This window comes from Mya arenaria, chromosome 5 (genome assembly GCF_026914265.1).
Source record: "Mya arenaria isolate MELC-2E11 chromosome 5, ASM2691426v1".
Classification (NCBI taxonomy): domain Eukaryota; kingdom Metazoa; phylum Mollusca; class Bivalvia; order Myida; family Myidae; genus Mya; species Mya arenaria.
Window position 1 is genome coordinate 24503958 of NC_069126.1, and position 576716 is coordinate 25080673.

Below are 576716 nucleotides of genomic sequence, written 5' to 3' on the forward strand. Positions count from 1 at the left end.
CACAAATAAATCCATCATTCTTAGAGTGGGAACCTTAAAAAACACAAGAATAAAGCTTGCAATAATAAACAATTTATTTGGACTTCAGAATGCTCAACCGCTTTAGGTATTACATTCTAAAATGACAAACAAAAAACAATAGACGAAAACATTAATAAAAAGGTCGAAAAATTTCATAAATTTCTAAAACAATGGGAACATAGAAAACTACCATTAATGGGTAAAATTACAGTAGTGAAAACATACGCATTGCCCAAAATCATCTACCCATTCACTGTCCTCGCAAATCCAACCAGGTGTATTATTGAAAACATTAAACTATCTATCTTCAAATTCATCTGGGACAAGAAGCCAGACAAAATTAAAAGAGATATTATGTACAAAAACTACGAAAACGATGGACTAAAACTTACAAATGTCGAACTCTTTCTTAACTCCATTAAAGCTGTCTGGGTTAAAATATATTTAGACGACAAAAACAAAAGTCAATGGAAAATATTTCTTAAAAAGAATCTAATCACCTATGGAAATGAATTGGTTTTTAACTGTGAATTAGGCAATACCACAATAAACACAATTTCAAAAGAAGGTTCATTCATAAATGATGTCATCAAATCCTGGAGTAAAATTAAGCAAATATTTGACACAAACTCAATAAAAATAGCTAATACAGTGATATGGAATAACCAAACAATTTGCAATAATGGAAAAACTCTGTTTTTCAAACAATGGTATGAAAAAGGTATTATGTATCTTGAACATATTTTCGACTATAGAACAAACATTTTTTACGAATTTAATAAAATACAATACCTATACAACATAAGGAATACAGATTTTTATAAATTATCAAACCCTCGTTCGATCAATTCCATTACATATAAAAACACAACTGATTTCGGATGGGATTATTTACGCTAATACTCAACAATTCAAAGAAAAAGTTGAAACATCAGTACAAACAAATAAACTTCTGTATTCAATTTTGTTGCATAATATTCTCCAACCGATTTCAGAAGCAAAATAGAAAGAAACTTTGGAAATAAGTGAACATCTGGAATGGAAAGCTATTTATAGTAATATTTACAAATCAACAATAGATACAACATTGCGTAGTTTCAACTATAAATTCCTTTTGAGAATATTACCGACCAACACATTTCTGTTTAAAGTCAAATTGGTCGATTGCAGTCTATGTACTTTCTGCAACTCAAATGTTGAATCAATTGAACATTTATATTGGGAGTGTCAAAAAACTCAACAGTTATGGAATAAACTAAAGAACTTTATGACATTGACATTAATAAATATAACAATTTACAAACAGGAAGCCCTTTTGGGAATAGTAAAAAAAGCAAATACAGTAATATCTGTAATTTTTTAATTATCTTAATGAAATTTTATATCAATTCATCAAAATGTAATGACAGACAATTATCCTTCGATGCATTTTTGCATTATCTGAAATTAAGAATAAAATAGAAGAGCAAATAACATTAAATAATGATATTAAAGTATGAACACAGAAAAAATGGGAAGTACTCGATATTCTAAATAACTAATATATATATATATATATATATATATATATATATATAGAAAAAAGAGACACATTTAGCTTAAACAATGCATATCTTATTATTGTTTTTTACTCATGAATATGAATAAAATAATCTTTTGAACAAAACAGGGACATCACACTGAGTGTGTGTGTGTATGTGCGTGTTTGTGCGCGCGTGTGTGCACGTGTGTGTGTGTGCGTGTGCGTGCGTGCGTGTGTGTGTGTGTGATAGAAATTATTCTTCAATACATCAGAGATGTTTTAACATATATATACGTTTTTGATATATTATGTTAATATGATTTATGTTGAAAATAAAAGAGAAAAAAAATGTTGACATGTCAGCGCTTGGGTTCACGATATCTGCATTTAAGGCAGTAGCTATGTTGACATGTCAATTCTTGACTCCACGATACCCGTGTCGAAGGCAGTAACTCTGTGAGACTTCTTGTGTCTGCGATCTGCATACCAAATGCAGAAGCTTTGTTTACATCACCACTCTTGTGTCCACGAGTTCTGAATCACAGGCAGAAGTTATCTTGGCATGTCAATCCGTATGTACACCACTTCAGTATCACAGGCAGGAGCTACGTTTACATGACATTTTATGTCCACGCTCACCGTATCGGAAGCAGATGTTATGTTTACAAGTCAGTTCTTGTGTCCACGACTTCCGTATCACAAACAGAGCTGTGTAGACTTGTCAGTCCCTGACGACTTCCGTATTAAACACAATAGCTACTTTGACAAGGCTTTCCTTGTGTCACCCACTTCCGTATTAAATACATAAGCTACCTTGACATGTCAGTTCTTGTGTCCACGACCTCCGTATCCAAAGAAGTAGCTACTTTGACATGGCATTCCTTGTGTCCACCACATCCGTAATAAAGACAGTAGTTACTTTGATATGTCAGTCCGTGTGTCCACCACATCCGTATAAAAGACAAAGCTACTTTGACATGTCAGTCCGTGTGTCCACTACCGCCGTATCAAAGACAATAGCTACTTTAACATGTCGGTCCGTGTGTCCAACACCTCCGTATCAAAGACAGTAGATACCTTGACATGTTAGTCCGTGTGTCCACCACCTCCGTATCAAAGACAGTAGCTACTTTGACATGTCAGTTCGTGTGTCCACCATATCCGTATCAAAGACAATAGCTACTTTGACATAGCCTTCCTTGTGGCCACCGCTTCCGTATTAAATACAGTAGCTACTTTGACATGGCAGTCCATGTGTCCAAGACCTTCGTATCAAAAACAATAGCTACTTTGAAATACAGTAGCTACTTTGACATGGCAGTCCTTGTGTCCACCCTTTCCGTATCAAAGACAACAACTGCTTTGAAATGGCATTGCCTGTGTCCACGATCTCCGTATCAAAGACAGCAACTGCTTTGACATGACAGTCCTTGTGTCCACGACCTCCGTATCAAAGACAGCAACTGCGTTGGCATGGCAGCGTGTGTGTCCACAACCTCCTTAGCTAAGGAAGTAGCTAGTTTGGCATGGCCTTCTTTGTGTCCACCGTCTCCGTATTAAATACAGTAGCTACTTTGACATGGTTGTCCTTGCGTCCGCCGCTTCCATTGGTTGTGCTGCGAGAACACATGTTTTCCTCCGCCTTAACTTGATGTTTTGCGGGTAACTGATCACTATGGTGGCATATAACTGCCGTAAGGTAACCTGATAGCATTCGCGAATAGTTTCGTGTTAACCACTTAATTTTCGCGATAAATATCTATATCTAGTTAATACTCGTGTTACTTTTTGGTAAGATAAATATAATAAGACTAAAAACGGCTTCTATATTTAAACGATCAGAATGTGTTTAGATCCCCGCGAGTATTCCAGAATACATATACACGCGGAATTGAGTATCCAGTCTTTATTTTGCTTCATTACGTGTTCATTTTGAAACTGAGCAGATTGGTAATATACATTAAGCTGTTGACTGTAGCAGATCTAACAGCGCTGGGGTTGATACGCCGGTAGGCGCATTAATTCGTCAGATGTTAAAAATGTTATGTCGATCTCACTACAGTAGATTCCGATGTATTTAGTTCAGTTATAGCAGCGAGTGATGATTGAACATAGCAAACACATGTCATCAGAATGGCAGATTCGGGGCAAAAGTGAAGGGAATAAGGTAAAATAAGATCAAAAGGCAAATCCACCACGAATGGTAGAAAAACGGCATCTAATGACAAAGACACGGTGGTGAAACCTGTCAAAAAATCACTGCCTCCTAAATCGGCACAGAGTTAAGCCCCAGAAAGTGAATGATATTGACGAAGATCAATTCAGGAGGTTCAAGCCACCTCAACGCAACGGTGATTTACTGAGTATTTATCAGGGCTACGAGGAAGATATCTCCGACGTGGAAATTCCAGAGGAGTCTGGCCTTCGCTCGAAATTTGAAGGTGACCGTTTTCCGGTGTATCGAAACGTTTTAAGACTACGGAAACGTGTGGTAAAAGTATTGATGATTATTTGACATCCCACATTACAGATCTATTCCAAAAAGGCATTGAAGAAAGTTAATATAAACATTTGACAAAAGACGAGGTAACGCCTCGACCGTCCAATTGTGACGGACTGCAGACAATTCGTATTAACAGAAAAATCCGGAAATATTCCAGGGGTTCCTAGACGACTGATTCTAAATTGCAGAAAAGTGCCTCTTCAGTGATAAAGGCTTCTCAAGGCGGTACATTACAATCCTTGATAAACACCCCTAGTTTTTTGGTAGTAATTTCATATAAATATTCATATTATGTTGACCAAAACGGTTAATAAAATGTTAGCCACGGGAAAATAGATGAATGTCAATGATTTACTGGTCTCGGTATGTCATTCAATCTACCCAAACATACAGTATGCTCCGTCGGGATTTGCTGAAGCCTGATTTAAAGAGTTTAGCTTCCTCTGTTACCACAACACCCATACAAATGATTGGATTTTGGCGATTATGTTTTCAAAACTGACAAGGTAATAGCGAATATCAGTAAGATGGGGCATAAGGTGCACCAAAATTACATGTCTTATTGACTAACTCCTGCATGGTACGCTAGAAGAGGGCCTCCGGCCTTACCCAAGGGGTATAGGGGCTTCATGGGACCGTCAACCTTACAAAGTGATAAGGGGAAAACTTCCAGCGCCAAGGGGAGTAAGACTAGTCAAAAGTTTGATCATGCCCCTCAACAGTATTTTATTAATCAGGAAACTGCAAAATAGCCCAAAAAGTTTGGTTTGGGTGTCTAGAAAACAATGCCTGGATATTAATAGCTCACTCCAGCAAGCAAGGCTAAATGGGTTTCCTATATGGGCTGAATCTGGGCAAAAAGCCCATATGGGGCCCATATAGGACCCATATGGTTGAGAATGCCCAGATGGGACCCAGATAGGACCCAGCATATAGCTGCTCATCAATATTAATTGGATACACAAAGGGGAACGAAGATCATTGTTATATGAAAATCATTATGTAAACATCGATACTATGTGAAAAAAGTTCATAATTTCATGCATCGGCTTCAGATCTTTTGCCATGATATGCCCCAGATAGGTCCAATATGGGTCCCATATACTCGGCATTATCATCATAGTAGGGCAGTTTTAGATGGTAAGGCACGATGATGTGGCGATGATGCATAAATACATAAGGAACATATTTTCTCCGTTATTTCGTTTTTTTTTATAACTTCTTAAATATAAACCTTTTGCAATTGTGTTTTTAGTAGCAATTAATCACAAATAAAAAGAAATATGAGGAAAATTTGCCACGCGCGGATAATGAACGTGATTGAGTGAAAAAACAATGGTCTCTAAAGAAAAGGTAAAGGTTTTTATTTAACTTTTAAAGCAAGTTGTATTTGTATTTATAGTATTTTGATTTTAAACAAGTGAATTACTGATGATTTCTCAGTGTCTTTTTAAAAATGTTCCATTTTAATTTTGAATATAGTTATATAATCGTGATCGTACAAGCCATGATTTTTTTTCAATTTAGCCAAACTTACTCAACAAAATTAGTCTCAATTGCATGTATACATTTTGTTCCTTAAAGAAAAATGAAATCAGCAACTAGGTAAACTACAAATGCATACATGCATATCACTCATTATTTATTTTTCCTTTTTTATTTTCTTGCATGTTTTTTTCTCCATGTGTTTCATTTTTTTCCTGTAATTAAACTCAACATTTTTCATTTATGATATCCTCGCTAGTTAATAACCTGTGTTGAGTTATTTTTTGTCTTTTCTTCCTGTTAATAACAGGAGTTTGCAGGCTTTGTGGAACGAAGACATTGTTAATTTCATTTGCAATTTATTTGACAGGGGCTGATTTGGGTGATACCTCGGTGGAATTGAGGATAATTTGATTGCCTTTTTCGTCAGTAACCAGCTGTTCGATTACGTTGGTATCCGAGAGAAGCGTAATGAGTTTGCGAGGGTCACTTATATCAATAAACTCATTAATGCCATCCTCCTGCGTCTGCTCGGTTGAACTGAACATAAAGGACTCGCTTGTGTCGTTGGTAATTCAACAAGATGCGAGCAGGTTGTCAACAGCAGTGCATGTTTCATCCTTGACATGGGGTTGCAAGGTATTGGTCGGAGGTAGACTGTGAAGGCGCTGAGGCAACTTCAGTGCCACACAAGGACTGATCACATGAGCCAACAGCCATCAGTAAGTCGGGATATTATGTCGCTGAGGGACTTGCCACAAGAGCCGCCTTATCTGTTGGTTCACTTGGACCAAATGCTTTGTCTGGTAAAACATCTGCGTCAAAAGGATATATGCCGCATGCTTTAAATCCACTTTTAATGTTTGCAGTGGTGACACCATTGTCCCAGGCCAGACAAAACAAAGATGGAAAGGTCCATTTAGTGATTTGGTGTAAGGGATTTTCCTGACCGGTCCAAATACAGTCTTGTCAAGCGGTTGAGGAATGTGGGTAGTGTGTGGTGGGAGTGACAAAATATGAATATTTTCTTCCATCGCCCGCATTAGGATGCCCAACGTCTCATGGGAAGAATGGCCGTCGAGGATGAGCAACTGCGGACGTTCTGGACCACAAAATTGCAGGAACACCTCATCGAACCATCTTTCACCAATGTCATCGTCCATCCATCCATTTTTTGAAGAATCTTCGTATTCCTAAGGGGGCAGCTGGTGTATTGAATCCGTGCAAAGATCGCGCTGCCTTCCCCTTGACAATAAATATAGGTGGCATTCTCCTACCAGATGAATTCACACATGCCATAATTGTTATGTTTGTTGATTTCGTACTGGTCTAGCTGAGGCACTGGCTTCCCTTCTCCGCAACAACTTTGACTGGATCATGCTCTAAGTTTTTGGACATTTCATCGCAGTTCCAGATACCCTGCGGTTTATGGGCTATGTTAACGCCATGCGATCAAGTTAGACCTAGGCTGAACATTTGCACAACATTGCGAAATATATTTTTCGTAGAGAAAACATTCAAATGATCAATCAGGGCTCTGACAATTGAATGAGGGCGGGGTGGCTCAGAGGTAGAATGTGCGCCAAGATGGCCCGGGTTCAAGTCCCGTTCAGGGTTGTTTCTCACATACTCAGTACTGGTTTAACCCAGGAAACGGAGTCGTGAGTGACGCTTGAAGCTGACCGCTTTCTTTATAATCGGGCTACAATTAATTGGTATAAACTTTATAAAATGTTTCAATGTCTCACCCAGATCCTTGAAATATCTACCAATAACCTCTCTGTTCATTATTCTTGCCCTCGTCGAGGTAAGCTTCTCTGGTTTCCGAAGGGCAACGTCTGGGTGTCTTCGCTTGACCCCTTCCCACCAGTCTTTTCCCACTTTTAAATTGGTATAGCCAGACCCAATTATCTTTTGCAGATAGTGTTGGTTCTACCTAGGACCTGCATTCTTGTGAGGCCTATTCCTCGTCTGGCTGCCATTTTCACTGCATCGACAATCTTGTTTTCAATGTCCCTAGGAATGTGCGGGGGTCTGCCATTTGGCACATGGAGCTCGTGCTTCCCACTTATACGGTCCCCAATCGTTGACCTGGGAACATGGAAAGTCGCCGAAGCTTTTCTAACGGTCAAGATGCCTTTGCTAACAGCATCGACCGCTTGCTTAAGGGCCTGCCTACTGTAGTTTTGGGTTTTACCCCTCTTAGTGTAAACATACTTTGATGGCATCCTGAAAGCGAGATGATAAAAGCGATGGTGGTGATAATGACAATGATGACAATGATGATAGTTATATATTTTTGCAGATATGAGATGTACCATGATGAAATCTCATTTTCATCAGCTGAACGAAATGTTCAAAACTATTAAACGGACACCCTATGAGCAATTGGATGGATGGACTCCGACACACCTCTTAACATTTTGACACTGTGCGATGAAGACAAATTGAATGTATGGCATGTGCCATACTTAAATGGCAGCAGAAATGGCCACAGTATGCTACGTAAACTATTAATCATCAGGTTTAGATTTTCATCGTCACACGACTTGTGTATTGTAGTATAGCAACGTTTTAAACAAAATGTGATTGCATTGCATGTTAAACACTTGAATAAATAACTAAAAAAATCATATTCAACGTTTTATTGCGTCATGCTTTATGTGCGTTTTATACAATGAAATGTCTCAGATTGATTCTTCCCTAATTGTTTCCACCAAACAATGCAGTTGATTATCATGTATTTTGGACGCGAAACTGTTGGCAAACTAAACCATGCTCATGTCTACACAATTTAAACTCACATCTATGTAAACATGGTAGAGCACTTCCAACATATAATTGCTAGATTGTATTCTTTCTTTCAGTGCGTTATACAAGTCGAATAATAAATGATGGTCATATACATGTTCTGTTTTGAACAGTTCTAACAGTTTCTTCTCCATATCCACTCAAAGCCCGTCAAAACGGTGTGAAATCCCGATCTCTCGCCGTTGAATATTCACTAACGTAGACATATTCATAACCTGACTCCTAAAAGATAATTTATTTAAACGACAAAACGACCATATTTTCTACTTTCGAATAATGGTTATTATATATGTAGGGCCCTAGCGGCTCGATCTATAACGGTTATCATATATGTAGGGCCCTGGCGATTTGATCTATAATGGTTATTGTATATGTAGGGTCCTGGCGGCTCGATCTATAACGGTTATTGTATATGTAGGGCCTTGGCGACTCTATCTATAACGGTTATTATATATGTAGGGCCCTGGCGACTCTATCTATAACGGTTATTCTATATGTAGGGCCCTGGCGGCTCGATCTATAATGGTTATTCTATATGTAGGGCCCTGGCGGCTCGATCTATAACGGTTATTCTATATGTAGGGCCCACGCGGTTCGATCTATAACGGTTATTCTATATGTAGGTCCCTGGCGGCTCGATCTATAACGGTTATTCTATATGGAGGGCCCTGGCGGCTCGATCTATAACGGTTATTCTATATGGAGGGCCCTGGCGGCTCGATCTATAACGGTTATTCTATATGGAGGGCCCTGGCGGCTCGATCTATAACGGTTATTCTATATGGAGGGCCCTGGCGGCTCGATCTATAACGGTTATTCTATATGTAGGTCCCTGGCGACTCGATCTATAACGGTTATTCTATATGTAGGTCCCTGGCGGCTCGATCTATAACGGTTATTCTATATGTACCTCCCCGGCGGCTCGATCTATAACGGTTATTCTATATGGAGGGCCCTGGCGGCTCGATCTATAACGGTTATTCTATATGTAGGTCCCCGGCGGCTCGATCTATAGCGGTTATTCTATATGTAGGTCCCAGGCGGCTCGATCTATAACGGTTATTCTATATGTAGGGCCCTGGCGGCTCGATCTATAACGGTTAGTATATATGTAGGGCCCTGGCGGCTCGATCTATAACGGTTATTGTATATGTAGGGCCCTGGCGGCTCGATCTAAATATTGCAATTAACTATTTTTGATATTATTTATAACACGGACCTATAAACAATAACGGCCATAGATAAATTCGCAGCTTTATTAACCTCGGCATATTACACACAGTTTCAGTTTATTAGAAAACAGACATATCGGCAAAGAAGTGAATTTAATAAAGTTTACTGACTGTAGGTAGGCCCCCTATTGATAAAGCTTTCACTGATTTATTGATCGTCCATACTTTTACGAACAAAAAAATAGCAAGGATTCTTTTCTAAATAAAATGCATTTATGTTTATGATGCATAAACTAAAGAGAAATGTTTACAAAAGTCTTGAGGATTCAAACGAGTAATAATTTGTAAAATGTAGCGTGAGCATACCCTGCAATCGTTAATATAGAATGCCGATTCGAATTTCCCGCTTGTAATGGGTTTTGTCGTGACGTATTAAAGAGGAAGTTCGGGTGACACACTTTGCGCATGCGAATAACGGTTTTAACATTTCTTTTAGTTTTGTCCAAACTTCCCCGATTGTCCGTAGTTACCCGAATCCGCGCCTAACGGCATTCGTGATTGCAGATGGCAACACAAAACTAAAAAAAAAACTACAAATTAATGGTTCATGCAGCTGTGGGGAACCTAATTACATATAAACCACCAAAGAGACTTCAACATATTCTTTCCTCTTGAATGGATTCCGACAATCTGACATTAATCTTTTATCCAATTTAAAAGTGCTCAAAGGAGGCTGTACGAGGGTGTGAGCGAGGGTGAACAGTCTGCCACTGCTGCTAATGGTGATGATGAGGATGATGGCCCTGTTACAGTCAAGACCAAAACCGCCCCCAACATTACAGCTACCCGTTCATTATTCGATGCTCGGCAGAGCAGAATCCATTAAGGTAAATAGAAAAATTTAATGGAATGTAAAATGATTTTCATAATTGAACCTTGCATCTTTTTATTATTATAAACATTAACAAACAGCCAACCACATCCATGGTTTAATGGATCACTGTTTATTACCTGAAGTGTCTTGTTTCAATTTTTATTTTTGACAGAATGTTAATTATTTGTTCCAGATTGGGACACCTGTATCTTTGTGCTGTTGGAAAACCAGCAGGAACAATTGCGACAGCATACGCGGCTCCTGCATCTCATCCTAGCGAGAAGTTCAGCACAAGATGCAGTTCCAAGTGAGTTGCCAGAGGGGATATCTTTCCCTCTCAAAACTGTGGAGGATTTGACAGCCTTCAAAGAGCGAATGTCACAAGCAAATGCTGCAACATCCGTTGTAAGTTTCTTAAACATAGTTGACTGATTTTTGGACTAGGGCACTTGTGGCCTAGTTCATAGCCATAACCGCGATGTCTGCATTTTCAAGCCGCATCTGAGGGTTCACTGACGTAATGTATGCATACGCTGTATTTTGATTGGATTGCCGTTAGCGAATTTGAATAATCAAAGTAGTACCAGAACTGATTACAATCACAACATCCAATAAAAATAGTTCTCCTAACAATTCAAGCTAACTGTATGTTCTTTTAATGAAGCACAATAAATGCATACGTAGCGAGTGAGTTGATCGGGTTAACCACATGAATGTTCTTGCATACGGTCAGATTATATGCAATAAGAATATGAACATATTGGAAAAGTACGCATCGAAGTTTTTCCGTTCAATGCTCTGTATTGATATACTGGTACCCTATTTCTCTTTTATCCGAAAAGAAATTAGTATCAGCTAACCGTGGTGCCCGTCGCGCATTTGAAATGTCTTGTGAATTCATACGTATTAAAAGCGAATAAAGCGTGCGGTCTAAGTAGAAAACAACCAGGAAAGTTGGTTTAAAAAAAGTAGTGTTATCCTTTGTATACAATGTTGGTATTCCGAAGTCGGTCCCTGATCTTTTTTCGACATAATTTGCATGTTTCCGTGATATTTTATTTTCGATACAAAGTTTTTTCAAACTAATCATCGCATGGCACTTAGCAATTTTTTTAAATACAACATGATTTTTGGTATTTATTGTTCAAATACTATTAATGTTAACTAAAAACCATATGCCACGTACCTGTATAACTTTATATTTTTGAGGAAAAGTAAATCAGGGTACCAGTCTACTTATTAACCTCAAAATTTACTCTGATCAGAGCGGCCGAATGATTCAGACATGTATGTTATCACTACTTCCGGATGTTGATGATGTGAATTTCATAGTGTTTTATTGAGGAAATTTATCAATAAAGCCGCCATTGAATGATTATCACCATCAAACGGATTTATTTTCATCTTACCGTGGGTAGCATTTTTAATTTGACACGTTAATTTTCAAGCAATACAAGTTCGTTTGGAAAAAATCATGTGATTTCAATTTTGCAAAATAGAGATAAAAAAATATCAAAAGAAGTTTCATTCTAAATGAAGCCAAATGTATGGATATGTGCACAGCATCTGTGAATAAGATGATTGTTTACCTATGTGCATAGAAAAATCTTGGAGCCACTCTCTGTGTAAGTACATGACATTGTGATAAACCATCGCCATTGATAAAACAATCTTGCATGCTCATTTTTGATTTCCTCTCTTATATAATGCACCAGTCAATTGTTACCACGGCCCCCTTGGGGATATACCAGGGAAAAGGGCTGTGTTTTTACCTTTCAGGTGCCCTCGTAGCTAAAGAACTTCAGCGAACACATTATATATCACCTTTTTGGACGTGTTGTAAACATCAAAAAAATAAATATCAACATTACAGTTATGGAAGCCAGAACTAGTGTCCTCGCAATGCTGGGTGATTGCGGTGGTTTTGTCTTCCCTCAAAATATATCAGGAAATTGCTCTTACCTTAGATCCCCGGGGTGTGGGGTTATTCACGGGATTTTACCACCAGTTCGTGCTCGCAGGGCAGGGATTTTACCGGGGATTGGCTGGATGGAAATCCGGGGGGGGGGGTTCAATTGTCTGGTGCATACTTTACAAGTTCTTTTTCTGAAGACGCTTTGTGCTGACTTTTTGTTTTCTAGCCAAGAATGAAAATCAAAAATCAGTCAGAGATACAGTATGGTGATGCATTGTTGTTGATAGATCAATATGAATTTGTGAAATATTTGAGGGAAAGGTATTTGGTTAAATAATTTATAAGTGTAACTTTTGAGTTTTATTTAACAATGCAGTGCCGAAAATTGTGGAGATATAATTGAATTTGTATTAATTAATCAGATGACTTGTGGCGTTTAGGGAACAAAATCAAAATATTCAATAAAGATCCCTTATGTTGTGGAATAGTAAAGTAATGAAGATTTAATCTCACAACAGTCTTTCTCAAATGCTGTCAAGGCTTTTTTATGCTTAGGAATATCTAACCTCGCGATGTCAGACCAGAAATCATCTTGGCATGAGCTTGGATCACTATGTATCATTATCCACCAGTCAATTGTAACCACGGCTCTCACATCCGGGGGTATACCGGGGATAGCCGGCAAAATGGGCCATGTTTTTACCTTTCAGGTGGCCCCGCAGTGCCAGGTCTTCCCGGAAAATACAGTGTGGATGGGGCTTAACCTAATGTCCCTTGGGTGCGGGGCATTTGGTGGGGACTTTACCATCAGATTATCTCAGCAGGTCGGGGATTTTAGCTGGGTTTGGCTGGACCAAAAGTAAAAGTCCCCGCTATACCGGGACCGGGGGACGGGGGGGGGGGGCATGGTTACAATTGACTGATACATTAGCTTGTGTATTCAGATAACGTTAAGAATAAATATTTATTTATATTACTTATACTTAGTAATCTAATTCAAAGATTTGAAAAAGGTATCCTTCATCAATAAATGCAAATATACATAAATGACTGTGCAAATCTTTTTGTATCATCCAAATATGAGTACCTTGCAGGGTGAATGTCATTTGTAAAAATTATACTAAGTAAGCTTTCAAGATTACCTTTCCAATCGCATACACAATGCAGTTTGAAACCTGAATAATTAAAACAAATCTTGGTTGTAGACCATTACTATTAAATATTTGATAAGTCACAGACATTATAAGGTACAGTTTAAAGGGGCTGTACTAAGTTAATGATGAAAAAGCAAAAATTTAAAGAAAATGTAGAAAATTGACATAAACTTATCGATGTGTACAATTAATGCATTGAAACTTACTACTGTTGATCCCCATAGTTTACAAATGATTTATTAATAGCAGTTATTTCGTGTTTTTCCATTAAAAAAGATTACTAGGTATTGTCGTTCCAAGACAAAAATTAAAAAAGTTGTCAAAATGAGAGTGCAGCTTTAAACTCATAATAAAATGTCAATGCTCTTCATTTGACATAATTTTAAACAGATGAAAAAATGTTATTTTTAAAAAGCACAATACATCTTTTATGTGATCTTACATTATAATGAATTTATTCAGATCAGTGACTTTTCTTGCACTTAAATGTGAACAAGAAAGCTTGGGATTGAACACTAAATGAAACAGGAATGAAATTAAATGAATCACAAAATATCATCAAATTTATACACACAAATGTTCTTTGATATACCAAAAAATGAAACTTTTTAGACATACAAAAATTTAACATTTACTAAATACGGTTATAAAAAATGATGAATACATTTGTAGGATTTGATATCCTACTAGATGTAACTCGGCTTCGTTCATTTTTTCTAAACTTTCTCTCAATGATGGGGAATAAATTTTATTCACTGCAGTTGTGTTTTCTAAGTTTATGAAAATAAGAACAATTCAAACAATTCATTAACTACTGTCGATCAGTGCAGATTGTGGGAGGTCATGATTGATTTCAATGAACCAATAAGCCCTGCCAAAATTGGATACTGATTGGTCAGTCAGGTGCTTTTGGTAGGCATGATTAGCATGAATGTTAATTTTAACCATCATTTATGAATGTTTACACAATCATTGAATATTGAAATAACAAGCGAAATGTTAGTTTGAATGATGAAAGCCATGAAATATGTAAAGTATTCAAAAAGAGACCATTTTTTTCAGCTTGTGTAAAAAATGAGAAATTTGTTAAGTAAAATTATTTATTGTTTATCAGGAAAATGTTGAAATCTCATGTTTAGGCCTATAGTGATCATACTTGATTGCTATGTTATTAGCACTTATTGCAATGTGTTTTATTCATTGCAATATTTATGTAAAACATCAAATATTATGTTGACTTAAGTTTGTAGATAAGAACTAATGGTATAGGTGATGTGAGAATGATCTCATAAAACCCCTTTTGGTATTGTGAGTTTTTTGCTCAAGTCTTGTTCAGTTTAGCTTTTGAAGATTTTCAAAGTAACTGCAAAACAAGTCCAGTTGTCTAGAAAGACTATGTCAAACCCTGACCAGATATAATTTCTTGTCTTTTCAAATTACCAACTTGGCAATGGTTTTATCATGACATAGGATATTGGTTTGAACATGTTAGTGTTTTTGTATGTAGAATGAAATATCATAAGTGGCACTAAATTGAACATAATTTATAGTTCTCATTGATATTACACAAAGCCCCAAGTACATGTTGATCTAAGATTTAAGGCTTGGATGGAGTCAAGGCAAGAAAATGTTAATACATTGTACTTTCCAACACAAGAACTGTTTGTTTATTCAAGTAAATAAAGCAATCCCAACACCAAGGAACTGCAGTATTGCATAACCAGCTTAATTGACATTACGAGTTGGAGTTCAAATTGTTGCAATTAAAGGCACATCTAGTTTTCAGAATTATTCAAACTCTGATTTAGCAACCTTAATTTAGTTATATGAACTTCTTTTGCGAAATGAAAGCATTTTTAGATTTACAAGGACGGGTGAAAAGTATTTGCCAAATGTACTGCAACACCTGATACCTGTTGCCTAGGAATCCAACAAATTCTTGGCACTCCAAATCTTACAGTACTATTCAATTTGGAGTGCATGAAAAGAAAGCTTCTTGCTTCTATATTCAACATCTTCTTTCTGTATGACATATTGGACCAGGGAATCATGAACCTACAACCTTTTGCATCTATTGAGATAGGGAGCTATCAGGACAGTGACAGAGGACAATATAAGAATGGCCAACTGCTGCATTTATTGAGTTATCTAATGCATACAAATTAAGACGGAGAAAATAATTCTAAATTTTTCCAAACTACTTCCTTAAGCATCTTGTACATGTATATAGTTGTCTTTTACAATGATGTTTCAAAGTTACAATGGCCCTGTGGGTTAAAGATGCTCTGTCCACGGGGTAACAGGTTTTGTACATAATAGGGTTATAAGTACTGCGTTTTGATCCAGGAGGTTGTATTCGACTCAAGTAGAATTTTGCAGATTCGGACTCCACAAGGCACAAGCCGAGTAAAATCAAAATCTACAAAAAACTACCAGAATAAAATATGATATTCCGCCATATCCGGATCAAAACGCAGTTACCACATTTTAGCCTAAACTGTTATAATTATGGGAACTACTTTTATGCGCAGTCACCCATAGTCGCTTAGGTGTTAATCCGATCTGGTCATTGTTCAGTTTAATTTCGTCCCGTCCAGACGTCCAGTATTTGACTTTAAAAAAAGGCGGCATCAGAAAATGGCGCTCGACCGAAGACAAAGGCTTCGCGAAAAGTTCAAGAGGCCATTGAGTCTCTAGTGGAGGAGAACAAGGACATACAAGAGGAGCTTGTGAATTTGACTCCGAAGAAGGAGACCTTTTACGACTCTCTGGATGGTTTACGTCGTGAACGCTCGGTTCTACAACAGCAGATTGAAGAGCGGCGTATCGACGTCACAAGAGTGGTATATGGCCGTATTGCACAGGAGCGGAATATGGGTTAAAGTATTTTGTGATATGTATTGCATGTGGATTGATGATGGGTATAAAATAAAGAATAAAATTATGTTTGGTATTCCATTCTCACTAGCAGTGTGATGAACTGCTGATACCATGTTATAAAATTTGATGGTCAAAGTATTTAAAAGACATTTCAATATTTCATACTTTAAAAACGATATTCATCTCATCTTAGTCTACTCAACTTGCTTTGCTATGTACAAAAGTCTGCAGCAGTTATATGAATAGCATTAGACAGAAGGCAGTGCCTAATATTTATCAACAGCACTAAGTTATCATGGTAACATGTTATATGAATTGAATACCAAGCACAAATTAAGAGGGAGAAAATAATTATTCACTTTTTAAATAAAAACTACTTCATAATAGCATTGTGTATGCAGTATGACATAGGTGTACAATGTAGATGTCTTTTACAAAGATTGTTTAAAGTATGGCCCTGTGATTTAAAGTTCCCCTGAAAAAGAGGCGACAGGTTTTCTATATAGTATATGATTACTTCATTGAAAACCTTCTCTGAAACTGCAAATAACAGTCCTTTGATATAAAAGGAATTGATCAAATTAAAGAAGTATGTGTGCCAACCACGTAAATTAATTTGTACAAGTCTGTTTTCACGACTTTGAGAAATTCAAAAGATTTATGACTTTATCTGATTTAGCGCTTTAGCCCCCCACCCCCACCCCCTCACTCTACACACACTTAACTAGATTTTTCAAATTTCCTTTGCAGCTTGCAAGCAGTTTTAGTCTAAAGTTTAAGCTAGCCTATTAAACAGTGACCCCTTGTGATGTGAGCCGATTTTTTCAATGCTTAGAACATGGTTGTCAACATTTCCCTGAATGAGGCCCTAGTCTATCAGTGCTTTCAGCACTTTGATTTTTATTAGGTGTCTTTAAATCTAAAAATGCAAAATTTGTGCTTTAAAATTACATTTTGAAGTGACATTATTCATTCAGATTTGTTTTTGAAACGTTATCTGATCAATATATTAAAGGGCAGGCACACAAACTGAGCCAGTACTAGGGGGCGCTGACAGTGCTTCAAATTTTAATATTTAATTGTACCACATTAAGTGTGATACTATGGTTCTGCTTGAAAGTTTTTACTGTTTAGCACTTATATGTGGATTTACAGGCATTTTCATGCACAACTTTTTGTTCAAGGTAAAATACTTGGCAGAATATGGTGGGAGTGACACAGTTGATACGGTTTCTAAGATAATGAAGACGGTGTTGACAACAAATCTGGCCCGCCAATACAACCTAACGGGAACCAAACAAAAAGAGAAACTGGGCGGACTCCACTTGATAAACATCTTTTTCAGTAAGTGGTTTTGTTGTTGTACATGTATATATTAAGGTGTGCTTTAATGAAACTACGTATGCTGTGCATATACATCAATGAATATTTTTTTTAAAATAATAGAGTATTAGTATTAAAAAATGATACCTATGTAAATTTATCTCCCTAACTAAAATTACCATATATAGTTGACGATAAAATGCTGATTATTTATTACTAAACATTTGATAATTACTTTGATGAAATAACTGTCTTGGATATTCATCTATCCACTAACACTATTTACAGGATGTCTAAAATTAAACCCAGCAACACGCTCTTGTAACCGCAAGGAAATGGAGGGGGCCATCCAGAAGTGGCTTTCCGAGTCTCGAGGTCGTGAGGTTGGCCGCAAAGACCGAGCAAGGGTCACCCCGATGCTTCCTGAGTAGAATGTTGACTTATTTACTTAACAAAAATACGACTGAATTAAATGAACAAAAATTGTCCGAATATTTATCACGGATTTTCCAATTGATTATATACAATATGTATCAGGGCTTCTAAATACCGGCATTTGCCGGTCTGGACCGATTTTGACCAAGCCAGACCGATTTCAGTTTCAAAAAGTGTAAAAAAAAATCCGTCCGTAATTTTCTCATTTTTTTTTATAATTTCGGTCAAAAATTATTATGTATGCATCGATTATTTTATCATACACATCAATGTCGTGTGACATGTTATGTAGTTTGTATGCAAAATGTATCACAATAATGTAATAATGAGATATCTCCAACTTTTGCCCTAAATTTTCATATCATTAAGGGTTGCAAGAAGAGCATTTCTGATCTATATTTATAGGCAAATCCATGATGCTTTTACATTTTTGTTTAAACATAAGACAAACTGTCCATGACAAATAAGAGACCCATCAACAAGATATATATATATATATATATATGTTTAGTTCACATTTGGATGATTGTTCAAAAGAAGACTCTTAATATTCAATCTTTCCCTTTTATAAACAGCATAATGCTGATGTTTCAGGTAGGTTATCTAAGGAAATATATTTTATTAACATTTTTAATCTAATTCTAAACAATAAGTGAAGATGTCAGATTTCATTTACCAACACGTGTACACATGTGAACACAACAATGTTCGCAAGTACTGTGTCAATAATGTCATATTTTACTTCGATTATTGTTTCCCTGATGAACATTAATGTAAGCAAAACCTGTTGGCATTGAATAATTATCACTATATCTCGGAATGATGTCAGTTTTTGTTTTACTGTAATATTTTCTTATCCTGGGTACACCATTTCAAACTTTGATACACTCACTATAAGCTTATTTTAAGATGAAGAAAGGAATTTGGCTGGATGAAATAAGCTACTTAAGGGAGTTACGCTTAAGAACTTTCCAGAAATTGGGGCCAGATGACTATAATTATATCAACACCATTTATTTCCCTGGCCATAACAGTGATCCCTGATTTGTACATGTTTTTTAACCTATGGAGTGAGTGTATATATATTAATTAATCCTTCTCGATAGACAACAACAATTAGCGCCAAAATTCGGAAACTGTTATTTCATTTCTGGTTTGAAAGGCTGCTTTATGTCTAAGCAAGATTGTCATACTTGAATGTGTAGATGCACTCCATGCTCTGTTTATTACAATTGTGCGTCTTTCGATTCGTGTATTTTTTTAAACACATTCGGTAAAGCATTCGGAGCTCCTCGGCCATTTTTATCAAAAACAACCTCAGATGTATGCAGGTACATCAGTTGAAGTAGTTTGTAAATTTATTAAATGTAGAGTTTTAGAGTTGTATTTATTGATCTAAGTTTAAATTGGTTGCCAGTGATGTGTATTATTGCAAACATAATTAAGATTCCCAAGAATCAAGTCATAAAGTTTAACTGCTAATTAAAATTACTACGCGATCTACTTGCAGCGGACTAATACGTACCGCTTTTTGAGTATGTAAACCGTCCAAATACATCAGAGGTTGTTTTTGATAAAAATGGCCGAGGAGCTCCGAATGTCGTTAAATCCTTTAAAATGTGTGGTCTTTTACATGTAATTTTTGACACGCTTTTTCAATTTGACAGCTTTAAGTGACAGATAGAATTATCAATAAAACAAAGTTTACACTTATTATTAAGTTATTAATCAAATTCCCATATAAATGTACTAAATCTTTTTAGCTCGGTATTGTCAAACCAAACTGAAAAAAGTGTCAAAATTTCGCGAATAATCGACTGGAAATGGTCGAATATCCGACTGGCGAATATACGAATAAAAAGTGAATTAAAACAGTGTTTTTCGCAAAGATACATATGTGTACATGCATAAAGAAATATTGGCGATTATTTTTTCCATATGAGACCTTTAAAACCATATATATATAGACATAATCTGAATTCCCAACTACTGACAAGTTAGCAGTTGAATATTCGCGAATAATCGACTGGAAATGAACGAATATCCGACTGGCAAAAATACGAATAAAAGTAAATTAAAACAGTGTTTTTGTCGCAAAGATACATATGTGTACATGCATAAAGAAACATTTGGCGATTAATTTTCCCATATGTGACCTTTAAAACCATACATAAAGACATAAACTGAATCCCCAACTACTGACTGGTTTGCAGTTGAACATTCGCGAATAATTGACTGGAAATGGTCGAATATACGACTGGCGAATATACGAATAAAAGTAAATAAAAACAGTGTATGTCGCAAATAAACATATGTGTTCATGCATAAAGAAACATTTGGCGATTAATTTTCCCATATGTGACCTTTAAAACCATACATAAAGACATAAACTGAATCCCCAACAACTGACTGGTTTGTAGTTGAACATTCGCGAATAATCGACTGGAAATGGTCGAATATCCGACTGGCGAATATACGAATAAAAGTAAATTAAAACAGTGTTTGTCGAATCCCCAAATGGCAACTAGCAGGTAGTTGAATATTCGAATCTCCAACTGGCAACTGGTAAGTAGTTGATTATTCGAATCCCCAACTACCAACTACCAACTACCTTCCAACTTTACCGTCATTTTACATTTCTAATGTTTTCATGTTAATAAACTTAATAAGATTATTGCTATCTTTGTTGTGTAATGAAATATTATGTTGATATTATGTCATTTGTACTTCTCAACATAGCTGTTGGTCTAGATAACCAATGAAGGGATAGTAATGCAATAGGTGAACACTCAATATTTTAGGTAATTGGAATCAATATATAAAAACATGTAATAACAAAAGTTTACCCCAAATTTATTGCTTAGGTAGGGCCCATATACAGCCAACATATACCATGTGGACCCATATGGGTCCCATATAAAGCCCTGTTCAAAAACCCATGTGGGTCCTAGATCGAGCCTTGTTCCAAAACCCATGTGGGTCCCATATGGGTCCCACATTCAACCCATATGGGCTTGCCTATATGGGACCCACATGGAGCCCTGTTGCAAAACCCATGTGGGGCCCAGATGGGTAGCCCGCATGGGACCCATATGTTTTGCTGGCTGTGACATTCCAGGAAAGTCTATAATGACCAAGGCTCCTTTTCGACAATTAAATGACGGTCCGCTGTAGGCGGATGGCGTTCATAGAATAACATTCCATTATAGACGGAAGTGCGTTCATAGTATGAATGTTTACTTGTTTGGTAATATATGCAAGTTAGCAATGTCCGGGCTCCGTGTGGATAGAAAATTTAGTGTATATAAAGACGAGTGGACCCCTTTAGAATGCTTTTCTCTGAAGGGCTCTGTTGGCCTTGTTTAACATCGCACGTTACAACATGATAGAATGGTAACAACACATGAAGATAGCCAGGTTTTCTATGTGGATTCTGGCACAAGCCGTCTTTTGACCTTTTTGCATCCAGATTGAATCAAGGTTGCTCAGTATTGACCATGGAAACGTGATCCTTTAGCTACATATATTAAAGCCTTTACACAAATTTGGCATGATTTGAGTTTAATGTATATTTTTGTATATTTTTAGTACGCAATATGTTGTCATGTAATTTTTAAATCCCTCAGTACATGAAAAGACACAACCCCAACACGCCAAACTAAACTCTATGTTCATATATGCAGCATTCCAAATTGTTAAACTCTGTGACCTCCTTGAACTTGAGGGTAGGGTTGTGGGTGTTTCAGGCACATCATGACTTCATGTGACAATACATTTTAAAATCCCTCCGTGCATTATAAGGCTAAAGCCCATATTTGACCAACTATACTGTATATGCATATATACATCATCCCATAATGATTAATACATCAGTCCTGATAAACCTGTAAATGATAGTGAGTTTTGAGGTTGGGATCTTCTTGCACTTGACACATCATCTGTATGTTCTGAATCTAAACACATTCGCCGTTTGATTTTAAAATTCCTCCCTACTTACAGCCTAGACATGGAAGTGCAAGTTTAATATTACGGTGGCACATAGGTGACATCAGCAACACTTATTTTATATTTTTTTTTACAACTTAGTTGTGGCCACAAGTTACTTAATCATGGCCTCAAGTTACTTAGAAGTTGCCTCAAGTTACTTAGTTGTGGCCATAAGTTACTTAGTTGTAGCCATAAGTTACTTAGTTGTGGCCTCAAAGTACTTAGTTGTAGCCTCAAGTTACTAAGTAGTGTCCTCAAAGTACTTAGTTGTAGCATCAAGTAACATAGTTGTAGACTAATGTTACTTAGTTGTGGCCTAAAGTTACTTAGTTGTGGCCATAAATTACTTAGTTGTAGACTAATGTTACTTAGTTGTGGCCTAAAGTTACTTAGTTGTGGCCATAAATTACTTAGTTGTAGCCATAAGTTACTTAGTTGTAGCCTCAATTTATTTAGTTGTTGCCATAAGTTACTTAGTTGTGGCCTAAAGTTACTTTGTTGTGGCCATAAGTTACTTTGTTGTGGCCTCAAGTTACTTAGTTGTGGCCATAAGTTACTTAGTTGTAGCCTCAATTTACTTAGTTGTAGCCTCAAGTTACTTAGTTGTAGCCTCAAGTTACTTAGTTGTGGCCATAAGTTACTTAGTTGTGGCCATAAATTACTTAGTTGTAGACTAATGTTACTTAGTTGTGGCCTAAAGTTACTTAGTTGTGGCCATAAATTACTTAGTTGTAGCCATAAGTTACTTAGTTGTAGCCTCAATTTATTTAGTTGTTGCCATAAGTTACTTAGTTGTGGCCTAAAGTTACTTTGTTGTGGCCATAAGTTACTTAGTTGTAGCCTCAAGTTACTTAGTTGTAGCCTCAAGTTACTTAGTTGTGGCCTAAAGTTACTTAGTTGTGGCCATAAATTACTTAGTTGTAGACTAATGTTACTTAGTTGTGGCCTAAAGTTACTTAGTTGTGGCCATAAATTACTTAGTTGTAGCCATAAGTTACTTAGTTGTAGCCTCAATTTATTTAGTTGTTGCCATAAGTTACTTAGTTGTGGCCTAAAGTTACTTTGTTGTAGCCATAAGTTACTTAGTTGTAGCCTCAAGTTACTTAGTTGTAGCCTCAAGTTACTTAGTTGTGGCCTAAAGTTACTTAGTTGTGGCCATAAATTACTTAGTTGTAGACTAATGTTACTTAGTTGTGGCCTAAAGTTACTTAGTTGTGGCCATAAATTACTTAGTTGTAGCCATAAGTTACTTAGTTGTAGCCTCAATTTATTTAGTTGTTGCCATAAGTTACTTAGTTGTGGCCTAAAGTTACTTTGTTGTGGCCATAAGTTACTTTGTTGTGGCCTCAAGTTACTTAGTTGTGGCCATAAGTTACTTAGTTGTAGCCTCAAGTTACTTAGTTGTAGCCTCAAGTTACTTAGTTGTAGCCTCAAGTTACTTAGTTGTGGCCATAAGTTACTTAGTTGTGGCCATAAGTTACTTAGTTGTGGCCACAAGGTTGACTTAGTTGTGGCCTCAAGTTTTTTGGCCTTGCTATCCATGAGTGTATCTGGCAACATGTGTTACTGAGTTGTGGCCTCAAGTTACTTAGTTGTGGCCATAATTTACTGAGTTGTGGCCTCAAGTTACTTAGTTGTGGCCATAAGTTACTTAGTTGTAGCCATAAGTTACCTAGTTGTAGCCATAAGTTACTTAGTTGTAGCCATAAGTTACTTAGTTGTAGCCTCAAGTTACTTAGTTGTGGCCATAAGTTACTTAGTTGTGGCCATAAGTTACTTAGTTGTGGCCATAAGTTACTTAGTTGTGGCCATAAGTGACTTAGTTGTGGCCATAAGTTACTTAGTTGAAGCCTCAAGTTACTTAGTTGTGGCCATAAGTTACTTAGTTGTAGCCTCAAGTTACTTAGTTGTGGCCATAAGTTACTTAGTTGTGGCCTCAAGTTACTTAGTTGTAGCCATAAGTTTCTTAGTTGTAGACTAATGTTACTTAGTTGTGGCCATAAGTTACTTAGTTGTGGCCTAAAGTTACTTAGTTGTGGCCATAAGTTACTTAGTTGTGGCCATAAGTTACTTAGTTGTAGCCATAAGTTACTTAGTTGTGGCCATAAGTTACTTAGTTGTAGCCATAAGTTACTTAGTTGTGGCCATAAGTTACTTAGTTGTAGCCATAAGTTACTTAGTTGTAGCCATAAGTTACTTAGTTGTAGTCATAAGTAACTTAGTTGTAGCCTCAAGTTACTTAGTTGTAGCCATAAGTTACTTAGTTGTAGCCTCAAGTTACTTAGTTGTAGCCATAAGTACTTAGTTGTAGCCTCAAGTTACTTAGTTGTGGCCATAAGTTACTTAGTTGTAGCCTCAAGTTACTTATTTGTGGCCATAAGTTACTTAGTTGTAGCCTCAAGTTACTTAGTTGTAGCCATAAGTTACTTATTTGTCGCCATTAGTTACTTAGTTGTGGCCATAAGTTACTTAGTTGTGGCCATAAGTTACTTAGTTGTAGCCTCAAGTTACTTAGTTTTGGTCATAAGTTACTTAGTTGTAGCCATAAGTTACTTAGTTGTGGCCATAAGTTACTTAGTTTTGGTCATAAGTTACTTAGTTGTAGCCATAAGTTACTTAGTTGTGGCCATAAGTTACTTAGTTGTGGTCATAAGTTACTTAGTTGTAGCCATAAGTTACTTAGTTGTGACCATAAGTTACTTAGTTGTGGCCATAAGTTACTTAGTTGTAGCCATAAGGTACTTACTTGTGGCCATAAGTCACTTAGTTGTGGCCATAAGTTACTTAGTTGTGGCCACAAGGTTTACTTAGTTGTGGCCTCAAGTTTTTTGGCCTTGCTATCCATGAGTGTATCTGGCAACATGTGTACATAGTTTCATTTAAATATTTGGAATGGTTTAGGTGTTATCCCCCAGAATAAAGTTTCTGCAAAACAACACCGCCCGCTACACCAAGGTTTGACACCAAGGCTACGACATTGCCTCAACTTCTTTCTTTGACAAACAGACAAGCTCAAAAGGAAATGAATTCAGTAAGTTTCCTATTTTATTGCTTTTTATATTGTATCCAGTACATTGTCTTCACAAACTGGGACTATAACTCTAGTCCAGACACAAGGTATGTTTAGTCCCACATTATAGAAAACATCTAAATTAATAATTTACAAAATATAAACACAAGATAATCACAACAGTTTACAACACACAGAAAAGGCAGGATGACTTGACCGATAGGTAACATATTGCTTATTCACTATAACTGTTGGAGGGTATTCAAATCTTGCCTCACATAGAAGCATCTTCTTTGTTGCTAAAGTCTCAAGTCTCAGGCCACATTTAAGGCTGTGTTAAATATAAGTATTTGTTACATCTTAAGTGTATATAAGATAATGTAGAGAATGCCAAACACTCTTTTATATTATAAAGTCTTTTAAACTCACAACAATGGAAAATCAATACAATTCCAAAGTTACCCATGTCATATGTGAATTAGAATTTAAGAACATCAGTCTTACATGTAGTTGTGACTGTTTTGAAAACAGTCGTTGTCTTTTTAAAAAAAGGAAACATAGAAACATATCACATTCTTTTTCAAACTAAAGCTTGTTAAGTGCAATAAAACCTAATGTGTCAACTGATTGCTTACAATGTCAAGCATTTAGAAGAAATTCAAATGGTAACATACGGAATCACATGTTATTCAAATTTTACCTGTTACAGTTGTAACAGTAGGAACACGAGGAGTCTCCTATGCCTTTGAAATGGAGCAATAACTCTTTCAAACAGTAGTGGATTGTAACCAAAGTCGAACATGAACTGTATGTTATGGTGTTTAACATGTGTATAGAATATTATGTAAACTAATTAACACTTTCATGAGTAATTGTCAAGACTTCTTTAGACAATTCAAAAAATGGACATAACTTTCGAAAATAGTGGTGACTGTAACCAAAGATGGTTGACCTATATTTTATGTTGTTAAACAATGTACTGATTTTTTTGAAAATCAAACAGACAAAGTCATCAAGTTTCATTTTCATAACATAAAATATTTTCATAAAATAAAGTCTTTATCTACACAAGCAACAGGGGCTACTAGGTTAAGGAGCCATACTGTTGTGCTATTCATTTCCTTGACCCCAAAAACACTTTTACACATCGACAATTGGTTAATATTTAGAACTTTGTATTGAGTTATAGTTTGCATAAGCAATAAACCATCTGTACTTGAATTTATAGATAAAGAATCCTAATTCCTGTGTAATTAGTGCCATTAATGTGAATATCAGATTTCATGTCTATGAACAATGTCAAAAAGTGTCATGACTAGATAAAAACCTATTTGAGTTATTCAATGTACCCAAATTTAACTAATTTCTTTAAAGATCAAATGACATTACTCCAGTGTAATTAAGCTTTTTATTTGCCTTGAAAACCTGACACTGTACATACAAAAATATTGACATCAACTGTCATGATAATACCTACTTGAGTTTGCCCCATCTGATCAAGAAGGTATTATTATAAGGAGCGCTTTTTTGAATCTATATGAATGTGTATATCTGTATAGTAATGATATATATTTCAAAAGCAGTAGTTGTATTTATCAGTTCAAACATTGTGCTTCATTTTGCAAGCAAAAAATTCAAAAATTGCAACAATGACATATCTAACCAAAATTCTTGATACAATGGTATTCATGCTCGTCAGATGGCTCCAATGTCTGCACACACAAAGGAGTATACATGTAGTCTGGTTATCAATGGCCCTTATGTCTGGACAGACAAAGGAGTATACATTTAGTCTGACTATCAATGGTACCAATGTCTTGACAGACAAATGAGCATACATGTAGTCTGACTATCAATGACCCCAATGTCTGGACAGACAAAGGAGTATACATGTAGTCTGTCTATCAATGACCCCAATGTGTGGACAGACAAAGGAGTATACATGTAGTCTGACTATCAATGGCCCTAATGTGTGGACAGACATAGGAGTATACATGTAGTCTGACTATCAATGGCCCTAATGTCTGGACAGACAAAGGAGCATACATGTAGTCTGACTATCAATGACCCCAATGTCTGGACAGACAAAGGAGTATACATGTAGTCTGTCTATCAATGACCCCAATGTGTGGACAATGTGTGGACAGACAAAGGAGTATACATGTAGTCTGACTATCAATGGCCCCAATGTGTGGACACACAAAGGAGTATACATGTAGTCTGACAATCAATGGCCCCAATGTGTGGACAGACAAAGACGTATACATGTAGTCTGACTATCAATGGCCCCAATGTGTGGACACACAAAGGAGTATACATGTAGTCTGACTATCAATGACCCCAATGTCTGGACAGACAAAGGAGTATACATGTAGTCTGACTATCAATGAACCCAATGTGTGGACAATGTGTGGACAGACAAAGGAGTATACATGTAGTCTGACTACCAATGAACCCAATGTCTGGACAGACAAAGGAGTATACATGACGTCTGACTACCAATGGCCCAAATGTGTGGACAAACAAAAGAGCCTATTTGTAGTATTGTTTATAAGTGACCCCTATGTCTGCACAAATATTAAAGAGTTTATGTGTAGAATGTTTATCAGTGACCCCTTTGTCTGCACAAACAAAATTGCGAATGTGTTGTATGTTTATCAGTGACCCCTTTGTCTGCACAAACATTAAAGAGCTTATGTGTAGTATTTTTATCAGTGACCCCTTTGTCTGCACAAACATTAAAGAGCTTATGTGTAGTATGTTTATTAGTGACCACTTTGTCTGCACAAACATTAAAGAGCTTATGTGTAGTATGTTTATCAGTGACCCCTTTGTCTGCACAAATATTAAAGAGCTTATGTGTTGTATGTTTATCAGTGACCCCTTTGTCTGCACAAACAAAAGAGCTTATGTGTTGTATGTTTATCAGTGACCCCTTTGTCTGCACAAATATTAAAGAGCTTATGTGTAGTATGTTTATCAGTGACCCCTTTGTCTGCATAAATATTAAAGAGCTTATGTGTAGTATGTTTATCAGTGACCCCTTTGTCTGCACAAATATTAAAGAGCTTATGTGTAGTATGTTTATCAGTGACCACTGTGTCTGCACAAATATTAAAGAGCTTATGTGTAGTATGTTTATCAGTGACCCCTTTGTCTGCACAAACAAAGGTGCTTATGTGTAGTATGTTTATCAGTGACCACTTTGTCTGCACAAACAAAAGTGCTTATGTGTAGTATGTTTATCAGTGACCACTGTGTCTGCACAAATATTAAAGAGCTTATGTGTAGTATGTTTATCAGTGACCCCTTTGTCTGCACAAACAAAGGTGCTTATGTGTAGTATGTTTATCAGTGACCACTTTGTCTGCACAAACAAAAGAGCTTATGTGTTGTATGTTTATCAGTGACCCCTGTGTCTGCACAAATATTAAAGAGCTTATGTGTAGTATGTTTATCAGTGACCCCTTTGTCTGCACAAACAAAGGTGCTTATGTGTAGTATGTTTATCAGTGACCACTTTGTCTGCACAAACAAAAGTGCTTATGTGTAGTATGTTTATCAGTGACCCCTTTGTCTGCACAAATATTAAACAGCTTGTGTAGTATTTTTTATCAGTGACCCCTTCGTCTGCACAAACAAAAGTGCTTATGTGTTGTATGTTTATCAGTGACCCCTTTGTCTGCACAAACAAAAGTGTTTATGTATAGTGTGTTTATCAGTGACCCCTTTGTCTGCACAAACAAAAGTGCTTATGTGTAGTATGTTTATCAGTGACCCCTATGACTGCACAAACAAAGGAGTAAACGTGTAGTCTGACAATCAAACTTGCAAAAAAATTGTCATCAATTTTCATGGTTATTCAAAAATACCTGCTATACACAACCTTTATACAAAAGCTGTTTAAAATGGAATATCTCATCTGATTTAATTAAAGATGCACTCTTATTCCCAAATAAGTTTTACCCAATTAATCTAGTGAATAAATGTCAAAAACATGAAAGATACTGAATTTAATTTGAAAGAAAGGTGCAGACAACATGGTATTTCTACAATATGAGACTTAAGTAATTCACACTAAATCTTTTAGCACTTACCAATCATTTCATATTTTTGCATTTTCAGACACTAAATATATGGTTACAATCTTGTTATCAGTAATATTTTCAATAAATGTATTATCTAATGAGTAGTTCAAGGTTTATCACTCAAAATTATGTGTATGTATGTATTTTGACGTAACTGAGGGTAATCATATGACCTTTTTATGTTGTCTTAAACATAGAACCCACACCACTTTATCTAATTTTTATGATTATAAAACCTGCCTATGGTATTGTCATTGTCAAGCTATTGTTTTTTTAAACATAAGGAGTATTACTCAGGTGTCAAACAGTATCAAACTTTGCCTTGACATTATGACCACAGATCCTAAATTCATGATGATAATTAATAACATTCAAGTTATAATTTGCCAAAAGATTTAACTTGGTTGCACCAACCATTATTTTAAGTGAAAGGGGCACAACTCTGATGTAAGCATCTATGTCTTCTAGTTAACTAAGATATTTTATCCATATCAAGATTGACCTAGACATTATGCCCACACACAAACAAAGTGACCTAGACATTATATCCATACACAATCAAAGTGGTCTGAACATTATGCCTACACACAAATAAGGTGACCTAGATATTATGCCTACACACAAACAAAGTGACCTAGATATTATGCCTACACACAAACAAAGTGACCTAGATATTATGCCTACACACAAACAAAGTGACCTAGATATTATGCCTACACACAAACAAAGTGACCTAGACATTATGCCTACACACAAACAAAGTGACCTAGACATTATGCCTACACACAAACAAAGTGACCTAGATATTATGCCCACACACAAACAAAATGGCCTGGACATTATGCCTACACACAAACAAAGTGACCCGTGCATTATGCCCACACACAAATAAAGTGACTTGTGCATTATGCCCATACACAAACAAAGTGACCCCGTGCATTATGCCCACACACAATTTAAGTGACCTATACATTATGCCCACACACAATTTAATTGACTTTAACATTATGCCCACACACAATTACGTGACCTATACATTATGCTCACACACAATTTACGTGACCTATACATTATGCCCACACACAATTACGTGACCTATACATTATGCCCACACACAATTTAAGTGACCTATACATTATGCCCACACACAATTTAAGTGACCTTTACATTATGCACATGAACAATTAAAGTGACCTGGACATTATTGCCACACACAATTTCAGTAACCTAGACATTATACCCTCACACAATAAAGGTTGACGTAGACATTATGCCGACACACACACAAAGTGACTTGGACATTTTTCCCTTTCACAATCAAAGTGACTTCAACATTATTCCCATACAAAAACAAAGTGACCTAGACATTATGCTCACACAAAATGAAAGTGACCAAGACATTATGCCCACACACAATAAAAGTTGACATAAACATTATGCCGACACACAAACAAAGTGACTTGGACATTATTCCCATACACAAACAAAGTGACTTAGACATTATACCCACACACAAACAAAGTGACCTAGACATTATGGCAACACGCAATGAAAGTAAAAAAGACATTATGCTTACACACAATGTTGGCCTAGACATTATGCCAACACACAGAGTTGGCTTAGACATTATGCCTCCACACAATGTTGGTCTAGACATTATGCCAACACACAGATTTGGCCTAGACATTATGCCTCCACACAATTTAAGTGACCTATACATTATGCCCACACACAATTTAAGTGACCTATACATTATGCTCACACACAATTTAAGTGACCTATACATTATGCCCACACACAATTTAAGTGACCTATACATTATGCCCACAATGTTGGTCTAGACATTATGCCAACACACAGAGTTGGCCTAGACATTATGCCTCCACACAATGTTGGCCTATACATTCTGCCTCCACACAATGTTGGCCTAGACATTATGCCTCCACACAATGAATGTTGGCCTAGACATTATGCCAACACACATAGTTGGCCTAGACATTATGCCAACACACAATGTTGGCCTAGACATTATGCCAACACACAGTGTTGGCCTAGACATTATGCCACCACACAATGTTGGCCTTGACATTATGCCACCACACAATGTTGGCCTAGACATTATGCCTCCACATAATGTTGGCCTAGACATTATGCCTCCACACAGAGTTGGCATAGACATTATGCCAACACACAGAGTTGGCCTAGACATTATGCCAACACACAATGTTGGCCTAGACATTATGCCAACACACAGTGTTGGCCTAGACATTATGCCACCACACAATGTTCGCCTAGACATTATGCCTCCACACAATGTTGGTCTAGACATTATGCCAACACACAGTTTTGGCCTAGACATTATGCCACCACACAATGTTGGCCTAGACATTATGCCTCCACACAATGTTGGTCTAGACATTATGCCAACACACAGAGTTGGCCTAGACATTATGCCTCCACACAATGTTGGCCTAGACATTATGCATCCACACAATGTTGGTCTAGACATTATGCCAACACACAGAGTTGGCCTAGACATTATGCCTCCACACAATGTTGGCCTATACATTCTGCCTCCACACAATGTTGGCCTAGACATGATGCCTCCACACAATGAATGTTGGCCTAGACATAATGCCAACACACATAGTTGGCCTAGACATTATGCTTACACACAATGTTGGCCTAGACATTATGCCAACACAAAGAATTGGCCTAGACATTATGCCAACACACAATGAATGTTGGCCTAGACATTATGCCGACATACAATGTTGGCCTAGACATTATGCCTCCACACAATGTTGGCCTAGACATTATGCCTCCACACAATAAATGTTGGCCTAGACATTATGCCAACACACAGAGTTGGCCTAGACATTATTACCACACACAGGTAAAATTGACCAAGTCATTTTGCCTAAAAACAATGTCACTGCATGGATAATAGCTACTTCAATTTTTATCAGCACAAAATATAGCTGATGCTAACAAAAAAATACTTTATTGACTTTTCAGGTACCAGGAAAATAATAAATATGTTTTGCTGCTGTTAAATGTGATTAACATTATCTACTCCTGATATGTGATGCTTACAGATAACTAGAACAACAATAAGAAACGAAAGGTTTATATACAAAAGGTATATCAATAATTTATAATGGACAACAGGTAAAACAATTGAAGTCAAAACATTTCTCTCTTTAAAGGGTCATTTTCAAAGAAGATTCCAGTCTACATCTAATGGAAACTGTGTATATATAAAAAAAAAATTCTGAGGATGCTTTGAAAGTAAAGATATCAATGAAAGTTGAAGCTCATCAATTACAATGTAGTACATGAGCTTGTATGGGATACACCCTCAGTGATTTCATACCATGCAAAAGCAAATTTGGACAGGCTATGCAACCACTCCGGGTGTGTATCCCATAAACCCTCACTTACTAACAGGCCACTCAAGATGTGTATCCAATACAACCTCACTTACAAGCTTGCATGCGTGTCTGCGTGCGTGCTTGTGTGTGTGCGTGTGTGAATTCAAGTCTTTGTGACCTCAAGTGTGTGAGTGTGTGTAACCTCAAGTGTGTGCGTGACCTTAAATGTGTGTGTGACCTCAAGTGTGTGAGTGTGTGTATCCTCAAGTGTGTTTGTGACCTTAAGTGTGTGTGTGACCTCAAGTGTGTGCCCTCAAGTGTGTGAGTGACCTTAAGTGTGTGTGACCTCAAGTGTGTGTGACCTCAAGAGTGTGTGACCTCAAGTGTGTGTAACCTCAAAGTGTGTAAGTGACCTCCAGTGTGTGTGACCTCCAATGTGTGAGTGTGTGTGTGTGACCTCAAGTATGAGTATGTGTGACCTCAAGTGTGTGAGTGTGTGTGCGTGTGTGTGACCTTAAGTATATGTGTTTGACCTTAAGTGTGTGAGTGACCTCCAGTGTGTGAATGTGAGTGACCTTAAGTCTCAGTGAACTCCAGTGTGTGAGCATTATGGCAACACGCAATGAAAGTAAAAAAGACATTATGCATACACACAATGTTGGCCTAGACATTATGCCAACACACAGAGTTGGCCTAGACATTATGCCTCCACACAATGTTGGTCTAGACATTATGCCAACACACAGATTTGGCCTAGACAATATGCCTCCACACAATGTTGGCCTAGACATTATGCCTCCACACAATGTTGGTCTAGACATTATGCCAACACACAGAGTTGGCCTAGACATTATGCCTCCACACAATGTTGGCCTATACATTCTGCCTCCACACAATGTTGGCCTAGACATTATGCCTCCACACAATGAATGTTGGCCTAGACATTATGCCAACACACAGAGTTGGCCTTGACATTATGCCAACACACAATGTTGGCCTAGACATTATGCCAACACACAATGTTGGCCTAGACATTATGCCAACACACAGTGTTGGCCTAGACATTATGCCACCACACAATGTTGGCCTAGACATTATGCCTCCACACAAAGTTGGCCTAGACATTATGCCTCCACACAGAGTTGGCCTAGACATTATGCCAACACACAGAGTTGGCCTAGACATTATGCCACCACACAATGTTGGCCTAGACATTATGCCTCCACACAATGTTGGTCTAGACATTATGCCAACACACAGTGTTGGCCTAGACATTATGCCACCACACAATGTTGGCCTAGACATTATGCCTCCACACAATGTTGGTCTAGACATTATGCCAACACACAGAGTTGGCCTAGACATTATGCCTCCACACAATGTTGGCCTAGACATTATGCCAACACAAAGAATTGGCCTAGACATTATGCCAACACACAATGAATGTTGGCCTAGACATTATACTGACATACAATGTTGGCCTAGACATTATGCCTCCACACAACGTTGGCCTAGACATTATGCCTCCACACAATAAATGTTGGCCTAGACATTATGCCAACACACAGAGTTGGCCTAGACATTATTACCACACACAGGTAAAGTTGACCAAGTCATTTTGCCTAAAAACAATGTCACTGCATGGATAATAGCTACTTCAATTTTTATCAGCACAAAATATAGCTGATGCTAACAAAAAAATACTTTATTGACTTTTCAGGTACCAGGAAAATAATAAATATGTTTTGCTGCTGTTAAATGTGATTGACATTATCTACTCCTGATATGTGATGCTTACAAATAACTAGAACAACAATAAGAAACGAAAGGTTTATATACAAAAGGTATATCAATAATTTATAATGGACAACAGGTAAAACAATTGAAGTCACAACATTTATCTCTTTAAAGGGTCATTTTCAAAGAAGATTCCCGTCTACATCTAATGGAAACTGTGTATATATAAAAAATGTTTTCTGAGGATGCTTTGAAAGTAAAGATATCAATGAAAGTTGAAGCTCATCAATTACAATGTAGTACATGAGCTTGTATGGGATACACCCTCAGTGATTTCATACCATGCAAAAGCAAATTTGGACAGGCTATGCAACCACTCCGGGTGTGTATCCCATAAGCCCTCACTTACTTACAGGCCACTCAGGATGTGTATCCAATACAACCTCACTTACAAGCTTGCATACGTGTCTGCGTGCGTGCTTGTGTGTGTGCGTGTGTGAATTCAAGTCTTTGTGACCTCAAGTGTGTGAGTGTGTGTAACCTCAAGTGTGTGAGTGACCTTAAGTGTGTGTGACCTCAAGTGTGTGTGACCTCAAGAGTGTGTGACCTCAAGTGTGTGAGTGTGTGTAACCTCAAAGTGTGTAAGTGACCTCCAGTGTGTGTGACCTCCAATGTGTGAGTGTGTGTGTGTGACCTCAAGTATGAGTATGTGTGACCTCAAGTGTGTGAGTGTGTGTGCGTGTGTGTGACCTTAAGTGTGTGTGTTTGACCTTAAGTGTGTGAGTGACCTACAGTGTGTGAATGTGAGTGACCTTAAGTCTCAGTGAACTCCAGTGTGTGAGTGTGTGTCCTCAAGCGTGTGAGTGTGTGTGACCTCAAGAGACTGTGTGTGACCTCAAGAATGTGTGACCTCAATTGTGTGAATGTGCACGACCTCAAGTGTGTGTGTGTTTGACCTCAAAGAAGATGTCCTGGCACTCTTTAAAAAACAAAAATTAGCAACTCTTATATTGCTTCGTAAATGTTTTCCAATCTGAAGTATTGCCTGTTTGCATTGAAATGTATTGGGATATTAATTGGTAGTGTATAACCTAAAGGGACAAAATTGCTTTGTTTAAAAAGTGTGATTTTGGCAAGAAATGTATTGTACTTGCATTTCTGGCAAATTATAGCTATTAAAAGCTTTTATCTTGTCCAGTTGAACACAATTCAGCCAATTCCTTGTTTTCACATGCCCATTTGTCTAAAAAAATTTTTTAATTAAGTTGTCTGCATTGATTCAAGCATGCAAAATGTCCAAATTTGGTGAAAAATGTCTATCAGAACTTGAAATGTGTGCAAAGATATGCAGAACTGCACCAATTTATGATTAAAATGAATGACATTTTTACCCAAGCATTAAAATTATAGACGCACAGGTGCTTTGATGACATACAGTGAAACTGGAAAACCTGACACAGACTATCAGATTGGGTGTATTTATGTATGTAGGACTATAATTTGAACACACTTCATAGAAGACCACTTTATGATGCTACATACAAAATATCACAGGTCTTGGCCAAGTGGTTTCAGACCTTTATAAGAAACATGTATCTCCCGGGCATGGATATTTTTGGCATACTTTAAACAAACTTGGTAGAGAACTACTAAACAATGTAACACACCAAATATATTAGCTCTAGTCCTCAAAGTTTTTGTCAAGAAGATTTTTAAAGAATTCCCTAAATAAGTATGTTAGAAACTTGCAACCCTAGGGCTGGGCCAGTTTTGACCCTGGATCATAATTTGGACAAACTTGAAAGAGGGCAACTAGACAATGTAACACACCCAATGTCTAAGCTCTAGTCACTACTGTTGTCAAGAATATTTGTGATTTGTTTCCTTTTGGTTGCCGTGTTGCCCGAGTTTGGCATGGAATTAATTTCTTTGAACACTTTTGAAAGGGAACCACTGAAGAAACATCCCTGTGAAGTTTCATCACAATTGTCCAAGTGGTTTAGGAGGAGATGATGTTTATAAGCAATTGTTGACACCAGATATAGACCAATCGCTTTGTGCTCAGGTGAGCTAAGAACTCGGGAACAAATTTACTTATAGTAATGTTATAACTAAATGCCAAGTACACAATGTGATCCAGGATGCCCTCTCCAAATTTAAGTTTGAGATTGCTACTTCAGATTGGGAAATTATTTAGTGTATAACCATAACTTTGTAATGGATGTTAGAGTTAGAGACAAAGTAAATTTAAACACTGTTTAAAGGGCCGATATGTTAAAGTCTGTGATTGAAGCAATATTGCTGGGTATATTCAAAACATTATAGCTTTAAACAGTTTAAGATCGAATAACAAATGCTTACGATAGAGGGTTCAAATGTATGGGACTAAACACATTTCAGTTTGAACAGCTACAATCCATATGCATCCCATTTTTGCTTAAAATACCAATGCCATTAATATCTTAACTATGTAAAATGTTATCAAAATAGGCTGTTTCTGCTCAAATGATATTTAAGCAGATATGGAAAATGCAATTATATGCCTATATATAAAACCTATTATAAAGGTTTTCTTTTCAGACAATTAAATAGTTCTACACATGTTCAGTCATGGCCTCAAAAAGTATTTCCTTCCAGCGTTGGTTGAAGAATTTCCTCATGTTGTGACCACATTGGCCAACCTCAGAGTCATCCTCATTGAACAGCTGACAGTTGTCGAACACCAGCCTTGCATCATTCACAAACTCACTACGCTCAGTGTACCTACAATATAAAAACATACCGACATGTTAATACATGGACCTACAATAGGAAAACATACCAACATGTTAATACATGGACCTACAATAGGAAAACATACCAACATGTTAATACATGGACCTACAATAGGAAAACATACCAACATGTTAATACATGGACCTACAATAGGAAAACATACCAACATGTTAATACATGGACCTACAATAGGAAAACATACCAACATGTTAATACATGGACCTACAATAGGAAAACATACCAACATGTTAATACATGGACCTAAAACAGGAATACATACCAACATGTTAATACATGTTTTAGTCAGCTACCAAATAAATTATGACCTTGGGATCAGGGTTGGCCCAATTTTTGAGGTTCTATACACCAAGATTCATTTGAATCCCTTCAAAATTCCTGTTATGGAAAAAATATCAGGTTACAGGGAGATAAATAAATATGCAGAGTAGGATTATTATTCTTGGGATCTACACTTCCTGTCATTGCCATCTATTCATATATTACCACATTGCATTTGAATTCCTTAAGTACATTCCAAGATAAGACCTTGACAAGCACCCAGTATGGAAAAAGAGCAGGTTAAAGGGATATAACTACAGTACATATATGGTTGGATTATAAAGATTCTTATGTTTTATTTCAATCCCTTTAGTACTTTCAGACAAGCACCCATTATTGAAAAACATAAGGTTGGGGGGGGGGGGGGGAGGTATTTAAGGAAAGATACTTAAAAAGATATTCAGGGCAGTGTTATTGTTCTTATACACTGCATTGTCCTTTCATTGCCTTCTCTCTATAGTTCAAGTTTCATTTCAAACTCTTTAGTACTTTCCAAGATATGGCTTGGACAAACTCCCATATACAAAAACAGATAAGGGGAGATCAAAAGATGCAGGACAGGACTATGGTTCTTGGGTCTGCTCTTTCTCTTTATATTGCAATCTATCTACATTTCAAGTATTCATTTAGTTTCATTGTGGAACATATGGCCAGAAAGGAACCTATTTTCAAAAAATATCAGGTGAAGGACAGAAAACTTAAAAAATATTGCATGATAGGATTATGGTTCTTGTGCACTGCACTTCCTCTCATTGCCAGCTATCTATATACATTTAAAAACTGTCAACCCAAAGTTGTTGGAACCCAGATAAAATTGAATTAACAATATTTCGGATTAACAATTACAAGAAAATAATAGAAAATGACAGTGTTTGTGAATTATATGTGACGTAAAACATTTAGTTATGAAGATGGCAAAGTTGGCTACACGTTACCAACATGTTACAGCATTCATTATACATGCACTGAAAATAAACTTAGTTAACTTAAAATTGTTTTGGTTATTTTTAATGAAAAATTTGATGTCTCGCTGTTCTTTTTTTTTCCATGTATCTCCTCTTTTTTTTTTATTTGCGGCCCTGGACCCTCAATGTCAGCCCTCTAATTTGCTTTGAAACAAAGATTGATAGATAGGTTTGAAAAACCGAAAAGGGGCCGTTATTTTAACTTATAAATGGCAATAATTTCGAAATAGCAATTTGGAATTATTTATGAAAAATTTAATTGAAATAAAATTTTAAAGATTTTCAGATAAACAGTGTTTAAATGTACCCCATTTAATTTCAATCTCATCAGTAGTTTTGAAGTTATTCTGTAATAAAGGTTGTGACGGACAGACAGAGAGTAAGACTGACTGAGGGACAAAGCCGCCACTGTATGCTCTTCCATAGAAGCATAATTACGACTGTTAAAAAACAAAACAATGTTTGTTTTGTTATTATATTCATATTACTGTCTTATTAACCCTAAGAAGTTTTAGAATGAAACTGTTAGGTTCCAACACTAACTTCATTTGTATTCAAATGAAATGCCTGATTAAATGCCATGTAATTATGGATCTCAGGTTCAAATCCGATGACACAGCAATTTTTGAAGCAATCTTGTTCAAAAGCTATTGTTAAAACAATTTATATTATCCAATATACCTCACATAGTCATTTCCAGTGTTATTCCAACTTACATAAGATCCCTGAGTTTTATTTTCATTGTTCCGAAGTCCATGGGAGACTTGATGTATTTTCTATACGAGGGAAAATGTTTACAGTTAACTGGTTGAAGGAAAGGCCAGCCATCCTCGTGCTTCATCATTTCTGTCAACATTGTCCTGAAAATATGCACACAGCTTAAATTATAATGTATGGAACTTTTTTCCCATGATTTAAAAGTGACATAAAACAGGAAGTTTTCTTTTATTATTTAATAGCATCATTTTTGAATCATGTTGTTTGATTTTTTTCTCAATATTTTATACATGCAGCACAATAATTTTTAGAATAGCTTACTATGGTGGGTCACAAGAACATGTTTTTAAAGTAAACAAATGCGTCTTGTGTCTTTGTGACTGTATAGGGGAATTAAACAATTACCATCATTGTACATTGAAGGTGTAGTTGCACACTGCAGTAACCAGCTTACCTGCAGACCCGCATGTCGTTGGACTGCTCCTGCAGTTTGAATCTCTCTTGGTCACTTAAATGGTCCTTGCTGACTGACTTTGCCTCAGTATCAGTCAGGAGTTGATCACAAGACTGATCAGGCTCATCTGACAACTTTCTTGGAATGTCAAAATCTGTTGTGCTGTTACTGTTTTCAGATGACTTGCGTTTCCTTGGCACCCCAAAGTCACATCTCCTTTTACGACCTGTAACATAATATTTATAAACATGCTGCAAATCTTCATTTTAAACAGAAAATATTTTGTATTAACCAGAAGGTGTGAATTTTGAATATGATATAGTATGAACTGATATGGTATGTACTGACCTATAAAATGTGAGTTTTGGGATGAGAGACGTTATTATACAGTATGTGTGCCCTTGAATGGTAGAGGGTATGTTATACAGTCTGTGTGTACCTGGTATGGGTGTGGGTATGTTATACAGTATGTGTGTACCTGGTATGGGTGTGGGTATGTTATACAGTATGTGTGTACCTGGTATGGGTGTGGGTATGTCATACAGTATGTGTGTACCTGGTATGGGTGTGGGTATGTCATACAGTATGTGTGTACCTGGTATGGGTGTGGGTATGTTATACAGTATGTGTGTACCTGGTATGGGTGTGGGTATGTTATACAGTATTTGTGTACCTGGTATGGGTGTGGGTATGTTATACAATATGTGTGTACCTGGTATGGGTGTGGGTATGTTATACAGTATGTGTGTACCTGGTATTGGTGTGGGTATGTTATACAGTATGTGTGTACCTGGTATGGGTGTGGGTATGTTATACAGTATGTGTGTACCTGGTATGGGTGTGGGTATGTTATACAGTATGTGTGTACCTGGTATTGGTGTGGGTATGTTATACAGTATGTGTGTACCTGGTATGGGTGTGGGTATGTTATACAGTATGTGTGTACCTGGTTTGGGTGTGGGTATGTTACACAGTATGTGTGTACCTGGTATGGGTGTGGGTATGTTATACAGTATGTGTGTACCTGGTATGGGTGTGGGTATGTCATACAGTATGTGTGTACCTGGTATGGGAGTGGGTATGCCATACAGTATGTGTGTATCTGGTATGGGTGTGGGTATGTTACACAGTATGTGTGTACCTGGTATTGGTGTGGGTATGTTATACAGTATGTGTGTACCTGGTTTGGGTGTGGGTATGCCATACAGTATGTGTGTACCTGGTATGGGTGTGGGTATGTCATACAGTATGTGTGTACCTGGTATGGGAGTGGGTATGCCATACAGTATGTGTGTATCTGGTATTGGTGTGGGTATGTTACACAGTATGTGTGTACCTGGTATTGGTGTGGGTATGTTATACAGTATGTGTGTACCTGGTTTGGGTGTGGGTATGTTATAAATTATGTGTGTACCTTGTATGGGTGTAGGTATGTAATACAGTATGTGTGTTCCTCGTTTGGGTGTGGGTATGCCATACAGTATGTGTGTACCTGGTTTGGGTGTGGGTATGTTACACAGTATGTGTGTACCTGGTATGGGAGTGGGTATGTCATACAGTATGTGTGTACCTGGTATTGGTGTGGGTATGTCATACAGTATGTGTGTACCTGGTATGGGAGTGGGTATGCCATACAGTATGTGTGTACCTGGTATTGGTGTGGGTATGTTACACAGTATGTGTGTACCTGGTATTGGTGTGGGTATGCCATACAGTATGTGTGTACCTGGTTTGGGTGTGGGTATGTTATAAATCATGTGTGTACCTTGTATGGGTGTAGGTATGTAATACAGTATGTGTGTTCCTCGTTTGGGTGTGGGTATGCCATACAGTATGTGTGTACCTGGTTTGGGTGTGGGTATGTTACACAGTATGTGTGTACCTGGTATGGGTGTGGGTATGCCATACAGTATGTGTGTACCTGGTATTGGTGTGGGTATGTCATACAGTATGTGTGTACCTGGTTTGGGTGTGGGTATGTTACACAGTATGTGTGTACCTGGTATGGGTGTGGGTATGTTACACAGTATGTGTGTACCTGGTATTGGTGTGGGTATGTCATACAGTATGTGTGTACCTGGTATGGGTGTGGGTATGTCATACAATATGTGTGTACCTGGTATGGGTGTGGGTATGTTACACAGTATGTGTGTACCTGGTATTGGTGTGGGTATGTCATACAGTATGTGTGTACCTGGTTTGGGTGTGGGTATGTTATAAATTATGTGTGTACCTTGTATGGGTGTAGGTATGTAATACAGTATGTGTGTTCCTCGTTTGGGTGTGGGTATGCCATACAGTATGTGTGTACCTGGTATGGGTGTGGGTATGCTATGCAGTATAAATGTTCCTGGTCTGGGTGTGGATAAACCATTCAGTATGTGTGTACCTGGTATGGGTGTGGGTATGCTATGCAGTATAAATGTTCCTGGTTTGGGTGTGGATATACCATTCACTATGTGTGTACCTGGTTTGGGTGTGGGTATGCTATGCAGTATCAGCGTACCTGGTTTGGGTGTGGGTATGCTATGCAGTATGGGTGTACCTGGTTTGGGTGTGGGTATACCATTCAGTATGTGTGTACCTGGTATGGGTGTGGGTATGCCATACAGCATGTGTTTACCTGGTATGGGTGTGGGTATGCTATGCAGTATGTGTACCTGGTTTGGGTGTGGGTATGCTATGCAGTATGTGTGTTCCTGGTTTGGGTGTGGGTATGCCATACAGTATGTGTGTACCTGGTTTGGGTGTGGGCATGTCATAGAGTATGTGTGTACCTGGTTTGGTTTCGGGTATATCATAGAGTATGTGTGTACCTGGTTTCGGTGTGGATATATCATTCAGTATGGTTGTACCTGGTTTGGGTGTGGGTATATCATCCAGTGTGGGTGTACCTGGTTTGGGTGTGGGTATGTCATCCAGTATAGGTGTACCTGGTTTGGGTGTGGGTATGTCATCCAGTATGGGTGTTCCTGGTTTGGGTGTGGGTATGCTATGCAGTATGGGTGTACCTGGTTTGGGTGTGGGTATATCATCCAGTAAAGGTGTTCCTGGTTTGGGAGTGGTTATGCCATACAGTATATGTAAACCTGGTTTGGGTGTGGGCATGTCATCCAGCATGTGTGTACCTGGTTTGGGTGTGGGTATATCATCCAGTATGGGTGTTCCTGGTTTGGGTGTGGGTATATCATCCAGTATGGGTGTACCTTGTTTGGGTGTGGGTATACCATCCAAGATTGGTTTTTCTGGTTTGGGTGTGGGTATACCATTCAGTATGGGTGTTCCTGGTTTGGGTCTGGGTATATTATCCAGTATGGGTGTTCGTTGTTTGGGTGTGGGTATGCCATACAGTATGGGTGTACCTGGTTTGGGTGTGGGTATACCATCCAGTATGGGTGTACCTGGTTTGGGTGTGGGTATGTCATACAGTATGTGTGTACCTGGTTTGGGTGTGGGTATACTATTCAGTATGTGTGTACCTGGTAAGGGTTGAGGGTATGCTATGATGTATGGGTGTTCCTGGTTTGGGTGTGGGTATGCCATACAGTACGTGTGTACCTGGTTTGGGTGTGGGTATGCTATACAGTATGTGTACCTGGTTTGGGTGTGGGTATGCTATGCAGTATGGGGGTTCCTGGTTTGGGTGTGGGTATGCCATACAGTATGTGTGTACCTGGTTTGGGTGTGGGTATGCCATACAGTATGTGTGTACCTGGTTTGGGTGTGGGCATGCCATACAGTATGTGTGTACCTGGTTTGGGTGTGGGTATGCCATACAGTACGTGTGTACCTGGTTTGGGTGTGGGTATGCTATACAGTATGTGTACCTGGTTTGGGTGTGGGTATGCTATGCAGTATAGGTGTTCCTGGTTTGGGTGTGGGTATGCCATACAGTATGTGTGTACCTGGTTTGGGTGTGGGTATGCCATACAGTATGTGTGTACCTGGTTTGGGTGTGGGCATGTCATAGAGTATGTGTGTACCTGGTTTGGTTGTGGGTATATCATAGAGTATGTGTGTACCTGATTTGGGTGTGGGTATATCATCCAGTATGGGTGTACCTGGTTTGGGTGTGGGTATATCATCCAGTATGGGTGTACCTAGTTTGGGTGTGGTAATGTCATCCAGTATGGGTGTACCTAGTTTGGGTGTGGGTATGTCATCCAGTATGGATGTACCTGGTTTGGGTGTGGGAATATCATCCAGTATAGGTGTACCTGGTTTGGGTGTGGGTATATCATCCAGTATGGGTGTACCTGGTTTGGGTGTGGGTATGTTATCCAGTATGGGTGTTCCTGGTTTGGGTGTGGGTATGCTATGCAGTATGGGTGTACCTGGTTTGGGTGTGGGTATATCAACCAGTATAGGTGTTCCTGGTTTGGGTGTGGGTATGCAATGCAGTATGTGTATACCTGGTTTGGTTGTGGGTATATCATAGAGTATGTGTGTACCTGGTTTGGGTGTGGGTATGTCATACAGTATGTGTGTACCTGGTTTGGGTGTGGGTATGCCATACAGTATGTGTGTACCTGGTTTGGGTGTGGGCATGTCATAGAGTATGTGTGTACCTGGTTTGGTTGTGGGTATATCATAGAGTATGTGTGTACCTGGTTTGGGTGTGGGTATATCATCAAGTATGTGTGTACCTGGTTTGGGTGTGGGTATGTCATACAGTATGTGTGTACCTGGTTTGGGTGTGGGTATATCATCCAGTATGGGTGTACCTGGTTTGGGTGTGGGTATGCCATACAGTATGGGTGTACCTGGTTTGGGTGTGGGTATGCCATACAGTATGGGTGTACCTGGTTTGGTTGTGGGTATATCATAGAGTATGGGTGTACCTGGTTTGGGTGTGGGTATGCCATACAGTATGGGTGTACCTGGTTTGGGTGAGGGTATGTCATACAGTATGTGTATACCTGGTTTGGTTGTGGGTATATCATACAGTATGGGTGTACCTGGTTTGGGTGTGGGTATATCATTCAGTATGGGTGTACCTGGTTTGGGTGTGGGTATATCATCCAGTATGGGTGTACCTGGTTTGGGTGTGGGTATATTATTCAGTATGGGTTTTTCTGGTTTGGGTGTGGGTATACCATTCAGTATGGGTGTTCCTGGTTTGGGTGTGGGTATATCATCCAGTATGGGTGTACCTGGTTTGGGTGTGGGTATGCCATACAGTATGGGTGTACCTGGTTTGGGTGTGGGTATATCATTCAGTATGGGTTTTTCTGGTTTGGGTGTGGGTATATCATCCAGCATGGGTGTACCTGGTTTAGGTGTGGGTATACCATCCAGAATGGGTGTTCCTGGTTTGGGTGTGGGTATACCATTCAGTATGGGTGTTCCTGGTTTGGGTGTGGGTATATCATCCAGTATGGGTGTACCTGGTTTGGGTGTGGGTATACCATCCAGTATGGGTGTACCTGGTTTGGGTGTGGGTATGTCATACAGTATGTGTGTACCTGGTTTGGGTGTGGGTATGTCATACAGTATGTGTTTACCTGGTTAGGGTTGAGGGTATGCTGTGCTGTATGGGTGTTCCTGGTTTGGGTGTGGGTATACCATTCAGTATGTGTGTACCTGGTTTGGGTGTGGGTATGCTATGCAGTATAGGTGTTCCTGGTTTGGGTGTGGGTATACCATGCAATATGGGTGTACCTGGTTTGGGTGTGGGTATGCTATGCAGTATGGGTGTACCTGGTTTGGGTGTGGGTATACCATCCAGTATGGGTGTTCCTGGTTTGGGTGTGGGTATGCTATGCAGTATGGGTGTTCCTGGTTTGGGTGTGGGTATACCATGCAATATGGGTGTTACTGGTTTGGGTGTGGGTATACCATGCAGTATGGGTGTTCCTGGTTTTGGTGTGGGTATGCTTTGCAGTATGGGTGTACCTGGTTTGGGTGTGGGTATGCTTTGCAGTATGGCTGTTACTGGTTTGGGTGTGGGTATACCATTCAGTACGAGTGTTTCTGGTTTGGGTGTGGGTATGCTATGCAGTATGTGTGTACCTGGTTTGGGTGTGGGTATACTATGCAGGTTGGGTGTTTCTGGCTTGGTTTTAGGTATGCTATGCAGAATAGGTGTTCCTGGTTTGGGTGTGGGTATACCATTCAGTATGGGTGTAACTGGTTTGGGTGTTGGTATGCTATGCAGTATGGGTGTACCTGGTTTGGGTGTGGGTATACCATTCAGTATGGGTGTACCTGGTTTGGGTGTGGGTATGCTATGCAGTATGGGTGTACCTGGTTAGGGTGTGGGTATACCATTCAGTATGTGTGTACCTGGTTAGGGTTGGGGTATGCTATGCTGTATGGATGTTCCTGGTTTGGGTGTGGGTATACCATTCAGTATGTGTGCACCTGGTTTGGGTGTGGGTATGCTATGCTGTATAGGTGTTCCTGGTTTGGGTGTGGGTATACCATGCAATATGGGTGTTCCTGGTTTGGGTGTGGGTAAGCTTTGCAGTATGGGTGTACGTGGTTTGGATGTGGGTATACTATCCAGTATGGGTGTACCTGGTATGAGTGTGGGTATATCATCCAGTATGGGTGTACCTAGTTTGGGTGTGGGTATGTCATCCAGTATGGGTGTACCTGGTTTAGGTGTGGGTATGTTATACAATATGTGTGTACCTGGTATGGGTGTGGGTATGTTATACAGTATGTGTGTACCTGGTATTGGTGTGGGTATGTCATACAGTATGTGTGTACCTGGTATGGGTGTGGGTATGTTATACAGTATGTGTGTACCTGGTATGGGTGTGGGTATGTTATACAGTCTGTGTGTACCTGGTATGGGTGTGGGTATGTTATACAGTATGTGTGTACCTGGTATGGGAGTGGGTATGCCATACAGTATGTGTGTATCTGGTATGGGTGTGGGTATGTTACACAGTATGTGTGTACCTGGTATTGGTGTGGGTATGTTATACAGTATGTGTGTACCTGGTTTGGGTGTGGGTATGTTATAAATTATGTGTGTACCTTGTATGGGTGTAGGTATGTAATACAGTATGTGTGTTCCTCGTTTGGGTGTGGGTATGCCATACAGTATGTGTGTACCTGGTTTGGGTGTGGGTATGTTACACAGTATGTGTGTACCTGGTATTGGTGTGGGTATGTCATACAGTATGTGTGTACCTGGTTTGGGTGTGGGTATGTTATAAATTATGTGTGTACCTTGTATGGGTGTAGGTATGTAATACAGTATGTGTGTTCCTCGTTTGGGTGTGGTTATGCCATACAGTATGTGTGTACCTGGTATGGGTGTGGGTATGTTACACAGTATGTGTGTACCTGGTATTGGTGTGGGTATGTCATACAGTATGTGTGTACCTGGTTTGGGTGTGGGTATGTTATAAATTATGTGTGTACCTTGTATGGGTGTAGGTATGTAATACAGTATGTGTGTTCCTCGTTTGGGTGTGGGTATGCCATACAGTATGTGTGTACCTGGTATGGGTGTGGGTATGCTATGCAGTATAAATGTTCCTGGTCTGGGTGTGGATAAACCATTCAGTATGTGTGTACCTGGTATGGGTGTGGGTATGCTATGCAGTATAAATGTTCCTGGTTTGGGTGTGGATATACCATTCACTATGTGTGTACCTGGTTTGGGTGTGGGTATGCTATGCAGTATCAGCGTACCTGGTTTGGGTGTGGGTATGCTATGCAGTGTGTGTGTACCTGGGTTGGGTGTGGATATACCATTCAGTATGTGTGTACCTGGTATGGGTGTGGGTATGCCATACAGCATGTGTTTACCTGGTATGGGTGTGGGTATGCTATGCAGTATGTGTACCTGGTTTGGGTGTGGGTATGCTATGCAGTATGTGTGTTCCTGGTTTGGGTGTGGGTATGCCATACAGTATGTGTGTATCTGGTTTGGGTGTGGGCATGTCATAGAGTATGTGTGTACCTGGTTTGGTTGTGGGTATATCATAGAGTATGTGTGTACCTGGTTTGGGTGTGGATATATCATTCAGTTTGGTTGTACCTGGTTTGGGTGTGGGTATATCATCCAGTGTGGGGTGTACCTGGTTTGGGTGTGGGTATATCATCCAGTATAGGTGTACCTGGTTTGGGTGTGGGTATGTCATCCAGTATGGGTGTTCCTGGTTTGGGTGTGGGTATGCTATGCAGTATGGGTGTACCTGGTTTGGGTGTGGGTATATCATCCAGTATAGGTGTTCCTGGTTTGGGAGTGGTTATGCCATACAGTATGTGTGTACCTGGTTTGGGTGTGGGCATGTCATCCAGCATGTGTGTACCTGGTTTGGCTGTGGGTATATCATCCAGTATGGGTGTACCTGGTTTGGGTGTGGGTATACCATTCAGTATGGGTGTACCTGGTTTGGGTGTGGGTATACCATCCAAGATTGGTTTTTCTGGTTTGGGTGTGGGTATACCATTCAGTATGGGTGTTCCTGGTTTGGGTGTGGGTATATTATCCAGTATGGGTGTTCCTTGTTTGGGTGTGGGTATGCCATACAGTATGGGTGTACCTGGTTTGGGTGTGGGTATACCATCCAGTATGGGTGTACCTGGTTTGGGTGTGGGTATGTCATACCGTATGTGTGTACCTGGTTTGGGTGTGGGTATACTATTCAGTATGTGTGTACCTGGTAAGGGTTGAGGGTATGCTATGATGTATGGGTGTTCCTGGTTTGGGTGTGGGTATGCCATACAGTACGTGTGTACCTGGTTTGGGTGTGGGTATGCTATACAGTATGTGTACCTGGTTTGGGTGTGGGTATGCTATGCAGTATGGGGGTTCCTGGTTTGGGTGTGGGTATGCCATACAGTATGTGTGTACCTGGTTTGGGTGTGGGTATGTCATACAGTATGGGTGTACCTGGTTTGGGTGTGGGCATGCCATACAGTATGTGTGTACCTGGTTTGGGTGTGGGTATGCCATACAGTACGTGTGTACCTGGTTTGGGTGTGGGTATGCTATACAGTATGTGTACCTGGTTTGGGTGTGGGTATGCTATGCAGTATAGGGGTTCCTGGTTTGGGTGTGGGTATGCCATACAGTATGTGTATACCTGGTTTGGGTGTGGGTATGCCATACAGTATGTGTGTACCTGGTTTGGGTGTGGGCATGTCATAGAGTATGTGTGTATACCTGGTTTGGTTGTGGGTATATCATAGAGTATGTGTGTACCTGATTTGGGTGTGGGTATATCATCCAGTATGGGTGTACCTGGTTTGGGTGTGGGTATGTCATCCAGTATGGGTGTACCTAGTTTGGGTGTGGTAATGTCATCCAGTATGGGTGTACCTGGTTTGGGTGTGGGTATGTCATCCAGTATGGGTGTACCTGGTTTGGGTGTGGGTATATCATCCAGTATGGGTGTACCTGGTTTGGGTGTGGGTATATCATCCAGTATGGGTGTACCTGGTTTGGGTGTGGGTATGTCATCCAGTATGGGTGTTCCTGGTTTGGGTGTGGGTATGCTATGCAGTATGGGTGTACCTGGTTTGGGTGTGGGTATATCAACCAGTATGGGTGTTCCTGGTTTGGGTGTGGGTATGCAATGCAGTATGTGTATACCTGGTTTGGTTGTGGGTATATCATAGAGTATGTGTGTACCTGGTTTGGGTGTGGGTATGTCATACAGTATGGGTGTTCCTGGTTTGGGTGTGGGAATGCCATACAGTATGTGTGTACCTGGTTTGGGTGTGGGCATGTCATAGAGTATGTGTGTACCTGGTTTGGTTGTGGGTATATCATAGAGTATGTGTGTACCTGGTTTGGGTGTTGGTATATCATCAAGTATGTGTGTACCTGGTTTGGGTGTGGGTATGTCATACGGTATGTGTGTACCTGGTTTGGTTGTGGGTATATCATAGAGTATGGGTGTACCTGGTTTGGGTGAGGGTATGCCATACAGTATGGGTGTACCTGGTTTGGGTGAGGGTATGCCATACAGTATGGGTGTACCTGGTTTGGTTGTGGGTATATCATAGAGTATGTGTATACCTGGTTTGGGTGTGGGTATGCCATACAGTATGGGTGTACCTGGTTTGGGTGAGGGTATGTCATACAGTATGTGTATACCTGGTTTGGTTGTGGGTATATCATAGAGTATGGGTGTACCTGGTTTGGCTGTGGGTATATGATCCAGTATGGGTGTACCTGGTTTAGGTGTTGGTATATCATCCAGTATGGGTGTACCTGGTTTGGGTGTGGGTATATTATTCAGTATGGGTTTTTCTGGTTTGGGTGTGGGTATACCATTCAGTATGGGTGTTCCTGGTTTGGGTGTGGGTATATCATCCAGTATGGGTGTTCCTTGTTTGGGTGTGGGTATGCCATACAGTATGGGTGTACCTGGTTTGGGTGTGGGTATATCATTCAGTATGGGTTTTTCTGGTTTGGGTGTGGGTATATCATCCAGCATGGGTGTACCTGGTTTAGGTGTGGGTATACCATCCAGAATGGGTGTTCCTGGTTTAGGTGTGGGTATACCATTCAGTATGTGTGTACCTGGTTTGGGTGTGGGTATATCATCCAGTATGGGTGTACCTGGTTTGGGTGTGGGTATATCATCCAGTATGGGTGTACCTGGTTTGGGTGTGGGTATGTCATACAGTATGTGTGAACCTGGTTTGGGTCTGAGTATGTCATACAGTATGTGTTTACCTGGTTAGGGTTGAGGGTATGCTATGCAGTATGGGTGTTCCTGGTTTGGGTGTGGGTATACCATTCAGTATGTGTGTACCTGGTTTGGGTGTGGGTATGCTATGCCGTATAGGTGTTCCTGGTTTGGGTGTGGGTATACCATGCAATATGGATGTTCCTGGTTTAGGTGCAGGTATGCTATGCAGTATGGGTGTACCTGGTTTGGGTGTGGGTATACCATCCAGTATGGGTGTTCCTGGTTTGGGTGTGGGTATGCTATGCCTTATGGGTGTTCCTGGTTTGGGTGTGGGTATACCATGCAATATGGGTGTTACTGGTTTGGGTGTGGGTATACCATGCAATATGGGTGTTCCTGGTTTTGGTGTGGGTATGCTTTGCAGTATGGGTGCTTCTGGTTGGGTGTGGGTATGCTTTGCAGTATGGCTGTTACTGGTTTGGGTGTGGGTATACCATTCAGTACGAGTGTTTCTGGTTTGGGTGTGGGTATGCTATGCAGTATGTGTGTACCTGGTTTGGGTGTGGGTATACTATGCAGGTTGGGTGTTTCTGGTTTGGGTGTGGGTATGCTATGCAGAATAGGTGTTCCTGGTTTGGGTGTGGGTATACCATTCAGTATGTATGTACCAGGTTTGGGTGTTGGTACGTTATGCAGTATGGGTGTACCTGGTTTGGGTGTGGGTATACCATTCAGTATGGGTGTACCTGGTTTGGGTGTTGGTATGCTATGCAGTATGGGTGTACCTGGTTAGGGTGTGGGTATACCATTCAGTATGTGTGTACCTGGTTAGGGTTGGGGTATGCTATGCTGTATGGGTGTACCTGGTTTGGGTGTGGGTATACCATTCAGTATGTGTGCACCTGGTTTGGGTGTGGGTATGCTATGCTGTATAGGTGTTCCTGGTTTGGGTGTGGGTATACCATGCAATATGGGTGTTCCTGGTTTGGGTGTGGGTAAGCTTTGCAGTATGGGTGTACGTGGTTTGGGTGTGGGTATACTATCCAGTATGGGTGTACCTGGTATGAGTGTGGGTATATCATCCAGTATGGGTGTACCTAGTTTGGGTGTGGGTATGTCATCCAGTATGGGTGTACCTGGTTTGGGTGTGGGTATGTCATCCAGTATGGGTGTACCTGGTTTGGGTGTGGGTATGTCATCCAGTATGGGTGTACCTGGTTTGGGTGTGGGTATGTCATCCAGTATGGGTGTACCTGGTTTGGGTGTGGGTATATCATCCAGTATGGGTGTACCTGGTTTGGGTGTGGGTATATCATCCAGTATGGGTGTACCTGGTTTGGGTGTGGGTATGTCATCCAGTATGGGTGTTCCTGGTTTGGGTGTGGGTATGCTTTGCAGTATGGGTGTTCCTGATTTGGGTGTGTGTATACCATTCAGTATGAGTGTTTCTGGTTTGGGTGTGGGTATGCTATGCAGTATGTGTGTACCTGGTTTGGGTGTGGGTATACCATTCAGTATGTGTGCACCTGGTTTGGGTGTGGGTATGCTATGCTGTATAGGTGTTCCTGGTTTGGGTGTGGGTATACCATGCAATATGGGTGTTCCTGGTTTGGGTGTGGGTAAGCTTTGCAGTATGGGTGTACATGGTTTGGGTGTGGGTATACTATCCAGTATAAATGTTCCTGGTTTGGGTGTGGATATACCATTCACTATGTGTGTACCTGGTTTGGGTGTGGGTATGCTATGCAGTATCAGCGTACCTGGTTTGGGTGTGGGTATGCTATGCAGTGTGTGTGTACCTGGGTTGGGTGTGGATATACCATTCAGTATGTGTGTACCTGGTATGGGTGTGGGTATGCCATACAGCATGTGTTTACCTGGTTTGGGTGTGGGTATGCTATGCAGTATGTGTACCTGGTTTGGGTGTGGGTATGCTATGCAGTATGTGTGTTCCTGGTTTGGGTGTGGGTATGCCATACAGTATGTGTGTATCTGGTTTGGGTGTGGGCATGTCATAGAGTATGTGTGTACCTGGTTTGGGTGTGGGTATATCATAGAGTATGTGTGTACCTGGTTTCGGTGTGGATATATCATTCAGTTTGGTTGTACCTGGTTTGGGTGTGGGTATATCATCCAGTGTGGGTGTACCTGGTTTGGGTGTGGGTATGTCATCCAGTATGGGTGTACCTGGTTTGGGTGTGGGTATGTCATCCAGTATGGGTGTTCCTGGTTTGGGTGTGGGTATGCTATGCAGTATGGGTGTACCTGGTTTGGGTGTGGGTATATCATCCAGTATGGGTGTTCCTGGTTTGGGAGTGGTTATGCCATACAGTATATGTAAACCTGGTTTGGGGTGTGGGCATGTCATCCAGCATGTGTGTACCTGGTTTGGCTGTGGGTATATCATCCAGTATGGGTGTACCTGGTTTGGGTGTGGGTATATCATCCAGTATGGGTGTACCTTGTTTGGGTGTGGGTATACCATCCAAGATTGGTTTTTCTGGTTTGGGTGTGGGTATACCATTCAGTATGGGTGTTCCTGGTTTGGGTGTGGGTATATTATCCAGTATGGGTGTTCGTTGTTTGGGTGTGGGTATGCCATACAGTATGGGTGTACCTGGTTTGGATGTGGGTATACCATCCAGTATGGGTGTACCTGGTTTGGGTGTGGGTATGTCATACCGTATGTGTGTACCTGATTTGGGTGTGGGTATACTATTCAGTATGTGTGTACCTGGTAAGGGTTGAGGGTATGCTATGATGTATGGGTGTTCCTGGTTTGGGTGTGGGTATGCCATACAGTACGTGTGTACCTGGTTTGGGTGTGGGTATGCTATACAGTATGTGTACCTGGTTTGGGTGTGGGTATGCTATGCAGTATGGGGGTTCCTGGTTTGGGTGTGGGTATGCCATACAGTATGTGTGTACCTGGTTTGGGTGTGGGCATGCCATACAGTATGTGTGTACCTGGTTTGGGTGTGGGCATGCCATACAGTATGTGTGTACCTGGTTTGGGTGTGGGTATGCCATACAGTACGTGTGTACCTGGTTTGGGTGTGGGTATGCTATACAGTATGTGTACCTGGTTTGGGTGTGGGTATGCTATGCAGTATAGGGGTTCCTGGTTTGGGTGTGGGTATGCCATACAGTATGTGTATACCTGGTTTGGGTGTGGGTATGCCATACAGTATGTGTGTACCTGGTTTGGGTGTGGGCATGTCATAGAGTATGTGTGTATACCTGGTTTGGTTGTGGGTATATCATAGAGTATGTGTGTACCTGATTTGGGTGTGGGTATATCATCCAGTATGGGTGTACCTGGTATGAGTGTGGGTATATCATCCAGTATGGGTGTACCTAGTTTGGGTGTGGTAATGTCATCCAGTATGGGTGTACCTAGTTTGGGTGTGGGTATGTCATCCAGTATGGGTGTACCTGGTTTGGGTGTGGGTATGTCATCCAGTATGGGTGTACCTGGTTTGGGTGTGGGTATATCATCCAGTATGGGTGTACCTGGTTTGGGTGTGGGTATGTCATCCAGTATGGGTGTTCCTGGTTTGGGTGTGGGTATGCTATGCAGTATGGGTGTACCTGGTTTGGGTGTGGGTATATCAACCAGTATAGGTGTTCCTGGTTTGGGTGTGGGTATGCAATGCAGTATGTGTATACCTGGTTTGGTTGTGGGTATATCATAGAGTATGTGTGTACCTGGTTTGGGTGTGGGTATGTCATACAGTATGGGGGTTCCTGGTTTGGGTGTGGGTATGCCATACAGTATGTGTGTACCTGGTTTGGGTGTGGGCATGTCATAGAGTATGTGTGTACCTGGTTTGGTTGTGGGTATATCATAGAGTATGTGTGTACCTGGTTTGGGTGTTGGTATATCATCAAGTATGTGTGTACCTGGTTTGGGTGTGGGTATGTCATACGGTATGTGTGTACCTGGTTTGGTTGTGGGTATATCATAGAGTATGGGTGTACCTGGTTTGGGTGAGGGTATGCCATACAGTATGGGTGTACCTGGTTTGGGTGTGGGTATGCCATACAGTATGGGTGTACCTGGTTTGGTTGTGGGTATATCATAGAGTATGTGTATACCTGGTTTGGGTGTGGGTATGCCATACAGTATGGGTGTACCTGGTTTGGGTGAGGGTATGTCATACAGTATGTGTATACCTGGTTTGGTTGTGGGTATATCATAGAGTATGGGTGTACCTGGTTTGGCTGTGGGTATATGATCCAGTATGGGTGTACCTGGTTTAGGTGTTGGTATATCATCCAGTATGGGTGTACCTGGTTTGGGTGTGGGTATATTATTCAGTATGGGTTTTTTCTGGTTTGGGTGTGGGTATACCATTCAGTATGGGTGTTCCTGGTTTGGGTGTGGGTATATCATCCAGTATGGGTGTTCCTTGTTTGGGTGTGGGTATGCCATACAGTATGGGTGTACCTGGTTTGGGTGTGGGTATATCATTCAGTATGGGTTTTTCTGGTTTGGGTGTGGGTATATCATCCAGCATGGGTGTACCTGGTTTAGGTGTGGGTATACCATCCAGAATGGGTGTTCCTGGTTTAGGTGTGGGTATACCATTCAGTATGGGTGTTCCTGGTTTGGGTGTGGGTATATCATCCAGTATGGGTGTACCTGGTTTGGGTGTGGGTATACCATCCAGTATGGGTGTACCTGGTTTGGGTGTGGGTATGTCATACAGTATGTGTGAACCTGGTTTGGGTCTGAGTATGTCATACAGTATGTGTTTACCTGGTTAGGGTTGAGGGTATGCTATGCTGTATGGGTGTTCCTGGTTTGGGTGTGGGTATACCATTCAGTATGTGTGTACCTGGTTTGGGTGTGGGTATGCTATGCCGTATAGGTGTTCCTGGTTTGGGTGTGGGTATACCATGCAATATGGATGTTCCTGGTTTAGGTGCAGGTATGCTATGCAGTATGGGTGTACCTGGTTTGGGTGTGGGTATACCATCCAGTATGGGTGTTCCTGGTTTGGGTGTGGGTATGCTATGCCTTATGGGTGTTCCTGGTTTGGGTGTGGGTATACCATGCAATATGGGTGTTACTGGTTTGGGTGTGGGTATACCATGCAGTATGGGTGTTCCTGGTTTGGGTGTGGGTATGCTATGCAGTATGGGTGTACCTGGTTTGGGTGTGGGTATGCTTTGCAGTATGGCTGTTACTGGTTTGGGTGTGGGTATACCATTCAGTACGAGTGTTTCTGGTTTGGGTGTGGGTATGCTATGCAGTATGTGTGTACCTGGTTTGGGTGTGGGTATACTATGCAGGTTGGGTGTTTCTGGCTTGGTTGTAGGTATGCTATGCAGAATAGGTGTTCCTGGTTTGGGTGTGGGTATACCATTCAGTATGTATGTACCAGGTTTGGGTGTTGGTACGTTATGCAGTATGGGTGTACCTGGTTTGGGTGTGGGTATACCATTCAGTATGGGTGTAACTGGTTTGGGTGCTGGTATGCTATGCAGTATGGGTGTACCTGGTTAGGGTGTGGGTATACCATTCAGTATGTGTGTACCTGGTTAGGGTTGGGGTATGCTATGCTGTATGGATGTTCCTGGTTTGGGTGTGGGTATACCATTCAGTATGTGTGCACCTGGTTTGGGTGTGGGTATGCTATGCTGTATAGGTGTTCCTGGTTTTGGTGTGGGTATACCATGCAATATGGGTGTTCCTGGTTTGGGTGTGGGTAAGCTTTGCAGTATGGGTGTACCTGGTTTGGATGTGGGTATACTATCCAGTATGGGTGTACCTGGTATGAGTGTGGGTATATCATCCAGTATGGGTGTACCTAGTTTGGGTGTGGGTATGTCATCCAGTATGGGTGTACCTGGTTTGGGTGTGGGTATGTCATCCAGTATGGGTGTACCTGGTTTGGGTGTGGGTATGTCATCCAGTATGGGTGTACCTGGTTTGGGTGTGGGTATGTCATCCAGTATGGGTGTACCTGGTTTGGGTGTGGGTATATCATCCAGTAGAGGTGTACCTGGTTTGGGTGTGGGTAAATCATCCAGTATGGGTGTACCTGGTTTGGGTGTGGGTATGTCATCCAGTATGGGTGTTCCTGGTTTGGGGTTGGGTATGCTTTGCAGTATGGGTGTTCCTGATTTGGGTGTGTGTATACCATTCAGTATGAGTGTTTCTGGTTTGGGTGTGGGTATGCTATGCAGTATGTGTGTACCTGGTTTGGGTGTGGGTATACCATTCAGTATGTGTGCACCTGGTTTGGGTGTGGGTATGCTATGCTGTATAGGTGTTCCTGGTTTGGGTGTGGGTATACCATGCAATATGGGTGTTCCTGGTTTGGGTGTGGGTAAGCTTTGCAGTATGGGTGTACATGGTTTGGGTGTGGGTATACTATCCAGTATGGGTGTTCCTGGTTTGGGTGTGGGTATGCTATGCCGTATGGGTGTTCCTGGTTTGGGTGTGGGTATACCATGCAATATGGGTGTTCCTGGCTTTGGTGTGGGTATGCTTTGCAGTATGGGTGTTTCTGGTTTGGGGTTGGGTATGCTTTGCAGTATGGGTGTTCCTGATTTGGGTGTGTGTATACCATTCAGTATGAGTGTTTCTGGTTTGGGTGTGGGTATGCTATGCAGTATGTGTGTACCTGGTTTGGGTGTGGGTATGCTATGCAGGTTGTATGTTACTTGTTTGGGTGTGGGTCTGCTATGCAGAATAGGTGTTCCTGGTTTGGGTGTGGGTATACCATTCAGTATGTATGTACCAGGTTTGGGTGTTGGTATGTTATGCAGTATGGGTGTACCTGGTTTGGGTGTGGGTATACCATTCAGTATGGGTGTACCTGGTTTGGGTGTTGGTATGCTATGCAGTATGGGTGTACCTGGTTAGGGTGTGGGTATACCATTCAGTATGTGTGTACCTGGTAAGGGTGGGGGTATGCTATGCTGTATGGGTGTTCCTGGTTTTGGTGTGGGTATACCATTCAGTATGTGTGTACATTGTTTGGGTGTGGGTATGCTATGCAGTATGGTTGTTCCTGGTTTGGGTGTGTGTATACCATGCAATATGGGTGTTCCTGGTTTTGGTGTGGGTATGCTTTGCAGTATGGGTGCTCCTGGTTTGGGTGTGGGTATGCTTTGCAGTATGGGTGTTCCTGGTTTTGGTGTGGGTATACCATTCAGTATGAGTGTTTCTGGTTTGGGTGTACGTATGCTATGCAGTATGTGTGTACCTGGTTAGGGTGTGGGTATGCCATGCAGTATGGGTGTTCCTGGTTTGGGTGTGGGTATGCTATGCAGAGTTGGTGTTCCTGGTTTTGGTGTGGGTATACCATTAAGTATGGGTGTTCCTGGTTTGGGTGTGGGTATGCTATGCAGTATGGGTGTTCCTAGTTTGGGTATGGGTATCCTTTGCAGTATGGGTGTACCTGGTTTGGGTGTGGGTATGCTATGCAGTATGGGTGTAGCTGGTTTGGGTGTGGGTATACCATCCAGTACAGGTGTATCTGGTTTGGATGTGGGTATGCTATGTAGTATGGGTGTACCTGGTTTGGGTGTGGGTATGCCATACAGTATGTGTGTACCTGGTTTGTGTGTGGGTATGCCATACAGTATGTGTGTACCTGGTATGGGTATGTTATACAGTATGGGTGTACCTGGTTTGGGTGTGGGTATACCATTCAGTATGTGTGTACCTGGTTTGTGTGTGGGTATGCCATACAGTATGTGTATACCTGGTACAGTAGTGGGTATGTTATCCAGTATATGTGTACCTGGTTTGGGTGTGGGTATGTAATACAGTATGTGTGTACCTGGTTTGGGTGTGGGTATGTAATACAGTATGTGTGTACCTGGTTTGGGTGTGGGTATGTTATACAGTATGTGTGTACCTGGTTTGGGTGTGGGTATACCATTTAGTATGTGTGTTCCTGGTTTGGTAGTTGGTATACCATTCAGTATGGGTGTACCTGGTTTGGGTGTGGGTATACCATTCAGTATGGGTGTACCTGGTTTGGGTGTGGGTATACCATTCAGTATGGGTGAACCTGGTTTGGGTGTGGGTATTACATACAGTATGGGTGTACCTTGTTTGGGTGTGGGTATACCATCCGGTATGGGTGTACCTGATTTGTGTGTGGGTATATCATCCAGTATGGGTGTTCCTGGTTTGGGTGTGGGTAAATCATCCAGTATGGGTGTACCTGGTTTGAGTGTGGGTATACTTTGCAGTATGGGTGTTCCTGGTTTGGGTGTGGGTATGCTATGCAGCATGGGTGTACCTGGTTTGGGTGTGGGTATACCATTCAGTATGTGTGTACCTGGTTTGGGTGTGGGTATGTTATGCAGTATGGGTGTTCCTGGTTTGGGTGTGGGTATACCATTTAGTATGTGTGTTCCTGGTTTGGTAGTGGGTATACCATTCAGTATGGGTGTACCTGGTTTGGGTATACCATTCAGTATGGGTGTACCTGGTTTGGGTGTGGGTATACCATTCAGTATGGGTGTACCTGGTTTGGGTGTGGGTATACCATTCAGTATGGGTGTACCTGGTTTGGGTGTGGGTATACCATTCAGTATGGGTGTACCTGGTTTGGGTGTGGGTATATCATCCAGTATTGGTGTACCTGGTTTGGGTGGGGGTATATCATCCAGTATGGGTGTACCTGGTTTGGGTGTGGATATATCATCCAGTATGGGTATACCTGGTTTGGGTGGGGGTATACCATTCAGTATGGGAGTACCTGGTTGGTAGTGGGTATATCATCCAGTATGGGAGTACCTGGTTTGAGTGTGGGTATATCATCCAGTATGGGTGTACCTGGTTTGGGTGTGGGTATACCATTCAGTATTGGTGTTCCTGGTTTGGGTGTGGGTATGCTATGCAGTATGGGTGTTCCTGGTTTGGGTATGTCATCCAGTATGGGTGTTCCTGGTTTGGGTGTGGGTATGCTATGCAGTATGGGTGTACCTACCAGAAGGTGTGAGTTCTGGGGTTGGTCCTGGAGTGGGCTGCTGGGAGGTTGTGGTTATACTGGCACATGAGTTCTTACGCACTCTCTTCTTACCGGCTCCCTAATAGAAAACATAAAATATTTCCTCAAGTTTACATTGAGCTTGAAATATAATTATCATCAGGCATTTGTTTTGTATAATGGCAACTAAACAATGTAAACATATTAAGTATTCTCTACTTTTAACGTGCAAAAGAACAAGGGCCCTGCAAGAATGTGCCCACAATTTATTGTTTTAGTTTATTTTCAGTCAAAAAGTGAATAACTCAACAATTTATAAAACAAGAGCTGTGGACCTTGCTTCTGAAACAACTGTAAGTACTGCCTCTTGCAACATGTGTATTTGATTCCATTTCATATCTTGAAAAGCTGAGATGACCCTTAGGCTATTAAGTTACCTCAGATTTTAAAAAAGAAAAGAAAAAGAGCAAAAATTGACAATTGATAAATTTAATATGATGACTTATTTGAATATTGTCACTTGATGACCATTCATTAACCGTTGATTATAAGTATACACAAAAGATGAAGTTAAAAGTATACCCAAAATATGACTTACATTAACAATTTCACTGCATGACTGATGATTAAGAGATTACACAAAATATGACAAAAGTGAACAATCTCATCTCAAAGATGACTACTTTATTATTGTCACTGTCTGGCTTTTGCTTAAGAGAATACACAAAAGATGACTACTTTATCATTGTCACTGTCTGGCTTTTGCTTAAGAGAATACCCAAAAGATGACTACTTTATCATTGTCACTGTCTGGCTTTTGCTTAAGAGAATACACAAAAGATGACTACTTTATCATTGTCACTGTCCGGCTTTTGATTAAGAGAATACCCAAAAGATGACTACTTTATCATTGTCACTGTCTGGCTTTTGATTAAGAGAATACACAAAAGATGACTACTTTATTATTGTCACTGTATGGCCTTTGATTAAGAGATACCCAAAAGATGACTACTTTATCATTGTCACTGTCCGGCTTTTGATTAAGAGAATACACAAAAGATGACTACTTTATTATTGTCACTGTCTGGCTTTTGATTAAGAGAATACACAAAAGATGACTACTTTATTATTGTCACTGTCTGGCTTTTGATTAAGAGAATACACAAAAGATGACTACTTTATTATTGTCACTGTCTGGCTTTTGATTAAGAGAATACACAAAAGATGACTACTTTATCATCGTCACTGTCTGGCTTTTGATTATAAGAGAATACACAAAAGATGACTACTTTATCATTGTCACTGTCCGGCTTTTGATTAAGAGAATACACAAAAGATGACTTACTTTTACATTGTCACTGCATGCTGCACAATGCCACTTTCTTGGAACTCTAAATCACAAAATAGAACATATATTGCTGGAATAATGAAATATGAGTTAAACCTATTAGACTCTAAATGAGACTCTTTCTCAAACACCTTGGTCAATATTGATGTGGCCTTGCTTCAACATGGTATCTCTTTAATCAATAAATATGTTGAGATATTGAAACTTGTATTTTTTTCCAGTGATTACTTTAGCGTTTGTATGCATGTAGCAAGTTTCCTAAGAGATTGGGAAAAAAATTTGACCTCTCTATCTAGTTTTCAGAAGTTTTTTTTTTTATAGAACTTGTAGATATCAAAAAGACAAACATTCTGACAAAGACAAATGAATTTCGGTCAAAAATGGGGCATGTAAAAGGGTTATTAAGAGTTTTTAAAAAGCAACCTTAGTGAGCACTTTCGGCAAACAGGGCAACACAAGTTTGATAAAGATAGTAAACTGCCAAGCAAGCGGATTCCAACACTAAAACGATAAGTAACTGTGGGTACCTTGGAAGGGGAGGATGCAGGCAATCTATGTGGACGTGACGGTTACAGTGAATACACTCGGCCATCTTCCCAAGCCTCCGCCCGCACACCAGGCAGCAACACTCACCAACAGCCTGCAAACACACAACACACTGTATATAACACACATCACAATAATCATACAAAACACATAAGATCTTACCAGTTGCCATTTCAAACAAACATTTATGAAACAAGTTTACTAAAAAGTTATTATCAGTTAGCTTTGACACTCCGTAACAAGTAACATAATGTATCAAATAGCATCTTGAGAAAAAATTGTCTTAAATTTGATACTTTATTCATTTTTCAGTAAAACATTTGACACTGTCTTATAAAGCAGGGTGAAATGCTGCCAATGTCAAGTTTTATTACATTATTACCTGATTTGTTATATTTAATTTGAATTAAATAACAGTTAATAGTAGTTTATCAGAGAAGTGTACCAAATTGAATGTGAACAATACGTCATATCAGAAATTAAACTGTATCCCAGCCCTGTGCGCGCCATTTTTGATGATCTTTAAGATAAACAGAATTATTTATTACTAGCCCTGTAACAAAAGTGATAAATACCCCACATGGCGCCAAGACATAGTAATGGTACATGACAGAATCTATAACTACATACATTGGTGGATTGTAACAAAATTTGAAATTGAACTGTATTTTACAATGTTAAACATCACGCAATACAAATATTATTCAATTCTGTTTGCTTTCATGACCTATTGTCAGGACACATATTTTTGACAAAATCAAATGTGAAAAGGGGTCATATCTTTATTAAAAACTAGTGGTTTGTAACCAAATTTGAAATTGACTGGTATTTCATGGTGTTAAAATGTGAACCAAAAATCAATTAAGATAGTGGCTCATGAGAATTTTTTTTCATTTTTCGGTCATTGGCCCCTTATGTACGAGCCACAGTCAAAATTAGTTCCTGGACTGATAAAATATTGCTCAATTTTGATGTCAAACTTTGACAATTTGGAACCCTTAAAATAATCAACAATAGTCAAATTATCCTCACTGTTATTTCAGAGATTAAGGTTAATTTACAAGGTCACAGATTCAAATATGAAGATAAAATGAAATTTGCTATCAGGTCGGCGGTTACACGCAGCTACAAAAAAAGGGTGGAAGGCAGACATTTTCATCGAGTGGTTAGATCAACACAGAACACATATTGAGTTTAAACACTTTGAATAACATGGACTTAATAATAAACCAGCACCTAAGATGACGTAATGTCTTGAATGAATGTTTAAAGTATATTATTTCCCTATAAAATGAATCATACCGTGTGAGTCATGTTAATTTGCTATGTAAAAATTAATTGTTTTATATGTGATTTAAATGTAAAATTGGTAATGTCCTGTAGAATATAGCTCTTGCTTTACTTCAGTCTAATTTTGTTTTTTCTACAAAAAAAACTGGTAGCAGTACAAAGGCAGTCTGTAAACCATTTGACTGCACTTTGTACAATCGACCAGAACCGTTTAAACCATTTTGATAACGGCCAACGCCAAGATCTTTCTGGTAAAATTTGAGAAAAATCAGCTCAGCGGTTTCTGAAAAATTTATCAACGAACGCCAGACACAGTGTGATTCAAATAGCTCACCTTGAGCATTTCTTAGGTGAGCTTAACATATGTAGTGGTTGTAGGAACACTAGAAACAAATATAACGAGTAAGGATCTATATTTAATTTAGCAAATTGATCAAATAGACCAATAGAAAACCATCAATTTTAAATCACTGAAATGAGTGAAGGGTTTCTTAGTAAAAAGAGGTTACCTTGGCCACACATTCAAAGCAGTACCAATCTCCCTCTGGTATACACTCCAGGCGGGGCTGGAAATAGAGCACACATTCAGTCTTCATACCAATACATCACTACAATACACCAGTAAATATAGCTTTTCATTGACCAATCACTCGGTTGAAGATGGTCGATTCAGTACTGATAGCGGGATGTTCTGTTTGATATATAGCAAACATTTGGTTTAAAATTTGAAAATGCTCTGTTCACATTGTACAAAAAATAATCTTAACACTTGATTCAGTATCCATTACCTCACAATATTTCATTTAATCAAACAAAATAAAAATTAAACTCTCTGAGTAGCTTTACAGCTAAGCATGTGAGAAGAGGCTCACCTTAAAACAGTATGTGTGGTAGCCCCGGTCACAGCCGTCACACAGCAATAATTCTGCCTCATTGTCATCCCTCCTACAGATCTGACACAGCTGCAATATCATGTACTCTTAATAGTTAAACAGATGTTTTTAATAGGTGGTCACTCAGTCTATAAACCTGAGTCCATCCACAAAATCAACATTTGAAGCATCAATAGCTGGAAAAGTTAATGATTAACATTTAAAAAAAGGTCAAATTGTCAGTTTAGATCATTGGAGGACAACATTGATATTTGTTTGCAAACCTTCACACAAGGTCTATATTACATTGCTGTAGCTTCAAAAATAAGATCGAAGGTCAAAGGTCACAGTAAAGATCAACCAAGAACAACATTGATATTTGTTTTCAAAACGATACAATTGGTCCAAATTGTAATGCTGAAGCTTCAAAAATAAGAAAGTAGGTCAGTATGTCACAGTATATGTCCAACATTGATATTTGCATATTAAAACGATACAATGGGTCAAAATTTCATTTTTGTAGCTTCAAAATAAGAAAGTTGGTCAAACGGTCACAGTCAAGGTCATCTAAGCACTACATTGATATTTTTTTCAAAACTGTACATATGGTCCAAATATTATTGGTGGAGCTTCGAAAATAAGTAGGTCAAAATGTTACAGTATAGGACATCTGAGGACATCATTTTGATTGCTACATAACAAATATCAAAGGTCTGGGCCATTTGGATTGAGAAAAGAGATTTTCAATGATTTCCCAATATAAGTCTTTAGGACACAGTCATGTGAATGCCAGGGCATAGAAAGTTTTGTCCACAGGGGCATAAGTTGAACAAATTTGGTGGAGGACTACTGTATGATGATACATACAAGATTTCATGGGATTGGTCTAGCGGTTTCAGACAATAAGTATTTCTAATAAAAGTCAATAGGAAACTAGTGACCCCCAGGGCGGGGCCATCTTTTACCCTAGTAGCACGATTTGAACTAGAGCTGTCACAGGAGTGACGAATACCCCCAAATGCCGCCTGGAAACAGGAATGGCAAACCATTCCTTTGAAAAGAGGCCATAAGTCCAAGGTTAAACCGTTTTTCTTTTATTCGTAACAGTGACCTTGACCTTGGCCCACCAGCCCCAATATCGAACTTGACCTGTATCTTCTGATGTTACACCTGTGTACCAAAATTTTTTTCAAATCTGTCAAGCCTTTCATGAGTTATCATCCGGAAACCGTTTTTTCTATTTTTAGTAACAGTGACCTTGACCTTGGCCCCACCAGCCCCAATAATGAACTTGACCTGTATCTTTTGATGTTACACCTGTGTACCAATTTTTTTTAAAATCTGTCTAGCCTTTCATGAGTTATCGTCCGGAAACCATGAAAACCGACCGACAGACCGACCAACAAGCTCACTAACTTGATCTGTATCTTCTGATGTTACACCTGTGTACCAAAAATTGTTCAAATCCGTCTAGCCTTTCATGAGTTATCGTCCGGAAACTGTTTTTCTTTTTTTTAGTAACAGTGACCTTGACCTTGGCCCCACCAGCCCCAATATCAAACTTGACCTGTATCTTCTGATGTTACACCTGTGTACCAAAATTTTTTCAAATCTGTCAAGCCTCTCATGAGTTATCATCCGGAAACCGTTTTTCTATTTTTAGTAACAGTGACCTTGACCTTGGCCCCACCAGTCCCAATATCAAACTTGACCTGTATCTTCTGATGTTACACCTGTGTACCAAAAATTTTTCAAATCTGTCTAGCCTTTCATGAGTTATCTTCCGGAAACCATGAAAACTGACAGACCGACCAACCAACCGACCGACAAGACAGACCGACCGACCGACTGACAAGCTCACTCCTATGTACCCCCACAAACGAAGTTTACAATAGTGACAGAGAATTACTACATAATGTAAATACAAAATATGAAGGGTTTGGACTTAGTTGTTTAAGACAAGAATTTTTCAAAAATTTCCCGATATCAGTATGCAAGAAACTTTTGACCACTTGGGTGGGGCCAGTTTTGATCCCTGGGCATAATTGAAAAACAAGAGCTGTCACAGTATGTGACAAATGCCCCCAAATGTGACATTGACCTATGAACAAGGTCAGTACATGAAAAGTTGATCTTGCCTTTACGTGTCAAATACATATGGCAAGTTATTTTAAATTGCCACTGAACATAAAAAAATACTACCCATACTTGACAACCTACACTCTTATGTCCTTATATTCAGCATTCCATTGTGAATAAACACTAAGGGTATCTTTCACCTTAGAGGAAGGGACATGGGTCTTGCACATGACACATCATCTTGGTATGTCAAACACATGTGGCAAGTTATTTTAAAATCTGTCCATACAAGAAAAAGTTACAGCCCGGACACGACAACCTATGCTCTGTGTCCTTATATGCAGCATTCCATTGTGAATAAACACCTAAGTGTGACCTTGGCCTTAGAGGTAGGGACACGAGTTGTGCACGTGACACATCGTCTTAGTATGTCAAACACATGTGACAAGTTATTTTAAAATATATCCATACAAGAGAAATTTACAGCCAGACACGACAACCTATACTCTGTGTCCTTATATGCAGCATTCCATTGTGAACAAACATTTAGTGTGACCTTGACCTTAGAGGTAGGGACATGGGTATTGCAGGCAACACATTGTCTTGGTATGTCAAACACATGTGGCAAGTTATTTTAAAATCTGTCCATACAAGGGAAAGTTACAGCCCAGACACGACAATCTATACTCTATATGCAGCATTCCATTGTGAATAAACACTAAGTGTGACCTTGACCTTAGAGGTAGGGACACGGGTCATGCATGCGACATGTCGTCTTGGTATGGCAAACACATGTGGCAAGTTATTTTAAAATCTGTCTATACAAGAGAAAGTTACAGCCCGGACACGAGTTATTGAGCTGGACACACGGACGGACAGACGGACGGACGGTGCGGTTTTAATATGCCCACCTTCGGGGGCATAAAAACCTGGTAGAGGACCACTAGACAATGTAACTTAGCTCTAGGCCTCATGACTTTTATCAAGATTTTCTTTTTCTGTTCTGCATGGCATTCATTCCTTTGAACATTTTGACAGAACACCATCTTAGTGAAGTTTCAAATTGACCAGGCTGTTAAGGAGGAGATATCAGTTGAAGCAATTGTTGATGGCCACTGGACGTATGGCCACCAGACGATGGGAAACGCTCATGTTGAGTACTACGTGCTCAAGTGAGCTAAAAACTATATACAGCAATATGATATTGGTATGAAGATATATCCAAAGGTGTGATTCCTGTGCACTTCTAATCAATAAGATCTATCAGTATATGAAGTTTGATGTCAATACCTAAAAAAAGTTAAAAAAAGAGTTATGCTCTGGACAAAAACGAAATATATAAAAAGAACAAAGCACAATCACTCAGAAAATATTGCAGTAAGAATCATGGTTTCAGAAAACTCCACTTCTCCTCAATATGCTATCATGACTCAGTGCATTGCAAGATCATAAAGTTAATTCAATACTTCAAAGACTTTTGCAGTTATGCTAAAGAGAAGAATTAAGTTAAGAATAAACAAAGGGCCATAACTCTAAAAATGCCAAAGACAGTTTTTTGGTTCTTGTGCACTTCAATTGAGTATATCTTTTATTTGAAGTTTGAAGTCAATACCTCAAAGACTTTTGGAGTTATGCTCAAAACAAAAAATAAGTATGAAAATAAAAAAGGGCAAATCGCAGCTAATGTCATGGTTCCTGTGCACTGCATTTTTCTTCCATATGATCTTACTGTACATAAAGTTAAAGGACCATACTTTTCATTTGAAGAGTTATGTAACAAGAGGGCCATGATGGCCCTAAATCGCTCACCTGAGTAAAAGAGTTTAACCTTTGTTATTAATATAGCTTGTTTCTCAAAGAATATTGAACAAGAGCTGTCAATGTATGTGACAAATGCCCCCCAATGTGACATTGATCTATGAACAAGTACATAAAAAGTTGATCTTGCCTTTATGTGTCAAATACATATTGCAAGTTATATTAAATTGCCTCTGAGCATAGAAAAAAAACAATCATACTAAATGACAGCCAACACTCTTTATGTCCTCATATTCAGCATTCCATTGTGAATAAACACTTAGTGTATCTTTCACCTTAGAGGTAGGGACATGGGTCTTGCACACGACACTTTGTCTTGGTATGTCGAAAACATATGGCAAGTCATTTTAAAATCTGTCCATATAAGAGTAAGTCACAGCGCGGACACGACAGCCTATATTTTCCTTCAGGTTGCCATGGCAACCAGAGTTCTGCATGGAATTAATGTTTTTGAACAATTTTGAAAAAGCACCAACCAAGGATCATTCCTATGAAGTTTCATCAAAATTGTCCAAGCGGTTTAGGAGAAGAAGATGATTGTAACCAATTGTTGACACTTTTCCTTTAGGTTGCCATGTCAACCAGAGTTCTACATGGAATTAATTTCTTTGAACAATTTTGAAAAAGACACCAACCAAGGATCATTCCTATGATGTTTCATCAAAATTGTCAAAGCGGTTTAGGAGAAGAAGATGATTATAACCAATTGTTGACATTTTCCTTTAGGTTGCCATGGCAACCGGGCCAAACAAAATTATGTGAACAAATTTAAGAGAGGTCCATGCAAGGACACTTCAAACCAAATTTGCTGAAGATCTATCAAGGGGTTCATGCGAAGAAAATGTTAAGCTTTTTTTACTAATTTTAGCTCTGGTGGCCCTTAAAAGGGGCCAAACAAAATTATTTGAAAAAACCTGACATAGGCCCATGCTAGGATGCTTCAGACTTGAAGATCCATCAATGAGTTAATAAACTTGAAGATCCATCAATGAGTTAATAAGATCAAGTTGTTTAAAGGTTTTTCTATTTTTTGCTCTGGTGACCCCTAAAAGGGGCCAAACAAAACCATTTGAACAAAGTTGAGAGAGGACCATGTAAGGATGCTACATATCAAGTATGGAGTCATTCTGACCTTTACTTTCAGAGGAAAAGATGTTTAAGTGACAAGACAATGTAAAAACAAATGACCCCTGAGCAAGGCCAATTTGACCCCGGGACAATAATTTGAATACCTTTTGTGTAGGTCCACTAGGTAACACTATATACCAAATATGAAAGCTCTAGGTCTTATATTTTGGAGAAGAGGATTTTTAAAGTTTTATTATATAAGACTATATAAAAATATTGAAAACCTAAGCCTATGAACACGGGGCGTGGCCAATTTTGACCCCAGGGCTAAAGTTTGAACAATCTTAATAGTGGTCCGATAAACAATGCTTCATACCAAATATCTAAGGCCTTCGCCTTTTGGTTTCAGAGAAGAAAATTTTATAAGTTTTCATCATATACATATATAAGGAAACCCATGACTGCTCGGGTTGGGCCATTTTTTGACCCCACTGCCAAAGATTGAACAATATTGGTACAAGTCAACTAGATGATATATCATGCCAAATATCTAAGCTCTTGTCACTACTTGATTTTACGTGAGTATCTATATATGTATATTTGTTATTAATTGTATGTGGCCCATATTGAAAATTGGTACGTGTACTAAATATGTTATCCAGTTTAAATTAAGATGTTACTTGTCTTTGTGAGTTCGGAGATTTTTTAAGTTTTCACTATAACACATATAGAGAAAACCCATCAGCCCCAGGGTGTGGCCAATTTTGACCCCAGGGCCATAATTTGAACAATCTTTGTAGAGGTCCACTAGACGATGAATCAGGCCAAATATCTAAGCTCTAAGCCACGTAAGTTCAGAGGAGATGATTTTTGAAGTTTTCACTATAAACATATAGAGAAAACCCATGACCCCCAAAGGGGGTGGGGCCAATTTTGACCCCAAGGCCATAATTTGAACAATCTTTGAAGAGGTCCACTAGACGATGAATCATGCCAAATATCTAAGCTCTAGTCCAAGTAAGTTCAGAGGAGAAGATTTTTGAAGTTTTAACTATAAACATATAGAGAATACCCTAACCCCCCGGGGCGGGGCCAATTTTGACCCCAAGGCCATAATTTGAACAATCTTTGTAGAGGTCCACTAGACGATGAATCAAGCCAAATATCTAAGCTCTAAGCAACGTAAGTTCAGAGGAGATTTTTGATTTTTTTTAATATAAACATATAGAAAAAACCCATGACCACCCAGGGGCGGGGCCAATTTTGACCACAGGGCCATAATTTGAACAATCTTTGTAGAGGTCTACCAGACGATGAATCATGCCAAATATCTAAGCTCTAGTCCAAGTAAGTTAAGAGGAGAAGATTTTTGAAGTTTTAACTATAAACATATCAAGTATACCCATGACCCCCCGGGGCGGGGCCAATTTTGACCCCAAGGCCATAATTTGAACAATCTTTGTAGAGGTCCACTTGACGATGAATCATGCCAAATATCTAAGCTCTAGTCCAAGTAAGTTCAAAGGAGAAGATTTTTGAAGTTTTCACTATAAACATATAGAGAATACCCTAACCCCCCGGGGCGGGGCCAATTTTGACCCCAAGGCCATAATTTGAACAATCTTTGTAGAGGTCCACTAGACGATGAATCATGCCAAATATCTAAGCTCTAGTCCAAGTAAGTTAAGAGGAGAAGATTTTTGAAGTTTTAACTATAAACATATCAAGTATACCCATGACCTCCCGGGGCGGGGCCAATTTTGACCCCAAGGCCATAATTTGAACATTCTTTGTAGAGGTCCACTAGACGATGAATCATGCCAAATATCTAAGCTCTAGTCCAAGTAAGTTAAAAGGAGAAGATTTTTTAAGTTTTCACTACAAACATATAGAGAAAACCCATGACCCCCCGGGGCGGGGCCAATTTTGACCCCAAGGCCATAATTTGAACAATCTTTGTAAAGGTCCACTAGACGATGAATCACGCCAAATATCTAAGCTCTAGTCCAAGTAAGTTCAGAGGAGAAGATTTTTGAAGTTTTAACTATAAACATATAGAGCATACCCATGACCCCCCGGGGCGGGGCCATTTTTTGACACCAGGGCCAAAGATTGAACAATATTGGTACAAGTCAACTAGATGATATATCATGCCAAATATCTAAGCTCTTGTCACTACTTGATTTTAAGTGTGTATCTATATATGTATATTTGTTATTAATTGTTGTATGTGGCCCATATTGAAAATTGTATGTGTACTAAATATGTTACCCAGTTTAAATTAAGACGTTACTTGTCTTTGTGAGTTCGGAGATTTTTAAGTTTTCACTATAACACATATAGAGAAAACCAAATCAGCCCCGGGGTGTGGCCAATTTTGACCCCAGGGCCATAATTTGAACAAACTTTGTAGAGGTCCACTAGACGATGAATCATGCCAAATATCTAAGCTCTAAGCCAAGTAAGTTCAAAGGAGAAGATTTTTGAAGTTTTTACTATAAACATATAGAGAAAACCCATGACCCCCCGAAGGGGGTGGGGCCAATTTTGACCCCAAGGCCATAATTTGAACAATCTTTGTAGAGGTCCACTAGACGATGAATCATGCCAAATATCTAAGCTCTAGTCCAAGTAAGTTCAGAGGAGAAGATTTTTGAAGTTTTAACTATAAACATATAGAGAATACCCTAACCCCCCGGGGCGGGGCCAATTTTGACCCAAAGGCCATAATTTGAACAATCTTTGTAGAGGTCCACTAGACGATGAATCAAGCCAAATATCTAAGCTCTAAGCAACGTAAGTTCAGAGGAGATTTTTGATTTTTTTTAATATAAACATATAGAGAAAACCCATGACCACCCAGGGGCGGGGCCAATTTTGACCACAGGGCCATAATTTGAACAATCTTTGTAGAGGTCCACCAGACGATGAATCATGCCAAATATCTAAGCTCTAGTCCAAGTAAGTTAAGAGGAGAAGATTTTTGAAGTTTTAACTATAAACATATCAAGTATACCCATGACCCCCCGGGGCAGGGCCAATTTTGACCCAAAGGCCATAATTTGAACAATCTTTGTAGAGGTCCACTTGACGATAAATCATGCCAAATATCTAAGCTCTAGTCCAAGTAAGTTCAAAGGAGAAGATTTTTGAAGTTTTCACTATAAACATATAGAGAATACCCTAACCCCCCGGGGCGGGGCCAATTTTGACCCCAAGGCCATAATTTGAACAATCTTTGTAGAGGTCCACTAGACGATGAATCATGCCAAATATCTAAGCTCTAGTCCAAGTAAGTTAAGAGGAGAAGATTTTTGAAGTTTTAACTATAAACATATCAAGTATACCCATGACCCCCCGGGGCGGGGCCAATTTTGACCCCAAGGCCATAATTTGAACATTCTTTGTAGAGGTCCACTAGACGATGAATCATGCCATATATCTAAGCTCTAGTCCAAGTAAGTTCAAAGGAGAAGATTTTTTAAGTTTTAACTACAAACATATAGAGAAAACCCATGACCCCCCGGGGCGGGGCCAATTTTGACCCCAAGGCCATAATTTGAACAATCTTTGTAAAGGTCCACTAGACGATGAATCATGCCAAATATCTAAGCTCTAGTCCAAGTAAGTTCAAAGGAGAAGATTTTTTAAGTTTTCACTACAAACATATAGAGAAAACCCATGACCACCAGGGGCGGGGCCAATTTTGACCCCAAGGCCATAATTTGAACAATCTTTGTAGAGGTCCACTAGACGATGAATCATGCCAAATATCTAAGCTCTAGTCCAAGTCAGTTCAGAGGAGAAGATTTTTGAAGTTTTAACTATAAACATATAGAGCATACCCATGACACCCCGGGGCGGGGCCAATTTTGACCCCAGGGCCATAATTTGAACAAACTTTGTAGAGGTCCACTAGACGATGAATCATGACAAATATCTAAGCTCTAGGCCAAGTAAGTTCAGAGTAGAAGATTTTTTAAGTTTTCACTATATACATATAGAGAAAACCCATGACCCCCCGGGGCGGGGCCAATTTTGACCCAAGGGCCATAATTTGAACAATCTTGGTAGAGGACCATTTGGTGATCCTACCTACCATATATCAACGGCCTAAGCCTTGTGGTTTGGGAGAAGAAGATTTTTAAAGTTTTTCCTTTCCATTGCCATGGCAATCAGAGTTCTGCATGGAATTCAATTCTTTGAACAACTTTCAAAGGGGACCACCCAAGGAACATTCCTGTGAAGTTTGGATGAAATTGGCTAAGGGGTTTATGAGGAGATGTTGTTTAAAGTAAAAGTTTACGGACGGACGGACGGACGCCGGACGGACGCCGGATAAATTGTGATCACAAAAGCTCACCTTGTCACTATGTGACAGGTGAGCTAAAAAGTAGACAAAGGGCAGTAACTCTAAAAATAGCAAAGTCATACTTATGGCTCCCATGTGCATTTCAACTTAATCTATATGTGTATGAAGTTCGAAGTAAATACCTCAAAGACTTTGTGGAGTTATGCACTGGACAAAAGTTTGATTTTGAACATGATAAAGGGGTGATAATTTAGTCGATGCTTAAGGCAGAATAAAAGCTTAGTGCACTGAACTTCCTTTCATTTAGCAATGACTGCACTTAGGATTATGGTTCTTCCACACTGCACTTGTGCATATTGTTACTTGTCTATGTTTCAAGTCTTATTGAAATCCCACCAATAGTTCTTAAATTATTCTCTTGAAAATGGTGTACCAGCCGATGGAAGGCAAGACAGACGCGTGCACAGAGGAATAGATGGACAGACAATGCCAAATGTATATTTTTCCCCAAAATCTTCGGCAAGGGATAATAAATCAAAGTACAGGGGGGGGGGGATAACTCTCAAAAAAGGGGGCTAAGAGTTATAAAAAAAAAAAAAGTTTAAAATGTTTGTGCTCTGCTGAGTTAATAAGAGAATAAGAAAAATAAGACGAATAAGGCCTTTTATATCAAAGAGCTATTAATCTTGAACCATATACAACTTCACAAGGCTTTCTTTGAGTATTCCAAGTCAGAGGCCTTTAAATATTTCAAAAATCATAATTATTATGCTTATTTGACCATTATTTGCACTAACATCATTGTGAAATTTTGCAACAGAATTTGTATCTGTTACTAAGATTCCAAGAAAGTAATTCAGCAGCTGTAGATTTGTTGGCAGTAACTAAGCAGTTACATCTAGTATTTATATCACATCAAAATTCAAATTAAATGCAATGCCTTAGCTGGAAAAAGAAAACTGAGGCTTATGCAATGATCAATTTGCACTTACAACTTTCATGATGGACTTTTCCCAGGCAATACAGTTGTTGAGCTGGACAACACAGAGCATAAGCTGTGCAGGTGATGTAGCCGTGGCGGCAGCGATCCTCCACAGCTGGAGACCAATGGGCAGGTTCTCAAAGTCCACCTCGGAGTCTGCATCATCGAACACTTCCGCAGGCTGGCTAACACATGACATGCTTGTCAGACTGAGCCGGTGTCTGCTGATAGATGCAGGTAGCAGATTAATTAAAATATAATTCAAACCATCAATCTCCAACACTTAAAGGATAAATGTTTGTTTTAGTGTAACATCATCAGGTATTTCACCGAGTGAGCACAAACAATTTACTTCCTAGGGTAATTACCATTTACTGAATCCCACTAAATTGTTTAAAGCTTGAGGTATTTAAAATAATTTTGTTGTTGGAAACGATGTCTGCTCCCGGACGGGATACAATCTATGTTAAACATCATCAAATGGGAATCAGCTGACATTATTCTCCTGTAAGTAAAGGTTCTCATTAATATTCATTAGATTCAAGCCAGTAGATGTTTAGAAATAACCTGGCCACAAATGGACCTTTATCACACTATATAACAAATGGCCATAACAATGTGAAAAATAATTGATACCGAACGAGCGGATAACATGCACATTTTATTTATTAAATTCAAGCTAGTAGTTGCTGAAAAATAGCCCAGACACAAGAAGTGGAATCAACTTGTCCTTCATCATACTATAATGAAACAAAAAGGGCCAGAACTCTGTAAAAAATTACCGATCCAAAAACATGATGATAATATGTGCATCTCCTTCTCTTGTTCATGCTTGAAGCCTACCATAAAGATTCATTTAATTCAAGCAGTTGGCTGATGTGAAAAGACAGACAGATTAGCAGATGGACAAACACATAGACAAGGCGGCAAATATATATAAATATTTTCCCTAGGTGTGAGTCCCATGTTGAGCATATGCAAAGAAATAAGCAAACCAAAATGCCTATATGAACATACACAGGAAGGCACTGACGCTGAAAAGCTTTGACTTAATTATGTCTAAGGTCAAAACAAGATAGGAGATTTTTTGGTTAATAAGGACCATTTTACCCATTCACAGGGCAGAACATGCATGTCATTAAATTTCATTTGTGGTCACTTGCACCCTGTCAGTACTTATGATCTCTTTATTAGGTTTTTCTATTTAAAGCTACTGACTTACTATTGTCTTTACCTATACCTTTACAGAAGGAGCCAACCTACTATGATAAGATGAGCACAAGCCTTCTAGTCAAATCATTCCCAGGCTTGTAAAAAAGTTCATATATATAGATATTCTGGTCTGTTGTACAAGGTTTAACGTTTGACCTGAACACTTATCCATGCAAACTTATACCAACCCCAAATTTCATGACAATTGAGTGAGTTGGTATTATTGAGCAGACTAGGTCTTCTATTTTATGAACAGTAAATTTTACAAGGCAGTCCAAAGGACGGCTATATCCCCCGCCGTTGTTTTTTAGTATATTTTGTTTTTCACACAACCTGACTGGTACCTTAAATCCGACCAAAATTGTACACAACCACTGGTCAAGAGTGGGAATATAGGAAATACAAGTTGTTTGATCGGTAACCTAAATATTCTTGGATATATGAACATATTATAAAAGAATATTTTTTAAAGTTATATATATTGTGTGTAGTGTAGATAAGATCAATGTCAAGGTTATTTTGGCTACAAAAGAGAAGGAAAATGAGTCCTTGATTTATAACATATATGAAAAAGCAAGCTTTAAGTATTTTCCATAAAGTATGGTAATCCATCAATGCCTAAGTAAGTTATAGCGCGGAGACAAGCATGTGTACTCTGATCTTTAAATGTCTCATGTGACCTTGACCTTTGAGGTATGGACCCAGGTCAAGGTCACTGCACATCGTCTCAATGAGGACAACATTTGAACCAAGTAATATGGTAATCCATCAATGCCTAAGTAAGTTATAGCGCGGACACGAGCATGTGTACTCTGACCTTTAAATATCTCATGTGACTTTGACCTTTGAAGTATGGACCTGGGTCAAGGTCACTGCACATCATCTCAATGAGGACAACATTTGTTACAAGTAATAGTATCAATGCATAACTAAGTTATAGCGCGGACACGAGCATGCATATATATGTGTACTCTGACCTTTAAATGTCTAATGTGACCTTGACCTTCAAGCTATGGACCCGGGTCAAGGTCACTGCACATCGTCTCAATGAGGACAACATTTGTACCAAGTAATATGGTAATCCATCAATGCATAAGTAAGTTATAGCCTGGACAGGAAATGTTAGAGCCAGACGGACAGACGGATGGACAGACGAAGTGCATTCCTATAATTCCCTCCCCACTTTGTGGCGGGGGATTAAAAATATACCATAGTGCTGATACTTACGCTTTAGAAAGGGGAGGTTTCAAGTATCTTCTCTCAATGTTCAGCTCAAGCTGAAGCAGGCGTTCCTTTGCAGCCTCGATCGGATAACAGTCATTTTCATCCTGTTTCACCTTTATCCGTGGAATGATACGAATATCTGACTCATCACTGTAAGTCTTTGGTGCCAACTTCCATCCCTGTCATTTAGAAAACTTGCATTGATAAATATGACCCATAAAGAATAAGTTATTTAATATCCAGTTTTTCAATCCTTAGTAACATAAAACTAGAATAATATAAATTATTTAGTAACATTTCATCTGCTATGAGTTCTGTATTAACATTATAGCTATTGATTTAAAAGACTGACCACATCACTATTAGATAAAAAGGATTCCCTAGTAACAGTACATTAGGTGAAACATGCGATCTAAGTATAAGCACATAGGCTTAGAAAATTACTTATATGTCTATCAATATCCATTTCCAGATTTGGATAGTAATAATACAACATGCTGTATTGAACAAGAGCTGTTGTAGGACAGCGTGCTCGATTATATGTCACTTTGTCTTAGAAAAGATGCAATAGTGATGTTATGTGTGCCTGTAAAAAGCATTGAAAAACAAAAGATGTCACAGAAGTGTGACAAATGCTCCCTAATGGCCTTGTTTGACAGATAGCCATTAGTATTTTGAACAGATAGCCTTCAGTATCTAACATATTTTTATGATGACCTATCCTACCTTCCCATGAAGTTTGTAAATATTTATAAGTCAATAAAGGCTCACAATTTGTTTTTAATATCATATAAAGATTATGAGTAAAAATCCAATCTTGAACTAAAACTTGAAGCGAAATCCAACATGGATGTGTTATTGTTTGTCTTTTGGTGTGGAATAAAAACCTTCCCCAAATGAGAAATTTGAAACTGAAATAAAAATAGATAGTCTTAGTTGGTCTTATCATAAACAAATTAAAACAATAATCAATATATGAAATATACAAAAATGCTGTAAGCATAATTCAACATTTTAAATCTTAATTAAAATGATATTAAAATAATATTTATCAAAATAGAGTGAAAATTTAATTGTATCAAACATTCATTTTAATCATACATGCCATATTATCTGGAGACCATTCAGGGGGATTTGATCAGAAAGGCTGAAAATTCAGGGGGATTTTGGTAGTATTCTGGGGGATTATTTAGCAGGTTTAAGTTGGCGAAATTTCGAAGTATTTTTAGACGCAAGTACGAAAAAATGTATTCACATATATTTTGCTATGAAAACCTCTAACTTTTTCATTATACAAAATTATTTTATGTCATGATTTATCATATTCATATGATACACTGTCATGTCATACTGAAATACTGTAGATTAAATTTAAATTTAACTCCCTCCAAAGTCTTTTAAAAAATTCTGCTTAATACTAACAGCTATGATGACGTTCAGACACTTAGAGATTTGGAATGAAAATTATTAATTTCTTCCTTTTCCTAAACAGTAATATTTCTTTGCCTTTGATCACTACTTCAAATGAACTGATCACTTGTTGTTAAGGTTTCCTTAATTGGCATTTATCAAACCTTTTTTAAACAGTCATTTCACCCTTGCAGAGTTCTTTCTTTACATTCAGTTTCACTCACAAACTGTGGTTGCACTTTGTTGTTATTGCCTGATGTAAACAAAATAAAAAATTCCAGGGGATTTTTATCTCCCGCCGGGACACTGGGGGATGGATCGAAATTCTGGGGGATTTTTCCCCCTGCCGGGGGATATGGCATGGATAATTTTAATACACAATAATTATCACAAGAGATGTCAAGGTGTGTGCGGAATGCTCCCACATGTGAAATAAATCTTTGAACAATGTCAGTACATAAAAAAGGGAATAAATAACAATTCTCAACTCCTACCCATCCCCAACCACTAAGGTTGCACACATGCCCCCACTCCTACCCATCCCCAACCACTAAGGTTGCACACATGCCCCCACTCCTACCCATCCACAACCACTGTGGTTGCAAACATGCCCCCACTCCTACCCATCCCCAACCACTAAGGTTGCACACATGCCCCCACTCCTAACCATCCCCAACCACTAAGGTTGCACACATGCCCTCACTCCAACCCATCCCCAACCACTAAGGTTGTACATGCCCCCACTCCTACCCATCCCCAACCACTAAGGTTGCACACATGCCCCCACTCCTACCCATCCCCAACAACTAAGGTTGTACATGCCCTCACTCCAACCCATCCCCAACCACTAAGGTTGCACACATGCCCCCACTCCTACCCATCCACAACCACTGTGGTTGCAAACATGCCCCCACTCCTACCCATCCCCAACCACTAAGGTTGCACACATGCCCCCACTCCTACCCATCCCCAACCACTAAGGTTGCACACATGCCCCCACTCCTACCCATCCCCAACCACTAAGGTTGTACATGCCCCCACTCCTACCCATCCCCAACCACTAAGGTTGCACACATGCCCCCACTCCTACCCATCCCCAACCACTAAGGTTGCACACATGCCCCCACTCCTACCCATTCCCAACAACTAAGGTTGCACACATGCCCCCCCTCCTAGCCATTCCCAACCACAAAGGTTGCACACATGCCCCCACTCCTACCCATTCCCAACCACTAAGGTTGCACAAATGCCCCCACTCCTACCCATTCCCAACCACTAAGGTTGCACACATGCCCCCACTCCTACCCATTCCCAACCACTAAGGTTGCACACATGCCCCCACTCCTACCCATCCCCAACCACTAAGGTTGCACACATGCCCCCACTCCTACCCATTCCCAACCACTTATGTTGCACACATGCCCCCACTCCTACCCATCCCCAACCACAAAGGTTGCACACATGCCCCCACTCCTACCCATTCCAAACCATTAAGGTTGCACACATGCGCCCACTCCTACCCATTCCCAACCACTAAGGTTGCACACATGCCCCCACTCCTACCCATCCCCAACCACTAAGGTTGCACAAATGCTCCCACTCCTACCCATCCCCAACCACTAAGGTTGCACACATGCCCCCACTCCTACCCATCCCCAACCACTTAGGTTGCACACATGCCCCCACTCCTAACCATTCCCAACCACTAAGGTTGCACACATGCCCCCACTCCTACCCATCCCCAACCACTAAGATTGCACACATGTTGCATGCCCCCACTCCTACCCATAGGGTTGCTACACATGCCCCCACTCCTACCCATACCCAAACACTAAGGTTGCATACATGTTGCATGTCCCCCAATCTACCCATCCCCAACCACATAGTTTGCACACATGCCCCCACTCCTACCTATCCCCAACCACGAAGGTTGAACACATGCCCCCACTCCTACCCATCCCCAATCACAAAGGTTGCACACATGCCCCCCACTCCTACCCATCCCCAATCACTAAGGTTGCACACATGCCCCCACTCCTACCCATCCCCAACCACTAAGGTTGCACACATGCCCTCACTCCTATCTATCCACAACCAATAAGGTTGTACATGCCCCCACTCCTTCCCATCCCCAACCACTAGGGTTGCACACATGCCCCCACTCGCACACATGCCCCCACTCCTACCCATCCCCAACAATTAAGGTTGCACACATGCCCCCACTCCTACCCATCACCAACCACTAAGGTTGCAAACATGCCCCCACTCCTACCTTTCCCCAACCACTAAGGTTGCACACATGCCCCCACTCCTACCCATTCCCAACCACTAAGGTTGCTCACATGCCCCCACTCCTACCCATTCCCAACCATTAATGTTGCACACATGCCCCCACTCCTACCCATTCCCAACCACTAAGGTTGCTCACATGCCCTCACTCCTATCCATCCCCAACCATTAAGGTTGCACACATGCCCCCACTCCTACCCATCCACAACCACTGTGGTTGCAAACATGCCCCCACTCCTACCCATCCCCAACCACTTAGGTTGCAAACATGCCCCCACTCCTACCCATTCCCAAACACTAAGGTTGCTCACATGCCCCCACTCCTACCCATCCACAACCACTGTGGTTGCAAACATGCCCCCACTCCTACCCATCCCCAACATTTAAGGTTGCACACATGCCCCCACTCCTACCCATCCCCAACATTTAAGGTTGCAAACATGCCCCCACTCCTACCCATCCCCAACCACTAAGGTTGCACACATGGCCCCACTCCTACCCATCCCCAACCACTAAGGTTGCTCACATGGCCCCACTCCTACCAATCCCAACAACTAAGGTTGCACACATGCCACCACTCCTACCCATCCCCAACCACTAAGGTTGCACACATTACCCCACTCCTACCCATCCCCAACCACTAAGGTTGCACACATTACCCCACTCCTACCCATCCCCAACCACTAAGGTTGCACACATGCCCCCACTCCTACCCATTCCAAACCACTAAGGTTGCACACATGGCCCCACTCCTACCCATCCCCAACTACTAAGGTTGCACACATTACCCCACTCCTACCCATCCCCAACCACTAAGGTTGCACACATTACCCCACTCCTACCCATCCTCAACCACTAAGGTTGCACACATGCCCCCACTCCTACCCATCCCCAACCACTAAGGTTGCACACATTACCCCACTCCTACCCATCCCCAACCACTAAGGTTGCACACATGCCCCCACTCCTACCCATCCCCAACCACTAAGGTTGCACACTTGGCCCCACTCCTACCCATCCCAACGGCTAAGGTTGTACATGCCCCCACTCCTACCCATCCCCAACCACTGTGGTTGCAAACATGCCCCCACTCTGACCCATCCCCAACATTTAAGGTTGCACACATGCCCTCACTCCTACCCATCCCCAACAACTAAGGATGCAAACATGCCCCACTCCTACCCATCCCCAACCACTAAGGTTGCACACATGGCCCCACTCCTACCCATCCCCAACCACTAAGGTTGCACACATGCCCCCACTCCTACCCATCCCCAACCACTAAGGTTGCACACATTACCCCACTCCTACCCATCCCCAACCACTAAGGTTGCACACATGTAGCATCCCCCACTCCTACTCATCCCCAACCACTAAGGTTGCACACATGTAGCATCCCCCACTCCTACCCATCCCCAACCACTAAGGTTGCACACATGTAGCATCCCCCACTCCTACCCATCCCCAACCACTAAGGTTGCACACATGTAGCATCCCCCACTCCTACCCATCCCCAACCACTAAGGTTGCACACATGGCCCCACTCCTACCAATCCCCAACCACTAAGGTTGCAAACATGCCCCCACTCCTACCTTTCCCCAACCACTAAGGTTGCACACATGTCCCCACTCCTACTCATCCCCAACCACTAAGGTTGCACACATGCCCCCTCTCCTACCCATCCCCAACCACTAAGGTTGTACATGCCACCACTCCTACCCATCCCCTACCACTAGGGTTGCTACACATGCCCCCACTCCTACCTATCCTCAACCACTAAGGTTCCACACATGCCCCCACTCCTACCCATCCCCAGCCACTAAGGTTCCACACATGCCCCCACTCCTACCCATCCCCAACCACTAAGGTTGCACACATGCCCCCACTCCTACCTATCCTCAACCACTAAGGTTCCACACATGCCCCCACTCCTACCCATCCCCAGCCACTAAGGTTCCACACATGCCCCCACTCCTACCTATCCTCAACCACTAAGGTTGCACACATGCCCCCACTCCTACCCATCCCCAGCCACTAAGTTTGCACACATGCCCCCAATCCTACCCATCCCCAACCACTAAGGTTACACACATGTTGCATGCCCCCACTCCTACCCATAGGATTGCTACACATGTCCCCACTCCTACCCATCCCAAGCCACTAGGTTTGCACATATGCCCCCACTCCTACCCATCCCCAACCACTAAGGTTACACACATGTTGCATGCCCCCACTTCTACCCATCTCCAACCACTAAGGTTACACACATGTTGCATGCCCCCACTCCTACCCATAGGGTTGCTACACATGTCTCCACTCCTACCCATAGGGTTGCTACACATGCCCCCACTCCTACCCATAGGGTTGCTACACATGCCCCCACTCCTACCCATAGGGTTGCTACACATGCCCCCACTCCTACCCATAGGGTTGCTACACATGTCCCCACTCCTACCAATAAGGTTGCTACACATGTGCCCACTCCTACCAATAGAGTTGCTACACATGTCCCCACTCCTACCCATAGGGTTGCTACACATGTCCCCACTCCTACCCATTGGGTTGCTACACATGCCCCCACTCCTACCCATAGGGTTACTACACATGCCCCCACTCCTACCCATAGGGTTGCTACACATGTCCCCACTCCTATCCATAGGGTTGCTACACATGTCCCCACTCCTACCCATACCCATCCACTAAGGTTGCATACATGTTGCATGCCCCCACTTCTACCCATCCCCAACCACTAAGTTTGCACACATGCTATGTTTTGCTGTGCTCCTGTTGGTGTACCTTTATCTGCAGACTGGCAGAAGCGATCCTGTCCTCTAGGGTTTCAACTTCTTCCAAAACAAGTCTGTCTGCTTCATCAGATTTAGATTTACAGTCTATGGTTGGTGCAGCTTTCTTTACTTTTTTCATCTTTTTTATAGGATTTTGTTTCTTTCCTTTTCCTTTTTTGTTCTTACCAGTTGCTTTGTATTTTTTTTTATCTAATTCATTAATTGATGTCTCTTCATTTTCTTTATTTTGCTTTTGCTCTTTTTCATCTACAGAATTGTCGACTATCTTTGAATTATTTCTAACCGCCAGATTAAAATCATTGTCAAGATTTTCATCACAACCATTTTTAGGATGACGTCTACATCCAATACTATTTTCACTGTTTTTGTCCGAGGTATCACTGTCATTGGCTGTACTTTTTTGCTCAAGATCATTCCCATTCTTTAGAGAGTCATGGTTTTCAGTGGTTTTAATGTTTGCTGTTTCATCTTCATCATCAGTAATTTCCTCCTCTGAAGATGATTCCATGCATAAAACATCTGAAATATAAACTTGTCAATGCATTTATAGGGATATTAAGTGTTCCCAGTCTTCATATAAGATTTGTGTATACCTTCTAACACAGGAGTGATTAACTACCATCACTCTTAGTTTGGATCAGAGTAAAACTATTTTTGAGGAAGCAGTTTATGCTTAAGCAGTAAAGATACTATATAGCAATCAATTCTTAAGCAAAATCCAAAATGACCTGTTATTATTGGTACTGGTCTTAGACAATGTTATATAGCAACATTCTAATATTTGACATATATATATACTTAAATTCTGCCTTCGCAAGTGATCTAAAATCTCTGTGACTGCACCAAATTTTTTATATTGAAATCAACTCTGTCCCTTCACCTGATTGTGTTGGGGGGTTTTCTCTCCAAAAATCAAGATGAGAACAAAAAAAATTCTGCCTTTGTATCTTGAGCACTTGAGCACTAAATGTCCAGTTATATTTCTATTATAATATTGATAATATTTCACACTGGACATTTAGTTCTCATGCAAGTGCTCAACATACAAAGTCAATTATTACATCATCCCTATGAAATAGTTAAAGCATATTTTAGCTTTACAGAACTATAAAGGTAGAATTAGTTTGGAGTAGCCCAAAGTCATTGTTCAGTGGGGCAAAAATAAATAGCATCTCAGTGTTAATGAAAAATGTCTCGATATGAATGTATGTATTTCTTTAGACCTTGCGGTCTAGGATAACCAGTGAAAGTGCAAGCACTTATTTCCAATGGGGTGCTTTGTTTTTGCTGAAGGGACAGTACGCGGAAGAGACAGTGGTGGGATACAAGGAAGTCTGGGTGCGATACCCTAGCCCTTTTAGAAGAGACCCCTTGGTTCTTTTACGAGCTCGGTGTAAAGCACCGATACACGGGACACAACTTTTCTGGGTTAAAGCAGTACTGAGTGCACCACTTTTCCAAGCACTACCCTTTAAATGTCGAGCGCCAGGCAAGGGAGCTACTTGTACCATCTCTTGGTATGACCTGGCCAGGGATCGAACCCATGACCTCCCGCTCCATAGGCGGACTCTCAACCACTAGGCCACGGAGACGGTTTATAGTAACTGTTCATGCATAAACTATTAAATTACCCAATAAATATATTAACCTCAGTTTTATGAAATACCTTTTTTGATAATTCAGGTTAGTAGCTATTTTAAGATTTTTTTGAGGTTCATTAACTAAATAAACAGGTTCATGAAAACTGAGTGTAAATATTCAGACGAATAAACAAAGTCATTTTTTAGTACCTGTTGTTTGAATTGTTAAGCAAAATCTATACAGGAGACTGTTTTACTGCTGCAGTAAATGCTCTTAACAATCAAGTTAGTTTCTTTAAAATAAACCGCATATGAATCCTTCAACCTTAAAGCTGCACTCTCACAGATATACCATTTTTTACAACTTTTTTATTTTTTGTCTTGGAAAGAGCAAATTTTTGCATAAATATCTGCAAACCAAAAATTTATGTTTTATGGCTTAAACCATTTCTAACAGTTTAAGAAAAATGCATAAAACATCAATTTTTGAACTTAAATATAAAAATCTGCGATTTGATTTTTCGTTAGTAATCTTATATAACTGGTTTGCATGGATTTTTGCAAAAAATGGCTCGTTCCAAGACAAAACATAAAAACGTTGTCAGAACGTGTCAATCTGTGAGAGTGCAGCTTTAAACATGTAAACAAACCCAAAGCAGTAATAAAGCCTCTCTTAAAAATGTTTGGTGACCTGTAATAAATCATCTCAAGGTTTTTAATAATATTGATATAGAAATTGCAGTATTGATATGATTAAAATCAAAAGAATGTAAAAGTAGTTTAAAGCAAATGTTTTGCCTAATTTTCCGCTAAGAAAAGAAGCGCAAAAAAACGGATTTTGAGTTACTTACGATCGTAAAGCTATATAAATCACAAAAGTAATAATAAATGAACATGTAAATAAGGCACATTGAAAACAAACGTACATTGAAACATGTTTGTTCATTTCCCCTATATCATAAAAACATCCTTGATCAGCATTGTGCATGGGTTCAGTATTAATTTGTTTTTTGTAGCATTTTTAAACAGGAAACCAAATTAAACAAACTTTGTATTAAATATAACATTTTGACAAAAAATTTGCTAAAAAAATGATTAAGCTGCATTATAATAGAAGGCGTTAAATTATAAGCTTAAGATGTTATATTGATACGTTAATTTCGCATGTCATTTGAAAAATGTGCTTTCGTAATGACGTCATGTGAACAATGTCCAATTCAGTATTCAAAATGCGCATTACATGGTGTCACTTCTTTACATGTATCTAACGCAATTTAAGTGACATCAAATGTCCAAAGGCCCAAAATCGCGCGATGTGGCTCATTTTTTCTCCCACCTCAGATAAGTAGATCCAATAATTTAAGCATGCTAGAAATTCTTATCTTGCCCACGGGCGAAGATAAAATGCTAGTATGGATCTCCTTTTTAATGGTCATAACATTGTAATTACCTCCCTTGTTGAAGGCTGTTGTCTGTAGCATCATGGAAACCATGTCTTGTGGCAATGTTAAGAATGCTAGTTAACTATTTCTCGCTTCAAATGTCACCATAAAACAGTTTTTACACACCATTCAAGAAATAATGCTTCATTCTCCTTAGAACTATTTAAAAAGACCGATTTGACTATTAACATTAACTGGATCATTGCGCGCATATCCATGACAACCACGTGCTATCGCATATCCATACGCAATTATTTTCACTAAGCACAAAAGAGTTCCAGCAAAAAATACATTTTTACTTAATTTTGTTTAACTGAGGTTTGAGAAAAAGCATCTACCATAGCCGCTCGTGTAAGATAGGTTCATCCCAACCCTCGCGCAGTGTGTTTTGCGGAAACTCGGTAAACCTTGTTTCCACAAAACACCCTACGCTCGGGTCGGAATGAACCTATCTTACACTCTCGGCCATGGAAGATACTTATAATCTTGTGCTTGATGTATTAGCTAATTATTTATACTTAATTACTTTAATTGTGTAATTTGTTACCTTGTTTATTTTGTACATTAAAGGATTAATTCAAAACTTTTAAGTCTAAATAAAAAAGCCAATCTGAACCCATAACTTTCATTATCAATGCTAAGAGAGAGGGCACGGGTAATAATATCAATATATAATTTGCTCAGATGGCTCTATCTTTTTTTTCCTGCTGAATGTCATTTTTACGGTCCCTATTAAGAATTTCACACTTTGTTTTGTTTGCTTTGCTCAATGTCATTTTTGCAGGCTAGGGTAATTTGTTTGCTAAAATGGTTTCATTTAGCATAAGGTGCTTGTCGATTAGATTTGCTTGATTGGTATCATAATTATAATGGTTTAACAGTTTAAGCAAACATGACATCACTTAAATTTCTGTATTTAATTGGCACGAGTACAAACGTCAAAATTATGTCATTACATGTATAAATCTCTTGAAACTTGAAACTAAAAATGTCAATGCATTTTGATCAGACGTCATTCATATAAGTAAACAATATTGCGCTGAATGTTTCTCCAAATGGAAGAATTCATACAAATGTCAAATGCTGAATAATCTAGAGAAGGACCTGGTACAATATAAGCTATGCTTATGTGTTGCTTGTTTATTGTTTCTGCATTAATGTGTTTATATTTTTATTGGGCAAATAAATAAATGATATTTTCATAGTATCGAATGCATCATTTTGCCAATTGTGAGATTTGTGTACGATTACTATGTCCAATAAATACTCTTCTCTTGCGGATGTAACATAACAAATAATGAAAGAGGTAAACAAGACTTTCTTTAACATATCAAAGAAAAAAAAACATTCAGTAAGCAATTCCCCTTCATGCTTGAAGTATTTTGGTCGGTCCTTGCAATATTGAGCCAACAAGTTGTTTATTCAGGCTTGATATAGCCGAGGCTCAAAGTATTTTGGTCCGTTCCTGCAATATTGAGTCAAGTTGGGGGGGGGGGGGGGGGGGGGAATTATGTTCAAGGGAAGGTAAGTCAAGAGCTAGGATACCAGTGTTTACAAAGGGAGCGAGACAAATCAGCCCTCGGAATACTATATAATCTGCCTCTCAGACATTTAAGTCCTGCAATTTTGGCCCCCATCAAAATAATGACTCAAGACTTTTCGACCCCTTACTGATTTTCAACTGAGACATTTCGGCCCCTTAAATTTTTTTAGTTTCTATTTTTAATTTATTTAACACAGTAGAAACATTCAAATTTTATTCCTAAAGTAGTTGTATAAAATTTGGAAATGAACATAAAAACATATATTACTATATTATACCTCACATAAATTTGTCCCTTCTCTCTATATATAAATTCGATCGGTTCGTATATCACTGTATTTTGATGAAAATCCAGTTTTATGACGTCAGCGGTCCATATTATATTTTGGCCTGTCCGGACCTCGCCACAAATGTTATATGGACCGCTGACGTCATACGAATGGTTAGTTCGGCTTGCTAACGCCTCGGTCCATATACACCTTTGAGGGCTGACTGGCCGGTCCTAATAATGTCATATGACCCTCAGTGGTGTGTAATATTTCTTAAGTATTCATCAAAATATTTATAAAATATCGAAAGAAAAATTGGAAAATTTTTCTTTGTACTTTAAAACAAAAACCAGTAATAATTATAAAGAAAATACATAGTAAAATTTACAACACAAATACTTTTCCCGTAAAATAAAAAAATAAAAGAGACATGTCTTTGAACATCTTTTTCACACCCACACCACCCACAGTTATACAAAGGATGCATTTATCAAAGAATGTTTTTCTTTGGAGTCTTCATTGATCTATTTCTATTTAACAGTTGTAACAAAATACATATTTATACTTATCATATGTTATTTAAAAAAAATAAGGACCAAGACGTCTCCGTAAACTGGGCTAAAATGTCTACATTATGGAGCCAATTTGTTAAGGGACTGACATGACTGTCTGGTAGTCCTTACAAGAACATGTCAGTCACTTGTACACTTCACTATGAAGATGTGTGTCTAGACAATCTACAAAATATATTTTTGCAACAGACCACACACCCAAAATGTCAATATCCATGGTGATAATATGTATCCATTATCTATACTTTGCTCCACAACCTTACAGCAAAGGTTTGACAAGCCAACACACTTATCTTGTATTAAAACCCTTGTGTTACCTCATTTGGGGAACAGTGGTTTATATCATAGCTCAGATAAATGAAAGCTGCCTGAAACTTTCACTTACATAATTAATATTTATATTAAATGTTGAATGTTACAACATTGAGGTGGGCAATCTTACTAACCATGTTTGCCGACGGTGCAACAGGCGAGAGCGTAATCCTCATACTTCTGTATTTGTTTGTGGAGGTCACGTTCCCGAGTGCCACGGGGATGGAGACAGCGCTGTAACTCCTGTACCTGCTCCCTGTCAACCACCTTCCACCACCCGCGCTGCAACTCTACATCATGAAAATAATTAACTCTCACATTTAAAATATACTTATCAATAGAATGAATACGCTACAAGTATAGAAAAAGAATTCACTAAAATAGCATCACTGCTTCAAACAGTGAAATACCAATTTTATATATTTCACTGCCCACTCTCACTTCCAAACCAAATGTCGGCATGCTCAAGGCTAAAACACATATTCAACGATGTCAATGACTTTACCTTTGCATACGATTTGGCATGTTTGTCGGAAAAACACTACAATTAACTGTCTTTCATATTCTTTTAAAGCACATAATAAAAGAATGAAAATTAATGTTTCCTTGTTACATGTCAATACATTTTACCTATATACGCCACTCAAACATAACTTTCAGTGCTCACTCAGTGAAGAATATTATGATCTTACACTGAAACAGACAATTATCTTCTTTGTATTCCGTAGTAAACAAGTTAAATTACAAAATTCTCTCTTAAGTAAAAATGCTACACAAGTTCATCCTCTAAAAGTCACAGGCGCTTCACATGCCATTTTTCCTTGCGTGTAGTATGGTGGTGTTGTCATTTGATGGTACTTGTAGTATAGGAGTGATGTCATTTGATGGTACTTACAGTATAGTGGTGATGTCATTTGATAGTAGTTATAGTATAGTGGTAATGTCATTTGACAGTACTTGTAGTATAGTGGTGGTGTCATTTGACAGTACTTAAAGTATAGTGGTGATGTCATTTGACAGTACTTATAGTATAGTGGTGATGTCATTTAACAGTACTTGTAGTATAGTGGTGGTGTCATTTGACAGTACTTATAGTATAGTGGTGATGTCATTTGACAGTACTTATAGTATAGTGGTGATGTCATTTGACAGTACTTGTAGTTAAGTGGTGTTGTCATTTGACAGTACATGTAGTATAGTGGTGGTGTCATTTGACAGTACTTATAGTGTAGTGGTGATGTCATTTGACAGTACTTGTAGTTTAGAGGTGATGTCATTTGACAGTACTTGTAGTATAGTGGTGATGTCATTTGACAGTACTTATAGTATAGTGGTGATGTCATTTGACAGTACTTGTAGTATAGTGGTAATGTCATTTGACAGTACTTGTACTTTAGAGGTGATGTCATTTGACAGTACTTGTAGTTTAGGGGTAATGTCATTTGACAGTACTTGTAGTATAGTGGTGATGTCATTTGACAGTACTTGTAGTATAGTGGTGATGTCATTTGACAGTACTTGTAGTTTAGAGGTGATGTCATTTGACAGTACTTGTAGTATAGGAGTGATGTCATTTGACAGTACTTGTAGTATAGTGGTAATGTCATTTGACAGTACTTGTAGTTTAGAGGTGATGTCATTTGACAGTACTTGTAGTTTAGAGGTGATGTTATATGACAGTTCTTGTAGTGTAGTGGTGATGTCATTTGATGGTACTTGTAGTATAGTGGTGATGTCATTTGATAGTACTTGTAGTATAGTGGTAATGTCATTTGACAGTACTTATAGTATAGTGGTGATGTCATTTAACAGTACTTGTAGTATAGTGGTAATGTCATTTGACAGTACTTATAGTATAGTGGTTATGTCATTTGACAGTACTTAGAGTATAGTGTTAATGTCATTTGACAGTACTTATAGTATAGTGGTTATGTCATTTGACAGTACTTAGAGTATAGTGTTAATGTCATTTGACAGTATTTATAGTATAGTGGTGTTGTCGTTTGAAAGTACTTGTAGTGTATTGGTAATGTCATTTGACAGTACTTATATGTCATTTGACAGTACTTGTAGTATAGTGGTGTTGTCATTTGACAGTACTTGTAGTATAGTGGTGTTGTCATTTCACAGTACTTGTAGTATAGTGGTGTTGTCATTTCACAGTACTTATAGTATAGTGGTAATGTCATTTGATGGTACTTATAGTATAGTGGTGTTGTCATTTAACAGTACTTATAGTATAGTGGTAATGCCATTTTACAGTACTTATAATATAGTGGTGTTGTCATGTCATTTGACAGTACTTGTAGTATAGTGGTAATGTCATTTGATGGTACTTTTAGTTAAGTGGTGTTGTCATTTGACAGTACTTATAGTATAGTGGTGATGTCATTTGACAGTTCTTGTAGTTAAGTGGTGTTGTCATTTGACAGTACTTGAAGTATAGTGGTGTTGTCATTTGACAGTACTTATTGTATAGTGGTGTTGTCCTTTGACAATATTTATAGTATAGTGGTGTTGTCATTTGACAGTATTTATAGTATAGTGGTAATGTCATTTGACAGTATTTATAGTATAGTGGTGTTGTCATTTGACAGTACTTGTAGTATAGTGGTAATGTCATTTGACAGTATTTATAGTATAGTGGTGTTGTCATTTGACAGTATTTATAGTATAGTGGTAATGTCATTTGACAGTATTTATAGTATAGTGGTAATGTCATTTGACAGTATTTATAGTATAGTGGTGTTGTCATTTGACAGTACTTGTAGTATAGTGGTAATGTCATTTGATGGTACTTGTAGTTAAGTGGTGTTGTCATTTGACAGTACTTGTAGTATAGTGGTGTTGTCATTTGACAGTACTTGTAGTTAAGTGGTGTTGTCATTTGACCGTACTTGTAGTATATTGGTAATGTCATTTGACAGTACTTGTAGTTCAGAGGTGATATCATTTGACAGTACTTATAGTATAGTGGTGTTGTCATTTGACAGTACTTGTAGTATAGTGGTAATGTCATTTGATGGTACTTATAGTATAGTGGTGTTGTCATTTAACAGTACTTATAGTATAGTGGTAATGCCATTTGACAGTACTTGTAGTATAGTGGAAATGTCATTTGACAGTACTTGTAGTTTAGAGGTGATGTCATTTGACAGTACTTGTAGTTTAGGGGTAATGTCATTTGACAGTACTTGTAGTATAGAGGTGATGTCATTTGACAGTACTTGCAGTATAGTGGTAATGTCATTTGACAGTACTTGTAGTTTAGAGGTGATGTTATTTGACAGTTCTTGTAGTGTAGTGGTGATGTCATTTGATGGTACTTGTAGTATAGTGGTGATGTCATTTGATAGTACTTGTAGTATAGTGGTAATGTCATTTGACAGTACTTATACTATAGTGTTAATGTCATTTGACAGTACTTATAGAATAGTGGTTATGTCATTTGACAGTACTTAGAGTATAGTGTTAATGTCATTTGACAGTACTTATAGTATAGTGGTTATGTCATTTGACAGTACTTAGAGTATAGTGTTAATGTCATTTGACAGTATTTATAGTATAGTGGTGTTGTCGTTTGACAGTACTTGTAGTGTATTGGTAATGTCATTTGACAGTACTTATATGTCATTTGACAGTACTTGTAGTATAGTGGTGTTGTCATTTGACAGTACTTGTAGTATAGTGGTGTTGTCATTTGACAGTACTTGTAGTATAGTGGTGTTGTCATTTCACAGTACTTATAGTATAGTGGTAATGTCATTTGATGGTACTTATAGTATAGTGGTGTTGTCATTTAACAGTACTTATAGTATAGTGGTAATGCCATTTTACAGTACTTATAATATAGTGGTGTTGTCATGTCATTTGACAGTACTTGTAGTATAGTGGTAATGTCATTTGATGGTACTTTAGTTAAGTGGTGTTGTCATTTGACAGTACTTATAGTATAGTGGTGATGTCATTTGACAGTTCTTGTAGTTAAGTGGTGTTGTCATTTGACAGTACTTGAAGTATAGTGGTGTTGTCATTTGACAGTACTTATTGTATAGTGGTGTTGTCCTTTGACAATATTTATAGTATAGTGGTGTTGTCATTTGACAGTATTTATAGTATAGTGGTAATGTCATTTGACAGTATTTATAGTATAGTGGTGTTGTCATTTGACAGTACTTGTAGTATAGTAGTAATGTCATTTGACAGTATTTATAGTAGAGTGGTGTTGTCATTTGACAGTATTTATAGTATAGTGGTAATGTCATTTGACAGTATTTATAGTATAGTGGTAATGTCATTTGACAGTATTTATAGTATAGTGGTGTTGTCATTTGACAGTACTTGTAGTATAGTGGTAATGTCATGTGATGGTACTTGTAGTTAAGTGGTGTTGTCATTTGACAGTACTTGTAGTTAAGTGGTGTTGTCATTTGACAGTACTTGTAGTTAAGTGGTGTTGTCATTTGACCGTACTTGTAGTATATTGGTAATGTCATTTGACAGTACTTGTAGTTCAGAGGTGATATCATTTGACAGTACTTATAGTATAGTGGTGTTGTCATTTGACAGTACTTGTAGTATAGTGGTAATGTCATTTGATGGTACTTATAGTATAGTGGTGTTGTCATTTAACAGTACTTATAGTATAGTGGTAATGCCATTTGACAGTACTTGTAGTATAGTGGTAATGTCATTTGACAGTACTTGTAGTTTAGAGGTGATGTCATTTGACAGTACTTGTAGTTTAGGGGTAACCCATTTGACAGTACTTGTAGTATAGAGGTGATGTCATTTGACAGTACTTGCAGTATAGTGGTAATGTCATTTGACAGTACTTGTAGTTTAGAGGTGATGTTATTTGACAGTTCTTGTAGTGTAGTGGTGATGTCATTTGATGGTACTTGTAGTATAGTGGTGATGTCATTTGATAGTACTTGTAGTATAGTGGTAATGTCATTTGACAGTACTTGTAGTTTAGAGGTGATGTCTTTTGACAGTACTTGTAGTTTAGAGGTGATGTCATTTGACAGTACTTGTAGTATAGAGGTGATGTCATTTGACAGTACTTAGAGTATAGTGGTAATGTCATTTGACAGTACTTGTAGTTTAGAGGTGATGTCATTTGACAGTACTTGTAGTATAGAGGTGATGTCATTTGATAGTACTTGTAGTATAGTGGTAATGTCATTTGACAGTACTTATTGTATAGTGATGGTGTCATTTGACAGTACTTATACTATAGTGTTAATGTCATTTGACAGTATTTATAGTATAGTGGTGTTGTCGTTTGACCGTACTTGTAGTGTATTGGTAATGTCATTTGACAGTTTGACCGTACTTGTAGTGTATTGGTAATGTCATTTGACAGTATTTATATGTCATTTGACAGTACTTGTAGTATAGTGGTGTTGTCATTTGACAGTACTTGTAGTATAGTGGTGTTGTCATTTGACAGTACTTGTAGTATAGTGGTGTTGTCATTTGACAGTATCTATAGTATAGTGGTAATGTCATTTGACAGTACTTGTAGTATAGTGGTAATGTCATTTGACAGTATTTATAGTATAGTGGTGTTGTCATTTGATAGTACTTGTAGTATAGTGGTAATGTCATTTGACAGTATTTATAGTATAGTGGTGTTGTCATTTGACAGTACTTGTAGTATAGTGGTAATGTCATTTGACAGTATTTATAGTATAGTGGTGTTGTCTTTTGACCGTACTTGTAGTGTATTGGTAATGTCATTTGACAGTATTTATAGTATAGTGGTGTTGTCATTTGACAGTACTTGTAGTAAAGTGGTAATGTCATTTGACAGTATTTATAGTATAGTGGTAATGCCATTTTACAGTACTTATAATATAGTGGTGTTGTCATGTCATTTGACAGTACTTGTAGTATAGTGGTAATGTCATTTGATGGTACTTTTAGTTAAGTGGTGTTGTCATTTGACAGTACTTATAGTATAGTGGTGATGTCATTTGACAGTACTTGTAGTTAAGTGGTGTTGTCATTTGACAGTACTTGTAGTATAGTGGTGTTGTCATTTGATAGTACTTATTGTATAGTGGTGTTGTCCTTTGACAATATTTATAGTATAGTGGTGTTGTCATTTGACAGTATTTATAGTGTAGTGGTAATGTCATTTGATGGTACTTGTAGTTAAGTGGTGTTGTCATTTGACAGTACTTGTAGTTAAGTGGTGTTGTCATTTGACAGTACTTGTAGTTAAGTGGTGTTGTCATTTGACCGTACTTGTAGTATATTGGTAATGTCATTTGACAGTACTTATATGTCATTTGACAGTACTTGTAGTATAGTGGTTATGTCATTTGACAGTACTTATCGTATAGTGGTGTTGTCATTTGACAGTACTTGTAGTATAGTGGTGATGTCATTTGATGATACTTATAGTATAGTGGTGATGTCATTTGATGGTACTTATAGTATAGTTGTAATGTCATTTGACAGTACTTCTAGTAGAGTGGTGATGTCATTTGATGGTACTTATAGTATAGTGGTGATGTCATTTGATGGTACTTATAGTATAGTGGTGATGTCATTTGATGGTACTTATAGTATAGTGGTGATGTCATTTGATGGTACTTATAGTATAGTGGTGATGTCATTTGAGAGTTCTTATAGTGTAGTGGTGATGCCATTTAATGGTACTTATAGTGTAGTGGTGATGTCATGTGACAGTACTTATAGTTTAGTGGTGATGTCAGTTGACAGAACTTATAGTGAAGTGATGATGTCATTTGACAGTACCTAAAGTTTAGTGGTGATGTCAGTTGATAGTACTTGTAGTTTAGTGGTGATGTCAGTTGATGGTACTTATAGAGAAGTGATGATGTTATTTGACAGTTCTTATAGTGAAGTAGTGGTGATGTCATTTGATGGTACTTATAAAATAGTGGTGTTGTCAGTTGATAGTACTTATAGTATAGTGGTGATGTCATTTGACAGTACTTGTAGATTAGTGGTGATATCATGTGACAGTACTTATAGTGAAGTAGTGGTGATGTCATTTGATGGTACTTATAGAATAGTGGTGTTGTCAGTTGATATTACTTATAGTATAGTGGTGATGTCATTTGACAGTACTTGTAGTTTAGTGGTGTTGTCAGTTGATAGTACTTACAGTGAAGTGGTGATGTCATTTGACAGTACTCTTAGTTTAGTGGTGATGTCAGTAGATAGTACATAAAGTCTAGTGGTGATGTCATTTGATGGTACTTATAGAATAGTGGTGTTGTCAGTTGATAGTACTTATAGTATAGTGGTGATGTCATTTGACAGTACTTGTAGTTTAGTGGTGTTGTCAGTTGATAGTACATACAGTGAAGTGGTGATGTCATTTGACAGTACTTTTAGTTAAGTGGTGATGTCAGTAGATAGTACATAAAGTGTAGTGGTGATGTCATTTGACAGTACTTGTAGTTTAGTGGTGTTGTCAGTTGATAGTACATACAGTGAAGTGGTGATGTCATTTGACAGTACTTTTAGTTTAGTGGTGATGTCAGTAGATAGTACATAAAGTGTAGTGGTGATGTCATTTGATGGTACTTGTAGTATAGTGGTAATGTCATTTGATGGTACTTAAAGTATAGTGGTGATGTCATTTGACAGTACTTGTAGTATAGAGGTCTTGTCAGTAGATAGTACATACAGTGTAGTGGTGATGTCATTTGACAGTACTTGTAGTATAGAGGTCTTGTCAGTAGATAGTACATACAGTGTAGTGGTGATGTCATTTGACAGTACTTGTAGTTTAGAGGTGATATCATTTGACAGTACTTATAGTTTAGTGGTGATGTCATTTGACAGTACTTGTAGTATAGTGGTAATGTCATTTGATGGTACTTAAAGTATAGTGGTGATGTCATTTGACAGTACTTGTAGTATAGAGGTCTTGTCAGTAGATAGTACATACAGTGTAGTGGTGATGTCATTTGACAGTACTTGTAGTATAGAGGTCTTGTCAGTAGATAGTACATACAGTGTAGTGGTGATGTCATTTGACAGTACTTGTAGTATAGAGGTCTTGTCAGTAGATAGTACATACAGTGTAGTGGTGATGTCATTTGACAGTACTTATAGTGTAGTGGTGATGTCATTTGATGGTACTTCTAGTATAGTGGTGTTAATATTCGATGGTACTTATAGTATAGTGGTGGTGTCATTTGATGGTACTTAAAGTATAGTGGTGATGTCATTTGACAGTACTTGTAGTATAGTGGTGATGTCATTTGATGGTACTTAAAGTATAGTGGTGATGTCATTTGACAGTACTTGTAGTATAGTGGTAATGTCATTTAACAGTACTTGTAGTATAGTGGTGGTGTCATTTGACAGTACTTATAGTATAGTGGTGATGTCATTTAACAGTACTTATAGTGTAGTGGTGATGTCATTTGATAGTACTTATAGTATAGTGGTGATGTCATTTGATGGTACTTAAAGTGTAGTGGTGATGTCATTTGACAGTACTTATAGTATAGTGGTGATGTCATTTGACAGTACTTAAAGTGTAGTGGTGATGTCATTTGATGGCACTTATAGTATAGTGGTGATGTTATTTGATGGCACTAATAGTATAGTGGTGTTGTCATTTGATGGTACTTATAGTATAGTGGTGATGTCATTTGACAGTACTTATAGTATAGTGGTGATGTCATTTGACAGTACTTGTAGTATAGTGGTGATGTCATTTGATGGTACTTATAGTATAGTGGTGTTGTCATTTGATGGTACTTATAGTATAGTGGTGATGTCATTTGACAGTACTTAGAGTGTAGTGGTGATGTCATTTGATGGTACTTATAGTGTAGTGGTGAGATCATTTGATGGTATTTACAGTGTAGTGGTGATGTCATTTGACAGTACTTATAGTGTAGTGGTAATGTCAATTGATGGTACTTGTAGTATACTGGTGATGATAGTTCTTATAATGTAGTGGTGTTGTCATTTGATGGTACTTATAGTTTAGTGGTGTTTTCATTTAATAGTACTTATTGTATATTTGTGTAGTCATTTGACACTACTAATATTATGTCATTTGATAGTACTTAGTATAGTTGTGTAGTCATTTGACACTACTGATAGTATCTCATTTGAAATTACTTATAAAATAGTTATGTTGTCATTTGACACTACTTATAGTACAGTGGTGCTGGCATTGTAAACATATGTAAATGTTCATCTTTGCGTAACTTTTAAAATTGTTGAACGTAGTTGTCACTAATATGTATTGAAATTTTTAATACCAATTTTTTTCTCAGCTGTGAAAAAAACAGGTTTTGGTCCCATTTCTTTCTGAATTATCCCTTGACTTAGTGCTCAAGTGAGCTAAAAACAAATCTGACCTGAACATGTTTACATACCTTCTGGAATTGGCTTGGCTTCACCCTGATATGATTTTAAGACATCTTCAGGGTTCTGACTGCTGCTGACAGGTTCAGGTTTTTTGAAAGACATTTTTTCCTTAGACTGCATCACACTAGAAGGTGTTACTGATGTTGTTGCTGTTACAGATGAAACTGAGGTAAACAGATGGTCCATTTGGTATGAAGAAAATGACGGTGTCATAGAGAATGGATGGAATGGCAGTTGAGACATAAATGGTGGGGAAATAAGCATTCCTGATGAGTGCTGACCTTGTGTGAGGGACATGTCATCGCATGGAACTCTTGGTAACAAAGTAAACCACGGTCTTGAGTCAATCACATGTGTTTCACTTGAAGTCTTTTCCAGAGATATCTGGGTTGAGAATGGATTCACTGGTAACACACTGCTTTGAGAAATTAATAAATTAGTATCAGATTGACTAGAAGGTTCACTTTTACCCAGAATAGATTCAATGCTCATAAAACTTGCTTTTCTTTCTGGAACAATCTCCTGGGAGTGGGCAGGTGGTGGATTCAGTGGTGAAAGCAGAGATGAGTTAATTTGATCGATGGACTTAGTCATTTGATCAGTGAATGAGGTATTCAAAAACAATGCTGAGGTCAAGTTCAATGAAGAGGTCACAGTTGTGTCTGAGGTCATAAATAAAGATGATGATAATGATGATGATAATGAACATAAAGGTAATGATGAAATATTAGACATGGAATCGGTTCCACTGGAATTACATATTGAAAATGTCTGTGGGACATTGAGAAACAGTTTAGAGTCTGTAGTCGTTTCTGACTGTTGCTCCTCTATTGCACTGGACCTGATACTGGGTATTTTAAGTTCAACATGTTTTGTAATTGGTAAGTTTTCTAAATCACGGTTTCCTGAGACAAAATTATTTTGAGGTGTTTCTTGTTCACACTTCATCTTGTTTTCAACTTCATGTAATGTGTCATTTTTAACTATATCTATATCAATAGGAATGTCTATTGCTGCAGCATTTATATTCCCTTCATGTTTTATCTCACATTCTATTTCATGTTCAACAAAACCACCATTGGATACAATTTTCTCATTCTGTTTGTTACAATCACTGAGTTCAACATTTTCCATGTCTGGTTTAAGCCTAACCAAACCATTCATAGGTCTCTCATCCTTTAACATGTTAAACTCGGAACAACTCTCAACTTCAACCTTCACATCTTTTCTCAACTTCAACTTATTATCAGCAACAACCTTGGAACCATCTTCAACTTGAATATCCTTGATATCACCTACTACTTTCTCCAACATACCTCCAAAGAATGATATGCCTTTTTTCTCAGTTTTTTCTCCAATGACCTCAATCTTAGTTCTGGATTCAGATCTCTCACTGCATGTCTTTGGGAGGACCACATCTTTAATTTTTCCAGATTCCATTCCCTCCAGATATATACCTCCAACATGGGGCAGAATCCAGTAGTTTCTCTTATATCTGTCCTGGCCCAAATCTATCCCTCGTACATGCTGGGATTTCTCAAATACCTGTAGATAATAGTAAAAAGTATAAGTCAAAATATAAAATTAATCTTACCACATCCTTTTATTGTGGATAAAATATTCTATTCCAGGTTGAACACACATTCAAAGAATATTCATTTATTTTTAAGCCAATTAATATAATATAAGGTCACAGTGCTTACTTTCAGCAATTGAGAGTATTTATTTACACATCAATGTGGAACTGACAATGGAGGGGTGGGCTCATACAGATGCAAATAATCTATACATGTACATTGGTTTCACATTGACCGCCAAATCAAATGGTTGCCATAAATTACATTCTTTGAAGTGCCAAAAACTAACTGTTCAAAACTGCTTCGAGGGGTGATACAAATTGTTTGGCTCTTTGTTGCTAAAAGGAATTAAGATTGTGATTTTAGGAGCTGAATGACATGTAGTGTTTGAAAATCGGACTCCATTTGCTATCGATAATCGAATCAATCTGATAAAGCATTTCGATTTACTATCGGACAATAATCGAAAGTTCATAATATCAGTACGGAATACATTCTTTATACATACAGTCGAAACTCGTTATGTCAACTTTGTCGGGACCTAAGGAAAAAAGTCGAGATAACGAACATTCGACACAAATGAATTACCAAAAATATCACCAATCCCAACACATTTGAGTTTGGTTTATGTCCGCCATCCGACTTCTTCAATTAAACAGTCTTGTTACCAGCATGAAAACAGCAAATGTATTTTTGAAAAATATAGTGAAACAAAATGAATTATTTGTGTCAAATTTATTTAATTTACGTTTATGGATTATACAAAATAGATATAAAACAGCAATTACATACACTTGTACATTGTAAGAAAACAGTTCAGCACATATGATGACAACTTAAAATAGTGCATTCGTTATAACTGTTTGTTTGGTACATGCAGTATAGAGAAATTTCTTCGTCACATAACTTTCAATGTTGTCAAATTTTCGGATGATGTCATCGGCGTCCTTGAGCAGTTCAATGAATAGCTTGAGCAATAAATGGCTCTTTAATCAAAACCATAAACAAACAACTTTAATTATTCACATTTACCAATAAACCTCCAATTATGACAGTTTGTTATGTTGACACGCACGGTAATTTAGCGACATGCCGCAAACCGTCATAAATATTTTCGCACCTACAACTCGATCTATAGTTCGACATAAGAAACAAGGATAATGTGTGAAATTCGACCACAGGGACTGAATTATGAGGTCGACATAGCGAAAAAGTCGAGATAGAAAACTGTGGACTGTAGCATCATGAGCATTTAAATGGTTAAACCTGGAATCAGTAAGTGTGATGCTATAGTCATGCTTTTTGGAACAGAAAGTAAATTTCCATAACCCCTTTCTGTCTTTTAATAACTAAACGAAAAAACATTACAACACAACACATACTTAATGATTGCACATTAATTGCAAAATGATGCACACTGTATCATGTAAGTTATCTTAGCATTTTATCCATGTAAAAGCATAATAAAAGTAATATTTGTGAACCAGCTTAACATTCAATAACCTGTTAAATTTAACATTTCATTAAAATATCTTAATTTCATAAAACTTTCACCGAAAATGTTAATCAGTTACTAAAAACGATACTAAAAAAGGTTTCAAAAACAGAATGCATCGAGCCGGGATCCCCGGTATTTGCAGATAAAGACCAGACCAACTACACCATAGAGACAGGTTATTGAAGCAGGTTTTATGAAATATATAATTAATTAAAAACAATTTGTAATTTGGGGAGATTTTGTAAGTTTTTAAGCAAAGTGTTTACATTCACCACATTTGTGTAAGAGAGTGACCTCCCTTGTTAAAATGAACTCAACGAGTTTTGGTATTAAAAATATTTTTTTCTACTTGTTAAATAATTTCCAAATGTCACCTACACTACCAACCACCAAATTTTGCCAAAAAACTACCTTGGCGGGAGAAATTGTGTCATGAAAGTATATTGCAGGGATATATTCTGCAGTAGAGAACGCGGTGGTAAGCATATCACTGCATATATCTGCTGCTACCATGTACAACTTCCAAAAACATGCTCACAGCATATTGCTGTGATGCGGCTTACCGCAATATGCAGGTATTTTAACAGGTGCCTTAGTTTATTGTATGTTTTGTAAATGTCAAAACTAATTAAACCAAAATGAATTGAGTTTTCATTTCATTGCGCAAAGTGTTTGTTTAAATGTGATTGCTTATGTATGTTTCTTTTAAAGCTTTTCGGAAAATCACGATTGAAAGTAACTTGGGTAAAAAGAAATGAATGTAGTGTGTGATATACTTATATCGCACAGAGTATAGTGAAAAATAGCTTATACAAGAGGCCCAAGAGGGCCTATTGCTCTACTGGCATGGCTCTTGTGGTCATTTTCAATCCAGATCATGTACATATTAGTAATAAGCAACATATATATAGTTCACTTTTTGTGTTTGGGTTAGCAAAAAAACACTGCATGTTCAACATCTGAGGACAGAAAGTGTTGTAAGCAGATTAGTTGCATGAACTATTTTAATATGTGCCAAGTAAAGGTAATCTGAGGGTAAAAAATATTTGCTTTCAAAACTGTACTCATGGCCAAAATTTCATTTCTGTAGCTTTAAAAATAAAAAAGTTGGTTAAAAGGTCAAAGTCAAGGACATCAGAGGACAACATTGATGCTTGTTTGCAAAACTGTGCACATGGTCAAAATTTCATTGCTGTAGCTTTAAAAATTAAAAAGTAAGTAAAAAAAAAGGTGGGGCCAGCTTTTGCCTAAGGGGCATAATTTCAAATGTTTTGCTAGACGTTCATCATATGATGCTCCACAACAAATATCAAAAGTATGGGCCTTGTGGTTTGAAACAAGAAGATTTTGAAAATATTTCTTAAATAAGTCTCTAGGAAACTTGTGACCCCCGGGGGCAGTGCCAGTTTTGACCCAAGGGGCATAACTTGAACAACCATGGTAGTGGACCACTAAATAAAGCCTTGTTCAAAATAGAAAGAATCTGCATAGCTGTTTCAGACAAAAAGGTTTTTAACATTTCCCAATTTAAGTATACCAAACCTGTGAACCCTGGGCATGGCCAGTTATGACCCTAGGGGCATAATTTGAACAAACATTTACATGCAATTATGACTTTACATGTAAACTTGGCTAAAAATAGACTTCGCTCATGTAGACTTGGCTAAAAATAGACTTAGCTAAAAATAGCATTTTTTATACTTTCAGGAACCATAATCTAGGCATGCATAGGCAAATCTGGCTGGTTTTCAAAAGGAACCGAGCTTTAATGGATATCTAAATACTGTACAATTTCATCTGAAAGACTGTATCGTGTTCACAAGAAATTGTTTACAGACGCACAGACGCATGGACGCACGAACGCACAGACGCACATACTACGTACACAATACCATCGCATAAGCTCTTCTGGCCTTTGGCCAGTAGAGCTAAAAAATAACATCTACATTAAGGAAAAATCGGGGCGATTAGCAAAATTTGCATGGTTGGTAGTGTATGTATGTAAAATACATATTGGAATGATGAACAATGACTCAATTAAGTATTATTTGATTCAAGTCATGATACTCATGACTAGAAATTTACCTTACTGATGACGTCGATGCTGAAGTAAACAGCTTCACTTAACAGGAACCTGTCTCATTGTTTGGTTTAAGTCATTTTTGACCAAATGCTGACAAAACAACAGTTTCGAGCAAATATCTTTTCTCAAATAGCGAATTAGGTAAGCCTAACCTCGGCTTATAACCTTTATTTCTGTTTTCTTTAACAGCATAATCTGGGATTATAAAAACAAATCCCTGACCTAGTCTAAAATAATAGACGTGTTCTACAGTATTCTTCAAATCCCTAATGGATTTGCCATAACAAAAATTGTAAAAAAAATATGTCCACGTACAATTATTTGGGCTGACCATAAAAGTACTCTGAACATACCCATGTACTATTCATTTCGATAAGCACAGGCCATTGCATATACTGTGATAATCAAAATGTAATTAAGTCATGAAATTTAGATGTATATGGAGTGTGATGTTTGATGATGACTGTGTAAAACATCATTTTTAAAACATCCGAAATCAATCCTAATAAATATCTAAATACAGTTGCAAATGATGTTAAAGTGATTCAGGTAGATTTATAAAAGTTGTTTTAAAATTACCTAAAAGCAGGGTTATTTTTTATTATGAATGATCGTCATACATAAAATATGTATATAGCATATGTAATTATGTTAGAAATTTGATTTAACCATAAATTGTGTTTACTAAAAACGGATGAATAAATAGTATCTACTTGAACATTTTTCCATTGTCCTTAGATTAGCAGTTCAGTTCCAGATTGCATTAAAATGGGTTTAAGGGCAATTATGTTGAACAATCTCTGTTATTTATATTGATTACAAGAACAAATATTTTAACGCTCTTCGCTCGCTTCGGGTTTTATAAAAGCTGACAAAATTGTAATTATTTTTTTTCGCTTGCTCGCTCCAATTTTTTTTGGCTAAAATCCGAGGAACAAAACATTAATTTGGTGTGGCCTTTTGCCTATTCTTAAAAAAGATATTGAGCAGATATCATATTTCCATTTTGACCTTGTTCCCAAATCAATCATACTGTTGTCTATATACAAGTTTTGTATATACCAAGTTTCAACACTGAGTTACATATAGGGTGAGAGTGGTCTTAATGGTATAGATGTCTGCCTCTCATCCAAGAGGTTGTGGGATCAATCCCCACCAGGGGAACGTTCTCATGGCCTCTCAAAAAGGACTCAGTACTTCTTTCTGCCTAGTATCTTTTTTAAAATAAATAATATAACCAACACTAAGTTACTCTTAATTCAAGTTTTGAGCAAACATCAAAAATCTATTTATTGAGGCAAAAACTTTGACCATGACCACACTGACCCAAAAAGAAATCCTTAATGTATGACTTCACATTATATACATGAGTGGATGACAGGCTGGTTTTCAACAGAAACAAAGCTCTCATGGATATCAAACTGCTGTATATGTTTGACTTAAACACAATAACAAGAGGGCCATGATAGCCTTAAATCAATCACCTGAGTGAAAGGTTTATAACTTTGTAACCACTCGACAATGTTTCACCCCGAAAAGCTTAGCTCTATGCTTTTTGTTTCAAGGTAAGAAGATAAGTTTTTTTTCCCTTTATATCTCTATGTAACACAGGTGACCCTCTGGGTGGGGCCAATTTTGCTGTAGCCTTCAAAATTAAGAAAAATAAGTCATAAGTTCACAGTCAAGGTCATCCAAGGACAAGATTAATATGTGTTTGTGAATCTGTACACATGGTACAAATGTCATTGCTGGAGCTTAGAAAATAAGAAAGTAAGGTCAAAAGGTCGCACTTAATGACAACATTGATATTTGTTTTCAAAACTGTACACATGGTCCAAATATATTGTTTTAGCTTAAGTAGGTCAAAGAGGGTGAGACCAGCTATACTAAAGGGGGCATTATTTAAACATACTTGGTAGCGGACCACTGTTTGATGTGACATACACAATATTAAGGGTCTGGGCTTAGTGGTTTTAGACAAGAAGATTTTCAAAGATTTCACAATATAAATCTAAAGGAAACTTGTGAACTCTTGGGCAGGGCCAGTTTTGACCCAAGGGGCATAATTTGAAAAAAAATAATTGGTAAAGGACCACTATATGAAACTACATACAAAATAACAAAGGACTGGGCCTAGCCTTTTAGACAACAAGATTTTACAAAGATTTCCCTAAATAATTCTAAAGGAAACTTGTGAAACCCGGGGCTGCGGCCAGTATTTAAACCCAAGGTACATAATCTGAACGGTCTTGGTAGAGGACCACTAGACAAAGTTACAAATCAAACGTTTCTTATTTCTAGGTTTTGTCAAGAATATTTTTTAAGATTTCTTATATAATTTTATAGAAAACTTAGGAATCCCAAGCCAGGGCCAGATTTGACCCCCCGGCTATAATTTGAACAAACTTGGTAGAGGACCATCAAATGACGCTTCATAACAAATATCAAAGGTTTCGGCATTATGAAAGATCTTCATATATGTCTAAGGAAACTCATGACCCCAAGTTTTGAGCCCCCAGGGCATCTTGATAGAATGCAATCATTACAGCCACCTTGACCCAACAAATAACAAAAGCAATTCCAAGCTACGTCTTCACATAAGTTACCTACACACCAAGCTCACCAAGCTTCATCACTTTCCATCACTATCCATAAAGGCAATGCAAACAAAAATTATTAAGCGGCAACCACCTGCTTTGCCATATTTTCTTCAATTACAGTCGAAACCAGTCATGTCAATATCTGTAATGTCCATTTTCTGGTTTTTCACAAACGAATTGAACTGTCCAGATTTTTTTCCTTCTTCGATTTTATACAAGTCCATTTAATATTTTTATATTGAATCTATATCAAAGAATGTGTCTCAATTGCAGTTCCTATGGTCGATTTTTAAACTCATCTTTCCTATCTCTAATGTTGAAATACAAGGCAGGTAAAATGAGTGAATTTTCATGACGGTTTGAAGCATGTCGCTAAATTGGCATGCATGCATGTTCTAAAATATGAGCTAGTTAGATAAATTATTGGTAAGTGGGAATATTTAAAGTTATATATTTATATTTTTAAGGCAAAAATATCTGTTCTCAACATTGTGTCAGGAAAGCATTATCTTATGCTTACATAAAAAATTATAGCCATTTATGTTGATAGTTTCATTAGACGATTGTATTTGTTGTTTCTTTTTTTAATTTCTTTAAGTGCTAATATTTATGCAAACTTTAAATGTAAAACATGTGTGAAATAGAAATCTTTGTAATCATTTTTTTTATTTTTTATGTATGCGTACATTTCTCAAAAGATTACTCAATGACAACATTGATGTTATAAGGACAGAAACTGTTTTCCAATACTGGTTCAATGGCGGATTAAGATATCATTTGGTCCAATTTGGATATTTTATATGTTTGTAAAATCTCAAATATTTCTCAAAGTCCCAAAGACTATAGAACTTTTATTGCTAATCCCCAGATTACTGCACTTGTCTTATGTGATTTTGTCACATTACAGGGAGTGTCATAAAAAAAGGTTTGCATGTGACCTCAGCAAGTTGAGTGAGGTAAGAATAAAGACTATATTTGTCTGCATTATTTAAATTTTATATTTACTTACATTTTTTTTATTTTATGTTTTGAAAAAACAAAACCCCAAAAATGTGTGTTTTCGGAAAAACACAAATTTCGTTATGATGGTACACAGATTATTTTACAAACAAGACAGAGAATGTTTTACAATAATGTGTGCTGTGTACCAACCTTCTCCCGGAGTTGGCCATGCTGCTTCTGCAACTTATCCATCTGCTTCTCCAGCTCCTCCAGGCTCCCCGGCTCATCCTCATCCTGAAAAACAAACCAAACCCCTAGCATGGCAGGAAGAGCGCAGTATTAGACCAAATCTTGATCATGGCAGGACAGTGTTCAGTACTTTACCAAACCCTGATCATGGCAGGACAGTGTTCAGTACTTTACCAAATCCTGATCATGGCAAGACAGTGTTCAGGACTTTACCAAATCCTGATCATGGCAAGGCAGTGTTCAGGACTTTACCAAATCCTGATCATGGCAAGACAGTGTTCAGGACTTTACCAAATCCTGATCATGGCAAGACAGTGTTCAGGACTTTACCAAATCCTGATCATGGCAAGACAGTGTTCAGGACTCTACCAAATCCTGATCATGGCAGGACAGTGTTCAGGACTCTACCAAACCCTGATCATGGCAGGACAGTGTTCAGGACTTTACCAAACCCTGATCATGGCAAGACAGTGTTCAGGACTTTACCAAACCCTGATCATGGCAGGACAGTGTTCAGGACTTTACCAAACCCTGATCATGGCAGGACAGTGTTCAGGACTTTACCAAACCCTGATCATGGCAAGACAGTTTTCAGGACTTTACCAAACCCTGATCATGGCAGGACAGTGTTCAGGACTTTACCAAACCCTGATCATGGCAGGACACAGTGTAGTTTTTACTATACCCTTAAAATAGCATGCCAGAGTGCAGGATATAAACAAATCCATTACACAGCAGGACAGAGTGCAGAATTTTATCAAACCCTTAACATAGCATGTCAGAGTGCAGGATATATAAAAACCCTTAACATGCATGACAGAGTGCTGTATATTAAACAAACACTTAACATTGCATGTCAGAGTGCAGGATATATAAAAACCCTTAACATGCATGACATAGTGCTGTTTATTAAACAAACACTTAACATTGCATGTCAGAGTGCAGGATATATAAAAAACCTTAACATGCATGGCAGAGTGCTGTATATTGCTGTATATTAACCAAACACCAAACAACAGGGCTGACAGCAGTAATTTACCATACCCATAACATGGCATGACTTTGTGCAGTATTTTACCAAACACTTAACATGGCATGACTTTGTGCAGTATTTTACCAAACCCTTAACATGGCATGACTGAGTTTAGTATTTTATCAAACCTTTAACATAGCATGACAGAGTGCAGGATAAACACAAACCCTTAACATACAAGATTGAGTGCTGTATATTAACCAAACACTTAACATGGCAGAACAGACTGTACTAATTTACTAAACTCTTTACATTGCATGACTAAGTTCAGTATTTTACCAAACCCTTAACATGGCATGATTTAGTGCAGTATTTTACCAAACCCTTCACATGGCATGACAGATTGCAGTATTTCCCAAACCCTTAACATGACATGCCTTAGTGCAGTATTTTACCAAACACTTAACATGGCATAACTTAGTGCAGTATTTTACCAAACTCTTAACATGGCATGACTTAGTGCAGTATTTTACCAAACACTAAACATGGCATGACTTATTGCAGTATTTTACCAAACTCTTAACATGGCATGCCTTAGTGCAGTATTTTACCAAACACTTAACATGACAGGACAGAGTGCAGTATTTTACCAAACACTTAACATGACATGATGTTGTGCAGTATTTTACCAAACTCTTAACATGGCATGCCTTAGTGCAGTATCTTACCAAACACTTAACATGACAGGACAGAGTGCAATATTTTACCAAACACTTAACATGGCATGACTTAGTGCAGTATTTTACCAAACTCTTAACATGGCATGCTTTAGTGCAGTATTTTACCAAACACTTAACATGACAGGACACAGTGCAGTATTTTACCAAACACCCATCATGGCATGACTTTGTGCAGTATTTTACCAAACACTTATCATGGCATGACTTTGTGCAGTATTTTAACAAACTCTTAACATGGCATGCCTTAGTGCAGTATTTTACCAAACTCTTAACATGGCATTCCTTAGTGCAGTATTTTACCAGACTCTTAACATGGCATGCCTTAGTGCAGTATCTTACCAAACACTTAACATGACAGGACAGAGTGCAATATTTTACCAAACACTTAACATGGCATGACTTAGTGCAGTATTTTACCAAACTCTTAACATGGCATGCTTTAGTGCAGTATTTTACCAAACACTTAACATGACAGGACACAGTGCAGTATTTTACCAAACACCCATCATGGCATGACTTTGTGCAGTATTTTACCAAACACTTATCATGGCATGACTTTGTGCAGTATTTTAACAAACTCTTAACATGGCATGCCTTAGTGCAGTATTTTACCAAACTCTTAACATGGCATTCCTTAGTGCAGTATTTTACCAGACTCTTAACATGGCATGCCTTAGTGCAGTATTTTACCAGACTCTTAACATGGCATGACTTAGTGCAGTATTATACCAAACACTTAACATGGCATGACTTAGTGCAGTATTTTACCAAACTCTTAACATGGCATTACCTAGTGCAGTATTTTACCAAACTCTTAGCATAGCATTACTTAGTGCAGTATTTTACCAAACCCTTAACATGGCATGCCTTAGTGTAGTATTTTACCAAACACTTAACATGGCATGATTTAGTGCAGTATTTTACCAAACTCTTAACATGGCATAACTTAGTGCAGTATTTTACCAAACACTTAACATGGTATGCCTTAGTGTACTATTTTACCAAACTCTTAATATGGCATGCCTTAGTGCAGTATTTTACCAGACTCTTAACATGGCATGCCTTAGTGCAGTATTTTACCAGACACTTAACATGACATGCCTTAGTGAAGTATTATACCAAACACTTAACATGGCATGACTTAATGCAATATTTTACCAAACTCTTAACATGGCATTACTTAGTGCAGTATTTTACCAAACCCTTAACATGGCATGCCTTAGTGCAGTATTTTACCAAACTCTTAACATGGCTTTACTTAGTGCAGTATTTTACCAAACCCTTAACATGGCATGCCTTAGTGTAGTATTTCACCAAACACTTAACATGGCATGACTTAGTGCAGTATTTTACCAAACTCTTAACATGACATTACTTAGTGCAGTATTTTACCAAACCCTTAACATGGCATGCCTTAGTGCAGTATTTTACCAAACTCTTAACATGACATGACTTTGTGCAGTATTTTACCAAACTTTTAACATGGCATGCCTTAGTGCAGTATTTTACCAAACACTTAACATGACAGGACAGAGTGCAGTATTTTACCAAACACTTAACATGGCATGCCTTAGTGCAGTATTTTACCAAACAGTTAACATAACAGGACAGAGTGCAGTATTTTACCAAACACTTATCATGGCATGACTTTGTGCAGTATTTTACCAAACACTTAACATGGCATGACTTTGTGCAGTATTTTACCAAACTCTTAACATGGCATGCCTTAGTGCAGTATTTTACCAAACTCTTAATATGGCATGCCTTAGTGCAGTATTTTACCAGACTCTTAACATGGCATGACTTTGTGCAGTATTTTACCAAACACTTAACATGGCATGACTTTGTGCAGTATTTTACCAAACTCTTAACATGGCATGCCTTAGTGCAGCATTTTACCAAACTCTTAATATGGCATGCCTTAGTGCAGTATTTTACCAGACTCTTAACATGGCATGCCTTAGTGCAGTATTTTACCAAACTTTTAACATGGCATGCCTTAGTGCAGTATTTTACCAAACTCTTAACATGGCATTACTAAGTGCAGTATTTTACCAAACCCTTAACATGGCATGCCTTAGTGTAGTATTTCACCAAACACTTAACATGGCATGACTTAGTGCAGTATTTTACCAAACTCTTAACATGACATTACTTAGTGCAGTATTTTACCAAACCCTTAACATGGCATGCCTTAGTGCAGTATTTTACCAAACTCTTAACATGACATGCCTTAGTGCAGTATTTCACCAAACACTTAACATGACAGGACAGAGTGCAGTATTTTACCAAACACTTAACATGGCATGCCTAAGTGCAGTATTTTACCAAACACTTAACATAACAGGACAGAGTGCAGTATTTTACCAAACACTTATCATGGCATGACTTTGTGCAGTATTTTACCAAACACTTAACATGGCAGGACTTTGTGCAGTATTTTACCAAACTCTTAACATGGCATGCCTTAGTGCAGTATTTTACCAAACTCTTAACATGGCATGCATTAGTGCAGTATTTTACCAGACTCTTAACATGACATTACTTAGTGCAGTATTTTACCAAACACTTAACATGGCATGACTTTGTGCAGTATTTTACCAAACTCTTAACATGGCATGACTTAGTGCAGTATTTTACCAAACTTTTAACATGGCATGACTTAGTGCAGTATTTTACCAAACACTTAACATGGCATGACTTTGTGCAGTATTTTACCAAACTCTTAACATGGCATGACTTAGTGCAGTATTTTACCAATCTTTTAACATGGCATGACTTAGTGCAGTATTTTACCAAACACTTAACATGGCATAACTTAGTAAAGTATTTTACCAAACACTTAACCTGACAGGACAGACTGCAGTATTTTACCAAACTCTTAACATGACAGGACAGAGTGCAGTATTTTACCAAACTCTTAACATGGCATGACTTTGTGCAGTATTTTACCAAACACTTAACATGGCAGGACTTTGTGCAGTATTTTACCAAACTCTTAACATGGCATGACTGAGTTTAGTATTTTACCAAACTCTTAACATGGCATGCCTTAGTGCAGTATTTTACCAGACTCTTAACATGGCATGCATTAGTGCAGTATTTTACCAGACTCTTAACATGACATTACTTAGTGCAGTATTTTACCAAACACTTAACATGGCATGACTTTGTGCAGTATTTTACCAAACAATTAACACGGCATGACTTTGTGCAGTATTTTACCAAACAATTAACACGGCATGACTTAGTGCAGTATTTTACCAAACCTTAAACATGACAGGACAGAGTACTGTATCTTAACCAAACCACAGGATATAATGCAGACCATAACAAACCCTTTACACAGCAGGACTGAATGCTTGATATTAACCCTTACCATGCTGCAATGTTTTTAGTGTAGTTCAGTTCTCACTGCTGAGTTGTTTTGAGTGAATGTTAAATATATCACCCATTGACTTTAAAAGAATACAATTTAAATAATACTTGTTCTACAGCATTCAAACTTTCAGACAGTGATATTGAAATGTTAAAGTTTAAATTAAGCTATCAGTAATTGAAATTGATTCCACGGTAACCATGGAGACACATTCTTGTCTAAAAATTATACTTTTATTTTGCATATGCTATTGTTTTTCATAAAAACACATTTGTGTTCATCAATAAAATCCATCAATTGAAGAATTTTTGGGTAAAATGAAGATTCACATTGATATTGAACGCAATTAAATGAAAACTTATGTTATTGTATATTTTGGACAACATTTGTTCTTTGGCGTGTGCTACAATATAATTGAAAAACAGCTGTTTATTGGAGAGATACAAGTAAGTAGTTAATTTTGTAACTTTATGAATTTATAAAGGGAGCATTAGTTAAAACTTATTTATTTTCACAACAATTGTGAAACAAGTTTTTGCAACTCTCATTGGCACAATGATACCAGAGAGTGTGGTCTTGTGTAGTAGGGGAAACTGGAAAACCCGGAAAAGAATCCCACTCGTCCAACTTGGTGACCACTAACAAAACTCACCCTCGCCTAGGCTGGGAATTGAACGCAGGTTCTCTAGGAGAGAGGCGAATAGGAAATTCCTATCGAGCCTATTGGTATAGTTCTATACATATCATAAAACTTTCCTATTATTTAACATGCAAGTGTTACTTTATTTACTGCTTAGAAAATACTTGCTCTGCCTTAACAAATCAAATAGTTATAGTTCTTGGATGGCTGTGCATAATTTCATTGTAGGACTGTATATTCTAATACATTTGATACTATTTCATCTTATGATAACATTAAAACAGAGAGAGATACATGAATACATGTTGTAAGCAAACTATCGTAATTTTTATACGTTAACTATTAAGTTATCAGGTGGTTTAATGTTACCGAAGGGCCAACAAAATAAAGAACACATTAACATGTCTGTATACTCATGTTTCAACACCATACTGTTTGTACATATTTATAAAATGCAATGTAAAGTTTTGTAAAACTAACTGCAACTTTGAAGAAATAAAATGTATCCACCTTTCTAACAATTATGGCAGAATGTTAAATCACATCTCTGCTAAAAGTAACTTGCCATTTATGCAATGATTTAACTTGTCATTTCTCAGAATTCTTGTGCATGACTATGCAAAAACATAATTTTGGTTCATATTGTAAATGTTGATGAAAAGCTCTCATGAGATGCAACATGTTTTGCCTTTTTTATTTAATAACAAACATTGATTTTAGTGACAAAGAGTGTGATTATTTCCTTTCTTTATTTTTTTTTTTAAATAAACATGTAATTCCATATTATGTTAGGTAGTTGTTTTTTTTCTGTGTTAAAATTCCTTAATTAGCTGTTATCATGTATAATAAATAAATTCATAAGAATGGTAATTGCCAATTAAATTTTTTACATTTGATTTTTTTATTGATAAAAGTAATGTTTCATTTTCTGTATAAATGACACTATTGTACATCAGACTCATAAGGAATACCTTTATAAGTGACAATAGAGGTGTTTTGGTTAAGGGGTGTTTATTTCATGCTTTGGTCCTTTTTCCCCCTTGTCAAACCTTACAGGTATTTTGCCACCTGGTGATTGGGAGGGGGGGGGGGGGGGGCACATTACAAAAATAAGCAGTGTTAATATGGTGTTTTGTTTGAGGTGTAGTTGTCCCACATCCTTATGTGTAACCTTGGAGCCTGTAATTAAGGTGTACCTTAATTGGTTTGTTAAAATTAAAATCTACTCTACTGTAACAGCAGCCAATTGTATTAAACCAGTTAATTCGTTTTAAGTTTAAAATGAGTCGAAATGTTTATTAATTGGTCAACATTCATCAAATAGGCACTGTTCACCAATTTAATTATAATTGTCATGTGTAAAGTAACTTAAAGAATACATGCGGATAATTGGCCCCCATATGACATGCGGATATGTAAAACAGCCTCCGATTAAAGTAAAAACTTGTGACATTTTTGAATGAACTATTGTTCTTTTTCGACTAGGGCTGAACGATAGCAGTCATATCATTCTTTGTATAAAATAATTAATTAAAATATGCAGGAGGTGTAAATAGCAATAAGCATTGACAAATGTAACAGCCGACACTTGTAAACTATAACTGTCACGTGATTGTTGTTTTTCCCCGCCAATTAAGTCATGAAAATATTGTTGTTTAAAGATAAAAAATAAAAGTGTCATCGGCTGCCATCGAATATGTAGACACAAATATCTGTAAATTATGTGTAAGAAAAACATTTGATAACATTCTATGGTTAAATATCATATAACAGTGCTCTAAGTGTGAGTGGTGAAATCGAAAGTAAATTTTCTAAGTTGACACCGGTGACCTAGTTTCACAATTTAATCTCAAGTTCGGACGGCGGTGTTTATGGATTTTAAATCACAGAATGGTTTGGAAATACTTGTCATTGAGTCAATGGCAAGCTTGTGTTTATTCTAAATTACATGTTTATTCATATGTGGGTTAATAGTGTAAAAACAATGAAAGAGTTGAACACATACAAGTGTCATTGACATTTACTGATGCCGGGATTTGTAACTGCATAACATTAAGATAAAACAACACAGAAAACATGTTTGAATACATCCATTTCAATTTGTAATGAACTTGACATTTCACTTTAAATAAGATTTGTTGTTGTAACCAAGGAATACTCTTTAAAATGAAAAATAAACAAGCATGAAGTATAGATGCCCTGTGAACGCATACTCAAAATGGCGGAGTTGTTAGAAAATGAAAATATCCGATACATAATTATGGATTTCTCTGTCAGTTTACTATTATTGGTACATAAAATTAAGTCACAGTCATGCTAGATTTATTATTTTGCTATGTGATTTTTATGTACTGATGTGGTAATTTGCTGCAAGATTTGAATTTGAAGTGGATTTGTTGAACATCCCATGGTAAATATCCCATAACATATCAGGACAGAGTGCATGATATTAACAGTCTCTTTATAAAGCAGCACAGAGTTCAATTTTTTACCAAACCCTTCACAAAGTAGGAAAGAGTGCAGGATTTACCTAAGACTTAACACTGCATGACAGTGAGCAGTATTTACCAAACCCATTACAAGGCAGGGCAGAGTGCTTGATATCAACAAACCATTGACATAGCATAATGGACAGAGTGTAGTATTTTACCTTAACATGGCAGAACAAACTGCAATAATCTACCAAACCCATAACATGGTAGGACAGAAAACAGTATTTTACCAAACCCTTAACAAAGCAGGATAAAGTACCTGATTTACCAAACCCTTAACAAAGCAGGATGGAATGCAATATTTTATCAAACCCTTAACATAGCAGAACAGAGTGCAGAATTAACTAAAAAGTTAACATAGCATGTCAGTGTGCAGTATTTTACTAAACCCTTAAATAACATAGCAGGACAGAGTGCAGAAGTAACTAAAGACTTAACAAAGCAGGATAGATTGAAGTATTTTACTAAACATCGAACATACAGGCGTGTAGGAGCTGGGGCCGCATATTCTGGCTTGTAACGGCAATGGGGCCGCGAATATTTGTTACCGATTTTCTTAAGACTCGTATTTTAAAAAAAGCTACGCGCATATAGATCAATACCAGTCTGACACGATATAGAATATACAGGTCACCATGTCATAATTAAACCTGTGACCATCTAGCATATTGGCGTGTGAATGGCGAGAAAACAAGCGGCAGATTATTAAAGACGGGTAAGTGGAGAGGCAATAAGACAATAATTATTTGTATCATTTTTGATATTTCAAAAACTGCAGTTGATTATAATAATTGCAATTAGTCGTTAAAATAGAATTGTCATTAAATGCCAGAAATATGTATTTGTTCAAACTCGTCACATTAAAGTTTGACTTTAAAATGGACGTTCCAAATCTGCCTAAATGTTTTAAAATTCCAAACAGATCTGTTGGCACTAAAAAAACTGAACACAGGGCATTCAAATCGCAATTGTTCTAAAGGCATTCGTGGCTTAACATACATTGTGAGCCTGCACAAATATGAATATTTAAAAGTAAATAAATACTGGCGTTTATAATAATTTAAGATTGCACAATAATTAACATGTCGCTGTTGCTCATAATGTTATTTTAACCGAAAAACGGTTAAGATAAAAACATGAAAATAAAACCTGAACTCACTGGAGATCGAGTCTTTCAATGCTTAAAATTGAAAAAAAAAACTCCCAAGCCTACCCCTTCCGCGGCCCCAATGCCAATTTCCTTCCTCCGCGCCTGACATAACAGAAGACAGTGCAGGATATTAACGAACTCTTAACATAGCAGAACAAAGAGCAGTATTTACCAAACACTTTACAAGGCAGGACAGAGTGCAGGATATTAACACACCTTTAACATAGCATGGCAGAGTGCAGGATATTAAAAAACCCTTGAAAAGGCAGGATATAGTGCCGTATATTAACCAAACACCAACATAGCAGGACAGATTGCAGGATACCAACAAACCATTAACATAGCAGGACTGAGTGCAGGATATCAACAAACCATTAACATAGCAGGACAGAGTGCAGGATATAAACAAACCATTAACATAGCAGGACAGAGTGCAGGATATCAACAAACCATTAACATAGCAGGACAGAGTGCAGGATATCAACAAACCATTAACATAGCAGGACAGAGTGCAGGATATCAACAAACCATTAACATAGCAGGACTGAGTGCAGGATATCAACAAACCATTAACATAGCAGGACAGAGTGCAGGATATAAACAAACCATTAACATAGCAGGACAGAGTGCAGGATATCAACAAACCATTAACATAGCAGGACAGAGTGCAGGATATCAACAAACATTAACATAGCAGGACAGAGTGCAGGATACCAACAAACCATTAACATAGCAGGACAGGGTGCAGGATACCAACAAACCATTAACATAGCAGGACAGAGTGCAGGATACCAACAAACCATTAACATAGCAGGACAGAGTGCAGGATATCATCAACAAACCATTAACATAGCAGGACAGAGTTGCAGGATATCAACAAACCATTGACATAGCAGGACAGAGTTGCAGGATATCAACAAACCATTTACATAGCATGACAGAGTGCAGGATATCAACAAACCATTAACATAGCAGGACAGAGTACCGGATATCAACAAACCATTAACATAGCAGGACAGAGTGCTGGACATACCAAACCCTCAACAGGGCAGGAAAGAGCACATTTGATTTTGATAGATCCTTAACATGGCATGACAGATTGCAGTTTTTTACAAAACCATAAATATGGCAGGATCAAGTTCAGATTTTACAAAACCCTTAACATGACATGACAGATTGCAGGATTTTACAAAACCCAAGCGGTTTCAGACAAGAAGATATTCCTATATTTTTCTATCAGAAACTTGTGAAATCTGGGGCGGAGCCAGTTTTGACCCCAGCCATGTAATTTGAAAAAAACTTGTTAGAAGGCAATCATATGATGCCACAAACCCTTTACTTCATGATTATGCATTTTTACACCTCTATCCATAGCTTCATAGATACTAATATGAAGGCACTTGTAATGTAGGGTCATTAATTTTCATACCTGTGGCTTGTCTATTTGCAGTATATGCATTTTTTTTATGAAGTATAAACATCAATAAATACAATGCTTTAAAAAACCCTATGATAATACTACTTTAAGAATTTTGGCAAATCGCGACTTAAGGTCATTGGTGTCAAAGATGCATACATTTACTATGAAGCTTTGAAAGCATAAAAAAACCTCATTTTTTTCCGTGGAAAATTTCCACAAGGTAGCAAGTTATAATAAACTACCAATAATACAACTTTACTTTATTGATCATGCATGTGACATCACAGGTCATGGTTCAGGCTCCTGTGAAAATGTCGGCCATGTTGGATAAAAAAAAAATAGCCTGGCTTGTATAAACAAAGGCCATAAATCATTATATGGGACATATGTGTCACTTCCTTCATGCTAATCCGGTCATAAAAATGTGCATCTGCTTCTAGAAGTTGAAAGTAAGTACAAATATGTTATAAACCAGGGATTGCTTTCTTGAAAAAGCACTTTTCTCCCCTATTGTGTGGTCATAGCTGAGAAAAAATAAATGGACATGAAATTTGTAATTTTGGACTGGAGACGAACTTACAGTGAAGTTTGGTTTATTCACCCGTATTAACCCTTTAGCACATAGACAAGTGGCCAGATTACACCTCCCAGTCAATAGCCAACTTACTGATAAGCAGTCCTTTTCTGTATAGGAACTTTTTGGGAGATTTGAAAATGAGCAAATGAATACAGCAGTATGACCTTAAAATCAATATTACTCCAAATAATTGTGGCCAAATCTTTCTTATGTGATTACATTTTTTATAGATAATTAAATTATCTAATAAATGGTGTCAATGATGAAATATTAATTTATTTTATTTCATCTGTGAATGCATTTCTTTGAAATGTCATAATTGCATTAAATCAAAGGGTAATAAAATGCTGGGATGATCTAAATTTTATTACCATACCCCTATCATGAAAAAGACCCATCTGGAATTAAAAAGCCAACTATTGATGTTCTTGTGTATAATACACAGAAATATGGCAGGAATATCCGGTGTCATCCAGCTGAGAGATCCAGTCCAGGGTGTCTGTTTAACTTTAGGACACCCTCATAAAATTGTTTACAAAAAAAATGCCGATAAATGTTTTTCTGGTATGAAAAAATCTAGATCTAGATCATCCAAAACGCTTGCACAAATGTGTTTACTTGACCTATTTTACAGCCGGAACCATGCTGGACATCTATCAGCTTCACAGAAATTTTACTCATCATTTTCTCAGCTACTAATTGTTTCTATTGTTTGTAAACAAAATATTACCTTTAAATAAATATAATCTCTATTGATTTTAATGGTAAACTGAGCTGACGCAATATATTTAATGATTTACGCATCAATGAATTTGGGGGATTTTCCATACAGTACTCAGCTCGTGGTCTTATTACATCACAATGGGATATCACACCTGCGATTGGGAGTATAAACACCTTCTCATTTTAGCAATGATATTTTCAAGGGAAAATCAATACACAAAAGGTTAAACTTTAATTTTATAAACATCCGGGATATTGTTTACAAAAAGAAAGATGCAAAATTGAAATAATTTGAAATGACCTTATAGAAATATGTGGGATATGCGTTTACATCCAGTAATGGATACGGTCGGCCAGATGCTTATACATCTGCTAATGAGCTATGTCAGCCTATCTCGTATACATGTGCTAAAGGGTTAAATAGTGAAGAGAAAAAAGTGTTGCTGATTAATCTTGGAAAATGTAAACAAAGTTTGCATTGTATGAAGTTCCTGGGCGCAAGCGTTATTCAATTATTGATCGGAAACCATTTTTCAGCTCAAGGTCATCGACCTTGACCTTTGAACTTCTGATCACAAAATCATTAGGGATCATCTACATGACCGACTAGCATACCAAGTATGAAGTTCCTGGGTGCAAGCTTTCTTTATTTATTGGATAGAAACAAAGTGTTATGTACAGGCTGACAGACCGACTGACTGACTAACAGACTGATCACAAAATCAATAGGTGTAACCGTTTCTTCAACTCAAGGATAAGAATGTAAGAAATATGTGACCCTTGGGTTTTGACCCAAGGGGGATGACTTGAACAATCTTGGTAGAGGACAGCTAGGACAGACTAGGGTCTGAGCAGTCAGCTGTTTTGAACTAGAAATTTTTCAAATATGTCCCTATATATCTTTATGTAAACAGGTGATCCCCAAGATATGGCCAGTTTTTACCTAATGGGTAAAATTTGAACAATTTTTGTAGAGGACTACAAGACAATGTTACAAATCAATCAAGATTTATAGTGTTTCCTTTCGGTTGCCATGGCAATGAGAGTTCTGCATGGAACTTATTTCTTTGAACAATTTTGAAAGGACACTACCCAAGAAACATCCCTGTGAGGTTTCATTAAAAGAGTTCAAGATGATTACAAGAAAATGTTGTTTACAGCAATTTTTGTTGGACTATGAGGGGCTCCATACATGCACACATGAGGTTCACAAATAAGATTCAAATGTTTTAAAAGCACTGGTATTTATGTAAGTTAAACTGCTTTACATAAGTGAATGATCTGTAGTTTTGGATGAATTTGTGCTTAATAAATAGGAAATATAAGCCTTTTTTTCTATTAACTTTTACACCCCTGGCAATGTGTGTTTTTTCAGACTGTTGCTGCCATGGAGAAGATCTCAAACTAGTATAAAGTTGTATTTACTCCTTAGCCTAACAGCTTTCTTATGCCCATATGTGTTCAAACCAACCACCATAAATTCATAATATAAATCTTTGCAAGTGAACAGGTGTACATACAGTTTCTTGTTCGTTAAAGGTTTCATCTTCATGAGTGCTGTCATCCTTGTCGTCATCATCATCGCTGTGTTTGCTCATGACTGTGACACTGTCCTCCCCCACCTCAAGCCTCCCAGCCAGCCCAATCTTGAACTTCTTGTTCCTCAACACACGCAGCCTAACAACAAACACACATACATACACTAGCGAACAAATTAATAGGACAGTTTAATTTTGGCAATATAACATGTCATGATTCAAAATGGCAATTTATCAAGTTTCTACAAATGCAGACTAGAAGTAAGATGTGTCGCCTGACGAATTATTAACTGTCGAAATTATAGCTGTTAGGTTGGCATTTTATCCATTTATAGACAATGATGTTGCCATTTAACTTTCAAGTGTAGGTGACATTTGAACTGAAGGTAAACCCGGACAAAAATTAACAACGAAAATTAACAAAGGGCAATAACTCTAAAAATATGGAAGCAAGACTTAGGGTTTTTGTGCACTGCCCTCAATGAGATCTATCTACCTAGAGTCAGGTTGATACCCCTTATAGTTTACGATATATGCCCCTGACAAAATTTAAGCTTGAAAAGTAACAAAGAGCAATAACTCTAACATATAGTTGTAAGAGTTACGGTTCTTGTGCACTGAACTTGCCCTCAATGAGATATATCTAGCTATGAAGTTTCAAGTTGATACCTCTTATATTCTTCAAGATATGCCCCAGACAAAACTTTAAGCATGAAAATTAACAAAGTGCAATTACTCTAAAACTAAGAAAACAAGAGTTACTGTTATTGTGCACTGCACTTGCCCTCAATGAGATCTATCTACATATGAAATTTCAAGTTTATACCACTAATAGTTTACGAGATATGCACCAGACAAATAAAAACGGGACTGGACCACCACAGCCCCTGCCGCCAACAAAAGTAACCCCTATATGTCTCCTAGTCAGGCGACACAAAAACTAGTTTTGACAAAGTACATCAATGTTACTTTTTATGGATAAATATCTATAAGCTATTACCCCAACCCCCATCTCTCAGCAACTTGTCTGATCTCTTAAGATGCAATATACAGTGGAAACTCATTGGCTCGAACTCCCAAGGAACGGGCGAAAATACCTTGATACTTTAAATCTAGATCAAGCCAATGAGGAATTTAAGCCAAGTGAGTTTGAGTCAACGAAGTTCGACTGTACATAATTTAGCCATATACTTCATGTGTTTCCCTGTACAGTAACATCACTCAGTCAATTCATTCAGTTTGTGTTATGTTACAATTAGATTTCAAATTGTTGCAAAGCCAAAACTCTCTTAAATCTTGTTGGTGTTTTATGAAGCTAGAATTGTGTCTTTAGTTTCGATTCCCTCCAAAATTTTGGCTGAGACACTCCGAAATTAATATTGCAGAACGTGGTTCAGTTTTAGCTGAGAAGTTCTGGGTTCTGTAATAACTCATGAAATATGCTGAGTGAAACTTGGTATTTGGACAGAGGATATCACTGACATTATTTGGTGTTTTGATTGAACAAAAATAACAAATGTGGTTGCTTTGGCAACCAAAAAGACAATACATTGAATGGATCTGTGCATAACCCAAAAGGTATTACATCTGAGTTCATGAAATTTGTATGTGGATATGCAGCAATAAGGAGATAATGCATTTAATTTGTCAGACAAAATTATGGTTGTCATGGCAACAAATATAGTGAAATAACCACGCAGTAACTGAAATTTTGCATCACTCTAAAAATATAAAAGCTATGCTCATTAAACTTGACATGTGAATAAAAGGCTTTTTCTACACCAGACTTAGATTATTCATAATAGAGATAGAACTTATGTTTACTTAGAATTAATTGTGTCATAATTGTTCAAGATAAGGTAAGACAAATAAAAACCAACAAAAACTATTTTTAAAACATGCATGCCCCACTAATGGCAGCCAATTAGTCATTTAGCATTAAATGTCTGTCAGGTAACTTAGAGTTATGACCATCATCCCTTTAAGTTTGAGGATAGTGACAACTACAGTTATTGACAAGTTCTAAATATTGTTATAGGAATTGAGTTACTGTCCAGTCAAAAATGTATGCATCCTCCAGGCAGCAGCATATTAGTTAATAAATGAAACATAAAAAGTTAAGAATATGGGCAATACAAGTTATAAAGATAGCTGCGCAAAGGTCAAAAGTGTAACCAATATGTTTGTAGAAATATGAAAATGGTTAATTTCTTGCAACTTTCAAGCAAAACATTTAAGTTATAAGCCATTGTATTTTTTCTGTGGTCAATCTGGTGACCTTTGATCTGTTGATCTAAAAAACAAAAGTCATCTACAATAGGGATGTTCAGGTCGCCATCAGACTGAGGACCATACGTCCAAGCACTCCCAATATATTGATGGGCCATGGTCTTTGTGTTCAAGGTCTCTGTGACCTTGACATCAAAATCATAAAGGTCCTCAGCAGGTTTTGACTAACTGCCCTACCAAGTTTGTGAACTGCAGGCCTAAGCATACATGGTTATTAATCAGGCATGCTTTTCATGCTCATGGTCACAGGGACTATGACCTTTAACCTACTGACCTCAAAATCATAAGGAATTATCTGCTGGTCATAATCAACCCCCCTATCAGGACGTTAGGCCCTATTTGTCTCTATTTAACGATCAGACAAGGCATGGTTTACTGACTGAACAATCGACAGACAGACTGATGGACAGACTGACATGTGCAAAGCAATAAAACCCTGCTTGTTCTTAGGAAGGGGGGTTGGAGGGGGAGGGGGGGATAATACTGCACAGAATGTTTTGATGTTCAAACATTCTTGACTTGACTTAATATTTAGAAGCATCTGGAAGAACAAGCATTCATACTTTAAAGGCTACATTTGTTTGAATAATAAATTAAACATTTTATTTCATGTCCAATGTTTTTTAAACAAACCAGAATTATGCTAACAGCTGTGACATCAGTGACCATGAACTTGAGTTGCTACATACCAAATTTTATCACTATATTTCTCTGTCACTCCCTGTTACTAATATTTTAAAGTGGAAAACATTTTTCTAGTTCAAATAACAGTGACCTTGACTCAATATACCCCAAAATGTGATCCAATGCTACATCTCCATGTGAGCTGGATACATGCCAAGTTTCATCCCTATACCTAACTAAAGCTTTTGAGAAGAAACCACTGTTTGAGATGTGGACAAAGGTCAGAACATCTAGTTTGCATCCATGCACAATCAACAATTTTGTCAAGACTGCTTCTCTGAAACTACAGAACAACTCTTAAAGTACAGATAACGTACATTTTCGCCAGAATTCTGCTTCTATTTAATGCCCCAGAAGAAAAGCATATATAGTTTGCACTTTCTTTCCATCAATCCATGTTTAGGGACAAAGGGTAAACCTTTTATATGTCCCCTGTGGAAAAACAGATAAGGGACTTTTTATAGATTACACAATATGAGTAAGCGTCATTGAGATACCTCCTGATTTTCCCCTCGATCAGCCACTTATCTCGCCTGAGGTCTGCCATGCCATCCAGGTGGTTCTCTATTTCTATGGTGATCATCTTACTGCAGTTTAGCTCATTAATGAGGAAGGCAACCACAGCTGCCCTTTGTCTTATAGAGCATGCCTCCAGGGGGTAGTTACGCAGACACTCACTCAACTGTAATCACCAATAATTCTTTCAAGCAATGCAATGGAAAACTATAGCTATCACAAGAGTGATGACTAGCCCTGCATGCCCCTTACCCACAGTATGTTATTAATGGTGATAATGTGAACCAAGTGTATCCACCAGCAATCTGTATGGTGACTCAAATTTTCCACTTTTAACTTTGTCGCAGTACCAAAAATGAATATTCTAAGCTCCTGTTAGGGCAGAACAAATTGACCGACGTTTTGTTTAACTGAATGACAAGTGCCTTATGTTAAGTATATTTGCAAATAGTAGTTAGTTCTGTTACACCCCAATCACACTAGACAAAGACCATGAACGTGCAGTACGTCCAGGATATTTCGACTAACGCAGCAAGGGTACGGTCAAATTCTTGTTCATACTATGTTCTTTCTGCTCATATTTTCACATGCGCACCACATGCAATGCGTTCTTAATACGCACGGCATGTCTAATGCACCCTTTGTAAGTTCTTACTACGACCAGGAAGATTGCACTACACACTTACCAAGTGCTTATCACCTCCTAATTAGGTTCTTATGACTTGAATTTATTTGTAAATTTGTGATCAAGATAACATTACCCGTTCTATTCATAACTATTTGCTCTATTTTAATATAAAACTGGTCACTATGAGAAAATTGGCTTCAATACCAATAGGGGTCAACCTCATGATCTTATACGAGCGGCTATGGTTGATGCTTTTTCTCCCACCTCGGTAAAACAAAATTAAGAAAAAATGTATTTTTTGCTGGAACTCTTTTTTGCTTAGTGAAAATAATTGTGTATGGATATGCGATAGCAAGTGGTTGTCATGGATATACGCGCAGTGATCCAGTTAATAGTCAAATCGGTCTTTTTAAATAGTTGCAAGGAGAATGAAGCATTATTTCTAGAATGGTGCCTGAAAACTGTTTTATGGTGACATTTGAAGCGAGAAATAATTAATTAGCGTTCTAAATATTACCATAAGACAAGATTTCCTTGATGCTACTGACGACAGTCTTCAACAAGGGAGGTAATTACAATGTGGTAAAAGGAGTTCCATACGGGCATTTTATCTTCACCCGTGGGCAAGATAAGAATATCTAGCATGGTTAAATTATTGGATCTACTTATCTGAGGTGGGAGAAAATGGGATCAAGTGTCTTGGAAATAATTAGCAAATCTATTTTCTGAATAAAAGGTCACAATCACCTTGATGATCTGTTTGCAAAATCCAAAGGGGTCATCTACGGGTCATGACCATTAGTTTGAGGACTTTTATGAAAACTTTACAAATTATTGAGGGAAAACTGTTTCCTTAAAAGTACAGGTCAAAACCCTGATATTTGACCTACTGACCCTTAAATCATAAGAGGTCATCCATCTACTGACCATGAACAACATGCACAAAAAGAAAAATCTGCAACAAGTCTTACACAAATTATTGATTGGAGACTGTTTTCTCTAGTAAAAGTCATCACAGCCTTGACAATTGGAACTACTGACCCAAAAATCAATAGTGGTCATCATCTGACCATGCATGACCAATGTGCAATAATAGTAGGAGGACAATGAGTCTTTTACAAGTTATTTATTAAAACCAAACATATAATGTGGCGAAAAAGTTGACAACTCAGTTTACTATGATGACATCAGAAAAAGTGATCCCATGCAAGACAAAAACCTATATAAGTAACAGTTTCTTTCATGTGATTCTGGTCTAGTGCAAAATATCAGACCATGGGTCACATGCAGAAGCTGGTATATGTAACAAAGCTTGTTCAGAGCATCATGTCTGAAGCTCAAATTTTGGATCTGAAGGGAATGCATGATAGCTACTTTGGAAAGGTTGTTACCTCAGTGTCCCCTCCATTCCTCACAACCATGAACACTCGCAGGACCTCCCCTAGTATCACGTCAGTAACCTCAATGTCTGTGATTTTCTGTCCTAGTTTCGTCACCGCCTGTTAAGTATAATTTCTACATTCAATGTATTTTATGTATTTCATGGTAAAATTGTGCTTTGAATTACCACTTAACCCTTTAGCACATAGACAAGTGGCCAGATTACACCTCCCAGTCAATCGCCAACTTACTGATAAGCAGTCCTTATCTGTATAGGTACTTTTTAGGAGATTAGAAAATGAGCAAATGAATACAGCAGCATAATCTCTTTTATGTGAATAATTTTTTTATAGATAACAAAATTATCTAATAAATGGTGTCAATGATGAAATATTAAATTATTTTATTTTATCTGTGAATGCATTTCCAAGATGGAATTGTAACATTTATTTGAAATGTCATAATTGCATTAAATCAAAGGGTAATAAAATGCTGGGATCAATCTAAATTTTATTACCCCTATCATAAAAAAGACCCATCTGGATTAAAAAGCCAACAATTGATGTTCTTGTGTATAATACACAGTAATAAGGCAGGAATATCCGGTGTCATCCAGCTTGGAGATCCAGTCCAGGGTGTCTATTTAACTTTATTACCCCCTCATAAAATTGTTTACAAAAAAAATGCCGATAAATGTTTTTCTGGTATGAATAAAAAAATCTAGATCATCCAAAACGCTTGCACAAATGTGCTTACCTGACCTATTTTACAGCCGGAACTATGCTGGATGATGATCTATCAGCTTCACAGAAAATTTACTCATCATTTTCTCAGCTACTAATTGTTTCTATTGTTTGTAAACAAAATATAACCTTTAAATAAATATTATCTCTATTGATTTTAATGGTAAACTGAACTGACCTAATATATTTAATGATTTACGCTTCAATGAATTTGGGGGATTTTCCATACAGTACTCAGCTCGTGGTCTTATTACATCACAAAGGGATATCACACCTGCAATTGGGAGTATAAATACCTTCTCATTTTAGCAGACGATATTTTCAAGGGAAAATCAATACACAAAAGGTTAACTTTAATTTTATAAACATCCGGGATATTGTTTACAAAAAGAAAGATGCAAAATTGAAATATTGAAATGACCTTATAGAAATATGCGGGATATGCCGCCAAGTGATGACGTCACGTCCGGCGTACATAAACAACTTTTAAAACAGCGTCTTCGGTAAAGTGTTTTTAATTAATTTTAACATTAAATATTGCTAAAAATCAACGAAAAAAGTTTCATTTGGCAAAGTCATGCATTACCTACGATTTAATATCAAAATTGCCGAGAAAACTCCTTAAACATGGATATTAATGTGAATTCAAATGTTACGGAAACCAGCAACGGACAAGTTGAAGAGAGGAATTACAGCTTAAACAAACAGAAATCGCTACAGAAAAAATATTATGCTTTTGATAGAGACACTGTTACCATGGAACAAACATTGGGAGGTATTAAATTCATATTTAATACAGGAACTTAATATGAAGTGTTAAAATCTGCGGCAGACATATTCTTCAGCTCGGACAAACAATGTGATCGCAGCTCAAAAACGATAGTGCATGACAAACACCAGCGAGTGGTAGAAACAAGATACAAGGTGCATAGTGGTAAGTTGTCTTACACTTTAAATATGTACCACACAACCTCGACGTGCTTAGTCAATGGAAAAATGACTGATTCATTTTTAGACAACGACTTCCCCCAGATTGTGTCCTTAATAGAAAAGGGGTTATCCGAAAAAGGAATATCAATAAAAGACTTAAACGTTTCTCTTAAAGGGCTTTTGAAAACCACAGAAAAAATCAATCATCCGAATGTTACTGTAATTGAATGTGATGACGAGGTGCAATTTACGCTGGTGAACATTGATGAAACCGTGAACAACTCGCATACTTCACAGGATTCAGAAAATGGTAAGAACATTCTAGATCAAAGTACATGTACAGACATCATGGTACTTTTGAAAAACATCGAGGAATCAGGCTAGAGAACGCGCTCGGCTGTCACATATCACAGACAGAAATGAGTTTTGCACAACTCTGTGACGAATTGTGTAGCATTAAAAGGCAAAACAAAACTGACAATGAGCATACAGACAGAAACCTCGATGATGTGATTTCAAGCAATATCTCACTCAAATCAACTTGTGAAAAAATACACGAATCACATCTTAAGAAATTACAGGCTATATCTGATGCTATTAAACAGTTAAATGAAAACACCAAAACTCGGCAGAAAACAGATTTATTGTTAGACAAAAACAAAACTTGTTCATCTAGAACATCAACTGAGGACAGTTAAAAAAGAGCCATATTGTCGGTTATTGAAAGTGCAAAAAAACACCTCCGATCACCAAGAATAACCATTAATTTCAAGCGATCAAGGATCAAAAAAATTAATAATTGGGACTCCATTACCAAAGGTATTTGTGAAAAGGGACTGAACAAAAATGTTGATGTTTGCACATTAAAAGGCGTCTAGATGGAAACTATATCTAAAAAGGTGAAGGAAATGGATGTGGACACATACAATTCAGTCATCGTTTATGTTGGCGGAAATGACGTCAGCCGCGGAAGACCATTACGCAGATTGGAGGAAGAAATGACATCACTCATAATGACGTTACGCTCCACACCATGTACTTTTTACATCTGCACAGTAGCTCCGAGATCGGATATTTACATTAAAAACATTCGTAAATTAAATGTGATAGTGCACAGCTTAGCTGAAAAATTCAATCACAATGTCATTGACGTATTCACGCCATTTACAGATGGAAATGGCTACTTGTGTCCAGCGGGATACATCTCAGTAAGAGGGACTCGAGTTTACTTGTTCGCACCATGGATGCAAAACTGTGTATTATCAAACCTGCAACCTATCGAAAGAACAACAGCTCTAACAGTCAACCATTGACACGGAGTGGTCAGGGATTATGGACCGAAAAGAACAGCCAGCTTCCTGTCTCGAACGACGGACATCCGTCCAAAAGCGTAAACAGAAACGGTCAAACATCTGGGCATTCTATAGCTCAAAATGATTTTTCTGATAGAAGATCATTTGGGACCGGGCAGACGTCCGGGAACTTACGTCAACATCCGTTTTCGCCAAACGGAAGCGGATATGGTAGACTTACTGTAACTTCCGGCAACAACATATACCGCACACCAAACACTCGGGCGGAAACAGCTACAGAACCGGACTGAGGTCTGGTAACTTCAGGCAACATCTCAACCTCCGCGACAAATTTGAAACTGGGCAGACGTCTGCGAACTACCGGCAGCATCCAATTTCAACCAATGAATATTCAAGCAAAAGTGGATTTGGAAGTGGGAAAACTTCCGGTAACTACCACCAGCATCCCGTACCACACACTATAAACATGCGCATGTGTGAGAATGTTAACAAATGGACTTCCGGTAAAAGCCAGCATGGAAGAGAAGAATTTGAGACCGGATATGATAAACAACGACGTTTTGGATCGCAGCAAGTAGAGCCGAAAGGAAATGAATACGGTGCCGGCCAAATGTCCGGTAACTACCAACACCACCCAGTATCTCAAAATTGGTGGACAGGCGAAACTGGTTACAGTGACGGTGAGATGTTAATAGACTACCAACAGCATCCAGGATCGTACCATTTGCGGTCGAGCGGAAGTGGATACAGTGCCGCGCAGATGTCCAGTTACCAGCACACTCCTGTACAAGACAACTGGCATTTGAGCGGAAATGGATTTAAAGCCGGACAGATGTCCGGCAGTGACTAACAAAGTTCTGTTTCAAACTGTCGGCAGTCAGGCGTATACAGAGATCCAGTTTGGCAGACTTCCGGTAATAAAAATGGACATACATGGCATAACATCCATGGACTAGATAAACAAAACTGTGACGGACAGAGAACACTTCAAAACTTTATTTATCATTAGGAGGGCTCCGACAGACACTTTCGGTATGCTACAAATAATAAGTTTTCTATTTTAAATAAAATGTGCATTAATTGCAGTTTACTGCAATGTAAATGTCGAGAAAATCATATGGATGCTTTTAACATTTCACAGTACACATTAGACTGCAGTAGCTCTAATGACATCTTAAATTGTACAAAAACAAGTTTTCTTTGTGCAGAAAATGTAAACGGTAAATCACCAAATTGTGATAAATCGTTTCATAAAACTAATACGTGTAAAAGCGATAAGAAAAATGCTTGTGTACCTATAACATTTGAAATAGGCCTCAAATTTACAGGATCTGGGCTCCATTTCGTCAACCTTAATATTCAGCATATACTCCCTAAATTAGATGAAATAAAATTTCATTTACAGAATAAAAATTCCCCTCATTTTTTAGGATTATGCGAAACGTTTTTAACAGAAAATATACAGAATGAATTGCTTCATATAACACATTACACTTTCGAGAGGAGAGACCGTTACCATAAAAAGGGCGGCGGACTTTTAGTCTATATACAAGAACATATAAAATATAAAAGACGACATTATATAGAGTCTGCTGATATTGAATCGATTTGAGTAGAAATAATTGGAAAACAATGTAAATCGTTTTTAGTAAATTTTGTTTATCGTCCCCCAAACTCGAGTCAAACGTGGATTGACATGTATGACTCACAAGTGGACATTGCCGATACTAGTAATGTAGAGTATTATATTCTTGGTGATTTTAACATTAATCACTTTAGTGATCAAAAATACGACAATACTAAATGGTCTGACTTTACAGTGAAATACGGATTGAAAAATATCGTTACAACACCGACTAGGGTAACGAAAAAATCATCAATGATAATTGACCATATTTATACAAATTGTATTAAAAATGTGCTTAACGTTCATGTAACACCATTGTCATTAAGTGATCACTTTCCAATATGTTTCACTAGACATAAGATAAACAATTTCAAATGTTTTGAACGAATTGATCACAAATCGATATCTTACCGATGTTTTAAGAATTTCAATGAACAATCATTTCAAAATGATCTTATCTCATCAGGAGTTGATATGATTGAAACAAAAGTCAATCCGAATGATGCTTTAAATGTATTTTATACTATTGTAAATAAAGTTTTATCTAAACATGCTCCTATTAAGCAAAAAGGAGTAAAACATGATTTTCAACCTAACTGGTTTACTGATGAAATAAAAACAATGATATTTGAAAGAGACGAGTACCATAGAAATGGTGAACACGACAAATATAAGATATTAAGAAATAAAATTGCAGCCTTAATTAAAAAAAGTAATAAGGCATTTTTTAATCAAGCAGTGAGGGATAAAAAGGATCCAAGCTTTTATGGAAGAATTTAAAGGATATTTCTCATTTGAAAAAAAATAGCAAGATAATTTTACCGGAGCAACTACAAATAGGTGATAGAGAAGTTTCTGGAGGACTCAATATTGTTAATGAACTTAACATTCACTTTACCAATATATCAAATATAATAGAAAAAAACGCCCTTTAAACCCGACTGTTTTAGCAAACTGAAATATGACATTAACGTTAAATAAGGGCACAATACGTTCGAATTGAATAAAAACCAAATAAAAACGAAGCTTCATAAAAAGCGCAGCTTTAGCGAAGCTATTTCTTCGTTAAAGCTGCGCTTTTTTTCAAAACCTGCGTTTTTGGACGGTGCCCCTCAGGGCCCGTCCTAAGTAGGCACATCAGCCGAGCAAACTACAAGCCAAAGAACGCCAGTGCGCTCAGTAAATAGTTCTCATCATTGTTTTGAATACACAGCTGATTTAAAGTGGCTGTTACATAGTTTTTTTCTAAAATGTCTGGGCGAATAGTGAGAGAAGTGGGTCATGTATAATTTATTGCCAATTGGTACTGAAATCAAATTTTTATATTGATAAATCATTTCGCCAATATTGACTACTACATGGAAATAGTTCCACTACATTACTACAAAAATGCATTCGGAACTCCTCGGCCATTTTACTGTATCGATAAAAATAAATCCGTAAATGTTTCGAACTGAATACTGAAGTACATTGTTGCTAAACATAATTAATTCAATACTTTGAACTATCGAGATATTTTAAAATATATATCATGCTGTAGACTCTTTAAGTAGAATCATCAAAATATGATGTGTTAATGGCATGACCCAAAATGACCCGGTTTATCCAAGATGGCGGATGAATCAAAACATGTCTGTGGGATTTCCGATGTCAAATTGGATTTAAGGCATCACACTCGAGTTTTACAATGGATTGCTAGTGCTAAAAAGGAGAATTAAAAATAATTAATTGAATAACATCATCACCTTGTGGTCAAATTGGCTGAATTTAACGCAATACAATTAATGACTGATATACATCTGGTGAAAGGTCACCCACGACTAAAAGTAAGTTGCAGTAAAACACGGAAATACAAACTTAGTGAAAATCAAAAAAACAATGACGTCGTTTTGCTTCGTGCCAATAATTGTTGCAAATATTGATGTGAAAAATAATGATAATATAAATAACTCGAAACAACTTGCATCTGCGTCACAGTTGTCATCTTTCTGCATAAAACATACATTACAGTACAGTAGGTTCTTCAGATTTTCTTTAAAATGCACCAGTCAATTGTAACCACGGCCAACCCAGGTCCGGGGATATACGGGGAATAGCCGGTGAATTGGGTCGTGTTTATGCTTGTCAGGTGGCCCCACATTGCCTAGTCCAACTACACATTGCCGGGTGAATGCGGTGGTTTTGTCTGTTTTAAATACAGCGGGTAATTGGCCTTGCCTAGAGTCCCCGGGGTGCAGGGACTTTGGTGGGGATTTTACCAACTGTTCGTCTCCGCATGGCATGGAATCTAGCCGGTGTTGGCTGTACTGAAAGTCCAAGTCCCCGCTATTCCCAAGATTTGGGGGTGGGGGGGGGGTGGGCGTGGTTACAATTGACTGACCAGTGCATAATTTGGTTCACTTTATGCCATGTTGATCTGATTCCTACCATAGTAAAATATTTTCTTCAACTGTAACAACACTTCTATATTAAACATTGCATTGCAAAATAGGAACACGAAAGTTTCACATAATTTATCTTGAGCCAATATCATTGTTTAATCACACAAGTGTGTATAATTACACAAGTGTTTCATTAAACACTTAAATTCCGATCAGCTTCTGTCAACATAGCATTGCCATTTTGGACCTATCTAGCTGATGCGCGTCATCTTGAAGCTCAATATACATCAAGTCGAAAATTATAGATGTGTTCACTATGTGACGTGCCATATCAAAAATGGTAAAAAATCATTCAATGTACAATTATTTGAACTAAATAAACTTAGTGCTTGAAATGTCATTCTTAGCTAGGAGAAAAAGTCGGATGTGGACATGAAGACTCGCCAAAACAAAACTTGTCCAAGTCTCTGAAGTTGCTGTTTATTTGGACTAGTCAAGAATTAAACTTTTCAACAAGATAAAGTTACTATAAATGATCCTGGCATTAGGACATGGAGCTAGCCTGTCTGTATTATCTGGATGGTGCTAAGCCCCTGGTGAGCCTTAAATGCCTTGATTTGAAATCTGCCACTTATTATTCTCTATCATTGTCTACACATTTTTTAGGTAAGTGTAAAATACAGTATCTTCTTGTATGTTAAAATTAACAATGGTAAAAGATAATGCATAACTTAATTGTGCATGCTGGGGATATCGATATTGTATACATGCATATAGCTTTACGGATATTTACAGTGTTTAAATAGCTCAAAAGGGTCTTACTCAATGAAAAAAAATAATCAAAATACTAGAATGTAGACAGGATTTTGACATTTTTTGGCAATTAATTAAATTCAAGGGTGTAGCCAGGCTGTACTAAATGTGAGAGGCTATGGGATGGGGAATCCCTGTAACCGTAGGAGGTTGGGGGGGGGGGGGGGGGGGCTGCTCCCCACAGAATTTTTTTTAAGTGATTTTTAAGGCTGTGTTAGCTATCTAGCACAGAGAAACAATGCTTTCTATAGCTGATCTACCCTTAAAGGTTTTATTCTGATGTCAAAACATAACCCTCGACTTTGATGCCATGTTTGACCATTTTTTTTCATTTTTCAAATTGATGTTACGCATGTGCGTAAGTGTGTAACGCTGGCTACGCCCCTGAAATTGTTCTGTTGCAATTTTGGGCAAATCATTCTCATTGGTATGCCTATAAAACATCAAACATGTATGTCTAAAAAAGATCAATAAAAACAAGCCATATTACTGAAATGTTCAAGGCCAACAGATCCCTTCAGAGAAAATCATGCATATATAACCCTTTTATCTACATATATTCTCCCTCCAAACAGAGACCTGGTATGTTAATTTGCATATTTAATCCAGGACATCCACATACTATGAATGCATTCCCCCTTTGGCAGAATGTTACATTACCCTTATTCGTTATTTCAATTTATCTCTGAAGACAGCATGAACTTTTATAGAAAAGGAGTGTCAGTAATTTAGTCTGACAGTCTGTGATTTTTTTTTCAATCAGAAGGAAATTTTGCAATTTTAACATGGCCATGTTTTGACATGCTTGCACAGTGTGTGAATTTTGATCAAAATTGTGCTTGATTAATTTTGTGCTAATGCGTATATCATGGACTTGACATATTTCTTAGTTACCACATGGCTTGTTCCAAAGGGTAAAGCATTTGGAAATGTCAATTCAAACCTGATAAATATGAAATTCTTTTCCTTAATTCAATTTTGATATTTTCAAAACACCCTCTTTTTTAAAAACTTGTTTTAATAGATGTTTATGGATAAGAAGACTCTTAATTTGAACATCAACTTGTTTAGACTAAGAAATAATGAGCCCTTAAAGCTGCACTCCCACAGATTGACTATTTTAACACCTTCTTTTATTTTTTGTTTTGGAAAGAGCAAATTATTGCGTAAATATATATGTGCAAACCAATAATAAGATATCTGATAAAATATCAGATCTTAGATTTTCATATTTATGTTCAAAAATTGATGCTTAATGGCTTAAACTGATACTAACGGTTAAAGAAAAAATGCATAAAACATCAATTTTTGAACATAAGTATAAGAATCTATGATCTGATTTTTTGTCAGCAGTCTTATATTACTGGTTTCCATGGATTTTCGCAAAAAAATGGCTCGTTCGGAAACAAAAAATAAAGAAGTTGTCAATACTTACAATCTGTGTGAGTGCAGCTTTAACAACAAAAATAGAACAAACCTACAATTAAGCAAATGAAATTTCAGATAGGTATAATTGAAGTGCTATTCTTAATCATTAACAATTTCATTCTTCAAGTTGGGTTTTTCCTCAGCCTACTGTCACTCACCTGATGCACAATCCCTGCATAAGATTTTACGTCGACAATGAATTAGACAATGAGGTTGTTTTCGAAGTCAATTAAATGACCTAAAGTAACTAGCTTAATGATTAAGAAGGGCTCATTATCATCAATCACTCCACCCATTCTGAATAATGTTTATTCATAAAGATTTTTTTCGTGTTTTTTATTTACTTGTATACTTTATATCCAGTTAAATACAGCCATCACACATTTTTTCTCTCCTAAATACACATGGGGATATCAATATAACATTGGTCTATTTCTATTGGTCAAAAAAATGTCACGACTCCCAATATTTATGAAACACCGCTGTTGGTCAAGGACAGGTCACGCGGTGACACCACATTTTTCCATTTTCCAAATTTAAATTACAACAAAATGGCGTCTTTATTCGGATTTGATGAATATTTCAATGAATAAATAAAACATTTAAACAGGAGAACAGGTTGTCAACGTTATACTTACATTACGGGGTTAATAGGTGACATAGTATTGGAAATATGGGGGGCAAGAATCCATATTTAGGTTCAAGCTTCACTCCACTGCAATATGGTTTCCTTTACATTGAATATCCCATATCGCGGGTTACCTACTGACCATGGAACTTATAGTATCCTTCCACATGTTTTTAAAAAAATTCATAGACAAGAATGTTTTTTTCAAATGACAATTTGTCATTTTGTATTCATTGTGATGAAAAAAATGTAAAATTAAATTTCCAACCAATTCTTAACCCTTTAGCACATAGACAAGTGGCCAGATTACACCTCCCAGTCAATAGCCATCTTACTGATAAGCAGTCCTTATCTGCATAGGTACTTTTCTGGATATTTGAAAATGAGAAAATGAATACAGCAGTATGACCTTAAAATCAATGTTACTCCAAATAATTGTGTCCAAATCTTTTTTATGTGAATTCATTTTTTATAGATAATTAAATTATCTAATAAATGGTGTCAATGATGAAATATTAAATTATTTTATTTCAGCTGTGAATGTATTTTCAAGATGGATTTGTAACATTTCTTTGAAATGTCATAATTGCATTAAATCAAAGGGTAATAAAATGCTGGGATCGATCTAATTTTTATTACCCCTATCATAAAAAAGACCCATCTGGATTAAAAAGCGGACAATTTATGTTCTTGTGTATTAGTACACAGAAATATGTCAGGAATATCCGGTGTCATCCAGCTGAGAGATCCAGTCCAAGGTGTCTGTTTAACTTTATTACCCCCTCATAAAATTGTTTACAAAAAAAGAAAGCCGATAAATGATTTTCCGGTATGAATAAAAAGATCTAGATCAAACAAAACGCTTGCACATGACCTATTTTACAGCCAAAACTATGATGGACATTATATAAGCTTCACAGAAAATTTACCCATCATTTTCTCATTTACTAATTGTTTCTTTTGTTTGTAAACAAAATATTACCTTTAAGTAAATATAATCTCAATTGATTTCAATGGTAAAATGAACTGACGTAATATATTTAATGATTTACGCATCAATGAATTTGGGGGAAATTCCATACAGTACTTAGCTCGTGGTCTAATTACGTCACAATGGGATATCACACCTGCGATTGGGAGTATAAACACCTTCTCAATTTAGCAGACGATATTTTCAAGGGAAAATCAATACACAAAAGGTTAAACTTTAATTTTATAAACATCCGGGATATTGTTTACAAAAAGAAAGATGCAAAATTGAAATATTGAAATGACCCTATTGAAATATGCGGGCCATGCGTTTACATCCAGTAATGTATACGGTCGGCCAAATGCGTATACATCTGGTAATGAGCTATGTCGGCCTATCTCGTATACATGCGCTAAAGGGTTAAGAGGAAAATGTGATATTTATCTTATCTCCTGATAAAAACTTTCAATCACGTTGGGTACTGAATGGGGTACTATATATTGGTTTAAATAGGAAATGACGTCATGAACACATAGTAATCTACGACTTCATCTTACCGGTGACCATTATGATGTCACAATTAAAAAGAGTTTAGTTTTTTGTTGTTATTCCTTTCTGCTGTACTTGATATCACCTTTATATGTATTCTTCTTACAAACAGTGTGAGAATGATCGCATGATTCTTTGGTTTGAAATTTTTCCTAATACAAATTTTTGCAATGCATGCTTGTAGTCCAGAGAATAGCATCGCTTTAATGGTACATGTATCCTGTTTTTAGCTTGACTATTCGAAGAATATGGAGAGCTATATACTACTCACCCAAGCGTCGGCGTCACACCTTGGTTAAGGTTTTGCATGTAAGCACCTTTAAGTCATTATCTCAGCAAATACATCATGTATTGCATTGAAACTTTAGATATGTATTTCCAACTATCCAACCTACTAAATTAATGAAGTTAGATAACACTTATTTGAATTTAATGCAAAAAATGGGCCTTTATTATTTGACTTTGAAATTCTGGTTAAGGTTTTGCATGTAAGCACACATAGGTTGATATCTCAGCAACTACTTGATGTATTGCATTAAGATTTTATACAATAGTACTCAACCATCCAACCTTCCTAATTGACCAAGTAAGATAACTCTAGTTTGCATTTAATGCAAATAATGACCCTTTATTATTCGACTTAAAAATTCTGGTTAAGGTTTTGCTTTATTATTTGACATATAAATTCAAATACATCATGTATTGCATTGAAACTTTATACACAGGCTCCCAACTATTCAACCTTCTTAAATAATCAGGAAAGATAACTCTATCTTTTATATTTTATCATTTTTGCCCCTTTATTATGCAACTTAGAAATACTGTTTAAGTTTCAAGTATTGGACTTAAAATTTTCCATGTAACCACATTCATGTTAATATCTCAACAAATACATAATGTATTGCATTGAAATCTAATCTAATTTTACAGTGATCCATGTTTCGCCAAAACTTTTTAATCCTTACACTGAACAGCGGCGTAATAGTCGAACGCGCAGTCTCTGTGACAGCTCTTGTTTACTAGAGAAGTAAAACAGGTAAGTTGTTTTTGTTGTCTTTACTTAAAGAATATTTTGATAAAAAGATACTAAAACTCGTCATCATATAATAGACTGTATTATACAACTCGTCAAGGAAAAGGGACCTTTTTGACCTAATTATTTTTTAGAGCTATAGCATTTTAGACAGTTTTGAAAACAATATTTAATGTTGTCTTTTGATGACCTAGATTGTGGCCTTTTGACACACATTAAAATTTGAAGCTTCAGCCATGAAATTAAGACCATTGATTCGAACTCAAAAATCAAAATTGTGCTTTGATAACGTTGTCCTTTCGACATACTTTCCTATTTTTAAGCTACTTCAATGAAAGTTTTTTAGTACAGTTTTCAAAACAAAAAGCAATGTTGTGCTTTGGCGACATAGAATATGATTTTTGACATACATTCTATTTTTGAAGCAACAGCAAAATTTTTTAGACCATGTGTATAACTTTTAAAACAAATATCAATTTTGTACTTGGATAACCTTGATAATTACCGTTTGACCATCTTCTCTATTCTAAGGTACTGCAACAAAAGTTCAGTAAGTTTTGCAAAACAATTATCAATGTTGTCCTCAGATCTTCTTTACTGTGACCTTTTGACCCTCTTTCATAAAATGTACTGCTTTAAGAATAATTATGAATGTTGTGTTTGGCTAACCATGATTGTGACATTTTCACTTACTTTTTTTATTTTTGTGGCCTCTGCAATAAAATGTTGCTATATTTGGAAAACAATTCATCATTGTTGTTCTCGGGTTACTTTAAAGGGACTGTACACCAGATTGGCACCAATTTTTTTTTCCTGTAACGCAACTCAGGACAATTATTTAATAGAATGTGTTAAGCTTTGAATCATAATTATAGAGAAAGGATCAAAATGTAAAAAAATAGCAGTCCAGTGTTGTATCCGCTGTGCTACAAAGGCTTACTCCAAACGGGTGGTATTTTTAAGCTATATACCTTCGTAGACATACCCAGTAATATTTTTAATGGAAAAATACAAAATCACTGCTTAGCTAAAATAAATTGTAAACTATGTGGTACTTCAGTTAGTAAGATTCAATGCACTGTACACATTAATACCAAGTTTATGTCAGTTTTCGACAATTGTTTTTCTTGCAGATTGATCATCTTGTGCACAGTTGCTTCAGCTAAGGCCTACGTTTTTAATTTTGAGTACAACATTGAACTTTGGACCATGTATACTGTTTTAAAAAACATCTGTTAATGTTATGCTTCAGTTATCTTGATTGTGTCCTTTTGGCGTATTTGTTATGCAACTGGAATGAAATTTTGACTATGAAGTAGTTCTGCAAACAAACATTAACGATGATATTGCCAGGTGACCTTTTCATCAACTTTTCAAAGCTACAGCATTAAGATGAATAATTATGTTTGGAAAATAAATATCAAGCTTAGATATTTGGTTTGAAGCATTGTCTAATTGTCCTCACATAAGAGTGTTCAAATTATGCTTCTATATTCAAGATTATGTTCCGATGATTTTCTGTGTTTATAAGAGAAAGGACTTAGTTCTATTCTTGCAGCAGACCGAACAATGTCACCTTCCATCAGCACTTTCAGTGCTTTGATTTTCAAAAGTTCGCAAAAGCTGTGCTTTTTCTTCGCTTTTTTCAAAAGCTTCGTAAAAGCTGCGTTTTTTTCATGAAAGGTTCGCTTTTAGTAAAAAAGCTTCGCTAAACCTTCGTCTTTTGAAAAAATAGCTTCGTCTTTTTGTTTAAGCCATATTTTCCTTATACAAAAGCTTCGTCTTTAACATAAAAGCTTCGTCTTTTGCATAAAAAGCTTCGTCTTTTTGAATATTAAGAAGGCCAATATTTATTGGAAAAAACGAAGCTTTTCAACCAAAGACGAAGCTTTAAAAGAAAAGACGAAGCTTTTTTTTTATCTTTTGCTTTGTGGGTGCACTTTTTTGCGTTTTAAGTCTATTATATAAATAATAAGTGCTTTTTCTTAGCTGAAGAATGTTTTCTTTTAAAAATTCTGCATTTCATCTCAATTATAATAATTCATGTTCAAGTTAAGAATCAGCAGTAATTTAATTGTTTTAGTTTATCCATGTGTAAATCTACAATAACATAAAAAAATATTCAGTCATTCATCAAATTCATACATTCTATTCCTGATTGAATGAAGTATTCAATCTCTTGATGAATGAATGAAATATGGAAAAAAAGGGTTGAATCCAAAAATATAATAATACATGGATGAATGAATGATTGATTGATTGATTGCACAAATGAATGAATGATGAATAATGTGAATGTTTGATTTTTGATTAATTTACTGATGTATTGATTGATTATCTGGTGGGTTGATTGATTGGTTGGTTGATTGATTAGTGATTGAATGAATGAATAATAAATGAATGAATGAATGAATGAATGAATGAATGAATGAATGAATGAATGAATGAATGAATGAATGAATGAATGAATGAATGAATGAATGAATGAATAAATGAATGAATGAGTGAATGAATGAAAATTTGAATAAATAATTGAATGAATGAATGAATGAATAAATTAATTAATAATAAATAAATTGATTAATTAATTTACTTAATTAGTTACTTTTAAATGACTGGATGAATAAATGAATTATTAATGATTCAAAATAAATTAAAAAAGGATGCAATAAATCATAATTTTATAATATTATGCAAAATAATACACTTACAAAATAAACAGTTATTAATTGCATTCAACTGAATATTCACAGAATTCATATTACTTTAATTTCTATACATGTTATCATCATAGATCTTCATGCTTTGTTCATAAGCCATTCCCATGATAAGCCATATTTGTACAACAACCAATTAGAATCTCAGAACAAATTTGAAATAGGGGCGGCCATTTTATTGGGATTTCAGCAGGAAGGGTTGGATGTTTTTAAAGGAATTAATGAATTTACACAAATAAAAACCATTGATGATTAAAGGGATAAATTAATGATATTAAATTTATGATATAACTATCATAAGATCAGATGAACATGGACTATGATTTGGAATGACAATCCAATCATTTGATGTTTTGTAAAAGATGACATGCAATTTTGGTGTGTTCTTATAATATTCTGATCTTATACTTATTTTAGTTGTTTATCAATTACTTAATAACCTCAGAGACTATTTTCTTAAACATGTTGGACTTACATTTCAAAATGATATCCAGCTCATAAAAATGAAATTTATAAGATATAGTTTTAAAACTCGTTGATTTCTTGTTTTTACTCTTGGCTTAACAGAATATCTATCAAAATTTGCAGAATGTTTTTTCATTAAATGTACATCTGATAAGAATCAGTGCTGTTTTACAAGGGGTAATAAAACTACCAAATATTGAAAATTGGATTGATCAATAATGTAAAGTATTAATTAACAATCTGGTAGTTCACACTGTGTAATAAACAGAGCTGTTAGGAACCTCTAAATTTAACAAAAGGGCAACATAAGGCAGAGTATGGAAAAAGTCATTTTACTATGTAGTTGACAGTTTTAAAAAATAGTTTACAATTTAGGTATCATACTGAAAGGTATGCCTCTACACCAACTAATGGCGTAAATAATTAGAAGACCTAAACAAAAATAAACAATATAAAGTATAAATATTTATTTCAAACATTTAGAATATGCTTTCATGTGGTTTAACCCTTGGCATGCTGGGTAAATTGTCGTCTGCTCAAAAATGTCGTCTGGTTTATTCTAAATTTCTTTCAATTTACTTAAAACTTTGGGGATATATTGACTGAGTGGCAAACAGCTTGGAACCTGACCAGGCGCCGAGTTACTCGGTGTCTGGTCTGGTTCCAAGCTGTTTGCAAAGCCTTTAAAATCGCCATCAGCAGCCTAAGGGTTAATAGAGACTAAAGTATCAGTGAAAAAGAAGTGATATTCAACAATTTCAATAATATTTTAATACAGCAATAAAAGGTCATAATGTTTTGTTTTTATTCTTTATTGGGGAAGTTTATACACAGGTATCAATGGGATATTTATTCATATCATGTGGGAACTAGTGATAAACTTGGCATTGATGTATATATGATATATATTTTATTAAAAGTTTTTTGTTACACCAGTCTGAGGCTTTTTATCCCCTATATTATTAGAGGGTTCGAGGAAAAAAAAGCAGCTTTTGAGAACAGCTGCGTTTTTTTGCCACAAAAAGCGCAGCTTTTGCGAAGCTTTCTGCAGTATTGGCCAAAAAAGCGTAGCTTTTGTGAAGAGCTGCTCTTTTTGCTTGAAAAGCGCAGCTTTTGCGAAGCTTTCTGCTGTATTGGTCCAAAAAGTGCAGCTATTTGCAAAAGCTGCGCTTTTTGCTTGAAATAGCGAAGCTTTTGCGAAGCTTTGTGCGGTATTGGTCTGAAAAAGCGCAGCTTTTGCGAATAGTTGTGCTTTTTCAGGCCAATACTGCACAAAGCTTCGCAAAAGCTTCGCTATTTCAAGCAAAAAGCGCAGCTTTTGCGAATAGCTGCGCTTTTTGGCCAATACCGCACAAAGCTTCTCAAAAGCTTCGCTATTTCAAGCAAAAAGCGCAGCTTTTGCGAATAGCTGTGCTTTTTGGCCAATACCGCACAAAGCTTCGCAAAACCTTCGCTATTTCAAACAAAAAAGGAAGAAGCTTTGCAAAAGCTGCGCTTTTTCAAACAAAAAACACAGCTATTGCGAAGAGCTGCGCTTTTATGTCCAAAAAGCTGCGCTTTTAACAAATCGAAAGCTTCGCTAAAGCTTCGTTTTTTTTGCCAATACCGCATCGTTTTGCGGCGCTTTTAGCATTGTTTTGCGGCGCTTTTAGCATTGTTTTGCGACGCTTTAGCGAAGCTTTTTTGGCACGGGATTATCACCACTTGAGGTAAAACAGATCATTGATAAACTTGATATAAGTAAATCAACTGGGATAGATGAGATTGGCCCAAGAGTAATTAAACATTGTGGTGACTTCATCACACCATGCAGTGCGTCTATTATAAATAACAGTATCATGAACGGAATATTTCCTGACTTCTTGAAAACTGCACGTGTATTAACATTAGGATGTAAAGATGATCCAAGTAATTATCGTCCAATTTCAATATTGCCAACAATATCAAGAATATTTGAAAGGCACATTGCAAACCAAGTTCAAGATAAAAATACTTCCATTCTACAAACATTATACACACTAAACAGTCTGGATTTAGGAACAAGAGGCCCAAAAGGGCCTATGCTCTACTGGCATGGCTTTTGTGGTCATATCAATCCAGAGCATGTATGTATGGGTAAAAGGCAACAGACATACAGTCGAAACTCGTTGGCTCGATATCTCATGGCTCGATATCCTCGTTGGCTTGAACCAAATTAAAAGGACCGATTTTTATTTACTCTTTGTTCATATAAATTTCGATCGGATGGCTCGATATCTTGAGGGTCGATATTTCTCCACGCTCGATGTCGTTTTCGTGTTCCCAAACAAGAATTTCACACTTTGATTTGTTTGCTTGGGTCGATGTCATTTTCGCGTGTTCAGTTAAGAATCTCACACCTTGATTTGTTTGATTGGCTTCATTAAGCACAAGGCGCTAATCGATTAAATTGCTTGACTGATATTATAATTATTATCGAATTTAAATGGTTAAACAGTTTGAATAAACATGCCATCACTTTAAGTTCTGTCTCTAATTGTTATCCATCCCTAAATTACTACGCATTTTGATATAACTTTTAAGCTATGTTTGTGTTACCCACTGTTTATTTTCGCATAAATGTATTTTTATTATAAATAAAAAAATAATATGATATTTTCTAATAATCGAATAAAATCATATTACGAAATTTAGGGTGCGTAACTATGCCCTATAAATACTCTTCCTTCTCTTGCGGAGATAGCGTAGCCAATAACAAACGAGGTAAATAAGACTTTATGTAACAAATGAAAAAAATAACATTCTGTAAGCAATCCCGCTTGGCTCGATATTCTCGAGGCTCGAAGTACTTTGGCCGGTCCCTAGAATATCGAGCCATCGAGTTTCGACTGTATAGTTTATGTTTTGTGTTTGGGTTACCTGAAAACGTAGCACGTTCAACATCTGAGCCCAGAAAGTATTGTAAGCAGATTAGTTGCATGAACTATTTTAATATGTGCCAAGTAAAAGTCATCTGACAAAACAAAAATGCTTTCAAAACTGTACTCATAGTAAAAATTTCTGTAGTTTTAAAAGTTAAAAAAAGTTGGTCAAAAAGTCAAAGTCAAGGGCATCCTAGGACTACATTGATCAATTTAAACAAACATTCACAATCAATTGTGCTGAGATGGATGTACGAACACACAAAAAGATTTTCAAACCTTTCCAGATTTATGTTTACCAAACCTGTGAACCCTGGGTGTGGCCAGTAATGACACCAGGTGCATAACTTAAACATTCACAACCAATTTTGTTAAGATGAATGCGCAAACTACAGAACTTCAAGCTAAAAAACGGCCTTTGGGCTTTCAACAAGAACAAGGCAGAGTAATTCACAAAATCAACTGCAGAAGCAAAAAGCAAATTGTCTCTCAAAATCCTAGACTTGCAAATTGTCTCCCTTAACTCTAGACTTGAATTTACATGTACATGTAAACTTGGCTAAAAATAGAATTCGCTCAAGCAGACCTGGCTAAAAATAGAAAGCATTTCTTTAAAACTTTCATGGCCCATAATCTAGGCATTCATGGGCGGATCTTGCTGGTTTTTGAAAGGATCCAAGCTCTAATGGATATCTAGATACTGAACAAGTTTCATCGAGATACAATCAAAACTGAAGACTGTATCGTGTTCACAAGCAATTGTTTACAGACGCACGACCGCACGGACGCACGACTGCACGGATGCACATACTACGTACACATTACCATCGCATAAGCTCTTCTGGCCTTTGGCCAGTAGAGCTAAAAACCATTTCTGTTGTACAGCGTTAACAAGTTTAATAGATGCATGGGTAAAAGATATTGACAGTGGCAAAATTGTTGGTGCTGTCTTTCTAGACCTACGAAAGGCATTTGATCTAGTGGATCATGAAATTCTACTACATAAATTAAACTTGTATCATTTTTCTGAAAATTCGATAAAGTTTTTTAAATCCTACTTATCTAATAGAAAATAATTAGTTAAAGTCGGAAACATACATCATCAGGAGTACCTCAGGGATCCATTCTTGGTCCACTGCTGTTTCTTATATATATCAAGGACATTGCGCTTTGTAAATTGAATATGAACATCGATTTAGTTGCAGATGACTCAACATTGCATGAAACTGGTAGTAATGTAAACATCATTGAAAGTAAACTACAACGACATCTTAATCTCGTTGTAGATTGGTGCCAAATAAATAACATGTCATTGCATCCAACTAAATCCAAGTGTATGGTTATCGGAACTATATATAAAACAAAACAAGTTAGTAAATTAAATCTTACAATCGATGGAACAGCATTAGAAAATGTGACTGTGCAAAAACTACTTGGAATCTATATTGATAATAATCTAAAATGGCGTCCGCAAATAGAAATTGTTTGCAAAAGAATCAACTGTAAAATCTCACTTTTGAAACGTCTATTGTTCTACCTCAATGATGAGATGAAACGTTTGTTTTACAATGCATATATCCTTCCAATTTTAGATTATTGTTGTCATATTTGGGGCAAAGGAAACTCAAGTTGCTTACATAAAGTTAAATCCTTGCAAAATAGGGCTGCAAAAATCATTCTTAAAATTCCTAAACGATCATCTTCAAACGGATTGTTACAAGAACTTCAGTGGCTAACGTTTACAGACAGGTGTAAATATCACTGTGCAACCCTTGTCTATAATACCCTTAATGGAAAGGCTCCGAGGTATATGTCTGAATTGCTAATCTTTGCAAATAATGAACACTATTCTCTAAGATCAACTTCAAAACAAGATTTAGTTTTGATACAAACACCGCGAACTAACTATTTCCTGGATTCCTTTTCGTACTACAGTATGAAGGTTTGGAATACTATTCCGGATGAAATACGAAATGCAAAAAAGTTAAACACATTTAAGCATAATTATAAAGTGCACCTCTTGAAATGTGCAAAGGGTTAGTTTCAAAAAGGTATATCATCTTTTCATTATCTTAAAGATTGAAATAACTGTTGTTATATAAATTGTTGAGTTTTATTGAGTGTCTGTCGGCGTGTACATGATGTATATTGAAATAATTGTTATGTTAATTTGTATAGAATAATTATATTCAAAACATCAAAAGTTCTTGTATAGGAATGTATAAGTGCGATGCAGATGTTTTATGATTTACCAAATGCATTTTGTTTTTGTTTGTTTGTATTTCTTCATAGAAGGCCACATTGTAAATATGATGTTGTTATGGTTGAACCTGTAATTATGTCATAATGTGTTTATACCTTCTCTAAATAAAGATATTATTATTATTATTATTATTATTATTATGCGTTTACATCCAGTAATGGATACGGTCGGCCAGATGCGTATACATCTGCTTATGAGCTATGTCGGCCTATCTATACATGTGCTAAAGGGTTAAATTGTTCAACAGGCTGACTTTCATGTGATGTGCACAGTAGAATAGAAGACTGATCATACCTCTTTAGGATTAGGCACCCCTGGATCATCAAGTGCGTATCTAAGGAGGTGTGTTACCAAGGACAGATACTCCTCCCCATCTTCCTCTGTCTTGCAGCAAACAGCATCTTGCAGGCTGCACAATGTTGGTAGACTCTCATCATCTAAATCACACATAAATTAGAACTATCGCTGAATGTTATTAATTACCCCCGAATGCCACCCTGATAAGAAATGGCAGTGAAATATTTAGAAATCCCACCTTTAATTGACAATGCTGTGGATACAGTTATGGTTCTTGTACACAGTACTACCATTCATGTACTTTGCCATCATATGAAATTTAATTAAGTTCCCTCCAGTAGTTTTCATGAAAAAGTAACAAAGGGAAATGACTCTGCAATTAGCTAAAATATAGTCACATTTCCTTTACATTGCACTTTTGCTCATTTTGCTTAACCAATGAATGAAGTTTTATTAAGTTCAATCAAGTACTTTTCAAGTTATGCTCCCGCAATAAAACATGATAATGGACAATTACTCTGTATTTCGCTAAAATAAAGTTATGGCTCTTGTACACTGCACTTCCTCTCATTTTTCTTTACCATTTTATAAATAAATTAAATCAAGCAGATTTCAAGTTATTCTCTGGACAAGAAAAAGCAAAAAAGGGCGATGACTCTGTAATAAGCTGAAATAGAGTTATTATCCTTGTACAAAGCACTTCTTCTTATTAGGCTTTATCATTATATAAGTTAAATTAAATTCCAACAATTATTTTTCTAAATATACATAAGTTATCTATAAGTTACCTTCGGACAAGGAACATTGCAATGGACCTAAGACCAACCAACTGACCGACCACAGGGTGATTTCAATATACCCTCTTAAAACTTTGTTTGTAAAAGGGGTACAAAAACAGGCATTTCCAGGTGTCATACATATACCAAAATCACATCTAGACCACACAACAACAAGAATTCTTAGAATAGGATGTGTCACCAGAGTGTCGGGAGTGCCCAGAATTCTTGTCAGAACATCACAATGACCTTGCACTTAAAAATATTAGTTTGAGGTGGATGACAACACAGACGACGAATAAAGTAATCCCTATGTGTCTACCATAAAAGATTTACCAAACATGCCTGAACTATACATAAAAACCAGAGGATTTCAGGTGTCACACCTTAAACAAATAAAACTTTACTTGCATTGGGATTACTTTGAGTCAAATTAAATGAAGTCAAACATAACAAAGTAGCATAAATTGACCAGTGAAAAATATTAAGATATTGGACTTGTTTAACTTAAATAAGATTAAATGCAGGTTGATACTAACCAAAGCCAAGAGGTTTTGCAAAATTGTGCATGAATTCCAAAGACATGAGACAGTCAGCAAATGCTTCACCATCAAGATGGTTTCCGGGAATTCGAGGTATATCTGGCAGAAGCTGAAAATAATAATCAGCATTAAAAACCTAAAAACATGTAGACACCAGTATTTATTATTTTAATATAAATACTAGAATAAAGTCATAAGATATATGTTTCATTTATTGGCTTTTGTTAGTAAAGACAAGCAGTCTAATAATGATCTACACAGACAAGAAAATAGATTGCAGATGAGGGCACCTTTGAGTCACGGAGCTCCATGTCTTCCCGAGGCTTCTTCAGCTCCTGGGCAAGGACAAATTCCATCTTACGCTGCTCCTGAATACAAAAAAAATATTTTCATACATTTAAACCAAAGCACCATACCAGACCAGTCAACTGCAGTAATGAGTCCAATGCAATAAAAAGCAGATAAGCTAAAAATGTTTCATAAACAATTTTACTACTGGTTGCAGATGGAGTTTTGATAGTGGTGCCTTTTACTCCATCTAAATCCATGATTGCCTTCAGATCCATATGGTTTTTGGGAACCTTAAAATACTGTCAGTAAAGATGTTACCGATTCATATTACATACTGCCAACCATGAACTGCTAGAAACTAAATTTCAAGGCTTTTTGTTGTGCTAATTTTACAGCCCATTTACAGGCGGAGCTGGGAAAGCCAATGCAGTGTGATGACTTCAAACATGATTTGAAACCAGTTTTCATCAGTGAAAACTTGCAATGTAAACATGCTTTGTTCAGCTGATTGACAGGCACAATTTGCTTAGTTAATATGCAATCAGTAGTACTTAGATTTACTTTGCATACAAAATGAAGGAATGTAAACAAGGTAAAAAAATGTGCAGCGAGTTGATGATTTACCTATAATTGATTTTCTTTTTAAAAGAAGTTCTTGAAGTTGATATTTTCACTCCATGATTTAAAACTAAAGTATTAATTTGATATTTTCACTGTTGTTATTTCACTCAGATAAAACTTCATATTTCACTGAAAAGCATGATAGAGATTTAAACATTAATCTTTGCAAATATTTACAGAAGTAAAACAATGATAAACACTATCAAGAATAGTTTTCAATGTTTGTGTGAGTTGTGCTATGAGGAAGTTTTTGGCTTTGAGGGATATAAAAAAATGAATTGATGATGTAGTTTAATTTGTCTGCCTTGTTGATGGGTAAATACATATGTATCAAATATCTACAAATTAAACTATTAAAAATGACTTGTAAGAGACATTGTTCAAATCCCACTCTGACCGCTAGGTTCACAGCACAGCAGTGTCGATTACTCTATGACTCTCATAAACACTTGGAATAGAGTCCATGCCAATATAGTCCAGTCAGATCTTTACCAAAATACTTCAGAAAAAGGGAAAAGCACCAAATTTTGATCACACTATCTTAAGAACAAACCGAAAAAAATAAGCCCAAGACCAACTCTGATAAAACCAAAATGGCCAACAAAATCCAAAATGGCCTCCATACATATAATGACATTTTCATTATTCATAAAAATAATATATCAACATAATTTCAGACCAATCGAGGTATTTTTAATACAGGAATCAATCCTTATAAAAAATGAAACATTATAGTAATTAACCCTTTAGCGCATGTATACGAGATAGGCCGACATAGCTCATTAGCAGATGTAAACGCATCTGGCCGACCCTATACACTACTGGATGTAAACGCATCTCCCGCATATTTCAATAGGGTCATTTCAATACTTCAATATTGCATCTTTCTTTTTGTAAACAATATCCCGGATGTTTATAAAGCTGAAGATTAACCTTTTGTGTATTGATTTTCCCTCGAAAATGTCGTCTGCTAAAACTTGAAGGTCATTATTTATACTGCCAATCACAGGTGTGAGATCCTACTGTGACGTAATAAAACCTCGAGGAATTGCAGTACTGTACAGTATGGAATTTCCCCCAAAACATTGATGCGTAAATCAATGAAATTATAATGTCAGTTTAATTTACCATTGAAATCAATAAAGATAATAATTATTTGTAGATAATATTTTGTGTTACAAACAATAGAAACAATAAGTAGCTGAGCATGGTTCCGGTCGTAAAATAGGTCAAGTAAACAACATTTGTGCAAGCGTTTGATGATTTAGATCTTTTTATTCATAACTTGGAAAACATTTATTGGCTTTCTTTTTGTAAAGAATTTTATGAGGGGGTAATAAATTTAAACAGACACTCTGGACTGGATCTCTCAGCTGGATGACACCGGATATTCCTGCCACATTTCTGTGTACTGTATTATACACAAGAACATCAATTGTCGGCTTTTTAATCCAGATGTGTCTTTTTTATGATAGGGGTAATAAAATTTAGATCGATCCCAGCATATTATTACCCTTTGATTTAATGCAATTATGACATTTCAAAGAAATGTTACAATTCCATCTTGGAAATGCATTCACAGATGAAATAAAGAATTTTATATTTCATCATTGACACCATTTATTAGATAAATTATTTACCTATAAAAAATGTATTCACATAAAAAAGATTTGGAAACAATTATTTGGAGTAATATTGATTTTAAGGTCATACTGCTGTATTCATTTGCTCATTTTCGAATATCCTGAAAAGTACCTATACAGATAAGGACTGCTTATCAGTAAGATGGCTATTGACTGGGAGGTGTAATCTGGCCACTTGTCTATGTGCTAAAGGGTTAATAGGGATTAAAATAATCAAGTTATCTCCCCTTGTTTTAAATTTGCCATTTGCCGACATTTTTGTTGTTGAAAGCATTTGAAGATAAAATGCATAATTCTCTGCTAATTTAAATGAATTTATGCCTGAAACTTACTGCGATGTTTCATTATGTGAAGATATAAGCTATGATATTGATGAACAAGAGTGACACTCACAAAATACGCCCATCAATAATTTCTTGGATTCTAAGACAACTTACTGTCACATTGGCCCTTTGAGAAGCAAGCTTTTCAAGAAGCAAATGATTTGGCACAATATGGCATTAACAGTAGAAAAAAATTATTTTAATTCGAGGGTTTCGAGTCAAAAGGTGCTAAAATGTCTATAATTTTCATAGGCACTTAGAACCTTTGGGGACCAAGCCCTTGATAATTACTGAGGGTTTCATGCAAAATTGTATTTACCAATATTTTCAGCAAGTTTGGTGAAGATCAGATGGTAACTGTTCAAATTAGACAGTGGACAAAGCAAAAATGGCAAATTTTGACCAATTCAAGGGCCATAATCCTGAAGAGCCTGGCTGGTTATAGAACTTTGCCAAGAATATATACCAACAAACATTTATAGTAGCAAGTTTGGTGAAATTCGGATAAAAACTGTTCAAGTTTGAGAGTAGACAAAGCTAAAATGGCCAATTTTGATAAATTCAGGGGGCCATAACTCTGGAGTGCCTTAAGCAATTAGGCTGGTTATCGAACTTGACCTAGATATTTCACCAACAAACACTTTCATGAAGTTTGGTGGAAATTGGATGAGAAATGTTCAAGTTAGAGAGCGGACAAAGCTAAAATGGACAATTTTGACAAATTCAGGGGGCCATAACTCTGGAGTGCCTAAAGCGATTTGGCTGGTTATTGAACTTGACCGAGATATTTCACCAACAAACACTTTCATGACGTTTGGTGGAAATTGGATGAGAAATGATCAAGTTAGAGAGCGGACAAAGCTAAAATGGCCAATTTTGACAAATTCAGGGGGCCATAACTCTGGAGTGCCTAAAGCGATTTGGCTGGTTATCAAACTTGACCTAGATATTTCACCAACAAACACTTTCATGAAGTTTGGTGGAAATTGGATGAGAAATGTTCAAGTTAGAGAGCGGACAACATTGTGGAGCCGCCCGCCTGCCATGGGTGTTCCCATAATACGGCCATCGTAAGATGGGCGTATAAAAAGCTAAAATAGAAATAAAACAAGCACCAATTTATAATAAAGAAATGCCACATGGTTTTGAGACAACATAGACTGGTCAATGTGTATATTTTATGTACTAAGAAGTTGATCAACGATTAACATTTTATAGTGATAACAATTTATGAAACATATTGTTATTTTGTTAAAACAACATTAAATGATATATTTTCTTAATTTGGATAGAACTAGTTGTATAATGTTTATATGACATTTTGACAAATGTTTTTTTATAATTGTTCAGCCTGAACCCTTAAATGAGCACTTTTGAGTAGTGATAAATCCTGTAGACTAGTTTTTGTTTACATATACTAAAACAAGAAACATTTGGCTGATGGTCCATATGTTTTCGAACATGGGACAAAGGCCAAATGAATTAATTGGTCAAAATGTATTTTGTGCCAACGCAAGAGTCTGAAGAGCTTGCTAGTCCAACTACTTTACAGTCAAACAATAGCATTGGCTATGTACCATTGGTGTAAGGTTTGAAGAGGTTTGATGATTTAAAATGCCTTTCAATGCCAGTTGATATAAGCTTGTTAGATGATGGTGAAGGCATACAAGAAACAATTCTAAAACATAAGGCTAAATGGCACAAACTGTGTAGAAACCAATTTAGTAAACTCAAATTATGGTGGATTTAAACAGTGAACACGACTATTGATCACCAACCCCATCAAAGGTAACCCAAACAAATTCTGGTAATGTAGCAAATTGGAGATCTCAAATGGAAAGAGTTTCTAAATCCTTTCTGTTTTTGTTTATCACACTCGGGTTTGAAATTACTGTCGTGCTGTTTGTAGAATCATTGCGTAAAGGTAGTTTGGCGTTGTACAAGGAAGCTCTCGTGTTACTTGTCCAGTGGTTATTTTCTCTTGACAGTCCAAATTATGCTCATTGGCTGCCCATGCACATTCGTGCCATGGTTGTCCTTGACCAGAAAACCCAGATGTTGCCATCCAATTTGCACAAAGTAAGTTCAAGAACCTTCTTTGGCTAGGTTGGTTAATGTGTTTTATTTGGGTAATAAACAGCTGGTATACACTATACACTGCCAGCAATAATGTGCCATGTCCTACATGTATATATCATAGTGATTGATCTCTTTATTTCAAGTGACATCAAACTTTTATTCCATGATACTAAACATGAAGCAAAGAGGCTTGTTGGTAGCAATAATTATCTTATTTTTTTGTTAATTCAGCAACTCCTAGGAGACAAGGAGATGGGTTATTTTAAATTATAGGTCAATTTCACTTCATATCATGTAATGCAATTTTTACTTCAGTGCCACTAAACTGGGCATATGTTTAAACTTTTTACTACTGAGCTTGTTTCTGTAGTTTTTTGCATAAATGTTCACTGGCTGTAGCTTATATGCCATGGCAGTTAGTCTGTTGCATAAATCCCTGCATAACCTTCACATGAACCCGGAGAATCCGGCTGGGATTCCTGAACATTAATCTCGCATCATCCTGGTTGGATCCCGACAAACCGGCGGCGGGATTCTCTGAATCCCGACTGGGATTCCAGTCGGGATCCCACCGGGATGATGCGGGATAAAAGTTCAGGATTCCGGAGAATCTAGCTGGGAATCCTGAACTTTTATCTCGCATCATCCTGGTGGGATCCCAGGTGGAATCCCACCCAGGATCCCAGCTGTTTTTTCACTTGGGGGCCGCCGACTTTAAATAAAGATTCTTTTATCTTGTATCTTGTAAAGTAGGTCAAAAGGTCACAATCAAGGTCATCCATGGACAACATCGATATGTGTTTTCATTACTGCAGACATGGTCTAAATTTCATGCTACAAAAAAAGAAAGTCGGTAAAAAGGTCATGGTCAAGGTCATCTAACAACAACATTTATATTTGTTTACAATACCATTACTTGTTTAAGGAACTGTACACATGATCCAAATTTCATTGCTGTAGCTCTGCAAACTGAGACTTTGTTGGGCTAAAAGTCAGGATTCTGTAAGCAAAACTGTTACAGCTTTACAAACTGAGACCTTGTGAGGTTCAGACTCAGACGTCCTTAAACAACACAGCTTTACAAACTGAGACCTTGTGAGGCTCAGACTCAGTCGTCCTTTAACAACACTGCTTTACAATCTGAGACCTTGTGAGGTTCAGACTCAGACGTCCTTAATCAACACAGCTTTACAAACTGAGACCTTGTGAGGCTCAGACTCGGTCGTCCTTAAACCACACTGCTTTACAAACTGAGACCTTGTGAGGCTCAGACTCAGTCGTCCTAAAACAACACTGCTTTACAATCTGAGACCTTGTGAGGTTCAGACTCAGACGTCCTTTAACAACACTGCTTTACAAACTGAGACCTTGTGAGGCTCAGACTCAGTCGTCCTTTAACAACACTGCTTTACAATCTGAGACCTTGTGAGGTTCAGACTCAGACGTCCTTAAACAACACAGCTTTACAAACTGAGACCTTGTGAGGCTCAGACTCGGTCGTCCTTAAACCACACTGCTTTACAAACTGAGACCTTGTGAGGCTCAGACTCAGACATCCTTAAACAACACTGCTTTTCAAAGTGATACTTTTTAAGGCTCAAACTAAGGAGTCCTAATAAACACAACAGCTTTACAAACTGAGACCTTGTGAGGCTCAGACTCAGTCGTCCTTAAACAACACTGCTTTTCAAAGTGATACTTTTTAAGGCTCAAACTAAGGAGTCCTAATAAACAACACAGCTTTACAAACTGAGACCTTGTGAGGCTCAGACTCAGTCGTCCTTTAACAACACTGCTTTACAAACTGAGACCTTGTGAGGCTCAGACTCAGACGTCCTTAAACAACACAGCTTTACAACTGGAGACCTTGTGAGGCTCAGACTCAGTCGTCCTTAAACAACACTGCTTTTCAAAGTGATACTTTTTAAGGCTCAAACTAAGGAGTCCTAATAAACACAACAGCTTTACAAACTCAGACGTTGTGAGGCTCAAACTAAGGAGACCTGAAACACAACAGCTTTACAAACTGAGACTTTGGGAGGCTCAAACTTAAAGTCCTGAAACACATCGGCTTTACAGACTCAGACTTTGTGAGGCTTAAACTAAGGAGTCCTTCAATACATCAGTTTTACAAACTCAGACTTTGGGAGGCTCAAACTAAGGAGTCCTTAAACAAAACAGCTTTACAAACTCAGACTTTGGGAGGCTCAAACTAAGGAGTCCTTCAACACATCAGCTTTACAAACTCAGACTTTGTGAGGCTCAAACTAAGGAGTCCTTCAACACATCAGCTTTAAAAACTCATACTTTGGGAGGCTCAAACTAAAGAGTCCTTAAACACAACATCTTTACAAACTCAGACTTTGGGAGGCTCAAACTAAGGAGTCCTTAAACAAAACAGCTTTACAAACTCAGACTTTGTGAGGCTCAAACTAAGGAGTCCTTCAACACATCAGCTTTACAAACTCAGACTTTGGGAGGCTCAAACTAAAGAGTCCTTCAACACAACAGCTTTACAAACTCAGACTTTGGGAGGCTCAAACTAAGGAGTCCTTAAACAAAACAGCTTTACAAACTGAGACTTTGGGAGGCTCAAACTCAAGAGTCCTGAAACACATCGGCTTTACAAACTCAGACTTTGTGAGGCTCAAACTAAGGAGTCCTTCAATACATCAGCTTTACAAACTCAGACTTTGGGAGGCTCAAATTAATGAGTCCTTAAACAAAACAGCTTTACAAACTCAGACTTTGGGAGGCTCAAACTCAAGAGTCCTGAAACACATCGGCTTTACAAACTCAGACTTTGTGAGGCTCAAACTAAGGAGTCCATCAATACATCAGCTTTACAAACTCAGACTTTGGGAGGCTCAAATTTATGAGTCCTTAAACACAACAGCTTTACAAACTCAGACTTTGGGAGGCTCAAACTAAGGAGTCTTTAAACAAAACAGCTTTACAAACTCAGACTTTGGGAGGCTCAAACTAAAGAGTCCTTAAACACAACAGCTTTACAAACTCAGACTTTGGGAGGCTCAAACTAAAGAGTCCTTAAACACAACAGCTTTACAAACTCAGACTTTAGGAGGCTCAAACTAAGGAGTCCTTAAACAAAACAGCTTTACAAACTGAGACTTTGGGAGGCTCAAACTCAAGAGTCCTGAAACACATCGGCATTACAAACTCAGACTTTGTGAGGCTCAAACTAAGGAGTCCTTCAATACATCAGCTTTACAAACTCAGACTTTGGGAGGCTCAAACTAAGGAGTCCTTAAACAAAACAGCTTTACAAACTCAGACTTTGTGAGGCTCAAACTAAGGAGTCCTTAAACACATCAGCTTTACAAACTCAGACTTTGTGAGGCTCAAACTAAAGAGTCTTTAAACACAACAACTTTACAAACTCAGACTTTGGGAGGCTCAAACTAAGGAGTCCTTAAACAAAACAGCTTTACAAACTGAGACTTTGTGAGGCTAAAACTAAGGAGTCCTTAAACACAACATCTTTACAAACTCAGACTTTGGGAGGCTCAAACTAAAGAGTCCTTAAACACAACATCTTTACAAACTCAGACTTTGGGAGGCTCAAACTTAGGAGTCCTTAAACAAAACAGCTTTACAAACTCAGACTTTGTGAGGCTCAAACTAAGGAGTCCTTCAACACATCAGCTTTACAAACTCAGACTTTGGGAGGCTCAAACTAAAGAGTCCTTCAACACAACAGCTTTACAAACTCAGACTTTGGGAGGCTCAAACTAAGGAGTCCTTAAACAAAACAGCTTTACAAACTGAGACTTTGGGAGGCTCAAACTCAAGAGTCCTGAAACACATCGGCTTTACAAACTCAGACTTTGTGAGGCTCAAACTAAGGAGTCCTTCAATACATCAGCTTTACAAACTCAGACTTTGGGAGGCTCAAATTAATGAGTCCTTAAACAAAACAGCTTTACAAACTCAGACTTTGGGAGGCTCAAACTAAGGAGTCCTTCAACACATCAGCTTTACAAACTCAGACTTTGTGAGGCTCAAACTAAGGAGTCCTTCAACACATCAGCTTTACAAACTCAGACTTTGGGAGGCTCAAACTAAAGAGTCCTTAAACACAACAGCTTTACAAACTCAGACTTTGGGAGGCTCAAACTAAGGAGTCTTTAAACAAAACAGCTTTACAAACTGAGACTTTGTGAGGCTCAAACTAAGGAGTCCTTAAACACATCAGCTTTACAAACTCAGACTTTGGGAGGCTCAAACTAAAGAGTCCTTAAACACAACAGCTTTACAAACTCAGACTTTAGGAGGCTCAAACTAAGGAGTCCTTAAACAAAACAGCTTTACAAACTGAGACTTTGGGAGGCTCAAACTCAAGAGTCCTGAAACACATCGGCATTACAAACTCAGACTTTGTGAGGCTCAAACTAAGGAGTCCTTCAATACATCAGCTTTACAAACTCAGACTTTGGGAGGCTCAAACTAAGGAGTCCTTAAACAAAACAGCTTTACAAACTCAGACTTTGTGAGGCTCAAACTAAGGAGTCCTTAAACACATCAGCTTTACAAACTGAGACTTTGTGAGGCTCAAACTAAGGAGTCCTTCAGCACATCAGCTTTACAAACTGAGACTTTGTGAGGCTCAAACTAAAGAGTCTTTAAACACAACAGCTTTACAAACTCAGACTTTGGGAGGCTCAAACTAAGGAGTCCTTAAACAAAACAGCTTTACAAACTGAGACTTTGTGAGGCTAAAACTAAGGAGTCCTTGAACAAATCAGCTCTACAAACTGAGACTTTGTGAAGCTCAAACTAAGGAGTCCTTCAACAAAACAGCTTTACAAACTGAGACTTTGTGAGGCTCAAACTAAAGAGTCCTTCAACACAACAGCTTTACAAAGTGAGACTTTGTGAAGCTCAAATTAATGAGTCCTTAAACAAAACGGCTTTACAAAATGAGACTTTGTGAGGCTCAAACTAAGGAGCCCTTCAACACATCAGCTTTACAGAATGAGACTTTGTGAAGTTGAATGTCAGGATTGCGTAAACACAACAATTTTTCAGCTGAGTCTTTGTGTGACTCAAATTTAGAAGGATTAAACACAACAGCTCTGCAAACTAAAAGTATGTTGAGCTTTAACTCAGGCAGTGGCGTAGCTGCCATTACACACAATACGCCCGTGCGTACAATTTGTCGCACAAGTCAGAAAATATTTGGGGCCAAAAACACAATAAAAACTGAAGGTTAAGGGGGGTGAAGCATTCCCGGGCCTAAAAAATCTAAAAAGTCTTATTATTTAGTAAGAGCCTCTTTTAACGTTTAGTTGAAGGAAAGTCTTTGTTATCCATGCAGTTAAACAATTTATACAAGCCTGGTGAGTAGTTTCCCTTATTGTTCAGTCATAAATGCGGGAAGTTTCAAAATATCAAACTCCAACCTTGAACCTCCTCATCTAGACATGTTCAAAGATAATCTTCAAACAGTTGACAATGCTGATAAACTAAACTCTTATAGCTGCAAAATTGGAACATTTCTATGCCTTTTCCTCCCCAAGATGGTACATTTTGTTTAGGTTATTTGTGAAGCATAATTAAAAGTGTAGTGCCCCGTAATATTTGATATAAGGACGATACATCACACATTTAAGATAGAGGAGTCTGTTTTAACTGTTAATATTCATATATTTTGATTTTAAATATCAGATACACAAATATTCTCTACTGATATTGACAAGACCCATTTCTCAAAATTTGTCAAATATACTGCGGGTAAAAAATATGCTTCATGAATGTTCACGACTCAGTAAACTAATGGCTCACTGCAGCTTGTGTTTATACTATGAATACGACAGAAATTGACCATGACTTTTTCTGGAGTATACCTTCTGTAACATAACATTACAATAGACATGTTCACCCAGAAGTAAGGATCGACGTATTGCATTACTCTTTTGGGTGTAATTTTATGGAGTAATCGTTCAGTGCATACTTTAAACGACTTTTTGCGAAGAAATAGAAGTTTGTTTCGTGTTGAAAATGTTAAATGATCTAAGGAAAACCTTTTAACAAACGTTCATATGCATTTTCATTATTTAAAAAAAATACCACTTTTGAATTTCCTACAAAGCCGTTTTAGACATAGCATTTTTGAATTGATTATGTAATAGTTAGATTACATGAAGTGAATCTGACGCAGGGAATGTGTATAGGATGATTGTCAGTAGGCGGATCTTTAAACTCACGCGGAAGTTAAAATTCTTAAGGATTAAGTCTACTACTTAATGACTGCCTATCTGCAATTTCATTGGCTGAAAATGTAGGATGTATTCTAATCGTTGATTAAATGCTGATGATCCTGTACTAGTAAATTTATTTTGCTATACAGTATCATTCTGACCTATGACAAAACCGAGAGCTCCAGGGGGGCTCTGCCCCCCTGAACCCCCATAAGGGCATTCCACCCAGTTTAACCACAATTGTGCATATACTTTGAAATGGCTTAGCTACGCCCCTGTCAGGATTTAATAAATGTAACACCTCTACAATCAGTCGACAAAAAATTAATACAGATATATCAAATGACACTGTTAACAGTTTATTAAGTGTTTTGTCATAATAAGAAATTTATAAATACCTAGATAAAGAAAGATTTATTTAGAAAATAACTTAACTTGAAAAGTATGCTTATAGAGATCCAGAAGATCAGAAAACTGACTACAGCCGATATCATGAAAAGAAAATTCTACTTAGTCAAAATCAATTCCATATACATTTTTATTGCACCAAAGTGTCTGACATTAATTGAAGTTTGAATTTTGAAGTAAATGATTTGCGAAGCAATGCAGGGTAAAATTATTTTTTTTCCAGACACAAAAAAGCGTAGTAAGTTTGCAACAAGAGCCTGTCTGCCCTTCTGTTACCATTAATGCAACAGTCCTTTTTGTATACGTGTTACCCAGGTGTAAACAAATTGAAACAAGCTTGCGGTGATGTCACTGCTAAAAATAATCCATTATTTTGATGAATTTTACATGTACGTTGGGTGAAATTGTGTATGCTTTAAACGTCACAAAGAGTCCAGATATTTTTTTTGGTTGTTAAATCGGAATAAGTAAGCTGCAGGTGAAATATCTACAACCATAGAAAATGAAGTTAGATGTTTACCGTAATTTTCAGAGGTTCAGAGTGATTCAGTGGCTGATAGTATGATTGGTAGAGAAGAAATTACACATATTTTTAGGAGGAAAGTGCTAGCAAATGGCAAGGCATGTAGTGTGGAATGTTATAATATTATCCTGAATCTGAATTTGACAGTAATTTGGTTCATAAGTTAGCTCTCACTGGTTGTGTGTGTGTGTGGGGGGGGGACCAGTACTCAAATTCAGTATCATATTCAAGTTCATTTATGTTAAGGCTCCCTGTTACATAATAAAAATGCACCAGAAGACTAGAAATTTTGGTTAAAAAGGCATAAAACCATCCCACAAGGGGCATTGCCCCCTTGATCCTATCTGGGGGAGGACACCCAGACCCCCCTCACCCCCTACCTACTTTTGGGATATTCCCAGCTACTTAAATTAATTTCTACACCCGAGTTTCAAACTAAGCCAAGAATTCATTAAGGCAAATTTTGAATCAGTTTCATGAAGATTCATGCGGATATATTGCCTCTGTTTGTTCAAACATTTTTTTGAAGATTTGACCTAATGACTCAGTTTTTTACCCCATGTGACCCACTACTAAGATTACATCAAAGTCTGACCAATCAATATCAATATTAGATTCCGTATATTTGAAAGATTCATTAAAATTTAGATCTAGTGACCTAGTGTTTGACCTCATATGACACACTTTCATAGTTATAGATTTCATTAAAGAAAACATTCTGATAAAATTTCATTAATATTGGATCAGAAATATTGCTTTTAAAATTCCCAATAGTTTTTTCTAAGATTTGACCTTATGACATAGTTTTTGACCAAATGTTTTTTAATTCTGTGGGATTTCATAAAAGGAAACATTTTAAGTTCGAAGATAATTTGAGCAATTTACACAATGATAATTATGGTTCCAGACAAAATAAATCTAACATTTGACTAGTGACCTTATTTTCTATCACATGTGACCCAGTTTTAAAAAAGTCCAATAGTTCATCAAGGGAAAACAATCTGATAAAGTTTAATGAATAGTGAATCAAATCTAATGCCTTTAGTGTGTTTCAAAGATTTTTCTAAAACTTGATCTTTACAAGTGGACAAAAGTTGGTCAATAGGAAAATATTAACAAAGTTTGGACATAATCCAACAATTCCCTATCAAGATATGGTTCCTGTGGTATGTTTACAGACAAAATTTAAGATTTGACCTATTGACCTACTTTTGACACCACATGACCTTGTTTCAAAATAACCAACAAGTCTATTAAGGAAAACATTCTGATAAAGCCTCATAAATATTGGACCAAAAAAAATGTTCTCTAATGTGTTCAAAAGATCTGACCTAGTGACCTAGTTTCTGACCCCATGTGTCCCACTTTATAAGCTGTTGGAATTTTGTGAAGGGGACATTCTGACCAAGTTTGAACTTTATCTGACCAATCCTTAGCATAATATGTAAAAAGAAATGTTAGATGGAAGAGCGGGACAACGGACAGACAGAATGACGGACAAAAAACACCGAAATAATATACCCCCAGAAATTTTGATTTGGCAGGGGATAAAAAGTAAAAAGATGATTGACAGAAGAACTTCAGCCATTGTTATGAGATTCAGTTTTAACAGTCGTTTTCTTTCCTATTTTTTATAACAGTGACTTTGATCGTGACCCTAGGGGCCCAAAATGCAATCCAATGGAAGTCCTCAATATACTCTACATACATGTTTACCCTTACTAAAGTGTTCAGTACCAACGGGTTATCTATTTTAAGTAACAGTGACCTTGACACTAGGGGCCCAAAACGCAATCACATGAAAGGTCTCTATAAACTCTTCCTATACACCAAGTTTGGTCACAATATGTCAACCCTATAATGTGCTCCTAAACTTTAACCTTAGTTCCTGTGTTGATCAGGGGCCACAGTTTGTATAAAGGATAATATGGAGTTATGCAACCTCATCGTGTGATGAGCTTGAACAACCGTGTAAAGTATAGTGAATTAAATGAAGTATATTTGAGTTATAAGTGAAAATGCCAAATTGCCATAAAACTTTATCCAGATGCTGACGCCGACGGAAACTCCGACACCAGGAAGAGTAGTAAAACCTCCTTATTACCAGGTGGTTAGTGCACTCGCTTCGCACCTAGGAGACACAGGTTCGATACCCGGCATGGGCGCATGTGAGTTTGGTTTGTGGTCACCAAGCCGGACAAGTGGGTTTTCTCCGGGTTCCCCCACAATACAAGACCTCCTCACGCGTAAAATCGTGCCAACGAGAGTGATAAATATAATGTTGCAATAACTTGTTTCACAATTGTTGTAAAACAAATATGTTTAAACTTATTACCAGGTGACTTTCCTATGATGGAACATTTGTACATGTACATTCGCATAGCATCCTTAGAAAATAAGTAAACAACTTGGAGAAATTGATGATATTTCATGTGATTTGTTCTACCACCTCTTTTCTCTCCCTGGTGAGTCTGCGCTCAGTCATCCTCTCCTCCCGCTGCTTTTCTCGCTCCTCCTGTTTTTTCCTCTGCTCCAAGGCCTTTAGCAGGATCATGTGCTGCCGTCGTCGATCCTGCTCCTGTTTCAAACAAACATTTGGCTGTTACGTACCCACAATACACATATTTCAGGACAATATATGAAGTATTCAAATCAAGAGAAGGACAGCACGTTTGACTAAAAACGGCTATGTTTAAGAAATAAAAACAATAATGATGTAATTAATACCTGCCTGTCAAAAGCAGTAAAAAAGGTCAATTTGAAAAATAAAGAAGAAACACCACAATGTGACAAAACCAGGTGAATGATTGACTTTGTGAAAACCTGGTTAAGATAAAAAAAAATGTGCCTGTCAAAAAAGCAAAAGCTATAAAAACAGTAAAAAAGGTCCATAATTTGTATTTAGGGTAGAGTTATATTACTTAATTGTGTGATAGTTACTTGGTTAAGTATGAAGACCATTGAATGAACAGTACGTATTTGAGATCTGAGTTAATTGGACAGAATGTGACCTAAAACTTAAATCTAAGTTCTTACGTCAATCAGGGGCCATAATTTGTATTTAGGATAGAATGGTGTTATGTTACCCAATCGTTAGATGGTAGTCAATAAATGAGTAAAGTATAAAGACAATTGAATGAAGGGTATAGAAGTTATTTGTAAAAATCCAAACTTGCCCTTTAATTTTTATCTGACACAATGTGCCCTAAATGTTTAACCTAAGTTCTTTAGTCAGTCAGGGGGGCATAATTTTATTTAGAATAATATGGAGTCATGTAACCTAATTGTGTGATGGTCCTGAACACCTGTGTGAAGTATTAAATGAACTGAAAGAAGGGTATTAGAGTTATAAGACTTAGTGAATATGCCAACTTGCCTTAAAACTTTTATCAGATGCAGATGCCAACAACGGGGCGAGTAGTATAGCATCATAATTTTTCAATAGTCAAGCTAAAAAGGAATAACGTATACCATATTGTGACTATGGACAGATTCCATTGTTTCAAGTTTTCCATAACAATCAGTTTTTCTTTATTTATTGCTCTGCAGCCAATCAGCATACAGAGCTGCATGTCCTTCATAAATTGTCTATATTATGATTTGTGACTACCATTATTGGGTCTTGGTTGTATAAAAAAAATTGTGTATTTATACCTACTTAAATTATAACAAATAAGCAAAAAATAATATATAGCCTCTTGAAATATATTTGTTTAGTTTGTAAAACACAAGGTTTGCGCTACAAGGTCACCTGTTGTCTTCTTACCTATTTGTTCCAAGAGCAATGCCATCTGATATATCTTGACCTGTGTCATTGAGCAAGGCCATCTGCTGCCTCCTCATCTGTTCCTTAAGCAAGTTCACCGGTTGTCTCCATATCTTTCTCAGTTTAACTATTCCCTGAGCAATTCCTCCTGTCTAATTCTCATTTTATTCTTGAACAAGACTATCTCCTGTTTCCTTGCCTGGTTAATTCTGATCTCAACTATCCCTTGAGCAAGGCCAACTCCTTTTCCCTGTCTAACTCTCATCTCAAGTGATCCTTAGGTAAACCACCCACTGTCTCTTTACTGGTCTTTGCCTAGAGAAAGCCTCTACTTTCTCTCTACCTTTTTCATTTCCATTTGTGAGCAAGGTCTGTTAATGCTATATCCTTACCTATCTCATCTTTTTCAATCCTTGAGCAAGGTTACCTGTTGGCTTCCTACCTGTTTCATTATCATCTGTTCCTGGAGCAAGGCTCCATACTGCCTCTTTGTATGCTTCTTAAGAAAGGCCACCTGTTGTGTCCTTACCAGTTCCATTCTTATCTGTTCCTGGAGCAATGCCAATGCTGTCTCCTTATCTGTCTCATGCTCATTGAGTGAAACACGTGTTGTCTGATCCCAATCTGTTCCTTAAGCAAGGCCACCTGTTGTCATTGTCTCTTGCCTCATGTTGTCTCATTACCTATTGCCATTCCCATTTGTTCCTAGAGCAAGGACATCTGTTGTCTCCTAACCTGTCTCATTGGCATGTGTTCTTTGAGCAATACAATATCCTGCAGCTTTGCCTATTTAATTCTCATATATTCCTTAAACAAGGCCATCTGGTGACTCGTCCTCTGTTTCTTGAACAAGCCCACCTCACGCCTCATTACCTGTGCTATTCTCATTTCAACTGTTCCTCAAGCCAGACCACCAACTGTCTTTTTACTGTTGTGTTCTTTGCCTAGAACATGACCAACTACTTTTTCTTTCCCTGTTTCATTTCCATTTGTTCAAGGAGGAAAGCCTGCAGTTGTCTCCTTACCTGTTCCATTCTCAACGTTTTCAATAATTCCAGAAGGCCACCTGTAGGCTTCTCTTCCCTGTATCATTTTCATCTGCTACTTGAACAAGGCAACCTTCTGTCTATGTGTCTGTTCCTTTACAAAAGCCACATGATTCCTCCTTACCTGTTTACTTGACATCTGTTCCTTGTGTAAGTCATCTTTGCATTTGTTTAGCAAGGCAAACTGTTGTCTTCTTACAGGTCTCATGTAATCTATTTATAAGCAATGTCATCTGCTTTCCCCATCTTCATATGGGCAGGGCCATCTGCTGTATCATCCTTAACTTTTCATTGAGCAGGCCAAATGTTGTTCTTGCCTGGTCTTGAAAAAGCCCATCTGTCCTTACCTATTGTTTTCAGATCTGTTCCTTGAGCATGGCCACTTGCTGCTTCCTTACCTGTCTTATACTTATCTATTCTATGAGGACGAGCAACCACCATCTCATTTGCTGTCTCATCTTTATCATTTCTTGACCAAGTTCTGTCCTTACCTGGCCCACCATTACCTCTTCTTTGAGCAAGACCATTTGTTGTCTTCTTACCTGTCTCATTCTCATCTGTTCTTTCAGCAAGGTCACCTGTTGTCTTTTCATCTCCCGCTCCTGCAACAGCAATGTTTTCCCAAGGTCAGTATGGTACAAGCTTAGGAAAAGTTCCTAACCAATAAACAATTCAGAAAGAATTAAAACAAGAGCACTGCAAGGTGAATGCAAACACTTGTGTGTCGTTTTTCGGTCCTAAAGGGAAACAAATCAACAATTATTAATGCAAGACTTCTGTACCTTGCTGCACATGAGTGTATAATTTTTGGCAATGTGTGAAGCAAATTTCAGTTATAACACAGGTCAATATTTTTTGTAAGCTGAAGAAGATGAAAAAGACAATGACTATAATGCTTTGACATTATAATTATGAACTGCATTAAGGTTATTTGTGACACAAGGTGTGAACAAGAAGTTTCCTGCACCTAACATTTAATGTAACCATCAGTTATCACAGTGGCATTTGTAATATTTAGATCATTTAGGACAGGTTTGTAAAATTTTAATGTTTTAAGAATTAAAATTCACACTATGACTTTTGATTTACTGATTAAAAAGGGTTTAGGGCAACTTACTGGTGGAGTTTCATTGCACTATGGCAATCTACCACTGAAGTTTATGGTCCTAAGTCAAACTTTTATTTTGTGAAAAAGAAAAGTTCTACTGACAAACCATCATCATTGTACATACAGATGCACTTATCTATAAACATTACCACAGCAAATCAATATTACATTCCAATAAAAATTCACCATCTTTCAAAAACTTATCAAAATAATTTAAAAAAGAAAGTTTATTTTTTGTAATGCTATTAAAAACATACTTGATTGCATTGAACCCCAGCCTTCAAGCATACATTTACATGAAAATAAGAAACAGTTTGTGCATATGAAGACTTGAATGTAGTGCCAAATATAATTAAGGACCATGGTGCATCTAGAAACAACAGAATCATTTTTGCCATATACATGCTGCACAGTGAAAATTGCAGCTAGATCAGAGAACTTATGGAGGTAATCATTCTCGTGTGAAAGAACAGTAAAAATATTGGAAACAGTAAGTTATTTCTATAAAAAGGTGAGCTATCAAATCATTGGGAACCAAGACTTCACTGCTTAAACAAAGATCAGGGGTAAGTAAGTCAAGCTCACAGTACAAACTTGATAACAAAGTTCTCGATTTATTGGTCCAATTACAAGAAAGACGACATCTTGCAAACACATTTCCAGAAACAAAACTATTAAATTATTTGCATATCTTAACAAGAGTGACACTCACAAAATACGCCCAAAGCTAAAATGGCCAATTTTGATAAATTCAGGGGGCCATAACTCTGGAGTGCCTAAAGCGATTAGGCTGGTTATCGAACTTGTCCTAGATATTTCACCAACAAACACTTTCATGAAGTTTGGTGGAAATTGGATGAGAAATGTTCAAGTTAGAGAGCGGACAAAGCTAAGATGGACAATTTTGACAAATTCAGGGGGCCATAACTCTGGAGTGCCTAAAGCGATTTGGCTGGTTATTGAACTTGACCGAGATATTTCACCAACAAACACTTTCATGATGTTTGGTGGAAATTGGATGAGAAATGATCAAGTTAGAGAGCGGACAAAGCTAAAATGGCCAATTTTGACAAATTCAGGGGGCCATAACTCTGGAGTGCCTAAAGCGATTTGGCTGGTTATCGAACTTGACCTAGATATTTCACCAACAAACACTTTCATGAAGTTTGGTGGAAATTGGATGAGAAATGTTCAAGTTAGAGAGCGGACAACATTGTGGAGCCGCCCGCCCGCCCACCCAATATTGACAAATTCAGGGGGCCATAACTCTGGAGTGCCTTGAGCGATTTGGCTGGTTATCAAACTTGACCTAGATATTTCACCAACAAACACTTTCATGAAGTTTGGTGGAAATTGGATGAGAAATGTTCAAGTTAGAGAGCGGACAACATTGTGGAGCCGCCCGCCCGCCCGCCATGGCTGTTCCCATAATACGGCCATCGTAAGATGGGCGTATAAAAAAGGGACAGTTGAGCCCCTGAAATAAAAACACTCAACAAAATATGACCCATAATACATTTGAAAAATCCAGCATTCCTAAACAGGAAATGACCTTTTAATTCATAAACAATCATTACTATTAAAACTATGTTTGATGGCGAAAACTTGGCAAAGTGTGGGGCTGTTTTGCCTATATAAAGAGTAGACAGTGTAACATAATTGTTACATTGTTACAAGCTTAATTAGTTCTCCAGTGTAATGAAGTATATACCATACACCCTCTGCTTCTAGGAGTGTAAGTTATTATCCCTAGTTTTGCTGAATAATTTTTTACCCAAGACACATTCAGAATGGGCTCCCTGAAGATGGACTAGAAAATGCTGGTGTTAGGGAGCTTGCCACACACTAGTTAATGTATGGTCACATTAGCTGAGTAAAAGTTTAGTATTTCTTGTGCCAAGTAGACAATTTAACATCCTCCAGCAGTAATTGGATAAACTATTGCGATACCCCTGTGAATGTGTGAAACCAACTGCCTTTATACAATGCTTTTTTTGCAGATCTGCTTGTCTCCAACAATGTTCCTACACAATGCAATGTTAAAACATTACAGTTGTATGGTATTGAAGAACATTTTTATTTACATATTATTACATAATGGTATTTGGTGAGATGGCATTTTCATTGTTGTTTTAACATATTTATTTAAAAAATAAAAAGTTACCTGAAATTATTATAAATGTTTACCATGAACTTTACCTTGGTCCTACTGACACCTAAAACAATCTACCGATCACAGGCGACTTAATTGCATTGCCAATACACACCCTGGGAATTAAAATGCATTGCGGATACACCCCCTAGGCATTTACATGTATCGTGAATACACCCTGTTGGATTTACATGTATTGTGAATTTTCTCCGCAGGATTTACATGTATCGTGAATACACTCCGTGGAATTTACATGTATCGTGAATACACTCTGTGGGATTTACATGTATCGTGAATACACTCTGTGGGATTTACATGTATCGTAAAGAAGACATTCCGTGGGATTTACATGTATCATAAAGAAGACACTCCGTGGGATTTACATGTATCGTGAATACACTCCTTGGGATTTACATGTATCGTGAATACACTCTGTGGGATTTACATTTATCGTGAATACACTCCATGGGATTTACATGTATCATGAATACACTCCGTGGGATTTACATGTATCGTGAAAACACTCTGTGGGATTTACATGTATCTTGAATACACTCTGTGGGATTTACATGTATTGTGAATACACTCCGTGGGATTTACATGTATCATGAATACACTCTGTGGGATTTACACGTATCATGAATACACTCTGTGGGATTTACATGTATTGTGAATACACTCTGTGGGATTTACATGTATCATGAATACACTCCATGGGATTTACATGTATCATGAATACACTCCGTGGGATTTACATGTATCATGAATACACTCTGTGGGATTTACATGTATTGTGAATACACCTCCTGGGAATTAACATGTGTTGTGAATATTTTGGGAACTAGCACAATTACAGGAGTGACAATGCCCCCAAATGATAGCATATTTGAAAGGGTGTGCAATTAAAATGCATGTTATTAAGAATATAAACAAGAATATATCATCGGCATTGATTCATTGGCATATACATGAACTTCAAAGAAGACATTCATGTTATTTAATTCAAGTAGAGATATCACATACTTGAAAGATATATTTCCTTCAGAAAAGAGAAATAAATTTGCATTACATGTATATTGGGAGTACTTTAATTCAGAAAAGTTATTTGCTATATGAGAAAAAGTAAAAGAAGTAATATCAATATTTATAGGTTATTGAATTTATATGAAAATATATGCCAAGTTCTGGAGCGTAGTAATATGGCGGAGCGCAATATTCTATGCACAAGAATGAAAGGAGATATTGTGATGTCAGGATATTGTGACATCTCTACCATGCATCCTGAAAATGATGTTACATTGCCCATCTATCTATAATGACTTTTAAGTTTGCGCATTTATCTAAACTGACATTTAATTGAAATATCTGAGGTGTTCTGCCGTCCAGTGAAAGTAGTCCAACAGTCACCCAATTATCAACAATTCAGAATTTATAAGTACGGTATACAAAGGCCCATAAATCTGACAATATTGAGGCATGAATAACATTACTTGTCACAAAAAGCTTGGAAAGTTTGAATATCTTAAATATTTTTATAAGTTATTACAAAACCATAAAAAATGTCATAATATTTAAGCACACAAAGGGACATAAACATGAAAATATTTAAGTATGAATTCCATAACTTGTCACAAATAGATTATTTTTACTATGAGCAACTATGGAAAAAATGTCAAAAGTTCAAAGAACAGAAATGGCCATAAACATACATGTGATAATTTTTTGGGTCGATTCCGGGACACTTGTCGTAATGTCAACGCACACTAGGGGGGTCCGGGGGTCCATTTTTTAAATGGGGAACGTCTGTGGTGCATTCTAGAGCATATCTGGGGCTATTTTAGTCGTTTTTAACGTCGGGAAAATGTACCTATTTTGACTGCCAAGATATATTTTTTACTTGACATGGGTTTTTTTTCTGCATTTTCTAGAAAACATAAAACCACCAGATATTTTCCCAGGCTTTAAATGAAGTGCTAACCAGGAGGATATGCAGTCTACTTTCGGTTTCATCAAAACAGGAAATAAACAACTATACGGGCACCGTTATCCCGCGCTTTTGAGAACATGCGTTACAAAATATTTATTTTTTCATCACATTTAAAACGTTTGCAATTTATGACACACAATACTTTCCAGACGATCAAGTTTGGAGATGCATATATATATATATCTTTGATAGAGACGTGTCAACAATCCGCTGTATAAAGCGATCACGTGACTTACCATGGTCACGTGATTAAAGCACTATATAACCACCTGTAAACCCCATATCGTCAGTTTTATTTCGGCGTAAAAATACACAACAATAGTTCGAAAAAAAATTCAAAACACTAAAATTCTTTATGGAGGCGTAATTTGTTCAAGTATAACGACGTATCGACTTTGAAATTTGAATGGAATATGGGATGTTTTCCGTGTTTTAATTTTGTTTTTTTACTCATTTTCTCACTTTCTTTGAACTTACCTTCATGCTCGTTTGTCGGTAAAATGTGTGAAAAATATTCATCAATTAAAAGCTGTCATTCATAAGACCAAACAAATCCATGTGAAAACAATAAATTTGTATACAAGAACCCTCCCCGACTCGTTAAGCACAACAATAGGCCAATAGATCAAGCATCCGGTGATTGACGATGACCTCGACAACACACGTACCAATTAACGGATTAGTGTCAACATGTCCTGTGTTTTACGACCAGTGTCCAGGACAGGCAAAATAGCTGACTTACATTGGTAAAATAAAGATAATCTATTCTGTGATTTTTTTTTTCGTTTATTTTTATGACTTTCCGGAACAAACATGCACCCTCCGTGACTCCGTGACAGAGTTACGATTTCCGGGACAATCCAGGACGTCCGGGACGTTATCACATGTATGGCCATAAATGTGACAATTTTTCAAGCATTAGTTACATATTTCGTGTCACAGAAGAGCATTTTGATACTGTGAGGAACAATGGAAAGTATGAATTTGATATCTTGAATGGCTGATAATTATTAACGAAAAAACATAAGGATGGACAGACAGACAAACATACAGGGTGATTATTATAGTGCACCTGCAAATTTTAGCAGTGCCATAAATAACATGCTTTGTTAGTACACCTCCTGGGATTCCATGCTTTGTAAATAGACTCCCTGGAAATTAACATGCATTGTGAATACCCTGAAAATTACCATGCATTGTGAATACACTCCCTGGGAATTAACATGTATTGTGAATACACTCCCTGGGAATTAACATACATTGTGAATACACTCCCTGGGAATTAACATACATTGTGAATACCCTGGGAATTAACATACATTGTGAATACCCTGGGAATTAACAATCATTGTGAATACCCTGGGAATTGACATGTATTATGAATACGCTCCCTGGGAATTAACATACATTGTGAATACCCTGGGAATTGACATGTATTGTGAGTAAACCCCCTGGTAATAAATGCTATGTGAGTACACCCCCTGGGAATTAACATGCATTGTGAAAACCTTGGAAATTAACATGCATTGTCAATAGACCCCCTGGGAATTCATGCTTTGTAAATTCACTCCAATGGAATTATCATGCATTGTGAATACCCTGGAAATTAACATGCATTGTGAATACACTTCCTTGGAATTAACATGCAATTGTGAAAACCCTGGGAATTTACATGTACAGCCAAACCTGCATTAAGTGACCAGCTTTGGGAAAAGGTAAAAGTAGCTGCTTACAACAGGTGGCCACTTAGTCCAGGTTGGACTTTTCTGACACTTTGGCTTTGTTCAAACAGAGTTCGATTATGTATCTTAACCACCACCTCACCCCACAATCAGTATCATCAGTACCATTAAAGAAGGTTGAATACAAATTTAGAAAAAACAACTTTATTTCAAAATTACAAATATAATGAAATAGATAAAAGCTAATACATAGCATAAACAAAAAAGACCAAAAATTGTCAATACAACTACGTGTACATTTTTAAGTTCAATTTATAAAGTAATCCATCATTTTCGTTTGCTTAATGTCTGTCTCTTATTTAAAGTGCATTCACATTGAGCCGACATTATCATGCCAAGCATGTCACTCTGTGAGTCAAAAACCATGAATATACAAGTTCATTGAGTCCTCGTTTCCTGTAATTTTCCTCTGTCTTTTAGTATTTGGATTTCAATTGTTAGCATTATATATAAGAAAGAAATTTATTTGAGTCCGTCCACAGTTCTTCTTGCACTACAGTCATTTTCTAATAATTTAATACACTCGACACTTTCTTTAAAAGTCAAACACTTATAACTTGTTTTATTGTCAGCCATAACCAAATTAAATAGAATACATGCAATGTAAATATCCGTTCGTAGAAGTATAAAGCCGTGCACTTTGAAAATTAATACGGAAATGAATACACATTGTAACTCATTTCACACCAGCAGTTAGACAGTTGGTCACTTAATGCACGTACTTTATATAGTAAAAACGTACAGGGGGAACTTGGAGTGGCCCGATAAGGCAGGTGGCCCTGTAAAGCAGGTGAACGTTCAACCAGGTTTGACTAACTGCTAGTACACCCCCTGGGAATTAACTTGCATTGTGAATACCCTGAAAATTAACACGTATCGTGTATACACCCCCTGGGAACAATTATAAATACTATACATGCTTAAAACTGAATGAACAAAAACTGAAACAGGAATGTGACAAATGCTCCTCCGAAGGCCTCTAAATTGTACAGATAACAATAAGTATTTGGGCCTACATAGACAGATAGTCTTTAGTATATAACATTTTTCCATGACACACTTCCCTTGCATTTTCAAAAATTGATGGTTAACAATTAAAAGAGAAAAGTATTAACACAAAGATGAAAATTCATTGCAGAATAAAAAGGATGTCAACTTGTGATTGTTGTACTTATAATTGAGCCTTTATTGAACATGTACAGTAATGTGAACAATTTACAATATATTAGAAAAATCTTTGCCAGGATTCACTCTTTAACAAAAACCTAGAATCGAAAAAATGATACAAAACATTTTTTGTTCAAGTAATTTCTTCAGTAATTGATGAAAAACAGATTTTCTATGTAACCTTAACCTTTGACCGCACTAGTTATTGATCAAACCCTGTTGTTCACATTCAATAACTTTCTAGAAACTATTTTTGGAGAACACCATAAACCTGGGTTAATTTATGAGTGTTGTGAGTGATACTAGAGTATATGTACCTCAATAAGCTGGTGGGCACGCAACTCCTGCTTGATTCGTACCTGATCCTCACGCTGCTGACGTTCATGCTCACGTTTCTTCCTCTTCTCCAACACTGCCATAATCAGACAATCAGTTACACATACATCATATGATCAGTGACATATACATCATATAATCAGTTAAACATACATCATATGATCAGTGACATATACATCATATAATCAGTTAAACATACATCATATGATCAGTGACATATACATCATATGATCAGTTAAACATACATCATATGATCAGTGACATATACATCATATAATCAGTTAAACATACATCATATGATCAGTGACATTTACATCATATGTTAGTTAAACATACATCATATGATCAGTGACATATACATCATATGATTAGTTAAACATACATCATATGATCAGTTAAACATACATCATATGATCAGTGACACATACATCATATGATCAGTTAAACATACATCATATGATCAGTGACACATACATCATATAATCAGTTACACATACATAATATGATCAGTGACACATACATCATATGATCAGTTACACATAAATCATATGATCAGAGACACATACATCATATGATCAAATAGGCATATGGTGTCGCACATATAGATAATCAACGTGATTCTGTACAAGATTTGTATCATCAATATGATGAAACTAGTCATATTATATATGAAGGCAGATATTTATTTTTTAAATGTTAATTTCTTATGTAAGAAACAGCAATCCTTGACCATCGTAGTTTATGTTTGGAGAATTGTGTAGATGTACATGTAGCTTTGGCAAGGTATTTCTATTATCAATAATAATCACATCAACTGTGAATGGAAAAATATGCTTCTTTTAAAAAAGATTATGAGCATGTTATCTTAAAATCCTGTATTGAAGGCTGTATAGTCAGGTAATTGTGTCACAAACAATACGATCAATGGACCATGACTCTGAAAAATCATTCAACCTTTAAACCTTTTACAGGCATCTTATAGCAACCTCAGTTATGTTAAGATTTGTTTGATGAACTCAAGGTGGTTATTATTCATCCAGGCCTATGCGTGAAAAAATATCAGTATTTAACAAATATACTAATTTACTTTGACCATTGAGCTGTATATGTGAGTTTGATCTTTCACTTAGAGACCTGTGTGACACACCATCTTTACATGGTGATCATATTAAAATCCTTCCAGATTTGACAAAAATACTCTCCCATAAGTCAAAATAAACCCAATACACTTTTGAGTCTTCACCCCTAAGTGTGACCATGGCCAATTTTGTAATTTTGTACAGACCTGAAATCTGCATGTGACACACAGTCTCTTCATGGACAAAACTTGTGCCAAGTCATCTGCCAATGCATTACTAGGCTACAGTCCAAACCTGACTTACACCCCTGGCCCCGATTTCTCGAAACTTCTTAAGCTTAACAGGCTTAAGTCGCTTATTTCCATTAGCCGAAATACATACTTAAAACTAGATTTTGATAAACAAAAATGGTTTATTGTAATTATCATACAGATTATTTCTATAAAATTTCGAAAAACTCTTAAAGAAGTAAATATAACGCATATTACAGAACAACAAAAATAATGAGCTTAGCTTAATTCTGTTATAAGAGCCTTAAGAAGTTTCGAGAAATTGTGTTCTGGGGCAGTATTCATAAAACTTCTTAATTAGTCATTTCCTAACTTAAGTCAATTTCTTAAAAATTTCTAATATTTATGCAAAAAGCTACAGAAACATGCTCAGTAGCAAAAAGTTTAAACATAAACCCGGTTTAGTGGCAATGGGCAAACGCCAAAGACATAGAACACAAAATCACAAACAAGAACAGTCAAATGAAAAGAAATGTACTGGGCAGTTGCCTAATTCCGGATCAATTTTGAAGTTTTCTTAAAATATTGTCATAACTACTGAACATAAGTGCATAAAATTTTAATAGAAAAATGTTGGGTCCTATATCAACCAAACTGGAAAAAGAATAAAAGAAAAAAACAATTAATTATAATATAATATTCAGTACGAAATAAGGGCATAAACGACGACAAAAAACCTGCATTCAGTGCCTAAATATTCGGATTTTTTCAAAGAACAAAGTAAACATTATCAAGTCAATATACAAATATTTAAATGCTGCTTAAATGAACATCATGTATTAAATGTTTAACCTGTATATCAATTTTATAATTCTCTGAAGTATTTGTATGTGTATTTTCGGCGTATCCGAACTACTAATTTGTCCGAATTTGCAAAATGTCGAAAGTACGAATCTGCTTCATTTTTGCTTCGTTTTCTTATCAAATGCTGCAAAACACAAAACAATGACATCGTCAATTTATTTACTTTATATGTAATTGGCATTGTATTTCGTGATTGAAGATAAGTCATAAACATCGTATAGTAGGTCTAGTGTTTAAAGATAACACTGTCGAACCTCAATATAAAAGCTCGCGCTGTGTGACGGCATCCCCCACGTGACTAAATATTGACATTTAGGAAAGCGAAAGTTTAGAGGTATTTATTTTGGGGTTATACTCGAATAGCTTCACCTTTGTGTTGTTTCTGTTGCTATGGAGGTCAGTTGCGTAGACTGTGATCATTATATATTGATCACGGTCGCCGAAACGCTTTTTAAACGATTTCCGAATATTTAGGCAAATCCGGAATTAGGCAACTGCCCAGTATAAGTGTTTTAACATTCAAGTATGTTTTTTTTCAATACGGTAATAATAATAGAAATAATGTATTTTGGAAATTCTTATTTTTTTTTATTTCATATGACTAAAGAGATAATAAAATTAGGAAAGTGACTGAAGTAAGGAAATGACTTAAGAAGTTTTATGAATACTGTCCCTGGATTTCATGCGTAAAACACCAACCATCATTGTGACAACAATATGGAGCTCAAAACTCAAAATGGGCTCAACAAAAAATGTCAATACATTTGGAAGTACTAAGCATTCTAGAAATCTATTAACAAATCAAATTTGACAACAGTATAAAATCAACTGTATAAAGTGTTTTGATTTTTTTAATAAAGTCTAAAAAAAAAAGTCTATAAAGTTTAAAAAAGAAAGAATGATAGTACATTTGAGCTGTTTGGCACGTTTAAGGAGATCCTTCTGCTGATCTCGCTGCATCCTTTTCTGGAACTGCATTTCTGCCACCTTACGGGCCATATCTGTACATATAACAAACACATGACTGTAACATCCTCCTCTTTGCTTCACATCATAATCTTATACTCAGAGAAGTGTACTCCATTATTTGTAAAACAATCAAAGGGCAAAATTTGTGTTCAACATCAAGTTTAGTTTAAACTACATTTATTTTACTACAATTTGGAAGAAAGTTTTATTTACTTAAGTCACTCTTGTTTAAACAGTGTTATGTGAGAATGTGATTTTGATCTTTGAGGGAAACTCACATACACCAAGGCCAGGAACTGAACCCTAGAAAGAGTGGATCCAATCGCAGGAAGGAACAACATATGGATAAATGGATGACAAACAACTGAGTAGATGCACACACATGGGGGCGACAGGCAGATGAGAAGAGAACATATCATTGAGTAGATGCAGACATGTGAACTCTACTGGCGGTATGTAAAATCAACTGCTTTGAGACCCCCCTACCGCTCTACCGCTCAACCAACGAAAACTACCGCTCTTGAAAAAAAATAATCTTAACAGCTTTTGGCCTTATAATTTCATTTGAAAACCCTAAAAATTCTATTAACCATGCTTAAATACCCCATAATCTGTCACTTTAAAGAAATGGTGCAATAAACAACCTGTCAAATAACTTGACACCTCGGCCGAGATCGTTGCTAAGTTATGGCACTCAAGACCATCAGCATCCCAGTATTCAGCATTCTGTGATACTTGGCATCCTACTAATCAATATTTTTTGTTAATCTTAAAGACATATAATTTTATGCTTTGACCAAATAATAAGCATCTCTACTAAATAGAAACCTCAGTTTTCTCTAGACAGACATAATATTCCTTCTGTTTCACAATCAAAAACACCGACATTTGACAAGACCCTGAACCCTGACATTTTATGCACATCTTCTGAAATCTAATTTTTTTTTGTTTACTTTGTATCCAACATTGTTTTTGACTGAAAATTAATGGAGGGATAACAGAGGGATGAGGGGATGACAAACAGATTGGTGTGTGACATAGGGATGATGGATGACAGAGTCATGAGGGGATGACAGACAGACTGGTGTGTGGCTGCAAACTCATGGAAGGATAACAGAGGGATGAGGGGATGACAAACAGACTGGTGTGTGACATACATGTAGGGATGAGGGACGACAGACAGGTGAGTGGATGCAAACTAATGGAGGGACAACGGAGGGATGAGGGGATGACAGACAGACTGGTGTGTGACATATGGATGAGGGACGACAGACAGGTGACTGGATGCAAATTCATGGAGGGACAACAGAGGGATGAGGGGATGACAAACAGACTGGTGTGTGACATAGGGATGAGGGACGACAGAGGGATGAGGGGATGACAGACAGACTGGTGTGTGACATAGGGATGAGGGACGACAGACAGGTGAGTGGATGGAAATTCATTGAGGGATAACGGAGGGATGAGGGGATGACAGACAGAATGGTGTGTGACATAGGGATGAGGGACAATAGAGGAATGAGGGGATGAAAAACAGACTGGTGTGTGACATAGGGATGCGGGACGACAGGCAGGTGAGTGGCTGCAAACTCATGGAAGGATAACAGAGGGATGAGGGGATGACAAACAGACTGGTGTGTGACATAGGGATCAGGGACGACAGACAGGTGAGTGGATGCAAACTCATGGAGGGACAACGGAGGGATGAGGGGATGACAGACAGACTGGTGTGTGACATATGGATGAGGGACGACAGACAGGTGACTGGATGCAAATTCATGGAGGGAAAACAGAGGGATGAGGGGATGACAAACAGACTGATGTGTGACATAGGGATGCGCGACAACAGACAGGTGAGAGGATGCAAATTCATGGAGGGATAACAGAGGGATGAGGGGATGACAAACAGACTGGTGTGTGACATAGGGATGAGGGACGACAGAGGGATGAGGGGATAACAGACAGACTGGTGTGTGACATAGGGATGAGGGACGACAGACAGGTGAGTGGATGGAAATTCATGGAGGGATAACGGAGGGATGAGGGGATGACAGACAGACTGGTGTGTGACATAGGGATGAGGGACAATAGAGGAATGAGGGGATGAAAAACAGACTGGTGTGTGACATAGGGATGCGGGACGACAGACAGGTGAGTGGATGCAAACTCATGGAGGGATAACAGAGGGATGAGGGGATGACAAACAGACTGGTGTGTGACATAGGGATGAGGGACGACAGAGGGATGAGGGGATGACAAACAGACTTTTGTGTGACATAGGGATGATGGATGACAGAGTCATGAGGGGATGACAGACAGACTGGTGTGTGACATAGGGATTAGGGACAACAGACAGGTGAGTGGATGCAAACTCATGGAGGGATAACAGAGGGATGAGGGGATGACAAACAGACTGGTGTGTGACATAGGGATGAGGGACGACAGAGGGATGAGGGGATGACAGACAGACTGGTGTGTGACATAGGGATGAGGGACGACAGACAGGTGAGTGGATGGAAATTCATGGAGGGATAACGGAGGGATGAGGGGATGACAGACAGACTGGTGTGTGACATAGGGATGAGGGACAATAGAGGAATGAGGGGATGAAAAACAGACTGGTGTGTGACATAGGGATGCGGGACGACAGACAGGTGAGTGGATGCAAACTCATGGAGGGATAACAGAGGGATGAGGGGATGACAAACAGACTGGTGTGTGACATAGGGATGAGGGACGACAGAGGGATGAGGGGATGACAAACATACTTTTGTGTGACATAGGGATGATGGATGACAGACAGGTGAGTGGATGCAAACTCATGATGAGGGAAGACAGACAAATGATAGTCTGCACAAACATGGAGGGATGACAGCTAGATGAATGGATGACAGATTGATGAGTGGACAACAGATTGATGAGTGGATGACAGACAGATGAGTGGATGAAAGATTGATGAGTGGATGACAGGAGGATGAGTGGATGAATGATGGATGAGTGGATGACAGACAGATGAGTGGATGACAGATTGATGAGTGGATGACAGACAGATGAGTGGGTGACAAGATAGATGAGTGGATGACATACAAATGAGTGGACAACAGATGGATGAGTGGATGACAGATAAATGAGTGGATGACAAAAGGATGAGTGGACAACAGATGGATGAGTGGACAACAGACAGATGTGTGGACAACAGACAGATGAGTGGATGGCAGATCGATGAGAGGATGATGGTAGGATGAGTGAATGATAGATGGATGAGTGGACAACATAATTTAAGTAAAGAACAAGAGCTGTCAGAGTATGTGACGAATGCCCCTGATGGTACCATTGACCTTTGAACAATGTCAGTTCATAAAAAAGGGAAGAAACTAGAGATTGCTTTTTTGAAAAAAGCGCTTGTTTCCCCTATTGTGTGGTCGTAGCTGAGAAAAAATAAATGATGGGAATGAAATTTGTAATTTTGGACTGGACACGAACCAACAGTGAAGTTTGGTTTATTCATCCGTATTAAATAGTGAAGAGAAAAAATTGTTGTTAATTGATCTTGGAAAATGTAAACAAAGTTTGCATTGTATGAAGTTCCTGGGTGCAAGCATTATTCATTTATTGATCGGAACCCATTTTTCAGCTCAAGGCCATTGTGACATTGACCTTTGACCTACTGATCACAAAATCAAGAGGGATCATCTACATGACCAACTTGCATTCCAAGTATTAAACACTTGGTTGCAAGTGTTCTTTAGTTACTGAGCCATAACTGTTCTTCACCTCAAGGTCACGGCAACCTTGACCTTTGACCTACTGATCTCAAAATCAAAAGGGGTCATCTACTAGTCATGACTGACTAGCATACCAAGTATGAAGTTCCTGGGTGCAAGCGTTCTTTATTTATTGAGCGGAAACAAAGTGTGACAAACAGACTGACTGACTGACTAACAGACTGATCAATTTGGGGTCATCTACTAGTCATGACCAACAAGCATACGACCTAGTCATGACCAACAAGCATACAAAGTATGAAGTTCCTGGGTGCAAGTGTTCTTTAGTTATTGAGTGGAAACCGTTTCTTCACCTCAAGGTCATGGTAACCTTGACCTTTGACCTACTGATCTCAAACTTAATAGGAGTCATCTTCTAGTCATGACCAACTAGCATACCAATTATTAAGTTCCTAGGCACAAGCGCTCTTTAGTTATTGAGTAGAAACGAAAAGATTAAGGTCACCGCCAACATATCGTTTTTTACCTGAAGGTAACCTTGACCTTTGACCTAGTGATCTCAAAATCAATAGGGGTCATCTTCTAGTCATGAACAACTAGCATACCAAGTATGAAGTTCCTGGACCTAAAGGATCTTTAGTTATTGAGCGGAAACCGTTTCTTCACTTAAAGGTCACGGCGACCTTGACCTTTGACCTAGTGACCCCAAAAGTGTGACGTAGTGACAGACTGACTGACGGACAGGGCAAAAACAATATGTCTCCCCATGAATGGGGGAGACATAAAAAGTAATGAAATGTCTATTATGTCAAACCAATATGGCTAGTGCATTTGCAAAACCACAGTCAGGGCATTATGTCTAACAAACATGGCTGGTGCACTTGCATGACCCCATTGCATTATGTCTAACCAACATGGCTGGTGCATTTGCAAGACCACATGACATTATGTCCAACCAATATAGATGTTGCATTTGCAAGACCACATTGCCAGGATTGAAACTCCTCTATGCTTGACAACAATACAGCGTGGGTCTTGCAAATGCAACATAGCCTTTATGTGACAAATACATACTGCAAGTTATTTTAAATTGCCTCTGAACATTAAAAAATACCACCCATATTTGACAACCTACACTCTCAATATGTCCTCATACGCAGCATTCCAAAGTAAACAAACAATTAGTGTGACCTTGACCTTAGCTAAAGGTGGGGACATGGGTCTTGCATGCAACATGTTGTCTTCATATGTCGAAAACATGTGGCAAGTTATTTAACAAGAGCTGTCATAAGACAGCGCGTTCGACTAGCCGCTTTGAATTAGAAATGAATACAATAATGATGTACGTGCCTGTCAAAAGCAATAAAAAAAATCAAATTAAAAAGTTAACAGTGACCATAACTCTCGGGCGCTCAAAAAAGGTCTCTTAACTCTTTATATATACCAAGTTTGCCCACAATATGTCGACCCTTACTTAAGTTATTCAATACCAACCATTTTTCTATTAATAGTAACTTTGACCTTGACCTTGATCCTAGTGGCCTCAAACGCAATCCCATGAAAGGTCTCCATAAACTCTTCCTAAATACCAAGTTTGGTCGCTATATGTCAAACCTAACTAAAATTATTTGATACATAAGGTTACTTTGACGCTGCCCTCCCACCATCCTACCCAAACAATGACACAAGTCATTCTAATAACTTGTTTTCCCTTTGTGAAAACCTGGTTAAGGATATAAAAATGTGCCTGTCAAAAGTAACAAGAGATGTTTGTCAAACATTATGCACCCCCCTGAGCGCCATGTTGTCAGGATTATATGGACAATTGAATGAAATATGCATGGACCGAAATGACAGCTGATTTGTAGCCGTTAAGGCAGTTTTAAGATTATGACCATTAAAGTGTGAGGATAGAGTGTGTTATGACCATGACCTTTGACTCTATGAACTCAAAATCCAGAGTCATCAGCTGGTCACCAGAAACCTAAATGTCAAGTTCGAGGGCCATGGGTGCCGGCATTGTCAAGTTATCACACAGACAAGTTTTTTTCATTCAAGGTCACTGTGACCTTGACCTTTGACCCAATGACCCCTTAAATTATAAGGGGTCATCTACAAGTCAGATGCAACTCCAAGTCAAGTTTGAAGGCCATGGGTTCAGGCATTGTTGAGTTATCACTCGGACAACCTTTTACCATTCAAGATCACTGTGACCTTGACCTTTGGCTCTATGAATCCTAAAATCAATGAGGGTGATCTACTGGTCAGGCTTAACATCCATGTCAAGTTTAATGATCATAGGTTCAGGCATTGTTGAGATAACAGTGGGAGAAGATTTGTTAACTTTTTTGCGTTAAAAGTTACTGTGACATTGACCTTGGCCTGATGACCCCCAAAGTCGATAGGGGTCATCTACTGGGCAGGCCCAACCTTCATGTCAAGTTTGATGACCATAGGTCCAGGAATTGTCGAGTTCGCTTTCAAGGTCACTGTGACCTTGACCTTTGACCCCTAAAATCAATAGGGACCATCTTCTGGCCAGGCCCAACCTCCAAGTCAAGTTTGAGGGCCATGGGTGTAGGCATTGTCGAGTTATCACTCGGATAACCTTTTACCATTCCAGGTCACTGTGACCTTGACCTTTAGCCCAATGACCCCTAAAATCAATAGGGACCATCTTCTGGCCAGGCACAACCTCCAAGTCAAGTTTGAGAGCCATGGGTGCAGGCATTGTCGAGTTATCACTCGGACAACCTTTTACCATTCCAGGTCACTGTGACCTTGACCTTTGGCCAGATGACCCCCAAAAACCATAGGGGTCATCTCCTGGTCAGGCCAATTCTCCAAGTCAAGTTTGAGGGCCATGGGTGCAGGCATTGTCGAGTTATCACTCGGACAACCTTTTACCATTCAAGGTGACTGTGACCTTGACCTTTGGCCAGATGACCCCCAAAAACAAAAGGGGTCATGTACTGGTCAGGCCCAATTCCAAGTCAAGTTTGAGGGCCATGGGTGCAGGCATTGTCAAGTCATCACACGGAAAACCTTAAACCATTAAAGGTGACTGTGACGTTGACCATTGGCCCGATGACCCCCAAAAACAATAGAGGTCTTCTACTGGTCAGGCCCAACCTCCAATTCAATTATGAGGGCCATGGGTGCAGGCATTGTCGAATAATCACTAGAACAACCTTTTACCATTCAAGGTCACTGTGACCTTGACCTTTGGCCTGATGACCCCCAAAAACAATAGGGGTCATCTACTGTCAGGCCCAACCTCCAATTCAATTATGAGGGCCATGGGTGCTGGCATTGTTGAGTTATCACTCGGACAACCTTTTACCATTCAAGGTCACTGTGAACTTGACCTTTGACCCGATGAGCCCCAAAAACAATAGGGGTCAGCTACTGGTCAGGCCCAACCTCCAAGTCAAGTTTGAGGGCCATGGGTGCAGGCATTGTCAAGTTATCACTCGGACGACCTTTTACCATTCAAGGTCACTGTGACCTTGACCTTTGGCCTGATGACCCCCCAAACCAAAAGGGGTCATCTACTGGTCAGGCCCAACCTCCATATCATGTTTGAGGACCATGGGTGCAGGCATTGTAGAGTTATCACTCGGACAAGCTTTAAAATTATTTTACCATTAAAGGTCACTGTGACCTTGACCTTTGACCCGACGACCCCCAAAATCAATAGGGGTCATCTACTGGTCAGGCCCAACCTTCATGTGAAGTTTAATGACCATACGTCCAGGAATTGTTGAGTTATCACTTGGACAAGCTTTGGTCTACCGACGGACCGACCGACCAACATACCGACATGCCTGTGCAAAGCAATATACCCCTCTTCTTCGAAGGGGGGCATAATAAAAAGAAAATTAAAAAAAAAAAGTCAATCAAGGGCCATAATTTGTATTTAGGGTTTAAATGGAGTTATGTAACCTTATTGTAATGATGGTCGTCATTAATAGTGTGAAGTATTAAGTCAATTTAATGAAGGGTATAAAAGTGTTTTTATTAAAATCCAAACTTTCCCTACAACTTCAACCTGCCCTAAAACTTTGACCTAAGTTCCTAAGTCAATCAGGGGCCATAACTTGTATTAAAGATAATATTTAGTTATGTAACCTCATTGTGTGATGGTCCTGAACAACTGTGTGAAGTATTAAGTCAATTGAATGTAGGGTATAGAAGTCATTGATACATATCCCAACCTGCCCTAAAACTTTAACCTAAGTTCCAAAGTCAATCAGGGGCCATAATTTGTATAAAGGATAATATGGAGTTATGTAACCGCATTGTGTGATGGTCCTGAACAACTGTGTGTAGTATAAAGTCAATTGCATGAAGGGTATAGAAGTTAATATTAAATATCCCAACCTGTCCTAAAACTTTAACCTAAGTTCCAAAGTCAATCAGGGGCCATAATTTGTACAAAGGATAATATGGAGTTATGTAACCTCATTGTGTGATGGCCCTGAACAACTGTGTGAAGTATTAAGCAAATTGAATTATGGGTATTGGACTTATAAGTGAAAATCCCAACTTGCCCTAAAACTATAACCTGACGCTGGGGCGAGACGTACAGCTCTCCTTATTCTTCGAATAGTCAAGCTAAAAATCTGTCCATAAAAGAGAATGTTACAACCAGGACACAACCATGTATACTCTATATCCTTATATGCAGCATTCCATAGTAAACAAACACTAAGTGTGACCTTGACCTTAGAGGAAGGGACACGGGTTTTGCATGCAACTTGTCGTCTTGGTATGCAAACACATATGGCAAGTTATTTTAAAATCTGTCCATACATGAAAAAGTTACAATCCGGACACAACCACCTATACTCTTTGTCTCATTGGCAGCATTCCATAGTATTCAAACCCTAAGTGTGACCTTGACCTTAGAGGTAGAGAAATGGGTTTTGCATGTGACATGTCACCTTGGTATGTGAAACACAGGTGGCAAGTTATTTCAAAATTTGTCCATATATGAAAAAGTTACAGCCCCGACAGGACCACCTTTACTCTATGTCTCATTTGCATCATTTCATATTATTCAAACACTAAGTTTGGCCTTGACCTAAGAGGCAGGGACATGGGTCTTGCATATGACACGTCGTCTTGGTATGTCAAACACATCTGGCAAGTTATTTTAAAATCAGTCCATACATGAAAAAGTTACAGCCAGGCCACGACCACCTATACTCTATGTCCTCATATGCAGCATTCCATAGTATTCAAACACTTAATGAAACTTTAAACTTAAAGGTAGGAACATAGGTCTTGTACACGACACATTGTCTTTTTATGCCAAACAAATGTGGCAAGTTATTTCAAAATCTGTCCATGCAAGACCGCCCGGACAGGAGAAATTAAGCCGGACTAAAGGACAGACGGAAGGACAGACGGAAGGAAGGACGGACAGACAGACAGACAGACGGACAGACAGTGTGAACCCTAACCTTTAGGGGCATAAAAATTGTGGAATAAACAAAACAAAATCAACTAGATGGACAAATCATGTCATCATGATGTCCAGAACTTATCTTAACAAAAATGGGCTTATGGTAAATATTACCTGATTAATTCAAAGCAATGAAATGAAGCATTTCAAAAACAATTTTTGGTAAGTGGAAGCTTTCACCTTGTTGTTCCATTTTCTGTTTCATCCTGCTTTCAATCATTTGTCTGGCCATGCTTTGATGGAGTCTGAGCTTTTCCTGCCTTTTCTGATTCTCAATTTTCTTCAGACGCCTGCTAACTGTCACTGACAGCCTGTCTTGTATTTCTGAGTCTGTCAGCTTTACAAACCCCTGTACAACAAAATGACATTTTGGATGGGATTTAAGTGCATCTTAATAGGCTGACATAATCACACACAAAAATAATGGTAAAACTAAACTCTTTTCAATGAAAGCATGATACGGCTCTCTTTCCATATTTGTGCCATCTATGGGTGTTTTTCATTAAATTGTAAGCCATATCCCTGCATACACTGAATATCATTATATTTTTATGAAAAAAATGTTGCTATATTTTTCAAACTGAGCTTAAGCCTAGACTCAATCAATCTAACACTGACAAAAAAGGCTTATTGTATATAATATATTCATAAGTATGGAAATTACATAATGAAAATCATTTAATTTTTTTTTATATAATTTAATATTTTTATGTTTAAACCAAAAAAATAATGTTTTAATAAAAATAATACACATGATTCAGTTTTTTAACCTGGCATTTATGGCAAAACAAAGTTATTGTTCTTCAAACATGTATAACCATAAATCAATATTTCAATATGCAATTGCATCTACTTAAATTTATTTAGCTTTAGAATTATTATGAACAAAAATGCTCTCATCTGGGGGTTTTAATTGAAAAAAGGCATAAAAAAGCAAGACTTGACAACTATCAAAGTCAGAGTTATGGGCATTGTTGCACATGTGTGTATTTTCTCTGCCAACTTGTGAACCAAGTTGTAGGATACAATTCGCACATGTATAACAAGGCCCAAGTTTCATTTGAATATCTGGGATTGATCTCGAGTTATATGTCAAAGCATTTGAATAACACATAAGAAACCAACGCCACTGACACTGACAATAATACCAAGGCTATCACAACTCCTCAACTTTTTTTCTTTGAAGGAAATGAACTAATCAAAGCACTTAAAGCATTGAAAGGCTGTCGGCCTCCTACATTTTGTTAGTGTTGGCATGTAATGCCAAATGAAACGGAAAGTGAACATTTCTCAGTTTGTCTCAGTAATTTCAGCTCAGAATCTTGAGCAAGTTGCATATGCATATTAATAAACCACTCTTATAAAACAGTTCATTTTGTCCACAAGTGGCATTATAGGTTGGGGCCAATATTTCGAAACATCAATACATACAGTGAGTAAATAGTGTGTGGGTGATTAGATCTAGAAGAATTTGAAGCACCAACCCTGTCATTGTGGGTGGAGACCCTAATCATAAACTGAATTAACATGTCCAATGCATTCTGTTTGATGCATTTGGTTTGGCGGGCATACATTGTAGTAAATTATATACAACTAATGTTTGAAGTGTACAGTTGATTTTAATGTTCTTTATTGAATAACTAATGAAATGCCTAAATGTTTTATACGAGACAGTGCATTGTTTATGAAACTGAATTTCAAGATAAGGTTTCATACGCAATTGAGAATTAATTTACTGCATACTTTTGTAGTTAATTGGGTATTTCACATATTTAATAAGTACTCCAAGTAACTGTCACTCCATGGTTTTAAAACTAATTGAGTATCAGCAAAACAAGAGCTGTCACAGAGACAGCACACTTGACTATTCCCCCGCTTTTCAGAGTAAGGATTGAAGTCTTGGCGACACATGAATCACTGTAAACTAAGATTAGATTTCAATGCAATACATGATGTATTTGCTGAGATATTATCATAAATGTGGTTACATGCAAAATTTAAATCAGAATTTCTAAGTCCAATAATAAAGGGCCATTATTTGCCAAAAACAGTTATCTAACTTGGATATTCAAGTAGGTTGGACGGTTGAGTACCATTGCATAAAGTCTCTGCAATACATGAAGTAGTTGCTGAGATATTAACCTATGTGCGCTATCATGCAAAACTTAAACCATAATTTCTAAGTCGCCTAATGAAGGGGCAAAAATTATATAATATGCAAGATAGAGTTATCTTTCCTGATTAATTAAGAAGGTTGAATGGTTGGAAGCCTGTGTATGAAGTTTCAATGCAATACATGATGTATTTGAATTTCAATGTCAAATAAAAAAGGGCCATAATTTGAATTAAATGCAAACTAGAGATCTCTTACTTGGTTATTTAAGTAGACTGGATGGTTGAGTACCATTATATAAAGTCTCAATGCAATACATCAAGTAGTTGCTGAGATATTAACCAGTATGTGTGCTTACATGGAAAACCTTAACCAGAATTTCTAAGTCAAATAATAAAGGCCCATAATTTGCATTATATTCAAAAAAGTGTTATCTAACTTCATTTAACAAGCATTTTCAGTGAAAAGATATCCCCCGCCAACGATGGCTTGTTTGTGCTTGATGGCTTGTTTGTGCTTGAAGGTTAAAAATCTCAGAAAGAATAAGATAAGCACATTGGTTTTACTGAGAAACGGCTGCAAACAATGATTTTTTAATAAATCAAGGGCAATAACTGTAAAGAAAATTGACCAATCCAAAAGAAAAATAGACAGGCATCATCACAGTATGTTGGTTCTTATTTATTCCAAGTGTCATGAAATTCTACCAGCTAGTTGCATAGAAAAGGCTGCAAACATGGATCTTTTAATAAATCAAGGGCAAATAACTCATATAGAAATTACACAATCCAAAATATAAATAAACAGGCATCATCGCAGTATGTTGGTTCATATCTATTTTAAGTTTCAAGAATTTCTACCTACTAGTTACTGAGAAATGGCTGTAAATGAGAGTTTTTCAAAAAATCAAGGGCAATAACTCCAAGTACAATTGACCAATCCAAAAAAAAAATGAACAGGCATCATCCCAGTATAGTAATTCATATTTATTTTAAGTTTCATGAAATTCTGCCAGCTAGTGACTGAGAAATGGCTGTGAATGTGCATTTTTCAAAAAATCAAGGGCAATAACTCCAAGGACAATTGACCAATCAATTTTTTTTTTGGACGGGCATCATTCCAGTATAGTGGTTCATATTTATTTTAAGTTTCATGAAATTATACCGGCTTGTTACTGAGAAAACGCAGGTGACGGACGGACGGACAGAAGGAAGGACGGACGGAAGGAAAGACGGACGGACGGACGGAAGGACGGACAGACAACGCCATTTCAATATCCCCCTCCCTATTTCATAGGCGGGGGATAATTAAAAGGTTTGATAGTTGGGAATACATATCTAAAGTTTCAATGACATACATGATATATTTGCTGAGATATTGACCTAAATGTGGTTACATGCAAAACCTTAACCAGATTTTTTAAGTCGAATAATACAGGGCATTTAATTACATTAAATGCAAACTAGAGTTATCTAACTTTGTTAATTAAGTAGGTTGAATGGTTAAGTATCATTGTCTAAAGTCTTAATGCAATAGATCAAGAAGTTGCTGGGAAATTAACCTATGTGCGCTTACATGCAAAACCTTAACCAGAATTTCTAAGTCAAATAATGAAGGCCCATTATTTGCATTAAATGCAAACAAGAGTTATCTAACTTGGTTGATTAAGTAGGTTGGATGGTTGAGTACCATTGTCTAAAGTCTTAATGCAATACATCAAGTAGTTGCTTAGAAATTAACTTATGTGTGCTTACATGCAAAACCTTAACCAGAATTTCTAAGTCAAATAATAAAAGCCCATTATTTGCATTAAATGCAAACTAGAGTTATCTAACTTCGTTAATCTAGTAGGTTAGATAGTTGGGAATACATATCTAAAGTTTCAATGCAATACATGATGTATATACTGAGATAATGACTTAAAGTTGCTTACATGCAAAACCTTAACCAAAGTGTGACGCCGACACCGACGCTGACGCTTGGGTGAGTAGTATAGCTCTCCATATTCTTCGAAAAGTCAAGCTAAAAAATTGTTTGGAAAACAGCAAAAAATTTCAATTTTCTTTAAGCGTAAGTAACACTTTACTCATCTTAAGCCATAAAAGATCAATTTCCAAAAGTAAATTTAGAAAAAAATATCTTAACTTTTGTCAGCAGCTGTTTTCCAGACATTTACGCAAAAATGCCTCATTCCAAAACAAAAAAAACAAAATTGTCAAATCGGTCAATCTGTGAGAGAGCATCTTTAAACAGAGACTATATGATATATTATGTCTCAGAGACAATGTTTTTGGTTTATCATATAATCAGTGTGTTTATGTTATTGAAATCTTTTTAACCTATGAAATGTTTTATAAACCTTTTGATGGATTTAAAATCAAAATTGACTTGTAAGTTGATTTTGATAGAGAATAATGTACTCTGGTGAAGCCCAACAAAAAACTTTGTTTTGGAAATAACTATTTCTTTAAAAGAAAAACAGTCACAGAAAGCTGACATATGCCCACATTTTGGCATATCCTGATGGATAATAAGATATATATGTTGAATGTTATATCATATGAGAACACAGATATCATACAATACTGCAGCCAATTGATGAATTGATTGATTGATTGATTGATCTCATCAAATCTTTGAAGTTTGAATGGAATTAATGACCAAAAAAAAGTTGCAACTAACAGAATGACAAAATAAGAGAAGCAGTCCTGGTGTGTGTGTTTTTCTTAGTTAAGATATTAATCATGTAGACAAGAATATTGAATCTGACTCCGGTTTCAGGGTTCCAGAATATGTAATTTACAATACGTTGGTCATTTTTTCTCAGTCAAGCAAGTGATTTGTAATTCAATACTGTTCAGAAGGCATCCCAGAAGATGTTATCTGCTAGTTTCATGAGCCCCCTGATATAACATTTTGGGAAACAAGAGGGCCCTGAAGGCCCTGAATCGCTCAGCTGATCCAATAAAGATCATCAACAATAACATTCTGATCAAGTTCCATAAACATATGGTCATAACGAAATGTGGCCTCTAGAGTGTTAAAATACTTTTCCTATTATTTGACTAAATGACCTAGATTTTGACCGCACATGACCCAGATTTAAACTTGACTTAGAGATTATTAATATAAACATTCTGACCAACTTTCATACAGAAACATTTAAAAATGTGACCTCTAGAGTGTTAACAATCTTTTCCTTACATTTCATCTGGTGACCTAGTTTTTTACCGCATATGATCCAGATTCGACCTTGGCCTAGAGCTAATCAATATAAACATTCTGACTAAGTTTCATGAACATACAGTCATAAATGTCACCTCTAGAGTGCTAACAAGCTTTTCCTATGATTTGACCTAATGACCTAGTTTTTGACCACAATTAACCTAGATTTAAATTTGACATAGAGATTACAAATATAAACATTCTGACCAACTGTCATTTAGATACAGTTAAAAATGTGACAACTAGAGTGTTAACAAGCTTTTTCTTAAATTTGACCTGGTGACCTAGTTTATGACTGCACATGACCCAGAATTAAAATTGGCCTAGAGGTAATCAATATAAACATTCTGACCAAGATTCCTGATGATACAGTCATAAATGTGACCTCTTGAGTGCTAACAAGCTTTTCCTATTATTTGACCTTATGACCTAGTTTTTGACCGCACATGACCCAGTTTTAAACTTGACTTAGAGATAATGAATGTAAACATTCTGACCAACTTTCATGAAGAAACCTTTATAAATGTGACCTCTAGAGTGATAACAAGCTTTTCCTATTATTTGACCGGGTGACCTAGTTTTTGACCGCACATGGCCCAAAACTTGACTTAAAGATTATTAATATAAACATTCTGACCAACTTTCATGAAGATACAGTCATAAATGAGACCTCTAGAGTGTTAACAAGATTTACCTTCAATCTGACCTGGTGACCTAGTTTTTGACCGCACATGACCCAGAATCGAACTTGACCTAGAGAGTATTAATATTAACATTCTGACCAAGTTTCCTGAAGATACAGTCATAAATGTGTTAATAAGCTTTTCGACCTAGTTTTTGACCGCACATGACCCAGAATTGAACTTGACCTAGAGAGTATTAATATTAACATTCTGACCAAGTTTCCTGAAGATACAGTCATAAATGTGATCTCTATAGTGTTAATAAGCTTTCCCTTTAATTTGACCTGGTGACCTAGTTTTTAACCCCAGATGACCCAATATCCAACTCATCCAAGATTTTATTGAGGGTAACATTCTGACCACGTTTCATTAAGATAGTGCCAAAATTGTCACCTCTAGAGTGTTAACAGTCAAATTGTTGACGACGGACGACTGACACAGGGCGATCACAGTAGCTCACCTTGAGCACTTTGTGCTCAGGTGAGCTTAAAACTGAAGATTTGGTACATATGCGTAGGACTGAAAAATCTGAAGGCCGAATGGCCAACAGTCTAAAATCCAGACAGACAAATAGGGTGATTACAATATTTTAAAGGGGCCCAAATTAAATGCATTTGATTATTTTCTTATCTAAACTACAGTGTTTTTTGGAAACAAAAACAGATGTCTCCTGATGTCTTTTTGTTTTCATTGTAATGTATTAAACATGTTGTATCATGCTTGACAAAGTCTTAAAAATCAATTTTTATTTGTTATGGTAAGCCGCTTACACAAAAGCTATGGCTTGAATCTTTGATTTTGAACTATGACCTTGGGTTTAGAAGATATGATGCAGACAAGAAATCTATGTCTCAAACAGTTGAACTTGAACTGTAACCTTGACCTTGAGCTTGCGCTACTGGAATGTGGGTTCTGCATGTCATCTTGATGTGATGAATATTTGACAGAGTTTCATGAAAATCCTTCAAGGGGTTTAGGTGATACAGAGCTGATATGAAAGAGTTACAGACAGTCAGCTGAACAGATGGAAAGACATCTGCGCTGATAACAATATGTCATCCCATGCATAGCATGACAAAGACATAATTCCCAACTAAAACTGTTTTGTTTTTATGTAATATGGCACTTTGCAGATTTCTTTAGGAATGATTTTTCATGTCATGTACATGGAAGCGGACTTCATAAGCAAACTATCTATCACATGTGTATGGAAAAACAGTCTTACAGTATTTAAACGATTATTACATTTATCATGACTAATTTGAATATAAAACATACAAAAAGTTCCCTTACATTTTCACCTCCACGAACTCTGGCCTCATAAAACTCGCCAACATTGACCTTGGTGTTGAAGGAGAAGTGCCCTCTACCAAGGTCTGTAATTCCATTCCTCTCAATGTACTGAAATAAAGCGATTGTTTACAATTATATAGTGTAGGGTTATAAAAATTGAAGGATGGTATTTTTGGCCAAAATGCCTTAAAATTACAGATGCACAAGTGATGGATGACATTCAGCAAAACTGGAAAACCTGACACAGACTATCAGATTGAGCTTGTTTTTGGTGTATTTATGAATCTCAGACTTATTGAAAGTGTTATTCATAAAATATGCAGGGACAGCTTCACTTGTAGGTAGATTATAACTAAATGCTAAATACCAGGATGTTGTCCAGGATGTACTCTCTATATTTAAGATTGAGAATGCTACTTCAGGTTGGTATTTTGTTGTCAGAGTGATGCACATATTATACAGTTTATTACTTTAAACTCCTACACCTGCACTCAGAGAAAAAAAATCATAAATATCTCAGAGATTAAATTGTTTTAGCTGGACCAGAACTTGGCAGCATCTTCCAGCATAATGCAACATGGATCCCTTGAAAATTAACAGTGCAAAACTTCGAAGTGAGTGAATTTCCTAAAAAGAAATGCAAATTAGAATTGTTGCCAAAGGACAAGGCAGATTATCTCAGAATCTTAAAATCTCTTTCATTTAAGATCTTATCTAACTCATACAAGACTTTCGACACTGAAATATATAAAATTCTAATTAAAATGTTTCAAAATAATTGTAAATTCTAAATTAAACATTTGATGCATGTGTTGAGTATTTATATACAGTCAAACCTGTATTAAGTGGCCACCTTGGGGAAAAGGTCAAAGTGGCTGCTTTAGACAGGTGGCCACCTAATCCAGGTTGGAAATTTCAACCACTAGCTTTATTTAAACAGGGATATATTATATGTCTATACAACCACATCACACAACCAGTATCATCAGTACCATTATCATTAAAGAAGTTAAAATAAAAATGTAGATAGAATTACTTTATTGCAAAATTATAAATATAACGCAGTAGATAAATGTTTATTCATGCATACACAAAAAGAAAACTCACCAAAAAATCAGTCCATACAACTACATTACTATTATTAGTTCACTCTTTAAATTAATCTGTCATTTTCATTTGCTGAACTCCAGTCCAGTCTAAAGTGTGTGAACAATTCCTGTGCCAACATTATCATGTCAAGTATGTCACTATGTGAACGTTGCAGAGCAAATGTTTTAAAGTGTTTGCCCAAAGTTAGATTCTGTGTTTGCACTAGGACTGTTTTCTACTAATTTAATACACTCACCACATTCTTTTAGAGTCTAACTCTTAGGTTTTGTCTTACTGAGAGTTATAATCAAAATTAAAAAGAACATCACCCACAGTGCAATGTAAATATTTGTTCATAAAAAAATAAATCTGTGCACTTTGAAAATTAATATTAAAATGACTACAAATAGTAACTTGTTTCAAACCTTCAAGTGACAATGCAAACTGTGAATTCATAATAACCAATATTCTTTGTGGGTATTTGATAATAAACTTCATAATTAATAATGATTATTCAAGTATCTTCATTAATTGTGCCAATTCTGATCAAAACATTCGTCAATGTGTTATAAACATGATTTCTCAATGAGTAAAAACGGATGGCAATCATACTTTTCTGTTATCTTCAGTATGCAATTAAAGCTGTGTATTAGAAATAAGATAGATATGGCTTCATGGGGTTAAAAATTAAACTCCTGTTTAACTCCTTACTAACCCAAAACATGTCCCCAAGAATAAATGTTTCACTCCCAAAAAAGATCATTCCTCAAAGCTAAATAAAACATTTATTTTTTAAGCGTTTTAGCTTTTGACCTCCCCCACCCACTTTTGCATCGCTGCCAGCCCTTAAAGCAGGTGGCCATTCAACCAGGTTTGACTTTATTACCGTAAATGACTGATTATAAGACGTTAGCGTACATAGGACGCAGCCTAAATAATCTGTGAAAAACTTGAGAAAAAAACTTGAAATCTCTATTATGGTTTATAGGATGCAAAAAAATAATTATTCAAAAAAATATTATCAAACGATGTCAATTTAAAAAACACGTCTTATGGTACAATTTTCATGAAGATGGTTTGTGTGAACTTTGGAAAACTTCAAATTTGCTTTGACGTTGGCGCAAGAAATCGAGTAACAAAGAGGAAAGACGGAACTTTAACTTAAAAGATGGGAAATCAACAGTGAACAATCATTTTGCCAACAACCATACCGTTTTGACACATTCAACAAAATTGAACAACAATTCCACAGGAGATATAACGTAAATGCCTGATAGTGTTCGGATCCCGGCGCAGAAATTACCGAAGACGGACTTACAAGCTTAATAAAAGGGAAGAGTTGATTATTTTTTTAACACATGTGGAGAGTCACCTTTTCTTCTGGACGTACTAGTGAGATATTTAATTCCGTTTTAATACAGGAGCTAACAGTCTAGTCGTTCAAGATGGTGGCTTTTCATGGAATTTTAGTCACCTGTATACTTCTTCAAATATATTTAAAGGCAGTGGAATACAACAATACCAACCAGCCTAAAACAAAACATAAATATTCTCCAGCCGAAAAAACACTAGTCAACTATTTTGACTCTACAAAAAAAAGTATTTTCACGTTTGAAATTCTTTCGTACCTTTCACCCCCAGTTGTTGAAGTGGTACCCAGCCATTTTGTATCCTCCATGAGAACTATTAAAAACTTTCAGAAGTATTATGCCAAGGTTAATCCAAGATATATATTTTTCGTGTTCCTTCTACTAAGTGGTGACGTGCACCCGCACCCTGGACCTATTGAACAGGACAAGTATGCTGATAATTCGGGATGTTCAAATATGAAGAAAGGGAGACAACCTAGATTTCCTTGTTCAGTTTGTGGAAAAGGTGTAACTGCCCGTAGTAAAGCCGTCAACTGTGATTTTTGTGAAATCCGGACACATATAAGATGCTCTGGTTATATTAGTGATTCTTTTTACTCAAACGTATGCAAATCTAATGGATCTTTCTATTTCAATTGTCGGATATGTACTTTTAAATTATTACCTTTTTATCTTTGTGATGATTTAAACGGGTACCACTCAAAATAACCACGGTCAAAATACCCACAACTCAAAAATGGCAAAGTCGTCAAAATACCCACAGCAGAATTTTCAGGGTATTCAAAATACCCACAGCAGAATTTACAGGGTATTCAAAATACCCACAGTAGAATTTACAGGGTATTCAAAATACCCACAGTAGAATTTACAGGGTATTCAAAATGTGCAACAGGCTGACAGTTTTATATTAAATACTTTCTTTTATCAAGCAATCCAGGACTGGAAAAGTCTTCCAATAAAGTTAAAAGAATTGAAAAATAAGAATACTTTTAAAAAAGAAGTGAAATCACATCTCATTGTAGGTATGAAATGTGCAGAAATGGAAGATTTCCTATTTTATTAATTGTTATTCATTTAATTTGCATATCAGGTCTAAGATTTTTGTCATATTATGCTAAAGTGTCATATGGTTTTAACAATCGGTTGCATTGTAACTGTAAAAGTTTGATCCCAAACATTTAATCATTCTTTAACTGGTCAAGAGTACATGCATGTTATTTTTGTATAAGAAAAACTAATTTGAAAAGCTTACAACTGAGATCTGGGCAAATAATTATATTTGTCATAAGGACCCCATCGGAAATAAGTTGAATAACTTTAATGGGTTATCCTGTGTAATATATTTGTAACATTGAATTAAATCTTTAATAACGCACGTATGTATCCAAAGCATTCTAATGATGTTGTGCTTTAGTATAGATAGCATCACTGATACTTTGTTAATCAGTCTGTGTTATAACTTTATGAGATATTTGGTTTGTTACTATGACATATATATATATGCACAAATAAATCTATCTAAAGAAAAAATGCTAAAATTGTCTGCCACCATTGGCCACCATTTTTGTTCACAGTGACAAAAAAAAGAAAATCTGTGAAAATGGCGATGGTTATTGTAAACCATGCAACATTATATACAAAGCAAAATATGATTCTTTGTTTATTTGTTTCATTTAACAATACATAACAAATTGCTTAAAATGAAATACATTCAAAATCAAGCATAATTATAGCACAATACATAAACAAATTGTCTTTCTGTCAGCCTTAGGTCACTTTCTTCAGATTTGTAAGTGTACTTTCTGATGGTGTATCCTAAATAGTAACCTCTCGGAAAAAAAAAAATGTTAAACAAAAACCTTAAATTGTATGTGTTTCTTCTCAACATGTCAACAGCTTCAGCAAAGTATAAAGGTTGTACGTGTTTCTTCTCAACATGTCAACACCTTCAGCAAAGTATAAAGGTTGTACGTGTTTCTTCTCAACATGTCAACACCTTCAGCAAAGTATAAAGGTTGTACGTGTTTCTTCTCAACATGTCAACACCTTCAGCAAAGTATAAAGGTTGTACGTGTTTCTTCTCAACATGTCAACACCTTCAGCAAAGTATAAAGGTTGTACGTGTTTCTTCTCAACATGTCAACACCTTCAACAAAGTATAAAGGTTGTACGTGTTTCTTCTCAACATGTCAACACCTTCAGCAAAGTATAAAGGTTGTACGTGTTTCTTCTCAACATGTCAACACCTTCAGCAAAGTATAAAGGTTGTACGTGTTTCTTCTCAACATGTCAACACCTTCAGCAAAGTATAAAGGTTGTACGTGTTTCTTCTCAACATGTCAACACCTTCAGCAAAGTATTAAGGTTGTATGTGTTTCTTCTCAACATGTCAACACCTTCAGCAAAGTATAAAGGTTGTACGTGTTTCTTCTCAACATGTCAACACCTTCAGCAAAGTATAAAGGCTGTACGTGTTTCTTCTCAACATGTCAACACCTTCAGCAAAGTATAATGGTTGTACGTGTTTCTTCTCAACATGTCAACACCTTCAGCAAAGTATAAAGGTTGTACGTGTTTCTTTTCAACATGTCGACACCTTCAGCAAAGTATAAAGGTTGTACGTGTTTCTTCTCAACATGTCAACACCTTCAGCAAAGTATAAAGGTTGTACGTGTTTCTTTTCAACATGTCGACACCTTCAGCAAAGTATAATGGTTGTATGTGTTTCTTCTCAACATGTCAACACCTTCAGCAAAGTATAATGGTTGTACGTGTTTCTTCTCAACATGTCAACACCTTCAGCAAAGTATAAAGGCTGTACGTGTTTCTTCTCAACATGTCAACACCTTCAGCAAAGTATAATGGTTGTACGTGTTTCTTCTCAACATGTCAACACCTTCAGCAAAGTATAAAGGTTGTACGTGTTTCTTTTCAACATGTCGACACCTTCAGCAAAGTATAAAGGTTGTACGTGTTTCTTCTCAACATGTCAACACCTTCAGCAAAGTATAAAGGTTGTACGTGTTTCTTTTCAACATGTCGACACCTTCAGCAAAGTATAATGGTTGTATGTGTTTCTTCTCAACATGTCAACACCTTCAGCAAAGTATAATGGTTGTACGTGTTTCTTCTCAACATGTCAACACCTTCAGCAAAGTATAAAGGTTGTACGTGTTTCTTCTCAACATGTCAACACCTTCAGCAAAGTATAATGGTTGTACGTGTTTCTTCTCAACATGTCAACACCTTCAGCAAAGTATAAAGGTTGTACGTGTTTCTTCTCAACATGTCAACACCTTCAGCAAAGTATAAAGGTTGTACGTGTTTCTTCTCATCATGTCAACACCTTCAGCAAAGTATAAAGGTTGAACATGTTTCTTCTCAACATGTCAACACCTTCAGCAAAGTTTAAAGGTTGAACATGTTTCTTCTCAACATGTCAACACCTTCAACAAAGTATAAAGAATGTTGCAAAGTGCGAAAAAACCCAGTGGAAATCAATGGAAAATGGAACGAACATTTTGAGCTCTGAGGTGTATTTGGAGGGATTAATAGGTTCGAGACCGCCGACTTTGAAGTTACCTGTGATTGATTTCGGCTCAGAAAGCTATCTATCACAGGGAAGCAACGTTTTCTTTGGCTGCTCTTCCTTTTATTCTGATATCAATTTTTAGCTTATCCCTCGACCTTTCATTTTTCAAATTAATGTTACGCACATGCGTAAGTGCGTAACGCTGGCTACACCCCTGACAATGCATGCCCCTTTCAATCGCTTCTAAAGATTTTCAGTGCTTTGATTATATATCATACGTTATGCAAGTTTTATGAACATACACGTTTTGACTGTTAAAGGAAAATGATTTTATTTTTACGAATAACTTTAGCAATAATTCCTATCCGATTGAAAATGCAGAGCTTATCAGATGGTCGTTTTCCCGCGGTGAGGGCAAACATGTGGTCAGTTAATGTATGTAGAAACTATTTTCAGAAAATCAGTCAGTTAAGGTAGTTGAAACTATTTCTAGATTATAGGAAATTGTCTGTTCTAAGAATGGGAATATGATTGTGCCTTTTCAATTATTATTGATAAATAAATGTTATTTATGTTTTATGTAAGTATCTGTGTAGAAATAATACTAGTGCTGTTATGAATGCTTCGCACTCTTTGGGTGTTTTACAGGTTAAATCAGAACTACTTTGCTTCATCAAAAGTATGCATAACTCACTGTCGTATCAGGGAATGTGTGTTAGAATAAATTGAATAAAGGCTAATGTCCAAAACTATGCCAAGAATAGACCGGAACGAAGCTTTTACGCAAAAAATGTGAACATCTTATTAGAACAGTATACGCCTTAAAATCATAGAATGAATAGTATTTTGTTTTTGTATAGCAGGCAAATCATAGTATTTGAAGCATTAGCAACGCGAAACCTGGGAAACAACTATTTTGACTTTCAGAAAAAATTTTTGTTTCTTATCTCATAAAAAGTATATTAAAAATACACCCTTACAAATAAGTGTCCTTCATGGTCACACAAGGTTATAATAACAAACCCTGCAGGCGATGGTACACTTGCGGTCGGTAATAATTTCTAAAACATCTTGGTTTGAACTCAGAGTGAATATCAGTATGTTACCTTCCTACCAGAGCATCTATTATTTTGACCCACACTAATCTGATAAATATAACGGGTTTGGGGGAGGGTGGGGGGAGGGGGGAGGGGAGGGGGGGTGTGTGGGTCTACCCAGTGGAAATCAATGGAAAATGGAACGAACATGTTGAGCTCTGAGGTGTATTTGGAGGGATTAATAGGTTCGAGACCGCTGACTTTGTAGTTACCTGTGATTGATTTCGGCTCAGAAAGCTATCTATCACAGGGAAGCAACGTTTTCTTTGGCTACTCTTCCTTTTATTCTGATATCAATTTTTAGCTTATCCCTCGACCTTTCATTTTTCAAATTAATGTTAAGCACATGCATAAGTGCGTAACGCTGGCTTCGCCCCTGACAATGCATGCCCCTTTCAATCACTTCTAAAGATTTTCAGTGCTTTGAATATATATCATACGTTATGCAAGTTTTATGAACATACACGTTTTGACTGTTAAAGGAAAATGATTTTATTTTTACGAATCAAAGCAATAATTCCTATCCAATTGAAAATGCAGAGCTTATCAGATGGTCGTTTTCCCGCGGTGAGGGCAAACATGTGGTCAGTTAATGTATGTAGAAACTATTTTTAGAAAATCAGTCAGTTAAGGAAGTTGAAACTATTTCTAGATTATAGGAAATTGTCTGTTCTAAGAATGGGAATATGATTGTGCCTTTTCAATTATTATTGATAAATAAATGTTATTTATGTTTTATGTAAGTATCTGTGTAGAAATAATACTAGTGCTGTTATGAATGCTTCGCACTCTTTGGGTGTTTTACAGGTTAAATCAGAACTACTTTGCTTCATCAAAAGTATGCATAACTCACTGTCGTATCAGGGAATGTGTGTTAGAATAAATTGAAAGGCTAATGTCCAAAACTATGCCAAGAATAGACCGGAACGAAGCTTTTATGCAAAAAAGGTGAACATCTTATTAGAACAGTATACGCCTTAAAATCATAGAATGAATAGTATTTTGTTTTTGTATAGCAGGCAAATCATAGTATTTGAAGCATTAGCAACGCGAAACCTGGGAAACAACTATTTTGACTTTCAGACAAAATTTTTGTTTCTTATCTCATAAAAAGTATATTAGAAATACACCCTTACAAATAAGTGTCCTTCATGGTCACACAAGGTTATAATAACAAACCCTGCAGGCGATGGTACACTTGCGGTCGGTAATAATTTCTAAAACATCTTGGTCTGAACTCAGAGTGAATATCAGTATGTTACCTTCCTACCAGAGCATCTATTATTTTGACCCACACTAATCTGATAAATATAACGGGTTGGGGGGAGGGTGGGGGGAGGGGGGGTGTGTGGGTCTACCCAGTGGAAATCAATGGAAAATGGAACGAACATTTTGAGCTCTGAGGTGTATTTGGAGGGATTAATAGGTTCGAGACCGCCGACTTTGTAGTTACCAGTGATTAATTTCGGCTCAGAAAGCTATCTATCACAAGGAAGCAACGTTTTCTTTGGCTACTCTTCCTTTTATTCTGATATCAATTTTTAGCTTATCCCTCGACCTTTCATTTTTCAAATTAATGTTACGCACATGCGTAAGTGCGTAACGCTGGCTTCGCCCCTGACAATGCATGCCCCTTTCAATCGCTTCTAAAGATTTTCAGTGCTTTGAATATATATCATAAGTTATGCAAGTTTTATGAACATACACGTTTTGACTGTTAAAGGAAAATGATTTTATTTTTACGAATAACTTTAGCAATAATTCCAATCCGATTGAAAATGCAGAGCTTATCAGATGGTCGTTTTCCCGCGGTGAGGGCAAACATGTGGTCAGTTAATGTATGTAGAAACTATTTTCAGAAAATCAGTCAGTTAAGGTAGTTGAAACTATTTCTAGATTATAGGAAATTGTCTGTTCTAAGAATGGGAATATGATTGTGCCTTTTCAATTATTATTGATAAATAAATGTTATTTATGTTTTATGTAAGTATCTGTGTAGAAATAATACTAGTGCTGTTATGAATGCTTCGCACTCTTTGGGTGTTTTACAGGTTAAATCAGAACTACTTTGCTTCATCAAAAGTATGCATAACTCACTGTCGTATCAGGGAATGTGTGTTAGAATAAATTGAAAGGCTAATGTCCAAAACTATGCCAAGAATAGACCGGAACGAAGCTTTTACGCAAAAAATGTGAACATCTTATTAGAACAGTATACGCCTTAAAATCATAGAATGAATAGTATTTTGTTTTTGTATAGCAGGCAAATCATAGTATTTGAAGCATTAGCAATGCGAAACCTGGGATACAACTATTTTGACTTTCAGACAATCGTTTTTGTTTCTTATCTCATAAAAAGTATATTAGAAATACACCCTTACAAATAAGCGTGCTTCATGGTCACACAAGGTTATAATAACAAACCCTGCAGGCGATGGTACACTTGCGGTCAGTAATAATTTCTAAAACATCTTGGTCTGAACTCAGAGCGAATATCAGTATGTTACCTTCCTACCAGAGCATCTATTATTTTGACCCACACTAATCTAATAAATATAAAGATCTATAAATAGTTATATTCTGCTAAAAATAAAACGCCGGAATACAGAAATACAGCGCAGAAATAGCCGAACAAGCAAGAACTCATACTCGGATAATCTATTTTTATGGTTTCGACGTCATTCTCTACTAAACATAGAGCACATTGAGACAAAAAAATGGGTTAAAACGACATGAATTGAAGTAGTTCTTTGAAGTTTGTGGTCTTAAGACTGCAGATAGTCTAAAAATAGTTTGACAGTGCACATCTTCGCTTCTTAACACATGTTTGATTATTATTTTATACAGAATAATACTAAATAATTTAAATTGCACAATTATGAAACTTTAAAATAGTTAATGTTTTTCGACTCACCATACATCCCGATCTTCAACTGCTGTTTTAACTGATCAAAATGATGTGAGCAACATCCCTTTGAAAATATTAAACAAACTAGTTTTTCCACATTTATTACTCTGAAGAGCCAAATTCAACCTGAAATCAACTTCATAAAAAAATGTCAGAAGCCTAATACTGTTTGTAAGGTCTAGGCATTTTTGGGGGAATAGAAAAAAGTGTCTTATAATCAGTCATTTACGGTAAGTTAAATTAAACTGTACAAATATAGATTGTGATTAATATTTTTCCTAGTGCTATCTTGGATGGTGGCAGCAATAGCCACCAGCAAGCAAAAAAAGTACAATCCCAGCTAGTAAAATATTAACAGTCTTAATAATTATTCATCATGCTTAAAACTTATGTAAGTCGGGAATTAGGACTTATAACTTTTTGCAACAATCCTATTTAAAAAGATTGAAATAAACAAGAGGCCCATGAGGGCCTATTCTCTGCTGGCATGGCTCTTGTGTTCATTTCCAATCCAGCGCATATATGTATGGGTAATAGGCAACAAACATACCGTATTATATCATGCAAAGGACGCACTTTTTTACCCTAATTCTCGTCTTAAAAATTGCCTGCATCCTTTCTATGCTATTAGAATTTCATCTGGGGTTTTTCCAAGTCCATTTCAGGTCAAAAATATCGGACCGGGGAAGAACGCGGTAATAGTAAGTATCTGTACTGCATCACCGAAGAGAACAACTGACACAGAAATATATTGAATGTTTACTTTAAAATGATTTATTGAGAAATAAATTGAAAACAAACACGAGTGTTTACTTTTTTACAAAAGGGACGCTACTCACAAAAATTTGATGTGAGTCAGCACTTTAACTGGATTGAGTTATAACGTCAACAGAAAATTGGGAAAGGAGGTAAATATCAATTAATCATTGTTCATGAATTTAATGTTTCGATATTGTACAAAACATTTTGTTGTATGTTACTGTTTTAAAAAATTAATAAAGGAATGTGCATAACACAAAGTAGCATTTTTGTCACTATCAAATCTTTTCAAATGTGCGAAGTTGTGAAAAACACCCGCTGTTTGTCATTAGAAAAACATCAATAGAACAAACTATTGCGATGGTAATACCGTATGGTTGTTTGTTCGCACTTTATCCGACATGCCTTCCGCTGGCAAGGCTTATTACCGACACACATTAATTATGCCGTCATGCTTTAATCCGCAGAGCGACAAGCCTTTTCAAAACAATTATCAGTTTTGACAATACCGTATTTTCCTGACTATAAAGCGATCCGCTTATAAGACGACCCCCTAACTTTGCCCATGAAATCTGGTGTTTTTGTCTTGACTCGTATATAAGACAGTGTAGATTTTTAAAGCAAATCCAGCACTTGAAATTCTCCAAGTCTGTGATAATGTTCAAGCTTAACAGTCAAATATCAACTAAATTTGTTCATTTGCTTGGGATTATTGATTTTTATTTTCCAATGGTATGGTATGTTTGAACCAGCCTAGACGCAATTTTGGGATTTAAGTGGGTTTATACAGTATTTGATTGACCTATTTAAATACAAACCATTGCAGTGCATCTTTGATCTTTACACAGCACAGCTGTGCAAATTGTACTGTTTGATCTGCAGCCAACAAACAGAACAAATTCCATTACATGTGTTAATGAGTTATATTTTCGCAAGTGTTTGTTTGGATTGCAGTTAACTTTGGGACTTAAATTTTGAGTAATAAATAACCATTGATGACTCCGGATAAATTAATGTAACGATTAATGAAATATGTATTGAAATCTGCTAGTTACATGCATGTGCATATGATATATGCAAAGCCTTATAGTAAGGAAAAAGTTAGTTTTATTTACGATATTTTACTCAATGATACCGAAATCGCAGAAAAAAACAATTTAAGTATAAAAAATATTTTGGTTTTAGCGGGGTAGATAGATAGATACTTTTTATTCCTCCATGAAATGAAGAGCAAAACATTGATATATATACAAATAATGACACATATTATGAATTACATTTAACACAATAATATTCAAACAATACGAGTAAACCAAACATGCATATTATGTACACAAGTAGACAAACAGAATAAAATATCAAGTACTCTCGAAAGATAACAAAATTAAGCACTGGTAAGAAATATTTAGATTTAGAGCAGCCCTCTATTCCTAGGTATAATTACACACATAAATGCAAAGCTAGTACGAAAAACGAAATAACTAGGAAAGCAAAGTGTGATTTTACAATATACCTAATTCTGGATCAACTTAATTCAACAAGTTATTGACACAAGCTACATATGATTTTAGCAAGGTACAAATCACTCATTGACATTGTACTATTCACTGTTCCTGCCTGAGATAGAATATGAACAGATTGTATCAATGGGCTCATCGTGCGCAAGTTATTGAAGTTCATAAAGTTGAGCATTAAATAATCCCACATTTTCAGTCTACAATTTTGCAACTTGAGACAAAAGCAAATTCTGTGAACAACCATATTATCTGTCAGCATATCACATTTGACGCAACGTCTCGTAAAGTTGTTCGAAACGAGTTGACACATTGTGCGAAGTATTGTGCAACACAGGGGAGATAATCTAGGACTATTTCTTGACACTTCCCATAAGGTTGCTCCAGTCTTCTCCCTTAGTACAGTGCAAACGAATGGGCTGAAACAGGACCGATTTAGTCTTCTATACTGACTTACGAGAATTGGATTTTTGACGTAAGTATCAATGATTGCTTTCCACGTATATTGTGACGGAAAGGTCCCGCTATGCATGTAGTTTAGCAATATATCTAGAAGTCCGTATTTCGATAACAGTCTGTAAAAATCTGGTATACAGCCACGAGATTGGTTATCATATCCAAGGTACGTACACAGTCGTATGTTGAACACCTGTTTAGCGATATATGTATTTCGGAGCCGACATAATTGCCCGAAAAATTGAAGTTTTCGCAAATCCACATATGTTTCAATGGGTGGAATAGCTAAAGCACAGAGTGACCAGTCTGTATTGCTGCTCTTATGGAGTGATTGCATATATTTAATGCAAAATCGGTGTGCTCTTTCTAGTTTCAGTAAGTCCGATGGCGATATGAATGACCATAATTCACACCCATATAAAGTCTTCGGTATGACAATAGATGTATATATTGTCTTTGACGTCAGCGGGTTAAGAGTTTCAGGATGTAAACCACTATTACAAATACTGATGAACGTTCCCTTCAGTTTGGTACATGCATCACGAATAATATCCGAAGTATTTAGATGCGCGTCACATTTAATTCCCAAATGAGTATAGTCCTTTGCTTCATTTAGAAGTTTATCACCAAGTTTGAATGTTCGTCTACTCTGTATGTTCTTACTTTCATTAAATACCAATATTGAACATTTGTTAGCATTATATGTATATCTCCACTGTTTTGAATACAACTCGCAAATGTTTAACATGGAATTAAGTCCACTGACAGAAAAAGAGATAAGCACCATGTCATCTGCCACTGTTGGTGATCCGAGTTTCATGTCAAACATACAAAAACCATGACCGCTATTTTGTAGAGTGTTAATTAGTTCGTTGATGTATAGGAGGTAGATCAACGGCGAGGCCTTGCCCCCCTGCCTGGTACCCTGCCGGACCGGAAACCATTCGGAAATATTGCCCAGGTAGCGAACACAGCTAGTCATATCTCGGTACATCGCTACATAACTTAATATGAAAGTGGGGTCCATCTTACACTCCTTTAATAGTTTGTAAAGGATTCCGGTGTGCCACACGGTATCGAATGCTTTCCTACAGTCCATAAACGCTGCGTACACACTAGACCCATGTTCACGTGCGAAATGTACGCTTTCACGAAGGACAAATGACGTCATGGAACCCAAGACCTTCCTGAAAACCACCTTGTTGTTTATTGATGTTTTCCATAATACACTCTTTACTTCGCACTAAGAGTATCTGTTCATACAACTTAAATAGAACCGGAGAAAGGGTAATTGCTCGATAATTGTCAGGATTATCCTTCGGTTTCTTCACACCTTTATGCAGTGTTATGATGACCCCTCTTTTCAGTGAATTGGGAATGTGCCCGTTTCTAAGCATCCACGTAAAAACGTTAGCAATAGCGTGGGATAACGGTTTCGTCGCATGAATAAGATGTTCGTATTGTATGCCATCCATCCCAGCAGCTTTACCACGCGGAAGAGCGGAAATGGCGTCATAAACCGTATCCGGAAGTACTGTAGCGTTACGATCTGGTTCCAGTGAAGCGATAGTATCCTGAACCTCAGCCGTCACCGACCGTTCCCAGTCGATGTAGTCGTCTGCTATGTCCGACGGCGTGTATAGATCCCGGAAATAGTCAGCCCAACCATCCGTTATCACTTTGGGATCTCGTACCACTGTCCCTTTAAAGTTTATACCGGAACACAGTTTACTTTTACCACAATGTCGCCTTTTATTCACAAGTTTCCAGAAACTGTTGGCATCTACTTCAGCCATTTTGTCAATATCATGATCGAGTTTCTGTAAATATTGCGTCACACAGTACCTATGCAGACGACGAAAGTCGGTCTTTGCCGTTTTATAGTCAGTATAACTTTTGTTGGTGCCACCTCGTGGGCATCCGTCAGCACATCAAACGATCTTCAGTGCACGCATATGTTTATGAGCATTTTTCAAATTAGTGTTCCAGTATGGTTTAAGGAATTTCATAAATCTTTTCTTTGGGATACAAGTATCAGCATAATATGACAGTTTAACAGCTAACATATTACATGCATTATCAATACCGTCAATATCAAGATCACAAGCTCCTATATGCAAAATATCTCTGTCTCTTTCAATGCAATTATTGTACATATCAATGTCACAATTGTTTGCTTTATGCCAGTTAGGACATACATTTGGTACATGGGCTTCGTTATCAGTGAAAACAATATTCGGAACATGCAATTGTAAAAAGACAGGCACATGCCTTGACACATTAAGACAACTATCATCAAAAACGAAACATTTTGATATACAGTCAATGAGCTCCCTTGGAATGCATATGAAGTCGATCAGTGTTTGATATTTCTCATCATATGACACAAAAGAATATGGTGAACCCGTACACATGTCTAAACAGTTAACAGGTACAGTATTACAATCATCGAGAAATCGACTTAACAATTTGTCACGGTTACTAATACTAAAATTTGGTATGTACTTGGCATTAAAATCACCCAGAAACACACAAACTCCACTATTTGAGTATTGGTACCATACATCATACAGTTTATCAATATGATCTCTATACAATGAAATAGAGTGTGATTACTACATGGTAGATATAACTGAAAAAAGAACATATACTCATTCGGTGATAACTGTAGCTGAATACCAACTAAACGGTCACTATCAATGTTAAGAGGTACAATTTTATCATTGTACTTTTTGTGCCATAATATAGCAACACCACCTTTTCCTACTTTTCTGGTGTTCGATATGTCATATAAATCACTATCGCAAACAGCATGGTAACAGTAATCTGAAGACAAATTATCAAACAAGTGTATGTTCTGTGGACTTAACCAGTGTTCAGCAATTCCACATATATCAACGCTATGTTTCACAAGGGTGTCAGTAAGGTATGTTGCACTCGAAAAAATACCAGTCACATTCCATGTAATGATGTTTAAATTCATTAAACACAGAACAAAGATTATGATTAATATGCGCATAAACATGGAATTAGTCAACAATATAGCTTTATGATGTATCAATCTGTCCGAGACACTCAAACCTATTCTCACAGTTTATGTCTCTGTCGTATGGTGAGTATCCATTTCCGGGTTGACCACCACGCGCCTCGAACCTTGGCGCAGTGAACCGACGTTGATGTCCTCTCCTCCCTCGAAAGGATGCAGCCCCGCCTGCACGAGGAGAGTAGCGGCGGCCCCCTACATCCCCACGCTCCCCCGTACGTCCGGAATGGTAACGCCTACCCTCGTAGTCGTTCCGATGACCGTCCCTGCTGCGACCACGGTTATTCTCCATATGGCCGCGGCGATCAGGAAGGGGCCGACTCCCACCTTTCTGGTATTGTTCCAGTAGCTCATTGCGCGTTAACCACGGCGCACACTTGACAAAGTCCGGCCAAAACCCATCACATAGAAGTAAGTCACTTGCGTCATTAGCCTCGACATTGACGCGAATAACAATCCTGCTCGGTGACCTACGTACTGGGAAAATCCGCACGTTCGTTACAGTTGGGCCCCGTGCATTCACATATGAGTATATGTTCTGAACAGTCGCCGATTTATGATAACCACCAACATAAAAACGCCTAGTAGATCGTCGTGACAAGTTAGTAAATTGTTCCTCACCGTTATGAGTTACAATCACTGGTATCTTTTTACGCGTTACTTCAGTGGAGGCGCGTAACGTGGGCCACTCATCATCATCTATGTCATTTCTGGATGCCCTTTCATTGACGGTCGGTGGCGCAGTGACGTCACTATTCTCCGTGGTGACGTCACTGTTTTCCGTGGTGACGTCATTAGTATCTGTGGTGACGTCATTCGTATCCGTAGTGACGTCACGTTCTACATCTGTTTCACATCTAGATGCTGGCGATCTAACTTCATGTTGTTCTGATGCGCACGCATTATTTGAATAAAACATGTGCCGGAGGCTAGAGACTGCGAACATCTGAGCCCCATCGATAAAACGTTCAAGGTGCCCAATACGAGAATCCAGAGATCCAAGCGCATTTTCAATTGGTTTAATAATGCACCCCACATCATTCATGTACACTGACATCTTTAAAGCACAATCTTTAATAGTTTTGCCACAGTTAAATAGGTCCACCTTTACATCATTTACAGTTTTTAACAAGTGTTTACTTTGTTCACCTCGTAATTTTTCGTTCGCAAAGATCGTCTGCTTTATGTTTAAAACGTCAGCCTGGAGGGCTGCAGTAGTGTCCTTGAGTAGTTGCACTTCTGCCGGGTGATGTTGACTTCTATCATCTTGTGTCTTACGAGCCGGGGTCTGTGATATCGTGCGTTTGGCAGTGCTTATCATGTCCTTGATCTGTGAGAAATCCTCACCTTCCAGCACGGACACCAGCGCATATATATCGTTAGCTAGCTTTACTGACCGTCTCTCGCCGTTCCGGGTTTCCATCCTGCGTTTAGGTTCGGCGGTGTGCGAGAACGGAAAGTCATCGTATGCTTTAACAGCTTCAAAGAACATCGACCTTATATTCTCAAGGTCCGGTTCACTAGAGGCGTATTCACGCAGAAGACGGGAGACAAACATTCCCGACGGCAGTTCACGGTACCAGACAAGCATACGGTTGTACTCTTGGTAAAACTTATCATCTTGGAGAACTCCGGACAGGTTACATATACTCTCTGCATCCGAATTAACTGCATCATCATCAATATTGTCCGTGTTAAAAACGCCATTGTCCGCACGCACAAAGGGCACCTTAAGCTCGGTATTGTCATCGTCGATAATTGGCTCATACTCGATGTCGGCCATTAAGGTACAGTTAGAACCCGTTAGGTTCCTAATCTTTGATCCACTGAACGTGTACAGCAACGTTAAATATCGCTCACCAATCAAATTGATGTGATATTGTGAACACAGATTTTGCACAAAGAAAAAGTTGTTTTCATCAAATAACTCTTTTCCTGATATTCCATTCGCAGAATTGTTACCACATATGTATAACACTCATTGAAAACATTCAATCCATATAAAGTTTTGTATATTCCGTGTTCTATAACCACATATATATCCAAAAAACTAAGAGCACAATTTTAAGCGACTTTCAAATATCACGCATGCGCATCCCCCAGGCCAGTTTGAAAACTGAAGCCTAAAGCACTAGTCCACAAGGACATATACAACAGTCCATGGATAATTTGACCTTTGAAGAATACCTTGATAACATCATGTGATAATGTCTATCAAACAATTATGCTACAATAAAACGCTGAAGCTCAAAAATAAGAAAGTAGGTCAAAAGGTCATAATAGAATTTTATGTTTTCTTACATTACATTTCTTCTCAATATAGTGCCTCTCAGATAAAAAGAATGCTAGATTAAACAATAGCGGTCACAGAGACAGCACGCTCGACTATTCTGCCGCTTTTCAGTGTAAGGATTGAAAAGTTTTGGCGAAACATGCCTGGAACACTGTAAAATTTTATTAGAATGATGCCTGCGAAGATTTGTGTAAAATTCAAAAACATTCAGCCTTTAATGAAATACAGACGTCATGGAAATAGTATCCAATAACATTCTAAGTCCAATAATAAAGGGCCATTATTTGCAAAATACAGTTATCTTACTTGGTTATTCAAGTAGGTTGAGTGGTTGAGTACCTTTGTATAAAGTCTTAATGCAATACATCAAGTAGTTGCTGAGATATTAACCTATATGTGCAAACATGCAAAACCTTATTATAACCAGAATTTCTAAGTCACATGATAAAGGGGCAGAAATTATATAATATGCAAGATCGAGTTATGTTACTTGATAATTAAAAAGGTTGAATGGTTTGGAGCCTGTGTATAAAGTTTCAATGCAATACATGATGCATTTGCTGAGATATTGACCTAAATGTGGTTACATGCAAAACCTTAACCAGAACTTCTAAGTTGAATTATAAAGGGCAATTATTTTGCATTAAATGCAAACTAGAGTTATCTTACTTGGTTAATTAAGTAGGTTGGATGGTAGAGTACCATTGCATAAAGTCTCAATGCAATAGGTCAAGTAGTTGCTGAGATATTAACCTATGTGTGCTTATATGCAAAACCTTAACCAGAATTTCTAAGTTGAATAATAAAGGGCAATCATTTTCATAAAATTCAAACTAGAGTTATCTACCTTGGTTAATTAAGTAGGTTGGATGGTTGAGTACCATTGTATAATGTCTTAATGCAATACATAAAGTAGTTGCTGAGATATTTACCTATGTATGCTTACATGCAAAACCTTAACCAGAATTTCTAAGTCAAATAATAAAGGTTCATTTTTTGCATTATATTCAAATAATTGTTATCTAACTTCATTAATTTAGTAGGTTAGATAGTTGGGAATACATTTCCAAAGTTTCAATGCAATAAATCATGTATTTACTGAGATACTGACTTAAAGGTGCTTACATTGAAAACCTTAACCAAGGTGTGACACCGACACTAGGGTGAGTAGTATCAGGCTGTCCAGCACTTTTTGGCAAGAAATAAGGGCAAATTTTAGAGATAAAAAAAAGAAATTTTAGGGCTAATTTAGGGCTAAAATTAGGAAATTAAGGGCTAAATATGGTGGTTGTAAACATTATAATGGATTTACCTCTGCAAATTTAACAAGATATAAGCTCACATACAATAAGTACAGGAATGACATACACCAGGGTTCCATTGTCTCATCTGTTAATTGGCTCTAACCTTTATAATTAAATCTTTGCCACAACATGCAAAAGGTCACAACCAATCAACAAGCCTGACATGGATCCACTGGTCATCAGCCATTCACTGTATTAAATATACTCTGAATAAGAACTGTAAACTACATTAAAGACACATTAAACATGAAATAGTGAGTGTATTAGTTTGTATTTTCAAAACTGTTAAGGCAATTAGAGGAGAACAAGAGGCCAATGAGGGCCTATGCTCTACTTGCATGGCCCTTATGGTCATATTCCAATCCAGAGCATGTATGTATTGGTAATAGGTAACAAACATATAGTTCAGGCTTTGTGTTTGGGTTAGCTGAAAACCTTGCATGTTCAACATCTGAGGACAGAAAGTGTTGTAAGCAGATTAGTTGCATGAACTATTTTAATATGTGCCAAGTCAAGGTCATCTGATGAAAAAAAATATATTTGCCTTCAAAACTGTACTCATGGTCAAAGTTAACATTCCCAATTTTAGTATACCAAACCTGTGAACCCCGGGGGATGGCCAGTAATGACCCCAGGGGCATAATTTGAACAAACATTCACAAGCAATTGTGTTAAGATGGATGCACGAACACACAAAAAGATTTTCAAACATTTCTTAATTTAAGTATTCCAAACCTGTGAACCCTAGGACTTGGCCAGTAATGACCCGAGGGGCATAATTTGAACAAACACTCACAACCAATTGTGTTTATATGGATGCGTGAATGAAAGACATTTTGGCCAATAGAGCTAAAAAAGGCCTTTGGCCTTTCAACAAGAACAAAATCAACGGCAGAACCAAAAAGCAAGTTGTCTGCTGGTTTTTGAAAGGAACCAAGCTCTGATGGATATCTAAATACTGTACAAGTTTCATCGAGATACAATCAGAACTTAACACTGTATCGTGTTCACAAGCAATTGTTTACAGACGCACGCACGACCGCACAAACGACGTACACATTACAAACGCATAAGCTCTTCTGGCCTTTGGCCAGTAGAGCTAAAAATGAAAAAAAGTAGAAATTGACATAAAAAATAAGGGCTTTTTAAGGAATTCCCTTTGATTTTTGATTTTATTAGGAATTTTAGCAAAACTGAAAAAAAGAGTTTTAAGGAATTTTAGGGCTGCTGGACAGCCTGTAGTATAGGTCTCCTTATTCTTCGAATAGTCAAGCTAATAAGATACTTTTAAAAATAGAACATGGGAACAATCCATGCACTGGAGTGTCAATGACAAGTTGAGGGCAATATGCCCTGGATTTCTGAGCAAAATGACATGTATGAGATACTGATGCCTATGAGTACACACATAACAAAAGTTGAAATTCGTTGGAATTCTGAACAAAAGCCCCTTACAATAAAGAGTGTGCATCAGCAGATTTGACCTCAATTCCTCCAATGAACAACTATTGTACAACTATACATAATCTTGCTTAACACCAAATTTTGTCATCATATGTCATTCCTAATGAAGTAATTGAGCAGAAACCTCTTCTTGACCCCTTTTTCACATCTCATTTGCAGCCAAAGTAAAAAAGTTAAATTATTTGATTTCACTTAACTATGCATTATTTCAACTGAAGTTTATTGGAAGTTGTAACAAGTTAATGTAGTTTCCAACACTTAAATAATAAATAGATCTCAGGGATAAACTTCTATGAACTACCAAAATGCATATAATAGTGAACGTTACCCTCATGACATCAGGGATGGTTTTCATCTTCCTGCCACAGGGTGCAAAGTACCACACCTCCCCAACAATGCCCCGGCGGCCATAGGAGTGGATGTTGGTTTGCCTCTTCCAGCCCTTCTCCAGGGGAACGCGGATCTCAAAATCATCCAACACCACATGACGACGCTTAATGGGCCTGCCATTCTCTGTGCAACACATTTATTTATCAAAACAGTGATTCAGTCAAACTTTACTTCAAATTACTTTGTTAAACATCTTGATTTAATTTTACATATTTTTTTGAGTAATTTAAAACCTGTTAGTTTTACATATATACTTACCATCATTATTCTTATTAATAGGCCTATGATAAAATATTCAAATATCAGTTTATGTATCGAGTATCCATAGAGACTATCCAGTGTGTTTGTAACACGTAGACATAATTGGAAACTAAGGTTTATGTACTAACCATCAATACAAAATTGGAAAACATGGTTTGTGTATTCCTTGTATATATAATTGGAAAGTAACTTTTGTTCGTGAAACTTGTATGTATAACTGAAATATAACATGTGTGTGTGTGTGTGTGTACTTTGTAGACATTATAGGAAAGTAACATGCGTGTGTGTTTACCTTCAACATTATCACAGACTTGGAGAAATTGAAGTGCTGAGTTTGCTTTGAAAATCAACCCTGTCTTATAAACAAGTCTATACAAAAAACACCAAGAATTCATGGGCAAAGATTGAGGGTCATCTTATAAGTGGATCCCCTTATAGGCAGGGAAATACAGTACATAATAGGAAGGTTTTTGTGTGTGTTTACTTTGTAGACATATTTGTAAGCTAACATGTGTGTGTGTGTGTGCGTGTGCGTGTGTGTGTGTGTGTGTGTGTGTAGACCTATTTGTAAGCTAACATTTGTGTGTATCTTGTAGACCTATTTGTAAGCTAACATTTGTGTGTGTACCTTGTAAACCTATTTGTAAGCTAACATTTGGGTGTGTACCTTGTAGACCTATTTTTAAGCTAACATTTGTGTGTGTGTACCTTGGAGGCATATTTGTAAGCTAACATTGGTGTGTGTAACTTGTAGACATATTTGTAAGCTTACATTTGTGTGTGTGTGTGTGCGTGCGTGCGTGCGTGCGCGTGCGAGTGTGCGTGTGTGTGTACTTTGTAGGCATATTTGTAAGCTAACATTTGTGTGTGTGTACCTTGTAGGCATATTTGTTAGCTAACATGTGTGTGTTCCTTGTAGACCTATTTGTAAGCTAACATTGGTGTGTGTACCTTGTAGACCTATTTGTAAGCTAACATGTGTGTGTGTACCTTGTAGACCTATATGTAAGCTAATATTGGTGTGTGTGTGTACCTTGTAGATATATTTGTAAGCTAACATTGGTGTGTGTGTGCCTTGAAGGCATATTTGTTAGCTAACATTTGTGTGTGTGTACCTTGAAGGCATATTTGTTAGCTAACATTTGTGTGTGTACCTTGTAGACCTATTTGTAAGCTAACATTTGTGTGTGTATCTTGTAGACCTATTTGTAAGCTAACATTGGTGTGTGTACCTTGGAGGCATATTTGTAAGCTTACATGAGTGTGTGTACCTTGAAGGCATATTTGTAAGCTTACATTTGTGTGTGTACTTTGTAGACATATTTGTACACTAACATGTGTGTGTGTACTTTGTAGACATATTTGTATGCTAACATGTGTGTGTGTACTTTGTAGACATATTTGTACGCTAACATGTGTGTGTGTACTTTGTAGACATATTTGTACACTAGCATGTGTGTGTGTACTTTGTAGACATATTTGTACGCCAACATGTGTGTGTGTACTTTGTAGACATATTTGTACGCTAACATGTGTGTGTGTACTTTGTAGACATATTTGTACGCTAACATGTGTGTGTGTACTTTGTAGACATATTTGTACACTAACATGTGTGTGTGTACTTTGTAGACATATTTGTACGCTAACATGTGTGTGTGTACTTTGTAGACATATTTGTATGCTAACATGTGTGTGTGTACTTTGTAGACATATTTGTACGCTAAAATGTGTGTGTGTGTGTGTGTGTGAGTGTGTACCTTGAAGGCATATTTGTAAGCTTACATTTGTGTGTGTACCTTGTAGATATATTTATAAGCTAACATTAGTGTGTGTACCTTGTTAACCTATCTATAAGCTAACATTGGTGTGTGTACCTTGTAGACCTATTTGTAAGCTAACATGTGTGTGTGTACCTTGGAGGCATATTTGTAAGCTAACATTGGTGTGTGTACCTTGTAGACATATTTGTAAGCTAACATGTGTGTGTGTACCTTGTAGACCTATATGTAAGCTAATATTGGTGTGTGTGTGTACCTTGTAGATATATTTGTAAGCTAACATTGGTGTGTGTACCTTGGAGGCATATTTGTAAGCTAACATTGGTGTGTGTACCTTGTAGACCTATCTGTAAGCTAACATTGGTTTGTGTGTGTACCTTGTAGATATATTTGTAAGCTAACATTGGTGTGTGTACCTTGTAGACCTATCTGTAAGCTAACATTGGTTTGTGTGTGTACCTTGTAGATATATTTGTAAGCTAACATTGGTGTGTGTACCTTGGAGGCATATTTGTAAGCTAACATTGGTGTGTGTACCTTGGAGGCATATTTGTAAGCTAACATGTGTGTGTGTACCTTGTAGACCTATCTGTAAACTAACATTGGTTTGTGTGTGTACCTTGTAGATATATTTGTAAGCTAACATTGGTGTGTGTGTGCCTTGAAGGCATATTTGTTAGCTAACATTTGTGTGTGTGTACCTTGAAGGCATATTTGTTAGCTAACATTTGTGTGTGTGTACCTTGTAGACCTATTTGTAAGCTAACATTTGTGTGTGTATCTTGTAGACCTATTTGTAAGCTTACATTGGTGTGTGTACCTTGTAGGCATATTTGTACGCTTACATGAGTGTGTGAACCTTGAAGGCATATTTGGTAAGCTTACATTTGTGTGTGTACTTTGTAGACATATTTGTACGCTAACATGTGTGTGTGTACCTTGGAGGCATATTTGTAAGCTAACATTGGTGTTTGAACCTTGTAGACCTATTTGTAAGCTAACATTTGTGTGTGTGTGTACCTTGTAGGCATATTTGTAAGCTAACATTTGTGTGTGTGTACCTTGTAGGCATATTTGTAAGCTAACATTTGTGTGTGTGTACCTTGTAGACATATTTGTAAGCTAACATTTATTATGTATTTACATAGTACAGGGCTTTTTCTACCCATTTTGGGAAAAAGACCCTAGACATTTTGGGAAATTTTGCGTCGTGAAAATGCGAAAATTGGGAAATTTTACAGTGAAAAGAAAAAGCTGTCTAGTCTCCTGTGAATAAGGAAATGATTTAATATTAGTTTATTTTCCCTTTAAAAGACCCACAATGGCTGAAATATCAATCCTTGGGGTGTAAATATCTATTGAAATAAATCATGACATATAATAGTTCATATGTCTGAATGTAATGAAAATCAATGATTTCTCAGTTCAATTACCAAAAAAACTTACAATCACATAATTTATTAGGATGTTGAAAATGAATCAGTACAGGTAAAAAGAATTTCTAAAAAAAAAAAAAAAAAAAAATTTTTTTTTTTTTTTTTTTTGGATTGGGATTTTTTTCTGAAGATTGGGAAAAATATCTTATATTTTGCTTTGGGAATGGGTCCGATAGTCGGACCCGTGGGTACTATAGAAAAAGCCCTGTAGTATATTCTTTAAAGAGGTCACAGTATACAGCGGTATACAGCGGTATACAGCGTAAATACCGCACTCACAGTATATCTTACTATTATTGTTTTGTCAATATAATATATTATATTTGCCTTTAACAAATAACAAACTAAATTAATTCATTGTTTTTTTATGAACCAAATGACAGAAACACGTGCTGTAGCGTGTGCTATTCAGGAAAAATTTACAGGTTTACAAGATGTGCGTGTTGAATGTCGGTACTAGATTTTTTTAAAGAAATATTTAATCGATTATATTGATTGTTTACTCAAATATACACACCTTCACGGTGTTTTCACAGTTTGAAAAATTCGTAATTGGTATTCAATGGCTTAGCTGATTTGGGGGTGCATCTTCTTGTATGACCTTAATTTCCAATTTAATCGATAATTGACATGGGTATATGCACTTATTGGCATGTTGTACCACTATTGCGAGTGTAATAAACCGTATGACGTAGAAGAAGGAAATCATGTGCCAAGCGCGTGAAGATAATGCAGACGATTTAGGACGATCACATTTTCAGAATTTTTTTCATAAATTAAAAACCACGAAAGTACTCACGAAAATGCAAAATTTCAGAAAACCACGAAATTTCATGCCAACGAATATAAAGGATTTCACAGTAGTATGATTATGTATTTAAAATATGGCGGTTGGGAGTTCAGTATAGCTGGTAACTAGGGTGGGTGGGTGTTCAGTGTAACTGGTAACTAGGGCGGGTGGGTGTTCAGTGTAACTGGTAACTATGGCGAGAGGGTCTTCAGTGTAACTAATAACTATGGCAGGTCGGTGTACAGTGTTACTGGTAGCTATGGCAGGTGAGTGAACAGTGTAACTGGTAGCTATGGCGGGTGAGTGTACAGTGTAACTGGTAGCTATGGCGGGTGAGTGTACAGTGTAACTGGTAGCTATGGCGGGTGAATGTACAGTGTAACTGGTAGCTATGGCAGGTGAGTTTACAGTGTAACTGGTACCTATGGCGGGTGAATGTACAGTGTAAGTGGTAGCTATGGCGGGTGAGTGTACAGTGTAACTGGCAGCTATGGCGGGTGAGTGAACAGTGTAACTGGTAGCTATGGCAGGTGAGTGTACAGTGTAACTGGTAGCTATGGCGGGTGAGTGTACAGTGTAACTGGTAGCTATGGCAGGTGAGTTTACAGTGTAACTGGTACCTATGGCGGGTGAATGTACAGTGTAAGTGGTAGCTATGGCGGGTGAGTGTACAGTGTAACTGGTAGCTATGGCGGGTGAGTGAACAGTGTAACTGGTAGCTATGGCAGGTGAGTGTACAGTGTAACTGGTAGCTATGGCGGGTGAGTGTACAGTGTAACTGGTAGCTATGGCAGGTGAGTTTACAGTGTAACTGGTACCTATGGCGGGTGAATGTACAGTGTAAGTGGTAGCTATGGCGGGTGAGTGTACAGTGTAACTGGTAGCTATGGCGGGTGAATGTACAGTGTAAGTGGTAGCTATGGCGGGTGAATGTACAGTGTAACTGGTAGCTATGGCGGGTGAGTGTACAGCGTAACTGGTACCTATGGCGGGTGAATGTACAGTGTAACTGGTAGCTATGGCGGGTGAGTGTACAGTGTAACTGGTAGCTATGGCAGGTGAGAGTACAGAGTAATTTGTAGTTATGACGGTTGAGTGTACAGTGTAACTGGTAGCTATGACGGTTGAGTGTACAGTGTAACTGGTAGCTATGGCAGGTGAGTTTACAGTGTAACTGGTACCTATGGCGGGTGAATGTACAGTGTAACTGGTAGCTATGGCAGGTGAGTTTACAGTGTAACTGTTAGCTATGGCTGCTGAGTTTACAGTGTAACTGGTACCTATGGCGGGTGAATGTACAGTGTAAGTGGTAGCTATGGCGGGTGAGTGTACAGTGTAAGTGGTAGCTATGGCAGGTGAGTTTACAGTGTAACTGGCAGCTATGGCAGGTGAGTGTACAGTGTAACTGGTAGCTATGGCGGGTGAGTGTACAGTGTAACTGGTAGATATGGCGGGTGAGTGTACAGCGTAACTGCTACCTATGGCGGGTGAATGTACAGTGTAACTGGTAGCTATGGCGGGTGAGTGTACAGTGTAACTGGCAGCTATGGTAGGTGAGAGTACAGAGTAATTTGTAGTTATGACGGTTGAGTGTACAGTGTAACTGGTAGCTATGGTAGGTGCGAGTACAGAGTAATTTGTAGTTATGACGGTTGAGTGTTCACTGTAACTGGTAGCTATGGCGGGTGAGTGTATAGTGTTACTGGTAGCTATGGCGGGTGAGTGTACAGTGTAACTGGTAACTGTGGTAGGCGGGATGTCTGGTAACTTTGGTTTGTGTGTGCCACGGTACTGGTTACTAGGATGGGTTTGTGTCTTTTGCAACTGGTAACTAGGATGAGTTTTTATTATCATGTAACTGGTAACTATGGTTTGTGTGTTGCATGTTACTGGTTACTAAGATGAGTGTTTATACTAGGGATGCAAATGAATATTTGAATATTCGAATATTCGATCAAACGTTTGGTATTCGAAAGTCAAAATCGGTATTCGAATATTCGTAAAAAAGTTCAATAAAGAGAATAAACACATTTTGCCTACAACACTGATGTTGTTTTATAAAGTTCTATTGTCTTGTTTTTACAATGATTGACCCCTAATGCCAGAGGTGTGAATGTGATGACTAGTCACGCGACATGTGTCATTTAGGGACATATCGCTGGGTACTATAAAAAGTCCCCTTACTTTCACCATAACTAGCTAGGGATCGGCTTTAACATCAATGTGTTGTCTTGGCTGCAAATACATACTGTGCAACATAGCGCAAATCAAGGTGATGATATGAATGCCATGTGCTACAGTAATGTTGTTGCATATATTTGCTTCAAACTGTTTCCATGTTTCAATACAATTTTCGTGCTTTGAAATGGATTTAAGGATATCTGTCCTCTATTGTTGTACAATAGATGAGTCCAATCCACTTATGTTTTCGTTTTACTATTTTACTAGAATCGAGTTGGTTTGGGGTTTCCATCATCCTACGGAAAGACCCTCCATTGTTTGACTAGGAATCCATATAATTTCATATTGTTTACAAAAGGCAGCCGAATCGAATTATTCGATTTCTTATTTGTCTGTTTATAATGTATTACTTTTTTCTTCCTGAAAATGGAGAATTTCAAAGGCTCATTTGGGGAAAAATCAGGGTCCACAGCGTGTACTGGCTATGACCAAGTAAGGATAAAATGCTCCGGCAATTACTTTAGCGAATAATAATAGCAGTTTACTACATTTTCTGAAATACGTATTTTGGTAATCGAATATTCGATTGAAAGAATTACCGAACATTCGAATATCAATTTTGCAATTCGTTTGCATCCCTAGTTTATACCATGTAGCCAGTAACTATAGTTTGTTTGTAACATGTTACTGGTGATATGGAATGGTTTGTGTTCCATTTTACTGGTTATTAGTTGTCATATCATGTAGCCAGTAACTATAGTTTGTATGTACCATGTTATTGGTGATATGGATTGGTGTGTGTTCCATGTTACTGGTAACAAGGATGGGTGTTTGTATCATGCAACTAGTAACTATAGTTTGTGTGTACAATGTTATTGGTGATATGGATCAGTCTGTGTTCCATGTTACTGGTAACAAGGATGGGTGTTTGTACCATGCAACTAGTAACTATAGTTTGTGTGTACAATGTTATTGGTGATATGGATCAGTCTGTGTTCCATGTTACTGGTAACAAGGATGGGTGTTTGTACCATGCAACTAGTAACTATAGTTTGTGTGTACAATGTTATTGGTGATATGGATTGGTGTGTGTTCCATGTTACTGGTTAGTAGGATGGGTGTTTTTACCATGCAACTGGTAACTATAGTTTGTTTGTACAATGTAACTGGTGATATATGGATCAGTCTGTGTTCCATGTTACTGGTTAGTAGGACAGGTGTTTGTTCCATGCAACTAGTAACTATAGTTTGTTTGTACAATGTTACTGGTGATATGGATCGGTCTGTGTTCCATGTTACTGGTAACTAGGATGGGTGTTTTTACCATGCAACTGGTAACTATAGTTTGTTTGTACCATGTTACTGACAATATGGATCGGTGTGTGTTTTGTGTAACTGGTATTTAGAAAAGATGTTAGTATCATGTTGCTGGTAACTATGGTTTGTGTGTGCTATGTTATTGGATGAGTGTTTGTATGTGTATCTGGAAACTAGGCTGAGTGTGTTTATCAGATATATAAATATACTTTCTACAAAGGTGGATACCATGTTTGGCAAGGCATTTCCTCTTTGTCCTCAGTGCACTTTCCTCTCCCGTATCCTCTCCAGAGTCCTCTGTGTAATCATCACCAGAACCGCTACCACTCACATCTACACACATGTACATTAGATAGTTAATAATTTGCAGTTTATTTTAGTGTACACTTAATGAGTAAATAAAAATATAACTATTAAGTTATGCTTGAAAACTTAACTAACATACAATCAGATTAATGATCAACTCTCAAACCCCTTTTTCCATGAAAGTAACAAAATCTTATTTGTTTACAGAACAATTACTGCATTGTCTCAGAGAAGTAATACTGAAACTTTTGATGTGGCTTCTTATCTTACCTTAATTGTCTGCTATGACCATATGCAACAGCAGATCTATTAGCAGTAGCTCAACAGAACCCTACCTCACACATTTGTTTTAGCAGACCTGGTTACATTTTAAAGGCTCAGACATCAAGCTCTATTGAAAAAGTTAAAAATGTGACAAAATAAAATTATGGCAATTTTGCCAAAAAGCAAAGTAGTGCTTTTGAAAATTGATTTGTTTTTGGTTTTAATATACAAAATCCTGTTCAAATGAGTTCCTGCCAATTGCTGATTGATTTTTTTACAAAATAAAGTAAACTAGAGCTGCCACAGGAGTGACAAATACCCCCCAACCCCGCCTGGGCAAAGGAATTGCCAACCATTTCTTTGAAAAAAGGCCGTAACTCGTAGCTTTTTTACACTATATTTCCACTCATGTTGTTAAACTAAAGTGAGTTGTTTAGGTAAAATTCATTTCATTTGCTAACAAGAAAATGAAACAAAGGGAAATAACTCTATAATAAGCTGAAATAAGAGTTATGTTTCTTGTAAAGGGCACTTCCTATCATTTTGATTAACCAATGTATATTGCTTAATTAAATTTCAACCTGTACTTTTCAAGTAATACTCTGGACAAGAAAAAGTAACAAAGGGCAATAACTATGTAAATAGCTGAAATAGAGTTATGGTTCATATACACTGCACTTCCTCTGGTTGTTCTTTACCATTGTATGAAGTTTAATCTAATTCCATCCAGGAGTTTTCAAGTCATGCTCTGGGGAAGGTATTAAAGGGCAAAAACTAAGCTAAAATTGATTTATTGTTCTTATATTCTTCACTTCCTCTCATTATATTCTATCATTGTGTTAAGTTTAATTAAATTCCATGCAGCAATTCCGAAGTAATGATCTGGACAAGGTAAAGTAACAAAGGGCAAGAGCTCTGTAATAAGCTGAAATAGAGTTATGGTTCTTGTACACTGCACTGCCTCTCATTTTTCCTATGTTTGTATTAAGTTTTATTGAAATTCATACTGTAGTTAAAATTTATGACTTGGACACAGAAAATTGCAATGAACTGACAGGCCTACCAACCACAGGTTGACTCCCAATTTACCCCCTTCAAACTTTGATTGTCGTGGTTATAACTAGCAGTGTTGTTGTTTTTTTCAATGAAATAGAGATATGGAGCACACACTAAATCTGTGGCTCGAAAAATTGACCTTGAACTGTGACCTTGACTTTGAGCAAGCACTTGAAATGTGCCTTCTGAACATAGTCTTGATTTACATTTCATGGAAATCCTTCAAGGGATTTATAATCATATGAAGTGAACATGAAAGTGGACAGACAGACTTCCACACTAAAGACAATATGTTTGCCCCTGCATAGCATGGGAGAGACATAATAATTCAATTCAATTCCAATAGATTTTGTGTTTTGTTGCCAACTTAATATCTGCGAGGCCCTTAAAGTAGACATGCTAAAACATTTTGTGGGAATTTGCATTCGCAACTTTTAAGATAGTATGATAAGTAATCATAATTTCATGTACAAGTTTTTCTGTGGTTGCCTTTCGTGTCATTACCAATTGATTTTTTTATGTTTGTTTGTTTCATTAAAAGTTCAGTTCCAATATTATAAACACTTATCTGTTTCTACCTATTTAAGTAAAAATTAAGCCCTTGACCAGACTATATAACAAGGGCTGTCGACTAAATGACACTTAGTCTTAGAAATAAATATGATAATAATGTAATTTGTGCATGTAAAAAGCAATAAAAACAATGTGGCCCTAAATCGCTCACCTCAAGTAAAAGTTTTAAACCTGTATTTTTTATGACAATGAATGCGTTTGATGGTTTATAGTAATTGCAATTTGGGATAAATATCAAACAAACATGTCGAATTTCTGAAAAGATCATACATTCTACTGATAAATCATAAAATCATACATGCTGTACAGTATTATTTGGAAAAAATATTTCACAATGATATTATTGACTCTTTTTTTGTCAAACTAACACAAGTATATACTAAGTTTTATCTGACAAATTTGTGTTCGCAAATCAATATTACAATCATAGTCTTGCATTTTTGCTTGTACTTCACTGAATACTTTTGGACTGCACCCTGGCAAGACTTCTTGCCTGAATCGTTACAGGACTCCTTGCCAAAATTTTGACTTTTTTGCCTGCACCCTGAGAGGAAGTCCTGATTGTACACTGACTGGACTTCCTGCTTGCACACTGGAGTTGTCAGAATGATTAAAAACTTCTTACATACATACTGAACAGACATATTGCCTATATAGTCACTGGCAGGACTTGATACAGTTGTCTGCACATTAACAGGACTTGATACAGTTGCCTGAACACTGACATAACTTGATACAGTTGCCTGAACACTGACAAGACTTGATACAGTTGCCTGAACACTGACATAACTTGATACAGTTGCCTGAACACTGACAAGACTTGATACAGTTGCCTCAACACTGACATAACTTGATACAGTTGCCTGAACACTGACATAACTTGATACAGTTGCCTGAACACTGACATAACTTGATACAGTTGCCTGAACACTGACAAGACTTGATACAGTTGCCTGAACACTGACATAACTTGAAACAGTTGCCTGAACACTGGCAGGACTTGATACAGTTGCCTGAACACTGACATAACTTGATACAGTTGCCTGAACACTGACAAGACTTGATACAGTTGCCTGAACACTGACATAACTTGATACAGTTGCCTGAACACTGACAAGACTTGATACAGTTGCCTGAACACTGACATAACTTGATACAGTTGCCTGAACACTGACATAACTTGATACAGTTGCCTGAACACTGACATAACTTGATACAGTTGCCTGAACACTGACAAGACTTGATACAGTTGCCTGAACACTGACATAACTTGAAACAGTTGCCTGAACACTGACAAGACTTGATACAGTTGCCTGATCACTGACAAGACTTGATACAGTTGCCTGAACACTGACATAACTTGATACAGTTGCCTGAACACTGACATAACTTGATACAGTTGCCTGAACACTGACATAACATGATACAGTTGCCTGAACACTGACATAACTTGATACAGTTGCCTGAACACTGACATAACTTGATACAGTTGCCTGAACACTGACATAACCTGATACAGTTGTCTGCACATTAACAGGACTTGATACAGTTGCCTGAACACTGACATAACATGATACAGTTGCCTGAACACTGACATAACTTGATACAGTTGCCTGAACACTGACAAGACTTGATACAGTTGCCTGATCACTGACAAGACTTGATACAGTTGCCTGAACACTGACATAACCTGATACAGTTGCCTGAACACTGACATAACTTGATACAGTTGCCTGAACACTGACATAACTTGATACAGTTGCCTGAACACTGACAAGACTTGATACAGTTGCCTGAACACTGACATAACTTGATACAGTTGCCTGAACACTGACAAGACTTGATTCAGCTCCCTGAACACTGAAAGGACTATGTTCATTGTTAATTTACCAGAACACTGACAGGACTTTGTTCATTTGCCTAAACACTGAAAGGACTATAATCATTTGTCTGAACACTGACAGGACTATTGTTAATTTGTCTGAATGCTGACAGGACTTTGAGCATTTGCCTGAACACTGACAGAACTTTGATCATTTGCCTGAATGCTGACAGGACTATAATCATTTGCCAGAACACTGACAGGACTGTGTTCATTTGCCTGTACACTGACAGGATTGTGTTCATTTGCTTGTACACTGACAGTATTTCTTTCATTTGCCTGTACACTGACAGGATTTTGTTCATTTGCCTGTACACTGACAGGATTTTGTTCACCTTTAAACTGGCTCACCTTAACACTTCATGCTAAAAAAAAAGTCAACTAAAAAAGTAAACAAGAAAGGCAGCAATTTGTAAAAACCAGGGTTTCAATGATTGGCAGTAGAACTTCAGCATTCAGTTGCAAGAGTGTTTTTTTTCTATTTTGAGTAACAGTGACCTTGACCTTGACCCTAGGGGCCTTAAATGCAATCAGATGGATTTCCTCCATAAAGTCTTCCTACATGCAAAGTTTGGTCACAATATGTCAACCCTAACTCAAGTTATTCAGTACCGACTGTTTTCTTATTTTTAATACCTCCTATATTACAGTTACCTTCATCCTTGGGACCCCAAATGCAAATCCATGATATGTCTCCATAAAATCTTCCTATATAACAAGTTTGATCACAATATGTCAACCCTAACTCAAGTTATTCAGTACTATCCATTTTTTATTTTAAGTAACAGTGACCTTGTCCCCAAACACAACCCCATGAAAGGTCTTTATTTACTCTTTCTATATACCTTAGATATAGTTCCCATAGGTGACCCATAGGTGAGTATGACGCTGACCTGCCGCCAACCAGTCAAATAACCCACAATGTTCATCATTCTTTTAACCGGATTTCACTTAATGAAAACCTGGTTAAAAAATATAACAAGAGGGCAATAATGGCCCTAAATTGCTCACCTGAGTAAAAGAGTTTAACCTTTGTAATCAATATAGCTTGATATTTGTTCTCAAAGAATATTGAAAAACATACTGATCAAACATGTTGCCTGTGCAATCACTGACAGGACTTGTCACAGTTGCCTGCACACTGACAGGACTTGTCACAGTTTCCTGCACACTGACAGGATTCCGTTCAGTTGCCTGCACACTGACAGGACTTTATGACTGACTGCACACTGACACAATTTGATTCTCATACCTGCACACTGACAGGATTATGTTCAGTTGGCTGCAAACTGACAGGACTTGATAATTGACTGCACACTGACAGCACTTGGTACAGATACCTGCAACTGACAGGACTTTTTTCAGTTGCCAGCACACTGAAAGGACTTAGTTCAATTGCCTGCACACACACAGGACTTCGTTCAATTGCCTGCACACTAACTATGTCAAATTGCTTGCACAGAACATTTAGTATATAGATACACAAACAACAAACAGTGCACCATCCAATAAAATAAAAAAAACTGTCTTAAGCTCTTAAAATCAAATATCAGAATACATTCAGCAACTTCCACTAATATCATTGCTTCTTCCATCTAGGTAAACATCACCTTTCATCACATGTTCAAAATCAAAATTTTCTTAAAAGACATTAAGCCTTATTCACTTTCCACACAGAAGATCAGATTGTAGCTTAGAATAATCTACATGTAGTTCAATGGAAAAGTCTGATTTTTAAATTTATCATTAAGTAAAAATGAAATTTCTTCTTAAGAATTAAGTGTATAATAGTTATTTTAATCTATGAACCTAAAAAAAAGAACAATAATTACCTTAAAATAACTATGTTGAAGACTTAATAAGTTTTAAATCTATTCCCTTGTTACTAAAAATAGAAAGTAGAGGAATCTCCAACAAAAAGGGAGACCATATATAGCAAGACTTGCTGCCCTTACTTCAAGAGTAAACTTTACATAACTACCGTATTTTCCCGACTATAAGGCGATCCGCTTATAAGACGACCCCTTAACTTTGCCCATGAAATCTGGTGTTTTTGTCTTGACTCGTATATAAGACAGTGTAGATTTTTAAAGCAAATCCAGCACTTGAAATTCTCCAAGTCTGTGATAATGTTCAAGCTTAACAGTCAAATATCATCTAAATTTGTTCATTTGCTTGGGATTATTGATTTTTTATTTTCCAATGGTATGGTATGTTTGAACCAGCCTAGACGCAATTTTGGGATTTAAGTGGGTTCATAAGGTATTTGATTGACCTATTTAAATACAAACCATTGCAGTGCATCTTTGATCTTTACACAGCACAGCTGTGCAAATTGTACTGTTTGATCTGCAGCCAACAAACAGAACAAATTCCATTACATGTGTAAATGAGTTATATTTTCGCAAGTGTTTGTTTGGATTGCAGTTAACTTTGGGACTTAAATTTTGAGTAATAAATAACCATTGATGACTCCGGATAAATTAATGAAACGATTAATGAAATATGTATTGAAATCTGCTAGTTACATGCATGTGCATATGATATATGCAAAGCCTTAAAGTAAGGAAAAAGTAAGTTTTATTTACGACATAGAAAAAATAACAATGCATTTTTTAAAAAAAAAAATTGACAAAATATTTTTATTTTAAAGGTAACAAAATATGTCTCCTGTGAAAAACAATGTGTTTGGACCAATAACATGTGTTGTTAATTAAGTGTTCATCGTAGAGAAACAAAGCAGATCTATGGTCGTCTTAATCCGATGGGTGTGATCGTGTCACTTTTATTGGGGTGTCATCCACAGACAATAAATCAGTCAGTTGAATACCTTATGTTGAATATTCCTGATTATGACTCTATTCTTTATGAAATTCTTATAGACGGTATCAGATTTAACATTTAGGCCATTTTGTTGTTGTTGTTGTTGTTGATCAATCATGACCTTTGGTGTATTTTTGTAGAGGGTCACCCAATGAAGCTTTCTGTAAAGTTTCATTTTTTAAAGCAAAACAGGAAGTCAGCCATTTTGATGTTGTTGCTGTTGTTGTTGTTGTTGATCAATCATGACTCCTTGTTGTATTTTTGTAGATGGTCACCCAACGCAGCTTCCTGTGAAGTTTCATTGAATTTGGACTGGTAGTTTCAGAGGAGATGTTTTTTAAAGCAAAACAGGAAGTCGGCCATTTTGTTGTTGTTGATAAATCATGACCCCTTGTTGTATTTTTGTAGATGGTCACCCAAGGAAGCTTCCTGTGAAGTTTCATTACATTTGGCTAGGTAGTTTCAGAGGGGAAGTTTCTTAAGCAATTGTTGACGGACGGACAGACTGACTGACTGACTGACTGACTGACTGACTGACTGACTGACTGACTTGACTGACTGACTGACGGACGGACGGTAGGACGGACTGACGGCGGACAAAGACCGATCACAATAGCTCACCTTGAGCACTTTGAGCTCTAGTGAGCTAAAAATGTGACTGTTTAAAGCACAATTAAGTTAACGCCAATAAGGCAACGCCGCATTAAAGCCGGATTTTTTATTTGACGATGCAATTTTGCAAACCTAGGATTTGAGCTAGTGACCTAGTATTTTTTCACCAAAAAGACCCATATTTATACTTATCGGAGATATTGTTCATAAAATAACCTGATCAACAGAAACTATTTTATTTGTGTGAGGAAAAATGAACATTTTATAAATACATCAGCTTTTCCAATAAGATCTGTCCAAGAGACCTAGTTTTTTACCCTAGATGACGCACTTTATTATCTAAGATTTCACGTACACAAATATTTTTAAAGTTAAGTTGTTTTTTTAAAAATGGATAGATATGACATTCATGATTGGGATGTGTGTTTATAAATTAGCAATTGAATTTAGTTGTTGACTGAAATTGATAGGTTTGGTAAGCATATATTTTTTTTTATGACATCAGGAAGATTTGACCTAGTGACCTAGTTTATGATCTGAGGTGACCCATATTCACACATGTTTAAGACAACATGAAGACAAATATTCTGACCAAGTTTCATAAAGATTTGATAAAAATTGTTGAATTTATGACGTGGAAAGATTTTTCTAAGATTTGACCTAGTGACCTAGAATTTGACCCGGGATGACCGATGAAAAAAAAAAGCAAGATATAATCCAGACAAATATTCTGACCAAGTTTCATCAAGATATGAAAAAAAATGTTGAATTTATGACGTGGAAATATTTTTTCCTAAAATTTGACCTAGTGAACTAGATTTTGACCCCGGTTGACACATATTAAAAAATATGCAAGATATAATGCAGACAAGCATTCTGACATTGTTTCATCAAGATTTGATAAAAATTGTTGAATTTATTACCATGAAATATTTCTCCTAAAGAATTAACCTAGTGACTTAGTTTTTGACCCAAGATTACCCATATTCATATTGAAAACTTTAAAGCAGAATTGTTAACGCCCACCCGGTTTTCGCCATTCTATAACCCGTAATTTTTCAATGAAAAATCCGGCTAAAAATCAGTCGATCAAGAGCCATAATTTGTATTTAGGGTTAATATGGAGTAATGTAGCCTTATTTGTGCGATGGCATCTTTGTAAAGTATGAAGGTCATTAAATGAACAGTATTTGAAATCTGAGTTAAAACCCAAAGTTGGCTCAAAACTTTAAACCAAACCTTTTAAGTCAATCAAGGGCCATAATAAGTATTAAGTATAGTATGGAGTTATGTAAGTTAAACATAACTGTGTGATGGCTGTCAACAACTGTGTTAAATAATAAGTCAATACTAAATGAAAGGTATAAAAGTAATTAGTGAAAATCCCAACTTGCCCTTAAAATTTGACCAGACACAATGTGCCCTAAAACTTAAATCAATCAGGGCCCATGAATTGTTTTCACGATAATATGGAGTTATGTAACATTATTGTGTGATGGTCCTGAACAACAGTGTGAAGTATTAAGTCAATTGAATGAAGGGTATTGGGGTTATAACAAAAAATGCCAAGTAAGCCCTAAAACTTTAACCGGACACCAAAATAGACACTAAAGTGGATGCCAGGCGGATTAGTAGTCTCCTTATTCTTCGAATAATCAAGCTAAAAATGACTATACCGTGTTCGTTAGAGTCGATATTTGAGGCAGCCCCATTGTCAGTATCTAGCACCAAGTCTTTTATCTTTCCCTGGTGGCCTTTATCTTCCTCAAATGCAGTTTCCTTAATATGTAAGAAAACCATTGATGTAAAGTATCAAAGGGCACCATCAAATAGCTTGTAGTCCAGCATGATATAATATATTATATTATTGTTGAAAAACAAAACAGTTATAATGGCAGAAACTCAACTATTGTTCAGACTGGGACAATTGTATGAAAAGTAGATAATTTCTTAGCACCTTTTTTCAAGTCGGGATTAAAGATTTCTCTTTATATTAGGGATGCAAACGAATGGCAAAATTGATATTTGAATATTCTGTAATTCTTTCGATCAAATATTCGAATATTTGATTACCAAAATACATCTTTTAGAAGTTGTAGTAATTATTTATTATTATTTGCTAAAGTAATAGCCCTACTTTGTCGTAGTCAGTACACGCGGCAGACCCTGATTTCCCCAAATGAGCCTCTGAATTTCCCCATTTTCAGAAAACAAAAAGCAATACATTATGAACAAACAAAAACAAAAGCAATTAATTACAATTCCACATTCCATATTTCTAAACAATGTGTAATAAGATGGATTCCTGGTCAAATGGCATTATGCGCCAATGGAGGGTCTTTCTGTTTGACGAGCAATCTCGTTCTGGGATTGGCCTCAACTAAATATACCTATGAAAAATCAAACTAATTCAGGAACTAGTTAAATAATAAAACGAAAACATAAAAAAATTATGTTGATTTTGACTCTTCTATGTATATCCATAGAGGAAATATATCCTAAAGCGCTTTACTATGCAGTTACATTTCAAAGCACGAACATTATATCAAAACAGTTCAAAGCACAAATATGTGTAACCACATTTAAGTGTAGCACATGTCATTTATATCATCATGGCGATTTGAGCAATGCTGCACAGCTTACTTGGCAGCCAAGACACCACATTGGTGTGAAGGCCAATTCCTTAAATCCTTAATTGGCAAAGGCATTTAAAATTACCCAAAATAGTTTAAATTATTGATGTCACTTGTCTAATAGCCAGTTACTGTAAAATTACGGGGACTTTATATACTACCCGATGATATGTCCCTAAATGATATGTCATCACATTACACTCAGGCATTATGGGCTGGCCAATTGTTGTAAAAACAATACAAACAAACTTTATACACAACAACAGAGTTGTAGGAAAAAGGTTCATCATTCTATTTATTCAACAATAAAAAATCGAATATTCGAATACCGATTGATTGAATATTTGAATATTTGTTTGCATCCCTACTTTATATCCTTTTGAGAGCTTTATTATGAATAAACTCAAAACAAGGTTACTGTTACTGTTTTTTACATTTTTTTTACATTCATTAAGAAGATATTTATTAGTGCCTTCATTTAAGCCCTTGAAATCACCATTATACAATAACTGAAATCAAAATAATACATTAACAATATATGAAGAGTGTTCTGTTTTGTTTAGCTAATACTCTCCATTTTCTTGGTGGTTTTTGTTTTTAATTTACATTAAATAAAAGGGGCAAAGATGCTAACCTCTGTGAAATTATCAAAGTATCAAGTATCATGGGTCTGGGTCTCGCAGTTTCAGAAAAGAAGATTTTCAAAGATTTTCCCCATGCAAGTATATAAGAGACTTGTGATCCCTTGGCAGAGCCAGTTTTGACCCCAGAGATATAATTTTGGACAAACTTGGTAGATGACCACAAAATGATGCTACATACAATATATTAAGGGTATGGGTCAAGCAGTTTCAGACAAGAAGATTTTCAAAGATTTCCCTCTATAAGTTTATAGGGAACTTGTGAACCCTGGGGCAGGGCCAGTCGTGACCCCAGAGGCATAATTTGAACAATCTTGGTACAAGACCACTATATGCTGCTACAAACCAAATATCAAGGGTCTGCTGGGTCCGTATTACAGAGGCATCTTGAAACTTTTTTAAAATATTTTAACTCAAGTGTAAAATTTGGAATTGTTATATTTCTTTAAAAAACTGATTCTTTATTAATATGGAGTTTTTATTTCAAAAAACTTAAGTTTCCATATTTTAATTGCAGAATATACAATAAGCATATCACTTTCTTCAAATGAAATAAATCAGTTAAGGAAATGGTTGAATTTAAGGAAAAGGTAAAATTTTAACTAAAGATGCTTCTGTAATACGGCCCTGGTCCCAGCTGTTTTGGACAAGAGTATTTTCAAAGATTTCAAAGATTTCGTGAACATCTTTACGTAAAACAGGTGACCCCCATGTTGAGGTCAATTTTGACAGAATATTCTTGGCAGAGTACCACAAGATAATGTTACACACCAAATTTCTAAGCTTAAGGCCTAAAAGTTTTTGTCAAGTAGGTTTTTTTAAGATTTTCTTTCAGTTGCCATGGCAACAAGAGTTCTGCATGGAATCAATTTCTTAGAACTGTTTTGAAAGGGCACCACCTAAGAAAATCCTTGTGAATTTTCAAAACAACTGTCCAAGCGATTTAGGATGAGATGTTTTTCAATGCAATTGTTGATGACAGATGACAAAGGATAGATGCTGATTAGAATAGCTTACCTAGAGCACTTTGTGCTTAGGTTAGCTAAAATAAATAAACAGTATGAGGGACATTTAATAAATAATGTCACTAACAGCCTCCCGAAAAAAACATGTTGCACAAGAGCATTATAAGTATCTTCCATAGCCGAGAGTGTAAGATTCCAACCCGAGCGTAGGGTGTTTTGCGGAAACGAGGTTTACCGAGTTTCCGCAAAACACCCTGCGCGAGGGTCGGGATGAATCTATCTTACACGAGCGGCTATGGTAGATGGTTTTTCTCCCACCTCAGTTAAACAAAATTAAGTAAAAATGTATTTTTTTGCCGGAATTCTTTTGTGCTTAGTGAAAATAATTGCGTACGGTTATGCAATAATTCGTGGTTGTCATGGATATTCGCGCAGTGATTCAGAGTATGTAAATGGTGGGATTGGTCTTTAAATAGTTCTAAGAAGAGTGAAGGATTATTTCTTGAAAGGTGCGTGAAAACTGTTTTTTGGTGACATTTGAAGCGAGAAATAATTAACTCACGTTCTAAATATTGCCACCAGACAAGGTTTCCATGATTCGCTACAGACGACAGTCTTCAACAAGGGAGGTAATTACAATGTGGTGACCATTAACAGAAGTTCCATACGGGCATTTTATCTTCCCCCGTGGGCAAGATAAGAATTTCTAGCATGGTAAAATTAATGGATCTACTTATCTGAGGTGGGAGAAATGAATTTCTTGTATTTTCAACATTTAATAAAAAAAAATAGAAATCAGAGCTCTTCAATTCTAGGCGCTCTGGTGTACAGATTCCTTGCCACAATCTTCTAAATCATTAAGATTTTACACAACATTTTATAGCTATTACAATTAGAAAGAGTTTGGAAGAATAAATAAGCTATTTCGATGTTTTTAACTGAGAGGCTAAATATAACAAATATGTATGTTTCTTTAAAGGATTCATATTTTGCCCAAACACTTACACCCACATTTGCTCCATTCAAATCCTCTGTAGGTTTGCCATTGAGCTGGTTATGTGACTTGGTTGCATAACCTTTACCTCTGCCCCTGGACTGCTCCACAGACTTAGTGATAAGCTTCAGGGCTATCTCTTTCTGTTTCACCTCCAGTTCCAGTTCTCTCTTAAGTCTTGCTTGAATCCTAGCCTCCTCCTAAAAGTAACAAGAATTTCAGCAATTGTTCTATAAAAACAAAATATTGACCAACATTCTAATCTAAACTAATATCATTTAAACTCTCCGACACAATTGTTTTTTACATTTTGGTATTTTTTTTTATAATTATGATATCAAGCGTAACACATTCTGTTAGATAATTGTCCTGAGATTTGTTACAGAAAAAACCTTTTTTGGTACCAATCTGGTGTACAGTCCCTTTAATGAGTACCGTTACTCCACTAAAATATCAAAGCAAAACATAATTGCATCATTTACTAGTGGTGTGCTTATTTCATTTTCAAGCTTTTTGATATACATAAATTACAACACTAGCTCCCAGCGACAAAAAGCCTCCAATGTTCTTTTCTGCATCTGTTGTAACCAGTCCCAAGCCTTATAATTCTGCATGAGGTTGTATAGTTATGCTGAAGTCAATTAGGAGAGCTTTCGTCAACTCTTTTCTTTCTTGGCCTTTCATGCAAAAAGACTTCCTCAAAATACTAACACAGAGATTCTTGTCCTGTATTAAAGGGGCTGTACTCCGTATGATAAAATAGGGAAGAAAAAAAAGAAAATTGTTGAAAATTGACATAAACTTGGCATCGATGTCATTGAAACTTACTAACTGAAGTACCACATAGTTTAAAATTCATTCAAGTTTAGCAGTTATTTCATATTTTTCATTAAAAAAAGAATACTGGGTATGTCTACCAGGTAGAATTCATTCCTTATGTGTAATTGGCTAGTCGGTGTTATCACGTGATATTACCAAGGTAGGTGTATAGCTTAATTATGTCACCCAATTAGAGTATTGCCGTCGTAGCTCAGTGGGTACAACGCTTGACTGCAATTTTGGCAACACATGTTCGAACCCGGTCTCCGACACAATTGTTTTTTACATTTTGGTATTTTTTTTTATAATTATGATATCAAGCGTAACACATTCTGTTAGATAATTGTCCTGAGATTTGTTACAGAAAAAACCTTTTTTGGTACCAATCTGGTGTACAGTCCCTTTAATGAGTACCGTTACTCCACTAAAATATCAAAGCAAAACATAATTGCATCATTTACTAGTGGTGTGCTTATTTCATTTTCAAGCTTTTTGATATACATAAATTACAACACTAGCTCGCAGCGACAAAAAGCCTCCAATGTTCTTTTCTGCATCTGTTGTAACCAGTCCCAAGCCTTATAATTCTGCATGAGGTTGTATAGTTATGCTGAAGTCAATTAGGAGAGCTTTCTTAAAGTCTTGTTTATTCTTGGGCAAATTTGCCTAGATTTTCTCATTCAACCACTTGATTACATCATCTTTCACTGCTTTTATATGTAACTGTCCAAGCACTTATTTCTACCTTGTTCTGCAGTAAATCACTCTCCTTCTTGACTATCATTTATATATGTATCAACAGTTTCTTTCTAATCTGTTATTGATATAGTGATACCAATAAATTAAATACCCAGTCAATAGAAGTCTAAATGTCTAAATACTATACAAGATTATTGTACTTGAAACCCTCTGTTTAAGATTGTTTATTCAGTTATTGTTTTATTTCTTTTTAAAAAACTAAAAAAAAAAATAAGTTTAAGGTGTTGGTATAAGTTGTTTTTTCATGCAGAACTATAAAATTTCAAAAAAATCCTAAGGCAGGTTAATTGTATTGATGATAACACTTTATCAAAGTGCTGAAAGCACTGATGGACTAGGGCTTCATTTAGGGGAATGTTGATAACCATGTTCTAAGCATTAAACAAATCGGCTCACATCACAAGGGGTCACTGTTTAATGGGCTAGCTTAAACTTTAGACTAAAACTGCTTGCAAGCTGCAAAGGAAATTTTAAAAGTGTGGGTAGAGGGAGGGGGGGGACTAAAGGGTTTAATCAGATAAAGTCATAGTTCTTTTGAAAATCTCAATGTCGTTAAATCAGACCTAAACAAATTAATTTACGTGGTTGGCGTATGTTAACCAAAGTACATATACTTGTTTAATTTGATTAAATCATTTTATATCAAAGGTTTGTTATTTGCAGTTTCAGAGAAGATTTTCAATGATGTAATTATATCCTATATAGAAAACCTGTCACCTCTTTTTCAGGGGAGCTTTAAACCACAGGGCCATACTTTGGATAATATTTGTAAAAGACATCAATAAATGCAACAGTAGGCCATTCTTGTATTGTCCTCTGTCTCTGTCCTGATAGCTCCCTATCTCAATAGTTGCAAATGGTTGTAGGTTCATGATTCTCCTGGTCATTGGTCATACAGAAAGATGTTGAATGTAGAATCAAGAAGCTTTCATTTCAGGCACTCCGAATTGAATAGAACTGTAACATTTGGAGTGCCTAGAATTTGTAAGATTCCTAGGCAACATGTATCAGGTGTTGCAGTACATTTACTTTACTACAAATACTTTTACCCGTACTTGTAAATCTAAACAAGAGGCCCAAAAGGGCCTATGCTCTACTGGCATGGCTTTTGTGGTCATATCAATCCAGAGCATGTATGTATGGGTAAAAGGCAACAGACATATAGGGTAAAAGGCAACAGACATATAGTTTATGTTTTGTGTTTGGGTTACCTAAAAACGTAGCACGTTCAACATCTGAGCCCAGAAAGTATTGTAAGCAGATTAGTTGCATGAACTATTTTAATATGTGCCAAGTAAAAGTCATCTGACAAAAAAAAAATGCTTTCAAAACTGTACTCATAGTAAAAAATTCTGTAGTTTTAAAAGTTAAAAAAAGTTGGTCAAAGTCAAGGGCATCCTAGGACAACATTGATCAATTTGAACAAACATTCACAATCAATTGAGCTGAGATGGATGCACGAACACACAAAAAGATTTTTAAACCTTTCCAGATTTATGTTTACCAAACCTGTGAACGCTGGGTGTGGCCAGTAATGACACCAGGTGCATAACTTAAACATTCACAACCAATTTTGTTAAGATGAATGTGCAAACTACAGAACTTAAAGCTAAAAAATGGCCTTTGGGCTTTCAACAAGAACAAGGCAGAGTAATTCACAAAATCAGCTGCAGAAGCAAAAAGCAAATTGTCTCTCAAAATCCTAGACTTGCAAATTGTCTCCCTTAACTCTAGACTTGAATTTACATGTACATGTAAACTTGGCCAAAAATAGAATTCGCTCATGCAGACCTGGCTAAAAATAGAAAGCATTTCTTTGAAACTTTCATGGCCCATAATCTAGGCATTCATGGGCGGATCTAGCTGGTTTTCGAAAGGAACCGAGCTCTAATCTATATCTAGATACTGTACAAGTTTCATCGAGATACAATCAAAACTGAAGACTGTATCGTGTTCACAACCAATTGTTTACACAATAGCATTTTTTTATACTATCAAGGGCCATAATCTAGGCATGCATGGGCGGATCTGGCTGGTTTTCGAAAGGAACCCAGCTCTAATGGATATCTAGATACTGTACAAGTTTCATCAAGATACAATCAAAACTGAAGACGGTATCGTGTTCACAAGCAATTGTTTACAGACGCACGAACGCACGGACGCATGGATGCACATACTACGTACACATTACCATCGCATAAGCTCTTCTGGCCTTTGGCCAGTAGAGCTAAAAAGCTTTCATTTTGCAAAAGTAGTTCATATATTAAACTATAATAAGGTTGCTAAATCAGAGTTTGAATAATTCTGATATCAAAATGTGCCTTTAATTGCAGCAATTTAATGTCCAACTCATGATGTCAATTGAGCTGGTTAAGCAATACTGCATTTCCTTGGTGTGGGGATTGCATTATATACTTGAATGAACAAACAGTTTTTGCGTTGGAAAGTACAATGTATTGACAATTTTACATGCAATTTTCTTGACCTGACTCCATCCAAGCCTTAAATCTTAGATTAACATGTACTTGGGGCTATGTGTTTTATCAATGAGAACTATAAATTATGTTCAATTTAGTGCCACTTATGATATATCATTCCGAATACAAAAACACTAGCATTTTCTTTAAAACCACTAGCATTAATATCCTATGTTATGATAAAACCATTGCCAAGGTGGTAATTTGAAAACACTAGAAATTTTATCTGGTCAGGGTTTGACATAGTCTTTCTAGGCTGCTGGACTTGTTTTGCAGTTACTTTGAAAATCTTCAAAAGCTAAACTGATCAAGACTGGAGCAAAATCCTCACAATACCAAAAGGGATTTTAAAGACTTACGAGATCATTCTCATATCACCAATACCATTAGTTTTTATCTACAAACTTAAGTCAACATAAAAATGTTTTACATTAATATTGCAATGAATAAAACATATTGCAATAAAATAGCAATCAAGCCTAAACATGAGATTTCAACATTTTTCAGATAAACAATAAATAAGTTTACTTAATAATTTTCTCGATACTTACACAAGCTGGAAAATGGTCTCTTTTTGAATACTTCACATATTTCATGGCTTTCATCATTCAAACTAACATTTCGCTTGTTATTTCAATATTCAATGATTTGGTAAACATTCATAAATGATGGTTAAAATTAAGATTCATACTAATCATGCCTACCAAAAACACCTGACTGACCAATTAGAATCCAATTTCGGCAGGGCTTATTGGTGGTTCAGTGAAATCAACCATGACCTCCCACAATCTGCACTGATCAACAGTAAATGCATTGATTCCATTGTTCTTATTTTCATAAAGTTAGAAAACAACTGCAGTGAATAAAATTTATTCCTTATCACTGAGAGAAAGTTTAGAATGAACGAAGCCGACGGTTACATTTAGTGGGATATCAAATCCTACAAATGTATTCATCATTTTATGTAACCGTATTTAGTATAAATGTTAAAGTTTTGAAAGTCTAAAAAGTTTCATTTTTTGTATATTTTGTGCTTCATTTAATTTCATTGAAATTTGTTTTTCTTAGTGTTCAATCCCAAGCATACTTGTTCACATTTAAGTGCAAAAAAAGTCTCTAAATTATGATCTGAATAAATTTTTATATTAATGTTTGGTCACATAAAAGATAAACAATGTATTGTGCTTTTTAAAAATAACAGTTTTTCATCTGTTTAAAATTATTTCAAATGCTGTGCATTGAAATTTGATTATGAGTTTAAACTACGACAGGAATAATTCAAGGGGATGTTTTTTTTGTGATTTCTAGCATTTAAATTGTCTGAATCGCATGAATATTTATAAATTACGTAAGGTACCGGGTATTTTTAAATTGGTCACACTTGTTGAACTTTGTACTGTCTTCTTTTTGTCTGTCTCAATTTTAATACAGCATTGGCTTCACCTGTTGTTTATTAAAGGGACTGTACACCAGAATGGCACCAAAAAAGTTGGATTTTTTTCTTTAACGAATCTAAGGACAATTTTTTAATAAACAATTTTACTCTTTGATATCGTTATTGTAAATAAAATACCAAAATGTAAAAAAATTGCAGGGCAGTGTCGAATCCACTATGCTATGAAACCTGGGTGGAATTTCCAGATATATACCTTAAACTCGCTTAGATCACATAATAACATCAACGGCAGATTACGCATAAGGAATGAATTATACTCGGTAGACATACAATGTACTTAGTAATCTTTTTTTAATGGAAAAACACGAAATAACTGCTATTAATAAATCATTTGTAAACTATGTGCATCATCAGTTAGTAAGCTTCAATGCATTAATTCGGTACACATCGATACCAAGTTAATGTCAGGTTTCTATAAAAAAGAAAGTTTTTTTCTTTTTCATTATTAACTGAGTACAGCCCATTTAAAATGTACCTTATAATGTCTGTGACTTATCAAATATTTAATAGTAATGGTCTGCAACCAAGATTTGTTTGAATTATCAAGGTTTCAAACTGCATTGTGTATGCGATTGGAAAGCTAATCTTGAAAGCTCCCTTTGTATAATTTTTTAAAAATAACATAGACCCTGCAAGGTACTCATATTTGGATGATTCATAAAGATTTGCACAGTTATTTATGTATAATTGCATTTATTGATACAGGTTACCTTTTTCAAATCTATGATTTAGATTGCAAAGTATAACTTATATAAATAAATATATATTCTTAACTTCTAATAAGTAATTAGTTAATTTGTCAACTGCGCACCAAAACACTGAATCTGTATGTATACGCAAGCTTATGCATCAGTCAATTAATTGTAACCATGCACCCCCCCCCCCCGGTCCAGGGAATAGCGGGGACTTTTACTTCCGGTCCAGCCAACCCAAGCTAAAATCCCCGCCCTGCAGGAATGATCTGATGGCAAAGTCCCCACCAAATCCCCCCCCAGCACCCAAGGGACATTAGGTTAAGCCACATCCACAGATTTTTAAATGTTTAGAGAAAGAAAAGGTAGTTCGATGTAGAAAATGGACTCTTGAAATTTGTATGAGCTCGGAGGTGGTTTTACCACAGTCCAGCAAACTATAGCGTTGTCACTGTTGTACAATATATTTGGTGTTAATTTTTGGACTACACACACTGTGTTATTACATCAAGTATTTGTTAAGGAAAGAACAACATAATAAAATCGTGAAAAGAACTTGGTGTCGTGAAAAGGATTTTGGTTTGGACTTTAAAAAGCTAATTCCCCATTGGTGCTCCAATCTACTGGTTAATAGATATAAAATCGCACGGCACAACAGTATCATGGAAATCAGCACAACAGGTGCGTTTACCAGTGTTTTTTAAGTAAATAAATATTGAAAGGTCATTGGAAATTGTATCATCTTAGTGAAAGTTTTCTGTCAAAAGATGAAGATCACGTGTAACATAATATGCTGTAAAATGAAAACTCAAAATAGCATGCACAAGCAATTAAAACATATTTCATACAGAAATATGTCTTTGACTTTAAACAATATCTCACATGGAATTGTACAAGTTCTTTGTTTTAAAAAATAAGGGTTTTTTTTCTCATAGATTTACTGGTGCTTGGAGCAGTTAAAAGGCCTAACACCCACTTTCTAATTCCATAATTTGATGTATTTAAAGATGTCCAGTAAGACGCAATATTTTCATCAAATTCATAATATGATTTTATAAGCCCTTTGTATTATGGATTTAAACAAGCATATTAAAATAAGAATAACATAAATCTATGTATAAATAATATCTATACAGAATTTGCAGCCCAAGTTGTCTAAAAAAACACACAAACAAGTAAAATATTAACCATTTCCATGACCACACTCACGCAAAAAATGTGCCAACCAAACTCTCTGTGAAATCCACACTCTGGCACAACAATGTGAAAAAAAACCACTCTCACACACTAATGTGCCAACCACAATCTCACACAACAGTGTGTAAATCACATTCTCCGAAATGAGTGTAATGTGCTTGCAATAAACATAATAGGGGGTTAAGGTACAATAAAATGGTGTGGAAATATGTACAATCGAGTAATAACTATGACGTTTGTAAAATAGGAATATATACATGCAAGCATAGTTATCTGTTCAATAACTTTTTTATCTTTTAAGTTATGATAAGTTATGATACTAAACTAAGATGTCGATCGAAATATGTTTTTCGCCACATACTGGACGCATACATTTTTCAAAATTTAAAGTAAAAGTCCACTTACAAGCCAAAAGTTGGTACCAGAATTGTTACTTTTCATTCTTAATCCAACATTTTGTTTGTCATGAAACATTTTTCTCACTTAATGTTTGCATGAAACGAAAGTACGTCCTCCCCCTTGTTCAAATGTAAAGGAGTGATGCAGCAATTTTGAGGAAGGGTTGTGGTTCTTGCACACAACAATTTATTACCTTTATGTACCAAACACATGTGCCAATTTATATTAAAATCCCTCCCTAAATTAGCTTCAGCCCAGACACTAAAAAACATTCCATACTTATCAAAAGTAACACGTCCAACTACACTATATGTGCATATATGTGGCATTCCATAGTGATTAAAACCTACAGTTGACCTTGACATTTGACAGAGGGTCATAGGTCTCGCACATGACAAATTGCCTTTATGTACCAAACACATGTGCCAATTTATTTTAAAATCCCTTTGTGCATTACAAAGTTACAGCCTGGATATGACCAGCTGTAAGGTATAAGTATATATGCAGCATTCAAGCATCAATGCAATCAGATGGGCAACTGTGGGGGCTGTGTGGCAGTCAAACTGCACCTGTGGAGGCTGTGCGCAGTCAGACGGCACCTATGGAGGCTGTATAACAGTCAGACGGCACCTGTGGAGGCTGTGTGGCAGTCAGATGGCACCCATGGAGGCTGTGGGGCAGACAAATGGCAACTGTGGAGGCTGTGTGGCTGTCAAGTGGCACCTTTGGAGGCTGTGTGGCAGTCAAACGGCACCTGTGGAGGCTGTGTGGCAGTCAAACAGCACATTTGGAGGCTTTGTGGCAGTCAGATGGTAACTGTGGAGGCTGTGTGGCAGTCAAACGGCCCATGTGGAGGCTGTGTTATAGTCAGACGGCACCTGTGGAGGCTGTGTGGCAGTCAGCAGCACTTATGGAGGCTGTGTGGCAGACAAACGGCACCTATGGAGGCTGTGTAACAGTCAGACGGCACCTGTGGAGGCTGTGTGGCAGTCAAGCAGCACCTGTGGAGGCTGTGTGGCAGTCAGACGGCACCTGTGGAGGCTAAGTGGAAGTCAAACGGCTTTGTTATAATCAGACAGCCCCTGTGGAGGCTGTGTGGCAGTCAGATAGCATCTGTGGAGGTTGTGTGGTAGTCAGACGGCACCTGTGGAGGCTGTGTCGAAGTCAGACAGTACCTATGTGGCAGTCAGATGGCACCTGTGGAGGCTGTGTGGCAGTCAGATGGCACCTGTGGAGGCTGTGTGGCAGTCAGACAGCACCTATGGAGGCTGTGTGGCAGTCAGACGGCACCTGTGGAGGCTGTGTGGCAGTCAGATAGCACCTGTGGAGGCTGTGTGGCAGTCAGACAGCACCTGTGGAGGCTGTGTGGCAGTCAGACGGCACCTATGGAGGCTGTGTAACAGTCAGACGGCACCTGTGGAGGCTGTGTGGCAGTCAAGCAGCACCTGTGGAGGCTGTGTGGCAGTCAGACGGCACCTGTGGAGGCTAAGTGGAAGTCAAACGGCACCTGTGGAGGTTGTGTTGCAGTCAGACGGCACCTGTGGAGGCTGTGTGGCAGTCAGACAGCATCTGTGGAGGCTGTGTGGCAGTCAAACGACACCTGTGGAGGCTTTGTTGCAGTCAGAGAGCAGCTCTGAACTACCTTTTATATTTTTTATATTATCTTTTACCCTAATTCTGCAGAGCTTGTGAGGGACTAGAAATTCTGTCCAAAAAAATTAGGCATCCATATGAATGCTGCAGGGGCCATACTTTTCTTGTAATAAGCCTGTGTGATGCTGTCAATGAGATGTTTACAGCGTAACGGCCAGTAAATGTAAGCCTGTAAAATATTCTATGACACATTGGAAATTTTAACACTAAGGTGCCAGAAGGGTGCCATGGCAATCTTACTGCAGCCTAGAAATTTTGCTTTTTTCCCTGAAAATTGGGCAAGATAAATGAGTGGGGTTTTGCTTTCAGTGCTTCCATACATTTGGGGTTGGGTTAATGTTTTGTGTGACTTATGACCATTTCAATGCATGTAACGTATCTGTTGTTTTTGAAAGAATTGACTTTATTTGTACTGCAAATGATTAAATGTTGTGTTCCAAAGATTTGTATTTGTTGAAATGTAATATTATTCAGTCAATTATTATGCTTATTAAAGTTATTTTTGGGACTCTCTTTGCAATGTGTGAAAAAAATATATCTTGGTTGAAATTAAAGGTATCCATTTTGCACCTCTAACTATGGGATGGACATCATAAGCTGAATGAAGAGCAAGTTCAATTTGATTAAATTTGTCAATAAAGAACCATTTATGACAAAAGCTGTAAGCTTACCTGATAATGTTCGAGAATTGTTTCAGGTTAACCATTTATTTTTTGCGATAATTATCTAGCTATCTAGTTAATATTCGGGAAACATTTTCGGTAAGATAAATAACATAAGACTTAAAACAGGCTTGAAAGTGCCCAGAACTGCCACCTGTTACCTTACCTTAAGCTTGGTGTACCAGTTATATTGTATAGATGCAATTCAGATTCAGGCACTAGCAAGTTATCTAGTTATATAATGTGGTTTGTAAATGCCACTTGATAAGTAACATATTAACTGGTTTACTAGATAAGATTCGTGTTACCACTTGCTAAGTGAAATTCGCAAAATCAGTTGATAACCATATAAATAAATCTATTTATAGATAAGTGGTAACAGGAATCTCATCCAATTAACAAGTTATTAAGTTACTTAATAAGTGGAATATGCAAATAATAACTAGATAACCAGTAACTCCCATAAGCCACAAATGCATTTATAGATAAGTGGTAACACAAATCTTATCTAGTTAACCAGTTATTGTTAGTGTTGTACAGCATGAAAATATAACAGGTAGCAGTTCTGGGCAATTTCAAGCTAGTTTTTAGTCTTATGTTATTTATCTTACAATAAAAAGTTCCCCAAATATTAACAGCTAGATAATTAGTGTGAAAATAAAGTGGTTAACACAAATAATTCTCGAACATTATCAGGTTATCTTACTGCAGCAATATACCACCAGACAAACTACCTGTTTATCCAGCTTGTTCTTGATATTTTGCTGATAAAAATAAGTATTGTAGAATAGTAGAATTTGGAATATTATGAGTGTTGGAGCAACTACAATCAACTCCCTGGTAACCACACATCTTTGAGATACTAATAAACATGGTTATAAAGTTTGATAAAAATTGGATAAGAACAGCATAATTATGTTAGAGAACAGAAAACTTTGTGGATGCCACCCACATGGTGTGAGTGATCCCCATAGTACATTATCTGAACATTTATATAAAAACAGTGATAAAATACCTCCAATTCTTCTGGTGTCAGCTCACAATCGTCATCACTGGAGATCCTTGGTTGACGACCTCTTCGTTTTTTTGACAGTGACACAAAACTTTCTGTTCCAAGTCCAAACAATGGTAAGCCTGATTTGTTCTCCATCTTTTGTCGAATTTGATCAGCAATTAACTTCCTTTTGAAACTGTCAATATGAACATGACCTTGGGACATTGTGGTAAGATCATCATTGATGCTAATTTGAGGTGGGGATTTTCTGATCGTTGAACTTTTTGTTGATTTTGTAAATCTACTTTGGGATGCAGACTCAAAGTTGACATCAAAAAGATTAGATACTCCACTACCATCTGCTGGGTCTTGTTCTGCACTTCCACCTGAACTTGATTCCTCTAGATGCTACAAAAGATTTAATAATTATTGATTTAAACTATTGTAATCAGGGCTTACTTTTAGCATTTGTATTATCTTGATAAAAGTATATCCCTTTTCAGCATTAAAGCTGCTGGTGACAACATCCCTTTAAGTCAATCTGGGGCCTTAATTTGTATTTAGGATAAAATGGAGTAATGTAACCTCATTGTGTGAATAACATTTTAAGGCTGTGATACTTAGTTTTATTAAAAATTTACCACAAAATGCAAGTGGACACACAAATGTCATGCATGACACACGGTCCTTGTTGTTTGAACAAATAATCCTGTGAAGTTTGTGCAAGTATCATAACTGTCATTCAAACCTGACTAATCCATTGAAATAACAAGACAAGGCATTCTGGTTTCAAACTAGGCAAAGGGAAAGTTTCTGAAAATCATTGTTTTCAATGCAATTTGTAGAATAAAAAAATAAGCCATAATGATTATTCAGGATAATCTGCACAAGGGCAAATCCTTTTCAAAAATTAGATCGGATAAGATATTTTTTAAGTATTGTTGGGAAATAAAGGGCCCTAACTCCTAAATGATTAAAGCGATTTCCATGGCTATCGAACTTGATCAAGGTATTATGGTCACAACCCTTCTCAAAAAAGTGCGGAAAACGCGCGTTTAACGCGCGTTAAACGTGCAGAAAACGCGCTTTAAACGCAGCGGTATTGGCACTGCGTTTTAAGCGTATTTTTCTTACCGAGTGCGTAAAAAGTGAATAAAATTGAACAGAAAAGCGCACTTAAGCGTATTTTTTCTGCGCTTTTAACAAAAAACGCACTAAAACGCACTTGAGCGTATTTTAAGTGCGTTTTTTAACAAAAAAAATACACTTAAAACAAACTTACACAAAAAAAACGCACTAAGTGTGTTTAAACCGCGTTTTTTTGGATAAAATGCGCACTTAAAACGCAGTTGAGTGCGTCTTTTCTGAGAGTGCGTTTTTTACCTCCAAAAAGCGCAGTTAAAACGCACTTAAGTGCGTTTTTTTAGAAAGAATGCGCACTTCTTGAAAGTTCGTTTTTAGTTCGCTTTTTGGAGGTAAAAACGCACTTCTAGAAAAGACGCACTCAACTGCGTTTTAAGTGCGCATTTTTGGGTTAAAAACGCAGTTAAACGCACTTCAGTAAAGAAGTGCGTTTTGATCCCTAAAAAACGCGCTTAAAACGCACATCCGTTTTTACTGATTAAAAGTGAATCTTTTGCACCCAAATTTTATGAAAAAAAAAATGCGTTAAAAGTGCATTTTTTTCTGCATTAAAAGAGCATTTTTCTGTGTTAAAAAAGAGCACAAATTCACTCAGGTGCATTTTACCTGCATTAAAAGTGTCCATTTTTGCAAAAATAAAAAATGGACACTTTAAATATATTATATATATATATATATAAATATATTGAACCATCAAAAATAGAACACATTTGAATAAATAAATACTGATTTTGTTTCATTTAAATTTCCTAAACATGAGTTTGTGTTACATATATAAGAAAAAAATCTCATAATTAATTTAACATGACACCTTGTAACTGGACATAATGTATTTACAGTCAGACAAACAAGTACATATTTGTAAAATTTAGCAATAATAAAATAACCTTTTACTCAGTGAAAATCATGAAACTGTAAGCTACAAATTGGAAAATGACAGTCTCAGGAATCTTTTGTTATATTTTTGTCAAATCTAGAGATTCCTGACAGCTCTGGAATAAAACAGGGTATCATATTTTAAATAAGTAATGACTTTATTAGTACTTAAATTGGTTGACCCAATTTGGCCAGTTTCCAATAACTGGTAAGCCATGTGGAAGATGACAGTTTTATGACCCCTCCAAAAACCAACACTGTAATCATTTGTATAACTTTAAAGGTGCTAGTGTGCATATTTATGGAAACATGGCAATTTCTGCTTAATATGTTAATATTATATTAACATATATAAGGATAAAAACAAGTGCATCTTCATAGAGTTTTAAAACTACATCTACTACCTGGGACCAATAATCCTACTTCCAGCTACTATCTACACCAGCATTGTTATTTATTAAAATATGTGCACTAGATTGAAAGTTGACAAACAAAAGTCCCACAAGTAGTCAAGTGTCATAACAGTGAAATTAACAACTGAAATAAAGAATACATACCATGACCTGAGTGCTTTCACATGTCAGTTTATCACAAATCATCCAATAGTGGTATTGTCATGTTTCTAATCATAGTTCATATTTACCTGATCTAATGATCATTATTTTATTTCACTAATCCCTTTAATATTAATTTGTTTTAATTGGTGTAAATCCATTTATTAATTAAAACATCATCAATATTCTTTTAATGAAATCCCAACAAAATGGCTACCAGTAGCTTTGATTTGAAATTGGCTCCCTAAATGCTGAGATTTAATTGGTCCTTGGTACAATCAGATAAGATCAGGCTTATCATGCATGTTGTAAAATTGGAAAAGAAATGACAAAGAATTTGGTAGTGGCATTACAAGAAACTTAAGGAATAATAATTCTATAAATGTTATAATTACATGCAATTGATTCTTGCCTATAAGTAAAATGTGTTCTTTTGATTACACAATAAATAAGAAATTATAATATATTTTTGATTTTTAAAATAATCTTTCTTTTTATTTCATTATTTTATTTTTTTTATTTTAAAGGTATATTGATCAATAATAAAATGCTTATTTACTGGTTGATTTATTCATTCATCCATATTCTTGTATTTATGTGTGTATTTCATAAATGTTATTTTGAGAAGGGCATGATTCACATTAATATTAAAAAAAGTAAAAGGTTCACTTCTTAACAAAAAGACACACTTAAAACGCACTTACTGGTAGTCAGAAAAATATCAAAATAAAAGACGCACTTAAAACGCACTTATTGTTGGTAAAAAAAGAAACAAAATAAAAGACGCACTTTTCCCTTAAAAGATCCACTTAAAACGCACTCTGCTGAAAACAAAAACCTAAAAGATTCACTTTTAACGCACTTCTGTTAGAAAAGACGCACTTATTCAGACAAAAAACGCACTTCAGTTAACGAAAGACGCAGAAAAAATACACTTATTTAGAAAAGATACACTTATTACGCAGTTATTCATAAAAATACGCAGAATAAATACACTTTTTCAGAAAAACGCAGGAAAAATACACTTTTTAGTGCGTTTTAAGCGCGTTTTGGTAAAAAGTGTATTTTTTTTGAGAAGGGAAACATGTGTTAAAAGTTTGGTGAGGATTGGACAAACAGTTTTCAAGAATTAGATCGGAAACAATCTTCGGGACGTATTTTTCAAGTCTTTTTTTGCAAATAAAGGGCCGTAACTCCTAAATGACAAAAGCGATTTCCATGGCTATCGAACTTGATCAAGATATTATGGTCACAATCATGTATGTAAAGTTTGGTGAGGATTGGACACATACTTTTCAAGAATTAGATTGGAAACATATATTTTTGAAGTATTTTTGGCAAAAAAGGGCCGTAACTCCTAAATGACTAAAGCGATTTCCATGACTATCGAACTTGATCAAGATATTATGGTCACAAACATGTGTTTAAAGTTTGGTGAGGATTGGACAAACGGTTTTCAAGAATTAGATCGGAAACAATCTTCGGGACGTACGTACGTACAGACAGACAGACGTACGTACGGACAAGGGCAACCCTATATGCCGCCACTTTGTGGGGGCATAACTAATTATGAATATGAAAACAACTTGAAAACAATAATCTAAATAAACAGACATGCATAATCTAAATGGATGGTACCATAAGAATCAATATACATGAAAGGTTCCAATAACTTTTCATCTCATGATCACCATGTGACTAACCAGCCAGCCAAGTCTGAAGTTTCATGTTCCTTTAGTTTTTGATCAGAAACCATCTTTCAGCTTAAGGTAACCACGACCTTGACCTTAAACCTAATGACATGCCTACACAGTGTGAGGTTCTTGGGCTGAGGCGGTCTCAAGTATTTAATAGGAAACCTTTGGAACAGAGGGACAGATGTTATAGTGACGGATGGTCAAGGGGAATTATAAGCATTAACAAGAGGCCTAAAAGGGCCTATGCTCTACTTGCTGGGTTTGTGTGGTCAACATCACTGCTTTCGAAAAGAACCAACCTCTTATGGATATCTGAATACTGTACAAGTTTCATCGAGACCTGAAGACTGTATCATGTTCACAAGCATTTTTTACACAATAGCATTTTTTTATACTATCAAGGCCCATAATCTAGGCATGCATAGGCGGATCTTGGTTTTCCAAAGGAACCAAGCTCTTATTGATATCTAGATATGGTACAAGTTTCATTGAGATATAATCAAAACTGAAGGCTGTATCATGTTAACAAGGAATTATTTACAGGCGCACTGATTTTTTATACTAAAAAAGCCCATAACCTAGGCATGCATGGGCGGATCTGGCTGGTTTTTTGAAAGGAACCGAGCTCTAATGAATATGTAGATACTGTACAAGTTTCATCAAGATACAATCAAACTTGAAGGCTGTATCGTGTTAACAAGGAATTGTTAATAGACGCAGGGATGCACAGACGGACGGACGGACGGATGGACGAAGTGCGTTCCTATAATGCCCTTCCCACTCCATGGCCGGGGATTAATAAATTGATGTGGCCATCTTTAGATATCAACACAGTTGCGGTAAATGGTACAAACCTTTCTTGCAAACTTCTCCAGCATTGAAGGTGACAGAAGTGAGGTAGACTGGACAAGTGACAGCGGTAAAGCAGGTTTTCTTCTCCCCCTGCCCCGCCCACCTGACCTACGACCACGCCCTGACCCTCGGGACCTTGATGACCCTGACCTTGACCTTAATGGATGTGAATTTCCCAAGTTTGTTTGGCTTCCAAAACCAGGTGGGCTGTGGAGCCCCAAGGTGCGGCCATTTGGACCGCCAAGGCAACCAAGACCCTGGCCATTACTTCTGTGGGAGGCCTTTCTCTCTCGTGACTTAAATCCATCCTCCAGGGGGCTCATCTGGCTGCAAGGTTGAGACTTGGATGGTGGAGATGTTGCAGACGAGGAAAATGTGCAGAGTGTTGAAGATGACGGGCTGAATGAAAGTTTTGCCACTGATGATGACGCTACTGGTGATGGCAGAGAAAACAGACTAAAACCTGGGAAACAATAAACACTATAAGTCTGTATCATAAATATTTTTTTTTTTTTCATTTCATACTTTTTAAAAGGTGATATTTTAGATAAATGCAAAGTTGTATTTAACTTAGACTAACAGTCATCTTTTAAACCACTTAAAGTTTGGTATCCCGATTACGTATGTGTCCAAATAGATGCAAAGGGATTATGTCATTGCAAATCCCTGGAAATCAATTATAATGCCAACATTTGTTGTTTATGCTATTTGTTTTAAGTTATCATAGCACAGTAGGATAGCTGGTATTATTTGAATAATTTCAGCAGGTGTGCTGTACACAAAATGGTAGCCACTATGATGTTCACTGATAAATTAACAATATTTCATATAAGCTTTAAGTCAATTTAAGCATTTTTCCCTTGTTTAGACAAATTAACCGCAAAAAGAACCCCTACATGTTTATTAGGGTATATTAGTCTATTTGGACATAAACGGATTATTTTCTTCAAGAATGTTATTTTAAAACATTATTTTAGTTAGGTTGTAAAATGACAACTTAACACATCTCACCAGATGTTGAGCTCAGACTGGAAGGTATGGAGGTGGGCATGCCAAGAGGGCTCATGAGTCCATCTGTGAGATGGCCAAACAGTGAGGTGACAGGAAAGGTGGGGTGGCCCATCATGGAGAATGAGGCCGGAAGGTGCCCTAGATGGGCGAACGGCAGCGCAGCAGCTAGACCAGAGCTGAATGGGGATGCTCCTTCAACATTTAAACATTAAAGTGTTCTAGTAACCCTTATGTATAACCTCCAATGAATAGGAGCAACATGCAGCTTTATTGCCCAGCAGAAATTTAAAATGCAAGTTGATTGTCTGATATTACACTCGGCCCTGTTATTGTTAAAAAAAATCAAAAGGCTTACGACCATAAATTTCCATGGTTAACCTCACTTTGGGCGTAAATGGCATTTAAATAAAAAAAAAATGTCAAGGACATTATGTCCGGAACTTTACCAGTACTCTTGAGGACTCTAGCTTGAGCAGCATAAGGTTAAAGACTTACACATCTTATTGAAACTGGGCCCTGGATCACAAAAGTAGTTACTGATAGAAATGAACACAAGAAGCATAAAAGCAAACTGAAACCATAAAAAGAGATTTTTGTAAAACATAATTCCCCCTAAGCCTGGCTTTGTAACAAACATTGTTTTAAACAAAAATACAGTGCAAATTATTAGTTGGAAAAAGCTTTTATAAAAGTGAAGACAAACATTTTAATCATGGAACTGTAGTCAAAGTTTTCATAAGACAGCTAACTGTGAACTTAAACTGACCTACTGAACCAAAAACAATAAGGGGCATCTACTGTTCAAGGGCTACCTTATACTAAACATTGTTGAACCTATGTGAAACTTTTCTAGTTTTATTGTGCTGAAAAGACTTCTTCTCCCAACCAACCTAAAATCCAACCGATCTACAATCCAACTGGCCTACAATCCAACCAATCTACAATTTACCAACCAACTTAAAATCTAACCAACCTACAATCCAAAAGACCAACAATCCAACAGACCTACAACATGACCCGACCCACAATCCATCCCTACCTACAATTCAACCAACCTACAATCCAACTAACCAAAATCCAACCAACCTACAATCCAACCCACCCACAATCCAACAGACCTAAAACCCAACAAACCTACAATTTATCAACCAACCTACTATCCAACAAACCTACATGTACACATCAACCAACCTAAAATACAACTGACCTTCAATCCAACCAACCTACAATCCAACTAACCTACAATCCAACTGACCTATCATCCAACTGACCCATAATCCAGCCAATCCACAATCTATTTGACCTACAATCCAACTGACCTACAAATAACCAACCAACAATCAAACCAACCTTCAATCCAACAGACAGACAATCCAATCAATCTACAATTTATCAACCAACCTACAATCCAACTGACCTTCAATCCAACCAACCTAAAATCCAACCAACCCACAATCCAACTAACCTAAAATCCAACCAGCCCACAATCCAACCAACCTACAATCCAACCAACCCACAATCCAACCAACCCACAATCAAACCAACCTACAATCCAAAAAACCTACAATCCAACCAACCTACAATCCACCTGACCTTCAATCCAACCAACATACAATCCAACAAACCCACAATCAAACCGACCTACAATTCAACCAACCTACAATCCAACTGACGTACAATCCAACTGACCTACAATCCAACCAACCTACAATCAAACTGACCTTCAATCCAACCAACCTACAATCCAACTAACCTACAATCCAACTGACCTATAATCCAACTGACCCATAATCCAACCAATCCACAATCTATTTGATCTACAATCCAACTGACCTACAAATAACCAACCAACAATCCAACCAACCTACAATCCAACCGACCCACAATCCAACCAATCTACAATTTATCAACCAACCTACAATCCAACCAACCTACAATCCAACTGACCTTCAATCCAACCAACCTAAAATCCAACCAACCAACAATCCAACTAACTTAAAATCCAACCAGCCCACAATCCAACCAACCTACAATCCAACCAACCCACAATCAAACCAACCCACAATCCAACCAACCTACAATCCAACTGACATACAATACAACCAACCTACAATCCATCTGACCTATAATCCAACCATCCTTCAATCCAACTGACCTACAATCCAACGGACCGACAATCAATCTGACCTACAATCCAACCAACCTACAATCCAACAAACCTACAATCCAACCAACCTACAATCCACCTGACCTTCAATCCAACCAACCTACAAACATACAAACCCACAATCAAACCAACCTACAATTCAACCAACCTACAATCCAACTGACTTACAATCCAACTGACCTAAATCCAACCAACCTACAACCAAACTGACCTACAATCCATCTGACCTTCAATCCAACCAACCTACTATTCAACTGACCTTCAATCCAACCAACCTACAATCCAACAAATCAAACTGACCTACAATCCATCTGACCTTCAATCAAACCAACCTACAATTCAACAAATCCAACCAACCTACAATTCAACCAACCTATAATCCATCTGACCTTCAATCCAACCAACCTACCATCCAACAAACCCACAATCCACCCAACCTACAATTCAACAAACCTACAATTTAACTGATGTACAATCAAACTGACCTACAATCCAACCAACCTACAATTCAACTGACCTTCAATCCAACCAACCTACAATCCAACAAATCAAACTGACCTACAATACAACTGACCTACAATCCAAATCGACTTACAATCCAACTGACCTACAATCCAATCTGACCTACAATCCAACCCAACCTACAATCCAACCTGACCTACAATCCAAATTGACCTACAATCCAACTGGCCTACAATCGAACCTGACCTACAATCCAACTGACCTACAATTCAACCTGACCTACAATCCAATCGATCTACAATCCAACCTGACCTACAATACAACTGACCTACAATCCAAATCGACTTACAATCCAACCTGACCTACAATCCAACTGACCTACAATCCAACCTGACCTACAATCCAACTGACCTACAATCCAAATTGACATACAATCCAACTGGCCTACAATCCAACCTGACCTACAATCCAACCTGACCTATAATCCAAATTGACCTACAATCCAACTGGCCTACAATCCAACCTGACCTACAAATCAACTGACCTACAATTCAACCTGACCTACAATCCAACCTGACCTACAATCCAATCGATCTACAATCCAACCTGACCTACAATACAACTGACCTACAATCCAAATCGACTTACAATCCAACCTGACCTACAATCCAACTGACCTACAATCCAACCTGACCTACAATCCAACTGACCTACAATCCATCCAACCTACAATCCAACCTGGCCTATAATCCAACTGACCTATAATCCAACTGACCTACAATCCAACTGACCTACAATCAAACCTGACCTACAATCAAACCCAACCTACAATCCAACTGACCTTCAATACAACTGACCTACAATCCAAATCGACTTACAATCCAACTGACCTACAATCCAACCTGACCTACAATCCAAATTGACCTACAATCCAACTGGACTACAATCGAACCTGACCTACAATCCAACTGACCTACAATCCAACCTGACCTACAATCCAACCTGACCTACAATCTAATCGATCTACAATCCAACCTGACCTACAATACAACTGACCTACAATCCAACTGACCTACAATCCAACCTGACCTACAATCCAACCTGACCTACAATCCAAATTGACCTACAATCCAACTGGCCTACAATCCAACCTGACCTACAATCCAACTGACCTACAATTCAACCTGACCTACAATCCAACCTGACCTACAATCCAACTGATCCACAATCCAAATTGACCTACAATCCAACTGGCCTACAATCGAACCTGACCTACAATCCAACTAACCTACAATCCAACTGACCTACAATCCATCCAACCTACAATCCAACCTGGCCTACAATCCAACTGGCCTATAATCCAACTGACCTACAATCCAAATGACCTACAATCCAACTGACCTACAATCCAACCTGACCTACAATATAACCCAACCTACAATCCAACTGACCTACAATCCATCCAACCTACAATCCAACCTGGTCTACAATACAACTGACCTATAATCCAACTGACCTACAATCCAACTGACCTACAATCCAACCTGACCTACAATATAACCCAACCTACAATCCAACTGACCTTCAATCCATCCAACCTACAATCCAACCTGGCCTACAATACAACTGACCTATAATCCAACTGACCTACCATCCAACTGACCTACAATCTAACCTGACCTACAATCAAACCCAACCTACAATCCAACTGACCTACAATCCATCCAACCTACAATCCAACCTGGCCTACAATCCAACTGACCTACAATCCAACTGACCTACAATACAACTGACCTACAATCCAAATCGACCTACAATTCAACTGACCTACAATCCAACCTGACCTACAATCAAACTGACCTACAATCGAACCTGGCCTACAATCCAACTGATCTACAATCAAACCTGGCCTACAATCAAACATGGCCTACAATCCAACTGACCTATAATCCAACTGACCTACAATCCAACTGACCTACAATCCAACTGACCTACAATCCAATCTGACCTACAATCCATCTGACCTTCAATCCAACCTGACCTACAATACAACTGACCTACAATCCAACTGACCTACAATCGAACCTCACCTACAATCAAACTGACCTACAATCGAACCTGACCTACAATCAAACCCGACCTACAATCCAACCTGGCCTACATTCCAACGAACCTACAATCCAACCTGGCCTACAATCCAACCTGGCCTACAATCCAACTGACCTATAATCCAACTGACCTACAATCCAACTGACCTACAATCCAACTGACCTACAATCCAACCAACCTACAATGCAACCAATCTACAATCCAACCAACCTACAATCCAACCCAACCTACAATCCAACAAACCTACAATACAACCAATCTACAATCCAACCAACCTACAATCCAACCCAACCTATAATCCAACCTGGCCTACAATCTAACAAACCTACAATCCAACCGATCTACAATCTAACAAACTTACAATCCAACCGATCTACAATCTACCCGACCTACAATCCAACTCGACCTACAATCCAACTGATCTACAATCCAACCGATCTAGAATCCAACTGATCTACAATCCTACCCAACCTACAATCCAACTAACCTATAATCCAACCAACCTACAATCCAACCGATCTACAATCCACCCGACCTACAATCCAACTGACCTATAATCCAACCAACCTACAATCCAAATGACCTACAATCCAACCAACCTACAATCAAACTGACCTACAATCCAACTGACCTACAATCCAACCAACCTACAATTAAACCAACCCACAATCAAACTAACCTACAATCAAACCAACCTTCAATCAAACTAACCTACAATCCAACCAACCTACAATCCATCTGACCTATAATCCAACCATCCTACAATCCAACCAACCTACAATCAAACTGACCTACAATCCAACTGACCTACAATCGAACCGATCTACAATCTAACTGATCTAGGATCCAACTGACCTACAATCCAACCAACCTACAATCCAACTGACCTATAATCCAACCAACCTACAATCCATCTGACCTACAATCCAACCAACCTACAATCCAACAAATCCAACCAACCTACAATTCAACCAACCTACAATCCATCTGACCTACAATCCAACCAACCTACAATCCAACAAATCCAACCAACCTACAATCCATCTGAACTACAATCCAACCAACCTACAATCCAACAAACCCACAATCCAACTAACCTACAATTCAACTAACCTACAATCCAACTGACCTACAATCCAACTGACCTACAATCAAACCAACCTAAAATCCAACTGACCTACAATCAAACCAACTTGAAATCAAACTGACCTACAATCCATCTGACCTATAATCCAACCAACCTACAATCCAACCAACCTTCAATCCAACTGACCTACAATTCAAAAAATCTACAATCCAACCGATTTACAATCCAACAAACCTTCAATCCAACCGATCTACAATCCAACCAACCTACAATCCAACTGATCTACAATCCAACTGATCTACAATCCAACCAATCTACAATCCAACTGACCTACAATCCAACCAACCTACAATCCAACCAATCTACAATCCAACTGATCTACAATCCAACCAACCTACAATCCAACTGATCTACAATCCAACCAACCTACAATCCAACTGACCTACAATCCAACCAACCTACAATCCAACTGATCTACAATCCAACTGATCTACAATCCAACCAACCTACAATCCAACTGACCTACAATCCAACCAACCTACAATCCAACTGACCTACAATCCAACTGATCTACAATCCAACTGATCTACAATCCAACTGATCTACAATCCAACCAACCTACAATCCAACTGATCTACAATCCAACCAACCTACAATCCAACTGACCTACAATCCAACCAACCTACAATCCAACTGATCTACAATCCAACTGATCTACAATCCAACCAACCTACAATCCAACTGACCTACAATCCAACCAACCTACAATCCAACTGACCTACAATCAAACCAACTTGAAATCAAACTGACCTACAATCCATCTGACCTATAATCCAACCAACCTACAATCCAACCAACCTTCAATCCAACTGACCTACAATTCAAAAAATCTACAATCCAACCGATTTACAATCCAACAAACCTTCAATCCAACCGATCTACAATCCAACCAACCTACAATCCAACTGATCTACAATCCAACTGATCTACAATCCAACCAATCTACAATCCAACTGACCTACAATCCAACCAACCTACAATCCAACCAATCTACAATCCAACTGATCTACAATCCAACCAACCTACAATCCAACTGATCTACAATCTAACCAACCTACAATCCAACTGACCTACAATCCAACCAACCTACAATCCAACTGATCTACAATCCAACTGATCTACAATCCAACCAACCTACAATCCAACTGACCTACAATCCAACCAACCTACAATCCAACTGACCTACAATCCAACTGATCTACAATCCAACTGATCTACAATCCAACTGATCTACAATCCAACCAACCTACAATCCAACTGATCTACAATCCAACCAACCTACAATCCAACTGACCTACAATCCAACCAACCTACAATCCAACTGATCTACAATCCAACTGATCTACAATCCAACCAACCTACAATCCAACTGACCTACAATCCAACCAACCTACAATCCAACTGATCTACAATCCAACCAATCTACAATCCAACTGACCTACAATCCAACCTGACTTACAATCCAACTGACCTACAATCCAACCATTCTACAATCCAACTGACCTACAATCCAACCAACCCAAAATCCAACCCAACCTACAATCAAACCCCACTTATAATCCAACCCTACCTATAATCAATGTGACCTCAAATTAAAGTGATCTACGATCAAGGAGTTCCATAGTCCAACTGACCTACAATCCAACCCAACCTTCAATCAAACTAACCTACAATCTAACCAGTCCAAAACATAGCTGACCTACAATCCAATGAACCTTCACACATTTACAAACCTATATCTTGTTTATGCCCTGTTTTTAATGATAAATGTCATTCAAACTAAAAGCAAACTGCATTATTGAAAAAGAAGGCAAAACTCTGCAACTGAATGTATCAAAAGTGATATTAATATTTGTTTGATGGTTCTGATTCAATTAATTAATACGCTAAAGTGACATTAAAAGAAATTTTGAAAGGAACAAATTGCTTTTCTTACACCTTCTAATTTCTCCAATTCTTCCAATAACTGATTCCTCATGATCTGAACTGGTGACTCAGGTTTTGACTTAAGATAATTCAAAATCAAACTTTTTGGGACTTCCTTGACAAATCATCATCATCATCATCATCATCATCATCATCATCATCATCATCATCATCATCATCATCATCATTATCACAGCAAGTATCACAAAAATGCATAAACCTTTCCTACCCAGTAATGCTGCAGGATCAAACAGGCCTGATCCAGGCAAGGGAGATGATGTGTCCTTCTTGTCCATTTATTCATCTAACAGCCTGCAAATAAAAACAGTTGTCTAAATTAATAGAAGGCCTACACTGTATCGATGCAAAATATATAAACACCTCATGTCAAGTAATATTCATCTCACAGACCCACCTACCAGTACAATGGAATCATTTAAAGGCAATACAAGGAGTTTAAAAAATTGGATATAAAGCTTCATCGAAATCAATTCCTGTTGTTTAAACATACTAGTAAGTTTAATATCAAATAGAGTGTTCATAGGAGCTGCATGTCCTAGTAAAACCCATGCACCTATAAATGCCCATAGCATTTTAGGAATGCCTCCAAAATCATTTAAAAATACTAGTTTCCTTATATAACTATCCCATAATTAAAAAGAGTATAATCATCTTCTAAGACCTGTGACAGGACTTCTTCAATGCACTGTATTTCAATGGGATATTGTTGAGTATCTGGAAACGAATCACTGTTAGTTCATCACAAAAGGGGATTTTCAAAGGCAAGAAAGTATAAAAGGCATTTTTCTGACAACCAGAAAAATAGAGATTGATCCAATAAGAACAAGCACGCCCTGTATTTTGTAGATAAACACAAAGGCCTTGTTGTATTATTGTAGATGGTCACAAAGGCCTTGATGTATTTTTGTAGATGGTCACAAAGGCCTTGTTGTATTATTGTAGATGGTCACAAAGGCCTTGTTGTATTATTGTAGATGGTCACAAAGGCCTTGTTGTATTTTTGTAGATGGTCACAAAGGCTTTCTTGTATTATTGTAGATGGTCACATTTATTCATCTAACAGCCTGCAAATAAAAACAGTTGTCTAAATTAATAGAAGGCCTACACTGTATCGATGCAAAATATTGTATTAATAAAATATTGCCTTATTGTATTATTGTAGATGGCCACGAAGGCCTTGCTGTATTATTGTAGATGGTCACAAAGGCCTTGTTGTATTATTGTAGATGGTCACGAAGGCCTTGATGTATTATTGTAGATGGCCACGAAGGCCTTGCTGTATTATTGTAGATGGTCACAAAGGCCTTGTTGTATTATTGTAGATGGTCACAAAGGTCTTGATGTATTATTGTAGATGGTCACAAAGGCCTTGTTGTATTATTGTAGATGGTCACAAAGGCCTTGTTGTATTATTGTAGATGGTCACAAAGGCCTTGATGTATTATTGTAGATGGTCACGAAGGCCTTGTTGTATTATTGTAGATGGTCACGAAGGCCTGCATACACTTTTGTAGATGGTCACAAAGGCCATGTTGTATTTTTGTAGATGGTCACAAAGGCCATGTTGTATTATTGTAGATGGCCATGAAGGCCTTGCTGTATCATTGTAGATGGTCACAAAGGCCTTGATGTATTTTTGTAGATGGTCACAAAGGCCTTGTTGTATTATTGTAGATGGTCACAAAGGCCATGTTGTATTATTGTAGATGGTCACAAAGGCCTTGTTGTATTATTGTAGATGGTCACGAAGGCCTTGTTGTACTTTTGTAGATGGTCACAAAGGCCTTCATGTACTTTTGTAGATGGTCACAAAGGCCTTCATGTACTTTTGTAGATGGTCACAAAGGCCTTGTTGTATTATTGTAGATGGTCACAAAGGCCTTCATGTACTTTTGTAGATGGTCACAAAGGCCTTGTTGTATTATTGTAGATGGTCACAAAGTCCTTGTTGTATTATTGTAGATAGTCACAAAGGCCTTGTTGTATTATTGTAGATGGTCACAAAGGCCTTGTTGTATTATTGTAGATGGCCACGAAGGCCTTGCTGTATTATTGTAGATGGTCACAAAGGCCTTGTTGTATTATTGTAGATGGTCACAAAGGCCTTGTTGTATTATTGTAGATGGCCACGAAGGCCTTGCTGTATTATTGTAGATAGTCACAAAGGCCTTGTTGTATTATTGTAGATGGTCACAAAGGTCTTGATGTATTATTGTAGATGGTCACAAAGGCCTTGTTGTATTATTGTAGATGGTCACAAAGGTCTTGATGTATTATTGTAGATGGTCCCAAAGGCCTTGTTATATTTTTGTAGATGGACATCCAAGGAACTTTTTTGTAAAGTTTCAATATACGCTACATGGTTTCAGAAGAGATGTGGTTTTTAAAGAAAAACAAGAAGTAGGCCATTTTCATGATGCCGTTGTAGGGCAATTAACTTCTTGATATATATTTTTGAAGGTCACCCTAGGAAGCTTCTTGTAAAGTTTCATCAAATTTGGCTTGGTGGTTTCAGAGAAGATGTCTTTCAAGCAATTGATGACAGTCATACATATGTACGGAGGGACAGATGACGGAAGAAGACCGATCAGAATAGATCACATTGATCAATTTGTGCTCAGGTGAGCAATAAAATGGGTTTTGCATCAAATATGTTAAGTTTTTAAAAACCAGGATCTGATGCATATATACTAGCGATGCAAAAAAATATTCGGTCAAACGTTTGGTATTCAAATGTCAAAATCGGTATTCGAAGATTCGAAAAAAATAGTGCAAAAAAGAGAATAAAAAAGCTTTTGCCTACAACAACACTGTTTTTGTTTATAAAGTTTGTTTGTCTTGTTTTTACAACGATTGACCCCTTATGCCAGAGGTGGGAATGTGATGACAATACACTAAACAGGCGTCATAATTTAGGGACATATCGTCGGGTACTATAAAGAGTCCCCTAATTTTACAATAACTGGCTAGAAATCGACTTTAACACTAATGTCTTGGCTGCAAATTAAGTTGTGCAACATAGCTCAAATTGCTGTGATGATATGAATGCCATGTGCTACAATTATGTTGTGACATATATGTGCTTTAAATGGTTTTCCATGTTTCGTTACAATATTCATGCAATGAAATGTTAATGTATGATATAGTGTTTTAGGATATATTTCCTCTATTGTTGTACAATTGAAGAGTCAAATCCACATATGTTTTTTCTTTTATTATTTTACTAGTTCCCGAGTTGGTTTGGGTTTTCCATAGTTATATTTATCTAATTTAGAGGTCAATCTCAGAACAGGCTGCTCATCCTATGGAAATGTCCTCCATTGGTGCAAAACCCTATTTGACAAGGAATCCATCTAATTTCATATTGTTTAGAAATATAAAGGCTACAGAATAGAAATTTTTCGATTTTGTTGTTTGTTTGTTCATAATGTATTGCTTTATTTCTTCCTGAAAATGAAAAAAAATCAAAGGCTCATTTGGGGAAAATTGGAATCCGCCGCACTTTCTGGCTACGACAAAGTAGGGTAAAAATGCCCCGGCTATTACTTTAGCGAATAATTATAGTAGTTAACACATCTTCTAAAATATGTATTTTGGTAATCGAATATTCGATCGAAAAAATGACCGAATATTCAAATATCAATTTTGCCATTCGTTTGCATCCCTAATATATACTTTACATCCATTCATGCTATTTAGAGTATGGGAGCAATTTTGCAATTCCATGAATCCCTTTAGAGCTTTGTGGGGAATCTTCAAAGTTGCACCAAAGCATTCATACTGCATGAACGCACAAAACATAAATCAATCCTTATATTTACCTTTTTCATCACATTAACATCTTGTTACAGTTGATTTTGAATAAGGATACATCACAGCTGCGAAACAGTGGCTCCAGCTCTTTTAGGAGCTGTGTATAAAAAAGAGCCAATGACACTTCTGAGCTAGAGCAAAAGAACGGATATCATCGTAAAACGTAAGTATGACTCGTTACTTTATCTAATATCACAATTATGAGGGCTTTTTTGAGAAATCGGGGAATGCAGTGCCATATAAATAAGTTTAATCTTCATACGTATTTAGGTTATTTTGTAAACATATTGTTTATGGAGTTATAAAACCGATTCTCCCATCAAACACATGCATGTTTACAAACGAAAGTAAAACATTTTCACTAATTTTCAGCTGAATTTCACTCAAGAACTTTTAAAATAAAACCAGTATTATCGAGTGCTTTTTTGTCGGGAATAAAAATGACCGCCTGTTTACCGGAATAAGCATGTTTATACTCTTTTTCTGGGTTGAGCTGGAGCCAAAAGCCAGGGAGCTGGAGCCAAAGCGTGGAGGCTGAGCCAATACGCTGTATAATAATGCACTCAACTCGACATATTTGAAATAGTTGAAGTTCTGTCTTTACAACTAGTATTAAGATATTGTTGCATTTTTTAAAATATATAATTATTTATGAATACTTAATGCAATTCATCTGATAATGGGCGTTGCAATCTCAGAAATGTCGATGGGGCTAAACAATCCTTTCACAACATCTATATAATTATATGGTTACTGTTTCTTGACCAGTTTTTACAGTGCTCCAGCTAGCCCGTTTTTCAATGGCGCAGCGCCCGTGCCCCTTTTCTTACCGCCCTGCCCCCTTTTTGAGTAGTGCCCTTTTCACAAATACTCTATTAGGGCCAATTATTCCGTTAGTGCCCTTTTTAATATTGAAATCATTATGAAAGAGCAGCAGCCCTTAATCCGCTGTCATAATTTAGACAAATTACATAATACTTATGATAATAGTGTTCCCGCTAGGTGTCACCATGCCCCCATTGTCTGCTTAAAATATGCCGTACTGCCCTTTCATCTTCCCATGTGCCTTGTCCAAGTCATATGACAACTAAGTGTGTATTTGAAAAGTGAGCAAACGACCTGTGTTATCATAATCGGTCATCTTTTAATCCAATAATTAGGAAGAGCCAAATATGAAAACATTGGCAGGAGGCGGGGCTATTGAATGTCAGCCAATCAGAATATACATTGAGAACTCGTTCATTGAATTATGAAAGTTCGTAAAATGCGATAGAAAATGTGAAGGGAAGGTGAAAAAACTTGTCAAGCACATATCTTTAAAAATAATTTGTAATTGTATTGTACTGACGATACTCGCCATTTTAATTAACAAGAGGCCCAAAAGGGCCTATGCTCTACTGGCATGGCTTTTGTGGTCATATCAATCCAGAGCATGTATGTATGGGTAAAAGGCAACAGACATATAGTTTATGTTTTGTGTTTGGGTTACCTAAAAACGTAGCACGTTCAACATCTGAGCCCAGAAAGTATTGTAAGCAGATTAGTTGCATGAACTATTTTAATATGTGCCAAGTAAAAGTCATCTGACAAAAAAAAATGCTTTCAAAACTGTACTCATAGTAAAAATTTCTGTAGTTTTAAAAGTTAAAAAAAGTTGGTCAAAAGGTCAAAGTCAACGGCATCCTAGGACAACATTGATCAATTTGAACAAACATTCACAATCAATTGTGCTGAGATGGATGCACGAACACACAAAAAGATTTTCAAACCTTTCCAGATTTATGTTTACCAAACCTGTGAACCCTGGGTGTGGCCAGTAATGACACCAGGTGCATAACTTAAACATTCACAACCAATTTTGTTAAGATGAATGCGCAAACCACAGAACTTAAAGCTAAAAAATGGCCTTTGGGCTTTCAACAAGAACAAGGCAGAGTAATTCACAAAATCAACTGCAGAAGCAAAAAGCAAATTGTCTCTCAAAATCCTAGACTTGCAAATTGTCTCCCTTAACTCTAGACTTGAATTTACATATACATGTAAACTTGGCTAAAAATAGAATTCGCTCATGCAGACCTGGCTAACAATAGAAAGCATTTCTTTAAAACTTTCATGGCCCATAATCTAGGCATTCATGGGCGGATCTTGCTGGTTTTCGTAAAGAACCGAGCTCTAATGGATATCTAGATACTGTACAAGTTTCATCGAGATACAATCAAAACTGAAGACTGTATCATGTTCACAAGCAATTGTTTACAGACGCACGAACGCACGACCGCACGGACGCACGGATGCACATACTACGTACACATTACCATCGCATAAGCTCTTCTGGGCTTTGGCCAGTAGAGCTAAAAATTGTTGATTTAAAGCAGACGAACAGTGCCGATTTGTAAACATAAGAAAGGTGGCGCCAACACAATCAAATACATCACCTTTTCAATAAAAGTTTTGAAAGTATATTTGTAAAATATTCATGATGAAAGTTCTTTGTAACCCACAAAAATATGTTGATGTTTTATGTAGCATTTATCTATCATGTCCACGATCTTGTTAAAATTCGCCGAAACCGCCATTTTGTCAGAACGATTTTCGGAGTTATTTTATCAATGCTCTATGTTTTATAAGTGATTTTTTAAACCAGGGAAGTGATTTTTATTGTCAATTTATTCTAAAACATCAGCATATTAAACATTATTTTACCAAAGACAATTAAATAACAGCCAGGCTGAATGTAACATTCGTACCCAATCCCAATCGTACCAAACTAAGATTCGTCCCCTACATATTTGTTTGTTTTTTTGTGTATCTATTTATTTGATTGCTTCAAATGTTGTTTGGGTTTTTTTCTTCATTTTACATAATTTTTAGGAGAAATATGTGACATTGCACTAAAGAAGATGCCAAACACAAGTACAATCATAGTACCACAGACAAAAAGACAAATTTTAATTTTGATATTAAAACACACCCTTCTAATTTTACAGAAAAAAACAACACCATTTTGTATAAGTCAGAAAATCATGGAAAATGATTTAAATTGAGTATGTAAACAAAACAAATTCTAGGGGGAGACCCCCCCCCCCAAAAAAAAGAAACAAAAACAAAAACAAACAACCCTCCCACGACCACCCCCAATCGTCCCTACACGACTCATGTAGCTTGCCCTTTTCAAAACTCCACCCTGCCCTTTTCAAATCCTGGCTGGAGCACTGTTTTAACAGGCAGTCATTTTTATTCCTGACAAAATAAAAGCACTCGATAATACTGGTTTTATCTTAAATGTAAGCTTCTTGAGTGAAATTCAGCTGAAAATTGGTGAAAATGTTCTACTTTCGTTTGTAAACATGCATGTGTTTGATAGGAGAATTGGTTTTATAACTCCATAAACAATATGTTTACAAAATGAACGAAACACGTGTGAAGATTAAAGATATTTATATGGCACTGAATTCCCCGATTTCTCAAATAAGCCCTCATAATTGTGATATTAGATAAAATGACGAGTCATACTTACGTTTTACGATGATATCCGTTCTTTTGCTCTAGCTCGGAAGTGTCATTGGCTCTTTTTTATACACAGCTCCTAAAAGAGCTGGAGCCACTGTTTCGCAGCCGTGTACATGTATTCCTTGTTCTTCTACATGTGTTTTTTTTACTCTTCTGTATAATCCGTAGCCCCCTTATTCTCAATCAATATCTTCAAAATGTACAAATAAAAAAAGTTCAATTTCTTATCATGATGAACTGGAACTATCACAGAATGTGATTAATATCCCCGCATGCCCAAGTCTGAAATGAAGCCCATATACATTGTAGAACGATTAAAAAAACTGAAGGTAAACATGCAGACTTGTCAATATTGTAGAGACATAAAGAAGGTAGGAAAACATTGGAACTGTTATTTGACACAAACTATCATCATAGCCTTATTTAGCAAAACATTCTAAGTTAAGAAGCTTGCTATGACCTTAACCTTAATGGTAGGGACAGGGGTCCTGTGTGCGACCATGAATGAGAAAAATATAGACACAAATAATTATCAGTTAAGATATTATTTAGCAAAACATTCTTAGTTAAGAAGGATGCTGTGGCCTCGGCCTTAGAGTTAGGGCCAAGGGTTTTGTCCTCATGCTATGTGGGTCACTTCTGCCAAATAAGTTTAAAATCCAACCATGAATGAGAAATATATGGACTGGAAAATGTCATGCTATGGTTGTCACTTCTGCCATACAATTTTAAAATCTGATATGGACCCGACATAAATGGACAGACTGACGGACCATACCAAGTTCAGAAGGTTGCTGTGACTTTGACCTTGAAGGTAGGCACACGGGTCTTGTGTGCGACACATCCTCATGCTATGGTTGTCACTAATCAGCCAATAATTTTTAAAATCCAACATACAAATGACAAAGATATGGACAGGAAAAAAGTATTATCAGTTAAGCTTATATAGCGATCATACTTATTTCAGAAGGTTGCTTTGACCTTGACCTCGAAGGTAGGGACACGGGTCTAATGAGCATGACACATCCTCATGCTATGTTGGTCTCTTTTGCCATTCAATTTTAAAATTGATCAATGAATGAAAAAGATGTGGACCAGACACAAACTATTATCAGCAAGGCTTATATAGCAAAAGAATTTTACTAAGTTCTCAGAGGCACCAGAGCTTGGGGGCAGGGGAGGCATTCACCTCCCAAATGTTTTCGCTGATTATATCCAATGGAGATTTTTTTTATTTTGTTATAAAAATATAATTTAGCTACAGCCTGGTCATTTATTGCCAATGTGTGGAGGGTGCTAATGTCTGTGCCCATGAAAAGTGTGACAGGGTATTGAGCATTTAACAAAACGTTTACCAATATTGAAGCAATCAGCGGTCATCAAAGATTAGTGCAGTAAATTATAACAATGATCGTATTTGCAACCTGCAGACGACTAATTAAGATTTGATCACATTTGTCTTTAAGGAAAGACCAAAAGAACAAGTTGTTAACTCCAGAATAAGTTGCAGCAGAAGCAGTTAGGTATCATATCTTCTTCATATTTCTCTTAATAAACATGTCAGAGCCAAATCAACCTCGAAATTTTCATTTTCCAAAGCGGTCTTTTGAAGAAAAAAACACCCTGAGTTAAGATCATTCAATAGTCAGTGGTTCAAATTACCGTGTTGGCGGCACTATGATGAGGTATAAATATGTTTACTAGGGATGGCAACGAGTAGTAAAATTAATACTCGAGTACTCGGACGATCGTTTGATCGAGTACTCGGGTACTCGATTACTCGGAAAAATTGAATATGTGTTCGCCAAGACAAGATTGTGTATACACGTATATTGTGCGTTGGTCGTATGATTGGTCATTTTCACCTTTAAAGTAAACTTTCATTACGTATTTAAACAAAAAATTATATAAAAAGAAAACATGTTGTTTCAGGCTTTTAATTTGTCTTACATTTTATACAAGTATGCACTGCAGAAATGAACAATAATCAGAATTACATTCAACGAAAATTAATAGCATACATAAAAATAGTGAACGAAATTCAATACGAAGTTCAGTTGTTTACTCTACAATTATTATTTTTTTAAATGATAGTTTTTCGTACTGTGTAATTGTTGTTTACCTCATTAATATTCATAATTCTTGATTTAAAATATCAACCAATCAATTGTGATAATCATTGCAAAAATAGTTAAAATACGCCCATTAAGAAATCAATTTTCGTAACGGTCGATACTCTTTCGCTCATTAGTGTCCATTGTTTGGGGAAAGGTCTCTAATTGGTATACAATAGAATTGTGTAGGTGAAAGTACCGCTATCAAAACTTCGCTAATTGACATCAGTGCTAATTTGAAATAGGGGTCCTTTGTTGACAGTTTGCAACTATCACAACAACTGTCAACTAATTGATTGAGGTCAGTTGTGTACACAGCGGAGATTAGAGGGACCGTAAATTGTACTCTTGGCAACTAACCAGATCTGATATTTTGTCTGTAAATCGTGTATTTGGTGATTTTTATAGGTTTTTTTTTTTAAATTTCCGAGTACTCGAGTAGTGATTTGGTACTCGAGTACTGGGACGTTTGATCAAGTACTCGGGTACTTGTTGCCATCCCTAATATTTACATATAAAAAAAGACCTATTTTTTTAAAAATCAGCAGTAACAGAAGGGGTCATATCCTCCCTGACCTACCTCCACACTCTAATAAAAAGTCTGGCAACTCTGGTTCTGAAGGTTGACCTTTAAGGTAGGGACACAGGTCTTGTGTGTGACATATCATCATGCTATGGTGGTCACATTTAAAAAAATACAATGAAACACCAAACCATGAATGAGAAAGATTTTGCCACAACAAACAAGGACAGACAGATGGACGGACTGACAGAAGTGACAAAAAAAATGCTTAAAAAACTGTACTCATGGTCAAAATTTCATTTCTGTGGCTTTCAAAATAAAAACTAGAAGCGCCACAATGCGACGAAACCAGGTTTTTGTTATGGGCAATCAGAAATTATAGCAAATTTTTTGTATGAGCAAGTTCAATCTGCAGCTTCATATGAGCTATATTCACACTAAGATTCATCACTATCCATCAATTCTAACTAAGTTGTTGGGCAGAAAAACATTTTTCTATTTTTAGGAACAGAGACCTTGACCCCACCTCCCAAGCTAGCTCTTCACATAAGCTACCTTCGCTCTAAGTTTCATCAATATCTATCAATGCTAACTAAAGTTATTGGGCAGAAACTGTTTTTCTATTTTTGGTAACAGTGACCTTGACCCCACCCCCCTCAAAAGAAATTCCAAGCTTGCTCTTCACATAAGCTACTAGTACCTACACACAAAATTTCGTCAATATCTATCAATCCTAACTTAAGTTATTGGGCAGAAACCATTTTTCTATTTTAAGTAACAGTGACCTTGACCGTAGCTCCACCCCCCTCAAAAGCAATCCCAAGCTAGCTCTGTACATAACATAAGCTACCTACACATCAAGTTTTATCAATATCTATCAATGCTAACTAAAGTTATTGGGCGGACACCATTTTTAAATTTTTAGTAACAGTGACCTTGACCTTAGCCCCTCCACACTCAAAAGCAAGCCCAAGCTAGCTCTTTACATAAGCTACCTACACACAAAGTTTAATCAATATCTATCAATGCTATCAAAAGTTATTTGGCAAAAAACATTTTTCTATTTCAAGTAACAGTGACATTGACCGTAGCCCCTCCCCACTGAAAAGCAATCCCAAGCTAGCGTTTCACATGCTACCTACACACCAAGTTTCATCAATATCTGTCAATCCTAACTAATGTTATTGGGCAGAAACCATTTTTCTATTTTTAGTAATAGTGACCTTGACCTTAGCCCCTCCCCACTCAAAAGCAATTCCAAGCTAGCTCTTCACATAAGCTACCTACACACTAAGTTTCATCAATATCTATCAATGCTAACTTATGTTATTGGGCAGAAACCATTTTTCTATTTTTAGTAACAGGCGACCTTGACCTTAGCCCCAACCCCCTCAAAAGCAATCCCAAGCTAGCTCTGTACATAAGCTACCTACACCGCAAGTTTCATCAATATCGGTCAATGCTAACTAAAGTTATTGGGCAGAAACCATTTTTCTATTTTAAGTTACAGTGACCTTGACCATTGTTCTATTTTAAGTAATAGTGACCTTGACCTTAGCCCCTCCCCACTCAAAAGCAGTCCCAAGCTAGCTCTTCACATAAGCAACTTACACACCAAGTTTCATCAATATCGGTCAATGCTAACTAAAGTTATTGGGCAGAAACCATTTTTCTATTTTAAGTAACAGTGACCTTGACCTTAGCCCCTCCCCCCTCAATAGCAATCCCAAGCTAGCTCTTCACATAAGCTACCTACACACCAACTTTCGTCAATATCTATCAATCCTAACTAAAGTTGTTGGGCAGAAACCATTTTTCTATTTTTAGTAACAGGCGACCTTGACCATAGCCCCACCCCCCTCAAAAGCAATCCCAAGCTAGCTCTTCACATAAGCTACCTACACACCAATTCACAAAATCAACTGCAGAACCATAAAAGCGGTTGTCTCCCTTTCATCCTAGACTTGACTTTACATGTAAACTTGGCTAAAAATAGACAAATTTGCTCATGCAGACTTGGCTAAAAATAGGTTAGCTAAAAATAGCATTTCTTTAAAACTTTCAAGACCCATAATCTAGGCATGCGTGGGTGGATCTGGCTGGTTTTCGAAAGGAACCATGCTCTGATGGATATCTAAATTCTGTACAAGTTTTATCGAGATACAATCAAAACTGTAGACTGTCTCATGTTCACAAGCAAATGCTTACAGATGCACTGATGCACGCACGGATGCACATACTACATACACATTTCCATCGCATAAGCTCTACTGGTCAGAGGCCAGAAGAGCTAAAAACAACAACTTGCCAATCTGACCAGTATTTTTTTTCATTTCAATCCAAAGGATGTCTATACATGAATTTTGCCTGACACTGTCAGATGCTTGAGTGATTTAGGGCTCTTTATCAGCAAAGCTGCCAGGTGTGTAAATAGTGGAAATGATATAGTGAGTATACTATAGGGAAGCATGTCGCTGTACACACCTTGAAAACATAGAGTAAAACACTGCTGGCCTAAGAAATGTCAAGACAGCAAAGTAAAACTACCAGCAGCTAACTCAGAGTCATCGCTGGGTAAAAACAACATACTAGAACAGAATGTAATCTATTGATTACAGCACTGAATAATCACCATGAAGCTTGGTTGAATGGAAAATCTTGAAATAACCAATATGACACAGCCAACTGCTAGAAGATCAGGCCAACCATTTTTCATGCAATGTATATACTAAGCTAGGCAAATAATAGTCTTCATGTGGAAAGAAGTTTTCAAAAACATCAACAATTAAATCAAATTAAAACATAATTGTGTTAAACTTAACAATAACATTCTTACTAAGATTTTATAATACTATTTATATTTTGAAGTTGGCATTAGAAAATACTTAGCCAAAACACACAGACAGTTCCAGAGAAGCCGAGCATGCTTTAATGCTGCTGAAAACGTGTATGAATCAATCCACTAACATTATACTAGTATAACACAGATTCATAGTGTAACGATCACTGAACCCAACAGAAAAGGAGAAACCATAAACAAACAGTTTTACATTATTAATTTTAAATAAGTAATGTGATCATTTAAAACCTAGAAACATATGGTGTCTTTATGTACTAAAGACCTTAATTTAAGTGTGTTTTATGTATAGCATTAATTATAAGGTAAATGACTTTCGGAGACAATTCTTTGGTTAATGCATGCTTATATGTATTACCAATTTTAATCAAAGCACTGATAGTGCTGAACGGCTTGAGCGATGATTCCTCCTTTATGATATTTTAAAAAATATCATATGAATAATAGCATGGCGCTCACTCACTCGCTCTCACGCCTGCCAGTCCACACACATAACCTACAGACCCTAACGACCGCCCCCTCACTCATCATTCAAAATCCACTCACAACCCAACCCACCCACCACATTGTTTTGGTGTATTCCATAAGCAGCAGAATTAAACATACATCATTACAACAGGTGGTATTCAGATCAACTAATCTTGTATACTAGTGTGTTATTCTAATATGCCCATCAACTTCAACCTTCAGAGAATGTGAGCACAATTGTAGCCTATAAAATACTCCTTCTACATACTAAATACTCCTCAATTTGATCATAGCTTAAACAAAGAGAGTATAACAAATAATTTACAAATGTCCATATTTAGACCAATTGTTTGTAGCAGTATCATATGAAAATAAGAATCATTAGAATGTTCATAAGCATATGACCTTCATATATATGCAGAGGTGGATATGATTTCAACTTGCACACAAATACATAGCAATACAGAGGAAAATGACCCAGCTTATCAAGAAGTTGGAGTATGAATACCAACACATGTTTGCAAAATCTGAGATATTAATGGATAATGATAAAGGATATATGTTCTATCATCTGCCATACAATGCTACTGGATATAGTTCACCCATTCAGCTAATTTCACTGGAAGAGCAGTACAGGCAGAAGGGAGAAAACCGCACTGAATTAATTATGTATATCTAAATTCCTGCCCCTGTCGTATCTTATTTTTAGAATTATTATACAATATAGATCCAATGAGGTGAAAACCGGAACTGCAAGGAGTTTTCCAGTTTATTGGAGTTTGCCCTTTCATATCGATGTTTTATATATGTGTTTTAACTGTTTTACTATATACAACATGTTACAGTACACTCAACGAGTTAGACCCACTTTCCTCGCTCACTCAGAGGGATAAAGTCGATGATCGCGGGTTTCCTCCGAGGGTTAAACTGTTGCCCTCGCTAAAATCCCCCCCTGAGTTCCTCCGAGTGGCTGGCTTACCGCCGAGTGTAATATGAACGATAGCGTTGAGAATCGTCCGATTTTATGATCCCGCGACGGAACTCCGAGTCTAATCAGATAAGCAAGAAATCATTCTTGTTTAAAAGTTATTTATTTTTATGCTTATCCACATTGTTAAGCGTAACTTCATGCAAAACGGGCGGAGGAAAAATTATAATAGCAATTTACTGGAGCCGTCGTAATTGGTTGAAAATTTTAATAAAATAAATATAACTTTAGCGTAGATTCTTATCTAGTGTCCGCAGAGTTTCGCGGAGTAAACCCCTCCGAGGAACGCCGAGTTCGTTATTCTTCGGTCGACTGATCACCCTCCGAGGGCCTTAAATTCAAACCCGAGGAACGCGGACAGTCGATAAAATTATTGTGTTGGCCACGATAGCAAAAATCCGCGGAGGGAAACGGAAAGTGGGTCTAACTCGTTGAGTGTACTGTACATACTCTTACATGAACTTATTTTGTAAATCAAACATTATTCCTGGTATGTTTCACAGACTGATTTTTATTGAAGTCTGGTACTTTCGAGGATGTTGTTGAACTCCACATGGACTCAATTGAATTTTTGTGGTCTATTACAAAAGTCTTGAGCTAAAGCTCAAGCCTAAAAACAATGACATTGATATTCAGTCTGCATGTACAAATTATAATGCACATTATTTTCTTATACTATCACACAATATTACATCATTTTATAACTCCTTAATAGCCAGCTGATATCAACTATCAATTTTTTTTTTTTTTTAAATATATAATACCCACTGATTAGATTCTCGTCACAAACTTTTCACTCTTATTTTATCAAATGCCCTCATCAAGTATTATTTGCCATGCATAAATGATGATAATCGGTTTTTCACACCTCTTCAAAATTTCCATTTATCATTGCAATTCTTACAACATGCGAAAATTTTAACACCTGCCAATCATTTTTTTATTTTGGGAAAATGTGTGAAATTATGACCTTAAGGTAATCATACAAGTTTTGCGCATGCATTTTGTAATTGGGACCTGCAATGGTGCTCGACTCCTCGACTTATTTAGGTTTAGATCCAGCATCAGTATATTTCATATGAAAATAGAAGGAACAATGGTCGGGACTAAGCTTTGACCTCCACTAAGCTACGATTTTCGAATGACCCGTCGACCACCTGTTCGAACAGCCGCAGTTTTACTGTATTTCTGTTGGCCCTTAGAATATTGAAAAGAAAGCTACAAAAGGGAAGAAATTCAGCCCTATTTTCAGTCCGAAAAATAATGTAAAGTTTTAAGAGGAACTCATGGGCCTATGCTCTACTGGCATAGATTTTTTGGTCCTTTTTAATTAGACCAATTTCAAGGGGCTTTAACATAGTCATGCTTGGGGAAATTTCGAATGATTAAGGTAATATCTAACTAAAGTAAACATAAGATAATAAATGGAAACTCTTTTATGAGGTCCGTGACACCAGTCATGCATAGGCTGATCTGGCTAGTTTTCAAATCTCATCAATATTTAACAACAGTTTTAGTTTTGTCAAGATCAGAAAAGAAATGGAGGCTCTTTTGTGTCCATTAGCCATATTAGAGCAATTTTGACTATTTCACCTCTTTAGCTAAGGCAAAAAGAGAAGAAGGAAAAAAAAAATGCACTCTCTAAAAGTAGGTTGTCTCACTTAGACAGTTATTGTTACTTGGCTTCAATATCAATTTGAACATTTGGAACGCCTCGGCCATTCTCTATCGAAAACAACCTTGGATGAATATGGATGGTTTACAATGTCAGAAATCTAAACAGTTTGACTACACAGCAAGTAGATTGTGTAGTAATTTCAATTTAGCAGTAAAACTTAATGACATTACTCTTGGGAATCATAATTATCTATGCAATAATACACTTCAGTGACAATCAATTTAGATTTAGCAATGCTCAATACACGTTAAAACACTTCGATTAAGTAATGCTATTATTTCAAATTTTACAAACTACTTCTTCTGATGTATAAGCATACAATTTAGTTGTTTTCTATAGAAAATGGCAGAGGTGTTCCAATGATTTCAAGGCCTAAAATCCAGTCATGCATGGGCGAATTTGGCTCATTAAGAAAGGAATTGAGTTGGCTCATTAAGAAAGGAATTGAGTTATCATGGATGTGTCACTACTGTATTTAAAGATTCAATCAGCGTGAAGTCTTGAAGCCTTAGGCCACAACAAATTGATCATTTGTTCGTCGGATTTGCCGCACCTAAAATTCGAAAAACGAAAAAAAATAAAAAAACTTTTTTTTTGCGCCCGCACATACTATTTGGCCGCGCATATTATTTATTTTTTTTTACTTCTGAATTTCCTCTATTTTCTGAAGTTTTTTTACTTAAAATTCAAACCTGCAACGTCGACTTCGCCCTTTTTTGAAGGTATTTCCATGCTTTCATTCCCCGCGAGCAAACTTTCCTCGTGTCAGGACAAAATCAGGTCCGGGTAACCGCAAAACAGCCGATATTTGTTGACAGTCTTTTTTGTCGGGAAATTTTTGCAGGAAGCACCGTTGTTATTTATTTCCGGTGTATTAATATGCACCTTGCAGGATACTTTCAGTTTTCGTAAATGTAAAATACACATTTTTAATTGAAAATCAGTGTCATAGTCAATGGATTATAGTCTTCAGTAAACAACAACAGTTTCACAGCGTCGAAGGCAATAATTATTTATGTGTGTTTTAAGTAATTCATTGTTTTGTACTCAAAATTTAGTGTTAAATAATAACTAAATCAAATTTTGAGTGCAAAACTTATATTAAAATACACGGACACTCGACTTACAACAAATGAACATGTTTCCGTGAGTTATTTTTTAAATTCTAAAATGCATTTCTCAGTTTTTAATTCTCAATGTCAAAGTCACTACAACCTTATCATTTGCTTCATGAGGTTCAAATATAGACCTGACCCAATTTTTGGAAATGCTCAAATGATGAATTACTCTTACTAGTCTTAAAAAATTTCTTTTGTGATAGTATTAAGTTACGGGATGAATACAATAGTTTTCTTTTTGGTCTTCGAATAATTGCACGTTACTTTGAGGAATGTTGTCTTTACAATATATCCATGCTTAAATTGAAGTTTAAATAGTAAAGCACTGGATCTTGTTGCCATTTTTTATATATTGAGACAGATTTTCATGTGATACAATCAAAACCTTTTAATTTATATTTAAACTAAGAACCTATGTTTGCAATTAAAAAGCATTTCTTGACATATTGCATGATATATTTGGTAAGAAATTTGGTAAGAAATAAACTTTTTATATTTTTTTTTATTTTTCGCCTTGCGCTCGCCTATGAATTGCCTGAAATTTAAAAAAAAGTATTTTAAAAAATTTTTCGCTCGCTCGCTCCTACTTTTTTTGGGCAAAATCCGTAGAACAAATGATCAATTTGTTGTGGCCTTAACAAGCAATTGTTGAAAGATGGGCGCACCACACCATGCAATCTCATAAGGCCAGTAAGGATAAAAATGGCTTTGAAAATAATTCCGACCATTATACAAATTGTGTTTGCAGGTCTTTATGAAAAGTAATGTTCCCCTAGCTGGACTAGGCTTGAATGTTTAATTTCCAAAATGACCTCCTAACAAACAATAACCTACCATATACTTAATAGGGTAGAAATACTGCAGCTACTGTCATTATTAACACAAATTTATAATTTTTAACAGATATCAATAAATAACATCACTGTGAAAGTCACTCTTAATCACTTCAATTATTTTTGCATTCTTATCAGAAAGAAATCTCATTAAACACCCCAATTAAAAGATACTTAGTGTTACTGCTCATTTTTCCACCAATGGAAAATCGCCCGACAGATTGAATCATTTAGAACACTTAGAAGTTCTCTGCACTCTCACAGATTTACCGTTTAGACAACTTTTTTATTTTTTGTCTTGGAATGGGCCAATTTTTGCGTAAGATCAGAAAATCAGTGATATAAGACAAAAGATCAGATCGCAGATTCTCATATTTCTGTTCTAAAAGCATTACTTACGGTTTAAGAAAAATGCATAAAACATCAATTTTTGAACTTAAATATGAAAATCTGTGATCTGATTTTTTGTCAGCAGTCACTGGTTTCCATGCATTTTTGCATAAATTGGCTCGTTCCAAGACTAAACAAGAGCTGTCGTAAGACAGCGCCCTCAACTTCGCTGCTTTGACTTAGAAGTGAATACAATAACAATGTAATATTACCATGTTTGGTCTATTTATGTCAAACCGAACTAAAATTATTCAATACATAAGGTGACTTTGATGCTGCCCTCCCACCACCCGAAAAATGACGCAAGTCATTCAAATAACTTGATTTTCCATTATGAAAATGTGGTAAAGAATATATAAATATGCCTTTCAAAAGAAATTAAAATAAAATTTAAAAAAAATAAATAAAAAAAATAAAAAAATTCAAGGGCCATATAGTATAGCTCTCCTAGTTTTCCCTTGTCAAAAGAAATTAAAAAAAATATATATATTCAAGGAACATAATTTGTATTTAGGGTTAAAATGGAGTTATGTTTCTTGTTGTAAGATGGTCGTAAATAATTTTGAATTTTATTAAGTGCATTGAATGAAAGGTATATTGTTTTTTTTATTCAAATCCCAACTTGCCCTTAACTTTTACTTGCCTAAAACTTTAACCTAAGTCAATCAGGGGCCATAACTTGTATTAAGGATATGGAGTTATGTAACCTCATTGGGTGATGGTCCTGAACACTTGTGTGAAGTATTAAGTCAATTGAATGAAGGGTAAAGAAGTTATTAAATAAATATCCCAACCTGCCCTAAAACTTTAACCTAAGTTCCATAGTCAATCAGGGGCCATAATTTGTATAAAAGATAATATGGAGTTATCTAACCTCATTATGTGATGGCTCTGAACAACTGTGTGAAGTATGAAGTCAATTGAATGAATGGTATTGGAGTTTTAAGTGAAAATCCCAACTTGCCCTAAAACTTTAACCTGCCCTAAAACTTTAACCTAAGTCCATTAGGGGCCATAACTTGTATTAAGGATACTATGGAGTAATGTAACCTTCTTGTTTGATGGATCTGAACAGCTGTGTGAAGTATTAAGTCATTTGAACAAAGGGTATAGAAGTTATTAATAAATATCCCAACTTGCCCTAAAACTTTAAACCTACGTTCCATAGTCAATCAGGGGCCATAATCTGTGTAAAGAATAATATGGAGTTATCTAACCTCATCATGTGATGGCCCTGAACAACTAGTATTAAGTCAATTGAATGAAGGGTATTGGACACCGGGGCGAGTAGTATAGCCCACCTATTCTTCGAATAGTCGAGCTAAAAATAAACAAGAGGGCCATGATGGCCCTATTTAACCTTTGTAATCAATATAGCTTGATATTTGTTCTCAAAGAATATTGAAAAACATACTGGTCAAACATAATCACTGACAGGACTTGTCACAGTTTCCTGCACACTGACAGGACTTGGTGATTGAGTGCACACTGACAGGATTTTGTTCAGTTGCCTGCACACTGACAGGACTTGATGATTGACTGCTAACTGACAGAATTTGATTCTCATACCTGCACACTGACAGGACTTTGTTCAGTTGCCTGCACACTGACAGGACTTGATAATTCGACAGACTGCACACTGACAGCACTTGGTACAGATACCTGGCACACTGACAGGACTTGATAATTGACTGCACACTGACAGCACTTGGTACAGATACCTGCACACTGACAGGACTTTTTCAGTTGCCTGCACACTTACAGGACTTTGCTCAATTGCCTGCACACACACAGGACTTTTTTTCAATTGTATTATTGCCTGCACCCTGACAAAACTATGTTAAATTGCTGGCACACTGAAAGAAGTTTTAGTATAGATACACAAACAACAACAGTGCACCATCCAATAAAATCAATAAACTGTTTTAAGCTCTATAAATCAAATATCAGAACACGTTCAGCACCTTCCACTAATATCATTGCTTCTTTTTTTCTTTTTTTTCTTTTTATACCATTGCTTCTTCCATCTAGGTCGACATCACCTTCCTTCACATGTTCAAAATCATTTTTTTTTTAAATGCATTAAGGCTTATTCACTATCCACACAAAAGATAAGATAGTAGCTTAAAATAATCTACATGAAGTTAACAATAATCTACATGAAGTTCAATGGAAAAGTCTGATTATTAAATTTATCATTAAGTAAAAATGAAATTTCTTCTAAAGAAAACATGTATAACAATTATTTTAATCTATGAACCTAAAACAAGAACAATAATTACCTTAGAAGTGACTATGTTGAAGACATAATAAAATTTAAAATCTATTCCCTTGTAACTAAAAATAGAAAGTAGTGGAATCTCCAACAAAAAGGGAGACCATATAGCAAGACTTGCTGCCCTTGCTTCAAGAGTAAACTTTACATAACTATCAGATTTTAACATTTTTGGCCATTTAGTTGTTGTTGTTGTTGTTGATCAATCATGACCCCTTGTTGTATTTTTTAGGGTTACCCAAGGAAGCTTTCTGTAATGTTTAATTGAATTTGGACTGGTAGTTTTAGAGGAGATGTTTTTTTTAAAGCAAAATAGGAAGTTAGCCATTTTTTTGTTGTTGCTGTTGTTGTTGATCAATCGTGACCCCTTGTTGTATTTTTGTAGAGGGTCACCCAAGGAAGCTTCCTGTAAAGTTTCGTTGAATTTGGACTGGTAGTTTCAGAGGAGATGTTTTTTAAAGCAAAACATCAAGTCAGCCATTTTGTTGTTGTTGTTGTTGATCAATCGTGACCCCTTATTGTATTTTTGTAGAAGGTCACCCAAGGAAGCTTCCTGTGAAATTTCATTGAATTTGGCCAGGCAGTTTCAGATGAGAAGTTTTTTAAGCAATTGTTGACGAACGGACTGACTGACTGACGGACAGACGGCCGGACGCCGGACAAAGACCGACCACAATAGCTCACCTTGAGCACAAAGTGCTTTGGTGAGCTAAAAAAGTTGTCAAAACGTTCAATCAGTGAGAGTGCAGCTTTAAGCTACTGGCCCATGTAGTTTAAAACAATTCCTGCTCAACACTAACATAGTTATTATTTATTTTGGTCAACTAAACAATTGATTTGGCATCCTGTTGTGCAAAAAAACAATAACTAAGCTTGTTGGACAAAATCGTTATTATTGAAAAAACTATTTTGGGAAAAACCATATTTTTGTTATTAAAATAAAAGATAGACAAAAATAACACATTAGATATGCACAAGTAATGTTTTCAGTATATTTTGGATGTGGCGAAGGCATGAGTTTATGGTGTAAAAATATTCTTAAAAGGATAACAATCTAAATGAATCAATAACCAAAGTAGTATGAATCAATAACCAAAGTAGTTTTGAAGCACACAATGGATATAAACCTTAATTTCAATACGAACCTAACAGCCTATATCAATTTTGAAAGTGAAGACACACTTTATAAACATTTCCTACAATGTGAAACATAAAACCAATTTAAAACCTGCTCAGTGTTTAATATACACAGATTCAAATAGTTTTATCTGTATACTTAAGCACTCATTTCAAATCTGAACTGCTATTACATTTATGAGTCACATAAAGAGAGAAATCACAGTGTCTGGGTTTTTACAAAACCTTTTTTCAATGGTGAAGATTATTATGTACACATCATCAGCAAAATGTAACTGGCAAGCACAATCTCATTGTAATATCAAGAGATGATTTTCTTTGTTCAGTTGTTCGGATTTAAGCACAGAAGCAATGGTGATTTTTACAGTGTGATTTACTATAGTAACTTGCATATGACAAACCAATCACAACAGTGGCTCTTAAGTCACCTTTCAGTTCATGTATTATATATATATTTAAATAGCATTTAGAGGATTCTGCGACATACTGTGCCCAGCAAATGCTGACTTATTAGACATGTAACATAGGAGTCTATAGTGTCATTTTAAAGATCGTATATTATAATTCATATGATAATAATATATTGAAGGGGATTTAAGAAAACAAATTGGTTCATGTAAACATGATTTCTGATGACTACATTTATTGAGTTCCTACATGCAATTGCCGTGTGCCTTTTATAGGTCTGCCTTTTATAGGTCTGCGGTAGTTGTAACTGATTACTGTATTTTTCTCCATATAACTTTAATGTTGCCTTCATTTGCCTTCAATATTGGTTAACAAAATAGATTTGCATCTTTCATTAACATGACATTAGGATTGATACATATAATGGAGTCCATATAGGTAGTAGTTTCTGTTATGAATGGTGAATTACTTTCTTTATTTAGTAATATACCCTATTTTGGTATACAGTATTCAACGTGTTTCAGTACCCAAGAATAGCAGAAACTCTGAAATGAGCAGGATCCTGTATGAATTAAGACTTATATTTGTTAAAAATGATTAAAAAATTGTTCAGCATGATTCAGATATAATTTTAAATCATAGCAGTGTTTGTTATGCTTTAGTATAATGATGATAAACATTGTTTAAACACTATAATCTAAATAAATACATTTTAAGCCAAGAGCAACTCCATGCTTTCAGCAAAATATGCCATCCTCTTAAAATTAATGAATCCTCCATTTTAGATTTCTTCTCATGCTAGCTAGGACTGATCTTGTTCAAGTAAAACCAATAAACTTGGATTTTCTTTTTATCTTCAAATTACATGGCATCAAAGAACTAAAACAGTACACAAAAACCACCAAGAGATAGCTAGTGACATAAACTATGATATTGTGAAGAAAAAACAGTTTTTACATACCTGCATTTTGTTTAATTCTACAATTTATCACTAACATAGAGAACAAAGAAAGGATCCAGTAGGCCAGTGGTAAATATGTTGAATGAATTATCTCAATGCGAGAGTTATATTGTAGTCAATATATGCAGCGAACTGAATTAGCATTCATTCAGGCTACGAAACTCATTGGATGTTAAGCAGACAGATACTTGTTCAAAACATCTCCATCCAACTAACATTACGAGTTTTTTCATCATTTTTGTGTTAAATGTTCTTTTGTATGATTGGTTATATATTTGTTTAAGTTGTGCTTGAAATCATATATCAATAAGGAAATAATTGCGGCGTAAACATAACAATATTGATAAATAAAATCGGTGTTACCAATATAATAGCCACCTAAATGTATTTGTACAGTCGAGTCATGAAAATGGATTAAAATGAAAAAAATACATGTACCTTCACTCATTAATATACCGTTCCTATTTATATAATACATTTATAAATAAATATATTACAATATAAGGTATTGTTGTTGATGAAAAAGGTTGAGTTATAATGATATTTAATAAACAATTTAGTACTTCACGCTAATGAGCCAAGTGTCTAAATAGTGTTTGTCCGTTCTAGACGTCTGTTAAACATGCGAGTAGTTTATAATCATATTGAATGTTCATCCCGACAGATATTTAAGAAAATGGTACATGTATTCCAAGTGTATTTATCGGCATAAGCGCGCAGCCAAGTAGGACGACACGCACCTGTTTCTTTGTGTACATAACAAACGCACGTGTCGCTATTTATAGAACTGTCAGTCACACACACATGTATATATACAATTATTCACGTTTTGAAAAATATAAACTTTATTGATTTCAATAGATTGGTTCAAGAATTCGATCGTAGTACTTCAGTATGTCGGTGTATTAGTTTGGCGGGATACTAGTAACATGATTTCCTCGTGTTTTGTTGGGTGATATGGGGAAAACTATTATTGTTTTCATCACTGGATGTTTTGTATTTTGGTGAAATAAGAAGTTATTTTGAAATGTCAGAAAGCAGAAGATATAAATTTGATCATATTTCCCGCCCATCCAATCCCTATTTTCAGGTTGGTTTTGCTGAAATAGGTGTTCTATTTACTTGATGGTGCATTTTTATTTCCATTTTAATACAGAGTTCCACATGTTTGATTGCCTCATATATTAAGTTAGTAACGTGTTTGTTACTTTTAAGATTTAACGTATGTTTTGTTTTGGTCAAGATGTGTCATGATGTTTTCTTAGATACCAGTCTTTATGGATGTTGCTGAATCTAAGGGCGGACGTGGCCATGGTTACCAAGGTCACGATCCAGATATGTTAAGACGCTATATATTACCAATCTTCCAGCATCCGAATATTGCCTTTTCCTGTGTTCTGAACTTCACCAAATACATTGCCAATTCCTAAACTGTTTGTGTTGTTGTATTTTGAGATAAGTGAATAATTAGTTTACCCACGTATTGAGTGAGTAAATACTGTAATATACAATATCGTGTATACGTATGTATCATAAAAAGGACTTGTTCCGGGTGTAAGGAAGTATTTATAGACTCCCATATAGAATAACGAACCCCGGTTATTCTTTAGAAAAAAGTGACCGGGTCATAATTTATAGAAAATCGGAAGAAGTAAAATGAACCCTTACGAAGAATGTCGACCCCAAACAACTACCCATTATCATACTACATCGTACGTTCAGAAGAGCCGGAATATTATGACCGGTGTCAGATTTTAGCTCTACTGGCCAAATCCTAGAAGAGCTTATGCGATGGTAATGACGGTGTACGTCGTGTACGTCAGTGTGTCTGTAAAAAATTGCTTGTGAACATGGTACAGTCCTTTCGAAAACCAGCCAGATCCGACCATGCGTGACTAGATATTGGCCCTTGAAAGTATTAATTATTTTTTTAGCCAAGTCTAGGATTAAAGAGAGACAACTCGAAGCAGTGCCGTTCATAGGTATCACGCTACTTTTCGACAGGCATGCATCATTTGATCCCCTGCTTCATATCTCAAACAGAAGCGCATTCGGAACTCCTCGGCCATTTTTTTCTCGAAAACAACCTCGGATGTATGCCGGTACATCAGTTAAAGTAGTGTAACGTGCCGGGGCTAACTTTCAAATTGTTATATATAAGATTTTTTAAAATGATTGGATAGTGAAACAATTATCGTTCAATCAATGATAAATCAACAAAGATGGGAATATTTACAGTTTTCATAGACCTTACTTTTTCGATATCCCTAGCTTTCCACTTAAAAACTGTTCTAATAGTATTATATCAATGTACGGTAAGGACTTTTGAGTTTACTTTCATTACTTCTATTGTTAAGGAGGCGCTTTTCTATTTAATACTCTCTGGTTCACAGTTTATACCATACTTATATCTATATTAAATATAGATAGTTCGGTATAAACCCCTAGGGAATTAACATGTATATTTGCCGCTAGGACAAATAGTGTTTAACCCCTATTAGAGACAATAAATATAGTACACCTTGTCTTATCAAGTTGTTGCTCTCGCAGAAGCCAGCACAAGAATGAATCAAATGTTGTTGTTGTTGTTGTTGTTGAGTTTATAAAGGTCTGCCCGCGCCCTATAATGGCTGCATTATGGCTTGACCCCGTCACATCCCCAAGTGTGACTTAAACAGAATTTTGAAGCCAAAAGGGGAGTTTTACCCCCATCGGTTGATGGGATATTCGTCAAAGGAGTAATTTTTTACCCAAAATGCCGCGAAACCTGCGATGAATGACATCTAGGGAGGTCCCACAGCTCTGAATATTGGATATGGTTTCATTTCTCCAGTCTTGTATCTTAAAAAACATTTACGTGTAAGAATGGTATTTTTTTGAAGGATGGGCAAGACTCACGGTCAGTTCATTGACAAGAAAGTGTTGTGAGAACAGGACTTTTTGCCCACTCTATGTATTAATATTTCTAATATATATATGAACTGACCACTTTGTTGTCGATGCCCGACTATTGCCTCACTATTTACTTATTGGAAATTCTTCAAGACCAGAGAGTGCGTTGACATTACTTTGCCTACATGTTTTTTAAATGTACATGTACATATATAGAGAGGGTTATTATGGTTGTTTTTTTTTTAAAAATAATAATGATTAATAATATAGGTTTTTTTTTGTTTTTTTTTTGCCTGCGCCCGATTTTTTCCATTTTAATATGTATGTGCGGGATAAAAAAAACAAAAAAAACATAGTATACTTTCTATATACAGGTATGTAGCCCCTGGTCCAGTGCCTTCTCTTTTTTATCAATAGGTCGTAACCATGTATATTTTCAAAATTTCAATATCTTTAAGTGAATGAATGAATTAGGGCTAGGATCAAAAACTGTTTTTCCTAACAATAAACCTGGACCAGAAGCGTTATATTACAACACCATCACCATAGCATGTAAAATCATCATGGACTTCTAATAGCACTATGGATGTAACGGTTTAAATCGGTAGAATTGTTAACTCTTTATACAGTTTATACCGATATTGGTTTTCTTTCTTGCCAACTTCGCCCGAAAAATAATTTGGTTTCGTTTTAGGTTATGGTGACTTGCATTTAATAATTTATGGTTAAATCGATGTATATCATCATACTCCTTAATACCTCATCCTTTCATGTGAAAACGAAAGAAGAAAAGAAAAGAAATGTTTTGTCACCATAATGTAGATTGAAAATCAGTAATTTATAGCTACTAAAAGTAGTAGAGATCCAATTTATACGCGTTCATCTCATAACTCCAGGAATGAAATGTTTGTTTACCGGACTTGATAATAATGGATAGTCGATTTGGTATTCATCGTTCCAAAAAACCTGCTTAAATCCATGAATTCCATTCGTATGTTTCGGTAATTCCTAAAGGTAAAATATGTAAAACAATAAATATTCTATATACATTTGGCTGTTAGCTTAGTATTTCGTTCATCGTGTGAATCACTATCGTGTGTGTCGCTTAAGGTGCCGTGCCGGTTATCGTTTCGTTCCCTCTATGCTCATTCTTGTTCAATATAATATAATGTGTTTGTAGTTGTCAGGTAAACCTGCCATATTTGTTGTTTGTAATGAACGTATCTCTAAGCAAGGCGCCGGAGGGGATCGTGATGCCCCTCACTAAGATAAAGTTTTACTTATAGGGAATTATTTTCTAAGCTTCATTAGGATGTTTGAGCAGTCATTGTATAACCACCCTATTGAAAAGGGCCCCAACAACAGGTACACGGCGTATACAATGAACGTGCTTTATATTTTACTTAGAAAAAAAGAAAGAAATTATTTATGCTTTCTGTTTCTTTTGGATGATAAAGCAGTCGTTGTATTACCACCCTTTTAAAAAAGGGCCCCAACAACAGGTACACGGCGTATACAATGAACGTGCTTTTTATTTTGTTTTGTTTTATTTCTCAAGTTATAATTAATGTATGTTTTTTGCTTCCTTGGGATGTTAAAGCAGTCATTGTATTACCACCCTTTTGATAAGGGCCCCAACAACAGGTACACGGCGTATACAATGAACGTGCCTTTTATTTTCTTTTGTTTTATTTCTCAAGTTATTATTAATGTATGTTTTTTGCTTCCTTGGGATGTTAAAGCAGTCATTGTATTACCACCCTTTTAAAAAAGGGCCCCAACAACAGGTACACGGCGTATACAATGAACGTGCCTTTTATTTTATTTTGTTTTATTTCTTAAGTTATTATTAATGTATGTTTTTCGCTTCCTTGGGATGTTAAAGCAGTCATTGTATTACCACCCTTTTGATAAGGGCCCCAACAACAGGTACACGGCGTATACAATGAACGTGCTTTTTATTTTATTTTGTTTTATTTCTCAAGTTATTATTAATGTATGTTTTTTGCTTCCTTGGGATGTTAAAGCAGTCATTGTATTACCACCCTTTTAAAAAAGGGCCCCAACAACAGGTACACGGCGTATACAATGAACGTGCCTTTTATTTTATTTTGTTTTATTTCTTAAGTTATTATTAATGTATGTTTTTCGCTTCCTTGGGATGTTAAAGCAGTCATTGTATTACCACCCTTTTGATAAGGGCCCCAACAACAGGTACACGGCGTATACAATGAACATGCTTTTTTTTCTTTTTTTGAAGATTATTATTTATGCTTTGTGCTTATTATTGATGTTAAAACAGTCATTGTATTACCACCCTTTTCAAAAAGGGTCCCAACAACAGGTACACGGCGTATACAATGAACATGTTTTGCATATGTTGTTTAATAATTGCTGTGCTATTTAGACCCTATTTCTTATAGAACCTTTTGTTTTGTGTGGTATTAAATTTTGTTTAGGTAGTTTATTCCCGACAGGTATGCAAACACTGCTTCCCTTACCTTCTCTGTTATATCAGGTTCGGGAAACAGCAGATGATACCTGTCGATGACTGACATATTTAGTTTCAGAAGTTCTATTTTCAGGCTTTCTCGTTGTTCCATATAAGTTGGGCATTTAAAGAAAATGTGATGGAATGTTTCTTTGTCTCCACATTGGATACAGCAGTCAGTATTTGTATAATTTTCAGCAGCTAGCATACTGGTTCCTAAACGAAGTCGTGTGTATACTTTATCTTTTAGTGTATTAGTACTATATGTTTTGATTGTAGTGTTAATTTCCCCATACTCAAAATTGTGCTCAAGTTTATATACTTCAAAGTCTCTTACAAATTTGTTTTTTGTTAGTTTCTTTATCCAGCTGTATGCTTCAGGGACGCTTAATTTGATGTTTGTTCGTGAACCTTGCCTTGATGCTTGTTTTGCAATTTTATCAGCCATTTCATTTCCTAAGATACCTATGTGACTAGGAATCCAGACAAATGTTATTGACACTCCTAGATCATGAAGCAGTGTAGTATTATTAAGTATTTGCTGTAAAATTTCTGGTCGTGACCTAGAAAAGCTTGTTTTCATTGACATGAGTGCACTTAAAGAGTCTGATAGTATTGTTACTTTGTTGTGTATATTGTTTGCTTCTGCTTGCTGGAGCAGCATTTTTAGTGCAAGGTCAATTGCCGCCAGTTCACAAGAATAAATAGAAAGCCTGAAGTCAAATTTTAACCCACATTCAAAAAGGGGTGTCATATTTTGAGATAAGCCTACTATCCCGGCCCCAGCCAAATGGAGGTGCGGGTCTTTGCTTCCATCCGTGAAGACCTGCCATGAGTTGTAATATTTGCTATTGATGTGTTCATTTACTATTTGGCGGTTAATGTTAGGGTCCTTTTTCTTGTCTATAACTTTTGTTAAGCATAAGTCTATATTGAGTTCTTGTTTATTGATTAGGTTTAAGAAATGGGGTTGTGCTATTTTATTTTTTGTGAGAGAACATGCTTCCACTAATGGTAGTACTGTCTGGCTGTATGGCACTTTAAAGAGTTTTAATTTGTTGGCTTTGTGTTCAAAGATTGGGTCTCTGTTACATTTGTTGTTGATTGGTAGATCATCTTGACGTGAGGATCTAACCCAATATTTTAACATATTTATTTCTCTTTGGTAGTTCAGTGGAAGTTCACCACATTCTGCTTGTAGTGCTATTGTACGTGTACTTCGATAAGCACCTGTTATTATCCTTAATGCCTTATTTTGTATAATTTGTAGTTTCTTTAGTTTGTCATTTGAAGCAGAGTTATAAACTATACTTCCATAGTCTAGTTTTGATTTGATAAGTGATTGATATATTGTATATAAACATTTTTTGTCTGTACCCCATTCCTTTCCTTTGATAGTTCTAAGGAGGTTAAGGTCCTTTTCGCATCGGGCAATGAGTGAGTTTATGTGTAAGTCCCCTTTTAGGTATTTATCGAATGTTAATCCTAAGAATATAGCTTTTTCGTTGTATGTTAATTTTTGATTACATAGTTTTAGCTTTGGGAAGTTTGGAGAGCTTTCCGGTGGTTTCACTCTTTGTTTGTGTACTATGAGTACTTGAGTTTTATTTGGGTTTATTTTGAATCCGAAGTTTTCACTCCATGTCTCTATGTTATTTAGAGTATGTTGGATGTTTTTAACTGCTATTTCAGGTTTTTTAGAAACTGTCCATATCGCTGCATCATCTACAAACTGAGATAGGTCGCTATGGTAGGCAGGGTTTTGGATTTCTGCTGTACTTATACTCACGATATCACGTGACCACATTGGACGGTCCTAACCGGTTGGAATAGTCCATTTTCAGAGTTAAGTCTTTTTCCGTAGGGGTTTCGCCTTATATTTTCATATTTTCAGAAAACAACATTATTATAATAAATCGCTGTTCGCATCATGATTATTATTATTCAACCATCTTATTTCAATTTACGATCAAGTTGTATTATTAGCTGTTGTTTTTATTGAGAAATTCACTCTCTAAACTAATTTCATACCCCATATTAAAAGTTTAGCATTGAGTGCATAACAAATATATAAGTAATCCAAATACTATTTGTTTATGACTACTTACTATTTCCTTTAGCCTCCTATTCTTCCGAAACGTATTTTGCCAATGAAATAATAACTTTTAAGATGATTGAAATATAGCGGGTTTCCTAACTATTCAAAATGAAAGTGAAAGTGTACAATAGCAAAATCTTACGCCTTACTGTAAAAGCAGCAGACAACAGTTTAACAATGTATCGCTCGGCCCAAATTTGCTACTTTACCCACGCCTCCGATTACCACGCGTCTCGCGGGGATAAACCTATAAATATTTTTTTACTTGAACCGAAAAATCTAAACAAATTTAAGCTTAACACAGTTTAATGAGAATAACGAAAACGACATCTACAACACGACGATAAATGAGTTTGATCCTATAAACAAATAAAGTTTCTCCTGAGCTTCCTGCTGTAGCATTGATTCAAATACAAAAAAATCTACTTCTAAAGTTTAAAGTTCGCAAAGGTTTCAATAATGTTTACAATACACTCAGTTTTCAGGTTCAAAGCTCTATTGATGTATCCCGTCCTCAAATCAACCTAATTTTCAACATTTATCTTTTTTTACACACTTTTCTCCTTCATCGCTATAATCATGTTCAATTCCAGGATCACAATCCCATCCTTCATCACCAGCTTCCAATTTTTCAATGTCAATCTTACTACACCCAGGTTTAACTTTGTCCTTAGCCCTATCACATTTCTCAGTGGTCTTATTATCATGCACCATCTGCTTATGTTTCATCATAAATGAAAACCTTTTAAAGATCTTCCCACCTTCATCACAACTTACTTGTTGAGCTAACATGAGCTTTTTCTTCTCTTCGGTACATTGAATAAGATGCTGCTTAAACTTCTCGTTGAATGGTACACTCTTTGTGCATTGCGGGCATATAGGCTGCATCGACTTTCGTGCTTTTACCTTTGTCTTGGCCATCTCAGACCTTTTTGTTCCAATATAATTTACATTTCTGGTATCAGTCATTTTTGATCTTGCAGGATTATCACCCTTTTCATCAACCCTACGCGGTAACAACCACAATATTCACAGTGCACAATGGTTACACATGAATTGTTTGTAGGTTATACCTTTCTCTTATGACACTAGTGTTTTATGAAAAACTTATTCAGATCGGCTTCTTTCAACAAAACATCGCCATTTGGAACTATATCTTAGCAGGTGCGCGTTGTCTTGTGCTAAAAGGCTGACCCGAGAGCTGACCGTATAATTGAAGAGGGAAAACGCTGGCCAGAAAATTGAAAATCGAATTATTTCTGTTAAATTAATTTTAATGGGTTATTTTGATTTCCTTGTACTATTGAATGTATCATACCTGATTTATTATAAATATTTGTGTAATTTATAAGAGCGTTTAGTTAAAGATGGATGACTTTTTAATCATTTGTAGATATAGAAGTATCAATCTAGATCTAGGCCACACCACGTACATTAAATAAATTTCGAAACTCGGCGACCCATAAAACTTAAAAAAAATATCAAAATATTTTCATTCATTTTTTGGTCAGCCTTTTCCTCTATATCCATTGTTCAGCCCTTAGGTCTGCCTTTTAGTATTCAAGGAATTTGATTGATATGTTTCAAATGATGTATGAATACACATCGTTCCAAGCATTTTCCAATCATCGGCCGGCAAGTTTCGGTGAGTGACTACTTACAATAGAGTTTTCGAACGAATTTAGTTTGTTCTTTATTTTGGTATCTTGTTCTGATATTTTGAAATTGATATGTAGGAGCACATACAGTTGAAAAATTAGTTCGGTCAGTTATTAAGCTATACTGTAGATATCTTACATTGTAGGAAATCAGAAGTTTTGTTGCTGTTATTATTTTCGTTCACGGTTCAATTAAAATTCTTCCTATTGACAGGAGTCCTACAGGAATGACGTCACTATTACGTCATATGTACTTCCGTTGTGTGGAAAATTATCAATAAAAAAAAAATGTTCTTATGATTGACAGACATGTTTTCACATGCTCAATACACTGTAAATCAAAAATTTCATTATTCCTGAAACTTTTATACCTTAAGTATCTATTCTTGCTTGATTTAGAGATTAAAGCATAAACCGCTGCCCTATAGTTGAAAGGTCATTTGGAAGAACTGTCATGGCGGACGGTGCAATTTTTAGAGTTTGTTTTTCAAGTGGAGTGATTTTTCTTAGGAATAACTTGACCCCCCTTTTTTATTGGCTTAAAAGGTAATTTAAAGCTTGTACTTTTAGAATACATGTGGTTATCATAGCCTGCATTCGCTCTAAATGCCTTTAAATGTTGTCTAAAAATTATAATTTTATATATATAATTATATAGGGAATAACAATGGTGGTGTGTAACTTACACACGCTGTCACAGAACAAAACAAGGACTATGAATGCGACTGACTCTAACGTCTATGTGTATAGTGAGTATTATTTTTGCCATCTAAAACGTGAAATTATTGTGCATCAGCTTTGTATAGCCTGTCGGTCTATATTTAACTGCATTTAAACAAAACTAGTTTAAAACCTTAAATGCTTTTACAGAAGATAACTTTAACACCATTCTCCAATGATGAAAATGACATTCCTATATAAAGCCTAATAAAATAAATAAAAAAGGATAAATACCCTACCTATTTTTTAAAAGGATGTAACCCTAACCAAACAATTATTTTTTTAGGCCTTATTGCCCACCAAAGGAAGCAACACTTTCAAATAATTCAGTTCTTTTCCAAGAACTAAAAAAGCTATTACAGGTCAAGATCGCTTTTTGGGAGATTTCAGTTATGATCAAAATGAAAGGGCTTCTATTGCACACTTATTTCATACCAATTTCAATCTATGCCAGTTAATAAATTCAGTTACAACTGATTATGGCTCATATTAATACCATATATACACAAACTTGGATTCAACTTGTTTAAGATCTTACGGCACTCTAGAATCATACTACTCTGATTACATACCATTGTACCTGTACTGAAAGAAGACTAAATTTTAGTTAAATGCTATAATATGATTGACAGTAAGTTATGAACTATGCTTCTTTGACTGAAAAAGTGCTCACAAAGGCAACAATGCACTTGCCTGACTAATATAATAACTAGGTGTTTACACAATACCATATTAAGAAGTCAGGGATGCGATTTGTCCGCGGATTCGCGGAACTCCGCGGATCTTATGGCCCTAGAGACACCTCCCCCCCCCAAAAAAAAAAAATAAAAATAATAATAATAATAATTACCCGGAAAAAAATATTTGGTAGCTTTCAGTTATTTAAGTTAATATTCAAGTTTGCTTCAAATTTAAAGTCAGGAGAGACCTCAAAAGAGCTTCTAAAAAGCCATTTTTTCTTCTACAGCAGTGCGCTTTTGACCCAAAGAGCGCCCCATAAACCCATGGCCAAAATGTTTTAGCCCTCCGGCTGCCAGGTCAATCACATCCCTGAGAAGTCTGTATGAATATTTAACACCCCTGACATTGAAAGTTCCTCCTTTAATCTTGATTAATAAATAGAGTAATATTTTCTTCTTATCAAAACTGATATTGTGCAAAACAATGTTAGATGTTTTTGTGTATCAATGACTAGGTAAAGCCCTCACTGGGGGCTGTATTTATTAAGCAACTTTGATTGAAGATTATTATAAGTGAAGCCAGTGGTCGAAATTAGCACCAGCCCACAAGCCCACAAGCCCTGCACTGGTAAGATGACTTCCGGGCTTGCTCAAATTCTGAATTTTATATAGCACGGCTTGTTCAAAAATATGATTCCATGCAATAGCGTAAGAATTCGGGCTTGTTCATCCAAAAGTCTAATTTCGATGACAAGGATAAGGCTAAGATCAATACTGAATACTGGCCCTGGTCTCAACATTTATCACTGTATAGCAACACTATCAATTCAACTGTTTCATTTTGAATGATCATTTTGAATTATTGATTGGAGTTGTTTTAATTATTGATTGGAGTTGTTTTAATTTTTTTCCAGCATCTGTAGCACAGTATTAACGCACTACAAATGAACCTTATTCTTCAATTTCCATATAAAAAAACATTAAGCTGATCAATTGATAAAATAGACGTCGCCATTTTAAAATGAAACATATGTATTTGCAGATGAATTCTGTCAATGAAGCCTTTGAAAAAAGAGGGCCATACCCCAGTCTTTGCCTGTGGGAATGTGGTGTACCACAGGAGGTCAGATGGCATTCCATGATGGAATAACATTTCTTACCAAATTCAGCAGGTCAAAAGTGCTCTCCATCCACAGACAGTATTTGGCAGACTAGGAACAAGAAATTCCATTACATGTAATAGCGGTTTGGTTGTGCATGAACAGCAAATGCATCCGGTGCTGGTTTGTTAACATGCAGGGGCTGCCACTGTCTTCCTTTAGGATAACAAGGATGTCAGTTTCCAGCAAAATAATCCAGGTATAGAATCTTTCATATATCATACATTTTTATGCCCCCGAAGGTGGGCATATTAAAATCGCACCGTCCGTCTGTCCGTCCGTCCGTCCGTCCGGCTCTGTAACTTTCCCTTGTATGGACAGATTTTAAAATAACTTGCCACATGTGTTCCACATACTAAGACGACGTGTGGCGTGCAAGACTCGTGTCCCTACCTCAAAGGTCAAGGTCACACTTAGTGTTTATTCACAATGGAGTGCTGCATATAAGGACATAGAGTATCGCTTGTCGTGTCCGGGCTGTAACTTTCCCTTGTATGGACAGATTTTAAAATAACTTGCCACATGTGTTTCACATACCAAGACGACGTGTCGCGTGCAAGACCGGTGTCCCTACCTCAAAGGTCAAGGTCACACTTAGTGTTTATTCACAATGGAGTGCTGCATATAAGGACATAGAGTATAGGTTGTCGTGTCCGGGCTGTAACTTTCTCTTGTATGGACAGATTTTAAAATCACTTGCCACATGTGTTCCACATACCAAGACGACGTGTCGCCTGCAAGACCCGTGTCTCTACCTCAAAGGTCAAGGTCACACTTCGTGTTTATTCACAATGGAGTGCTGCATATAAGGACATAGAGTATAGGTTGTCGTGTCTGGGCTGTAACTTTCCCCTTGTATGGACAGATCTTAAAATAACTTGCCAAATGTGTTCCACATTCCAAGACGATGTGTCATGTGCAAAACCCGTGTCCCTACCTCAAAGGTCAAGGTCACACTTAGTGTTTATTCACAATGGAGTGCTGCATATAAGGACATAGAGTATAGGTTGTCGTGTCCGGGCTGTAACTTTCTCTTGTATGGACAGATTTTAAAATAACTTGCCACATGTGTTCCACATACCAAGACGACGTGTCGCGTGCAAGACCCGTGTCCCTACCTCAAAGGTCATGGTCACATTTAGTGTTTATTCACAATGGTATGCTGCATATAAGGACATAGAGTATAGGTTGTCATGTCTGGGCTGTAACTTTCCCTTGTATGGACAGATTTTAAAATAACTTGCCACATGTGTTCCACATACCAAGACGACGTGTCGCGTGCAAGACCCGTGTCCCTACCTCAAAATTCAAGGTCACACTTAGTGTTTATTCACAATGGAGTGCTGCATATAAGGACATAGATTATAGGTTGTCGTGTCCGGGCTGTAACTTTCTCTTGTATGGACAGATTTTAAAATAACTTGCCACATGTGTTCCACATACCAAGACGACGTGTCGCGTGCAAGACCCGTGTCCCTACCTCAAAGGTCAAGGTCACACTTAGTGTTTATTTACAATGGAATGCTGCATATAAGGACATAGAGTATCGGTTGTCGTGTCCGGGCTGTAAATTTCCCTTGTATGGACAGATTTTAAAATAACTTGCCACATATGTTCCACATACAAAGTCGACGTGTCGCGTGTAAGACCCGTGTCCCTACCTCAAAGGTCAAGGTCACACTTAGTGTTTATTCACAATGGAGTGCTGCATATAAGGACATAGAGTATAGGTTGTCGTGTCAGGGCTGTTACTTTCCCTTGTATGGACATATTTTAAAATCACTTGCTGCATGTGTTCCACATACGAAGACGACGTGTCGTGTGCAAGACCCATGTCCCTACCTCTAAGGTGAAAGAAACACTAAGTGTTTATTCACAATGGAATTCTGAATATAAGGACATAACAGTGTAGGTTGTCAAGTATGGGTGGTGTTTGATATGTTCAGAGGCAATTTAAAATAATTTGCCATAAGTATTTGACACGTAAAGGCAAGATCATCTTTTCATGTACTGACCTTGTTCGTAGGTAAATGTCACATTCGGGGGCATTCGTCACATACTGTGACAGCTCTTGTTTCAATCCATTTTACCTTCAAAATATCTAACTATCAACTTGCTGATATATATCACTTTCTACGTTTGCCCTAATCTCTTTCACACAGTCACCACTTACATGTATATAACTTAACTTTTGTATAGTGCTAGTACATATTTTTTTGTGTTTCTCTGTTAATGTAAATCACTGAGTTTATTAAGCATTTTCTTCTTGTCTTCTAATGCAGGAAGAACCCCAGGTCTTATTGTTCAAGACGCAATTTGGTTGTGACCATCAGGCTCAAAGCTGTGGAGAAAGATGTCTGGCCGGGAGACATACTGATGTTATGCTTTACTGATGTTGTTGCCATCACCTACAAACCATTCACTACAACTACCACAACAAACAATGTACTGATAATGCAGGTGAATATAATTTTAGAATAACCATCAGATATCTATAAAATTTAAGCTGAGTGTCATTTATTTGGTCCAAAAGCCTATGATCTTTTGTCAGATCAATAATCATACTTAAAACAACAAGCATCAATGCTGTTTGAAAACTTTTTTTTCATTTTTGTTTCATTCAGCTTAAGATTTGTGTTTGTCTAGATGATACATCATACATTTTAAAGAAAAAAACAACACTCGTTGCCAAATACAATGCATTCTTCATTTTGTCTCTAATTTCAGCTGTATTTCTTATTGATTGTTTAAAATATGTTAATTGATAGGTATTTTGAAGTATTCAAGGTTTGGTTTTATAATTAGCATATGTGAACATTTGCAGAAAATCTGAGCTACCTTTGTGAAAGAGGCCAAGAGAGGATTGGATGGTGGAGTTTCAGATGACACAATGCTGACTGTTTCCACCCAGCTGATTTTGCTTCCTACTGGCAACAGAAGGAAGTCTTCACTTTTATTTTAAACAATTCAGTTTTAATGCCACCAATTTGTCAAGATAACATGTAACTGAACAGATTGAAATTACACCAACTTCCTTCATTAACACAAACTATCTGTGTACCTGGACCATCAGCTTGAACAGTATACTACTTCAACTACCATTTCCTCATATTCAAACATTACTAGAAAGGTCTGAAAGGCAATCATACTAAATGAAGAATGATAAACTCCTGTGTAATAAATTCTGCTGCAACCTTGAGATGACCAGTATGTACAGACAGTGCCAAATTTATTGCATTTATTACTTGTGTCTTATCTGACAGTGCTCTATGCATAGAAATTGTACTTGAAGTTAACTATGATTTTATTAAGATGCGATTTTTCACTCTGTATTGATGTTCACAAACTTAAATTTCTGTTGCCATACTAGTGTTACTAACAGATAATCTAGATGAATTTGTTTTTATTTATTTCTACCACTGTTGTCTATAAACATTTTCCTATCATATAGTTAGTACACTTCATTATATACAGGGCAGTCAATGTCTTATTTCCGATAACAACTCAGCAATAAGCCTCTTGACATTTCTGCTTTGAATTGTCTATATATATATTTCATTTCTTTCTAAGTTTGAAGTCTAATCACTGTTAAAAAACAGGCTCTACTTATGGCTGCCTAGAAATGTCTTCCAAATTGATAATTAATTAAAATAACAATAACCTAATGCCCTTATGGAAACATATTCCAAACACTCCTTAACAGCTATGAAATTATTTTTGGACAAACCTTTTTTGCAGTTTACAGCCTTAAACAAATCAAGACTTTCCCCCAACCAGATGCACTGCTTAACCTATAAATAAATGATTTTTAGCTCGACTATTCGAAGAATAGGTGGGCTATACTACTCGCCCCAGCGTCGGCGTCCGGTTAAAGTTTTAGGGCAAGTTGGGATTTTCACTTATAAGTCCAATACCCTACATTCAATTGACTTAATACTTAAGTAGGAATATTTATTAATAACTTCTTTGTTCAATTGACTTAATACTTCACACAGTTGTTCTGGACCATCACACAATGAGGTTACAAACTCCATATTATCCTAAATACAAGTTATGGCACCTGATTGACTTAGGTAAAAGTTTTAGGGCAGGTTAAAGTTTTAGGGCAAGTTGGGATTTTTACTGAAAACTCCAATACCATTCATTCAATTGACTTAATACTTCACACAGTTGTTCAGAGCTATCACATAATGAGGTTAGATAACTCCATATTATTCTTTACACAGATTATGGCCCCTGATTGACTATGGAACTTAGGTTAAAGTTTTAGGGCAGGTTGGGATATTGTTTAATAACTTCTATACCCTTCATTCAATTGACTTAATACTTCACACAATTGTTCAGTACCATCACCCAATGAGGTTACATAACTCCATATCCTTAATACAAGTTATGGCCCCTGATTGACTTAGGTTAAAGATTTAGGCAAGTAAAAGTTAAGGGCAAGTTGGGATTTTAATAAAATACTTCTATACCGTTCATTAAATGCACTTAATAAAATTCAAAATTATTTACGACCATCTTACAACAAGAAACATAACTGCATTTTAAGCCTTAATACAAATTATGGCCCTTGATTTTATTTTTTTCGATTTTTGTTTAATTTCCTTCTTAACCACATGTTCATAATGGGAACTCAAGTTATTTAAATGACTTGCATTATTGTTTGGGCGGGCTGGTGGGAGGGCAGCATCAAAGTCACCTTATGTATCGAATAATTTTAGTTAGGTTTGACAAAAAGAGACCAAACTTGGTATTATTACATTGTTATTGTATTCTAAGTTAAAGCGGCGTAGTCGAGCGCGCTGTCTTACGACAGCTCTTGTTGACATATTGTAATCATTTTCACTCATTGCATATTTTCCTGCTACAATGTTATAGCGTTTTCATGTGTATCATTTAGATTCATTGTTTTCACATTATTACTTCACTCATGATTTAGTGTTTATCTCATTTTATGTAAATTTCTTCTTGTTCAATTGTAAATAAAGACAAATGCTGCTCAAAAGAGAGTGATAATGGATATACTCTTCCTGTCATTCATGTTATTTGATAATTGTCAGCTGCAGCATCTTCCATGAATTGCATTACTTTTATTTGCCTCAGATAAATAAAAGTAATGCAATTCATGGAAGATGACACCAGATGATACCATTGCAAGATGAAAAAAAACTGTCCAAAACTTTAAAGGAATTTATATCTTCGTGTACATTTCAATTGAGTTTTTGGACCGAGTAAATCCCAGCTATTTTAAAAAATATCTTCTGAGTGTGTCTTGTAAAAATCACAGGACCCCCACATGCTATTCTTTAGTGTATACACACAGCTGAGACAGGGATAGAATTTTTTATTTTTTTCATTTAAAATATTGCATTTTTTACCTCATACTAGCCCTAATTCATAAGTTCAGTCTGTTTAAAGGAAAAATTGAACTTGCTGATTTTGGTACTTTTGGTTCACCCCCAATTGATCTAATAAACCCTGGTATAATATTGATAATTATGGAGAAATAAAGACATACTTTATAAGTAATATTAATTGGACTCAACTTCAGACCTATTCAGATTATGAAATAAAATACTGCATTATAACTTTTATTAAATCATAGACCAACTATAAAAACGCACAAAAGAGAATGTTTCCTTTTCATATACCTTGTTCTTTTTTCTGAAATTGAACTGCTGGTGTTAAGGCATTGATCTAAGACAGGTGTTATTGACTGTTGATAGGTAAATTTAACCAGCTACGATAACAACATCATATGCTTACACCACTGTCAGCATTTTAACTGCTACAGCTAAGGAAGAACCTCCAATAGCTATACTCTTATATTAGCTGCCATTTATAAATCATATTCAACATTTTATTGTTTTAATCTATTTTGGATTACATTTTTCCTTTGAAATTCATTAAAAACATTTACAACCTATCAATAAAATTTATATCCGTATGCACATTAGTGTTCATGTTTTGTGGTTTCCTTCTTACCAAAGCCAAAATAGTTGTCATAGCCTATTAGTTGTTACCCATTTTTTTAACATTGCCGTGCTTGAGCTAGGCCTTAAAAGCAGAAGGCAGTGACCTGCTTCCATTTCCCGACTCCTTGCTGTATTACTATTCCCCACTGTGCCCTTTTGTTAGACAGAGCTTCCATCAATAATTATGAATTATATTTGATATTCAAAATGTCAATTCAAAAAAAGTTTAAAAATAATACAGACACATAATTGTGATACTTATTTGAGATAAAAGCAACCCTTACCATTTGTATTGGTATTGAGAGTAGTTACAACACATGCACAATATCTTTTGAACATTGACCCTTGCAAATGCCCCATTAGCGCTCTTTCAATGCACATCAAAATATCACAGTCTAACCTTATTTTCCTGAATTCCCACTTAAGAAACTTTATTCTCCAAAACAATACCAGACTAGGAGTGATGTACTGTCTGATTCAATCTCCTCTTTCCACACATGTGACATTCATACAACCAGTTGTAACTCTCCTGCTGCCAGCTTTAAGCAGTACCGTCCCTCAGCATTTTCAGTGCTTTGATTTGGTTGTGTAGTTGGTTTAATGCTGTATCAATCAATCAATCATTATTTTTATCAGTTCATATTGTTGTCTAGAAACGTCTGTTCTGTTAATCAACCGCAATGTCCACAGTGTTAATAAAATGCCATTCACTCAACAACACATATTGAATATGTTATGCGGTTAATATATTGCGAATAATCTGCGATTTCGCATCAATTCGTAATTCAAATCATAGAAAACGTAATTATTTAAATACCGACGAGCTACAAAACGCAATTTAAAACCAGAATTTCGCAAATGGTTTCAAATTTAAGCGTACTGAATCAAAATAAATACATGTATAAATCTGTGTTTACATTCAGGCCGCGGCCGGGGAACTAAATACTATCGGTTAAATCAAAGCGCGAATGCGCTGAAAGACTATCTGCGGGAAAATATGTGAGAGTTGCAAACGTGTCCCCCATCCTCATGTATTCAAGGTGACAATGCATGCCCCTTTCAATCGTTTCTAAAGGGTTTTTGTTGCTTGAATTAGATATCATACGATAGGAAATAATAATACATCTTATATATATATATAATTTCCTTTTATGAACATACACGTTTTGTTTAAGGAAAATCATTTTTTTACAAACAAATTCAGCAATAATTCATTTCCAAATGCACAGCTTATCACTTCAGTCAACGTATCCCCCATCCCCATGTATTTAAGGTTATAATGCATGTCCCTTTCAATCGCTTCTAAAGGGTTTTCGTTGCTTTGGTTAGATATCAAACGATAGGCACGTTTTATTAACATTCACGTTTTAATTGTTTAAGGAAAATATTTTATTTTATGAACAGCTTTAGCAATAATTCCTTTCAAATGCAGAGCTTATCAGATGGTCGTTTTCCCGCGGTGAGGACAAACATGTGGTCAGTGAATGTAAAGTATTTTTAGATTATCGGAAATTGTCTGTTCTAAGAATGAGAACATGATAGTGCTTTTTCAAGTTTAATTGATAAATTAATGTTATCAATGATTTATGTAAGTATCTATGTATTTCTTTGTTGAAATAGTTCTAGTGCTGTTATAAATGCTTCGCACTCTTTGAATGTTTTAAGTTACACACCACCATTGTCATTTCCTCTATAATTCAATGTGAAATGATTATTTTTAGACAACATTTAAAGACATTTCGAGCGAATGCAGACTATAATAAACAGATATATTCTTAAAGTACAAGCTTTGAATTACCTTTTAAGCCAAGGCCTAAAAAAATACATTTGGTTCGGGTTACCCGACCCTACCTACGGAATAGGCGCCGACCCTAACGTTTGTATAGTCAGTTTGAAAAAAAAATGAAAAACCAAACAATTTTTTTAGGCCCAATAAAAAGAGGGGGGGGGGGGTCAAGTTATTCCTAAGAAAAATCTCTCCACTTGAAAAACAGACTCTAAAAATTGCACAGTCCGCCATGACAGTTCTTCCAAAATGACCTTTCAACTATAGGGCAGCGGTTTATGCTTAAATCTCTATTCTAAATGACAAATCAAGCAATAAAAGATACTCTAGGTATAAAAGTTTCAGGAATAATGATATTTTTGATTTACAATGTATTGAGAATGTGAAAACATGTCTATCAGTCATAAAGACATTATTTTTTATTGAGACCTTTCCACACAACGGAAGTACATATGACGCAAAGGTGACGGCATACCTTTACAGGCTTAATCCGAACAACTTTGCTTGACCAAACGTATGCATAACTCACTGTCGTATCAGGACATGTGTGCTTATATAAATTGAAAGCCTAATGTCTAAAACTATGCCAATAATACACCGGAACGAAGCTTTTTTGCAAAAAAAAAATTAAAATGAAAACATCTTATTAGAAAAGTATACGCCTAGAAGTAATAAAATGAATAGTATTTTGTTATTGTATAGCAGACAAATCATAGTATTTGAAGCATAAGCAACGCGAAACCTGAGATACAACTTTTTTGACATTCAAAAAATCATTTTTGTTTCATATCTCATAAAAGTAATATAAAAAAACGCCATTACAAATAAGCGAGCTTCAGGGTCACGCCATGGTATAATAACAAACCCTGAAGGCGATGGGACACTTGCGGTCGGTAATAATTTCTGGAACATTTTGGGCTTAACTCAGAGTGAATATCATTATGTTACCTTCCTACCAGAGCCTCCATTATTTTGACCCACATTAATCTGATAAATATAGCTAGCTCAATATAGTTATATTCTTCTAAAAATAAAACGCAGGGATACAGAAATACAACGCGGAAATAGCCAAACAAGCAAGAACTCATACTCGGACCGCAATATAACTAATCTATTTGTATGGTTTTGCCGTCATTCTGCTAAATTTAGAGCGCATTGACACAACAAATGGGTTAAAACGATATGAAAAGAAGTAGTTCTTCAGATTTGCGGTCTTAAGACCTACTGCGCGCATGCGCAGATAGTCTACAAACGAATCTTGGTCATCGGCAATCGTAACATGCATTTTCGCAAAAATCGGCTCATTCCAAGACAAAAAGTAAACAAGTTAATTGCCTAATTGTCTAATCAGATCTCCGATCTGAATATCCTGCTGTGCAGTTTTTGAGGTGTTTTTTTTATAGAAATGGACTCTAATTGGCCCTGAGCCAATAAACGAATACACAGAAAATTGGTCCCTACTGTGACACCAGTGCATTTAGCAGGAGAAGCCAACCAGAGGACTGTCATGCCAAACATTCCTTCAACTTAAGGCCTTTAAGATTATCTTTGCTACCAGTCTTAGTATTGTAATTGCTTTTTAGTCTCTAGTTCAATCTTTTTGGTAATGACCTTGTGCCTCTTTGAGTACTTGGCTTGACCTTATAGTTTATATTTCATTGTTTGAATGTTTAATTTACACACAACAATGATGATGATGATGATGATGATGATGATGATGATGATGATGGTGATGATGACGACACTAATGCTATGCCAAATCTTAGCCGAAGTTTACTTTTAATTTCCATATAGGCGAAAAAGAGAAGAAATAGGCAAAAATGCACCATTTCGGACAAGAAGCCCCTGTAGTAAACATTCCGACAGATTACAAAATAACATGCAGCAGGGTAAAATTGTTTGGAAGTCAGCTAGCATCTTATTGTATGCCAAATTATTTCAGCTAGATTGCAAAGCAAGCTGAAAGCTTATAGAATCTCTATCGATTCTGTTTTCTGGGTAGAAACCAGTACCGACATCCTTTTTTTGAGGCCATGAGAAAGTTTGTTGGTGGATTTTCTGAAGTCATATAAAGTGAACTAAAATAATATTTCTATTTATTCGGTCTGCAAATGCCATCTTGCACTTCAGCAGGTTGGCGTTGCAGTTGTGTAACATGTATTCATTTCATCATTTCCATGTATTGCTGGTCAATCCTCAGTCAAATGGCATTAGTATGACATGCCAGTGCCTGAAATAGAAAACATAAAACAACACAACAGAAATAATAGGAAAGAGATTTTCACATCAATTATTTCAAAAGCCTGTTCAATCACATTAGAAAATACTCACAAATAGTGCCATACCAATATAAAGCTGCATCCTCACAGACTGACTGTTTTAACACTTTTTTATGTTTGTCTTTACATGAGATTTGGGGGTATTTTGTCCGCCTTGTAAAAATGATGGGCGGGATTTTGTACGCCATGAAATTTTGATGGGGGGGGGGGGAGGATTATGTCCACCTATACAAAAATGAGTGGAAGGGTTTTTATGTCGGGGGGGGGGGGGGGGGCGTGTCCAACACTCACATCCCCTGCTGTGCATCTCCCGTTCATTGCACTGGTGTCACAGTAGGGGCAATTTCTTGTGTATTGGCTCAGGGCCATTTACGGTTGACACTTTTCAATATATTGTAACGTGCCGGCTGTATGTTCAATCGGTGTCATAGAGCCTATATGGATCGCTCTTATATAAATTTTCCTCAGGCTACTTTGTCTTATGATTAAAACAAATGATTCGGAAAATGACTGGTGAGTTAAAACATAATCAACCAAATAATCAGGGTTCAAAGTTAATGCATTGTTTAAATAAAGTTCAGTCACTTTAATGATAAATGGCTTTCTTTTACGGGAGCTTGTTTATTGGCGATGTAAAATACCTTAACCTTTGTCAGCGCGCAGATCGCAATGCTCTGTGGCCAACGCAGATGTCAGGTATAAGGCTTACTAGAGTTTCTAGCCACCAGCTCCGTTCACCAGACAAGATCGCAATGCTCTATGTATCTGGCTACTTGAACTGGAACGCTAGATAACCCTATAGATGTGAAGTTCCTGGTGCCTTTTTATCCCACAGATCGCAATGCCCTGTGTTCAATAATAAACAGCCAGAAGGTCAAGACTAATTATTTGCCTCAAGTCAAGTCAATATTTATTTATTGTCGGGTACTATCATCAACAGTTTAAAAAGACTATTGCCGGTTTACTGTTTGATGTTACCTCGACGGCGGTTAAACCCAGAATGACTAAGTCAGCTGAGCGACGCGGCTATACACTCACCTGGCGGACGAGTTCATTATTAAGATGGGTAAAACGGGTATATTCCACTTTGCGAAAACATGAAGGGAGACAGCTTTATTTTTACTAATACTCTTTATGAAAACAACTCCCGGTTAATAAATAATGTTTAACATGATTTCTTTAATTATTATTGTCGCTAATAGAATATATTTGTTTGGAATAAATAAGTCTGAAATGTAAAACTAACCTTTGAAATACACCGCCAGACATTTAACTTCGTAAGCGCAAATGGTCAATTTATAACAAAGGGCGGTAATCGTGCAAAATATGCGGTTACGCTACAATATATAACGCTAATGTATTTATTAATTAAATGACAGTACGATGATGAAAACGCGATATTATGATGATGAAAACGCGACAGTACGATAGTCAAGGGGGAAGACGTAATTTCGTTTCATGCAAACATGAAATGAGAAATATGTTTCATGGCAAACAAAATGGCGGATTTAGAATGAAAAGTACCGATTCAGATATCAAGTTTTGGGCTTTTTCTTTCAATTTTGAAAAAAATGTATAAACAAGAATGTGGCGAAAAACATATTCTTCGATCGACATCTTAGTTTGGTATCATAACTTTAAAGATAAAAAGTTATTAAACAGATTGTGGCTGAGGAGGCAATGTTTACACATAAACGTGTTGATTTTATCCACAATATTTCGTATTTTCTCGGAAAATATGGCACATCTGTGCATATTGTTACTGTGCTTGCATGTAAATATTCCTATTTTCCAAACTTTATGGTAATTACTCGACTGTACTTGTTTCCTGTCAGATGTTTTGTGCCTTAACCCCCCCCCCCCCCCTTATGTTTATTGCAAGCACATTACCCACATTCTGGTGAAATGCTAACATACATCTGCACAATTGTTTAGCCTTGAAAGGATACGTTTTTAATTCTGAGAATCTCTTATGATCACGAGTCTTTCAATTTGGTATGTGATGTGTGTCATAATTTGAAGTCAACGACTTTTTCACTTCAGGAACGGACTTAAACTTCACCATGGCCCGATTAAGAACGCGAACGAGCCTCATGTTATACAGAAAATCACACAAGACCGCAGTGACAAAGAAATCCGTCAATACAAGAACAGAAACTACAGAATGCCGTTAGGGCTGTGAATGTGTTGATCTGAAACGCGACACTCAAAAGTACGACGATGAAAACGCGAAATCACGGAACTACGATGGTGAAAACGCGACAGTACGATGATGAAAACGCAACAGTACGATAACGAAAATGCGATAATACGACAGTACAATGATAATGCGATAAACTATCGTGTTTTCACCATCGTACTGTCGCGTTTTCACCATCGTGGTTTCGTGAATTCGCGTTTTCAACATCGTAGTATCGTTCTGTCGTGTTTTCAACATCGTACTATCGCGTTTTCATCAGCGTACTGTCGTGTTTTAATCATAGTACTATCGCGTTTTCATTATCGTACTATCGCCTTCCGGTGTGCATGCGCACAGAAGAATTTAGCCTTTATGTGACAAAATGTCGGTTTCAGGGTAGCTTGTATTGAGTCATTGAATCATGTCTTCAACTAAGACTTTTGTCACGCATTTTGAATTGATCTGAAATACTGTTCATTAAAAGTTTAAACAACTTTTGAAGACAATAAATATTAAATTATAAATTGTCTTTATACAATAAAACCAACTAGTCAAAACAGTATCTTTGAACAGTTTTCCAAATGCAATACCTCTGAGGTCACATCATCATCATCAGCAGCATCAGCATCAGCAGCAACAGCAGCAATAGCAACATGATCATCATGCAGCAGCAGCAGTCTCAGAAGAAGAAGAAGAAGCAGCTGCAACACCACCATCACTACCACAATTGCTTATTCAACATTCAATTTGTGTTAAATTAGTCACTAGCAATCAATCACGTACGATGATGAAAACACGATAGTAAGATGATAAAAACGCGATAGTACGATGGTTAAAACGCGAACAGTAATTCAGATAAATTCAAAATGCGTGATAAAAGCTTTAGCTATTGTGATCGCCCTGTGTCCGTCGTCCGTCGTCGTCCGTCGTCGTCGTCCACCGTCAACAATTTGACTGTTAACATTCTTGAGGTCACAATTTTGGCACAATCTTAATGAAACTTGGTCAGAATGTTACCCTCAATAAAATCTTGGACAAGTTCGATATTGGGTCATCTGGGGTTAAAAACAAGGTCACCAGGTCAAATTAAATTAAAAGTTTGTTAACACTCTAGAGGTCACATTTATGACTGTATCTTCATGAAAGTTAGTCAGAATGTTAATATTAATGATCTCTAGGTCAAGTTCGAATCTGGGTCATGTGCGGTCTAAAACTAGGTCACAAGTTCAAATCATAGGAAAAGCTTGTTAGCACTCTATAGGTCACATTTATGACTGTATCTTCATGAAAGTTGGTCAGAATGTATATATTAAAGATTGCTAGGCCAAGTTTGAATCTTGGTTATGTGCGGTCAAAAACTAGGTCATCAGGTCAAATTAAAGGAAAATCTTGTTAACACTCTAGAGGTCACATGTATGACTGTATCTTCATGAAAGTTAGTCAGAATGTTAATATTAATGATCTCTAGGTCAAGTTCGAATCTGGGTCATGTGCGGTCTAAAACTAGGTCACAAGTTCAAATCATAGGAAACGCTTGTTAGCACTCTAAAGGTCACATTTATGACTGTATCTTCATGAAAGTTGGTCAGAATGTTTATATTAAAGATTGCTAGGCCAAGTTTGAAACTTGGTCATGTGCGGTCAAAAACTAGGTCATCAGGTCAAATTAAAGGAAAATCTTGTTAACACTCTAGAGGTCACATGTATGACTGTATCTTCATGAAAGTTGGTCAGAATAATTATATTAATCATCTTTAAGTAAAATTTAAATCTAGGTCATGTGTAAATAAAAACTAGGTCACGAGGTCAAATCATAGGAAAAGGTTGTTAGCACTCTAGAGGTCACATTTATGACTGTATATTCATGAAAGTTGGTCAGAATGTTAAAATTAATGATATCTAGGCCAAGCTCGAATCTGGGCCATGTGCGATCAAAAACATGGTCACCAGGTCAAATTGAATGAAAAGCTTGTTAACACTCTAGAGGTCACATTCATGACTGTATATTCATGAAAATTGGTCAGAATGTTTATATGGATAATCTTCAAGTCAACTTTAAATCTAGATCATGTAAGGTCAAAAACTATGTCACAAGGTCAAATCATAGGAAAAGCTTGTTAACACTCTATAGGTCACATTTATGACTGTATCTTCATGAAACTTGGTCAGAATGTTTATACTAATGATGGCTAAGCCAAGTTTGAATATTGGTCATGTGCGGACAAAAACTAGGTCACCAAGTCAAATTGAAGGAAAAGGTTGTTAACATTCTAGAGGTCACATTTATGACTGTATCTTCATGAAAGTTGGTCAAAATGTTAAAAGTTCGAATCTGGGCCATGTGCGGTCAAAAACTAGGTCACCAGGTCAAATTGAATGAAAAGCTTGTTAACACTCTAGAGGTCACATTTATAACTGCATCTTCATGAATGTTGGTCAGATTGTTTATATTAATAATTTCTAGGTCAAGTTTGAATCTGAGTCATTTGCGGTCAAAAACTAGGTCACCAGGTCAAATTGAAGGAAAAGCTTGTTAACACTCTAGAGGTCACTTTTATGACTTTATCTTCATGAAAGTTTGTCAGAATGTTATTATTAATAATTCTTAAGTCAAGTTTAAATCTGGGTCATGTGCAGTCAAAAACTAGGTCACCGGTTCAAATTGAAGGAAAAGCTTGTTAACACTATAGAGGTCACATTTATGACTATATCTTCATGAAAGTTAATCAGAATGTTAACATTAATAATCTTTAAGTCAAGTTTAAATCTGGGTCATGTGCGGTCAAAAACTAGTTCACCAGGTCAAATTGAAGGAAAAGCTTGTTAGCACTCTAGATGTCACATGTATGACTGTATCTTCATGAAAAGTATTCAGAATGTTCATATTAATGATCTCAAGGCCATGTTTGAATCTGGGTCATGTGCGGTCAAAAACTAGGTCACCAGGTCAAATTGAATGAAAAGCTTGTTAACACTCTAGAGGTCACATTTATAACTGTATCTTCATGAATGTTCAAAAACTAGGTCGCCGGGTCAAATTGAAGGAAAAGCTCGTTAACACTCTAGAGGTCACATTTATGACTATATCTTCATGAAAGTTAATCAGAATGTTAACATTAATAATCTTTAAGTCAAGTTTAAATCAGGGTCATGTGCGGTCAAAAACTAGGTCACCAGGTCAAATTGAAGAAGAAGCTTGTTAGCACTCTAGATGTCACATTTATGAATGTATCTTCATGAAAAGTATTCAGAATGTTAATATTAACGATCTTAAGGCCATGTTTGAATCTGGGTCATGTGCGGTCAAAAACTAGGTCACCAGGTCAAATTGAAAGAAAAGCTTGTTAGCACTCCAGAGGTCACACTTATGTCTGTATCTTCATGAAAAGTATTCAGAATGTTTATATTAATGGTCTCAAGGCCATTTTCGAATCTGGGCCATGTGCGGTCAAAAACTAGGTCACCAGGTCAAATTGAAGGAAAAGTTTGTTAGCACTATAGAGGTCACATTTATGACTGTATCTTCATGAAAGTTGGTCAGAAAGCTAATATTTATGATCTCTAGGCCAAGTTCGAATCTGGGTGATGTGCGGTCAAAAACTAAGTCACCAAGTCAAATTGAAGGAAAATCTGGTTAGCACTCTAAAGGTCACATTTATGACATTTATTTCCAATTAGGCTCCCTTTTCATAATTGTATCAATACAATGGGTATTAAATTGTTAGATCTATGTTTATCTAGTAATATGAAAATTGTTAACGGCAGATATTGTAATGATGCACATGTCGGCAATTATACTTACTTTTCTAATAACGGTGATAGTGTTATTGACCACTTGTTATTGTCAGGGGTTTTATTCCCCTAAGTTAAGAATTTTTCTGTTCATGATTTGTACAGTTTCTCACCACATGTTCTAATTTCATTTACGTTAAAAGTTGACATGCGCAATGTTGAAAATAGTGACAATAATGCTGAGTTTGTGAAATTTACATGGAGCTTGTTTTCTATAAAAATGGCCGAAGAGTTCCGAATGCCTTCAATAGTGTTGACAATGGCCGAGGTTCCCTATACTTTGCATTGGTCAGCTAAGAAATATAAGAACTCCTCTCTAATATTAAGTAATAATTATCGGCTCATTAAGTAAGTTAAAAAGACAAGTAAGTTTCAGTGACATAATAGATAAATCAGTTTGAAAAGAATTGGTCTGTAACAAATCCTTACATCTAAGTATTCTTTTCTTGAATTTAGAAACAATCATCATGCCATTAATTAAGTTAAAAATTAGACTATCTGCGCATGCGCGCAGGTAGTCTTAAGACCACAAACTCCAATCAAAGCACTGAAAGTGCTGAGGGACGGTACTGCTTAAAGCTGGCAGCAGGAGAGTTACAACTGGTTGTATGAATGTCAGAGGTGTGGAAAGAGGAAATTGAATCAGACCGTACAACACTCCTAGTCTGGTATTGTTTTGTAGAAGAAAGTTTCTTAAGTGGGAATTCAGGACCCGAGCTATGATTTAAAAAGGGCAGGGTTGCAAGGTCAGACTGTGATCTTTTGATGTGCATTGAAAGAGTGCTTATGGAGCATTTGCAAGGGTCAATGTTAAAAAATGATTATGCATGTGTTATAACTACTTTCAATACCAATACAAATGGTAAGGGTTGCTTTTATCTCAAATAAGTATCACAATTATGTTTCTGTATTATTTTAAAACTTTTTTTGAATTGACATTTTGAATATCAAATATAATTCATAATTATTGATGGAAGCTCTGCCAAACAAAAGGGCACAGTGGGGAATAGTAATACAGCAACAAGGAGTCGGAAAATGGAAGCAGGCCTAGCTTAAGCATGGCAATGTTAAAAAATTGGGTAACTAACAACTAATAGGCTATGACAACAACTTTTTGGCTTTGGTAAGAAGGAAACCACAAAACATGAACACTGAAGTGCATAACGGATATAAATTTTATTGATATGTTGTAAATGTTTTTAATGAATCTCAAAGGAAAAATGTAATACAAAATAGATTTAAGCAATTAAATGTTGAATATTATTTATAAATGGCAGCTAATATAAGAGTATAGATATTGGAGGTTCTTCATTAGCTGAAGCAGTTAAAATGCTGACAGTGGTGTATGCATATGATGTTGTTATCGTAGCTGGTTAAATTTACATATCAACAGTCAACCACACCTGTCATAGACCAATGCCTAAACACCAGCAGTTCAATTTCAGAAAAATAAGAACAAGGTATATGAAAAGGAACATTCTCTTTTGTGCGTTTTTATAATTGGTCTATGATTTAATAAAAGTTATAATGCAGTATTTTATTTCATAATCTGAATAGGTCTGAAATTGAGCCCAATTAACATTACATATAAAGACTTAAGTTTGTCTTTATTTCTCCATAATTATCAATATTAAACCAGGGTTTATTAGATCAATTGGGGATGAACCAAAAGTACCAAAATCAGCAAGTTCAATTTTTCCTTAAAACAAGACTGAACTTATGAGGTCAAAATTGCAATATTTTATAAATGAAAAAAATAAAAAAAATATATCCCTGTCTCAGCTGTGTGTATACACTAAAGAATAGCATGTGGGGGTCCTGTGATTTTTACAAGACACACTCAGAAGATATTTTTTAAAATAGCTGGGATTTACTCGGTCCAAAAACTCAATTGAAATGTACACGAAGATATAAATTCCTTTAAAGTTTTGGACAGTTTTTTTTTCATCTTGCAATGGTATCATCTGGTGTCATCTTCCATGAATTGCATTACTTTTATTTATCTGAGGCAAATAAAAGTAATGCAATTCATGGAAGATGCTGCAGCTGACAATTATCAAATAACATGAATGACAGGAAGAGTATATCCATTATCACACTATTTTGAGCAGCATTTGTCATTATTTACAATTGAACAAGAAGACATTTACATAAAATGAGATTAGCAATGAATCATGAGTGAAGTTATAATGTGAAAACAATGAATCTAAATGATACACATGAAAACGCGATAACATTGTAACAGAAAAACATGCAATGAGTGAAAATGATTATAATATGTCAAAAATCATTTATTTATAGGTTAAGCAGTGCATTTGGTTGGGGGAAAATCTTAATTTTTTAAAGGCTGTAAACAGCAAAAAGGTTTGTTCAAAAATAATTTCATAGCCGTTGAGGAATGTTTGGACTATGTTTCCATAAGGGCATTAGGTTATTGGTATTTTAAATAATTATCAATTTGTAAGACATTTCTAGGCAGCCATAAAGTAGAGCCTGTTTTTTAACAGTGATCAGGCTTCAAACTTAGAAAGAAATGTTAATGAAAAATATAAAGACAATTGAAAGCAGAAATGTCAAAAGGCTCATTGCTGAATTGTTATAGGAAATTAGACATTGACTGCCTTGTATATAATGAAATGTACTAACTATATGATATGAAAATGATCATAGACAACAGTGGTAGAAATAAATAAAAACAAATTAATCTAGATTATCTGTTAGTGACACTGGTATAGCAACAGAAATTGAAGTATGCGAATATCAATACAGAGTGAAAAATCGCATCTTAATAAAATCATAGTTAACTTCAAGTACAATATCTATGCATAAAGCACTGATTAGACACAAGTAATAAATGCAATAAATTTGGCAATGTCTGTACATACTGGTGATCTCAAGTTGCAGCAGAATTTATAACACAAGAGTTTATCATTCTTCATTTATCACTGAAGATAGCATGATTGCCTTTCAGACCTTTCTAGTAATGTTTGAATATGAGGAAATGGTAGTTGAAGTAGTATACTGTTCAAGCTGATGGTCCAGGTACACAGATAGTTTGTGTTAATGAAGGAAGTTGGTGTAATTTCAATCTTTTCAGTTACATGTTATCTTGACAAATTGGTGGCATTAAAACTTAATTGTTTAAAATAAAAGTGAAGACTTCCTTCTGCTGCCAGTAGGAAGCAAAATCAGCTGGGTGAAAACAGTCAGCATTGTGTCATCTGAAACTCCACCATCCAATCCTCTCTTGGCCTCTTTCACAAAGGTAGCTCAGATTTTCTGCAAATGTTCACATATGCTAATTATAAATTCAAACCTTGAATACTTTAAAATACCAAATCAACAAACATATTTTAATCAATAAATAAGAAATACAGCTGAAATCAGAGACAAAATAAAGAATGTATTGTATTTGGAAACAAGTGTTGTATTTTTTCTTTAATTATGGGCATTTGTCATGATGTATCATCTAGACAAACAAAAATCTTAAGCTGAGTGAAACAAAAATGAAAAAAAGTTTTCAAACAGCATTGCTGCTTGTTGTTTTAAGTATGATCTGACAAAAGATCATAGGCTTTTGGACCAAATGAATGACACTCAGCTGAAATTTTCTATATATCTGATGGTTATTCTAAAATTATATTCACCTGCATTATCAGTACATTGTTCGTTGTGGTAGTTGTAGTGAATGGTTTGTAGGTGTTGGCAACAACATCAGTAAAGCATAACATTAGTATGTCTCCTGGCTAGACATCTTTCTCCACAGCTTTGAGCCTAATGGTCACAACCTCATTGCGTTCCTTAACAGTAAGACCTGGGGTTCTTCCTGCATTAGAAGAAAATGCTTAATAAACTCAGTGATTTACATTAACAGAGAAACACAAAAAACATGTACTAGCACTATACAAAAGCAAAGTTATATACATGTAACTGGTGGCTGTGTCAGTGTGAAAGAGATTAGGGCAAACTTAGAAACTTATATATCAGCAAGTTGATAGTTAGATATTTTTCAGTAGTTAAATTTTTATTTTGAAGGTAAAATGGATTGAAAAAAATGTATGATATATGAAAGATTCCATACCTGGATTATTTTGCTGGAAACTGACATCCTTGTTATCCTAAAGGAAGATAGTGGCAGCCCCTGCATGTTAACAAACCAGCACCGGATGCATTTGCTGTTCATGCACAACCAAACCGCTATTACATTAAGTGGAATTTCTTGTTCCTAGTCTGCCAAATACTGTCTGTGGATGGTAAAGAGCACTTTTGACCAGCTGAATTTGGTAAGAGATGTAATTCCATCATGGAATGCCATCTGACCTCCTGTTGTACACCACATTCCCACAGGCAAAGACTTGGGTATGGCCCGCTTTTTTCAAAGGCTTCATTGATGGAATTCATCTGCAAATACATATGTTTCATTTTAAAATGGCGACGTCTATTTTATCAATTGATCAGCTTAATTATTTTTTATATGGAAATTGAAGAATCGGTTTCATTTGTAGTGCTTCAATACTGTGCTACAGATGCTGGATTTTTTTTAAAACAACTCCAATCAATAATTCAAAAATATAATTCAAAATGATAAAGTAACGGTTGAATTAATAGTGTTGCTATACAGTGATAAATGTTGAGACCAGGGCCAGTATTCAGTATTGATCTTAGCCTTATCCTTGTCATCGAAATAAGACTTTTGGATGAACAAGCCTGAATTCTTATACTATTGCATGGAATCATATTTTTGAACAAGCCGTGCTATATAAAATTCAGAATTTGAGCAAGCCCGGAAGTCATTTTACCAGTGCAGGGCTTGTGGGCTTGTGCTATTTTTGACCACTGGCTTCACTTATAATAATCTTCAATCAAAGTTGCTTAATAAATACCGCCCCAGGGCTTTACCTAGTCATTGATACACATAAACATCTAACACTTGTTTTGCACAATATCAATTTGATAGGAAGAAAATATTACTCTATTAGTCATGTTTAAAGGAGGAACTTTCCATGTCAGGGGTGTTAAATATTCATACAGACTTCTTAATATGGTATTGTGTAAACACCTAGCTATTATATTAGTCAGACAGTTGCATTGTTGCCTTTGTGAGCACTTTTTCAGTCAAAGAAGCATAGTTGGTTACTTACTGTCAATCATATTATAGCATTTAACTAAAATTTAGTCAACTTTCAGTACAAGGTACAATGGTATGTGATCAGAGTAGTTTGATTCTAGAGTGCCGTAAGATCTTAAACAAGTTGAATCCAAGTTTGTGTAAACAATAAACAAAACAAATGAATAAATTGTTTCTGAGCTGTGTAATGGCACACTCGATACCTGCAACACCATGAATTTTTAGCATTTGCAATAAAAACAGTAAACACACAAATCAAACCTAAATTAACTGTAATAGTTACGCAGTCCATTGAGTTACCCTACCTATGCTTTAACTAGTCCAAATAATTGTACGTTGACAGATTTTTTTTATATTTTTGATATGGTAAATCCTTCACGTACAAATTGTTTAGTATCAAAAGTGGGTAGTTGTTCCAATCAGGATTCTGGGTTAAAGCATATAGCGTCTATAAAATATCATAAAAACAAGAAAGATTACCAGATAATGTTATTTTATATTAGTTCCGTACACAAAAAATAAATATCCAACTTATAAATATGAATTTGACGGCTTTTCTTCATTTCATTCTGTCAAAACATAACGATATATACATGAAGGGCACCTGCAAGGCTTCAGGGCACAGTTTTAAATTGCTCGGAACATTTCGGCCATGGCCGAATTGTTACGATTGTATAACGAGGTCTATCTCGAAGCTTTGTTGGAGGAGGCCAAGTTATTACGATTGTATCGAGTTGTTCCCCTTCGCATAATTGTTGTCTGTGTCAGTCAACTTTCGTTTTAGTGGAAAGGTAAACAACTTGTTTTAATGCATTAAATGCTTGTTTAGTGCAAAATAACATGACACTTACATTGTAAAGAATGACTATAACTCTTTATGATCAATTTCAACCATAAAATACTTCACTTAAAACAATTTCAATATTTTTGGCAATGTCTGTTATTAACACGCCCTTTTTTGCACATTCCCGTTTAAACGTTAGGGATTGAAAGAATCCCGTATAACACGACTATTATTTTAGACTAATGCTTTAACCTACTTTCTACGTCTATTTTTAGACTTCGATGTCAATAAACAAACAACGGCTATATTGCACAGTTTTGTTGAATGCAGTTGAATACAGACCGACAGGCTATATAAAGCTGGTGCACAATAATTTCACGTTTAGATGGCAATAATAATACTCACTATACACATAGATGTTGAAGTCAGTCGCTTGCATAGTCCTTGTTTTGTGCTGTAAATCTTCGTGACAGCGTGTGAAGGTTACACACCACCATTGTTATTCCCTATATAATTCAATGTAAAATTATAATTTTTAGACAACATTTAAAGGCATTTCGAGCGAATGCAGGCTATGATAACCACATATATTCTTAAAGTGCAAGCTTTAAATTACCTTTTAAGCCAATAAAAAAGGGGGGTCAAGTTATTCCTAAGAAAAATCACTCCACTTGAAAAACAAACTCTAAAAATTGCACCGTCCGCCATGACAGATCTTCCAAAATGACCTTTCAACTATAGGGCAGCGGTTTATGCTTTAATCTCTACTCTAAATGATAAATCAAGCAAGAATAGATACTTAAGGTATAAAAGTTTCAGGAATAATGATAGTTTTGATTTACAGTGTATTGAGCATGTGAAAACATGTCAATCAATAATAAGAACATTTTTATTTATTGAGAATTTTCCACACAACGGAAGTACATATGACGTAATGGTGACGTCATTCCTATAACTAAACCCGTCCCTGCATTTTTTATGAAAAACACTTTCGATTAGTCCTTCATACATAAATACACCCAAAGCTAGCTCAATCTGATAGTCTGTGTCAGGTTTTCCAGTTTCACTGCCTGTCACCCAAGTGCCTGTGCGTCTGTATTTTTTAAGGCGTTTTGGCCCAAAATGCCGTTCTTTGAGGTTTTTCAACTGAACCTTGACTCAAATGGCATTCTAAGCATCAAATGGGGCAGTTCTACACATCTTTGCACACATTTCAAGTTCTCGCAGTCAAATTTTCACCAAATTTGGACATTTTCAGTGCTCGTAAGATTGCAGACGACTCATTTAAAAAAAAAATAGGTGAAAGTTGTGAAAACCAGGAAATAGCACATTTTGATCAACCGGACAAGATAAATGCATTTAATTGTGAAAATTTGCCAGAAATAGTGAAATGCAATACATTTCTTACCAAAAATAACATTTTTTAAACAAAGCAGTTTGGTCCCTTTTAGGTTACACACCACCATTGTTATTCCCTATAGAATTCAATGTAAAATTATAATTTTTAGACAACATTTAAAGGCATTTTGAGCGAATGCAGGCTATGATAACCACATATATTCTTAAAGTGCAAGCTTTAAATTACCTTTTAAGCCAATAAAAAGGGGGGTCAAGTTATTCCTAAGAAAAATCACTCCACTTGAAAAACAAACTCTAAAAATTGCACCGTCCGCCATGACAGATCTTCCAAAATGACCTTTCAACTTAGGGCAGCGGTTTATGCTTTAATCTCTACTCTAAATGATAAATCAAGCAAGAATATATACTTAAGGTATAAAAGTTTCAGGAATAATGATAGTTTTGATTTACAGTGTATTGAGCATGTGAAAACATGTCTATCAATAATAAGAACATTTTTATTTATTGAGAATTTTCCACACAACGGAAGTACATATGACGTAATGGTGACGTCATTCCTATAACTAAACCCGTCCCTGCATTTTTTATGAAAAACACTTTCGATTAGTCCTTCATACATAAATACACCCAAAGCTAGCTCAATCTGATAGTCTGTGTCAGGTTTTCCAGTTTCACTGCCTGTCACCCAAGTGCCTGTGCGTCTGTATTTTTTAAGGCGTTTTGGCCCAAAATGCCATTCTTTGAGGTTTTTCAACTGAACATTGACTCAAATGGCATTCTAAGCATCAAATGGGGCAGTCCTACACATCTTTGCACACATTTCAAGTTCTCGCAGTCAAATTTTCACCAAATTTGGACATTTTCAGTGCTCGTAAGAATGCAGACGACTCATTTAAAAAAAAAAAAATAGGCGAAAGTTGTGAAAACCAGGAAATAGCACATTTTGATCAACCGGACAAGATAAATGCATTTAATTGTGAAAATTTGCCAGAAATAGTGAAATGCAATACATTTCTTACCAAAAATAACATTTTTTAAACAAAGCGGTTTGGTCCCTTTTAGGTTACACACCACCATTGTTATTCCCTATAGAATTCAATGTAAAATTATAATTTTTAGACAACATTTAAAGGCATTTTGAGCGAATGCAGGCTATGATAACCACATATATTCTTAAAGTGCAAGCTTTAAATTACCTTTTAAGCCAATAAAAAAGGGGGGTCAAGTTATTCCTAAGAAAAATCACTCCACTTGAAAAACAAACTCTAAAAATTGCACCGTCCGCCATGACAGATCTTCCAAAATGACCTTTCAACTATAGGGCAGCGGTTTATGCTTTAATCTCTACTCTAAATGATAAATCAAGCAAGAATAGATACTTAAGGTATAAAAGTTTCAGGAATAATGATAGTTTTGATTTACAGTGTATTGAGCATGTGAAAACATGTCTGTCAATAATAAGAACATTTTTATTTATTGAGAATTTTCCACACAACGGAAGTACATATGACGTAATGGTGACGTCATTCCTATAACTAAACCCGTCCCTGCATTTTTTATGAAAAACACTTTCGATTAGTCCTTCATACATAAATACACCCAAAGCTAGCTCAATCTGATAGTCTGTGTCAGGTTTTCCAGTTTCACTGCCTGTCACCCAAGTGCCTGTGCGTCTGTATTTTTTAAGGCGTTTTGGCCCAAAATGCCATTCTTTGAGGTTTTTCAACTGAACCTTGACTCAAATGGCATTCTAAGCATCAAATGGGGCAGTTCTACACATCTTTGCACACATTTCAAGTTCTCGCAGTCAAATTTTCACCAAATTTGGACATTTTCAGTGCTCGTAAGATTGCAGACGACTCATTTAAAAAAAAAAAAATAGGCGAAAGTTGTGAAAACCAGGAAATAGCACATTTTGATCAACCGGACAAGATAAATGCATTTAATTGTGAAAATTTGCCAGATATAGTGAAATGCAATACATTTCTTACCAAAAATAACATTTTTTAAACAAAGCAGTTTGGTCCCTTTTAGGTTACACACCACCATTGTTATTCCCTTTAGAATTCAATGTAAAGTTATAATTTTTAGACAACATTTAAAGGCATTTTGAGCGAATGCAGGCTATGATAACCACATATATTCTTAAAGTGCAAGCTTTAAATTACCTTTTAAGCCAATAAAAAGGGGGGTCAAGTTATTCCTAAGAAAAATCACTCCACTTGAAAAACAAACTCTAAAAATTGCACCGTCCGCCATGACAGATCTTTCAAAATGACCTTTCAACTATAGGGCAGCGGTTTATGCTTTAATCTCTACTCTAAATGATAAATCAAGCAAGAATAGATACTTAAGGTATAAAAGTTTCAGGAATAATGATAGTTTTGATTTACAGTGTATTGAGCATGTGAAAACATGTCTATCAATAATAAGAACATTTTTATTTATTGAGAATTTTCCACACAACGGAAGTACATATGACGTAATGGTGACGTCATTCCTATAACTAAACCCGTCCCTGCATTTTTTATGAAAAACACTTTCGATTAGTCCTTCATACATAAATACACCCAAAGCTAGCTCAATCTGATAGTCTGTGTCAGGTTTTCCAGTTTCACTGCCTGTCACCCAAGTGCCTGTGCGTCTGTTTTTTTTAAGGCGTTTTGGCCCAAAATGCCATTCTCTGAGGTTTTTCAACTGAACCTTGACTCAAATGGCATTCTAAGCATCAAATGGGGCAGTTCTACACATCTTTGCACACATTTCAAGTTCTCGCAGTCAAATTTTCACCAAATTTGGACATTTTCAGTGCTCGTAAGATTGCAGACGACTCATTTAAAAAAAAAAAAAATAGGCGAAAGTTGTGAAAACCAGGAAATAGCACATTTTGATCAACCGGACAAGATAAATGCATTTAATTGTGAAAATTTGCCAGAAATAGTGAAATGCAATACATTTCTTACCAAAAATAACATTTTTTAAACAAAGCAGTTTGGTCCCTTTTAGGTTACACACCACCATTGTTATTCCCTATAGAATTCAATGTAAAATTATAATTTTTAGACAACATTTAAAGGCATTTTGAGCGAATGCAGGCTATGATAACCACATATATTCTTAAAGTGCAATCTTTAAATTACCTTTTAAGCCAATAAAAAAGGGGGGTCAAGTTATTCCTAAGAAAAATCACTCCACTTGAAAAACAAACTCTAAAAATTGCACCGTCCGCCATGACAGATCTTCCAAAATGACCTTTCAACTATAGGGCAGCGGTTTATGCTTTAATCTCTACTCTAAATGATAAATCAAGCAAGAATAGATACTTAAGGTATAAAAGTTTCAGGAATAATGATAGTTTTGATTTACAGTGTATTGAGCATGTGAAAACATGTCTATCAATAATAAGAACATTTTTTTATTGAGAATTTTCCACACAACGGAAGTACATATGACGTAATGGTGACGTCATTCCTGAAGGACTCCTGTTAATAGGAAGAATTTTAACTGAACGAAAATAATAACAGCAACAAAATTTCGAATTTCCTACAAATTAAGAAATTTATAGCTTAATAACTGACCGAAATAACGTTTCGACTGTATGTGCTTCTACATATCATTTTCAAAATATCAAAACAAGATACCAAAATCAGCGAAATTCAAAATAAAGAACAAACTAAATTCGTTCGAAAAATCTATTGTAAGTAGTCACTCACAGAAACTTGCCGGCCGATGATTGGAAGATGCTTGGAACGATGTGTATTCATACATCATTTAAAACATATCAATCAAATTCCTTGAATCGCATAGTTAGGTACTTGTTTGCGAATTATGTATGAAAGTCAATTATCTTGACGCGCTAGCCGCGTCTATATCCCACTTGTTGTTTTCCTAGCCAAGAATGACAGATCCCAGCGCTAAGTATTATCGAATGGCAAGAGAACGGAGAGATACTAAAAGGCTGACCTAAGGGCTGAACAATAGATATAGAGGAAAAGGCTGACCAAAAAAAATAAAATTAATGAAAATATTTTGATATATTTTTTAAAGTTTTATGGGTTCCCGAGTTTTAAATTTATTTATTGTACGTGGTGTGGCCTAGATGTAGATTGGTACTTCTATATCTACAAATGATTAAAAAGTCATCTATCTTAAACTAAGCGCTCTTATAAATTATACAAATACATGATAAATCAGTTATAATACATTGAATAGTACAAGGAAATCAAAATAACCCATTCAAATTAATTCAACAGAAATAATTCAATTTCCATTTTTCTGGTCAGCGTTTCCCCTCTTCATTTATATGGTCAGCTCTCGTGTCAGCCTTTTAGCACCAGACAACGCGCACCTGCCAAGAATGTTCCAAAATGGCGATGTTTTGTTGAAAGAAGCCGATCTAAATAAGTTTTTCATGAAGCACTAGTGTCTTAAGAGAAAGTATAACCTACGCACAATTCATGTGTAACCATTGTGTTTTTATTTAATAATGCACTGTTAAATATTGTGGAATTACAGTCGAAGAATATATTTTACAATATGAATCAGCCGCTTTTGGGCGCTACTTGACTCGCGTACTTATGAAAAGCGGACAAAAGGTCTATTTTATTTGGCCGTGCACTTCCGTTTAAAACTGGTTCCTGGACGCTCCTGTTTGAGGTATGAAGCCGGGGACCAAATGATGCATGCCTGTCGAAAAGTAGCATGATACCTATGAACGGCACTGCTTCGCAGTACCGTCCAAAAAATCTTCTTCTATTCATGTCGTTTTAACCCATTTTTTTGTCTCAATGCGCTCTATGTTTAGTAGCAGAATGACGTCGAAATCATAAAAATAGATTAGTTGTATTGCGGTCCGAGTATGAGTTCTTGCTTGTTCGGCTATTTCCGCGCTGTATTTCTGTATCCCGGCGTTTTATTTTTAGTAGGATATAACTATTTTTAGATCGTTATATTTATCAGCATAATGGGACAAAAAAATGGAGGCTCTGGTAGGAAGGTAACATACTGATATTCACTGTGAGTTTATCCCAAGATGTTCTAGAAATTATTACCGTCCGCAAGTGTCCCATCGCCTGCAGGGTTTGTTATTATAACCTGGTGTGACCCTGAAGCGTGCTTTTTTGTAATGGTGTATTTTTAATATTACTTTTATCAGATAAGAAACAAAATTGACTGTCTGAAAATCAAAATAGTTGTATCTCTGGTTTCGCGTTCCTAATGCTTCAAATACTATGATTTGCCTGCTATACAATTATAAAATACTACTCATTCTATGATTTTAGGCGTATACTTTTCTAATAAGATGTCTTCATTTTTTGCGTAATAGCTTCGTTCCGGTGTTATCTTGCCATAGTTTTGGACATAAAGCTTTCAATTTATTCTAACACACATTCCCTGATACGACAGTGAGTCATGCATACGTTTGATAAAGCAAAGTGGTTCGGATTTAACCTGTAAAACATCTAAAGTGTGGGAAGCTTTCATAACAGCACTAGTATTATTTCTGCACAGATATTTACGTCACACAAAAATAACATTTATTTATCAATAAAACTTGAAAAAGCACAATCATATACCCATTCTTAGAACCTGATTTGTATTATTGGTCCCAGTTAGAACAGACAATTTCCGATAATCTAAAAATAGTTTCAACCATATAAACTGACAGATTTTCTAAAAATAGTTTATACATACATTAACTGACCACATGTTTGTCCTCACCGCGGGAAAACGACCCATCTGATAAGCTCTGCATTTTGATTGAAATTATTTCTAAAGTTGCTCGTAAAAATAAAATCATTTTCCATAAACATTTAAAACGTCTAAGCACAAAAACCACAAAAACCACCGAAAAACCATTAGAAGCGACTGAAAGGGGCATGCATTGTAACTTTAAATACATGGGGATACGTCGACTGAAGTGATACGCTGTGCATTTTGAATGGAATTATTGCTGAAGTTGTTTGTAAAAAATATGATTTTCCTTAAACAAAACGTACACGTATGTTCATACATTTGTAAAAGGAAATGATATATATGATGTATTGTATTTTCCTATCATATGATATCTAATCAAAGCAACGAAAAACCTTAAGAAACGATTGAAATGGGCGTGCATTGTAACATTAAATTCATGCGGAAGGGGTATTAAGACGATTGAAGTGACATTTTCATAAACAAAACGACACAAGACGCCATAATATATATATATATATATATATATATATATATATATATATATATATATATATATATATATATATATATATATATATATATATATATATATATATATATATATATGTTTGTTTCCTCGCCCAGTGTGGACAAAAGCGCTCCTGGCCCTTGGCACATTTTTAGACTATCTGCGCATGTGCGCAGGTCGTGTTAAGACCGTAAACTCCAAAGGACTACTTCTATTCATGTCGTTTTAACCCATTTTTTTGTCTCAATGCGCTCTATGTTTAGTAGCAGAATGACGTCGAAACCATAAAAATAGATTATCCGAGTATGAGTTCTTGCTTGTTCGGCTATTTCCGCGCTGTATTTCTGTATTCCGGCGTTTTATTTTTAGCAGAATACAACTATTTATAGATCGTTATATTTATCAGATTAGTGTGGGTCAAAATAATAGATGCTCTGTTAGGAAGGTTACATACTGATATTCACTCTGAGTTCAGACCAAGATGTTTTAGAAATTATTACCGACCGCAAGTGTACCATCGCCTGCAGCGTTTGTTATTATAACCTTGTGTGACCATGAAGCACGCTTATTTGTAAGGGTGTATATATAATATAACTTTTATTTATAAGAAACAAAAATGATTGTCTGAAAGTCAAAATAGTTGTATCCCAGGTTTCGCGTTGCTAATGCTTCAAATACTATGATTTGCCTGCTATACAAAAACAAAATACTATTAATTTTATGATTTTAAGGCGTATACTTTTCTAATAATATGTTCACATTTTTTGCGTAAAAGCTTCGTTCCGGTGTATTCTTGGCATATTTTTGGACTTTAGCCTTTCAATTTATTCTAACACACATTCCCTGATACGACAGTGAGTTATGCATACTTTTGATGAAGCAAAGTAGTTCGGATTTAACCTGTAAAACACCCAAAGAGTGCGAAGCATTCATAACAGCACTAGTATTATTTCTACACAGATACTTACATAAAACATAAATAACATATATTTATCAATAATACTTGAAAAGGCACAATCATATTCCCATTCTTAGAACAGACAATTTCCGTTGATATAGAAATAGTTTCAACTACATAAACTGACTGATTTTCTAAAAATAGTTTCTACATACATTAACTGACCACATGTTTGCCCTCACCGTGGGAAAAACGACCATCTGATATCTGCATTTTCAGTCGGATAGGAATTATTGCTAAAGTTATTCGTAAAAATAAATGCATTTTCCTTAAACAGTTAAAACGTGTATGTTCATAAAACTATCATAACGAATAATACGATATATAATCAAAGCACTGAAAATCTTTAGAAGTGATTGAAAGGGGCATGCATTGTCAGGGGCGTAGCCAGCGTTACGCACTTACACATGTGCGTAACATTAATTTGAAAAATGAAAGGTCGAGGGCTAAGCTAAAAATTGATATCAGAATAAAAGGAAGAGCAGCCAAAGAAAACGTTGCTTCCCTGTGATAGTTAGCTTTCTAAGCCGAAATCAATTACTTGGTAACTACAAAGTCGGCGGCCTCGAACCTATTAATCCCTCCAAATACACCTCAGAGCTCAACATGTTCGTTCCATTTTCCATTGTTTTCCACTGGGTAGACCCCCCCCCCCCCGAACCCCCAACGGCTACAGGGATATTCCCCATCCCACACCCTCCCCCTTTAGTGCGTAACATTCGGTAAATTCTGGCTACGCCTCTGATTGTATCTTTAAATACATGGGGATACGTCGACTTAAGTGATAAGCTGTGCATCTTGAATGGAATTATTACTGAAGTTGTTTGTAAAAATATGATTTTCCTTAAACAAAACGTGTATGTTCATTAAAGAAAATGATATATGATGTATTGTATTTTCCTATCGTATGATATCTAATAAAAGCAACGAAAAATCTTTAGCATGCATTGTCACATTAAATACATGGGGAGGGGGGTTTACGACGATTGAAGTGACATTTACATAAACAAAATGACACAAGACGCCATAAAATAGGTAAAGATGTTGTTGTTTCCTCGCCCAGTGTGGGCAAAAGCGCTCTTGGCACTCGGCACATTTTTCACTTTTATCAATGTGCCCTTCACCGATTCCCATATTTCAAATAAAATTTGCAGCTCTCACATATTTTCCCGCAGATAGTCGTTCAGCGCCTCGCGCTTTGATTCACTTTTATTTATGTGCCCTTCACCAATTCCCGGCATAGTTAAAAAAAATTGCAACTCTCACATATTTGCCCCCATATAGTCTTTCAGCACCTCGCGCTTTGATTATATTCAGTAACAATTCTCAGAGCATTAGGTTATTTATATTGAAAATAAGTTTCAATAACATATTAGTTAAATCACTATTTAAATTGTCTCTAACTTCACAGTGCATCTGAGTTTCCCTATATGTTACGTTGGTCAGCTAATGAATTGGTCAGTTACTTATCAATACGACAGTATCGGGTTTCCCTATGGTATATATATATATATATATATATATATATATACTTAAACTCGCCAACTTATTGGGACTATAATCCTATCCATATTTATTGGGACCTACTAGATATAATAGTGATACAGGCGTCACTGTCCTATATACAGTATAGATTGACTGTTGGAATGCTATGTATATCAATATACATCAGAAAATCTTGAGACATAGGTACCTTTTTAGTGTCACCAACTTCTTGGGTCAGACCCATCATTTTACTGGGGCTTTAGACCCAATATGTTATATATAATATATAAAATGCATTAAGCTATTGGGTCGAATCGGTATGATTCCACGCTTATCTTTGACACTAGGGCTGAATGAATTTAAAATTTCAAAATGTATGGATTTAGATATAACATGTCTTACTTCTAGTAGACATGATGATCAGATCTGTTAACAAAATTGGATCAGGAACCAATTTCCAAATTGGCCCACCAAGAGGCTTAAGTCGTTTCCTGAAAGTGGGGACAGTTGGAGGCAATCAAAAACTGACAGCAAGACATTAGTTTTTTTTAACTGAATATTGTAAAAAGAACTTCTGGATATAAAGAAGTATGAACAATCAACCCTGTAACCAATTTGATATGTAAATAGTTTGGACCCCGTCGAGACAGCATCTGTAGTTGTTTCATCAGGATCCTATTTATTTGCTTTGAAGGTTTATATCACTTTGAAATATAAATAGGTAATTTTGCCTCCGACTTCTAGATAAAATAGAATGTTTGACAATATTGACAATATTGTCAGAAAAGAGCATCAAAATATTTTAGTGATAGTTCTATTATCAATTTTAATTATTACATAATGATTGTCCAATTTGTAGGGCTGTGGATCGCCGGTCAAGTGGCGATCCGATTCGATCCACGAGTCAGAGATGACGATTCACAGATCGAACCACGAATCATCAGCATTAATTAACGACCACATAAACACCTTACGAAAATCATTTTCTTTAAATTTGTGTTGTAAAATAATATCTATTTTGATATTTGTGTTATAGCTTTCATCATCTGTTCATCGAAATTCAGTTTGAAAACTAGATGGGTGTTGTTTTCGAGCATAGCGTCGAAAACAGATGTCTCCCCTAGCATATGTTTGACCTAAAGAATGGGAGACAACTTTGTCATGAAGTAAATTAGAGTAATGGTTCCTGTACAAAGCAATCCCTCTCATTGAACTTTATCATTCTATGAAGTTTTATCAAATTACATCCAATACTTTTCATGGTATGCTCCAAATAAGAAAAAGTAGCAAAGGGAAATAACTGTGTAATTAGGTAAAGTAGAGTTATGGCCCCTGCATAATGCATTTCCTCTCATTGAGCTTTACCATTCTATGAAGTTTTATAAAATTCCATCCAGTAATTGTCATAGTATGCTCTGGACAAAGTTTACACTATTTAACTATTGAACAAGGGGAGATAACTCTGCAACAAATTGGCTTAGAGTTATAACTCTTGCAGGATGCACAACTTTACATCGTCATCTATGTTGCAAGTTTCAATCAATTCCTTAAAGTAGTTTCTCAGTTATGCTCTGGACAAAGTACACTATAAAAATATTGAAAAAGGGGAGATAACTCTGCAACAAAATGGCCTAGAGTTATAACTCTTGCAAGGTGCACAACTTCACATCGCCGTCTATCTATGTTCCAAGTTTCAATCAATTCCTTCAAGTAGTTTCCGAGTTCTGCTCCGGACAAAAAATTCCCAGAAGAATAAGAAGAAGAACTAGATAAGAAAAAGTAACAAAGGGACATAACTCTGTGATTATGTAATTAAGAGTTATGGCCCCTGAATAATGCATTTCCTCTCATTGAGCTTTACAATTGTATGAAGTTTTATAAAATTCCATCCAGTAGTTGTCATAGTATGCTCTGGACAAAGTTTACACTATTTAACTATTGAACAAGGGGAGATAACTTTGCAACAAAGTGGCCTAGAGTTATAACTCTTGCAGGATGCACAACTGCAGATCGCCATCTATTTATATTCCAAGTTTCCATCAATTCCTTCAAGTAGCTTCTGAGTTCTGCTCTGGACAAAGTACACCATTAAAAAATTGAAAAAGGGGAGATAACTCTGCAAAAAAATGGTCTAGAGTTATAACTCTTGCAAGGGGCACAACTTCACATCGCCATCTAGCTATGTTCCAAGTTTCAATCAATTCCTTCAAGTAGTTTCCGAGTTCTGCCTCGGACAAAAAAATTCCCAGAAGACTAAGAATAATAAGAATAAGAATAAGAATAACTACAAATACAATATGTCTCCCCCTTTCAGAGAAGGGGAGACATAATAATAACAACACAGCAATGGAAAGATAGCAAATACTAGCAATACCCTTATGACTGTTCTTACTCAGTAGTTTCTTTCTCCTAGTGAATAGCTCACATACGAATCATTTATAATAAGTCAAACGTTAATGCTGGCAAATTATTTATTTTACAAAGCGTGTGTGTATCAGTCCTGTCAACCAATAAGCCCGATTTATTTATTTATTATTTTATATCCATAAAATTATAATTAATTTCTTGTTCATTGTCATTCTGATTTAAGATTTAATTTCAAAACATGTTTTTGTGTTTTGAAAATTCATACAAGAATATCATCGAATCTTATATAATGACAAAGGTTCGTTGCTACCTATAGATTGATTCTTTACTTTCTGTTCAGAAATGAACAGTTTAAAATGGCAAGATAATGAACAAAAACGTTATACTTTGTATAACTTATATAATGTGCAAAAGATTGCGATCCACCGATCTCGGCAATGACGAATATCCGTACACGATTTTTAGGCCTGATTCACGGATATCCGAGTACTCGGATACTCGTAACAGCTCTACCAATTTGGATGATTGGGTTAATCAGTGCAGATAATTCGAATTATGTATACTTTTTATCATGTTTTATACGTTTATAATTGTTACTGTATTGGATAGGGTTAGTATTAATGAAGCTCGTTGTGTTAATAAATCGCTAAACAATAAACATAACTTTTTGTCATTATTATCAACACCTAACCTTAATACGTGTACCACAGTATTTAACCTTTTAATCAATGATGCCATTAAAAGCTTTAACAAACTAAGAAAATCCAGCGTTTTCAAACATTTTGTGGCCATTATACATGTATTTGAGCGTTGCAAATACCTACAGATGGAAACTTTGTGAGACACCGCCAGCTGTGAGAGTCCCAGCATCCAAACTATTTTGCATAAGAATTGACACATCCCATAATTCAATCAGTAATACCAAACCGGAACCGGAAGAGTTGTCAATTTAATCAAGTTCACTACTGTAACCATTATTTACCAGCAAACATTAACGAAACATTAACTCAATGTTAAGGAAATTTCGAAGTCCCTCTGTAACAGTCCCTAGGTCTTGAATGGACCGCTATTCTTGCACACAGTTTGGAGGTCTTAAGAACCTGTGTAAATTACATCGAATGATATCGAGGGATTACTGCCAGAAGGAGCTATGTGCTTCTGGCAGCAACCCCTCGATATACCGGTATAGTGGTATATCATAACAGCGGTAGTAACATTTGCTAGTATAATCGTGAACTTGCAGTTAGAATGAGGTAAAATATGAAAGAACCATTTTAAAAAAATAATTCGGTAATCACTTAACCTATTCATTAGTGATTGTAATCAGCCCCCAAAAAGTTCGTCGATTAATCAGTGGTCAAAGTTGACGATTAATCGACTAAAGTCACCTAAAAGATACAGTATTGTTATCCCCCGACACAAAAGTTGGGGGTATATAGGAGGATATAGAGAACTTATAGAAAAATACTTTCTTTCAATTAAAAACTAGTGATAAAAGTGCAGTATTTTTTCGAAGGCAAAGACGCATGCCTTCTACAGTACTAATGAAGCATTTTCGGGTTTGGGCAAATTTCGTCAACGAATATTTGCGGCCGTCATCGTCAAGTCAGAGGGCTACTCGTCAACGATTCGTTGACTTTCTGATTAATCAGTACATCACTACTATTCATGCCTGAATTAATAGTGGGATTTTCCAATTTATTCCACGGAACAGTCTATTTTGATACAATAAGGACAAACTTTCCAAAGTGTTAAGATTTTTGATTTTTTTGGAAATTTCAGGTTGAGCAAACATAGTCCGCTTATCTGGGTCTACACCATTTGCCTATGTCTACTTTTGTCGACTTTAGGCATAAGTGCGTTAAAACAAAAGTGCAGATAGTTCCTTGAGCATTAGCCTTAAAATGGACTTTTCCATGCGATCTATAAAGACAAATTCAGTCTGAGATTTTGGGGGATTTTTTTGAGAAAAAAATATGAATAAATCTAATTTTTTTACAAAAAGTGAAACCCTGATCAGAGGGCTCCATCAGGAGCCCTCTGATCTGGTTTACACGTTTTTGCAAAGGACGCTGAAACTCGTCGCTAGGGCTGAATGGGCTAAGCGAGCACGTGTCACACTGACCGTCTACGCAGTTTCATTTTTTTTCAGGACACTAAACATTTTAATGGCTTAGCTCTACAATAAGCTGAAAAGCACAGGACTGCAGATCTAAAACGGCTGAAAAATGACGTTGTGTGGGAAAAGGACCTTATGGAGGGACACAATGTGCAAGATTTGACCAGACGCCTCGTTCTGCCCGGCGGCTGATCAAAGCCTGCACTTTTTGTCACATAGGACTGTATAGTCTAGTAGAAAAACATTTTATCACTCTGTGTGCAGTATAAACTATAAATATCAACATAAACGTGTGAAAGCAGCTGCTTTATGACGTACGTCATGGTTTGTTCCGCAATAAGGTCCTTTTCGCAGATGACGTCAAATGTTTTTGTCGCTATATTAAGAGGCTGCGGCCACACATAATTTTGCTTACGATAGTTTAACCCTGAACCCGCCGATAAAATTATCGTCTGCTTAATCCAAACTGCTTCAATCTAGGAAATTGTGGAAATATGTCTTGGTATCTGTGAAGTTGCATAGGGGCATTTTCAATGCATCTAAAAACAAGAAAATGTGTTTGTGAAACACGAATGCCCCCCAGGCGGCACTTTTGTAAAAAAACTCAAAATTTCAAAGGAGCATAACTCCATCAAAATTGCAAACAGAGTTACAAACCTTGCACAGCTGGAAAGCTCGTCACAAGGAAGACACATGCCAAGTATTAAAGCTCTATGATCAATGGTTGAAAAGTTATAGCCAAGGTTAAGTTTTCGGTTAAAGGGGCATAACTCCTTAAATATTGCAGACAGAGTTACAAATCTTGCACAGCTGGAAAGCTCTTGTCACAAGGAAGACACATGCCAAGTATGAAAGCTCTATGACCAATGGTTGAAAAGTTATAGCCAAGGTTAAGTTTTCGTGACACAGACAGACAAACAGACAGACAGGGCAAAACCTATATGCCCCCGAATCACAGATTCTGGGGGCATAAAAAGAGGTGGCGCCCACGTTTACAGGCCGTGTGACTATGATTGGAATTTTAAAAGTCTTCTTACGTGAGCTAGCCCCTTGAAGTACGTAAGTTCGGCCACCTAAGCTATAGCTAGTTTGTTTATTTGCACATGCTCGTAAGCCATGTCACCCTGAAATAATTGACCTAAACATGGAACAAAATATCAATTATTTGTCTAAATAGATCTAATAGTGAAGAAAAAAAAGCTTCCGGTCGAGATATTATCAATAGAAAACATTATGAGCAAGTTTGGCGACACAAGGTTCTAAATTCTGGCCTATAAAGTGGTTATTAGGTTATCAGCAAATTGTTGACCACGCTCGTTCACAAAAGCTCACCCCGAGCTGTGCTCAGGTGAGCTAAAAAAATAAAATCGAGAAACGCATTATGGACGGATTTTCCGGGGCAAAAAGTAGGTCAAGGTCAATGTCACATGAAAGGGACTATCCAATGAAGCAACTGTCCAAATATGGAAGCAATCCATTGAAGGATAAAATAATTATAGCACTTTTACCAAAAGGTGGTCCTGTGCGGACGCCCGCCCGCCCGGACATCACTATTTTAATAGACGATTTTTTTCGTTGAAAAATCAGTCCAAAAATGTTTGCATGGGTCCTACTTTTTAAAGTCATCAGATGTGCGTTTCCTTCAGCTAGACTCTCAAAGTAAGAGGAAGTCAGAGGTAGATTTTAATCTTGCTTAAAAAGAAACGATCTAGCTTTTAGCAAAATGACCTTGCTTGCCTACGAAAGATTATTCCCCAACCTTTCCAAACCTAGGTGCTAGTTTTAAGCGGTCTGTAAACCTAGGTAGGGACTGGATTTCCTAGCCTCAAGAAACACACCTCCAAGTTAATAATACATAAAATTCAAATGATTTGGGAATAAATCAGACAAAGCTAAAATTTCATTTTAACTTTTATTCTTAAAGAACTCTTTTATGAACTAGAAAACGTGTCCATAGGACACAGATGCCCCCACTAGTGCTTTGTCAAAAATGCAGATTTTTCACTAAATCAAGGCCCATAACTCCGTAAAAATACATTTTAGCTGGCTAAAAATACTCAGGTGCACAAATTGACACCCTAAATAATACATCCATGCAGTTTTAAGTCACTACTACAAACGCTTTTAGAGTTATGGACGACACAAACTAAAAATGCCGCTTTTTCACTAAATCAAGGCCCATAACTCCGTAAATATAAATTTTGGCCGGATAAATACCCAGGTGCACAAGTTCATACCCTGAATAATACATCCATGAAATTTCAAGTCTGTACTACAAATACTTTTAGAGTTACGGATGACACAAACTATAAATGCCGTTTTTTCACTAAATCAAGGCCCAAAACTCCGTAAATATAAATTTTGGCCGGATGAAAATACCCAGGTGCACAAGTTCACACCCTGAGTAATACATCCATGAAGTTCAAGTCTGCACTACAAAGGCTTTTAGAGTTACAGATGACACAAACTAAAAATGCCATTTTTTCACAAAATCAAGGCCCATAACTCCGTAAATATCAATTTTGGCCGGATGAAAATACCCAGGTGCGCAAGTTCCCACCCAGAGTATTACATCCATGAAGTTTCAAGTCTGAACTACTAACGGTTTTTGAGATACACGCGACACAAACTTTTCGGAACGTACAGACAGACGGAATGACAGACAGACAGACAGACAGACGGACGGACAAAGGCAAATCTATATGCCCCCCCCCCTTTTTTAAGAGAGGGGGCATAAAAATACATGTTGTACCATTTATACAACAAAAAGTAACAAAGAGCAAAGCTCGCCTAGAGTTAACTGTTTGAAATAAGTACATCCCCTCCATGTCTAGGTTTTTTGCCCTGGAGTTAGGCCGGACAAAGCTAATTTTGCCTACTTTAACACATCAAGGGGAGATAACTCTGGTCAGGGTCATGTGACCCGTACCAAATTCACAGAGGCGAAAGTTTACAACATGGCCATTAATTTCTGAAAGTTTGATAAAGATTTGTTGAATAATAACAAAGAAGAATCCCGGACAGGGCTTATTTTGCCTACTTTAACACATCAAGGGGAGATAACTATGGTCTGTAGTGGACATGGTGTTTATTATATTAACATATGATAATAAATATCATGTCCACTACACTGCTCTGTTTGCAACATAAAATATTGTAGTCTGGATATTGTTCTACAAATTACAAGTATAATTCACAAACTATGAAAATGATCTAATAATATATGCATAGTAGGCAGAGTTTTTTTTACATGAACATTAAACAGGTAAAGGGTTAAAATTTGGATAAAACATATTTTCATCATCTTTAATTATGAAGTATCTATATTCAGCCTTCCATTGCATCTTCATTTCAAATATAAGCTCCCTACAGCAAATATTTCAACTATCAATCAGATTTAAACTAAAAATGACTCAGTTCAAATCCTGTGAAATTTGACTAAAATTATCAATTGTTTGAAACAGTATCTATGCAGAATCTATGTTCAGCATACAGGGCACTTCCATTTCAAATATGTGACGTCGTCTGAGAAAATGGGACCAATTGCGGAAAACATGGTGACATTATATATCAGCTGTTTTCACACATGTGTCGTTATTTTTTAGTTTAATCTTCACACACAGAGAGAGAAAATGTTTTCTCTACACGTCTATGGGTGACAAAAAGTGCAGACTTTGATCAGACGTCGCGCAGAATGAGCGGCGTCTGATCTAAGTTTGCATTTTTTGTCCCGCAATTGGTCCCATTTTTTCAAACGACGTCACATATAAGCTTCCTAGGGCAAATATTATTTCATGGAGCAACAGTGCATTACAACACTAACCCCAAAACCTTAACAGATTTCAGCCAAAAAGAATAAGTCCTATAGGCTATTACAGGTGTAATTATGAATAAAATTTAAAACTTAATTTCAATTAAGAAATGAACGCCTTCTCGCGTCTGTTCTCGGGTATATGAATACAACAGGTCGCGTGCAGAGTTCGTAAACCCCTTCGGGGTTTACATTAACTATGCATGCGACCTGTTGTATTCATATACCCGTTGAAATGTAGCGAGTAGGCGTTCATTTCTTATATTTATATTATCATTTATATTATTTCTAATTATATCAAAAGAATAATAGTCGATTTATTGGATGCCTCGAGCGATCACAGTAGCTCATCCTGAGCTTTGCTCAGGTGAGCTAAAACGCGTGACATGAAAAGTGTGACGGACAGACAGATGGACGGACAGACGGCTGGACAGACGGACTAAGACAGACGCCAGAGAAGTGATCGTTTAGTGTCACCTTCTGCCTACAGCAGGTGACACAAAAACCCTAGAACCATCAGTACTTCTGCCCCAGCTCCTGACACAACAAGGTTTTGTTATTATGGGCTATTACTCAATAATCGTCTTGAAGAGACAATTCAAAACTATAAGTCCCGTGCATGGAGGTCAACTCTCGTCTATTATTTCCCAAGACCATAAACATAATTCTGACAACAAAGCATCACAGAGTTATGGCTCTTGGTCAGATTAAAGCCCTTGTGATTGTAAACAGCTGTGTGAAGTTTCATTGCAGTAGCTTCAAGAACAAAGAAGTTATAGCCAAGGTTAAAGTTTTTCATGCCTACACCAACCATGACAATGACGACAACAACGACAATGCCAACTCCTATATACCCCTTCTCGAACTTGGTTTCTTGGGGTATAAAAATAAGCATCAACTACAGACCATGATCATCTATAACACCACATAAGGTAGTCCTTAGCTGAATGCGTTTCAATTAATGGTACTGACTAGATTAAAGATCACGGTGGCGATGACCTATTGATCGAGTTATTCAAGTTACGGTATTGAGCAGAAATGTTTGAGTGCACAGGCATTCTATTTATCAGATAACTGTGACATTGACATTGATTTGGTCCCTAATTAAGTGTTGCCTTGGTGCCCGATAACATAACCTTCAAATTAAAGATAGCTACTGGTAGTATTTGAGATTGGTGACCCAACAATGTATTATACATTTTTTTATATATTCCATGAGAACTCTGAATAATTGTTGGGTCATAAAACAATTGACCCAACAATGTAATATATATATAACTTGCAAAACTCCAAGAATTGTTGGGTCATAATTTTTTAATCCATGGTTGCCCTAAGCTGAATAGTATTAAAGTTATTGAGCGGACAAGAATGGCTAACAGACAAAAAGACAATGTATTATACATTTTTTTATATATTCCATGAGAACTCTGAATAATTGTTGGGTCATAAAAAAATTAACCCAACAATGTAATATATATATAACTTGCAAAACCCTAAGAATTGTTGGGTCATAAATTTTTAATCCATGGTTGCCCTAAGCTGAATAGTATTAAAGTTATTGAGCGGACAAGAATGGCTGACAGACAAACAGACAGAGGGATGGACAAGCGGAAGATGCGCCATAACAAAATACAACCAAAGTTTCTTTGGGCATATAAAAAGAAATGATTAACAAGAGCTGTCACAGTCACATGACACATGCCCCAAAAGGACTGGGTCTAGCATGAAGGCACTTTTTCACAATTGTGCATGCAATAGGGGTTGGGAGTGCCCATTTACGCACTAATGTCAAAGGTGAAGGTTTGTGATTTTTTAAGATTTAACTTACTGACCTACTTTATGACCTGGCCCCACCCTTGATTGAACTTGATCAAGATATTATCAAGAAATAATCCTGAGCTAGTTTCAGGAAGATTGGGTAAAAAATGTGGCCCTTAAAGCCTAAATAGGATTTTTCAAAGATTTGACCTACTGACCTACTTTTTGACCTGGCCTAACCCATGGTCAAACTCGATTGAGATATCATCAAACAAATATTCTGACTGAATTTCAGGAAGATTGGGCAAAAAATGGGGCTCCTACAGGGTAAACAGGATTTTTCGAAGATTTGACCTACTGACCTATTTTTTGACCTTGCCCCATCCATGACTGAACTCGATCAAGACATCATCAAGAAAAACATCCTGAGCAAGTTTTTGGCCCGAGGTCTGACCAAAACTGTCACTTTTGTTTTGGCTTAAAGGGATTCAAAAGAGTTCCTATCCAATTTTGTCTACTATATATGATCATTTTCATCAGGTTTTGCAAAAAAATTAATGACCCAACAGTTCTTAGGGTTTTGTAAGTAGTATATATTACATTGTTGTGTCAATTCCATTTGGTTAGCACTGCCTGATACTTCACTAGTCTTGGTCTGAGATTAAACTGTCTCACTAGTCTTGGCCTGTGAGTAAACTGTCTCAATGGTCATGGTCTCTATGGGAACAGGACTTGTATGAAAACAATTTATGACCCAACAGGTATTCATGTATAATATGTTGTTGGATCACTGATCTCCATTACAGCTTGTAGCTTTCTTAGCTCTAAAGGTAACCTTAAGGGGCATCTAGGCAACATTGTTGGTTAATTCGGAACCATATTAACTGCCACTTTTGTTTTGGCTTAAAGGGACTCTTTTTGGGCCCCTAGCCAATTTTGTCTACTATATATCATCACTTTCACCAGGTTTTGCGAGAAAATTTATGACCCAACAATTCTAAGGGTTTTGCAAGTAATATATATAACATTGTTGGGTCAACTGTTTCCATCTGGTCAGCACTGCACTGCCTGCTGCCTCATTAGTCCAGGTCTAAGATTAAAATGTCCCACCAGTCCTGGTTTGAGAGTTAATTGTCTTACAAGCCTTGGTCTGAAGTTCAAACTACATTGTTTAGTGAACAGGGGTGCCAGGGGGCAAAGCCCCCGAAAGCTCCTGGGTTTAAATGGAAATCAAGACTCAAAATGCAATCTCCTGCTACCTTTTGAACTGTCAAGTGTTATGTATTCAGTTCACAGTTGGGACTTTTCAATCAAATGAATGAAATAACCATTTTGGTAGAAGCTGATAATGATTATCAGCTTCTGTTCGAACGTTTTCTCCATTCACACAAGACTATTCCAAAGTCTTAACACTTTACTCCTAGGCCTGCAACAATACAGGTACTTCTCGGTTCGGTTCAGTTTCGATTATTACCCTCTCGGTTATCGATTATTCGGTTCGGAAATAGGGAACACAAGATAATTATAGAAACACTTTAAAACAACTCATTTACTTGCCAATATTCATCTAATAAGACTAATATATACATCTGTCAACTGTATCAACTATCAAGTTATGCTGCAAGCCTTCTTGAAGAAGCCGAAATGCTTCCAAAGTGCCGATTTTAAAGCAGCCAGTGGATCGCACAATTCAGACATTTTTACCTAACAACGGTAGGCAGAATATTATCGGCAAGCTGATTGGTCCAAATAAGCGGTATAGTCTAATGGGCCGTCATGGCCGTAAATTGACGCACCGAACCGAAATTTTGCGGCGCCAAACCGAAAATCGAACCGAGAAAAAAGAATCGAAAATAACCGAACTTCGGTGAACCGTTGCAGTCCTATTTACTTCATACATTAATTTTAGATCATCACTTCATTTTCTATAAATTTGTATTGTTTACAAATTTATAGAAAATGAAGTTAAAAAAAAAGAGCACAAAATGAACTTGAAAAAAATGATGGTCTGAATACCTTTAAAAATATCATGGGAAATGGAGCATTTTGCTCTATAGGAGCACATACTCTAATTTCATTTAAATTTTCAACCACTTTAAGTTTCAAAGGTTTCAATAGGTGCACTGTGCTTGTGTGGAGGAAGGGTGAAGTCTGAGCATGCAAGAATAAGAGACCTGGTCCAAATTTCATAAACAATATCCGACTCAAGCTTATGTGAAAACTGTATTTGAGCTGAGAAAAAAACATAATTTGTTTTTGACACTTGCCCACTAATTCTTAATGTGTTTTAGAAACATATTGAGAATGAGTGGGCAAGTGTCCAAAACATTTTTTTTATTTTTTTTGGACACTTGCCCAAAATCCGGAATTCTGGAATTTTGTCACCCCTGAGTGAAACAAGCAGAGCAGACCCAGATCTTTAGGAGCTGCCTGATCTGGGTCTACTCTGTTTGCAAGGGCGTGAAAACACGTGATAAACAGGTAAATGGTTGAGAAAGGTGCTAATGAAATTTTCACATGATGTCACATCGTCACCTTAAGTCCACAAAAATGTTACTCCTTCAAAAATGCGAGGGCGTAACATCTTTGTGGAATTATAAATGCGACAGCATGTTGTTATAAAATAGGCACAAGTGGCTAAAACTGCTTCTGGATAAGAGTGGGTGTATCCTTGAAATGTTCTCGAGATATTTTTATCCAGTTTTGAAATACTTTAAAATATGATTTAATAAAATGGAAAGCTTTCGTAACACTGACACGATACTACCAGGAAACACGCTGATTAAACCCGGAAGTGGTACTGTGGCCGTATCTGCGATGCCCATATATTAGACATTCCCCCTGTTCTAGGAATCCAAACATCCGGTTGCGATTCTAATAAGTGGTCAAACATAGGAATAGATTGAGAAATGGATATTTTAGAACATGCAATACACACCTTATCTTAAGCTCTGATTAATTATACACAATTGCTAGTCAGGACTCGTCAGGATTTGTCAGTGCTTTACAAACATCTTTCACAACCAGACAGCAGTGTTTGGAAAATTTAAACACATACACACTTGTTGACAGTTGTTAGATAATACTTAGTGACGACAAACTTGCTTTGCCTATGTGTTATTTTTGGTTGTCTTCGTCTGCTTTCGGATTATACACTGACGAGCAATGAAAACGCAACAAAGAATATATGCTTCAATATCTTTTGAATGCAAACATATACACATCTCTTAAGGTCGTCATTTCATCTAGCAAAGTGTTAAGATTTAATGCCTGCAGAAAAAGAATATTTAAACAAGGCATTGCCTGAGAGACGGGTGTGCAAGATGTGGTACCCAGAGCAACACAGTTACCACGCCTGTGTCAAGCTGACTGTAACTTCAATACGATGGCTACGGCGCAACACGACAATTTGCAAAGCCGATGACAACTTCCACCGTAGTCCCTAAGTCTTCTTGACACAGTTTCCAATGTTTTGGTTTACCACCGTGTCCTGACCAAGTCTTCTGTCGTCGATTGGGCTGCAAGGAATCGATTACGTTAACGTTGGTAGACATTCTGTCTTGACGGCGTTGCACGCTGTGTACCTTGTCATGGACAGTCTGAAACGGAGCCCGTGACGTTATACCGTTCAATTTGAAGACTGACTTTTCGATTGTTTTATCGTGTCATTGCCTATTTCTTAGAGATTTGCTATTTCAGGTGATTTTCATAAAGTAAATCAACGCACACGTGCAATAAAAGTAAAAACGAATTTTAAAAACGTCGCTAAGAAAGCGTGCGCGTCGCGGACGTTGAATACGCCAGAAGTCCGGCCGTAGTCAGTCATGGTTGATTTCAGAAAACAAAACCCATTTCAGGGAGTAGCATAGGTAACTAATATGAAATATGTCTTGGTCTGTTGTCTACGAAAATGCACGTTTTGTAGTTACACTCAAAAATACTTGTTGCATTTTCATTGCTCGTCAGTGTACCCACTCCCCTATTGTATGTTGATTGTTAACTCATATCAGAATGTCAACCAGCTTGGATCCGAATGGGACGTCCAATTACTCGGCGTCTCATTTGGATTCAAGTTGTATGCTTATGAAGTGATACGATGATGTACGGGAAAGAAATAAAAAAATAAACCATTATTTAGCATTTAAGAAACAGATTTTTAGGGAAGGAGCATTAAACTTCATAGAAAGTAATATTTAGAAAGTTTTCTTGCACTAGAATGCCTGATTTTTTTTCCTGGGATCTATACTGGCTGACATAGGAGTTATTCTATGAATTAAATTATTTTGAGTTACATGTTAATGTTCACATCTACCCAATAACTGATAGAGACACATTCTAACGCATCTAGAGAATGTAGAATGTGATATTTAAAAACACGATGAAACATGGAAACTTTGCTCCTAAGGAGCAAATTCTCCATTTTACATCATATTTTCAAAGCTATTCACAAGCAAAAAAAAAAATTGAATTATTTATAGAAAATGATGTCATCATCTATATAATAGTACATCAACTAAACGGTTAAGGTGTTATATTGCTACGTTAAGGTTTGTTGTTACTGTGTATGGAAAAAAATAAGTATAACATATACCAATAACGATAGCTTTTCCACTTTATTGTGATGTCCCAATATATTGCAATATTGGGTCAAAATATATAATATAATATACAAATATACACGAAACACGGTGCGTGTATATTTGGCGACCCAACAGTGAAATTGCGACCCAATAAATGTGTTTAGGAATACAGGTTGCAATCACGTATTTGACCCTGCAGATACATTTAAAACAAACAATTATGTTGGGTCCTTATATGTTGGGTCTTTGACCCAATATTGAGGTATGCCCCAATAAATACACCGTGGACCCAATAATTCGGGTGTAAATATAAACAGGGCCCCAATATTTTAGAGGTTTTAAAACTATATATATATATATATATATATATATATATATATATATATATATTTATTTCCCCCATTTTCTGGAGATGTACATGGTATATGGTAATACATACATAAGAATAAATATTTACAAACACAATACAAAATTCATAGTTATGAAAGGAAGTCACAGTAACATAAATTGCAACACGTTTGTTTTATACACATAACGTTGGCCTCCTTTATAATTGATAATTTAGCCGCTGCATACAAGTCTGATCTTACAGACGATTAAGAACAATGATAATGCATCGGCTAAAATCAATAAACAGTTTCCTATTTATTTAAACAATATTTCTTCGAAAGCGAAATAGAAATAGCTGTTTTAGGATTAGCTCATTTTGTCGAGTAGCATTGTCATTGGTGAACTGCACGCATCTTAATGCGTCTTAGTTAAATAAATCATTGCATAATTTAGCACAGATGATAAGGAAGTCCGGGTATAATTGTACATCGAGTACTTTTATCAAATGTTCGTCGATTTTGCTTGCTAAGTGTGTATAGAATGAATGACTGTCTCGATATCGTATTAAGTAAGTCATACATCGGTTCACTCAAACTTTTAATCGCCTCCAGGAATAAAAGTCTCGAATAGCTATGGTTATTTGAGCAACACTCGAGCATCAAGTGCTCGAGCTCATGACATATACGGCAATCAATCGGCTGGTCTGGGGGACGCTGGCAGCACAGACATGCTAGCAGCTTCATGAGGGAGAGTCTCTCTGGACGAGCTCTTGCGACGGGCCACACACTTGATAGGCGCAAATGCGGATGAATTTGTTTATACAGATCAAAGTCAGAGCTTGTGTCCATTCTCGCATTCCATGCATTTACATCGTGGTTGTAGACAGCTGTCTTGCTGACACGTTTCCATATGTACTTGTTTGGGAATGTCGCTTTGACTAGGTTTAGTATTTAAGGCAAAAGTCCAAATTTATCAAAAATTTGCGTTATATCAGGAATAAAGCCTAGCCTAGTTTTTGTGTGGCACAATTTTTGTACTGAAAGTGTCTGTGTAGCAGTAAGTGTCTCATGGTGCTTTGGGCTGAGGATCTACACAGTAGCCCAAAGAACGCGAGTTTCTGCTTGTCGATGTATGACTCTAATGAGGTGACACCTACAAGAGCGGTTACCATATCTGACCTTATTAGATGAGGAAGATTCTGTGCTCTTTTTAGGCAAAAGTGATGGGCCACTTCAACAGTGTGTGTATACCACGTGATAAATTACGTCATATATGCTATGTCGGAAGGCAGCATTTAGCTTAAAATGAACACTTAAATCAAAGATAACTTTTCTTTTACACCACCATTTTAAATGAAACAAAGGGCAGTCTATGCCGCTTAAAAAGCCCCGCATTTGTTATCTTTGTTTAAAGTCTTTTTTCAAATCAAAATATTGCCTTCCGACGTAGCATTTATGACGCAATATATCACGTGGTATACACACACTGTTCAAGTTGGTGTATGTCTCCTCGCGTGAATCTGTTCCAAAGTTCGCAACCGAACAATGCGCATTGTAAGACACATGTGTTGTAGAGCTTCAAAGCCGTTGCCGGATTCGGTCCAGCATGACCTGACACCTTTCCTGTTATTGATGGGAATGTACCCCGAATTTTACACTTTACAGCGTCAATGTCATATGGATATTTTCCGTTCGTTGACTTTACCCAGGTGTTTATATACGTCCGTCTCTGGTAGAGTTGTGTTTCCGTATATGGCCGGTTGCGGGGCTCAGTCAATGACTTTCTTCCGTCGCAAAACTCTTGCCGCGCATTTGGCCGAGTTGTGGAGATAACGCCATGTGCTTGCGTATCTATAGCATATATGTTAAGAAGCTCGTTTAAGCCATGGCGGGAGATTGAAAGCAGGACTTTATCGTCTGCCTGTGTTGGGGACCTCAATTGTAGATTTCCAATCTGTAGCCCATGTGGGAAGGTTCACGAACAGCCACGAAATGAATCCTGAATAATACGCAAAGGTTTCCCGCGGATACCGAAATGATGAAGCTTGTACAGCAGCCCGTCAATCCAGACCATGTCAAAGGCAGACTTGGCATCCATGTAGCAGACGTTTAGAGCACTTCCGCGCTCGCAACAGTAATCACGTCTTTCCTGAAGAATAAACGATGCCTTTTTGCAGTTTTTGTGTTACTGAAAGCCAGTGGTAGTGTGTTTATTTTTGACATTATGTTGCTTTTTCTATGCGTCACATAAGCAGTTTTTGAACAGCTTTGAAATAACAGGAAGTAGAGAAATAGCTCTGTAGCTCGACGGTTCAGTGTATGGTTTACCGTTTCCCTTGTACAACGTAAAAGTCCGTGTTTAAACTGTTGGGTCAGTACTTCAGCTTTAATTATTTAATTAAACAGTTTGGTCAAACACGAAGTAAGAACCTGCCCTTTTTAAATGTCCATAGGAAATATTATCTAGCGAGGCACTTTTGTTTCTAGCCAATTCACGAATATGTTTATGCATTTTGACGTCGCAGGTGGTGTGAAGCAAAATATCACTTGTTTGATAATGCACGTATATCTTGACATAATTCAACAAATAATTTTCAACACTTAACTTATGGTTTTCATCGAAGTCTGGGTTCTGAGCATAATGATAAAGAATACTAAAATAGGTTTGCCAGCCGCCCGTCGGTGGTGTTTTCGTTATGTCCATTAAACACAATTTCACTTCCCTGCTTTTTACATTTCGGCGTTTTCGAGTTAATTATTTTCCAAAAGAACACTGGTCGAGTTCTGCTATCTCATCGATATGACGGATTTCTGCCTCTTCATGCGTATGTGCGGCTGCTCTGAGTTGGCGTCGAAAGATCCGTTTGAGCTTTTTATTCGCTACATGTTCCTGTGAGCCGTCTGCCCAACACCAAGTTAGGTGTAAAAGTCTGAGCTGCTGGTGCAATTCTTTCAGTACCGAAGCCCAGTATGGTTTCAGGAATTTCTTGTACACACGTCTTGAAACACATGTTTCGGCGGCCACTGTTATGCATCTCACAATATCACAGTATACCCCATCTATATATCTACAACTATAGTCAATATTAGTGGCTTGTAAGAGCTCTGTTACATTGTGTTTGTATGCATCTACCTCATTACGTTTTTCCCATATGTAGACTATGCGCCGGAGAGGTTCCGTTGTGATGTTTTCTACCATATTTATATTCATATAAAGGTGAAGAAACACTGGCAGATGTCGAGATACATTGAGAGGGGCATCTGAAAGTACACTGCATGGGGTTAACAGACTTTCGTCAAGAAGCACATGGTCGATACGTGATGGCCGTCCACCAGTGGTATGGGTGGAAGGTAAAAGGTGCGCCGGAACAGATAGCAGTTCCTGTCACTGCTACGAGGTTGAAAACACGGGTCATGTTGATAACGTAGGCGTCTCTTGGACGTATGTCAAATATGATGTCTCAGTTGGGGAACCTAGCATTAAAGTCTCCTAGCACTACAATATGGTTGCTACCACAATATGTTAAGCAGAGGTCTGATAGAGCGTCGGCTTCCGTTTTAAACGTTTCTAGAGGGTGATTCGGAAAGGGTAGGTAGACTTGCATTACTACAATTGAAATTTCATGGAGACAGAGCCTAATAGCGGCCAATCTATCACTTCCGGTCGGAATTATCTCTATTTTCTCATTTAGACCACGATGCCATAGAATGGCCACTCCGCCTTTCAGTAAATTCTGAATGAGGCAGTACTTGGTCATCTATCTGCACTGGACCATGAAATATAATGACCGTACAAAAATTCAACACCCCGAGGGGCTTTGTGCGAAATGTGACAATTTTATTTTGGCACAGTGTTAGCATTCATTCGCTTTACACGTTAATGAACAAATAATATTAACGAATATTTATTTTCAATAGCATAACATAACATTTATTCAGCATTAAACGTTCATAGCCAACATAAATTAAATCAGTTTGTCGTAAAAAGCAAAGACATGGTCAATAAAGAGATGTTGTATAATTTCTTACATATTCGTAACAATGGTTTTAGTTATCACATCATGTTAATTTCGTGATCTCAATATAAATGCAAAGTACAAAAATTTACTAATATTTCGTAATGTTTTTCTTGAATCTGATGACATCAAAGTGGTAAACTATTATTTTGTAGGCCAATGGCAAAAATAAGGTTTAAAGTATTCTCTCCTAAGATTATTATAATATGGACAAACTAGAAGGAAATGATATTCGTTTTCAATGACATTCATGTTGCAATAAGTACAAATTCTATCTGCCCTCGGTATATTATGATGTCTACCCGTTTCAATCAATAAATCGTGGGAGGAAACTCGAAATTTTGTAAGTGCTATTCTAAATTTGTTCGTTTGTATTGCATCTAGATAATTTTATTGTTTAAGTTCATTTATTTACCAACAGTATGTTTCTAATCTGTTTGATTCGTTAATATGTGTATTCCACGATTGTTTAAATATATCAATAATTCTCTGCTTTATTAATTGAATGGGGATTATTTGTATATCTTGAGAGTACCATAGATCAGACATTCCAATTTCATCTAATATAGTTTTTACATGGTAAGCCCAATTGAATCCGTTATAGTTATTGTTGTTATCTAAATCTTTCTTTAACATTGTATAAGTATGCTTTGAAAGAGAGTTATTTTCAAAATTCAATATTCTTATCCAGTACTTAATAATTCTTATTTTCCGCTCTACTACCATTGGATGTCTGCCTAATTCTCCATATAATGCAGATAAATTGGTGCTTTTTCTGACATTAAGATTTTTCCTCATAAATTTACAATGAATTAATTCAATGTCTTTTGACGGGTGGTATCCGAAGATTTCTGCACCATAGTTTAGGATGGAACCAATAAGACTGTCAAAAAGTTTACATTTATCTTTTATGTTAAGGTTTAATTGATTATAAACAATAAACAAATTATGTAAGGCATACATGGAGTGTTCTGCTACATGTTTCTGTGTTCTATTCCAGTTGCCATTCTTAAATAAAGTTATACCTAGATATTTGAAGGTTTCAGTTAGTTCTAGATTTGTATCATCAAAGGTGAAGTTATATTTTGTTTTTCTACCTCTCTCAAATATCATTATTTTAGTTTTTGCTCGGTTAACTTTTAAATCCCATAGGCGACAGTATACGTGTAGATCATTTAGCATATTTTGTAAGGCAAAAATGACTGCGTCGTCAGCAAATAAAAGTAAGTATAATTTTACGTCATTTATACTACAAATACCATTTATATTATGATTAATGTTTGATAATATATCATTCACGAAAAATAAAAACATCAGACTGGAACTGGGGTCCCCCTGTTTCACACCGATGTTTGACGTAAAGAATGGAGACAGGTTTGTTTTATATCGTACACATGCTTTGACAGAACTATACATTGCTTGAATGGCCTTTACACTTATAATATATAAATAATATATAACACTTCGAGTTGCAAGTTTGAAGAAATTTTTGCCCTCCCTCCGTGCCCTATATTATATTATTAAAAAATGCATTTTGTATGCTTTAATAAAGTGTATGTTTTGATGGGACAGGTGTTTGTTTTAGTTGTTGGATGTATGCATGATTGATATGTCTTGACAAAATATGTATTTAAATTATTATAGATAAGGATTGTTTAAGATATATATAGTACAATAATAATCAGTATGTTTTGGTCAAAGGATTTTAATACAATTTAATTTCTTGTTGATTTGTCATTGATTGATTTATTTATCGTCAATTCATTTGGAACTCGATCAAGTTCGAATGATCAAATATATTATTAACTATGACTTTGTGTTTGTGTTGTTTATTTAGTGTTCGCTAGGAAACTTGATATTTTAAGATCAGAGTTTTGTCATCTAGTTACAATTATTAGATTCATAAGAAGATTATTAATTTGCGTTAACTATGCAACGAATATGACAGTGATATAACCACCCAAGAAAATGAAATATATAATTATCAAGATTTACTCTTAAGCAACAGTTTGCCTATGTTTGCCTTGTTGTTCACAAAACAACTTCGAAAATACAACAGATTTATGAGAAAAAACAACTTCATGTCGCGTTATTCTTAGAAGACTAACACTTTATGCTACATTCACAATTAAAATAATTGCTTACCAACAATTGTAAATGAAACACATAAAAAGCTATTAAATCCGTGATATTTTCTCATATTTTAACCAAACCAGCACCAAAAACACATCTTAATTCATTTCAATGAAATGCCATTTTCAATAAACAAATACACTAACATCCGTCTATTCGTACAGTATATGGATAACAGTATATAAATAAATCAAACAAAATAAGTCTTGAAAAATCTTTAATTTCAAAACTTCTTTTTTTTTCTTTTTTTTTCCTTCTTTGTCTATATGATCAGCAATTGGTCAGCAACTCTCCTCATGTTCTATACCGTCAGCACTTTAGTATGTGCCGCTGAGGTGTTCCGATTGGTATTGGAAGGACATAACGCATTCGGAGCTCCTCGGCCATTTTTTCAAAAACAACCTCGGATGTATATGGACGGTTTACATACTTAAAAAGTGGTACGTTTAAGTCCGCTGCAAATAGATCGCGTAGTAATCTTATTTAGTAGTTAAAATTTATGACTTAACTCTTGGGAATCGTAATTATGTTTGCAATAATACACTTCACTGGCAATCAATTTAAACTGAGAGCAATGAATACAACTCTTAAACACTACATTTAATTAATGCTTTTATTAAAAAAAATACGGACTACTTAAACAGATGTACCGGCATACATCCGAGGTTGTTTTTGAAAAAATGGCCGAGGAGCTCCGAATGGGACATAACGTTGACGTAAAAAAACTGTTGACTGCTTCCGGAGCAGCTAATTTAGGCTACCAGACAAATCGGCCCCTAGTTAAAACGGTTACCTTTTCGGCCCCTTACCAAATCGGCCCCATCCTGTAGACGTTTCGGCCCCTGATTAAGGAGACGTTTCGGTCCTTATTATTTTTATTTTTTTCTAAATATAAGATAAAAACATAAAATTTCATTTATCCACATAAAGCTGTATATACATATATGCATAACAAATAGATATAAAAGAAAATATCTTTCTACTTGAACACAAATATACATCTGAACACGGACCTATGGTTTATAGGTCCGTGATCTGAACAAAGACATTTATTCATGAGATTTTTTTTTATAAAAATAAATCAAGTTAAAAAATTAAATCTTTAAACTTCAAAAAATCTTTAAATAATCTTTAAATAATATACATAAGCATGTTGCTAATATTTACAAGAGGTATAATGATATGTGTTTAATATCAAGTCCACTGCCTAAAACTGTATCAAGCACCTATCGACCTCCGTAGATGGCACCAACATTTCTCAAAAACTCCCTAATTAAATCTTACCTTGCTTTGAAGTTATCTTCTATGGAGATGCCTATTAAGTAGATAATAATTGATGAAAAAAATCAAAGCGCGAAGCGCTGAAAGACTATCTGCTGGCAAATATGTGAGAGTTGCAAATTTTATTTGAACAAGGGGAATGGGTGAAAGGCACATAAATAAAGGTGAAAACTGTGCCGAGGGCCAAGAGCGCTTGTGCCTACATTGGTCGAGGAAACAAACATATCTATTTTATGGCGTCTGGTGTCAATTTGTTTATGTAAAATTCACTTCAATCGTCGTAATCCCCATCCCCATGTATTTAAGGTTACAATGCATGCCCCTTTCAGTCGTTTCTAAAGGGTTTTCGTTGCTTTGATTAGATATCATACGATAGTAAAGAATAATACACCATATATATCATTTCCTTTTATGAACAAACATGTTTTGTTTAAGGAAAAATCTTTTTATACAAACAATTTCAGCAATAATTCCTTTCAAAATGAACAGTTTATTACTTCAGACAACGTATCCCCCATCCCCATGTATTTAAAGTTATAATGCATGACCCTTTCAATCGCTTCTAAAGGTTTTTTTGGTGCTTTGATTAGATATCATACGATAGGCAAGTTTTATGAACATTCAAGTTTTAATTGTTTAAGGGAAAAAAACGAACAACTTTGGCAATAATTCCTTTCAAAATGCAGAGCTTATCAGATGGTCGTTTTCCCGCGGTGAGGACAAACATGTGGTCAGTTAATGTATGTAGAAACTATTTTTAGACTATCGGTCAGTTAATGTATGTAAAAACTATTTTTAGATTATCGGAAATTGTCTGTTCTAAGAATGAGAATATGATAGTGCTTTTCCATTGATAAATTAATGTTATTAATGTTTTATGTAAGTATCTGTGTAAAATAGTTCTAGTGCTGATATGAATGCTTCGCACTCTTTGGATGTTTTACAGGTTTAATCCGAACTACTTTGCTTGACCAAACGTATGCATAACTCATTGTCGTATCAGGACATGTGTGCTAATATAAACTGAAAGCCTAATGTCTAAAACTATGCCAAGAATACACCGGAACGAAGCTTTTATGCAAAAAAATGAAAACATCTTATTAGAATAGTATACGCCTAACAGTCATAAAATGAATAGTATTTTGTTATTGTATAGCAGGCAAATCATAGTATTTGAAGCATTAGCAACGCGAAACCTGAGATACAACTATTTTGACATTCAGACAATCATTTTTGTTTCTTTTCTCATAAAAGTAATATCGAAAATACACCATAACAAATAATCGTGCTTCAGGGTCACGCCAGGTTATAGTAACAAACCCTGTAGGCGATGGGACACTTGCGTTCGGTAATAACTTCTGGAACATCTTGGGCTTAACTCAGAGTGAATATCATTAGGTTACCTTCCTACCAATGCCTCCATTATTTTGACCCACATTAACCTGATAAATATAGCGATCTAAAAATAGTTATATTCTGCTTAAAATAAAACGCCGGGAAACACCAGTTTAATTTAAAAATCGTTCGGGCAATTTATTCATAAATATTGTGTACGGATATTGTACTCGATTTGAAAATTATCCAGAACTTTTGTTTAACACGGAACTATAACTTGAAATTTACAACGAGGTATACATTTCAGTGGCGTAGCTACATATAGGCCCAGGCCTACAACTTTTTAGAAAAATGACATTTAAATAGCCCAAAGAAGCAAAACAAAAAATTATAGCTTCTCAAACACTTTGAACAACTCAAAACCTTTTTTAATTAAAGGATGGTGTTTACTGAACTACATACAGGGTGTATTGCTTGATTTTATTGTAATCATTGCAAATATAATTAGGTGTGTGTAATGTACATATATAAGTCCCCAAACTCACATAGAACCATCGGGCCTACAAGTGTTTTAGGCCTATCTACGCCCCTGCATTTACAAAGTTAATCAATATTTTGAAGACATTTGTTTAATTCACCTGCTTTTTGCGTTCACCTGCTTTTTGTGCTAAAACACACGGAATTCAGACTTATACGGACAATGTACGCACATAAATAATTTTTTTATCGAGTTTCAGGCTTAAACAAAGCAAACCTCCGAAAAACAAAAAAAAAACACGCGGATAAACTGTGTTATAATGCGGGTACTCTAAAGAACCTACCTAATATTCACCATTCGTAAATGTCGAAATTATACGTTGAAGCGGGCGAATTATTCGCCATCTTGTTCGGCCAATGTACTATAGCGATCACGTGATACTCCCCTGTGACTGAGGTCACCAAAAAAATAACAAAAAGTACACAGCAACTAAATGTCATTATTATGTATGCATTTTTATATTTAAAATTAAAAAAGTACCTACTTCTTTTAACTAAACTAGATTTTTTTTTAAATTCTATGCACTGTGTCAAACTTTAATTATAATTATTAATATGTATTGAATGCACTACAAATATTAAAATAAGGCTATATTTTTATGAAATATTGAGAGCAATAGTAATAACCTTAAATAAGTACATAATAAATTGATGGTTGAAACGTAAAGGTATATTGAAAAGCAGTTTATCATATTTAATCATTTTAATTTGAACTTGTTGCCACGTAGCTTCTAATTTAATCATGTATTATCTTAAATATATTGATAGTTTAATAAACTGAAACTTAAACTTCAACTAAACTGTACATTAGATTTTATCACGTTGTTATTATTATTCATAATAGAAAATAAAAACCACGAAAGAACCCCGCTAATATAGATCTTTCAATTTTGATAATACCATGTCAGACACGCGTGTGTTTTATAATGTACCGATGCAACTATGACAACAGCACATGCCAATAATTATGAGGACTTCATAGACATTTAAATTGACATTTACAGCACTAAACATTCTAGATGGGTAAAGAACCTGAAGGGGTATGAAAACCAAATCAGCATTGACTCAGCATTGAGTAATTATCATCCGTGCACACACTTCAAGTACAAACGCATGGGAACAAACCAAACTTCAAATGTTGAAGATTGGAGAATTATTGTGAAAAATTCTAAATGTTAGAATACCATTGACTAAATAAAAAAAATAGACATCGATTACCAACAGAGACTGTTTACATGTTATAATATTAAAAAGACATTAGTTGAGAACTTTCACTCTGACATTTTTGGAGGGGCATTACCGCCTACTTAGTGTTCTTGTTTCTTTACCTATTTTAATTTAAAAGTACATTCATTGTTTTTAAATCTGAATTCTGAGTTAGTATCATAAGTAAAATTCATTTATTTGAATAATTACATTTTATGAATAAGTCCAATTAAGCTTTATCAATTTTTACAAGAAAAAGGTTGATTTTTAAGCATTTTATTAGTTATAAAAATGTATAGTTACATGACATTATGTATAATTTCTTCAAAACTGAACGGTAAACTATCATTGTTCGGGATAATAACCCGAATTCAATATATTGTTAAACATAATACTGAACTTAAAGACTCGATGAATTACATTACCTCCCAATCCATGAGGAACAATTTTGTTTTTAGTAATATGGCCGAATTGCCAAACGAGAGACCATCACAAACGGAAGACATATTAAGAGGATTTATTACACAAGAAATGCAAATTGAAGGGGACACAGTGAATAGCTTTAAGTTTGAGCGTGTCCACCGAACTGGCCAGCCAAACAGGGGCGGCAAAAGAAATATCGTTGTGAAATTTGCATTCTTCAAGGATAGAGAAACGGTACGGAGAGCCCGGGACGCATTGAAAGGCACGCCATTTTTTGTAAATGAGCAGTTCCCGAAGGAGGTAGTAGATCGCCGGAAGGCACTTATGCCAAAGGTCCGGGCAGCCATCAATCAAGGAAAGAGAGCGTGGATAAGCTACGACACCCTCATTGACGGGAACCCGGTACGCGATAGTCCAGTTTTGGGTCACGGGGCCCAGGGGGACGGTAACCTGGGGCGTGGCGGAGCGGGACGAATAGACGGAAGGGACGGTAACCAGGGACGTGGTACAGCGGGGAGGGCTGACGGAACTGGTGGATACCAGACAGGCGGGGACAACAGGACGAACGCCAAGCAGGGGCGTGGCGGCATAGGGAGGGACGACCAAATGAACATTGATTCGGTGCGTAGTGGACAGGAACCAAAGGGCAACAGAAGCGGCGACCAACCTAGGAATGGCGACGAGTAGCGGGGCAATTTAGATTCTTGCTATGATGTTGAAGGTTATAAATGTTTTAATTTTTACAGAAAGTTTCAACATAAGCGGGCTAAACGATGTAGTGGCGGTCTCGTATTATACATTAAGAACTCGATTTACGAAGGAGTTGCTATAGTTTTGAATAGGCACGATACTATTGTGTGGTTAAAGCTATCTAAAGATTTCTTTTGTTTTGATAGAGATATATATTTAGCTGGGCTTTACATATGGCCAGAAAATTCACCAGCATATGATATTATTAATATTGATCTTTTCGATTTACTACAACAAGATATTGGGACTTTTCAATCTCAAGGCAGAGTTTTATTAGTAGGTGACTGGAATGCGAGAGTGGGAAATAAACGTGACTATATTGTGTGTGATAGATTTGTCAATTTTATAGATTATGATGATTATGTACCCGATTCCGTCTTGTCCCGAAGTTGTATTGATAATGTTGATAACCAATTTGGGTTAAAATTATTAGATTTATGTAAATCCACTGCATTGTGTATAGCTAACGGTCGGTTATTTCACGAGACGGGATCATTTACATTCATGAGTCACGTGGGATCAAGTGTTATAGATTATTTGATTATGAAAGAGCATGATTTTCATTGTATTGATAAGTTTAGTGTCGACAATTTAAGTGAATGGTCTGATCACTGTGCACTGTCATTTGTTATAAAAACAACTAGTGCTGTTTGTTTCGCGGAGCCACAATCAGAGCGTATAAAAGTAAAATGGGATGAAAATTTGAAAAATGACTTTCGCCGTGGGCTGATTGGCAAATTGACCGATTTTAATAATTTGATAAATAATATTGATGTGCAAAATGCCGAAAGTATTGAAAATATTGTTCACGATTTTACAAGTATAATTAGAGGCGTCGCAGACCCGTTATTTAGTAAAATTATTCGGGGTAGTAATCCAAACCGCTCACAAAATAGTCATTTTAAAAAGTCTGATTGGTTTGATTTAGAGTGCCCCGAGGCACAATCGTTGTATAAAAATGCTTTATATGTATTCAACTGTAACAAAAATGATGTTAACAGGTTAAGTATGTTAGACTATACACTAGCCTACAAGCGTATGGTTAAGAGAAAACGTAAAATGTATGAAAATAAAAAAGATAAAAGAAATTGAAGGCAGAGTTAATAACAATGAAAAATGGCTATACAACAATAAGTACATTGAAACGGTTGATAATTTTAATTATTTTGGTACTGTTTTTAATTTTACTGGATCTTTTGTTTTGAACCAAGAAACTATTGCAGGGAAGGGTCTTAAGGCACTAAATGTACTTATTAATAATACTAAATATTATAATTTCAAACCTAGCGTTCTTTGCCAATTATTTGACGCTTTTGTAAGTGCCACGTTGAATTATGGATGTGAAGTGTGGGGGTTTCCAAATCAAAAGAAATTGAGCGTATTCACTTGAAGTTTTGCAAAAACATTCTTGGGGTTAAAACGAGCTCATGCAATATGGCCGTTTATTGGGAATTAGGTAGATACCCATTATATGTAAATAGATATGGTAAAATTATAAAATTTTGGTGTAAGACTATTTCTTCAGATAATATTATTATAAATAAGCTATACAATGATATGTTGCTAACCGTAATAATTGAGCTAATGATGTTAAAACTTTGTTAGATAACTATGGTTTTTCTTATGTGTGGTTAAACCCAAACTCTGTTAATTTGAAAAGCATTCATATTGTGTTTAAAAATAGAGTGCTCGGTGTATTTAAACAATCATGGTTTGAAAATGTTAACAACAGTAATACCCTATGTACTTATAAATACCTTAAGGAACACTTTGGAATTGAATTTTATCTAGATGTTTTACCAAATAAATTAAGAATGGCTTTGTCTAAGCTAAGATTGTCGTCACATAAATTACATATTGAAATAGGACGATATGGCCGTAATAGAATTGAAAGGGCTGATCGTAATTGTATTTTGTGTAACTCTAACGATATAGAAGACGAATACCACTTTGTCATAATATGCCCTGTGTGTAACAATATCAGAAAGGAGTTGATAAAAACAATCTATGTTAGAAACCCAAGTATGTACAAATTTGTCGAATTAATGAAATCTCAAAATATAGTCGAAATAAGAAATCTAAGTAAATTCATAAACCAAGCATTTCTTTTAAGAAATTCTGTGATCAATAATATGATCTAGCCTATATAAAAATATATGACATTAGCCTCCCAAATCCCTATTATCCTGGTATTGCATATATTAAGCATTTACATTTAGTAGTTATATTTACCATTTGTATAAAATAATAAGCAATATTATGTTTTATCTGTGTTTATTTTTTTTCTCTTTTCGTTCTTATTTTGCCATGTATCATTGTGACCATAATAATTATTATTTGACATATCATGTTTTGTCAAGAAACTGTTATTTACATGTTTACGACAATAAACTACTCTGTATGTCTGTCTGTCTGTCTGTAAAACAAATCACATAAATGCGAAGATAAAATATCTACAGTTTCAATAAAATATTCATTCAACATAGTATCACTGCCATAGGCTTCACATCGTTTCAATGACTTAACAACATTTATTGGCGCCGCTCTGGAGAGCGCGCCTATTATGGAATGGGAATTTATTTTAGTTAGTGGTAGGAGCGGTTTTTAAGTTGATTGACAGTTGGGTTTTACTGTTATTTTATTATGATTAAAAAATGCAAATGGATGGCGATTGCATGGGTGTTAAAAATGCTATTTGTGGTTGAATAGATTGTCTTCAATTTATCTTCAAAACATTATATTTGAAGAACGACAAATAAGTTTAATAACTGTTCTCGTTTCGTTTACGTTTTCCGATTGGTTAACTGTATAATCATGTGCCGGAAATGTAAATATTCGGAGGAGTTCCGAATGAAATGTAAAATGTGTGGACCGGTAATTATGTGAATGGGAATAATTATGTTTTATGTTGTTTTGTTATGTTTACTGCATTAATATACAATGAGTTAAGCTGTTTTCTTTAATTTAATCGATATTGGATTAAATGTTCACCTAATTTTATTTTTTAATGTGTTGAAGGTGACATTAGTAAAATTGTATTACGATTGCCCCCGAGTTGTTTTATTTTTAGAACACTACACATATCCGGATGTTGCTATTTTTAGAACCAGAAGGTATTTCCCCGCTAATCATAGGTCAATAATGGAATTTCTACATCGTCGATTAATAGTTGGAAACTCGGTTTTGCCATGAATATACGTTTAAAATAAGTAAACACTAAAAGTGCACACTGACAGTTGATTACGATACATCTAACAATTTGAGTCATTACAGTAAAACATGGATTATAAGTGAATTATACGCGTAAGAGAAGATTTTCTGTCGAAAAAACTAATGTCAACAATTAGCATGGAATTGGGATATTCGTATCAAAGGGCTATTCATGTAAGTATCCTTGAGTAGTTGTATAAGTTTATGTGTTCAAAAATGTTTGTTTTTTAATTTCTTTGGAATTCTTAAATCATTTTTATTTGCTAAACGTTAAGACAGCGTTTTAATATTTCTACATGTACTATAAATATACATGTTACATACTTTACATCTACTTATAATGCACCAGTCAATTGTAACCAAAGCCCCACCAGGTCCGAGGAATAGCTGGGACTTTGACTTTCTGTCCAGCCAACCCCGGGTAAAATCCTCGTCCTGCGGAGACGAACTGATGGTCAAATCCTCGCCATATGCCCCGTACCCCAGGGAGCCTAGGTAAGGCATATTCCCTGCTATATCTGGCTCAAAGACAAAACCACCGTATTCACCCGGCACTGCGAGGCCACCTGAAAGTTAAAAACACAGCCCATTTCCCCGGCATATCCCCAGACCTGGAGGGCCGTGGTTACAATTGACTGGTGCATTATGTACATGTTACATATTTTTAAATGTACTTATGTACATCATTTATGTATATGATATGAGTATGTAATCTTTAATTGATTGTTTTATCTTAGAAAAATATTAGACTTAAAAATACCCATTATTTGTTTACAAACTGCATATTTTCAAAATAAACCTGTATTAAAAGATGTACATGGTTTCGGGCTGGAAGCCACAACAGCTTGGACACAAGCGACATTCATTTGCTTGGTGTAGGTCTCGTTGAACGCCATACTGTTGTGAATCATTATCAACCATATGCACAACATCTACACATTTGTGCCTACCAACCCTTACTCTTGGCTAAAACGGATATTAGGGCAGAATGTATAATTAATACATGTGCATTTGTTTTACGGTTGTAGTTTCTGTTGGTTGATAATCAGAAGTCTAATTTCTTTCAGTCAGGAAAAGGACTGAATATTACTATTATATGAAGAATTCCAGCCTGCATTAAATACTTTGTTGGATCATTGAGACAGATTTGACATCCATGTCTATCCACATCTGATAGAGATGATGTGAGTATTTCATATAAAACATATTTGAGTTGGTGTTTGTTGTTTTATAAACTCACTGTTTTCAATAATCCAGTGGTTGTGGTGGTGGTGATGGTGGTGGTGATGATGAATTTTATTGATAAATTTAGTAATTTTCTTTATATTATATACATGTATGTATCAGCTTATTGTTGTTGTTTTTAAATAATGTTGAGAAATATTAAACTGTTTATGTTTTATTTTGTATATGTATGGCAGTATTATTATCTATACACATTAGTTAGAAAGTACTCTTTTTTTCTTTTACAGCACTAAACATTCTAGATGGGTAAAGAGCCTGAAGGGGCATGAAAACCAAATCAGCATTGACTCAGCATTGAGTAATTTTCATCTGTGCAGACACTACAAGTACAAACGCATGGGAACAAACCAAACTTCAAATGTTGAAGAGTGAAGAATTATTGTGAAAAGTTCTAAATGTTAGAATACCATTGACTAAATAAAAAAAATAGACATCGATTACCAACAGAGACTGTTTACATGTTATAATATTCAAAAGACATTAGTTGAGAACTTTCACTCTGACATTTTTGGAGGGGCATTACCGCCTACTTAGTGTTCTTGTTTCTTTACATATCTTAATTTAAAAGTACATTCATTGTTTTTAAATCTGAATTCTGAGTTAGTATCATAAGTAAAATTCATTTATTTGAATGATTACATTTTATGAACAAGTCCAATTGAGCTTTTTACAAGAAAAAGGTTGATTTTTAAGCATGTTATTTGTTATAAAAATGTATAGTTACATGACATTATGTATATTTTCTTCAAAACTGAACGGTAAACTATCATAAATTGTCTTTTGAATTGTTCATTAGACATCATAGAAAATATTTAAATGATTTCAGCAGGTTGTCTTATTATTAACTATTTTTTATGAATTTATAAAACTGCTATATATTTTCAAACATTGAAATACTGCTCTGTTCCGAAGACTCACAAGATCAATCAAAATGATTTTTTTCCATGTGTATCAATAATATGTTCGGTTGAACGTAATTTTTCTGTTAACTGAAGTTTATTTTACCAGAAACTGTTGTGTTTATTTCATAATCTCTGATAATGTGAAAAAAAATCAAATAAAGACAAAATATTTTTAATTAACAGTAAAAAATCTTCAAAATTTGGATAAAAGTCCCATAACGTACCATGATAATAACTATGTTGTCCGTAAAAGCTTTATAAAAGTGTGTATTACTTATACCTTAATTTAGTTCAAATAATTATGGCCTTTAAGGATTTGTGTTTTCATAATATAGATTTCCTGTTTTATTGAGCTTTGTCAATTTGTGTTGATGTTTTGTTTTATGTACAATTACTATTTCTATTTCCTAACTTTTGTCTCATTTGTCAAATTGAATTGTTACATATTTAAGTGAAAAAACACACACACTATTTTTAAAGATGCACTCTTACTCCCCAATAAGACTTATGATAATTAATATTATTGTTTTCATTTTTCAAAATGGGTTGATAGATGTCAACAACAATGTTTCTAATGAAGGATCTTGAGTTCAATTTGCTAATAAGAATGAACTTAAAATATGGTATTTCTGCCTTGTGATACTATAGTAGACCACAGTAAATCTTTTAGCAATCACCAATTGATCATTTAATATTTGTCATGCATTCTGCTATTATAAACAGGGTGACAAGCTTGTTATCAGTAAACGATATTTCAGTAAATGCATTATTTAGTAAGTAGTTATTGTTTTTTCATTCAATTTGATGTGTGTTATATATACAATTATATGTATTGATTTCAAATAAGAGTTTCACTTTAAAGATGCTCATTTAAAGATAATGAACACAAAAACTAGACACATTTGATACTAATTATACGAATGATTATTGTTTTATATATAGGTGACCTCTGATTTGTTTTGGAGATATTCATAAATGGGTGTTATTCTTTATTGTCTTCAGTTTCTTATACATTTAAGGATTTTCATAATTGCTTTTCTGGTATATATTACAATGTAATTTAATGCAAATGAAAACACACTTTAAACTGGACACATTTGATACTAATGATATAAATGATTATTGTTTACATGTACTCTGATTTGTTATGAAGATATTCATAAAGGGGTGTTCTTCATATATATACATTTTGGACTTGATTTAGTATTGCTTTTCTGGTATATATTCATTTAATGCACAAAGAAATTATTTTAAGTGTTCAGTATCACTTTCACACATTGTTTACTATTATTTTTTTGCATATTTGGCCTATTTATGCTTATATGTGCATTGTTGTATTTCAAAACCTTTGTGAAAAATAGAAACAGTATTATTTCCTTCATACATAGTCTGATACATATTCAGTTTGAATGCGTTATTTTTATCATATTTGAAAAAAATGCAATTGTCCAATAAGACACATGCTATTTTTGTGTTAATATCAACTAAAACATCCATTTTCTACTCTTCTTTACTATGTAAATAAAGAAGTTAACATTAGTATTATTAAACAGCTAAAAACAAGGCATGTTATGTTATAAATGCATTTCATCTAGTAAACAATGTTCACTTTTTATATAACAGTTCAATAATTATGTTCTATTTATGTTTGCAACTTTACAGTTCAATAATGATGTTCTATTTATGTTTGCAACTTTCGGACGAAATGCTATATTTATTAAAGTACTACACAAATTGTTAAATTGTTATTTCATATCACTTCTTCATGATGAATGAGGTAAATTATTTTTCCCTACAAGTTGTCATTCCAGCATGGTGACGTTGCCCCCTCCCCCTATATGATTAGAACTGCAGTGTACATGAACAATAACTCTATTTCAGCGTATTGCAAGAGTTATTCCCTTTCCTGTCCGGAGCATAACTAGAAAACTACTTTTTTTGGAATTTCATTAAACATCATTCAATGGTATTTAGCACAACGAGAGGAAGTGCAGTGCACAATGACTATAGCTGTTTTTAAGCTAATTACATAATTATTGCCCTTTGCCGCTTTTTCTTGACCAGAGCATTACTTTAAAACTACTTATGGTATTGAAATAAAACTTGGTATATGGGTATGTGGCAATGACAAAAAGTACAGTGCACAAGCACCCTAATTCTGTCTTGTTCATTAATGTACCCCACCCCTAATGAAATGTTCAACTTGAAAATCTTCAATTTCAATGCTTTTGCCTATGTTGTCATGCAGAAAACTACAAACATTTTGAGAATTTCATAGATGCGGTTCAATGCACCATAATATGCTTGTTGGCCTTGACATTCCTTGTTTTTCAACATATAACAAGTGCATAAACTATTAAACGGCGCCCTTTGATGCTTTGCATCAATGGTCTTTCTTGTAATTTCTTGTAGTGATATCGGTTCATCCAGTTCAGAAAAGGAATTATTTGGTTCATTAAAATTATTACTATTATTAAAATCATCTGCCTCGTGATTAATACCACCAAAAGTGTTATTACTGAGGGTTTCAAAATATTCCCGAAATTTATTTAGTGGTATTTGTTAGAAGACTTAGACATGAAATGTTTCCAAAACTCTCTATGTCTCCTCTTTCTTAAGTTTTCAATATCTCCTATTCTCTTTTTGTAATAAATATTCTTCTTTTTACGGACAATTTTCTTATAATGAGTTTTCCGATCACATAAAATTAATCTGTTAGCATCTGATTTATCAATCTCAAAAATTCTAACTGCTTCTAAATACAGGTTCCGTGCAACGATACAGTCACGATCAAACCAACCTTTATTACTACTTGTATAATTTTCAAAATAAACTTCATCTGTATAAAAACAATCTTTAGAAATCAATGGGTCGGCTACACTTCGTATTGTGTTTGTAAACATAGATAACATATTATTAACGGAATCTTTGCTCGAGCAATCTGCACTATTGACTATATTGTTAAAAGCAGGTAAATTAGCAATAATTCCGGAGCGGAACTGCTCCCGAAAAGAGACATTCCACTTATATTTAATTTCAAAGTAGTTTGTAGTTTCTTGTAAAATACTATTACATAGTAATGAAAAAATAAAAAAGGTGTGATCAAGTTTTAACCAAATGATTGTATCGAAATGATTTTTATTTATTTCAATTCCATCCCTTAAGTTCTCTTTGTAATATAAAACTATTCCACCATTATTTCGCTTAGCGTTCCTATGTTGAATTTTACGATGAAAATTATGTGATTTATATCCCTTTAAATCAATATTACTAGAAGAATCACACCATGGCTCATAAAGGAAACAAATATCATATTTATCTAAAATATTTACAAAGTCTATACTCTCTTTTTTGTCCCTATTTAGTCCATGTACATTCCATGAAAGAACATTTTAACATTTTATATTAGAAATAAGGGTTTAAATTTAGACTTTGATGATTTTTTTAATCAATCTTATCAATGTATTTCATGAATATTTGTCTATTTGTCCATTTATAGATCTCATTTACAACTTCTTTTGAACTTAAAATTTGACAAATTTTATGTTTTCTTTTTATTCAAAATAAAATATAAAGTAAAATTAAGGGGCCGAAATGTCTCTGTTGAAAATCAGTGAGGGGCCGAAACGTCTCGAGTAATTTTAATTAAGGGGACGAAATAACAGGGCCGAAACGTCTTAGGGGCCGATTAAACATGAATGCATTCTTTATGAATGCAAGGTAGGCAAAAACTGCATACCTTGACCTACTGACACATGAGCTGGATCCTAGGAAACCAGAGAAGTTTTGGAAAATAATAAACAAACATAGAAGTGATGAATCCAAGTGTGCAGTCCAGCCTATTGTTAAAGAAGACTTATCCTTAGCAGTATCTGATGTGGAGATTTTTCAAGAAATGAAACAAAAATATGGTAAAGAAACACTCGAAGTGAAAGAAAAGGGCCATACACATTACTACCAAATTGAAAATCAAGTTGAAACCATTGAAAATGATGAAAGAATGTCTCTGGTGAGAGATCCACACACAATGGAAAATTCAGACATAACACTTGATGAAGTAGAATCGGTATTAAAAGAATTTGACAAGAACAGTGCACCATGTCCAGAAGAGAGAATTTTTGGGGTTATGTTGAAAAATTGTGGCGAAATGCTAAGCTAAAGTCTGCTTTTCTTGTTCCAAAGATGCTGGGAGAGAGGTAAACTGCCAGGCGGTTTTAAAACAGACCCAAAAATTATGCTACCAAAGCCTGGAAAAGAAAACTACAATACAGTTAAATCATACAGACCTATAACATTAGAAAGCATCATTGGAAAATTACTTGAAAAAATTATAAAAAAGAGACTAACATGGAAACTTGAAACAGAACAAGCAGTGTCAAAATATCAGAATGCATATAGGAAAAATAAGTCTTGTACGCAATCCCTACTACGTATTGTACAAAGCATACAGGAAAACAACAATAAGGGTGAAAAATCAGCATTAGTCATCATGGACTATGAATCATGCTTTGAAAGAGTTTGGAGGGCTGGTCTACTCCAAAAGGCATTCAACAGCAACATTCGTGGAAGACTTTGGATATACTTGAAGGAGTTCATAACCGACAGAAAATACTACCTAAAGGTAAATGACCACAAGTCTCCGTTAATCATTTCGAAAGTAGGCATTCCACAGGGGTCTGTTCTGAGCCCAACACTCTGCAACCTCTACACAAGGGACAGCATGGATGGAGTTACCGGACATCATACAGAATTTGCAGATGATGCCAGCATATGGAACAGTGACAAGTCAATTGAAAACGCCATTGAAAAAACAAATGAAGATCTTCATAAGATTAATATATGGTGTGATCAATGGAACATGAGCATAGCCTCTGAAAAAACTAAGGCAATCCTATTCAAAACTGACATTGAACCCTTTAAGAAGTTAGTTTACAATAATATTCCCATTGAGCTGGTTCAAAACACAAAAAATTGCTAGGGGTAACCATAGACAACAACTTGTCATTCAACACCCACATTCATGAGAAGTCAATGGCTGGCTACAGGGCACTAAAAGGACTTGATTGTTTCACAAGTAAATACAGAGGTTGCACACAGACTACATATATGAAACTCTACAAAGCCTTGGTCTTGCCAATTTTGGACTTTGGCTTACCTGTACTAGTCACTCAAACTGACCAATGCATACGCGCATTTGAACCGGTCCAACGCAGCGCCATGTTAAAAGCTAGTGGATGTTTACCAAGTACAAGCACAGAATCATTGGAACTATTAACAAATACCCTACCAATGAACATTCACATTAAGTTGAGACAAGCAGAGGAACTGGTCAGAATTGTAGCCAAAAGAGATGAAGATCCACTGAAAGCAGACTTAAACAAGTGGATGTCAAATAGGTCAAGTTTTAGAGGGAAACCTACAACATTTGCGCTTCTAATGTGCCGCTACACAGAACTCAAAGACAAAATCAAGCTAGAAAATATAGAGAAGGAATTTGAGTACAACGTGAAGTACATTGGTCTTTCTAGGACACGCGAAAAAGTTAACTTCGAACAATTCACTGTGGATAAGGAAACCCAGACAGCAAATATAGCACACATACTAGATGCTACATCTGGAGGAGACATCCTAGTGTTTACAGACGGCTCTTCACTGGGTAACCCAGGCCCTACCGGTGCGGGTGCTGCCATCTATCTTGAAGGATACAAGACAAATCCAGTTTTGTTAAATAAGGGCGTGTCAAAACTTGGCAACAACTTTTCTGGCGAAATGGCGGGTATTGAACTTTCACTGGACTTCCTAACAGCTACAACACCACAAAGAAAAAACATTCACATATTCACAGACTGCCAGGGAGCAATATCAACAGCATTTTCAAGAGAGATTCCCAAGAACAAAATTGAAACCGTTTTTAACATTAAAACATCTGTAACAAGTTTAGAGGACAATGGTAATACACTCCATGTGCACTGGATACCTGGCCATAAAAACATAGAGGGAAATGAGCTGGCTGACGAGCAGGCAAAAAAAGGGGCTAAGAAGGCAGCAGAATTTGATGAAGCAGAATTCGATGATGAAAAGAAAGATGCAGGTGAAGTCATGCAAATGATGAAAAGAAAAGCAATTATTGAAAAATGGTCAGCCCAATACCGTAACTCTGAGAGGTCTTCCGCCATACATGACATCTTTGTCACACCCGGGGTAAGAAACTGCGTTGGTGAAAAGAAAAGAAAATGTTTCAGCCAAATCAACCAACTCCTAAGTGGTCACACCCGGTTAAAAGATCACTGGGCAAAACAGACACCAGACCAAACAGACAACTGTTGCAGTGTCTGCCAAGTTCCTGAAACCATAGACCACTTCTTATTCCACTGTAAAAAGTATGATGAAGCTAGAAGAGGACTGGAAGAAAGAACTATGCAAATACTATACAGATATTGCATACCCAAAGCAGCAATTACGTTGGGGTTATTAGCGGGTGAAATAGAAGAAATAACGAATACCTGTGCGAAAGAAGAACTGATGGATTCATTAAGCTTATATCTGTCAGAAACAAACAGGCTATAAATATCTAATTTTATAAAAAATAACAAAAAATAATTCCTTTTTAAAAAACACACAACTTTCCAAAATTCGATGAGTCCAAAAAAAAAAAAAGTAACAAGAGTACAAGTACATAGAATAAAGCACAAAGATGATATCGGCAAAAATATTCGATATAGTACATCGAGACCATAGGCGACGACGACGCCATAATTCGACAAACAACAACAACAACAACGATTTGGTCGTAGGCCGATTTGGTAAGGGGCCGATTTGACTCGCTCCCCTAATTATAACAGCTGTTAAATTTCATTTACATTATGTCGGATAATGATATTGAAGATGTCTCATTTTTACCAGGTACTGGTTTTTGTTTGTTTGCGTGTTGCACAGTATTTCGGATGGTATCATGTTAGCTACAATAATGAGCGATCAGGGATACTTTTTTATTATTTTGACATTCCTAATCCCTGTATCGAGTCTGCCATAGTGAAAAAAAAAAGCCCAAATGGCTTCTAGATTTTCCTTTTCTAGGTCCCATCTTTCGGTGAACGCCAAATGTCCTGTTCTAGGTCCCATTTTTCGGTGGTTTTCGGTGAACGCCAAATCTTCATGAACCTATAGTATAAGCATACTCCAACCACTTGTCCGTTCCAGTCCTTCCAGATCCCATTGTATCCTTGAATATGTATTTCCGAGTCCATTACTGAATTGTCCATCCAGGTCTCTGAAACGCTAAGGCTGCAAATCTATACATGACGTTAAAAGTCTGACTTCGGGCAATTTTGGTAATAGAGATCATATGTTGAAATGAAGTCCTTTACGTTCAAAGCAGTTAAAATTATGACATGATTCTGTAAAGCTCTAATGATTGTCTTGTAAATCTGGCTGAATTCTTTCATTAAAGCTGCACCCTCACAGATATACCATTTTTACAACTTTTTAATTTTTTGTCTTGGAAGAGCAAATTTTTGCTTTAATATCTGCAAACCAATTATAAAAGATTGCTGAAAAAAGATCAGATCACAGATTTTCATATTTCCGTTCGAAAAACTAATGTTTTATGTTCTAAAAGCGTTACTAACAGTTTCAGAAAAATACATAAAACATCAATTTTTGAACTTAAATATAAAATCTGCAATCTATTTTTTTGTCAACAGTCTTTTAAAAAAAGCGTAGCTAAAAAAGCTCAGCTTTTTGAAAAGCATAGCTTTAGCTAAGCTAAAGCTGCGCTTTTCAGGAAGCTGTACTTGTATCTGGCATGGGAATCGGCACGGCTATCAACCGGATTCTTCCTGATGAATCCGTTACAGTGCGGGGAATAGTGGCGGCTCGAACATTATTAAAATAAAAATTGATTTCTGTATGGGCAGAGATTCTCTGAATATAAGTCATGTTTTAAAAGTTTGTGTATTACTGTTAAAACTCAAATCTAGGCCTAGTTTGGTTTTTAGTTTTTCAGGAATTGCTTTCGTTTTCACAATTTAATGCTCAAATGTCTTCATAAAATGTTACTTCTTTGTTTACAAAATTGGTAATTATTACACTATATTGACATTTTCAAATATTGAATAACTGAGACAATATTTAGAAAATTTAATGTATCGTTTTAATACAGTACAATTTTTGTGTATTTTAATGCGTAAAATGCACCTTCTCTTTGTTTTGGTTTTAAATTTAATATCGGTCAGTTTTTAAGTGTTCTGCATTCACTTTTGCTTTAGCATACCCTTAAAGCTAAACAAATGTCTTGCTGAGTGATATTCAATATAATTCTTTGGTAAAAAGTGTTGTTTATACATGTATACATGTTTTATAGTCAGTTTCATTGATGCTTTATATGCACAGTATGTAAGATTTAAACTGTGTATTTAATTAGAACTTTGAAACTTAGAGTGTATTAACACATGCATAAATAGCAGTTTAAGAATTTAAAATTTCAAGTAAATGATATAAATTTTCAATGTTGTTCGCTGATTTTCACCCTTTAAGAGTATGTTTTGTGACTTTGTTTTTTCTTTTTTTTCGACCACCTGGTGGACATTTTTTCCAAAAATTCTTGCAAACCAAAAAATAAAAAAGGAGTGGCCTAAGCCTGTTGAATAAAGATTATCTAGAACATAAAATAATAAAGGTGCTAAAATCATAGGCAAAATGTAGACACAAGAAATAACAGTTTGTTTAAGAATAAATACCGATTATGAAACCCTTCAGATGTAAGAGAAAATAAATAAAATGTATCAAATAATGCATGTAATTTAAATATAACAATGTTATAAAGAATATTAATGAATTCCTTATAAAATGACAATCATTTTCATACTACTAGCTACTACTACTACTAATAATAATCATAAATATCAATTATAAACAAACATAACACACATCTTATTTACAATGAAAGATCACACACACACACACACACATACACAAATAATATAAAATGACACTAAAAGAAGTGATTCAATAATAATCAAACACATACGATAAAAAACACATTTCACTACCGCAAAAACACCTATTGTTAAAAGGCATCATTACATTTTTTGAATGAAAAACATTCAAAAAAAGTAAGCATAAATTTACATTATTTCGAATGGTACTTATTAATATATAACACGAAAACATAAAGAAACATGAAAATATTTACATCAATTTTAATAACACATCAATACCTAACAATACATCAATTTGCACCTAATTGTTAACAAGTAATCTCATTAAAATTAATGAACTGAGTAAGTAGGACAGTTACACATATGTATTAACACCTTACTCTACATATACATAATGTATAAACTATATGCATGGAATTATGCATACAATTCTTACAACGTTTTTTTGCAAATGATGATGTAAAAGGAACTTCTTGCAGCAGGCTTTAAAATAATGTCTTTTCCAGGTTAGATTTACATATTCCTTCTGGTAAAAGGTTTCAAACGTTCCCACTGAAACATGCAAACAGGTGTTTCTTGTATTGTGTTTTATGTCTAATGTTAGCAAGGTCTTGTCATATAGAAGATCGTAATCCATACCTTGTATTGTTAGGTCAGAGTTTTTTATTTTTCGTTTACGGGAAATTTTTCAAAAATAAGCGCCAGGAGGAGGGAATAAAATAAAGAAAAAGATGTCGAAAAATGAGCGTCGAGAAAAATAAATAAAGATAAGATGGATTTTTCATATTTTTTTCTTTTTTTCGGAAACATTTATAGAATGTATGTTTTGAAGTTGTGCACACCGATGTAAATCCACAGTATTTAACACTGCACTGTTAAATAAAAATTACGCATAAATTATTATATAAGCATGATTTTAATATGAGCATCTATACTTTTGTAATGCTTTTAATAGTCACTGAAACTCGCACTGGCAAAACATAAGGCATCTGGCACATTGTTTGTGTCTAAAATGTTGATTAATATCATTTTGGGTAAAAATACTGAGTCAAACAACACATCTGAAGAAATTAAATGTCTTTGATAAAGAAACGAGGTATGTAACTCAAACTTATCAGATTTCACAGTAGAGTCAATTTCTTTTAGTTTCTTAATCAACATACAAACAATCCATTTTAAAATGGGTGACATGAAAGGAGGAGCCAATGCCCATTAAAATGGTATGCGATATGTTGGTATAACTTGATTGCCTTTAGACAAACAAGCCAAATCCAATATCACATTCTCGTCTTTTTCTGTAGTCGGAAACTGTACAGCAAATTCAAATTCTCAATGTATCCCCGTGTAAACAGGTCTACACACAGAAATATTTAAGTGATTAATCCTTTGGTATAAAGAAAAAACAATTCCGTTCCGAAATATCACAAAATGACAAACGCACTGATTTTATGAACAACAGTGTCATTCTTCAAACTAAATCCACTTTAAAATTTCGTAAAAGGCGGCCATTTTCCTAACAAGTGCTAAGATGATGATAATAAGCAAGTTTCAAGTTTTATTTTCATCATGGCATATAATATGCATGTGATATCACAAAACAATGAAACATATTTCAGTTGAAACAATAACCAAGAAGCGCCGGCTACCGCCATCTTGGAAATTGTGCGCGATAATTTTTTGTTGTTGTGAAATTAGCATTAGGTTAAATAACACTAAATTTTATTTTATATCGGAGATCGCAGAAACGGGCGGCGGAAAAATTAAAGTTAGGAATTTGAATCTTTTTCTTTTTTGGGTTTTGCAATATTTAGGTACGGCGCTCACGTAGAACGAAAAATTAAAAACTCTGGCCTTAGATATCTTAATAATGTCTCTTATATAACACGGTGTTAGATTGTTTATAGATTTATATACCATAACAGCCGTTTGATATTTGCAGCGGTATTGAAATTGAAGCCATTCTAATTTTTAGCTCTACTGGCCAAAGGCGATGGTAATGTGTACATCTTATGTGCGTCCGTGTGTCTGTATACAATTGCTTGTGAAAATGATACAGTCTTCACTTTTGATTGTATCAGGGATCAAATTTAACGGTTGCTAACTTGCAAAATGCGAGTAAGAATCGAAAATGCGAGTAGAAAATCCTGGCACTCGAATATTTTTACGACCGCGAGTAAAATTGACAAATTCGCTCAAACTGTCCTTTGCCCTTTAAAAACTCCTTTCAGCAAGTTCACTGTATAATAAATAATCACGTGACTGTTTATGGACGCTTGTCACTGTATACAAATGTTATTATCGGATATTTAAGCAAGCGCCTCGAAGAAAAACTGTTTTAGATAATTAAGTGACCGTGTATGGACCCTTGTCGCTATACTCAAATGTTATTATCAGGTATTTAAGTAAGCGCCTAAATGATAACTGTTTTGTCTGGTTTGTGATTCGCAACTGCCAAAAATGGAGAGGATATTAACTACTTTTTGTTACGCAAAAAGGCCTGCAAAAGGTCAAAAGGCTGATGGCAATGCGGGGATTGACCCAAAGGCCCCCAAAACTCCCTGAACCTACTAAAAAGGCATCAGTCGTTGGTACTTTGTCGCAAACCAAAAATTCTTGGTCCGATTCTACGGCATCCATCAAAAAAGAGAATGATTGCAATGTTGATGTCAAAATGTGGTGTGATGTTTGTAAAGAATTCACCAGCGTCGAGTGATAAAACAGCAACTGTAGGCATTTTATTTTTTTTATTTAATAAGCAAATGTTTGCACCCTGCCCATAATACTTGCTAGATCCTCCATTCTTTGGCCAGTTGTGCAACATACAATTAACATTGAAAAAATGTCAATGTACATAGATATTTTCAAGAGAAAAACATCTACTCTGTGTAGGATTTGAGCCTATGAACCCCTGCTTGCAAGTCTGGTCCTCTACCCAATTTGACTTACCAGGCACCTGGTTACTCAGACGCCTTGAATGGCTAATAATGACTGCAACACTCCTCCCCACTTTACATTTTGAAAGTATAATCTTAGGTGGGGAGGAGTGCAGTCACTTACTACTAGTGATTTAAGGGTTTTGAGTAACCAGGAGCTTAGTTAACCCAGCTGGGTATATGACTTAATCTATGTAAGAATTAAAAACAAATGTAAAGGTTTATTGTTTATTCTTATCTCAGTGCACTTGATAAACAACATACATAATGCTACAACAAAACAACTTGCTAATTTGGCAACTTACATGAAGTAAAACAGCCTTTAAATAACTGCTAGTGGAACCCACCATTTTGCTAATTGAAAAAAAATGGCACTGGCAAAAAAATGTTAAATTTCATCCATGTGTATCTCGATGAAACTTGTTTAGTATTTAGATATCCATCACAGCTCAGGTTCCTTTCTAAACCAGCCAGATCCGCCCATGCATGCCTAGATTATGGCCTTTGAAAGTATAAAAAAATGCTATTTATAGCAAAGTCTACATGTAAAGCCAAGTCTATGAATATAGAGAGACTACTTGTTGTGCAGTTGGGTTTATGTTGTAACTCTACCTTGCCCTTGTTGAAAGAGATCAAAATTACAGTTTAAAGGGGTTGGTTGATTTTAAGCTCAATTGGCCAAAGGCCATTTTTAGCGCTATTGGCCAAAGACCTGAAGTTCTGTCGTACGGGACTCCATCTAAACACAATTGCTTGTGAATGTCCGCTACCATGGTTGTTCAAATTATGCCCCCGGGGTCCAAACTGACCTTGCCCCGGAGGTCACAAGTTTCCTAGAGACTTATTCAAGAATTTTTTACAAAATCTTCTTGTTTCAAATTACAAGGCTCATACCTTTGATATTTGTTGTGGAGCATCATATGATGACTGTCTAGCAAAACTGTTGAAATAATGGCCAAAGCTGGCGCCACCCCTTTTGACCTACTTTTTGTGATCGGTCTTTGTCCGTCGTCTGTCTGTCTGTCTGTCCATCCATCAGTTCGTCCGTCAACAATTGCTTAAAAAACATCTCCTATGAAACTACCTGGCCAAATTCAATGAAACTTCACAGTAAGCTTCCTTGGGTGCCCCTCTACAAAAGTACAACAAGGGGTCACGTTTGATATAACAACAACAACAACAAAATGGCCGATATCCTGTTTTGCTTTAAAAAGCATCTCCTCTGAAACTACAGGTCCAAATTCAATGAAAGTTTACATGAAGCTTTCTATTGTGACCCTCTACAAAAATACAACAAGGGGTCACGATTGATCAACAACAACAACAACAAAATGGCTGACTTCCTGTTTTGATTTAAAAAAAACATATGTAAAACTACCAGTTCAAATTAAATTAAACTTTATCGGAAGCTTCCTTGGTTGACTCTCTACAAAAATACAACAAGGGGTCACGATTGATCAACATCAACAAAATGGCTGACTTCCTGTTTTGCTTTCAAAAACATCTCCTCTGAAACTACCTGGCCAAATTCACTGAACCTTTACAGGAAGCTTCCTTGGGTGACCCTCCAAAATTGCAACAAAATGGCCAACTTCCTGTTTTGCTTTAAAAAAAACATCTCTAAAACAATCTGTCCAAATTCAATGAAACTTTACAGGAAGCTTCTTTGGGTAACCGTCTACAAAAATACAACAAGGGATTGAGATTGATCAACAACAACAACAAAATGGCCGACTTACTGTTTTGCCTTAAAAAAAATCTTTGAAACTACCAGGCCAAATTCCATGAAACTTTACAGGTAGCTTCACTGCATGACACTTTACAAATATAAAACAAGGCATTGTCATCAGTAAAGATATGTTTAAATGGCAACATTTTTATTAATACTTTATCACAGATGTGTGGCCCTTTGCTTAGGTGAGTGTTTTAGGGCAATCATGGCCCTCTTGTTTATTTTTCAAGTTACAGCAATGAAAGTTGGACCATGTGTACAGTTTTGAAAACAAGCATCAATGTTGGCCTCAGATGACCTTGACTTTGACCTTTTGACCTACTTTTTTATTTTTAAAGTTAGGGTAATGAAATTTGGACCATGTTTACAGTTTTGCAAACGAGCATTAATGTTGTCCTTAGATGACTTGGACTGTGACCTTTAGACCTACTTTATTATTTTGAAGCTACAACAATGAAATTTAGACCATGTGTACAGTTTTGCAAATGGGCATCAATATTGTCCTAAGATGACCTTGACTGTGACCTTTTGACCTACTTTCTTATTTTTGAAGCTTCAGCAATGAAATTTGGACCATGTGTACTGTTTTGTAAACAAATAATTATTTTGTACATTGATGACCTTGTTTGTGACCTCTTGATCTACTTTCTTATTTTTGAAGCTACAGCAATGAAATTTGGACCATGTGTACAGTTTTGCAAACAAGTATCAATGTTGTCCTCGTATATGACCTTGACTGTGACCTTTTGACCTATTTTCTTATTTTTGAAGCTATAGCAATGAAATTTGGACCATGTGTACTGTTTTGTAAACAAATAGTTATTTTGTACTTTGATGACCTTGTTTGTAACCTCTTGACCTACTTTCTTATTTTTGTAGCTACAGCAATAAAATTTGGACCATGTGTACAGTTTTGTAAACAAGTATCAATGTTGTCTTTGGATGACATTGACTGTGACCTTTTGACCTTTTTTATTTTTGAGGCTACACCAGTGAAATTTTGACCATGAGTACAGTTTTGAAAAAATATATTATTTTTTTCCTCAAATGACCTTGACATGGCACATATTAAAATAGTTCATGCAACTAATCTGCTTACAACACTTTCTGTCCTCAGATGTTGAACGCGCAATGTTTTCAGCTGACCCAAACACAAAACGTGAACTTATATGTTTGTTACCTATTGCCCATACATACATGTTCTGGATTGAAAATGATCACAAAAGCCATGCCAGTAGAGCATAGACCCTCATGGGCCACTTGTTTAAAAAATCCTTTGTGATGGGGTTCTAATAGGCTTAAGTAGAATAATTTTTGCAGCTCTTTTTTGAAGCATGGTTATTCGTTTTGTATGTGTTTGCTTTTCCTCCAAACACTTCTACAATAGTCAAACATAGGAAGTATATACAATTTATAAAACAAATGTCTCATTTGATACGTTGCATTTACTTTCTTGCAGACAAAGTCAGCTTGCAGATTCAATAGGAGATCAATAACGATTCCAAGCAATTTTATCGAAGAACATGCAATACATTTTTAGTGGATGCTTTTTTTTTGCGCCACTCCGATACCATATCTAAATTTATTTGAAACGTACGTTCAATTTCCTGCGTATTTTTAACTTTTTGCATTTAGTGTAATATCAGCAGCATAATTTTTTATAAGTCAATCAAAGAATTCCTATTTCAAAGGTGATGTCATTAATATATATAAGAAAAAGAATAGGTCCAAGAATGGATCTTTGCATCGTCTGATACCCTCCGATACATACTACGCTGTGCTAGGTTGTGTACCGTGGGCAATTAGGCTAAGAAAATCTCGTAATCATAAATAATTAATGAGGCAGTTTCATTAGTTCTGCAAAGTACCAGATGCTTTCGGTTGAAAAATATTCTGGCGATTGCCTGAGTTGAATCGGGTTCTCAGTACATAATATTTGGAAGTAGTCAAGACCACACGGCCACGGAGGCTACTGACACTGTAAAGTTATTTAACAATATTTGAGTGCAACATGCAAACTCATTGGGAGAAGAGTAGTCTGCATGCATATTCATTAAAACAAGATTTTGTCAGTCAATTGTTCCACTGTAAGTACTAAGCGTAACGGAAGAAAGTACCATGGTTGCCTACGATGGGATCTTTGAGGAACTCCAGACCTTTGTACATCTTCTTTAAGATTAGGAATCCCAGACCCAAACTTTACTATTTGGTGTCTATCTTTCAAATACGAAGTTATCAGTTGAATGTATTTTCACTGAAATTGTATAATTTCAATTTATGTAAAAATACTTGGTGATCTACTAGATCAACTGCCTTTCGAAAATTAAGAAAGAGAGCACCTACATAGTTTCCAGTGTCAATTCGATCAATCCAATCACCAATTTTTCTTATCAACTCTGTGTGACAAGAATGATTTTCTCAAAACCCAGATTGAAATTCATTTATGATATTCATATTTTTTAAATATGTTTTGATTTGATCTGCCTAATGCCGTTGTTGGAAGGATAGAAATTGGTCTATAATTATTTTGATCATTACGCTCAGATAATTATTTTGATCATTACGCTCAGAGGATTTATATACAGGCAAAATCTTAGCCTCTTTTAATAAGTCTGGGAATATTCCTAGCCATATGCTGTTATTTATAATTAACGTTAGTTGAATAACAATACAATCACCACATTGTTTTAGGATATCAAGGCCCTATTCCATCTAATCCTGTAGCTTTTGCCGTATTAAGCTTATTGTCACAGGGCCAGGTGGCCGGTCGGTTTCACTAGGGTGGCCCTTCTCACTAGCTAGGGGAGGGTTACACCGACATGCCGTCTTTGCTAAGACTTTGGCGCGAGCCCGCTGACGCAGTCACAGGGGGTACTCCGAATGATCGGGGAATTAGCTCGGTAGAGCCCCTGTGCCTCCTCGATTTCAGTCCTTGCTGACAGACACCAATGGTCAGCCTTAGTGTAATTCAGTTTGGCTGATGTCCTTTCTAACACCTGTTTGTTTTATATTGTGCATAAAGTTCCTTTCAACTCAAGAGATATTAAATAACAAGTAACATTTAGCCAATTGTGAATCCAGTATAAAAGTTTGTTTCATGACTACAGTATTAAGTATGAAATCATCATGTGGCTGGACTATTCAGAAGTCTCTTGTTATGCAACTCTGGCTACGGTTATGCCACTTAGAAGAATTCAGGTGTTTCCTTAATGAAAGTCAAAAATCAAGTTAAGTCCTCTCTTTTTTCTTTCTTATTCTGCTCAAATTCTCTCTAAGTACCTATTTACAAAAATGTCCTCATCCAATGATTAAATGATAGGAGGAGACATATTATATTTAACCAATTAAAAGACCTTAAGCAAAATAAGGAAAGGGCCCTATGGCCAATTAAAAACTTATTATATAATTATGCAAATAAGACAAGAGAGTAAGACTTGTTAATTACTCTAAAAACTTTGATGTCTAGGTGCCAGATGGCTTACTGCACCATACAAAGAAATGTGCTCAACATACTGAATAAACAGTAAGCCAAAAACATGATTAAACAATTGCGAAAAACAACAATAGTCCAGACTCAATCCATATTATCATCTGGCTTTTCACACTCCAAAAGAAACTGCCTAATTTCTTAATCAAACAAAAAGATTAAAACTGCAATTCCAGAAATAATGTCAAGATGTCTTTTGAAACATAAAAATAACAACAACTGAAACAATAAAAAAATAGCAATTTTAGCAAATTGAAGAATTATGCATTAGGCCACTCCTTTTTTATTTTTTGGTTTACAAGAATTTTTGGTAAAAATGTCCACCGGGTGGTCGAAAAAAAAGAAAAAAAAAAAGGAAAAAAGTCACAAAACATACTCTTAAAGGGTGAAAATCAGAGAACAACATAAAAACATTGAAAATTTATATCATTTACTTGACATTTTAACATGTTTACACGTATAAACTATCAAAGATGCATTGAATATCACTCAGCATGACATTTGTTTAGCTTTAAGGGTATGCTCAAGCAAAAGTGAATGCAGAACACTTAAAAACTGACCAATATAAAAAAAAGAAAAAGAAGAAAAAGCGAATTTTACGTATTAAAATTAGGGATGGAAGCGAATATCCGAGTATCCGGATATCACGCAAGTATTCGGATACCAAAATGGGTATTCGAATGTTCGTTTAGAAATAAAATTTCAATGAAATAGTTTAGCAGAGACATAGCAATTGTAATAAAACTTTTTAGATGAAATATTTCAGGTGATCAACAGTGTCTGTCGCGAAGCGGGTATGTGTCACAAATCGTCTGCTAATTGGGTGTTTGCACAAGGCGTGATATTGTGCAGCACCCTGTGAAGTTCTATGACCTTGTTTACAATGACAAGTGTTGTTTTATGATCTCAGATGTGCTTAATTGACACTAATTGGCACTAGTTGATATTAAACGGATTGATCATTAATCCGTAAGAATTGATCGTCCAATCACAAGTACACGCATGTAAATAAAGAAAAATCAGATCGTCTTTTTGTCTTCTTATCTTTTCCGCAATTATATCCTTCATTACAAAACATTGCATTAAATCAAACAATGTAATGAAATAAAATTACAATCGACTATCATATAATCAAAGCGTCATTTAACATGAAACCTGCTGATAAATAACAAACTCGAAAGCACGTGGCAGTAACCAAGCAACCACCTGGGCCGAAGTGACTATCAAATTCGCGAGGTGTTTATGTGGTATTCATCATGAGTTTTATGACGTAAAATGAGTTGTTTAGCTTTGATTATAACATTATAAATTATTAAGACTGAGAAAGAATGAATGAAAAAGTGAAATTGCCATATGACGAATTCTAAATTAAGTGGACAATTATGTCAAATAACAAAAGGTGGGTGACATATAATAGGAAATTTACTTATTATGAAAACAATTTGATACGAGTATCCGGATAGTATTCGAATACTTGATACGAATATCCGGATACCGATTTGGTATCCGGTTTCCATCCCTAATTAAAATACACAAAAATTGCACTGTATTAAAACAATACATTACATTTTTTAAATGTTGTTTCAGTTTTTTCAATATTGGAAAATGTCAATAAAGTGAAATAATTACCAATTTTGAAAATAAGGAAATAACAGTTTATGAAGACATTTGAGTTTTAATATTATGAAAACAATTCCTGAAAAACTAAAAACCAAACTAGACCTAGATTTGAGTTTTAATAACCCTTACCATGCTTGGTACTAGTTGCATGTTACCCGATCCATGCAAAGTCCGGATATTTTCAGACAGGGATATTTATGTAGTGTGTGTGGGTAAGAACCAGCCGCCCGGTTAGCTCAGTTGGTTAGAGCGCCGTGCTAGTTTTCCAGCGGTCGTGGGTTCGAGCCCCACACCGGGCGCACTTTTCCTCCCAGGTTTACTTTACTGGTGGCAGCGGTAAACGGCAGGAGTGCCTCCGTCGGCCTAAAAAGGTTAATGGGGGGAGGAGTGTAGTGTGTGTGGGTAAGAACCAGCCGCCCGGTTAGCTCAGTTGGTTAGAGCGCCGTGCTAGTTTTCCGACGGTCGTGGGTTCGAGCCCCACACCGGGCGCACTTTTCCTCCCAGGTTTACTTTAATTATCATCTTCTTCCAACTCCGCCATTTTGTGTATACATGCATTCACAGGGCATCTATACTTCATGCTTGTTTATTTTTCATTTTAAAGAGTATTCCTTGGTTACAGCAACAAATTTCATTTAACAGTGAACTATCGAGCTCATTACAAATTGAAATGGGCTTATTCAAAATAGTTTTCCGTGTTGTTTTATCTAAATGTTCTGCACACAACTCGCAGGCATTAGTAAATGTCATTGACACATGTGTCATTGTTTTTACTCTTCTATCCCAAACATGAATAAACATGTAATCTAGAATAAACACAAGCTTTACATTGACTCAATGACAAGTATTTCCAAACCATTCTGTGATTTAAAATCCATAAACACCACCGACCGAACTTGTGAAACTAGGTCACCGGTGTCAACTTAGAAATTTTACTTTCGATTTCACCACTCACACTTAGTGCACTGTTATTTGATATTAACCATAACATGTTATAAAATGTTTTTCTCACACATTATTTTCAGATATTTGTGTCTACTAATTCGATGGCAGCCGCTGACACTTATTTTTTATCTATAAACAACAATATTTTCATGACCTAAATGGGCGCGGAAAAACAACAATCACGTGACAGTTATTGTTCGTGTCGGCTGTTAAATTTGCTAATGTTAATTGCTATTGTTATTTTAACAACTCCTGCATATTTGAATTAATTATTTCATACAAAGAATGACTGCTATCGTCAATTCTACCATTGCCAACGGCGCTGCCATAACAGTTGACTGGCACATATGCTATCACTATAAATTGGCGAATACAACAAACCAGTCGAGATCTACTGCATTCGTACTCTTATCTGTTCGTTTTTCTTTCGTTTCGCACCAAAATCAATACGGTCGGGAAAGTAATTTTGAAAAAAAAAGTGAAAATCATTTTTTATTTTTTTTGTACTTTTCGGAAAATTAGACCCGCCGGTTTTGTAAACCAATTTATATAAAAGTAGTGGCCTTAAAAATATTCACAAATGTGCCTTACTACATATTCACCCCTTTTGGAATATGTTTGTCCCAAACATAATAATTAAATAGCATACAGTGAAACTGCGTTCCCTAAAACAAGCGGTTGTTGGAGAACAGGCGTTCCCTCGAGGTTGGAGCTTGGTCCTGAACTTTTTTCCTTCTATTTTCATATAAAATATACCCACGCTGCATCGAAACCTAATTATGTTGAACAGTCGAGCAATATCCTCGGTCCCAAGTACACAAATCGTGCACAAAACCTTATGGCTCCCTCGAGGACATAATTTCATACTTTTTCCTGAACGCGTGTTCCGAAATAAACAAATAATTGCTAGGTGTTAAAATTTTCGCAAGTTGTAAAAATTGCAATGACAGTTGAAAGGCAGTTTGATAAGGTGTGAAAAAACGTTTTTCACTGTTAACACATGACCGATATTAGTTGATATGGGCGTTTGAGATGATAATTATGAGAAGTTAATGACGAGAAGTTAACGCTTTAGTTGTGGTCAGAAGGTTCTTTGAATTCACTGCCGATGCTGACCGTGATCTTCAGAGGCTCTGTACGCTGCCAAGTCACATTACGATTGAACAGCTTCGCGAAACCGACAAGATGCGCCAATCAACAATCCTTGATTTTGCGAAACTTAAATCTGACCAATGCCACAATATGTACTGTCATTCAAATGTTGCTTGTTACGAAAATATGTTTTTTTAATAAAATAAACATTTTTATTTATTGATTTATTGTTTTTTCTTTTGCGTTTTACATTTAGTTTACGTCAACCTTTGAACATATAATCGATTTCCACAACGCTGCACATAATCGGTGTCTTAGTAAACAGTCTGTTTGACAATTTCAAACTTAAAATACACTGAAAGATATTTCATATCAAACTGGAAAATTGAAAATCGGGTCGTTCGAAACATCGGTTCCCTCGAGGTTTTGGCTCGGTCCCTGCCGACCTCGAGCGATCGCAGTTTTACTGTATATGCATTGTAGGCATGAAGACACACTTGTCTCCTAATATTATCAGTACTAAGTTTGGTACCCTGGCTATTTACATCATACAATTTCATCATATATTCCATCTGATATATATGTAAAAGCTAAAAATAAACAATGACTCTTCGTTTCTGCTCTTGTAGCAACGCATAAAAACAACAACAACTGAAACAATATTTTAGCAAATTGAAGAATTATGCATTAAAAATATTCACAAATAATTTCACCACAAATGTGCCTTACTACATTATTATCAATGTACATTTTTATCTCTAATGGTGTGATGTAAGATATATCAAAGTACTAACCCTTTAGTAAACTATTTAATGTAGTACCAAGTTTTGAAAAATGTGTTTCATAGACCACTGATTTATTATGCCCCCTTTTGAAAAAAGTGGGGTATATTGTTTTGCACATGTCGGTCGGTCGGTCGGTCTGTCTGTCGGTCGGTCGGAATACCAAATGGTTTCCGATCAATAACTTGAGAACGCTTTGACCGAGGGACCTCATACTTGGTATGTGTATTGGTCATCACCAGCAGATGAACCCTATTGATTTTGAGGTCAGTGGGTCAAAGGTCAAGGTCAGTGTGACCTTTACATGAAAAACGGTTTCCGATCAATAACTTGAGAACGCTTTGACCCAGGAACCTCATACTTGGTAGGTGTATTGGTCATGACCAGCAGATGAACCCTATTGATTTTGAGGTCAGTGGGTCAAAGGTCAAGGTCAGTGTGACCTTAACATGAAAAACGGTTTCCGATCAATAACTTGACAACGCTTTGACCCAGGGACCTCATACTAGGTAGGCTTATTGGTCATGACCAGCAGATGAACCCTATTGATTTTGAGGTCAGTGGGTCAAAGGTCAAGGTCAGTGTGACTGTAAGCTGAAAAAAGGTTTTCTGATTGTCCATATTTTATTTAAGTGTCCAAATCCTACTAACAATTTGGCTCCCAAGGGGGCATAAATGTTTCACTAACATCTCTTGTTCATCGGAAATGTCAGTAAAATGCTGATTGAACAAGTCTAATATTTGTGCATCGCAAACATCATTTATTACGCTTGTATAAAGTTATTGTGGTAATATTATATTATTATTGTTAATAGTTTCATTATTATTATTATTCAACTCTCTGATGTTCTTCCTTAACACCCTAGAATCTTTACAGTTTTTAACAGCTTTATTGTAATAACCTTTTTTGGTTTGTCGTCTAATTGAATAACATTATTTCTTGAAAGTCTATGTTCAGACCACTGTTTTCCCTTTTTGAATAGATTTCTTTTTTTGATAGCCAACCTAATTTTTTCAGTAAACCAGGCTGGTTGTGTTTCAATTTTTATTTGTTTTTCTTTCAGTGGCACAGACCTCATTCAGTCTCTTATATAATACTTCCATGGCTTCATCAGGGTCTTGAATTTGTTCAACCTCATTTATATTTACCTTTTTAAGATCAATGCAGAAAGAAATTTCATTAAAGTTTCTGAAAGATCTATATTGTAATGTATGATGTTGATGCGTGACTTCTGAAACCTTTTGTAAATGGGCAGCTCTAGTAAAACAAACTGGAAAGTGGTTACTTATATTTAAACTTGATACGAATGCTTCACATACTCAATCCACTGAGTTTTTATATACATGATCTTTAATAGAAGATTTTTTCTCTTTTGCTCTTGTAGGAACACCTATTAGCTGATTTAATCCATATTTCATGATACAATCCAGTCTGCCATGCATTATTGATGAGTTAATCCAAAAATTAAGAAATTAAAATACTTATATACTAAAGACATTATTATCATTCAATATTTTGCTACAAAATATAATGCAAAAAGAATAATCATAACATAGATATAAAATTGCCACAAAATAATATAACATTTTATAGGCATTATATCAACTAGGAAGTTTGAAATTTAAAAGGATATCTTATCAGCAAGTTTCCTAAACCTCTCCTATCAATGACAGGGGTGGTGAGTGCTGGTATGCAGTGAGGACTATGCCTCAGTTTGTTTTCCTGTAACTATTAACTGTTAACTGTTTTAGTCTTTAATATACTTTCTAACTAGTTTTCAACGAGAAAAAGGTTATAAGAATGGGGATGTTGTTGGGTGGGCAGTCGGTCATCAAACATTGGTTTCCACCCAATAACTTCAGCTGGCATTGAGGGATAGTACGAGGGTTGTCCGGAAAGTTTTGAGACTGCATTCATAAAAAACAATCCACTCATAAGATGCATTTAAGATTTTATCAGCTGACAATTGTGTCTAATATAAACAAATCCTGAAAGTTTCAACAATATACTACGAAGTGAATATGTACAACAAACATTACAAAAAGTACAGGTTACAAGCTACGGAGCACTTCGTTGCTCATTGCGTCACGTCATTTACAGTTTTTCAAAATATGATCCTTCTGCACATACACACTTACGGTGCCGTTCAACCCATTGCTTGAATATATCTGTCCGTACGACTCTTTTATGATATTATGAACAACTGTCCTTTTTAGCTGAACAAATTCGCCAATTTCCCTCTCTGTCCTCCGCCAGTCTTCTTGTAACCTGTCCCGCTTTGATTTTACGTCACTTTCACTCACGACTGACGGTGTGCCACTCTGCTTTAAATCGCACACATTTCCATGCCCGTCACTGTAACTCCATGCCAGCGAAATACCTAAGCCCTTGTATATGTTGGCTTTGATCTATCCCTGATTAGATACGTATAAGAATTTGTAGGAGTCATCCTGCTGCAAACACAGTGTTTGATCATAGCGCGCTGCTCCGTGCGTGACGTCAACGTTGGATTTTTTCCCACATCTTTGAAATACTTCTGTTGATCATTACAAACATGTCTACAGTTAGATGGCATCAATAATTTGGGTAGTGATGCAGCTGACGTCATACTGTCGTCATATGTTTTTTACGTGACGTTTTGGCGTCTATTATACAGATGGAGTGTTATATATGAATTGTGAACAATTTGCAGGAAACGTCAATTTCAAAGTGCTCCGTGAAGCACTAGATGGGTTGTTTTGACAATCATTTCCTTCCTTATTATGAGATTATATAAAAAAGTCTATATACACAGCTGTTTATTGTTTGTTGATTTATATTAAAAACGTTTTGAAATATAGACACAGTCTTCTGGACAACCCTCGTAATGAAAATTGGTGAGTACATGCAGGTAGCTTATTTGAAGAGCTAGATAGTGATGAAAGTTGGTGTGAAGGTAGCTTATGTAAAGAGCAAGCTTGGGATTGCTTTTGAGGTGGGGAGGGGGTCAAGGTCACTGTTTCCACCAATGAAGTAAAGTAAAAAATGATATGTGAAAGTTTACTTATGACCGCTACTACTTGAAAGGGTATTTGAGAGGATAATTGTGAGAAGTTTATGATATATATATAATTTACTCTTGAAGCAAGGGCAGGAATTGCAATTTTGTCTCCCTTGCTCTTGTAGCTTACTGTATGATTAATTGTTTTTTATCCCCTGCCGAATCAAAGATTTCGGGAGGGGGATATTGTTTTGGCGTTGTCCGTTCGTCCGTCCGTCTGTCCGTCCAGTACCATATCTTGGTAGGCATTGATCAGAAAATGTTCAAACTTGGTCAGAATGTTCCCCTTGATCATATATCGACCTATTTTAAAAGTGGATCACATGGGGTCAAAAACTAGGTCACTAGGTCAAATCGTAGAAAAATATTTTGAACATACTAGAGGCTTTATACATGGTCAAATATTCATGAAACTTTATCAGAATGTTTTCCTTGTTGAACTCTTGGTCGTAAATAAAACTGGGTCACATATGATCGAAAATTAGGTCACTAGGTCAAATCTTAGAAAAATCTTGTTCAGAACCATATAATGGTAATGATTGGTCAAGTTATGTTCAAAATTAGTCATGATGTACCCCTTGAAGAAACATGGACCACTTAAAAAAGTGGGTCACATGGGGTCAAAAATTAGGTCACTATGTCAAATCTTAGAAAAATCTTTGAAACACATTAGAGGCAATATGTATGGTCTTATATTCATTAAACTTGATCAGAATGTTTTCCTTGATGAACTCTTCGACATATTTTAAACTGGGTCACATGTGATAAGAAATTAAGTCACTAGGTCAAATCTTTCATAAATCTTGTCTGAAACTATTTTATGGTGGTGATTGGTCTGATTAAGTTCAAACATGGTCAGAATGTTTTCTTGGGTTAAATTTCGACTGCGTTTTTAAAGTGGGTCATATGGGTCAAAAACTAGGTCACTAGGTCATATCTTACAGAAATCTTGGGAACACTCTAGAGGCAATACATCTGCTCTAATTTCCATGAAACTTAATCAAAATGCCTCAATGAAATCTTGGAATAGTTTGAAACTAGTAGGTCATGTGGGGTCAAAAATCAAATCTTAAAAAAACCTTGTGGACACTCTAGAGGCTATATTTTTTGCAATATATCTGGACCAATCTTCATGAAACTTGATCAGAATGTTTGCCTTGATGAAATATTAGATTAGTTTGGAACTGGGTAACATGGAGTCATAAACTAGGTTTCTTGGTCAATTCTAAATGTTACATTTATACAATATTTTTTTTTATTTCAAACAGTTGCAATCAAACTCAAACTCATATATATATTTCATCAACAGTTGATTTCCATTCCTTGACTTAGCCTAATCAGGCGGGGGATATCAATTCAATGAATTTGCTTGTTTTATACAAAATGGAATAGATTTAATACTTAGGCCACACCAAATAATGTTTCATTCCTCAGATTTTTGCTAAAAAAAAAATGGAGGGAGCGAGCAAAAAAAAAAAAAAAAATTGTCAGTTTTCATAAAACCCGAAGTGAGCAATGAGCGAAAAATATACTTTTCCTAACTAATAATCAATTTAAATAAGAAATATTGTTGAATATAATTGTCCTTAACCCCATTTAAATGCTATCTTGAACTGAACCGCTAATGGACATTGGGAAAATGTCCGAATACATACTATTCATGTGTGTTTAGTACACACATTATATGGATAAATCAAATTTCTATTATAATTAATACATATTTTAAGTTTGACGATCATTCATAATAAAAACTAACCCTGCTTTTAGGATTTAAAAAAAAAAACTAACCGGAAAGGTTACAAAACAGGGTCCATTTTCCCCCGCTATCCTCGGTATACCCCTGGACTTTAGGGATCATGGCTACAATTGAATGGTGCATTATAATCATGGATTATGCTGGAAAATAAAATAAAATTTAAGGTTTGGTCAAAATTGAGTTTGATTCATCAAATTGGACCAAACAATGAACTATGTTCCTGTTGAGTTTAGCTGTCATCTTCAGCATCATTGTCATAAGGTAAAATTCTGGTCACTTGTTTTATGACTTGAATCAAATATTACTTAGTTGATCATTCCGATTTCCATCCAAAACAAATCACTAGCTTTATTGCATAATTATTGATTCAATTAATGATCCTTTAGTGCATGAGATGCTGAACAATGACTTCAAGCATGCTCAAGACACATTTGATAAAAAATTAGATTTAATTTCTAAAATTCGAGCCACATTGATTAAACTGGAAGCCGCCATTTTGATTGACTTTATTGAAACCGATGCTAAACCGATCGATATACAGTATAAAAACACCACGCATCGGTAACTTCCCATTGCAAAAACACTTTAACTAGCGTAGAAAAATTATAATTGATTATTTTTCAGCCTTTTAAAAAAATATTACCAGAAAAAATTAGGTTGGCGATTGAAATATAGGTGCTGGCGCATAAAAAAAATCAATCATTGCTATTTGGATCATTTGTACAATTTTGGAAACAAAAATCATTATTGTGGTTAAATGATATTTTGATGACTTTCCACTAGAAATGTAGGGACAACTTTGAGGCTGCACATCAATGAAAATCAAACTGCATGATGGCATTGTTAGGAACCACAGGCTTAAAGTTATGGCGGTGTGCAGGCAACTGTATCAAGTCTTGTCATAGTGCATGGATCTGTATTAAATTCTGTCGTGTGCAGGCAACTGTATCAAGTCTTGTCATATTAGTGCATGCATCTGTATTAAATTCTGTCGTGTGCAGGCAACTGAACAAAGTCTTGTCATAGTTCACACATTTGTATTAAATCCTGTCGTGTGCAGGCAACTGAACAAAGTCTTGTCATAGTGCATGCATATGTATTAAATTCTGTCGTGTGCAGGCAACTGAACAAAGTCTTGTCATAGTGCACACATTTGTATTAAATCCTGTCGTGTGCAGGCAACTGAACAAAGTCTTGTCATAGTGCATGCATTTGTATTACGGTAAATTCTGTCAGTGTGCAGGCAACTGTATCAAGTCTTGTCATAGTGCATGCATTTGTATTAAATCCTGTCGTGTGCAGGCAACTGAACAAAATCTTGTCATAGTGCATGCATTTGTATTAAATGCTGTCGTGTGCAGGCAACTGAACAAAGTCTTGTCATAGTGCATGCATTTGTATTAAATCCTGTTGGTGTGCAGGCAACTGTATCAAGTCTTGTCATAGTGCATGCATTTGTATAAAATCCTGTTGGTGTGCAGGCAACTGAACAAAGTCTTGTCATAGTGCATGCATCTGTATTAAATTCTGTCGTGTGCAGGCAACTGAACAAAGTCTTGTCATAGTGCATGCATTTGTATTAAATTCTGTCATGTGCAGGCAACTGAACAAAGTCTTGTCATAGTGCATGCATCTGTATTAAATTCTGCGTTGTGCAGGCAACTGAACAAAGTCTTGTCAAAGTGCATGCATCTGTATTAAATTCTGCGGTGTGCAGGCAACTGAACAAAGTCTTGTCATAGTGCATGCATCTGTATTAAATTTTGTCATGTGCAGGCAACTGAACAAAGTCTTGTCAGTGTGCAGACAATTAAACAAATTCCTGTCAGTGTGCAGGCAACTGTATCAAGTCCTGTCAGTGTGCAGGAAACTGTATCAAGTCCTGTCCTGTAAGTGTCCATGCAACTGTATCTGGTCGTGTCAGTGACTATGCAGGCAATACGTCTGATCAGTATGCATGCAAGAAGTTATGAATCATTCTGATAATGCCAGTTCTGTCAGGCTGCAGGCAAGGAGTCTTTTCATGATGTAGGCAAGAAGTCCTGTCAGGCTATGATTGTAAAGTCTCCCCACCCCAAAAAAACAACAAACCATCAACAACAACAACAACAAACAACAACAACAAAAAAAACTAAACAAAACTAAAAGTTTAGACAGTCATAATTTTTTTCAAAAACAAAGGTTCATTAAACTTTTTAGTGAATTCAAAAATTTCTGCCATGATTTAAACAATCTCATACGATGAAAAATGATTATTATTTTTTTGGTATGGTATTTTTTAACTACTCTAGATGCAAACGGTAGTTAGTTAACAAGCTTAGAGTAAAAAGTGATCATACAGCATACATGCCATATCCCCCGGAATTTCGATCCATCCCCCATCTCCCGGCGGGAGATAAAAATCCCCCGGAATCAAAAAAAAAAAATGTTTTATTTTTTTATAGATATTTTACATCAGGCAATAATGACAAAGTGAAACCACAGTATGTGAGTGAAACTGAATGTAAAGAAACAACTCCACAAGGGTGAAATGACTGTTTAAAAAAGGTTTGATAAATGCCAAAAGGAAACCTTAACAACAAGTGCTCAATTCATTTGAAGTAGTGATCAAAGGCAAGGAAATATTACTATTTTGGAAAAGGAAGAAATTAATAATTTTCATTCCATTCTCTTATTGTCTGAACGTCATCATAGCTGATAGTATTAAGCAGAATTTTTTAAAAGACTTTAGAGGAAGTTAAATTTAATTTACAGTATTACAGTAATTTTATGACATGACTATGTATCATAAGAATATGATAAATCAAGACATAAAATAATTCTGTATAATGAAAAAGTTAGAGGTTTTCTTAGCAAAATATATGTGAATTCATTTTTTCGCACTTGCGTCTAAAAATACTTTGAAATTTCGCCAACTCAAACCTGCTAAAAAATCCCCCTGAATACTACCAAAATCCCCCTGAATTTTCAGCCTTTCTAAACAAATCCCCCTGAATGGTCTCCAGAAAATATGGTGTATGTCATACAGTATTCAACTGACCAATTTAAAATTTCATTGGACGCCTTGGAAAACATGCATCTTAAATCTCTACAAAGCTTGTGCACTGACATTACACATTATAGCGTATGACCCGCAGCCAACACATATGACACATTTCAAAACATGTGTAAATAGGTTATACTCTTGCAAGTGTTTGTTTGGATTGCAGTTGATAGGACTTGCTTAATAAATAACCATTGATAATTGCAGAATTTTTTTTATTTATTTTTTTTTTTTTTTTTCATGGACACTTTCGTTTATTCAAACAGCATACACAAGCATGTAAAGTTACATTCATACATGTTCTATTGTATCGTTTTAAACACTGTACAAATATCCATGATTATAAACTAAGGAAAAAAGAAAGAAAAAAAAAAGCCCAAAAAACAACATGCAAGAATATCACATATTTTCATTTGTATGCTTGATATTGAACTATTACTGTGAAATCATTAATGTTCGTGGTGCATTAATGTTCGTGGTTTTCGTGGGTTGGGTGATCCACGAATTCAAGATCCCACGAAATATTGACACTTCATTCCCTTTTTCAATTGCCATGTTTATATGTTACGGAGGCCGCAGTACACATCGTAAATATCCGTCTAACTGTATATGTTACTATCATTGTTTTGTTAATATATTATATCAGCCTTTAACAAATAATAAACCAAATCATTTTAATGTGTTTTTATAAACCGAGTGACGTAGACAGCGGAAATCACGGGCCAGTGCGTGGAATGCAGTCGATCTAGGACGATCACAATTTCGATTATATATTTTTTTCAAAAACGAAAAACCACGAATTCAAGTACCCACGAAATTGTAATTTTTCGGCAAACCACGAAATTTCATGCCGACGAATATAAATGATTTCACAGTATTCAAGTATAAATAATTTCAATGAAAATGTAGTTTAAAGTAGAAAACGTTCTACAACTGTGCAATTACTTCTTTCCTTAACTGATAAGTTTGTGTTATAATAAATATCCAGAGCCAGTCTAAGGCTATATTATTAAATCCATGTACTGTTGGAACTATTTATATGCCCCCCGAAGGTGGGCACATTAAAATCGCACCGTCCGTCCGTCTGTCCGTCCGTCCGTCCGTCCTTCCGTCCGTCCGGCTCTGTAACTTTCCCTTGTATGGACAGATTTTAAAATAACTTGCCACATGTGTTCCATATACCAAGACGACGTGTTGCGTGCAAGACCCATGTTCCTACCTCAAAGGTCAAGGTCACACTTAGTGTTTATTCACAATGGAGTGCTGCATAAGGACATAGAGTATAGGTTGTCGTGTCCGGGCTGTAACTTTCCCTTGTATGGACAGATTTTATAATAACATGCCAAATGTGTTCCACATACCAAGACGACGTGTCGCGTGCAAAACCTGTGTCCCTACCTCAAAGGTCAAGGTCACACTTTGTGTTTATTCACAATGGAGTGCTGCATATAAGGCCATAGAGTATAGCTTGTCGTGTCCGGGCTGTAACTTTCTCTTGTATTGACAGATTTTAAAATAACTTGCCACATGTGTTCCACATACCAAGACGACGTGTCGTGTGCAAGACCCGTGTCCCTACCTCAGAGGTCAAGGTCACACTTAGTGTTTATTTACAATGGAGTGCTGCATATAAGGACATAGAGTATAGGTTGTCATGTCCGGGCTGTAACTTTCCCTTGTATTGACAGATTTTAAAATAACTTGCCACATGTTTTCCACATACCAAGACGACGTGTTGCGTGCAAGACCCATGTCCCTGCCTCAAAGGTCAAGGTCACACATAGTGTTAATTCACAATGGAGAGCTGCATATAAGGACATAGAGTATAGGTTGTCGTGTCCGGGCTGTAACTTTCCCTTGTATGGACAGATTTTAAAATAACTTGCCACATGTGTTCCACATACCAAGACGACGTGTCGCGTGCAAGACCTGTGTCCCTACCTCAAAGGTCAAGGTCACACTTAGTGTTTATTCACAATGGAGTGCTGCATATAAGGACATAGAGTATAGGTTGTCGTGTCGGAGCTGTTACTTTCCTTTGTATGAACAGATTTTAAAATCACTTGCTACATGTGTTCCACATACGAAGACGACGTGTCGTGTGCAAGACCCATGTCCCTACCTCTAAGGTGAAAGATACACTAAGTGTTTATTCACAAGGGAATTCTGAATATAAGGACATAACAGTGTAGGTTGTCAAGTATGGGTGGTATTTTTTATGTATTTGACACGTAAAGGCAAGATCAATTTTTCATGTACTGACCTTGTTCGTAGGTCAATGTCACATTCGGGGGCATCCTTTTATATCAAAGGTCTGTTATTTGCAGTTTCAGAGAAGATTTTCAATGATGTAATTATATACTATATAGAAAACCTGTCACCTCTTTTTCAGGGGAGCTTTAAACCACAGGGCCATACTTTGAACAATCTTTGTTTAAGACATCTACATTGTACACCTATGTCAGACTGCATACACAATGCTATTAGGAAGTAGTTTTTATTTAAAAAAAGAAGAATTATTTTCTCCCTCTTACTTTGTGCTTGGTATTCAATTCATATAACATGTTACCATAATAACTTAGTGCTGTTGATAAATATTAGGCACTGCCTTCTGTCTAATGCTATTCATATTACTGCTGCAGACTTTTGTACATATTATATATCCATCATCAATCCACATGCAATACATATCACAGAATACTTTAACCCATATTCCGCTCCAGTGCAATACGGCCATATAACACGTCATAAAAAGTATGTTGCGCAATATTAAATTAACGTCATTAAACCAATAAGTGCATCCTTAAAATGAAATTTATTACGCAAAGATGTGGCTTCTAAGTGATCTAATCAGTAATGTATATAATAAAAGCGTTATTAGTACTGCGTTTTGATCCAGATATGGCGGAATGTTATTTTTGATTCTGGTAGTTTTTTGTAGATTTGATTTTACTCGGCTTGTGCCTTGTGAAATCCGAATCTGCAAAAATCTAGTTAAATACAACCTCCTGGATCAAAACCAGGGCTTCTAAAAACCGGCAATTTGCCGGTCTGGACCGATTTTGACCAAGCCAGACCGATTTCAGTTTCTAAAAGTGTAAAAAAATCGGTCCGAATTTTTTTCATTTTTTTATAATTTCGGTCCAAAACAACTAAGTCAATAAAAGTTGTAGAAATTGTAATACACATTAGCAGACGCTTGCAATGTGTCCAATCATGTGTTTTGGTATTGGCACAATTAAACAAACTATGTGTTAATTATGTGCTTGCAGCTAATCTGATTAAGAGTTAAAATCGGTCCATATTTTCACATGGCAATATGCTATGTCGTCGTCGATCATTACATGATATATCCGTTTGTTGATTACCAAACGGTTAAATTTAAATTGTAATAAAGAACCATTGCGCCGCTTACGTCATATTAATTTGCAGGAATGCAGAAATCCTTGTCGATATCACACTTATATCTTGTTGCCCCCATTATTATTCAAGATTATCAGTTGGATGTTGACCCACTGTAGAAGCATTAAGCAAATAAATCATAATAATATTTCACTTTTTGTCGTCTGACCACTTCCCGACAGCCACAGTTGATTACGATCGCAGTCGTTCTTGTTAGAAACGCCGCAGAACTCGATAAGAATCTAATTTGAATTAAGCTTGTATCAATGACTATCTGAACCGGCTATGCTGGCTCTAGAGCCCTCTTACGAATTGCCACATCGCAAAAAAATATTGACAGAAAAGACGTCGCGACAATGTGTTGTGACATTTCTATATAATCGGACTATTGAACAGGTCTTTCTTTTTTTTTGAGGGGGGGGAGGGTTGTCGCCGGGTCCGGACCGATTGAGGTTCCAAAATTTTAGAAGCCCTGATCAAAACGCAGGAACAACAAAACCTGTTACCCCGTGGACACAGCATCATTAACCCACAGGGCCATTGTAACTTTGAACAATCATTATAAAAGACAACTACATACAAGATGCTTAAGGAAGTAGTTTGGAAAAATTAAGAATTATTTTCTCCATCTTAATTTGTATGAGTATTCATTAGATAACTCAATAATTGCAGCAGTTGGCCATTCTTGTATTGTTATCTGTCACTGTCCTGATAGCTCCCTATCTCAATAGATGCAAAAGGTTGTAGGTTCATGATTCTCCTGGTCCAATATGTCATACAGAAAGAAGATGTTGAATGTAGAATCAAGAAGCTTTATTTTCAGGCACTCCAAATTGAATAGTACTTTAACATTTGGAGTGCCAAGAATTTGTTTGATTCCTAGGCAACAGGTATCAGGTGTTGCAGTACATTTGGCAAATACTTTTCACCCTCCTTGTAAATCTAAAAAAGCTTTCATTTCGCAAAAGTAGTTCATATAATTATATTAAGGTTGCTAAATCAGAGTTTTAATAATTCTGCAAACTAGATGTGCCTTTAATTGCAGCAATTTGAACTCCAACTCATAATGTCAATTAAGCTGGTTAAGCAATACTGCAGTTCCTTGGTGTGGGGATTGCTTTATTTACTTTAATACACAAACAGTTCTTGGGTTGGAAAGTACAATGTATTAATATGGCCTAAAAAAAATTGTTTGGTTAGGGTTACATCCTTTTCAAAAATAGGTAGGGTAGGTAGGCTTTTTATTTTTATTTTTTTATTAGCCTTTATATAAGAATATCATTTTCATCATTGGAGAATGGTGTTAAAGTTATCTTCTGTATAAGCATTTACTACATATTGAAAAGCAATTAAAAAAACCCCGAAAAACATTTTATTTTTTTTATTTTTTCATTTATTTTTTTCAAAGCGACTATAAAAACGGTAGGGTCGGCGCCAATTCCGTAGGTAGGGTCGGGTAACCCGAACCAAATGTATTTTTTTTTTAGGCCTATGCATTTTTCTTGCCCTGACTCCATCCAAGCCTTAAATCTTAGATAAACATGTACTTGGGGCTATGTGTAATATCAATGAGAACTATAAATTATGTTCAATTTAGTGCCACTTATGATATTTCATTCCACATACAAAAACACTAACATGTTCTTTAAAACCAATATCCTATGTTATGATAAAACCATTGCCAAGTTGGTAATTTGAAAAGACAAGAAATTATATCTGGTCAGGGTTTGACATAGTCTTTCTAGACAGCGTGCTGGACTTGTTTTGCAGTTACTTAGAAAATCTTCAAAAGCTAAACTGATCAAGACTGGAGCAAAAAACTCACAATACCAAAAGGGGTTTTAAAGACTTACGAGATCATCCTCACATCACCTATACCATTAGTTCTTATCTACAAACAAATCTTTGATTCAGATTGCAAAGTATAACTTATATAAATAAATATATATAAATATTCTTAACTTTATCTGAATACACAAGCTAATGCATCAGTCAATTGTAACCATGCCCCCCCCCCCTCGGTCCCGGAATAGCGGGGACTTTTACTTTCGGTCCAGCCAACCACAGCTAAAATCCCCGCCCTGCGGAGACAATCTGACAAGTCCCCACCAAATGCCCCGCACCCAAGGGACATTATGTTAAGCCCCATCAACTCTGTATTTTCCGGGAATGACCTGGCACTGCGGGGCCACCTGAAAGGTCAAAACATGGCCCATTTCACCGGCTATCCCCGGTATACCCCCCTCGATGTGGGAGCCGTGGTTACAATTGCCTGGTGCATAATGATCCATAGTGTTCCAATCTCATGCCAAGATGATTTCTGGTCTGACATCGCGAGGTTAGTTAGATAAAGACTGTTGTGAGGTTAAATCTTCATTACTTCACTGGGAACTTTATTGAATATTTTGATTTTAATTTTGTTCCCTGAACGCCACAAGTCAACTGATTAATTAATACAAATTCAATTCTATCTCCACAATATTCGGCACTGCATTGTTAAATAAAACTCAAAAGTTACACTTGTAAATTATTTAACCAAATACCTTTCCCTCAAATATTTCACAAATTTATATTGATCTATCAACAACAATGCATCACCATACAGTATCTCTGACTGATTTTTGATTTTCATTCTTGGCTAGAAAACACAAAGTGAGCACAAAGCGTCTTTAGAAAAAGAGTCAATTGTAACCACGCCCCCCCCCCCCCCCCAGGGAATAGCAGGTACTTTGACTTTCGGTCCAGCCAATCCCCGGTAAAATCCCTGCCCTGTGAGAACGAACTGGTGGTAAAATCCTGTGAATAACCCCCCCCCCCATGGGGATCTAAGGTAAGAGCAACTCCCTGATATATTTTGAGGGAAGACAAAACCACCGCAATCACCCGGCATTGCGAGGACACTACCATATTATATTATGTATAGGATGCTAGCATAGATAGGACGCAGGCAAAAAAAAAGTTGAGAAAACGGGTAAAAACCCTTAATATATAGGACGCAGCGGAAAAATGTCAAAATCGGAGCCGAAAAATTGAGGTTGGTAAAGTATTTATAACATATATTGAAGTAAAAAAACAAACAAAAATATGTATATAAGGCATATTTCTATAACTGTCTTGTGTATTTCGATAATTATCGTTGTATTTCGGTAATTTAGCGTACACAACAATAATATATGCCTTGACATTTTGAGAACATTCACGCATATTATAAGACTTATACAAATGCCATAATAGTCCCGACACGCCTTCTGACTGACAGTCAACCGTTGCAGTAGTTCCGACATGGGTTCTGAATGACAGTCAACCGTTGCAACCGTTGCAGCTTAAACTGTGTATTGTCAAAACTGATGATTGTTTTGATAAGGCTTGTCGCTGTGCGGATTAAAGCATGTCGGCATAATTAATGCGTGTCGGTAATTAGCCTTGCCAGCGGATGGCACGTTGGGTAAAGTGCGAAACAAACAACCATACGGTATTACCATCGCAATAGTTTGTTCTATTGATGTTTTTCTAATGACAGACAGCGGGTGTTTTTCACACCTTCGCACATTTGAAAAGATTTGATAGTGACAATAATGCTACTTTGCGTTATGCACATTCCTTTATTAATTTTTTAAAACAGTTACATACAACAAAATGTTTTGTAAAATATCGAAACATTAGAATCATGAACAACGATTAATTGATATTTACCTCCTTTCCCGATTTTCCGTTGCCGTTATAACTCAATGCTGACTCACATCCAGTTTTTGTGAGTAGAGTCCCTTTTGTAAAAAAGTAAACACTCGTGTTTGTTTTCAATTTATTTCTCAATAAATCATTTTAAAGTAAACATTCAATATATTTCTGCGTGTGTTAACTTGCGTGATTTTACCTATGTCAGTTGTTCTCTTCGCTGACGCAGTACAGATACTTACTTTTACCGTGTTCTTCCCCGGTCCGATATTTTCGACCTGAAATGGACTTGAAAACCCCCCAGATGAAATTCTAATAGCATAGAAAGGACGCAGGCAATTTTTAAGACGAGAATTGGGGGTAAAAAAGTGCATCCTATGCATGATATAATACGGTAGTTCTGGCTTTCATAACTTTAATGTTGATATTTATTTTTGACTAGTGCATTTCACAGGGGCAGGTTGTGTTGTTTTGACACACCACGCTTCTGTCCGTTTTGTTGTTTTTGTTGTTTGTTTTTTTATCAATTTTTAGTTAAGAATTTGATGTGGTAACTGTAACTTGCGATAATTGGCAAACAAAATTATTTTTTTAAATTTTTATTTTATTATCTTTGTAAAGGGTGATGACTTGACCCTGAATTTCCATATATTTGCCAACATGACCCTGTTTAAGAAGCCATAACTTTATCAAAACTTTTGTGTCAAAACAACGCAACCTGCCCCTGTGGTAAGAGAGGAAATCAAAATTGAGCATGCAAGATTGTTTTATCAATGGCGATGGTTTATCACAGTGTCCTGTACTTACACGGAGAGTGGCTCCAAGACTTTTCTATGCAAATAGGTAAACAATCATCTTATTCACAGATGCTGTACAGATATTCATACATTTGGCTTCATTTAGAATGAAACTTCATAAATAAGTATGCGCATATTTGATATTTTTTTATCCCCATTTTGCAAAATTGAAATCACATGATTTTTTCAAACGAACTTGGTATTGCTTGAAAATATTGCTGGTACCCTGATTTACTTTTCCTCAAAAATATTAAGTTATACAGGTACGCGGCATATGATTTTTAGTTAACATTAATAGTATTTGAACAATAAATACCAAAAATCCTGTTGTATTTAAAAATGTGCTTAGTGCCATGCGATGATTAGTTAAAAAAACTCTATATCGAAAAGAAAATATCACGGAAACAGGCAAATTATTTCGAAAAAAAGAACAGGGACCGACTTCGGAATACCAACATTGTATGCAAAGGATAACAATACTTTTTTCAAACCAACTTTCCTGGTTGTTTTCTACTTAGACCGCACGCTTCATTCGCTTTACGTATGAATTCACAAGACATTTCGAATGCGCGACGGGCACCGGGGTTACCTGATACTGGTTTCTTTTCGGATTAAAGAGAAAGAGGGTACCAGTCTATCAATACAGAGCATTGAAAGGAAAAAATTTCGATGCATGCTTTTCCATTATGTTCATATTCTTATTGCATGTAATCTGACCGTATGCAAGAACATTCATGTAGTTAACCCTATTTACTCACTCGCTACGTATGACTTTCTTGTGCTTCATTAAAAGAACATACAGTTAGCTTGAATTGTTAGGAGAACTATTTTTATTGGATGTTTTCATTGTAATCAGTTCTGGTACTACTTTGATTATTTAAATTCGCTAACGGCAATCCAATCAATATTCAGCATATGAATACATTACGTCAGTAACCCCCAGATGCGGCTTGAGAATGCAGATAGCGCGTTTATGGCTATGAACTAGGCCACAAAATTAAGTGCCCTAGTCCAATGATCCAATCTGATAAAATCCAATATTCTTCATCATGATCTTTCGCAGTCTGCTAGTCTCTTCCTGCTCTTGACTTGACATGTTCTTGGTTTTCTACCTGACCTTTCGTTTTTCCTGCGTTTGTACCAAATGAATACACAGAAGATTATGCTGAACATTACACCCCCCCCCCCCCCCCTCAATTGAACAACCCACTACAATCCCAGTACCTCACCTTTGCTTTCCTTCTCCTTCTTCTTATCCTCAACTTCGGTGATGGTTGTTGGCGATGACTCAGTCGTTGTTGGAGGTATTGTAGTTGTTATGGAAGATCTTGTTGGAGTGGTTGGAAGTATCCCTTCTATCGAATATGAAACATCGATAACTGCCGCAAAGGCATTGAAGTCCATCATTAGAAATCCACCATCAGCAGCTGGCCTACTGAATGTCTTCTCAAGTGGTTCTGATTTTGTCTGATCTTGACAGAGGTGCAAATTCCATATCACCTCCAAATAATTTATGTCAGATCAAATACTTTTATCCTTAGAGATCCTGATTCACTTGCGCCTTTGCCAATTCCACTCGTCCATATTTTCAATGTGAAATTGGAGAATACAGATTTTGGGAAATTGACATAGATAGCATCTTCTCTTTCTACTTTCGCTCTTCCTTCTTCATAGAATGTTACACACATGATGTTTCCTAACATCACTAAACCTACTATCAAACTCAGCATATCCATTCTTCGATTCTCGTCTTACGAAATTTCCAAACTTCCTAATAATCTTTGAACATAAAAAAGATTTGGACACAATCATTTGGAGTAATATTGATTTTAAGGTCATACTGCTGTATTCATTTGCTCATTTTCAAATCTCCTGAAAAGTACCTATACAGATAAGGACTGCTTATCAGTAAGTTGGCTATTGACTGGGAGGTGTAATCTGGCCACTTGTCTATGTGCTAAAGGGTTAATAAGGTGCTGGTATGTAGCACAGTGAATCTAAGAGTTTAACAACCACAGGGGCCGCCCCAGGTTTATTGAAGCATGATGGTAAATGGAGAATGTAACCAATCCCAGCATAAGACTCCATCCTATGGTGTAACAATATATGTTAGGCTTGCCAAGGATTTATTAACCAGAGAAATAAAATAGAAATTAGTTGATCATCCAGGGTGAATTTAAAAGATACACTAAAACCGTTTCCAGTTGGTTATTAGATGTTGGCATAAACATTTAAGACTATACTAATTATTATATTGAAAACGATCCTTTTTAGGGCCACTACTGTTAAAATTTTAAATAGTTTTTTAAAATGATATATACATTATTTACATAAAAAATGGATTCTCACCCGGGAGGAACGATAAATAGATAACATGCAACGGCTGGTGAATTATTGAAACAGCATAGAAACAAACTCCACGAAGCCTTCCTCCATGTAAATGTGTGGGGTTTAATAATGGAAAATGAAAATATAAAAAAAAGGTGAATGCTTGTGCTATTCTCAACAAAGAAAATGAAATATATACTTATCAAACTTTGCTCATTAGCAAGATTTTGCCTATGTTTACCTTGTTATTCACAAAACAACTTGGAAAATACAACAGATTAAAGAGAAATAGTTTCTGAATTAAAATGATCAAAATTAAAATAATTGCTTTCAAACAATTGTAAATGAAACACCTAAATAAGTTAATAAATCTGTGATATTTTCTCATATTTACACCAAACCAGCAAAATAATATAACTCAATTCATTTCAGTGAAATGCCATTTTCAAAAACAAAATACACAAACATCCGTCTATACGTACACTATAAAAAGTATATAAAATACATTAAACAAAGTAAATCTTGAAAAATCTTTAATTTCAAAACTTATTTTTTTTCCTTTTTTGTCTATATGGTCAGCAACTCTCTTCTATTTCTATATCAGCAGCTAACTCGTCAGCACTTTAGTACGCGCCTGTCAAAATAGCGTGCGTTTGTTATTACCACGTGGGCTATTACGTGATGTTTTAAGCGGGGGGGGGGGGAACTGTGCGCAGGGGATGAGATCATTGTGTCACGTGATGGAATGATTGCGCTTTGAGTGGATAGTAATACTTTGTTTACGTTTCGATGTTCATTCATTTTTGGGCGCAGGGATACTACATATTAGAAACATACCTTGCAATTTATATAGTCCGCAATTTCTCAAACTATATATTTTTGGTGGTAAACAGGCAGACGACACTGGTTACTATTAATAGGCATTTTATGTTGTGAGTGTCAAGTTTGTGGCTACACTGAACAGGGTTGAAAACAATCCTGTTCAAAAAGCAGCTGGTCGCATTTATCTGATGGTTATCTTGTAACTTTTATTTGGGTGTTTTGAGGATGTGTGAATGACAAACCAGGACTTATAAAATTATAAACAAATTTCAGACCAATTTTTTAACCATTTTTGTTACTTTAATTGGTCTGGCATGCTCAAAATTTGTCCAGACTAGCAAACTGTAGGTTTTTTAGAAGCCCTGATTGTAATCTTGATTTGCAATATAAGGCCAATTTGTCAGATAAAACATAGATGAAAACAGTCAATAGATCTAGTGGAATTTATTTGCCAATTAATACTGTACAGAATGTATGATTTTTTCAGAAGATAGAAATTTGACATGTTTGTTTGATATAAATCCCAAACTGCATTACCATTAACCATTTAAACTCATTCATTGTCATAATAAACACAAGTTTAAAACTTTCAATCATGTTAGCGATTTAGGACCATCCTGGTGTTGATAAACAACCAGATCACATTGATTATTTGTACCATACTTGTACTGCCAGTGAATCATCAAAACTTGATCAAATCTACTTAGTCTGCTCTCTACCTTGAGCATTTATTATCCATTCTTTACTAAGTGCCAGCTAGGTTTCAATGTTTAAATGTAATATCTGAACAAGCAATACAGTCCTTTAATTGTCAAAATTTGACCATATTCATCCAATATTTCCCCTAACTCAGTCATTTCTAGACCAATTTTAACCAAACTTAATATCAATGGGAATAGGCAAAATAGATTGTGCAAGTTTGATTACCAGATTGCAACATTCACTGTGAAGTTATTTGGTCTTGATTCAAAAATGATACATAAAGTAATATGTTTGTATTGAAGCTTCATCAAATTTGATAGTAAAAATATTACCCTTGTTACATTTTTTTTGTTCTACTCATATTTACTTATTGTTCAATAACTTTCCATTCCCAAAAGCTCTAAGCAGGTACCATATCCTTTCCGCTACCATAGCCGCCTAATGCAGACCCTAAATTCGGGTGTCCCCATTACCTCTATCATTCACCGGCGAACTACCACAGCAGTGTAAACCGTACTCAAATTTTCGGCTTCTGATTACCGCTATCGTACAGCGTGGGAATACCGCTTATTTTTATAATCTTGTACATGTTTTGCTAAAAGCAGAGACTTAAATCTCCCGATTAAAATGCGTTAGCAATTAGGTAAAATGTTTATAAAATTCGAAACATTGTATATTTATAACACAATTAAAGAAATTAATTACAAACATTATATAGTACATAAAATTATATAACATAACACCCTTATAAATCAAGTTTGCATTTCACGAATTAGTGACTTTTACATTATCCCTAATTAGGTAATGTTCTAGTGAAAATGTACATTTTTCCTTTTACTTAAACTGTTTAATAGACACATTAATACAATAAAATGCATTTTATTGATTTTATTATGTAACGGCAATTAAAATAATCACTTATTAATATATATGACATTTCGGCATAACTACGCTCTGGTTGACTTAGGAAAAATACAAAACTCTCATTAATACACTACGGATATGATGAATTTTGAACAAATGTAGGAATAACCGTAGACGTGTGTTGTAGTAATTTGATTGAAGACAATCATCAGTAGGTAAACGCACATGCAAAACAGCGCAATGGTAATCCTGTGATATGTAGGTTGTGGTTATTTTCATCTTCGGTATTGGCTACTTTTTAATGTTTATAAAACTACTATAGGCGAGTTTTGTAGATAGGAATTACTTCTTTGAACAATTTGTTAAGCACATAAAGGATAATATTATGCATTAGTACACTCTGGTAGTTCTAGTACAAACAGTTCAGGTATATGTATTTCAAAATTGCCGGAGACGTTTAATGTTATGATCAATCTTGGAATTATACCACGTGAGCATGCATAGATACACTATGGCAGTTTTAACTTTTGTAGTTACTCGATATTTATGTCTGTTGTTTTCCTCATAAATACGCTACGGCTAGTATTTGATATTTCTAAAACAGCAATTTTGTACTACAGTAGTAGAAAAAGGTTTTCCAAATATTTCAAAAGTACAATGCTTGAAAAGATGTTTGTAAGGCAACGTTGCGATTTTTTTTATTGTTTCAAACATATTATGCATGTACGCTTGAATAGGAGTAAATTGAAAAAAATCAACATAAACACTCTCTGGAATGCCATGTGTGACTAAACTATGTATGTATAAATACGCTATTTTAGCCGTGCTTAATTTTAATGCAGACATCACATTATCACAGTTTTCCAGGCACGTGTCATTCTATGTAAAATTCAATAATAAAACAAAAAGTGAAACTTATGATTAAAGAAGTGGTGTAACATTATGTTTGTGTCTCTAGTTCATTGTTATTTGGGTCCTTGACGTGTACCCCTTATCAGGGCCTATTTTTTACTGTTCAACTAATGGGCTTGTCCCTGTAGTTTTCATTATATTATACATATTTTTGTATATTTTAGTATTTACACATGCATAGAGCGATTACAAAACAATATGTTTTTTATCAAATAAATCAGAAAGGAATTAAAATAACAATTCTCTATCATGATATTTTACACACATGTTCATTCATTTCCTATATAAATGTATACTTAAAGGACTAAAATCCAAATACGGATTCACTATTCATTCATACATCAAGGTTATAAAACGTATAGTACAATTATGTACATCATAGGAACTTGGGGGATACATAGGGATAAAATTAAACATGACGAAATTCAATAATGATAATAATTTTTCTCCAATCAACAAAGAACACATGTACATAATTATATAATAGAAAAACATAGACCAAAACATAAATCAAAGTTTTTGACTGTAACTATTCTATTGCTAAAAATATCGCAAGATTTGTCACGGGAAATAACACCAGTATAATCACAGCATGCGATTAACGAAACGGCAACAGAGTCTAGTGGAGTTTCTGTGCAATGCAATATCATCGGTCTGTAAAAGGAAATCACATATTGATGAATATTTGTTATAAAGACACGTTGTTAGCAACAATTGCATTGTATATGTGTAATTTCGTAAAAAATGTCCTCATTTTAAGCATGGAATGTTAAATTCTATAAAAAACAACAACATTAAAACAAACATTATTCGTCCCTTCAGGAACAAAAGGTTGACACCTGAACAACATTTTATTATGATTATTTCATCAATACTATATTGAAAATTTATTTTAATACATGATTGATCTAAACGGCGCTTTCTTGTACTAGACTCTGAAATTCAAGATGTGCCATTAAACAGTAAAAATAATTTAATGTATGCATTTTCATGAACTTCAGAGGCCGTTCATTGTTTCAATTTAAGGGTCATTTCAAAATGCAATTATATAAAAAACATATATTATTGAAAATGTTTTACATACATGAGCTGTTGTTTCCCGTTCCTCTGTGTTTCTGGAGCCATAGTCTTGTTGGACTTGACCTCCATTCGGCCTTTCATAGAGGTAATGCCATGATACGAAATAAAACATTCCATTTAATAAAATTTCATTTGAGTTTTATTTTATAAACATTAGAATTATTTTCGTGCAAGTTGACTCTGCACTGCACATTGCCAAAGAGGTCAAGTTAAAAAATGTCGCTTGTTTGTTTGGATTTCCTTATACGTGTGCTATTCCCTCCGATAAGTTGTTCTGCAACCTAACAACAGAAACATAAACCATTAAACAGCTGATTGGTTTTAAAAGATGTTGTTCATGTTTCATTTTGGTGGTGCATGCAACGATCAATATGTTATTAAACCTGATTATGGTTACGATTTAACATTCTACGGCATGTTTGTAATATACTGTAAAAATGAATTACCATTCTCTCAAACAGCTTATAGGTAGCCGGAGGGTTGACGCTTTATACATGATGAACCATAAGCGAGAAGTCCACGGCAAACCACACAAATTAGGTCCACAAATAAGCACTTTGTGTTGGTACACTGTAAATGTTGACTGTCTACAACACCCATGTTCTTTTTTAATTAAAACTAACTTTGATGCATGTTTTTTCCCTCTTTCATTTTGTATTTACATCTTCCATCAAAACCTTGTTCTGTCGGCTATTTATAATAGGATTGAAACCTGTCATCGGGTTGCACACATGTTTTGATTATTCCCATGCAGTGGACATAAGCTTCTGGTCCGAAATATTTCATGCCATGTGTTCCCCTCTGCTGAGCATCCTAACTTTGCCATCTCTTTTTATTGGACTGATTTTGCGATTGACCAATATGTCCTTCCGGTGTTTAATGCGTGACACGAATGTATAGATTTTTTTCCAAACGCCAGAGATACTGATGTTTTAAACTTGTCGGCAAATACAACATGATCATCCTGTGATGTTTTCTCTTCAGTTCTCTACAACTGTTTGAGTCAACTCTACTTCTATCTTTCGACTTAAGTACTCCTGGTAATTCCTGCGATACCTCATGACACACGGAGCACCAACATTTCTTGAATAGTGACCGTGACATTTGATCATTTCTTCATCAACAGATATGTATTGAGCATGTTGTATAAAGTCATGCTCCTTTCCCATACAACTTTCATAACAGGGGTCACTGTGGTTTCAATGTAACCTTGATGCGACCTTGTGATATTTGTCGGTTGGATTATTGTCTATTGCAGTGGTTTTCATGGCAACTGTGACAGCTATTTTGTAATGGATGTTCTGTTGATATATTTGCAGTCACTATGGTTTCCATGATAACTTTATAGCGATCACGTAATAGATGTCCGGTTGGATTTATAAGAAAGTAATAGCATATATTTCAACAGTTTTAAAAGGAAGCATAACTAGCGTTAAATGACCTTCAAAGTCAACGTCGCCTTTTAAATGGGCTGTGTTATGTTGATTACGTATAAAGTTTAAACAGGAAATACCGCTGCGTAGTTTTGCATACTTCTAGATTCAAGAACGCTACCAGAGTGCACTTAAGTGACTGATTTAGTTTAATTCAAACATGAAATGTCTACCTTATCGAAGTTAACACACAGTCTGTAAAACAAATATCACAGTAATACCACTGCGCAGTTTTGCTCATTTCTTAAATTTAACAGTGATACCACAGCGTACTTCTGATACAAGAGGAAAAGCATAAGCATGCTGTTTTATTAAAGCAAATTTACAAATGCCAGAGGCGAATAATGTTGAATGACGATTTTTAAAGAAATACCGTTGCTTATTTTTGCATGGTTATTATATTTGAAAGAAATTCCGTAGTGTAGTAACTGTTTCTAAGACAAAGTACCATAGCGTATTAATGCTGTTTTTAAAATTCACAATCCTTCTTATTTTAATGAAAAACGTACCACAAATTTGTGGAAAATGTGCATTTTGCAGTTGTGGAACTGGACGTACCTACTTTTTCAGTACGTTTCAGTCGTCTACAGTATTCCTACAGTAAAACAGTAGCGGTAACCAGCACCCTTGAAAAATTGGTCTGCATTAGGCGGCTACGGTAGCGCGTCGATGTACGGTAGCGGTATTCGAAAGGATATTCAATTGTTGAATTCTAGTTTTATTTTACAGGAGAAAATCTTCACAGACGAGCAGTATATGAACCTAACATCCTTCAAAAGATTGCAATACTGGCATGCACGAGGACCCGTGTTGCAGTGTGTTTAGCAGCAGTAACTGTTGTTGTGGTGATTATATCTCTTAGCGCTGCCCTTGCCAGATCTCATAGTAAGCCGGACTCAAAGTGTTCTGGACAGCTTGTTGAGCCTCTCACCACTACACTCCCTCCTTCAAACACCTCAAGCTTCACTGCCACAAATGGGGAGCCCTTTCCATATCATAATATCAGGCTACCATTGTTTATTATGCCTACACACTACAAACTACACATTCATCCAAACATATCAGATTCAGATTTCAGTGGTCGTATTATTGTTAGCTGCAATGTTCTCAGAGATTCTGATTTTATTGTTATTCATGCAAAGGAACTGACTATTGTTGAAACTAAAGTGCATGATGAAGGCGATGCAAATAGAAATATTGCTGTTGAAAAGTGGCTTGAGTACACTGAAAATGAACAGATATATATTAAGCTTATGGAACATGTGAAAAAGGAAAGTAAAATAACATTGGAAATGAGTTACAGAGGAGAACTGAAATCTCAACTTCATGGGTTCTACAGGAGCACTTATACTACATTATCTGGAGAGAGAAAGTAAGACATGAAGCTTTTGTATGAATTCATATGTTTTGTATTTGCCTGATTATCAGTTTTGTTTCACTTTAAAAACACTTATTCTGAAAAAAGAGCAAAAAAAAAATGCTCTGTAATCTGTGACATTTAGGAGTCTATAAAATACTCCCAGACAGAGGTGTCAGCTATAAATTGATGCCATAGTATCTTTTTTGATGTGCTTTTATGTTATATCTTTGTGTATTGGTTAGTCATGACTTGATTTTTAAAATGATGTGACCTTGTTGCTGTTTTTTTTACTTTTTACGAAATTTAAATTTTCCCTGTCAATTTCACCATACACATGGGACACTGCACATGAAATTCAAATTCATCTAAATCAAGTTAAGCAAAGACTTCAGCATAAGTTTGACAAAGTTCATTATAGTAAGTGGGTCTTGAAAGGGTATCTGTTGTATGAACAATCAATGCATCAGAATGAAAATGACTATAAACAAAAGGATAAATACTAATTTCTGAACTTTTTCTTCGGAGTATACAATTTTAATGGCCTTTGCATTATATTGCCATTGTTACACTTTTTGATTACTTTTTTAAGCATATTGATTCAGAATTTAAACAATTTTTCAACTGCAACAGAGGTATAGAGGGTTTCCATAACATCAAAACATTTAACAAAAATATTATTTTATAAAGAAAGAAACCAATCTCTTGAATAATACTGAAAACTTTGTGCAAGGGTCAGAGGTCGTTGGAAGCTCCTGGAATGAAACTTTCTATAACTCCACATTTCAAAGCCACTCCTGACAATACATTAACAATTTCAAAAACAAAGCCTCTCGGATAATTATTAAATTCGGTTAAAGTTTTAGGGCTAGTTGGGATTTTCACTTATAAGTCCAATACCCTTCATTCAAATGACTTAATACCTCACACAGTTGTTCAACTTCAGGGCTATCTCATAATGAGGTTAGATAACTCCATATTATCTTTTATACAAATTATGGCCCTTGATTGACTATGGAACTTAGGTTAAAGTTTTAGGGCAGGTTGGGATATTTATTGATTACTTCTATACCCTTCATTCAATTGACTTAATACTTCCCACAGTTGTTCACGACCATCACACAATGAAGTTAAATAACTCCATATTATCTTTTATACAAATTATGGCCCCTGATTGACTATCGAACTTAGGTTAAAGTTTTAGGGCATGTTGGGAAATTTATTGATAACTTCTATACCCTTCATTCAATTGACTTAATAATTCCCACAATTGTTCACGACCATCACACAATGAGGTTACATAACTCCATATTATCCTTAATACAAGTTATGGCCCCTGATTGACTTAGGTAAAAGTTTAAGGGCAGGTTAAAGTTTTAGGGCAAGTTGGGATTTTAATAAAAAAAACTTTTATACCCTTCATTCAATGCACTTAATACCGTACATCGCAGAATTGCTGACGACCATCTTACAACAAGGAACATAACTCCATTTTAACCCTAAATACAAATTATGGCCCTTGAATATATATATTTTTTTTATTTCTTTTGAAAGGCACATTTTTATATTCTTAGCCACATTTTCATAAAGGGGAAACAAGTTATTTGAATGACTTGCGTCATTGTTCGGGTGGGCTGGTGGGAGGGCGGCGTCAAAGTCACCTTATGTATCGAATAATTTTAGCTAGGTTTGACATAAAGAGACCAAACTTGTTATATACGAAGAGTTTATGGAGACCTTTTATGAGAATGCGTTTGAGGCCCCTAGGATCAAGGTCAAGGTTACTATAAATAGAAAAAGGGTTGGTATTGAATAACTTAAGTAAGGGTCTACATATTGTGACCAAACTTGGTATATAGGAAGAGTTTATAGAGACCTTTCCTAAGATAGTGTTTTGGGCCCCAAGAGTTATGGTCTAGGTCAAGGTCACTGTTGCTAAAAATAGAAATATGGTTAGTACTGAATAACTAAAGTAAGGGTTGACATAGTGTGACCAAACTTGGTATATAGAACAAGTTTATGCAGAGCTTTCATGGATTGACTTTTGGCCCCCTAGGGTCAAGGTCACTGTTACTAAAAATAAATTACTTTTTCAGTTGACATACTGTGACCAAACTTGATATGTAGGAAGAATTTATGGAGGACTTCAATGTGATTGTGTTTGGGGCCCGTAGGATCAAAGTCATTGTTACAAAAAATAAAAGAAAGCAGTTGAAACGGAATTTCTTCTACCAATCATTAACAACCTGTTTTTTTCACATCGCGATTCTTGTTCACTTTTTAATTTGATTGTTTTATTGCTTTTGACAGGCACATATAACATCGTTATTGTATTCCCTTCTAAGTCAAAGCGGTGTAGTCGAGCGCGCTGTCTTATGACTGCTCTTGTTTATGGAAGCGGTCAAAGAACACCGATAATGTATAGGTCAATGGTAAGGAAATAAAGGACTAGTTCTGATAGGTTTGTAGGTGCCATTATGGTGGAGATTAACTGTGACACATCATATAAATTTTTAGAAATTCAATTGTCTTTTTTTGGGGCTAATGATTTACTGACAATTTATTTGATGATACCAAATCATAGGAGAGGAAATAAAAAATGTAGTATTTTCAATTTTATTTTTGAATGGTGTGTTTGTAAAACATAGAATAAAAAACGGTGGACTTACACAATAATTGTGAAATGTCTTAGAGACTCATTTTCACTGATAATTAATGTTAATATTTTAATGTTTTAGCTACATAGAAATATATTACATTCAAATTTGTTATCTGGAAAGGTGAAAATCATATTAATATTTATATAAAGCTAAGTGTTGCATTTGCAAGGAAATTGGGCCTGCTTGCTTCCCACTTTCTCAGTCATCTAAAAAATGGAACAGTGTTTCACAGTTTGCATGTTTACAGGCCAAACTTTGTTAACCTAAATGTGAGATAAAATGATGTTAAAATTTAATGAAGCATATTTAAATCACTGTGATTTTATTATTTATCAGGTTCATTGCAACAACCCATTTTGAGCCGACTCATGCGCGGGAAGCATTTCCATGTTTCGACGAGCCTGCAATGAAAGCCACATTCCAGCTAACCATGGTGCGGGAACCAGGCTATTTGTCCCTCTTCAACATGCCACTCATCTCATCCAGTAAAGTATGACAATATTGTCACATTGCTTGAGTTAAGCTTTTAATCTCACAAAAAGAATATTTTAAATCCAGTTATTGTGCCACACTGTTTGTCCTCTGAAAATACCAGTCCAAATTCAATGAAACTTCACAGGAAGCTTCCTTGGGTGACCCTCTACAAAAAAACAACAAGGGGTTGCGATTTATCAACAACAACAACAATCTGGCCAACGTCCTGTTTTGCTTTAAAAAAACATCTCCTCTGTAACTACAAGGCCAAATTCACTGAAACTTTACAGGAAGCTTCATTGCATGACCCTCTTCAAAAATACAACAAGGCATTGAGATTGATCAACAACAACAACAATCTGGCCAACTTCCTGTTTTGCTTTAAAAAACATCTTCTCTGAAACTAACAGGCCAAATGGCCTACTTACTGTTTTGCTTTATGTTAAAATCTTGATATTTATGTAAAGTTTACTCTTGAAGCAAGGGCAGCATATCTTGCTATATGGTCTCCCTTTCTATTGAATAGTGCATTGTCTATATCTAGTTTTTCTATTTTAAGTAACATGGGATTATATTTTATATTTTATTAATTCTTCAAATTAGTCACTTTAAAGGTAATAATTGTTCTTTTTATAGGTTAATAGGTTAGGAAATATCATATCTCTTCAATTTGTAGAAGAATTTCATATTTGCCCAATGATGAATTTAATAATCAGACTTTTCCATTTAACTACATGTAGACCATTGTAACTTACAATCTTTATCTTTTACATGATTAGGCCACAACAAATTGATAACTTGTTCATTGGATTTTTTCCAAAAAATAATGGGGCGAGTGAGAGAAATAATAATAAAAATATTTGTTTTGCATATAGCAAAAAAGAGGAGCGAGCAAAGGCAACAGCGAACAAATATATATAGTCATTTAACTCACTTTTGCTCACATTTTATCCACTTATTAACTAAACAATGATATTGTAAACAGTACAAGGATAACATCCAGTGAAAGAATGATAACAGTAAAAGATAATTCTATACAAATATTAGTTTTGAGATCAAACAAATGCTATTTGAGATCAAGCAAATGTATTCCTTTTAACTATTTCATAAATGAGAGAACTCAAAACCACAGTTTTCCAGTTTTTTAAACCTTTTTGAAAAGTTTTTTTTCAAAATACCCTATGCATGGCTAAGTTAAAGCTTGGACACAAGCACCAATGGTCACAGCCACCTGCCTGCCCAATGGCATATCCAAATCTATTAACTAGGTTATCCATTTTTCCTTAGGAAAACTTGGTTAAAAATAATTCTCTGTTAAAATACATTGTCATATGTCATGCCATGGAAATGACTAGACAAGGTGACTTGAAAAATAATTTGAATAAGGAATATAGGCATTTGCAATCAAATATAAACTACAGCTATCACTCTTGCTTTGACTACACGATTGGCCTTGGTAGCCATCTAAGTTCTGGAAGAAAATTTACAAAAAACCTACACCGTATTGTAAACCATTTCAGCTGAAAATATGTCACAGAAAATTCCAGCCAGCGCCAGATTGATTTTAGGCTTTCTCAGAATTTAACGCCTATCTGTTTTAAACTTGCAGATTTTCCTTATTTTTTTTAGATATCTTGTTCAAATTTAGACAAGTAATAGAAAACATATATACAAAAGACACTTTTACTTCTTTTGCACTGCAAATACTGATTGTGTCAATTTTCATATAGTGCAAAAAAATATTCCAAGAAAATACAAGAATATGCAAAATTTTGTTCATAGACACAAACCTATCAGCATAAATATTTAACACTTGAATGATTTTCATATAAAGTTTAAATATACACATGAACATCTAAAAAATCTACAAACATTTATTCGCAACACAAAGTGTGATTAATACCTTTTTCCAAGCACACAATCTGACACCATTTTTTTTTATCCTTTTTGGCTAATATTTACAAAATATACACAATCCGGTTTGTTTGATGTTTTTGTGTGAATGGTAAAACTCATGGGATTGCATGAAGCACATATGAATGTCAGTCAGGTTAATTTTTAGCGTCATCCTAATGTCCACGAACATTAACTCATCGGCGACTAAGGCCTACACCACAAACACGCCCTCGTTGCTTCATGGGGACAGGAATTTCATGATCCGCTGCGTCGGAGGAATCTGAAATGTTAATAAGCAATATTATACATAAATGTTCATTGTAGTATAATGTAGTATGCATTTATGAAACAGTTTGATGATAACACAAGGTGGTGCTCGCTTCTTGGCTAAACTTTATTTTTCTATAACTGTACATGCATATGAATTAAATAAACACTATACTAAAATAAAAACAAACATGCATAAATCATTAAATGTATAATTATTTTTCAAGGAAACAAATAATACAAAAAATACATCATATTTGCTATATTAACAGCAAAACAACAAAGAAGTTAAAATACACACCTGAAGTTTTTACCTGGGCAGGTGTAGTAGGTATAGATGACCGATTGGAAACTGTCTTTTCACTGTATCGGTCATCCGAATTCCCGTCAAACATGTCCGAACCAAATTCAAACTTTGGATACCTTAAATGACTGGGTATAAGACGATAGGGGGTATTGGCGCAGGAAAAAAAATCTGTGAAAAGTCCAAGAAAAAACTTGTAATCTATGTTTTTGGTTAAAAGACGCATAGAAAAGATGTCAAATCGTCTGGCCTTTTCGGCCACCATGTTTGTTGACAGTGACAAAAATTATTTTTTTCGTGAAAATGGCGACGGTTATCTTTAAAACCATACAATGATAAACTGTTGAGAATGAAAAGTTAAGGTATGCAAAAACCTAATATTGTACGGGTTTGTTCTCAAAATGTCAACACCTACAGAAAAGAATAAAGTACTGTTATTCACCTAAGAGTTCGGACACCCATAATTATTTTCCAAAATAATTTATTTTGCGTACCTAATTTTCGGACACCCAAAGGACATCAATCATAACTTTCACAGTTACCAAGTTTCACAGACGAAGATTATTGATTTTTGAACAGGGTTGTTTTCAACCCTGTTCAGTGTAGCCACAAACTCGACACTCACAACAGAAAATTCCTATTAATAGTAACAAATGTCGCCAGCCGATTTACCACCAAAAATATAGTTTGAAAAAGTGCAGACTATATAATTTGCAAGCTATGTTTCCAATAACCGAGGTAGATTTGACAAAGCAAGAAGCAATCATAACGCAATATCTATTTAAATAATTTAATCTGTTGAACTTAGATAAAGATAACATTAAAGTAGTATCCCTGCGCCAAAAATGAATGAACATCGAAACGTAAACAAAGAATTACTATCCACTCAAAGCGCATCATTCAATCACGTGACACAATGATGAAGCCAAGTGAATTTACACTCAAAGAGAGATAATTCTGTAATGAGATAATGCAGTTAGTTAATCAGATTTCTCTCCCTTACCTTTGTATAAAGAAGAAGTGGGAAATCCCAAGCTTGATTGATTGTCGTGCACAGTTGAAGCCTACAGAGATGTTTGTTTTAGAAAACTTGATTGTTTTACTTGGAATCTGATGTTCTGCTGGTTAGTATCGATATGCATTTGTAGTCTTTTGTGTTTGTCTTTGGTTAGCAATGGATCGGAATGATCATTATTGTATTTAGCTGCATTTATTTAGTTTTATCATGTATTTTTACGCCATCAGCAGATTTTGTATTTAAAACGAGAATGGCAGTTCCGTGATATTCTTTTAGCCTCTTACCATATACTAATACATGTGGGTTTGGTTACAGATGATAACATGCACGGATAACAGAAGTCACCTTGTAAGTACGAGGGGTTGGAGTGTTTGATTCAGTCATTAAGTAAGTTTCATGTCAATGTTTTGTTTTATGATGTACTGTGTTGTTGTTCTTTAGCCATTTAATTTAATCTGCCACTGCACATGATTAAATTATTCATTATCTTATGATTGTTATACCCCCACAAACGAAGTTTGAGGGGGTATATAGGAGTGAGCTTGTCGGTCTGTCGGTCGGTCGGTCTGTCGGTTTTCATGGTTTCCGGACGATAACTCATGAAAGGCTAGACAGATTTGAAAATTTTTTGGTACACAGGTGTAACATCAGAAGATACAGGTCAAGTTCGATATTGGGGCTGGTGGGGCCAAGGTCAAGGTCACTGTTACTAAAAATAGAAAAACGGTTTCCGGACGATAACTCATGAAAGGCTTGATAGATTTGAAAAAATTTTGGTACACAGGTGTAACATCAGAAGATACAGGTCAAGTTCGATATTGGGGCTGGTGGGGCCAAGGTCAAGGTCACTGTTACTAAAAAAAGAAAAATGGTGTCCGGACGATAATTCATGAAAGTCTAGACGGATTTGAACAATTTTTGGTACACAGGTGTAACATCAGAAGATACAGGTCAAGTTCGATATTGGGGCTGGTGGGGCCAAGGCCAAGGTCACTGTTACTAAAAAAAGAAAAACAGTTTCCGGACGAAAACTCATGAAAGGCTAAATGGATTGAACAATTTTTGGTACACAGGTGTAACATCAGAAGATACAGATCAAGTTCGATATTGGGGCTGGTGGGGTCAAGGTCACTGTTACTAAAAATAGAAAAATGGTTTCCGGATGATAACTCATGAAAGGCTTGACAGATTTGAACATTTTTTGGTACACAGGTGTAACATCAGAAGATACAGGTCAAGTTCGATATTGGGGGTTTTCTTGTCAGCAGTATAACTTCTAAATTACTCAACAGATTTAAATAAAACAATACATGCATGATAAAAGAAGATGCAGTGTGCAGTAACCTTGGAGTTATGGCCTCTTTTCAAAGGAATGGTTTGCCATTCCTGTGTCCAGGCGGCATTTGGGGGTATTCATCACTCCTGTGACAGCTCTAGTTTATATTTATATTTTCAGGACGCTCCGATATAATAGCTACATTCGATAATGTTGAATATATAGATATTGAAGCACACTGTGTTTGAACTCAGATTAAACTGCTACATGTGGTAACCTGGACATATAGACCCACCCTCGCTTAGGAATTACAAATGTATTCTCATCTTAAAACCTGGAATGACCTAGAAAGCAACAATGGTCTAATTGATCTCAATGATCGCACAGTTTCCCTGCTTAAAACATCATGCGATAGGCCACGTGGGAATAACAAACGTGCTAAAGTGCTGACGAGTTACTTGACGATATTGAAAAAGAAGAGAGTTGCTGACCATATAGACAATGAAGGAAAAAAAGTTTTGAAATTGAAGATTTTATGCTTACTTTATTTTATATATATGCACTTTTTATAGTGTACGGATAGACGGATGTTTGTGCGTTTATTTTTGAAAATGGAATTTTATTGAAATGAATAGATTTCTATTTTTGCTGGTTTGGTAAAAATATGAGAAGATATCGAGGATTTAATAATTTTTTTAGGTGTTTCATCTACAATTGTTTGAAATCAATCATTAAAATTTTCATCTTTTTAATTAAGAAACTATTTTTCTTTAATCTGTTGTATTTTTGAAGTTGTTTTGTGAATAACAGGCATTAATTCTTTTAAATGAGTAAAGTTTGATTAGTATATATATATACTCATATGTAACACCATATGATGGAGTTCTGCTTGGATTGGTTACATTCTCCATCCTTGTTTGCCTTCTTACACAGCGACATTAATTTTATTGTCAATAAAATATTAATTTTATATGGAATGTCCTATCATTGTCTGAACGCAGTCGTATATGTTCGTAACAGAGTCCTACGGATCGGGAATGGTCGGATTACAATCGTGACTATGTCGTGACAGATTCGGTCGTTTTTTACCATGACAAAAATACAAATCGGATCAGAATCGGATTGAGAACGGGATAATCGGGACGAATTCTGCTGGAAACGGCTGGATCGGGACGCCTCCTGAACAATATGTTGTCGTGATTAAATAAATGTTTTTACAAATTTTAATAAAAATTTGAATTTCCAGCCACGAATCACAGGATCTTGATCCGACTTTTGACACATTTTAATCGGGAATGGTCCTATCAAGGACGGCAGTAAAAATCCTGAATGTGTGACTTAGGCTTAAGAAGCAATAATCGTACAGTTATACATTAATCCTGCATAGCAATGTCCATGCTCTCCACGAGATCCTCGTGGGTATAACTGTAAGTTATGTGACGTCACACAGTGTGACTCTTTGATCTAAAGCCGATATAATGTGTTTATTCAATTCAATGCATGTATAAAATGGTGTTTTAATTAACTTGATAAAGGATTTACACTTATAGGCGTAATAAATAAGTTAATGACCATTGATAAACAGGTTAAAAGCAGTCGAGTTTTTCACACCTTCTTGTACAACTGACAAAAAATATTTTGACAGTGCCCAACTTTGTTTTTTTTATACATGCAAGTTTAATTATTGTTCAATTCAATTTATTATTCAAAATAATATTGAATATCTTTAATCAAAAAATATTTTTGTTTAAATTATAAACTTCTTACGATATACCCTATCCCGATCTTCAACTGCCGTTTAAACTCATATATACTCGATTGATATGACGCGAGTAACATCCCTTTCTACATAAATCTAAACAAACTCTAGGCTTGAAATCGACCTCAGAAAAAAAGTTAAAAAAATTGTTACTGGGTATTATACGCAGGCATTTTTATGCATCGAAATCTGAGGGAAAAAAGGGCGTCTAATACCCAGTCATTTACGGTAATCACTGTCATTCACGATAAAATTCAGCACTTCTTGCCCAGTATATATACGTTTACTTTAGCGGGAGCCAAATTAAAACAAACACATTTGTCCAAAATTTAATCAAACTTTAAATGGTGGTAGAGTTGTCATTTGTTGACGTAATTTTCACGAATCAGGAAGTGAAATGAATTTCATGTTGCCAATTAGTCTCCATCATCTAGACGCTTGTATCCGGGTCTATATCGTTCATTAACTCTAATTAGAGCTGCTGCATGATTGAGCCGGTGCTTTGATAATTGTTACGATCGAAAAACGCAGTTTTAAGGGAAAAGGCTACATTCTACTAAACAAATTTGCGCTCGTAAAAACAATAACTATTTTTTTTTAGATTGTGCGGGCGCAAAATTGATTAAAATATAAAAATATTTTTTTTGCTTTTCTGAAGAAATAGGTGCGGGAAATCTGATGAACAAGTTATTAATTTGGTGTGGCCTTAGTGAATATACCTGATATGAACAAGACTTAAACTCCTATTAGTAGATGGGAAGTCATGTTGTTGGATGGAATTAGAGACATTGTTACTATAGGTTAGTCAAAGTATAGTTATATCAAATCCATAAGATTATAGCAGTTATATATTTTGTTGGATGGTGCCCTGTCCTTTGTTCCTTTGTCTTACACTTTTGCTTGTGAAAATCAAATTATGCCTATGGAAACTCGCTATGCCATGAGGTTTCCTGTGGACTTATCGAAAATCTTCTCATCTGACACCTCAGAGCCCAGACCTTTAATAATTTGTTATGAGCTTCATATAGTGGTCCTCTACCAAGATTGAGCAAATTACGCCATTTGGGTCAAATTAGGTCCAACCCTGTCTTATTTTTGAAACTACAGCGAAGAAATTTTGACCATGTTCACAATTCTGTAAACAAATATCAATGTTGTGGTTGGATGACCTTGACTGTGACCAGTTAGCCTACTTTTTTATTTTTGAAGCTACAGCAATGAAATTTGGACCATGTGTAGAGTTTTGAAAACAAATATCGTCATTGTCCTCGGATGACCTTGACAAAGTGCTCAAAGTGAGTTATTGTAATTGGTCTATGTCCAGGGTCTGGTTTTCGGGGTCTGGTGTGTGAAAAGGGAAACAAAAAATCTTGACAAAAACCATGAGGCCTAGAGCTTAGATATTTGGTGTGTAACATTGTCTAGTGGCTGTCTACAAAGTTTGTTAAAATAATGCCATTGGGGACAAAACTGGCTCCGCCCTGGGGGTCACTTATGTATTGAAATCTTTGAAAATTGTCTTGTCTGAAACTGTAAGGCAAAGACCCTTCATATTTTGCGTGTATCTTCATATAGTGGTCCTCTATTAAGTCTGTGTAAATTGTGGCCCGGAAGTCAAAACTGCCCACCGCAGGGGTAATAAATCTCCTATAAACTTACATAAGAAACACATTTCGTTAAATTCTGGAAGTTATGTAAAGTATACTGTTGAATTTTGCTTAGTTTTGGAACTTATTGTCTATTTTTAGAAACAAGGGTATAGATTTTATACTCCATGAATTCTTCAAAATAGTCACTTCTTATGTAGTTATTTATTATTCTTTCATAGGATTTAAAGTGACACTCTTATTCAAAATCAATGCATACGCTTGTTTAACAAACATGAATTTTGAGTGATAAACCTTGAACTACTTACTAAATAATGCAATTATGGAAAATATTAATTACCGAAAACAATATTATAACCGTGTATTTAACAGCAGAAAGCACAAAAATATTAAATGATTGGTGAATGCTAAAAGATTTACTGTGATCTCCTATAGTCTCCTAAGGTAGAAATACCATGTTTTATGCACATTTCTTTCAAATTAAATTCGGTGTCCTTCATAAGTACCATTGTTTTCGACATTTATTCATCCTTTAAGGACTATTAAAACAACTTTATTAATTGTGGTAAATCGTATTTGGGAGTAAGAGTGCATCTTTAATGTTAAAGCAATTAATGAATATTGATATTTCTTTATTTTGTAAAAGAACATTTTTTACCCAAAAATGAATGTAATCATCAGACTTTTCCATTGAACTAGACCATTTATTGACAGAATTGTACACATCCTATATTTTGCTTGGATAGTTAAATCACCTAATCTAAACATGAATTTAATACCGGTACTTGTATAATCAAGTAAAACACTGCTGTGTATGTTGGAGGTAGAGAAACTGTATTTTTTTTGTAAATCTGAGGTGTCTAGGTTCTTATTTATTTTGAATAGCTGGAAGGCTTTTAAATACTTTAAAGATGTTGATTCATAAGAATTTGACTTTATTGAATTATATACAATTTAAGGCAATTATTTTTTATACTTGAATCAATTTACAAATAGTTTAGATAGGGTAAACTTTGAAAAACTTTCTTTTGTGATCAATATGCAGGCAATTATATCAAGTCTGTCAGTGTGTAGGCAACTGTATCACTTAGTCTATCAATGTGCAGGCAATTGTTTCAAGTCCGTCAGTGTCCAGGCAACTGTATCAAGTCTGTCAGTGTGCAGGCAACTGTATCATGTCCTGTCAGTGTGTTGGCAACTGTATCATGTCCTGTTAGTGTGTAGGCAACTGTATTAAGTCTGTCAGTGCGTAGGAAATTGTATTAAGTCTAGTCAGTGTGTAGGCAACTGTATCAAGTCTAGTCAGTGTGTAGGCAACTGTATTAAGTCTGTCAGTGCGTAGGAAATTGTATCAAGTCTGTCAGTGTCCAGGCAACTGTATCAAGTCTGTCAGTGTGCAGGCAACTGTATCAAGTCTGTCAGTGTGCAGGCAACTGTATCAAGTCTGTCAGTGTGCAGGCAACTGTATCATGTCCTGTCAGTGTGTTGGCAACTGTATCATGTCCTGTCAGTGTGTAGGCAACTGTTTTAAGTCTGTCAGTGCGTAGGAAATTGTATCAAGTCCTGTCAGTGTGTAGGCAACTGTATTAAGTCTAGTCAGTGTGTAGGCAACTGTATTAAGTCTGTCAGTGCGTAGGAAATTGTATCAAGTCCGTCAGTGTCCAGGCAACTGTATCAAGTCTGTCAGTGTGCAGGCAACTGTATCAAGTCTGTCAGTGTGCAGGCAACTGTATCATGTCCTGTCAGTGTGTAGGCAACTGTATTAAGTCTGTCAGTGCGTAGGCAACAGTATTAAGTCTAGTCAGTGTGTAGGCAACTGTATTAAGTCTGTCAGTGCGTAGGAAATTGTATCAAGTCCTGTCAGTGTGTAGGCAACTGTATTAAGTCTGTCAGTGCGTAGGAAATTGTATCAAGTCCTGTCAGTGTGTAGGCAACTGTATCAAGTCCTATCATTTTGTAGTCATTTGTATCAAGTCCTGTCACTGTGCAGGCAACTGTATCAAGTCCTGTCATTTTGTAGGCATTTGTATCAAGTCCTGTCAGTGTGTAGGCAACTGTATCAAGTCCTGTCATTTTGTAGGCATTTGTATCAAGTCCTGTCACTGTGCAGGCAATTGTATCGAGTCTATCACTGTATAGGCAACTGTATCAAGTCCTGTCAGTGTGTAGGCCTCAAACTTGACTTGGAGGTTGGGCCTGACTAGTATATGACTCCTATTGATTTTAGGGGTCATCCGATCAAAGGTCAAGGTCACAGTGACCTTGAAGGCAAACTCAACAATTCCTGGACCTATGGTCATCAAACTTGACATGAAGGTTGGGCCTGACCATAAGATGACCCCTTTTGATTTTGGGGGACATCAGGCCAAAGGTCAAGGCCACAGTGACCTTTAATGCGAAAATGTTAACAAAGCTTTTTCCAGTGACATCTCAATAATGCCTGGACCTATGATCATCAAACTTGAGATGGAGGCTTGGTCTGACCAATAGACGACCCCTTTAGAATTTAGGGGTCACTGGGTTATAAGGTCACAGTGCCCTTGAATGATAAAAGGTTGTGCGGGTGATAACTCGAAAATGCCTGCACCCATGGCCCTCAAACTTGACTTGGAGGTTTGGCCTGACCAGTAGAATACCCCTGTTGATTTTAGGGGTCATAAGGCCAAAGGTCAAGGTCAGAGAGCCCTTGAATGATAAAAGGTCCGAGAGATAACTAACAATGCCTGCACCCATGGCCCTCAAACTTGATATTTAGGTTGAGGGTGACAAGTTGATGACCCCTATGGAATTTTGAGGTCATAGAGGATAAGGTCATGGTCAAAACTCATATTCATCGTTAAAATTTTGTCATATTTACTTATTCCCTGCTGCTAATAGGATACATTTTTTTATCTGCAAATATCATGATTAAAAACTGTACCAACTGTCCTCCGCTTTGAATGGTCATAATCATAAAACTGCCTCAAAGGCATGCAATGTCAATGACAAATCAGCTTTCATTTTGGTCCATGCATATTTCATTCAATTGTCCAAGTAATCCTCCTGACAACATGGTGTTCAGGGGGGGGGGGGGGAGGCATAATATTGACAAACATCTCTTGTCATGATATAAACATCATTATAAAGTGTATTGCTTCCCCTTAATGTGATTTTGTTCTGATTCTCAAATCATGGGCATTCTTTGCTTTTTGCTTTTTGCTGACTTTCCTGGTACTTGCAAAGAATGTTTTTTCTATTGATATTTGGTTCAAGTTCTTCTGATCGCTTTATCGCTCTTATGATGAAGCTATGGACTCATATGATTAAAATATGGCCTCTATAGCCCACTTGTTCACATACAGTTTTGCTGTTGAATGATTTCAGATATCAAATGGCTTGTTTGAAGATGTTTTTGAGCAGACGGTGAAGATGAGCAGCTACCTGGTGGCATTTGTTGTCTCCGACTACCTTCATGTGTCTAAGACAACACTCCGCAACATCACGGTATGTCTGCTCTACAACACTCGGCAACATCACAGTATGCCTGCTCTACAACACTCCTGAACATCACGGTATGTCTCTTATACAACACTCCGCAACATCATGGTATGTCTGTTCTACAACATTCTGCAACGTCACGGTATGTCTCTTATACAACACTCTGGAACATGACGGTATGTCTGCTCCACAACACTCCAGAACATGACGGTATGCCTGTTCTACAACACTCCTGAACATCACGGTATGTCTCTTATACAACACTCTGGAACATCACGGTATGTCTGCTCTACAACACTCTGCAACATCACAGTATGTCTCTTATACAACACTCTGCAACATCACGGTCTGTCTCTTATACAACACTCTGCAACATCACGGTCTGTCTCTTATACAACACTCTGCAACGTCACAGTATGTCTCTTATAGAACACTCTGCAACATCATGGTATGTCTGTTCTACAACATTCCGCAACGTCACGGTATGTCTCTTATACAACACTCCGCAACATCATGGTATGTCTCTTTTACAACACTCTGCAACGTCACAGTATGTCTCTTATACAACACTCCGGAACATGACGGTTTGTCTGTTCTACAACACTCCACAACAACACAGTATGTCTCTAGTACAACACTCCGCAACTTTACGGTATGTCTGTTTTACAACATTCCTAAACATCACGGTATGTCTGCTCTACAACATTCCGCAACATGATGGTATGTCTCTTATACAACACTCCGGAACATGACGGTTTGTCTGTTCTACAACACTCCACAACAACACAGTATGTCTCTAGTACAACACTCCGCAACTTTACGGTATGTCTGTTTTACAACACTCCTAAACATCACGGTATGTCTGCTCTACAACACTCGGCAACATCACGGTCTGTCTCTTATACAACACTCTGCAACATCACGGTCTGTCTCTTATACAACACTCTGCAACATCATGGTCTGTCTCTTATACAACACTCTGCAACGTCACGGTATGTCTCTAGTACAACACTCCGCAACTTTACGGTATGTCTGTTTTACAACACTCCTAAACATCACGGTATGTCTGCTCTACAACACTCGGCAACATCACAGTATGCCTGCTCTACAACACTCCTGAACATCACGGTATGTCTGTTCTACAACACTCCGCAACATCACGGTATGTCTCTTATACAACACTCCGCAACATCACGGTATGTCTCTTATACAACACTCTGCAACATCACGGTATGTCTCTTATACAACACTCTGCAACGTCACAGTATGTCTCTTATACAACACTCCGGAACATGACGGTTTGTCTGTTCTACAACACTCGGCAACATCACAGTATGTCTCTTTTAGAACACTCCGGAACATCACGGTTTGTCTCTAGTACAACACTCGACAACACCACGGTATGTTTGTTCTACAACACTCTGCAACATCATGGTATGTCTGTTCTACAACACTTTGCAACATCATGGTATGTCTGTTCTTCAACACTTTGCAACATCATGGTATGTCTGTTCTTCAACACTTTGCAACATCACGGTATGTCTGTTCTTCAACAGTCAGGAACACCACAGTATGTCTGTTCTTTATCAATCCACAACAGCACAGTATGTCTCTAGTACAACACCCTGCAATATCACCGTATGTCTCAAATACAGCACAGCAACATCATGGTTTGTGTCTTATACAACACTGCACCATCATGGTTTGTCTCTAATACAACACTGCACTATCATGGTTTGTCTCTTATACAATATCTTGGTTTGTCTCTTATATAACACTGCCACATCATGGTGTGTCTCTCGTACAACATCTTGGTTTGTCTCTTATACATCATCGTGGTTTGTCTCCTATACAACACTGCAACGTCATGATTTGTCTCTCATTCAACACTGCAACATCATGGTTTGTCTCTTATATAACACTGCAACTTCCTGGTTTGCAACCAGGTTTTCACATGGTGAAACCTGGTCATTAGAATGACGAACGTCGTTGTTTTGGTGGGTGGGCGGGCAGGTGGCCGGGCGTCGTCAAACTCACCTATGAAACTGAATAACTTTAGTAAGGGTTGACATATCTTTACCAAACTTGGTCAATAGAAAGAGTTTATGGGTACCTTTCATGGGATTGCGCTTTGGGTCCCTAGGGTCAAGGTTAAGGTCACTGCTTTTAAAAATAGAAAAACGGTTGAAACTGAATAACTTAAGTTAGGGATGACATATCTTGACTAAACTTGGTCTATAGGAAGAGTTTAGGAAGACCTTTCATGGGATTGTGTTTGGGGTCCCTAGGGTCAAGGTCACTGTTACTAAAAATAGCAAAACAGACACAGGCTGAAGTTCTTCTGACGATCATTAAAAACCTGGTTTCGTCGCATTGCGGCGTTTCTTGTTCTCTTATACAACACTGCAACATCCTGGTTTGTCTCTTATACAACACTGCAACATCATGGTTTCTTCTTAGTTTGTCTCTTATACAACACTTCAACATAATGGTTTGTCTCTTATACAACACTGCAACATCATGGTTTGTCTCTCATACAATACAATGGTTTGTCTCTCATACAGCACTGCATCATCGTGGTTTGTCTCTTATACAACACTGCAACATCATGGTTTGTCTCTCATACAACACAATGGTTTGTCTCTCATACAGCACTGCATCATGGTGGTTTGTCTCGCATACAACACTGCAACATCGTGGATTGTCTCGCATACAACACTGCAACATCATGGTTTGTCTCTCATACAACACAATGGTTTGTCTCTCATACAGCACTGCATCATGGTGGTTTGTCTCTCATACAGCACTGCATCATCATGGTTTGTCTCGCATACAACACTGCAACATCGTGGATTGTCTCTCATTCAACACTGCAACATAATGGTTTGTCTCTTTTACCTCACTGCAACATCATACAACACTGCAACATCATGGTTTGTCTCTTATACAACACTACAAAAAACACCACTGCAACATAGTGGTTTTTGTCTCTCATACAACACTGCAACATCGTGGATTGTCTCTCATAAACCACTGCAACATAATGGTTTGTCTCTTATACAACACTGCAACATCATGGTTTGTCTCTCATACAACACTGCAACATTGTAGTTTGTCTCTCATACAACACTGCAACATAATGGTTTTTCTCTCATGCAACACTGCAACATCATGGTTTGTCTCTTATACAACACTGCAACATACAACACTGCAACATAGTGGTTTGTCTATCATACAAAACTACAACACCGTGGTTTGTCTCTCATACAACACTGCAACATCATGGTTTGTCTCTTATACAACACTGCAGCATCGTGGTTTGTCTCTTATACAACACTGCAGCATTGTGGTTTGTCTCGCATACAACACTGCAGCATCATGGTTTGTCTCTCATACAACACTGCAACATAATGGTTTGTCTCTTATACCTCACTGCAACTTTGTGATTTTTCTCTCATACAACACTGCAACTTTGTGGTTTGTCTCTCATACAACACTGCAGCATCTTGGTTTGTCTCTCATACAACACTACAGCATCTTGGTTGTCTCTCATACAACACTGCAACATAATTGTTTGACTCTCATACAACATTGCAGCATCATGGTTTGTCTCTCATACAACACTGCAGCATCATTGTTTGTCTCTCATACAACACTGCAGCATCATTGTTTGTCTCTCATACAACACTGCAGCATCATAGTTTTTCTCTCATACAACACTGCAGCATCATTGTTTGTCTCTCAAACAACGCTGCAACATTGTGGTTTGCCTCTCATACAACACTGCAGCATCATTGTTTGTCTCTAATACAACACTACAGCATCATTGTTTGTCTCTCATACAACACTGCAGCATCATATTTTTTCTCTCATACAATACTGCAGCATCAGTGTTTGTCTCTCATACAACACTGCAGCATTTTGGTCTGTCTCTCATACAACACTGCAGCATCTTGGTTTGTCTCTCATACAACACTGCAGCATCAGTGTTTGTCTCTCATACAACACTGCAGCATTGTGGTTTGTCTCTCATACAACACTGCAGCATCAGTGTTTGTCTCTCATACAACACTGCAGCATCATGGTTTGTCTCTCATACAACACTGCAGCATCATTGTTTGTCTCTCATACAACACTGCAGCATCATAGTTTTTCTCTCATACAACACTGCAGCATCAGTGTTTGTCTCTCATACAACACTGCAGCATTTTGGTTTGTCTCTCATACAACACTGCAGCATCATTGTTTGTCTCTCATACAACACTGCAGCATCATAGTTTTTCTCTCATACAACACTGCAGCATCAGTGTTTGTCTCTCATACAACACTGCAACATTTTGGTTTGTCTCTCATACAACACTGCAGCATCTTGGTTTGTCTCTCATACAACACTGTAACATAATTGTTTGTCTCTCATACAATACTGCAGCATTGTGGTTTGTGCAACATCGTAATATATCTCTAGTACAACATATGGCAACATTATGGTTTGTTTTTAGTACATCACTGTGGAACATTTGTCTGCTTTTTTGCCTCAGGCTACCATTATGTCTCTAGTACAACACTCCGGCAACATCATGTTTTTTATTGTATTTTAGGTAATCACACTAGCCATCTATCTGTACAGCAGTCTGTCAGTCCATTAAGATGTCTTTGCTATAAATTGTCTCTGTTAAAACATTATCAATCAGAGTTGACAGAATTGTAAAGCTGCTTAGGAATAAGTGACCAAACATGATAAGGTGTTCATTTTTAAACATTCAAGCTTTCAAATCAAAGCTAGGTTAAATGCAAACCAAAAGGTAAGCTATATAGCAGTATTTTGTGTCTCAGCCATTACTTTGTTACTACCAGAGTGTGTATGGAAATTATTAATTGTTCTAGGTTTGGCATTGCAAGAGGGCCAGTAAAAATCAAAGGGCTGATAGCACTGGTGTATTTGCTGATATGGGATTGGAGAGAGTGTGAATTGCATTGGTCATGTATTTAATAAGGACAGCTGCAGTGACCCTCCTGGTCATTTAGATTTAAAACACTTTTTGTGTGCGTTATATCAGCCATCTTCAGACTCAATATTTCTGTTCTTTTTTTGTTCTCTATTGCATCAGAATTTTCAACAAAATGAGAGCTAAGCACAGCAACGCAGTAAAATTAGAAAAATAACAACTGCCATATACAAGCAAGCAGTAAACATGGCTTTTGCAATTCTGTGGTCCGTTATGCAATGCACTGCCTTGAAAAAATTAAGCAATCCAAATAGGGATTTGGATCATGAGTATTGACGCTGTAGCATATCCACCAGACCAATTGGCTTTGAACAACTATGTTGTTTTGGAACTTAATATGATTCATAACAGGAAAATTTACATATACAGTTAAACATAATCAGAAATGATTTTCTCCATAATATGTTTAGATGGCAAACATTCTAGTATGTACATTTTCTTGTGAACTGAACATCCACTTTAGACATGCATAATAGTACAAAAGTGTACTGGCATTGCTGAGCCAATCTATGGGCATAAAAACCAAGTTTGAAGGCATTTGTACATGTGTAATAAGAAATTTGCATGAAATGTAATGCCATACATAGCTAACAAAAGCCAAAGTATGTAATTGTTAGTGATTATTTTAAGAAGATAAATTTATTTGCATTAATTTATAAATTGCTTAATAATATTCAGAACAAAGAGAAAGATGTATTATATTATCTTATTCTTATCATTGCATTATATATTTAGTGCATTTTAAATCATGATCATACTTAAAGTATAAGAAATCTAGCTATTCCAAATGCCTCTTATTCATAGACGTGAAAGGATTATAAACAACTATTCATAACCTATATAGTTTGTGTAACTCTCTATTCTTCATCCAGTCGCATGCTATGTTCAAGTTGGGTGTTTCTTCATTCCCTTTTACATGGCTGAATAAGGCAGAACAGTGTCATTTTATTTTCTCCCTGCCACTATGAAAGTAAAATAAAGTATCTTGAAACTTTTTTTTAAAACCCAATCAAATCAAATATCTGCTCATTCTACACTTTATTCACAAGCCAACTTGATAACACATACTGTTATTCCAAAGCTTCTTATATACTAAAAGTATTGAAGCGAAAATACATCTAGCTTTCTGACCTGTACATTTTGCTGTCTGGCATTCTGCATTAATTATTTGAGCAACAGAAGAGTTACCTTCTTGAAAGTTATATGGTTATGTTGCTTTGTTTTGTGACACCAGAAGGATCCAAATGCTACAACTCCCTCATCTCTGGCAAGATACAGGATAGACTGTTGGATAATGACTGAGGTGTTCTGAATGATTTCTGTATCTTAAATCTATTTTTAAAGCTATGATTGTCTGGTATTATCCAAGTGACTTATTTACAGGTTCGAGTGTTTACCCCTCCTGCCTTCATAGAGTCAGCAACATTTGCATTGGAGGTTGCTGTTCAAGTTATTGACCACTATGAACAATATTTCGGGGTTCATTATCCCCTTCCAAAACAAGGTACTATTTGACATACTAGTTAAAATGAACAAGACTGCATTTTTCATAAAATTATTTATGTTTATATAGAGCAAAAAAACAATATCTTGCTATTGTTCAAGGACATCATTGGAATGAAGATTAAGGGCTTTCATGAGCCATCCTACTTTTCTATTACACAACAAAACTGAAGTTGAATTATAAACTGTAGTTTTAAAGTTTGAGACCACGAATGCATTACATATTTTGTGGTAATTTAAATATGCTGTCTGTTTTTAGCTCACCTGAGCACGAAGTGCTCAAGATGAGCTATTGTGATCGCCCTGTGTCTGTCGTCGTCCGTCGTCATCCGTCGTCAACAATATGACTGTTAACACTCTAGAGGTCACAATTTGGGCACTATCTTTAGGTCACATTTATGACTGTATCTTCAGGAAACTTGGTCAGAATGTTAATATTAATACTCTCTAGGTCAAGTTCGAATTTGGGTCATGTGCGATCAAAAACTAGGTCACCAGGTCAAATTGAAGGAAAATCTTGTTAACACTAGAGGTCTCATTTATGATTGTATCTTCATGAAAGTTGGTCAGAATGTTTATATTAATAATTTTTAAGTCAAGTTTAAATCTGGTTCATGTGCGGTCAAAAACTAGGACACCAGGTCAAATCATAAGAAAAGCTTGTTAGCACTCTAGAGGTCACATTTATGACTGTATGTTCATGAAACTTAAACAAAATGTTTACATTAATTAGCTCTATGCCAAGTTCGAATCTGGGTCATATGCGGTCAAAAACTAGGTCACCAGGTCAAATTAAAGGAAAAGCTTGTTAATACTCTAGAGGTCACATTTATAAAGGTTTCTTCATGAAAGATGGTCAGAATGTTTACATTAATTATCTCAAAGTCAAGTTTAAAACTGGGTCGTGTGTGGTAAAAAACTAGGTCATTAGGTCAAATCATAGGAAAAGCTTGTTAGCACTCTAGAGGTCACATTTATAACTGTATCATCGGGAATCCTGGTCAGAATGTTTATATTGATTACCCTTTAGGCCAAGTTCGAATCTGGGTCATGTGCAGTCAAAAACTAAGTCACCAGGTCAAATTTAAGAAAAAGATTGTTAACACTCCAGAGGTCACATTTATAACTGTATCATAATGACAGTTGATCAGAATGTTTATATTAGTAATCTCTAAGTCAAGTTAAAATCTAGGTAAATTGTGGTCAAAAACTAGGTCATTAGGTCAAATCATAGGAAAAGCTTGTTAGCACTCTAGAGGTGACATTTATGACTGTATGTTCATGAAACTTAGTCATAATGTTTATATTAATTAGCTCTAGGCCAAGTTCGAATCTGGATCATATGCGGTCAAAAACTAGGTCACCAGGTCAAATATAAGGAAAAGTTTGTTAACACTCCAGAGGTCACATTTAAAAATGTTTCTTTATGAAAGTTGGTCAGAATGTTTATATTAATAATCTCTAAGTCAAGTTTAAATCTGGGTCATGTGCGGTCAAAATCTAGGTCATTAGGTCAAATCATAGGAAAAGCTTGTTAGCACTCTAGAGGTCACATTTATGACTGTATGTCCATGAAACTTAGTCAGAATGTTTATATTTATTAGCTCTAGGCAAAGAGTGAATCTGGGTCATGTGTGGTCAAAAACTAGGTCACCAGGTCAAATAATAGGAAAAATATTTTAACACTAGAGGCCACATTTATGACAATATGTTCATGGAACTTGATCAGAATGTTATTGTTGATGATCTTTATTGGATCAGGTGAGCGATTCAGGGCCTTTAAGGCCCTCTTGTTTAGAATTTGGTATGTAATAAAAAAAAGTGTTTATCTGTACAAGCCCTCTTACGGTTTGTACGTGTAAGGGGGACTACTTCTTTTTGCTGGAGTGATAGGTATGAAAAAATTTGGGCACCACTGAACCATGAAAATGAGAACCAGAAAAGCTTGTCATACATTGTTCATATAAAGCGTGTGCATGCCGGCAAGCAAATTTTACATGTTTTGGGCGGGGTTTGACCTCCGTTAACCAATTTAAATTCATTACGGAAACACCCGAGGTACATGTACTTTTTACATGGGAACTTGCATATATGGATATGAGTTAAAAATAGTACTGCATTTCTTAGGAAACCTGTTTTACTTATATGCAATACAGTATGAAGCAAAAAAGTTTTTGTCATTGAAGCACTTATTACATACGCTACAATGAACTTGATGAAGATTTCAAGCGAGCATTGGACGCCATTCTGTTTATAGGGAACAACAACAACAACAAATGAAGCCGTAACAAATTCTACTCCCAGTTTGGAAGTAGAGCAAATTAGTCTGATTTAATTGTTAAGGTGAGTTTATCTGAGATGCATGTTTTTATTTTTTTATTGAATTTAATATTTTGAAAACTGTTTATCTAGAAACTTCGCGTTTTATCTATCTTCGCGTTCCAATCAAGGTATGGGGTTTTCCAGATTTACGGAGATTTTGTACCAGTAACCACTCAACTATCATATCAGGATCATTCACCGATTTCTTACTTTCCGCGGAAAGTGCATTTTCCTCTGATTTGTCATACCGGTACGATATTGAATGGGTACGAATTCTCCGGCATCCATTTCCAATTTGCTTCTTACACTATGTAAATATTGCCATTTCTACTTTTATTATGCCCCCGAAGGTGGGCATATTAAAATCGCACCGTCCGTCCGTCCGTCCGGCTCTATAACTTTCCCTTGTATGGACAGATTTTAAAATAACTTGCCACATGTGTTCCACATACCAAGACGACGTGTGGCGGCAAGACTCGTGTCCCTACATCAAAGGTCAAGGTCACACTTAGTGTTTATTCACAAGGGAGTGCTGCATATAAGGACATAGAGTATAGGTTGTCGTGTCCGGGCTGTAACTTTCTCTTGTATGGACAGATTTTAAAATCACTTGCCACATGTGTTCAACATACCAAGACGACGTGTCGCGTGCAAGACCCGTGTCCCTACCTCAAAGGTCAAGGTCACACTAAGTGTTTATTTACAATGGAGTGCTGCATATAAGGACATAGAGTATAGGTTGTCCTGTCCGGGCTGTAACTTTCCCTTTGATTGACAGATTTTAAAATAACATGCCACATGTGTTCCACATACCAAGACGACGTGTCGTGTGCAAGACCCGTGTCCCTACCTCAAAGGTCAAGGTCACACTTAGTGTTTATTCACAATGGAGTGCTGCATATAAGGACATAGAGTATAGGTTGTCGTGTCCGGGCTGTAACTTTCTCTTGTATGGACAGATTTTAAAATAACTTGCCACATGTGTTCCACATACCAAGACGACGTGTTGCCTGCAAGACCCGTGGCGTTACTTCAAAGGTCAAGGTCACACTTAGTGTTTATTCACAATGGAGTGCTGCATATAAGGACATAGAGTATAGGTTGTCGTGTCCGAGCTGTAACTTTCCCTTGTATGGACAGATTTTAAAATCACTTGCCAAATGTGTTCCACATACCAAGACGACGTGTCGCGTGCAAGACCTGTGTCCCTACCTCAAAGGTCAAGGTCACACTTAGTGTTTATTCACAATGGAGTGCTGCATATAAGGATATAAAAGGTCAAGGTCACACTTAGTGTTTATTCACAATGGAGTGCTGCATATAAGGATATAGAGTATAGGTTGTCGTGTCAGGGCTGTAACTTTCTCTTGTATGGACAGATTTTAAAATAACTTGCCACATGTGTTCAACATACCAAGACGACGTGTCGCGTGCAAGACCCGTGTCCCTACCTCAAAGGTCAAGGTCACACTTAGTGTTTATTTACAATGGAGTGCTGCATATAAGGACATAGAGTATAGGTTGTCGTGTCCGAGCTGTAACTTCCCTTGTATGGACAGATTTTAAAATAACTTGCCACATGTGTTTCACATACCAAGACGACGTGTCGCGTGCAAGACCTGTGTCCCTACCTCAAAGGTCACGGTCACACTTAGTGTTTATTCACAATGGAGTGCTGCATATAAGGACATAGAGTATAGGTTGTCGTGTCCGGGCTGTAACTTTCCCTTGTATGGACAGATTTTAAAATAACTTGCCATATGTGTTCCACATAACAAGACGACGTGTCGCGTGCAAGACCCGTGTCCCTACCTCAAAGGTCAAGGTCACACTTAGTGTTTATTCACAATGGAGTGCTGCATATAAGGACATAGAGTTTAGGTTGTCGTGTCCGGGCTGTTACTTTCCCTTGTATGGACAGATTTTAAAATCATTTGCTACATGTGTTCCACATAATTATGAAGACGACATGTCGTGTGCAAGACCCATGTCCCTACCTCTAAGGTGAAAGATACACTAAGTGTTTATTCACAAGGGAATTCTGAATATAAGGACATAACAGTGTAGGTTGTCAAGTATGGGTGGTATTTTTTATGTTCAGAGGCAATTTAAAATAACTTGCCATATGTATTTGACACGTAAAGGCAAGATCAACTTTTCATGTACTGACCTTGTTCGTAGGTCAATGTCACATTCGGGGGCATTCGTCACATACTGTGACAGCTCTTGTTCCACAGGGTTTTCTCATTTTTAGCTTGACTATTCGAAGAATAAGAAGAGCTATACTACTCACCCTGGCATCGGCGGTGGAGTCGGCATCGGCGTTGGCGTCACACCTTGGTTAAGGTTTTGCATGTAAGCACCTTTAAGTCATTATCTCAGTAAATACATCAGTTATTGCATTGAAACTTTAGATATGTATTCCCAACTATCTTACATACTAAATTATTGAAAATAGATAACAATTTTTTTAATATAATGCAAATAATGGGCCTTTATTATTCGACTTCGAAATTCTGGTTAAGGTTTTGCGTGTAAGCACACATAGGTCAATATCTAAGCAACTACTTGAGGTATTGCATTGATACTTGATACAATGGTAGACTCAACCATCCAACCTACTAAATTAACCAAGTAAGATAACTCTAGTTTGCATTTAATGCAAATAATTGCCCTTTATTATTCGACTTAGAAACTCTGGTTAAGGTTTTGTGTGTAAGCACACATAGGTTAATATCTCAGCAACTACTTGAGGTATTGTATTGATACTTGATACAATGGTACTCAACCATCCAACCTAATAAATTAACCAAGTTAGATAACTCTAGTTTGCATTTAATGCAAAAATTTGCCCTTTATTATTTGACTTAGAAATTCTGGTTAAGGTTTTGCATGTAAGCACACATAGGTTAATATCTCAGCAACTACTTGAGGTATTGTATTGATACTTGATACAATGGTACTCAACCATCCAACCTAATAAATTAACCAAGTTAGATAACTCTAGTTTGCATTTAATGCAAATAATTGCCCTTTACTATTTGACTTAGAAATTCTGGTTAAGGTTTTGCATGTAAGCACACATAGGTTAATATCTCAGCAACTACTTGAGGTATTGTATTGATACTTGATACAATGGTACTCAACCATCCAACCTAATAAATTAACCAAGTTAGATAACTCTAGTTTGCATTTAATGCAAATAATTGCCCTTTATTATTTGACTTAGAAATTCTGGTTAAGGTTTTGCGTGTAAGCACACATTATAAGGGTAATATCTCAGCAACTACTTGAGGTATTGCATTGATACTTGATACAATGGTACTCAACCATCCAACCTACTAAATTAACCAAGTTAGATAACTCTAGTTTGCATTTAATGCAAATTATTGCCCTTTATTATTCGACTTAGAAATTCTGGTTAAGGTTTTGCGTGTAAGCACACATAGGTTGATATCTCAGCAACTACTTGAGGTATTGCATTGAGACTTTATACAATGGTAGTCAACCATCCAACCTACTTAATTAATCAAGTTAGATAACTCTAATTTGCATTTAATGCAAAATAATTGCCCTTTATTAATCGACTTAGAAATTCTGGTTACGGTTTTGCATGTAAGCACATTTAAGTCAATATCTCAGCAAATATATCATGTATTGCATTGAAACATTAGATATGTATTCCCAGATAACACTTTTTTGAATATAATGCAAATTGTGGGCCTTTATTATTTGACTTAAAAATTCTGGTTAAGGTTTTGCGTGTAAGCACACATAGGTTGATATCTCAGCAACTACTTGAGGTATTGCATTGAGACTTTATACAATGGTTCTCAACCATCTACTTAAATAACCAAGTTAGATAACTCCAGTTTGCATTAAATTAAAATAATGGCCCCTTTTTCTTTCGACATAGAAATTCTGCTTAAGGTTTTGCATGTAACCACTTTTAAGTCAATACCTCAGTGAATACATCATGTATTGCATTGAAACTTTACACACAGGCTCCCATCTATTTAACCTTCTTATTTAATCAAGTAAGATAACTCTATCTTTTATTATATATAATTTTTGCCCCTTTATTATGCGACTTAGAAATTCTGGTTAAGGTCTTGCATGTTAGCACACATAGGATAATATCTCAGCAACTATTTGATGTATTGCATTGAGACTTTATACAATGGTATTCAACCACCCAACATAATATAATAATAACCAAGTTAGATAACTGTATTTTTCAAATAATGGCCCTTTATTATTAGACTTAGAAATTCTCGTTAATAGTTTGCATGGAACCACATTTATGTTTATATCTCAGCACACCATGTATTGCATTGAAATCTAATCTAACAGTGATCCTTGCATGTTTCGCCAAAACTTTTCAATCCTTACATTGAAAAGCGGCGGAATAGTCGAGTGCGCTGTCTCTGTTTTTATTTGTTAGCCTCAGATTAAACCGTTAAGTTTTGTTTTTACAACAATTTTTGGGACAATAAACTGCTAAACAAGATCTTTTAGTAGATTAAATAATTTGTTGATGTCATGCCGACAGCTGCGGCCATTTTGAATATTCTGAACAATCTGCATTATGACCCATAACACACAAAAACAAATCCGAAACGTTACTTTCTGTACTTTCTAAATACGCGAGTTATAATGCTGTTCTTTTTTAAGATTGAACATATTACTGAAATTACTGGATGTAATAAATGAACAGTGATTGTGCTTAGTCTTATTGCTGTATTGTTTTTAATTGACAGGTAAACATTGAAAATTGTGAAAGAGAAAATATTCAGCAGTCATTTAGTCATTTAGACCTAATTTAATACATCTATGTTGTATTTATTAAATTTTCATGTGTCTTTTTGTTCTTATAAAAACAATTTATGCACTAGGCAATTGTTACCCCCCCCCCCCCCCCCCCCCCCCCCCCCCCCGTTTTTTAGTGTAAACGCCAGCTTTACCAACCCAACTCGAAGCCTTTAGTGAATGTCCTTGTGAAAATAAGTTTTTTTAATAATTTCATCAACCAGGTATAGTGCATCTTTTTAGTAATCCAATTCCTTAATAACTTATTATTAATTTTTTATTGTTTGCGAAAGGTTGGAGATGGGGATGATGACAGACCAGCCAGCCGAACTTAAATTGGAGTAGACATCATGCGGTAATTTATTAGTAATTCACAATCACTTTATGAAAATGTATCCAAACAATAGTGGGTTTGAATCTTTTAAGTTTATCTTTTCTGTTTGTTTCATTCCTAAATAACATTGTTTCATGCTGGTTGTAAATTATTTCCAGTCACGGCCATGAGATTATATCATTTTCTTATGAAACAACAACCTCTGCGTGTTTGTCAATTTTGTGAAACTATTTTGTTTGCTCTTTTATAAATTTGATCATAACATTAAGAACTAATTCTATAAGCCGTTAAGCAAAACTTAAAATATCTCAAGGCAAATGGGATAAAAAGTGTTTCAGTTACATCAAGGTTTTTGACTAATCCCTCAATACTTCTTAATACATTTCAACATTCTGTAAAAGCACAAATGTATTGATTCTTTTTTATAGCCACCTGGTTGCTGAAGGTCTATAGGACCTTTATGGACAAAAAATCCTGTTCAAGATAGTTCTGTCTGGAATTCCATACCACCTCCAGAGAATGGAAAATGTCTTCAAGTCAGAAGAGATTCTAAGCAATTGCATTGCTGACTCCTCCAAAATGCTTCTTTGTAGTCAATTACCTTAGAGTTGTTTAATACTCATTGCAAAATATTCAAACATAATATATTTCATCTATTTTGATTTGATCTTTGAATCCATCAAATTACACTATGACTATGTGACTATATCAAATTTATGACTACATATAGAATTGTGTATGCCTCAAATGATTGTTAACTGGTATACCTTTACAGTAGTAGTTAGTACTTTTATTCTGTTAAAAACATTGCATTTATGTTATTTGCCGATTCTGATCTGCCAGCAGCCTGAAGTGGTCAAACAATTTGAAACTGGATGCAGCACAGAATCCCATATTTCAAGAGAATGCAGATGTTAGTCATCCCTGTCAAACTTGTTTATGTGTAAATAATACAAAATGTGACATTTACAGCAAATATGTAATAATTGAGCAACATATAGACAATTGCAAAACTCTGTTCTGTTGATTTTGTGCCATATTTGGCATTTAAATCAGATACTTTCAGTTTTTGCTGGTTTGTTCGGTTTCTTTTATTCATGATTTTTTCAAGAAGAAATCAGTTCGGTATATAGTAGTTATGGTGTTTTAACTGTCAATGAATCCAAGATCATTGTATGTTGTTGAACTGATATGTTAAACATTTAAGATCCAGCCGTCAGTACAGAAAACATTGATTGTGCTTTTGAGAACTCCGAATTTTATTAACATAATTTGACACTGTACATATTGCAAGCATTTTTTCAGATAAATCTATATAAATTAATAGTAGATAACTGTAGCCTTAATTTGTGCAAATTAACATATGTGAATAATTTAATAGCCTCATGATGTCATTCTGTATAAATAATATAATATAATCATTTTAATTGTTTCAATTGTTTTCATATATAAATGGTTTTGAAACTGAAATTTGGTCTTGCTCTATTTGCTGGTACACTCAACAAATATATATAAAAAAAGTGCTTAGTGAGCTCAGCTGACAGTTTTTAGCTCGACTATTCGAAGAATAGGTGGGCTATACTACTCGCCCCAGCATCGGCGTCGGGTTAAAGTTTTAGGGCAAGTTGGGATTTTCACTTATAAGTCCAATACCCTACATTCAATTGACTTAATACTTCACACAGTTGTTAAGGTCCATCACATGATGAGGTTAGATAACTCCATATTATTCTTTACACAGATTATGGCCCCAGTGATTGACTATGGAACTTAGGTTAAAGTTTTAGGGCAAGTTGGAATATTTATTAATAACTTCTATATCCTTTGTTCAATTGACTTAATACTTCACACAGTTGTTCAGGACCATCACACAATGAGGTTACATAACTCCATATTATCCTAAATACAAGTTATGGCCCCTGATTGACTTAGGTTAAAGTTTCAGGGCAGGTTAAAGTTTTAAGGCAAGTTGGGATTTTCACTAAAAACTCCAATACCATTCATTCAATTGACTTAATACTTCACAAAGATGTTCAGAGCCATCACATAATGAGGTTAGATAACTCCATATTATCTTTTATACAAATTATGGCCCCTGATTGACTATTGAACTTAGGTTTTAAGTTTTATGGCAGGTTGGGATATTGTTTAATAACTTATATACCCTTCATTCAATTGACTTAATACTTTACACAATTGTCCAGGACCATCACCCAATGAGGTTACATAACTCCATATCCTTAATACAAGGTATGACCTCTGATTGACTTAGGTTAAAGTTTTAGGCAAGTAAAAGATAAGGGCAAGTTGGGATTTTAATAAAAAAAACTTCTATACTGTTCATTAAATGCACTTAATCAAATTCAAAATTATTTACGACCATCTTACAACAAGAAACATAACTCTGTTTTAAGCCTTCATACAAATTATGGCCCTTGATTTTTTAAAAAAATTTTAATTTGTTTTTTAATTTCCTTTGAAAGGCATATTTGTGTATTCTTAACAACATTTTCATTATGAAAAATCAAGTTATTTGAATGACTTGCGTCATTGTTTGGGCGGGCCGGTGGGAGGGCAGCATCACATCAAAGTTACCTTATGTATCGAATAATTTTAGTTAGGTTTGACATAAAGAGACTAAACTTGGTAGTATTACATCGTTATTCTATTCTAAGTCAAAGCGGCGTAGTCAAGCGCGCTGTCTTACGACGGCTCTTGTTCACAGGGTTCTTATTTGGGTGTGTTCCAACAATATCACTGACTTGATTACTTTTATTGTATATGCTATATCCTTTCCGCTACTAAAGCCGCCTAATGCAGACCCTAAATTCGGGTGTCTCCATTACCTCTATCATACACCGGCGAACTACCTCAGCAGTGTAAACCGTATTCAAATTTTCGGAATACCGCTTATTTTTATGATCTTGTACATGTTGGTAAAAGCAGAGACTTAAATCTCCGGATTAAAATGCGTTAGCAATTAGGTAAAATGTTAATCAATTTCGAAACAGTACAAATTTCTAACACAATTAAAAAAATTAATTACAAACATTATATAGTACATAAAATTATATAATATAACACCCTTATTAATCAAGTTTGCATTTCACGAATTAGGGACATATACATTATCCCTAATAAGGAAATGTTCTAGTGAAAATGTACATATTTCCTTTTACTTAATTAAACCCTTTTATAGACATATTAATACAATAAAATGCATTTTATTGGTTTTATTATGTAACGGCAATGAAAATATTCACTTATAAATTAATATGACATATCGGCATAACTACGCTATTGTTGACTTCGGAAAATTACAAAACTCTCATTAATACACTACGGATATGATGAATATTGAACAAATGTAGCAATTAAACCGTAGACGTGTGTTGTAGTTATTAATTGAAGACCATCATCAGTAGGTAAACGAACATGCAAAGCAGCGCAATGGTAATCCTGTGATATGTAGACGTTGGTAATTATCATCTTCGGTATTGACTACTTTTTAATGTTTATAAAACTACTATAGGCGAGTTTTGTAGATAGGAATTGCTTCTTTTAACAATTGGTTAAGTACATAAAGGATAATATTATGCATAAATACACTCTGGTAGTTCTAGTACAAACATTTCATGTATATGTTTTTCAAAATTGCCGGAGAGAGACGTTTAATGTTATTATCAATCTTGAAATTATACCACATGTGCGTGCATAGATACACTATGGCAGTTTAAACTTTTGTAGTAACTCGATATTAGTTTCTGTTGTTTTCCTCATAATTACGCTACGGCTAGTATTTGATATTTCTAAAACAGCAATTTTGTACTACAGGGCCCCGTTTTACTAACAGTTCGTAAGTTGTGTGTAAGTTTTTATGTACATTTTCAACTTACGTAAATAATACGAATTGCATACGTGCGTTTTACTAAAATTTTGTTAGTGTAAAAATTTGCGTAGGAATAATTTTGTCTCCCATATAACTTTTGGAAGGGCCTCACACAGAGATGACGTAGCTCATTAATTATGTGTATTCAGAACGTGGCGAATTATTTATGCTAAGAACAGTTGTATTTAGCGCTCTGAGAAATTATCATTTATCATCATAAATTTACATAAATTACAAGAATATTTATTGTCTTCATCAACAAGACGACTAAAAAGACTCCAGACATCATTAACAGGTTGTTACTGGTAAGTTTATAGGTTTACAAGATTTTTTATTTAACTCTTCCGCAGACTTCCAGGAATCGCCATTTTGTTTACGATGCCGATGGCAAATTTCGAAGATTTCGATACTCATGTAGTCTGAATGACACATGTATATTTCCAGCCTGAATGGTTTGCTGTTGTCTGAAGGGCATACAGTTATGGAAACAATCGAGGATATTCGGCTTAGGCCATAATCATTCCCAAGACTTTTGTTCCAGAAATGTCTGCCATAGGCACAAAGGGAATGAGGCCCGGCCGGTACTTCACAAGTTTGAGTTATTCGTTTCGAAGCACGAATATATTGGCATAGTCCACTCATTACTAGCAGTGAATCTGTTTGGTATAATTACTACATTATAACTGGCTGAAACTGCCTATTTGGTTCAAATGTAGCAACCAAACTAACTCCTATGAGGCAATGACCTACTTTTGTGGTTTATGGGTCTATATTTAGATTACCGGAAAACGGCTTTGTTTACGACATTGCCTGTGCCGTATAGATTATAGATTTTACCGTAAAGGAGTTTATTTTACGACATTCGTAAATGTATAGATTATAGACTTTACCGTAAAGGAGCTTACTTTGCGACATTCGTAAAATGTATAGACTGAAGTCTTTGCCGTAAAACGGACAATGTCAACAAATTGTATTCGTTCTTTAAGGACGGAAAACACAGTTTAACAAACATGTTATATTTCAGATCACACATTATGGAAGAAGAAGGCGAAATGTCAATGCCTTCGCCAGACAAAAGGATTTGTCGGTTTCTCAAGAAGGGGGAAGAAGTTCTTGACACTTTTAAAATGTCAGTCAGGGCATTTGAGTCACAATCGTTACAGTTCAGAGAACTGCAGAAAGTTGTCCACGATGTGAAACGCAAATCTGACAGCACTGATGTGGAGGTTCCTCCAAAGAGGGCGAAACTCAGCAAACAACCAGGCACTGCAGAAGCACAACAGTCCTGCAGTGCTACGCCAGAAGAAATTGTATCTGACTCAGATGATGACATCTCTATGCTTGACAGACAGGAAGTCGACAATACTGCTAATAATACTACAGGGGACAGTTTCCTTGATAGTATAGAGCAATTTTTCGAACAGGAGGAAACACTTGGTGAAGCAATGACCGAAAAGGTAGCCAACACTATCAACAAGGCCCTTCGGGGAAAGACGGACAATGAGAAGATGAAAAAACTTGGCGAAAAATACAAAAGGCCATCAAACATAAATAACCTACAAACGCCAAGACTGGAACCTGTCCTGTGGGACCAACTTAAGAACGGGACAAAGAGCATTGATGCGAACCGTCAAAAACTGATTGCTGCACTTAATTTAACTCTTCTACCCATCGTGAAGGCGTTGGAAGAGCTGCACCTCAACAAAACCAACAGTGGGGACAAATTTGCGGAATATGTTGGAGATGCATTCCGCATAGCTGCAGGGCAAATTTGTGCCATCAACAATGAGAGACGGGAGTCCGTTAAAAGGGAACTGACTTCCAAGTTTAAGCCATTATGCCAGGTAGCAACTACCAGTGCCACGAATCTTCTGGCGGATGACTTTGGCGAAAAAATCAAAGCTCTTGATGCCAACAAGGACATTAAGATGACCAACAAAAATCCACATAAACCGCTATCTTTTTTAGGGAAGCGGGGGGGGGGGGGGGGGGGGGGGGGCGACAAAACACCTATGACAACAAGTACTTACCACAAGCCCCAAATCCCAAAACCAGCAAACTACCAACAAGCCTACAGGAACTTCCCACAACAAAGCCATCAACCCCAGCCAAAATCAACCAACCCGCACAAGCCTTATCCGAGTTACAAAAATCCATTAGGGCGTTACGGGAAGAACTACATCCATCCCAAACAACAGAAGAAGTAACCGTAAGTACTGGCCTTCGCAACTACAGTTTAACTAATCATCCAGGAAATTTTAAAGGTGGCAAAACACAAAAGTATCTACATAAGTGGAAACGGGTCACAAATGACAGATGGATATTACATACAATATGTGGCTATAGAATTGAACTGGCATCAAATCCATACCAAACATCCACTCCAAAACCCATCAAATTCTTGGACATTGAAAACAATCAATTGCAAACAGAAATTTACCGCTTATTAGATTGCGACATTATTGAAAGGGTTCCATTTCATTCCGAACCTGGTGAATATGTGAGTAACATATTTTATCGACCAAAGAAAGATGGCAAGATCAGAGTGATACTGAATTTAAAACATTTCAATGTTGATTTTATGGAACACACACATTTCAATATGGAAACACTTCATAATGCAGTAAATGCTATGACAAAAAATTGTTATTTTGGTTCAGTTGACTTGTCTGAGGCTTTTTTCTCCATAGCTGTCCGAACTGAAGATCGAAAGTTTTTTAGATTTTGGTTCAATGGCAAGAAATATCAATTCCGGGCTCTAGTTATGGGTCTTACAAGTGCTCCTAGGGTGTTCACCAAAATTATGAAACCAGTGTTTGGAACACTTCGGAAACAAGGACACATTAGTACTGCTTATATCGATGACTCTTGTTGCTTACAAGGGGACACTTACGTCAAATGTGAAAGTAACATTTTCGATACCATTGAACTTATGGACTCACTAGGCTTAACTGTTAATCCTTCCAAATCATCGCTCATACCAAGCAGACAAATCACCTTTGTAGGTTTCATTTTGTGTTCTGAAACAATGACTGTGCGCTTGACAACAGACAAAATGATCGAGATAAAAACTCTTTGCATACAAATGGTCAATTCAAAATTTGTCACTATCCGTAAGTTTGCAAAACTCATTGGTATGATGGTGGCAAGTGAACCAGGCATCCAACATGCAATGCTTTACTATAAACCTTTGGAAAAGATTAAAATGAAAAATTTCGAATTTTAAGAAAGGAAATTACGATGCATTTATGAAAGTGTCACCCATCATTAAAGAATATCTTGATTGGTGGATTGGAAACATTGAAACAAGCTTCAAACCTGTACAAATTGGTAATCCTCATATCATTATTGAAACTGATAGTTCGGGTACAGGATGGGGCGCAACAATTCCTGGAACATCCGCTGTTGCTCAAGGTCGTTGGTCACACCAAGAACGAAATTTGCATATCAATGTTCTTGAGTTAACGGCATGCAAGTTAGGTTTACAAAGTCTGTGCAAACATGAACGGAATGTACATATCCGTATTCTCACCGACAATACAACATCCTGTTCATACATACACAAGTATGGGGGGCGTAAAACAGATCTGGATGCTATCGCACAGGAAATATGGAACTGGTGTATTGAAAGGAACGTTTTCTTGTCTGTGGCTCATATCCCTGGCAAAAGCAATATTACAGCTGACAAATTGTCGAGGAAATTCAATGATGATTTGGAGTGGGCGCTTGATGTTGGGATTCTTTGCCAGATTGAGAATGTATTTGGGGAAATTGACATAGATCTGTTCGCGTCTAGACTAAATGCAAAGGCAGATTTATATGTGTCACGCTACCCTGAACCAGAAGCATATGGCAGATTTCACAAAAAAGGCAATTATTTGGCCCATTTGCTTTCATTTATTGCTATTGCATGTCAACGTCATATATACAGCAATTGCCTTTCCCAACCCAATAAGAACACCTAATAGAAGTGATTTGTATTAAAATAATGAAAATATTGTGTTAAATAAGGTAAAAAAATGTAAAAATATGCCGATATTTAGGACAAAAAAGACAGAAAATCTTCCCGGTACAAATATACCACTTTTTTGAGGATGCTTTTCAGTAACATCTGGTAAGTATTTTATTCTTGTCTGTTGAATCATGTTTGCAAGAAATGTTAATTAAAACAATAATATATCTAAAATGATTGCATTTCGTTCGTAATATACTTAAATTTTCGGTAATTGCGCATGGTGATAACGTTACGGTAATCTGTCCTCCAATTGTTGTGTAACATTAGCAGACATGATCCACTGCTAACTGTTTTAAGCCTAAACACACCTTAATTAAATCACTGAAAACAAAGACTACGTGTCAGATAAAAACAGTATTGCATGTAACAAGAAATTGGTCATTCCCGATCATAAAGTTTTTTAGGTCTAAAAATGTGTTAATGTTACGCAAAATCGATTCTGTCCCATTTTAGCATGACGATAGCACCTCTCTATTCGTGAATAATTTACACCGACTGAGGGTTAACATCCGGGTAGTGATTACTTTTATATTGGACTGGTTCACAGTTGACATTGAAATGATAAAAATAGTGGTGAATACCGTTGATAAAAACTTAATCCAAGTTTGGCTCATTCTGTCCTTCGATGTAACGTTAACATTATGTCACGCTAGCATTAAGACAAGCGCTTAATAAAGCAAGAAAATCGTTGAAATTTGATGACTTTCCCAGAGTCAATTATTCGAACATAACAATGTCGTCTGTAAACTATCGTTTGTAAGTATTCATTCATTAGGTACGTAGTTTATATTGAATTCATACCACTTTTGTGTTTGATATCGTTATTTATTGGACAGAATTAAGAATGCAAACGTTATAAAATGGACAGAAATATAGATGATAACGTGACATTTTTTAATGGACATAACTGCAAATGTTACATTGGACAGAAACCTTCTTTTTTTATATAAAACACATATTTATGTTTTGTTTTTTTGTGATCCATTGTATCCTTGATACAAGCTTAACTGTTTAATACTTAATCTGAATTTGATTAAGTAAACTGAAATCTTATGTTATAATTGGGACAGAAATATGTTTGCTAATGTGACAAAAGGACTTTTCCCCTAATGTTACATAGGACAGAAGCAGAGTTTGACATCACCAAGAGAGAATGCTTGAGATGAAAGTCAATATTTGTATGCTCATTTTGTGATTCATTGTGTTTCTTATTTGACAAATCTTATTTTTGACACAAACTTGAGTTATATATTGTATCTTTACCTTATTTTAGTCACCTGAATGCTAGTGTTACATTTTGGACAGAACAATGTGTGCTATTGGACAATAGGACATATCCCCTGGTGTTACTTTTGGATTCCTGTTTGAACCCCCCCCCCCCCCCCCCTGTTTCTGTGCTTCTAAAACTGTTCAATCTAGTGACTGTTTTTTATTCAATTTCAAACTGTCCCAGATTAAATTAACTGAATGCCAGTGTTATATATATATATATACAATAAAAAATACGATAAATTTGTTAAAGGCCTAGTTTAGGTCCATTTTCATAATAAAACATTGAAAACTGCACAGCAGGTCTTATCAGATTGGAGATCTGATAAGACTTTTTCTATTTTCCCTGAACCCCACCCCTGGACCTAGGGTGTGTGGTTACAATTGACTGGTGCATTATGACCAGTGGTATTGTGGCGCAAGTTGACGATCTAAATGTTGTTCCATGTGGAAGGAGTCTGATGAATAGATTTACAGATAATAAATTGACGTTGTATTCTTGTAGTATTTCAAACAAAACTGTTTTTTGAATGTAGCGAAACAATAAGAAGTGTTAGTAAAAGTAGTATCTAAAATGATCTGTTGCTAAAAATTTAAAATGTTTGAATTTATGGCATTTACGTTCGAGTGTTTTGTTTTAGTTTGTAAGATTGTGAAGACAGCTCTGTGAATTTAATCTCTCAAATCTGCTCCCTTGGTAGAAAACATTACGTATTGTGTTAGTTTTGTGAGGCAATGAGAAAGTACCCCTGGTGGGGATCAAACCAAACCCACGACTTCTTGTGTTAGAGGCAGACATATATAACTTAGAACACTCTCATATCTCAACAGAAAGTATGTAATAATTTAATTTCTTTTTCAGAACCATACCCTTAAAGACAAGAAGATGATGTGTAAATCGTCTGAATTGTTTGACTGTTGCAATTTACTTACATTAAACATTATTTTATAAGAATTGTCTTTTGCTGTGTCGGGTTGGATTATATGCAAGGTTACTGCAGGTGGGGTGGTTCTTGTTACAGGTTTTAAAGTTCTGGATGTTTGTTTGCCTTTTTTATGATAAGATCTTTTGATCAGTGTTCATGTCACTGTGTAGGCATATACAGTTCGGGGTAAAGATTTCTGATCAATCTCTTATGACACTGTGTATTTGTACACAACCTCTGTAAATGGATCTTAATCTAATGCACCAGTCAATTGTAACCACGCCCCCCGCCCCCCAGGTCCGGGGAATAGCAGGGACTTTGACTTTCGGTCCAGTAAACCCCGGGTAAACTCCCCGCCCTGCGGAGACGAACTGATGGTAAAACCCCGGCCAAATGCCCCCCGCACCCCAGAGACTCTATATAAGTCAATATCTCCGCAAAATTTGGCACTAAGACAAAACCACCGCACTCACACGGCCATGCGGGGCCACCTGGAAAGTAAAAACACGGCCCTTTTCCCCGGCTATCCACAGTATACCCCCGGACCTGGGGGGCCGTGGTTACAATTGATTGGTGCATAATTGCCTAATTGTCTTATCAGATCTCTGATCTGAGTATCCTGCTGTGCAGTATGGGATATTTTAAGATAGAAATGGACCCTTAATGGCCATGAGCCGATAAACCTACCGGTAAACACAGGAAATTGGCCCCTACTGTCAAACCAGTGTGATTAGAAGGAGATGCACAGCAGGGGATTATCATGCCAAATATTCCTTAAATTAGGCCTTAAAAGGGGGAGGGTCACTTTTAAAAGGCTTAAGCTAGGCCTTTACGACACACAACAGTCTGATCTTTAGTTCTATTGTTGGTTTTTCGTATTGGAAGTTATTCTATCCAGATTGGTATATTTTTTTACGAGATTGTTTAATCAAACTGCTGCGGGAACAGTGTTTCCAGGATTCGTCATTCAGTCTGACACCATATAAACTTAGGTCAACAGTGTATTTATAAATCAACATGAACAAAACTAGTAGGAACAATATGAGAAGCAATAGAATTATATTGTAACAACAGGTTATTAAAATCTCAAATGAGTAAAACATTATAACAACATTTAAACTAAATGAAGAGTCAAAGAAACTATTTTCAACTGTAGAAGCTCATAAAATGTGTACGTCTGTCACACTGCAACTTCGTCAAATCTTGTATGATTATTATGATTTTTTTGTGATTATCAATTGACTGTGTTTATCAATCATTTATATAGTTTGTTTTATACTGTATCAAGCTCAAACAGTCTGTGGTAGGTCTGTATTTTATTTTGTCGTGAAACATTCAGTCCAACTGCTAATGTGACATACTGCTAATGCTACTCATTCTGTCTTGTGATAACACTAGCACATACTCGCAATTAGCAATTTATAATATATATGTTTAATATCAAAGGTAATGATAATTGCACCATACTAGAGACATTTATATCACCACAACAAAACATTTATGTTTATAGCTTATCTGATCTGATATAAAAAGAAAACCTATGTTTGCAGAAAACATTTTCTGTCTTGTTGTCCAATTTGGGTTTGTTTCAATAAATTTATTTGAGAAAAAGGAAACAATCTTTATTTTTTGTCTGTACAATCTGTTTTATAGATAAATGAACCATTTAGTGCAAGACAAAATACTTCTTTGGATCAAAATATTAAAAAAAACAAGTTTTTACCGGCAATATTGTAACACTAGCACAAATGGTATGGTGATACAAAATTCTTTTTTTTATAAAAATGCATGAATAAATCATTGCAAATGTTCTAAAATATGATAGATAAGAAATTGCTGTAAAAGATTTTGTTGAAATCACAAATCTGCAATAAATTTTAAAAATCAATATTCGCCGGGAACTTTTTGGTCACCAAAACGTGAAATCTGCCATATGCAATTGATGCTTTTACGTTGGACTGGTCCAGCAAACATTTGTATATATTTCCTCCTTTCAGCATTCTTCCTCGGATTCTACAAAAGCTCATGAGCAATCAAGGCACAGCAGTGCTGATCGCTCCAATATGGACGACCCAAAGCTTTTGGCCCAAACTAATGTCAATGTTGATCGAGGATTGGATCGAGCTACCACGGCCACAGAGGATTTTATACCTTCCACACCAGCCGGAAACATGTTGATCCGATGAAGCCATCTCTTTCAAATTTTATATCTTTCTTAACCAGCTTGTATAATTCAAAACTACAGTACAGCACTATTGGTACTGCAAGATCGGCTGTGAATCAGTTACTTAAAATATGTACGGGAATAGATTTCAGTGAATCAGTAGTGGTTAGCAAATTCATGAAAGGTATCTTTGAACTAAGGCCCTCATTGCCAAAATATTCGAAAATATGGGATGTTAACACAGTATTGACCTACATATCACGCCTTACAGACCATCTTCCACTCTCGATTCTGTCAGGAAAGTTGTGCGTACTGTTTCTGCTACTGTCAGCACAGAGAGGTCAAACCATCCATTTAGTGGAGATACAGGACATTTCTTTCGGTTCAAATGATATTCAAATTGCAACAAATCACTTAATAAAACAATCGCGTCCTGGATATCATTTAGCTCCAATAACTTTCAAGCAATATGATAAGGACCCAAAATTATGCATAGTCCGCACATTTCGAGAATACCTGGACAGAACCGCTGCTCTCCGCGGAAAAATAACAAAATTGTTAGTAACCACCCAAAAATCACATCCCGCAGCGTCAAGAGACACAGTTTCACGCTGGGTGAAGAGTCTGCTCACATCAGCAGGGGTTGACAAGTGTTTTAAGCCCCACAGTGTACGCTCTGCCTCTGTATCAAAGGCTAAAGAGAAAGGTGTTAAACTAGAAACAATCCTGAAATCAGCTGGTTGGTCCAATGCACGGACATTTGCTCGTTTCTACAATAAGCCTATTGCAGATGACCATTCCTTTGAGAATGCAATTTTAAACAATTGTTAAATGTTGTTTGATATCATGACATAACATGTATGCTTGTACATAGCACTTTGTTTCTGTTTATGTAACCTAGCTTTTGTGAAAACCACATACTAGTATTTTGTTATATACTTACATGTACATTAAAGTTGAATATAGTACCTATTTGTCATATTTGGCTACATTATTTTTGCAAGAATGACCAACTCTCAAATCTCTGTGTGAGGCCCTTCCAGAAGTTATATGGGAGACAAAATTGTTGAATTAAACGATACTTACCGATGTAAGAGGGAAGTTGAAGTTAGATTCTGATTTTGTCGACCATAAACTTCTGGAGGGCTCACACACCCACCCTCCCTTAACCCATTCTACTTTGGACATTCTTGCAATTGTTCACACAACTAATCCTGTCCGCAGCATTAGTTGTGTTTCTCATCTCTAAAGACTGAATACACATAATTAATGAGCTACATGATCTCTGTGTGAGCCCTCCAGAAGTTTATGGTCGACAAAATCAGAATCAAACTTCAACTTCCCTCTTACATCGGTAAGTATCGTTTAATTCAACAAATAATGCGTAACTCTCGGATTGGAGGTAGAAATCTCTCTTGGCGGGCACCTGTCAAAAAAGATAAACAATGGCGACGCCGCAAAAGTTTAAAAGGAAAGAGAATTTGGTCCAGAGCAGAGCATGAAGTGCTGAGGAATTCATTCCTTGATAAAAGCCATGCCATTGAAAGCAAGTCCAACCATTACTCATGTCGATGAAGAAAAATCGTGGAAGAGGAATGAAGAGCAGTGGGGTAATTTTTTTAAAATATTGTTTTGGAACTTTGACTATGACGGATGACGACAATAATCAGATACTATGTTACAGTTTTATTCTGATTTTTGATATAGGTATAGTTGTTTTATGTTTTATTCAAATAGTGTAACGATTTGTTTCAAAACGTATTCATAGATATATACGTATGTCAATTTGTAAGTTACACATGTATTTGTAGTGTCAGCCGTTCGGGCACACACTCTATCACAATTTATTGGAAGTATGTTTTGATCATAGCCCCCGCCCGCCCCTGATATCCTCTAAGAAGCTTTAATAATAAAATTTAAAGAAATTTTTTTGACTTTCAGACTGAATGCCCAGGGTGTCTGCATTAGAACTCTTGATGTCAATTAAGAAATTAACCAACATCAAGATGGACGTGAAGAGGATGCGAAAAGGATGCGTCAGATGGCAGCGCTTACAGGTGGTGTGACTCTGTATCTGTTCTGATACACAGATTTTAGAGCCACTTCTGGCATAAATCTACGGGGTGACTCCTCCAAAGTTCAATGAGCTGGAGGAGAAGGTAAATTATTACTTATTTGCAACTTACCTTTCATCTTAAAATATTTCAGGAATCGTACAATTATAGTTCAAATCCGGTCCCACTAAACACTGCAGAGCCTAGCAAAGTCAAGCAAAGTCAGTTTTATTTTGAACAAAGTCAGTTTAGTAGCACTTATAATCGATATAAAATCCTGCTAAGATGACTTTGTCGTATAAATGACTTATGAGGCATATTTGCATGATACAATATCTGTGTCAAGCAAAGTCAAGGAAATTGAAGCAAAGTCAATGAATTAAAACACATAAGTAAGATTTAAATTGAAAAAAAGATGTCTTTGTTGAATAATTGATGTTATGGGAATGAAGATTAGGCATACTTGCATGCAACAATATCAAATTCAAGCTACGTCAAGCAAGGTCAAGCAAAGTCTAGCAAAGTTAGATTTATTCTGTGAGAGTGCAGCTTTAAAATTTCATTACAAGATGCTTTTTTGTAAATTTGGTAAAATTGTTTTACAGATGATTCAGCTGATTGGTGATTAAGCCATAGTTTTTTTTCTGGGGTTGACACCTTTGCTTAAAATAGTAAGATTTCTTACCTGCCTCAAATGAATATCATGGATGTATCTGTCAATATTTTTTTTATTATAGGTGTTATTAAATTTGAATAAAAATGAGTATATAATGATGTCATTCTAAAAGAATTGGTGATTCTCAGGTCATTTATATGTACCTTTTTTATTTTAAAGTGACACTTACTCAAAATCAATACATAACACATTTATAACAAACATAATTTTTGAGTGATAAACCTTTCACCTATTACTAAATAATGCATAGCATTTATGGAAAATATCAATTACTGATAACAAAATTGTAATCGTGTATTTAAAAGCAGAAAGGGGAAAAATATTAAATGATTGGTGAATGCTAAAAGATTGACTGTGGTCTACATTAGTCTCATAAGGTAGAAATACCGTGTTTTATGCTCATTTCTTTCAAATTAAACTCGATATCCTTCATAAGAACCATTGTTTTCAACATGTATTCATCCTTTTTGGAATTTTCAAACAATATTATTGATTGTTGTAAATCTTACTTGGGAGTAAGAGTGCATCTTTAAATAACACTAATGTATTTAATTGTGTATATATTTTACTGCAGAAACAAGTCCATCATCTTTGATGCTGCACCATGCTGCATAAACAGCTACATGTGCATCGCTTGCAGTGGAGTTATGTCAATTTACCTCCAACATAGTGTCCCCTGTAATGTCCCAGGGGGCTGCCATGATTCCAAAAAGGTAGAACACAAAATATGACTAAGTAAACATACAAACTTGAGACAGACTGTGTTATGGCAGTGTCTTCATGCCAAAAGAGTGATGCAATGGATACAAAAGGTTAAACTGTTACTATCAAAACCCCAAAACTGTGAAAAATATGTATTAAAATGAAACTTTAAGCCATATCAAAGGGGTCACTCAGGAGCAAGTACTCAGATTTGTCTACATGCTATTAAGATATTTATGCATAAAATCATAGGTCAGACAGTACCCTTCTGTCTAAATATTTTTACAATTGAAATTCTTTTTAAAGACTAAGTAAGACTTTTAAAAAAGTAGATGTAAATGTGTGTATTTTTATATTTCAGTACAACACCAACTGCAGCAAAAGTGACAAGAGTTTCCAAGATTACATCTACAAGCATCTTGAAAAGACTTCTTAAATGCCAGAGTGAGCTCTATGAGCAAGTATTACATCAACAAAAACTGACAATTGACAGTCTCCTTTATTACAACTTATTTCATAAATGATAACTTAAATAAAATGTGACTCAGCAACTGTTTTTAATCAACAAACATTCTTACATAAACCTTTGAAGTCTTATAGTAGAATCATATGCCTGGAAGTCTTTGATTATTTTATCTACTTAAAAAACTCATAATCCACTTAAATATTGCTGACACTTAATGCTTTGCATATTTTATTCACTATTGCATTTCATAAATCTTATTAACCTGTCAACCTATTCATATTTAAGTAATCTAATATTAAAATACATACGTAAAAACACTTTCATTTAAAGTGACATCTATCAAACATTGTAATCACAAAAAAGGGGCTCATAATCATACACGTTTAGTAGAAAAAGGTTTTCCAAAATATTTCAAAAGTACAATGCTTCAAAAGATGCTTGTAAGGCAACGTTGTGAAATGTTTTTTGCTGTTGTTTTAATCAATTTATGCATGTGTGTGTTTGAATTTAGAGTAAATTGAAGAAATCCACAAAAACACTCTCTGGAATGCCATGTTCGACTAAACCATGTATGTATAAATACGCTATTTTAGCCGTGCTTAATTTTAATGCAGACATTGTATAATCACAGTTTTCCAGGCACGTGTCATTCTATGTAAAATTCAGTAATAAAACAAAAAGTGAAACTTATGATTTAAGAAGTTGTGTAAGGCTCAACAGGGCTTATTTTTTAATGTTCAACTTATGGGCTTGTCCCTGTAGTTTTCATTATATTATACATATTTTTGTTTCTTTTATTATTTACAAATGCATAGAGCGATTACAAAACAATATGTTTTTTATCAAATATATCAGAAAGGAATTAAGATAACAATTCTCTATCATGATATTTTACACACATGCTCATTCATTTCCCATGTAAATGTATACTTATAAGACTAAAGCCTAAATACGGATTCACAATTCATTCATACATCTAGGTTATAAAATGTATAGATCATGGATTGAATTTCATTATTTTAGTTACATCATAAGAACTTGGGGAATACATAAGGATAAAATCAAAGATGGCGATAATCAGTAATGATAATAATATTCTCTTTATCAACAAAGAACACATGTACATTATTATATAAAGGAAAAACAGAGACCAAAAATGTTGCAGGATATGTCACGGGAATCAACACCAGTATAATCACAGCATGTGATTAACGAGACTGAAACAGAGTCTGGTGGAGTTTCTGGTGCAATGCAATATCACCGGCCTGTAAAAAGAAATCACATATTGATGAATACTTGTTATAAAGACACGTTGTTAGCGACAATGGCATTGTATATGTGTACTTTCATGAAATATGTCCTCATTTTAAGCATGAAATGGTTGATTCTATAAAAACATTAAAACAAACATTATTTGTCCCTTCAGGGACAAAATGTTGACACCTGAACAACATTTTGTTATAATTATTTCATCAATACTATATTGAAAATTTATTTTATTACCTGATTGATCTAAACGACGCTTTCTTGTACTAGACTCTTAAATTCAAGATGTGCCATTAAACAATAGAAATAATTTAATGTATGCATTTTCATGAACTGAAAAGGCCGTTCATTGTTTCGATTTAAGGGTCGTTTCAAATTGCAATAATATAAAAACATACATTATTGAAAATGTTTTACATACTTGAGTTGTTGTTTTTCGTTCCTCTGTGTTTCTGGAGCCATAGTCTTCTTGGACTTGACCTCCATTCGGCCTTTTCTAGAGGTATATAAATGCCAAGATACGAAATAAAACATTCCCTTAAATAAAATAACATTTCATTTGAGTTTTATTTTACATTAGAATTATACTTGTGCAAGCTGACTCTGCACTGCACATTGCCAAAGAGGTCAAGTTTAGAAATGGCGCTTGTTTGTTTGGATTTCCTTATACGTGTGCTATTCCTGCCGATAAGTTGTTCTGCAACCTAAAAATAGAAACATAAATCATTAAACAACTGATCGACTTTAAAAGATGTTGTTCATGTTTCATTTTGGTAGTACATGCAACGATCATTATGTTATTAAACATGATTATAATAACGTTTAAACATTCTACAGCATGTTTGTAATATACGTACTGTAAAAAAGGTATTACCATTCTCTCAAACAGTTTATGTGTAGCCCCTGGGTTGACGCTTTATACATGAGGAATCATAAATGAGACGCCACGGCAAACCACACAAAAACGGTCCAAAAACGAGCATCTTGTGTTTGTACACTGTAAATGTTGAGATGATCATGACTGTCTACAACACCCATTTTCTTTTTTAATTACAAAATAACATGCGGAATTTGATGCATGTTTTTTCCCACTTTCCTTTTGTATTTACTTCTTCCCTCAAAACATTGTTCTGTCAGTGTATTTATTATAGTATTGAAACATGTAATCAGGTTGCACACATGTTTAGATTATTTTATGCAGTGGATATAAGCTTCCCTTTCGAGGTATTTCATGCCATGTGATCCCCTCTGCTCAACATCCTAACTTTGCCATCTCTTTTCGTGGACTGATTTTGCGATTGACCAATATTTCCTTCCAGTGTTAAATGCGTGACACGAATGTGTAGATTAATTCCAAACGCCAGGGGAACTGATGTTTTAAACTTGTCGACAAATACAACATGATTTCGTCCTGTGATGTTTTCTCTTACAACTGTTTGAGTCAACCCTACTTCTATCTTTCAACTAAGTACACCTGGTAATTCCTGAGATACCCCGACACATTTTAAATCCTTTTTGTGGGCTTTTTGGGAGCACCAACAATTCTTGAATGGTGACTGTGACATTTAATCATTGCTTCATTGACAGATATGTATTGATGCATGTTGTATTTAGTCAGGCTGCTTTCCCATACAACTTCCATAACAGGGAGTGTGGTTCCAATGTTACCTTGATAGCGCCCTTGTGATATTTGTCCAGTTGGTTTATTTTCTATTGCAGTGGTTTTCATTGCAACTGTGACAGCTATTTGGTAATGGATGTTCTGTTGGTATATTAATTTTGCAGTCACTATGGTGTCCATGATAACTTTATAGCGATCAGATAATAGATGTCCAGTTGGGTTTATAAGAATGTTATAGCTAATATTTCAACAGTTAAAGTGAGCATTACTAGCATTCAATGACCTTCAAAGGCAACGTCGCTCTTGAAATGGGTTGTGTTATGTTGATTACGTTTTATGTTCATACAGGAAATACCGCTGCGAAGTTTTGCAGATTCAAGAACGCTACCAAAGTGCACTTAAGTGACTGATGTTAGTTAAATTTAATCATGAAATGTCTACATTATCGAAGTTAACACACAGTCCGTAAAACAAATCTCACAGTAATACCACTGCGCAGTTTTGCTCATTTCTTAATTATGCCCCCCTTCGAAGAAGATGGGTGTATTGCTTTGCACATGTCGGTCGGTATGTCGGTCCGTCGGTAGACCAAAGCTTGTCCGAGTGATAATTCAACAATTTCTAGACCTATGGTCATCAAACTTGACATGAAGGTTGGGCCTGACCAGTAAATGACCTCTATTGATTTAAGGGCTAATCGGGTCAAAGGTCAAGGTCACAGTGACCTTTAATGGTAAATAATTTTAAAGCTTGTCCGAGTGATAACTCAACCATGCCTAGACCTATGGTCATCAAACTTGATATGGAAGTCGGGCCTGACCAGTAGATGACCCCTATTGTTTTGGGGGGTCATCGGGCCAAAGGTCAAGGTCACAGTGATCTTGAATGGTAAAAGGTTGTCGGTGTGATAACTCGACAATGCCTGCACCCATGGCCCTTATACTTGACATGGAGGTTTGGCCTGACCAGTAGAGGACCCCTATTGTTTTCGGGGGTCATTGGGCCATAGGTCAAGTTCACAGTGACCTTGAATGGTAAAAGGTTGTTTGAGTGATAACTCGACAATGCCTGCACCCATGGCCCTCATACTTGACATGGACGTTGGGCCTGACCAGTAGAGGACCCCTATTGTTTTTGGGGTCATCAGGCCAAAGGTCAAGGTCACAGTGACCTTGAATGGTAAAAGGTTGTCCGAGTGAGAACTAGACAATGCCTGCACCCATGGCCCTCATACTTGACATGGTCGTTGGGCCTGACCAGTAGATGGCCCCTATTGGCTTTAGGGGTCATTGGGCCAAAAGTCAAGGTCACAGTGACCTTGAATGGTAGAAGGTTGTCCAAACAATGCCTGCACCCATGGCCCTCTAACTTGACTTGGAAGTTGAGCCTGACCAGTAGAAGACCCCTATTGATTTTAGAGTTCAAAGGTCAAGGTCATAGTGACCTTGAAAGCAAACTTGACAATTCCTGGACCTATGGTCATCAGACTTGACATGAAGGGTTGGCCTGACCAGCATATGACCCCTCTTGATTTTGGGGGTCATCGGGCCAAGGTCAAGGTCACAGTAACATTTAACGCAAAAAAGTAAACAAATCTTCTCCCTGTGATATCTCAACACTGCCTGAACCTATGATCATCAAACTTGACATGGAAGTTGGGCCTGACCAGAAGATGACCCTTATTGATTTTAGGAGTCATCGAGTCAAAGGTCAAGTTTACAGTGACCTTGAATGCGAAAATGTTTCGAGTGATAACTCGACAATGCCTGCACCCATGGCTCCCAAACTTGATTTGATGTTGCGACTGATCTGTAGACGACCCCTTATGATTTTATGAGTCATGTGGTCAAAGGTCAAGGTCATAGTGACCTTGAACGAAAAAATCTTGTCTGTGTGATAACTTGTCAATGCCTGCATCCATGGCCCTCAAACTTGACATTTAGATTTTTTGTGACCAGCTGATGACTCCTATGGATTTTGAGGTTAAAGGTTATGGTCATAACATACTCTTTCCTCACACTTTGAATGGTCATAATCTTAAAACTGACTCAATGGCATCCAATGTCAGTGACAAACCAGCTGTCATTTCGGTCCATGCATATTTCATTCAATTGTCCATATAATCCTGACAACATTGCGCTCAGGGGGGCATAATGTTTGACCAACATCTCTTGTTTTAACAGTGATACCACAGTGTACTCTTGATACAAGAAGAAAAACATAAGCATGCTGTTTTATTAAAGCAAATTTACAAAAGCCAGAGCCTAATAATGTTGAATGACAATTTTTAAAGAAATATTGTTGCTTATTTTTGCATAGTTATTATATTTGAAAGAAATTCCGTAGTGTAATAACTGTTTCTAAGACAAAGTACCATAGTGTACTAATGCTGTTTTTAAAATTCATAATCCTTCTTATTTTAATGAAAAACGTATCACAAATTTGTGGAAAATGTGCATTTTGCGGCTGTGGAACTGGAGGTACCTACTATTTCAGTACGTTTCTGTCGTCTACGGTATTCCTACAGTAAAACAGTAGCGGTAACCAGCACCCTTGAAAAATTGGTCTGCATTAAGCGGGTCGATGTACGGTAGCGGTATTCGAAAGGATATAGGTGCTAAATTTAGAATATATATTTTCAGCTCTGTTGAATGTTGATTGAAATGGCAATTTATCATTTCTTTTTAGATCACCCTGTGGGTTAAACATTATGTGAGGGTAAGAAGTCATTTGTTTGTAATTACACCTTGATAAGTTTAAACTTTAATATACTGGGTCTTTAAGAAAGTCCCATAATATGGACAATTTGTTTTGACTATTTTCATGCTTAATTTAAAATATACCTCATAAGAGGTCATAACATATATGATGGTTGTCAGATTTGTCATTGCAAACAAAAATTATTTTAAAGTTTATTGAAAGCATCGTTTAGATAATTCTGTAATGAAAGCAGAATTTGTAAAAATCTAAACAACAAATTTGTTCATAATTAACATTTTGCAACTTTTTTGGCGAGGGGAGGAGGGTATGTTTTTGTAACAAACAAATAAGAATATATTCTGTATTTTCACTTAGATATTTTGCAGACAATTTGCCAGAGCTGCTTGGCTACATATTGTTCATATACAATCATAATTATAAGTAATTGATTAAATGTTTTGCCATGTTTTACCATCATATTTAAAAAGATTTTTGCCCATTCAGTTCTAGTTAAAATTATAATTACCCCTGCTTGTAATATACTTCAGAGCAACATTATTGGTATGTGATCATTTTACGATGGTCGTATTATGGGAACACCCATGGCGGGCGGGCGGCGGGTGGGCGGGCGGCTCCACAATGTTATCCGCTCTCTAACTTGAACATTTCTCATCCAATTTCCACCAAACTTCATGAAAGTGTTTGTTGGTGACATATCTAGGTCAAGTTCGATAACCAGCCAAATCGCTTTAGGCACTCCAGAGTTATGGCCCCCTGAATTTGTCAAAATTGGCCATTTTAGCTTTGTCCGCTCTCTAACTTGAACATTTCTCATCCAATTTCCACCAAACTTCATGAAAGTGTTTGTTGGTGAAATATCTAGGTCAAGTTCGATAACCAGCCTAATCGCTTTAGGCACTCCAGAGTTATGGCCCCCTGAATTTATCAAAATTGGCCATTTTAGCTTTGTCTACTCTCAAACTTGAACAGTTTTTATCCGAATTTCACCAAACTTGCTACTATAAATGTTTGTTGGTATATATTCTTGGCAAAGTTCTATAACCAGCCAGGCTCTTCAGGATTATGGCCCTTGAATTGGTCAAAATTTGCCATTTTTGCTTTGTCCACTGTCTAATTTGAACAGTTATCATCTGATCTTCACCAAACTTGCTGAAAATATTTGTTGGTAAAATAAATCGGTCAAGTATGATAATCAGCCAAATGCCCCGAAGCACTTCAGGATTACTGCCCTTGCCATTTAAGCTTTGTCTACTCTCTAACAAAGGGCCAATGTGACAGTAAGTTGTCTTAGAATCCAAGAAATTATTGATGGGCGTATTTTGTGAGTGTCACTCTTGTTTAAATTTATTTTCTGTTAGTAACATATTCTTCAAATGCGTTTGTGTGCTTGATCTCAAATGCATAGTAGCTTTATTTAAGTTAATTAAGAAGAATAACTCCAAACTTCATATAAAATATATAGTAATGCATTATATATAATGTATACACTATTATTGAAGATGGTTGTGTATATAATAAATAAATTGCTAACAGCAACAGAACTGCTTGTTATTTAAAAAATTTCATTAACATATACAAAAAACGTTTCCCTTTTACTCCTAGTATGTTTCACTTAGGCATTAAGTAAACTTAAAGTGTCCAGCAATAACACTTCAAGCCCGTAGAGGCAGAGCCTTAGTTTATATTAATTCTTCCGATATGTTTTCAACAGGGCTTCAAAAAACTGAAATCGTTCTGGTGTGGTCAAAATTTGTCCACACCACACCCATTTCAGTAAAAGAAAAGGGTTAAAAAATTTGTTCAGTTTTTAGCTTGACTATTCGAAGAATAAGGAGAGCTATACTACTCACTCTGGCATCGTCGGCGTTGTTGGCGTCGTCGTCGTCATCACACCTTGGTTAAGGTTTTGCCTGTTAGCACCTGTAAGTCATTATCTATATAAATACATCATTCATTGCATTGAAACTTTCGATATGTATTCCCAACTATCTAACCTACTAAAGAAATAAAGTTAGATATGATTTTTTGAATATAATGCAAATTATGAGCCATTATAATTTGACTAAGAAATTCTGGTTAAGAATTTGCATACATGTAAGCATACATAGGTTAATATCTCAGCAACCACTTGATGAATCGTATCACGACTTTATACAATGGTACTCAACCATCCGATCTACCTACATAACCAAGTAAGATAACTTTATTTTGTATTAACTTCAAATAATGGCCCTTTTTTATTCGAAATAGAAATTCTGGTTAAGGTTTTGCATGTAACCACTTTTTAGTCAATACCTCAGTGAATACATCATGTATTGCTTTGAAACTTTATACACAGGCTCCCAATCATTTAACCTTCTAAATTAATCAAGTAAAATAACTTCGGTACATCTTGCATATGGTATAATGTTTGCCCCTTTATTAAGCGACTTAAAAATTCTGATTAAGGTTTTGCATGTTAGCATACATAGGTTATATCTCACCGACTACTTGATTTATTGAATTGAGACTTATAATACAGTGATCCATGCATGTTTCACCAAAACTTTCCAATCCTTTCATTGAAAAGCGGCGAAGTAGTGGAGTGCGCTGTCTCTGAAAACTCTTGTTTTTTTTTATATTTTTGGTCCAAAACAGCTAGGTCAGTATTGCATAACCCTGGCTTGTTATTCACAAATCCCCCCCAACACCCAATAAAAGGGACAAAATAACCATCAGATTAACACAACCAGCTGCTTTGTTTTGCTATGATGAACACTCCATATCTTCTTATTGGTAGTTGCTTGTTATCAGTCCAAACACGTGATATATCAATCATTTTGGATATAATGTTCACCTTTTCAGCTCACCTGACCATGAAGTGCTCAAGGTGAGCTATTGTGATCAGTCTTTGTCCGTCGTCTAGCATCCATCATCCTGCGTAAACTATTGCTTATAAATAAACATCATCATCTCCTAAACCGCTTGGACAATTTTTATGAAACTTTATAGGAATCTTCTTTAAGTGGTGGCTTTTCAAATTTGTTAAAAGAAATGATTTCCATGCAAATTCTTGTTGCCATGGCAACCTAAAGAAAAACTACAAAAACTCTTAAGCCCAGGGGGTCAAAATTGGCTCCAACTTGAGGGTTACAAGTTTTCTATAAACACATTTTGTTCAAAACTGATAGTTATGTAAAGTTTACTCTGGAAGGAAGGACAGCAAATACTGCTATATTTTCTTCCTTTTCGTTCGGAGATTGAATTATTGTCTACTTTAAGAAACAAGGGAATAGATTTATATTTTATCAATTCTTCAAAATAGTCACTTCTAAGGTAATAATTGTTATTTTTATAGGTTAAAGTAATTATTATATTTCTTTTTTTTTGTCTAGAATTTTTTTTTTTACTCAATAATGAGTAAATATAATAATAATAATAATAATAATAATAATAAAAATAATAATAATAATAATAAAAATAATCATCATCATCATCAAAATTTTCCATTGAACTAGACCATTGTTAGCTACAAAATAATAATTTGCTGGATAGTTAATACATCTTATATAAACAAGAATTAAATTTATGTATTATGATAGAAACCTATGTTGTGTATGTTGGAGGTAGATGAGGCATCATATAGCGCTCCTCTACCAAGATTGTGCAAATTATGCCCCTGGGGTCAAAGCTTGTCCCGGCCCTTTCGACCTACTTTTTTATTTTTGAAGCTATAGCAAAGAAATTTGGACCATGTTCACAATTTTGAAAAACAAATATCAATGGTCTGCTTGGATGACGTTGGCTGTGACCTTTTAACCTACTTTCTTATTTTTGAAGCTACAGCAATAAAATCTAGACCATGCGTAGAGTTTTGAAAACAAATATTATGGTGTCCTTGGATGATCTTGACTGTGACCTTTTGACCTACTTTCTTATTTTTAAAGCTACAGCAATGAAATTTGAAACATGTGTACAGTTTTGTAAACATATACTAATGTTACCCTTGGATGACCTTGACTGTGACCTTTTGACCTACTTTGTTTTGCTTTAAGCTAAAGCAATGGAATTTGGACCATTAAAATTGTGTACTGTTTTCAAAACAAGTATCAATGACATTGTTATCCTTGGATGACCATGACTGTGACCTTTTGACCTACTTTATTTTTTAGCTTACCAGAGCACGAAGTGCTTAAGGTGAGCTATTGTGATCCGTCTTTGTCCGTCATCCGTCCGTCCAATTGCTTAAAAACATCTCCTCTGAAACTACCAGGCTAAATTCAATGAAACTTCACAGGAAGCTTCCTTGGGTGTCCCTCTACAAAAATACAACTAGGGGTTACGATTGATAAACAACAACAACAACAACAACAACAACAACAAAATGGCTGACTTCCCGTTTGGCTTTAAAGACCATCTCCTCTGAAATTATCAGTCCAAATTCAATGAAACTTCACAGGAAGCTTCCTTGGGTGTCTTTCTACAAAAATACAACAAGGGGTCACAATTGAACAACAACAACAACTACAGCAACAACAACAAAATGGCTGACTTCCTGTTTTGCTTAAAAAAAAATCTCTGAAACTACCACTCCAAATTCAATGAAACTTTACAGGAAGCTTCCTTGGGTGACCCTTTACAAAAATACAACAAGGGGTCATGATTGATCAACATCAACAACACTCTGGCCAACTTCTTGTTTTGCTTTAAAAAACATCTCCTCTGAAACTACTAGGCCAAATTCACTGAAACTTTACAGGAAGCTTCATTGCATGACCCTCTACAAAAAAACATCAAGGCATTGAGATTGATCAACAACAACAACAACAACAAAATGGCCAACTTACTGTTTTGCTTTAAAAAAATCTCTGAAACTACAGGCCAAATTCAATGAAACTTTACAGATAGCTTCATTGCATGACCCTTTACAAATTAAAAAAAAATCATCATCAGTAAAGATATGTTTAAATTGCAGCATTTAGAGTTGTGGCCCTTTGCTTAGGTGAGCATTTTAGGGCCATCATGGCCCTCTGGTTTTATGAAGCTATCAATGTTTTCCTTGGATGAACTTGACTGTGACCATTTGACCTACTTTCTTGTTTTTGAAGCTACAGCATGAAATTTTGACCATGTGTACAGTTTTTTTAAACAGATATTAATTGTGTTGTCCTTGAATGACCTTGACTGTAACCATTTTACCTTCTTTGTTATTTTTCAAGCTGCAGTAATGAAATTTGGACCATGTGTACAGTCAAATTTCAATGTTCATAAATGACCTTAATTGTGACTTTTTGACCTCATTTCTTATTTTTGAAGCTAGTGTTATGAAATTTCGAGCATGCCTACAGTTTTGAAAACAAATATCAATATTGACATTGTCAGGCAACCTTTTTCTTAATTTTGAAGCTACAGTTTTGACATTTGGACCATGTGTACAGCTTTGAGAATAAATATCAAGCTATAGTGATTTCAAAGGTCAAACACTTTTACTCCTGTAAGCGATTTAGGGCTATCATGGCCCTCTTGTTATTTTATACATATCTGAAATAAAACTATGAAAGGGTGAGGATTTAACCTATTTACACATGTATTAAAATAAGTCAAATTTGTCAGCTGCAGATAAAATGGTTATAGTGTGATGTCAGAGCACGAGTATAGAGATAGACACACGTTGTAATGTATTGCAAGGTGCAAAATGAAGCGAAGTTCCGTTCACCTGATTAAAATTATAATTGGTCTGTGTAATGATCCCATTTTACTCTAGGCCAGTTAATCAACTACTGTTTTTACCACGTTTACCATGTCTGAGCTGGTTAGAAAATACCAGGCAATTGGAAAAATATGCAATATTCATTGCCTGAGAACCTTCAAAGCACGGCCGATATGCAAAAGAAATGATATTTGAAAATAATAAAGTGGTTCTGAATTATTAGTGTCTGATCTTTTAGTTGTATTTTTTTGTTGCTTTTGGGGGGAAGATTCACACCCGGACTGATTGAGATCTCAAAATTTTAGAGGCCTTGTTTACAAGTATGTTGAAGATATTTGAATGTCAAAATTTAAGCTACTAAATAATGTATTAACATGGGTATACTGAGCGTGTTTAAATCTAAATAAATATCAATCAATCACTTATTGTTAGTAGTTTTATTGAATATGCATTGCAGACCTGATAGCGATCCCTGACTTTGAGGCAGGGGCAATGGAGAACTGGGGACTGATCACTTACCGCATGTCAGACATCTTGTACAACCACTCAGCTTCCTCTGCAAGTAACAAGCAAAGAATAGCTGTTGTTATTGCCCATGAGTTGGCTCACCAGGTAAACAGATTTTGAATGTAAGTACCTTTATGACATTATAACAGCAAGTACATCATGCATTGCATTGAAACTTTAGATCTGTGTTTCCGAATATCCAACCTACTTAATTAATTAAGTTAGATAGTTCTATCTTGCATAATATGCATATTATTACCTTTTATCATTTGACTTTGAAATTCTTTTAAAGCTTTTGCATGCAAGCACACATAGGTTAATATCACAGCAACTACTTGATGTACTGTGAAATCATTTATATACGTTGGCATGAAATTTCGTGGTTTGCCAAAAAGTTACAATTTCGTGGGTACTTGAATTAATGGTTTTCAAATTTTTGAATTATTTTTCGACACTGCAATCGTCCTAGATCGTCTGCATTATCTCCACGCGCTGGATCGTGATTTCCGTCTTTTACGTCACTTGGTTTATGACACTCACTAAAGTGGTACGACATGCCAATATTAGTGCATATACCCTTGTCAATTATCAATTCAGTTGGAAATTAAGGCCATAAAAGAATATGTACCCTGATCAATAATACAGATAGGCGAAGCCGTTGAATGCCAATTAAAAGATTTGCAAACTGTGAAAACACCGAGAAGGTCAGTATATTTTAGAAAACAATCCCAAAAGATAGCTGATGTTTACAAATTCAATCACTTTTGAATGTCATCTCATTTCAATATCTATTCACACGATTTTCTTTAATATTTTGTACATTGTTACATTGGGTGCTCAGTAACCTCCAATGTAATCGATTAATTATTTCATTACAGAAAAAAATCAAGAACCGCCACTCATCACTCACATCTTGTAAAACTGGAGATTTTGATGAACAGCACACGTGCTTCTGTCATTTCATTCATAAATACACATTTAATTGAGATGGTCTATTATTTGTTAAAGGCAGATATAATATATTAACGGAACAATGATAGTCAGATGTACAGTAAGACAGATATTTACACTGTAATCTGCAGCCTCTGTAACGAATATACTCGAGTATGTACATAACATGGCAATTGAAAAAGTGAATAAAGGGTCTATATTTCGTGGGATCTTGAATTCGTGGATCATCCAACCCACGAAAACCACGAACATTAATGCCCGACGAATATCAATGATTTCACAGTTTTGCATTGAGACTATATACAATATTTAATAATCAAACATTCTTAAATAATCATGTTGGATGACTCTATTTTGCATAATGTTATGTCGCCAATTTTTCCTTTAAAATAATCTTTGTATACTTTGAAATCCCACCACTGCCGTCAATGTCACCGAATCTATTAATTCAGGAATTGTGTTTCCTTTTTATCGCTGCCGTCATCCAAGATAATACTTGGAATAACAATTAAGACCATAAAGTTTCTAACATTTTATTTTCACCCACACACATACACATAAAGATTTTACATTTACTGTTAAGTTACATCATTTCTAGTTAATTAATTCAAAAAGTCAAAATAGAATCTCTTGTCTGTTCTTTGTTCCTTCTTCCTCCTCTCCTATCCCGTCTCCCGCTTTACTGAGAAAGGTTTAGCTTATATACCAAGTTTCACAAAGAGCCTGAGAAAGTCGAACATTGGCCAAAGCAATGAGGTAAGTATTACATAATAGTGGCATGAGAAAAAGGGACACTCTGGCGGAAGAAAGCTGGCCACTATCAATGGCCTGAGAAAAACAGACACATTTTAATTGGCCGAAGAAAGCCGGCCACTATCAATGGCCTGAGAATATAATATCAATGGCCTGAGAAAAACAGACACTTTGCCTAAGAAAGCTGGCCACTATCAAAGGCTTGAGAAAATACTATCAATTGCCTGAGAAAAACAGACATTTTGGCCGAAGAAAGGGGGCCACTATCAAAGGCCTAAGAAAAACAGACACTTTGGCCAAAGAAATCCGGCAACTATCAATGGCCTGAGAAAAACAGACACTTTGGCCAAAGAAAGCCGGCCACTGTCAATGGCCTGAGAAAAACAGACACTTTAGCCGAAGAAAGCTGGCCACTATCAATTGCCTGAGAAAAACAGCAACATTGGCCGAAGAAAGCCTGCCACTTTCAATTGCATGAGTGGATGCTGGGTGTGACTAGTAGACAACCCCTATTGGATTTGGAGTCTTTAGGTCCAAAGGATTTATACTGCCATCTGTGAATTAAATCAATGTTCAATAGTGACATTAGTTTTCAATGTGAAACTTTAATATTTGTGTCTTACTTTTTATTAGACAGTATTTGTAAAGCTGTTGTGATTTTTTCAGTGGTTTGGCAACTTAGTCACTATGGAGTGGTGGGACGATCTTTGGCTAAATGAGGGCTTTGCCAGCTATGTGGAGTACTTAGGATCAGCGATCATCAATAGCAAGTGGAAAATGGTAATTATTTCCCCTCTCATAACTGGCTCTGTCAAGTTCCTCGGATCTGCCATCATCAGTAGTAAGTGGAAAATGGTAATTTTTTCCCCTCTCATAACTAGCGCTGTCAAGTTCCTGGGATCTGCTATCATCAGTAGCAAGTGGAAAAAGGTAATCATTTCCCCTCTCATTACCGGCTGTGTTGAGTTCCTGGATTCCTCTATCATCAGTAGCAAGTGGAAAAAAGTAATCATTTCCCCTCTCATTACTGGCTCTGTTGAGTTCCTGGATTCCGCTATCATCAATAGCAAGTGGAAAATAGTAATCATTTCCCCCTCTTACCGGCTCTGTTGAGTTCCTGGGATCTGCTATCATCAGTAGCAAGAGGAAAAAAGTATTCATTTCCGCTCTCATTACCGGCTGTTTTGAGTTCCTGGATTCCTCTATCATCAGTAGCAAGTGGAAAAAAGTAATCATGTCCCCTATCATTACCGGCTGTGTTGGGTTCCTGGATTCCTCTATCATCAGTAGCAAGTGGAAAGTGGTAATCATTTCCCCTCTCATTACCGGCTCTGTTGAGTTCCTGGATTCCGCTATCATCAATAGCAAGTGGAAAATAGTAATCATTTCCCCCTCTTACCGGCTCTGTTGAGTTCCTGGGAACTGCTATCATCAATAGCAAGTGGAAAATAGTTATCATTTCCCCTCTCATAACTGGCTTTGTTGAGTACCTGGGATCCGCTATCATCAATAGCAAGTGGAAAAAGGTAATCATTTCCCCCTCTTACCGGCTCTGTTGAGTTCCTGGGATCCGCTATCATCAATAGCAAGTGGAAAGTGGTAATCATTTCCCCTCTCATAACTGGCTTTGTTGAGTTCCTGGGATCCCCTATCATCAATAGCAAGTGGTAAATGGTAATCATTTCTCATCTCATTTCTGGCTCTGTTGAGTTCCTGGGAGAGATAGGCAGGGGTGAGTTGTCAATTCATGCAGGTCATATCTCCACTGACTTCGAAAGAAAAACATCCTGGTCTTGTCCTAGCCTTGGTGTCAGATTCTGTAACAAAGGATCAGATGTTATCATTAATATCAAGTGGAAAATGGTAATCATTTTTCCCTCTCATTACCGGCTCTGTTGAGTACCTTGGATCTGCATGCTATCATCAATAGCAAGTGTAAAATTGTAATCATTTCCCCTCTCATTACCGGCTCTGTTGAGTACTTTGGATCTGCTAATATCAATAGCAAGTGGAAAGTGGTAATAATTTCCCATCTCATTACTGGCTGTGTTGAGTACCTGGGAATCACTATCATCAATAGCAAGTGGAAAGTGGTAATAATTTCCCATCTCATTACTGGCTGTGTTGAGTACCTGGCAATCACTATCATCAATAGCAAGTGGAAAGTGGTAATAATTTCCCATCTCATTACTGGCTGTGTTGAGTACCTGGGAATCAATATCATCAATAGCAAGTGGAAAGTGGTAATAATTTCCCATCTCATTAACGGCTGTGTTGAGTACCTTTGGATCTGCTATCATCAATAACAAGTGGAAAGTGGTAATCATTTCCACTCTCATTACCGGCTCTGTTGAGCACTTTGGATCTGCTAATATCATTAGCAAGTGAAAAGTGGTAATCATTTCCCATCTCATTACCGGCTCTGTCGAGTACCTGGGATCTGATATCATCAATAGCAAGTGGAAAGTGGTAATAATTTCCCATCTCATTAACGATTGTGTTGAGTACCTTGGATCTGCTATCATCAATAGCAAGTGGAAAATAGTAATCATTTCTCCTTCTCATTACCGGCTCTGTTGAGTACCTGGGATCCGTTATCATCAATAGCAAGTGGAAAGTGGTAATCATTTCCCCTCTCATAACTCAGGCTCTGTCGCGTTCCTGGGATCTGCTATAATCAATAGCAAGTGGCCAATGATAATTATTTCCCCTCTCTTTACCGGCTCTGTTGAGTACCGTGGATCCGTATCATCAGTAGCAAGTGGGATGTGGTAATCATTTCCCTTCTCAGTGCCAGGCATATGGAGTACCTGCAATCATAAACAGCAAGTAAAAAGTGTTTTTTTTTTCCCATGATACATTATGTTATTTTTGAGGATACTTTTCTGTTGTCTACTAGAATCAATTCCTTGATAAATTTTTGGATTGTCATTTTTTAGGGTGACCAGTTTGTGAGTGAGGCTCTACTGCCGGCTTTATACCTGGACAGCCTGGCCAACTCCCACCCCATTAGTCAGCCTGTCTACAACCCTGCACAGATCAACCAGCTCTTTGACACAATCTCTTACGACAAGGTTGGCATGTAGTTGTAAACAATCACCTGAGATTCAGACTGGGTGAGACTACTGCAATGTATTATTAATAGTTGTATAATATTATTTTGATAGGTATTATTGTGCTTGAAAAAATACTGTTAGCATTTATGTATTTTATGTCCGTAATTACAATGTAAATCATGAATAGAAATCACTGTACAATGTAACATCAACGAAAAATCCAGTTAAAGTTGAAGGACAAATAGGCATTTTCATTTGTTACTCCAATATTCTTCGTTCTATTCACTTAAGACAATTGTTCAGGACCATCACACATTCCATATCATCCTAAATACAAATAATGACCCCTGATTGATTAAGGTTGTAGGGCACATTGTGTCTGGTTCAAGTTTTAGGGCAAGTTGGTGTTATCGCTTATAACTCCTATACTCTTCATTCAATTGACTTCATACTTCAGACATTTGCTTAATGTCTTTCTTGTTTAAGGAAACTGTTGGTAGATTAACATACTTCTGTATATGTCCTATCATAACATCAGCTTTAGTTATACAGAGCATATTATGAACACATTACTGATGTCCTGTATCACGTTCGGTGCATAAATGCATGTTCAAACACCTGAAAAAACATGATACAGGTCATCAAAAAAGCGTCCTTTTGTGCTCCTTTGATTAAGTGCATGTTTTAAAGATCTGTGCATACTTTTAACCAACAAAACTGCTCTTGGCTTATAGTGCATTTTCTTGAATATAAACAGTAATAAGAAGTTGAATTCTTTTTGGGATGGATTCGTTAGAAAATACAGTATGTTCCTGAAAAAAATATGTTTTTGATTCATAAGTAAATTCAATGTCATAGAAACTTAAAGAAAAATTAGTGTTTAAAAGGCAGCATTTAACATGCAACTATGCAGATACCCGATTGGAAATATACAGCAGCATGATATGGATTTTCACAGTTGTAATGATATGGGAAAGGATATTGATAATCATATAATCATATAAACCAGTATATTGGTGCAGTTCTAATCCAGAGACCAAATATGATCTAAATACTACTTTATTCAAGGGACATTTGTTAGTTAGCTGCCCTTGAATAAGACTGATAAGGATTGGTCAAGGAATTTAATTGACATGATGGACATAAATGGGTTATCTACCCTTGATCAAGACCGAATGTAATCATAAAACTACATTTGTCAAGGGACAGAACTGACAAAAGGGATATCAGTGGGTTATCTGCTCTTCTTATAGACTGAATGTGTTCAAGATTCTACTTTGGTCAAGGAATGTAACTACTATAAGGGTCATTGGTGGGTTTCTGATTAAAACACTGCATTGGTCAAGATATAACGGACGATATCGAAACTTGTTAGAAGCGACTGGACAGTGGTTGCGCTTCAGCATTCCAATAAGTAGTTGGAAATAGTTGTTTATTTCTGTAACAATGGCTATTATGTGTTGTCAGTTTTCTTCAACTGCTTCATTTCGAAGATCAATGGAACTGGCGGCTCATTAGAGTGTTACCCAAATATTTTCATCAACATTTTACGACATATCCCAAAATGGTGGCAAAATTGTAAACAAAATACAAAGCTTATGTTTCTACTTGCAGTAGGATTAATGGTCCCAGTTGCAGAGTACAATATTAAAGAGCTGAACAAGCTGCAAAAATAAATGGAGATGGCAGTGGCTTGTCAGAAGTAGATTTAAAGGGTTAAAATCATCGGATTTGCACATAATGATAGAAGTTTAGAAAGAAAGTTTTAAAATTTGCAACATATTGAACTAAATTTTAGTTTTATAATTTCTTTGCAAGAATGTGAGCAAAGTCTGTTTATATATCCCCTGAAACTTGTATTTGCTGAAAAGTTTTTTTTTAACCTGCCAGGAGCATAAAATTTCAAAAAGGCTTAGATTCTAAAATTGCCAAACAAATGTCAGGAGAGACTTTAAAATGTGTTATAGCAAGCTTAATTCCAAGAGCTCTCAGAGTGGCCTGACATCAACATAAAATAACCATGTTTAATAATGTATTAATTTTACATACATTTATGAAATTTTAGTTAAGCAGTGGGGGGTGTTAGCCCTATTCGAGTTATGGGGGTGTTGGGGGGCATCAGCCCTATCTTATGGTGGTGTTGGGGGGTTTACAATGAAATTGTTATTTAAAGTGTCTGATGTTGACCATTTAATTGATTTTTGATTTATAATAAGTCGGCGACCTTTTGGGCGCCGACTATATTTGACATAACTCAAGACAATGGTCCAACTAAGGGATTAGTTGATAAATTGCAGAACAATGCTTTCGATATTTTCCACGTTGCACGATAAAATACAAAGATTAATGTGTTTTATAAAAACGTACACTTTAATTGATAATTAAACCTTAAATTATAATAGCTCTGATTATCATTTTTTGAAAATTTTTGAATTTAAATAATAACTTTTCCCCAAATAGATGAAGGTTACATGGTACTTTTACAATATCCTTTATGTTTCTAAAACTCCTACGCAGTAATCTCCCTTGGCGAGCAGCAAAAAAGCGAGCTTGATTGTTTGTTTGAAAATCATCATTCAAAAGAATAAATTCCAGATAATTCCCTCTTAATGTATTGTATTTTTTATCCCCTTTCTATCTAATAAGAGTAAATTGTGTTCACAAAAACAAATACAATATATAAAGCCCAGAATTCATGTAAAATGCCGGTACAAATAAAAGTTGAATTTCATGCTATTGAAATTCATGTATTTAGACCATTGACTCTATTGTTTCTGAAGTAACGTGTGTATATATTTTTGGTATAATTTTTTTTGTTATGGAGGATTAGTTTGTGAAAACCAGAATATCTATAGTTCCGGGCTTAAACTATTGCAATGTCCTTTGGACATATGTATACCCAGTGACTTTTTGGGGAATTATTTTTACTGCCTGTTCCTTGCAAATTGGGAAAAATGTTGACTTTGGGAAAAATACAAAATCAGGGCAAAATAGCTAATATAATGTCAAATATACATGTTTTCTTTTTAATGAATACATTATGCTGTGAAAGAGTTAGTATTGTCAAAAATAAATTGTGTTTATTTTTCAAGAAATGTATTGCTTTTTTATTCATTAATGTATTCTGCATTTATCAAATTGGGAAAAAATTAGAAAATTGGGGGAAATTGACATTTTTTAGCAAAGGGAAACAGCCTTTAAAAGGCAGTAAATTGCACCAAAAAATCACTGATACCCAACATGTTATCATTGAAATAATAATCTTTTTTGGTTATCTACATGCATGTTTTCTTCTGATTTTATTGCGCCTACAAGATGCTATGCATCATTTTTTTTTTGTTCATCAATGGAACACTTGTTTTCATGTGATGATAAATGTTCATCTCAGACAAAGATACAGAAGCATACATAATCATTATGTATTACAGGGAGCATCACTAATCTGGATGTTGAATGAGTATATGGGGGAGCAGGGGTTTAAGGCTGGAATTAGTGCATATCTGAGAAGGTACCAATATAGCAACGCCTGCACAGCAGATCTCTGGGACACTCTCTCTCAGGTAACAGTCCCAACTCTCACAGCCGCCCTTGTATATGTTCCAGCTTACCTGAACCTGAATGCTTCACATAATACTGCTCTATGATCTCATTATGTGCTCTTTTTCAGACAATGCCCTTTAGGGCTGGTCCTAATTAAGTAGGCATAATCAGTCATTGAAAACTAGGACAAATTACATCAATTCAGCGCACCAGCGGAGAAGGGAATTCTATGTTATGAAATGTTTTGAATACAAAGATGAATTTGTTTTGCTGTTGTCGAATTTCAAATACTAAGTAAACAGTAGCAAAAAGCCAATTCATAATATATAGACATTTTGCTGCTCCAATTGAATATAAATAGTGATATATCATAGCACAAAGATCGCCATCTGCATGAGAATGGTTTCACTAATTTACGGTACCTCACAGGAAGTACATCTGTACGCTAGACTCAAACAGTATAAATGAATATACTGAGTACTAAAGTACATGTTTCCGAAACAAAATAATATTCATTTTTGTGAAAACGATCTTATATAAAGAAATATTTAAATATGATGTGTTAATGACCCCACCCAAAATGACCTAGATTTAAGAAATTATTCAAGGGGGATGAATAGACAAATAACTGTGAAATTTCCAAAGTGGGTTTTAAGGCATCAAACTAGATTATAACAATGTATTGTAAGTGCAAACAAGATGAATAATGAATAATAAAGATATGCAATATATATCACAGAGTGAGCCCCAAAAATAATATTTCACAATTAGCTTTGTCATGAGTGAAATATTTACTTTTGGTCTTCAGGAGGTGATATATATTGCAATCTTACACTGAAACAAACAATTTTTATTTTCATCTCATCTTATTATTTACATTGTCGTTCACCAGAGTGATGATGTGTACCACATTTCGTGTTCAATCGCCCCAATTCAGACTTAAAACAATGAAAATTTTGGCCAATCAGAGACGTTTCGCCGTTTCCTATTTATAGATTCTGTTGCAGTTGGCAATCGTGGAAATTGCCTATAAGGCAATGAAATAGAGCCTAACAAACACAATTGAAATTAGGAAACCTGACAACAACCAACTAGAGTCAAAGAGTGCAGCTTTTCATACTCCTTAATTGTATGATAATTTAATTTATTTCAATACAGTATTCAAAATGCCAATAGTTAAATTAACTTTATAGGGGATTTTTTTCAAAATATTAGAATCCAGTCTTACACATTGAATCATTTCAAATATGTTAAACGAGAGCACTTGTCTGTTGTATTAGCTATGACAATACTGAAAAAATTCTCCTAAAACAGACGAGCTTTAAAGTTAATTTAACTGTTGGCATTTTGAATACCATATTGAAATAAATAACCTGTTCCTTTTCTCTGGTGATGAACATCAGGTTGTTGTTTTCTGCAAGTTTGGTGATACGTCTTCTGCTATAGAAGTCCTCTTTTCATATTTCTTTATAAAATAGGGAACATAAGTAAATCTGTTCAATATAACAGTGTTTGCTTCACAGAAGAATGTTATTTGTTTTAAAAGGGGAGCCATAAATATGGACCTGGATATACTTTGTGTACAAATGTCTTTGGAAACATGTGTACTCCAAGATTTATTTGAATATCTTTATTTTTTTCAAATGATGCGACCAACAACAACAATAACACAAATGCTTTGTCAATGCCTCAACTGTTTTTCTTAAAAACACACACACCATATAGATCATAATTATATACATCTTATACACCTTTTCTTGTCTGGCATTTAATATTGTTTATCTCAGACTCACCCTTTAAGCACTTATAGCACTTCTAAATAAAAAGTATAAGACTATGAAGTCAGTTAACATTTAAAGTTATTGTAGTATTCAATATATTCAAATTTTTACCATAAAGGTCGTAGAATCACGTCCAGGTACATTGTAATCTTTTTGGGGGGGTTTTGTCTGAAAAAATATTGTATATAAGATTTCTCTATACATCTTCAACTTCATTATACGAATTGAATGATACTTTTAAACTTCGTACATTCCTAAACAGAATATTTGTCATTTGTTTGAAAAAAAGTGAAACATACTTGAGAGCACATGCATAAAGCTTATCTCTTAGTTAAATTACAAAACAAAGAGCCTAATATATATGTGTAAAATAAAATAATAATATGATAAAAAACAGTCACCTTTTGATCAATCCATTTAATTTAACAAAACTGCACAAAAAATATTTTTTCTCACTGTTTTAAGTTTCACAAATGCTAGTAACTGTCAGAAGATTCAAATACTTTGAGGAAATTTTCCAACAGAGAGGTCATGACAAGTTTAAATCAAACATTAATGGGATCCCTTCACCTTGAGGAAATGGCAACAGAGCATGTACATAGAAAACTTATTCTCCCACCTCAGATAAGTAGATCCAATAATTTAACCATGCTAGAAGTTCTTATTTTGCATGGAACTCCTTTTTAATGGTCACAACATTGTAATTACCTTCCTTGTTTTCGTCTGTAGCATTATGGAAACCTTGCCTTGTGGCTATATTTAGATTGCTAATTAATTATTTCTCGGCTCAAATGTCACCACAAAACAGTTTTCACGCACCTTTCAGGAAATAATGCTTCACTCTCCTAAGAACTATTTAAAAACCAATTTGACTATTAAATATTAATCTGAATCACTGCGCGCATATCCATGACAACCACCAATTATCGCAAATCCATACCCAATTATTTTCACTAAGCACAAAAGAGTTCCAGCAAAAAAATACATTTTTACTTAATTTTGTTTAACTGAGGTGGTAGAAAAACTGGGTTTACCTCGTTTCCGCAAAACACCCTACCCCCGGGTCGGAATGAATCTATCTTACACTCTGGGCCATGGAAGATACATATAGTCTAACTCATCATTATCATGATCATCATCACATTGTTGTTGTTGTTGTTGTTGTCGTCATCCTCATCATCATCACCATCATCATCATCATCATCATCATCATCATCATCATCATCACTACCATCACCACATTCATCATAATCACCAACAGCACCACAATCATCATATTCAAAAGTGCTACCAGTTAGTTTTAAATAGTAGCATATGTAATGATGCTAAAGCAGCAGCATGAACAGCAACTGAATGCTATATATATATATATATATATATATATATATATATATATATATATATATATAATATTCTTATTCCATGATGAAAATTATTGATGAATTCCATCTTAATACACAAACTCTTGAGTTTTTCTAAGTCTTTCACCAAATGCCACCCCAAATTTAACTACATGACTGTAGGTACGTTTGACCAACTGCCATATCAAAAATTAACTAAGTCCAACTTTTTCACTAAGTGCCACATGAAAAAACCCAAAAATTTCACCAAATGCCACCTTCACTTGGGTGGAAATTTCATGGCAGTCGGTGAAATTCTTGATATTCCACCAAGTGCCACCCATTTTTCACCAAATGCCACCCAAATCCATGGCATTTGGTGGAAGTTTGTGGCAAATTTAGGGAAGGGTTTATTTCAATATTTGATGATTGACTTGTTCGCATTTAAACTCATAATTACTTCATTAAAATAATTCCATTATGAAATATACATGTATATATGTAAGTACCTGAATGCATTGTGTTTTAATTGTAATTCACTTAAAAATGAATTTTGCTAAAAAACAACTCATAGTAGGATCAAAACATAGAGTTTAACTTTACAAAATTAATGAAAAATAAATTAGTGGCAAAACAGCGTATTGATGGTTAATGCTCAAAAGTAAAGTATGCTTAATGCAATGAGCATTTTGATTGGTCGACAATGATATCAGGAAATCTATTTATAGTTTTGCACTCGATTTTGCAGTGATTGAATCAGAGGTAAGATTTATCATTATCGAACCTCTGATGAATGAGAATGATAATTTAACAAAAACAAAATTAATTTGATATTTAATAAAAAAGCTGCGCAAAATTTCAACCAAGAACTGTACTACCTGAAATGAAATGACGTCATTGCATGATGTTGATGAGCTCACAGCAATGTACCTCAAACTAAGTCTTGTCAACTGAACTTTTGACCCAGCCCATATTCATGATTATATGATTATATCTCTAAAAATATATATATATTTGCAGAGCTTTGCTTACAATTTAAGTTTTGGAGGGTTCAGTTCTTTGACTATGAATCTTTAGGTTGGTGATATCACAATTGCTAGTTTTCAACGGGAAAAATTGAAACAGATGAATTGAGTCAGTTACACTCCAGTTAAGTCCCTTTTATATTAAGACATATTTGATTTATTGCTTGTGCACACAGTTACTTAATTATTTTTTTGTTATCCAACCGTCTTGAAACATATTGAATGTGTTTGTGGTCTAAGTGTCAGGTTAGGATTGGTTTACAGCTTCATATTGGTAATGTCGACCATTGGGTGAGCTTGCATATAGATGCCATCTGTTTCGTTTTTTTATGTGAATGTCTTGCATTTTCAACAACAAGAATTGTTTTGCTTATCCTTGTCTGGTTGACCATGGAAATGAACATGAAGCAATGTGTAAACATTGCATAAAAGTTATTGACTTCAGTTCATTGGCTGAGTTTGTACTGAAATCCAACATAGTCTTTGAAAATGTTAAAGAAAAAATTCTAAGGTAGTCCTTGAAAAAGGAATATAGGTTCTTGAAATCACTTTGAAAAATACTTGATTTTTTGCCAGTCTGGCTTTATGAACCCTGAATTGAATATTTATATATATGCCAGTATATGCCTGTAAAAATTAACTTGTTATCAAAGCAAGAGCTCAGTCAATTCTTCACTGATATGTGATGTAATGCTGCAGGCAGTAAAAGCGGAGGGTGATACCTTGGTTACGGATATTTCCGGCTTGATGAAGACATGGACAGAACAGATGGGATATCCGCTCATAACCATCGAGAGAAGGGCCAACACACTCACTCTCTCACAGACCAGATTTCTGCTCATTCCAGAGATAAGTGACAGCAGCAATGTGACATCAATACGGTGTGTATACATCTTATCCCACCTGCTCTTTCTCTTTCTACTTTTAATAGAAGACTTGATCCTTGAGAATAGGTTTGGTCACCTCACCTTTTAAAGCTCAATTATCCTTCCATCTTGCTAATATTTTTTTCCTGTGGCATGCTACACTTGACTTTATATGCCATTGTTATAGCAGGTAAAATATAAAAGGTAGATCAATTTCTTAACAAACCTGTAAAAGGTGTTCCTGTGATTGCCTGTAAAAATGTGGTTTATCATCCATGCATTGTCTCATTTGTCTGTCCTTGAAACCTGTTCTGGATTCTTGAACAACATGGCTGCCAAAGCTATAAAGAATGATAGATTGTTCATATCCCCACTTAAGCTGGACTGTATATAAGGTTGGTTTTGTATGAATGTCTATAGGTATGAATTTCCTGAAACTATGTGCAGGGGCGTAGCAAGGAGGTTTGTAATGTGAATGCAACTTCAGCCAAGTACTCCCCAGAAAACTGTTTTCTAGATTGTCTGTAGTGACTTTTCTCGAATTTTTTAAAACAAAAATAGTTTAGTTGGTAAAAAGAGTTAATGAGGTGATTATAAAAAATGATATTGATCACCCTGAAATCACCCGATAAAATTGATGCCATAATAATCATGATGGCTGACAGCTACCACAATGCCTTCATAAGCGAAAAATCAGAAATATGTGTGATCAACATACAGCTATACACGCCAATGCTTGTGGACGTCTTTGATACAACTTAAAAACCACGAGTATGTATAATATCATCATTCAATATGTTGTAACTATAGACTCATCACTTATCGACAACGGATACTATTAGTATTCTTATCGATGGACACACTGAAACAATCACACAAACACAATCGATAGTTTCCTGTTTTTATGTCTTGCACAATTATCCAACACAAGTTCACTGCCAAGTTACTTCTCTCTATAATCATGCAGTTAACCTAGACCGGACAATCTACTGGTGGTCATAGCATTGTGTTGGTAGCTTTTAACTCACATCATGACATTGAACGATCGCTCAGCAGTTGATGTGGAAACAGGCATGTTGAGGAGAACGCACAACACCTTGTGAATGGTTGGATAAAGGTCTGGTTGAGCGGTCCTGATTGTCACAGACAAATTTGATGGCTTCTGTGCGTCATTAACATTTACCCATCTTGAAATATACCGTCTGTCTTATAGAGATGAAATGATAAATTTCGATGGTTATGTCAATATTTAAGTATTATCTGTGTATTACAGCAACTTTAGAAGTAAGTACTATTATAGCAAGCAAATTAATAACGTAATATACAGGTGAATGTAAGGAAAAGAAATACTAAAAATAAACGTTTACATCTTTATTGGACCACCGCTATAATACATATTAACATTATGCAGCAAAGGTAGAGTCGAGCGCTGGTTAAGTGGCTTTGGAAGCAGATACTGCGCGAAGTAGCGTGTTTTAGCGTTATGAAGGTTTTCACCCAATTCTGTAACAGGTGATCAATGATTGGCAGGAACTTGTTGCCAACATTGCCTTTGCACTTTTGAAGAGGGCGTCCCATACTGTTGGGTCATTTCTTTCTTCCTTGACAATGGTTTTCACAACCTTTGACTCCACTACAGCGACGAGAAGATCACAGTCCTTCATTGTATTAAGGCAGACAAGTTAATCAAGCCTGAGAAGATGTTTTCGTTGGCCATAAGAGTTATTATGAAGTCAATTTGTTGATGGATGCCAGGTAAGGCTTTGCTTTTGAGTTCCCGTCAGCACTGTGAATGCAGTTATGAAGCAGGACTTGAATGTGTATAGAGCGTCTGCCCGAGATGCCCACCGTGTCTCAGTCAACGTTTTTAGCTACCTTTGTCTGTCAATTTCTCCTTTCGCAAGCTTGGCGTTATTTATTGCATCATTGAAAGCTGCTGAATAATCACAGGCTAATGCTGACATCTGTATTGTGTCCATAACATTCTGAAATAGTGATATAGTGGTTCTTTGAAGGCGTGAACGATAGAGAGGTTTTGGCCATGTGCCTTGCAGTGAGTATAGCTCGCACCAAGGACTATCTGTCTTGCATGGGCATGCACGCCACGGTACTGTACTTCAAACTCATACTCTCCACGGAATCATAACCCTTTCCTCTCATATCCCTTTACATATCTATCTGTATCCAGACAAGTTTAATATGTTTATTCTTTGGGAAACGATGAAGGGTGACAGTTTTTCCATCGATAGCCGTGCCACAAATCTTCTCTTACAAACACAGGAATATTTCAAAGACTTCTCTTTGTTTCCATCATTTTTTACTTTTCTCCACCTTGTATGAATTGAAAAATCTTCAAGAACTCACTTCAAACTTTATATACAGATATATTTCATTGACAAGAAGTGCAGTGACATAACTCCAACAAAGAGTTGGAACCATAACTCTGGCTGCCATATTTTTTATTATTGCCTTTGTTTAATTTTTAATGTTTTTTTATTATTCTGGAGCATTACTTGCAATTTCCTTCAGGCAAACTTGATATAAAGATACATCTAATTTGGGAGAAGTGCAGAGCACAGGAACCATAACTTTGGCTTCAGTATTTTTTAGTAATTGCCCTTTGTTTATTAAATTTTCCATACTGAAGTTTTTGTCTGGAGCATAACTCAAAACGTTTCAAGGTTTTCACTTCAAAATTAACATGCTAAATAAAATATTCCTCATAGAGAGAAGTTCAGTGCACAACACCATAACTCTCTATGCAGTATTTTTTATTGTTATCAGTCTTATGTCTGTCGTCCAGTGTCCGTCGACTGTTGTACGGCTTCAACAATTGCTAAAAACATCATTCTCTTTTTATGTTTATTGTTTGTTTGTTTTTTATTTAAGTTAATGGACTGCGTTCTGTACTGTATTTCTACTAACTGTCCAATATTAAAATAATTGACTGTCCAATATTTTAATAACGGAGAGTCATTGTTTAAATAATGGACAATCATTTTTCTAATAATGGACAGTCTGACAGTAGGAAAAATAGTATGGGCAAGGTCACATAAGACATTTGGTCATTTTTGACAAGGTCAAATACACATGCTCGTGTCTGCGCTATATAACTTAACTTATGCATTCATGGATTACCATATAACTTGGAACAAATGGATCTCATTGAGTGTCCTACTTATTGGAACTTGACCACATAAACATTTCTCCTGGATCTCATCAATTTTCATGTAAATATTTAGAAAAACAAAATGTTCTAAAAAACAATGGCGTGGGATATAGCCTTCCTTTGGACTGCCTCGTTTTTATTGCTTTTGACAATCACATATTACATAATTTTTTATTCATTTCTAATGTAATGCGGTGTAGAGTCGAGCACCCTGTCCTATTACAGCGCTAGTTTTGTTTAATAGAATACATCTATTAATATGGACGTTAAGGCACTTGAAAAGCAATACTGAAGTGGATTGAGGTGTAAATAAGTGATGATCATCTATGAATGTTGTTACAATTAACATGTTTTGTAATTGATGTTTCTCCATTCACCTGTTATATGACCTAGTAACTGATGATGGCCATCTTGGTAGACAAGTGCGCGCACAGATACAAAATGGATACCATAAAGATGAAGACATTGTTATCTTTATACTACCGGTAAGAAAAAGCCCAAAAAGCCAATAATTGATGTGTCACTTGATTGTGGTGGGATAGTCTGAAATGGGATGGATTAGATGATTAAGAGGAACAGCATTATCATGACAAAATAACTGTTATTCACGGTCAAGACTCCGACGAAATTGTTCTGTGGTCTACTAAAGAAAGCTTCTGAAACAGCAATATCCTGACAAAATATCTGTTATTCACGGTCAAGACCCCTATAAAATTGTTCAGTGATCTACTGAAAAAAGCTTCTGAAACAGCAATATCCTGACAAAATATCTGTTATTCACGGTCAAGACCCCTATAAAATTGTTCTGTGGTCTGCTAATAAAAGCTTCTGAACAGCAATATCCTGACAAAATATCTGTTATTCACGGTCAAGACCCCTATAAAATTGTTCTGTGGTCTACTAATAAAAGCTTCTGAAACAGCAATATCCTGACAAAATATCTGTTATTCACGGTCAAGACCCCTATAAAATTGTTCTGTGGTCTACTAATAAAAGCTTCTGAAACAGCAATATCCTGACAAAATATCTGTTATTCACGGTCAAGACCCCTATAAAATTGTTCTGTGGTCTACTAATAAAAGCTTCTGAAACAGCAATATCCTGACAAAATATCTGTTATTCACGGTCAAGACCCCTATAAAATTGTTCTGTGGTCTACTAATAAAAGCTTCTGAAACAGCAATATCCTGACAAAATATCTGTTATTCACGGTCAAGACCCCTATAAAATTGTTCTGTGGTCTACTAATAAAAGCTTCTGAAACAGCAATATCCTGACAAAATATCTGTTATTCATGGTCAAGACCCCTATAAAATTGTTCTGTGGTCTACTAATAAAAGCTTCTGAAACAGCAATATCCTGACAAAATATCTGTTATTCACGGTCAAGACCCCTATAAAATTGTTCTGTGGTCTACTAATAAAAGCTTCTGAAACAGCAATATCCTGACAAAATATCTGTTATTCATGGTCAAGACCCCTATAAAATTGTTCTGTGGTCTACTAATAAAAGCTTCTGAAACAGCAATATCCTGACAAAATATCTGTTATTCACGGTCAAGACCCCTATAAAATTGTTCTGTGGTCTACTAATAAAAGCTTCTGAAACAGCAATATCCTTACAAAATATCTGTTATTCACGGTCAAGACCCCTATAAAATTGTTCTGTGGTCTACTAATAAAAGCTTCTGAAACAGCAATATCCTGACAAAATATCTGTTATTCACGGTCAAGACCCCTATAAAATTGTTCTGTGGTCTACTAATAAAAGCTTCTGAAACAGCAATATCCTGACAAAATATCTGTTATTCATGGTCAAGACCCCTATAAAATTGTTCTGTGGTCTACTAATAAAAGCTTCTGAAACAGCAATATCCTGACAAAATATCTGTTATTCATGGTCAAGACCCCTATAAAATTGTTCTGTGATCTACTGATAAAAGCTTCTGCTAAGCGGCACATACTTTGAAATCAATTATCCCATGTGTACCCCTAGTACTTCCTAAGGGATGCGTTAAGATGTCTTGATGCTAACAACCATTTCCTGTCTGCAGCAACATGTTTACCAATAGAAAAAATGAATTTGTGACAAAAACATATATTGCCCTTCATACATTGCAATTTTTGAAATTTCATTGTTTACCGAAAAATGTCGACAGAAAACAGGAGTGGCTGAAAGTTATAAATATAAAGAATTTTAGCCCATCTGCCAAGACTTGGGAAAGTAACGTAAATATTTCTATTCATGCAAGCTTAGAGAAACAAATTATAACATAATTAAGATGGGAAATCAACAGTGAATAATCATTTTGCCAACAACCATACCGTTTATGACAAATTCAACAAAATCGAACAACAATTCCACAGGAGATATAACGTAAACGCTTCAATATCAATATTACTCCAAATAATTGTTTCCAATTCTTTTTTATGTGAATACATTTTTTATAGATGATTAAATTATCTAATAAATGGTGTCAATGATGAAATATAAAATTCTTTTTTTTCATCTGTGAATGCATTTCCTAGATTGAATTGTAACATTTCTTTGAAATGTCATAATTGCATTAAATCAAAGGGTAATAAAATGCTGGAATCGATCTAAATTTTATTACCCCTATCATAAAAAAGACCCATCTGGATTAAAAAGCCGACCATTGATGTTCTTGTGTATAATACACAGAAATGTGGCTGGAATATCCGGTGTCATCCAGCTGAGAGATCCAGTACAGAGTGTCTGTTTAACTTTATTACCCCCTTATTTCTTTACAAAAAGAAAGCCAATAAATGTTTTCTAAGTAATGAATACGAAGAGCTAAATCATCAAACGCTTGCACTAATTTGTTTACTTGACCTATTTTACGACCGGAACCATGCTGGCCATGGATTAGCTCAGCAGAAAATTTACTCATCATTTTCTCAGCTACTTATTGTTTCTATTGTTTGTAACACAAAATATTATCTACAAATAATTATAATCTTTATTGATTTAATGGTAAATTAAACTGACATAATATATTCAATGATTTACGCATCAATGTTTTGTGGGGATTTCCATACTTTATAGTACTGCTACTCCACGAGTTTTTATTACGTCATAGTGGGAACTCACACCTGTGATTGGCAGTATAAATAATAACCTTAAAGTTTTAGCAGAGGACATTTTCGAGGGAAAATCAATACACAAAAGGTTAAGCTTAAGTTTTATAAACATCCGGGATATTGTTTACAAAAAGAAAGATGCAAAATTGAAGTATTGAAATGACACTATTGAAATATGTGGGAGATGCGTATACATCCAGTAGTGTATAGGGTTGGCCAGATGCGTTTACATCTACTAATGAGCTATGTCGGCCTATCTCGTATACATGCGCTAAAGGGTTAAATGTAGACACTTATGTTTCATAGTTAAACAAACAGGCAACTATTTGGTTTCGTTTTTGGACTAGGGCACTTGTGGCCTAGTTCATAGCCATAATCGCGCTATCTGCATTTTCAAGCCGCATCTGGGGGTTCACTGACGTAATGTATTCATACGCTGTATTTTGATTGGATTGCTGTTAGCGAATTTGAATAATCAAAGTAGTACCAGAACTGATTACAATGAAAACATCCAATAAAAATAGTTCTCCTAACAATTCAAGCTAACTGTTTGTTCTTTTAATGAAGCACAAGAAATTCATACATAGCGAGTGAGTTAATCGGGTTAACTACATGAATATTCTTGCATACGGTCAGATTATATGCAATAAGAATATGAACATATTGGAAAAGTACGCATCGAAATTTTTCCGTTCAATGCTCTGTATTGATAGACTGGTACCCTCTTTCTTTTTTATCCGAAAAGAAACCAGTATCAGCTAACCGCGGTGCCCGTCGCGCATTCGAAATGTCTTGTGAATTCATACGAAATGTGAATAAAGCGTGCAGTCTAAGTAGAAAACAACCAGGAAAGTTGGTTTAAAAAAGTATTGTTATCCTTTGTATACAATGTTGGTATTCCGAAGTCGGTCCCTGTTCTTTTTTTTTCGACATACTAGAATTTGCATGTTTCCGTGATATTTTCTTTTCAATACAAAGTTTTTTTTAACTAATCATCGCATGGCACTTAGCACTTTTTTAAATACAACATAATTTTTGGTAATTATTGTTCAAATACTATTAATGTTTACTAAAAACCATATGCCGCGTACCTGTATAACTTTATATTTTTGAGGAAAAGTAAAGCAGGGTACCAGTCTCCTTATTGACCTCAAAATTTACTCTGAGCGGCCGAATGATTCAGACAAGTATGTTATCACTACTTCCGATGCTGATGATGTGAATTTCATAGTGTTTTATTGAGGAAATTTATCAATAGAGCCACCATTGAATGATTACCACCATCGAACGGATTTATTTTCATCTTACCTTGGGTAGCATTTTTAATTTGACACGTAAATTTTCAAGAAATACTTCGTTTGAAAAAATCATATGATTTCAATTTTGCAAAATGGAGATAAAAGATATCAAATATGCGCATACTTATTTATGAAGTTTCATTCTAAATGAAGCCAAATGTATGAATATGTGCACAGCATTTGTGAATAAGATGATTGTTTACCTATGTGCATAGAAAAGTCTTGGAGCCACTCTCAGTGTAAGTACATGACATTGTGATAAACCATCGCCATTGATAAAACAATCTTGCATGCTCAATTTTGATTTCCTCTCTTATAATGCACCAGTCAATTGTTACCACGCCTCCCTCGGGGATATACCAGGGAAAAGGGCTATGTTTTTACCTTTTAGGTGTCCTCGTAGCTAAAGAACTTCAGCGAACACATTATATATTACCTTTTTGGACGTGTTGTAAACATCAAAAAAATAAATATCAACATTAAAGTTATGGAAGCCAGAACTAGTGTCCTCGCAATGCCGGGTGATTGCGGTGGTTTTGTCTTCCCTCAAAATATATCAGGGAATTGCTCTTACCTTAGATCCGCGGGGTGTGGGGTTATTCATGGGATTTTACCACCAGTTCGTTCTCGCAGGGCAGGGATTTTACCGGGGATTGGCTGGACGGAAAGTCGGGGGCGGGGGTGGGCCTGGTTACAATTGACTGGTGCATACTTTACAAGTTCTTTTTCTAAAGACGCTTTGTGCTCACTTTTTGTTATCTAGCCAAGAATGAAAATCAAAAATCAGTCAGAGATACAGTATGGTGATGCATTGTTGTTGATAGATCAATATAAATTTGTGAAATATTTGAGGGAAAGGTATTTGGTTAAATAATTTACAAGTGTAACTTTTGAGTTTTATTTAACAATGCATTGCCGAATATTGTGGAGATAGAATTGAATTTGTATTAATTAATCAGTTGACTTGTGGCGTTTAGGGAACAAAATTAAGATCAAAATATTCAATAAAGTTCCCTTATCACCCAATGTTGTGGAATAGTAAAGTAATGAAAATTTAACCTCACAACAGTCTTTCTCAAATGCTGTCCAGGCTTTTTTATGCTTAAGAATAACTAACCTCGCGATGTCAGACCAGAAATCATCTTGGCATGAGATTGGATCACTATGGATCATTATGCACTAGGCAATTGTAACCACGGCTCCCACATCCGGGGGTATACCGGGGATAGCCGGCAAAATGGGCCATGTTTTTACCTTTCAGGTGGCCCCGCAGTGCCAGGTCTTCCCGGAAAATACAGTGTGGATGGGGCTTAACATAATGTCCCTTGGGTGCGGGGCATTTGGTGGGGACGTTACCATCAGATTATCTCCGCAGGACGGGGATTTTAGCTGTGGTTGGCTGGAGCGAAAGTAAAAGTCCCCTTTATTCCGGGACCGGGGGGGGGGGGGGGGGGGCGGGGGGCATGGTTACAATTGACTGATGCATTAGCTTGTGTATTCCGATAAAGTTAAGAATATCTTTATTCATATAAGTTATACTTTGCAATCTAAATCAAAGATTTGAAAAAGGTATCCTTTATCATTAATGCAAGTATACATAAGTGACTGTGCAAATCTTTATGTATCATCCAAATATGAGTACCTTGCAGGGTGAATGTTATTTGTAAAAATTATACTAAGTGAGCTTTCAAGATTACCTTTCCAATCGCATACACAATGCAGTTTGAAACCTGGATAATTAAAACAAATCTTGGTTGTAGACCATTACTTTTAAATATTTGATAAGTCACATACATTATAAGGTACAGTTTAAAGGGGCTGTACTCATTTAATGATGAAAAAGCCAAAATTTAAAGAAAATTGTAGAAAATTGACATAAACTTGGTATCGATGTGTACAATTAATGAATTGAAACTTACTAACTGATGATCCCCATAGTTTACAAATGATCTATTAATAGCAGTTATTTCGTGTTTTTCCATTAAAAATAGATTACAAGGTATGTCTACCGAGTAGAATTCATTCCTTATGCGTGATCTGCTGTTGATGTTATTACATGATATTAGCGAGTTAGGTATACATCTGGAAAATTCCACCCAGTAAAAGTAAGTCTTTATAGCATAGTGGATACGACACTGTTTTGTTTTTTTCATTTTGGTATTTTATTTACAACAACGATATCAAAGAGTAAAATATTTTATTAAAAAAGTGTCCTTCGTTACAGGAAAAAAAAACTTTTTTGGTGCCAATCTGGTGTACAGTCCCTTTCATAAACAACAAGTGAAGCCAATGCTGTATTAATTTGAGACAAACAAAAAGAAGACAGCACAAAGTTTAAAAAGTGTGACCAATGTGAGAATACCTTACATAATTTATAAATTTTCATGTGATTCAGACAATTTTAATGCTAGAAATCACAAAAAATCATTCCCTTGAATTATTCCTGTCATAGTTTAAAGCTATACTCTCACAGATTTACCGTTTTTACAACTTTTTTTTGTCTTGGAAAGAGCAAATTTTTGCATAAACATCTTCAAACCAATGATATCAGATTGCTGACAAACAATCAGCTCGTAGTTTGTCATATTTCCATTCAAAAATTATTGTTTTATGGCTTAAACCGTTACTAACAGTTTAAGAATAATGCTTAAAACATCAATTTTTTAATATAAAAATCTGCCATCTAAATTTTGGTAAGCAGTCTTATATAACTGGTTTCCATGGATTTTCGCAAAAATTGGCTCGTTCCAAGACAAAAAATAAAAAAGTTGTCAAAATGAGAGTGCAGCTTCAAACTCATAATAAAATTTCAATGCACTACATTTGTCATAATTTTAAACAGATGAAAAAAATGTTATTTTTAAAAAGCACAATATATCCTTTATGTGACCTTACATTATAATGAATTTATTCATATCATAATTAAGTGACTTTTCTTGCACTTTAATGTGAACAAGAAAGCTTGGGATTGAACACTAAATGAAACAAGAATGAAATTAAATGAATCACAAAATATCATCAAAATTATACACACAAATGTTCTTTGATATACAAAAAAATGAAACTTTTTTGACTTTCAAAAATTTAACATTTACTAAATATGGTTATTTAAAATGATGAATACATTTGTAGGATTTGATATCCTACTAGATGTAACTCGGCTTCGTTCATTTTTCTTAACTTTCTCTCAGTGATGAGGAATAAATTGTATTCACTGCAGTTGTTTTCTAAGTTTATAAAAATAAGAACAATTGAAACAACTCATTAACTACTGTTGATCAGTGCAGATTGTGGGGGTCATGGTTGATTTCAATGAACCACCAATAAGCCCTGCCAAAATTGGATACTGATTGGTCAGTCAGGTGCTTTTGGTAGGCATGATTAGCATGAATGTTAATTTTAACCATCATTTATGAATGTTTACACAATCATTGAATATTGAAAAAACGAGCGAAATGTTAGTTTGAATGATGAAAGACATGAAATATGTGAAGTATTGGAAAAGAGACCATTTTTTCAGCTTGTGTAAATCAAAGCGCTGAAAGCGCTGCAAGACTGTCGGTGACGTAACTGAAGCAACCAAACACTACCGCAAAGTTCTTTCAAATGAAACGTGGTCAAATGATTTCATACAAATGATGAACACTCTTTAAGGTAGATGAAGAAGGATAAATGCGATTATAATAAGCACAAATATATTGGCCCTACTTAATCATGTATCCAATGGCCTACAAGATTCTTAATTCAAATTTCCTAATTTTGAACCGCTTTAAATTAGTTAAATGCATATTCATTATGTTAAAATTGCTTCAATTTATGACGTCGCTTATAACAGTTTCAGTAAGCAATTACATTCCTTCATTTCATTAGGGTCTGTTGAAGCCAATGTCTTTAAAATGCAAATACAATACAAACTATACCCAAGATTCAAGGGACATAATAAAAACATAACTTTAAAATGATGCTCTTTCAAGCCTAAAAATGCCTCCCAGAACTTCTATCAACAGAGTCCACATATCTACAAAATTTGTGCTCGAGTTACTTTCTTTGATATAAAAGTGAAAACAAATCTGCATGGTGCTGTGGCATCATACCATGAAAAAACTAATATCTTTAAAATTTGTTTTCTAGTTTGTTTTTATTATAGAAGTGTTAATAAATCTGCATGGTGTTGAAGAAAAAAAACTAATGTCTTAAATCTCAAACCTGCAGCATTAATTAGCGCCATGTTGTCAAGAATATCTGGACAATTGAATGAAATATGCATGGACCGAAATGACAGCTGGATTTTACAGTTTTCACTCATATTCAGATGATGGCTGATATTTGCTGATAAACATGTATCCTCTTAGCAGCAGGGAATAAGTAAATGACATAGTTTTAATGACCAATATTGGAGATGTGACCTTGACCTCCAAATCCAAAGGGGTCATCTGCTGGTCACCCCAAACCTGAATTTCAAGTTTGAAGGCCATGGGTGCAGACTTTGTCGAGTTGTCACACAGGCAAGCTTTTTGCGTTCAATGGTCTGTGACAAATCAATAGGGCTCACCTACTGGTCAGGCCCAACCCCAAAGTCAAGTTATTCAAGGGCCATACTGGTTAAACCAAACTTTCATGTCAAGTTTGACAATAGGTCTAGGAATTGTAGAGTTATCACCCGGAAAAGCTTTGGTCTACTGTCAGACAGACGGACGTAGTGGCCAACATGTGCAAAGCAATATACTCCTCTTCTTCTTTGAAAGGGGCATAATAAATTGAAATTGATTAAATATTTTTGTTTATTATGTTAATTAACTTACACTACATATAACAAGTACCATTTTGATATTTTCGAATGCTCATTTGGGCATGTACATGGTTTTTGATCTGACTATGAACATGAAACTACATAGTGATGTTCCCTCCTATCAATTCTAAATTTAAATAACCATGAAAAAAAAGAATGTTTTCACTGCACCATGAATCAATATTTCAAACAAAATAAATGTCAAGTTATCAAGATTAATTTAACACTTCTTTTGATGATTTCCGTGCATTCCTGACTGCAGGTTTTTCCCATTTTCCCACACAGTTATTTCATATTGGCCTTACAAGGTCAGATCTTGAGTTGGGTCTTCATTGATGGACACTATCTCTTTATCTCCACAGAAAACACACTGGTGCAAGTTTCACTGCAACAACTGCAAAAAAAGTTAAATTATATTCTAACTGAACTCTGCATCAATATTCAATTATTTTTTATTGGATTTAGGAAATGTCTTTGTTTTAAAGGGTTCATATAAATTAATGCATTTTTTTCAATTTAATGCATTATCATGCTGGACTCTTTGACATTGATGGTTAAAACAAAAAAGGCATATGATTTGTGTACAGATTAAACATTATTAATTATAAATGTGTTCTTTAATTAATAGACAAGTGGCAACAATTTCCCCAGTTAAAAAAGCTTACATTTGTATATCTGCAGATTAATCATTTGCATTTCCTTTGCTTTGATCATTTAAGTCAAATGAGGTAGACATGATAATGCATTAAAATAAGAAATATATTTTTGGGCATCAATCTATAGTGTGTGCCTTCAATCTAGAAATAAATTTCTTCTCAACAGATGCTAAATTATAAAAAAAATATATAAACCAAGATTTTGATTATGACATACCTGCATAGTTAGTGGTCTCCATAACTGCTCAGAAATGCTCCCTATGACAAACTAAGTGCTGGTGTATGGCTGGGTAATAGTGCTGCTCCAACCAATAGCGCAATTTTGCCTACAGGTGGACCTGCTCCTCAATATGGTTTCTGTCATGGCAGTGATAACAGTATGTAACATGGCCTTTTCTACTTTCCAGAGAATGAATCTTCCGATCTAAATTACAAATTTAAGAACAAATATATACATATGCACATGTAATGTTGTTAAAAACAAACCATTTAGATGCCACAAAACTATAAGTATTTAGGTGAAAATTGAGCCAAATCAAAACATTTAGTCATTTAAAGCTGCACTCTCACAGATTTACTGTTTTTACAACTTTTGTATTTTTTGTCTTGGAATGACCTACTTTTTTGCTAAAATATCTGCAAACCAGTGATATAAGACTACTGACAAAATATTAGATTGCAGGATTCCATATTTCAGGTCGAAAACAAAGGTTTTATGGCTTAAAGCGTTGCCCATGGTTTAAGAAAAATGCATAAAACATTTTGAACTTAAATATAAACATTTTCTGACAAATTTATTGTCAGCAATCTTATATGAATGGTTAACATGCATTTTCACATAAATTGGCTCGTTCCAAGACAAAAAATAAATAAAGTAGTCAAAACATTCAATCTGTAAGAGTGCTGCACTCTCAGTCACAGATTGAAGGTTTTGACAACTTCTTTTACTTTTTGGCTTGGAATAAGCTAATGAAAAGCAGTATGAAAACTGATGAAATAAGACTGCTGACAAAAGATAAGATCATGTTTTTTATATTTACATTTGTAACTATTGGTTTTATGGTTAAAAGCATTACGCTTTACTAATAATGAGATTTTTGGCACAGAACATCATCTTTTGACCGTATTAAAATAAGAAAACAGCGTTCCAATATTTTCAGTTGTCTGAATTAATATAAGAAAGCAACGATCCCCTTTTCCAGTTGTCTGTTATGTCCAGTGTTCAGAAATTCGCATAAAATAATTCATTACAAGACCAAGAAATAAAAAAAGAGTTGGGAAAACAGACAATCTGTCAGAGTGCAGCTTAAACATATGATATGCATTATCAGCCAAGTGCAGACCTACTCACATCCTGGCTACACAACCATTACATTCATCAGCTTTACTGATTCGAACCAGGCACATCTATATTTGTAGACTAGCATTTTACCATTCTGTGCTGGCCAGTAAAGTTCTCATTTGAATTAGAATTCAAAATGTATATACCTTTGTTCATTTTTTTTTTGCCGACTCTGTTTCAACTGAACTTCCTTAAATGAATGAGAAGTTTCAAAAAATAATTACAATATCCCAGTAAATACCTGCATTTATGTGTTTCTTGTGCAATCTGTCAGCTTTGGTAGGCTCATGTTTCATTTTGTCCACCTCAATACTTGTAATCTTCTAGTCTGATGTACTGCCATCCAATTTTTAGACTGTCGGCTACAAGCCGACAGTCTTTAGAGAGCGGTATTTCAGAAACGCGACTAGTCGCCTGACACGACATATTGAACATGAATATATTAATACACACCACCTGCGTAGCAACAGAACTACTTACGTGAATGTGGGGCGTCAAGTATTCATGTTCAATATGTCGTGTCAGGCGACTAGTCACGTTTCTGAAATACCGCTCTCTAAAGACTGTCGGCTTGCAGCCGACAGTCTAAAAATGAGAAAATTGTTATTTATTGTTTATCAGGAAAATGTTGAAATCTCATGTTTAGGCCTATAGTGATCATACTTGATTGGTATGTTATTGGCACTTATTGCAATATGTTTTATTCATTGCAATATTTATGTAAAACATTAATTATTATGTTGACTTAAGTTTGTAGATAAGAACTAATGGTATAGGTGATGTGAGGATGATCTCGTAAGTCTTTAAAACCGCTTTTGGTATTGTGAGTTTTTTGCTCCAGTCTTGTTCAGTTTAGCTTTTGAAGATTTTCAAAGTAACTGCAAAACAAGTCCAGCTGTCTAGAAAGACTATGTCAAACCCTGACCAGATATAATTTCTTGTCTTTTCAAATTACCAACTTGGCAATGGTTTTATCATAACATAGGGTATTGGTTTTAAAGAAAATGTTAAGTGTTTTTGTATGTGGAATGAAATATCATAAGTGGCACTAAATTGAACATAATTTATAGTTCTCATTGATATTACACATAGCCCCAAGTACATGTTGATCTAAGATTTAAGGCTTGGATGGAGTCAGTGCAAGAAAAATGCATGTTAATACATTGTACTTTCCAACGCAAGAACTGTTTGTTTATTCAAGTAAATAAAGCAATCCCCACACCAAGGAACTGCAGTATTGCATAACCAGCTTAATTGACATTATGAGTTGGAGTTCAATTTGCTGCAATTAAAGGCACATCTAGTTTTCAGAATTATTCAAACTCTGATTTAGCAACTTTAATAAAGTTATATGAACTACTTTTGCAATATGAAAGCTTTTTTAGATTTACAAGGACGGGTGAAAATTATTTGCCAAATGTACTGCAACACCTGATACCTGTTGCCTAGGAATCCAACAAATTCCAAATGTTACAGTACTATTCAATTTGGAGTGCCTGAAAAGAAAGCTTCTTGATTCTACATTCAACATCTTCTTTCTGTATGACATATTGGACCAGGAGAATCATGAACCCACAACCTTTTGCATCTATTGAGATAGGGAGCTATCAGGACAGTGACAGAGGACAATACAAGAATGGCCAACTGCTGCATTTATTGAGTTATCTAATGCATACTAATTAAGACGGAGAAAATAGTTCTTAATTTTTCCAAACTTCTTCCTTAAGCATCTTGTACATGTATGTAGTTGTCTTTTACAATGATTGTTCAAAGTTACAATGGCCCTGTGGGTTAAAGATGCTCTGTGCACGGGGTAACAGGTTTTGTACTTAATAGGGTTATAAGTACTGCGTTTTGATCCAGGAGGTTGTATTCGACTCAAGTAGATTTTTGCAGATTCGGATTTCACAAGGCACAAGCCGAGTAAAATCAAAATCTACCAGAATCAAATATGACATTCCGCCATATCCGGATCAAATCGCAGTACTAATAACCCTTTTATTATATACATTACTGATTAGATCACTAAGAAGCCACATCTTTGCATAATAAATTTCATTTTAAGAATGCACTCACTGGTTTAATGACGTCATTTAATATTGCGCAACATACTTGGCGTCACAAGAGTGGTATATGGCCGTATTGCACTGGAGCAGAATATGGGTTAAAGTATTTTGTGATATTTTTTGCATGTGGATTGTTGATGGGTATAAAATAAAGAATAAAATTATGTTTGGTATTCCATTCTCACTAGCAGTGTGATGAACTGCTGACACCATGTTATGAAATTTGATGGTCAAAGTATTTAAAAGACATTTCAATATTTCATACTTTAAAAACGATATTCATCTCATCTTAGTCTACTCAACTTGCTTTGCTATGTACAAAAATCTGCAGCAGTAATATGTATAGCATTAGACAGAAGGCAGTGCCTAATATTTATCAACAGCACTAAGTTATCATGGTAACATGTTATATAAATTGAATACCAAGCACAAATTAAGAGGGAGAAAATAATTCTTCACTTTTTAAATAAAAACTTCTTCCTAATAGCACTGTGTATGCAGTCTGACATAGGTGTACAATGTAGATGTCTTTTACAAAGATTGTTCAAAGTGTGGCCCTATGGTTTAAAGCTCCCATGAAAAAGAGGTGACAGGTTTTCTATATAGTATATAATTACATCATTGAAAATCTTCTCTGAAACTGCAAATAACAGTCCTTTGATATAAAAGGATTTGATCAAATTAAGGAAGTATGTGTGCCAACCACGTAAATTAATTTGTACAAGTCTGTCTGATTTAATGACTTTGAGAAAATTCAAAAGAACTGTGACTTTATCTGATTTAACGCTTTAGCCCCCCCCCCCCCCCTCACTCTACGCACACTTAACTAGATTTTTCAAATTTCCTTTGCAGCTTCCAAGCAGTTTTAGTCTGAAGTTTAAGCTAGCCCATTAAACAGTGACCCCTTGTGATGTGAGCCGATATTTTCAATGCTTAGAACATGGTTGTCAACATTCCCCTGAATGAAGCCCTAGTCCACCAGTGCTTTCAGCACTTTGATTACAAAGTTATATCTTGTAAGGAACAATTCTGGGAAGCTGGGAGTTAATGCAGGATATTGATAATCAGATACTGGGCCTCACAGCAAGTATTGACAATAAAAAAAAAATGTGAACACCATAGTCATTCATCCGGGAATTTAGGTTTCGCTGATCTATTTTTGCTTGAATATATTTAATTTTGTTTTTAGTTTGTTTAAGATATATCACATTTTGTTGGGTATGGAACTATCAGACGCTAATTTGGGGAAGAAAGAACAGGGTCAGTCGAGGGAACCAGCTAAGGCAGAAATTACATTAGGGTCAAAAAGCCCTGTTTATTCCATAAGTGTATGGAATATTTTTTCCACAATTTATTATCACCTAAAATTGTTCCGCAGACATTTACTGCGAAATGACTTATTGGCTGCCATTCAGGAGGTGGAGGGTACATGTTTTATTTACTCTTTAACATGTTTCTGACATCATGGCGCTGACTCTTTGATTAATATGTTAATTATTATAATGCCCCCCTTCGAAGAAGAGGGGTATATTACGTTGCACATGTTGGTCGGTAGGTCGGACGGTCGGTCCGTCCGTCCGTCGGTAGAACAAAGCTTGTCCGAGTAATAACTCAACAATTCCTGGACGTATGAAGGTTGGGCCTGACCAGTAGATGACCCCTATTGATTTTAGTGCTCATCGGGTCAAAGGTCAAGGTCACAGTGACCTTCAATGATAAATTAATTTTAAAGCTTGTCCGAGTGATAACTCAACAATGCCTAGACCATAAACTCAACAATGCCTAGACCTATGGTCATCAAACTTGACATGGAAGTTAGGCCTGACCAGTAGATAACCCCTATTGTTTTGGGGGATCATCGGGCCAAAGGTCAAGGTCTAATTAATCATTTATTAGAATGTTAAATCTTATGGTAAACCATACTCAAAATATAATAAAAATATATATTTATATTCACACTTAAACCTATTCAGCCAATTGTCTTTGACGTCTTGCATCAAAATTTGTCTAGTTTATACAAAGGACACCTTAAATAGCTTCAATGCGCTTATTTCTATTTGTAGGTCTCAATGGCAGATTCCGTTTTGCTACAACACGCAGCAGAAGGCAAACAATAAGTTCCTCATGAAAGAAAAATCTAGTAAGACAACAGTAATTATTTCTTTATAAAATCTACACTTATTGATCGGTGAGCCTTTTGTAATTACTCTGTGTGTGGCATACAGCTATTCCACTACGAACATTCTTAGCTTTTTGGAAACTATTGGGCCAAAACTTACTTAAACTTTCTCGGAGACATGTTGGCAAAATGATTTTATTTTAAATTTTTAAAACTGCTCTGGTCAAATGCACATTAGGGGTCACAGAGCTAAAAAAAAAAATTCTTCTCACAGGTTTAGAGCATATATTTTTGTTTAATTCATATATGTGGTCATCTATCAACTTTGTTCCAAAGGTTAACGTTTGGGTTGAAATTGGACCCTATTAGATGCCACATTTAAAAGTAAAAGGTATATGTGATGGAACCAGCGCTTTTAACGCAGAAAAAATATTTCCATAAAATTCATTTTTCATGTCGTCATTGCCATCAACAATTACTAAATCAGGTTGGATTTTGTGTTAATATGTTATTTTTGCTGTTTGTTTCGTATGCATACAGCATATATGTTGAAACACTTCTAGTATGTGTCCTATATTATTTAATAGGTAAAGTAAACCTAGGAACGTGCACCTGATGTGGGGCTTGAACCAACAATCACCAAATATATACTACATATATAGGAATTTCTTGATTTATTCTAAGTTCAAATTATGCACAAATTGACATACATGTTGTTTGCAATTTCTTCTTAGAAACATGTACCCCAGGGTTCAAAGTGAGCCATTTTTTCTTGGGATGTTTTAGGGAGAATGTAGCTTGGCAGGGCAGCTTACTAATGACCCTGGTTAGTTAGAATAGCATTGGTGGTCCTTGGTTACAGCTCATAAAGTTTTTTCCAGTTTATACATGTGATGTAATATTCATCATAATAGTAACAATAATAGTAACAGCATAAGTATAATGTCCAGATAATGTCCTTATACAGTTTCAATTGTCAAAATAAATTCTATTGCTTAATGTAAGCTGAAACAAAATCATTCAACAATTCTCTTAGTAAATGTTGTTAGAGATATTATTGAATTTTAATTTCCGACTCCTTCAACCCCAACTAAAGACTGCTGTTTTGAAAGTATAATTACATAGTGTAATGAAGTATGATCACTTTAGGCCTAGTTAAGAGATTTCAACATTTCCCTGACATACAACCAGAAATTGTACTATTTAAACAAGCAATTTAAACTAATTTCTAATTATTTACTCAAGCTGGAAAATGGTCTCTTGTTGTAAACTGTACGTATTCAATGTAAAGGTTGCTTTCATGTTCAAACTTACATTTCGCGCGTTGTTTTATTTCATAGTACAATGATTTTGTAAACATTCTAAAAATGATAGTTGAATGAAAATCCAGCATGTTCATCATGCTTTAGCATAAGCATAACAACATTGTAAATTGATAAGACAAGGCCTGTACCAGACTGACCAATCATGTGTCCAATTGGGCGGGGCTTATCAGTTGCTTGTTGCAATCCGCCATTGACCTCCCAATATTTGCACATATCAACACTAGTGTGATGCATTGTTTTCTATGTACTTATTTTCTTAAACTTAGAAAACAACTGCATTAAATACCAAAGCGCTTAAAGCGTTGAATGGCTTTCGGCCTGCAACGTTTTGTGAGTAAAGTCATGTTATTGTAAAACATATGCATTAACATAAACATCTAAAGATAGTATATGCTGGCTCATAATTTCCTTCGCAAAAACATTAATGTTTAATGTTGATTCTCAATGAGATCATGAAGTATATGTCACTCGAAATGTGGAATACGCCAAATAGTTACTTATAAGGTATGGAGTAATACTCAAAATCATAGAATATAAGTATCTATCATGTGTTTCCGGTATGGATAGAAAGATCCGACCTGAGGGCACGTACATCCGAGTTACCAGCCACGAAGCGTGCCCGATGGTCGGATTTTTCGATCTGGACCCGAAAAACATGATTAATATTTTTCTTGCATATCTAAATTTATCAATTTGTAGAAAAATGACGTTGAAAACGAACTTTTGTATGACTACACCAAAAAGCGCTTGCGACGTTGTTTACCGACGTCATAGAGCGCATTAATTGTTAATAACTAAAAATAGCGTTTTTTAACGATTATTTATGTTCAATTTTAATCAAAAGTCTTGCAAACATAGATATTTGAGTGCGCTTTATTGAAATGGCATAATATATCTTTCATAAAACATACAATAAATGAAATAAGAAGTGCGCGTTGTTCTGGTGACTCATCTTACATGGGGTATGTAAGATGGGGTTTTCCAGCACTGGTCACATGACTGGAAACACACGTCCTGTATGCAAGAAAACCTTTTCTCCCACCTCAGATTAAGTAGATCCAATAATTTAACCATGCTAGAAATTCTTATCGTGCCCACGGGCGAAGATAAAATGCCCGTATGGAACTCTTTTTTAATGGTCGCCACATTATAATAACCTTCCTTGTTGAAGACTGTCGTCTGTAGCATCATGGAAACCTTGTCTTGTGGCAATATTTAGAACGCTAATTAATTATTTCTCGCTTCAAATGCCACCACAAAACAGTTTTCACACACCTTTCAAGAAATAATGCTTCACTCTCCTTAGAACTATTTAAAGACCAATTTGACTATTACAATTGATTGAACATAATCTGAATCACTGCGTGCATATCCATGACAACCACGAATTATCGCATAACCATATGCAATTATTTTCACTAAGCACAAAAGAGTTCCAGCAAAAACATTTTTTTTTACTTAATTTTGTTTAACTGAGGTGGGGGAAAAAGCATCTCCCATAGCCGCTCGTGTAAGATAGGTTCATTCCGACCCGGATCCGCAGGGTGTTTTGCGGAAACTCAGTAAACCTAAAAGCTCGGGTCAGGATGAACCTATCTAACACTCTCGGCCATGGAAGATACTTATAATCTGGAGCTTTTGTTTCATAAACAATGCACTGCCACGGATAAAGCATTACGGATTTTTAGTCAAATCTACTCTACACTTCAAACTTGACTTGAGGCGTATTTAATTTACTAACAGGGTATGCAGGCTTAACCAAATGCATCCCAACAAAATTCATTGGACATATTAATTAGGTTTATGTTTAAGACTTCTTACAACGCCAAATAGCTCTGGGTTGAAACACCCACATACTATTTCTTCCCTGTATGCTTTATGTATATGTATCTTAAATTCTTAATAATGCCCTCAACATCTGTCACTCGTGGTCAAAATGATTTATATCAGTTTTGTTTTTAAATATGCATAATTTTTATGCATTATGCTACATGCTCAAGATATTGGACTGAAATTACTGAGACAAACTTAGAAATATTCACATACTTTCCGTTTCATTCGGAATTACATGACTATGACAAAAATTGTAGCAGGTCGATAGCCTGTCAACGCTTAACGCGGTTTGATTTGAATTGTAAAAGTGTACAGTATTCATTTGGTAAATGGTTAAAAGGTTGTTAGTATGTTCTTACACAAGAGAATGGTTTTATGTGACACACATTTTACAAACACAATTCAAAACTAACAATGTCAATAAAAATGTCAAGTAGCTGATTTAGGCAATTTAAAATGAAGAAATTATACTTATGAAAAAACTGATTGTAGGATAAAATGAAGTATCATAATTTCATTTAAAACATTATGGTTTGATATCTTACGCCTAATTAGCATTTTATAACATGTAAAGAAAGTGTGAAAAGACGTGTTTTAGATCACGGAGACTTTTTGCTATTTTTCAAAGTCAATTTTTTGATTTACTGCATAAATTTTATATGGATTTAAAGCACTTGACTTATGGAATATTATTGTGAAAGTTGTGTAAAGAAATATTGAGGAACTTATCTGCAAATAGCAGAATACTCATTTCCCTTTGTTCTGTAAATAAATATTTCCTAAAAACCTGACAAGTGCTCACCAGAAAAGGCGGATTACAATCAGTGCTGTGCGCTTGCTTTAAAATCATTACACAGGACTAGGCAATTGCATGTAATTGCCCATATACCGTTGTATACAATCATGGACAGGTGCGATAGCGGTAACGATCGCCGTCACTTGTGCGAGCTAGAGCCGATGACATTATCTCCATGTACAGAGGTCAAAGTCCCGGTCTCCTCACGATCACATATCGATACATCGACTGCTGATACACATCAAGAGACTACAAACCCCTTTCAGTGGTCCAATATCGCTCCACCCTTCGCAGACCCCGACAACACTTTGTATGACTCTTTGTTAGTTGGATGTGGAGCGGCAGAAGATCTCGCGGAAATCTCCCGTCTTCAGCAAATGCTGAGGGACTTTCCATCAGATATGTTTATAAATCAAGTGCTAATAGAATACTCTAACTCGGAGCCAAACATAGAAACACTCCGCAAAATGCTCTATGAAATTGTAAAGGAACTCGATGGTTATCCTTTTGACCGAGAAAATGACTTGAAAAGACGCGTTCCCACTAGAAATGGCGACACAGTTAATGTGAAGCTGGCGAGGGACATCAAAATTCTACTTTCTGTTATGGAAGGGGAGGATTTCTCGCCAGTTAAGGAACTAATAAGCACCACCCATCGCTCTCAGCGGCGTAAATCAATACAGATCCTTCCTTCTACTCCCAACACAGCGGATCATTCCAAGTGTCAAGCCGAGTTCAACCAACTGAAGGTGTCCAGCGCAGCACTACAGGCCGACGTCCTCCTGATGAAACAGAGCTTAGCGCTATCAGAATCAACAAAAAATGCTTTGAAAAATGTCAATGACTCATTGGAGTATATCGATAATAAAGTAAACGATGCTCAAATATCATCAAAGGGCATACTTTCACGCGTGACTGACGTGGAATCGAATGTAAAAAAGGACATACTAACATGTAAGTCATATTGCTGTCAAAATCAAGGATCACTTCAATACGTTCAAGAGTCTTTGATTGGTCTGTCATTTAAATGTGCTCATTTAGAATCATGTGTGAACCATAGCGGCATTATATCAAAGACGTGCCCTCCTGACACAGAGACTGATCCTACCATCATTCCCGCACCTGTCCATCCCATGCGGAAGGATACTGTCTCTGCCTCGGAAAGGGCCGCCTTATACCACTCTCCCGCCCCACCTCAACCAACAAATGTTTCCCCATCTCGCACTAGGAAAGACATCAAACAGCAACATAATCGCATCCCAATAATAATCACTACCCGCGACAAGCCAGTTTTAAAACGCCACAAGCAGTGGAATTCTCGCACAAACGAGATCGCCCCTCGGTTTGCTGCACAAAATATGAACCTCTATCATGATCATGTAGAGCACTCCTTTCAAAATGAATCTCATCATGATCCACTTGACGAAACTCATGATGATTTTAGTCAATATGTACGCAAGCGTACAAAACGCTTTTACGTTGGAGGATTTAGGCCCAATATTACTGAAAACAAAATTGCAACTTTCGTAAGAACGAAGGGCCCCAAACCCACAAAGGTTACAATATTTCGAAATAAACAAAGGCGAACCACTGTGGTTCGAGTTAACGTCCAGGACGACGGAAATGCCAATATGCTGATAGAGAATCCATATTTTTGGCCCCGCGGTATATCCTGCCGTCCATGGATGTCTCATGGTAGCTTTAGAAACCGTTAAGCAGACCATAATTTAAACTTACAGGACAAACCATCTGAAACGGACACACGTCCGATCAGACAGTAATGTCTGTGTATAATGGCTATCTTGAAGAGCTAGAGAACATTGCATGTAAATATAATGATAAGGAAACACTGATTATTTTAGGAGACTTAAACACTGAACTCCCTTCAGAGAGATGCATAAACACAATATTAGGATCAAGGGGAGCACAACTGTTAGATATAGCAAACCGACATAATCTTAAATCTTTAAATACAATGTCATTTTGTCAGGGTTCGAAGTTTAGCAATGTACCTTTTAATACTAACAGAGAAACGCTTATTGACCATATTTTTGTATCAAAAATGGCACTTGATTGTTTTACATATTGTGAAATTTTAGAGGATCATGCAACAAATGTTTCTACCCATAGGCCAATAATTTGTAAACTTAGCACTCCAAGTAACGAGGGCTCTCTTCCTACTAAACTTGGGGGCGTTATCAACTAGCACAACGTCAAACCAAACAATATAGATAATTAAAGGATTTTTTTAGAAAACAGCCAGGTCCTGCGTCTTGCGCTAGAACTACCCATCGTTTCCACATCAGATATTGACAATCTCTATTCGGGTATCTCTGTGATAATAAATCTAGCCACCGACTTGTTTATCCCTAGAGTAAAATTTGAACCGCATATAAAACCATATTGGAATGTAAGTCTAAAAACACTTCACAAAAAGATGGTAGTTGCGCGGGCAGCTTGGGTTACCGATGGACAGCCCCGCGACGTCACTTCCGGAAGCTACATACATTACAAACAATTAAAAGCAATATTTCGTCGAACTCACCGCCATGAAGTTCTCGCATTTATTGAAAAAGAAGAAAACCGGTTGGATAGTGCCGCTGATCTTGATAACAATGAATTCTTGAAACACAAAACAAAAAAGAACTTTACACCCGGCTTTGAAATGAATTTTGATGGCAATAAAGTCTCAGACCCCAAACGTATTAACCATTGCTGGAAAACATATTTCTCAAAGTTATACTCAGTGAACGGAGACAAATCTTTTGACACCGAATACAAAACGTATGTTGAAAGGGAACTGAACGACTTAACAAATAATACACGTCAAGGGTGCATACAGTTTCCAAGAATATCTATCGATATGGTTACAACAGCACTAAAATCATGCAAAAAAGGAAAAGCTTGTGGATACGACGATTTGTTTTATGAAAACTACATCCACGGCGGAAATCACTTAATTAAATGCATAACGAAATTGTTTAATCATATGATACAATTCTCGCACACTCCAACAGAGATGAAGAAGGGCGTGATTACAGTTCTGTTCAAGGGAGGCAACAAAATAAGATCTGACCCGTCAAGTTATAGAGCTATCTCCCTTTGTTCTTGTTAAAACTTTTCGAAAAGATAGTTTTAAACCTTCTTGAAAAAGACGGTTCTATACAGTTAAACCCCTCTCAAGGTGGCTTTCAAAAGAACGTAAATTGTACTATGACGTCATTTATGTTACGTGAATGCATTTACTATGCCAAAGAAAATAACTCGAAACTATATACATGTACATGTTTTCTTGACGCCAAACAGGCCTTTCAATCATACTTGGCTATCTTCGCTTCTTCTGAAGTTATACAGAACCGGAGTTGATATTTCTCTATTTAATATATTAAAATCGTTTTTTGAAAATAGTTTCAGTTGTGTCAAAACCAACGAATTTTCGTCTGATTTTTTCCCGATCCTGCAAGGCACTCACCAAGGCCAATGCTGTAGCCCGCAATTTTATATCCTCTTTATTGATGAATTACTACATAAGATTGACGCCTGCAACAGCAGCTTTAAGATACATAACATGGTCTGCGCATGTCCTACATCAGCTGACGATATGGTCATTATCTCTAATGTAAAAAGGGGTCTCGACGATCTCCTAGATGTCTGTTTTCAACATGCCGGAAAGGAAAGATATTACTATAATCCATCAAAATGTAAAGTTTTAGTATTTAATGAAAATAAAAAGAGCCCTAGGACATGGAAACTTGGCGATTATTTAATTGATGAATCCGATTCATATAACCACCTTGGAATACTTTGTAATAAACAATTAAATATCAATGAAAACTTAACAGAAAGCTGCCATAAGCTTCGAAAAACGTTTTTCAGTGTGACAAACTGTGGAATCGGTAAAAATGGGCTAAACCCAATCACCTCAATACGCATCTACGAAATGAAAGTTCTCTCAGCCGCTCTATACGGGAGCGAACTCTGGAGCGGTGTCACTTCGAACCAGTTGCTCCCCTTGGAAAGAATCCACGGGCAATGCATTAAGTGGATCCAAGGGGTCCCAAAAGAATCACGCACAGACATTGCACTCAGTTGTCTTGGAATCCAACCAATTCAAAATTTCATTGATTCAAAAAAATTAGCATTCTTATGTCAATTATGTCACGCTGATCCAAATATGAAATTTAAAAAAGTCTTTGTCAACAGACTTTTATCGTTTATATCACAACCTATAAAAGCTCAGGGATTTATCCCTGATATATATAGTAGTCTAGGTAAATACGAACTCACATCATACTTAACAGAATTTTATAAGTCTTCCGTGTTTCCAAACAAATTCGTTTGGAAAAGAATTTGCAAATCAGCCATTGATGAACATGTGACAAAATCGTGGAAATGTAGAGTACACGATGACGAAAACCTCATACTATTCTCCCTTTTTCACTCCAATTATGAATTTTGTCTGATATGGCGATTTCTAAAAAGCTTCTTAGTCTATAAAAAGCAATGTTTCTCAATGTTCGGTTTATTATGCAAATTATTTGCAAGGAAGTATTTCATTACATGCTATCATTGTAATGCAGTAACAAATGAAATTGTTCTGCATAAGGTGTTCTTTTGTCCATATTTTGAAAATGAACGATGCCGGCTATGGTCCAAACTTATAAACCTCTTAGGTGAAGAACAATTTAGACGCTTGATTTTATTAAATCTGAACCATCAACTTGTTGAGATGTTAAGAGGATTCACCAATCTCGACATTACTGATGAATGTCGAATCCAGTGCTTTATTGTAGTGTCAAATTTTGCAAGAAATATAAATTGACAATAAATGCCATTGTAACCACAACACAATGGTAAACGGACTTTATTTCAATCAAACGATAAGCATCAGTTCCTGTCAAATAACAGAGGCAATGTATTGTTTGTGTATATTGTAAATAACCTTATGCTTTATATGTGTCCATAACGTTTGTGTGTTTGTTTGTTTTTTGTTGTTATTTTTCTATGTCTATACTTTGTATTGTATTGTATATATTTGTGTATGTGTATATAAACTATACTTCTCTTCACATTTGGAGGATAAACAGGATAAACTAAACTAAACTAATCATAATACGATCTATATTTTTCCGTCTTTTAACGACTTCTCAGAGTTTATTTCCGGGGAATAAACCTGTCTGAATGCGATGACCCACATTCTATTCTTAACTACATTGTACTTGTAGATATTATCGGTCCCAGGCCGAAGCAAAATCTAAACACAGGTATACAATACATGTATTTATTAGATTCAGTAAGCATTCATTTTGCAACTATTTGCGGATTCTGCTTTTCTATATTGCGTTCTGTAACTCGCCGATTTCAAAATAGATATCAATTGCGTTATATTACGAAAAACGCAGCGTTTCCAAACTTTATTAACCGCATAACATAGACTGAAGACTCATTACGGTGCTACTTTAAGCAAGCTAATCAATATGCAGAACGCAGTCCGTAGCAATTAGAGCAGATTGCTTACTAGGTATTTTCGATGTTAATGTAAATTAGGTTGTTGACCAACGCAGTTCTAACCGCGCTGGGGTTGATACGCCCATGCGCGCATTAGTTCGCTAAAAGTTAAAAATGTTATGTCGATCTGCCGATGCGATTTCCGAGATACGGTTATAAAAGTCTTCAGGCCTTGGGGCCTACAGCGTAAAAATGTATTCCTTATTACTGAGAGAAAGTTTAGACAAACAAGAGAAGCCAAAATATTGACATTTTCCCTTAATGTTGCTTTAAGCATTTTTTTAATCTTTTTTATACAAAAGTCACTTTAAGTAGAATATCTTATCCTCCAAACGTATTCATTGTTTCATTTAACTGTATATTCTAAGTACCGGGTCAATGTAAAATGTTCAAAAGACTTAAAACAGAAAATATCATTGTATATGGAAGAACATTTAAGTGTAAAATTTTGATGACATTTTGCAATTCATTTATGCTTCAAATTTTGTATCCCTTTAATGTGCATGTAAAGTGTTAAATTCCAAGCACTTGTTCACATACTTTTAGGGGAAAGGCGAGTCCGTTTACATTTATAATAATTGAATCACAAATGTTTGACATTAAGATTAATGATCTAATTTATTTTAATGAATTTAGGTCACATAAAGGATATATTGTGCTAATTAAAAATCAGATTTTTCACCAATGCAAAATGATATAAATCAAATTATGAAGTGTATATTGAAATAAGATTATGAGTTTTGACTATGCCAGGGATAATTCAAGAAAGCGATTTTCGTGATACCTCCCATGAAAATTGTCTGAATCGCATTGAAAATTCATAAAATAATGTGAGATATTCACACTCTTTCTTGCAGTTTTTAGAGAGCGGTATTTCAGAAACGCGACTAGTCGCCTGACACAACATATTGTACATTAATATATTGATTCACATCACCTGCGTAGCAACAGAACCACTTACTTGAATGTGGGGCGTCAAGTACTTGCTTATGTGTATTTAACGCGTTATTGCATTTTTTTTGCTGCACTCTCAGTCACAGATTGAAGGTTTTGACAACTTGTTTTACTTTTGGGCTTGGAATAAGCTAATGAAAAGCAGTATGAAAACTGATGATATAAGACTGCTCACAAAAGATAAGATCATGTTTTTTATATTTACATTCGTAACTAATGCTTTAAATGGTTAAAAGCATTGCTAACGCTTTACTATAAATAATGAGATTTTTGGCAGAGAACATCATCTTTCATACATGCCATATCCCCCCGGAGGCAGAAAAAATCCCCCGCAATTTCGACCCATCCCTCGGTCTCCCAGAGGGGGATGAAAATCCCCCGCTATAAAAAACCGTGTGTTTAAAATTACTTAAATTTATCACAGGGTTTAATTATTTTATGTTTACAGTTATAATGCCCTTCCTGTCCTGAAGCTTAATTGGATTATCAACTGATTGTGTGTTTTAACGACACCTATTGGGTGACACTTAATAAATCAGCAGGGCACATTTCATGCATTGTTTTGATTGAAACTGACAAAATTTGCGAAAAAAATGTCAATTAGACTGGTCAGATAAAAGGTCGATTTTCATTGGTTTAACTGTAATCTTTATCCAATCAGAGAGGATGTAACAAATTAAAGAGTTCTTCAAAACATGTGTCATTGTCATCAAAAGGATTAATAATTTAACGGTGACAGTGACAGTAAATTATTCGGTAAAGAAAGGGATTAAAATAACTAATAGACAATGCTGTTCTTTGTTATGCCTTACTTACATGTTTACATACATGACATTGACCTTCATCGCAAATATCGGAAAATAACAGCTAGCTAGAACTTCAGAAGAGAAACTGAAAGTAGACAATTCGGATGAAATGACTTTTATTTATTTATTATGGTGGTGATGTTTTTATTTTTTGATGAATGACAAAAGAAGATATATTTATAAACTTAAACAATAAATATTGCATTTGCTTTTTATCTAAAGCAAACAAATCTGACTATTTGGGAATTGAAATGAAAAATATTGATAATTCATTCCATTCTCTCTATTAGTCTGAAAGTCATCATTTATGATCATTATGCAGCAGATTTTGTATCCAATTTTAGAGTAAGGTAAGCCCTTTAATTTGTCTCTGAAACATATGTTTCTATGAAGTATTCTATTTTGCAAGTGAACAAGGTCCGCACAGGATAGGAAAAGTCCTGGAAAACTCCTTGAATTCGGCATCAGTCCTGGAAAACTCCTTGAAAATGACATTGTCAGAAATATCCTTGAAATGTCCTGGAATAATAAAAATTTCCCATGAAAATTTATAATTCTCCTTGAAATTGGTCGGACAAACACTGTCTATTCAAAATAATCATGAATATTTACATTGCTGACCATCGGAAGTCAAATTTCATCGATGAAATAGACGCCGTAAAAAGTGCCGTGATTTCCCGGTCTTAAACCCGTTTTTAAACACTGCCTTTATAGTGCCGCGCGCAGAATAGCATGTTTCCGGTTGTATTCCGATAATCAGATAAAAATGTCTTCGCGAGGAAAATGTGTGTTTAGAAGTGAATGGGAGGCGAATGAAAATTATAGACGATGGCTTCGTCCATTAAAGGCCGACAAGACAAAAGCGCTTTGTATTGTTTGCGATGAACTGTTTGACATATCAAATATGGGAGAAGCTGCACTGAAATCGCATGCGAAGGGAGATAAGCATGTAAATAACATGTCGAGTGATCAAAATAACAATGTTTCATCAAAGATCACTTCATTTTACAACACGGTATACACTCCTGGGAAAAATATTTTAAGTCCTGGAAAAGTCCTGGAATTTGATGATGACAAGTCTGTATGAACCATGAGTGAGTGCCTTTATGATGCAATATGGCTGTGTCTCATAAAAAATATAGATGAAGTGTTGGAAAAAGGGGTATAAAAGGTGAATTGGCACTTGCGCCATGCCTTTAGTGCTACATGGCGATGGTGAAAATCCCCTGGTATGTGACCCAAATCCCCTTAAATTCTGGACAATACCTAGGGAGCCTTTCAAAATTATGGCAATTTTTTTTTTCGTACTTGCGTCTAAAAATACTTTGAAATTTTGCCAAATTAGATCTGCTAAAAAATCCCCCTGAATACTTCCAAAATCCCCCTGAATTTTTGGCTGTTTGAACAAATCCTCCTGAATGGTCTCCAGAATATATGGCATGTATGATCTTTTGACCGTATTAAAATAAGAAAACAGAGATCCCATATTTTCAGTTGTCTTTTTTGACTGAATTTAAATGAAAAACAGTGATCCACTTTTTCCAGTTGTCTGTTATGACCAGGCAGTGTTCAGAAATTCGCATAAAAATAATTCATTCCAAGACCAAGAAATAAAAAAAAGTTGTTAAAACAGTCAATCTGCGAGAGTGCAGCTTAAACATTTAAAGTGATATGCATTATCAGCCAAGTGCAGACTAGTACATTCATCAGCTTTACTGATTTGAACCAGGCACATTTATACTGGTAGACTAGCATTTTTTCATTCTGTGCTGGCCAGTAAAGTTCTCAATTTAATAAGAATTCAAAATGTATATTCCTTTGCTCTTTTTTTTGCCAACTCTGTTTCAACTGAAATTCCTAAATGAATAAGAAATTTCAAAAATAATTACAATATCTCAGCAAATACCTGCATTTATATGTTTCTTGTGCAATCTGTCAGCTTTGGAAGGCTCAGGTTTTATTTCGTCCATCTCAATACTTATAATCTTCTAGTCTGATGTATTGCCATCCAATTTTTAATTTAGGTCAGGCAGCCATTTAAGCTTTGTTCCAGTTGATTGTATTAGATGATGTTAACAATACTAGCCTTGTAATTAGGCATTTCTCAATCTGAAAGTTTACAAAAGAACATGGCCTGTAATATTTAATAAAATCAAAGTGCTGAAAGCTCTGATGGACTAGGGCTTCATTCAGGGGAATGTTGACAACCATATTCTAAGCATTGAAAAAATCTGCTCACATGACAATGGGTCACTGTTTACTGGGCTAGCTTTAGACTAAAACTGCTTGCAAGCTGCAAAGGAAATTTGAAAAATCTAGTTAAGTGTGTGTAAAGTGAGGGGGGTATGGGGAGGGGGTATAGTGGGGGGGGGGGGGGGGCACACATACTTCTTTAATTTGATCAAATCCTTTTATTTCGAAGGTCTGTTATTTGCAGTTTCAGAGAAGATTTTCAATGTTGTAATTATATACTATATAGAAAACCTGTCACCTCTTTTTCAGGGGAGCTTTAAACCACAGGGCCATACTTTAAACAATCTTTGTAAAAGACATCTACATTGTACACCTATGTCAGACTGCATACACAATGCTATAAGGAAGTAGTTTTTATTTAAAAAGAGAAGAATAATTTTCTCCCTCTTAATTTGTGCTTGGTATTCAATTCATATAACATGTTACCATGATAACTTAGTGCTGTTGATAAATATTAGGCACTGCCTTCTGTCTAATCATATTACTGCTGCAGACTTTTGTACATAGCAAAGCAAGTTGAGTAGACTAAGATGAGATAAATATCGTTTTTAAAGTATGAAATATTGAAATGTCTTTTAAATACTTTGACCATCAAATTTCATAACATGGTGTCAGCAGTTCATCACACTGCAAGTGAGAATGGAATACCAAACATAATTTTATTCTTTATTTTATACCCATCATCAATCCACATGCAATACATATCACAACATACTTAAACCCATATTCCGCTCCAGTGCAATACGGCCATATACCACTCTTGTCTTGTGACGTCACGTCATAACAAGTATGTTGCGCAATATTAAATTGAAGTCATTAAACCAATGAGTGCATCCTTAAAATGAAATTTATTATGCAAAGATGTGGCTTCTAAGTGATCTAATCAGTAATGTATATAATAAAAGGGTTATTAGTACTGCGTTATGATCCGGATATGGCGAAATGTCATATTTGATTCTGGTAGTTTTTTGTAAATTTGATTTTACTCGGCTTGTGCCTTGTGAAATCTAAATCTGCAAAACTCTACTTGAGTTAAATACAACCTCCTGGATCAAAACGCAGGAACAACAAAACCTGTTACCCCGTGGACAGAGCATCTTTAACCCACAGGGCCATTGTAACTTTGAACAATCATTGTAAAAGACAACTACATACAAGATGCTTAAGGAAGTAGTTTGGAAAAATTAAGAATTATTTTCTCCATCTTAATTTGTATGCATTAGATAACTCAATAATTGCAGCAGTTGGCCATTCTTGTATTGTTATCTGTCACTGTCCTGATAGCTCCCTATCTCAATAGATGCAAAAGGTTGTAGGTTCATGATTCTCCTGGTCCAATATGTCATACAGAAAGAAGATGTTGAATGTAGAATCAAGAAGCTTTTTTTTCAGCCACTCCAAATTGAATAATATTGTAACATTTGGAGGGTCAAGAATTTGATGGATTCCTAGGCAACAGGTATCAGGTGTTGCAGTACATTTGGCAAATACTTTTCACTCGTCCTTGTAAATCTAAAAAAGCTTTCATTTCGCAAAAAGTAGTTCATATAACTATATTAAGGTTGCTAAATCAGAGTTTGAATAATTCTACAAACTAGATGTGCCTTTAATTGCAGCAAGTGATGGAGCTATGTTAGCCTACACGACCGTGGTGTTCACTAGTGATGGAGCTATGTTGGCCTACACGACTGTGGTGTACACTAGGGATGGAGCTCTGTTGGCCTACACGACCATGGTGTACACTAGTGATGGTATACACTAGTGATGGAGCTATGTTGGCCTACACGACTGCGGTGTACACTAGTGATGGAGCTATGTCGGCGTACACGACCGTGGTATACGCTAGTGATGGAGCTATGTTGGCCTACACGACAGTGGTTTTCAGTAGTGATGGAGCTCTGTTGGCCTACACGACTGTGGTGTACACTAGTGATGGTATACACTAGTGATGGAGCTATGTTAGCCTACACGACCGTGGTATACACTAGTAATGGAGCTATGTTGGCCTACACGACCGTGGTATACACTAGTGATGGAGCTATGTTGGCCTACACGACTTTGGTGTACACTAGTGATGGTATACACTAGTGATGGAGCTATGTTAGCCTACACGACTGTGGTGTACACTAGTGATGGAGCTATGTTGGCCTACACGACTGTGGTGTACACTAGTGATGGAGTTATGTTGGCCTACACGACTGTGGTGTACACTAGTGATGGTATACACTAGTGATGGAGCTATGTTAGCCTACACGACTGTGGTGTACACTAGTGATGGAGCTATGTTGGCCTACACGATTGTGGTGTACACTAGTGATGGTATACACTAAAGATGGAGCTATGATGGCCTACAAGACTTTGGTGTACACTAGTGATGGTATACACAAATGATGGAGCTATATGAGCCAACACGACTTTGGTATACACTAGTGATGGAGTTATGTTGGCCTACACGACCGTGGTATACACTAGTGATGGAGCTATGTTGGCCTACACGACCGTGGTGTACATAAGTCATGGAGCTATAATGGCCTACACGACTTTGGTGTACAATAATGATGGAGCTATGTTGGCCTACACGACTGTGGTGTACATAAGTAATGGTGCTATGTTGGCCTACAACACTGTTGTGTACACTAGTAATGGAGCTATGTTGGCCTACACGACTGTAGTGTACACTAGTGATAGAGCTATGTTGGCCTACACGACTGTAGTATACACTAGTGATAGAGCTATGTTGGCCTACACGACTGTAGTGTGCACTAGTAACGGCGCAATGTTGGCCTACACGACTGTGGTGTGCACTAGTGATGGTGTGATGTTGGCATACAAGACTGTTGTGTACACTAGTGATGGAGTTAAGTTAGCCTACACGACAGTGGAGTGCACTAGTGATGGAGCTATGTTGGCCTACACGCATGTGGTGTGCACTAGGGATGGAGCGATGGTGGCCTACGCGACTGTGGTGTGCACTAGTAATGTCGCGATGTTGGCATACACGACTGTAGTGTACACTAGTGCTGGCGTGATGTTGGCCTACACGACTGACGTGTGCAATAGTAATGGCGGGATGTTGACCTACACGACTGTGTTGTGCACTAGTGATGGCGCGATGTTGGTCTACACGACTCTGTTGTGCACTAGTGATGGCGCGATGTTGGCCTACACGTCTGTGTTGTGTACTAGTGATGGCGCGATGTTGGCCTACACGACTGTGGTGTACACTTGTGATGGCGCGATGTTGGCCTACACGACTGTGGTGTGCACTAGTAATGGCGGGATGTTGGCCTACACGACTGTGTTGTGCAGTAGTGATGGCGCGATATTCGCCTACACGACTTTGTTGTGCACTAGTGATGGCGCGATGTTGGCCTACACGACTGTGTTGTGTACTAGTGATTGCGCGATGTTGGCCTACACGACTGTGGTGTACACTAGTGATGGCGCGATGTTGGTCTACACGACTGTGGTATGCACTAGTGATGGCGCGATGTTGGCCTACACGACTGTGGTGTGCACTAGTGATGGTGCGATGTTGGCCTACACGACTGTGGTGTGCACGTGTAATGACGCGATGTTGGCCTACACGACCCTGGTGTACATTATTGATGGCGCGATGTTGACCTACACGACTGTGGTATACACTAGTGATGGCGCGATGTTGGCCTACAAGACTGTGGTGTACAGAATTGATGGAGTTATGTTGTCCTACACGACTGTGGTGTACAGAAGTGATGGAGCTATGTTGGCCTACAAGCTTGTGGTGTACATAAGTGATGGAGCTATGTTGGCCTAAACGACTGTGGTGTACATAAGTGATGGAGCTATGTTGGCCTACTCGACTGTGGTGTACATTAGTGAGGGAGCTATGTTTGCCTACACGACTGTGGTGTACATTAGTGATGGAGCTATGTTGGCCTACACGACCGTGGTGTACACTAGTGAGGGAGCTATTTTGGCCTACACGACTGTGGTATACATTAGTGATGGAGCTATGTTGGCCTACACGACCGTGGTGTACGCTGGTAATGGAGATATGTTGGCCTACACGACTGTGGTGTACACTAGTGATGGCGCGATGTTGGCCTACACGACCGTGGTGTACATAAGTGAATGAGCTATGTTGGCCTACAAGACTGTGGTGTACATGAGTGAAGGAGCTATGTTGGCATACAAGACTGTGGTGTACATAAGTGATGGAGCTATTTTGGCCTTCACGAATGTGGTGTACATAAGTGATGGAGCTATGTTGGCCTACACGACTGTGGTGTACATTAGTGATGGCGCGATGTTGGCCTACACGACCATGGTGTACATAAGTGATGGAGCTATGTTGGCCTACACCACTGTTATGTACATAAGTGATGGAGCTATGTTGACCTACTCGACTGTGGTGAACACTAGTGATGGAGCTATGTTGGCCTACAGGACTGTGGTGTACATAAGTGATGGGGCTATGTTGGCCTACATGACTGTGGTATACACTAGTGATGGAGCTATGTTGGCCTACACGACCGTGGTGTACACTAGTGATGGAGCTATGTTCGCCTACACGACCGTGGTGTACACTAGTGATGGAGCTATGTTGGCCTACACGACCGTGGTGTACACTAGTGATGGAACTATGTTGGCCTACACGACCGTGGTGTACACTAGTGATGGAACTATGATGGCCTACACGACCGTGGTGTATACTAGTGATGGAGCTATGTTCGCCTACACGACCGTGGTGTACACTAGTGATGGAGCTATGTTCGCCTACACGACCGTGGTGTACACTAGTGATGTAGCTATGTTCGCCTACACGACCGTGGTGTACACTAGTGATGGAGCTATGTTGGCCTACACGACCGTGGTGTACACTAGTGAAGGAGCTATGTTGGCCTACACGACCGTGGTTTACACTAGTGATGGTATAAACTAGTGATGGAGCTATGTTGGCCTACACGACCGTGGTATACATTAGTGATGGAGCTATGTTGGCCTACTCGACCGTGGTATACACTAGTGATGGTGTACACTAGTGATGGAGCTATGTTGGCCTACAGGACCGTGGTTTACACTAGTGATGGTATAAACTAGTGATGGAGCTATGTTGGCCTACACGACCGTGGTATACATTAGTGATGGAGCTATGTTGGCCTACTCGACCGTGGTATACACTAGTGATGGTGTACACTAGTGATGGAGCTATGTTAGCCTACACGACCGTGGTGTACACTAGAGATTGAGCTATGTTGGCCTACACGACCGTGGTGTACAGTAGTGATGGAGCTTTGTTGGCCTACACGACTGTGGTTTACACTAGTGATGGAGCTATGCTGGCCTACACGACCGTGATGTACACTAGTTATGGAGCTATGTTGGCCTACACGACCGTGGTATGCACTAGTGATGGCGCGATGTTGGCCTACACGACTGTGGTGTGCACTAGTGATGGTGCGATGTTGGCCTACACGACTGTGGTGTGCACGTGTAATGACGCGATGTTGGCCTACACGACCCTGGTGTACATTATTGATGGCGCGATGTTGACCTACACGACTGTGGTGTACACTAGTGATGGCGCGATGTTGGCCTACAAGACTGTGGTGTACAGAATTGATGGAGTTATGTTGTCCTACACGACTGTGGTGTACAGAAGTGATGGAGTTATGTTGGCCTACAAGCTTGTGGTGTACATAAGTGATGGAGCTATGTTGGCCTAAACGACTGTGGTGTACATAAGTGATGGAGCTATGTTGGCCTAAACGACTGTGGTGTACATTAGTGAGGGAGCTATGTTTGCCTACACGACTGTGGTGTACATTAGTGATGGAGCTATGTTGGCCTACACGACCGTGGTGTACACTAGTGAGGGAGCTATTTTGGCTTACACGACTGTGGTATACATTAGTGATGGAGCTATGTTGGCCTACACGACCGTGGTGTACGCTGGTGATGGAGATATGTTGGCCTACACGACTGTGGTGTACACTAGTGATGGCGCGATGTTGGCCTACACGACCGTGGTGTACATAAGTGAATGAGCTATGTTGGCCTACAAGACTGTGGTGTACATGAGTGAAGGAGCTATGTTGGCATACAAGACTGTGGTGTACATAAGTGATGGAGCTATTTTGGCCTTCACGAATGTGGTGTACATAAGTGATGGAGCTATGTTGGCCTACACGACTGTGGTGTACATTAGTGATGGCGCGATGTTGGCCTACACGACCATGGTGTACATAAGTGATGGAGCTATGTTGGCCTACACCACTGTTATGTACATAAGTGATGGAGCTATGTTGACCTACTCGACTGTGGTGAACACTAGTGATGGAGCTATGTTGGCCTACAGGACTGTGGTGTACATAAGTGATGGAGCTATGTTGGCCTACATGACTGTGGTATACACTAGTGATGGAGCTATGTTGGCCTACACGACCGTGGTGTACACTAGTGATGGAGCTATGTTCGCCTACACGACCGTGGTGTACACTAGTGATGGAGCTCTGTTGGCCTACACGACCGTGGTGTACACTAGTGATGGAACTATGTTGGCCTACACGACCGTGGTGTACACTAGTGATGGAACTTTGATGGCCTACACGACCGTGGTGTACACTAGTGATGGAGCTATGTTCGCCTACACGACCGTGGTGTACACTAGTGATGGAGCTATGTTCGCCTACACGACCGTGGTGTACACTAGTGATGTAGCTATGTTCGCCTACACGACCGTGGTGTACACTAGTGATGGAGCTATGTTGGCCTACACGACCGTGGTGTACACTAGTGAAGGAGCTATGTTGGCCTACACGACCGTGGTTTACACTAGTGATGGTATAAACTAGTGATGGAGCTATGTTGGCCTACACGACCGTGGTATACAGTAGTGATGGAGCTATGTTGGCCTACTCGACCGTGGTATACACTAGTGATGGTGTACACTAGTGAAGGAGCTATGTTGGCCTACAGGACCGTGGTTTACACTAGTGATGGTATAAACTAGTGATGGAGCTATGTTGGCCTACACGACCGTGGTATACATTAGTGATGGAGCTATGTTGGCCTACTCGACCGTGGTATACACTAGTGATGGTGTACACTAGTGATGGAGCTATGTTAGCCTACACGACCGTGGTGTACACTAGTGATTGAGCTATGTTGGCCTACACGACCGTGGTGTACAGTAGTGATGGAGCTTTGTTGGCCTACACGACTGTGGTTTACACTAGTGATGGAGCTATGCTGGCCTACACGACCGTGATGTACACTAGTTATGGAGCTATGTTGGCCTACACGACCGTGATGTACACTAGTAATGGAGCTATGTTGGCCTGCACGACTGTGGTATACACTAGTGGTAGTGCTATGTTGGCCTCCCCGACTGTGGTATACACTTGTGGTGGTGCGATGTTGGCCTATACGACCGTGGTATACAGTAGTGGAGGTGCGATGTTGGCCTACACGACTGTAGTGTACACTATTGATGGAGCGATGTTGGCCTCCCCGACTGTGGTATACACTAGTGGTGGTGCTATGTTGGCCTCCCCGACTGTGGTATACACTTGTGGTGGTGTGATGTTGGCTTGCACGACCGTGGTATACAGTAGTTTAGGTGCGATGTTGGCCTACACGACTGTGGTTTTCACTATTGATGGAGCGATGTTGGCCTACACGACTGTGGTATACACTAGTGATGGAGCTATGTTGGTCTACACGACTGTGGTGTACACTAATGGTTGTGCGATATTGGCCTACACGACCGTTTTGTGCACTAGTGATGGTATACTAGTAATGAAGCTATGTTGGCCTGCATTACTATGGTATACACTAGTGATGACGTGATGTTGGCATACACGACTGCGGTGTGCAACAGTGATGGAGCGATGTTGGCCTACACGACTGTGGTATACACTAGTGATGGAGCTATGTTGGTCTACACGACTGTGGTGTACACTAATGGTTGTGCGATATTGGCCTACACGACCGTTTTGTGCACTAGTGATGGTATACTAGTAATGAAGCTATGTTGGCCTGCATTACTATGGTATACACTAGTGATGACGTGATGTTGGCATACACGACTGCGGTGTGCACCAGTGATGGAGCGATGTTGGCCTACACGACTGTGGTATACACTAGTGATGGAGCTATGTTGGTCTACACGACTGTGGTGTACACTAATGGTTGTGCGATATTGGCCTACACGACCGTTTTGTGCACTAGTGATGGTATACTAGTAATGAAGCTATGTTGGCCTGCATTACTATGGTATACACTAGTGATGACGTGATGTTGGCATACACGACTGCGGTGTGCACCAGTGATGGAGCTATGTTGGACTACACGACTGTGGTGTTCACCAGTGATGGAGCTATGTTGGACTACACGACTGTGGTGTACATAAGTGATGGAGCTATGTTTGACTACACGACTGTGGTGTACACTAGTGATGGTGTGATGTTGGCCCACAAGACTGTGGTGTGAACTTGTGGTGGTGCAATGTTGGCTAAAACGACTTTGGTGTTCACTAGTGATGGCGTGATGTTGCCCTACACGACTGTAATGTACACTAGTTATGTAGCTATGTTGGCCTACAAGACTGTAGTGTACACTAGTTATGTAGCTATGTTGGTCGACACGACTATTCTGTACACTTACTGTGGTGCGATGTTGACTTACACGCCTTTGATGTACACCAGTGATGAAGCTATGTTTGCCTATACGACAGTAGTGTACACTTGTGATAGCGCGAAGTAAGCCTATTCGACTGTGGTGTACACTAGTGGTGGAGCTATGTTGGACTACACGATTGTAGTGTACACTATTAATGGCGCGCTGTTGGCTTACACGACAGTGGTGTACCTTAGTGGTGATGCGATGATGGTTTACACGAATGTGGTGAAAAGCAGTAATGGCGCCATGCTGGCCTACTTGACTGTGGTATACACTAGTGTGGCGCGATGTTGGCCTACACGACTGTAGTGTACATTAGTGATGGCGCGATATTGGCCTACACGACTGTGGTGTACACTAGTGATGGTGCGATGTTGTCCTACATGACTGTGGCGTACACTAGTTATGGAGTGATGTTGGCCTACATGGTGGTGTGGTGTGCACGAGTTATTCTGCGGTTTGCACATCCGCACTGGCTAGGTGAATGTTAAATGCTTCAACCCTATGGTAGTTATTGATTATTTATGCTATACTAAACAAATAGTCGGCAGCCGGGCTGCGATCAGTGAATGCCGATATGATACTGGCTAATGAATAATGTATAATGGCAGCTCAATGACCACACATATTTATCTATTAGGCCTATTCCTCTCGGTTTATGCTTTTATGTGCATGTGGTCTTTCGATTTATGCTTTGATTTTATATGTGTTACGTTTTGTTTGTGTGTGTTGCCCACATTTCTGTTTGATGTTTTGTATCCGTTCTCTTCTATACAATTGAATTTATTTCAGGAATCAAATATTTTAACTGATAAATCTAATGTTTCGCCAATAGTTAGACTGACAACAATCACATTGATCACTCACATCTTAAAATTAGTCACTGTTTCCGCAAAACCGATAGCTGTCGAGCTCATTTTTAAACAAATTGAAACAATAAATAACCAAAATCTTACTTATAATTAAATCCTCCGCGCCCGTCGTTGGGAGACTTGCACTCACCACCAATAAGAAAAAAATAAAAAAATAAACATCATCTGAAAGATATGACTGCAATTAATATACGTGTATGGAAATGTGCTGATGGCACTTGAATGATCGATTCACGTTCAATGACTTCCGTCCGAAATAAATTATTACGAACACACGCTGCATGTATTTACATTACTACTACAGTTTGTAAGTATTAATGGTGAGTTGTATTACACGATGATATAATATGAAATAAAAATCATACTCATTTAAAAAAAAATACACACAAAAAAGTAGCTATGTTGTCATGAAATTCCTTGTGTCCATGATCTCCGTATCAAAGGCAGACGCTACGATGACATAACAGTCCATGTGCCAACCACTTCCGTATCACAGGCAATAGCTATATTGACATAACATGCCTTGATGGCAACGTGAACATGTCAGTCCATGTGTCAACCACTTTCGTATCACAGGCAGTAGCCATGTAGACCTAAAAAGCATTGAGGGCAACGTGAACATGTCAGTCATTGTTTCAACCACTTCCGTATCACAGAGAGTAGCTATGTCGACATGACATGCCTTGATGGCAAGGTGTACATGTCAGTCCTTGTGTCAACCACTTCCGTATCATAGGCAGTAGCCACGAAGACATAACAGGCCTTCATGGCAACGTGAACCTGTCAGTCCTTGTGTCAACCACTTCCGTATCACAGACAGTAGCTATGTCGACATAACATGCCTTGATGGCAACGTGAACATGTCAGTCCTTGTGTCAACCACTTCCGTATCACAGAGAGTAGCTATGTCGACATGACATGCCTTGATGGCAAGGTGTACATGTCAGTCCTTGTGTCAACCACTTCCGTATCATAGGCAGTAGCCACGAAGACATAACATGCCTTGATGGCAACGTGAACATGTCAGTCCATGTGTCAACCACTTCCATATCACAGGCAGTAGCTATGAAAACATAACATGCCTTGATGGCAACGTGAACATGTCAGTCCTTGTGTCAACCACTTCCGTATCACAGGCAGTAGCTATGAAGACATAACATGCCTTGATGGCAACGTGAACATGTCGGTCCTTGTGTCAACCACTTCCGTATCACAGAGAGTAGCTGTGTCGACATAACATGCCTTGATGGCAATGTGAACATGTCAATCCATGTATCAACCACTTTCGTATCATGGGCAGTAGCCATGTAGACCTAAAATGCCTTGATGGCAACATGTCAGTTCTTGTGTCAACCACTTCCGTATCATAGGCAGTAGTTATCTAGACATAACAGGCCTAAATGGCAACGTGAACATGTCAGTCATTGTGTCAACCACTTCCGTATCACAGGCAGTAGCCACGTAGACATAACATGCATTGATGACAACGTGAACATGTCAGTCCTTGTGTCAACCATTTCCGTATCACAGGCAGTAGCCACGTAGACATAACAGGCCTTTATGACAACGTGAACATGTCAGTCCTTGTGTCAACCATTTCCGTATCACAGGCAGTAGCCACGTAGACATAACATGCCTTGATGACAACGTGAACATGTCAGTCCTTGTGTCAACCATTCCCGTATCACAGGCAGTAGCCACGTAGACATAACAGACCTTTATGGCAACGTGAACATGTCAGTCCTTGTGTCAACCACTTCCTTATCACAGGCAGTAGCTATGAAGACATAACATGCCTTGATGGCAACGTGAACATGTCACTCCATGTGTCAACCACTTCCGTATCACAGACAGTAGCCAGGTAGACTTAACATGCTTTGAGGGCAACGGGAACATGTCAGTCCTTGTGTCAACCACTTCCGTATCACAGGCAGTAGCCAAGTAGACATAACAGGCCTTCATGGCAACGTGAACCTGTCAGTCCTTTTGTTCCTTATATCCGTATCAAAGGCAGTTGCTATGCTGACATGTCAATCCGTATGTCCAAGATATCGGTATCAAAGGCATTAGTTATGTCGACATGTCAGTTCTTGTGTTCACGATATCCGTATCAAAGACAGTAGCTAGGTTGACAAGTCAGTCCTTGTGTCCAAGGTATCCGTATCACAGATAGTAGCTATGTTGACAGGTCAGTGCGTGTGCCCAAAGTAACCGTATCACGAGCAGAAGCGATGTTGACATGTAAGTCCTTTTGTCCAAGGTATCCGTATTTCAGGGAGTAGCTATGTTGACATGTCAGTGCTTGTGTCGAAGGTATCCGTGTTACAGGCAGTATCTTTATTTACATGTCAATTATCGTCTCCATAATTTCCATATTAAAGCCAGAAGCTATGTTGTTATGTCAGTCCTTGTGTTCACGATATCCGTAGCAAAGGCAGTAGCTATGCTGACATGTCAATCCTTGTTTTCACGACATCCGCAGCAAAGGCAGTAGCTATGTTGACAAGTCAGTCCTTGTGTCCAAGGTAACCGTATCAAAGGCATTGGATATGCTGGCACGCATGAAAAGTGTAGAGATAAAATACATGATATAATAAATTCTTGTGAAGTAGTTGATATATGGCTACTACTCCACCCATCTAAAATGCAATATACCTGGCATTCAAACTCCAAACCACATATACATTGCCGTCTAGATTATTTTCTTATATCAAATAATATTTTAAATTACAGAAAAGTATTATTAAACCAGGATTTAAAACGGACCATTCAATTATATCAATAACGATAGACAATTTAAACTGCGGTAAAGGTCCGGGATATTTTAAACTAAATAATGCTCTTCTATTAGAAAATGAATATAAGTCAAAAATAAAGGAATGCATACAAGAAACAAAATATCATAATGAATCTGCTAATCCAAATACATTATGAGAAATAATTAAGGGTTCAATTAGGAACACAACAATCAAATATGCATCGCATAAAAAAGAACACACAAATCAGAAGAGGAAAGACTATTAAAAGAAATTAACACTTTTGAACAACAGCTAAATATAGAAAATATCAACATCGACAACATAACTGAATCTCTTATACAGAAAAAAACAAAGACTTGACGAACTTCGAAGTGAATATATTAATGGTCATATTCTTAGGTCAAAGGCAATACACGTGGAAAATAATGAAAAGAACACAAAATATTTTGCTAATTTAGAGAAGAAACAGTGTAAAAACTTAAAGTGAATGATAAAATTGTATCAGGAGTTAAAAACACATTAATTGAAGAAGTAAAATTTTATAAAAAAACCTCTATAGTAAGAACCTAAACCTTGAAGACAATATAAGAGATGCATTTATAAACACAAACAACAATAAACTTCCTGATCTCGATAGTAATTTATGCGAAGGTCGACTCTCAATATGCGAATGCGGAAATGCTTTAAAAGATATGAAAAATAATAAAAGCCCTGGTTCAGATGGTCTGACTACAGAATTTTATAAAACATTTTGGAATATTGAATTACTCTTTTCTAAATGGACATCTAACACCACTTCAAAAGCAAGGTATAATAACACTTATTCATAAATCCGGTAAAAATTTAGAAAACCTTTCCAATTGGAGACCGATCAGTTTATTGAACATTGATTATAAAATAGCAACGAAAGCAATAGCTAATAGAATTAAAAAAGAACTACCTAAAATTATTGACTTTGAACAAACTGGTTTTACCAAAGGAAGATACATCTGCGAAAATGTTCGTCTTATCATAGTAGTTATGCAATACCTTGAAGAAAATAAACTACCTGGACTCCTATTTTTTGCAGACTTTCAAAAAGAATTTGATAGTATTGATCATTACTTTATACTTGACAGTTTGCGATCCTTTAATTTTGGCACAGATATAATTCAATGGACTAAACTTTTCTATACAGATATTCAAAGTATAATAATAAAAAATGGTCATATGACGGAGACCTTTGAAATTGAAAAAAGGAGTACGCCAGGGGTGTCCACTTTCTTCCATTTTATTCATCATTTGTCTACAAATACTTTCAGGCTATATAAAACAAAACGTTGATATCAAGGGTATTAAAATCGGTGATACAGAAATAAAACAATCTCTTTTCGCTGATGATGCAACGTATTTTAATGATGGCTCTGACCACTCTTTTAAATCTTTGGTTAATTCATTAGAATCATTTTCAAAATGTTCTGGTCTAAACCTCAACACAAATAAATCCATCATTCTTAGAGTGGGAACCTTAAAAAACACAAGAATAAAGCTTGCAATAATAAACAATTTATTTGGACTTCAGAATGCTCAACCGCTTTAGGTATTACATTCTAAAATGACAAACAAAAAACAATAGACGAAAACATTAATAAAAAGGTCGAAAAATTTCATAAATTTCTAAAACAATGGGAACATAGAAAACTACCATTAATGGGTAAAATTACAGTAGTGAAAACATACGCATTGCCCAAAATCATCTACCCATTCACTGTCCTCGCAAATCCAACCAGGTGTATTATTGAAAACATTAAACTATCTATCTTCAAATTCATCTGGGACAAGAAGCCAGACAAAATTAAAAGAGATATTATGTACAAAAACTACGAAAACGATGGACTAAAACTTACAAATGTCGAACTCTTTCTTAACTCCATTAAAGCTGTCTGGGTTAAAATATATTTAGACGACAAAAACAAAAGTCAATGGAAAATATTTCTTAAAAAGAATCTAATCACCTATGGAAATGAATTGGTTTTTAACTGTGAATTAGGCAATACCACAATAAACACAATTTCAAAAGAAGGTTCATTCATAAATGATGTCATCAAATCCTGGAGTAAAATTAAGCAAATATTTGACACAAACTCAATAAAAATAGCTAATACAGTGATATGGAATAACCAAACAATTTGCAATAATGGAAAAACTCTGTTTTTCAAACAATGGTATGAAAAAGGTATTATGTATCTTGAACATATTTTCGACTATAGAACAAACATTTTTTACGAATTTAATAAAATACAATACCTATACAACATAAGGAATACAGATTTTTATAAATTATCAAACCCTCGTTCGATCAATTCCATTACATATAAAAACACAACTGATTTCGGATGGGATTATTTACGCTAATACTCAACAATTCAAAGAAAAAGTTGAAACATCAGTACAAACAAATAAACTTCTGTATTCAATTTTGTTGCATAATATTCTCCAACCGATTTCAGAAGCAAAATAGAAAGAAACTTTGGAAATAAGTGAACATCTGGAATGGAAAGCTATTTATAGTAATATTTACAAATCAACAATAGATACAACATTGCGTAGTTTCAACTATAAATTCCTTTTGAGAATATTACCGACCAACACATTTCTGTTTAAAGTCAAATTGGTCGATTGCAGTCTATGTACTTTCTGCAACTCAAATGTTGAATCAATTGAACATTTATATTGGGAGTGTCAAAAAACTCAACAGTTATGGAATAAACTAAAGAACTTTATGACATTGACATTAATAAATATAACAATTTACAAACAGGAAGCCCTTTTGGGAATAGTAAAAAAAGCAAATACAGTAATATCTGTAATTTTTTAATTATCTTAATGAAATTTTATATCAATTCATCAAAATGTAATGACAGACAATTATCCTTCGATGCATTTTTGCATTATCTGAAATTAAGAATAAAATAGAAGAGCAAATAACATTAAATAATGATATTAAAGTATGAACACAGAAAAAATGGGAAGTACTCGATATTCTAAATAACTAATATATATATATATATATATATATATATATATATATAGAAAAAAGAGACACATTTAGCTTAAACAATGCATATCTTATTATTGTTTTTTACTCATGAATATGAATAAAATAATCTTTTGAACAAAACAGGGACATCACACTGAGTGTGTGTGTGTATGTGCGTGTTTGTGCGCGCGTGTGTGCACGTGTGTGTGTGTGCGTGTGCGTGCGTGCGTGTGTGTGTGTGTGATAGAAATTATTCTTCAATACATCAGAGATGTTTTAACATATATATACGTTTTTGATATATTATGTTAATATGATTTATGTTGAAAATAAAAGAGAAAAAAAATGTTGACATGTCAGCGCTTGGGTTCACGATATCTGCATTTAAGGCAGTAGCTATGTTGACATGTCAATTCTTGACTCCACGATACCCGTGTCGAAGGCAGTAACTCTGTGAGACTTCTTGTGTCTGCGATCTGCATACCAAATGCAGAAGCTTTGTTTACATCACCACTCTTGTGTCCACGAGTTCTGAATCACAGGCAGAAGTTATCTTGGCATGTCAATCCGTATGTACACCACTTCAGTATCACAGGCAGGAGCTACGTTTACATGACATTTTATGTCCACGCTCACCGTATCGGAAGCAGATGTTATGTTTACAAGTCAGTTCTTGTGTCCACGACTTCCGTATCACAAACAGAGCTGTGTAGACTTGTCAGTCCCTGACGACTTCCGTATTAAACACAATAGCTACTTTGACAAGGCTTTCCTTGTGTCACCCACTTCCGTATTAAATACATAAGCTACCTTGACATGTCAGTTCTTGTGTCCACGACCTCCGTATCCAAAGAAGTAGCTACTTTGACATGGCATTCCTTGTGTCCACCACATCCGTAATAAAGACAGTAGTTACTTTGATATGTCAGTCCGTGTGTCCACCACATCCGTATAAAAGACAAAGCTACTTTGACATGTCAGTCCGTGTGTCCACTACCGCCGTATCAAAGACAATAGCTACTTTAACATGTCGGTCCGTGTGTCCAACACCTCCGTATCAAAGACAGTAGATACCTTGACATGTTAGTCCGTGTGTCCACCACCTCCGTATCAAAGACAGTAGCTACTTTGACATGTCAGTTCGTGTGTCCACCATATCCGTATCAAAGACAATAGCTACTTTGACATAGCCTTCCTTGTGGCCACCGCTTCCGTATTAAATACAGTAGCTACTTTGACATGGCAGTCCATGTGTCCAAGACCTTCGTATCAAAAACAATAGCTACTTTGAAATACAGTAGCTACTTTGACATGGCAGTCCTTGTGTCCACCCTTTCCGTATCAAAGACAACAACTGCTTTGAAATGGCATTGCCTGTGTCCACGATCTCCGTATCAAAGACAGCAACTGCTTTGACATGACAGTCCTTGTGTCCACGACCTCCGTATCAAAGACAGCAACTGCGTTGGCATGGCAGCGTGTGTGTCCACAACCTCCTTAGCTAAGGAAGTAGCTAGTTTGGCATGGCCTTCTTTGTGTCCACCGTCTCCGTATTAAATACAGTAGCTACTTTGACATGGTTGTCCTTGCGTCCGCCGCTTCCATTGGTTGTGCTGCGAGAACACATGTTTTCCTCCGCCTTAACTTGATGTTTTGCGGGTAACTGATCACTATGGTGGCATATAACTGCCGTAAGGTAACCTGATAGCATTCGCGAATAGTTTCGTGTTAACCACTTAATTTTCGCGATAAATATCTATATCTAGTTAATACTCGTGTTACTTTTTGGTAAGATAAATATAATAAGACTAAAAACGGCTTCTATATTTAAACGATCAGAATGTGTTTAGATCCCCGCGAGTATTCCAGAATACATATACACGCGGAATTGAGTATCCAGTCTTTATTTTGCTTCATTACGTGTTCATTTTGAAACTGAGCAGATTGGTAATATACATTAAGCTGTTGACTGTAGCAGATCTAACAGCGCTGGGGTTGATACGCCGGTAGGCGCATTAATTCGTCAGATGTTAAAAATGTTATGTCGATCTCACTACAGTAGATTCCGATGTATTTAGTTCAGTTATAGCAGCGAGTGATGATTGAACATAGCAAACACATGTCATCAGAATGGCAGATTCGGGGCAAAAGTGAAGGGAATAAGGTAAAATAAGATCAAAAGGCAAATCCACCACGAATGGTAGAAAAACGGCATCTAATGACAAAGACACGGTGGTGAAACCTGTCAAAAAATCACTGCCTCCTAAATCGGCACAGAGTTAAGCCCCAGAAAGTGAATGATATTGACGAAGATCAATTCAGGAGGTTCAAGCCACCTCAACGCAACGGTGATTTACTGAGTATTTATCAGGGCTACGAGGAAGATATCTCCGACGTGGAAATTCCAGAGGAGTCTGGCCTTCGCTCGAAATTTGAAGGTGACCGTTTTCCGGTGTATCGAAACGTTTTAAGACTACGGAAACGTGTGGTAAAAGTATTGATGATTATTTGACATCCCACATTACAGATCTATTCCAAAAAGGCATTGAAGAAAGTTAATATAAACATTTGACAAAAGACGAGGTAACGCCTCGACCGTCCAATTGTGACGGACTGCAGACAATTCGTATTAACAGAAAAATCCGGAAATATTCCAGGGGTTCCTAGACGACTGATTCTAAATTGCAGAAAAGTGCCTCTTCAGTGATAAAGGCTTCTCAAGGCGGTACATTACAATCCTTGATAAACACCCCTAGTTTTTTGGTAGTAATTTCATATAAATATTCATATTATGTTGACCAAAACGGTTAATAAAATGTTAGCCACGGGAAAATAGATGAATGTCAATGATTTACTGGTCTCGGTATGTCATTCAATCTACCCAAACATACAGTATGCTCCGTCGGGATTTGCTGAAGCCTGATTTAAAGAGTTTAGCTTCCTCTGTTACCACAACACCCATACAAATGATTGGATTTTGGCGATTATGTTTTCAAAACTGACAAGGTAATAGCGAATATCAGTAAGATGGGGCATAAGGTGCACCAAAATTACATGTCTTATTGACTAACTCCTGCATGGTACGCTAGAAGAGGGCCTCCGGCCTTACCCAAGGGGTATAGGGGCTTCATGGGACCGTCAACCTTACAAAGTGATAAGGGGAAAACTTCCAGCGCCAAGGGGAGTAAGACTAGTCAAAAGTTTGATCATGCCCCTCAACAGTATTTTATTAATCAGGAAACTGCAAAATAGCCCAAAAAGTTTGGTTTGGGTGTCTAGAAAACAATGCCTGGATATTAATAGCTCACTCCAGCAAGCAAGGCTAAATGGGTTTCCTATATGGGCTGAATCTGGGCAAAAAGCCCATATGGGGCCCATATAGGACCCATATGGTTGAGAATGCCCAGATGGGACCCAGATAGGACCCAGCATATAGCTGCTCATCAATATTAATTGGATACACAAAGGGGAACGAAGATCATTGTTATATGAAAATCATTATGTAAACATCGATACTATGTGAAAAAAGTTCATAATTTCATGCATCGGCTTCAGATCTTTTGCCATGATATGCCCCAGATAGGTCCAATATGGGTCCCATATACTCGGCATTATCATCATAGTAGGGCAGTTTTAGATGGTAAGGCACGATGATGTGGCGATGATGCATAAATACATAAGGAACATATTTTCTCCGTTATTTCGTTTTTTTTTATAACTTCTTAAATATAAACCTTTTGCAATTGTGTTTTTAGTAGCAATTAATCACAAATAAAAAGAAATATGAGGAAAATTTGCCACGCGCGGATAATGAACGTGATTGAGTGAAAAAACAATGGTCTCTAAAGAAAAGGTAAAGGTTTTTATTTAACTTTTAAAGCAAGTTGTATTTGTATTTATAGTATTTTGATTTTAAACAAGTGAATTACTGATGATTTCTCAGTGTCTTTTTAAAAATGTTCCATTTTAATTTTGAATATAGTTATATAATCGTGATCGTACAAGCCATGATTTTTTTTCAATTTAGCCAAACTTACTCAACAAAATTAGTCTCAATTGCATGTATACATTTTGTTCCTTAAAGAAAAATGAAATCAGCAACTAGGTAAACTACAAATGCATACATGCATATCACTCATTATTTATTTTTCCTTTTTTATTTTCTTGCATGTTTTTTTCTCCATGTGTTTCATTTTTTTCCTGTAATTAAACTCAACATTTTTCATTTATGATATCCTCGCTAGTTAATAACCTGTGTTGAGTTATTTTTTGTCTTTTCTTCCTGTTAATAACAGGAGTTTGCAGGCTTTGTGGAACGAAGACATTGTTAATTTCATTTGCAATTTATTTGACAGGGGCTGATTTGGGTGATACCTCGGTGGAATTGAGGATAATTTGATTGCCTTTTTCGTCAGTAACCAGCTGTTCGATTACGTTGGTATCCGAGAGAAGCGTAATGAGTTTGCGAGGGTCACTTATATCAATAAACTCATTAATGCCATCCTCCTGCGTCTGCTCGGTTGAACTGAACATAAAGGACTCGCTTGTGTCGTTGGTAATTCAACAAGATGCGAGCAGGTTGTCAACAGCAGTGCATGTTTCATCCTTGACATGGGGTTGCAAGGTATTGGTCGGAGGTAGACTGTGAAGGCGCTGAGGCAACTTCAGTGCCACACAAGGACTGATCACATGAGCCAACAGCCATCAGTAAGTCGGGATATTATGTCGCTGAGGGACTTGCCACAAGAGCCGCCTTATCTGTTGGTTCACTTGGACCAAATGCTTTGTCTGGTAAAACATCTGCGTCAAAAGGATATATGCCGCATGCTTTAAATCCACTTTTAATGTTTGCAGTGGTGACACCATTGTCCCAGGCCAGACAAAACAAAGATGGAAAGGTCCATTTAGTGATTTGGTGTAAGGGATTTTCCTGACCGGTCCAAATACAGTCTTGTCAAGCGGTTGAGGAATGTGGGTAGTGTGTGGTGGGAGTGACAAAATATGAATATTTTCTTCCATCGCCCGCATTAGGATGCCCAACGTCTCATGGGAAGAATGGCCGTCGAGGATGAGCAACTGCGGACGTTCTGGACCACAAAATTGCAGGAACACCTCATCGAACCATCTTTCACCAATGTCATCGTCCATCCATCCATTTTTTGAAGAATCTTCGTATTCCTAAGGGGGCAGCTGGTGTATTGAATCCGTGCAAAGATCGCGCTGCCTTCCCCTTGACAATAAATATAGGTGGCATTCTCCTACCAGATGAATTCACACATGCCATAATTGTTATGTTTGTTGATTTCGTACTGGTCTAGCTGAGGCACTGGCTTCCCTTCTCCGCAACAACTTTGACTGGATCATGCTCTAAGTTTTTGGACATTTCATCGCAGTTCCAGATACCCTGCGGTTTATGGGCTATGTTAACGCCATGCGATCAAGTTAGACCTAGGCTGAACATTTGCACAACATTGCGAAATATATTTTTCGTAGAGAAAACATTCAAATGATCAATCAGGGCTCTGACAATTGAATGAGGGCGGGGTGGCTCAGAGGTAGAATGTGCGCCAAGATGGCCCGGGTTCAAGTCCCGTTCAGGGTTGTTTCTCACATACTCAGTACTGGTTTAACCCAGGAAACGGAGTCGTGAGTGACGCTTGAAGCTGACCGCTTTCTTTATAATCGGGCTACAATTAATTGGTATAAACTTTATAAAATGTTTCAATGTCTCACCCAGATCCTTGAAATATCTACCAATAACCTCTCTGTTCATTATTCTTGCCCTCGTCGAGGTAAGCTTCTCTGGTTTCCGAAGGGCAACGTCTGGGTGTCTTCGCTTGACCCCTTCCCACCAGTCTTTTCCCACTTTTAAATTGGTATAGCCAGACCCAATTATCTTTTGCAGATAGTGTTGGTTCTACCTAGGACCTGCATTCTTGTGAGGCCTATTCCTCGTCTGGCTGCCATTTTCACTGCATCGACAATCTTGTTTTCAATGTCCCTAGGAATGTGCGGGGGTCTGCCATTTGGCACATGGAGCTCGTGCTTCCCACTTATACGGTCCCCAATCGTTGACCTGGGAACATGGAAAGTCGCCGAAGCTTTTCTAACGGTCAAGATGCCTTTGCTAACAGCATCGACCGCTTGCTTAAGGGCCTGCCTACTGTAGTTTTGGGTTTTACCCCTCTTAGTGTAAACATACTTTGATGGCATCCTGAAAGCGAGATGATAAAAGCGATGGTGGTGATAATGACAATGATGACAATGATGATAGTTATATATTTTTGCAGATATGAGATGTACCATGATGAAATCTCATTTTCATCAGCTGAACGAAATGTTCAAAACTATTAAACGGACACCCTATGAGCAATTGGATGGATGGACTCCGACACACCTCTTAACATTTTGACACTGTGCGATGAAGACAAATTGAATGTATGGCATGTGCCATACTTAAATGGCAGCAGAAATGGCCACAGTATGCTACGTAAACTATTAATCATCAGGTTTAGATTTTCATCGTCACACGACTTGTGTATTGTAGTATAGCAACGTTTTAAACAAAATGTGATTGCATTGCATGTTAAACACTTGAATAAATAACTAAAAAAATCATATTCAACGTTTTATTGCGTCATGCTTTATGTGCGTTTTATACAATGAAATGTCTCAGATTGATTCTTCCCTAATTGTTTCCACCAAACAATGCAGTTGATTATCATGTATTTTGGACGCGAAACTGTTGGCAAACTAAACCATGCTCATGTCTACACAATTTAAACTCACATCTATGTAAACATGGTAGAGCACTTCCAACATATAATTGCTAGATTGTATTCTTTCTTTCAGTGCGTTATACAAGTCGAATAATAAATGATGGTCATATACATGTTCTGTTTTGAACAGTTCTAACAGTTTCTTCTCCATATCCACTCAAAGCCCGTCAAAACGGTGTGAAATCCCGATCTCTCGCCGTTGAATATTCACTAACGTAGACATATTCATAACCTGACTCCTAAAAGATAATTTATTTAAACGACAAAACGACCATATTTTCTACTTTCGAATAATGGTTATTATATATGTAGGGCCCTAGCGGCTCGATCTATAACGGTTATCATATATGTAGGGCCCTGGCGATTTGATCTATAATGGTTATTGTATATGTAGGGTCCTGGCGGCTCGATCTATAACGGTTATTGTATATGTAGGGCCTTGGCGACTCTATCTATAACGGTTATTATATATGTAGGGCCCTGGCGACTCTATCTATAACGGTTATTCTATATGTAGGGCCCTGGCGGCTCGATCTATAATGGTTATTCTATATGTAGGGCCCTGGCGGCTCGATCTATAACGGTTATTCTATATGTAGGGCCCACGCGGTTCGATCTATAACGGTTATTCTATATGTAGGTCCCTGGCGGCTCGATCTATAACGGTTATTCTATATGGAGGGCCCTGGCGGCTCGATCTATAACGGTTATTCTATATGGAGGGCCCTGGCGGCTCGATCTATAACGGTTATTCTATATGGAGGGCCCTGGCGGCTCGATCTATAACGGTTATTCTATATGTAGGGCCCTGGCGGCTCGATCTATAACGGTTATTCTATATGTAGGTCCCTGGCGGCTCGATCTATAACGGTTATTCTATATGTAGGTCCCTGGCGGCTCGATCTATAACGGTTATTCTATATGTACCTCCCCGGCGGCTCGATCTATAACGGTTATTCTATATGGAGGGCCCTGGCGGCTCGATCTATAACGGTTATTCTATATGTAGGTCCCCGGCGGCTCGATCTATAGCGGTTATTCTATATGTAGGTCCCAGGCGGATCGATCTATAACGGTTATTCTATATGTAGGGCCCTGGCGGCTCGATCTATAACGGTTAGTATATATGTAGGGCCCTGGCGGCTCGATCTATAACGGTTATTGTATATGTAGGGCCCTGGCGGCTCGATCTAAATATTGCAATTAACTATTTTTGATATTATTTATAACACGGACCTATAAACAATAACGGCCATAGATAAATTCGCAGCTTTATTAACCTCGGCATATTACACACAGTTTCAGTTTATTAGAAAACAGACATATCGGCAAAGAAGTGAATTTAATAAAGTTTACTGACTGTAGGTAGGCCCCCTATTGATAAAGCTTTCACTGATTTATTGATCGTCCATACTTTTACGAACAAAAAAATAGCAAGGATTCTTTTCTAAATAAAATGCATTTATGTTTATGATGCATAAACTAAAGAGAAATGTTTACAAAAGTCTTGAGGATTCAAACGAGTAATAATTTGTAAAATGTAGCGTGAGCATACCCTGCAATCGTTAATATAGAATGCCGATTCGAATTTCCCGCTTGTAATGGGTTTTGTCGTGACGTATTAAAGAGGAAGTTCGGGTGACACACTTTGCGCATGCGAATAACGGTTTTAACATTTCTTTTAGTTTTGTCCAAACTTCCCCGATTGTCCGTAGTTACCCGAATCCGCGCCTAACGGCATTCGTGATTGCAGATGGCAACACAAAACTAAAAAAAAAACTACAAATTAATGGTTCATGCAGCTGTGGGGAACCTAATTACATATAAACCACCAAAGAGACTTCAACATATTCTTTCCTCTTGAATGGATTCCGACAATCTGACATTAATCTTTTATCCAATTTAAAAGTGCTCAAAGGAGGCTGTACGAGGGTGTGAGCGAGGGTGAACAGTCTGCCACTGCTGCTAATGGTGATGATGAGGATGATGGCCCTGTTACAGTCAAGACCAAAACCGCCCCCAACATTACAGCTACCCGTTCATTATTCGATGCTCGGCAGAGCAGAATCCATTAAGGTAAATAGAAAAATTTAATGGAATGTAAAATGATTTTCATAATTGAACCTTGCATCTTTTTATTATTATAAACATTAACAAACAGCCAACCACATCCATGGTTTAATGGATCACTGTTTATTACCTGAAGTGTCTTGTTTCAATTTTTATTTTTGACAGAATGTTAATTATTTGTTCCAGATTGGGACACCTGTATCTTTGTGCTGTTGGAAAACCAGCAGGAACAATTGCGACAGCATACGCGGCTCCTGCATCTCATCCTAGCGAGAAGTTCAGCACAAGATGCAGTTCCAAGTGAGTTGCCAGAGGGGATATCTTTCCCTCTCAAAACTGTGGAGGATTTGACAGCCTTCAAAGAGCGAATGTCACAAGCAAATGCTGCAACATCCGTTGTAAGTTTCTTAAACATAGTTGACTGATTTTTGGACTAGGGCACTTGTGGCCTAGTTCATAGCCATAACCGCGATGTCTGCATTTTCAAGCCGCATCTGAGGGTTCACTGACGTAATGTATGCATACGCTGTATTTTGATTGGATTGCCGTTAGCGAATTTGAATAATCAAAGTAGTACCAGAACTGATTACAATCACAACATCCAATAAAAATAGTTCTCCTAACAATTCAAGCTAACTGTATGTTCTTTTAATGAAGCACAATAAATGCATACGTAGCGAGTGAGTTGATCGGGTTAACCACATGAATGTTCTTGCATACGGTCAGATTATATGCAATAAGAATATGAACATATTGGAAAAGTACGCATCGAAGTTTTTCCGTTCAATGCTCTGTATTGATATACTGGTACCCTATTTCTCTTTTATCCGAAAAGAAATTAGTATCAGCTAACCGTGGTGCCCGTCGCGCATTTGAAATGTCTTGTGAATTCATACGTATTAAAAGCGAATAAAGCGTGCGGTCTAAGTAGAAAACAACCAGGAAAGTTGGTTTAAAAAAAGTAGTGTTATCCTTTGTATACAATGTTGGTATTCCGAAGTCGGTCCCTGATCTTTTTTCGACATAATTTGCATGTTTCCGTGATATTTTATTTTCGATACAAAGTTTTTTCAAACTAATCATCGCATGGCACTTAGCAATTTTTTTAAATACAACATGATTTTTGGTATTTATTGTTCAAATACTATTAATGTTAACTAAAAACCATATGCCACGTACCTGTATAACTTTATATTTTTGAGGAAAAGTAAATCAGGGTACCAGTCTACTTATTAACCTCAAAATTTACTCTGATCAGAGCGGCCGAATGATTCAGACATGTATGTTATCACTACTTCCGGATGTTGATGATGTGAATTTCATAGTGTTTTATTGAGGAAATTTATCAATAAAGCCGCCATTGAATGATTATCACCATCAAACGGATTTATTTTCATCTTACCGTGGGTAGCATTTTTAATTTGACACGTTAATTTTCAAGCAATACAAGTTCGTTTGGAAAAAATCATGTGATTTCAATTTTGCAAAATAGAGATAAAAAAATATCAAAAGAAGTTTCATTCTAAATGAAGCCAAATGTATGGATATGTGCACAGCATCTGTGAATAAGATGATTGTTTACCTATGTGCATAGAAAAATCTTGGAGCCACTCTCAGTGTAAGTACATGACATTGTGATAAACCATCGCCATTGATAAAACAATCTTGCATGCTCATTTTTGATTTCCTCTCTTATATAATGCACCAGTCAATTGTTACCACGGCCCCCTTGGGGATATACCAGGGAAAAGGGCTGTGTTTTTACCTTTCAGGTGCCCTCGTAGCTAAAGAACTTCAGCGAACACATTATATATCACCTTTTTGGACGTGTTGTAAACATCAAAAAAATAAATATCAACATTACAGTTATGGAAGCCAGAACTAGTGTCCTCGCAATGCTGGGTGATTGCGGTGGTTTTGTCTTCCCTCAAAATATATCAGGAAATTGCTCTTACCTTAGATCCCCGGGGTGTGGGGTTATTCACGGGATTTTACCACCAGTTCGTGCTCGCAGGGCAGGGATTTTACCGGGGATTGGCTGGATGGAAATCCGGGGGGGGGGGTTCAATTGTCTGGTGCATACTTTACAAGTTCTTTTTCTGAAGACGCTTTGTGCTGACTTTTTGTTTTCTAGCCAAGAATGAAAATCAAAAATCAGTCAGAGATACAGTATGGTGATGCATTGTTGTTGATAGATCAATATGAATTTGTGAAATATTTGAGGGAAAGGTATTTGGTTAAATAATTTATAAGTGTAACTTTTGAGTTTTATTTAACAATGCAGTGCCGAAAATTGTGGAGATATAATTGAATTTGTATTAATTAATCAGATGACTTGTGGCGTTTAGGGAACAAAATCAAAATATTCAATAAAGATCCCTTATGTTGTGGAATAGTAAAGTAATGAAGATTTAATCTCACAACAGTCTTTCTCAAATGCTGTCAAGGCTTTTTTATGCTTAGGAATATCTAACCTCGCGATGTCAGACCAGAAATCATCTTGGCATGAGCTTGGATCACTATGTATCATTATCCACCAGTCAATTGTAACCACGGCTCTCACATCCGGGGGTATACCGGGGATAGCCGGCAAAATGGGCCATGTTTTTACCTTTCAGGTGGCCCCGCAGTGCCAGGTCTTCCCGGAAAATACAGTGTGGATGGGGCTTAACCTAATGTCCCTTGGGTGCGGGGCATTTGGTGGGGACTTTACCATCAGATTATCTCAGCAGGTCGGGGATTTTAGCTGGGTTTGGCTGGACCAAAAGTAAAAGTCCCCGCTATACCGGGACCGGGGGACGGGGGGGGGGGGCATGGTTACAATTGACTGATACATTAGCTTGTGTATTCAGATAACGTTAAGAATAAATATTTATTTATATTACTTATACTTAGTAATCTAATTCAAAGATTTGAAAAAGGTATCCTTCATCAATAAATGCAAATATACATAAATGACTGTGCAAATCTTTTTGTATCATCCAAATATGAGTACCTTGCAGGGTGAATGTCATTTGTAAAAATTATACTAAGTAAGCTTTCAAGATTACCTTTCCAATCGCATACACAATGCAGTTTGAAACCTGAATAATTAAAACAAATCTTGGTTGTAGACCATTACTATTAAATATTTGATAAGTCACAGACATTATAAGGTACAGTTTAAAGGGGCTGTACTAAGTTAATGATGAAAAAGCAAAAATTTAAAGAAAATGTAGAAAATTGACATAAACTTATCGATGTGTACAATTAATGCATTGAAACTTACTACTGTTGATCCCCATAGTTTACAAATGATTTATTAATAGCAGTTATTTCGTGTTTTTCCATTAAAAAAGATTACTAGGTATTGTCGTTCCAAGACAAAAATTAAAAAAGTTGTCAAAATGAGAGTGCAGCTTTAAACTCATAATAAAATGTCAATGCTCTTCATTTGACATAATTTTAAACAGATGAAAAAATGTTATTTTTAAAAAGCACAATACATCTTTTATGTGATCTTACATTATAATGAATTTATTCAGATCAGTGACTTTTCTTGCACTTAAATGTGAACAAGAAAGCTTGGGATTGAACACTAAATGAAACAGGAATGAAATTAAATGAATCACAAAATATCATCAAATTTATACACACAAATGTTCTTTGATATACCAAAAAATGAAACTTTTTAGACATACAAAAATTTAACATTTACTAAATACGGTTATAAAAAATGATGAATACATTTGTAGGATTTGATATCCTACTAGATGTAACTCGGCTTCGTTCATTTTTTCTAAACTTTCTCTCAATGATGGGGAATAAATTTTATTCACTGCAGTTGTGTTTTCTAAGTTTATGAAAATAAGAACAATTCAAACAATTCATTAACTACTGTCGATCAGTGCAGATTGTGGGAGGTCATGATTGATTTCAATGAACCAATAAGCCCTGCCAAAATTGGATACTGATTGGTCAGTCAGGTGCTTTTGGTAGGCATGATTAGCATGAATGTTAATTTTAACCATCATTTATGAATGTTTACACAATCATTGAATATTGAAATAACAAGCGAAATGTTAGTTTGAATGATGAAAGCCATGAAATATGTAAAGTATTCAAAAAGAGACCATTTTTTTCAGCTTGTGTAAAAAATGAGAAATTTGTTAAGTAAAATTATTTATTGTTTATCAGGAAAATGTTGAAATCTCATGTTTAGGCCTATAGTGATCATACTTGATTGCTATGTTATTAGCACTTATTGCAATGTGTTTTATTCATTGCAATATTTATGTAAAACATCAAATATTATGTTGACTTAAGTTTGTAGATAAGAACTAATGGTATAGGTGATGTGAGAATGATCTCATAAAACCCCTTTTGGTATTGTGAGTTTTTTGCTCAAGTCTTGTTCAGTTTAGCTTTTGAAGATTTTCAAAGTAACTGCAAAACAAGTCCAGTTGTCTAGAAAGACTATGTCAAACCCTGACCAGATATAATTTCTTGTCTTTTCAAATTACCAACTTGGCAATGGTTTTATCATGACATAGGATATTGGTTTGAACATGTTAGTGTTTTTGTATGTAGAATGAAATATCATAAGTGGCACTAAATTGAACATAATTTATAGTTCTCATTGATATTACACAAAGCCCCAAGTACATGTTGATCTAAGATTTAAGGCTTGGATGGAGTCAAGGCAAGAAAATGTTAATACATTGTACTTTCCAACACAAGAACTGTTTGTTTATTCAAGTAAATAAAGCAATCCCAACACCAAGGAACTGCAGTATTGCATAACCAGCTTAATTGACATTACGAGTTGGAGTTCAAATTGTTGCAATTAAAGGCACATCTAGTTTTCAGAATTATTCAAACTCTGATTTAGCAACCTTAATTTAGTTATATGAACTTCTTTTGCGAAATGAAAGCATTTTTAGATTTACAAGGACGGGTGAAAAGTATTTGCCAAATGTACTGCAACACCTGATACCTGTTGCCTAGGAATCCAACAAATTCTTGGCACTCCAAATCTTACAGTACTATTCAATTTGGAGTGCATGAAAAGAAAGCTTCTTGCTTCTATATTCAACATCTTCTTTCTGTATGACATATTGGACCAGGGAATCATGAACCTACAACCTTTTGCATCTATTGAGATAGGGAGCTATCAGGACAGTGACAGAGGACAATATAAGAATGGCCAACTGCTGCATTTATTGAGTTATCTAATGCATACAAATTAAGACGGAGAAAATAATTCTAAATTTTTCCAAACTACTTCCTTAAGCATCTTGTACATGTATATAGTTGTCTTTTACAATGATGTTTCAAAGTTACAATGGCCCTGTGGGTTAAAGATGCTCTGTCCACGGGGTAACAGGTTTTGTACATAATAGGGTTATAAGTACTGCGTTTTGATCCAGGAGGTTGTATTCGACTCAAGTAGAATTTTGCAGATTCGGACTCCACAAGGCACAAGCCGAGTAAAATCAAAATCTACAAAAAACTACCAGAATAAAATATGATATTCCGCCATATCCGGATCAAAACGCAGTTACCACATTTTAGCCTAAACTGTTATAATTATGGGAACTACTTTTATGCGCAGTCACCCATAGTCGCTTAGGTGTTAATCCGATCTGGTCATTGTTCAGTTTAATTTCGTCCCGTCCAGACGTCCAGTATTTGACTTTAAAAAAAGGCGGCATCAGAAAATGGCGCTCGACCGAAGACAAAGGCTTCGCGAAAAGTTCAAGAGGCCATTGAGTCTCTAGTGGAGGAGAACAAGGACATACAAGAGGAGCTTGTGAATTTGACTCCGAAGAAGGAGACCTTTTACGACTCTCTGGATGGTTTACGTCGTGAACGCTCGGTTCTACAACAGCAGATTGAAGAGCGGCGTATCGACGTCACAAGAGTGGTATATGGCCGTATTGCACAGGAGCGGAATATGGGTTAAAGTATTTTGTGATATGTATTGCATGTGGATTGATGATGGGTATAAAATAAAGAATAAAATTATGTTTGGTATTCCATTCTCACTAGCAGTGTGATGAACTGCTGATACCATGTTATAAAATTTGATGGTCAAAGTATTTAAAAGACATTTCAATATTTCATACTTTAAAAACGATATTCATCTCATCTTAGTCTACTCAACTTGCTTTGCTATGTACAAAAGTCTGCAGCAGTTATATGAATAGCATTAGACAGAAGGCAGTGCCTAATATTTATCAACAGCACTAAGTTATCATGGTAACATGTTATATGAATTGAATACCAAGCACAAATTAAGAGGGAGAAAATAATTATTCACTTTTTAAATAAAAACTACTTCATAATAGCATTGTGTATGCAGTATGACATAGGTGTACAATGTAGATGTCTTTTACAAAGATTGTTTAAAGTATGGCCCTGTGATTTAAAGTTCCCCTGAAAAAGAGGCGACAGGTTTTCTATATAGTATATGATTACTTCATTGAAAACCTTCTCTGAAACTGCAAATAACAGTCCTTTGATATAAAAGGAATTGATCAAATTAAAGAAGTATGTGTGCCAACCACGTAAATTAATTTGTACAAGTCTGTTTTCACGACTTTGAGAAATTCAAAAGATTTATGACTTTATCTGATTTAGCGCTTTAGCCCCCCACCCCCACCCCCTCACTCTACACACACTTAACTAGATTTTTCAAATTTCCTTTGCAGCTTGCAAGCAGTTTTAGTCTAAAGTTTAAGCTAGCCTATTAAACAGTGACCCCTTGTGATGTGAGCCGATTTTTTCAATGCTTAGAACATGGTTGTCAACATTTCCCTGAATGAGGCCCTAGTCTATCAGTGCTTTCAGCACTTTGATTTTTATTAGGTGTCTTTAAATCTAAAAATGCAAAATTTGTGCTTTAAAATTACATTTTGAAGTGACATTATTCATTCAGATTTGTTTTTGAAACGTTATCTGATCAATATATTAAAGGGCAGGCACACAAACTGAGCCAGTACTAGGGGGCGCTGACAGTGCTTCAAATTTTAATATTTAATTGTACCACATTAAGTGTGATACTATGGTTCTGCTTGAAAGTTTTTACTGTTTAGCACTTATATGTGGATTTACAGGCATTTTCATGCACAACTTTTTGTTCAAGGTAAAATACTTGGCAGAATATGGTGGGAGTGACACAGTTGATACGGTTTCTAAGATAATGAAGACGGTGTTGACAACAAATCTGGCCCGCCAATACAACCTAACGGGAACCAAACAAAAAGAGAAACTGGGCGGACTCCACTTGATAAACATCTTTTTCAGTAAGTGGTTTTGTTGTTGTACATGTATATATTAAGGTGTGCTTTAATGAAACTACGTATGCTGTGCATATACATCAATGAATATTTTTTTTAAAATAATAGAGTATTAGTATTAAAAAATGATACCTATGTAAATTTATCTCCCTAACTAAAATTACCATATATAGTTGACGATAAAATGCTGATTATTTATTACTAAACATTTGATAATTACTTTGATGAAATAACTGTCTTGGATATTCATCTATCCACTAACACTATTTACAGGATGTCTAAAATTAAACCCAGCAACACGCTCTTGTAACCGCAAGGAAATGGAGGGGGCCATCCAGAAGTGGCTTTCCGAGTCTCGAGGTCGTGAGGTTGGCCGCAAAGACCGAGCAAGGGTCACCCCGATGCTTCCTGAGTAGAATGTTGACTTATTTACTTAACAAAAATACGACTGAATTAAATGAACAAAAATTGTCCGAATATTTATCACGGATTTTCCAATTGATTATATACAATATGTATCAGGGCTTCTAAATACCGGCATTTGCCGGTCTGGACCGATTTTGACCAAGCCAGACCGATTTCAGTTTCAAAAAGTGTAAAAAAAAATCCGTCCGTAATTTTCTCATTTTTTTTTATAATTTCGGTCAAAAATTATTATGTATGCATCGATTATTTTATCATACACATCAATGTCGTGTGACATGTTATGTAGTTTGTATGCAAAATGTATCACAATAATGTAATAATGAGATATCTCCAACTTTTGCCCTAAATTTTCATATCATTAAGGGTTGCAAGAAGAGCATTTCTGATCTATATTTATAGGCAAATCCATGATGCTTTTACATTTTTGTTTAAACATAAGACAAACTGTCCATGACAAATAAGAGACCCATCAACAAGATATATATATATATATATATATGTTTAGTTCACATTTGGATGATTGTTCAAAAGAAGACTCTTAATATTCAATCTTTCCCTTTTATAAACAGCATAATGCTGATGTTTCAGGTAGGTTATCTAAGGAAATATATTTTATTAACATTTTTAATCTAATTCTAAACAATAAGTGAAGATGTCAGATTTCATTTACCAACACGTGTACACATGTGAACACAACAATGTTCGCAAGTACTGTGTCAATAATGTCATATTTTACTTCGATTATTGTTTCCCTGATGAACATTAATGTAAGCAAAACCTGTTGGCATTGAATAATTATCACTATATCTCGGAATGATGTCAGTTTTTGTTTTACTGTAATATTTTCTTATCCTGGGTACACCATTTCAAACTTTGATACACTCACTATAAGCTTATTTTAAGATGAAGAAAGGAATTTGGCTGGATGAAATAAGCTACTTAAGGGAGTTACGCTTAAGAACTTTCCAGAAATTGGGGCCAGATGACTATAATTATATCAACACCATTTATTTCCCTGGCCATAACAGTGATCCCTGATTTGTACATGTTTTTTAACCTATGGAGTGAGTGTATATATATTAATTAATCCTTCTCGATAGACAACAACAATTAGCGCCAAAATTCGGAAACTGTTATTTCATTTCTGGTTTGAAAGGCTGCTTTATGTCTAAGCAAGATTGTCATACTTGAATGTGTAGATGCACTCCATGCTCTGTTTATTACAATTGTGCGTCTTTCGATTCGTGTATTTTTTTAAACACATTCGGTAAAGCATTCGGAGCTCCTCGGCCATTTTTATCAAAAACAACCTCAGATGTATGCAGGTACATCAGTTGAAGTAGTTTGTAAATTTATTAAATGTAGAGTTTTAGAGTTGTATTTATTGATCTAAGTTTAAATTGGTTGCCAGTGATGTGTATTATTGCAAACATAATTAAGATTCCCAAGAATCAAGTCATAAAGTTTAACTGCTAATTAAAATTACTACGCGATCTACTTGCAGCGGACTAATACGTACCGCTTTTTGAGTATGTAAACCGTCCAAATACATCAGAGGTTGTTTTTGATAAAAATGGCCGAGGAGCTCCGAATGTCGTTAAATCCTTTAAAATGTGTGGTCTTTTACATGTAATTTTTGACACGCTTTTTCAATTTGACAGCTTTAAGTGACAGATAGAATTATCAATAAAACAAAGTTTACACTTATTATTAAGTTATTAATCAAATTCCCATATAAATGTACTAAATCTTTTTAGCTCGGTATTGTCAAACCAAACTGAAAAAAGTGTCAAAATTTCGCGAATAATCGACTGGAAATGGTCGAATATCCGACTGGCGAATATACGAATAAAAAGTGAATTAAAACAGTGTTTTTCGCAAAGATACATATGTGTACATGCATAAAGAAATATTGGCGATTATTTTTTCCATATGAGACCTTTAAAACCATATATATATAGACATAATCTGAATTCCCAACTACTGACAAGTTAGCAGTTGAATATTCGCGAATAATCGACTGGAAATGAACGAATATCCGACTGGCAAAAATACGAATAAAAGTAAATTAAAACAGTGTTTTTGTCGCAAAGATACATATGTGTACATGCATAAAGAAACATTTGGCGATTAATTTTCCCATATGTGACCTTTAAAACCATACATAAAGACATAAACTGAATCCCCAACTACTGACTGGTTTGCAGTTGAACATTCGCGAATAATTGACTGGAAATGGTCGAATATACGACTGGCGAATATACGAATAAAAGTAAATAAAAACAGTGTATGTCGCAAATAAACATATGTGTTCATGCATAAAGAAACATTTGGCGATTAATTTTCCCATATGTGACCTTTAAAACCATACATAAAGACATAAACTGAATCCCCAACAACTGACTGGTTTGTAGTTGAACATTCGCGAATAATCGACTGGAAATGGTCGAATATCCGACTGGCGAATATACGAATAAAAGTAAATTAAAACAGTGTTTGTCGAATCCCCAAATGGCAACTAGCAGGTAGTTGAATATTCGAATCTCCAACTGGCAACTGGTAAGTAGTTGATTATTCGAATCCCCAACTACCAACTACCAACTACCTTCCAACTTTACCGTCATTTTACATTTCTAATGTTTTCATGTTAATAAACTTAATAAGATTATTGCTATCTTTGTTGTGTAATGAAATATTATGTTGATATTATGTCATTTGTACTTCTCAACATAGCTGTTGGTCTAGATAACCAATGAAGGGATAGTAATGCAATAGGTGAACACTCAATATTTTAGGTAATTGGAATCAATATATAAAAACATGTAATAACAAAAGTTTACCCCAAATTTATTGCTTAGGTAGGGCCCATATACAGCCAACATATACCATGTGGACCCATATGGGTCCCATATAAAGCCCTGTTCAAAAACCCATGTGGGTCCTAGATCGAGCCTTGTTCCAAAACCCATGTGGGTCCCATATGGGTCCCACATTCAACCCATATGGGCTTGCCTATATGGGACCCACATGGAGCCCTGTTGCAAAACCCATGTGGGGCCCAGATGGGTAGCCCGCATGGGACCCATATGTTTTGCTGGCTGTGACATTCCAGGAAAGTCTATAATGACCAAGGCTCCTTTTCGACAATTAAATGACGGTCCGCTGTAGGCGGATGGCGTTCATAGAATAACATTCCATTATAGACGGAAGTGCGTTCATAGTATGAATGTTTACTTGTTTGGTAATATATGCAAGTTAGCAATGTCCGGGCTCCGTGTGGATAGAAAATTTAGTGTATATAAAGACGAGTGGACCCCTTTAGAATGCTTTTCTCTGAAGGGCTCTGTTGGCCTTGTTTAACATCGCACGTTACAACATGATAGAATGGTAACAACACATGAAGATAGCCAGGTTTTCTATGTGGATTCTGGCACAAGCCGTCTTTTGACCTTTTTGCATCCAGATTGAATCAAGGTTGCTCAGTATTGACCATGGAAACGTGATCCTTTAGCTACATATATTAAAGCCTTTACACAAATTTGGCATGATTTGAGTTTAATGTATATTTTTGTATATTTTTAGTACGCAATATGTTGTCATGTAATTTTTAAATCCCTCAGTACATGAAAAGACACAACCCCAACACGCCAAACTAAACTCTATGTTCATATATGCAGCATTCCAAATTGTTAAACTCTGTGACCTCCTTGAACTTGAGGGTAGGGTTGTGGGTGTTTCAGGCACATCATGACTTCATGTGACAATACATTTTAAAATCCCTCCGTGCATTATAAGGCTAAAGCCCATATTTGACCAACTATACTGTATATGCATATATACATCATCCCATAATGATTAATACATCAGTCCTGATAAACCTGTAAATGATAGTGAGTTTTGAGGTTGGGATCTTCTTGCACTTGACACATCATCTGTATGTTCTGAATCTAAACACATTCGCCGTTTGATTTTAAAATTCCTCCCTACTTACAGCCTAGACATGGAAGTGCAAGTTTAATATTACGGTGGCACATAGGTGACATCAGCAACACTTATTTTATATTTTTTTTTACAACTTAGTTGTGGCCACAAGTTACTTAATCATGGCCTCAAGTTACTTAGAAGTTGCCTCAAGTTACTTAGTTGTGGCCATAAGTTACTTAGTTGTAGCCATAAGTTACTTAGTTGTAGCCTCAAGTTACTTAGTTGTAGCCTCAAGTTACTTAGTTGTAGCCTCAAGTTACTTAGTTGTAGCCTCAAGTTACTTAGTTGTAGACTAATGTTACTTAGTTGTGGCCTAAAGTTACTTAGTTGTGGCCATAAATTACTTAGTTGTAGACTAATGTTACTTAGTTGTGGCCTAAAGTTACTTAGTTGTGGCCATAAATTACTTAGTTGTAGCCATAAGTTACTTAGTTGTAGCCTCAATTTATTTAGTTGTTGCCATAAGTTACTTAGTTGTGGCCTAAAGTTACTTTGTTGTGGCCATAAGTTACTTTGTTGTGGCCTCAAAGTACTTAGTTGTGGCCATAAGTTACTTAGTTGTGGCCTCAAAGTACTTAGTTGTAGCCTCAAGTTACTTAGTTGTAGCCTCAAGTTACTTAGTTGTGGCCATAAGTTACTTAGTTGTGGCCATAAATTACTTAGTTGTAGACTAATGTTACTTAGTTGTGGCCTAAAGTTACTTAGTTGTGGCCATAAATTACTTAGTTGTAGCCATAAGTTACTTAGTTGTAGCCTCAATTTATTTAGTTGTTGCCATAAGTTACTTAGTTGTGGCCTAAAGTTACTTTGTTGTGGCCATAAGTTACTTAGTTGTGGCCTCAAGTTACTTAGTTGTAGCCTCAAGTTACTTAGTTGTGGCCTAAAGTTACTTAGTTGTGGCCATAAATTACTTAGTTGTAGACTAATGTTACTTAGTTGTGGCCTAAAGTTACTTAGTTGTGGCCATAAATTACTTAGTTGTAGCCATAAGTTACTTAGTTGTAGCCTCAATTTATTTAGTTGTTGCCATAAGTTACTTAGTTGTGGCCTAAAGTTACTTTGTTGTAGCCATAAGTTACTTAGTTGTAGCCTCAAGTTACTTAGTTGTAGCCTCAAGTTACTTAGTTGTGGCCTAAAGTTACTTAGTTGTGGCCATAAATTACTTAGTTGTAGACTAATGTTACTTAGTTGTGGCCTAAAGTTACTTAGTTGTGGCCATAAATTACTTAGTTGTAGCCATAAGTTACTTAGTTGTAGCCTCAATTTATTTAGTTGTTGCCATAAGTTACTTAGTTGTGGCCTAAAGTTACTTTGTTGTGGCCATAAGTTACTTTGTTGTGGCCTCAAGTTACTTAGTTGTGGCCATAAGTTACTTAGTTGTAGCCTCAAGTTACTTAGTTGTAGCCTCAAGTTACTTAGTTGTAGCCTCAAGTTACTTAGTTGTGGCCATAAGTTACTTAGTTGTGGCCATAAGTTACTTAGTTGTGGCCACAAGGTTGACTTAGTTGTGGCCTCAAGTTTTTTGGCCTTGCTATCCATGAGTGTATCTGGCAACATGTGTTACTGAGTTGTGGCCTCAAGTTACTTAGTTGTGGCCATAATTTACTGAGTTGTGGCCTCAAGTTACTTAGTTGTGGCCATAAGTTACTTAGTTGTAGCCATAAGTTACCTAGTTGTAGCCATAAGTTACTTAGTTGTAGCCATAAGTTACTTAGTTGTAGCCTCAAGTTACTTAGTTGTGGCCATAAGTTACTTAGTTGTGGCCATAAGTTACTTAGTTGTGGCCATAAGTTACTTAGTTGTGGCCATAAGTGACTTAGTTGTGGCCATAAGTTACTTAGTTGAAGCCTCAAGTTACTTAGTTGTGGCCATAAGTTACTTAGTTGTAGCCTCAAGTTACTTAGTTGTGGCCATAAGTTACTTAGTTGTGGCCTCAAGTTACTTAGTTGTAGCCATAAGTTTCTTAGTTGTAGACTAATGTTACTTAGTTGTGGCCATAAGTTACTTAGTTGTGGCCTAAAGTTACTTAGTTGTGGCCATAAGTTACTTAGTTGTGGCCATAAGTTACTTAGTTGTAGCCATAAGTTACTTAGTTGTGGCCATAAGTTACTTAGTTGTGGCCATAAGTTACTTAGTTGTGGCCATAAGTTACTTAGTTGTAGCCATAAGTTACTTAGTTGTAGCCATAAGTTACTTAGTTGTAGTCATAAGTAACTTAGTTGTAGCCTCAAGTTACTTAGTTGTAGCCATAAGTAACTTAGTTGTAGCCTCAAGTTACTTAGTTGTGGCCATAAGTACTTAGTTGTAGCCTCAAGTTACTTAGTTGTGGCCATAAGTTACTTAGTTGTAGCCTCAAGTTACTTATTTGTGGCCATAAGTTACTTAGTTGTAGCCTCAAGTTACTTAGTTGTAGCCATAAGTTACTTAGTTGTCGCCATTAGTTACTTAGTTGTGGCCATAAGTTACTTAGTTGTGGCCATAAGTTACTTAGTTGTAGCCTCAAGTTACTTAGTTTTGGTCATAAGTTACTTAGTTGTAGCCATAAGTTACTTAGTTGTGGCCATAAGTTACTTAGTTTTGGTCATAAGTTACTTAGTTGTAGCCATAAGTTACTTAGTTGTGGCCATAAGTTACTTAGTTGTGGTCATAAGTTACTTAGTTGTAGCCATAAGTTACTTAGTTGTGACCATAAGTTACTTAGTTGTGGCCATAAGTTACTTAGTTGTAGCCATAAGGTACTTACTTGTGGCCATAAGTCACTTAGTTGTGGCCATAAGTTACTTAGTTGTGGCCACAAGGTTTACTTAGTTGTGGCCTCAAGTTTTTTGGCCTTGCTATCCATGAGTGTATCTGGCAACATGTGTACATAGTTTCATTTAAATATTTGGAATGGTTTAGGTGTTATCCCCCAGAATAAAGTTTCTGCAAAACAACACCGCCCGCTACACCAAGGTTTGACACCAAGGCTACGACATTGCCTCAACTTCTTTCTTTGACAAACAGACAAGCTCAAAAGGAAATGAATTCAGTAAGTTTCCTATTTTATTGCTTTTTATATTGTATCCAGTACATTGTCTTCACAAACTGGGACTATAACTCTAGTCCAGACACAAGGTATGTTTAGTCCCACATTATAGAAAACATCTAAATTAATAATTTACAAAATATAAACACAAGATAATCACAACAGTTTACAACACACAGAAAAGGCAGGATGACTTGACCGATAGGTAACATATTGCTTATTCACTATAACTGTTGGAGGGTATTCAAATCTTGCCTCACATAGAAGCATCTTCTTTGTTGCTAAAGTCTCAAGTCTCAGGCCACATTTAAGGCTGTGTTAAATATAAGTATTTGTTACATCTTAAGTGTATATAAGATAATGTAGAGAATGCCAAACACTCTTTTATATTATAAAGTCTTTTAAACTCACAACAATGGAAAATCAATACAATTCCAAAGTTACCCATGTCATATGTGAATTAGAATTTAAGAACATCAGTCTTACATGTAGTTGTGACTGTTTTGAAAACAGTCGTTGTCTTTTTAAAAAAAGGAAACATAGAAACATATCACATTCTTTTTCAAACTAAAGCTTGTTAAGTGCAATAAAACCTAATGTGTCAACTGATTGCTTACAATGTCAAGCATTTAGAAGAAATTCAAATGGTAACATACGGAATCACATGTTATTCAAATTTTACCTGTTACAGTTGTAACAGTAGGAACACGAGGAGTCTCCTATGCCTTTGAAATGGAGCAATAACTCTTTCAAACAGTAGTGGATTGTAACCAAAGTCGAACATGAACTGTATGTTATGGTGTTTAACATGTGTATAGAATATTATGTAAACTAATTAACACTTTCATGAGTAATTGTCAAGACTTCTTTAGACAATTCAAAAAATGGACATAACTTTCGAAAATAGTGGTGACTGTAACCAAAGATGGTTGACCTATATTTTATGTTGTTAAACAATGTACTGATTTTTTTGAAAATCAAACAGACAAAGTCATCAAGTTTCATTTTCATAACATAAAATATTTTCATAAAATAAAGTCTTTATCTACACAAGCAACAGGGGCTACTAGGTTAAGGAGCCATACTGTTGTGCTATTCATTTCCTTGACCCCAAAAACACTTTTACACATCGACAATTGGTTAATATTTAGAACTTTGTATTGAGTTATAGTTTGCATAAGCAATAAACCATCTGTACTTGAATTTATAGATAAAGAATCCTAATTCCTGTGTAATTAGTGCCATTAATGTGAATATCAGATTTCATGTCTATGAACAATGTCAAAAAGTGTCATGACTAGATAAAAACCTATTTGAGTTATTCAATGTACCCAAATTTAACTAATTTCTTTAAAGATCAAATGACATTACTCCAGTGTAATTAAGCTTTTTATTTGCCTTGAAAACCTGACACTGTACATACAAAAATATTGACATCAACTGTCATGATAATACCTACTTGAGTTTGCCCCATCTGATCAAGAAGGTATTATTATAAGGAGCGCTTTTTTGAATCTATATGAATGTGTATATCTGTATAGTAATGATATATATTTCAAAAGCAGTAGTTGTATTTATCAGTTCAAACATTGTGCTTCATTTTGCAAGCAAAAAATTCAAAAATTGCAACAATGACATATCTAACCAAAATTCTTGATACAATGGTATTCATGCTCGTCAGATGGCTCCAATGTCTGCACACACAAAGGAGTATACATGTAGTCTGGTTATCAATGGCCCTTATGTCTGGACAGACAAAGGAGTATACATTTAGTCTGACTATCAATGGTCCTAATGTGTGGACAGACATAGGAGTATACATGTAGTCTGACTATCAATGACCCCAATGTCTGGACAGACAAAGGAGTATACATGTAGTCTGTCTATCAATGACCCCAATGTGTGGACAGACAAAGGAGTATACATGTAGTCTGACTATCAATGGCCCTAATGTGTGGACAGACATAGGAGTATACATGTAGTCTGACTATCAATGGCCCTAATGTCTGGACAGACAAAGGAGCATACATGTAGTCTGACTATCAATGACCCCAATGTCTGGACAGACAAAGGAGTATACATGTAGTCTGTCTATCAATGACCCCAATGTGTGGACAATGTGTGGACAGACAAAGGAGTATACATGTAGTCTGACTATCAATGGCCCCAATGTGTGGACACACAAAGGAGTATACATGTAGTCTGACAATCAATGGCCCCAATGTGTGGACAGACAAAGACGTATACATGTAGTCTGACTATCAATGGCCCCAATGTGTGGACACACAAAGGAGTATACATGTAGTCTGACTATCAATGACCCCAATGTCTGGACAGACAAAGGAGTATACATGTAGTCTGACTATCAATGAACCCAATGTGTGGACAATGTGTGGACAGACAAAGGAGTATACATGTAGTCTGACTACCAATGAACCCAATGTCTGGACAGACAAAGGAGTATACATGACGTCTGACTACCAATGGCCCAAATGTGTGGACAAACAAAAGAGCCTATTTGTAGTATTGTTTATAAGTGACCCCTATGTCTGCACAAATATTAAAGAGTTTATGTGTAGAATGTTTATCAGTGACCCCTTTGTCTGCACAAACAAAATTGCGAATGTGTTGTATGTTTATCAGTGACCCCTTTGTCTGCACAAACATTAAAGAGCTTATGTGTAGTATTTTTATCAGTGACCCCTTTGTCTGCACAAACATTAAAGAGCTTATGTGTAGTATGTTTATCAGTGACCACTTTGTCTGCACAAACATTAAAGAGCTTATGTGTAGTATGTTTATCAGTGACCCCTTTGTCTGCACAAATATTAAAGAGCTTATGTGTTGTATGTTTATCAGTGACCCCTTTGTCTGCACAAACAAAAGAGCTTATGTGTTGTATGTTTATCAGTGACCCCTTTGTCTGCACAAATATTAAAGAGCTTATGTGTAGTATGTTTATCAGTGACCCCTTTGTCTGCATAAATATTAAAGAGCTTATGTGTAGTATGTTTATCAGTGACCCCTTTGTCTGCACAAATATTTAAGAGCTTATGTGTAGTATGTTTATCAGTGACCACTTTGTCTGCACAAATATTAAAGAGCTTATGTGTAGTATGTTTATCAGTGACCCCTTTGTCTGCACAAACAAAGGTGCTTATGTGTAGTATGTTTATCAGTGACCACTTTGTCTGCACAAACAAAAGTGCTTATGTGTAGTATGTTTATCAGTGACCACTGTGTCTGCACAAATATTAAAGAGCTTATGTGTAGTATGTTTATCAGTGACCCCTTTGTCTGCACAAACAAAGGTGCTTATGTGTAGTATGTTTATCAGTGACCACTTTGTCTGCACAAACAAAAGAGCTTATGTGTTGTATGTTTATCAGTGACCCCTGTGTCTGCACAAATATTAAAGAGCTTATGTGTAGTATGTTTATCAGTGACCCCTTTGTCTGCACAAACAAAGGTGCTTATGTGTAGTATGTTTATCAGTGACCACTTTGTCTGCACAAACAAAAGTGCTTATGTGTAGTATGTTTATCAGTGACCCCTTTGTCTGCACAAATATTAAACAGCTTGTGTAGTATTTTTTATCAGTGACCCCTTCGTCTGCACAAACAAAAGTGCTTATGTGTAGTATGTTTATCAGTGACCCCTTTGTCTGCACAAACAAAAGTGTTTATGTATAGTGTGTTTATCAGTGACCCCTTTGTCTGCACAAACAAAAGTGCTTATGTGTAGTATGTTTATCAGTGACCCCTATGACTGCACAAACAAAGGAGTAAACGTGTAGTCTGACAATCAAACTTGCAAAAAAATTGTCATCAATTTTCATGGTTATTCAAAAATACCTGCTATACACAACCTTTATACAAAAGCTGTTTAAAATGGAATATCTCATCTGATTTAATTAAAGATGCACTCTTATTCCCAAATAAGTTTTACCCAATTAATCTAGTGAATAAATGTCAAAAACATGAAAGATACTGAATTTAATTTGAAAGAAAGGTGCAGACAACATGGTATTTCTACAATATGAGACTTAAGTAATTCACACTAAATCTTTTAGCACTTACCAATCATTTCATATTTTTGCATTTTCAGACACTAAATATATGGTTACAATCTTGTTATCAGTAATATTTTCAATAAATGTATTATCTAATGAGTAGTTCAAGGTTTATCACTCAAAATTATGTGTATGTATGTATTTTGACGTAACTGAGGGTAATCATATGACCTTTTTATGTTGTCTTAAACATAGAACCCACACCACTTTATCTAATTTTTATGATTATAAAACCTGCCTATGGTATTGTCATTGTCAAGCTATTGTTTTTTTAAACATAAGGAGTATTACTCAGGTGTCAAACAGTATCAAACTTTGCCTTGACATTATGACCACAGATCCTAAATTCATGATGATAATTAATAACATTCAAGTTATAATTTGCCAAAAGATTTAACTTGGTTGCACCAACCATTATTTTAAGTGAAAGGGGCACAACTCTGATGTAAGCATCTATGTCTTCTAGTTAACTAAGATATTTTATCCATATCAAGATTGACCTAGACATTATGCCCACACACAAACAAAGTGACCTAGACATTATATCCATACACAATCAAAGTGGTCTGAACATTATGCCTACACACAAATAAGGTGACCTAGATATTATGCCTACACACAAACAAAGTGACCTAGATATTATGCCTACACACAAACAAAGTGACCTAGATATTATGCCTACACACAAACAAAGTGACCTAGATATTATGCCTACACACAAACAAAGTGACCTAGACATTATGCCTACACACAAACAAAGTGACCTAGACATTATGCCTACACACAAACAAAGTGACCTAGATATTATGCCCACACACAAACAAAATGGCCTGGACATTATGCCTACACACAAACCAAGTGACCCGTGCATTATGCCCACACACAAATAAAGTGACTTGTGCATTATGCCCATACACAAACAAAGTGACCCCGTGCATTATGCCCACACACAATTTAAGTGACCTATACATTATGCCCACACACAATTTAATTGACTTTAACATTATGCCCACACACAATTTAAGTGACCTATACATTATGCCCACACACAATTTAAGTGACCTATACATTATGCTCACACACAATTTACGTGACCTATACATTATGCCCACACACAATTTAAGTGACCTATACATTATGCCCACACACAATTTAAGTGACCTTTACATTATGCACATGAACAATTAAAGTGACCTGGACATTATTGCCACACACAATTTCAGTAACCTAGACATTATACCCTCACACAATAAAGGTTGACGTAGACATTATGCCGACACACACACAAAGTGACTTGGACATTTTTCCCTTTCACAATCAAAGTGACTTCAACATTATTCCCATACAAAAACAAAGTGACCTAGACATTATGCTCACACAAAATGAAAGTGACAAATACATTATGCCCACACACAATAAAAGTTGACATAAACATTATGCCGACACACAAACAAAGTGACTTGGACATTATTCCCATACACAAACAAAGTGACTTAGACATTATACCCACACACAAACAAAGTGACCTAGACATTATGGCAACACGCAATGAAAGTAAAAAAGACATTATGCTTACACACAATGTTGGCCTAGACATTATGCCAACACACAGAGTTGGCTTAGACATTATGCCTCCACACAATGTTGGTCTAGACATTATGCCAACACACAGATTTGGCCTAGACATTATGCCTCCACACAATTTAAGTGACCTATACATTATGCCCACACACAATTTAAGTGACCTATACATTATGCTCACACACAATTTAAGTGACCTATACATTATGCCCACACACAATTTAAGTGACCTATACATTATGCCCACAATGTTGGTCTAGACATTATGCCAACACACAGAGTTGGCCTAGACATTATGCCTCCACACAATGTTGGCCTATACATTCTGCCTCCACACAATGTTGGCCTAGACATTATGCCTCCACACAATGAATGTTGGCCTAGACATTATGCCAACACACATAGTTGGCCTAGACATTATGCCAACACACAATGTTGGCCTAGACATTATGCCAACACACAGTGTTGGCCTAGACATTATGCCACCACACAATGTTGGCCTAGACATTATGCCACCACACAATGTTGGCCTAGACATTATGCCTCCACATAATGTTGGCCTAGACATTATGCCTCCACACAGAGTTGGCATAGACATTATGCCAACACACAGAGTTGGCCTAGACATTATGCCAACACACAATGTTGGCCTAGACATTATGCCAACACACAGTGTTGGCCTAGACATTATGCCACCACACAATGTTCGCCTAGACATTATGCCTCCACACAATGTTGGTCTAGACATTATGCCAACACACAGTTTTGGCCTAGACATTATGCCACCACACAATGTTGGCCTAGACATTATGCCTCCACACAATGTTGGTCTAGACATTATGCCAACACACAGAGTTGGCCTAGACATTATGCCTCCACACAATGTTGGCCTAGACATTATGCATCCACACAATGTTGGTCTAGACATTATGCCAACACACAGAGTTGGCCTAGACATTATGCCTCCACACAATGTTGGCCTATACATTCTGCCTCCACACAATGTTGGCCTAGACATGATGCCTCCACACAATGAATGTTGGCCTAGACATAATGCCAACACACATAGTTGGCCTAGACATTATGCTTACACACAATGTTGGCCTAGACATTATGCCAACACAAAGAATTGGCCTAGACATTATGCCAACACACAATGAATGTTGGCCTAGACATTATGCCGACATACAATGTTGGCCTAGACATTATGCCTCCACACAATGTTGGCCTAGACATTATGCCTCCACACAATAAATGTTGGCCTAGACATTATGCCAACACACAGAGTTGGCCTAGACATTATTACCACACACAGGTAAAATTGACCAAGTCATTTTGCCTAAAAACAATGTCACTGCATGGATAATAGCTACTTCAATTTTTATCAGCACAAAATATAGCTGATGCTAACAAAAAAATACTTTATTGACTTTTCAGGTACCAGGAAAATAATAAATATGTTTTGCTGCTGTTAAATGTGATTAACATTATCTACTCCTGATATGTGATGCTTACAGATAACTAGAACAACAATAAGAAACGAAAGGTTTATATACAAAAGGTATATCAATAATTTATAATGGACAACAGGTAAAACAATTGAAGTCAAAACATTTCTCTCTTTAAAGGGTCATTTTCAAAGAAGATTCCAGTCTACATCTAATGGAAACTGTGTATATATAAAAAAAAAATTCTGAGGATGCTTTGAAAGTAAAGATATCAATGAAAGTTGAAGCTCATCAATTACAATGTAGTACATGAGCTTGTATGGGATACACCCTCAGTGATTTCATACCATGCAAAAGCAAATTTGGACAGGCTATGCAACCACTCCGGGTGTGTATCCCATAAACCCTCACTTACTAACAGGCCACTCAAGATGTGTATCCAATACAACCTCACTTACAAGCTTGCATGCGTGTCTGCGTGCGTGCTTGTGTGTGTGCGTGTGTGAATTCAAGTCTTTGTGACCTCAAGTGTGTGAGTGTGTGTAACCTCAAGTGTGTGCGTGACCTTAAATGTGTGTGTGACCTCAAGTGTGTGAGTGTGTGTATCCTCAAGTGTGTTTGTGACCTTAAGTGTGTGTGTGACCTCAAGTGTGTGCCCTCAAGTGTGTGAGTGACCTTAAGTGTGTGTGACCTCAAGTGTGTGTGACCTCAAGAGTGTGTGACCTCAAGTGTGTGTAACCTCAAAGTGTGTAAGTGACCTCCAGTGTGTGTGACCTCCAATGTGTGAGTGTGTGTGTGTGACCTCAAGTATGAGTATGTGTGACCTCAAGTGTGTGAGTGTGTGTGCGTGTGTGTGACCTTAAGTATATGTGTTTGACCTTAAGTGTGTGAGTGACCTCCAGTGTGTGAATGTGAGTGACCTTAAGTCTCAGTGAACTCCAGTGTGTGAGCATTATGGCAACACGCAATGAAAGTAAAAAAGACATTATGCATACACACAATGTTGGCCTAGACATTATGCCAACACACAGAGTTGGCCTAGACATTATGCCTCCACACAATGTTGGTCTAGACATTATGCCAACACACAGATTTGGCCTAGACAATATGCCTCCACACAATGTTGGCCTAGACATTATGCCTCCACACAATGTTGGTCTAGACATTATGCCAACACACAGAGTTGGCCTAGACATTATGCCTCCACACAATGTTGGCCTATACATTCTGCCTCCACACAATGTTGGCCTAGACATTATGCCTCCACACAATGAATGTTGGCCTAGACATTATGCCAACACACAGAGTTGGCCTTGACATTATGCCAACACACAATGTTGGCCTAGACATTATGCCAACACACAATGTTGGCCTAGACATTATGCCAACACACAGTGTTGGCCTAGACATTATGCCACCACACAATGTTGGCCTAGACATTATGCCTCCACACAATGTTGGCCTAGACATTATGCCTCCACACAGAGTTGGCCTAGACATTATGCCAACACACAGAGTTGGCCTAGACATTATGCCACCACACAATGTTGGCCTAGACATTATGCCTCCACACAATGTTGGTCTAGACATTATGCCAACACACAGTGTTGGCCTAGACATTATGCCACCACACAATGTTGGCCTAGACATTATGCCTCCACACAATGTTGGTCTAGACATTATGCCAACACACAGAGTTGGCCTAGACATTATGCCTCCACACAATGTTGGCCTAGACATTATGCCAACACAAAGAATTGGCCTAGACATTATGCCAACACACAATGAATGTTGGCCTAGACATTATACTGACATACAATGTTGGCCTAGACATTATGCCTCCACACAACGTTGGCCTAGACATTATGCCTCCACACAATAAATGTTGGCCTAGACATTATGCCAACACACAGAGTTGGCCTAGACATTATTACCACACACAGGTAAAGTTGACCAAGTCATTTTGCCTAAAAACAATGTCACTGCATGGATAATAGCTACTTCAATTTTTATCAGCACAAAATATAGCTGATGCTAACAAAAAAATACTTTATTGACTTTTCAGGTACCAGGAAAATAATAAATATGTTTTGCTGCTGTTAAATGTGATTGACATTATCTACTCCTGATATGTGATGCTTACAAATAACTAGAACAACAATAAGAAACGAAAGGTTTATATACAAAAGGTATATCAATAATTTATAATGGACAACAGGTAAAACAATTGAAGTCACAACATTTATCTCTTTAAAGGGTCATTTTCAAAGAAGATTCCCGTCTACATCTAATGGAAACTGTGTATATATAAAAAATGTTTTCTGAGGATGCTTTGAAAGTAAAGATATCAATGAAAGTTGAAGCTCATCAATTACAATGTAGTACATGAGCTTGTATGGGATACACCCTCAGTGATTTCATACCATGCAAAAGCAAATTTGGACAGGCTATGCAACCACTCCGGGTGTGTATCCCATAAGCCCTCACTTACTTACAGGCCACTCAGGATGTGTATCCAATACAACCTCACTTACAAGCTTGCATACGTGTCTGCGTGCGTGCTTGTGTGTGTGCGTGTGTGAATTCAAGTCTTTGTGACCTCAAGTGTGTGAGTGTGTGTAACCTCAAGTGTGTGAGTGACCTTAAGTGTGTGTGACCTCAAGTGTGTGTGACCTCAAGAGTGTGTGACCTCAAGTGTGTGAGTGTGTGTAACCTCAAAGTGTGTAAGTGACCTCCAGTGTGTGTGACCTCCAATGTGTGAGTGTGTGTGTGTGACCTCAAGTATGAGTATGTGTGACCTCAAGTGTGTGAGTGTGTGTGCGTGTGTGTGACCTTAAGTGTGTGTGTTTGACCTTAAGTGTGTGAGTGACCTACAGTGTGTGAATGTGAGTGACCTTAAGTCTCAGTGAACTCCAGTGTGTGAGTGTGTGTCCTCAAGCGTGTGAGTGTGTGTGACCTCAAGAGACTGTGTGTGACCTCAAGAATGTGTGACCTCAATTGTGTGAATGTGCACGACCTCAAGTGTGTGTGTGTTTGACCTCAAAGAAGATGTCCTGGCACTCTTTAAAAAACAAAAATTAGCAACTCTTATATTGCTTCGTAAATGTTTTCCAATCTGAAGTATTGCCTGTTTGCATTGAAATGTATTGGGATATTAATTGGTAGTGTATAACCTAAAGGGACAAAATTGCTTTGTTTAAAAAGTGTGATTTTGGCAAGAAATGTATTGTACTTGCATTTCTGGCAAATTATAGCTATTAAAAGCTTTTATCTTGTCCAGTTGAACACAATTCAGCCAATTCCTTGTTTTCACATGCCCATTTGTCTAAAAAAATTTTTTAATTAAGTTGTCTGCATTGATTCAAGCATGCAAAATGTCCAAATTTGGTGAAAAATGTCTATCAGAACTTGAAATGTGTGCAAAGATATGCAGAACTGCACCAATTTATGATTAAAATGAATGACATTTTTACCCAAGCATTAAAATTATAGACGCACAGGTGCTTTGATGACATACAGTGAAACTGGAAAACCTGACACAGACTATCAGATTGGGTGTATTTATGTATGTAGGACTATAATTTGAACACACTTCATAGAAGACCACTTTATGATGCTACATACAAAATATCACAGGTCTTGGCCAAGTGGTTTCAGACCTTTATAAGAAACATGTATCTCCCGGGCATGGATATTTTTGGCATACTTTAAACAAACTTGGTAGAGAACTACTAAACAATGTAACACACCAAATATATTAGCTCTAGTCCTCAAAGTTTTTGTCAAGAAGATTTTTAAAGAATTCCCTAAATAAGTATGTTAGAAACTTGCAACCCTAGGGCTGGGCCAGTTTTGACCCTGGATCATAATTTGGACAAACTTGAAAGAGGGCAACTAGACAATGTAACACACCCAATGTCTAAGCTCTAGTCACTACTGTTGTCAAGAATATTTGTGATTTGTTTCCTTTTGGTTGCCGTGTTGCCCGAGTTTGGCATGGAATTAATTTCTTTGAACACTTTTGAAAGGGAACCACTGAAGAAACATCCCTGTGAAGTTTCATCACAATTGTCCAAGTGGTTTAGGAGGAGATGATGTTTATAAGCAATTGTTGACACCAGATATAGACCAATCGCTTTGTGCTCAGGTGAGCTAAGAACTCGGGAACAAATTTACTTATAGTAATGTTATAACTAAATGCCAAGTACACAATGTGATCCAGGATGCCCTCTCCAAATTTAAGTTTGAGATTGCTACTTCAGATTGGGAAATTATTTAGTGTATAACCATAACTTTGTAATGGATGTTAGAGTTAGAGACAAAGTAAATTTAAACACTGTTTAAAGGGCCGATATGTTAAAGTCTGTGATTGAAGCAATATTGCTGGGTATATTCAAAACATTATAGCTTTAAACAGTTTAAGATCGAATAACAAATGCTTACGATAGAGGGTTCAAATGTATGGGACTAAACACATTTCAGTTTGAACAGCTACAATCCATATGCATCCCATTTTTGCTTAAAATACCAATGCCATTAATATCTTAACTATGTAAAATGTTATCAAAATAGGCTGTTTCTGCTCAAATGATATTTAAGCAGATATGGAAAATGCAATTATATGCCTATATATAAAACCTATTATAAAGGTTTTCTTTTCAGACAATTAAATAGTTCTACACATGTTCAGTCATGGCCTCAAAAAGTATTTCCTTCCAGCGTTGGTTGAAGAATTTCCTCATGTTGTGACCACATTGGCCAACCTCAGAGTCATCCTCATTGAACAGCTGACAGTTGTCGAACACCAGCCTTGCATCATTCACAAACTCACTACGCTCAGTGTACCTACAATATAAAAACATACCGACATGTTAATACATGGACCTACAATAGGAAAACATACCAACATGTTAATACATGGACCTACAATAGGAAAACATACCAACATGTTAATACATGGACCTACAATAGGAAAACATACCAACATGTTAATACATGGACCTACAATAGGAAAACATACCAACATGTTAATACATGGACCTACAATAGGAAAACATACCAACATGTTAATACATGGACCTACAATAGGAAAACATACCAACATGTTAATACATGGACCTAAAACAGGAATACATACCAACATGTTAATACATGTTTTAGTCAGCTACCAAATAAATTATGACCTTGGGATCAGGGTTGGCCCAATTTTTGAGGTTCTATACACCAAGATTCATTTGAATCCCTTCAAAATTCCTGTTATGGAAAAAATATCAGGTTACAGGGAGATAAATAAATATGCAGAGTAGGATTATTATTCTTGGGATCTACACTTCCTGTCATTGCCATCTATTCATATATTACCACATTGCATTTGAATTCCTTAAGTACATTCCAAGATAAGACCTTGACAAGCACCCAGTATGGAAAAAGAGCAGGTTAAAGGGATATAACTACAGTACATATATGGTTGGATTATAAAGATTCTTATGTTTTATTTCAATCCCTTTAGTACTTTCAGACAAGCACCCATTATTGAAAAACATAAGGTTGGGGGGGGGGGGGGGAGGTATTTAAGGAAAGATACTTAAAAAGATATTCAGGGCAGTGTTATTGTTCTTATACACTGCATTGTCCTTTCATTGCCTTCTCTCTATAGTTCAAGTTTCATTTCAAACTCTTTAGTACTTTCCAAGATATGGCTTGGACAAACTCCCATATACAAAAACAGATAAGGGGAGATCAAAAGATGCAGGACAGGACTATGGTTCTTGGGTCTGCTCTTTCTCTTTATATTGCAATCTATCTACATTTCAAGTATTCATTTAGTTTCATTGTGGAACATATGGCCAGAAAGGAACCTATTTTCAAAAAATATCAGGTGAAGGACAGAAAACTTAAAAAATATTGCATGATAGGATTATGGTTCTTGTGCACTGCACTTCCTCTCATTGCCAGCTATCTATATACATTTAAAAACTGTCAACCCAAAGTTGTTGGAACCCAGATAAAATTGAATTAACAATATTTCGGATTAACAATTACAAGAAAATAATAGAAAATGACAGTGTTTGTGAATTATATGTGACGTAAAACATTTAGTTATGAAGATGGCAAAGTTGGCTACACGTTACCAACATGTTACAGCATTCATTATACATGCACTGAAAATAAACTTAGTTAACTTAAAATTGTTTTGGTTATTTTTAATGAAAAATTTGATGTCTCGCTGTTCTTTTTTTTTCCATGTATCTCCTCTTTTTTTTTTATTTGCGGCCCTGGACCCTCAATGTCAGCCCTCTAATTTGCTTTGAAACAAAGATTGATAGATAGGTTTGAAAAACCGAAAAGGGGCCGTTATTTTAACTTATAAATGGCAATAATTTCGAAATAGCAATTTGGAATTATTTATGAAAAATTTAATTGAAATAAAATTTTAAAGATTTTCAGATAAACAGTGTTTAAATGTACCCCATTTAATTTCAATCTCATCAGTAGTTTTGAAGTTATTCTGTAATAAAGGTTGTGACGGACAGACAGAGAGTAAGACTGACTGAGGGACAAAGCCGCCACTGTATGCTCTTCCATAGAAGCATAATTACGACTGTTAAAAAACAAAACAATGTTTGTTTTGTTATTATATTCATATTACTGTCTTATTAACCCTAAGAAGTTTTAGAATGAAACTGTTAGGTTCCAACACTAACTTCATTTGTATTCAAATGAAATGCCTGATTAAATGCCATGTAATTATGGATCTCAGGTTCAAATCCGATGACACAGCAATTTTTGAAGCAATCTTGTTCAAAAGCTATTGTTAAAACAATTTATATTATCCAATATACCTCACATAGTCATTTCCAGTGTTATTCCAACTTACATAAGATCCCTGAGTTTTATTTTCATTGTTCCGAAGTCCATGGGAGACTTGATGTATTTTCTATACGAGGGAAAATGTTTACAGTTAACTGGTTGAAGGAAAGGCCAGCCATCCTCGTGCTTCATCATTTCTGTCAACATTGTCCTGAAAATATGCACACAGCTTAAATTATAATGTATGGAACTTTTTTCCCATGATTTAAAAGTGACATAAAACAGGAAGTTTTCTTTTATTATTTAATAGCATCATTTTTGAATCATGTTGTTTGATTTTTTTCTCAATATTTTATACATGCAGCACAATAATTTTTAGAATAGCTTACTATGGTGGGTCACAAGAACATGTTTTTAAAGTAAACAAATGCGTCTTGTGTCTTTGTGACTGTATAGGGGAATTAAACAATTACCATCATTGTACATTGAAGGTGTAGTTGCACACTGCAGTAACCAGCTTACCTGCAGACCCGCATGTCGTTGGACTGCTCCTGCAGTTTGAATCTCTCTTGGTCACTTAAATGGTCCTTGCTGACTGACTTTGCCTCAGTATCAGTCAGGAGTTGATCACAAGACTGATCAGGCTCATCTGACAACTTTCTTGGAATGTCAAAATCTGTTGTGCTGTTACTGTTTTCAGATGACTTGCGTTTCCTTGGCACCCCAAAGTCACATCTCCTTTTACGACCTGTAACATAATATTTATAAACATGCTGCAAATCTTCATTTTAAACAGAAAATATTTTGTATTAACCAGAAGGTGTGAATTTTGAATATGATATAGTATGAACTGATATGGTATGTACTGACCTATAAAATGTGAGTTTTGGGATGAGAGACGTTATTATACAGTATGTGTGCCCTTGAATGGTAGAGGGTATGTTATACAGTCTGTGTGTACCTGGTATGGGTGTGGGTATGTTATACAGTATGTGTGTACCTGGTATGGGTGTGGGTATGTTATACAGTATGTGTGTACCTGGTATGGGTGTGGGTATGTCATACAGTATGTGTGTACCTGGTATGGGTGTGGGTATGTCATACAATATGTGTGTACCTGGTATGGGTGTGGGTATGTTATACAGTATGTGTGTACCTGGTATGGGTGTGGGTATGTTATACAGTATTTGTGTACCTGGTATGGGTGTGGGTATGTTATACAATATGTGTGTACCTGGTATGGGTGTGGGTATGTTATACAGTATGTGTGTACCTGGTATTGGTGTGGGTATGTTATACAGTATGTGTGTACCTGGTATGGGTGTGGGTATGTTATACAGTATGTGTGTACCTGGTATGGGTGTGGGTATGTTATACAGTATGTGTGTACCTGGTATTGGTGTGGGTATGTTATACAGTATGTGTGTACCTGGTATGGGTGTGGGTATGTTATACAGTATGTGTGTACCTGGTTTGGGTGTGGGTATGTTACACAGTATGTGTGTACCTGGTATGGGTGTGGGTATGTTATACAGTATGTGTGTACCTGGTATGGGTGTGGGTATGTCATACAGTATGTGTGTACCTGGTATGGGAGTGGGTATGCCATACAGTATGTGTGTATCTGGTATGGGTGTGGGTATGTTACACAGTATGTGTGTACCTGGTATTGGTGTGGGTATGTTATACAGTATGTGTGTACCTGGTTTGGGTGTGGGTATGCCATACAGTATGTGTGTACCTGGTTTGGGTGTGGGTATGTCATACAGTATGTGTGTACCTGGTATGGGAGTGGGTATGCCATACAGTATGTGTGTATCTGGTATTGGTGTGGGTATGTTACACAGTATGTGTGTACCTGGTATTGGTGTGGGTATGTTATACAGTATGTGTGTACCTGGTTTGGGTGTGGGTATGTTATAAATTATGTGTGTACCTTGTATGGGTGTAGGTATGTAATACAGTATGTGTGTTCCTCGTTTGGGTGTGGGTATGCCATACAGTATGTGTGTACCTGGTTTGGGTGTGGGTATGTTACACAGTATGTGTGTACCTGGTATGGGAGTGGGTATGTCATACAGTATGTGTGTACCTGGTATTGGTGTGGGTATGTCATACAGTATGTGTGTACCTGGTATGGGAGTGGGTATGCCATACAGTATGTGTGTACCTGGTATTGGTGTGGGTATGTTACACAGTATGTGTGTACCTGGTATTGGTGTGGGTATGCCATACAGTATGTGTGTACCTGGTTTGGGTGTGGGTATGTTATAAATCATGTGTGTACCTTGTATGGGTGTAGGTATGTAATACAGTATGTGTGTTCCTCGTTTGGGTGTGGGTATGCCATACAGTATGTGTGTACCTGGTTTGGGTGTGGGTATGTTACACAGTATGTGTGTACCTGGTATGGGAGTGGGTATGCCATACAGTATGTGTGTACCTGGTATTGGTGTGGGTATGTCATACAGTATGTGTGTACCTGGTTTGGGTGTGGGTATGTTACACAGTATGTGTGTACCTGGTATGGGTGTGGGTATGTTACACAGTATGTGTGTACCTGGTATTGGTGTGGGTATGTCATACAGTATGTGTGTACCTGGTATGGGTGTGGGTATGTCATACAGTATGTGTGTACCTGGTATGGGTGTGGGTATGTTACACAGTATGTGTGTACCTGGTATTGGTGTGGGTATGTCATACAGTATGTGTGTACCTGGTTTGGGTGTGGGTATGTTATAAATTATGTGTGTACCTTGTATGGGTGTAGGTATGTAATACAGTATGTGTGTTCCTCGTTTGGGTGTGGGTATGCCATACAGTATGTGTGTACCTGGTATGGGTGTGGGTATGCTATGCAGTATAAATGTTCCTGGTCTGGGTGTGGATAAACCATTCAGTATGTGTGTACCTGGTATGGGTGTGGGTATGCTATGCAGTATAAATGTTCCTGGTTTGGGTGTGGATATACCATTCACTATGTGTGTACCTGGTTTGGGTGTGGGTATGCTATGCAGTATCAGCGTACCTGGTTTGGGTGTGGGTATGCTATGCAGTATGTGTGTACCTGGGTTGGGTGTGGATATACCATTCAGTATGTGTGTACCTGGTATGGGTGTGGGTATGCCATACAGTATGTGTTTACCTGGTTTGGGTGTGGGTATGCTATGCAGTATGTGTACCTGGTTTGGGTGTGGGTATGCTATGCAGTATGTGTGTTCCTGGTTTGGGTGTGGGTATGCCATACAGTATGTGTGTACCTGGTTTGGGTGTGGGCATGTCATAGAGTATGTGTGTACCTGGTTTGGTTTCGGGTATATCATAGAGTATGTGTGTACCTGGTTTCGGTGTGGATATATCATTCAGTATGGTTGTACCTGGTTTGGGTGTGGGTATATCATCCAGTGTGGGTGTACCTGGTTTGGGTGTGGGTATGTCATCCAGTATGGGTGTACCTGGTTTGGGTGTGGGTATGTCATCCAGTATGGGTGTTCCTGGTTTGGGTGTGGGTATGCTATGCAGTATGGGTGTACCTGGTTTGGGTGTGGGTATATCATCCAGTAAAGGTGTTCCTGGTTTGGGAGTGGTTATGCCATACAGTATATGTAAACCTGGTTTGGGTGTGGGCATGTCATCCAGCATGTGTGTACCTGGTTTGGCTGTGGGTATATCATCCAGTATGGGTGTACCTGGTTTGGGTGTGGGTATATCATCCAGTATGGGTGTACCTTGTTTGGGTGTGGGTATACCATCCAAGATTGGTTTTTCTGGTTTGGGTGTGGGTATACCATTCAGTATGGGTGTTCCTGGTTTGGGTCTGGGTATATTATCCAGTATGGGTGTTCGTTGTTTGGGTGTGGGTATGCCATACAGTATGGGTGTACCTGGTTTGGGTGTGGGTATACCATCCAGTATGGGTGTACCTGGTTTGGGTGTGGGTATGCCATACAGTATGTGTGTACCTGGTTTGGGTGTGGGTATACTATTCAGTATGTGTGTACCTGGTAAGGGTTGAGGGTATGCTATGATGTATGGGTGTTCCTGGTTTGGGTGTGGGTATGCCATACAGTACGTGTGTACCTGGTTTGGGTGTGGGTATGCTATACAGTATGTGTACCTGGTTTGGGTGTGGGTATGCTATGCAGTATGGGGGTTCCTGGTTTGGGTGTGGGTATGCCATACAGTATGTGTGTACCTGGTTTGGGTGTGGGCATGCCATACAGTATGTGTGTACCTGGTTTGGGTGTGGGTATGCCATACAGTATGTGTGTACCTGGTTTGGGTGTGGGTATGCCATACAGTATGTGTGTACCTGGTTTGGGTGTGGGTATGCTATACAGTATGTGTACCTGGTTTGGGTGTGGGTATGCTATGCAGTATAGGGGTTCCTGGTTTGGGTGTGGGTATGCCATACAGTATGTGTATACCTGGTTTGGGTGTGGGTATGCCATACAGTATGTGTGTACCTGGTTTGGGTGTGGGTATGTCATAGAGTATGTGTGTATACCTGGTTTGGTTGTGGGTATATCATAGAGTATGTGTGTACCTGATTTGGGTGTGGGTATATCATCCAGTATGGGTGTACCTGGTTTGGGTGTGGGTATATCATCCAGTATGGGTGTACCTAGTTTGGGTGTGGTAATGTCATCCAGTATGGGTGTACCTAGTTTGGGTGTGGGTATGTCATCCAGTATGGATGTACCTGGTTTGGGTGTGGGAATATCATCCAGTATAGGTGTACCTGGTTTGGGTGTGGGTATATCATCCAGTATGGGTGTACCTGGTTTGGGTGTGGGTATGTTATCCAGTATGGGTGTTCCTGGTTTGGGTGTGGGTATGCTATGCAGTATGGGTGTACCTGGTTTGGGTGTGGGTATATCAACCAGTATAGGTGTTCCTGGTTTGGGTGTGGGTATGCAATGCAGTATGTGTATACCTGGTTTGGTTGTGGGTATATCATAGAGTATGTGTGTACCTGGTTTGGGTGTGGGTATGTCATACAGTATGGGTGTACCTGGTTTGGGTGTGGGTATGCCATACAGTATGTGTGTACCTGGTTTGGGTGTGGGCATGTCATAGAGTATGTGTGTACCTGGTTTGGTTGTGGGTATATCATAGAGTATGTGTGTACCTGGTTTGGGTGTGGGTATATCATCAAGTATGTGTGTACCTGGTTTGGGTGTGGGTATGTCATACAGTATGTGTGTACCTGGTTTGGGTGTGGGTATATCATAGAGTATGGGTGTACCTGGTTTGGGTGTGGGTATGCCATACAGTATGGGTGTACCTGGTTTGGGTGAGGGTATGCCATACAGTATGGGTGTACCTGGTTTGGTTGTGGGTATATCATAGAGTATGGGTGTACCTGGTTTGGGTGTGGGTATGCCATACAGTATGGGTGTACCTGGTTTGGGTGTGGGTATGTCATACAGTATGTGTATACCTGGTTTGGTTGTGGGTATATCATAGAGTATGGGTGTACCTGGTTTGGGTGTGGGTATATGATCCAGTATGGGTGTACCTGGTTTGGGTGTGGGTATATCATCCAGTATGGGTGTACCTGGTTTGGGTGTGGGTATGCCATACAGTATGGGTTTTTCTGGTTTGGGTGTGGGTATACCATTCAGTATGGGTGTTCCTGGTTTGGGTGTGGGTATATCATCCAGTATGGGTGTACCTGGTTTGGGTGTGGGTATGCCATACAGTATGGGTGTACCTGGTTTGGGTGTGGGTATATCATTCAGTATGGGTTTTTCTGGTTTGGGTGTGGGTATATCATCCAGCATGGGTGTACCTGGTTTGGGTGTGGGTATACCATCCAGAATGGGTGTTCCTGGTTTGGGTGTGGGTATACCATTCAGTATGGGTGTTCCTGGTTTGGGTGTGGGTATATCATCCAGTATGGGTGTACCTGGTTTGGGTGTGGGTATACCATCCAGTATGGGTGTACCTGGTTTGGGTGTGGGTATGTCATACAGTATGGGTGTACCTGGTTTGGGTGTGAGTATGTCATACAGTATGTGTTTACCTGGTTAGGGTTGAGGGTATGCTGTGCTGTATGGGTGTTCCTGGTTTGGGTGTGGGTATACCATTCAGTATGTGTGTACCTGGTTTGGGTGTGGGTATGCTATGCCGTATAGGTGTTCCTGGTTTGGGTGTGGGTATACCATGCAATATGGGTGTTCCTGGTTTGGGTGTGGGTATGCTATGCAGTATGGGTGTACCTGGTTTGGGTGTGGGTATACCATCCAGTATGGGTGTTCCTGGTTTGGGTGTGGGTATGCTATGCCTTATGGGTGTTCCTGGTTTGGGTGTGGGTATACCATGCAATATGGGTGTTACTGGTTTGGGTGTGGGTATACCATGCAATATGGGTGTTCCTGGTTTTGGTGTGGGTATGCTTTGCAGTATGGGTGTTCCTGGTTTGGGTGTGGGTATGCTTTGCAGTATGGCTGTTACTGGTTTGGGTGTGGGTATACCATTCAGTACGAGTGTTTCTGGTTTGGGTGTGGGTATGCTATGCAGTATGTGTGTACCTGGTTTGGGTGTGGGTATACTATGCAGGTTGGGTGTTTCTGGCTTGGTTTTAGGTATGCTATGCAGAATAGGTGTTCCTGGTTTGGGTGTGGGTATACCATTCAGTATGTATGTACCAGGTTTGGGTGTTGGTACGTTATGCAGTATGGGTGTACCTGGTTTGGGTGTGGGTATACCATTCAGTATGGGTGTACCTGGTTTGGGTGTGGGTATGCTATGCAGTATGGGTGTACCTGGTTAGGGTGTGGGTATACCATTCAGTATGTGTGTACCTGGTTAGGGTTGGGGTATGCTATGCTGTATGGGTGTTCCTGGTTTGGGTGTGGGTATACCATTCAGTATGTGTGCACCTGGTTTGGGTGTGGGTATGCTATGCTGTATAGGTGTTCCTGGTTTGGGTGTGGGTATACCATGCAATATGGGTGTTCCTGGTTTGGGTGTGGGTAAGCTTTGCAGTATGGGTGTACGTGGTTTGGATGTGGGTATACTATCCAGTATGGGTGTACCTGGTATGAGTGTGGGTATATCATCCAGTATGGGTGTACCTAGTTTGGGTGTGGGTATGTCATCCAGTATGGGTGTACCTGGTTTAGGTGTGGGTATGTTATACAATATGTGTGTACCTGGTATGGGTGTGGGTATGTTATACAGTATGTGTGTACCTGGTATTGGTGTGGGTATGTCATACAGTATGTGTGTACCTGGTATGGGTGTGGGTATGTTATACAGTATGTGTGTACCTGGTATGGGTGTGGGTATGTTATACAGTCTGTGTGTACCTGGTATGGGTGTGGGTATGTTATACAGTATGTGTGTACCTGGTATGGGAGTGGGTATGCCATACAGTATGTGTGTATCTGGTATGGGTGTGGGTATGTTACACAGTATGTGTGTACCTGGTATTGGTGTGGGTATGTTATACAGTATGTGTGTACCTGGTTTGGGTGTGGGTATGTTATAAATTATGTGTGTACCTTGTATGGGTGTAGGTATGTAATACAGTATGTGTGTTCCTCGTTTGGGTGTGGGTATGCCATACAGTATGTGTGTACCTGGTTTGGGTGTGGGTATGTTACACAGTATGTGTGTACCTGGTATTGGTGTGGGTATGTCATACAGTATGTGTGTACCTGGTTTGGGTGTGGGTATGTTATAAATTATGTGTGTACCTTGTATGGGTGTAGGTATGTAATACAGTATGTGTGTTCCTCGTTTGGGTGTGGTTATGCCATACAGTATGTGTGTACCTGGTATGGGTGTGGGTATGTTACACAGTATGTGTGTACCTGGTATTGGTGTGGGTATGTCATACAGTATGTGTGTACCTGGTTTGGGTGTGGGTATGTTATAAATTATGTGTGTACCTTGTATGGGTGTAGGTATGTAATACAGTATGTGTGTTCCTCGTTTGGGTGTGGGTATGCCATACAGTATGTGTGTACCTGGTATGGGTGTGGGTATGCTATGCAGTATAAATGTTCCTGGTCTGGGTGTGGATAAACCATTCAGTATGTGTGTACCTGGTATGGGTGTGGGTATGCTATGCAGTATAAATGTTCCTGGTTTGGGTGTGGATATACCATTCACTATGTGTGTACCTGGTTTGGGTGTGGGTATGCTATGCAGTATGAGTGTACCTGGTTTGGGTGTGGGTATGCTATGCAGTGTGTGTGTACCTGGGTTGGGTGTGGATATACCATTCAGTATGTGTGTACCTGGTATGGGTGTGGGTATGCCATACAGCATGTGTTTACCTGGTATGGGTGTGGGTATGCTATGCAGTATGTGTACCTGGTTTGGGTGTGGGTATGCTATGCAGTATGTGTGTTCCTGGTTTGGGTGTGGGTATGCCATACAGTATGTGTGTATCTGGTTTGGGTGTGGGCATGTCATAGAGTATGTGTGTACCTGGTTTGGGTGTGGGTATGTCATAGAGTATGTGTGTACCTGGTTTCGGTGTGGATATATCATTCAGTTTGGTTGTACCTGGTTTGGTTGTGGGTATATCATCCAGTATGGGTGTACCTGGTTTGGGTGTGGGTATATCATCCAGTATGGGTGTACCTGGTTTGGGTGTGGGTATGTCATCCAGTATGGGTGTTCCTGGTTTGGGTGTGGGTATGCTATGCAGTATGGGTGTACCTGGTTTGGGTGTGGGTATATCATCCAGTATGGGTGTTCCTGGTTTGGGAGTGGTTATGCCATACAGTATATGTAAACCTGGTTTGGGTGTGGGCATGTCATCCAGCATGTGTGTACCTGGTTTGGCTGTGGGTATATCATCCAGTATGGGTGTACCTGGTTTGGGTGTGGGTATATCATCCAGTATGGGTGTACCTTGTTTGGGTGTGGGTATACCATCCAAGATTGGTTTTTCTGGTTTGGGTGTGGGTATACCATTCAGTATGGGTGTACCTGGTTTGGGTGTGGGTATATTATCCAGTATGGGTGTTCGTTGTTTGGGTGTGGGTATGCCATACAGTATGGGTGTACCTGGTTTGGGTGTGGGTATACCATCCAGTATGGGTGTACCTGGTTTGGGTGTGGGTATGTCATACCGTATGTGTGTACCTGATTTGGGTGTGGGTATACTATTCAGTATGTGTGTACCTGGTAAGGGTTGAGGGTATGCTATGATGTATGGGTGTTCCTGGTTTGGGTGTGGGTATGCCATACAGTACGTGTGTACCTGGTTTGGGTGTGGGTATGCTATACAGTATGTGTACCTGGTTTGGGTGTGGGTATGCTATGCAGTATGGGTGTACCTGGTTTGGGTGTGGGTATGCCATACAGTATGTGTGTACCTGGTTTGGGTGTGGGCATGCCATACAGTATGTGTGTACCTGGTTTGGGTGTGGGCATGCCATACAGTATGTGTGTACCTGGTTTGGGTGTGGGTATGCCATACAGTATGTGTGTACCTGGTTTGGGTGTGGGTATGCTATACAGTATGTGTACCTGGTTTGGGTGTGGGTATGCTATGCAGTATAGGGGTTCCTGGTTTGGGTGTGGGTATGCCATACAGTATGTGTATACCTGGTTTGGGTGTGGGTATGCCATACAGTATGTGTGTACCTGGTTTGGGTGTGGGCATGTCATAGAGTATGTGTGTATACCTGGTTTGGTTGTGGGTATATCATAGAGTATGTGTGTACCTGATTTGGGTGTGGGTATATCATCCAGTATGGGTGTACCTGGTATGAGTGTGGGTATATCATCCAGTATGGGTGTACCTAGTTTGGGTGTGGGTATGTCATCCAGTATGGGTGTACCTAGTTTGGGTGTGGGTATGTCATCCAGTATGGGTGTACCTGGTTTGGGTGTGGGTATATCATCCAGTATGGGTGTACCTGGTTTGGGTGTGGGTATATCATCCAGTATGGGTGTACCTGGTTTGGGTGTGGGTATGTCATCCAGTATGGGTGTTCCTGGTTTGGGTGTGGGTATGCTATGCAGTATGGGTGTACCTGGTTTGGGTGTGGGTATACCATCCAGTATGGGTGTTCCTGGTTTGGGTGTGGGTATGCAATGCAGTATGTGTGTACCTGGTTTGGGTGTGGGTATATCATAGAGTATGTGTGTACCTGGTTTGGGTGTGGGTATGTCATACAGTATGGGGGTTCCTGGTTTGGGTGTGGGTATGCCATACAGTATGTGTGTACCTGGTTTGGGTGTGGGCATGTCATAGAGTATGTGTGTACCTGGTTTGGTTGTGGGTATATCATAGAGTATGTGTGTACCTGGTTTGGGTGTGGGTATATCATCAAGTATGTGTGTACCTGGTTTGGGTGTGGGTATGTCATACGGTATGTGTGTACCTGGTTTGGTTGTGGGTATATCATAGAGTATGGGTGTACCTGGTTTGGGTGAGGGTATGCCATACAGTATGGGTGTACCTGGTTTGGGTGAGGGTATGCCATACAGTATGGGTGTACCTGGTTTGGTTGTGGGTATATCATAGAGTATGTGTATACCTGGTTTGGGTGTGGGTATGCCATACAGTATGGGTGTACCTGGTTTGGGTGAGGGTATGTCATACAGTATGTGTATACCTGGTTTGGTTGTGGGTATATCATAGAGTATGGGTGTACCTGGTTTGGCTGTGGGTATATGATCCAGTATGGGTGTACCTGGTTTAGGTGTTGGTATATCATCCAGTATGGGTGTACCTGGTTTGGGTGTGGGTATATTATTCAGTATGGGTTTTTCTGGTTTGGGTGTGGGTATACCATTCAGTATGGGTGTTCCTGGTTTGGGTGTGGGTATATCATCCAGTATGGGTGTTCCTGGTTTGGGTGTGGGTATACCATACAGTATGGGTGTACCTGGTTTGGGTGTGGGTATATCATTCAGTATGGGTTTTTCTGGTATGAGTGTGGGTATATCATCCAGTATGGGTGTACCTGGTTTAGGTGTGGGTATACCATCCAGTATGGGTGTTCCTGGTTTGGGTGTGGGTATACCATTCAGTATGGGTGTTCCTGGTTTGGGTGTGGGTATATCATCCAGTATGGGTGTACCTGGTTTGGGTGTGGGTATATCATCCAGTATGGGTGTACCTGGTTTGGGTGTGGGTATGTCATCCAGTATGTGTGTACCTGGTTTGGGTGTGGGTATGTCATACAGTATGTGTTTACCTGGTTAGGGTTGAGGGTATGCTATGCTGTATGGGTGTTCCTGGTTTGGGTGTGGGTATACCATTCAGTATGTGTGTACCTGGTTTGGGTGTGGGTATGCTATGCCGTATAGGTGTTCCTGGTTTGGGTGTGGGTATACCATGCAATATGGATGTTCCTGGTTTAGGTGCAGGTATGCTATGCAGTATGGGTGTACCTGGTTTGGGTGTGGGTATACCATGCAGTATGGGTGTTCCTGGTTTGGGTGTGGGTATGCTATGCCTTATGGGTGTTCCTGGTTTGGGTGTGGGTATACCATGCAATATGGGTGTTACTGGTTTGGGTGTGGGTATACCATGCAATATGGGTGTTCCTGGTTTTGGTGTGGGTATGCTTTGCAGTATGGGTGCTTCTGGTTGGGTGTGGGTATGCTTTGCAGTATGGCTGTTACTGGTTTGGGTGTGGGTATACCATTCAGTACGAGTGTTTCTGGTTTGGGTGTGGGTATGCTATGCAGTATGTGTGTACCTGGTTTGGGTGTGGGTATACTATGCAGGTTGGGTGTTTCTGGCTTGGTTGTAGGTATGCTATGCAGAATAGGTGTTCCTGGTTTGGGTGTGGGTATACCATTCAGTATGTATGTACCAGGTTTGGGTGTTGGTACGTTATGCAGTATGGGTGTACCTGGTTTGGGTGTGGGTATACCATTCAGTATGGGTGTACCTGGTTTGGGTGTGGGTATGCTATGCAGTATGGGTGTACCTGGTTAGGGTGTGGGTATACCATTCAGTATGTGTGTACCTGGTTAGGGTTGGGGTATGCTATGCTGTATGGGTGTACCTGGTTTGGGTGTGGGTATACCATTCAGTATGTGTGCACCTGGTTTGGGTGTGGGTATGCTATGCTGTATAGGTGTTCCTGGTTTTGGTGTGGGTATACCATGCAATATGGGTGTTCCTGGTTTGGGTGTGGGTAAGCTTTGCAGTATGGGTGTACGTGGTTTGGGTGTGGGTATACTATCCAGTATGGGTGTACCTGGTTTGGGTGTGGGTATATCATCCAGTATGGGTGTACCTGGTTTGGGTGTGGGTATGTCATCCAGTATGGGTGTACCTGGTTTGGGTGTGGGTATGTCATCCAGTATGGGTGTACCTGGTTTGGGTGTGGGTATGTCATCCAGTATGGGTGTACCTGGTTTGGGTGTGGGTATGTCATCCAGTATGGGTGTACCTGGTTTGGGTGTGGGTATATCATCCAGTATGGGTGTACCTGGTTTGGGTGTGGGTATATCATCCAGTATGGGTGTACCTGGTTTGGGTGTGGGTATGTCATCCAGTATGGGTGTTCCTGGTTTGGGGTTGGGTATGCTTTGCAGTATGGGTGTTCCTGATTTGGGTGTGTGTATACCATTCAGTATGAGTGTTTCTGGTTTGGGTGTGGGTATGCTATGCAGTATGTGTGTACCTGGTTTGGGTGTGGGTATACCATTCAGTATGTGTGCACCTGGTTTGGGTGTGGGTATGCTATGCTGTATAGGTGTTCCTGGTTTGGGTGTGGGTATACCATGCAATATGGGTGTTCCTGGTTTGGGTGTGGGTAAGCTTTGCAGTATGGGTGTACATGGTTTGGGTGTGGGTATACTATCCAGTATAAATGTTCCTGGTTTGGGTGTGGATATACCATTCACTATGTGTGTACCTGGTTTGGGTGTGGGTATGCTATGCAGTATCAGCGTACCTGGTTTGGGTGTGGGTATGCTATGCAGTGTGTGTGTACCTGGGTTGGGTGTGGATATACCATTCAGTATGTGTGTACCTGGTATGGGTGTGGGTATGCCATACAGCATGTGTTTACCTGGTATGGGTGTGGGTATGCTATGCAGTATGTGTACCTGGTTTGGGTGTGGGTATGCTATGCAGTATGTGTGTTCCTGGTTTGGGTGTGGGTATGCCATACAGTATGTGTGTACCTGGTTTGGGTGTGGGCATGTCATAGAGTATGTGTGTACCTGGTTTGGTTGTGGGTATATCATAGAGTATGTGTGTACCTGGTTTCGGTGTGGATATATCATTCAGTTTGGTTGTACCTGGTTTGGGTGTGGGTATATCATCCAGTATGGGTGTACCTGGTTTGGGTGTGGGTATGTCATCCAGTATGGGTGTACCTGGTTTGGGTGTGGGTATGTCATCCAGTATGGGTGTTCCTGGTTTGGGTGTGGGTATGCTATGCAGTATGGGTGTACCTGGTTTGGGTGTGGGTATATCATCCAGTATAGGTGTTCCTGGTTTGGGAGTGGTTATGCCATACAGTATATGTAAACCTGGTTTGGGGTGTGGGCATGTCATCCAGCATGTGTGTACCTGGTTTGGCTGTGGGTATATCATCCAGTATGGGTGTACCTGGTTTGGGTGTGGGTATATCATCCAGTATGGGTGTACCTTGTTTGGGTGTGGGTATACCATCCAAGATTGGTTTTTCTGGTTTGGGTGTGGGTATACCATTCAGTATGGGTGTTCCTGGTTTGGGTGTGGGTATATTATCCAGTATGGGTGTTCGTTGTTTGGGTGTGGGTATGCCATACAGTATGGGTGTACCTGGTTTGGGTGTGGGTATATCATCCAGTATGGGTGTACCTGGTTTGGGTGTGGGTATGTCATACAGTATGTGTGTACCTGATTTGGGTGTGGGTATACTATTCAGTATGTGTGTACCTGGTAAGGGTTGAGGGTATGCTATGATGTATGGGTGTTCCTGGTTTGGGTGTGGGTATGCCATACAGTACGTGTGTACCTGGTTTGGGTGTGGGTATGCTATACAGTATGTGTACCTGGTTTGGGTGTGGGTATGCTATGCAGTATGGGGGTTCCTGGTTTGGGTGTGGGTATGCCATACAGTATGTGTGTACCTGGTTTGGGTGTGGGTATGCCATACAGTATGTGTGTACCTGGTTTGGGTGTGGGTATGCCATACAGTATGTGTGTACCTGGTTTGGGTGTGGGTATGCCATACAGTACGTGTGTACCTGGTTTGGGTGTGGGTATGCTATGCAGTATGTGTACCTGGTTTGGGTGTGGGTATGCTATGCAGTATAGGGGTTCCTGGTTTGGGTGTGGGTATGCCATACAGTATGTGTGTACCTGGTTTGGGTGTGGGTATGCCATACAGTATGTGTGTACCTGGTTTGGGTGTGGGCATGTCATAGAGTATGTGTGTATACCTGGTTTGGTTGTGGGTATATCATAGAGTATGTGTGTACCTGATTTGGGTGTGGGTATATCATCCAGTGTGGGTGTACCTGGTATGAGTGTGGGTATATCATCCAGTATGGGTGTACCTAGTTTGGGTGTGGTAATGTCATCCAGTATGGGTGTACCTAGTTTGGGTGTGGGTATGTCATCCAGTATGGGTGTACCTGGTTTGGGTGTGGGTATATCATCCAGTATGGGTGTACCTGGTTTGGGTGTGGGTATATCATCCAGTATGGGTGTACCTGGTTTGGGTGTGGGTATGTCATCCAGTATGGGTGTTCCTGGTTTGGGTGTGGGTATGCTATGCAGTATGGGTGTACCTGGTTTGGGTGTGGGTATATCATACAGTATAGGTGTTCCTGGTTTGGGTGTGGGTATGCAATGCAGTATGTGTGTACCTGGTTTGGTTGTGGGTATATCATAGAGTATGTGTGTACCTGGTTTGGGTGTGGGTATGTCATACAGTATGGGTGTTCCTGGTTTGGGTGTGGGTATGCCATACAGTATGTGTGTACCTGGTTTGGGTGTGGGCATGTCATAGAGTATGTGTGTACCTGGTTTGGTTGTGGGTATATCATAGAGTATGTGTGTACCTGGTTTGGGTGTGGGTATATCATCAAGTATGTGTGTACCTGGTTTGGGTGTGGGTATGTCATACGGTATGTGTGTACCTGGTTTGGGTGTGGGTATATCATACAGTATGGGTGTACCTGGTTTGGGTGTGGGTATGCCATACAGTATGGGTGTACCTGGTTTGGGTGAGGGTATGCCATACAGTATGGGTGTACCTGGTTTGGTTGTGGGTATATCATCCAGTATGTGTATACCTGGTTTGGGTGTGGGTATGCCATACAGTATGGGTGTACCTGGTTTGGGTGAGGGTATGTCATACAGTATGTGTATACCTGGTTTGGTTGTGGGTATATCATAGAGTATGGGTGTACCTGGTTTGGCTGTGGGTATATGATCCAGTATGGGTGTACCTGGTTTAGGTGTTGGTATATCATCCAGTATGGGTGTACCTGGTTTGGGTGTGGGTATATTATTCAGTATGGGTTTTTTCTGGTTTGGGTGTGGGTATGCAATGCAGTATGGGTGTTCCTGGTTTGGGTGTGGGTATATCATCCAGTATGGGTGTTCCTGGTTTGGGTGTGGGTATGCCATACAGTATGGGTGTACCTGGTTTGGGTGTGGGTATATCATTCAGTATGGGTTTTTCTGGTTTGGGTGTGGGTATGTCATCCAGCATGGGTGTACCTGGTTTAGGTGTGGGTATACCATCCAGAATGGGTGTTCCTGGTTTAGGTGTGGGTATACCATTCAGTATGGGTGTTCCTGGTTTGGGTGTGGGTATATCATCCAGTATGGGTGTACCTGGTTTGGGTGTGGGTATACCATCCAGTATGGGTGTTCCTGGTTTGGGTGTGGGTATGTCATACAGTATGTGTGAACCTGGTTTGGGTCTGAGTATGTCATACAGTATGTGTTTACCTGGTTAGGGTTGAGGGTATGCTATGCTGTATGGGTGTTCCTGGTTTGGGTGTGGGTATACCATTCAGTATGTGTGTACCTGGTTTGGGTGTGGGTATGCTATGCAGTATAGGTGTTCCTGGTTTGGGTGTGGGTATACCATGCAATATGGGTGTTCCTGGTTTGGGTGTGGGTATGCTATGCAGTATGGGTGTACCTGGTTTGGGTGTGGGTATACCATCCAGTATGGGTGTTCCTGGTTTGGGTGTGGGTATGCTATGCCTTATGGGTGTTCCTGGTTTGGGTGTGGGTATACCATGCAATATGGGTGTTCCTGGTTTGGGTGTGGGTATACCATGCAATATGGGTGTTCCTGGTTTTGGTGTGGGTATGCTTTGCAGTATGGGTGCTTCTGGTTTGGGTGTGGGTATGCTTTGCAGTATGGCTGTTACTGGTTTGGGTGTGGGTATACCATTCAGTACGAGTGTTTCTGGTTTGGGTGTGGGTATGCTATGCAGTATGTGTGTACCTGGTTTGGGTGTGGGTATACTATGCAGGTTGGGTGTTTCTGGCTTGGTTGTAGGTATGCTATGCAGAATAGGTGTTCCTGGTTTGGGTGTGGGTATACCATTCAGTATGTATGTACCAGGTTTGGGTGTTGGTACGTTATGCAGTATGGGTGTACCTGGTTTGGGTGTGGGTATACCATTCAGTATGGGTGTAACTGGTTTGGGTGCTGGTATGCTATGCAGTATGGGTGTACCTGGTTAGGGTGTGGGTATACCATTCAGTATGTGTGTACCTGGTTAGGGTTGGGGTA

The 576716-nt window shown here is 36.7% G+C and overlaps 3 protein-coding genes and 1 long non-coding RNA gene across 9 annotated transcripts in view; 1 reads left to right on the forward strand and 3 right to left on the reverse strand.

The window, feature by feature from the left end:
- Positions 1-33749: 33749 nt before the first annotated feature.
- On the reverse strand, positions 33750-282931 carry LOC128234881 (bromodomain adjacent to zinc finger domain protein 2B-like). 5 transcript variants are annotated; one of them, XM_052949481.1, is made up of 35 exons: positions 282857-282931; positions 259992-260074; positions 251952-252143; positions 250943-251403; positions 245840-246226; positions 234722-234910; positions 231154-231256; positions 222190-222294; positions 214137-214321; positions 192980-193087; positions 185846-186014; positions 176410-176502; positions 173352-173404; positions 165379-165438; positions 162474-162602; positions 148206-148283; positions 147913-148024; positions 146595-146737; positions 125552-125659; positions 123514-123698; positions 120026-120182; positions 106373-106456; positions 97471-99007; positions 88219-88374; positions 82356-82885; positions 75863-76038; positions 73434-73647; positions 63165-63254; positions 62802-62858; positions 60984-61096; positions 60454-60499; positions 59109-59208; positions 39542-39767; positions 39087-39230; positions 33750-37054 (listed from the first exon to the last, which is right to left on the reverse strand). In XM_052949481.1, exons 2-35 carry the CDS (start codon positions 260056-260058, stop codon positions 36886-36888), a joined length of 6726 nt encoding a protein of 2241 aa, XP_052805441.1. In that variant the 5' UTR covers positions 260059-260074; positions 282857-282931; the 3' UTR covers positions 33750-36885. The 5 variants fall into 5 exon arrangements, with proteins under 5 accessions (XP_052805441.1, XP_052805439.1, XP_052805438.1 ...); XM_052949479.1 differs by having other exon boundaries at positions 73434-73644; positions 173310-173404; XM_052949478.1 differs by having other exon boundaries at positions 173310-173404.
- A 28921-nt stretch (positions 282932-311852) lies between these two features.
- LOC128234697 (uncharacterized) lies at positions 311853-316287 on the reverse strand. Its single transcript, XR_008261001.1, has 4 exons — positions 316178-316287; positions 314651-314970; positions 314217-314395; positions 311853-313848 (listed from the first exon to the last, which is right to left on the reverse strand). It is a non-coding gene; the product is annotated as an uncharacterized LOC128234697 (long non-coding RNA).
- A 48871-nt stretch (positions 316288-365158) lies between these two features.
- LOC128234695 (endoplasmic reticulum aminopeptidase 1-like) overlaps positions 365159-576716 on the forward strand; it is a gene marked incomplete at its 3' end in the record, with an annotated part of 245411 nt that continues 33853 nt past the window's right edge. The window contains 11 exon segments of one of the 2 annotated variants that reach the window (XM_052949110.1): positions 365176-365393; positions 404605-405247; positions 408229-408382; positions 419857-419976; positions 426360-426480; positions 461860-462014; positions 464280-464393; positions 466553-466687; positions 470098-470229; positions 475055-475236; positions 493706-493782. In XM_052949110.1, coding sequence (XP_052805070.1) covers positions 365354-365393; positions 404605-405247; positions 408229-408382; positions 419857-419976; positions 426360-426480; positions 461860-462014; positions 464280-464393; positions 466553-466687; positions 470098-470229; positions 475055-475236; positions 493706-493782 — 1873 coding nt within the window. 2 annotated transcript variants of the gene reach the window in all.
- The window catches only part of LOC128234696 (bromodomain adjacent to zinc finger domain protein 2B-like), a 29533-nt gene continuing 7573 nt past the window's right edge, over positions 554757-576716 (reverse strand). The window contains exons 6-8 of the mRNA XM_052949112.1: positions 560548-560773; positions 560093-560236; positions 554757-558060 (exon numbers count right to left, since the gene is read on the reverse strand). Of these exons, the coding sequence (XP_052805072.1) occupies positions 557892-558060; positions 560093-560236; positions 560548-560773 (539 nt within the window). The 3' untranslated portion in view covers positions 554757-557891. The remainder of the gene's footprint in view (positions 558061-560092; positions 560237-560547; positions 560774-576716) is intronic.

What these genes read in the sequence shown, in the direction of transcription:
- LOC128234881 (XM_052949478.1), bottom strand. Translation starts at nt 260,058, where the DNA reads ATGGACAAGAAGGACACATCATCTCCCTTGCCTGGATCAGGCCTGTTT. An exon ending in GTGCCCACCAGCTTATTGAG is followed by an intron (nt 165,439 to 173,309) that starts GTACATATACTC and finishes TTGCTGTTGCAG; the next exon opens with GAGCGGGAGATGAAAAGACA. An exon ending in TGCAAAACCTCTTGGCTTTG is followed by an intron (nt 146,738 to 147,912) that starts GTTAGTATCAAC and finishes TGTGTGATTTAG; the next exon opens with ATGATGAGAGTCTACCAACA.